Below are 576,716 nucleotides of genomic sequence, written 5' to 3'. Positions count from 1 at the left end.
TTATTAACTCTTGTCCTGGAAGCTGGTTTATTTCCTTCTCTGGGGAAACAGAAGACTAAAAACAGAGGGGTTGTTCATTGGCTAGAAATAGTGTTTACCACCTATGGTAAACACCCCATCAAAATGATTTTAAATGCCCTTCCCCTATCAGCTATCCTCAGAATGCTGATCTGGGCAAAGAAGGCACACAGCCCCACTGTTGCTCCTCGGTCAACAAGGATGGCTGCCGGTCTGCATTCCACACAGTGCTTTGGAGGGTTTACAGGTTTGCCAGTTTAGGTGACCCAACATGCTGGATTTCCCAGGACCCACCCAGGGTGTACCTGTTTCTCTAGCCACATTATTAATAGCATTTCCTTTCTATCAGTCTCAGAAGAGTTCCACTGTGGATGATAAGTTTAAATGGCCACTCTACTAAATACTCATGGGGCTTCCCGGGTGGCTCAGTGGGTAAAGAATCAGCCTGCAAAACAGGAGACTTGGGTTCAATCCCTGGGTTGGGAAGATTCCCTGGAGGAGGAATGGCAACCCACTCCAGTACTGTTGCCTGGAGAATCCCATGGACAGAGGAGCCTGGCGGGCTGTGGTCCTTGAGGCTGCAAAGAGTTGGACATGACTAAAGTGACTGAGTGCACACACACCAAATATTCATAAAGATTAGCTGAGGGAGGCAACTTCAAGGCATCCTTGAGTTGGTTCATAACAGTTCAGTTCAGTCGCTCAGTCGTGTCCGACTCTTTGCGACCCCATGGACTGCAGCACACCAGGCCTCCCTGTCCATCACCAACTCCTGGAGTTTACTCAAACTCATGTCCATTGAGTCAGTGATGCAATCCAACCATCTCATCCTCTGTCATCCCCTTTTCCTTCCACCCTCAATCTTTCCCAGCATCAAAGTCTTTTCCAATGAGTCAGTTCTTTGCATCAGGTGGCCAAAGTATTGGAGTTTCAGCTTCAATATCAGGACTGATTTCCTTTAGGATGGACTGGTTGGGTCTCCTCGCAATCCAAGGGACTCTCAAGAGTCTTCTCCAACACCACAGTTCAAAAACATCAATCCTTTGGCACTCAGCTTTCTTTATAGTCCAACTCTCACACCATACATGACCACTGGAAAAACCATAGCCTTGACTAGATGGACCTTTGTTGGCAAAGTAATGTCTCTGCTTTTTAATATGTTGTCTAGGTGGGTCATAACTTTTCTTCCAAGGAGTAAGCGTCTTTTAATTTCATGACTGCAGTCACCATCTGCAATGATTTTGGAGCCCAAGAAAATAAAATCTGCCACTGTTTCCACTGTTTCCCCATCTATTTCCCATGAAGTGATGGGACTGGATGCCATGACCTTAGTTTTCTGAATATTGAGCTTTAAGGCAACTTTTTCACTCTCCTCTTTCACTGTCATCAAGAGGCTCTTTAGTTCCTCTTCACTTTCTGCCATAAGGGTGGTGTCATCTGCATGTCTGAGGTTATTGATATTTCTCCCAGCAATCTTAATTCCAGCTTGTGCTTCATCCAGTTCAGCATTTCACAGGATACACTCTGCATATAAGTTAAATAAGCAGGGTGACAACATACGGCCTTGAGGTACTCCTTTTCCTATTTGGAACCAGTCTGTTGTTCCATGTCCAGTTCTCAGATTTCTCAGAAGGCAGGTCAGGTGGTCTGGTATTCCCATCTCTTTCAGAATTATCCACAGTTTATTGAACTAGTTTATTGAAACAGAAAAACATCTATTTCTGCTTTATTGACTATGCCAAAGCCTTTTACTGTATGGATCACAATAAACGGTGGAAAATTCTAAAAGAGATGAGTTCATGACAAGGACTAAGAAAAAGGGCAGACAGGGGCAGTAGAACTCAGACACAGCGAGCAGGCCTGAGAAGGGACTGTCCACGAGGCTCCTTGGCTGCAGGCTCTGACCAGCAGAGAGGGGAAGTGCTGAGGACCGCTGTCAGAATTCCCCCCGACACCCCGGATAGCTGCCCCTCACTGCTCAGCCAGTGCGTGGCGATGCACCAGAGCATCTTCATTCCAGTGCAGGCTTGCCATCCTTGACAAGCTCTAAACCAAAGACCCCCAGAGGTGGTAGAGGAAGACAGCTCCCCTAAATGCTGACCTTAAACGTGTCGCTGTGGGCTTGCCCTCCCTCTGGGCAGGTAGAAGGAGTCACCCAGAGTGCGAGCATCATCTTGGTGTTCTGATTTACTCTGCTGGCCACACAGCTTGTGGGATCTCGGTTCCCTGACCAGGGATTGAACCTGGGCAGTGAACATGCTGAGTTCTTAGCACACTGGACCACCAGGGAATTCCCTCCAGGTTTTTTTTTTTTTTTTTAATCTATTTTCTGGTTCAAAAAAGGTAAAGAAAAAACACAGACACAACTCCATGACTGACCAGTTCATATTTCTCTTTTAGGCCTATTTTCTTTTTTTTTTTTTAATTAATTCCTTTCTGAATTCAAAACTTTGAATAAAGTCTATGGAAAAAAATGTGTCTGCAGTTTCTGCCACAACCTTCTGATTCTCAACAACAAATGATTTTTCAAGTTGAAAACTTTTCAATGATTGAAAAATCATTTCCTATCTCACTGTCTGAACATTCCCAAAGCTGGGTACAGGGCTCTGGTGAACCAAAAAGATGCTGGTACCCAACCCCACTCAGGACTCATCCTTTCTGCATCATCACCTAGTCCAAGAGTTTGCTACAGCAATTCCCCAGATGTATTTATTAGAGCTTGCTCATAAGTATTATATGAGAAAACAAGGGTTCTGTGAGCAAAGACCTTTATTGAAATGCAGAATTTAAAACATATCTCTTCATTACAGGGATTTCTTAGAGCTTTTAATGTGCAAACAGGCAAGTGAATCCCCAGTGAAAAGAGGGAATATCCTGAGGCATTTCCCTCCTCGATGTTGGTGCCATTTTCACTTTGGGTAGAAAACCTGGATTGTGTTTAAGGCAGACATTTTGGGAAAGATTGTTCTGCTAGGGATCTATCAGTACAATGTATAACTACTATATGTTCAGTGCTAATTATATTAATAATATTGCAAGAGCCTTTTCTTCCACAATATTTCAATAAAATGATTCTTTTTATTACCACTGAAAAGGTGGGCATGTCGAACTATTATATAATCTTCTTTAACACTTCTCTGACTTAGGCTGTACACAGCCTGTGGGCACTATCCTTAGTAAATTAAACCTACTTGTGAACTAAATATTGTATTATTTTGACTTTGTACCATTGCCCATCCTTGTTGAGTTTCAGCACTGCAAAAAATCAAAATCAAGAAATCAAGGTGCTTTGTAAAAGAAGCATCTATTTAAAAAAAAAAATCAGTTCTGGTGTAGGTGTAAAAAGTCAGTTCTGGTCTAGGCGTCCAGCAAACTTCCTTTGGCACCAAGCAAAAGTGAAAACAAACAAAACTCCCAAATACCAGACATAGAGACGGAGACCTCTCTTCTTCCTGAGGCTAGATTCCTGTTAGATTCCAAAGCATATTGTAGTGGAAATCCAAAGATTCCTGGCGGCCTCGCATCTCTGCTATGCACAGTATTTCTTATGTGACTGGAAGAATGCACTACGGCTGTGGTTGCTCGAGTGCCTTATCAAGGTCATTCTTCCGAAAAGCTCGAGGAACATAAGCCGAAAGTCACCTGCAGAAGGTATAAACAGCAGCGCTGTATCTCAATGTCCTCCCACAAAAAAGTCACAGTGCAGGCTGGAACTGCCAGGGGTGCAAACTCACCATGTATCTGCCTTGCAATTCATTTGCTTTTCTCCCTCTATTGATACATTTAGAAAGAACTGCTCAGGGTGAGAGGCATAGAATGGAAACCCAAAATAAGTCAAATTCTTTTCTTTCTATACTGTGATGATTATATTGATGAAACATTCATAAAGACATCAACTGAAGTGATGATTCCGATCCATTTCACATTCCCAATTTTATTCTAGATTATATATGCCTGTAGCCTGGAGAATTCTAGTAAAAGAGGCCTTTTAAAAGCTAATGGAAAAGAAGCCATGTTGATTCTTCTTAAAGCATTTTCCAAATATTTTTATTATAAAACAAGTGAAGTAAGAGAGGAAAGTTTCTAAATTGCACAAGTCCACAGCTCCCCAAAAGCTCACAGACAACTATGCCGAATAATTTTGATTAGGCTGGATGACTGTGCCAGGCTCCAAACAAGTGGTTATTCTGTTGTGACATCTGCCAAGCAATGCGTCCATTGTTCTCTGGAATTTAATTCATTTTAAATTACTCCATCTAAATGATAAAACATGAGATGTGCTACACTCCAGGGGTAAAATACAATGATTGTTTTTAGTGTGACCACAACTGTTAGCGGGGAAGCAATACAGCCTGTTCTAATTAGGCCCTGATTATTGTCTTCTGGAAAAGCTAGTTCAAGAAATGTGAGTGAAGTCCTGTTAAATGGAAGGATTGGCATAAACAATCTTGCCTCCTCTGGTGCAACTGCAGGCCTGGCACTGCCACATGCGAAATCTTCCCAAAAAACACAGCAATGGTTTTCAAAAGAGAAGCTATTTCAAAACTGAAAGATGCCTGGGATACCAACTTACTGTAGGATACAATTGGGTCTGTGCTGGTGTGTACTTGGCTGCTCAGTCATGTCTGACTCTTTGCAACCCTATGGACTGTAGCCCCCCCTAGGCTCCTCTGTCCGTGGGGATTCTCCACGCAAGAATACTACAGTGGGTTGCCATGCCCTCCTCCAGGGGATCTTCCTGACCCAGGGATCGAACTCAGGTCTCCCGCATTGCAGGTGGATTCTTTTACATGTGTACCAGTATAAATTATCTTACTGATCCAGGACTACTGTGCAAATGCCCCCAAATCCAAAACATTATAACCACCTGTCTCAAAAGTATCGTAAAAGTTCCTAAGAGTTGTATGTGGTGGGGAACATCTGGAAACATGAATGATTAGGTACTAATAAAACAAAACAAGTTGACTCTCAGGAGAAAATACACACATACACACGCGTCAGAGTTTATGTCTCCCATATGCCACATATTTAATGTCAACTTTGGAAACAAATTCAGGTGAAATAAAAATCAAAGTTCTCAAAAGGTGAAAGATTAACTTAACCATTAAGTCTTCCCTATTGCCCCAAACATCAGCATGTATTTCATGTCTATGCAAAAGTATGCCTTCAAACTGCTTGAATGATATATGACACACCAACCAGTTTTCAAATAACACTGCCGGTCATCTTGCAATTTTAAAAAATTAGGTAAAAGGTATTATAACACATTTCACACACATACACACACACACGCACACTCACACACACACCCCAATGACAACATTTGGCCTTTCCTAAAATAAGTACATGAAGACTCTTAAGAGCAGCCAGGGAGGAACCTGCCCACATCATCCCTCCCTACAATCCACGTAGTTTCCTTTAATCCAATAGCAAATCTGGGCATATTTGAGAGGGGTGATTCTAACGGCCACGTTGAAATCCTGTGGCGAACCATTCACGTCTACCCACTGGTGCCCAGAAAAGATGCCGATAATTTTCCGCTCCCATTTCTGCTGCTGTCTCTTCCACATCCTCACGTAGACCCCGGACCCGCTGGCACCAGGCTGGGCATCACACTGCTGGTAGAGCAGGTCGTAGGTCTCATCCTGGACGTCACAGAAGCGGTACACTAGGTTGCCGGGTCGGTCGTTGTCATAACCCGAGAAGTGGATCCTGCCCCCCGGCAGCTGCTTGGCAGGCGGGCTCACCCCGATCTTCATGAACTTTCTCTTGTGGGGCTTTTTGAGCTCCAGGAGGGCGTAGTCATAATCCATGCCGATGTCGTTGGCGTTGCCCTTGATCCAACCCTTGGGGACGTGGGTGCGTTTCACCCGGATCCACTGGAATTTCATCTTCTCCGGCAGGGCTGAGTGCGAGTCGTTGGCCCCTCGGCCGTCTTTAAACTTGGGCTTCAGGAAGCCTACCCGGAGCTTCTGGGTTCCTTTCACGTAGGTCTTGCCGTCGTGAATGCAGTGGGCAGCTGTGAGCACGTGCTTCTCGGCCACCAGGGTGCCGGTGCAGCCCGTGGATAGCTTCACGGAGGTTGAGAAGGGGTAGTTGAGCAGGAAATCCTTCCCAAAGATGCTGAACCTGCTGTCGTAGCCGTAAATCTGCCGCTTCCTCCGAGACTTCCCGGAAGACTGCTCCTCGCCACTTCTGAGGACGTAGATGCCCACCTGCGTCTCAGTGCGGCTGCCGTTGGCATAGAGGGTCTCGTAGGACAGGTACTGCTTGGCTTCTTCATAAGTGGGCAGTGGGGTTCCCTTATGACACTGGGGTCCACACGAGGAGGACACTTCCAGCTTGGCTTCAGCTCCAAAGTCTGGCTTGGCCAAGTTGAAAGTGGACTGGGGCAGGACCACGGGGAGGCGGTAGGCTGGCCAGGTGGGCTTCCAGTGGGTGCTGTAGGGGCTCACCTGCCCAACAGCACGGAGGAGGAGGAGGAGGAAGATGGGGTGCCCTGGAGTCCCCGCCATGCTGAGCACCACCCTGCAGGAACAAAGACAAGCGGGTGAGGAGGGTGAGGGTCAGCAGAAGCCATCCAGGGGCATGCCTGGCATTGTCTGGAGCTGTGAAACTTCTTCAGGAATTGGGGTGTGCAGAGGAATCCCCGGAAATGGTCTCACAACACAAGGGCTTGACCTTGTTTCTTCCTGGGGCTGGATACCCAGCGTGAAACTGGGTATTTGTTCCCCTTGGTGTTTCAGAGGACCCTAAGGATGACCCGCAGAGGGTGGGTGCATGGGGCCATTAATTCCCAGATGAACTGCTTGACCGGCCCTGATACCCATGTAATTTCGGGCCATTCTTTATGCTCAATTCTACACCTTCATCCTCTGCTACCCTCCTGGTCCCCCTGAACTTCTCTCCTTTCTTCCTCCCTCTCAATCTCATTATAGCCTGTACTTGGAAATGTTCAGAGTAACTTGCTCATCTTCGGGGTGAATTCAAATTACACAGTTTATTGAGTGACCAAGGCATCAAAGAGGGATGGCTCCACAGTGCCACACTTGATGGGACGCAGATCGCTTCTAAATGGTGAGTGATTCAGAAGAAGGTGTGGGACTTTTTAATTTTGTTTTGTTTTGAATTTAGAACCATCAAAACTATTATAAGTTTACTTCCAGAGTAGACAGGCCTCTAGCAAAGGAAACACTCCCTCCTCCCTTGGATTTTATTGTATAAGACCAGGGCGTTGGGCTTCCCTGGTGACTCAGTTGGTAAAGAATTTGCCTGCAATGCAGGAGACCCTGGGTCAGGAAGATCCCCTGGAGAATGAAATGGCTACCCACTCCAGGATTCTTGCCTGGGGAATCCCTTGGACAGAGGAGCCTGGAAGGCTATAGTCCACAGGGTCACAAAGAGTGGGACGTGTCAGGGTCTTTGTCAAAGACTGAAAGCTTTAAATTTGCATCAAATAACACATTGTGACTATTACTGTTGGTTGCTTTTTCAGGTCTGTGCATTTGTGTTCCCAGCTAGTCTAAAGGCCTTGAGATTGGGCCTATGCTAGCATTCCACAAAGGTTTATTCATGGAAGAGTAAATGAATGAATGAATTAATGTTAGTGTGGCTCAAAAAACACGTTTTTTGAATGCTGCACGATGAATGCCAATGACAGATACGTACATGGAGGATGTGGTGGTTCAGAGAAAGGGCATGAAATCCCGTGGTGGGGAGAAGAACAAGAGAGGCATTCCAAGGGAGGTGATGCTTGAGAGGGGTGATAAAGCTGAACAGAAATAAGCTAAAACAAACTAAAGGGGACACTTAGAGAAAGGGAGCAAGGATACGGAGACAGGAAGCAGTATAAGTCGCTTTAGGAATTACCCTTAGCTCAGCAAGGGGGCTTCCTTGGTGGCTCAGACGGTAAAGAATCTGCCTGCAATGTGGGAGACCCAGGTTCCACCCCTGGGTTGGGAAGATCCCCTGGAGGAGGGCATGGCAACCCACTCCAGCCTCCTTGCCTGGAGAGTCCCATGGACAGAGGAGCCTGGTGGGCTACATACAGTCCAGGGGGGATCACAGAGTTGGACATGACTAAGCGACTGAACTGAACTGAAGCATTAGTTGGCTCTGACTGGCTCCGAATCTTCTGTTCAAGAGAAGCTGACTTAGCAAGTAGGTTAATTCATTCACAAGCAAGGATCCCAAAACAAGGACAAGGAGGGATTAGGTCTTAAGAGGCGGGTGCGAGCTAGGCGGAGTGAGAGTCCGAAAGAAACTGTTTTCCTATTCTCAAGCTTCCTCTTTGAGAATATACACCTGTGAGCAATTTTTGGGTGATTTTTTGCTTTCTTACCTAAAACTGGAAAACTGGAGGAATCATGTGCTTCCCACAGGGCTGCCTCCTGGACCCCTACACACTACCCTCTCCTCCCTCTCACTATAACACAGGAGGACATTAAGGCATGCTAACACTGAGCAACACAAGCCTTAAGCCAAGTTTACTGAGGCTTATCTCAAGGTAGAAAACACAAAGGTCCAGCTGCCAAGTATTCCCGTTTTCAAAATATGATTGCTGGGGAAGAGAAAGGAGGAGATGAGACAGTACGATCTTCTGTGTTATCATAAGCAGTCGACATTTTCCAGGGGCAGGAGGAACACGAGAGTTAATATACGTGCATATTATCAACTGGAACATTCATTTTCAAATCCCAAGTCTGAAACGTATATGTTAACTGGATCCTAGGAGTACCGGGTGCAAATTACTTACTGCAGCGGGACTGTTCCAGTGGCACATGCCTTTAGCTCTACCCATTCACCCAAACACTGAAACCAGCCACTTGCAAGGGTGTCAGGGAAGACAATAGCAGGAAAAGTCTGAAACTACTTCAGATAAACCTTTAAAAATCCATCCAGGAAGCTTGTCTTAATGAATTAACCCCCTCTCAGGCAAAATTGATCCCTATTTCACCTTTCCAAGCGCTTTGCCTGTATAGTAAACCCCTGTTTAAAAAATACTTTCAGACTTCCCTGGTGGTCCGGTGGTTAAGAATCTGCCTGCCAATGCAGGGGATGTGGGTTTCATCCCTGGTCGGGGAAGATGCCACAAGTCGAGAGGCTAAGGCCCTGAGCCACGACTATTGAGCCTGTGCTCTAAGGGCCCGCAAGCCGCCAACCACTGAAGCCCGAGCACCAAGAGCCTGTGCTCAGCAACAGGAGGAGCGCCTCAGCGAGAGTCTGGTGCTGGAGAAGACTCTTGAGAGTCCCTTGGACTGCAAGGAGATCCAACCAGTCCATCCTAAAGGAGATCAGTCCTGGGTGTTCATCGGAAGGACTGATGTTGAAGCTGAAGCTCCAATATTTTGGCCACCTGATGCGAAGAGTTGACTCATTGGAAAAGACCCTGATGCTGGGAAAGATTGAAGGCAGGAGGAGAAGGGAGTGACAGAGGATGAGATGGCTGGATGGCATCACCAACTTGATGACATGAGTTTGAGTAAACTCCGGGAGTTGGTGATGGACAGGGAGGCCTTGCGCGCTGCAGTCCATGGGGTCACAAAGAGTTGGACATGACTGGGGGACTGAATAACCACCACCACAAGGAGAAGTTAGCCACGTGTAAGTAAAACTGCTGAACCAACAGTGCTGAGTAAAGCTCTAATTCCTTAAAAATAAGCTTTTCAGTTACCTCTAAAGACTAATTCTATTAGTTTGAAATCTCAGTTACAAGTTCCCTACACAATTTCAACTCTATTCATTTGTTTGTGCGGTAAGACCTTATTCTGAGAACTTTTTATATCTTCATTAAAGTTTCTATGTAACATTGAAAGCTACAAATATTTTATTATTTTATTCTATTTTGCTCCATTTCATTTTTTTGGCCACGCAGCAAGTGAGATCTTAGTTCCGTGACCAGGGATTGAACCTGTGCCCATTGAATTGGAAGTGTGAACTCTTAACCATTGGACCGCCAGGGAAGTCCCCACAGAACTATATGTTAAAAGAAACTGTGATTTAGATTTAAAAATTAATGCAGGTCAAATTATTCCAAATTGATTTGGTTTTTAAATACCTGATTAGAAGCTGGAAGGTAAAGTGATGTGTTCTCAGGTCCCCCCTGGGTTTAAACTGACAATGCTATTAAAGTTACAATTTCATAAGTTGCTCACTCCCTTACCAAATGTGTATTTAGGATGGTTTAGAAATTGTTCTGAACAATGATCTCTTAGTCTTCTAGGTCTGGTTTTTCCAGGAGCCTTTTTTTCCCCCGCAGGAACTTTTACTCAAAGAATTGTGAAAGGTGGAGGTACAAGGGGAAACGAAAAGGAAAATTTATCATGCTAGTCTCTAGCCTGTCTGGATGACAAGATTCCCCTTATCTGTTTGCAAAGGAAACAAAGGCCTCCAGCAGAGGGCAGCTTTCAAGGATGAGTGGAGGATGGCTAGGTGAGAAAGCTCTTAGAAAAGTTCGCAGAGGGGGTGAGTGAGGGTGTGTGTGCACGGTGGTGATGGGGGACAGACGACAAGCTACCTCCACTCGGGGCCTTTCCTAAGGCATTCACACCTTGCCCTGACCCCTGCCCTATTAATAAAACACTTTAGAATTAGCTTGGTGATTCTGCATTAATTTCTCCATTCACCTGATACTGGAATAATTCCCCAGGAGACAATTATTGTTTCCATTTTTATAAACTGTAGGTAAACCTTCACTACACCCATTTCATTTATTTAAACATAAACACTCTAAGATGAACACATTCATAATCTCACTACTGGAAAGGTAAATCATGGGAACATAATTTTTAATTCTCTCCTGCCTTTACTAATGGCTCACTTAATCCTCATAGAACTGTCTGGAAAACTCACACCTTAAAAAAGAATGAAGATTTCCAAATCTCATCCTTGTATCTAACTCTGGATGAGGAAAATTCAGGTCTATAACATTTCATTTCTAGGACTAAGCCTTTACTGGATAAGGAGTCCTTAGATACAGAATTATCTTTGAACGTTCCCAACTGAGTATATTCATGTACCACTTGATCTAAATGACAAAGCAGAATGGAAAATGAAGGTAAGCAAATATTTTCTGGCCGTGCTTAGTAATATGGAAACAGTATTCCTTTTCCAGTTCTGTATATCTGACTCACAAGAGGGCTACACTTTCCATGTTCCATCATTCACCATGAGCCACTGTCCTGCTGTTCACTGTCTAAAAATATATGGACGTTATGAAGATGCTGCCACTTGGTAAGTGCGCTGATAACCTCACAGGGAGGGGACGCTGCTCGCTGCTTGTGATCAGCTGTGCACACCACAGTGCTGCCTGGAGGCTGTGGGCAGAGACGCTCTCCCAGTTCTGCACCTTGAAAACTCCAACAACACACATCTCCTCCAGAGGGCAAATACTCGGGAGCTGTGATATAACTCCTATAGCAAACAAGTGTTGGCAGGGAAGATCTAATCCTCAGGGTATAGGTTCTCTGTTGTACAACATCTGAATTCCTGGGACCACTATAAACAGTAATGACAGAAAGAAAGAGCAGGCAAGTTTGTGAGGATAACAGGTCTGGATGACATTCGGAAGGATAGCAGAGAGTTTTTCCATGGACTCTGTGGCCAGGGATACTGAACAGTAAAACCATGCTAATTCCTAAAGCAAATAGCTAAAAATGAACAAAGCTCTGGTAACACTCCGCAGCCAGGCATGCTCTCGTTTTCCTGAGGCACTGAACCTGTTAAAGGGAAACAAACCTAATCACATAATGGTTTAAGAATTACAGTCTTGTACAGGAAAGAAATGCAGGGTATTTACAAGCCCAGCCACCTTAAACATAATCTTGTGGTCAAACGACGTTTAACTTCGTCTCTATCAGATTTCAGGCAAACTGAACCACCCCAGTGAGCCTGGGACAAACCTGGCAGCAGAACAAGAATAGTAGAAAACGGTCAATGGTGAGACCCTGAGAAAGGAATTCCCTAGGGTCAGGGAGAGTTATGCATGAATAATGGCCGGTGGATTTCGTCCTAAGGGAGCTATGAGAAAAGATGTTCAGGAGAACCTGAGACTCTTAAACACTGCAGACAGGGGCCGGTAATGTTCTCAGACCCGCTAATGGGAACTTTGGCACTTATACTACAGACAGAAGAATGCACCCACATTCACTATCTACCTGAATAAGTTGTCAGTGTTACAAAAATGAGGTCCATATTAATTACCTTGGAAAAACGCTTCTGTTCCAGTTCAGGCATGGGAAAGTATGACAAGTTATCACCTGAGTTTATTTAAGTGGGAAAAACACAAGTGAAAAAACTTATTCAAATGCAGATGGTGTGCATATGATCACAAATGCTTTCACAAGTACATATAGTGGCTTTTGTGGCAGTTTCTGCTTCTCCACTCTACCTCCAATCCACTCCTGTCTAACAGAGCTCTTGAGAGGTGCACCTATAAGGTCTATTTTAAATGCTCTATGCACAAGTATGATTCTGAACCAAGTGTAGTAAATAGCTTGGTATTAATTTGGCTTTCAGCTTTTGGCCACAGCTGACTTCAAAACCACAAATTCAACTCTTTATCACAGGGCTTCCTCAAAACGATTCTGACACTGGCCAATCTGCGCCAATCATTCGCGGATCTCCTCCTAAGGCAGCACAGGGACCACTCAAGTTCAGTTCCAGGAACTAAGAGAAGGCAGCCCTAGCCAACAGGGATCCCAGGAACAACCAGAAGCTTTCCACCAGCTAGGCGCTATTTCTGAAGTCTCGCGGGTGTCACCCAAAAGGCAATAAAACAAACAGGACTTTTTATCAGCTGCTTTCTCATGGGATGTTTGAAAGCAAACCTAATTTGTATTCCAAAGGGGAGTGGGAGTTATCCTTCATCTAATATTATTCTCGCTCTTCTAAAACATTTTTTTTTTAAACTTCTTTCAGCTTTTATTTAAAAATGAACCCACGAAGAATGTCCACACGCTGAAGAGGAAAGATTTGCTTCCAAGAACTGTTGCTAGTTCACGGACAGTGGCTCCTAGCGCAGCGCAGAGCCATCAGTCACAGAGCCAGAGAAGAGAGCCTTTTCCCCGACCTGTTTGCTGTCCTCTCCTTGCTTGCCAAGGTGTGTTCACAGTTACATGCCCAGGGTAAAAAATTAACTTGCAGACCTTGCTGCAAAACTCAAGGGAAAAAGTAATTGTGTGTGTGCGCGCGCGCGCGAGCGTGCCCTGGGCAGGCTTCTTTTCTATTCCCACCCAGCATCCGAGATGGTAGCTGCGAAAACTTGCTTTTCCCCACTCGATCCGCGGGTGACACCGTGGAAATCCAAACGCCCTGCGGGTCCCGAGTCTCCGCGGAGCTCCCGCAGGCCGCGGGTCCCAGCCCTCGAGCCCCGAAGGTGGCCGAAGCAAGGTCTCCGGGGCCGCCGAAGAGAGGTCTCCGGGGCCCCCGCAGCCCTCAGTGCCCCTGCCTTGAGCGCAGCGGCCCTCCCTTTGTCCGGTACCCTCCGCCCCGGGCCGGCGCCCCTAGCCCGCGCCCGCACTCACCAGTGCCGGGTCGCCCGCCAGGCCCCGGCTCGCTGCGCCGCTCAGACAGGTGTGGGCGCCGGGAGGGCGCGCGCAGCTCCCATGCCGGCTCGGCGGCGCGACCGAGTGCGAGCGGGGCGGGCGGGCCGGGGAGCTGGGCCCGCGGCCGACGGATCCGCCCCCCGCGCCTCCCGAGCCGGCCTGCCCCGCCTCCGGCCTCGGGGACGCCGCGCCCCCGCCGCCCGCGGCCCGCCCCCCGCCCGCGGCCCCGCCTCTGCCGCCCCCGCGGCCCGAGCCTGGCTCGGGGCTGCAGGACCGCGGCGCGCGGCTCTGCGCAGGTGGCTCCCGGCGCTCGCCTGTCCCGGCCTCGCCGCGCCAGCCCTCGCTGGCTCCCGGGGAGCCCCCGGCCGGAACGAACCCAGGGCTTTTGTTGCCGGCCGGCCGCCTCCTGCTCGGAAAAACCGGCCCCCGCAAGGTCGACAGCCTAGCGTTGGGGCTCTGGGCCACATCGGGTGCGCGCGGAACCCCTCCGCGAGTTTGCAAAGTTGGAGGCAAACCCTGTGCGCTCCTCACCCCACATGCACTTTTGAGAGTTTTCAGTCTTTAGGTGATGCCTGAGCTCCTTCCCGCTTCACCCAGCTTCTGGGGACCCCCCAGGGGCGGAAACCTGCCTCCGGGTGGCATGACCGCCCAGGCTTTGCATCCCCTCCCGCCGCACCCAGAGCGGGGCGCGGGGCCCGGAGCGCGGCTGGGGCGAGGCAGCTTCGAGGGACGGGCTGGTTGGGGAGCCCACCGGCCTCGGCTCTTTATCGGGGCGCCAGCGGGTGGAGCCACCTCCTCGCTCAGTGGGTCAGCTTCCCTGAGTCACTGCAAGGGACCCACAGTTCAGCTGGAGAAGGTACTGATTACCCTCTGACAGGTAAGGCCCAGGAGGAGACTTTTCTCAGTTGAGTGACTTGCCCCAATGCACTAAGGTCACATTTTTTCTTCTATGAAGCCATTTCGCCTGCCTGTCCTTTCTACCACCCTTGTGTTAGTTCCTCAGTCATTCCTCAGTCAGTGTCCGACTCTCTGCGACCCCATGCACTGTAGCCCCCCAGGCACCTCTGTCCATGGGATTCTCCAGGCAAGAATACTGGAGTGGGTTGCCATGCCCTCCTCCAGGGGATCTTCCTGACCCAGGGATCGAACCCTCATCTCCTGTGTCTCCTGCATTGCAGGCGGATTCTCTACTGTCTGAGCCACCAGAGAAAGAATTTCTCCCACCAAAGCCTGCTGTCAAAAAGAGGGGGGTCTCACAGGCTATTTCACACGTGTGTTAATGACAGACCCAGGGTGTTCACATTTGTCATCGATGTGTTTGTCACTGTTGGTGATTCTCAAATGTCAGGGCACTGTGTTAAAGGCAAAAGTTTCTTCAGCCTCCCCAGGCTTGGCTTAAATTATTTTCTTTCAAAATGTTGCATTGCTAGCTGTAAATATAAAACCAGATATAAACTTGTGTTATAGCTTTTGAACAAGCCAGAAATAAAGCAAAAATAAATTTTTAAATCAAATATAAAGTCCTTCTCCCAGAACTGTAAAATTTAAATTACTGATGTTTACTCAATAGAACTCGCCTGCCAACTCAGGAGGCATAAGAGACTCTGGATTGGATCCCTGGGTCAGGAAGATCCCCTCGAGGACGGTGTGGCAACCCACTCCAGGATTCTTGCCTGGAAAAGCCCCTAGACAGAGGAGACTGGTGGGCTGCAGTCCATAGGGTGGCAAAGAGTGGGACAGACGGAAGTGACTTAGCACACCTGCACTCAGCTGCTGCAAGCATTATGTATCTCTGGCCCGGAAGTGAGTACTTTCAGGGTCTGCATGGCTCTCCCCGTCTGATGGTGTGGCCAGTGCCCTATATTGACTCAGTTTTCTTACCTCTTTCCTCCCTTCCAGCTACATCTCCTCTGTTCACAGCCTATGTTATTGTAATAGTTGACTTTCACTTGAGTTGCATATATCATTCGAGATTACCTTTGTGCTTTCCTTTTCTTACTAGTCTAGTGAGAAGGGTGGTGACTGCTGGTGTCAAGGCAGAGCTCACAGAGGCCCTGAGATCACAAGGCAATCCTTGGTATCGCGGTTATCCCAGTGCCCCAGAATGTGTTTATGTTCATTTTTTAAAATCATAACTATGAAAAAATTGAATTATGGGTCTCCAAGGGTCTATAGCTCCCAACTAGAGAAACACCATTAATAGTCAAACACCTGACTTAGAAGAAGAACCAGGGAAGGAATTAGAAGGAAAAAAAGAAGGGAGAGACTTACAAAACACCTATTAAAGCAACGCACTGTGAGCAGTCCCGGGGAACTCAAACTGGGGTTCTGTGGTACCCAGAGGGGCGGGATGGGGTGGGAGGTGGGAGGGAGGCTCAAGAGGGAGCGGACATATGTATACCTGTGGCTGATCCATGTTGATGTATGGCAGAAACCAACACAACATTGTAATTATCCTTCAATTAAAAATAAATAAATTTTTAAAAATTAAAAAAAAATTTTAAAAGAGATGGCCACAGGAAGGCAATCCAGGAACGTAATTAAGAGCATGCCAGTAACATTCAACTATATGAGTACTAGTTCAGGCTCTGCCACTTACCAGTTCTGTAGCTTTTGGCTTAACTTTTCTGCACCTCAGTTTTCTCTTTTGTAAAATGGTGACTACCTCATAGTATTGTTTGAAGGACTGAATCAATTAAAACACAGGAAATGCTTAGCACGTGGCCTGACACATAGTAAACCCTTCATGAATATTAGCTCTTGTTGTGTCTGTTATGCACAAAGATGATGCCTTCCCTCTGCTTTGGAGCTCTGTGCTTTAGGACCACCTCAGTTGAATTTGATATTCACTGCTCATTTGCTTTGACAGTTAAAAAAAAAAAAAAAAAATATATATATATATGTATGTATGTGTGTGTATATATATAGATAGATATTTGGCTGTGCTGGGTTTCAGTTGCAGCACACAGTAACTTTGCTCTTCGTTGTGGCATGATGGACCTTTAGTTTAGACATGTGAGCTCTTAGTTATGACATGTGGGATCTAGTTCCCTGACCAGGGATCGAACCCAGGCCTCCTTCACTGGGAGTGTGGAGTCTTAGCTACTGGGCCACCAGGGAAATCCCTGTCCTGGCAGTTTTTGAAATTCCATTGTCACCAGTTTGGGGAGGTAGCATCTTAGAGAACAGAATAATTTTATTCCCGTCATTCCAAGAGGGAAACTGAGGCACAGAAGGACCCGAGAGCATCTCCCTCTCCTGTCTCCTCTCCCAGAACCAGCCTCAGGCCTCCTGCCCCTGCCCAGATGGGACTCACCATGTTTGAACAGGCTCCACCCCCTTCTCTTGTTTCCAGGAGCTGTCGATAGTAAAACGGGAGGATGCTACCAGGCTCTAAGGTTGTTGCTGTGATTGCCACATGGACAGCAGCAACAGCAGATCTGCAGAGGACTTTAATTCAAAGAGAAATGCCCTGTGTAGCAGTTGTGAACCTAGATATTTGTTTTTATATTTGCCCCACTCCCCATCTGAAAAAAGAATACCATCAGAAAATCCAAAACCCACATTGTTTAAGAACTCAGATCAACTCCATAATCATAATTCTCAAATACTTTTCATGAGTATGGCAGCTGAGTTGTTAAAAATGCATTCAGAACAAAGCCCACACATTTAGCGAGTGCCCAGTCTGTATAAGGTAACTGTATGGGGGCTGTGATAAAAGAGTTGCTGTTGAGTTGCTAAGTTGTGTCCAGTTCTCTTGTGACCCCATGGACTGTTAGCCCTCCAGGCTCCTCTGTCCAGGGGATTTCTCAGGCAAGAATACTGGAGAATTCTTTTCCTTCTTAGAAATGCATTTCCTTCTAAGAAGGAAAGAATACATTTCCTTCTCCAGGGGATCTTCCCAACCTAAGGACCAAACCCGCATCTCTTGCATCTCCTGCACTGGCAGGCAGATTCTTTACCACTGAGCCACCTGGGAATAGAGGAAGGGAGGGAGAAAGCAAATATCCCTCATCTCAAGGAACTGATGCTTTGGATATAACCAAAACAAAATCAAACACAGGAGAAAGTGAGATGTAGGCTGGATCAGAATACAGCTACAGAGCATGGAAGAGGGAATTGTTAATTCCCACTCTGGCAGGTGCTGAAGCCTCCTAAGAGGTGGTAGAATTTCTACTGAAGCTCAGAGGATGAAGCCCTGAGCAGATCGTCAGCAAGCATGGCATTGGGTTCCTCTACTGTGTAAACAAGGCAAACAGTGGAAGAATGAAGAGGGCAGAACTAGGCCTGCTGCTGCTGCTGCTGCTAAGTCACTTCAGTCGTGTCCGACTCTTAGCGACCCCATGGACTGCAGCCCACCAGGCTCCTCTGTCCATGGGATTTTCCAGGCAAGAGTACTGGAGTGGGGTGCCATATTGTGCTAATTGTCACTGTGTTTACTGAGTGCATACTGTGTAGTGAACTTCATACATGTTAATTCAAGAAACCAAAAAAAGAGGAACTATGGTTATCTCCACTTCGCAGGCAAGGAGACTGAGATTCAGAGGGGTTAAACGGGATACTAGTGTGTACCATTAAGTAACACAGTTGTGACTTCTGCCCCATCTGTTGCACTCTGTCAGCAGTTTCTGCCGTGTTGTACTGCTTCCCAGACCGGCATTTTCTCGTCCTTACAATAAGGAGGTTGATGAGTGACTGCCATCACTCCAACTGAAAACATCCTTTGATTCTGTCTTGCTTTTGTTCCAGGCTTGCAGTCATTTCGTTATGACCTGTTAAGTGGTCTCCATGCAGGAGACAAGATGGGACCGAAAGATAATTGGAAACCTAGGGTGGCGGGGAGGGGAGAGGCCCGACACCAACTCTGTACGTGGTTTCAGTGCTGAGGTTTTTTTTTTTTAATAAAGTACAATTGGTTTACAGTGTCGTGTTAGTTTCAGGTGTGCAGTGAAGGGATTCAGTTATCCACACATATATATTCTTTTTCAGATTCTTTTCCATTATAGGTTATTACAAGATACTGAGCGTAGTTACCTGTGCAGTAGGGCCTTGCTGTTAACTATTTTATGTATGTGTGTGTGTGTGTGTTAGTCGCTCAGGTGTGTCCGACTCTTCGAGATTCCATGGACTGTAGCCCACCAGGCTCATCCGTCCATGGGATTCTCCAGGCAAGAATACTGGAATGGGTTGCCGTTCCCTTCTCCAGGGGATCTTCCCCACCCGGGGACTGAACCCCGGTCTCCAGCACTGCAGGTGGATTCTTTAACCTCTGAGCCACCAGGGAAGCCCCACTTTATATATAGCAACGTGTATTTGTGAATCCCAACATTCCTCTTAGTGCTTATTTTTTACGAGGCCATGAAGCTCACATGTAGCTTCAACAATTTGCCAGTTTAAAAGGTGTCCATGAGAATTATTTCTAAGGAGATAAATTTCCACATTTAAAAATCATTTCCATCCATTTTCTTATATCTGTGGTGATAATACGGATCCAGGAGTTTATTCAGTAAGTGGATGTTTCTAGCTTTGTGTAGTGAGTGAAAAGAGAAATGGAGGAGACAGCACAGAGCAGGAGGGAAGCAGGCATTCTCAACCTGTCTGGGTGCCATCGGGTAAATCATCTCACTTGGCCTGGATTTATCATTGGTAAAGTCTAGAGGACCTACTGTTACAGTCTTTGAGTCTACAGCATTGTGATCCTTGTGGGAGAATGGCCCACATTTGTATCTTCGGGCACCCCCAGCATGTGGTCCTGGGAGAGCAAAGGAGGTGGAACTCTGGAGTCAGACTGGCTTGGGCTCAATTTAGAGTTCGTTTAGTTGCTGGATGATCATCGGCAAGTGATGTGACTTCTGTGCCTTGCTTTTCTGTTCTATGCAGTGGGGCTTATTTCAGGCTGTAGTCAGGACTCAGTGGAATAATCAGTACAAAGCACACAGCACTGGGCTAGCATAATATAAATTCTGAATTGATATTACCTATTGTTATTACTACCACTGCAAATGCTTAATGTTTCAAACTTGTTGAATGAGTTGAATGAATCAGTCGAATTGTTAAAAAGTTTTTTCCAGGCTTTCCAAGAATAAACCATCTCAGGACTTTTGTTCAACCCTAAGTCTTTTGTCATAGGTTTGGTTTGGAGGCAGCAAGGAGTTTCCTGGTCCAGTCATCCCAGTCCAGTCATCCCTTAGTATCTGTAGAGAGAGGGTTGGTTCCAGGACCCCTGCAGATACCAAGGATGCTCAAGTTCCTTATATAAAATGGCACAGTCTTTGCATATAACCTATGAAATCTGCCAATACTTTAAATCATCTCTGAGCATGCGTGCTCAGTTGCTTCAGCCATCTGACTCTTTGTGACCCTGTGAACTGTAGCCAGGATCTTCCCGACCCAGGGATGGAAACTGCATCTCCTGCATCTCTTGCATTGCAGGTGGATTCTTTATCTACTGAACCACCAGGGAAGCCCAGGTTACTTATAATACTTAATATAATGTAAATGCTATGTACACAGTAGCTGATATATGGCAAATTCAAGTTTTGCTTCATGGAACTTTATGGATTTTTTTCAAAATTTTTGGATCCATGGTTAGTTGAATTTTTGGAACCCATGATACAGGGGGTTAACAGTACTGAATTTGGGAAGAGTTACAGGTTCAGATGGAGCCAGGGTTGTAGTCTTTTTGTCTCCCCTTCCAGTCTCCCCATATGGCACCATCAGTTCATTTATTCAACTAGCATCTTCAACACGAATATTGTTAGGTCTATAAATCTGTCAGTGTTTTAAGGGCAAAGCCAGATTTTTCTCTCATGAAGGTTGGATTTAAAATCTTTATGATAAAACCACAACTAGTTCTCATAATTAAAAAAAAATGATAACAAAAAGAACCAATAAAAATAATCTTTACAGCACTTAATAAAGTAAACGTACTTGTATAGCTGCTGCTGCTGCTGCTGCTGCTGCTGCTAAGTCGCTTCAGTCGTGTCCGACTCTGTGCGACCCCATAGACGGCAGCCTACCAGCACTTAAAACTTAAAAAAAAAAAAAAATTCCTGTTCCTGTTAAAAGTATTGATTGTTGTCGTTGTTATTGTTCAGTCACTAAGTCGTGTCTGACCCTTTGCAGCCCCGTGGACTGTAGCACACCAGGCTTCCCTGTCCTTTACTATCTCCCAGAGTTTGCTCACACTCATGTCCATTGAGTCAATTACTCATTTTAAGTATTAATACTTGGAAATATAAGTAATCAGTATACTATGAATATAGATATGTGAAAGCGTAATATATAAAGCCTTAAAATATAAAGTAGTTGTAGAGCTAAATTGTCACACTGGTGCATATGGTAGCCTGAAAAGAAAAGAAAAAAAAAAGCTGCACAGCAAAGGAAAGCTTTGCTCTAATCCTACTTAAAAGAATATAGCAATCTAAAATTATTAGAAAGAAAAACAGGCTTTGGCACTAGCAATTTCCTGTATAATGTGGGCACTATTTGAAACTGAAAAATTAGAAACATTTTGAAATAACTGTGTGTTTCTCATTTTCTCTGGTGAAATTCAGAAGGTCTCTGGAGGCCGGCGCTGGGCTTCTCTGATGTACTCTAACTTGTATCCTGGATCTCATGAGCAAGAACAAAAGAGAAAAAAGTGTTTTTTCTTCCTTTAACTCAAGGAGAAGCAGCCTTGAAATAGACTTAAACAGCTTTTTGATATTCTCTTTTCAATGGGAATCTTATTAAAATTTCTTTCAAATCTCGATAGCTTTAAAAGGTCTTTTCGGAAAATCCTTTTGTTCTCAACTCATGTTTGTATTTCAACTTATGTTTGTATTTATCCATGAATATTGGATTCTTTCTTTTTCTGTAAGGAGTAATCTTTTATGCGGTTAAGTGTGGGGACTGGATATTCAAATTCAGTGTCTTTTCATGAGGTTTCTCCTCTTTCCTGGCAAATTCTACTCATCTTTTAAGCTCAAATATCAACTCTTCTGTGAAGGCTTCTAAACCCTTCATTGCTAGAATTGTAAATTCATACTCTGTGTCTTCAGAGAACTGTATTGAAATTATATCTTACATTGTAACCATATATTTACATGTTCAGCCTCAAGCGGCCCAGAGCGTCTCACGAGTGGGACCACTGGCTTGTTCTTCTAGACCCTATGGTTTTCCTCTGTCTTCTAAGACAGCCTGGCTCAGGATAAAGGCTCAATGATTTTTTACTTAATAAAATGATTGAATGAATGAATAAGTAAAATTCTAATTAGCTTAAAACATAATGTCTGAAATAATTTAGTTTGCCATTGCAGCCATTAGGAGCAAGGCATACTATATGTGAAATTTTAACCAGTGGGGCTCTAATATTTTCCAGGATGTAAATCCAAATTACTGTTTGATGCCCATTCACCATTCTTTCCTTTCGGGTCACTTAAGATAACAAATTCAATTTCTGCTTGGTGTGCTGGTTACATTTCAGTACTCATGCTATGGCTACATGTTGGTCTTCTTAGGCATCATCTGTCTAAGACTCGGAGAAGGCAAAGGCACCCCACTCCAGTACTCTTGCCTGGAAAATCCCATGGATGGAGGAGCCTGGAAGGCTGCAGTCCATGGGGTCGCTGAGAGTCGGGCACGACTGAGTGACTTCACTTTGACTTTTCACTTTCATGCATTGGAGAAGGAAACAGCAACCCACTCCAGTGTTCTTGCCTGGAGAATCCCAGGGACGGGAGCGCCTGGTGGGTTGCCGTCTATGGGGTTGCACAGAGTCAGACACGACTGAAGCGACTTAGCAGCAGCAGCAGCAGCCCCTGCTGAATCTCTGGCCTGCATGTCTTTGGTTGGCTATATGAGTTGCGTTCTTGACAGAGACTCACCTTCCCCTTGATTGGTTCAGATGAAGAAATTTTATGGGAGTGCCGACTTATGGCAGTGAGAACAGGGTGGAGGGGACAAGCCAGCACAGAGAGCACCCAGGCTCCAGCAGCAGAGGAAAGCCGTGGCTGTTGTTGGGACCGAGGGGGAGAAGACCGCAGCAGAACCTAGTTGCATGCGCACGCCCAGGAGCCCTGTGTCAATGGGACGGCGGCTGCAAGCATTGCGGGAATCTGGTTCCCAGGAGGAAGGGAATGAGCGGGAGAGGAACACTCTGACCTCCTCTTTTCCCACCCTGATCTCTGGAGCTGCCAAAGTGAGCTCACAAGGGAACTGACCGTGCTGTCTGTAAGGCTTAACCTCCTGGATACAGGGCAGGGTGCCGAAGGGTGGAGAATTGCTGGGAGACTGACAGAAAATCCCAGGGGGCACAATAGTAGGGAATTTGCCTGCCATGCAGGAGAAACAGAAGATACAGGTTCAATCCCTGGGTCGAGAAGATTCCCCTAGAGTAGGAAATGGCAACCCACTCCAATCTTGGTGCCTGGAAAATCTGATGGACAGAGGAACTGAGAAGGCTACCATCCAGGGGGTTGCAAAGAGTTGGACATGGTTGAGCACACACAAATAAAGACAGAATAACCAGAACCCTGGGAGAGCCTAGTTTCCTCATTTGCAAAATAGGGTGATGACAATGCCCTCCTACCAAGGTTATAGTGAGGATTAATCTAGGAGTTGCATCAAAATACTTCTTAACATATGTGGTGCCTGATTTTCTACTCATTAGCTACGACTTCTTCTTATTTACAATAACAGCTCTTTGAATAGCTCCTGGTGTGTAAAAGCTAATTGAGGAAGGTATCGTGTGTTGGTTTATTTTGAAGCCCTTGCACATCCAGCCCCAAACACTGTTGTAGCAAAGCCCAAAATAGATGGCCTTTTGTAGGCAATGGGGAGACTTTTTGAACAGGGAAGACTGTCTGTTTGGGCTGACATCATCAGCCAGTGTGACCTCGAGAACAGACACCAGTGAGCTAAATTTGAGACTTGTTTTTAGTTTTCAGCAGATTTCTTTGGTCACTGTGCAGACACAGTCCGAGGCCCCTAGTTTTCCTTCACGTCGGTAGAGAGGAGACTTGCTGAAGAGCAGACGAGCTCAGCAGGACCAGCGCCCCATAGCCATCTCTGGGATTGGCGGTGGTTTCTCACATTGTGAAAGCCGAGTTAGGGTGGCCAGCCCTTAACAGAGGAGGGATTGTATCTGCAGAAGCCTTTCACTTCCTGCTCTTTGAAACCAGTAACCTGCTTTATTTCAAATGCAGGGCCACCTGGCTCCTGCTGCCTTTGGTACACAGATTAGGGAAACCACAAGCATGGCCATTCGTGTTCTTTTCCCTTCAAAGCCTGCGGCATGCCATGGAAAGCCAACTGGCTCTCCACCTGATATCGGGAAAGTCCTCGCATAGGCGCAGGGGTGGGGTGGGGTGGGACTTACCCACATGAAGGCAGGTGGATGTCGGAGCTGGGACTGCAGCGGGTGCTCTTGGAGGAAGGGCGGGTTCAGGGTGACAGCTCAGGGAGCCTGTCTCCCTGATGAAGCAGTGAAGGTCACGCTGGGAGGAGACTCTGGTATTGACACTGGCAGCTGGACTCCCTTCAAGGAGGAGTGACTTTATCCGGGTTTCCAGCAGACTAAAATTAGTGGGGAGAGCACCGAGCCCCTAGGTCTTGTGGGATCTGTAAGCAGCTGTTCACGTTATCGTCCTTGTCCCTGAAAAATCAAGATATAAGCCAGAACTGGTAAGAATGGCTCTAGAGCCTTTCCACCTACCACCTCTTGCTGTCTTCAAAGTGTGCATCCTCTGGCTTTTCCCAGAGCACACGGATGCTTTATTTTTTTTTTACTCAAGGCTGACTGAGGCCCTGTTTGGACAACTGTGTGCAGCCACTTGACACGTATGCAATGGGTTCACTCCATCAAGCAGGGGGGTGATAGGGAACAGAGTAGTTTGGGGATTACGCTCTCAATAAAAATTAGCTCCTCCTTTAAAACTTTGCATCCTCCAGTTGGATTTTGACACTCATCTTTTGCTCGTTATTCTTTTATAAAAACTTTAAGAAAGGTACAGCGTTTCCCAGTTGCTGCAATCAACAATATTAAGATCTTGGACATAGTCACATAGTAAACCACAAGAAACAGATTTGAAAGTTGTGTGTGTTAGTCGCTCAGTGGTGTCAGACTCTTTGAGACCCCATGGACTATAGCACGCTAGGCTCCTCTGTTCATGGATTCTCCAGACAAGAATACTGGAGTGGGTTGCCATTCCCTTCTCCAGGGCATCTTCCCAATCCAGGGATCGAACCCAGGTCTCCCTCATTGCAGGCAGATTCTTTACCACCTGAACTGCCAGGGAAACTCCATTTGAAAGTTGACCTGTTTTACATATTATTCTTTGTAATTCTGCCAAAAAAAGACAAAGCAAAATAAAAACAAAAAATTAGCTTCTCCTAGTAATGTGACAACATCCCAAGGTGACATGATATTTTTTTGTTTTAATGTTGAAATGAAGAATGTGATTGGCTTCAAACCAGGAAGGCCCAGAATGGCCCAGTCCTGCACTTAACGATTACGATCTCATGGTTGTATAAACAGCATCTTTGTAAAGTGAGGTTATCCAAACTATCTTCTCTTTTAGGACAAGAGATGGCAATGTCTGTCTCTTTTTTTTTTTCCTCTCTCTCTATATTTTTTAACAGTGCAATAAAATTGAACTATTAAATCCTTAAAACTCTTTCTGCAGGAAAATTAAAAGCAAATAAATGACAAGTCTTTGATTTGTTAGACTACTCTTTGAAAGGTTGATTGCTGACTTCAAGGCAAATTCCAGTCCTGGTAGCAGCCCTCCAACCTCAGCTCCAGTTGTAATTTTATTATCAACACTTTCATCCCCTGCTCCATAGTCCCAAAGCCTTAGGGAATTGAAGTTCATTCAAAGGTTGAGTATTCTTGATCTGAGATTGTTAGGAATCACCCTTTGTATTTACTCTAAGACCTGCCTGACTACAGTAGGGAGCGTGAGTGAGCCAATAAAATTGTTTTATATACATTTATAGTTTTAAAAGTTTTTTTTCTTGGTAGAAGTATTTATAGCATTGGTATAAAGTTCATCTTTACAATAATGACTATTTATTATCTACCAGGTATCAGATACTTCCCACTACTTATTGCATTGGACTGAAAAGCCCTGAGCAGTAGGTACACATATCCCTGCTTTTACTGATAAGAATCCATGGCTCTAAATAGTTGAGTAAAATTCCCAATTTGAAGGGTTGGAGTGGGGATTCAACCACAGGCCTCTCTACCCCAAATCCATGTATCATTAAGTTGCCCATATTGTTTCGGTTAGGATGACTTCATGTATTAGTAATGGAAACCCCTGACTTATGCCGGTTTAAATGACAACAAGGAAGTTGAGGACTGCACATGTCAAGAAATGGAAGGATAGGGTGGTTTCAGGTGAGGGGCACTGAAGCTCTGTAGTTACCATAAACAAGTACATCCAGGAGGAAAAAAAAAAAAAACTTCTCTCCTTATCTCTCTTTCTTAGAAGCAGGACAATGATACTGCTCACCAGACCTCTCTTCATATCACAGTGGTGGGAATTCAATGGTCATAAGTCCTTTGCTAAATCAGTCACTGGCAAGGGATGATGTTATCTGTTAGCCTAAGGTAAGTGGCACAGGATAATTGGAAGGACTGGGGCTGGGTGTCAGAAACCTTGGGTTTTAGTCCTAGTTCTGTAATCTACTTGGTTATAGAGACTTGCTAGTTGCTTGGCCTCTCTTAGACCTTACCTCTTCCTTGCTGGTAAATAGGGCTGATGGGTCTTGCCTTACTGATCTCACAGAGTTGTAAACCAGGAAGGAAGTAAAGTCTGTAGAAGTATTTTATGAACTGTGACACATGACGTAAATGCACGTATGGCTTCTATTAACATGATTCAGAGTCTGGTCATAAGATATTTTTTCAGTTATACTCATATGTGGTCCTTGATCGTCATCATGAAGATAGCTTACAATTCCTGGGTGGGGAAGATGCCCTGGAGGAGGGCATGGCAACCCACTCCAGTGTTCTTGCCTGGAGAATCCCATGGACAGAGGATCCTGGTGGGCTACAGTCCATGGGGTGGCAAAGAGTTGAACACAACTGAGCACACACACACAAGACAGTTTAGAATTTTCAATGATTTGTCAAAACTTTACCTCAATTTTACTTTTCTGTTGGAAAATTAGTAGTGCAAAAATAGGGGAGGGAGAAGTGTGAGATTTAGTACTTAGGAAAGACAATTTCCAAGCAACCCTGTATGCTCCTCTAGTATCTGTTTATATATGGGTAGGTTGTTTAGAAATTATTTTTTATACTTATTCAAAAGCAAGTTTCCTAAGACTCTATTAAACAACCTTTCTCATTCCTTCCTTTATACCAATTCAGTAAACGTATGGATTATTACTATGGGGGCAGGGGATGGGATCCACCAATAAAAGAACCAAAAACAGACCCTATCTGAACCTACTAGTGATGACCACTAATTCACCCCTAGTAACCATCTACTATACTGGGGAAGAACTCTAGAGAGCAGACTAGATAGAAAAGCATTAGTCACTCAGTCGTATCCAACTCTTTGTGACTCTGTGGACTGTAGCCCACAAGCTTCTCTGTTCGTGGAATATTCCAGGCAAGAATACTGGAGTGGGTAGCCATTCCCTTCTCCAGGGGGATCTTCCTGACCCAGGGGTCGAACCCAGGTCACCTGCATTGCAGACAGATTCTTTGCCTTCGGAGCCACTAGTGAAGCCCCAGATAGAACATATCCACAAATAGCTGTAACAAAATATAGAAAGATAAGAGGAATTGATGGGTGAAAGTCCTGAGCTGTGAAGAGATAAAGGACTGGAAGAATTCAGAAGGGCTTCCCTGGTGTCTCAGATGGTAAAGAATTCACCTGCAATGCAGGAGACGCAGGTTTGATCCTTGGGTCAGGAAGAGCTTCTGGAGAAGGAAATGGCAACCCGCTCCAGTATCTTTGCCTGGAGAATCCCTTGGACAGAGGAGCCTGGTGGGCTGCAAAAGAGTCTCAAAAGAGTCAGACATGACTTAGTGACTAAACAACAACAACCACAAACATAAGTAAATGTACTCCTGAATTCTGTGAGCCACTCCAACAAATTAATTGAACCCAAGGAGAGGGCCATGGGACCCTCCCATTTATAGGTAAATTGGACAGAAGTTGTGGGTAACCTGAGGAACTCCTGCTTCCAGCTGACATCTGAAATGGGAGAGCAGTCTTGTGGGACGGAGACCTTACCCTGTAAAACCTGGCACTATTTCCAAGTAGGTAGTGTCCGAACTTGGAGAAGGCAATGGCACCCCACTCCAGTACTCTTGCCTGGAAAATCCCATGGACAGAGGAGCCTGGTAGGCTGCAGTCCACGAGGTAGCTAGGAGTCGGACACGACTGAGCGACTTCCCTTTCACTTTTTCACTTTGACGCATTGGAGAAGGAAATGGCAACCCACTCCAGTATTCTTGCCTGGAGAATCCCAGGGACGGGGGAGCCTGGTAGGCTGCTGTCTCTGGGGTCGCACGGACACGACTGAAGCGACTTGGCAGCAGCAGCAGCAGTGTCCGAACTGAAGGACAATGTAGGACACCCAGCTAGTGTTGTGGAAAATTCCTCGGTGTGGGGAAAGCTCCTCCACACATTTGGTGACCAGAAGGGTCAGAAGTGAAGTATTCTGTGTGAGAGTAAAGGAGACACAGGGGGTGGGGAGGGGTCAAGTCTGTAGGTTTTTTTTAACTCAGGGAGCAGTGGCGAGTCAGTGGAAGCTGTGGAGCAATCGACTGAGTGCCTTCATCGTATCTGTGCTTTATGAGGATTAAGGGGCAGCTTCTGGGAAGCTAGATAGGAGGGGAGAAAATGAAGGCTGAGAGACAAATCTCAGAGTTTGTAAATTAGAGGCCATGAGAATCTGAACCAGATTATGGGCAGTGGTACGGAGATCAGCCAATGGGTACTTTGGACTGAGAAAGCAGAGATCTTGGTAATTGATATAAAGGCCAGTTGGGAAACGGGGAGCCAGGAGTTTTTCATTGGTTTTGTTCATTCGTTTGTTTTGTGTTTTGGTCTTGCCTTGCAGCTTGTGGGGTCTTAGTTCTCTGACTGGGGGTCGAACCCATGCTCCCTGCAGTGGAAGCTCTGAGTCCTGACCACTGGGCCTCCAGGGAAGTCCCAGGAGGCTTTCATTTGCAAATGACAAGAGATCAAGGCAAACGTCTAAATAAAGAAGCAAATTTACCTGCTCCCTTAATTGAAAAGTCCTGAAATAGGTGTCGCTCAGGAGATGTTGGACCCCAGAGCTCAGATGATATCATCGGGGCTTGGGCTTCTCTACCAGTTAGTTCTTCTGTGATGGTTGCTAAGGCAGCCTTCAGAAGCTACTAATTTACATTTTCAGAGGATTAAATCCAGTGGATGAGAGAGCTTGACTCCTCATCGATTCCAACAAACATCCCAGGTCTGCTTTCCATTGCACATTCCTGAAGCAATCCCTCTGGCTGCAAGAGATTATGCTGACTGGCTTAGACTTATATATGTGGTCTTTTATTTTCTATTATAATTTTGATGATTTGTCCACAAAGGCAACCTAACTCTAAGCCACTAGGAGACATAGCCCTGTGACCAAAATCAGATCTCGTTCTGAGGAATTCTAACCAGAAGACACTATTTCAGAACAGTGAAGGCTGCTTCTCATTCCATTTCATCAACTGCAACTACTTTTTGAGGCAGGTTTCTTGAGGACCTGGCACATATCTGAACTTATAAAATGGATAAAGCCTAGACCATTTCTAGGGCAGTCTTCACAGTGGCCAGTTCAGATGCTGCATAAGTGCCTGGAAGATTTCACCTCTGCAAAACAGGTGAGCATTGTCTGAGAGGGCTCAACAAAGGAGTGACTATTGACCTAAGTGTTGAAGCAAGTATAAGCTTTGCTTCAGTACCATCTAGACAGGACCTTGAATACCAACCAGATGTTGACAAACCATCTGAATTCTATTTGAAATGGGGTGATGGCTCTAAAAATATCAGCCTGAGCCATCCACCTGTTCTGAGCAGTCTTCTCTTTACATAGGATGTGTGGTGTCTAAACCATGTTTTTAAATGAAACTTTTACAAAGTGTTTAATTACACTAGGAAAGCTAACCCTTTTCAGAGAACCCAGTGGAAATTCCTTTGGTGAAGAAAAGAATCATTCTGTAAATTGAGTCTGTCCATCTGAAAGTGCCCCTCTTTTCCCTTAATTTGATGGGTACACATCCATTTTCACATACTGGATCTGTTGTAAAGCCAGATACGTGCACCTGAACTTCATTAAGGAAAAATGTTAAACTCCATTGGAAATCAGTTTTTTTTTGAAGGAGGAAAAACATCAATTTGAAAAGTGTCAAAGGCATGGATGCAGCCTGAATCAGGTTTTTGCCCTCAGTCACACTGACGCTAACACATTTTCAAGCATAATGGCTGAGCTGCTTTTTGAACTTTCCAGAATGATCTTCACCCCACTAATGCAAATAGCTCTAACATCTAGTTTAGAATGAGATCAAAAGGATGAAAATTAGCAAATGCAATCTGGGTGGAACAGTTGAATTTTGATTCTGCAGAGCAGACCAGAGCACTCGTCTAGCGTGAGCTGGCCATCCGGCGGGCAGTCAAGGGACACTGCCATCCCCAGCCCTCCGCACTGAGGGCCACAGCTGCAGTATGGCAGCTGGCCTTGCAAAGCCCAGCTTTAATGATGGTCTTGGCCCTTATTAAGCTCCTAAGAGTCATCCTGAAGCAAGCCATGGGCTAACAGCAATACCAAGAGGAGATTCAGGTTGGGAGAGAATCGCTTTTACCTTAAGCATGCATCTTTCTTCTTCTTCTCTTTTTTTTTAAGGTTTTCTTTTTATTTATTTATTACTTATTTAGCTGCGTCAGATCCCAGTTGCAGCCTTCTCGATCTTTCACTGTGGCATACAGGCTCTCTAGTTCCGACCGTCCCTCCCTTTCCTGAGTGCTCAGTTGTGTCTGACTCTTTTCGACCCACGGACTGTAGACCACCAGGCTCCTCTGTCCATGGGACTCTCCAGGCAAGAATACTGGAGTGGGTTGCCATTTTCTTTAAGGGATCTTCCCGACCCAGGGATCCAACACATGTCTCCCATGTTGGCAGGTAAGTTCTTTACCACTGCACCACCTGGGAATCCCCTAGTTGCAGTACTGGGCCCAGTTGCTCTGTGGCATGTGGGGTGGTAGTTCACAGATCTGCATCCCCTGCAGTGGCAAGGTGGATGCTTAACCACTGGACCATCAGGGAAGTCCCAGTTATGCAGCTTTCTAACCAGGGACTGGATGCCTGGAGGCAGCTGGAGGGGAAAGAAGATAATGTGAGATATCTATATCCCCTTCTTCTGAGTGCTCCCCACCACCACCTGCCCACCCCAGAAATAAAAGGAAAGGCCAGCGAAGGGCACTTGCACTTGGTGATCTGCACCTAGCAAAGTCCCGACACAGTATAGACTCAGTGGTGACAATCTGTTGAATAAAAGAGCGGATGAATGGGTGATTGGATGAATGAATAGTAGACTAAGAGAAGTGACTTTTCTGGGAGGGGCTACACTTCAGCTTTCCTTACGAACCAGGATGCAGATTGTCTTCTTGGTTACTGATTGGCTGGAGACAAGGAGTTATGCAGAAAAGGAACTCATCTTGAATCTTTATAGAGTCTAGACAACTCCTTTCCAAACTTATTTGGGAATGTTTCAAACTCTTTTCCCACAGGGGGGAAAAAAAAAAATTCTAGGAGAATTAGAAGCCAAACCCGAGAAACAAAACAAAACAGCCCAGCCCTCTGTTGAATATATAGCACTTGAAAAAAATTTAAAGTTAGGGAAATTGTCAGTGATTTAGCAATAGAAGACTAGAGAAATTAAGGCCTGATACCAAAATGACTTTCCTTCCCTGCATGACCTCTCTCCCTCTCTGCCATCTGTGTCTATACTTGTTAAAGGTGAGGCTTTGAAGGATGTTAGATGTTGGAGGAAAACTCAACAGCTTGGAATACTCAGGCTGATATCAGACCTCCATGAATCCACGAATGGGTGATCAAGTGGTAACCAGAATGAAGCCTTCTCTTCTTTTCCCATCACCAAATTTATTTTTGTAGAAGTTCAGGCTTGTAGCTTCTAGGCTGAACATCAGGAGTCAAAAAATTCTGAAGAAAGGAAAAATAGGAGGAAAAAGACAGTGAATGAGTCCAACCCATAGTGAAAGACCTCAATTGAAAGCATGGGAAAGAACATTCCAGAGCAATTCTTGGTTACCCAACCAAGAGCTGGGTGTGTGTGAGAGATTGTGATTGAAATTGAAAAAGAATTTCTGAAGATCTCATCCAGTCTGCTTCAGATAGATTCCATTCCCATTGTTTTGGGAATGGGTGACTCAGTGATCACATCCAAGGGGCCTCTCTGTCTTTGCTCTGAAAGCTTGTTTGCTTTCAGTTCAGTCGCTCAGTCGTGTCCAGCTCTTTGTGACTCCATGAATCGCGGCATGCCAGGCCTCCCTGTCCATCACCAACTCCCAGAGTTCACTCAAACTCATGTCCATTGAGTTGGTGATGCCATCCAGCCATCTCATCCTCTGTTCTCCCCTTCTCCTGCTCCCAATCCCTCCCAGCATCAGAGTCTTTTTCAATGAGTCAACTCTTCCCATGAGGTGGCCAAAGTACTGGAGTTTCAGCTTTAGCATCATTCCTTCCAAAGAACACCCAGGGCTGATCTCCTTTAGAATGGACTGGTTGGATCTCCTTGCAGTCCACGGGACTCTCAAGAGTCTTCTCCAACACCACAGTTCAAAAGCATCAATTCTTCAGTGCTCAGCTTTCTTCACAGTCCAACTCTCACATCCATACATGACCACTGGAAAAACCATAGCCTTGACTAGACAGACCTTTGTTGGCAAAGTAATGTCTCTGCTTTTGAATATGCTATCTAGGTTGGTCATAACTTTCCTTCCAAGGAGTAAGCATCTTTTAATTTCATGGCTGCAGTCATCATCTGCAGTGATTTTGGAGCCCCCCAAAATAAAGTCTGACACTGTTTCCACTGTTTCCCCATCTATTTCCCATGAAGTGATGGGACCAGAGGCCATGATCTTCATTTTCTGAATATTGAGCTTTAAGCCAACTTTTTCACTCTCAACTTTCATGAAGAGGCTTTTTAGTTCCTCTTCACTATGCCATAAGGGTGGTGTCATCTGCATATCTGAGGTTATTGATATTTCTCCCGGCAATCTTGATTCCGGCTTGTGCTTCTTCCAGTCCAGCGTTTCTCATTATGTACTCTGCATATAAGTTAAATAAGCAGGATGACAATATACAGCCTTGACATACTCCTTTTCCTATTTGGAACCAGTCTGTTGTTCCATGTCCAGTTCTAACTGTTGCTTCCTGACCTGCATATAGGTTTCTCAAGAGGCAGGTCAGGTGGTCTGGTATTCCCATCTCTTTCAGAATTTTCCACAGTTTATTGTGATCCATACAGTCAAAGGTTTTGGCATAGTCAATAAAGCAGAAATAGATGTTTTTCTGGAACTGTCTTGCTTTTTCCATGATCCAGCGGATGTTGGCAATTTAATCTCTGGTTCTTCTGCCTTTTCTAAAACCAGTTTGAACATCAGGAAGTTCACAGTTCATGTATTGCTGAAGCCTGGCTTGGAGAATTTTGAGCATTCATTTACTAGCGTGTGAGATGAGTGCAATTGTGGGGTAGTTTGAGCATTCTTTGGCATTGCCTTTCTTTGGGATTGGAATGAAAACTGACCTTTTCCAGTCCTGTAGCCACTGCTGAGTTTTCCACATTTGCTGGCATATTGAGTGCAGCACTTTCCCAGCATCATCTTTCAGGATTTGGAATAGCTCAACTGGAATTCCATCACCTCCACTAGCTTTGTTTGTAGTGATGCTGTCTAAGGCCCACTTGACTTCACATTCCAGGATGTCTGGCTCTAGGTCAGTGATCACACCATTGTGATTATCTTGGTCATGAAGATCTTTTTTGTATAGTTCTTCTGTGTATTCTTGCCATCTCTTCTTAATATCTTCTGCTTCTGTTAGGACCATACTATTTCTGTCCTTTATCAAGCCCATCGTTGCATGAAATGTTCCTTTGGTATCTCTGATTTTCTTGAAGAGATTCCTAGTCTTTCCCATTCTGTTGTTTTCCTCTACTTCTTTGCATTGATCATGGAGGAAGGCTTTCTTATCTCTTCTTCCTATTCTTTGGAACTCTGCATTCAGATGCATATATCTTTCCTTTTCTCCTTTGCTTTTTGCTTCTCTTCTTTTCACAGCTATTTGTAAGCCTCCCCAGACAGCCATTTTGCTTTTTTGCATTTCTTTTCCATGGGGATGGTCTTGATCCCTGTCTCCTGTACAATGTCATGAACCTCAGTCCATAGTTCATCAGGCACTCTTATCAGATCTAGTCCCTTAAATCTATTTCTCACTTCCACTGTATAATCATAAGGGATTTGATTTAGGTCATACCTGAATGGTCTAGTGGTTTTCCCTACCTTCTTCAATTTAACTCTGAATTTGGCAATAAGGAGTTTGTGATCTGAGCCAGAGTCAGCTCCCGGTCTTGTTTTTGCTGACTGTATAGAGCTTCTCCATCTTTGGCTGCAAATAGTATAATCAGTCTGATTCGGTGTTGACCGCCTGGTGACATCCATGTGTTTGCTTTAGCGGCTCCTAAACTGAAGGCCTGGACCTGGCATCCATGGACTTCTCTCCCCTCATCAGGTGTTGGGAGCTTATGAGCTCTGCTTTTCACATCCAGCAAGCCAGTTGGTGACTGAGTTGGCCTTCTCCATTTCATGACCTCAGGAGCCATGCCACTGTCTGTTGTCCCCAGTGAGCAGTGCTTCCCTTCTCCTGTCCTTGTCATCCTCAAAGATGCACGTGTAGGCTCTTTCTGTTTTAACAGTTTCCTGCAGTGTTTCTCGGTGTTCAGGAGATCTGCATAAGAATGATCAGGATTGTAAGTTTAAAACTCCCCAAAACTGTTCCACTAATATTCAGCAAGCTGTTCATTTATGCACACTTTTCTGGCTGTCCATTATATTCCAGTAAAAATGTTTTTAAGAACCACCTGAACCAAATGAATCAGAATCACAGATTTGGGGCCTGAGAATATTCTCAAGAATATTCTCAAAATTCTCAAGTAACTCGTTTCAGGGCCTTGACACTAAGCAGGAATAAAAGATTCAAAACCATTGTGCCAGTGCTTGCAGTGGTATTTGTGGGCCTATTTCATTACTCATTTCATAAGTGCATTTTTTTAGCCCCCAGGATCACAATTTGTTTAGTGATGGGCAGTTTAGTCCAGTGGTTAAGACTCTGCACCCTGACCAATCCCTGGTCAGGGAACTAAGATCCCACTGGGTGCATGGCCAAAATATAAATAAAAAAATAAAAATAGCAATTCCCTGATGATCTAGTGGTTAAAACTCTGCACTCTCAATTCAGGGGGCATGCGTTCGATCACTTATCAGGGAAGATCTTGTATGTTGTATGGTATGGCCAATTAATTAATTAAAAAATAAAAAACCAGTAGTTCAGTAATGGACCAGGTTTGTGTCCCCCCTGCTACTGAGGGATCACTGATCTCATCTAGACATCATCCTTGGCCTTGATAATGAGCCCAGAGTTGGGACGCAGGCTGCTTAGTGCTACAAGAGTAGAAAGCATGGGGTGCCTGGGAGTCCTCAGGGAGCCACCTACCATAACCTCCTAGTTGGCAGTTATACCCAGACTTCTGGCTTCTGCTTCCAATCCTAGGTGGATGCTCCCTGACGTACTCCCCTCCCACAGGGCCCTGTGCTTCCCCTGTGCTGGGGGATGGCCCCACCTCCTGGCACTACAGGCCGGCAGGGAGGAACAGTAAATGCTAGGAGAGGCCTTGTGTATGGAGTGTAGAGCCAGAGTCCCTTGGTTCAAATCCCAGCCCAGATGTTTACTGGCTGTGGGACCGATTACTGTAGTGCCTCATTAATACTATCGCTTATTTCTAGGTGTGGTTACAGAAGATATTGTAGAGAGTAAGTAAATTCATATCTACATTGTACTTAGATCAGTGCCTGGTATATAGTTAATGCTGAATGTCGTTCAGTCTCTAAGTCATGTCTGACTCTTTGTGACCCCTTGGACTGCAGCACGCCGGGCTTCCCTGTCCTTCACTATTTCCCAGAGTTTGCTCAAACTCATGTCCATTGAGTGGGTGATGCCATCCAACCATCTCATCCTCTGTTGTCCCCTTCTCCTCCTGCCCTCAGTCTTTCTCAGTATCAGGGTCTTTTCCGGTGAGTCAGCTCTTCGCATCAAGTGGCCAAAGTATTTAATTCAGTGTAAGTGTTGACTCTTAGGTTGTCATTGTTATTGTTGTTGTTATTTACTCTACCCTTGGATTTCAAGTAGATAAATTACATTGCTGAGAACTTCCAGACAGGCTGCCTTCTGGAGTGATCCCCTTGAGGCAGTCCCTCCCAGCCTGGAAAGCAACTAAGCCAAATAGAAAAATACTGAATTCAAGCAAAACAAAAGCACAGTGATGATTCAGCATGAGGAGGAAGGGGAAAATACTGGTCACAGCCATGAGAGCTCCCTTCCCACAGGCTGTATCACCATGCTGGGCTGGGAGCAGCTTTTTCATGCCCATCTATGCAACTGTTAATGGGACTCAGGAAGATATTCATCACAACAAGGCATTGGAATCACGTGGTGTGTTTGCTCCAAGACCTTCAGTGGATTCCCGTGAGGACTGTTTTCCCCCTCACACCTGGAGGAAGTTCCTAGAGTACCTTTTGATATCGCCCATATTTCATTGATGGGGAAACTAAGATGTATCCAGAGTCGTTAAGCCGTTGGCTCCAGGTCACACAGGTAGTGAGAAGTGAAGCCAGGCTTTGCATTTTTGACTCCTAACTCCGAGGCAGGTGTGCCCCATGAGAAAACCAGACAAGTGATCTAATCCCCAGCCATGTATGAATCCAGGCATGAGGAAGTTCAGGTTACGGCAGAGCTAAGGACCCAGAAGCAACATGGTAATATAACTCAGCAATTAGGAATATCAGCCTGGGAACTGGACAAGTCTGGGCTTGAATCCTGGCTCTATCAGTTTTACAGACTGAACGTTTGTACTCCCCCCAACCCAGGTTCATATGTGGAAGCCCTGAACTTCAAAATGGCTTTATTTGGAGATAGGGCCTCTAACGAAGTAATTAAGGTTAAATGAGATCATAAAGATGGGGCTCTGATCTCATGGGATTAGTATCTTTGGAGGATGAGACACCAGAAAGCTCAATCTCTCTGTCCATGTGCAGTGACCTGGAGAAAGGCCGTGTGGGGTGGTAATAAGAAGGCAGCTGGCCCCCAGCCCAGAAGAGAAGCCTCACCAGAAACCAAATCAGCTAACCTTGACATTGGACTTCTGGCCCGCAGAACTGTGAGAAAATGAATTCAAGTTGACTGTCAAGCCACCCAGTCTATGGTCTTTTGTTATGGCTGCCCAGGCTTGACTAATACAGCTGGCACTATCTCTGTTTGTGCTCAGTCGTGTCCAGCTCTTTGTGACTCCATGGACTGTAGCCTGCAAGGCTTCTCTGTTCATGGAATTTTCCAGGCAAGAACAGCCACTGGAGTGGGTTGCCATTTCCTGCTCCAGGGGATCTTCCTGGCCCAGAGATTGAACCCGCGTCTCTTGCATCTCCTGCATTGGAGGTGGATTCTTTACCACTAGTGCCACCTGGGAAGCTTCGATTAAGCTGGTAGTAGTTAGGTAACTGAGCACATAACTCTCCTGAGCTTCCTTTTCTTATCTTTTTCTTATCTTATCTAACTTATGAACATAATAGTTACCATGCCTTATTAGATTTTTATGGTCATTAAATGAGATACTGTAACATATTTTAAGAATATAGCCAAAGGACCCGCACATAAAAGTTTTTAAAAAACTCCTTCACACTGTCTACTTAATACATGCTGATTGAGTACCTGCTTTCTGCTAGGCATTGTTCCAGGTGCTGGAAATCCAGAAATGACCAAAAGAAATAAAGTCCCTGCACTCCTGAAGCTCACACTCTGGTTGGGGAAACAGATGACAAATGAGGAAACAAATAATTAAGATAGTGGTGGGTTGTAATAAATGTCATGTAGGAAATAAGTGATAAGAATGTAAGCTGAAGAAGCCACCGACCATACAGTTCTCAGGGAAGGTCTTTCTGAGTAGGATTTTTGAGACTGAAAGAGTGAGAATGTGGTAATCAGCCGAGGAGCTGGTGGACAAGCACTGCAAGCAAAGGAAACAAGTGCAAAAGCCAGGAAGTGGAAAGGGCAGAGTGCTCCCAAGAAAGGAAGGCAAATAAATAGGCTGTGCTGTGTAATAAAGCGCCCTGAGACTGGGGACACAGTCAGAAGCTAGAGTTTGCAGCACTTCATGGGCTTTTTCTGTGAGCAATGAACAGCTATTAGCTGATTCAACTGAGGGAATGACGTGTTCTGATACAGGTTTTTGGAGACATCACTCTGGCTGGTGTGTAGAGAATGGATTGTAAGAGTTATCAGCAGAAGCAGTGAAACTTGTTAGGGGACTGTTACACCAGTTCAGCGGAGGGATAATAGTGAGTTAGATTGGAGGTGGGGAGGAGGGTTTGGATGCTAGGTTATGACGGAAGAATTGGCAAGCGTTTGTGACAGATTTGAAGTAGGAGAGGGGAACGGGAGGAGCCAAGGATGACTGGTAGGTTTTTGCTTATTGTTAATGGCTGGATGGGTGGGGGAAGACTGGGGAGAGAATAGGTTTGGAGTCTCAGCAATAGCCAGCGGTTGGCAAATCACACTTTGAGAACTGCTGATGTGGAGGCTGTTGGGGATGGCAGGAGTGTAGTCCTTCAAAGGGCCAGAGGGAATGAGGTGGAGCACACAGGTAAAGGGGTCGAACAAGGACAGGAAAGTGACAGTTCTTTCATTTTCGTAGTTGAGGAGGAGAGAAGATTTGGTACGCATTTTTTAAGTTGTTTTTTTTAATTGAAGTATAGTTGATTTAAGGCCAATTTTACATTCGTTTTTATATTAGTTTCCAATATGGTTTCTCCCAGGATACTGAATATAGTTCCCTGTGCTATACAGTAGGATGTTTAGGATTTATCCATTCGGCATGTAATAGTTCGTATCTTCTAACCCCAAACTCCCGGTCCATGCTGCCCCCACCTCCTGCCCCCTGGGCAACCACAGCTCTACGTCTGTGAGTCTGTTTCTCTACGTAGACAGGTCCTTTTGTGCCCTATTTTAGATTCCACGTGTAAGTGGTGCGTGCGTGCTTAGTCGCTTCAGTCGTGTCCGACTCTCTTCGACCCCATGGACCACGGTCTGCCAGGCTCCTCTGTCCATGGCATTCTCCAGGCAAGAATACTGGAATGGATTGCCATTTCCTTCTATCATATAGTATTTGTTCCTCTCTTTCCCGCTTATTGGGTTGGCCAAAAAGTTTGTTTGTGTTTTCTGTAACATTTTATGGAAAAACTTGAATGAACTTTCTGGTCAACCCAATTCTTTACTTAATAGGATAATCCCTAGTTGCATCTGTGTTGCTGCAAATGTCATTATTTCATTCTTTTTTATGGCCGAGTACTATTCCGCTGTATATATGTACCACATCTTCCGGAGAAGGCAATGGCACCCTACTCCAGTACTCTTGCTGGGAAAATCCCATGGGCGGAGGAGCCTGGTAGGCTGCAGACCATGGGGTCGAGAAGAGTCGGACACGGCTGAGCGACTTCACTTTCACTTTTCACTTTCATGCATTGGAGAAGGAAATGGCAACCCACTCCAGTGTTCTTGCCTGGAGACGGGGAAGCCTGGTGGGCTGCCATCTATGGGGTCGCACAGAGTCGGACATGACTGAAGTGACTTAGCAGACCACATCTTCTTTATCTGTTCCTCTATTGATGGACATTTAGGCTCTTTCCATGGCTTGGCTATTGTAAATGTTGCTGCTATGGACATAGGGGTACATATATCATTTTGAATGAAAGTTTTGTCCAGATATATACCCAGGAGTGGGATTTGCTGGATCATTGGTAATTCTATTTTTAGTTTTCTGCAGAACCTCCATACTGTTTTCCATAGTGACTACACCAATTTATATTTCCACCAACAGTGTAGTAGGGTTCCCTTTTCTCCACACCCTCTTTAGCATTTATTATTTGTAGACTTGTTAATGATGGTCATTCTGACCAGAGTGAGGTGGTATCTCATTGTAGTTTTGATTCATATTTCTCTTAATAATTAGCTAGGTTGAACATTTTTTCATGTGCCTATTGGCCAACCAATTTCTTCTTTGGAGAAATGTCTATTTAGGTGTTGTACTCATTGTTTTGATTGGGTTGTTTTTTTGTTGTTGTTGAACTATAAGTTATTTGTATATTGAAAGTTACATCCTTGTCAGTTACATCATTTGCAAATATTTTCTTCCATTCCATAGATGGTCTTTTTTTTTTTTAATGGTTTCAGTATACATTTTATTGAAAGTGATTTGAGGCAGTACTTCTCTAATAACATGTATTTTCTCAGTGAAGCATAAATCAAGGTCTTCAATTGAGAGGAGAAAGTGATAAAAGTGGATATGGGAAGTTTAAACAGAAAGAAAAAGGTATGAGCTAGTTGGCTTGGAGAGTGGGAAATGGATTTGCTGGAGAAGCCCAGCTCATTTGAGATTTGTTAGCATGAATTTAAAGACTGTTTAAGCTGATTGACTTCGCTTTGTTCTTTTTTCCCCCAGGAATATTCAACTGCTTGGGTGTGGGCCCAAAGGAGGCAGAGAAGCTGGTTCACTGACTGCTGAGGTTTTTTTAGGTGAGTGTGAGAGGGAGGAGGAGCAGAGTTGAGCAAAGGAGTTGGGGCTGACAGTTGCCAGGGAGTGGCTGTTTGAACTGGGTAAGAAGGTGATGGAGAGAAGGATAGTGCAGAGAAAGTGATGGAGTCAGTAGGCTACAAGTTTTGATAAGGTGGTTGTCAGGGAGTGGGCTGTTTGGAATCAGGGAGGAGCTGCCGTCATGGCAAGGTCTAGGGCGTGACTGGGGGAGTGGATGTTTGTGGTTGAGAAGGTGGACAAAAACAAGAAACACAGAGGCCAGGGAGCTGGACAGTCCATTTATAGGCCTGTTGAAGACATCCAGAAGACAGCAGAAGCAGAGCAGGACCTGGAGCCCATAGCCAAAACCTTCAGCTAGAGGCGGGGCCGACAGCTGACAACCACAAGTCCTGTGAGCTTAAGGCAGGAGCCGCAGTTTTTGAGAGAGGAAGTGAGAGAAATGGTCTAAAATGTGGCATGAGCAAAGATGAGGCTCTCCCCACCTTCGAGCCTTGAGGTACACTCGGTGGGAGAGACAACAGGGCCTTGAGAGACTGTAGGGGAAGAAGTGTCTCAGGGAAAAGCCAGGTTTTAACAAAGCCAGGAGAAGAGGGGACTGTCAGAGCGGGGACGACATGGGGGAGTTTGTTGGCCACAGATCTCTTCACAGATAGCTCTAGAAAAGTGAGAGATGAAGTATTGGGTTACATGATGAAAAATATGTAGCTTGAGTCTTAAACTTTTGTGAGCACTTGAGGTGACCCAAAGACCCTTCTGCCTGTGAACCTCGATGGGGCAGCAAGAGAGAGGGTCACGGAGCACCCTCTTTCAGGTCAGCCTGGTATTATTAGGTACAGTTATCATCACCCAGCTCATCTCCCTGCCTCTGGGCATAGCTAAATATAGACTGTCCTACTTTTTGAAGTTCCCCAAGAGAAAGTAATTTTATAATCGCTCAGTAAATTGTGCCATGGTTTAACAATCAGCAACAAGTACACTGCCTGACACATAGTAGGTGCCCGGTAAATATTGTTTGAATTAACTGAATGAAGTCACAGTATCAAGATTTTCCTTTTATGTCCTTTAAATTAATTCACACTGTAGTGCTTTCCCATTGTACTACTTTGACAAAATGGATCCACAGTTAATGTTCCCATTTTATAATTTCCATTGTCACAGATAAGCTGTTCTCTAAGAGTCAGACACGACTGAGCGACTTCACTTTCACTCTTCACTTTCATGCATTGGAGGAGGAAATGCCAACCCACTCCAGTGTTCTTGCCTGGAGAATCCCAGGGACGGGGGAGCCTGGTGGGCTGCCGTCTATGGGGTCGCACAGAGTCGGACACGACTGAAGCGACTTAGCAGCAGCAGCAGCAGCATCTTTTATTTAGATGCTGATTGTATTATTTAGGGGTGTCATATCTGTATCCTTGATCTCCTCAGCTAGGTTTAAATCCACTCAGTATATGTGGACCAGTTTGCTAATTCTCTTCTCCATAGTATCTACTCCAGTGGAGGCAGAGAGTCAATATTTGGTAGGTGCTTTTTGAAAAAATGATACATTCTGTAATTAATTCTTGAAATAATAAATCCTCATTTGAAAATTTGCTCATCTTCTTAGATAGCCACTGTTCCCATGACCTAGCACTTAATGTAGCGTTCAGATTGCCTGGGTACAAATTGTAGCTGTGTCTCTTACTAGGTGTGTGACCCTGGGCGAAACGCTTAATATTTCTGTACCTCAGTGTCCTTGTCTGTAAAACAAAGACTGTTAAATTATTGCATATTTGTTTTGATGAATAAATTAGTATGTGTAAAATGCTTAGAGCGATGCTTGGTACTTAGTAAGCACTTAGAAAATGTTGTTGTTATTATTACTAGGCATATAGTCCATACATATGGAGTTCTTTCTTTTCAAAATATGTGTTTATTTGACCGTGTTGGGTCTTAGTTGAGGTGCACACGATCTTACATCTTCATTGGGGCATGCAGGATCTTTTAATTGGGGCATGTGGGATCTAGTTCCCTCACCAGCGATCAAATCCCAGGCATTGGGAATGTGGAGTCCTAGCCACTGAACCACCAGGGAAGTCTACATGGAATACTCTAATAAATGATAAATAATTCAATGCGGATCACTAAAAAACATCAGTTGGTCTGTTCAACAGACTCTATTGTGACTAAACAGTTAGGCACACCCTCTACAAATAAGGTGGGTTTGTCAGTGGCTCAGATGGTAAAGAATCTGCCTGTAGTGCAGGAGACCCGGGTTTGATCCCTGGGTGGGGAAGATCCCCTGGAGAAGGGCATAGCAACCCATTCTAGTATTCTTCCCTGGAGAATCCCCATGGACAGAGGAGCCTGAGGGGCTATAGTCCATGGGGTTGCAGTCGGACACGACTGAGCAACTAACACTACAAATAAAATCTGATTTAATGTTTCCCTTTTCAGGAAATTAAAGCAGGGCCATATTAGTGAAGTTAGTTTAGAAAAAACAATGCTCTCACTTTATGAAAAGGAGAAATGTGAAAAAAAAAAAAAAAAAAAACCCTAGTAACCTAACTTGTAGCATCCTGAAATAAGGTCAGGGATTGCTGAAAAAATGATGGTGTCAGTAGCACAAGCCTGAGGGCTCTGAGAAAAATGTTTGTTTTTTTAGAATTATGGAAACCGAAAATGCTGCCCTCAGTCAAGTTCTATAGATGAAGAAATAGCCAAAATAACAGAACACACCATTACACAGGTTATTGTTTGCTTCCGTTCGCAAGGACCCAGAGCCGAGGGGTACAGAGAATTAGGAGGTAATGAAAACACCGTCATAACTTTTGATGGAAAGCAGGCTGAAAACCCTTAGCAGACAGGAACTGTGCAGAATCTGCAGAGTGAGATGCACATTCCCAGGGGTGTTAGAAGTGGGTATTTGCATTAATGTGTATACAGTAAAGAAAAACTATGGTAGCTCTAGAGGTCAGAATCAGAGAGGTGATTTATGAGCTAGGTAGAATGTAGATCCTCTTCCATCAAGTAGTAGCACTAATTAAACAGTTATGAAATTTAGAAGATAAACCTAGAGACCTTAAGGAAAAAACAATCAACAGAGTTCAATAAGGTTCCTTTTCTTTTTTGAAAGAAAGTATGTCACACCAAAGAAACCAACTTATTTTACTTTTTTACACTTTAAATACATCTTATTTAATTTTTTCATGTCAGTTATATATCATAAACTGTAAAGTATTATGAGACTAAAATGAAGTAACACATGTAAAGCTCTAAAAGGGTCAGGCACATATAAGAAATTCATTTTAAAACACTAGGTTCCTAAATAAAGGTAGATATTATCGTGCATTTCATTTTTATAGTATTAGATATAGAATCTGGAAGCAGCAAGGGGTGACAGAGGATGAGATGGTTGGATGGCATCACCAACTCAATGGACATGAGTTAAACTCAGGGAGATGGTGAAGGACAGGGAAGCCTGGCATGCTGCAGCCCATGGGGTCTCCAAGATTCAGACATGACTTCAGGTCAGTTGCTCAGTCTTGTCTGACTCTTTGCGACCCCATGAACCGCAGCACACCAGGCCTCCCTGTCCATCACCAACTCAGACATGACATGACTTAGTGACTGAAAAACAAGTGACCTTTAGGAACATTTCAATTTAAAAGTAACGTCCTTTGCTTTTCTAGGTGATGAAACTAAATGTGATGTTTAATTCCTTTTTGGACAATTGGTGAGTTATTTTTGAAACACAAAGGTAAATAAAAGTTTACTTATACAAAGACATGTTGATTAAAAATTGACCAAAAGATCTTAAACAAGAGGGACCGTGAGCCGGTTTGCCTGTGCTGGGGGAGGTGGGACTCAGAGGCTTCAGGTGCTGGCGTCAGAATCCGTTTCGTTCCAGAGCTGGGTGTGTGTGATCTGGAGAAGTCAGAGTGACACCAGTGTAGTTTGCAGCCGACGCAGCGCTGGGGAGGTGCGGCACGTATAATCAAGGCAGAGCAACAACCAAAATCTGACTCAGAGGTGCTAGAAATACTGCCTTGCAGTAATTTTAGAAAACAGCCGACACAACGTTTAACTCCTCAGCACCGGCTGGAACTGGCTGTAGTGGGTGGAAAGGCCCCTTAGCATGTTCCCACTCAGGAATCCCAAGCTTAAATCTAATTGGTCTGTCGGGGGCTGTGAACTCGAGCATTTCAACTCCCTGGGCTTCAATTTTCTCATCTTTAAAGTTCAGATAATAAAGTGAAAGCGAAAGTCGCTCAGTCGTGTCTGACTCTTTGCGACACCATGGACTATTCTGTCCATGGAATTCTCCAGGCCAGAATACTGGACTGGGTAGCCTTATCCCTTCTGCAGGGGATCTTCCCAACCCAGGGATCGAACCCAGGTCTCCCTCATTGCAGGCAGATTCTTTACCAGCCGAGCCACAAAACCTTCCTCAAGGTTTTGCTGTGAGTATGAGCTGCTTTCTGCAGGGTTGCAGGGATGTCTGCTATGATGATGGCAAAAGTGGTATTTATGGAAAACACCCTAAGACATTGCAGTAAATTTAAATCGGGCAGACCTGAATTCTCTGAAAGTCACCTCATACTTTTCTTCTTTGCAGCTGTTGGCGTTTAGGCAAGTTTGTTTTACTGGGACATCTATAAAAAGAAGTATATCTATTTACTTCATAGTGTTCTTATAAGAATTAAATTCAGTAACTAGTATGCATGGGGCCTGACACAAAAAGCTTATGCATTTCTCTGGTTTCTCCTGCTATCTCTCTTCTGCCTGTAGCCAGAGAAAGGTCTCTGCTTTTCATGTAATTTAAGTTGGCCCACCCAGATAATTCAGGATAATCTCCCTATCTGAAGATCTTTAACCTTAACTGTGGGTCCTGGTGCATCAGACAGTAAAGAATCCTGCAGTGCAGGAAACTCAGGTTTGATCCCTGGGTTGGGAAGACCCCATGGAGAAGGAAATGGCAACCCACTCCAGTATTCTTGCCTGCAGAATTCCATGGACAGAGGAGTCTGGTGGGCTACAGTCCATAGGATGGCAGAGTCGGGCACACCTGAAGTGACTTAGCATGTATCTGAGTTCAGAGCTCCTGTTCCTATAGAGAACACACGTCTAGAAGGAAAAGGCATCAAGTTGTAGGGCCCTGATATACATGGGCTTTTTGTGTGTGTGCAGCAGTGCTCCATGGAGTCATGTGAGCAGAAAATATCTAAAATATAAATTCTCTGTGGAGAATTGGTATTTGGAAAGCGTGGGTTACAAATATTCATGGGTAACAGAAGGCGGATTAAAATTTTAATGGGACATTGAATTGGTCTCAAGAAATTGTGTTCTTGGAAGGAATCCAGTGTGGTCTGTCAAGGCACAGTATAGAACTATGACCTTGGACCACATAAAAACACAAACAGTTATTAGGCAGCATTCTGGGAGGTCTCTGGAGGATGTGATGAAGCCTGAGGGTCAAACTTAGTTCACTTAATATCTACCCTAGTGATCTTGGAACGTGGGATCTTCATCCCTTTTTAATGAAATTCAATGAAGATAACAAAATGGCTGGAGTTACAGTCACCAGAAAGGACGGAAGAAATGTTGACAGGAAACGTTTCCCATTAAACCTGGGGGGAGGAGGAAGCAAGGAATGCAAAACAGATAGTCACTAAGATACGGAGGTCTGGATGGAGCCGCCATGATTTAAGAGGCCTGCAATAGACAGAAGGGCAGAGGGGAAATTATATTGAAGGCGAAATGTGGTCACTGGCCTGAGCGCTGTTTCCCAGATGTGCAGAATCCCAGATGTCACAGACTTCCATGCTTTGGGGGCACAGCTGGAGGGAGGACCCTGGTCAACACTGAGCTGGTCTCCCGGGTCCGGGAGCTCTTGGAGTAGTTTGGGAGACGCCGAGGCAGAGCGGCAGGGGGGAAGGTGGGGAGGGCAGTAGAGAAGGGATGAATGTGTGTCCTGAAGAGCAGCTGCACTTCCTCTTAACTTGCCCATCCACCCTCTCTACTGTTAAGTTGTTCTGGCTGGCCCAAAGTGTCAGTGGCCCCTGAGTTTCTCCCTGAAGACTCTCTCAAGGACCTCCCATATGGTCCTGAAGTCATTGCACATGGCAGGTTGGTTGGTAATGACTGGGTTACTTGACTCTCCTTCTCCAACCTGTGAACTCCAGTTGACGAAGGGCACTTGAGGCAAACACACGTTAGGAGACCATCTGCAGAAATGGCTGGTTTTGTTTTTTTTTTAAGAGTTTTTTTTTTTTTTTTTTTTGAGGTAGATCATGGAAAATAAAATGAAAATGAAGAGAAGCATCTTTTAGGAAAATCATTTGATTTCTTGTGACTATTGGATAAATATTCATTTGTTTCTTAGAGAGTGTTTTCTTTTCCCCAGTTTTTTTGAGGAATAATTGACATACATCACTGTATAAGATTAAAGCGTAGAGCATGATGGTTTGTGAAATGATTTATTGTGAAATGATTACCACAGTAGGTTTAGCTCAGCAAGAGAATGTGTGGGCGATGTGGGCGATGTTTACCAATGCACTAAGAATACATCATGAGAAATGCTGGGCTGGAGGAAGCACAAGCTGGAATCAAGATTGCTGGGAGAAGTATCAATAACCTCAGATAGGCAGATGACACCACCCTTATGGCAGAAAGTGAAGAGGAACTAAAAAGCCTCTTGATGAAAGTGAAAGAGGAGAGTGGAAAAGTTGGCTTAAAGCTCAACATTCAGAAAACGAAGATCATGGCATCCGGTCCCATCACTTCATGGGAAATAGATGGGGAAACAGTGGAAACGGTGTCAGACTTTATTTTTTGGGGCTCCAAAATCACTGCAGATGGTGACTGCAGCCATGAAATTAAAAGACGCTTACTCCTTGGAAGGAAAGTTATGACCAACCTAGATAGCATATTCAAAAGCAGAGACATTACTTTGCCAACAAAGGTCTGTCTAGTCAAGGCTATGGTTTTTCCAGTGGTCATGTATGGATGTGAGAGTTGGACTGTGAAGAAGGCTGAGCGCCGAAGAATTGATGCTTTTGAACTGTGGTGTTGGAGAAGGCTCTTGAGAGTCCCTTGGACTGCAAGGAGATCCAACCAGTCCATTCTGAAGGAGATCAGCCCTGGGATTTCTTTGGAGGGAATGATGCTGAAGCTGAAACTCCAGTACTTTGGCCACCTCATGCGAAGAGTTGACTCATTGGAAAAGACTCTGATGCCGGGAGGAATTGGGGGCAGGAGGAGAAGGGGAGAACAGAGGATGAGATGGCTGGATGGCATCACTGACTCGATGGACGTGAGTCTGAGTGAACTCTGGGAGTTGGTGATGGACAGGGAGGCCTGGCATGCTGCGATTCATGGGGTCGCAAAGAGTCAGACACAACTGAGCAACTGAACTGAACTGAACTGAAGGCACTGGAGCAGGGGGCACTGAAGTGGCAAGTGGTAGATTGTAGAGGAGTCAAGCATTTGCCATTGCTGTACCCAGAGGTTCTTAACCTGGAGGATATAGATCAGGAGGTTCCCTGGGGGTTCCAAAGTGACCCAGGAGCCTCTTGAAGCCTCTGGAGTTGTATGCGAACATTTGTCTGACTGTGCATATTTCTGGAAAGGAAAAAAACATAGCTTTTATCAGGTCTTTAAAGCTATCTAAGACCTCCTCCAGAAGATTAAGATCATTTCTGGGGGATTTCCCTGGCCATCCAGTGGGTGGGACTTCGTCTTCTAGTGCAGGGAGTACAGGTTCGATCGTCAGGGAGCTGGCACATGCCTCACGGCCAAGAAACCGAGATGCAGAACCGAAACAGTACTGTAACAAATTCAGTAAAGACAGACAGACCCCAAACGGTCTTAATCCAGTACTCCCAACTTTTCACCAGTATTTTTGAATTGGCATCTGGATTCAGTCCTGGAAGTGAGAAAAGAAGGTAGGAAGAAAGACTCATCGGAGTCTAAGAGGATCGTTTAGGTGGAAGAAATGAGAAAAGGCTTATTCGTAGGGTGAGGGTGGAGAAAAGGATGATTGGACTAGGCACTTTGATGTTTGGTGACCTAGGAGCAGGAGATTTAAGGAGGCTTGTGGGGTTGTAGCCAGATCACAATGGGTAAAATTGATGGGTTTCTTTGAATATACTCTAAAGAATACATTCGAATGTATTGGGTTGGCCGAAAAGTTCATTCGAGGTTTTTCCACAAGATGTTATAGAAAACCCAAACAAACTTTTCACCCAGCACAATACTCTAAATGTATTTCCTTGATTGTTTTCTTTTCGTTTCTTACACTTTATTTATTTGGCTACACCAGGTCTCAGGTACATGGGGCATCCTTAGTTTTGGCCTGTGGGATCCAGTTCCCTGATCAAACTTAGGCCACTGGGAGCATGAGGTCTTCATCACTGGACTACCAGGGAAGTCCCCAGATGTTATCTAAATAATGCCACATGCATAGGGATAGAGGTACAAGGAGGTTAACTATGGCCTTATTAAACAGTAGTAGTACAAATTGGAAACCATCTAAAGGCCAAATATTGAAGTATTTGGTTAATTTGATTTTAATGAATCCATATTGTGGAATAGTATTGTATTAGTAAGGATTCTTTAAGTAACAGAAGCTTGAATCAAACTAGTTCAAAGTTCAAGCAAAGAAAGATATAATGAATTTATAGGCTCATGCAGTTGAAGAGTCCAGAAATTGTCTGGCTTTAGGCAGGTCTGGACCCAAATGCTCAGATTTGATGTCCGTTAGTCTTAAGATCTCGCACTCCCCACTCACCCCCATGTCCCTCTCCTTTCCTCTGGAATGGCTTCATTCTTAGACAGGATCTCTCTCCATGATGGGAAGGACAGCCTCCCTAGGATACAGCATTTCTAGAGCTCACCGTCTCCACAAGAGAGAAAACTTTCTTGTCTCAGCATCCAGACCAGGCCCCTCCCCCAAGAATCTTACAGGCCCTGTTTACATTGCTGCCCATCCTTCAACTGCTGTGCCCAAAAGCGTGGAGTACTGTGATTGGTCAGCCCAGAGCACAGGTGCCTTCTGTGACAAACCCACCAGAATCATGTGCTGTGGGGGAGAAAGGTGACTTCCACAAAAAAGGAAGATGGAATGGACCATAAAAGAGGTACCGTTATAACTGTGAGTTTGTTTCTTTAAGAGACAGTGTAGATCTCTACTTATGGGCATGGAGACTGTGTGATGAGACAAGACTGAGGTCTCATCAGAATGCTGCTGTTCCCGTGCTGAAATCCCACCAATCACTGTGACCCTTCTCATGTCTTTGGGCTACTGACTATTTAGGGCGGGCAGAATAATGTCCCCCTCCCCCAATGAAGTCCACGGGCTAATCCTTAGAGCCTGTGAATATGTTACCCTGAATATGTTACCTTATATAGCCAAAAGGATCTAGCAGGTGGGGTTAAGAATCTTGAGATGGAGATGATCCTGAATTATCTGGCTAAGCTCAGCGAAAAGACACTCTAAGTACTCTGTGAAATAAGACAAGCTAGTCACAGAACACAACATAGAAGATGATTTTATCTTTGTTTTAAAATCTTTTTTTAAACCTTATTTACATGCATATATGCATGGAAAGAAGTTTGGAAGTTGTACTCCAGGTAATAATATAGTCATTTTTGAGGGGTCATGATAATAGCTTCCGCTTTTTGCTTGTGTACAGTTTCTAACTATTCTGCTGTGAACAGAGATTACTGATGTAATCTAAATATGTAAGTGGAAGAGGTGTGGAGAGGAAGCAGCCATTACAGAGAAAGGTAGGATGGTGTTTTGCATGATGAAAAAAAAAAGGTGTTTGTTTACCCATTCATGTATTTATTTGTGTGGGAAACACTGGAATCTCTTTTTAAGCTGAGGTGATGAGCCTGGGGAGCTGAGGAAGATGCAGGAACCAGGGGAAAATTCCTGGGGACGGATCTCTAGGACTGGTGGGCAGAGGATACCTCCTCCAGTCCAGGGCATGGGGGTCCCTGAGGGGCAGAGAGGAGAGAGGAGAGACTTGGAAGAAACAGGAAGTTTGTGGGTTTGTTTTGTTTTATTGTAATTTTTGGCTGTGTTGGGTCTTCATGCAGCCTTTTCTCTAGTTGTGGTGTGCGGGGTCTGCTCTCTGTTGCGGTACGCAGGCTTCTCATTGTGGTGCCTTCTCTTTTTTCAGAGCACGGGCTCTGAGACATGGGCTCCGAGTTGCGGCTTCCAGGCTCTAGAGCACGGGCTTGGTAGTTGTGGTGCACGGGCTTAGGTACTCTGTAGCATGTAGGATCCTCCCAGGTCAGGGTTTTTTTAAAAATATTTTTATTTACTTATTTATGACCGTGTTGGGTCTCTGTTGCTGCACCAGCTTTTCTCTAGTTTTGGAGAGTGGGGCCAGTCTCTCACTGCGGTGCGCTGGCTTCTCATCGCCGTGGGTTCCTGCGTTGCAGAGCACAGGCTCTAGGGCACGTGGGCTCAGTACTTGTAGCTCCAGGGCTCTCGAGCAGAGGCTCAGGAGGTGTGGCCCACGGGCTTGGTTGGGATTCCCAACAATCCACCTGCCAATGCAGGAGCTGCAGGAGATGTGGGTTTGATCCCTAGGTTGGCAAGATCCCCTGGAGGAGGAAATGACAACCCATTCTAGCATTCTTGCCTGGGAAAGCCCATGGACACAGAAGCCTGGCAGGCTACGGTCCATGTGGTTGCAAAGAGTCGGACACGACTGAGCGACCAAGTACACACGCACGGGCTTAGTCGCTCCGTGGCATTTGGGATCCTCCCAGATCAGGGATCTAACCCCTGTCTCCTGCATTGGCAGGTGGATTCTCTACCACGGAGCCACCAGGGGAGCCCTGAAACAAGGAGGTTTTTAGTGGAAGAAGAAGGAAGTCAAGGACTTCAGTCTTGTAAGCAAAGCAGGACCTGCGGGCAGAGGGGCTGGAGTAGGTCCGGGGTTTAAGAAAAATGGAAACAGTTGGAAAATGTGCTCAAGGACTGTGATAGGGAGTCATCCAGGATCAAGGAGGCTGTCTGAGTGGCACTGAGGCCCCACTGAGATTAGATAATGGGGTCTGTAGTGCTGATCAGAGCCGCAGCCTGACTTCTTCCTGTCAGCCTGCAAAGAGAGAACAAAGCCAGCAGGGAAGCTTCAGATTATGGGTCCAGGAGTCGCCACCGGACCGCAGGGATTCCCCATGAGCTTCCTAATTCATTCATTGATGAGGAGCCCGTGGACCGCTCTGCCCTGTGCCTCTGGTACCAGCACCGGGTTGCCTCTCTCAGGCCTCATGGAGGTGAATCCAGTAACTCCACTGAGAGTGTTTGAGAGGCCAGAACAAAAGCCATTAGAGAGTGTGACAAGGATGAAGACACACACGGGGCTGTTGAGCTGCTGGGAGAACAGGAGGGAGTGGGCAAGAGGAGAAGAAGGGGAGAGGGGCCAGGGTCGTTCCCCAAACATAAATCCAGGTCACCTTTACAGGATGAGTAAGAGTTAGCCAGGCAAGGCTGGGGGGAAGGGTGTCCTGGAAAGGGGGAACCACAGGAGGAAAGGCATGGAGGCCTGAGGCTGCGGAGTCTGTACAGATGGACACATGCAAGTGAGTGTCTTCAGGGTCAAGTAAAAGGAGAACGTGATGGGAGATGGGGCTGAAGAGGTGGCCAGGACCTCACCCTGGGGGACAGGGGAGAGGGGGTCTCTGAAGGAAGCTGAGACAGCAGGATCAGAGGAATAAAGAGAGTACAGTCGCTAAGTCAGGTTAGCCAGGAGGTTATTAGAGTGAAGAATGATTGAGTGTTGAGTATCCTAAAGATGCCCAATAAGACGGTTTCAAAAATCTCACCAACAGGCTTGGCTAATGGGGAGATCCCATGTGACCTTTGCCAAATACATTTTGATGGGCCAGTGGGAATTGAAGGCAGCCCACAGACGACTGAAAACTAGGTGAGAAAACAGAGAATCTGAGAACTTTTTCTCTGTAGAAAAGAAAAAAAGATAAAAGCAAGAATGGATTCAAATTTCAAGAGAGGATATGTGGGTTTAAGGAAGGAAAGATTCTAACAGAGAGAGTGTAGGGAGGTGAGAGAGAGAGAGAGGTTCACATTTTAAGAAAGAAGAGATAAGAATTGGCATAGAACCCGGGAAATGGGAGGGAGTGGGTTTGGGTGGGGGTGGGAAGAAGAGTTGATCTTGTCTAATTAGCTCCATTTCCTTTATAAAGCGTTCAGCACGGCGATCTGCTGAAAATGAGAAGTGAGAAAAATGATAGAGTTAGAAAGAGGAGGTCACGTGAAAGGGTCTTTGGAGAGGAGCACTGGACCCGTGCAGGCTGCAGAAAGTACAGAGGCAACAAATGGAAGAGGCTCTGCTCAGGTCCTGGCCAATAAGTGTGTTAGTCATTCAGTCATGTCTGACTCTGTGTGATCCCCAGGGACTGTAGCCGGTCAGGCTCCTCTGTCCATGGAATTCTCCAGGCAAAAATACTGGAGTGGATAGGCATTCCCTTCTCCAGGGGATCTTCCTGACCCAGGGATCGAACCCGTGTCTCCTGCATTGCAGGCAGGTTCTTTACCATCTGAGCCACTAGGGCCCTCTACAAATGGTGGAAATTATCTATGTTCAAGGTGAATCTTGAAGGAACATATCCAGGGCCTAACTAATCTCAAAGGGACACAGTTCTGAGTGGGAGCACTGATGGGTCTGAAGGTCAACCACCTATGGGGATCTGAAGGCAAATGTTTAAAGAATAAAGATTTTCTTAGTAGTTTTTACATTGCTCTTCCAGGTGATGCTAGTGGTAAAGAACCTGCCTGCCTATGCAGGAGACCTAAGAGATAAGGGTTTGATCCTTGGGTTGGGAAGATCCCCAGAGAAGAAAATGGCAGTCACTCCAATATTCTTGCCTGAAGAATTCCATGGACAGAGGAGCCTGCTGGGCTACAGTCCGTAGGGTTCCAAAGACCCAGACACGACTGAAGTGACTTAGCATGCATGCCAGCTTCTGGGTGTTGAGATTTGGGAAGAACTCATCCTGCAAAATAAGAAAAACTTGCAAATTCTGGGGCCATATTATTTATATAATTCCAGAGGCAGAGACTGAGCTATTCTCTGCTGTCAGAGACTGAGTCTCTGGTTGCAGTGACTGCAAATTAAGAAAGATTAAACTGATAAAGTGCAATCTGAGATGATGTGGTTCACAACAGAGAAAAAAGATTCCATGACTGGAATCGCTTGGTTCAATCTTCTTCTCTTTTCCCCATTTTGCTAAATAAGTGTTTATTCAGTGCCCTCATAGGCTCACAAAGTCAACAGAAACAAAGTTTGGTGCAGATTCTGTTGGCATGCCCCTAATTTTGTTGGTGTGGGCAGATGTGGGCTGCTGTGGGCAGCATGCACAAGTTGCGTTTTGCTCTGCTTGCTTGCGGTTGAGGTTAAGAGTACCAGCTTTTCAGTTGCACTAATGGGGTTTGATCCCAGCTTACCCCTGACTTAAAACCATCATATCACTCTCCAAGCCTCAGTTTTCTCATCTGGAAAACATAGATAATATCAGTATCCAATTCCAAGGGTCCTTGTGAAGATTTAAATGAGGTCAGGCATATAAAGCATTTAGCATACAGAATGCCTGACAAGTAGAAAGTGGTCAATAAATGTTCATCCTTCCTGTTAATGTTAGCCTGACTTTCCTTATCTCTCACCTGCTAAGCTGCTCCATTGGTCCATGAGCCACAGTCAGGCAGGGTCCCAGAAGATAAGGCAGTCATGGTGTTTTTTACAGTATCACAGATTGCCTGACTCTGTGGGATGACGGTTGGAGCCATTCAGACAGAATGCCTTGAGACAAAAGCAGTCTCAGTTAGTAGCATCTGTATCATAGGAGAAAAAAGCACAGCCCCTCCTGGGTTAGCGGTAAGGGAGGCCATGTGTTACCAGCTGAACCCAACAAAAATCTTCCAAGTCCCAAGTACAAACCAGGCTGCAGGATTACTCTCTGGTAATCCCTGAGTAAGAATATGGCTCATGATATGGACCAGCCTCTGGAAGCAGACAGAAATAACTAACATTCATTCATTCATTTATTTACTCATTTATTTGTTTATTCAGTCGTTTACTTACTGGGCATCCACTATGTGGCAGAAACTGCTTTCATGTTGAGGTACAGAAATAAATCTAATTATTCTAGAGACCAAGCACATTAGAGCAGTTCTAAAGGCTGTGGCCATTTGGAATAATGTCTGTGTTTGGGACATTTTAATAAGGACTCAACATCTTTTATTTCCGTGCCCCTTGCCCTGTAGTCCTTTACACATGTTCCCTTTTTCTTTCTGGATTAAACAGGTCTTCAGAACTCAGTTGAGCTGCCATTTATTCCAATAAAACTTCTTTGACTACCCCTACCCCCAAGTCCAAGTTAGGTGTCCTTCTTAAGTGTTTCCCAAGCATGCTGGATGCTGCCAGTGGTTTTAGCATACTATATCAATGAATCATCTCCTTATTGATCTATATCTACCTCTAGCATGGAAGATCCAAGAGGCAAAGATGTGATCTTTTCCAAAGACCAGATCATTTGTCTGGTCTACCACTGTATTCCACCAGGGTAACTGGCACACGGAAATCTCTCAATAGATATATCTAGAATAAATATATGCTGATACTCACAAATGAAGTAAGCATTGTTACTTTTGTTTTACAAATTTGTTGTCAAATAATTTCCCCAAACCTAAACAGCATGATACTGGTAGAGATGGAACTGAACAAATCCTGTAGGGAGCCGCGTTAGGCATTACTGACAAAATGGAGGCATGGTCCCCAGCCCCCTCTCCTCATTCTGCAGGCACGAATCCCGGGATGAAGGAGTTAGGCCTTGTAATTCTGATTTGTCTTTTCCTCTCCTCGGCTGAGTTGACTGAAAAGGAATATTAAAGTGCTTATTGTTCTTGAGAGGAGCATGAAAAGGCACAAAGCCTTCTGCAGCTGTGCTCAGAAAATAATTCATAAAGTTAATCATTGACATTTGTTCAAGGACTTTTATAAAAGAGTGTTCCAGGATGAGCACATAGGCTGTAGCTTGAGGCCATGGGAGGGACTGCTATCTGAAGCCTATTTGTGAGGACAATGTTTATGGCAAAGGAGTTTACTGAATTTAGGGCTTAGAAATAATTAAAACAGTTAGAAGTTAAAGATTTAAGGAATGTTGTAAAGTTAGCATATTTTACTATAGCTTATAGAAGTTAGGAATTTTTAGAGACAACATCCGCTGAATCATGGAAAAAGCAAGAGAGTTCCAGAAAAGCATCTATTTTTGCTTTATTGACTATGCCAAAGCCTTTGACTGTGTGGATCACAATAAACTGTGGAAAATTCTGAAAGAGATGGGAATACCAGACCACCTAATCTGCCTCTTGAGAAATCTGTATGCAGGTCAGGAAGCAACAGTTAGAACTGGACATGGAACAACAGACTGGTTCCAAATAGGAAAAGGAGTACCTCAGGGCCGTATGTTGTCACCCTGCTTATTTAACTTACATGCAGAGTACATCATGAGAAACGCTGGACTGGAAGAAACACAAGCTGGAATCAAGATTGCTGGGAGAAATGTCAATAACCTCAGATATGCAGATGACACCACCCTTATGGCAGAAAGTGAAGAGGAATAAAAAGCCTCTTGATGAAAGTGAAAGTGGAGAGTGAAAAAGTTGGCTTAAAGCTCAATATTCAGAAAACGAAGATCATGGCATCCGGTCCCATCACTTCATGGGAAATAGATGGGGAAACAGTGGAAACAGTGGCAGACTCTATTTTTCTGGGCTCCAAAATCACTACAGATGGTGACTGTAGCCATGAAATTAAAAGACGCTTACTCCTTGGAAGGAAAGTTATGACCAACCTAGATAGCATATTCAAAAGCAGAGACATTACTTTACCAACAAAGGTTCTTCTAGTCAAGGCTGTGGTTTTTCCTGTGATCATGTATGGATGTGAGAGTTGGACTGTGAAGAAAGCTGAGCGCCAAAGAATTGATGCTTTTGAACTGTGGTGTTGGAGAAGACTCTTGAGAGTCCCTTGGACTGCAAGGAGATCCAGCCAGTCCATTCTGAAGGAGATCAGCCCTGGGATTTCTTTGGAAGGAATGATGCTAAAGCTGAAACTCCAGTACTTTGGCCACCTCATGTGAAGAGTTGACTCATTGGAAAAGACTCTGATGCTGGGAGGGATTGGGGGCAGGAGGAGAAGGGGACGACAGAGGGTGGGATGGCTGGATGGCATCACTGACTCAATGGACGTGAGTCTGAGTGAACTCTGGGAGTTGGTGATGGACAGGGAGGCCTGGCGTGCTGCGATTCATGGGGTCGCAAAGATTCGGACACGACTGAGCGACTGATCTGATCTGATCTGATCTGATAGCTAGAAGCCTATTTAAGAGATAGTGAGCTCAAGATGTTAGGGGCAAACAGGATTTAGGAAGATAAGTAGTAAACTGAGGAATGTAGCATGAGCTACAATGTAGTCACAAGTTAACTATAGGTCACATTCAGATCAGATCAGATCAGATCAGTCTCTCAGTCCTGACCGACTCTTTGCGACCCCATGAATCGCAGCACGCCAGGCCTCCCTGTCCATCACCAACTCCCAGAGTTCACTCAGACTCACGTCCATCGAGTCAGTGATGCCATCCAGCCATCTCATCCTCTGTTATCCCCTTCTCCTCCTGCCCCCAATCCCTCTCAGCATCAGAGTCTTTTCCAATGAGTCAAGTCTTCATATCAGGTGGCCAAAGTACTGGAGTTTCAGCTTTAGCATCATTCCTTCCAAAGAAATCCCAGGGCTGATCTCCTTCAGAATGGACTGGTTGGATCTCCTTGCAGTCCAAGGGACTCTCAAGAGTCTTCTCCAACACCACAGTTCAAAACCATCAATTCTTCAGCACTCAGCCTTCTTCACAGTCCAACTCTCACATCCATACATGACCACAGGAAAAACCATCGCTTTGACTAGACGGACCTTTGTTGGTAAAGTAATGTCTCTGCTTTTGAATATGCTATCTAGGTTGGTCATAACTTTCCTTCCAAGGAGTAAGCGTCTTTTAATTTCATGGCTACAGTCACCATCTGTAGTGATTTTGGAGCCCAGAAAAATAGAGTCTGCCACTGTTTCCACTGTTTCCCCATCTATTTCCCATGAAGTGATGGGACCGGATGCCATGATCTTCGTTTTCTGAATATTGAGCTTTAAGCCAACTTTTTCACTCTCCACTTTCACTTTCATCAAGAGGCTTTTTATTCCTCTTCACTGTCTGCCATAAGGGTGGTGTCATCTGCATATCTGAGGTTATTGACATTTCTCCCAGCAATCTTGATTCCAGCTTGTGTTTCTTCCAGTCCAGCGTTTCTCATGATGTACTCTGCATAGAAGTTAAATAAACAGGGTGACAATATACAGCCTTGACGAACTCCTTTTCCTATTTGGAACCAGTCTGTTGTTCCATGTCCAATTCTAACTGTTGCTTCCTGACCTGCATACAAATTTCTCAAGAGGCAGATCAGGTGGTCTGGTATTTCCATCTCTTTCAGAATTTTCCACAGTTTATTGTGATCCACACAGTCAAAGGCTTTGGCATAGTCAATAAAGCAAAAATAGATGTTTTTCTGGAACTCTCTTGCTTTTTCCATGATGCAGCGGATGTTGGCAATTTGATCTCTGGTTCATCTGCCTTTTCGAAAACCAGCTTGAACGTCAGAAAGTTCATGGTTCACATATTGTTGAAGCCTGGCTTGGAGAATTTTGAGCATTCATTTACTAGGGTGTGAGATGAGTGCAATTGTGCGGTAGTTTGAGCATTCATTTACTAGGGTGTGAGATGAGTGCAATTGTGCGGTAGTTTGAGCATTCCTTGGCATTGCCTTTCTTTGGGATTGGAATGAAAACTGACCTTTTCCAGTCCTGTGGCCACTGCTGAGTTTTCCACATTTGCTGACATATTGAGTGCAGCACTTTTACAGCATCATCTTTCAGGATTTGGAATAGCTCAACTGGAATTCCATCACCTCCACTAGCTTTGTTCGTAGTGATGCTGTCTAAGGCCCACTTGACTTCACATTCCAGGATGTCTGGCTCTAGGTGAGTGATCACACCATCGTGATTATCTTGGTCATGAAGATCTTTTTTGTATAGTTCTCCTGTGTATTCTTGCTATCTCTTCTTAATATCTTCTGCTTCTGTTAGGACCATACTATTTATGTCCTTTATCGAGCCCATCTTTGCATGAAATGTTCCTTTGGTATCTCTGATTTTCTTGAAGAGGTCCCTAGTCTTTCCCATTCTGTTGTTTTCCTCTATTTCTTTGCATTGATCGCTGAGGAAGGCTTTCTTATCTCTCCTTGCTATTCTTTGGAACTCTGCATTCAGATGTTTATATCTTTCCTTTTCTCCTTTGCTTTTTGCTTCTCTTCTTTTCACAGCTATTTGTCAGGCCTTCCCAGACAGCCATTTTGCTTTTTTGCATTTCTTTTCCATGGGGATGGTCTTGATCCCTGTCTCCTGTACAGTGTCACAAACCTCATTCCATAGTTCATCAGGCACTCTATCTATCAGATCTAGGCCCTTAAATATATTTCTCACTTCCACTGTATAATCATAAGGGATTTGATTTAGGTCATACCTGAATGGTCTAGTGGTTTTCCCTACTTTCTTATATTTAAGTGTGAATTTGGCAATAAGGAGTTCATGATCTGAGCCACAGTCAGCTCCTGGTCTTGTTTTTGCTGACTGTGTAGAGCTTCTCCATCTTTGGCTGCAAAGAATATAATCAATCTGATTTCGGTGTTGACCATCTGGTGATGTCCATGTATAGAGTCACCTCTTGTGTTGTTGGAAGAGGGTGTTTGTTATGACCAGTGCATTTTCTTGGCAAAACTCTATTAGTCTTTGCCCTGCTTCATTCCGTATTCCAAGGCCAAATTTGCCTGTTACTCCAGGTGTCTCTTGACTTCCTACTTTTGCATTCCAGTCCCCTGTAATGAAAAGGACATCTTTTTTGGGTGTTAGTTCTAAAAGGTCTTGTTCAGCTTCTTCATTGTTACTGGTTGGGGCATAGACTTGGATTACCATGATATTGAATGGTTTGCCTTGGAAATGAACAGAGATCATTCTGTCATTTTTGAGATTGCATCCAAGTACTGCATTTTGGACTCTTTTGTTGACCATGATGTCCACTCCATTTCTTCTGAGGGATTCCTGCCTGCAGTAGTAGATATAATGGTCATCTGAGTTAAATTCACCCATTCCAGTCCATTTCAGCTCGCTGATTCCTAGAATGTCGACATTCACTCTTGCCATCTCTTGTTTGACCACTTCCAATTTGCCTTGGTTCATGGACCTGACATTCCAGGTTCCTATGCAATATTGCTCTTTACAGCATCAGACCTTGCTTCTATCACCAGTCACATCCACAGCTGGGTATTCTTTTTGCTTTGGCTCCATCCCTTCATTCTTTCTGAAGTTATTTTTCCACTGATCTCCAGTAGCATATTGGGCACCTACTGACCTGGGGAGTTCCTCTTTCAGTATCCGTTGCCCCACAGGCATGGCTTAGTTTCATTGAGTTAGACAAGGCTGTGGTCCTAGTGTGATTAGATTGACTAGTTTTCTGTGAGTATGGTTTCAGTGTGTTTGCCCTCTGATGCCCTCTTGCAACACCTACCGTCTTACTTGGGTTTCTCTTACCTTGGGCGTGGGGTATCTCTTCATGGCTGCTCCAGCAAAGTGCAGCCATTGCTCCTTACCTTGGACAAGGGGTACCTCCTCACCGCTGCCCTTCCTGACCTTCAGCGTGGGATAGCTCCTCTAGGCCCTCCTGCGCCCGCGCAGCCACATAGGTCACATTAGAGGAGGTAGTTAATAGATGATAAGGCTGATTCCGAGAGAAATCTGAGAGAATCACTGAAGCAGGAACTCTGTTTGAAGAGCAACAATGATTTATGGAGGTAATAAATCTGGGAGAAGGGGTACTGAAAATTTCAAACCTCTGGCCTAATGTTTTTGTAAAAGTATAAAAGAGAATCTTAAACTTGAAATAAACAGGCAGTCCAAGAAAGATGAGAGGCTGTCTCATTACTCACCAACACTGTCCATGTCTTCAGATTGACTCCCTGGCTGCTGGAGTTGAACTCCAGCAAAATCCATAGTGTTAACTTCCAGTGAGGTACTCCTAGAAGATTCTGAGATTGCAGCCTGCTGTCTTTGAGTATTGGAGTCTTAGGAGAAAGTAAGAGAGGAGTTAAAAATGTATTAGCTCCAGATGCAGACTTTCCTCTAAAAATTCAGAAAAAAAAATTTAATTGGACAGGGACTAAGTTTTTAAAAGATATCAGTGTTCTTTAATGCTATATCTTTAAGCCGCTTACAATCATCTCCCATGCTACGACTTGTGTATCTTCCATGCTGGTCTAAGGCAGTAGATTTTACTCCCTATTCTGGGAGCCCAGGGATTTTCTGGGGTGAAGAGTGACTGTGTCAAGATGGGGAAGTAGCTCAGCAGGTGGGGCTTTGAGGCTGCACCCCCAAGTTAGAGCAGCTCTGCTCTTACTCAGGGCTGTGAACCTTTCATTTTTAAAAGAGTTACACTGCTAGAAAAGCAATACCTTGAAAACCACCAGCCTACTGAGTAATAGGGTCCACTTACTATATACCTGCTAGAGGCCAGGTCCTTTATATACTTTAAACTTCTCTCTACAAAGTAGCCTTTGTTAATAGATGAGGCAGTTGACAGTTTGAGAGATTCAGAAACCTACCCAAAGTCATCTGGATCATAAGAGAGAGAATTGTCACTCCCGCCTAGTCATTCTGCTCTCTTTCTATTTTTATATCCTGCCTTGGAGCCCTTCCCATTCAACATATATTATTGAGAATCTACTACTTCACAAGGACTTGTTAGGTTCTGGGGCAAGAAACTCACCATCTATTGGAAGAGAAAAGCATGTGAATAAATATCCACACAGAGCATTTTGGAATGCGATGCTCCAGTGAGACATGGGGTAAAGAGTGGTCACTTCTACCTGGTGGAGTGACAAGGTCATCATTTAGGTTTCTTAACGGTGGCAGTGCAGCAGTATCCGTGACGATAGGAGTGGTGAAGAGATGACATTGGAGAGTTGGGGAGCCAAATTTTAATGGATTTTGTGTGTCATGCATACAAACGTTCAGAGCCCTGTGTCTGGAAATTGCATCATTTAATTGATGTATAGTCCCCTAATCCTTAGTTGTTTTGAAAATTCCAGTCTTAGCTAAAAAAAAAAAAAAAAATTTGTAGATGAGATTTGTTGCCATTTTAGAAGGAAAATGGAAAGACAATCTGAGGAAAGAAAAGTATTTGGAGGAGGGGCCCCTCTCCCCCAAGAAGTATGGACTTTAGATACTGGGGATCAGTGAAGGATTACAGTGCTTAATTTATCATGCTGTGGCTCTGAAGTCAACGAGGGCCTCCTTGACCTACACATCCAGCTAAACTTGGCCTACACTTCCAGTTTCACAGTCTGTCTGTCCCAACACTTGTTCCCTGAGGACTTACTCTCTCATGGCCCATTTGAGTCTAGATTTTGTCTTCCTCCAGTCCTGTGTTGCACCAAGGATGACCCCAACCAGGCATGAAAGTCAACGTGCAAAAGAATTCACTCACACCAAGCACACGAGCCTTGTAGATTTAACTAAAGATTTCTTAGAGGAGTTAGAGGAAAAATTTACAGCAGTCACACCAAAGTCCACTTTTAGACATTCCTGTTCTCTCCAAATTCCTCCTTCATGCAGTAACTGGCCTAAGGCGCCCGTCCTCACTTCCTGGGTCACCTGTTGAAACTTCGAATTCTTCTGTTAAGATGTTCCCCAGGCCCAGGAACAGAACTAGGCTGAGGGCCAGGGATTAAGGTAGACTTCAAGCCCCAGGTGTTTATAAAAAGCTTTTCCACCCCATATCCAACACCCTTCAGGCCAAAATACAATGTTCTTCATGAAAGGAATTCTAAAAATCCTAAATATCATATGACATCCCTTATATGGGGAACCTAAAAAGAAATTATACAAATGAACTGGGCTTCCCAGGCAGCTCAATGGTGGAGAGTCCGTGTGCCAATGCAGGGGACACAGGAGATGCACATTTCTGGCTTGGGAGCATCCCCTGGAGGAGGAAATGGCAAAGAAACTTATTTACCAAACAGAAGGAGACTTAGAGACTTAGAGAACAAACTTATGGTTGGGGAGGGAGTGGGGAGGGGGGTGAGGATGGGAGAAAGAGATGGTTAGGGAGTTTGGGATGGACCTGTACACACCGCTATAGTTAAAATGGATAACCAACAAGGACCTACTGTATAGCACATGGAACTCTGCTCAATGTTATGTGGCAGCCTGGATGGAAGGGGAGTTTGGGGGGAGAATGGACACATGTATATGTGTGGCTGAGTCCCTTTGCTGTCCACCAGAAACTGTCACAACATTGCTAATCGGCTATCCTTCGAAACAAAATAAAAATTAAAAAAAAAAAAAAAGAGGAATCTTAGTGTATAATTTCCCCTGTCTGGTTATAAAAGGATTAAGATAACAATAGACTCTTTGATCTGAAAGGATAAAGCCACACCAGTGTTTGTACTGAGATTGTACTGGGCAATCTCTCTTGAAGAATGAATCATCCTGTCAATCCTGGGCAGAAAATATGTGTCATAACCAAGCCAAGATAGGTATTGGAAGAGAATCTTTTTTGATCTTGTCAATGGGAAGAGTCAAGATGTTTAGGAGAAGATCCTAGGTGGTGGCCAGTATTATCCACAGGCAACAGGTGGGAGCTTTGAAGTGAGGTTGACTTCCCTGGTGGCTCAGATGGTAAAGCGTCTGTCTACAATGCGGGAGACCCGGGTTTGAGCCCTGGGTTGGGAAGATCCCCTGGAGAAGGAAATGGCAATCCACTCTAGTACTATTGCCTGGAAAACCCCATGGACAGAGGAGCCTGGTAGGCTACAGTCTATGGGGTCGCAAAGAGTCGGACATGACTGAGTGACTTCACTTTCACTTTTGAAGTGAGGGCTTAGGCAGAGGATCTGGGAAGTGATGTCAGCCCTTTGGATGGCTAGCTCATTGACATTCACGGAGCTTGTATGAAACAGGAGCTTGTATGAAACGGGAAGAGGTAAAATCCCTGAGAACAATCCAGTTCAAGTGGAATCAGAGCCTGTGCTTTGAAAATTGCATCATGTACTTGATTGATACTCATGTGTTTTTCTTTTGCTCTTCCCTAACCTTCAGTTGTTTTTGAAAGTCCATTTTAGCTGGAGAATCTGTGGAACTGACTTGTTGCCATTTTAAGAGGAAAGTAGAAAGATATTTGAAGAAAGAAAGAAAGATGTTGGGGGAGCATCATTCTGTTGAGAGTGTTGGAGAGTGGAGGAAGTGAACAAATTGAGAAAATCCAAAGGGGAAGAGAACACTTAGAACCTAGAGGAACAGAAGAAGAGTTTCTAGGTCCAATTCCCATCCTCCCCCTTGAGGTCCTCCTTCCAGGCCAAATTTTGAGGATATGAGTTTTATTTTATTGGGAGAAAGTAACAGTAGATTTCTTTATCAAAATATGGTTGCTAAGTTGGGCCACTCTACCCCTGTTTCTGACCCATAGTAAAGATAGGCCTTTGTCAGTAAGGTTCCTGAAACTTGTGTTCCAACACCTACTTTCAACCCCAGCCACACACCTGCTCCCTCAAGGTTTACTTGAGCATGGAGGTGGGAGATGTTGAGATGTATCCTCTAGCTCACAGGTTTCAAATAATTGTTGCTAGCATTGGAATTCTTTCCTGAGTAAAACTGTAATTGCAAGCCACAAATATGGTGCAAATACAGTGCAATAAAATTAGACTGCTCTGGTTGAATTGCAACAGGGGGTCAGGATCCCATCCTTCTTGCTCCCCTACTCCCACTTCATGCCAAGACTCCCCCAGGTTTCCTCCTGGGAACTCTAGAGATGGAAGAAGTTCTTCGTGAAGGCCACCCCACTAGATAGGCATCGTCAAAGCCCTTGCCTCATGAGCCTGGCTATTGCATGTGGGTAAAAGTTCATCTCAATCCACTTGAACATGCCCACTTTTCCCTGGAGACCCTTGTTCGTGCTAAGGGAGGCACAGAGTGCATTTGATCTGTGAGGTTACATGCCTGTGCTGACATCTGCTGAGATGTCCAACAGCTCTTCAGGTCCTCAATCATCTATCCATCCAGGTTGCCTTTGAATCATTCTTCATTCATATCTGAAAGCTTCTTTTGTGTCTTTTGTCCTTTCAGGAATGATTCTGTAACTCCAGTGTCACACAATGACACAGGAAACTAAGTCTCTCTATAACTTCCAAAATCACTGCAGATGGTGACTGCAGCCATGAAATTAAAGGACACTTCCTTCTTGGAAGGAAAGCTATGACAAAGCTAGATAACATATTAAAAAACAGAGACATCACTTTGCCAACAAAAAGTCTGTCTAGTCAAAGCTATGGTTTTCCCAGTAGTCACATATGGATGTGAGAGTTGGACCATAAAGATGGCTGAGAGCTGAAGAATTGATGCTTTTGAAGTATGGTGCTGGAGAAGACTCTTGAGAGTCCCTTGGACAGCAAGGAGATCAATCCAGTCAACCCTAAAGGAAATCAACCCTGAATATTCATTGGAAGGACTGATGCTGAAGCTCCAATACTTTGACCACCTGATGCGAAGAGACAACTCATTGGAAAAGATCCTGATTCTGGGAAAGATCAAGGACAGGAGGAGAAAGGGACAACAGAGGATGAGATTATTAGATAGCATCACCGACTCAATGGACTTGAGTTTGAGCAAACTCTGGGAGATGGTGAAGGACAGGGAAGCCTGGCAAGCTGCAGTCCATGGGGTAGAAAAGAGTCAGACATGACTTTAGCAACTGGACAACAATATAACCTGCATATAACAGGCAATCGTTTCTTCTCAAACATCTTTCAAGATTTCTGGCACAGGTTTTCTTTATTCCTGAAGCCTGCAAGCATTCTATTAGGGTGTTTGAAGCTTCAAAATAGAATACCCAACAGAGAGTAACTTAAAGCATAAGACAAAATATTGTTTACTGGAACAAGAAGTCTGGAAGTGATGGGGAGTAAGGAGATTGACTCTTTTCAGCAATATAACGATGTCATCAAGGACCCAGGTATTTTGCATATTCCCCCCCACCGTGTCCCCTGCCCCTCCATCATCAGGCTTGTTGCATGGTTGGAGTTGGCAGACACTGTCTCAGACATCACCTCTTACACAACAATTCCAAAGACTGGAAAAAAGCCTCCACATCTATCTTTATTTTTTAAATTGGAAAGTATAACAGACAGAACAGATTGTCGAGTAAGAAGATGATTTTATTCAAGCTATTGCAATAGGAAGAATGTTCATGAATGAGAAAGTTCTCTAAGAAAGGAAAGGGGGGCCTGGAATTTTAATGAGGATAGGTCAGCAAAGGGGTCATCCACAGTCTTATAAGAGTCATGAAGAAGACTAGAGATGAGTCTTCTTTTAGTGCATGGGAGAGCATTGCTGTAGCTGTTTCTTGGAATACAAAAGAGAAGAGAGATTTCAGAGAACAAATGTGTGGGGGAATTTCTTAGCCAGCTCTGTTTTCTGAGAGCACAGGCCTCAGGTAAAGTTCAACACTGCCTGCCCTTTTTTTGAAAAATGAATGAATATCACTTGTCACTGAACAACTCAGAAGTAATTTATAAACCCCTGAATGGAGTGAAGCAGAGTCTGAGAAATAGTCTCTTGAGGACTTTTTGTTGCTTCTATTCCTGCAAAACCAGTTCAACCATCTGCAGAGAAGTGGTGGCAAAGGTAGCTTATTTTAGGGTCCTGGAGATCAGGCGTCTTAAAAGAAATATGTTTAAAGGGCTTCCCTTGTGGCTCAGCTGGTAAAGAATCCGCCTGCAGTGCAGGAGACCTGGGTTCGATCCCTGGGTTGGGAAGATCCTCTGGAGAAGGGAAAGGCTACCCACTCCAGTATTCTGGCCTGGAGAATTCCATGGACTATATAGTCCATGGGGTCGCAGAGAGTCGGACATGACTGAGCGACTTTCACTTTAAAGTGAAAAAGAGAAAGAGTGATATAAAAGGTTGTATTAAAGAACCAGGAGTTGTACTCTAAGAGTAGCCAGTCCAGTGGATTCCCACAGGCCAGTGGAGGAACACATCCAGTTATGCAGCACAGCTCCTTGAGTTTCTTGAAGGTCTTGAGCTAGAATGTCAGTGTTCTTGGTGAAATTGCTGTCCACAATCAAGGTCACCTCTCATAAGGGCATGCATGACCCAAGCATTTCACCAGCCTTCCTTAGTAGTCCAGAGAGTGGCTTGTCAAGAGAGAATTCCAGCTCACGCATGCTCTGCGTGATGGATAGTGCTTCAAGCTTTATATCAAGCAATAGAGCTCCAGCTTCCAGACCTTCTTCAGGTCCTGGGGCAAATGGCCAGCTGCAAGGCAACCAAGAGTCCCAGAAGGAATATGGACAGTCAAGCTATAGTTCTTAGGTATGCCACCAGGCAGAAGGCAGACAAATTGGAAAAGTTAGTTTGGAAGGTTGTAGCCAGATACTGAAGGAATCTGGAAGAACTGAAAATTGGGGGAAAACTGACTATTTGGGCAAGGTAACAGGATCTGGTTCAATTTGCAGGTACCCAGGTACCAAAACTGGTTTTTCCACGGGGAAGAAGGAAGTCAGTTAATCTCTGCCTGACAAGACAAAGTTTGCATATCCATTGTCTGCAGTTTATAGAGAGGTATAAAATAGCTCAAATACAATGACAATCTCATAAATAGACCCATTAAATGTAGCCAGCTCTGACCACAATTAAATCCCCTTTCAGGAACCTTCTACAACTTTCTATATCCATTGCATATCCTTTATTACAACTTCTCAAAGTGGCAAAACATAAACACATTTATTAACAGACCCAAATAGCATATAAAAATAAGAAGCAAAAGTATATTATACTTAAATTATACTTAGTGACACCATTTCAGTATTCTGTCTTTTTAGAAATGATCTTAGTATCTAACAAATATCTATTAATGAAGTCAACTTAGCATCTGTCCAGGATTTTGAGAGTTGCTTAATGATCTTGGAAATTATCTTCAAGCTAACATACTAGAAAACATAATTACTATTGAAATAAAGCTTGTCAGAATAATATTTGGTATGATTAAACAAATATTTGAATTAAAAAAATTCTAAAATTCTATGTATTTAGTAGAAGTAATGCTAACTTAGAGCTTCCCTAGTGGCTAAGTGGTAAAGAATCGCCTGCAAATGCAGGAGACTTGGGTTTAATCCCTAGGTTGGTAAGATTCCCTGGGAAACGAAATGGCAATCCACTCCAGTGTTCTTGCCTGGGAAATCCCATGGACAGAAGAGCCTGGTGGGCTACAGTTCATGGGGTCTCAAAAGAGTCAGGCACGACTTAGTCACTAAACAACAGCAATGCTAACTTACTCTATCAGTAAATCTGGATAAGTTTAGGAAGAAGATAGTTGTGTAGAGTAAAAACATATTTGTATCATGCATAACTATAACTCAGAAAGCAGCTGTTTTATTAAACTGAAATTGTTGAACTAGTCTTGTTTGCAGAAGATTTACTTGCATCCTGAGTACTTGAATTTTTTTTAAATTTCTAAGTTTGTTTCTGTAAGAATACCTTTTTATTTTTTTTACCTTGAAAGTATTCCAGGCTCAATTTCCTTTATTTCTGGGGTATTTTTTTTTTTTTTAGGAACATTTAATTTATATATGAGGTTTTTTGTCTCTAAGCCAGCCAGAATACAAAGAGTTCCTTTAAGATATTTAATAATATAATTTGGGCATGCCACCCAGAGAATACTACACACTCAGATAATGAGAGGTTTTCTGAATTACAGACATATAAGCATGCATAGGGGCTTCCGTAGTGGCTCAATGGTGAGGAATCCATCTACCAGTTCAGGAGATGCAGGTTCAATCCCTGGGTTGGTAGGATCCCTGGAGGATGAAATGGCAACCCACTGCAGTATTTTCGCCTGGGAAATCGCATGGACAGAGGACCCTGGTGGGACTACAGTCCACAGGGTACAGAAGAGTTGGACACGACTGAGCCACTAAACAACAGCAACAACAAACATACCCAGAGAGGGAGCCACCTACAGCTTCAGTTGTAAATTTCAGCCATGAGTTAAACGGGTCCTCCTTTTTATTCTCAGCCTTCTTTCTCATACTTGCACTTTGAAATCCTCCCTTTCCTCAAAGCTGATTCTCATGTGCCTCTCCCGTGAAGCCTTGCCTGAGTCCCCTGCAGGGGGTAATTTCTTACATACCCCTTACTCCTCCCTGACCACTTGAATCAATCAACCTGGATACGGTTATTTATGCATATTCCTCATCTTCTCTCTAAATCCAAACTCAGGGATGGCAGAGACCAGGTTATCTTTCCTTCAACAAGCATTCATTTTACACCCACTGTATTTCAGGTACTGTATGCTGCTAAGTCACTTCAGTCGTGTCCGACTCTGTGCGACCCCATAGATGGCAGCCCACGAGGCTCCCCCGTCCCTGGGATTCTCCAGGCAAGAACACTGGAGTGGGTTGCCATTTCCTTCTCCAATGCAGGAAAGTGAAAAGTGAGAGTGAAGTCGCTCAGTCGTGTCCGACTCTTAGCGACCCCATGGACTGCAGCCTACCAGGCTCCTCTGTCCATGGGATTTTCCAGGCAAGAGTACTGGAGTGGGGTGCCATTGCCTTCTCCATCAGGTACTGTATAGGTACCTTTTAAACAACAAGTGACCAAAAGTTAGGATCCTGCTTTCATGGGCTTCTAGTTTGGAACTGGATATATACATTTGCGTTCTCTGCAACATTTGCAGTGGTTTGTGGAATACATTAATAAAGGAATAGCTTTAGGCTTAGATTTACCCTGGTACTTGAAAGGGAAGTAACATTTTTTGGGGGGGGCTATTATGTACCCTGAGCTCATGGGCACTTTGGACAAATCATTTACTTTGATCCTACTAATATCCAGAGTCTGAGTTGAGTGCTTTGTATACATATTTCTAATCTTTACAGCAACCTTGTAAGGCAGATGATTTTTTCAGTTTTGTATTTATTTGGCTGTGCTGGGTCTTCGTTGCTGTGAATGGCTCTGCAGTCCCTCTCCTGTTGTAGTGCACAGGCTCTAGACACACGGGCTCCAGTAGTTATGGCTCGGGGCTCCAGAGCGAGGGCTTAGAAGTTGTGGCACATGGGCTTAGTTGCCCACGGCATTTGGATCTTCCCGGACCAGGGAATGAACCCATGTCCCCTGCATTGGCAGGCGGATTCTCAACCATCAGACCACCAGGGAAGTCCCAGGTAGATGATTTTGCAGAGGAAACAACTAAGGCATAGGGAAGTTATCCCCCTTGCCCTGAGTCGTGGTGATTGTAAGTGTCAGTAAGGAATTGGAACCTATGTCTGTCTGACTCCAAAGCTGCAAGTCAGACTACTGAGCTTAGTTGAACTGCCTTGCAGAAAGCTCAGGTTGTGTCTCCCAGAAGACATGTCACAGGTTAAGTCCTGACTTGGGGAGCCTGTGCACAGCAGGCAGTTAAGGACAGGCTGGACCACATCAGTGACCCGAGGGCCCTTCCAGCCCTCAGTCAGGTGAGTCCTGGTGGGAGCCTTGGCCAGCAAGTGGTGGTGTGCTTTGTGCAGCTGAGGCTGAGGTTCCCAGGGGGCAGAGGGCTCTCTCACTTGGAACTGCAGCCCACCGGGCAGTGAGGAGCCAGGAGCTACCAAGGAACGAGAGCTGTTCATGCCAGAAGCACACCCTTCCCACTGAGACCATACATCACATTCCTTGTTTTCAGATGAGTGCTCAGAGCTGGCTTTTCATGGAAGAGATGCTGTATGCAAATGAGCTTGGTGATAACCAGTACCAAATGCATTGTCACCCATCAGGTTCACAGCAAGTGGCTGCAGGCAGTCTAATTGATGTGATGTTGGGAAGGAGTGGGATAAGGGTTGCTGCCTTGACCTGAAGGATGAAGTAGCTCCCTCACTCCCTGCGGAAAACTAGGACCAGTAGTAAGAGCAAAGAGCTTTTAGGACACATTTACTATGAGTTAGGGGCTTTATGGGCTTCCCAGGCGGTGCAGTGGTAAAGAATCTGCCTACCAATGCAGGAAACACAGGAGACACATGTTCGATACCTGGGTCGGGAAGATCCCCTGGAGAAAGAAATGGCAACCCACTCCAGTATTCTGTCTGGAAAATTCCATGGACAGAGGAGCCTGGTGGGCTGCAGTCCATGTGGTGTCAAAGTCAGACATGACTGAGCACACTACTCAGGGGCTTTACAGATGTAATCATATTTATTTATCACAGTCAACCTCATAAGGTGGGCACTGTTATTATCCTTCCCAAATTACCAATGAGGAATCAGGCACAGAGAAATTTAAGTCTCCTGTCCTATGTTACAAGTCAACAAAAACAGCAGGATTTGAAACCAGATTGTTTAAATCCAAAGACTGTGCCCTTAACCACTACATTATATAGCACCTCCAGGCAAAACTAACACGGATGATTATTACAATAATAGCCACACATGCACCGCACCTCGTGTGTCCACACCCCTTTGCAGTCTGTCATTGTTGCCTGTCTTATCGGGAAGTGGAATCTCTTGCTCCACACTCTCTTTTTTTTTTTTCTATCTAACCTGGACACGATTGAAGTGACTTAGCAGCAGCAGCAACCTGGGCTAATCGCATGACTTGCTTTGATTAATAATTATGGTTGAAGTGACACTGTGGGAGTTCCAGAGCCTAGAGCTCAGGAGGCTATGCAACTTCCACTCTTACCTTCTTGGAATTTTGAGGCCACCAAAATTCCAGGCTATCCCCCTGGAGGATGAGAGGTCACGTGGAGAGGATGAAGGCTCTCCAGCCCACAGCCAGCACCAATTGGCAATTGAGTAAGACCCTTTTGGATATTCCAGCTACAGCTGACTCCCCTTGTCTGCAGCCATACCTGTGAGCCCAGGAGAAACCAGTGCAACCTCCCAGTAAATCCACTGAATCAAAAATAGTAAGCTGTCATCTTAAGCCACTAAATTTTGAGGTGATTTGTAATGAAGCAATTGATAACTAAAATACATAGGTTTTAAATTCATGTCTATCTTGGGCTAGCTGCTTTTTAGTAAGGGTTACATGAAAGAGAATTATATGGGTGGTTTGAGCTAGAGGAATGAAGACAGCATGTAATTAAACCCTTTTATTTTATAGAGGAAGAAACCCATCCCAGAGAGGAGAAGTGACTTGTCCCAAACCACAGTTTTTATAGCCTGAGTCAAGACTAAACCTGTCTTCAGATTTCCACATCTAGAATTCTTTCTGCTACATGACACTGTCCAACTACACTGCATTAAGAGAGTAAAAGAGCTATTTCCAACTAATTTTAAGAATAAACATGAAAAGCTGTTTATAGTACCTAGTGTTAAATTTATAGTCTTAAATTGTGACATCCATGCAAAGAGATCCGTATGCCAAGGACCCATAAGATGCCAGGAAAGAAGCAATTACTGGAAACAAGGCTGTGAATTGTCATAATTGACTGTATATATATATTGTCTCTGGCAGGATCTGTGCATTTACAGATATGCCAGCTTCTTGGTAGACCAGTTGTTCTCACCTTGGCTGCACATTGGAATCATCTGAGGAGTTTTAAAGATTGTCTGAGGCTGACCCAGGCCTCAAAAGTTTGAAAATTGATTCTCAGTGGATCTGTTGTACAGCTGTGGCTGTGAACCCCTGCTCTGGACTGTGCATTCCTGGAGGGGCAAGATTTTTATCTTTGCACCCCCCAGAGTGCCATGCCAGAGAACAATTGTTGATTGAAATTGGGGACACAGTGCTGAAAGTCCCTACAGAGAGCAGCTATGGCAGAGTGGAAAGTACATGGGCTTTGACGTCAAAAAAATCTGTCTTTGCCTCTCAATTTTGCTTATTTAGAGGCTGTGTAACCTTGAATACAACAGGCTGTCTGAGGCATCTATAAAATGGATATAAAGATGATACTAACTGCCAAGGGATGTTATAAATTCCACTGAGGTTATTTAGCTTTCAAAAAGCTCCTTGATAACAGTAAAGACCTTCTCAATATTGCTATTTCTATTCAGAAAGGAAATAGAGAAACTTTTTAAAGAAAACAAAATGGTAAAAGCAATGAAAGATTATAATAATTTAAGCAATACAGAGAGTTATTTTTAAAAATCAAGTACAAATTACCTATTATTCCTCCATGAAAAGTGAAAGTGTGAGTCACTCAGTGTGTCTGACTCTTTGTGACTCACATAGACTACAGTCCACCAGGCTCCTCCGCTCAAGGGATTTTCCCAGCAAGAATAGTGGAGTGGATTGCCATTCCCTTCTGCAGGGGATCTTCCCAACCCAGGGATTTGAACCCTTGTCTCCTGCTTTGCAGGCAGATTCTTTACCATCTTCCACCAGTAGCTTCATAATTCTTCCATAAGTACATGTAAACATTTTGTTATTTCTCCTTCCAGGTGTCTTCATTGCTGTCTCTCTGTGTGCCTGCACACACTCAAACACATCCACAAAAACACGATTGGAAAAATACAGGAAGACGTTGTGTTCATTTTCCTTGTTAATACCTTGAGTTCTTCATATCCATGAATGGAGTAGTTTTTGTGATGTACTTTGAACCTAGTGACTTGATGAACAATTGAAAGAGGTAATATGGCTATGATGAAATGGAAACAAGAGCAAAGCCAGTGTAAATTTGCAGAAAATTTACACATTTGGGGTGCCTAATGATTGTTGAAAATTATTTCCAAGGTTCCATTGTGACTAACCATTTTCTCCTATGACAAGACTGGTAAGTGTTTTCGCTCAGTCGTGACTCTCTGTGACTTCATGGACTGTAGCCCACCAGGCTCCTTTGTCCATGGAATTATTCAAGTAAGAATACCAGAGTGGGTTGCCATTGCTTTCTTCAGGAGGTCTTCCTGGCTCAGGGATCAACCTGGGTCTCTGCATTGCAGGCAGCTTCTTTACCATCTGAGCTACCGGGGAAACCCTAAAAAGACTGATGCTTCCTACAAAAGCTTGGGAATTGGCATAAATAGTCTCGACCCAGGAGCCTTCCCTCTCTAGAAAGGCCTTAGTCACAGCCCCCAGATCCTTTCGGCCAGCAACCATTATTTACATGTGGCTTCAAAGCCAGTGAGGAAAGGAATGGAAGGAAGACCAGAAAGTGCTTATTCAAGTAACTATTAATTTGAGGAAAGCAAGTTTCATACCCGAGCCAAACTAAAGTTGATCCAAAAGTCAACAGTTAAAAAAGCCAGAGCAAACACACAGGTCAAATCTCTGAGGGCTATACTGTCTAGCAAGAGATCCAGCTTCAGGAAGGACACGCAGATGACTGACCCCTTTCTGGCTCAAGCCTCCTTTTTTTCTGGATGTAATGCCTAATAGCATCAGAGTCTCTTATGTGTCTGTCGCCTGGCAGCCTTGTCCATAAGGAGGCTGTGTTTACAGAATCGATGAGGAACAGAGGAAGGGCATCTGTGTATCTAAACAAGAGGCCTCTTTTAAGGATGCTTCCAGCATGGGCACGTGTGCGAGTGGCTCCATAAAAACAAGGCATTTGCCAGAGCAATGCCTTGTTCTGCCCAGGAACCGCTGCTCAGAACAGCCTTGGAATTTTTCTTTGCAAATTTTCTTTGGAGGCCCACAAGAAAAACCTGTTTCTTTCTTTCTTTTTTTTTTTTTGTACCTTCTGATTTTTTTGTTTTGTTTTGTTTTTGTTGTTATGTGGATCTTGTTTAGAATAAAAGGAACTAAACTTGGAGTTGGAGAAACCTATGTGTTAATTCCAATTAATTTACTAATTGGTTGAGTGTCCTTAGATAATCACATATCCTCTGTGTTTCTTAATTTCCTTATCGATAACGAGAGGAGCATGATCATTACCTGCTTCCCATCACTTATCACGAGGGAAATTACCATGTTGCAGTGGTAGCCTCTAAGGTCACTACCAGGCCAACTGGTACACCCTACCTGAGGTCATGGAACAGAAAGGCTCACTAACCAAGTGGATTACACAATCATTGTAAAACACATAAAGAAAGCAAGAAGAAAGAGATGAGCACTCGGGTGCCGTGTGATCAGGGCGGAAGGACCACAGCACCGAACCATGGGGCGGGCAGCGTTCATCTGCCCACCTCACCCTCTACCACATCAACCTTCTCCCTTGGGGACCTTCCCCGCTCATGGCTCGGTTACAGGATGAGAGTTGAGATTTGAGCTAAGGGGCTCCCCAGTGGAAAGTCCCCTGCCAAGAACACACAAATTGTTGGAGAGACAGCACAAGTACACCAGCACAATAGCTGTAGCTTGCAGCTCACCTGCTGAGCAGGCCTGAGTTTCAGCCAAGAGGTTTTGCAGGGGGCACACAAGTCAGAATGGATGTCAATCAATGTGTGGCTGAATTATGGCCTCATGGATATTGATTGCTCATGTATATGTAGTACACCCAGAACATCAGAACCTCACAGGACTCATGCATATTTATGTGTCACTTATATTTAGTGCACAGGTGCCTCAGGAATATTTAGTGCCTCCTAAAAAGTAGATCGGAGAAGGCGATGGCACCCCACTCCAGTACTCTTGCCTGGAACATCCCACGGATAGAGGAGCCTGGTGGGCTGCAGTCCATGGGGTTGCTAGGAGTCGGACACGACTGAGCGACTTCACTTTCACTCTTCACTTTCATGCATTGGAGAAGGAAATGGCAACCCACTCCAGTGTTCTTGCCTGGAGAATCCCAGGGACGGGGGAGCCTGGTGGGCTGCCGTCTATGGGGTCACACAGAGTCGACACGACTGAAGCGACTTAGCAGCAGCAGCAAAAAGTAGATATCTTTTTAACTTTCTATCTCTTTCTATCTATGGTTAAATACACACATGTCATAGTTTCTGTAATAACATATTTTATGAATTTCATTTGTCTAGTTTTTTCCATTTCTGTTTCAGAATTGAGTATTTTCAAACCAAACAACGAATATACACATTACAGCATTTTATCAGAGGGCTCAAGTGAAAAAGCAACTTGTAAACTGTAAAGTCCTCCATGATTTTAAAGAATTATTATTATTCCTGTTATTTTGATTATGGCCATTTATAAAAATCAATTTTATCTTCAAAGGGTGAAGAGGAGGTAGTTTAACCCAACGACTAAGAGCCGTGAACTCTTCCGATAATTGGCTTTAATAGTTTTGGGGAAATTGCATAACCTCCCCGAGATGGTTTTCTCATCTATGAAATGGGAATAACAGTAGTGACTTCATAATGCTCTAGTGAAGATCCAATGAGATAATGTGTGGAAAGCACTTAGGAAATTGCTTGACCCACAGGAATGATGATGTCGTCTAACCTCTATTGAATTGTGACTCTATGCCAAACCCTCACTGATTACATGATTCTATAGGTGTGCTTATCATGCCCACTTTATAGATGAGGATTTTAAGATAGAAACAGAATCCACATCCAGGCAGTCTGACTACAAGCCCATGCTCTTGACCATTTTGTAACACTGACGCTCCCACAACAAATATTCAATGCGTGTTTTGTCATCGCATTAGTAAAATTTCCCACTAGAGCAGATGCTCAATACCACAGGCCACCGGTGTTGGTATTTTGAACTGACTCTCTCAACCACAATTCTACCTTCCATCTAGTTAGAGAAGTTGTCAAGGGGTACATGACATTCTCCAGAATCCTTGGCATCTAGGGCTATAATGGAAATTCTGCTTTGAGGTTAAATGCATTGGTGAGTAACATGAGAGGCAGAAGCAAGGTGAAGCCATCCTCCTGCTGCTAAGGCTGCTGCCAAACGAGGTGTGGTGGACAGACTCTCAGATGGCCCCGAGATTCTCCCTGCTGACATTCACACCCTTGTGAAATCCTTTCTCCTGAAATATGGGCGGTAGGACCTGTGACTTCCAGCAGCCCCAGGGATGGGTTTCATAGAAGACAATTTTCCTACAAACCAGAGTGGGGATGGTTTTGGGATGATTCAAGCTTATTACATTTATTGTACATTTTATTTCTATTATTACATCAGCTCCACCTCAGATCATCAAGCATTAGATCCCAGAGGTTGGGGATCCCTGTAATAACCCATGGGATGTGGCAAGGTGATGAAATTACATGTACATGATTATGTTGTATGAGACTGCATCATCCATCTTGCTAGGAGATGCTCTTTCTCTTACTAGTTTTTGGGAAGCTAGTAGCCATGTGGCAAGAGGTTGAGGATGTCCTCTGCTTAATAATAATCAGTACGAAACTGAAGCCCATTCTCTGACAGCCTGCAAGAAGCTGAATGCCACCAACAGCCATGTGAGCTTGGAAGCAGTTCCTTCCCCGGGCAGGACTCAGATGAGACTGCAGCCCCAGTTGACACCATGATGGCAGCTTCGCGAGACGCTGAGTCAGAGGATCCATGTAAGCTATGCCTGGATTCCTGACCACAGTAACTATGAGATAGTAATAATGTGTTGCTTTCAGCCCCTAGGTTTATGATGAGATTGTCATGCGGCAATAGAAGACTAATGTGTGTGCATGTTAAGTCACTCCTGTTGTGTCCGACTCTTTGTGACCCCACAGACTGTAGCCCACCAGGCTCCCCTGTCCATGGGATTCTCCAGGCAAGAATACTGGAGTGGGTTGCCATGCCCTCCTCCAGGGGATCTTCCCGACCCAGGGAAGGAACCCACGTCTCTTATGTCTCCTGCACTGGCAGGCAGGTTCTTTACCACTCGTACCACCTGGGAAGCCCTAGGAAGCTAACACATGAGGTTATAGCTGGGAGATGATTTGGCTGTTGTGGCAGCAACAGAGCATGCTGACGTAGGCAGGGCAGCCACCATGGACTGGATGTCCTTGAACCCGATAGGCCAGTGCTGGGCCCGTGATGTCCATTCTTCTAGCTCCTTTGGCAATTTTACTCCCCTAATATCCCACGTTGCAGGCAGGAGGAGAAGGGGACGACAGAGGATGAGATGGCTGGATGGCATCACTGACTCGATGGACGTGAGTCTCAGTGAACTCCGGGAGCTGGTGATGGACAGGGAGGCCTGGATGATGCGATTCATGGGGTCTCGAAGAGTCAGACATGACTGAGCGACTGAACTGAACTGAACTGAACTGAACTGAATATCCCATGTTAAATCACTTTCTTCTTGAATTACTCAGAATGGTTTCCATTTCCTATACTGAATCTTAGTTCCTATCATCACCTTGCTTCAAAATCATGGCCTATCTATCCCAATATTTTATTCCTTCATGATCCAAAAACATTTTAGGAGAGAACAGAGTAGTTTGCTTTCAAAATGTCAAGTGGTTGAGCAAGTCTAAATTGTGAACAGCCACAGCAACCCTTTCTTAAAGAAAGGTAATATTTAAGTTCTTTAATTTTTATTATTCCTTTTTCTTAAGTTGAATTACATTTCCTTTCATTTATTTTTAATTGGAGTATAATTGCTTTACAGTGCTGTGTTAGTTTCAGCTGTACAACAAAGTGAATTAGCAATATACCTATACATATATCCCCTTCCTCTTGAGTACCCCTTCCCCCATCCCAGCTCTCTAGGTCATCCCAGAGCTGAGCTCCCTGTGTTACACAGCTAAGGAAGGTAATAGTAATCTCATTTTTTAGAGGAAAAAACTGAAGTTCAGACCCTAAATGACTACCTTTTAAGGATAGCATCCGTGAGATATAATTTGAGGTTGAGGGGACACCCGATTGCACATTCTTTTCACTGAACCGTGTTGTTAAGAATATCCCGGGTCCTTGTATATCCCTGTACTCACTCTGTGGTGCTCACAATCCCTTAGGACAGATCACTGAGAAAACAGACCATTGCCCGGCAGTGCATCCAGTCCCGTGATGGAGCCTGGCACAGGATGTGGAGAGGAGAGTGGGGAGGGGCATCAAATGACCCGACTTGGGGGTCAGAGTCCCAGAAGGAGGGGTCCCACCATGGCCTGGAATAACCTTCAGTGCAGGGACTTCATGGATCGCTGACATAAAGCTGTGGGAACTCCACAGAGTGGTGCCGGGCAGGGACACAGGCGGAAAGGCTTCAGTGACTCGGGGAGACCTGGGGTGGCCTTGACCGGCCCAGAGCGGATCCCGTCCACGTTCCTGAGCGCAGCGCGCTGTCCCTGGAGATGGTTCAAGCCCCAGGCTCCTTCAAGGCTGACCTGCTGTCAAGCTCCAGCAGGCCACAGGCTTGTTTTCTTTACTTGCTTGCTCTTTGGCACAAATGTATTTTCCATTAATTGCGGTTTTCAAAAATTAAGTTTAAAGCCTTTGATTGAGTCTAAAGATAGATCTGGCTCACTTTCATCAAAACTTACCCAGCTTTCCCGTCAGGAGAGAAAACAAAGTTTGAGAGTTTAAATCTCAGACAGCTTAGATTAGTTCGGATGCCAAAATAATCTCAGCTCTAAGAGCCCATGGGCGATTTTTTTGGAACCCTTCTGAACTTCATTTTCTGTATCAGAAAAACGGGTGAAGAGGGACGCCTGTCTGAGCGTGTGACTGTTTCTGTGAGGATGAAAGGAAGGCCAGCGTCGCTGTCCCTGGCGTGCTGGTCCTTGACGAGGTCTCACGGCCCTCCCTGCCTGGCCCTGCCTGCCGCGGGCGGCCCCTGCATTTCCCACGACCCGTGTCAGCTGGCTCCTCTCTGGGTGTAGTCAATTCGAGGTGCTGATGGGAGGTTATCAGGTGTGGGAAGGGAGACGTGGGGGTATTCCTCCTCCCTTCGTCTGTGGGTGAGACCTCCAGAGCAGATGCTGCTTCTCGGCCGGGTTTCCTGCAGGCACGCCCCCTGTGGTCGGGCTCGGCAGGGGAGCCCAGCACCTCCGCTGGGAGACAAGACCGCCTCTCTCCTCCTTTTCGTCGGAAACCCCCTGGGCATCACCCACTGTGGTCTTCGTTCTTCTCCACAGCCGTTTCCTGGTATTAGATTCCCTGTTTTCTTTTTTTAATTGGAGGATAGTTGCTTTACAATGTTGTGTTGGTTTCTGCTGTACAACAACATGAATCAGTCATAACTATATATATATAATAATACCTACATATAAAGCATCAGCGTAACCACATGCCCAGGATGGTCCCTGGCACGCTGGGAATGATGAGATGCAAGCACATTTCTGAGATGCAGGCTCTGAAACAAGCCTCCCTCTCTGGTACCCTAATGCCACTAACTACATCTATCTATCTATCTATCTATATCTCCCGGCCCTCTTGCGCCTCCCTCCCTTCCCCCATCCCACCCGTCTAGGTCATTACGGAGCACCAGGCTGAGCTCCCTGTGTTATACAGCAACTTCCCACTATCCCTCTGTCGTACGCATGGTGCTGTATATATGTCGGTGCTACTTCCTCTGATTAAACACTTGGGAAGGTTCTGTTTTCTGCTTGAATTCTGACGGCTGCAGGGAGTGACGTGCACTTGCCTGATGGGGGTCTATTTTCTCAATGAATGATTAGCCAAGATACCAGGTGAGAGGAGGGCAAGCAAAGCCTGAAGCACAGAGAAGACTGGTTAGAGATATTGGGGTGTCTTTACTCCCCCTCTGGTAAGCAGGTGTTCAATGAATGGGGCTGTGCTAGGAGGATCGTTCCCTTTCTGCCTATGGAGGGTACCGTGAGAAACACGCCTTTGAGCAGAACAGAAGGGTAGGGAGAGCTGCCGCTTCCGTTGGCTGTTCGCAGCGCGCCCCCCCCCCTCCCCCCCGCCCTGCCCCGCAGCCTGTGCCCTGGGCTCTGGTTCCCTGTGCTGGTGAGAGCTGGCCTGGCTGCTCAGCACCCAGGCTGTCACCACGGGGTTGCTTGGGAGAACTGCTCCCCCTCATGAAGAACGGATTTTTCCAGCCCCACAATCTGGGGCTAGAGCTCCTCTCACCCTAAGAATAGACCGAGAATGTCTGATTATTTGCCTGAATATCTGAATGTCAAGAATATTTGCCACAGCTATTCAACCAAGATCTTATTTTCACATTCCCACTGCCGGATTCCCAGCTCCACACCAATCTGTTGTTTACATCCCAGAGCCATTTTATTTTCATTCCCAGCACAGTGCGAGTCAGAGGCATCCAGAACGGGCCCCACCCAGAGTCAGGAAGAGTCCAACACAGGCTGTGCCACTGGGAAGGAGATGGGATGGTCACGGACTGAGCCCACTGGAGCGGGTAGAGGAGGTGAACTCCATGCATCAGCGCAGCCACGTGCCCAGGATGGTGCCTGGCAGTCTGGGAATGACGGGCTGCAAGCACAGTCCTGAGATACAGGCTCTGAAATCAGCCTCCCTCCCTGGCACCCTAATGCCACTGACTACCCGAGCCCCTCTGTGCCAGGTTCCTTATCCGCACCGTTGCTTGTGCTCACAGCAGCCCTGTGAGGCAGAGTTACCAAGTCTGGTTTGCACATGATGACACTAAGGCTCAGAGAGGCTGAGCGATTTGTGCAACACTGCACAGCTGATCAGTGTCAGAACTGGGGTTCAGAGCCACACCTTTCAGGTTCCAAACTCATTATTTCAACAGTTTTATGCTGCCTCCCTGACATCTTCATGGCGGATGTAGATGGACCTAGAGACTGTCTCACAGACTGAAGTCAGTCAGAAAGAGAAAAACAAATATCGCATATTAACGTATATGTGTGGAATCTAGAAAAATGGTACTGCTGCTGCTGCTAAGTCACTTTAGTCGTGTCCGACTCTGTGCGACTCCATAGATGGCAGCCCACCAGGCTCCCCCATCCCTGGGATTCTCCAGGCAAGAACACTGGAGTGGGTTGCCATTTCCTTCTCCAATGCACGAAAGTGAAAAGTGAAAGTGAAGTCGCTCAGTCGTGTGCGACCCTCAGCGACCCCATGGACTGCAGCCTTCCAGGCTCCTCCGTCCATGGGATTTTCCGGGCAAGAGTACTGGAGTGGGGTGCCGTTGCCTTCTCCAGAAAAATGGTACAGATGAGTCTTATTTGCAGGGCAGGAATAGAGAACAGACATGTGGAATGGGAAGTGAATTGGGAGATGGGGATTGACATATACACTGCCGTGGATAAAACAGACAGCTGGTGGGAACCTGCTGTATAGTAGAGGGGACTCAGCTCCGTGATCTGGGATGACCTAGAGAGGTGGGATGGGGGAGAGGGATGGGTGGGAGGGAGGTTCAAGAGGGAGGGGATATATTTATACACAGAGCTGATTCACTCTATTGTGCAGCAGAAACCAACACGCTATTGTAAAACAACTATATCCCCATTAGAAAAAAAGAATACTCTGTGTAACCACACCACATATTTTGCAGCTGCCCTCACCAAAAGCCTGGGTGGAACCCAGTTGGCAAAACATGAGGGAGAATGACTGTGAACCCAGCGGAATCCACTGCAATCAGTCCCCAGGGTCTCTCCTGCAGCTCAGGCTAAATAGCAGCCGTTACCTGGGAAACCAGAAGCCATGTGCAGAGGGCAGCGGCTGTGGAGGGAAGGTTCACTGGGATACACCTCCCATCACCCTGAGATTAAGGGACATAAAAAGAGAAGGTGGATGAGCTGCCCAGTGGCTGGTGTGAGAAGCAGGCTGTCATTTGGGAGAGCAGTTTCCATTGCAGGGAGGAACCGCTAAACCAAAGGAAGCCTTAATAACAAAGCAACAGCCAGAGATTACCTATTTGATGAGCTTTGTTCCCAACCTTATAGGTCCATGATCTGAACATCCCAGGCATTACCAAGGCAATCATGCTTACGTGAAGAACCCAAGTCTCTAGGTCACTGAGGGTTTGAAGGTCGGAAGACCAGCCTTTGACAGAAACCCCTTGAGACGTTTCTGAAAAGCCCCTGGAGTGCTCAGTGTATCCACGAATCCATGCTGGGCGCTGATTGCCGAACATGGCAGCGTCTGCCACCACCTTCATGAGCTAGCCCTTCCCCCCTCAAGGTGCCCCATCTCATCCCGCCTGGTGGAGGATTCCACCTGTTCTTTCGAGTCCTAGCTTCCAAGTCTGCCTCCGAAACGTTTTCCAGGACTATTCGAATCCTCCCAGTCACTCTGTGGCCTTGAATCCCCTCACCTGAGCATGTCTTGTTTTGTTATTTTGTGTGTGGATTGCTGGCTTCCCAGGTGGCGTGGTGGCCGATGCAGAAGCCCAAAGAGACTCAGGTTGGATCCCCAGGTCAGGAAGACCACCTGGAGGAGGAAATGGCCATCCACTCCAGTATTATTTGCCTGGAAAATCCCATGGACGGGGGAGCCTGGCGGGCTGCAGTCCCCGTGAGGTTGGGGAGAGGTGGACACGACTTAGTGACTGAGCATGTGCACACGTGTGGATGGCCAAGTCGTGTCTCACATAATATGGGGTGCAGGCTCTACACGGAGGTTCTTGATGAATGAATGTGTCCAGATATGCATGAGACAGATTCCAAAAATGTTCAGTGTTGACATACACGCTGTTCAGCCTTATATTTATTTAGAACCACTCCCCAAGCACTTTTTGCCAGGCCCTGCAGATATAAAATGAATTGAATGAGGCCCTTGTCTCAAGGGTTTGTGTGTTCCAGCTGGTTTAGATCCTTCCAGCTGTTTGACTTTTGGGGGGTGGTGGGGAAGAGGGGATATGTTGGCACAGTGCTTTTTTTTTTTTGCCCCCAAGTAAGTGATAAATAATTATCTAACTTTGTAAGCAAATAGCAAATTTCTGAGGAAGAGAAATCCTCAATGAAACACAAATCCTTAGTAAACAATACAATATTTATCCAATTATAGACTACTTACTATGCTCTGAGGCTTCCCTAGTAGCTCAAATGGTAAAGAATCTGCCTGCAGTGCGAGAGATGCAGGTTCGATCCCTGGGTTGATAAGATCCCCTGGAGAAGGGAATGGCAACCCATTCCAGAATTCTTGCCTGGAGAATTCATGGACAGAGGAGCCTGGTGGGCTACAGCCCATGGGATCTCAAAGAGTCAGAAGCAACTGAGCTTTCACTTCAGTTCACTTCCTGCACTCTGGGGCCATTCAGAAACAGCAGCTCTCTTATTCCTGCATGCAACCCTTTAAGTGCATTATCATTTCTGCTTTAATGATGGGAAAAAGAAAATGAAGCAAGTGCCTTGCTCCAGATCCCATCAAATGTGATGCCAGGTTTCAAACCCAGGTTTGTGTAATAAGTCAGGCTATGTCCTCAGCTGCTGTTCTGTGTCACCATCCTGTCCCCCGACGGTCCTTCTGTGTCCAGGGTCAGATAATGAAATGAACAGTGATGAGTCACCGAGGGCAGGCAGCAAACGTGAGGACATGGATGAACTTGTTTTCAGTAAGTGAAGCAGAGATTACAGAACAACTTTAGAATCCATTGCACAAAACCCCAGGCTCCCAGAGAGCCATGCAGAAAGCCAAGGTGTGTCATCGTTCTCAGAGGGGACCTTGGTGTCTGGACCTGCCTTCCCACCCATGTATTCTGGGGCTTTCTCTCCTTCAAGGGTGGTTCTCTAGAGGCAGTCCAGAGAATTCAGATTTAACACTATTGTCCCCAGGGCTCCTCTGCCTGACTCATTGTGTGGTCTCTCACTGATGAGTCACCAGTCTATGACTCAGTTTTCACATCCTACTCAGGGCTCAGAGTTTGGCTGTTGGGCTCCTGGGGTTGGGTTTATATGGAGGTAACAGAAGGTTAGCGATATGCTGGTAATCCAGGGATCCTGGGCTGTACTTCTTTCCTTTTGCTCATGGGAGCATCTTCTAATCTGTCAGAGGTGCTCATGGATGCGCCAAGACCAAGGGTGCTGAAGTGGCCTCGCCAGTGAGGTCAGCCTCCATTTCTGCTGCTGCTGTGTAGACACTGACTGTGGATCCTCCACTCCGTGGGTGGCCTTCTGTGGCTGTGGTCTGTCAGAGGAAGACAACACCCTGTAGAGGAAGAAATCCTCTGTGTGAAAAAACATGGATTCACTTCAACCCTATCCTTTCTCAACTACACTGCTCAGAAAACTTCAGTCTGTAGCTTCCTGTTTTAAACCCCACCCTGAAGTCCTCCAGGTAAACTCTGGGATGGAAAAAACTCACCTGGGTTGTGAATAAGGAAATCAGCCAATGAGGAGCCTCTTGAAAGTAACTGGGTCTTTGAGAGGTCCCCTACTTCTGCATCCAAGCAGACCATAGCTTGGCTGAGCATCCTGGGAGATGCCATGTCCAGATGGGCTGCTACAATGATGGGACATTAACAAGACATTGAAATGGGATTCTTGCCACTAGTTCTTGCCACTGAGACTTCATAAGATGAAATCAGGATCCAACAATGGGTATGACAGCATACCCCAGGATGCAGATTTTCAAGGGGAAGGGCTCGTATGTCTTCATTCTTCATCCACATAAAAGATAGGGGAAAGGGTCAGAGAGGGTGGAGAGGGGAGAGGGTGAGAGAAGAGATTCCTTTGGGGGAAGGAGACTCCTCTTTCAGGGGAGGGTGCAGATGCTGCCAGAGAATGCAGAGAGCTATTTTTTGCAGTAGGGAGACACAGGCACTGGTGACCTAGCCAACTGTGACTAGCACCTGGCTCCTCCCAAGAGGTAGAGAATGAAGGAGGGGTGACTTTTGACATAGATGCAAGAGCCAGGATAGAGTGCTGGGGGGGCTTAGACTGCACCCCCAGAGTTTTTCAGGGTAAAGGATGCAACTGTTTCCTGCTCATGAGATGTGGCTCCTGCCAAAAAATAAGTGTGTGATTAGGTCCCCTTAGATCTTGTCTGAGAGTGCCTGAGGGAGGAGGGAATAGGGCAGGAAGGTGAGATGTGCGGGTCCCAGTGCCTCGAGTGCCTCCAGGAATGGAGTTGCATTTGTCAAAGTCAAGGAAACTGTAGGACGCAGGCCTCTGAAAGGGGTCTTGGGAGCATCCATGGCATGACCCCAAGAGACGAGTCCTGCCCTGGTCCAACCAGGGATTCTTCCTTTGGCCAAATCAAAGCTCTCCAATCTCTTTACCTTTCCTCTTGCTCATGGCTTTGACCTCAAACAGCAGAGAGAGAGAAAGAGAGAGAGGGAGGAATGGGGAAAAACCAGGACAGGAGGAGTCAGCCAAAAAGTTGCATTTCTAACGTGCTACGAGTCATGTTTGTCCAACAGACTAGTTACACAAACCATACTAGTTCAGTTCAGTTCAGTCGCTCAGTCATGTCCGACTCTTTGCTACCCCATGTACGGCAGCACGCCAGGCCTCCCTGTCCATCGCCAGCTCCCTGAGTTTACTTAAACTTATGTCCATTGAGTCCGTGATGCCATCCAACCATCTCATCCTCTGTCATCCCCTTCTCCTCCCACCTTCAATCTTTCCCAGCATCAGGGTCTTTTCAAATGAGTCAGCTCTTCCCATCATTTGGCCAAAGTATTGGAGTTTCAGCTTCAGCATCAGTCCTTCCAAAAAACATTCAGGACTGATTTCCTTTAGGATAGGCTGGTTGGATCTCCTTGTAGTCCAAGAGATTCTCAAGAGTCTTATCCAACACCTCAGTTCAAAAGCATCAATTCTTTGGCACTCAGCTTTCTTTATATTCCAACTCTCACATTGATACATGACTACTGGAAAAACCATAGCTTTGACTAGATGGACCTTTGTTGGCAAAGTAATGTCTCTGCTTTTTAATATGCTGTCTAGGTTGGTCATAACTTTTCTTCCAAGGAGGAAGCATCTTTTTATTTTATGGCTGCAGTCACCATCTGCAGTGATTTTGGAGCCCAGAAAAATAAAGTCTGCCACTGTTTCCACTGTTTCCCCATCTATTTGCCATGAAGTGATGGGACCAGATGCCATGATCTTTGTTTTCTCAATGTTTAGCTTTAAGCCAACTTTTCCCCTCTCCTCCTTCACTTTCATCAAGAGGCTCTTTAGTTCTTCACTTTCTGCCATAAGGGTGGTGTCATCTGCATATCTGAGTTATTGATATTTCTCTCGGCAATCTTGATTCTAGCTTATGCTTCTTCCAGCCTAGCGTTTCGCATGATGTACTCCGCATATAAGTTAAATAAACATGGTGATAATATACAGCCTTGATGTACTCCTTTTCCTATTTGGAACCAGTCTGTTGTTCCATGTCCAGTTCTATCTGTTGCTTCCTGACCTGCATACAGGTTTCTCAAGAGGCAGGTCAAATTGTCTGTTATTCCCATCTCTTTCAGAATTTTCCAGTTTGTTGTGATCCACACAGTCAAAGGCTTTGGTGTAGTCAGTAAAGCAGAAATAGATGTTTTTCTGGAACTCTCTTCCTTTTTCGATGATCCTGCGGATGTTGGCAATTTGATCTCTGGTTCCTCTGCCTTTTCTAAATCCAGCTTGAACATCTGGAATTTCATGGTTCATCTATTGCTGAAGACTGGCTTGAATTTTTTTTTTAATTTTCTTAATTAATGGTAAACACCTTCACCTTTCTCTCAGAGCCCGCCCTCATCTGTACCTTCCATTTCTTCTCTCTGTATCTCATCATATTTTGTAGAAGCCTCTGTGAGTGCACACTGCCATGCCCCGTTTACCAGTATCCACCATATAAATGGGGCTTTCCAGGTGGCTCAGTGGTAAAGAATCTGCCTGCTAAGCAGAAGATGCAGGTTCGATCCCCGGCTTGGGAAGATCCCCTGGAGAAGGAAATGGAACCCACTCCAGTATTCTTGCCTGGGAAATCCCAAGGGTAGAGGAGCCTGGTGGACTAGAGTCTATGGAGTCATGAAGAGTTGGACATGACTTAGCAATTCAAATAACAACCATCTAAAAAGGTGAATTCTTTGTGGGCAGCAGCCGTATCTTCTTCATGGCAGTAGTTCCTGTAAAATAGCATCACGATGCTGTATGGTTGGTTTGCCCTCAGTTCTTGTTAAGTGAACGATTAAATGAGTGTAAGGATGGCAAAAGGGAGATGCATTTATTTAGACCTTTGGGACCTTCTCAGAGCTCATCAGCTGGGCTCTGCCCATTGTTTCTACTTACAGCTCCTACCAGGTTCCCTGAAGACCCAGTAGCTCTGTGCCCATTTGTACTTTTGAGGGCAATCCCAATTGTCCCCATAAGACAGCATGTCCCTGAGGAGAGATGGAGATGAAGAGAGCCAGCTCTCCATCCGGGGAAATCAAGGATGGGAGCTGAGCCACTCCTGCCCAATTTCAACAGAACCCTCTGTTGTACAGGGAACAGTGGAGAAATTGTTCATCCACATCTCATTGCTCATGGAAATATTCCGACTGCAAAGTCAGCATCGGCTTTGATTTCCTGCCCTGGGAGGAGGCCAGGTCAAAAGGCGCCAAGGAGGCCTGTGCAGAGTCAGAGGGCTCATGAGATGGGGTGAGCAGAGACCCTCACACCCCATCTGTGTTCGGCGGTGGAACTTCTAGCACTGGGGATGGTCAAGCCAAGCCAGCCCCATCCTCGCCTTTGGCTCCTCTGAGAGCTCCAGCCCCTCTTGGAACCACCACAGCCAGAAGTGCGAGGGTCAGAGCAGGCCTGAGGGTCTGTGCCCGGGGCCTGTACTTGCTTCCTGGAAAGAAACTGCACGGGGAGGGTCTGGAGTACTGGGCCTCTGAGGGGCCCGAGGGTTAGGGAACCAGAGGCAAACCCAGCCATCTGAGTCCCTTTAAAGAGGACACCAACTGAAATAACCTGGGAAAGGCACTTCCAGAGCAAAAGTACGTCCAGTTGCTGTCTCAAAGCTAATTTTAAGAATGTCCTTTTCTCTTGAAATTTCATCACCATGACTCATCGCACTGCAGGCCAAGATTCTGAAGCTCTGAGTCAGACTGAGCCCTGAGAGCTGAGGCTCAATGGGAGTTTTACCTAAATAAAGCCTGCAAGCGGACCTGCTGTGATAGATGCCTTAGAAATTTGCTAATTCAGCAATGCACACGCCCTTGCACCTCTGCTGTTCACACAGTTGCCCGCAAGTTCCTGGGGCCGTTGGTGTGACCAGGCTTCTCTCAGGTGTGAGAACTTCCTTCTTCTTGCTTGAACCCTCAGCTAGTTTGTTTCCGTATCTTTCCTGTGAAGGTGGGTCCTTTCTTGTAGTCTGCTCAGCCCCTCTGTATGTGCCCTTTTGATGTGCTATGGGCTGTGCTCAGTCGTGTCTGACTCTTCTTGACCCCATGGACCATGCCCACCAGGCTCCTCTGTCCGTGGGATTTCTCAGGCAAGAAGACCAGAGTGGGTTGCCATTTCCTTCTCCAGGGGATCTTTCCCACCCAGGGATTGAGCCCATGTCTCCTACATTGGCTGGTGGATTCCTTACCACCATGCCACCTGGGAAGAGCCTTTTTGATATTTGCAGCCAAAATGGTATGATGATTAAGCACAAATCCCAGAAAGGATCCAGACAGGGTGACCTTCTCTAAACGCCAAGCAAAGGGAATGGCATCTACATTGGGATTTTTGAAAGTCAGAGCTGGAAGGGGCCTCAGCACATCACCTTCCCTATCATTCTACAGACATCCATGTCACCCAGGACTCAGATCGACAGCTTGCCCAAGGTGACCCAGCCATTAGGAGGAAGATCCAGACCTTAAGCCAGGGTCTGCTCACATCTTAACCTCTTGACTCAACTATTTATGCTTTGTTTACTCACTATCCAGATTAATCTCTAGACTCTACAAAGCCTACATCTGGGTGTTGGGGGAGGAGGGGACATAGAGGAAAGTGAGGAGGCCAGTTCAAGGCTGACCACCTGCTTTGGTGCCCCTTGAGCTCCAGGTCAGGGACCTGAGAGGATGGTGGCTGTAACCATGGCAACAGGAGGCCTGAAGAGTGACCCTGGAGGGGAAGCTGGGACTGCTGGGGAGTGGCCCAGAGGCAAAGACCCGGTCTTTACTCAGGAATGGTGGCCATGGAAGGTTAATAAAAGTAAGAGATTCATGGAGCTTGGCCCAGGGGACCTTTGGCTTCTCAGCTGTCCCTGGGGCACACGGTGGGTGGCGCCCTTATCGTGAATGAGGGGGTGGGGCATGCAGTCACGTAGAGTAAGCACAGCTTTGCAGTCAGGCTGTTGAAGTCAGAACTTTGGCGGGGGGTTGCCACGGAGGCTCACTCTCCGGAGGTAGAAAGGATTGTCATGGGGTTCCAGAGACATCACAGGAACCCAAGCTGGGCACCATAACGCAGCCAAGACTCCTGGGGCCTAAAGTCGGGGCTCTGGCAGGAACCCGAGAGGCTAACCCCGGCTCTTTTCCCTTTGACTTGGTGTCCCTGCCCTTATCTCTCCATCTCTGTGTCTCTCTCTGATTTTATACTCACTTTCTCTTGACATCTTTTCTTCTTCCTGTGCATGCATGCTGTTTTCCCCTCCCTCTGCCTGTAGTTCTCCTCACTTTTGTTAACGTGTGACCCAGAATGGCTGCTCCTGTATTAACTGCATCTTACCAGCCTTCAGCTAAGCTTCCATGACTTGGTGGCTGTAATTTTCTAGACTCTAAAATCTAAGAGAGGAGCCCGATGGGCCCAGATCGCATTTCTGAGCCAAGCTGCACGAGTCATAGGTTGCTGGCCATCCCATGAATTAGCTGCTCTTGTTTCAGATGTCCGGCCTCATGCCATCAACTGTGGCCATGGGTGCAGTCAGTCAGCCGGGAGTGAGAGAGAATAGACAAGGGAAGGTTCCTGACCTGCAGAGGATCATCTGTACATTCAACCAAGCCACTTCTAAGACATGTGACTCTGTGCAAGGCTTCCTACCCCTCTGAACCTTAGTTTTCCTTATCTATAAAATGAGGGGAATAATACCTACTTCCTGGGGTTGTTAAGTGAAAACTGAAAGTGTTAGTTGCTCAGTCCTGTCCAACTCTGTGTGACCCCATGGACTGTAGCCCTCCAGGCTCCTCTATCCATGGGATTAACCACCCAAGAATACTGGAGTGGGTAGCCATTCCCCTCTCCAGGGGATCTTCCTGACCCAGGGATTGGACCAAGGTCTCCTGCATCGCAGGCAGATTCTTTACCGTCTGAGCCACCAGGGAAACCCACAGTTGTTAGGAAGACCAGATAAATATGACATGTAATCCAGCCATGCCAGGCCCATGGAAAATACCCAAAAAATTATCGCTATTATCTGCCGGAAGTGATTTAGAAGAGCCGGAGTCTTGGGTATGCACAGGACCTTCTGGCCTATGGGGCTTTCTGAACTTCTCCCCCTTTTGTCTTTCTCCGTTTGGAATCTTTTTCTGTTTCCCCTCTTGATGGTTGTTAATTTCTCCCTTGTTGTCAGTGCTGTAACCCGATGCTTGAGGATTTCACAACCGGATGCACTGGAGCCAATGTTTTCCATTTGGATATGACTTCCATGTTCTTGCCTTGCTGTTGTCAATAACTTTAAAAGGGTGGAGGGTGTGGTTTACTGTACTGAATAAGGCTGTGATCTGTGTTTTTGAAAACTGCTCAGGCAAAGGAAGGAAGTTGTCTGTGATGACACTGCTGGCTTTTATAACATAAATATGAAGCTCTGTGTTGTCGTTTGGCAAAACTCCCAAAATTTCCCTCTAGAAGCTCAGGCCAAGTTGAGAGTCAACTTCAGAGTACAGAGATATATTTAATAAAAAGCAAAAATTACTCCAGATGCCAGAGATTGTTATAAACAAATACCTTGCCAAACATGCACAGCCTTCTTTCTCTCTCCATCAGTTCCCTATCTGTACACATTGCATAGTCATTGACTGGAACACTGAATGGGTGAGCTGTATTCCTGAGAATGTCAGAGTGTGAGGGTATGTCTGGAGAGTGGGGTAGGTTACTGGAGGTTGGCGGGGGCTGGGAAAAATGAGGGAAAGGGTCAATAAATGGAGACCGAGTCCTAAAATGAAGGTCATAGCATCCGGTCCCATCATTTCATGGCAAATAAATGGGGGTAACAATGGAAACAGCGACAGACTATTTTCTTGAGCTACAAAATCACTGTGGATGGTGACTGCAGCCATGAAATTAAAAGAACCTTGCTCCTTAGAAAAAAGGCTATGACAAACCTAGACAGCATATTAAAAAGCAGAGACATTCCTTTGTTGACAAGTATTGTCAAACTGGTTTTTCCAGTAGTTATGCATGGATGTGAGAGTTGAACGGTGAAAAAGGCTGAGCATTGAAGAACTGATGCTTTCAAATTGTGGTGCTGGAGAAGACTCTTGAGGGTCTCTTGAACAGCAAGGAGATCAAACCAATATCAATCCTAAAGTAAATCAACCCTGAATATTCATTGGAAGGACTGATGCTGAAGCTGAAGCTCCAATACTTTAACCATCTGATGCTAAGAGCTAATTCATCAGAAAAGACCCTGAGGCAGGGAAAATTGAGGGCAGGAGGAGAGGGGGACAACAAAGGATGAGATGGTTGGATGGCAACACTGGTTCAATGGACATGAGTTTAAGCAAGCTCCAGGAAATAGTGAAGGGCAGAAGCCTGGTGTGGTGCAGTCCATGGGTTAGCAAAACAGTCAGACATGACTGAGCAACTGAACAACAAGAAGTCCTAACAGCCGTGGTCAAGGCAAGCCTGTACTAGGTTAGAGCAGGGAGATAGATGTGTTGCAAAAACAGAGGGAGAATCTGTGGTGAAAAGCTAGGTCATTCTAAAGATTTCAATAAAACCTGCAAGACCCGGACTGACTTCATGGGCATGTGAGCTGTTGGGTTGCACGGGGTCCCACCCTCAGAAGGGCCCCATGCTTACCTAAGTGCTTTGCTGTTGCTGTCTTGATATTCTTAAGTTTTAAACATGAGACCCTATATTTTAACTTTGCACCGGGCCTTGAAAATTATGCTGCTGATCCTGGCCAGGGAGCATTGAACCGGAGACTCATCTCCAGAAATACAAGCTGGCATGAACAAGAGAAGCATGAAGTAGTTACCCCTCCTGGTTATTAGGGCAGGGGACGGGGGCAGTCATCAAGTGATTTTAGAACCTAATATTTAGAACCAGACAGAGGTTAGGGACCCAGCTTGAATAGGCAAGGACCGTGGCGGCAACTGACACTGCAGTAGAACTGTGTCTTGAAGCTTGCCTCGGGGGAATCGACGCACAGAACACTGGGCTTAGGAAAGCCGCGCTGGTTTCAGGTGTGTATCCGCCAATCAGCTGTGGCCCCGAGCAGTCTCACGGCCACAGCCAATCAGCAGAGAGGAAGAGGCCACAGCCAATCAGCAGAGAGGAAGAGTAGTACAGGCAAAGGAGGTCTCCCATAGATGGAGCTACGTGTAGATGCTAGCTTTGCCACTTACAGGTGTTGGGCTTCAGGTAAGGAATGCTCCTTACTCCTCTGAGCCTTAATTTCTTCATCTATGGAATGAGGAAAACAATACCTATTCACAGTTGATGAGAAGGTTAGATGAGATACGGTATATAAAATTTCTACTACCTCGCCTGACCAGTAAGTAATCTACAGTTGCTCTTATAGCCTATTGTTAATTTAAGAGAGCCAGAGTTAAGAAAAGTAGGTTTTAATCCCACTGGCTGTGACCTTGGGCAAACCACTTTGCATGTTTGAATCTCAATTTCTTCATAAGTAAAGGGAAATAAAAACCCAATGCCTGAGACAGCGTCTTGGACATAGTAGATACTCACTAAATGCATATTAGATGTTCTGCTGCACTGCAACAAAAGATATGAGAGCTATTTGTAAAGCTGCAAAGGGCTTTGCCACTGTATTATCTTTTTGTTGACTTTAGAAAATCAGATTTATTACTTGGCAGGGTAGGAATCAAATAAGGTTGAGATCACCTCACTCTGAAAATAAAATAACTTTCTGAGTGCTTGCCTGCCTTGGGATTTGGGTCAGTCTTTTGTTACTGGCATCAGCACATAGCTAACTAATCCAAATGTAACCAAACTGGGCTGGGAGTCTTTGCATTGCTTTTTTTCTTCCAAGTTTTTCTTTCTAGAATAAAAGGGAAATGGTATTATCACGTGGGTTACCACAAATCAAAAAGTATAATTAATGACAAGACATTCAATCTGCATGCACCTACATCAAATGGATTCAGAGCATGTCATTCCTTTTCACGACAGCTCATGAAGCATGAAGACTATTTAGAGAGGATGAAAAAGTCTCATTCATTAGCCTCTGGGATGCCAAGAGGGGAAATGACTTATGTACAAATGACACAAAGCACATATTTTTCTTGTTCTGAGTTTACATATTCCACATGGGATTAAAGGAAACCCTGTGTCACCAGGCTACGTGCCTTGGACGAGGAGAATTCTGGGCTGCAAGGATAGAATAACAACCTGAACACTGAGACACCAAAGGTCAGCTTCACTGAACTGAAGTGACCTTGAGATTGAAATGATTCTTAAGGCATTATATACCTTCTGCCTCAAATGATGGAATAATATGACCGACAATCGCTACTGAGACCAACCTGGGTAGACTTCCACCAAAAATCTGTGTTCCTCCTTTTATTATAGGCAGCTGTAGCTTCTCTATCAAGGGCTAAGTTTCCCAGTCTTCTAGCAGTAAGTGTGATTGTGTCAACAAGTTCTCTACAATGGAATGTGTTGTTATTGATGTGTGTATATATCTTCTTTGGAGAACTGTACATATAAATCTTTGGCCCATTGCTATTTGAATTGTCATTTTCTTCTTGAATTTCTGGTTGAGTTTGATCTTTATATATTCTGATAATAGTTTTCTGTATATATGTTGTTTTTCTCTTATCAGATACATGATTTGCAAATATTTTCTCCCATTTTGTGTGTTGTCTTCTCACTTTCTTGATGACATTTATGAAGCACAAAGGTTTTAATTGATGAAGTCCATTTTTTTCTATTTTTTCTTTGTTGTTTGTGCTTTTGGTGCCATAGCTAAGAAACCATAGCCTAATTCAAGGTCATGAAGATTTACACCTATGTTTTTTCCTAAGACATTTTCAACTTTGAACTATTTGAGTTCATTTTTGTATATGGTGTGAGGTAGGAGTTTAGTTGCTTCTAGGATCATTCAAACATTCTCAGAGAATTACAGCACCCCCGTTTATGCCACACTGTCCATTTGTGTTTTTATGAGTTTCGACAGTCTATATAATCAGTGTGTGTGTGTGTATGTTTTCAAAGCTCAAGAAAAACATATCTTCCTTAGGTTGCAAGTATTTGATGAACTTCTGTATCTGTAGCACTCAAAACAATAGTTTAATATTTGTATACTGTACAAGAACGAGTCAGTACCTTTTTCTCATCTATTGTGCTATTTTATTTTCACTGAAATCCAAAGGTAGGTGATACTCCTGGACCTAGAAGCTAAGAAATGTTAACATGGCCAAGATCACAATATTACTAATAAGTGAATTATAGACGTAAAACCAGGTTTCCAGATTATGTGCTCTTCCTGTTCTATGTATTTATTACTATGGTGAAATGGAGTGCTTTAAAAATAGTTTCATTAATTTATTCATATATTCCAGAAATATATAGTGAGCCTCTGTTATTTGCTAGGCATTGTGCAAAACACTGACAAGAAATGATGAGCAACAATGGACATAGTTCTTTTACTTGCGAGATGGACTTGATGGAAAATCAAATGGTCACACAAATACATACATAATTACAATTGTGACCAGTGGTAGAAGGTGGACTTGCATGCATCATTATGAGTAAATAATGAGGTGATCTGACTACTAAGATAGGTCAGGTGACGATTCTCTAGGAAGTAGTACTTCACTGAGATCTGAAGTTAATAGGAGCTAAGTGAAGAGCAGGTAAAGAGCATTCCTCACAGAAATAATAGTCTGTGCAAATGTCCTGTGGCAGCATCAGCCATCTGAGAAATCTAAGGATTTTGTCTACTCCATTTAAAATGTATTCGTTAAAACAATATATCACAACTGAACAGGAAAATGATTCAGTGTACACAAAAAGGCAAGTTAACCCTAAATTCTTTAAGACCTAATTTATCCATCTCTTTGCTTTTAAGCACCTACATTGGAAAATAAAGAGGAGAACAAAAAAGGAAATGATATCACTGTATACCCCTAAATCCATGCAATTGATCAACAGGAGTGTTTGTTGAGTATTTCAAGGACATGAGGATGTTCTTCTCTTCTTTGGGATGGTCCTCAGAAGAATAAACATCCTCATTCCTTTGAGGGCTTGTGAGGCCTGTGAACTTGTGCGTGCGTGCTAAGTCACTCAGTCAGGTCCAACTCTTTGTGACCCCATGGACCACAGCCTGCCAGACTCCTTCGTCCATGGGATTTTCCAGGCAAGAATACTGGAATGGGTTGCCATTTCCTCCTCTAGGGGATCTTCCTGACTCAGCAAACCCACTTCTCCTGCATTTCCTCCTTTGGCAGGAGTGTCACCTGGTAGAAGCCTTAACGCCATCAGGGCAGTCCCCAGGGTCCTGTTTCCAGGCAGAGTAAGCTGCTTTGCTCCAGGGTTATCAGGCACGTTCCCATATGTATCCGTGCATTAATCAATTCAAGTTCTGGATTAAAGGCAATGAATCACCTTGAGGATTATCTGTGATGTTGGTGCTTGCAGGAGTTTTAACAGCCAATTTGGAATCCAACACTGTTGTTGAATTTAGAGGGGAAAAAATATTCACATTTAAGAAGCATATTTCACCCAAGGAGGATTAATCATTTTTAAGAAGGAGGAGACCTATGATGACTGGCAGGGAAGGAATGTCTGGGAGAAATTGTGACCTGCTAATTTAATTAGTATCTGCACTTCTATTTGATTTCCTTCCTTGTCTAGGAATTTTGTTTGGCATTGTATGTGCTTAGTCATTTTGTCATGCATCAGACACTAGGGATCCAAGCACTGATGGGAATTGGGCTACATAGGAGCCTAAGAAACAGGTCCTGCCTTGTAAGGAGTAGCCAGCAGAGAATCTGATCCCAAGAAGTGCTTTAAAAACATTGACTGAAATGAATAGTACTTCATAAAATTAAATGTGCTCATTGTTTGGGGGAGAGTGAAAAAAGTAGTTATCCTATAATATAACAGCTTCATTTTCCCCTTAGAGATGCAGGGTTTTATAGAGATTAAGGGTTCTAGATTTAGAGAAGTTGACATGAAACCCAGGCTCAAATCCTGTTTCTGTCAACAGTCACCAGTGTGACTTTGAGCAAACTGCTTGACATCTATGTGCCAGTTTCCTCAACTGTCCAATGAGATTAAGGCTAGTACTTACCTCAAAATGTTAAAAAATTTACAAATGCTAGTGTATGTAAAACACTTAGTCAGATGTTTGATACATATGTTCAATATTAAGAGCATTTTGAATTGCAAAGGATTTAAAAGGGCTCAATGATCACAGAGAAATAAGAGTAGGAAGTTCTCCATTTGAATGACTGAAGATCTGGATGTGATTTGTGGTGGACATGAGGATGGATAGATGGATGGAGGGGTGGATGGATGGATGGAGAGGTAGATGGATAGATGGATGGGTGGATGGTTGAGTGGATGGAGGGGTGAATGGATGGATGGATGGATGGGTGGGTGGATGGGTGGGTGGATGGATGGATAGGTGGATGGAGGGGTGGATGGGTAGATGGATGGGTGGTGGATGGATGGGTGGGTGGATGGGTGGATGGAGGAGTGGATGGATGGATGGATGGAGGGGTGGGTGGATGGGTGGATGGATGGATGGATAGGTGGATGGAGGGGTGGATGGGTGGATGGATGGGTGGATGGTGGGTGGATGGATGGATGGGTGGGTGGGTGGATGGGTGGGTGGATGGATGGATGGATGGGTGGATGGATGAGTGGATGGAGGAGTGGATGGATGGATGGATGGAGGGGTGGGTGGATGGGTGGATGGATGGATGGATAGGTGGATGGAGGGGTGGATGGGTGGGTGGGTGGATGGATGGATGGGTGGGTGGATGGATGGATGGATGGGTGGGTGGGTGGATGGGTGGATGGATGGATGGATGGGTGGGTGGATGGGTGGATGGATGGATGGATGGATGGGTGGATGGAGGGGTGAATGGATGGGTGGGTGGGTGGATGGATGGAAGGGTGGATGGATGGGTGTGTGGGTGGATGGATAGGTGGATGGGCGGATGGATGGAGGGTTGGATGGATAGAGGGTTGGGTGGATAGAGGGGTGGATGGATGGATGGGTGGGTGAGTAGGTGGATGATGAGTGGATGGCAGGATAATGGCAGCACAGGAGAGGGGTTAGCCCAGGGTCTGTTGTTCTATCTGGCCTCAGCAGAAGCTGTTTGTATGTCCTACTGGATTTTATGTCATCTATAGGATGGGCAGGGTGTGGCAAAGCACCAGTGTGAGACACTGTCTTTCTTTACATTTCTGCACAACCCACCATGCATGATTCTGATACAGTGAAACATCAACATACCAGGGTTTGGGGGTTTGATGAGGGAAGGCCAGGTAGGGAAGCAGGATGGTCAGGGAAGGCATTAGCGGTGGTGAAGACATTCGAGTGTCTTGGAGCAATGTTCATCAGCAAGGAGGCTACTGCAATAGGACAAGTTTGGACTCGTTCTTAAGTTCTTACTAGACTAGTAATCTTGAGAAAGTAAGGGCTTCCCAGTTGGCGCTAGAGGTAAAGAACCCGCCTGCCAATTCAGGAGATGTAATAGATACAGTTCAGTCCCTGGGTGGGGAAGATCCCCTGGAGGAGGGCATGGCAGTCCACTCCAGCATTCTTGCCTGAAGAATCCCATGGACAGAGGAGCCTGGCAGGCTACAGTCCATGGGGGTCACAAAAAGTCAGACAGAACTGAAGCGACTTGTGAGACCTAGGGACTCCATCAAATAAGAGGGGATCTTTGAGGAAGAGTTGAGATCCTGCAGGTGGGGCTGTGAGCTTGCAGCATTTGGGTGCTAGTGCGAATTTATTCGTTCCTGCAGTTTGCTTGGGCTTGAGGACATTTTGTTGTTGTTTTGGGTTATACTAAGTCTTAAGCATTCACAATTATTTCTTCCTTTTAAAGCTTCTGCTATGAATTAGAATCATCTTATTTACCACTTTCAGTGACAATTTGAGAAGGAAGAAAAATAACATCCAAGTGTCAAGGAAGACATATTTATCCTCTTCCAGCTTGGGTCTAGTGATTGGGACCTGCAAATTAACTGACAGTAAGCCAATTAACAGGAGAAGAGAAAAGGTGTATTTACAGGGGGTTAATTGCAACTGTGTTTTGGGGAGCTGCTTCAGTTAGATATGAAACATTCAGATAAGATTTCTTTCTGCATCATTTTAGCTCAGATGTTTTCACTTTACAATAATCTTTATACTAATTCTGAGGTCTGTGCAGTTCCCTACATACCTTATCAGATACTGTGCTAAATTTAATTGTATACCGTTACTTTTCACAGGTTTTTCTGTAAGATGTCTCTCTTTTATTATTTTTTTTCACAAACAAACCTAGAATTGAGGATCACATAGGTCAAGTGACTTGCCCACCCTTTATTAAAATGATGATGAATGATATTTGGTGTGTGACATGCTCCCATGAGTTACACATTTCTTGCATGCTATGTATGACATGACCCCTCTCTCTTTTCTTTTTTAAAAAATATTTATTTATTTGGCTGGACCAGGTCTTTGTTAGGGCATGTGGGATCTTTAGTTGAGGCATGCAGGATCTAGTTCCCTGACCAGGGATCCAACCCAGACCCCTGCATTGAGAGTGCAGAGTCTTAGCCACTGGACCGCCAGGGAAGTCCCACAACCCCTGTGTTTTGACTGAAGAAAGTATATCAGTAAAGAGTGTGTGACACTGATGTTATTATCAGTATAAGCAAGTGCTTATATCCTCTGTAATGTATTTTTAAAGACAATAACTAGCAAGCATCATTTATCTGTTTATTATTTCTAATAGGTGACTTGTGATGATACCCACAGGCTGTCTCATCCACCTCTACATCCTAATACCTCAGCCGAGAATGCTGCCCTGCCCTGCGCCATTGCCCAGGTGTATAGTAGAATGCTGAGACCCATCAAATTACCCACCCCAGGGTATCGACCAGACTCCCGGGTGTTGTTTGGAAAATCTCCTCCACAGCCAGTGGACTGGAGAGCATCCTTTGTCAACTGATGCTGTGTTCACATTTCAGGTCCAGGGGTGGGTGGACCCCGACAGTGGATGGCTACTTGGTTAATGAGTTCCCTCTGAGCAAATGTCCTTAAAGTTAGTTAGGTTAAAAAAAACACCGTACTCTCCATTCACTACTGCCCAGAGTACAAGAAAAATAGATTTAATACATATATCCAATTTATTTCTGCCAATGAGCCATCCTTAGGAAAAGAATGCACAGCCTGAAAATATGAGTTCTCAGCTCTGGGATTTCCCTTCCTGGGTCCCTTTATCCTCACAGGGAATTGAAGGGCAGCAGAGAGCCCTCCTCCAGTTTTCTCTTCAGTTTCTCACCCATCATTCTCTTAGTCTCTTTCTCCCTCCCGTCTTTGCTGCAAACATGGAAGAAGTATATCCACTGCATGTAATACACAAATCTCTTCTTGCCGGGTTATGTGTCTGTTGCCAACTGAAGGGAAACAACTTGAAGGCAAACACAATATTTTTCACCTCTACCTTCAGTTCGTAGTAGTATTCAAGAATGAATTTATGCTGAATAAATAAACCAGAATAGCCCTCTTTCCTCATTGTATAAACAATCTCCCATGGCAGGCAGGGGCTTATTTATAAGTCATACAATAATAATAGCAGGCATATATTAAGAACTAACCATCTGAGAGTTTTTTTATATATTGAGGAATCCTGGATTCCCAAGCCTCACACATGTCAGCCAAATTCTAGTTACTCATGAGCCAGGGCTATCAGAAATAATGTGGAGGTTACAAGAAACATGGGGACTAAACCACATCTATTATCAAGCAACTTCAACTTTGACATGAAAGTCAGAAGAAACAAAATGCCCAAATATTGTATTTAATATAAAAATTATATATATGTAAGATGTAAAACATGATAACTTGATATACATATATATATATAATGAGGTATTTACACACATAAATATGCATATATATGTGTGTGTGTGTATATATATACATATATATTAATGCATATACATACACTGCTCCCATGGTTACTGTTTTTCTCTGTGTGGTTAAAGCACCTAATATAATAAGTGTATTTCCAGTATTCAATAGTATTATTAACTATAGTTAGCATGCTGTACGTTAGATTTCTAGACAGACTCATCCAATAAAGCTGTCACTGTGTACTCTTCTCTGACCAGCATCTCCCCATTTCCCCCCTCCCCTTCCCCACCTCTGGCAGCACCATCTGCACTCTGCTTCTATGAGTGTGATCTTTTTTTTTTAAAGATTCCGTATATAAGTGAAATCACACAATATTTGTCTACCTCTGTCTATTTCACTTAGTATAAGGTTTCCCCCATGTTGTTGCTAATGGCAGGATTTCCTTCTTTCTCATTGCTGAATATATATGTGTGTGTGTGTATGTGTGTGTGTGTGTGTACACAGCATCTTTATCCATTCATCCACTGATACCCAAGAATATTTTTAAGAGTCCTGCTTCACTATGGATATCTGATTGCCTTGCTTTCAGATGGTGATTGCAGCCATGAAATTAAAAGACGCTTACTCCTTGGAAGGAAAGTTATGACCAACCTAGATAGCATATTCAAAAGCAGAGACATTACTTTGCCAACAAAGGTCCATCTAGTCAAGGCTATGGTTTTTCCAGTGGTCATGTATGGATGTGAGAGTTGGACTGTGAAGAAAGCTGAGCACTGAAGAATTGATCGTTTGAACTGTGGTGTTGGAGAAGACTCTTGAGAGTCCCATGGACTGCAAGGAGATCCAACCAGTCCATTCTAAAAGAGATCAGTCCTGGGTGTTCTTTGGAAGGAATGATGCTAAAGCTGAAACTCCAGTACTTTGGCCACCTCATGCGAAGAGTTGACTCATTGGAAAAGACTCTGATGCTGGGAGGGATGGAGGGCAGGAGGAAAAAGGGACGACAGAGGATAAGATGGCTGGATGGCATCACTGACTCGATGGACGTGAGTCTGAGTGAACTCCGGGAGTTGGTGATGGACAGGGAGGCCTGGCGTGCTGCGATTCATGGGGTCTCAAAGAGTCGGACACGACTGAGCAACTGAATGGAACTGAACTGAAGAAGGTATGTTGACTCTACCGTTCCTATGACCTTCCTCACTTTCCCCCACCATGAATTGTTGGCATATTGAACCAACGAAGAGGTTTTCATATCTAAATCAAGCACATTACCTAGCATGCCTTAGTAATGGTTTTAACTCATCTGAAGTTCACAACAGCCTTATGAGGCAGGTACTATCATCACCTCCATTTTACATGTAGGGGAACTAAGAAGCAAAGAGGCATTAAATACTTGCTCGAGGATACAAATCTGTAATTTCAGCTGCTGTGCTTTTAACGCCCACCCATTACACTCCCCAAGTTGGGTTCACTTAATATGCGGTGCAAAAATAACTGCTAACTAGAATAATTAAAGAAAGGATTGTTCTTATTATGTTTCTCAGGCAGACAGGGTTCTGCTCAAAATCTTTAAAACCTTTAACTCTTATTGAAAGTAGCATCAACATGTATACACTACCGTGTGTAGAGCAGATGGCCAGTGGGAAGCTGCCGTACAGCGCAGGGAGCTCGGCTCAGTGCTGTGATGGCCTGGAGGGGAGGGGTGGGGGGTGGCAGGGAGGGAGGCTCCAGAAGGAGGGGATATATGTATTCGTATAGCAGATGCACTTTGCTGTTCAGCAGAAAATAGCACAGCATTCATAAAGCAACTATACTCCAATAAAAAAATTATTTTTAATAAAAATAATTTAAGTCTTACTTTAGAAAGCCCAGTGGAAATAGCAATGGATTCTTCAAAGAGAGACCAAGCTCTGACCACAACAGTTGGTCCCTTTATTTGCCCTATCCTTTTCCTCTCCCCTACTTTCTCTTCAGCCCCATTAGGAGCTCCAGCCCTATGACTGCTCCTCAAAGAGTCACTCTTGTTTGGATCAGACAGGAACCCCAGAGCGAATCACTAATAGCACTCTTGCCATGCCCTCTGTGTCCCAGCAGGCTTGTCATTCTCCAGTCCCCAGCTTTGTAAACCCCAAACTTCAGCCTAATCCTGTGTTTCACCTTCTTCCCTCTGACCCAGCTCTCTGAGTGTCCCTGGAGGGGAGCCCTGGCCATGCTGGTGAAAGAAAGAGAGAGAGAAAGAAAGAGAGAGAAAGGGAGAGAGAGAAAGAGAGAGAGAAAGAGAGAGAGAGAAAGAGAAAGAGAGAAAGAGACAGAGAGAGAGAGAGAGAAAGAGACAGAGAGAGAGAGAGAGAGAGAGAGAAGTTGCTTAGTCGTGTCCAACTCTTTGTGACCCCATGGACTGTAGCCCACCAGGCTCCTCCATCCATGGAATTTTCTAGGCAAGAGTACTAGAGTGGGTTGCCATTTCCTTCTCCAGGGGATCATCCCAACCTAGGGATCGAACCCGGGTTTCCTGCACTGCAGGCAGACGCTTTACTGTCTGAGCCACCAGGGAATCCCGACCATGTGGTGGGTGCTATGACAGATGTACAGCCTCTGACTCAGCTGGAACCCAGGAGCACTCTGCAGTCTTCCCTGTGTCCCTGCTTTCTCTCAGGGACTGTCCAGGCTCTGCTCCAGAGTTTCTAGTTCTGTTCTTACTTAGTTGAGGCACTTGGACCAATCACTCAAGAGCTTTATATTTTACTCTCTCCATCTGTAAGAAGACTGATTTCCATCAGTACTCTTCTTCTCCTTTTTTAGTTTTGGCTGTGCTGGGTCTTTGTCGTGGCAAGCAGGCTTCCCCTGTTGCAGGGCAGGGGCTTCTCCTGTTGGGGAGCACGAGTCGGGCATGGGCTCAGTAGTTTTGCTTCCCAGGCTCCAGCGCGCACAGGCTCAATCATTGTGGCTCAGGCTTAGTTGCTCCTCAGCCATGTGGGATCTTCCCAGATCAGGGATCGAACTCGTGTCTCCTGCATTGGTAGATGGATTCTTTACCACTCGGCCACTAGGGAAAGCCTACCCTGGGTTTTAAAAGAGAACTTCCACCGGCTCATCACTCAAAAACTAATGAAATTCAGTGCATTACCAGCTAGTTTCAGCTCTGATATGTTCAGGTTTTTCTTACACAATTGCCCAAGCTCAGCTACTCTTCCTCTGTGGGTAGAGGGCCTGTCCTTGCCTCTTGCAAGTCTGAGATGCTGTTTTTTGCCACCAGCACTCTGCACCGTGATGGTGCCAGCTGCGTCTTCACCTCTCATTTGGGGATTGGCTTCTCTCAAACCCACTCTCAGCCTCGGGAGCTGGTTAGGGTATATTCTCTGGCCCAGCCAGTACTCTGCACACTGTGTCATCCTCCACTAGCCGGGGAAAAGAATGTGATGGAAAGAGCAATTTTGGTCGCTGGAAACGGAGACAATAAAAGGATCTGGCCTTGGGCAGAAACAAACTCCTGATACTGTGCAGTTTTAAACCTCTAGGATGCAGACTCCAGTGGCATGTTTTCCTCAACTTTGACATCAATTATCATGTAAGTGGTTGGGGCTGGAGGGCACGAAGGGTGTTACATGGAAAATGTAACTCTGTGATCCCAGAGAAGGGATCACAATAGTAAGGCATTCATTTTTACTTGTGGTTCTTCTGTAGCTAAGTCATATCTGGCTCTCTGTGAACTCATGGATTCTAGAGTGGACCCTGGAGGCAACCTCTGCCATCACTAGCCTGTTTGTTTGTTCAGTTGCTAAGTCATATCCAACTCTTTGCAACCCCATGGACTGCAGCACACCAGGCCTCCCTGTCCATCACCAGCTCCTCAAACTCATGTCCATTGAGTCAGTGATGCCATCCAACCATCTCATCCTCTGTCATCACCTTCTCCTCCTGCCTTCTCTCTTTCTCAGCATCAGGATCTTTTCCAATCAGTCATTTCTTCACATCAGGTAGCCAAAGTATTGTAGCTTCAGCTTCAGCATCAGTCCTTCCAATGAATATTCAGGGTTGATTTTCTTTAGGATGGACTGGTTGGATCTCCTTGACCCCAGATCTTTTCAGTTCTCTTCCTTGCTCAGTAATAGGAGAGAAGAGTAATTTAAATGCTACACACATGCATTCATAGCACTGTTTCTTTCTTTTTTTCTTCTTTGTCTGCACCCTTGGGAATTTTAGTTCCCCAACCACGGATGGAACCCAGCTCCTCCGCAGTGAAAGGGCAGAGTCCTAACCATTGGACCAGCAGGGAGTTCCCCACAGCATTGTTTCTTTTAAGATATGAAAGTATGTTCAGGACTTTTGTGCATCTTAATTGCTCACCTCTATTGAAAGCTGGTTCTTCTTCACACCTTTCCATGGTTTTTAATCTTTCACTATAGTTTTTTCTCCTCTGAAGGATCTATCACTGTCTATTGTAATTGTCCATCTACTGCAAGACTGTGAGTTCTGAGAACACCTTATGTTTAACACAGTCACAGGTTATCTCTGTATCCTGCATTGCCAGACACAATAGGAGGAGATGATTTCTTAGGATTTTCTAGACAAACAATCATGTTGCCTGTGAATAAACACAGTTTTTAAAATCTTTCTTAAAACTGAAATATAGTTAGTTTGCAATGCTGCATTAGTTTCAGATGTACAGCAAAGCGTCAGTTATGTATACTTTTTCCAGACTCTTTTCCATTACGGGTTATTACAAGACATTGAATATATTCCCCTGTGCTATACATAGGCCCTTGTTGTTTATCTATTTTATATATAGTAGTGTGCACATGTTAATCCCAAACTCCTAATTTATCTCCTCCTCCACTGCAACCCCCCCTCCCCTAACTATCCCCTTTGGTAACCATAAGTTTGTTTTCTATGTCTGGAATCTAGTTTTACTTTGTTATTTTCAATTTTTATGACTTTTTTTTTTTTTTTTTTTTGCCTTTGACACTGGCTAGTACCTTTTGAACAATACTGAATAAAGGTGGTAAGAGCAAACATATTTATTTTATCTTTCATTACAGGGAGAAAGCATATAGCATTTCATCATTAATGCTATATGTAGTTCCTTATGTAGCATTAGTATCTTCCTTTTCCTGTTTTGCTAAGTATTTTGAAATTAAATGGATTTATCAATAGCTCTGTAACACAGGAAGCCCAGCCCTGTATGCTGTGATGACCTAGAGGGGTGGAGTGGGGAAGGGGAGGGAGGTAATACATGTATAATTATGGCTGATTTGTGTGTTGTATGACAGAAACCAACACAACACTGTAAAGCAATTTTTCTCCAATTAAAAACTAAATGGGTGCTGAATTTTGTCAGCTGTCTTTTGGCATCCATTTCATTGGTCACATGGTTTTCTCCTTTATTTTCTTAATATATTATGTTGACTGATTTTTGAATCTTGAACTACCTTTGCACTTTTGAGATAAACCCTATTTGATCATTATGTATTACCATTTTAATAAATTGCTGTGCTTTATTTGAGAATGTTTTGTTAGAGATTTTTCATATATGTTCATGAGGGATATAGATTTTCAGGTGTTTTTTTTTTAATGTAATATCTTTTGATATCTAGGCTTCCATGAATATGACAGGAAAAAATAACATAAATGACTTAAAATTTACATAAGTTACTAACCATTTAATGGTGCTAAACTCTAGTAGGTCTGTTTAGTTGCAAGTAATGAGAAGCAACCGGAGCTAGCTTAAGCAGCTGGCTCTGATCCCAAGGTCAGACATGAGATGAGTCCCCCAGCCTCTGCAAGGAGCTGGAGCCGCAGACCACCAAGCCTCCCACCTCTCTCACTCTCCCTATTCCACAGCTTCATCCTTCCTACTTTTCAGACTTTCTCTCTCTCTCTCTGCTTCTCTGATTCTTATGGTAATTCCTAAACTTATTAATAATAAATAAGTACATACATAAGGCCTAGAAAGGTTCAGAAACATTTTTAATGCATCGTTAGTGAAATCCATGCACAATTATAAGGTAATAAATTAATCTTAGTCTGAGAAAAAGGAAGAATGATAGAATCAATGGATCCAAGTGAAAATTTCATTAGTAATGATTATAGCTAACACTGACTACGTACATGGGCTTCCCTGGTGGCTCAGTGGTAAAGAATCCACCTGCCAATGCAGGAGGCCTGGGTTCCATCCCTGAGTCGGGAAGGTCCCCTGGAGATGGAAATGGCAGTATTCCAGCATGGGAAATCCCATGGACAGAGGAGCCTGGTGGGCTACGGTCCATGGAGGTCTCAAACGGGTCAGACACGACTTAGTAACTAAACAGCAACAACAACACTAGCAACTACTATATGCTGCTGCTGCTGCTGAGTCGCTTCAGTCGTGTCCGACTCTGTGCGACCCCATGGACGGCAGCCCACCAGGCTCCCCGTCCCTGGGATTCTCCAGGCAAGAACACTGGAGTGGGGTGCCATTTCCTTCTCCAATGCATGAAAGTGAAAAGTGAAAGTGAAGTCGCTCAGTCGTGTCCGACTATTAGCGACCCCATGGACTGCAGCCTACCAGGCTCCTCTGTCCATGGGATTTTCCAGGCAAGAGTACTGGAGTGGGGTGCCATTGCCTTCTCCGTAGGAGGTTGTTACATTGTAGTGCTGCTGCTAAGCTAGATCCCAGATAAGCACTTTACTTGCTGTATCTTATGTGATCGTAACCATTTCCTTATGGATGGAAGGGGTGTTATCCATAGTTTCAAGTTGAGGCTTAGCTGAAATAACTTTACCTAATTCTCTCTGAATTATACATTTCAATATTGCTACATCTAAATGCAGTGAAGGCCTCTGGGTAGGACACAAATCTTTTGAAAAAAGAAGAAACCATAATGTAAAAACTTCTAACCTTCATATTGTGTATGAGTTTAATTTATTGCATTTATGGCAATATAAGGATGTTGCTTATATGGAGAAGGAAATGGCAACCCACTCCAGTATTCTTGCCTGGAGAATCCCATGGACAGAGGAGCCTGGTGGGCTACAGTCCACGGGGTCGCAAAGAGTCAGAGACGACTGAGAGACTTCACTTTCACTTTCAAAGATGTTGCTAGCAATATGCTACAGTAAGACTTGTATCAAATAGTGGTGCTGCATAGTCAAATGATAAGACTAGTATTTATTTATTTTTAATTAATTTATTTATTATAATTGGAGGCTAATTACAATATTGTGGTTTTTGCCATATATTGACATGAATCAGCCATGGGTGTATCTGTGTCCACCATCCCAAAACCCCCTCCCACCTCCCTCCACATCCCATCCCTCTGGGTTGTCCCAGTGCACCGGCTTTGAGTGCCCTGTTTCCTGCATCGAAGTTGAACTGTTAATCTGTTTCACAGATGGTAATATAAATGTTTCAATGCTATTCTCTCAAATCATCCCACCCTTGCCTTCTCCCACAGAGTCCAAAAGTCTGATCTTTATATGCTGTCTCTCATATAGGGTCATTGTTATCATCTTTCTAAATTCCATATGTATGTGTTAATATGCTGTATTGGTGTTTTTATTTCTAACTTACTTCACTTTGTATAATAGGCTCCAGTTTCATCCGTCTCATTAGAACTGACTCAAATGCATTCTTAATATCTGAGTAATATTCCATTGTGTATATATACCACAGCTTTCTTATCCATTAATCTGCCCATGGACATTTAGGTCACTTCCATGTCCTAGCTATTGTAAACAGTGCTGCGATGAACATTGGGATACATGTGTCTCTTTCAATTCTGGTTTCCTCAGTGTGTATGCCCAGCACTGGGATTGCTGGGTCATATGGCAGTTGTATTTCCAGTTGGGCTTCCCTTATGGCTCAACTGGTAAAGAATCCACCTGCAGTGTGGGAGACCTGGGTTTGATCCCTGGGTCGGGAAGATCCCCCGGAGAAGGGAAAGGCTATCAACTCCAGTATTCTGGCCTGGAAAATTCCACGGACTGTATAGTCCATGGGTTCACAAAGAGTCAGACACGACTGAGCAACCTTCACTTTCACTTTCTTTCAAGGAATCTCCACACTGTTCTCCATAGTGGCTGTACTAGTTTGCATTCCTACCAACAGTGTAAGAGGGTTCCCTTTTCTCCACACCCTCTCCAGCATTTATTGCTTGTAGACTTTTTTGATAGCAGCCATTCTGACTGGCATGAGATGGTACCTCCCTGTGGTTTTGATTTGCATTTCTCTAATAATGAGTGATGTTGAGCATCTTTTCATGTGTTTGTTAGCCATCTGTATGTCTTCTTTGCAGAAATGTCTATTTAGTTCTTTGGCTCACTTTTTGATTGGGTTATTTATTTTTCTGGAATTGAGCTGCTTGCGCTGCTTGTGTATTTTTGAGATTAATTCTTTGTCAGTAGCTTAGTTTGCTATTATTTTCTCCTATTCTGATGGCTGTCTTTTCACCTTGCTTATAGTTTCCTTCGTTGTGCAAAAGCTTTTAAGTTTAATTAGGTCCCATTTGTTTATTTTTGCTTTTACTTCCATTTCTCTGGGAGGTGGGTCATAGAGGATCTTGCTATGATTTATGTCAGAGGGTGTTCTGCCTATGTTTTCCTCTAGGAGTTTTATAGTTTCTGGTCTTATATTTAGATTAGTAAGATCACATCTTGTCACATGTATTTCCATACAATTTGTGTAATTATTTGTTCTAGTTCTCTGAAAAATACCGTTGGTAGCTTGATAGGGATTGCATTGAATCTATAGATTGCTTTGGGTAGTATACTCATTTTCACTATATTGATTCTTCTGATCCACGAACATAGTATATTTCTCCATCCGTTTGCATCATCTTCGATTTCTTTAATCAGTGTTTTATAGTTTTCTATATATAGGTCTTTTGTTTCTTTGGGTAGATTTATTCCTAAGTATTTTAGTCTTCTCGTTGCAATGGTGAATGGGATTGTTTCCTTAATTTCTCTTTCTGTTTTCTCATTGTTAGTGTATAGGAATGCAAGGGATTTCTGTATATTAATTTTATATCCTGCAACTTTACTATATTCATTGATTAGTTCTAGTAATTTTCTGGTGGTGTCTTTAGGGTTTTCCATGTAGAGGATCATGTCATCTGCAAACAGTGAGAGTTTTACTTCTTCTTTTCCAATCTGGATTCCTTTTATTTATTTTTCTTCTCTGATTGCTGTGGCTAAAACTTCCAAAACTATATTGAATAGTAGAGGTGAGAGTGGGCACCTTTGTCTTGTTCCTGACTTTAGGGGAAATACTTTTAATTTTTCATCATTGAGGATAATATTTGCTGTGGGTTTATCATATATGGCTTTTATTATTTTGAGGTATGTTCCTTCTATGCCTGCTTTCTGGAGAGTTTGTATCATAAATGGGTGTTGAATTTTGTCAAAGGCTAACTCTGCATCTATTGAGGTAATCATATGGTTTTTATCTTTCAATTTGTTAATGTGGTGTATCACATTGATTGATTTGTGAATACTGAAGAATCCTTACATCCCTGGGATAAAGTCCACTTGAAGACCAGTATTTATTAAAGAAGCTTTTGTATTCTCAATAACCAACTGAGCACTTCTTTAGCAGAAGAATATCAAAAAGAAAGCAAAATAACTTTGGTGCTAAGGAAGAATTTTATGAAAAAAAAAACCAAAAAATTTTATTAGAAAAAAATATTTTTTTCCTCATAAAATTACTACAGTATTAAGAATTTATAAATCATTAAGAATTTATAAATACTAAGTGCTAGGTGCTCTGATACATGCTTTATTTTCATTGGCTTATTTTCTAGTCACAACAACCCCCAAGTAGATATTATCAGCTCCATTTTAGAGATTGAAAAACTGAGTTTCAGGAACTTTCCCAGGAATCACAGCAAGTGAGCAGCCAGTCCATATTCTGTTAATACCTTGTGTGGTGGCAGAAATTACAAGAACACTGATGGATTCTCCACTTTGGATTGGTTCTGGCCCATTCATTACAGTTATTTTCAAAAAACAAGACAAAACAAAACATTGTCTGGAAATTTCTCAGAATTCCTTGCTGTGTTCCAGAGTAAGACAATATGGTGAATCCAGAAGTTCTGAGATACTCTCATTAGCTGTGAACTCGAGACATCGCTACATTTCCTTGACCAGAGAAAAATACCAGCTTCTACAGTGGAGAGGCACAGGGCTCATAGCCTTTCCCAGTTTTCTGAAAGTGCTAAAGATGAGAATGTAAATAGTCCTTCTGTGTGACATAGAGTAGGGCAAATACAAGCATCCACCGGCTGGAAAGTGGGCTGCACATGCTTATCTCTTAATGCAAACACAGCAAAGCAAACATGGCACAGAGACAAGGAACAGAGGCTGCTGCGGCTGGCGGGAGTCCCTGATCACACCCGGAAGTTCATCCACCCAGACATCTGGTGCCCTGGAGAGGGCCAGGGTGGAACCCGAGAAGCCCTCCTCGGCCTCCTTCCATCACTCACTGATTTTGGCTTACAATTTGAGCAGCAAAAGTCATTTGCAGAGGGTTTGCGGGGAGGAGGGGTGGTGCATATCACAAGTTGGCATCCAAGATAAAAACATCTTGAATGTTGATGCTGATCCCAAGTGGGTTTAAAAAAAAAAAAAAAGACAAATGTCAAATCAAAGTGCTTCTAACTGCTGAAGTCCACAGGCAATGCTCAGAGTAGCTTCCTCTGGACTAATAAAACCTGGACAAATGGACACTTGGGGACTCTGCCCAGGGGACTTCCGAAAGAGAAGGCTGCCTATATCATATGAAAGCTCTTAAAGGGAGGAAATTCTCTCCTCTCCTTCACCAGTACACATCACCCCCATGGTCTTCACACCCACTCAAGCTAATAAATACATGAACACACAGATGACTTCTTCAGTGATTGTTAGTTAATTGACAGCAAAATCTTGAGAGTAGCAAGTTGATTATTAAGGGTTAGAACCCTCATTCCTTATAGTTTTCTATTTACTAAAATAGAAAAGACATCATCCATGAATATGTCAAATACATTTATAGGCAAGTCTGGAAAAAGCCCTTCAGATGAATGGCCAGTGTTACAAAAAGGTAAATTCTGTAGGGTACTGTGAGACAAAGTTTTTGTCTATGACTTATATGACTATAGTTTTTCCAGTAGTCATGTATGGATATTACCATTGGACCATAAAGAAGGCTAAGCATTGAAGAATCAATGCTTTTGAACTGTGGTGTTGGAGAAGACTCTTGAGAGTACCCTGGACAGCAAGGAGATTTCAGGCTTCCTTCCAGATCAAGAAAACCGAGATCCAGTGTTTCTAAATCATTCCAAAATCATCCTTGAACTTCCTTTATATTGCTGGCACAGTGCTGGGTGCTGATGGCATAAACATGAAGACCAATTCTCTTCAGAAACATAGGGATGGCTGGGGAGACACTCACAAACAGACCATTTAGACTGGGTGAGGAGGTGCTGTGTCAGAGTTATGTGCAGGGCACCATGGGGGCCCAATGCAGGCAAGGGAGGGAGTCAGGAAATGCTTCCAAGGGATGATGTTTGAGCTGAATCTTAAAAGAGTGAGTAGGAGAGGGCCACGTGGAGATGTGGAGTTGAGGGCACAACAAAGAGTGTGGCCTTGCCAGATCCTGCAGTGGCAATTGGGAAGGATCTGGAAATGAAGCCAGAGAGAGAGACAGGGGCCTGGTAACAGAGAGACAGGAGCATCCCCATTGGCAGATGAGGGAAGTGATGCTTAGGGAGAAAAGGTCCAATGCCCACGATTTAAAGTCAGACAGTCCTAAATTCAAGTCTCAGGTTTGCAGCTTACACATGGAGTGAACATCTGAGTTGTTTATCTTCTGTGTCTTGGTTGCCTGATCTGCAAACTAAAAATAATGACAATACCCAGCTAATGGGGTGCTGGGTGGATTAAATGAGGCATGCAAAGCCTGTAACGTCATTTCAGCACATTGTAAGCACTTGATAATGATAGAAATTAACTTTCTAAAAATGTATAACTTTGCTCAAGATTGCACAGTAAATGTCAGAATGTGGATCTGAACCCATTGGCAGGGAACACCTGGGGTGATGGTGGGAGGGACCTGCCCTGGGTGCTGGCAAGGGGGTGTGTGTGTGTGCAAGCTTGACAGAGAATTTTACAACTATCATCAAATTAAATAAATCATTCGTCTGCTTTTCATTATTAAAAAGCATAGGGCATTCCAAACATTGTCAGTGATAAAATACTCCCCCCTCCAATATTTCCTGTTGGTCTAAGAATTTCTAAACAATCGCCGCGTGGTTACTGTTGAATTTTAATAATACCTATGAAAACCACAGGGGCCTCCGACACACACTGTGAGCTAGAATCTGATCCTTGCCTGGATCCCATTCAGTGGAGCATAGCTTTCAAATGATCGCTCCAGCCACTTCATTTCCCCATTTTAAACGTTAGACAGATAAACATTCCAAATGATCACACAGGGTGACAGAATTGAAGTGACTCAGGTTCTGTGTCTTTGTCTTTCAATCTTTGCGCTAACATTGTTCATTCTGAAGCTATTGTTTCAACAAGGGAATGTGTACTCCCCCAGGGATGGGAACCATCAACTCTGCCCAAAACGTGCTTGAATGATTGTCAACTATTAAGAAGCTTTGTAGACAAGAATTTTTATTAGAGAATAAGGAATAAAAATGGGCTAATCTAAAGCTATTAACTGCAAACCATTTTTTTTTTTTTTCATACCGAAGAGGGTATTTAAAAGTTATCTGCTCCAGGTTTTAAATACCCAGAAGCACTCAGCTCTGCAAGTCTGGCAGGCTTTAACACCTCTGCCAGTATTTCTCGTCTTCTACCCTGACTGCTGCAGCGCTCTGACCATCCCCCTGAATCCTGCTTTCTTCTGGAACCTAGACACTCCTATCAGCCGGGTTAGTTGCTCAGGTTTAATTGTGTCCCTCTGAGGCTTTAATGAAATGCAAAATTATCACTTGAGATGGGCAACACCTTAGCTGAGTGGCCGGGACAGCTCAGGAAGGTGGGTGCCCTCTGGGGTAGAGAGCTCCAGATGAGGCATGAACCTCGGGGGTTGGAGGGGGAGAGAGCTGGGCTGCAGAATGAGGGCGCTGATCCTCTGGGGGTAACATGGAGAAGATGGCCCGATGAGTGACCTGGCTCTCAGGGAGGCAGCCTTAACCATGAAGTTTTTCCACTTTACAGTGTTGCCCAAAGAAGAGGAGTCTAAATGTGCTCTTGGGTTTCTGCTGGGTTGGAGGGGAAAAAAAAATCCCCAAAGCCTTGGAACTAATTACAGCAGATGATGGGTGCTCTTGCAAACACACTAGGAGAAGATGAGGGCTGCATGCTTTTGAAAACAGAATTCTAGTCAAATAACCAAAAGCCTACGTGTGACAAGATGCTGGCCTCTGGGTCTATATACCCTCCTTGTTGGAAGCCTCTGTGTGTGCCTAGTCTTCCAACTCATTGGAAGTTTTATTAGTGAAAGATCACTGCAGAGTTCATAGACTGATCTACAGAATGGCACTGGGCTCTTGAGATGGCCAGTTGCCACCAGCTCTTTTCATTATCTCATGGCGTGAATGTTAAGTCAGTCGGTCACCTTGTGTTTATTGGGAATTTATTTTGCCTCAAGCACTTTGACCCTGGAGATACAGTTATGAATGAGAAGAACACAGTCCCTAGCCTCACTGGGATTAGAGACTAGCAGTGCTGACGGGCCTTAACTTATACATACAAATTAAATAATTTCAAGTGAGTGAAGTGCTTTGAAGGAAAAGTAGAGGGTGCCATGGTGGGTACAAGGTGGGCTGAGGGTCAGAGAGGCCTTATCTGACCCCCTCATGAGTAGTAAGGGTAAAAATAGGATGGATTGGAAGAATTCAACAGTGGCAAATCTTAGTGGGAAAGCAAGAGTAATGGAAGGCTAGGAGTAACATGGTGAGAGAGAGTTCACTAGAAATCCCGGACGTCAGGGCTCGCTATGGGAAGGTCTCTGGCACACTCAGACTAAGATATATGTAGGAGTGACTTACACTCACACGGCTTTATCTTAGGGAAATCAACATTTCTGGATAGAAATACGTTTCCAGATTGCACACAAGCAGTTAATACACACAGCAGTAGATAGGGTGCACAAACCAATCCTGGCCAAAATTCCCTCAAAAATACTAGATAAAATTGGTGCTAACTTAGGGACCATAGGACAAGCCAAACGCACTTGTAATGAAGAAAGACACAATGAAGAAAAAGACTTAACAAAAGGAAGATTTTTCAAGAAGGAAGGGAAAGGATGCAGCCCGGCTCGACAATTTAACATTTGAAAAATGGATACCACAAACTCAACAAACAGTGAGACAACCTGTTAGATGACAGACGTGGGCAAGAGTGTACACCAGAACTCAAGAAGAGCTATTCAGTAGACTCATTCAAATGGAAACAGAGGTAGCTACGCAAAGTTGGCCAGAATTTTGGCAGTAGCAGCAGAGGGAATAAATCTGTGAGATATCTCTGGTTTCCCTTATCTGTGGCCAATTGCAAATGGTGAAAACACTTTAGATAGGCGCCCTTTCACTGCCAAGATTCCTCCTAAATAGAAATAAGAGATATTCAGTTGTACGGTTGGCATGGAATATAGAAAGTTGATTCAATTCGACCGAGTGTTGTCCCTGGATAGAAGATGGCCTTTACTCCAGAGAAGAGAAGTTTTGTTTCCAGAAACAACTGGATCCATTGTCCACCTGGATCTTATTACTTTTCATGGTCTGGCATGATTTTTTTTATTATTTTACTTTTTATTGTGAAAGTCTCCCATGTCTAGTGTTTATAGGTTATGAAGACCAAGACCTCGATCATGTAGTTCGCAGGTACAGTGCCAGCTCTTACAGTCCTTGGATCAGAGGAGGCAGTGACATAAGCATTTAAGGAATGAGTGGATGATGCAACATGAAGATTGGGATGTAATGAACACACAGCTTTGGCCAGGCAATGAGGGAGGCACATACCAGGCCAGTGATCACAGTTGAGGCCAATCTACTTTGCTGCAATCGGAGAAACCTCTCATATTGAACAAGACCCACACTGCAATTCTAAGACTGAACAGGAGATGAATAAAACATGCCGAAAGCTTCGCTCTTCCAGGATATAAGCTGAACCTTATAGATAACCAAAGCAGTATCAGGAGTTTAATTTTCAATGTGATGAGTGTGAGTGTATCTATTCTGCTTCCGGGTGGCATTACTAAAGTAGGCAGTTGGACATACAAGTCTGGAGTTCAGGAGAGAAGCTGAGACTGGAATTAAACTTGGAGAAGATACATATTCATTTAGCTGAACTGTAAAGTGTGGGAAGGTAGCAGGGTAAGATAGAGCTGGAAAGGTTGCTTGGGGATAGCATGTTAAAGGATTTAAAAGAGAAAGATGCATTCTGAGCCTCAAGGAAGAAGATGATAATGATGATGACTAGTTCATCTGCTAGACCAGAATAGATATGAGGGGTGGGGACTAGTGCCTAAGCCCTGTGCCTTCAGAGGCGGTACACCCAAGCATAAGGGCTCCCAGATGCCCCCATACACCCCAGCTCCCTTCCAATGAGCCTCTCCCCCACAAAGGAAAACAAAGGGAGACGATGATGACATAGTGACCAAACGACTCCCAGCGGGTGTGTCTCCTGCTTAGAAGGAACTGAAAGAGAAATTAATCATGTAAAGACCCAGAAGGTGATCTTCAGGGGAATATCGTGATGTTGTGATGTAAGAAGAATTACATATTTGATCTTTCTCTCTGATTTTTGACATAAAACTCTGAAAGCCCTTGGAATTTTCTGAGCCACAGGGGTGAAAAGAGCATCTTCTGTTATTCATAAGAAGCCTGGCTCAAGCCTACCTGAATTTATGCTAAGGAGATGGCTCTGGGGAGTGGGAGCTGGTTGCCAGGGAAGCCAGCCTGGTGATTGGAAGGTTAGAACTTTCATCCCTACGCCTCTTTACGCCCACCTCTGGGGAAAAGAGAGAGGCTGGGGATTCATTTAATCCCAATAGCCAATCAATCATGCCTGTGTAATGGAACCTCCATAAAAACCCTAAATGAAGAGGTTTGGAGAGTTTCTAGGTTAGTGAACACATGGGGCACTGGGAGGGTGATGTCAACACGCAACCTAAAAGTCGAGAGTTATGTTTTATTCAGCAGAAATTTTTAGGACTTAAGCCCAGTAGGCAGCATCTCAAGTATCCCTGCGAGAACTGCTCAGAGGAGGTGAGGGGAGGAGCCAGGTTATATAGAAGTTTTGCAACAAAGGACGGGTAGTCTGATTGTCAGAAGTTTTTTCATAGGACTTCCCTGGTGTCCAGTGGTTAAGACTCTGTGATCTCAATGCAGGGGGGCCACTTTCAATTCCTGGTTGGGGAACTGAATCGTACACAGCTCAATGAAGAGTTTGCATGCTGCAGTAAGAGCGAACATCTTTCATGAGCATGGAACAAGCAAATAAATATATTTTTTTAAAGTTTCTTTAAATTAAAGAAAACCAGATACCTTCAGTTAAGGAATTCAGTGCTTTTCTATGTATGTGTGTGCTCAGCCGTGTCTGACTCTTTGTGACCCCATGGACTGTAGCCCACCAGGCTCCTCTGTCCATGGGATTCTCCAGGCAAGAATACTGCAGTGGGTTGCCATTTCCCTTCTCCAGGGGATCTTTCTGACCCAGGAATCAAACCCACGTCTAAGATTCTTAGCACGGAGCCACCTGGGAAGCCTTTTTCTACCTATGGGGAGAGGCAAGAGTCTGGCCTTGTTGAAGTCATGCCTTTGATATGCGCCTCTCCTATCTGGGGCCAGTGTCCTGTGGTTTTTTTTGTTTTATGTTCTGAGCTTCCTCAGGGCTCAGTGTAGGGAGTGGCTGCAATTTGACGGCTGTTAGAGGGCAGGCATTCTTTCCTTCCCGAGCTCCCTCAGGGCTCACCAGCTCACTGTCCTCTGTGGCTGCGGTCCTGGTGACTGTGACAGGCTTGTTTACTGATACGGCAGGAAGTACCCCATTTCTCCCTGGTATGCCCAGAAAGGGTATAAAAGCTCTGCACTTCTGTCCGCATACCTTATGCCTTATGCATCTCTTCCATTTGGCTGTCTAAGCTGTCTCCTTTATAATAAACTGGTAATAATAATTCAGCTGTTCCCCAACTTGAGTTCTATGAGGTCATTCTAGCAAATCATCAAACCTGAGGAGGGAGTCTCAGGAGCTCTCCACTTGTTGCCAGTTGGTCAGAAGTACCAGAAGTCCAGGCTTGTGAGGAGCCTCTGAAGTGTAGGCAGCCTTATGACACTGAGCCCTTAGTCTTTGGAGTCTGCCATAATTAAATCCAATCACTGGACACCCACTTGGTGTCCAGAGAGTTAAAAGAATTGGTTGCTGGTGTGGAAACCACCCCTCACCTTTGGTGTCAGAGTGTGTTGTGAGTAGAGAAATAGTTTTTCTCTTAGGTGTATAAACTTGTTCTCTCAATTAGGGGTAAGGAAGTATAAGGCCCTGTTACTATTTTGTATCTGAAAACTCCCATGGGCCAGCGGGCTACAGTCCAAAAGATCGAAAAGAATAGGACACAACTGAGAGGCTAGGCATGCGCCATTTTGGATGCTTTCTGCTGTGACCAAACACCAAGGGGTGCGAATAAAGCAAGTATTAGAGTTTAGGGACTTCTTTGCTTCAGCCAAGGCTGTATTGAGGCAACCAAGCTACCCAAAATCCTCTGCAGTACTAGTAGCATCTGCAGAGCAGCAGCAGTAAAGGGCCAGCTGCCTTAGGAGAGTCTGCTAACATGACTCTTTCTTAAGCTCCTGCTGCATGCCAAACCCTTGCTAAACCCTTGCTAAAAGCTTTATATACAGGATCCCATTTAAATCCTATAGCAAATATTTTCTGGCGGCACAGCCAGCAGATACACATCAAATTACACTTAGGACTCCACGATTCTAAATGGGGGGCTATAAATTTCAACTTTATGAAGGCAATTTTTTTTTTCATTAAAAAACTTCTGTGCTTAAATCCAGTTGGCAAAACCTAACCCTTGCTGCTGATTTGTAGTTTGATCCATAACCCTAGAATTTGCTTAAGTGCTCCCTAAGGCTATGGAACAAAAAAATATGCATTTGAAAGCATCAGTGAAATAATTAATTGCAACTTTAAAGATGCTTGAATGTTATTTCATGATTTTTGGCCTGTTTCTTCTTTGTGTGTGGTATAGGGCAGGACGGTATGTTTTTCTTTTTCAGTTACTTAGGAGTGTTAAAGAGTCTTTCTTTGAGTCAATATTTTACACCACTGGAAAACTGGTCCTTAGTTTAGTAACACTTGGACCTGGGCAGGCAGTGCTTTTGCTTGCCTAGCAAGCAACCTCATCTCTGTGTGTGACAGCATAGTTTTGAGTGAAAGTCGCTCAGTCATGTCCGACTCTTTGCAACTCCATGGACTATACATTCCATGGAATTCTCCAGGCCAGAATACTGGAGTGGGTAGCCTTTCCCTTCTCCAGGGGATCTTCCCAACCCAGGGATCAAACCCAGGTCTCCCTCATTGCAGGCGGATTCTTTACCAGCTGAGCCACAAGGGAAGCACATGACAGCATAGTTAGGTGAGAAAAATCCCACTACACTTTGCCACCTTAAGTCTCGTGACAGGACAAAGGCATCTCTGTTGCAGGTTTCTGCTGTTCTAGAAAGATGTAGAGGTTCTTAAGCCAGAGTCCAGGAGAATCAGTGATATGTGTTTGTCATGGATGCATGTTTTTCTAGAATGGGTCCATAGCTTTCAACTGAGTCCCAAAGATGTTCTTGACCTTACCAAAATTAAGATCACTGCTACCAACATTTCTTGAGACACAACTAACTAAATACATGGAACAATAGAGAGATCCTTTATAGCTGGATGTATTATAGTAGTGTTGTACCTTGGTATTCACTCGAATTGACTTTAAGACCCCACCGATCGCAATATCTGTGTATGCTCAAGTCCCTTATATAGAATGATGTCATACAGCCAGCCCTTCATATGCACAGGCCCACACATACACAGTTCAACCAACTATAGGTAGTTCTATTGTAAGATAGTAGCATCTGATGCAGAACCGTGTATACAGAGGGCTGACTGTAATTCTTCATAAATGTAGTGTTGTAAAAGTGTATTTAAAAAGTTATATGGTCCATGTTTGTGATTCCCATGCTTTTTTTCTCTCTCTGAGATTCTCCAAGTTCAGCCCTTTGTCATCAATATCCTATATCTTTTGGGGATTCCCTGATAGTTCAATGGTTAAGAACCTACCTGCCAATGCAGTAGACACGGGTTCAAATCCTAGTCTGGAAAGATCCCACATGCCACGTAGCAACGAAGCCTGTGTGCTACGACTACTGAGCCGGCGCTCTAAAAAGCCTGTGCTCCTCAAAGAGATGCCTGCACTTTACCACATCGAGAGAAAGTACATGCACAGGAGTGAAGATCCAACATAGCCAAAAATAAATATTCTCTGCCCTTACTATTGTATGAAAATTCTGTCTTTTGTTGCTGAGAAATAGTGCAGAGGTGGTGTTTTGATTTTTCTCTCCCAATAGAGAAAATGGTCTTGCTGTAATACAGTCACTCTCACTTGGCAGTTGCCCTGGACTATCAGAAAGCATTTATCAGATAGTCAATGAGGCTAAATGGGCATGTGTGTTAAAAGCACATTGGTATATACACAATAACTAATGTTGAAAAAAATGCGTCTTATTTAAACATTCAGTATGTAATGCATGTAAGTTTCAAGAGCCCAGTGATTCTTTCCATGGTTTCATATTTAAAGAAATTTGGTCCTAATCTATAATAATCAAAAAGAAATTTACTTTTTTGTTAAAATCTCTCTACCTTAAGTGGAAAATAATCAATAGCAAAAATTATTTGATTTTTTTTTTTTTGTATCTCATGTCCTTTTATCATCTCTCATGCATGGAACTTGCTCCAGAATACTTCTCCTCCCCCACTCCAAACTCTAAAATTTCCCTTAATTCAGTGCATTTAAGCTCTGATAGCTCCATTCCTGTCTTTATCTTAATTTTGTATTCCATAGATCAATTTAATCTCTCTGGTTTCTTTCTTTTGCCTGTTTTGTCATAACTCCAGCTCATCTCCCTTTCCCCTCCCCGCAAAAAGCTGGTCCAGCAAGCAAGAGTCCTTTCTGGGGGGTTGGGGGAGTAAAAGAAGGAAGAAAATTTATATTTGCAATTTAAATCGTTTCTTTTATCTCTGACACCAGTGTAAAGAAAATCACCTAGTTTAAATTATGAGTTTAAAACTCATTTTAGGTTTAAACATAACTTCAGTTTGGGATTATAGCCTTCTTAATTCAGAGAAGGCAATGGCAACCCACTCCAGTACTCTTGCCTGGAAAATCCCATGGACGGAGGAGCCTGGTAGGCTGCTGTCCATGGGGTCTCGCAGAGTCGGACATAACTGAAGTGACTTAGCAGCAGCAGCAGCCTTCTTAATTAACTTGTCCAATTAAACTATTCACACTTGATAAATTTGATAAAAAGAACTGTTCATACATATTAGTTAATACCTTAGCTGTTTTTTAGCCTCAGCAAGTTCATTCACTGTATGTAACACACACACACACACACACACACACACACTTTCACCCATCTGATGTTTAGCTTTTCATTTTAATTGAACCAGTCTTTACTCTAAGTGCCTTGGTTGAAAGTTCTGCCTAGGAAGGAAGAGCTTTAAAACCAGGCAAATGGAAAATTGATTTGCATAAAAGCATCTCTTCATGAGTGAACGTCTGGCTTATCCCAAATCCTGCAAATACTTAGCTTCTCTTTTCTCTCACCATTAAAACCTGGAAAACAACCCCCCAGGGGAAACATGCTGATGAGACACGTGGGTGAGGCACCTTGGTGACTCTAAGTGTCAGCCTTTCTTATTGTTCCTGCAGCGAGGGAACTCTTTAAGTACCTGAAGGCAGGCCTGGATGTTCACACGAGGGTTTCACATGTGCCAAATGAGAGTTCTGGAAGCCAGAAATTCTTTCCATCAAGATAAACTTCCCACTCCAAATGGGAAACCTGTAATGCGGCCCACCTGGGTTTCAAAGTTTGGGTTTTGAATCATTTTGAATCAAACCAAGTTTGGGTTTGGTTCACTGCTGGAACCTCCCTGGGTTTCAAAAGCACAGGTCCATGAAATCTCTCTGTAAATTTCCAACAGCCATAAAAACGACTTGATTTTGAGAAGTCAACAAGTGACTTTGGATGGCTGCATTACAAGTTTCCCGTTTGGGGTGGGAAGTTTATCTTGCTGGAAAGAATTGTCACCCATCCCAAAGAAATCCACAGTTAATCAGTTAGCTGTTTCGTGGAGCTTCCAGGGGAGAGCCTGGAGCCATGCAAGAAACGCCGGACTGGGAGCTGGGAGTGCCCTTCCCTGCCCTGTTATCAGTGACGTCTGTGACTTTGGCCTTGAGGATGCCTTCCAGGTCTAATACTCTCTGATGTGAGCATTTCACAATCCATGATTTGAAAACAATGTACACATGAAGCTGTGTTAGAAGCTGAGCAATGAAGGTCGTTCTGGCTCTGGGCCTTCAGTTGGTTATTTGTAAAATGAATGGGAGCAGAAAGTGAAGTGAAGTGAAAGTCGCTCAGTTGTGTCCGACTCTTTGCGACCCCATGGACTATACAGTCCGTGGAATTCTCCAGGCTAGAATACTGGAATGGGTAGCCTTTCCCTTCTCCAGGGGATCTTTTTAACCCAGGGATCTAACCCAGATCTCCCACATTGCAGGCAGATTCTTTACCAGCTGAGACCTTTACCCGAGAGCAAAAAACTATCTCCCAAGTCCAGCTTCAAAATGTGGCTGTTTTTACAAAGAAAACACCGTGAGAAAATCCCTGTGTGAAGAAACATAAAAAATAAAAACAAAACAAAAACAAAACCCTGTCCACAAGAGGGTTCCCTTCTAACTAATGAGAGAAAGTATATCTTCTGTTAAATGAAAACTTCCATATATGTGGGTGTATTGGTATAGTATCTATACCAATCAAAACATTTATGAACAAGAATTTTACAGTCTCATGTATGCTATTATTAGCGAGTATCTGATTGTTTGAAACAGGCTGCTGGAAATACTAGAAATGTATAAGAAAGGCAGGTGGCACAGTGATAAAGAATTCCCCTGCTGGGCTTCCCCAGGGGCTCAGTGGGAATGAATCTGCCTGCCAATGCAGGACACTCGGGTTTGATCCCTGGTCCAGGAAGATGCCACATGCTGCGGAGCAGCTGGGCCCGGGGGCCACAGCTATTGAGCCTGTGCTCTAGGGCCCAGGAGCTGCAACTACCGAAGCCCATGTGCCCTAAGGCCCCGCTCCATAGCAAGAGAACCACCGCGGGGAGAAGCCCAGACACCACAGCTGGAGAGCAGGCCCATCCACCACAGCTGAAGAGGAGCCTGGGCAGCAACCACGACCCAGCACCTCCAAAGATGAATAAGTAAATAAACAATTTTTAAAAAGAGTCTGCCTGCCAAGGCAGAAGACAAGAGATACACGTTTGATCCTTGGGCTGGGAAGATCCCCTGGAGGAGGAAATGGCAATCCACTCCAGTATTCTTGCTGGGGTAATCTCATGGACAGAGGAGCCAGGTGGGCTACAGCCTGTGGGGTCGCTAAGGGCCGGATACAACTGAGCTACTGAATACACACACACACACACGTGTGTAACATGGGAAATAATGTGAAAGATGGTAATCCTGCATTTTTTGCCTGGTTCCCAGCCCTACTGTGCATTCATTCTCTTGAATGTTTTCAGGAGAATCCCAGGTCCCTTGTTTCCAATAGCTTCTGCACTGTGATCTATCTCCCTGGTTTAGGAAAATGTAAAATGCCGTGGCAGTGGTTCTCTGTCTTTATGAGATGTCATTCCTGCTGCTTGTCTTAAAGTTACTTGGGTCCTTTTGCCTTGGACATCATTCATTCAATCATCAGAGATGGTAGGCACTTTGTTCAGTGTTGGGGTGCAAAGGGAAGTACATCTCAGCTTAAATGTCATTTCCTCGGGGAGGCCAAATTACCCAGTCCCTCTGCGGAGGGTCCCATAGCTCCTGGATCTGTTTTGAAGCCCATCAAATTTGTTGGTTGTATCAAGAGTTTGTTCTTTTTTATTGCTTAGCAGTGTTGCATGGTAAGGACACCCCAGACTGTGTTCCACCATTCACTCTTTGAAAAGCACTTGGGTTATTTTTAGTTTTTTGCTGTTATGAATAAAGTTGCTGTGAATGTGCATGTGCAGGTTTTTTGTGTGAACATGAGTTTTCACTTCTCTAGGATAAAAAGTCCAAGAGGTGCAATGACTAGGCTGTATGGCAAGTACGTGTTTAGTTCTGTAAACAGCTGACAAGCTGCTTTTGAGAGTGGCTGTACCTTTGTTTATTCCCACCTGGGTGCCTGAGACCCAGGATCTCTGCCTCCTTCCCAGCCTTTGGTATTTTCATGCCTTTTGTTTCAGCTGTTTTCATAGGTTTGTAGTGATATCTCACTGTAGTTTAACTGACTTTTCTCCAAGGGCTAATAATGTTGAAAAATCTTTTCATGTGCTTTTCTTTTCCCATCTGTATTTCCTCTGTGGGCTTCCCTGGTGGCTCAGCTGGTAAAGAATCTGCCTGCAGTGCGGGAGACCTGGGTTCAATCCCTGGGTTGGGAAGATCCCCTGGAGAAGGGAACAGCTACCCACTCCAATATTCTGGCCTGGAGAATTTCGTGGGGTCACAAAGAGTTGGACATGACTGAGTGACTCTCAGTTCACTTTCCTCTGTAGTGGAATATCTGTCTATGTCTTTTTCCGCTATATAACTGGGTTGTTTGGACCTCTCTACTGTTGGCTTTTGAAACGTTATATATATACATATAAAACCTCTATTGGAGAGGTGTTTTGCAAATATTTTATTCTGGTCTCTAACCATCTTCTCACCCTCTATTAAGAAGGCCTTTCACAGAACGAGGTTTTTAATTTTGATGAAGTCCAATTTAACAATATTTGCTTCTATGAATTATGCTTTTAATGACATTGATAATAACTCCTCACAAAGATGTCCTCCTGTGTTTTTTCCCTAAAAGTTTTATATTTTGATATTTTACACTTAAGTCCATGGTCCGTTTTTTAATTAATGGTTGTACATGGTATAAAGTTTAAGTCAAGTTTCATTTCTTTTTTTGCCTAAGGATGTCCAGTTGTTACCAAACAATTTGTTGAAAAGATGAGCATTCTTCCTCCATTGAGTTGTTTTGAACTAGCAATTAACATTTTTAAAAATAAGTAAAGTATAACATTTGATTTACAATGTTGTGTTGGCTTCAGATGTACAGCAAAGTGATTCAGCTACATATATATGAATCTTTTTAGACTCATTTCAAATTAGAGGTTATTACAAGATTGAATATTGTTCCCTGCGCAGTACAGCAGGTCCTTGTGTATGTGTGTATAATATATATATATTAGTGTGTATCTGTTAACCTCAAGCTCCTAATTTATCCCTCTCCCTTTCCTCATATTTAAAAATTGACTTTCATGACAGCTGTGGTTCATGGCCTCACAGAGCTGAAAATCTGCAGAGGGAAATAGTTCCTTAAGGGAAAAGCTAGAACAAGGTGTGCACAACATGCTAGGGAAGCGAGAAGTCTGTGCCCGAGACTAAATGCATCCGTTTCCTTGTACCCACAGGCCCCTGTGACTGAGCCCCGGGGCCCTGAGGTCTGCTTACAGACCTTCCTGGACTGGAACAGTCAGGTCCAGCCAACTGCACTGGAGCAGAGGTCCCTGAGCTCGGCCCCAGGTTTTCATCCTAGATCTCAGCTCCCTCCCCCTGCAGCCTGACTCAGCTCACATTCAGAGTCTCTTCAATCTTGGCCATTCACTGTTACCTAAGACACTGTTCCAGTGTATGAAACCCATTGTCTCTCCCCGGTTTTGTTTGGGCTTGCCTACCCAGACCAAGGATATCAGGATAGAGTAAAGCAGAGAACTGAAAATTCTCCAGTGAACTGCTGCTGTGCAGGTAACCAGTCAAGTATACTCTGATTCCTGTTTAAAGGGATGGTGGACAGAGAGAGTAGAGGGGTGCTTCCTGATAGACTGACAGCTATTTGAGCTCACTGGCCCTCAGTGTATAAAAAAATAAATGAATAACAACAATAATAGCAATAACAACAATTCATTGTGTGGCCTAAACTATCTGGAGTGTTAGTCTCTTGTTCAATACCTTAGCCGCAGAATTGCTTCAGTCTCCCCATCAGAGAAGGCAATGGCACCCCACTCCAGTACTCTTGCCTGGAAAATCCCATGGATGGAGGAGCCTGGTAGGCTGCAGTCCATGGGGTCGCTAATAGTTGGACACGACTGAGCGATTTCACTTTCACTTTTCACTTTCATGCGTTGGAGAAGGAAATGGCAACCCACTCCAGTGTTCTTGCCTGGAGAATCCCAGGGACAGGGGAGCCTGGTGGGCTGCCGTCTATGGGGTCGCACAGAGTTGGACACGACTGAAGCGACTTAGCAGCAGCAGCAGCAGCCCCATCAGAGGATTTGTGAGGAGCTGGTCACATTTAGCTATCTCTGTTTCACTATTTTGGGCTTCCCAGGTGGTGCTAGTGGTAAAGAACCCACCTGCCAATGCAGGAGACCTAAAGAGACGTGAGTTTGATCCCTGGGTTAGGAAAATCCCCTGGAGGAGGGCATGGCCATCCATTCCAGTATATTTAGGGCTTGATCTGTGAATCAAAGTCTTTGAAGAAAGCTCATCCTTGAAGAAACAACTAGTATGGGCCCTGGAATGGGGAAGCTTTCCTTCTATGTCCACAGTGACTGCTAAAAGCCAAGGGATAATTTTTTCTTGCTGGAAATGTGATTAATCAGTTAAGGCCTGGAACACCGGCCTCTTTCATCACTCAAATGCCCAGGATGTTAATCACCCAGAGTCATCCAATTTCCATGGCCAACCTGGCATATAGTCAAGATTTAAAAGGAAAAATTCTAAACATGGCCTGTTAGTACTGGAGAACTTTCCCTTTTTTATAAGATCTATTAGTGAAGTTCTCCTGCCTTGGGATATGTGCTAATTAGTCATAAACCAAAGAGATAATCCTTGTTAAGGTAGCACTAGCTGCTACAACACATAGACTCCAGAATATTAGTAGCTTAGCAAAGTGTAAATGTGCTTCTTGCTCACTTACATTCGAAGAGGTTTTCCATCTTAGTGGTTGGTTCTGTTCCAAGTAGCAATTAAAGATCCCAGGATTCCTCCAGCTTGGAACTCCTCCATATTCAATATGTGGGCTCCAAGATCATGGACTTGGGAGAAAAAGCACAGAGGATGGCAGTTAGGTGTTTTTATAGACGGGGCCCACAAGTAGTTCATATCACTTCTATTAGCATTCCATTGGCTAGAGCTGGGTCTTATGGCCACACTAACTTCAAGGTGCCTGGGAGATGTAATAAAACTCTGTGCCCAGGAGGAAGAGGAAAAAGGTTTTCCGTAGTCCCTGAAATCACTACATGTCAGTGATCTAAAAATAGGTGATTTGCAAAATATTTGGAAACCTTCCAAGGCATGTGGTCCTATATAGCCTAGTTTGTTGAACATAGTGATGATAATGATGATGAGAGTAAGGTTGTTGATATATCAAAGAGATCCTGAGAAGCCAATGAACTCACCACCAAAACTTTGTCGGATGTCTTGCCTCTTTACATCTGTATATGACTTGGTGTATAAGTTGATGAAATCCTTCCTTTATCACTGAAACAAATTGATAGTAAGTAGTCATCAGCAACCCACTCCAGTGTTCTTGCCTGGAGAATCCCAGGGATGGGGGAGCCTGATGGGCTGCCGTCTATGGGGTCGCACAGAGTTGGACATGACTGAAGCGACTTAGCAGCAGCAGCAGTCATCAGCATGACCCTCTTGTCTTTTCCCAGAATTAACATACTGTCCAATTGCTATACAGAGTTAAGCAGTTCTTTGCCTAGAGAGGAAATATAGTATAGTGGCTATAAACATGGCCTGGAATGTTTTACTTGGGTTAAAATTTTGTCATATGCTAGCTGTATTAATTAAAACTCTTTAATTGAAAGTAACAAATATAAGCCTGAGCTAGTTTCTGCTAAAAAAAAAGGGTTTATTATAAGGACATAGTGGTATCTTATGGAAATTATGGGAAGAAATATAGCTGGAGCTCACGAAAGGAAGGAAATTAAGAACTGGAAGGCTATCGTCTATCTCTCTACTTCTCATCTCTGCTTCTCTCTTTGCAGCAACTTCATCCTTCTTTTCTCTGCCTCCTGGGATTCTCTAAACATCTTGTTGGAATCTGCTTCCCCGTGGCTGTCAAGTCTATGTGTTCCAACCACAAGCAAGGACTTGTAGTCTCTGAATTCCAACTTCAAATTTCTAGGAGAAAGAATGTGATTAGCTCAGCTTTGGGTCACATGTTCACTCAGTTCAGTTCAGTCGCTCAGTCGTGTCCGACTCTTTGTGACCCCATGGACTGCAGCATGTCAGGCCTCCCTGTCCATCATCAACTCCCAGAGTTTGCTCAAAGTCATGTCCATTGAGTCGGTGATGCCATCCAACCATCTCATCCTCTGTCATCCCCTTCACCTCCCGCTTTCAATCTTTCCCAGCATCAGGGTCTTTTCTAACGAGTCAGTTCTTCCCATCAGGTGGCCACAGAACTGGAGCTTCAGCTTCAGCATCAGTTCTTCAAATGCATATTCAGGGCTGATTTCCTTTAGGATTGACTGATTTGCTCTCCTTGTAGTCAAAGGGGCTCTTAAGAGTCTTCTCCAACACCACAGTGCCAAAGCTTTTTTTATGGTCCAACTCTCACATCCATATAAGACTACTAGAAAAACCATAGCTTTGACTAGACAGACCTTTGTAGGCAAAGTAATGTCTCTGCTTTTTAATATGCTGTCTAGGATTGTCATAGCCTTTCTTCCAAGGAGCAAGCGTCTTTTAATTTCATGGCTGCAGTCACCATCTGCAGTGATTTTAAAGCCCAAGAAAATAAAATCTGTCACTGTTTCCATCGTTTCCCCATCTATTTGCTGTGAAGTGATGGGAGCGGATGGTCCCATCTGGTGGCTCCACGTGTTCCCTGGTGGTGCCAATAAAAAGTGACAAGGGAGGCAAGATTCTGCCCCAAAATAGCTTCCGGAGGCCAACTCCTGTAGATGTAGGCTCAGTTCCACAAGGAGAGAGAGAGGCTGAGAGAGAGACACAGAAAACTCTGCTAACAAATGGTTACCTGTCAACCTCAGATTTCTCATCTCTAACATGGAGATAACACCATTATTCAAAGGACTGAAGACTGTATTCTGAGGACTGTATGTAAATTCTAGCATTGTGCCTTTCACAAAGAAAGTCTTCAATAAATAATGAATGGATGGATGTAAAGTAATACATCACTCCATTTATCAGAGGCTGCAAGCATTAAGGGATACATTTGAATAAATAGAAGCTCTGATATGAAGGTTACTAAGTTTCCATTTTATGCAACTATATTTTTCATTCTGTATCCTGAAAACCCGAGATTGTTATGCATAAACAATGAAAATGTTAGGAATCTTAAACCCTAATACAGATCTGTGGACTTGCCAAATTCCACATCTAAGCTTTTAAACAAGAATTCATGGAAGTGCAAATGAACTTGTTACAATAGGAAACTATTATTGCTAACTTACATGATTTACTTGCAATGATCAAATAGATGGAGGTTTTATAAAAACAGTTCATTCCCAGGCTTCCAACCTGTCACTTAGTTGCACATTCATGCCCAGGGGCTGTCATTACCACCGTCTTTATTACTCTGGTCTTCCATGAAGTCAAGACAGAGTTAGCAGTTGAACTTCCCCAAACTCTGGGCTGCATTTAATTTGGCTCACGCTGTGCAGGAGCTAGGCCTCTGTCTCCCGGCCACTGCCACACACGGGCTTCCCTGCATCTCTCCTGAGTCAGAGACGGGGCTCCCAACAGTGATCCTCTTTCCATTCCCTACCGCAAACCTTCCCAGGCTGCCTTCAACAGAAAAAAAAATCACCCTCAGTCTCCTCGGCTTGGCATTCCTGGGCCTTTACCTTGGGTCCAGAAAATTTTCTTATAGGGTTTCTTCACTCAATTCCAACAGCCTCCTTTCCATTTTCTAAACACTCTTCAAAGTCTGGACTTGATCTGTTCATGCCTAACTTCTCATGGGAATATGTTACTTACTTGTTGATGTTTGTTTAGGTCCTAAGTCATGTCTGACTCTTTGTGACCCCATAGACTGCAGCTCGCCAGGCTCCCCTGTCCATGAGATTTCCAAGAAAAGAAAACTGGAGTGGGTACCATTCCCTTCTCCAGAGGATCTTCCCCACGCAGGGATGGAACCTGCATCCCCTGCACTGGTAGGCAGATTCTTTACTGCTGAGCCACCAAGGAAGCTTATTCTACCTACTACTGTCTGTTTATTGAAGTCTCATCCATCTCAGCTCAAATCCCATCCTCTTCACAAGCCTTTCCATAATCTCTTCAGGTAGTAATTCCTCTCCTCAGCTGTCCATACACTCATTATGAACTGTGCCAAAACATATGTTTGTATTGTTGGTTAAACTACTAAAAAGTTATTACAAAAATCAAAATTTCATTTTACATTCATTGGTAGATTGTTATTTCAGTAAAATCTGCATGCTAATAACAAAATCTTGGCATGTTTTATTGGAGGATAGAAGTCAACGAGACTTCAGACTACAGATTCTAAAGGTGAATTGTAAATGAAAGTTAGATTGGTGTCGGATTTCTCATTTGCAACATCTAGTAGCTAGTAGAACAAAGTTCACAGATAACTTAGACAAAAGGATTATATCCTACAATTGTGATTGTTAAGTTGTGCTCATGCTCAGTTCAGTTCAGTCGCTCAGTCGTGTCCGACTCTTTGCGACCCCATGAATCGCAGCACGCCAGGCCTCCCTGTCCATCACCAGCTCCCAGAGTTCACTGAGACTCAACGTCCATCGAGTCAGTGATGCCATCCAGCCATCTCATCCTCTGTTGTCCCCTTCTCCTCCTGCCCCCAGTCCCTCCCAGCATGAGTCTTTTCCAATGAGTCAACTCTTCGCACGAGGTGGCCAAAGTACTGAAGTTTCAGCTTTAGCATCATTCCTTCCAAAGAAATCCCAGGGCTGATCTCCTTCAGAATAGACTGGTTGGATCTCCTTGCAGTCCAAGGGACTCTCAAGAGTCTTCTCCAACACCACAGTTCAAAAGCATCAATTCTTCGGCGCTCAGCCTTCTTCACAGTCCAACTCTCACATCCATACGTGACCACAGGAAAAACCGTAGCCTTGACTAGACAGACCTTTGTTGGCAAAGTAATGTCTCTGCTTTTGAATATGCTATCTAGGTTGGTCATAACTTTCCTTCCAAGGAGTAAGTGTCTTTTGATTTCATGGCTGCAGTCACCATCTGCAGTGATTTTGGAGCCCCCCAAAATAAAGTCTGTCACTGTTTCCACTGATTCCCCATCTATTTCCCATGAAGTGATGGGACCGGATGCCATGGTCTTCGTTTTCTGAATGTTGAGCTTTAAGCCAACTTTTTCACTCTCCTCTTTCACTCTCATCAAGAGGCTTTTTAGTTCCTCTTCACTTTCTGCCATAAGAGTGGTGTCATCTGCATATCTGAGGTTATAGATATTTCTCCCGGCAGTCTTGATTCCAGCTTGTGTTTCTTCCAGTCCAGCGTTTCTCATGATGTACTCTGCATGTAAGTTAAATAAGCAGGGGGACAATATATAGCCTTGACGTACTCCTTTTCCTATTTGGAACCAGTCTGTTGTTCCATGTCCAATTCTAACTGTTGCTTCCTGACCTGCATACAGATTTCTCAAGAGGCAAGGCAGGTGGTCTGGTATTTCCATCTCTTTCAGAATTTTCCACAGTTTATTGTGATCCACACAGTCAAAGGCTCTGGCATAGTCAATAAAGCAGAAATAGATGTTTTTCTGGAACTGTCTTGCTTTTTCCATGATCCAGCGGATGTTGGCAATTTGATCTCTGGTTCCTCTGCCTTTTCTAAAATCAACTTGAACATCAGGAAGTTCACGGTTCACATATTGCTGAAGACTGGCTTGCAGAATTCTGAGCATTACTTTACTAGCATGTGAGATGAGTACAATTGTGCAGTATTTTGAGCATTCTTTGGCATTGCCTTTCTTTGGGATTGGAATGAAAACTGACCTTGTCCAGTCTTGTGGCCACTGCTGAGTTTTCCAAATTTGCTGGTGTTGGGGATTTTCTCCCCAGGACTTGGAAACGACGAATCTGAAAGAATGACACTCGGACAGTCTCTTGCAAGGACTGACATGTTTATTTCTGCAGTTAAGCCTTTTTATAGAAGCAGGAACAAAAAGCTTAGAGTATACGGCCAGCAGAGCTCACATGGGGTTAAGACATAACCAGTAAACAATATTTCAAGTACAGCGCGTTCTAAATGACCCAGGTGTTTATCCCATGACCCATTTTCTCAAGCAACATCTTTAATATTTATTATTAAATCTTGGCACCAAGCATAGCTAAAGGCAGGAGATGTTTTTCAGCCAGCAGCATGCAAAGCTGGGGTACTTCTGGCCTTCTGCCATTTTCCCAAGGACCTTCTCCTTCCAGGCTATTTTGTACTGCACTGCCCAACAGCTGGCATATTGAGTGCAGCACTTTCACAGTATCATCTTTCAGGATTTGAAATAGCTCAACTGGAATTCCATCACCTCCACTAGCTTTGTTCGTAGTGATGCTTTCTAAGGCCCACTTGACTTCACATTCCAGGATGTCTGGCTCTAGGTCAGTGATCACATCATTGTGATTATCTGGGTTGTGAAGATCTTTTTTGTACAGTTCTTCTGTGTATTCTTGCCACCTCTTCTTAATATCTACTGCTTCTGTTAGGTCCATATCATTTCTGTCCTTTATCTAGCCCATCTTTGCATGAAATATTCCCTTGGTATCTCTAATTTTCTTGACGAGATCTCTAGTCTTTCCCATTCTGTTGTTTTCCTCTATTTCTTTGCATTGATCACTGAAGAAGGCTTTCTTATCTCTTCTTGCTATTCTTTGGAACTCTGCATTCAGATACTTATATCTTTCCTTTTCTCCTTTGCTTTTTGCTTCTCTTCTTTTCACAGCTATTTGTAAGGCCTCCCCAGACAGCCATTTTGCTTTTTTGCATTTCTTTTCCATGGGAATGGTCTTGATCCCTGTCTCCTGTACAATATCATGAACCTCATTCCATAGTTCATCAGGCACTCTATCTATCAGATATCTATCACTCTATCTATCTATCTATCATGCTCAGTTACTAAGTCATATTGGACTCTTTTTGATTCCATGGAGTATAGCCCGCCAGGTTCCTCTGTCCATGAGATATCCCAGGCAAGAATACTGGAGTGGGTTGCCATTTCCTTCTCTGGGAGATCTTTCCAACCGAGGAATGGAACCCAAGTCTCCTGCATTAGCAGGTAAATTCTTTACCAAGGTGTCACCTGGGAAGCCCACGATTGTTAAGAATAAGTTTCTTAGCCATGCAATGATTAAAAAGGTATATCACCTGTTTAATCTATATTAATCCAAATCCTGGTTGGAACTGACAGAAACTCAACTGATCTATTTCCCTGTCCATTGGGAGACTTCAGTCATAGATCAGTGATGTCATCTGGGCTCTGTTTCACCATCTCTTGACTTCACCATCTCTATACGTAGTAGCAGGAAGCCACCAACAGCTTGACTCACGTTCTGTAAGTTTAGAGATCCTCAAAGAGAAGTGGTGCTGTCTGACGTGTCTTGAAGAAAGAGCCCAGGATTTGGGTCACATGCCTTTTCCAGGGAAGTTGAAGGGTTAGGTGGAGTGGGCCTTAACTACATCAGTGAAATGGATTTGTCACAAGGAAGCAGAGCTCTGTAACTATAAGAAGGGAAAAGGGATGCTGGATAAACAAAAATTCCAGTGGTCCACCACATGCAATTGTGTACAACTTATGTCCAATTACTAAGGAAATTACCCTAGAAATATTCAAGGCAGTTGACTATCAAATGACACCAGAAATGAGGAAAGAATAAGCAAAAAGAAATAAGTAACTTATCTGTTAAAATTTTGTGATAGTTAATTCTTGGTAGGGTTTGGTAAAATGTAATTTTATTTCTGCTTCATTGACTACACTAAAGTCTTTGACTGTGGATCACAAAAAACTGAAAAATTCTTAAAGAGATGGGAATAACAGGCTATCTTACCTGCTTCTTGAGAAACCTGTATGCAGGTCAAGAAGCGATAGTTAGAACCGGACATGGAAAAATGGACTGGTTCCAAATTATTGGAGAGGAGTATGTCAAGGCTGCATGTTGTCATCCTGCTTATTTAACTTATATGCAGAGTACATCATGTGAAATACTGGGCTAGATGAAGTACCAGCTGGAATCAAGATTGCTGGGAGAAATATCAATAACCTCAGATACGCAGATGACACCACCCTTCTGGCAGAAAGTGAAGAAGAACTAAAGACCCTCTTGATGAAAGTGAAAGAGGAGAGTGAAAAAGCTGGCTTAAAACTCAACATTCAAAAAACAAAGATCATGGCATCCAGTCCCGTTACTTCATGGCAAATAAATGGGAAACAATGGAAACAGTGATAGACTTTACTTTCTTGGGCTCCAAAATCACTGCAGATGGTGACTGCAGCCATGAAATTAAAAGATGCTTGTTCCTTGGAAGAAAAGCTATGACCAACCTAGACAGCATGTTAAAAAGCAGAGACATTAATTTGCCTACAAAGGTCCATCTAGTCAATGGTATGGTTTTTCCAGTAGTCATGTATGGATGGGAGAGTTGGACTATAAAGAAAGCTGATCGCCGAAGAATTGATGCCTTTGAACTGTGGTGTTGGAGAAGACTCTTGAGAGTCCCTTGGACTGCAAGGAGATCCAACCAGTCCATCCTAAAGGAGATTAGTCCTGGGTGTTCATTGGAAGGACTGATGTTGAAGCTGAAACTCAAATACTTTGGCCACCTGATGCGAAGAGCTGACTCATTTGAAAAGACCCTGATGTTGGGAAAGATTGAAGAGGGGAGGAGAAGGGGACGACAGAGGATGAGATGGTTGGATGGCATCATCGACTCGATGGACATGAGTTTGAGCAGGCTCTGGGAGATGGTGACGAACAGGGAAGCCTGGTGTGCTGCAGTCCATGGGGTCGCAAAGAGTTGGACACGACTGAGTGACTTCACTTTCACTTTTCACATCCATGCGTTGGAGAAGGAAACAGCAACCCACTCCAGTGTTCTTGCCTGGAGAATCCCAGGGACGGGGGAGCCTGGTGGGCTGCCGTCTGTGGGGTCATACAGAGTTGGACACAACTGAAGTGACTTAACAGCAGTAGCAGCAGCGAGTGTAGTAATAACATGAGGTTTTTATAAAGATTGAGTAAGATAATATCTTAAAGCATTTAGTTCCATATCTGGAAAAATAAGCACTATTAAAAGTATCATGTGGCAGAAAAGGAATTAATAGACATACAGTAAAAGAATGACTGTAAATTGCTAAAGATAATTATTAAGAAAAGGATTCATGAAACTATGGATCAATGAAACAAATAGTTTACAGAAAAGGAATTATAACTAGACAATAAAAATGTAAAAGATTCTCATCCTCGCTAGTGGTCAGGAAAGAAAAAATTAACACAATAATGAAGTACTGTTGTTTCCTATTTTACTAACAAAAATAGTGAGACTGATAGCATCAGTGTTTTGTGAGTGTGCAAAAAAGGACTTGTTTGTATGTATACCAGTGATGAAAATATAAATTGCTACAACTTTGAGGAAAGTAATTGCGCAGCATCTATTAATGTTTCAATGTGGGTATATTTTAAATTGGCACTCCCACGTCTACGGGTTTTGTCATTCAATGATAAAAGCATGAGAATATGTCAACATATTAATAGTTTATAATATAAACAACAGAGAAGGCAATGGAAACCCACTCCAGTACTCTTGCCTGGAAAATCCCATGGACGGAGGAGCCTGGTTGGCTACAGTCCATGGGGTCAATGAAAAATCTTTTAGTTACCCATTAAAGGTAGCATGCAATAAACTATATTCAACCTTACAAGGGACTACTATGCAAATATGAAAGGGAAAAGATAGGTCTATATATATTGTCTGGGGAATTTTATATAATATATAATTAAGCAAGTCACAGAGCAATATTTATGGTATTAATGCTCTCCATGGACTACAAACTCAGATATGCAAAAAATACATAATTGTCTTTATTTTCCTATACTGAACTTAACGTAATATCTTAACTCCCTGTTCTGCCTGATGAGATGATGGAAACTGAATTACAGTCAGTGGAGGGTTTCTACCCCCTTCCCTCTTCATGTTTTCCCCTGGGAGTGGAGGTGGATTTAAGGAGATCAAGCCTTAGTAGTCTGTGATTGGGGGAGGCGCAGGACAGTGGTCCTTGGGCACTGTCTACTACGTCTTCCCTCCAGAGCCTAAAGGGAGGTCTGGACTACCAGGTCCCTGGGCCTGTCAGCAGCGAGTGCTCCCCACACGCGGATTGCAGCCCGAGGCAGAACACTCTGCGGCTTTCCTGAGAACACGGAGGGACACGTAGATTCTGTGCATGTGCCGCACTGCTGGGCAACCCTGCTTCCATTTGCAGCACTCACTCATTCCAGGTAGTGAGAGTGAAAAGGTGTGAGTGGGGAACTGGCAGAAAGCAGCAACTGAGCAGAGCCTTGACAGTCTTAGGGAGACAGCATTAACAAATCAGAGTGAAGTTTAGCCAGCAAGTGCTACGGACTGCACATTTGTATTCAGCACCCCACCCCCAACCCACCCAAATTTGTATGTTGAAACCCTAATCCCCTATGTGATGATATTCAGACCTGGTGTTTGGGGAGGTAATTAAGACATGAGGGTGGAGGCTTTGTGATGGGATTAGTGGCCTTATAAGGAGAGACATGGGAGAGTTTTCTCTCTCTCTACAGTGAGAGGATACCATGAGCAGATGGCCATCTGTGAACCAGGGAGAAAGCTTTCACCAAGAACACAGCCATTCTGGCACCCTGATCTTGGGCTTCCCAGCTCCAGAACCGTGAGAAATAAATGTTTGTTGCTTAAGCCACCCAGTCAATGGTACATTTGTTATAGAAGCTTGAACTAAGACACCAAAGCGTGCAGCACTCACGAGGCTGAGAACCTCGATGGAAGGGAAGTGCAAAGAAGGGAATCCTTCAGTCATTTGCCAGGTCCTAAGTGGTCCCAACGGAGAAGGCAATGGCACCCCCCTCCAGTACTCTTGCCTGGAAAATCCCATGGGTGGAGGAGCCTGGTGGTCTGCAGTCCATGGGGTCGCTGAGAGTCAGACACAACTGAGTGACTTCACTCTCACTTTTCACTTTCCTGCATTGGAGAAGGAAATGGCAATGCATTCCAGTGTTCTTGCCTGGAGAATCCCAAGGACGGGGGAGCCTCGTGGGCTGCTGTCTATGGGGTCGTACAGAGTCAGACACGACTGAAGCGACTTAGCAGCAGCAGCAGCAGCACACAGTAGACTACAGTGCATTATACCCTTATAATTCTTCTTTTAAAGGTTATTTCTAGGAGACTGAAGTTAAGAAGTGCTCCTTCCAAGCTGAGCCAAGTGTGCATTTGGAAAAACAGGACATGATAGTTGACTCTAAACTTTCCCCTTTCATAGCTCCTGTTTGACATTTTGGATAGTCAGCTATGATCAGTGTGTTCCTGGAACTGGAACTTTTGAAGTTACAGTAATGTTGAATGCAACTGAAATTTAGTGAAAGAATCAGGAGGCTTACGTTCCTCATTCTCACCTTAGCCTCCCCAGAACCTTAGCAGTTTTAGGCATGAAAGCTGAAAGTCTAAAAGCTCTTTTCAGAACTAAGTAAAGCTATGAAGAAAGCAAAAGCTCATCACACCAGCTAAAATAAAAGGTCAAGCTTCTTTCGACTACAGTATTACCAACCCTGCTCTGCTCACTGGTAGCTTAGATGGCTTGTTGATGACAATGCTGGAATTTCTAGGATGCAGTCAGTTGATGACGTGTCTTCACAGCCATAGGTCTGGTGGTTTCAGCAGTCCACTGGATCAGATGCAGAGCAGGCATGACCTTGGACACTAAGTATAGCCCAGTGGCTGGAGATAGGCCACTAACTGCTGACTTCACCATTCCCTCATTATTATAATTAGTGCCACAACCATGAGAGTGACTCATGTGATTATGCAATTCATAATACTCAATTAAAATGACATTACTGAGTGTCGCACAGCAACTCCCCAAGCAAAAAGCCCTGACTGAATAGACGAGCTTTTTCTTAATAAATATTGTTTACTTGGGAGATGACCCTGTTCAAAAGGCGGCATTCATAGAAGGGAGAAGGGTTTTTGGAGATCAAGGTTTGGGAAATCACCCACTTGGAGGGCAAACCATGACCTTGAGTGATGGGAGTTTGGAGAAGAAAGATGTACTAAGCAAAGCTTGGAGAATAAGGAAGTATATGAACCAGGCTTTGTAAAATATCTGTGATTTAGACAGTGAGGAGTAAAGAGTGTTCCATAGGAGGTAACTGCTTGGACAAAAGTGCAAGATGAGATCTCTGCTAGTGCAATTCAGAGCTTCAATCCTCAGTTACCTGGTAGGGACTAGGACTGATGTTCCCTGGTACCTCTGATTCGGAGAAGAAACTCCATGAAATACATTTTCCAATATACCCCTTTTTGACTAATTTAAATGGCTAATTATTATTGCCAAAGCAAGTAAAATATGTATTTTCTATTCTGCCTCTTATGCCTATTCCTATGGTATCTACTACTTTGGCCTGTTAATAATAAAAGTTATACCTACAACAAAACCAATTTAAAAAATTAAAATAATGTATAACTTGTTTCTATATCATTTCTACATCACACACAAATACATATTGTTAGCTTTTAAACACTCCTGTCACCAAAGACTGATGTTTATACTTGCTGCAAGAAATAAACAAGCTGTAATCTCGTTATGATCAATAAACTTTGGTTAAATATATCCAGTGTTAAGACTTGGTTTTAATCCTGAGCTTTAGTTTCTTCCTAGGCTTTTATAATATTCTAAAAACCAAGTAACTGTTTTAATCTTATATAAAGAGGACACTGTTTTCTATGATTTTTAAGCATAGAAAACATGCACTCCATTCCATTGGGGCAACCAACAAAGTCAAGAGTCATTTTAAGCTTATCTTTTCTGTTTTACCAATTCTGCCATTTGGATGGCTTCGGCTTGGTGAGACTCACCACGTACTGGCCCTGTGAGTCAGACAGGGTCATGAGCAAATCTGCCTCGGGCTCCCCAAGGAACCACGCTGTCTGGAAAAGGCTCTGTGGTGCACGATCCCAGGCACTGTCGGCACGTCCAGGGCAGAGGCACTGGGAATTTTCATATGTCTGTGTGATGGTTCACTACTGAGAGTAGTGAGTCAAGATGGTCCATGCCTGGCAGGGATTACTGAATGAAATTGCAGTGTGAGTCATATGCACAAGAATGCTTAATCCAAATCGTTATTTCCTATACTCAATAATCCATGTTTTAAAAAAACGTTTATTTATTCATTTATATTTGTGTGTGCCAGGTCTTTGTTGTGGCACGTGGGATCGTCCACCTTCCTGGAGGTGTGTGGGATCTTTAGTGGGCATACAGGATCTAGTTCCCTGACCAAGGATTGAACCCAGGCCCCCTGCACTGGGAGTGCAGAGTCTCAGCCACTGGACCACCAGGGACGTCCCTCACTGATGCATCTTAATGCCCTGGTATCATGATGTAGTATTAATGTAATTAAGCCCAAGTTAGATAAGCGCATTCACTTTTCTTCCCAATGATTAATAAATTAAAGAATGCTAGGGTGACATTTCTATACAGTGGGAGACCCAGACAGGGTAGTTACAGAACTCTGGTTCAAGTTCGTCGTCTAATTAAGGAGCATTCTTTGTTTTGGCTGACGTTCTCTATCAGAGGAATGGTATTTGGTCCACGAACTGCACGCTCGACGCCTGTGCTCCAGAATTGCTTCATCTCTGAACTCTGGGTACTACCCTCTTCTCTTGTTAGTTCTTTTTCTTACTGAACTCTGTCTGCTTTCCCATCATAACCTCAACTATCACTTAAGAAGAAAAGAATCAGTTGATTATACCAAAACTCAAAGGACAGTGGCAACTGGACAACTGATATTTCTAGTTAACTCAGGATTAAATGGATCCTTTTGGTTTTCACATTTTATTGAAATGAATTCAACCAGGTGTTTTGGTTTTACCTTAACATTTTTGAAGGTCATTAGACTGAACATGAATTCTAACTTTGCAGACCAGTAACTATTGAGGCAGAAGCAGGAGGTTATTGGGCAGGACGTGATTGAGTCCAGGCTTATCAGTAATTTTCCCCTTATTGACTTTGATATGTTCTTATTTTGCTGGTGCTTCTCTTTGTCTAAGAAGTCCAATGTTGCAAAAATAAAGGTAAGCTTCTGGGTGTTGACCTTATAACTGACTGAATACTAGACCAGTGGTCTCCACTGACTAACCACAGAAGTCTACCCTGTCCTGAAGTTCCTGTTAATGCAAATCGCAGAATGTCGGTTTACCAATTTGTGTGTGATGCAACATGATGAGCAAGACCTAACACTTGAGTAACAAAGTCAACATCATAAAGATTGCAACAAGCTGAAGACAGCTGAAAAGAGCAAAATTACAGTTAAAAGGCATGAAAGAATGGAGAGGTATGAAGGTTAGAAATTTTCTGTCATCAAAAAAAACCCAGTTGTCCAAGTAGACAATTGCCTCTTTAGCTGTTCATTTGACCTTGGGATTTCCATTAACAGCAATTCAATCTAGCCAGCACCGTGGCAGTTCAGTTCAGTTCAGTTCAGTCCCTCAGTCGTGTCCGACTCTTTGCAACACCATGAATTGCAGCACGCCAGGCCTCCCTGTCCATCACCAACTCCCAGAGTTCACTCAGACTCACGTCCATCGAGTCAGTGATGCCATCCAGCCATCTCATCCTCTGTCGTCCCCTTCTCCTCCTGCCCCCAATCCCTCCCAGCATCAGAGTCTTTTCCAATGAGTCAACTCTTTGCATGAGGTGTCCAAAGTACTGGAGTTTCAGCTTTAGCATCATTCCTTCCAAAGAAATCCCAGGGCTGATCTCCTTCAGAATGGACTGGTTGGATCTCCTTATAGTCCAAGGGACTCTCAAGAGTCTTCTCCAACACCACAGTTCAAAACCATCAGTTCTTTGGCCCTCAGCTTTCTTCACAGTCCAACTCTCACATCCATACATGACCACTGGAAAAACCACAGCCTGGACTAGACAGACCTTTGTTGGCAAAGTAATGTCTCTGCTTTTGAATATGCTATCTAGGTTGGTCATAACTTTCCTTCCAAGGAGTAAGTGTCTTTTGATTTCATGGCTGCAGTCACCATCTGCAGTGATTTTGGAGCCCCCCAAAATAAAGTCTGACACTGTTTCCACTGATTCCCCATCTATTTCCCATGAAGTGATGGGACCGGATGCCATGATCACTGTTTTCTGAATGTTGAGTTTTAAGCCAACTTTTTCACTCTTCTCTTTTCACCTTCATCAAGAGGCTTTTTAGTTCCTCTTCACTTTCTGCCATAAGGGTGGTGTCATCTGCATATCTGAGGTTGTTGATATTTCTCCCAGCAATCTTAATTCCAGCTTCTGCTTCTTCCAGCCCAGTGTTTCTCATGATGTACTCTGCATAGAAGTTAAATAAGCAGGGTGACAATATACAGCCTTGATGGACTCCTTTTCCTATTTGGAACTAGTCTGTCATTCCATGTCCAATTCTAACTGTTGCTTCCTGACCTGCATATAGGTTTCTCAAGAGGCAGGTCAGATAGTCTGATATTCCCATCTCTTTCAGAATTTTCCACAGTTTATTGTGATCCACACAGTCAAAGGCTTTGGCATAGTCAATAAAGCAGAAATAGATGTTTTTCTGGAACTCTCTTGCTTTTTCCATGATCCAGAGGATGTTGGCAATTTGGTCTCTGGTTCCTCTGCCTTTTCTAAAACCAGCTTGAACATCTGGAAGTTCATGGTTCACATATTGCTGAAGCCTGGCTTGCAGAATTTTGAGCATTACTTTACTAGCGTGTGAGATGAGTGCAATTATGTGGTAGTTTGAGCATTCTTTGGCATTGCCTTTCTTTGGGATTGGAATGAACACTGACCTTTTCCAGTCCTGTGGCCACTGCTGAGTTTTCCAAATTTGCTGACATATTGAGTGCAGCATTTTCACAGCATCATCTGTTAGGATTTGAAATAGCTCAACTGGAATTCCATCACCTCCACTAGCTTTGTTCACAGTGATGCTTTCTAAGGCCCACTTGACTTCACATTCCATGATGTCTGGCTCTAGGTCAGTGATCACACCATCGTGATTATCTGGGTCATGAAGATCTTTTTTGTACAGTTCTGTGTATTCTTGCCATCTCTTCTTAATATCTTCTGCTTCTGTTAGGTCCATACCATTTCTGTCCTTTATCTAGCCCACCTTTGCATGAAATGTTCCCTTGGTATCTCTAATTTTCTTGAAGAGATCTCTAGTCTTTCCCATTCTGTTGTTTTCCTCTATTTCTTTGCATTGATCGCTGAGGAAGGCTTTCTTATCTCTTCTTCCTATTCTTTGGAACTCTGCATTCAGATGCTTATATCTTTCCTTTTCTCCTTTGCTTTTTGCTTCTCTTCTTTTCACAGCTATTTGTAAAGCCTCCCCAGGCAGCCATTTTGCTTTTTTGCATTTCTTTTCCATGGGGCTGGTCTTGATCCCTGTCTCCTGTACAATGTCAGGAACCTCTGTCCATAGTTCATCAGGCACTCTATCTATCAGATCTAGTCCCTTAAATCTATTTCTCACTTCCACTGTATAATCATAAGGGATTTGATTTAGGTTATACCTGAATGGTCTAGTGGTTTTCCCTACTTTCTTCAATTTAAGTCTGAATTTGGCAATAAGGAGTTCATGATCTGAGCCACAGTCAGCTCCCGGTCTTGTTTTTGCTGACTGTATAGAGCTTCTCCATCTTTGGCTACAAAGAATATAATCAATCTGATTTCGGTGTTGACCATCTGGTGATGTCCATGTGTAGAATCTCTCTTGTGTTGTTGGAAGAGGGTGTTTGCTATGACCAGTGCATTTTCTTGGCAAAACTCTATTAGCCTTTGCCCTGCTTCATTCCATATTCCAAGGCCAAATTTGCCTGTTACTCCAGGTGTTTCTTGACGTCCTACTTTTGCATTCCAGTCCCCTATAATGAAAAGGACATTTTTGTGGGGTGTTAGTTCTAAAAGGTCTTGTAGGTCTTCATAGAACTGTTCAACTTCAGCTTCTTCAGCGTTACTGGTTGGGGCATAGACTTGGATTACTGTGATATTGAATGGTTTGCCTTGGAAACGAACAGAGATCATTCTGTTGTTTTTGAGATTGCATGCAAGTACTGCATTTTGGACTCTTTTGTTGACCATGATGGCTACTCCACTTCTTCTGAGGGATTCCTGCCCGCAGTAGTGGATATAATGGTCATCTGAGTTAAATTCATCCATTCCAGTCCATTTTAGTTAGCTGATTCCTAGAATGTTGATGTTCACTCTTGCCATCTCCTGTTTGACCACTTCCAATTTACCTTGATTCATGGACCTGACATTCCATGTTCCTATGCAATATTGCTCTTTACAGCATCGGACCTTGCTTCTATCACCAGTCACATCCACAACTGGGTATTGTTTTTGCTTTGGCTCCATCCCTTCATTCTTTCTGGAGTTATTTCTCCACTGATCTCCAGTAGCGTATTGGGCACCTACTGACCTGGGGAGTTCCTCTTTCAGTATCCTATCATTTTGCCTTTTCATACTGTTCATGGGGTTCTCAAGGCAAGAATACTGAAGTGGTTTGCCATTCCCTTCTCCAGTGGACCACATTCTGTCAGACCTCTCCACCATGACCTGCCCGTCTTGGGTGGCCCCACGGGCATGGCTTAGTTTCATTGAGTTAGACAAGGCTGTGGTCCTAGTGTGGGTAGATTGACTAGTTTTCTGTGAGTATGATTTCAGTGTGTCTGCCCTCTGATGCCCTCTTGCAACACCTACCGTCTTACTTGGGTTTCTCTTACCCTGGGTGTTGGGTATTTCTTCACGGCTGCTCCAGCAAAGCACAGCTGCTGCTCCTTACCTTGGACAAGGGGTATCTCCTCACCGCCGCCCCTTCTGACCTTGAACGTGGAATAGCTCCTCTAGGCCTTCCTGCGCCCGCGCAGCCACTGCTCCTTGGAGGTGGGTTGCCCCTCCGGCCGCGGCCCCTGGCCTCGGGCGTGGGATAGGCCCTCCCAGCCACCGCCCCTGGCCTCGGACATGGGGTAGCTCCTCTCGGCTGCCGCCTCTAATGGCTCCTACAAATGTCAAATGATATGAGGCTGCATTGGGCTTCCCAGGTGGCACTAGAGCTAAAGAATCCACTTGCCAATGCAGGAGACTTACAGAGATGCAGGTTTGATCCCTGGGTTGGGAAGATTCCCCTGGAGGGACCCACTCCAGCATTCTTGCCTGGAGAATCCCTGGACATAGGAGCCTGGAAGGCTACACAGTCCATAGGGTTGCAAAGAGGCAGACATGGCTGAAGTGACTTAGCACAGAGGCTCCAGGCTGCATTATTAGAAATCTGATGGATGGGGTAGATAATAGTCTCACTGTACTTTCCTGATCAGTCCACACCTGGAGTTGGTGGTCAGGTAGGTGGGTGAGAAATTTGTTAATAGGAGAACTGCTTGTCCTCACACTTCCTGCCTCAGGGATTGACATTGAGTATAATTTTATAGTTTGGGTTTCCATGGATATATGTCCCAAACAACTGGTTCGTTCTTAATATGATACTTACTGAGAACATATATTAGCACACTTCACCTCTAAATTGTACTTTTCTTATTAAAAAAAAAAAAAAAACTCAGAGACCTTATAATAGAAAAGCATAAACTATTAACTAATATTATTGTAACCACTTTATGGAATATGCTGATTTCAGTGGAATACAACAGGAAATACCCATTTTCTCTCTTCTCATTGGGGCCTTTGGTTATATTTGGTCAGGTCCCCTTTTCAAAACCCTTGAGAAATCTCAGGTGGGTCTCAAAACTTCAAACCTACTTTGCAGTAACGGAAGTTTGCATGCATGCTAAGTCACTTCAGTCATGTCCAACCCTTTGTGACCCTATGGAATGCAGCCCGCCAGGCTCCTCTGTCCATGGATTCTCCAGGCAAGAATACTGGAGTGGGTTGCCAAGCCCTCCTTCAGGGCATCTTCCCAACCCAGGAATCAAACCCTTGTCTTTTACGTCTACCTGCATTGGCAGGTGGGTTCTTTACCGCTAACACCACGTGGGAAGCCCAGTGGAAGTTTAGTAAGGTACAATTTCAAATTTCAGCCTCACATTCACTTCAAAGATTCTTCTCCCAGCTTGGGCCTGTTTCATATGCAGTGGAAGATCTCTAGGGAAGAAAAAGGTGGATATAGTCTATGCTTCCCTCCTCTTTCACCTCACCTAGAAATTTCTGGTCCCTGCCTGCTTGGAGGAGGAAAGGCAGACAAGAAATGTAGTGGGTTGAGTTGTTGCCTCAAAAATATGTCCATGTCTTGATCCCCAGATCCTGTGATTATGAACTTATTTGGGATTTTTCCAGGTGCAATAAAGTTGCTGCTGCTGCTGCTAAGTTGCTTCAGTCGTGTCTAACTCTGTGCGACCCCCTGGATGGCAGCTCACCAGGCTCCCCCGTCCCTGGGATTCTCCAGGCAAGAACACTGGAGCAGGTTGCCATTTCCTTCTCCAATGCATGAAAGTGAAAAGTGAAAGTGAAGTTGCTCAGTCGTGTCCGACTCAGCGACCCCATGGACTGCAGCCTACCAGGCTCCTCTGTCCATGGGATTCTCCAGGCAAGAGTACTAGAGTGGGGTGCCATTGCCCTCTCCGGTAATAAAATTAAGGATCTTTAAAAAATTATTTATTTGTTTGTGTGTTTTATTTATGACTGTGCGGGTCTTTGTTGCTGCAGTGAGCAGGGGCTTTGCTTTGCAGAGCCTGGGTTCTGAGTGCAGGAGTTTCAGTACTTGCTGCACTGGAGCTCAGCAGTTGTGGTGCACGGGCTTAGTTGCTCCACAGTGTGCGGAATCTTCCTGGGCCAGGGAACAAGCCCACATCCCCTGCATTGACAGATGGATTCTTAACCACTGGACCACTAGGGAAGTCCCTAAGTTAAGGATCTTGAGATGGGACTGTCGTGGGTTATGCAGGTGGGTCCTAAACTCAATGACTTATCCTTATCAGAAAACACACAGGGAGAAGCCGCAGCAGCAATGTGACCATAGCCAGATTGTAGTGATGGAGCCACATGCCAGGGAACACCTGGAGCCTTCTGAAGCTGGAAGTGGCAAGGAACAGATTGTTCCCTTACAGCCTTTGGAGCACAGCCCTGCTGACACCTTGATTTCAGACGTCTGGCCTTCAGAATTGTGAAAGAATCCAGTCCCCTCGCTTTAAGCCACCAAGTTTATAGTAATGTGTTACGGCAGTCCGAAGAAACGAACACAGGAGCAAGCATTCACATTTAGCGTCTGTTCTTTGTAGCTCTCTCATGGCTACTGAAGGGCTCTGTGTGGCACGTGTCCCAAAGCTGGCAGCATAATCAGACGCGGGAGCAGGTTTTCTCAGATGCCCTTGTGGCGAACTGCCTTAGGTCAGCTCCTGGCTGACCTCCGTGACTCCCTGCCCAGGTCCTGGCATAGTGGGGAACACCACGGCCTCTTATGGCCCCAGTCCACTCCCGTGAACAGGCCACCCTCAGGGGTGTTACACCCTCAAGCGACTCAGGCCCAGCTACTTCTTGTGCTATCTCCTTGGCCTTCAAGAATTTCATCCTGTGAACCTATTTGCAGGGCAGGAATAGAGAGGCAGAGAACAGACATTTGGACACAGCAGGTCATGGTGGGGGGACGGGAGGGCAGAATGAATTGGGAGAGCAGCATGGATATATATGTTTATATATACTACTGTGCGTAAAACAGGTAACTAGTGGAAGGCTGCTGTATAACACAGGCTCAGCTCAGTGCTCTGTGATGATCAAGATGGATAAGATGTGGATGGATGGGAGGCTCAAGGGGGGGATATATATATATACATACAGCAGATTCACTTCATTGTACAGCGGAAACTAACAAAACATTGTTAAGCAATTATACTCCAATAAAAATAAATAATCTCATCCTAGCCAGTGTGAAGAATGGAGATCACCCCACCATGCAACTGGTCTCTCTCCACTCTCACCATCACTGGCTGCTGTAGGCAGCCTCTGGCTACAGAATGTCCCATCTCCCCAGGGCCATGGGTCAGGGTCAGTCATGAGCCACTGAGACGGGCTGCTCACTGAGCCTCTGGCCAGAGGTGGAGATGCAAGCCTGCCGTCTCAAAGCAGCGCTCATCTCCAGGCGTGCTCCCCTGAGAGGCTTCTTTCTTGCCAACCATCAACAAGAAAAGAGGGCTGGGCTTTCGTCTTCTGCCGATGCGGGTGATGGCTGGAGGATCCATTTGGATTCTTGGAGCACTCCTGGAGGCCGTGTCTAATGGTTTTTTGGTTTCTTTACAGAATATGGGGAACTACCTATTGTCCTTAGGTCAGGGCTTTAGCTGAAATCCTGACATAATAAGAAAAATCCCACTCAATATCCTGTTGTACAGTATATTGGCTGGTAAGCAAGACCTGAGAAATGTAAACAGATTGTTTCAATTTGATATCCTCTCGACTCATTCTCATCCATTATCAATCAATTATTAGTCTCTCCAGAATTTTCATTTTCTTGGCTTGGTTAGAGCTAGTCGGAACTTGAGATTAGATAAAAAATTTCCTGACTTGTAGTCTAATTGCCTTGAATTTTCTCTCTGTGAGAGCTCCAGTGTTCAGCATGTGCATTATTTATCCATTGTCTCTCACTTTCTTCTTCTAAAGGAGAAATTTCCTTTCTGAAACCTGAGGCTTGATAAAAGTGGGAAAATAAGGCTGCTGAGTGTGATCATTCTTTTTTCATCATAAGGAATGGTTTTCTTCCTCAAATGAGAGCATTTTCTTTATTTCATTAGATGTCCCAGGCAGGGGTAAGTGTCTTCTTGCATCCAGAAATCTGTTCTCATTGAGCAAAATGTCTATTCTTGACACCATCACTGATTTATTATAAAACCTGGATGATCCCTAAGGTCCCTGCCAATGTGAGAGTTATGTCATTTCATGTATTCTGTAATTATCAGGAGTTTTAGAAAGCTCCTAGCTCAACCTTGATAATTCTCTTGATTTGTAAAGAAATTCCAGTTCCTACCTTCACTTCTGTCGCACACATATTGTTAAAGCAAATATTTTTAAAATAATAAGTGGCAGGGCACCTGGAGTGGGAAGAACTTGGATTTGAGGGCAATTCTATTGAATTTACATACCTCCTACTGGACGTTAGTCCTCTGTATGCACTAGGCTGGCAAATGTCTTAAATGTGACAGGATGCTATGGACATTTGAAATGCTGGGCACAGAGCTGATTTGCATGTGGCCTTGGAGCCTTGTGAAGAAACACTTGAGCCTAATTACAATTGAGGGCTTCCCTGGTGGCTCAGATGATAAAGAATCTTCCTGCAATTCAAGAGACCCAGGTTTGATCCCTGGGTTGGGAAGATCCCCTGGAGAAGGAAATGGCAACTCACTCCTGTATTCTTGCCTGGAGAATTCCACGGACAGAGGAGCTTGGTGGGCTACAATCCATGGGGTCACAAAAGAGGTGGACATAACGTAGCAACTAGACAACAATTAATACATGTTACAACTGATATATGTGTGTGTGTGTGTGTGTGTGTGTGTGTGCGCGCGCATACGCATTAAACCAAGTGGACCTACCGAAGCTTGAATACAGATAGAGAAAAAACTTTTCTTCTAGAAAAGCTGTTAAAGATAGTTTCCAGGATAGGTTGGAATTAGGAGCCTGGATAGGAGGAAGCAGAGAGTCAGACAGAGTCCAGGTGGGCTTATCCTGAAATCCACTTTGCCCTGTCTCCCCCCAGGACCATCTGTGTGCTCTGGGATGAGGAGAGAATGTGTTAACCAAGTCTGCCAGGGATCTTTGCTCTTCCAAGGAGACGATAAATCTGAAAGCACTGTGTCAAGAGGTGTCCTAGGTCTTCATCTCAACCTTCCCCTGCCACCACCAAGACAGCCGGGCTCTAGAAGAGTCTCCAGCTGAAGAGAAAAGGTGGGAGACCACAGACATGCTGAGACAGGCAGAAACAGAGGGGTTTGAAGTGGCATCAGCTGGGAAAGCCACCCCAGAAGTTACAGTGGTCAGAGTCCCTCGGCAGGGTCTGAGTGGAGTTGCAGCTTCGTGGGGACCTGAACCTGCGGCCACAGCCCCACTGAGCAGAAGGCGAGCAACCAAAAGGGAGAGCCTTGGTGTGGTTCAGATTCTGAAACCTGCCTCGCTGCTGGGCAGAACCCTAGGTAAGCACAAAGCTGGGGTGAGCTGAGGTCCTGGCATTTGATAGGTAGAGGGAGACAGAGCTAGCGAACTATAGGCCAGTGGTGTGAGCGACCTTACCTGCAGCATGAGAGGGGGCCCAGGGAGCATTCGCACAACACAGATTTTAACAGTATTTAAAAGGTTCATACTCTGTGCCTGTGTTTTCTGTGATAATTAAAGTACAGCTAAAACTCACTGAACATTCAGCCCCTCCTCTGGGCCTCAACCGCCTTGGAGATGTACCAGTATTTCACAGTGACTCACTGAGAGCTGGATCTTTGAAAATTCAGTCAAGTGCAATTTAACCAATATTTATTCAGCAATTACAATGTACCTAGAATTGTTCTGTGGGAAGGCAGAGGAAGCATTGAAATAGCAATAATTGCTATTTATTGCAGATTTCCTGTGGACCAGGTATTTAATCCTCACAACTACTTTATGAGCTAGATACTATGATTATCATCCTCATTTTAAAGATAAGGAAATTGAGGTTCAGCAAGATGGAGTAAATCTCCCAACATCACACAGCTAGTGAGTGACAAAGTGGGGACTCAATCCCAGATGTATCGGAGTCCAAAGAGAAGGCTCTCAGTACTACACAAAGAACAGGACATTCATACTGGCGAAAATCTGAAACGGTAACCGAAGTTTCTATCCTTTATTTTATTGTGCAAATTAAAGTGTTACATAATAGGTTGATGGAGCTCGAATCTCAAAACCTCCTTTGAAACAGCGGGGTTAAGCCTGCAAAAGCATAAAACGATGTGTAACTAATTCTGATGCCTGAAAAGCAAAAAATGTGCCTCTCCCATTCATACCAGCCAGATAACTACTGGATCAGTCTCCACTTGGACCTTTGCAAGCCAGTCTTAGATTTGAAACCAAGCCCGATTTAAGCTGAGAAGAACTAAAATCCATCTGCTCTGAGAAGCAAGCATAGTCCTGATAACTAGTGGCCTGCGGAGAACAATTGGTGTGACCTGGAGGGGGAAACCCTGACCCTTTTGGTCAGAACGCACATCTGGTTTCACAGCCCATCTGGTTTCACAGCCCACTGAATGCTTGCTCTGGAGGTTGCCCGATGACACAGATAACACCCAGGGCAAGAATAAACCATCCCAGCTGCAGCTCTAACCTGTGAATCCACAAAGGAAGCAAATTACATCTCTTTGGCGAAAGAAAGGCTCAGTGAATTCCGCAGGGGGATTTGAGGCTGAATAAGAGATGAGGGGAGGGGCTGAGCGGTTAAATCTGGTGGGAAGAAGGAACAAAAGCCAATTGGAGCGATAAGGAGCCGAAGAGAGGCTTATCGCTCCTCGCGAGGAATTGACGAGGCCTGTCACTCTCACCAATTATGTGTCTAAAGAAAACGTCTACTTGGGAAACACCGAAAGCAAAAATAACTGGAACGCCCCTTGATATCCCCAGGATTCCTCCAGAAATTTGATGATTTTTGTTCCCCTGAGAAGACGGTCAGCAGGGAAGACCACGAATTCCTCCCCATCCCGGAAGGGTGTCAGGAAGGTTGGAAAGTCAATGAGGAAGCAGGAGGCTACGCTCATTACGGTTTAACAAGCGCGCAGGTGAAAAAGGGAAGAAGCTGAGCTGGCCAAGCGGGGGTCGGCGGGGGCGGGGGGGATGCTGAGAGGGTCAGAGGGGCGGTCACACCGCAGACAAAGAGCCCGCCCTGACCTCCAGCAAACAGCCCGGCGCAGATTTCGTCCCCCTTATCAGCTGCTCAGCCCAGCAGCGGCTGCCCTGAGTTTCTGCTTCCGCATCCTGCCTTTTCCCAACAGTTGCGTTTTTGTCTAACTTTTTTGTGAGGAGAGAAGAGGCCGAGGGGCCAGGAGCAGAAGCGGAGGATGGCCGTGGTGGCTGTCAGAGGACAGAGGGATTGAGCAGAAGGTTCGGGACGGGCCGAAGACAGATTTTCTAAAACAGCCTCTGGGAAAACCAGAGGCGTAGAGGAGATACAAGAAGCGCTGGTTATTCGTGCTCTCTCTGGTAGCTGATCGAGAACGTTTTTCTCTAGGCATTCCTATTGCAGGACGGAAGTGAGGGCGTGTATGAAATGGATTATAAATTGTCTGTGCCCAAACCAAACCGTGGAAGTAAAGGCTGGCCCATTGGTCAGGCTGAGAAGGGGAACAAGCCTGTTCAGGATTAGTGCGGAACTAAATGAGAATCAGGCAGGGAGTCTGATGAGAAAGAAAGGCAGTATGTTATTTCCTTCTCTCTGGAAGCAATTATGTTTGGTACAACAGCTGCTTGAATAGAAGGTTGAATGGATTTATAAATAAAGATTTCGAAATGTTTTTGTGATAAGAGTATGCAGGCCTCACTGGATCTGGCAGCCACCTCTGTTGGAAACGTGGTTACTTCAAAGATGTTCCTCTCTTGTTAAAATTAGCCATCACTAAATTATGGCAATGCAACAGAGGAATAGAGAAACAGAATGCAGTGCCATAGAGGAATAAGACACATGTTTTCTTCTGCTACCCAACCAAATTACTCTTCATTTCTCCTCGTGACATTTTCGGAATGTCAGAGAACTGATTATTCCCGCTTAATGGGACGGGGCGGGTGGCAGGGAGGTGGAGAGAGGGATAGGAAGAGAGGGAGCGATGGTTACCCTGGAAACGGCTCTAGAGGAGGGGCTCGGAGGGATCCGATACAAAGGCTTCATGGCCCCTCTGTGCCACTGTGTCCTTCCCTATTCAGGTGAAGAAGGGGGACACGGAGGCTGAGATGGTGGGATAGCATCACCAACTCAGTGGACCCGAGTTTGAGCAAACTCCGGGAGATAGTGGAGGACCGGGAAGCCTGGCGTGCTGCAGTCCATGGGGTCGCGAAGAGTCCAACTCAACTGAGTAACTGAACAACAACATTCAGGCAAATCAATTCAGTTCCGAGGATATTTATCGCACCCACCCCTGTGCTCAGTGTCTTGTAGGATGCAAGGCTGAGAGTAACAATGAAGATGACTACAGAGCAGATCATAATTGTCCACTGAGTGTCTGACCACACCAGGCCAGGTTCAGTTCAGTTCAGTTCAGTCGCTCAGTCGTGTCTGACTCTTCACGACCCCATGAATCGCAGCACACCAGGCCTCCCTGTCCATCACCAACTCCCAGAGTTCACTCAAACTCAGCATCCATTGAGTTGGTGATGCCATCCAGCCATCTCATCCTCTGTCGTCCCCTTCTCCTCCTCCCCCCAATCCCTCCCAGCTTCAGAGTCTTTTCCAATGAGTCAACTCTTTGCATGAGGTGGCCAAAATATTGGAGTTTCAGCTTTAGCATCAGTCCTTCCAATGAATACCCAGGACTGATCTCCTTTAGGATGGACTGGTTGGACCTCCTTGCAGTCCAAGGTACCCTCAAGAGTCTTCTCCAACACCACAGTTCAAAAGCATCAATTCTTCAGTGCTCAGCTTTCTTCACAGTCCAACTCTCACATCCATACATGACCACTGGAAAAACCATAGCCTTGACCAGATGGACCTTTGTTGGCAAAGTAATGTTTCTGCTTTTGAATATACTATCTAGGCTGGTCATAACTTTCCTTCTAAGGAGTAAGCGTCTTTTAATTTCATGGCTGCAATCACCAACTGCAATGATTTTGGAGCCCCCCCAAAATAAAGTCTGACACTGTTTCCACTGTTTCCCCATCTATCTCCCATGAAGTGATGCGACCAGATGCCATGATCTTAGTTTTCTGAATGTTGAACTTTAAGCCAAATTTTTCACTCTCCTCTTTCACTTTCATCAAGAGGCCAGTCTCAACATTCCCTAAATGTAAGCCCTTTGTGTCCCGGTGACCACCATGGCCTCTGGAACCTGGGTTAAAATCTGTCCCCTCCTCCACTGCCCACCAAAAATGTCCTGGCTCACTTCAGTGAGTTATTTAGCTTCTCCAGATTTTGTGTTCTCATCTGTAAAATGGAGATAATAATACTAGCAGGCAGGGTCCAGTCAAGGAGACCAGACTATAGTAGGGGTGTATGTGTGTGTGTGTGTGTGTGTGTGTGTGTGTGCGTGTTCAGCTGCTCAGTCATATCTGACGCTTTGTGACACCACGGACTGTAGCCCACCAGACTCCTCTCTCCATGGGATTCTCCAGGCAAGAATACTGGAGTGGCTTGCCATTTCCTTCTCCAGGGGCTCTTCCCGACCGAAGGATCGAACTGACGTCTCCTGGGTCTCCTGAATTGGCAGGTGAATTCTTTGCCACTCTAGTGCCACCTGGGAAGCCCCAGAGTAGCGTGGATCAACAGAAAAGATTTATACAAACAACTGGCTTCACAAGGTGCTAGAGGGCTGAATGGTCTTCCCAGGTGGTGCCAGTGGTAAAGAACCTGCCTGCCAAGGAAGGAGACAGGAGATGCAGGTTTGATCCCTGGGTGGGGAAGATCCCCTGGAGGAGGGCATGGCAGCCTACTCCAGTGTTCTTGCCTGGAGAGCCTCACGGACGATGGAGCCTGGTGGGCTGCAGTCCATAGGACATGACTGAAGCGACTTGGTAAGCACACACGCAGAGGGCTGAATGCAAAGGGAGAGTGCTGAGGCAAGCACAGAGAGAGACTGCAGGAAGCAGCTCCCACTTCTGAGGCTGGAGAAAAGGGAAGAGGCCGGACCATCAGGATATGGACATGTGGAGGACGTGACACTCTGCTGTTTGCAGGGGTGGTGAGGCTGGTTCCAGAGTGTGGAAGAAGCTGGGACCAGTGGTTTACGGTGGGCGAAGGACTGTGGCTGAGGTGGATACTGAAAGGAAATAATAGTAGGTAAACAGAAAGGACATCTTTCCTCCCCAGCCTTCAGTCTCCCTCTACTGCCCCTATTGACAGAAATTAATAGGAAACTTAAGATCCCCTGGAGAAGGTAATGGCCACTCACACCAGTATTCTTGCCTGGAAAATCCCATGGTCAGAGGAGCCTGGCAGGGTACAGTCCATGGGGTCGCAAAGAGTCGGACACAACTGAGCAACTAACACTTTCACACTTTCCCTTTCGTTGCCCCCAAAGAACTGGTTTGCAGAGTACCAACTCCAGCCATAAACCAGAGTGTAGAAAGATAGATCTGGAGCTGAAGGAGATAGTTTAATAAACAGCTCAGTGTTTCATAGAAACACAGTAAGAGTATTTCTCATATCATTAACTATTAAATAATAAGTGAGTTAATGTTTATAAACTCCTAGAACAGTGCCTGGCATGTGATAAGTGCATTACAATGTGCTTTATAAAAATAAATATTGGGATCGACATATAGACACTGTAGATGACACCACCCTTATGGGAGAAAGTGAAGAGGAACTAAAAAGCCTCTCGATGAAAGTGAAAGAGGAGAGTGAAAAAGTTGGCTTAAAGTTCAACATTCAGAAAACAATGATCATGGCATCTGGTCCCATCACTTCATGGGAAATAGATGGGGAAACGGTGGAAACAGTGTCAGACTTTATTTTTCTGGGCTCCAAAATCACTGCAGATGGTGACTGCAGCCATGAAATTAAAAGTATAATAAATAAAAGTAAGCCACGCTTACTCCTTGGAAGGAAAGTTATGACCAACCTAGATAGCATATTCAAAAGCGGAGACATTACTTTGCCAACAAAGGTCCATCTAGTCAAGGCTATGGTTTTTCCAGTGGTCATGTATGGATGTGAGAGTTGGACTGTGAAGAAAGCTGAACACCAAAGAATTGATGCTTTTGAACTGTGGTGTTGGAGAAGACTCTTGAGAGTCTCTTGGACTGCAAGGAGATCCAACCAGTCCATCCTAAAGGAGATCAGTCCTGTGTGTTGATTGGAAGGAATTATGCTAAAGCTGAAACTCCAGTACTTTGGCCACCTCATGAGAAGAGTTGACTCATTGGAAAAGACCCTGATGCTGGGAGGGATTGGGGGAAGGAGGAGAAGGGGACGACAGAGGATGAGATGGCTGGATGGCATCACCGACTCGATGGACATGAGTTTGAGTGAACTCCGGGAGTTGGTGATGGACAGGGAGGCCTGGTGTGCTGCGATTCATAGGGTCGCAAAGAGTTGGACATGACTGAGCAACTAAACTGAACTGAACTGAACATACAAAATAGATAACTAATAAGAATGTACTGTTCAGCATGGAAACTCTATGCAATGCTCTGTATTGACATAAAGCGGAAGGAAATCCCAAAAAAGGGTGATCTATGTATATATATAGCTGATTTACTTTGCTATATAGAAAATAACACAACATTAGAAAGCAACTATACTCCAAAAAAAATTAATTTGAAAATACAAAAAAAAAAAGCAAAATAAAAAGTAAAGATCACTCCTCCAAAAACCAATGTGGGAAGTAATATTATAATCCTAGTTTATCCAGGAAAATGATGGGGCTTAAAGAGGTCACATCTGGAGGAGGGCATGGCCACCCACTCTAGAATGCTTGCCTGGAGAATCCCTTGGATGGAGGAGCCTAGCAGGCTCTGGTCCATAGAGTTGCAAAGAGTTGAACACAATTGAAGCAACTTAAGAAAGTGAAAGTGGCTCAGTCATGTCCAACTCTTTGTGACCCCATGGACTACACAGTTCACGGAATTCTCCAGGCCAGAATACTGGAGTGAGTGGCGTTTCCCTTCTCCACGGGATCTTCCCAACCCAGGGATCAAACCCAAGTCTCCCACATTGCAGGTGGATTCTTTACCATCTGAGCCACAAGGGGCTTCCCTGTGGCTTAGCTGGTGAAGAAGCAAGTTAGCATGCCCTCAAAGAGGTCACATAAAATGCCCAAGATCACACAAGCTCATCCCTGGACTGTCTGAATGCAAAGCTGTTGCTTTTACAGCTTTGGTATGAGCTTCCTTTGAGGCTCAGAGAGGGAAAGCACCTAAGTTAATCACTTTGAAGAGAAACAGACCATAAAAGTGCAAGAGGAGAGGAATTTGGGGAGCATGTGGATGAGGGACAAACTGCTGCAGGTAGAGGAATCTGAGAAGACTTGCCAGAGAATGTGGTGTTTGAGCGAAGCTGGAGGACAAGGCTTTAACAGGCAGGTGCTGGGAGCAGATGAAACTGCCTAAGCAAAGACCCCAAGTGCAGGGCATGTAGGCGGAGCAGTGAGGACGAGGACAAGGGGGAAATGAACGTCCCTCACCATCCCTTCTTATGTAAACAACAGAGTTGGGGTATCTCTAAATATTCCTGGCAGCAATGTGAGTTAAAGAATTCACAATATTCATAAAATGTTGCATAGAATATTATGCATTTGTGAAGCAATGGGATTAGCTGAAAAATAGTGAATTTTAATGCACCTTCATTTTTAAAAAAATCTATAGGTAGGGTCATTAAAATCTGCTTACAAAAGACACGTCATCTTGCTCTGAGACAGTCAACTGAACTAAAACCCTAAGCTGCTTTGATACCCTTTTACCAATGCACCAAATTTGTTTTTAACAAGTCCAGCTCTTAGAAGGGTATGCACAAATTTGATTTATATGTGTTTCATTTAATTCATCAGACTGGTTGCGTTCTTGCTGTTAGGTACTGTCCTAGGTACTGGAGATGCAAAGAATCATAAACGGTGGTTCCACTCCTCAAGGAACTCAGTATAGTACTGAAGAGCAACAGATAGATATGCAAATCTCTGCAATCAGAATGGAAGAGTCCTAAGTGCGCTGGGAATATGGGAACCTTGGCCAGGGAGGATGGGAATGGGACTCCTTTCCTTCCACTCCAGGAAGCAGCATCACAACCACAACTTCTGACAGTAGACAGAGCATGGGATGTGAAGGCAAAGCAAATGAGACAAATTTTACAGAGACTCATTAGTTCTATCGTGCAGAATCAGACCACAGGGACCATGGGGCTGGTTTGCTAAGGAAATCAGAGTAGTATGGAGCTGAAAAAGTTCTGAAACATGTCCATAGCTCTGAATCTGGCCTCTGTAATCCTACGTTCAGCTCTGAAAGTAAGGAAGATGCCAGGAAAGCAGAGAGGGAAGCCACATCTGCCAGTAATAATTGTGAACAGTTTCTGAGTATCCACTCCATTGCAAACACTTTCCTATAAAATGAGTATTATATCCAGGCTAGTAGTAGCCACTAGTTCCCAGGTATCCTTCTCCCATCCTTCTTTCAGTAGTAGACGCCCCCACTGAGCTTTAGCAGAAGGTGTTCATGCCTTTCTGCTAGAGACAGTATTCCCAGGCTTCCTGGTAGCTGATGGGACTGCGTGACTTCCATTTCACCTGCAGAACGTGAGTTGATGTCACATAAGCCATATCCACATCGTTTCCCTAAAGCAGCGGCCTCAACTTCTTCTTCCCCCTTTTCACATTCATGCTTCTGCAGAGAGACGGACAGCACCCTAGAGAAAGAACCTGGGTCTGACGAACAGGGCAGCCCCCTCCTCATCACTACTTTCTGCCGCTCCACCTAGTGAACCTGCCTTTAGCACCTTTTTTTTTTTTAACTTGGCCAAAGATCAACACCCATGATAGAAAAGCAATTTTGTTAGACTTAACAATATTGGGCTAAGAGAATATAGCACACGTGAGAGAATCTTAGACATAGGCTGCATGTGCTCTAGCGAAGAGATTGATAAAAATTACACTGGCTTATTTGGGAACATTTGTCTACATCGTGGTTTCTAGTTAAGTTTCAAATGACTGAGGTTACCTATTCAATGTCCTCCAGGTGAGAAACCGATCATTGTATTGAGGAAAGTTAGACTCATTCAAAAGTTTTGGATGATTTGCTATGTGTCAGGTACCAAAGATGGAAAGACGCACACACACATTCTCTCTCTCTCTCCCCTCAAGATGTTTGCTGATGGTAGGAAGATTGGCAAATATAAAAACAGTGTTGACAGGAAAGTATCAGTTAAAAATACTCTGAGTTGCAAGCAACCAAAAATCTGACTGAAATGGGTTTAAGGGGAAAAAAAGATCATTTATGTGTTTATGTAAATATACAGTCCAAGAGTAAACTAGACTACAGGCATTTAAACCATACTTAATTGGAATTTCTGTGGTTGGGGGTCTGTAAATCTGTATCTTGCCCCTCACCCCATCCCCCTACCAGGTAATTTCAATTCTGATTTGGAAAGTATTGTTTTTATATAGATTCAGTTCAGTTCAGTCTCTCAGTCGTATCTGACTCTTTTCGACCCCATGGACTGCAGCACGCCAGGCTTCCCTGTCCATCACCAACTCCTGATATAGATTACTGAGCTGCAAATAGCAGGTTGGACTGGAAAGGGGAGAGAATGGAGGGGGCGATGGTTGTTTCTCAGGGAGAGGAGGGAATCCTGAATCCAGGCAAGGGCAGCCCAGAGTCCTAAGATATCTATTTGGTACTCAGAACAGAGTCAGAGCGCAGATTCTGAAGGCTGCTTATATGGAAGGCTTGAAGGGGAGTGTAGAGGACAGGCCGCCTGTCCATCATTCTGAGGGTTCACAGTCCATGAAAGTGACTGCCACTTCTATTCCGTCACCCAACAGCTATTTATTATGCAACTATGTACCAGGCGGCTTCCCAGGTACTGGCATCTTCCCAGGCTTACCAGGCGTCTTCTGCCTGCCAAACAGGAGATGTGGGTTCCACTCCTGGGTTGGAAGATCCCCTGGAGAAGAAAATGACAGCCCACTCCAGTATTCTTGCCTGGAGAATCCCATGGACAGAGGAGCCTGGAAGGCTGCAGTCCATAGGGCGGCAAGAGTCAGACATGACTTAAGTGATTAAACAACAACAGCTAATGTACCAGGCACTGAGCTAGAAGTGAGGATACAGGGGTTTACAGCCAAAGAGCCTTTCCCCATGATGCTTACATTCTAAGGGAAGACAGGCAATAAACAACTAGAAAAACAAGCTAATTACTGGCTGTGTTAAGTTTTAAGAAAGGAAAATCTCCTTCATGACCAGAGTCCCTAATGGAGGCTGACACTGCATGGAGTAGAGGAAAGGTGTTCCAGTTGAAAATTTAGCGGAGACTTGAGAGCAGGAGCATTCCAGGCTCTCAGCAAGTGCAAAGGCCCTGAGGTGTGAGGGAGCCGGCCGGGGGCGGAAATACAGGGAGGAGTCTGTGTGGCTAGAGCTCAGTGCCCGGGAGACCCAAGTAGAATGAGGAAGTCGCAGCAGCCAGGTTAACTACAGGATAACATGTGAGCACCAAAGAGAGTCTGGGTTTTACTCCGCACCCACTGAAAAGTTCGTGTTAAAGAGGGGTTTGCTGGTTACTGTGTGAAAAATATCTACCATTAATTCAGGACTGTGATAGACGCCCAAGGTTCTTATCTGCTCCCAACAATTCATGTCTTAGTAACTGGTGACCTTGTATTAGCGCTGTCCGCTAGAACTTTCTACAAAGATGGAAATGTTCCGTATCTGTGCTGTGCTGTGCTGAGTCCCCCGGTCGTGTCAGATTCTGCGACCCCACGGACTGTAGCCTGCCAGGCTCCTCTGTGAGGCCCAAAGCTACTATGGACAGGTGGCTCTTGAGCTCGTGACACGTGGCTAGTGCGCCTAAGGAACTAGAGTTTAAATATTATTCCATTTAAAGTAGCTTGTTTAGAGGTATAGTGCCACGTGAGGCTAATGGCTATATACTTGGCAGCCCAATGCAGCGCAGAGCTGGGTGCCTGAGGGTTTTAACTCCTTGCCGGGGAAGCCAAGGGCCTCCTGCACCAAATGTTGGAGCTATTAAGCAGGTCCACTGATACCTAAACGCTGAGCCCGCTTTGTGCGCTCGCCTTGTCAAGAGACAGCGGCTCGCAGCGCATCCTGAGCTTCCTTTATAATCAGCGCGGAGGCACGCGCACGCGGCTGTGCGGCGCCCCCGGGGAAGCCCCGCACGGCGCGCAGAGGTTTGCAGACTCGTCTTGCAGGGCGCACCCGCTTCCGCGCTCTCGAGGCCGCGGGCGCGGTCCAGCCATTGGCAGTAGGGGAATAACGGCCCCGCAGCGTCTCGCGCCGCCTGCCCCGCAGCCGGGCCGCGTAGACAGCGGCTCCCGGCGCAGCACAGGTGGGCTGGAGAAGCTGGGGAGACCGAGGCGCGCCATCGAGCGGACTCGGAGGTTTGGAAACCCCCTCGCCGCGCAGTCGCAGCTGCTTCTCTGCGGGGATGGAGGCGGGCGAGGCGCGGGCTGCCGCCCGCACCGTATCTGCTTCCTGAGCTTGCTTTCGCTTCGGTCCGGCTTGCGCAGGCCTGAATCCCGCCGCCGAGCCGCGAGAGCCGCGCGGGTGGCCGCGGGGGAGGCGGGGCGCCTGAGCGCCTGCGGGACCTCCGCCCTCTCCCCGCGCACACGTCCCCGGCGCGCGCGGGTCCTGGCTGGCCCGAAAGCCCCCCTGACCTTGGTGTCTCCCCGTGCCAGGTCTGCGCCAGGACCATGGGCGCCGCGCTGGGCACCGGCGCGCGGCTGACTCTCCGGTCCGGCCGGGCCTGCGGAGCTGTCCGGAGCTGGGCGCCTCCCGCGCCCGCCCGAGGCTGCCACTCCAAGGCACGCCCGGCGCGCCCCGTGCCGCTGAAGAAGCGGGGGTACGATGTCACCAGGAACCCGCATCTCAACAAGGTAACCGGGAGAGGGTAGGAGGGCCCAAGCCGCTCTCCCGGGGCTGGCGGGATGGGCGCCCCGCCCCCGGGGCCCCGGGAGGATCCTCCCAGACGCCCTTCCAGGGGAAGCTTGGTGTGACTCGGTTTGGCTTTTTAGCGCCCCTCTTCTGCTTGGAAAGAGGTCACCAATAATGCGGGAGCCTGATTTCTTCACGAACAAATATAGACTGGGTTGAGATCCTCTTAACCATTCGGACCTGGAGTCAGATCTCGCCTTGATGCTTGCTGATTCTGTTAATTTGGGGCAGTTCATTGAACCTGGCTGTCCAGGTTTCCTTATCTGTAAAAGCGAAACATATGGGTCGGGAGTGTTGTGAGATTTAAAGAGAAAACAGAGATAGCGTTCTTAGCACAATTCCTGACACGCAATGAGAACAAATATCAGCTAAGGTTCTCATTATTCTGAGAAGAAAATTTTTAATTTGAGCCGGGACAAGAAAGTCTAGAATTATGGAACATTCAGACCTTGAAAAGGCCTCAGAGATCCAAATTGAAACCTTTCCCTTTACAAATGAGAAAACAAGACAAAAGAAACTTGACAAGGTCGTCAGCTGGTTAGCTCTGACTCTGCCACTGAAATCTGGGTCTGGATCTCCGGTGCTTGGGTCAAATTCAGCCCACTGCTGACACGGTGCTTAAGAGCACACACATTTGCTTCTGGGAGTGGAGTTTAGTATCATTGGTGTTAAAATCGAGAAACCTGGGTTTAAGGGCTGTCTCCTAACACCATCTCATATTAACTTGGGCCTCTCATTTGATTTCTCTGAGGTTCCACTTTCTCCTGCTTAAAGTGGATGTTATGACAGACCCACCATCCCTACCACATTCAGCTATTGTGACAATCAGATGAATTACTGAATTTGATTTTGACAGTATATAAAGTGCTTGGTAAAGAAGCAGTTACTGCAAGATAAAATTCTTCACAATTTCCTTGAATCAGGATTGTGAAATTCAAGTGAGGAAATAGTTGTGGAAAAGGTGTTTTTGAGAAATAGGAACAATTATCTAGATGCTAAGTATTGTTTCCTGCAGAATTAATAGAAGAAGCTAAGAAAGAAAATTTCTCTCTCAACCTCCACCCATCACACTATGATCCCTGCTCCCCGCCACCTCCAAGAAACCCTAAATCCTTTGTGTATTACTACTTTGGAATAGGTAAGGTGTTTTACGAATTACAACTTTGTTGGCAGGTGTTAGGAAACTCAAACTAGCCTAGCGAATAAAGGCCTTCTGTAACTAAATGTCCAGAGGAAGAAAGCACTGCAGGCAACTTTGACTCAGCAGTCCAGATCACATCCTTACAGATGCAGGTTCTCCGGCTGCCTGCTCGGCTCTTGCGTTGTCAGCTGCATCTTCAGAGTCCATCCTGCAGAGTCTCTCACCCCATTGCTGCCACAGGCCCCGTCTCCTGTTCTCACATCTCACCATCCAGAGATTGAAAGGCACTCACTTCTGGTGCCTGTAGAAGAGAAAGGACACTTTCTCTGAAGGCTCAGGAAAGGAGTCTTTCTGTCCCATGGACTCTAATTGGACTCCCTTCTACTCTCAAACTGACCACTATGACTTAAGTCAGTCAGCGTTCACCCCTGAATTTAAAGATGGAGTTCAAGTTAGGGGTACCCATAGCAGCCGGTTTAGAATAAAGGGGAAGTGTCCCCACCCCACCCCAAGTAAATCTGTGTATTGTCATCAGAGGTAGAAAGGGTAGATGCTGGAAAGCAAAATAATAAATTCCCACTACTGACTCTGATTGTTTTAACAATAATAGCTTTAGAAGGACTAGCATATTCGAATTAGCACTGAATTTTTATGAATAGTTTTAAAAAAAATGAAAGGAGGACTTGAATGTCTTTTTTTTTAGCCTTAGGTTTATGGTTTCCTGAAAGCATTCTTGCCCTTGTCCTTTGTCCCTGATATAATTTTTTTTTCCTCCTAAGTACGATAAATGGGACATTATTCATAAATCTAGGGACCTGACCTTTTCATGAAGTTAGAGTTTTTGTATATCCTTGAAGTCAGCTGGTGCTAGTCTGGGCTGAGTATCTGGGGTGATGCTGAGAGAGCCTGTGGCCCCCCCCATTTGCCCTTGGGGAGGGAAGGGAGACAGCGGAGGAAGCAACACTGCCTGGCCACTGCCCCCACTTCCTCCTGGGGTGCCATCCTCTCGCTGCCCTGCTGATGTCCAGTGCTCGGGCAGTCTCCAGGGAAGGCTTGAAAGCTTGACACTTTCCAGCAGCCAGATGGGGAGACTTGCTGAGTTCAACAGAACCAATGAGGTTATCACTAAGAAAACAAGAAAAGGGTGGCTTCGAAAGGGAGACATCCTTAATGGGCAGTCCTGTGGGTGGATTTCTTTTCTGCTAGACTCAGAGCTCCTCCAGGGCAGGGACCAAGTTTCCTGCGTTTGTGGCTGGCACTGGGCAGTTCCTGAAGGCTGTAACAAGGGCGTGACCATGAAGACTAACATTACGTTCTTGGAACATGTGCACTGGTTTTGCCTCCTGCTTTGTGGGTGAGGCATTTAAGTTGAAGCTTGAGGGAAGGGGGTCATCAGGAGATGGAATTCTCCTAGAGAAGAGCTACTGAACAGGGCGGGCATCGCTGCCATTGTGCAGTCACAGGGTCTGGCCCCAGCGCTGTTGTAATCTTGCCCTGTGATCTGTGATGACTCACATTAGACCCTCTGCCCATGTCACACCACTGCTATGAGGATCCCGGGGGAGTCCTGTGAAATCATTTTGGAAAACTGTAAGGCTAACTAAATATTAGATGATCATTTTGACAAGTTCCAGAATCAGGGTGGGAAAGTCCCTTAGCTATGACCTAGCCTGAAATTGTTCAAACTTCCAGTCGCAACCTATGAGACATGGAATTATCTTGTGGATCTAACCAGCTTTTTTTTTTTTTTAAGTTCAAAGACATGGGTTACAATAGAATTCAGAAATAGTAAATGCATTCAAATTTAATAAATATAAGTATTATACCAAGTCACCATGTGAAATGCCAACTTTCACTGTGGACTGTCATTTTAAAATGACAACTGTTATAAAGACTGTTGTTTTCATCCAGCCTCTTATTTTCAGATGAAGAGACAGGGTGAGAAAGCCATGCAATTTCTCACTTGAAAGGAAGCCACAGAGATTGTCAGTGGTTGCAGAGGTGGGCAGAAGATGCCCACCGTCTGATTTTCAGTTCGCTGAATCACAATGACGGTTCTCATTCACATCGGTTTTGACTGACTTAGACATATTCATGATGAGAACAATTGGAACTAGGTGATTCTGAGTTCCCTACAGGGGTCTAGATCTTCTGATTCACCAAAATTTCTATTTCCTTTTTTAAGACAACGATATTGTGCCTTTCTTCTAAAATTTACATAGTGACTTCTGCTGTTCTCCATATAGATGATTGTGGCAACAGAGTGAATCTTTGATTACACATTACAGAATATCAGCAATATTTTACCTACATGAAACAGGAAATGATCAACCCCATTTTATAGGCTGTCTTCATAGGTGGAATCACCTCCGTCCTATTCACGGGGCAAGTGAGCCCCCGCAGCACTGCCGCCTCCGCTTACCTCTGGCCTCTTGGGAAGGGCTGTGCTGTCCCCACGCCCCACACTAGACTCGAGTCCCCGCCCATTTGTCTTCTCATGCCGTGTGTGTTTCCTTTTGGTGCTGAGTGCTGCCTGCTGTCATGGCTGGTGGCGTGACTTCCACCCTAGACCCCGAGCACCATGAGGACAGAGACTGTCTTGTCACACGATACTCTCTACATCTGACTTGACATGCTCAATAAATATTTGCTCTTTGGACGATCTCAATCAAGTTCTAACCCCTTTCCTCTCAACTTTACGAGCCTTAATGTCACGGCTTTACAGTTAGCCCAATGCTCTCGTTGCCTGGAGACATGTTTACAAGTAGCCCGTTGGGAGGAAATCCACCTCCTTGATCTTGATCTTCCCAGACTTCAGGGCATTTCACTGCAGGGGTGTGATATTTCCCAGGCTGGGTCAACCCCCTCCTTTGACCCACGTGCCAGCAATAATTTTTGTCATGTGCTTCCACTGAGCCTTCACCTGCTTCTCTGCAGTTTTTCCTTTTTGTTTGCTTATAGTAGCTTTACGAACGATAGCCCAAGTCTGGAAACAACCCAGATGTGCATTAACCAGTGAATGGCTCAGCAATTTACAGTACACCCGTCTAATGGAATGCTCCATAGCCATGGTGGGAAAGGGAGTCAACTGTTGATTCTCTGCATTTTTTTTTTTTTTTTTATCTCTTGAGCTTGATGATCAGGGAAAGAATGAATGAAGGGTGCTTGGTCCAGTCACTGATAATGGCCCAGTGTATTTCATGCAGTGGGCCCTTCAAATTGTGGGGCATGGGGACTGTCTTCCCACATGGACTACATGCATTTAGATTAGTGGGCATGGAAGCCCTGGGGGGCTGGGCTGTGGTGCTGGGTGCACAGGTTTCAGCTCCATCCCTGCTGTATGCACTGGTGACTTCTTAGACTCCCACACAGTTAGGCTTTGCCTTTGACTGAAGGATGTTTTTGTTCCGTGCCAGTTTAGAACTTGATTTTGCCTCCTTTGGGTTGGGGGGAGTCTGTCATCACACGCTTGGCTCATTGATCAATCAGGAGGTGATGATTGGGTTGTATGGAGAATTTGGGTTTCTTGGAGATGCTGTTTTCTGTTCCAGAGGCAGATGACATAATATGTCTTCTTGAGACCTCTGCTTCTGATGTGATGTTGGGTTGGGCTTCTTCAATAAAGAAGCAATGCATTATTCAGTAAACATCAGTTCCATGAGCAGCAGTTTGTTCTGGACATGTGCCTCCTGTGCAGAGTGACTCAGGGCATTGAAGCTCAAGCCCTGTTCAGATATTTTAAGAACAAATGAGCAGAGGCGGGTTGGAATGAAATCCTTCCCTGTCAAATACTGTCCTGGCTTCCTGGGATTGATAACATTTGGTGTTAGGGCTTTGTGCTTGAAACAGCTAAAAGAACTTACATTCATTAGGCTAAAAGTTAGGCAACTTTTAGAAAGCAAACCCCTGACTCAGAGGCTTAAACAAGATAAAAGCATGTTTCTCTCATAAACAAGCCTGGGTAGGCAATGATGAGCACGTTGATGTGTGGCTTGAGTGTGTTGCTCAGCCATCCTCAGTGTGTATCTTCCATTTCATCGTCCGGAATGGTTGCTCTCGTCTCTACCATTTATTCTATACAGAAGCAAGTGTGCAAGGGAACTAGCGGAATTTGGACGTTGCAAATATCACTTTCATTCACATCCAATTGGTCAGAGTTGGTCATAGCTGCAGGAGAACCAGGGAAACATAATCTTTAGCTGGGCACCCATATATCCTGCTAAAAATTCTACACCAGTAAGGAAAGAATGAATGAATATTAGGGAAAGGGCTACAAAATGCTTATCTGAAATTTTAACTTGATTTACTAACAGTTTTATCCCAACCTTTAAAATCCATGTTTCTCTACATCTCCTCTACAAGCAGCCTTGTTCATACCTTCATCATCTTGTGTCTAGATTAGGCAGAAGCCTTCTCATGGGTTTCCAACTTGTAGTCCTGCTCCTTTCAATCTCCTTCTCTGTGTCTGTTAACCACACTTTGAGAGGCTAAAACCTTGCACAAGTCCCTGGCCACTCTGTTTCAGACCCCATGTCCAATGCACCAGGTAGTCCCGCTGCTCTGTCTCCAGACCACATCTGGAATCCAGCCTCTGCTCTCACCACAGGTCCCCCACCGACCTAAGGCGCTGCCATTTCTCTGCTGGATGATTACAGCGCCCCCTAGCTACTTCAGTTCAATCAGTTCAGTCGCTCAGTCGTGTTTGACTGTTTGTGACCCCATTGACTACAGCACACCAGGCCTCCCTGTCTATCACCAGCTCTTGGAGCCTACTCAAACTCACGTCCATCGCATCGGTGATGCCAGCCAACTATCTCATCCTCTGTCATCCCCTTCTCCTCCCGCCTTCAATCTTTCCCAGCATCAGGGTCTTTTCCAATGAGTCAGCTCTTCGCATCAGGTGGCCAAAGTATTGGAGTTTCAGCTTCAGCATCAGTCCTTCCAAGGAATATTCAGGACTGATTTCCTTTAGGATGGACTGGTTGGATCTCCTTGCAGTCCAAGGGACTCTCAAGAGTCTTCTCCAGCACCACAGTTCAAAAGCATCAATTCTTCGGTGCTCAGCTTTCTTTATAGCCCAACTCTCACATCCATACATGACTACTGGAAAAACCATAGCCTTGACTAGATGGACTTTTGTTGGCAAAGTAATGTCTCTGCTTTTTAACATGCTGTCTAGATTAGTCATAGCTTTTCTTCCAAGGAGGAAGCGTCTTAATTTCATGGCTGCAGTCACCATCTGCAGTGACTTTGGAGCCCCCAAAACTAAAGTCTCTCACGGTTTCCATTGTTTCCCCATCTATTTGCCATGAAATGTTGGGACCGGATGCCATGATCTTAGTTTTCTGAATGTTGAGTTTTAAGCCAACTTTTTCACTCTCTTGTTTCACTTTCATCAAGAGGCTCTTTAGTTCTTCTTCACTTTCTGCCATAAGGGTGGTGTCATCTGCGTGTCTGAGGATACCCTAGCTGGTATCGTTCTGTTTCTTTTGTTTATCTTCCCCACAATAGCCAGTGTGATCCTTTTAAAACAAAGTTTGATCACATCACTCCTCTGCTCAAAACTCTGCAGAAGCAAAGTTCTTACCATGTCCTGCGTGATTTGACCCTCTCTGACCTCTTCTACTTCTCAGTCTCACTGCCCAAATCAAGCAGGCCTCAGATACTCCAAACATGCTCCTACTTGGGCTCTTTGCCCTGGTTATTCCTCTTCTAGAACACACAGCTCCTGCATAGCCACATGGTTAACTCCCTCACCTTCTTCAAGGCTTCTCACTTTCTCAGTGAGACCTACTCAGACCACCCCATGGGAAGCTGTAAACAGTCCTTTCAACTTTCTTGGTCCCCTTCACATGATCTACTTTTCCTGCATAGTATTTGATCCTTCCTAACATACTATTTGGCTTCCCTGGTGGCTCAGATGGTAAAGCATCTGCCTGCTATGCTGGAGACTTGGGTTTGATCCCTGGGTTGGAAAGATCTCCTGGCAAAGGGAATGGCTACTCACTCCAGTTTTCTTGCCTGGAGAATCCCATAGACAGAGGAGCCTGGTGGGCTACAGTCCATGCGGTCACAAAGATACTGTTTAATTTTCTTATCATGTCTCTTGTTTATCATTTGTATATCCCTACTAAGCTCTGTTTAGACAGAGATTTTTGTCTTATTCATTCATTGATGTATCCAAGGTACTTAGAACAGTTCTTGGTCCAGTGTTTGTTACCCAGTGAAGGGTTATTGGATGAGTGGATCATTCAGGGAGGCATCTGCTGAGGCTCCTTCCTTTCATCCCTTCCTTCCCCTCCTCCTTACCAAAGCCCCCCTTCTTTTCCTCTGGTGCTTTTCCTCCCCAGCACCCCTCTGTGGGGTGTATATGCCCAAGTTCACCTGCATCTGGAATGTAGGTTAGTCTGACATCAACCCTTGTGTACCCAGAGGTCCACTTACCATGAAGACTGGGGAAGCACAACAACATGTTCACCCTTTGTTATTTCCAGGTTCACCAGCATTAAACCAAGCCTGGGAAAAAAAGAAACTATTTAGGAGACACAGGTGGTGTCTTGAAACCAGAGATGGATGGAGACATTCTTGAGACCCACCCTAAAAAAAAAAAAAAAAAGCAGGATGTGTAGGGAGTAGCCCAGAGATAGGAAAACCCAGCCTCAGTCAGCATCTCCAGCTTCCTACAGCTCCCACCCTGGAAGCCCCCGTCTCTGCTCTGGACTTCTCTGAGCCCCCCATGCTGCAGCCTCCCTGCTGAAGACAAGGCTTACCATGTTATGGACCCCCACCCCTCCCATCCACAGGGTGAAACCTTACCCCTAAATGCAATGGTGTTTGGTGGTGGGGCCTTTGGGAGGTAATTAGATCACAAGAGTGGCGCCCTCATGATGGGCTTAGTGCTTTTATCAAAGAAACAGGAGGGAACCCCTTCTCCCTTTCTGCCATGTGAAAATAAAGCAAGAAAATGGCCATCTTCAAGCCAGGAAGATGGTCCTTAGCAGGAACTGAATCAGCTATACCTTGGTCTTAGACTTGGTCTTTACTGTGAGAAGTAAATTTCTGTTGTGTAAGCCACCATTTTCATACTGTTCGTGGAGTTCTCAAGGCAAGAATCCTGAAGTGGTTTGCCATTCCCTTCTGCAGTGGACCAGGTTTTGTCAGGCCCTAACCAGCAGGGACATGCCCTTCGGCCACTCAGCATAGCTGGATGACATGCCTGGCTGTCCCACTGCTGGTCCTCATTGAGTGTTTAAACCTTCACCGGCCATTGGGTGTCAGTCAACATGAGGCTAGGGGTTGAGACAAGGGCCCTGCTGGAGTGGCTGGGCAGGGGATACGGGGAAGGCTGGAGCCGGTGTCGGAAGATGCCCAGGACTGGAGGGCACCCCAGCCTCACTGCTGCCGTTGGCTGCCCTGGGGCCCCACTGATGCTGAAGCTCTAGTACTTTGGCCACCTGATGCGAAGAGCTGATTCATTGGAAAAGACCTGATGCTGGGAAAGATTGAGGAGGAGAAGGGGGTGACAGAGGATGAGATGATTGAATGGCATCACTGACTCAACGGACGTGAGTTTGAGCAAACTCTGGGAGATGGTGACGGACAGAGAAGCCTGGCATGAAAAGAGTCGGACGTGACTTAGTGACTGAACAACAACAACAAAGCCACTCAGTCTGTGGTGCTGCAGCATCCCAGACGGACTAAGACATCATTCCAGGACCTGCTGTGTATCTCGGGTCAGGAAGTCAAGGAATCATGGGATGGCGTGCCAGAAGCTCAGGGAGAAGGTTTGCTACTCCTGAAAAACTAATGCTCAGAAAGTCTTTTCTTATAAATGCGTTGTTATAAATAGTTGAATTGTCCTCCAAAGATAGTATATTATGATTTAGATTAGCATTTGATCATTGTGAAGATTTCAGAAGTATTGACTTATGTTTATGAATGCTTAATGCAAAATACTAAATGGAATCTATACCCATGTGCATTACTGTAAAAAGAGGTAGCTCTGTAAAAAGACTTGAAACTAAATGTGTAAAAATGATCATGTTAGGGCAATGGAATTATGGGAGATTTATTTCCTCTATATATAATTTTCTTTAATGGTCCATTGTCTTTTCAATTTTAGGCTACAGTTTCTGTTGGAAATTGAGTTTCTAGAGCCAAGTAAATAACATTTGGACCAACTTTTGGAAGTTGACCTATCTGTAACACAAGGGTGGCATTCTAATCCTGTAGAAATCTGTGTGTGTGTGTGTGTGTGTGTGTGTGTGTTAGTCATTCAGTCATGTCTGACTCTTTGCGACCCCATGGACTGTAGTCTGTCAGTCTCCTCTGTCTATGGAATTCTCCAGGCAAGAATACTGCAGTGGGTTGCCATTCACTTCTCAAGAGGATCTTTCCGACCCAGGGATCGAATCCGGGTCTCCTGCGTTGCAGGCAGATTCTTTACCATCTGAGCCACCAGGGAAGCCCAGAAATCCCTCCCAAGTGGTCCTATTTCAAGATTTGCTTGCATGTATAATCAGTTATCTTCTAGAGGCAATATGTTTAGATTCATGTAGTAAATGTTAACGGAGAACCTGCCACCTGTTCTAAAAACAGTCATAAACAACAGTACTAGAGTCTGTAAGCAGCGGCACTGGGGGGCAGATCCCACACAGAAATACATGTTGTCTGGCTCAGACGTGGACCAAATGGCATCAAAGTCAGTCTAAATCTGAACTCTATATAGAGCTTCTGTGGAGGGCTCCACAGGGCTCATCTCCAGCCTCTGTTTCTAGTGTCTCTTGATCTGCGTGGGCCTTTGGAGACTCTGGGGACTATGGCTTTATTTTAGTTTGCATTTGTGTCATTTCTACCAAAGATTTCTTTCATCATCTATTCTCTTCTTTCCAAACGCCAGTCTTATAGTGAGGGACTGTGGGGAGGCCTTTTGATTCTCGTGGCTATTGCAGAGGGGTCACTGGTGTTCAGCACTTTTGTTTGCAAAGACGTGGTTATAGTCAGCTTCCAGACCTTCACTTTGATGTGTAGAAAGTACATTGGGAAATCCTTTGGGGTGGTGGCCCACTGCCTCTCTGATGCAGAGCACAAAAGATGCTCTATGACTGTGTGATGAAAATCTGAGGGATAGCCTATGATTGGGGGTGCCAGGGTCAGCGGTTAAAAGCACGCATTCATTCTGTACCCAAATGGTTGCCTGGCAGCCTGGTGAAAACAGAGTTCCTACCAAAAGGACACAGTAGAAGTAAAATGTACTCAAGTCATTTGAGGAGAGGGAGTTTTGGTGGAAAGATCATCAGCTTTTGAGGAAGTTGAAAAAGAGAAAATCAAAGCTGCAGTTGCTTTTAAAAGTAATATTGAAAGCCAGAAGGACCGGAGGGGATAGAGTTGAATGATTAGCAACTTGAGAATATTATTTTTTTTTTTTGAAAGCGTTTTGTCTGGATTCTGTATCATTGTTTGGGAGCAGTCTACAAAGCCCGTAGCACAATCGTCCTGGAACACATTCCCCTGTGGTGTGGAGCTCTGGAGGAGGCAGACCCTACTGGATCCTGTAGTTTGCTTTGGTCTTTCAGGAAACAGTAGGAGGAGCCAGCATCCGTACAAGGCAGCATCCTCTGGGTTGTTGAGCTGTGCAGTGACTTTTCCCATGAGGCAAAGGCTGCCGAGTTCCCTCACGACTTCAGTGGCGCTGGTCTTCATTCACAGTAGACGGTTCCCACCCCTTCTTTCTCTGGCTTCTGAAGGGAGTGTTGAAGATTCCAACCAAGATTATACTGAATTTCTTTCAATAGTAGAATGCCTTGTGGAAGGAACCCAAGTCATAATGATAAGAGCCAGGATTTTTTGGATATACATTGTGCTAGGGTTTGTATTGACTCGTTTAATTTTGTTGTTGTTATTTAGTCGCTAAGTTGCATCTGACTCTTTGTGACCCCATGGATAGCAGCCTACCAGGCTCCTCTGTCCTTCACTGTCTCCTGGAGTCTGCTCAAATTCATGTCCATTGAGACAGTGATGCTAACCATCATTCTATGCTGCACCCTTCTCCTCCCACCTTCAATCTTTCCCAGCGTCAAGGCTTTTTCCAGTGAGTCAGCTCTTTGTATCAGGTGGCCAAAGTATTGGAGTTTCAGCTTCAGCATCAGTCCTTCCAATGAACATTCAGGACTGATTTCCTTTAGGATTGACTGGTTGGATCTCCTTGCAGTCCAAGCGACTCTCAAGAGTCTTCTCTAACACCACAGTTTGAAAGCATCAATTCTTGCATGCTTAGCCTTCTTTATGGTCCAACTCTTGCATCCATACATGACTACTGGAAAAACCATAGCATTGACTCAACTAAGCCGGTTGGCGAGGCATTCCCTGCTGTGGCCCTCTGATGGGCTATGCTCATACCTACTGGCTCTGTCAGAATCAGAATATCGGAGGGAATTTGAAAGATCGCTGGATGCCTTCTTGTCACCCTCTAAATTTGTGTAATTCTCCCACAACTCATTTGTTTATTAAATTTATTCATTAAAGATTTGCTGAGACCCTACTGTATTTTAGGCAGGGGAACCTCAGTGGTGAACACACTTGCCTTCAGGGAGCTTATGTGTAAGAGGGGTGGGAGTAGGCAGCAGTTTGTAAGCAGACAGTTTCAGTTCAGAAGGTCGGTGTGATGAGAAGCATCTGTACTAGTGCTGTGGGAGCTGGGGAGAGGGGTGTGAACGCTTCTCTGGCTGCACTGCCAGACTGACATTATGAAGAGGAGGAGTTGGCAGATGAAGGTGGTGGAGGAGAAGCTGTCTAGATCAAAGCAGGTGAGAGAAGACTTTTTCCCTGAGAAGAGCCACCTTTTGTGGTTGAATGTGCAGAAATTGAGCAGTAGACCCGTACTTTATGAGGGGCCCCATTTTCAGAGAGAAATCATCTTATGAAACCTCTAATTCTACAAGTAGAGTTAATGATACATCTCCAGGGACTATGGACGTGCCTTTTGATTTTGCTCTTTCCCTCACTTTTGTGTTGTTCAGCCCCTGGGAGCACCATTCCCATTGGGTTCATTTATTAAATATTTGACATACTTCAGCTCAGCTGGCACGGGCTACCTCGGCCTTGCTGCTTTCCTTGATAATGACCCATGCAAGTGACTCATTCACCCTGCACGCTTCTCTGAGATTTAGCTTATATAGTCCTGGCTCTTTTCTACATTGTGTGTGTGTGTGTATGGTGAGCTATGTCCAACTCTTTGCGACCCCATGGACTGTAGTCCACCAGGCTCCTCTGTGTATGGAATTTTCCAGGGGAAAATACTGGAGTGGGTTGCCATTTCCTGCTCCAGGAGATCTTCCCAATCCAGGGATCGAAGCCATGTCCCCTGCATTGGCAGGCAGATTCTTTACCACTGAGCCACCTGGGAAGTCCTTCTATATCGGGTTCATTAAACACTTGCAGTGCATGTCTGTCTCCACCTGAATGTTGTCCTCAGAGCCAGGACCCCCTCATCAACACTGTGTGGCCAGCACGATGCCTTCTTCATAATATACTCTCGATAAAAATCAGTTATGCAAATCACTTTCACATTCCCTCCTGAAGACATCAGAAACCACTCTGGTCAAGACTAATATACAAGCCCATCTGCTGTCTCTTCTAAAAAGGCTTCCCTTGTGTCTCAGCTGGTAAAGAATCCACCTGCAACGTGGGATCCACCCCTGGGTTGGGAAGATCCCTTGGAGAAGGGAAAGGCTACCCACTCCAGTATCCTGGCCTGGAGAATTCCATGGAAAGAGGAGCCTGATGGGCTACAGTCCATGGGGGTCACAAAGAGTTGGACACGACTAAAAAGATGGTGACAATATAATTATATTTAGATCCCTCCATGGGGGTTGGAGGATTTTGGAAACTAAGAGAAATCTTTTATTTTGGTCATATAAATTTCACGAATCCATTTATTCAAGAGGGTTTTCTGCTCTGACGCAGTTCCAGCTTCATCTAAAGAATAACACATTTACGACCAGATTATATATTCTCATCTTTGAGGCTACTTTAAAGACCCTAGGTTTAGACCTGCTATAATTAGCAACAGATTAAAGGATTCTGGTGATGAAAGACAGCAGTCAGTTAGAATCAACCGTGTGTGACCTCTCCCTGCCCACCACCACCAGGGAACAGCCTGTGACCAGGCAGCAGAGCTCACTGGCTATGATCTAGGGATTTAGAGTCCAAAAAGCCCAAGGTTCCAGTTCCAGCTCAGCCATTTGCTGTATGTGTGGTTTTGGGAAAGGCACTTCATTTCTCTAAGCCTCAGTTTTCACATCTGTGAATGGAGGTGATAATAAAATACCCCACTTAACAGAGTGCTGTAATATTTAATGTATGTAAAGTGCACTGTAAGTGCCCAGTTAATCCTTAGTGCACCCAGATCTGTAAAAAATTTCCTCCATTCCTTTAGCATAGTGTGAAGCCCCGTGTGGGCCTCAGAAGTCACAGACCTAATAGCGTTTAGACCTGGTCCTTGCCCTTCTAGAGCAGCCAGTCCAGAAGGAGAGGGGAAGACTGCGAGATCCAAACTCATTCTCCGTGGGCGTGGGTACATCTGATTTTGGCAGAGACATGAGAAGAGAGGGGTGAGTCTGGGAAGAAACAGGTGAGGTAGAATCTTTAGTGATAATTTCTGAGTACTTGGGTTCCCCTGGTGGCTCAGATGGTAAAGAATCTGCTTGCAGTGGAGGAGACCCAGGTTTGATGCCAGGATTGGGAAGGTCCCCTGGAGGAGGAAATGGCAACCCACTCCAATATTCTTGCCTGGAAAATGCCATGAACAGAGGAGCCTGGCAGGCTACAGTCCATGGGGTCGCAAAGAGTCAGACACAATTGAGTGACTGAGCATACATACAGCCTCCATTAACTTAAGCACAGTGCTTTTGAGTCTCTTGTAGAAAGGAGATGAGTTCATGTTAAACAGCATATGTCTCAGACCTAAACATCTGCTGCCCTGGCTCTTGCTGTCACTCCTGTGTGTCCATCTCGAATGAGTGGACGTGCTCCTGACATCCACCTTCGTCTTGGGATTTCTGTTTTTCTCTGCAGTAACATGATCATGAAGACAGTCCACCAACCATTTGACAGAAAGCTCAACGCTCATGTCAGACCCTCCCTTCTCATCTCTTTTATTTTTGGGTTCTTCCAGCCCATAATTATTATTATTATTATTATTACTATTTTTTTGGACTGGTGAAATCACTCTGGCCACAGGACAGTGAATAGCTATGCAGTTGCCACCTGATAAAGCAGGCATAGGGAGAGTTGGTGTGAAGAAAAGCCTATTAACAGCCATTTTTAGAAACAGGCTTTGAAATTCACCCGTCAGAGCTGAAAGATTTCCCCTGTTCTCACACTTCAGGAGCTGGCAGTAGCTTCTCCTTGTGTTTGAAGAACCTCGGCAGTGCCTAGCCTTGCCTGTGTGAGAGGATGGCATGGGTGCCTGTGGGCAGCTGGCCACGTGGTGCCCGGGGGAAAGGCCTGCCCCGCCAGGGATGGTTCAGCTCTCAGGAACCAGCCTTGGCTGTGACACTGCAGTGTCTTGAGCATCCGTGGCGGCTTTTTCGTTTGCTGAGCTGTTGAGTGTTCTATGACCAGTCACTTGCATACAGTCAGCTGCTTCCTTTGGGACTCATAACTGCTGGAATAATAATATTAGAAATAATAATAATAAAAAACATGTATCTAATGCCACGCATGCCAAGTGATCTTATAGGTGCTTTCCATATATTACTTGCAGGCAGAGAAAAAAACACGAAGAAGGTAAACTTTGCCTCCTGTTTCCATGGCCTCTTCTCCCTTACAGATTTCCATTCAAAACATTCTGAGACTCTTCATGGTATCACTAAGATGTCTAGGGCTACCAATCTAACGGACTTTATATCTTATAAAGAGTCCTGCTTCCTGATCTGCATCTCATCTCTTCTTTACTTCCTTTCCTGCCTCCCCATTCAACCATCCGTCCATCCATCTGTCTGTTCATGTGTCCATACATCTGTCCATTCATCCAACCATCAAATGTTTATTGAGCACCTACCAGTTACCAGGCATTGTTCAGTTCAGTTCAATTCAGTTGCTCAGTCATGTCCAACTCTTTGCAACCCCATGGACTGCAGCACACCAGGCCTCCCTGTCCATCACCAACTCCCAGAGCCTACTCAAATTTATGTCCATTAAGTCGGTGATGCCGTCCAACCATCTCATCCTCTGTCATCCCCTTTTCCTCCTGCCCTCAATCTTTCCCAGCATCAGGGTCTTTTCCAGTGAATCAGTTTTCAAATCAGGTGACCAAAGTATTGGAGTTTCAGTTTCAGCATCAGTCCTTCCAATGAATATTCAGGACTGATCTCCTTTAGGATGGACTGGTTGGATCTCCTTGCTGTCCAAGACACTCTCAAGTGTCTTCTCCAACACCATAGTTCAAAAGCATCAATTGTTTGGTGTTCAGCTTTCTTTGTAGTCCAACTCTCACATTCATACATGACTACTGGAAAAACCATAGCCTTAACTAGACGGACCTTTGTTGGCAAAGTAATGTCTCTGCTTTTGAATATGCTGCCTAGCTTGGTCATAGTTTTTCTTCCAAGGAGCAAGCGTCTTTAAATTACATGGCTGCAGTCACCATCTGCAGTGATTTTGGAGCCCAAGAAAATAAAGTCTGCCACTGTTTCCACTGTTTCCCCATCTATTTCCCATGAAGTGATGGGATTGGATGCCATGATCTTAGTTTTCTGAATGTTGAGCTTTAAGCCAACTTTTTCACTCTCCTCTTTCACTTTCATCAAGAGGCTCTTTAGTTCTTCCTCACTTTCTGCCATAAGGGTGGTGTCATCTGCATATCTGAGGTTATTGATATTTCTCCCGGCAATCTTAATTCCAGCTTCTGCTTCTTCCAGCCCAGTGTTTCTCATGATGTACTCGGCATAGAAGTTAAATAAGCAGGGTGACAATAGACAGCCTTGACGTACTCCTTTTCCTATTTGGAATCAGTCTGTTGTTCCATGTCCAGTTCTAACTGTGCTTCCTGACCTGCATACAGATTTCTCAAGAGGCAGGTCAGGTGGTCTGGTATTTCCATCTCTTTCAGAATTTTCCACAGTTTATTGTGATCCACACAGTCAAAGGCTTTGGCATAGTCAATAAAGCAGAAATAGATGTTTTTCTGGAACTCTCTTGCTTTTTCAATGATCTAGCAGGTGTTGTCAATTTGATCTCTGGTTCCTCTGCCTTTTCTAAATCCAATTTGAACATCTGGAAGTTCACGGTTCACATAATGTTGAAGCCTGGCTTGACCATTACTTTACTAGCGTGTGAGATAAGTGGAATTGTGTGGTAGTTTGAACATTCTTTGGTATTGCCTTTCTTTGAAATTGGAATGAAAACTGACCTTTTCCAGTCCTGTGGCCACTGCTGAGTTTTCTAAATTTGCTGACATATTGAGTGTAGCACTTTCACAGCATCATCTGTTAGGATTTGAAATAGCTCAACTGGAATTCCATCACCTCCACTAACTTTGTTGATAGTGAGGCTTCTTAAGGCCCACTTGACTTCACATTCCAGAATGTCTGGCTCTAGGTGAGTGATCACACCATCCTGATTATCTGGGTCATGAAGATCTGCTTTGTACAGTTCTTCTGTGTTTTCTTACCACCTTTTCTTAATATCTTCTGCTTCTGTTAGGTCCATACCATTTCTGTCCTTTATTGAGCCCATCTTTGCATGAAACATTCCCTTGTTATCTCTAATTTTCTTGAAGAGATCTCTAGTCTTTCCCATTCTATTGTTTTCCTCTATTTCTTTGCACTGATCGCTGAGGAAGGCTTTATCTCTCCTTGCTATTCTTTGGAACTCTGCATTTAAATGGGTATATCTTTCCTTTTCTTCTTTGATTTTCACTTCTCTTCTTTCCACAGCTATTTGTAAGGCCTCCTCAGACAGCCATTTTTCTTTTTTGCATTTCTACTTCTTGGGGATGGTCTTGATCCCTGTCTCCTCTACAATGTCATGAACCTCCGTCCATAGTTCATCAGGTACTGTCTATCAGATCTCGTCTCTTAAATCTGTTTCCCACTTCCACTGTATAATTGTAAGGGATTTGATTTAGGTTATACCTGAATGGTCTAGCGGTTTTCCCTCCTTTCTTCAATTTCAGTCTGAATTTGGTAATAAGGAGTTCATGATCTGAGCCACAGTCAGCTCCCGGTCTTGTTTTTGCTGACTGTATAGAGCTTCTGCATCTTTGGCTGCAAAGAATATAATCAGTCTGATTTCAGTGTTGACCATCTGGTGACGTCCATGTGTAGAGTCTTCTCTTGTGTTGTTGGAAGAGGGTGTTTGCTATGATCAGTGAGTTCTCTTGGTAAAACTCTATTAGCCTTTGCCCTGCTTCATTTGCCTGTTAGCCAAATTTGCCTGTTAACTCCAGGTGTTTCTTGACTTCCTACTTTAGGTATTGGGAATAGGAAAGTAAATGTGACAGCTACGATCCTCCTTCTTATTGAATATATTGTCTAGTGAGAAAGACAGAAAGGTAAAAAAAAGTGCCCAGATAGTTTTTAACGATAGAGAAGAAACAAACATGGTATGGCCTGAGAGAATAACTGAGGGCCCCCTCCAGCAGTGAAGGAACATCTCTTAGGAGGTAACATTTGAGAAAAGACCAGAGACAGAGGGGCCAGCTGGCGGAGGGGCCAGGCCCAGAGTGCTGTGGGTGGAAGGAACAGTATGTGTAGAGCCGGAGACAAGGAAGGACTTGGCCTGGCAGGTTCTGGGAGCTGACCACAGGCAGTCCAGTAGGGGTGTGCTGAGCAGTGTGCCTCAAGTCAGGGTGCAGACGGCTCAGGGTCTCAGATCTGTGCAGGACCTTGGAGTCTGGGGGATGCAGGCTGGCTTTCATCTTCTGTAACACGGGACACAGCCAGGAAGCGGCGTGATCAGCTTTACATCCATGAGGGATATCTCTGGCTGTGTGTGGAGAACAGGCTGGAGGGGGCGAGAGTGGAAGCAGAAAGCCAGTCACAGGCCCTGCAGCAGTGGGAGCCCGAGGTGGCGGTGGCCGGGCTGTGGGAGGAGGCAGAGATAGGAGACGAGGAGAGGAGGCAGGTGGCTGGATTGGGAACCACGTTTGAACGTAGAATGGGTGAGACCTGTCCCCTGTGTCCTCCGCCCTCAGATTCACCTGGACTCGGTCTGTATGTTCCCGCTGTGCCACCCTCACCCCCCTGTTGATTTCAGTTCCTTCCTGGCCTTCCTCTGCATCCTGCTTCATAGCAGCCAGGAAGTGGCGTGTTCGTGGTTTACCCTGGGGGCTTCCTGTCTGGGCACCTCTTGCATCCTCACAAGGCAGGCATTACTGTCTTTGTTTTATGGGGAGACACCAGGACCCAGAGAGCCTAAATGAGTTGCCCATGGTCTCCTGGATGGTAAGGGGGCAGCAAGAAGACTCAACCTAGATTTCTTGAGACTGGTCATTGGTTTGTACAAAACATCTATTGAGCGCCTACTGTGTTCCAGGCACTGTGTTGGGTTAAAAAAAAAATAAAGAGATGAATCAGTCAGTCATGGTCCTTGCTCTCAGAGTTCAGAGGAAGAGACAGACTGGCAAGATCATAAATTAAATGCAGTATAATAGGTTTTATGTTGTATCAAAAGTATGATATTAACAATGTCCACAGCTTCCCTGGTGGCTCATTAGCAAAGAATCCCCCTGCCAATGCAGGAGATGCAGGTTCCATCCCTGGGTCGGGAAGATCCCCTGGAGAAGGGAATGTCAACCCATTCCAGTATTCTTGCCTGGAGAATTCCATGGACAGAGGAGCGTGGTGGGCTACAGTCCATGGAGTCACAAAGAGTCAGACATGACTTAGCAACTAAACAACAAATTAATAATGTCCAAGTAATTTTTCTCTTGGCGAAGAGAAAGAAGGTGGCATTTCTTTAAGTGGGTGACTTTGGATCCTTATATTGAATCTCACAGATAATGTGTTGCATAAAGTAAAACAAAGAAAATTTGCTCTGACCTCTCTGCTGAGGTCACTACTTATTTTTCTTGGAGCTGAGACCTAAAAGATATACAGGGATTCCCTAGGTGGACAAAGTGGGAACAAGACGTTCCAAGCTCATACAGCAGAACTACATGGTATGTGAGGACCTGTGGGTGCTTCCGGAGGTGGGCGGGGTGTGTGGAGGGGAGGGGCTGGATAGCAAGGCGGGGCCAGACCCGGGAGGGGGCGGGGCCAGACCCGGGAGGGGGCGGGGCCAGACCCGGGAGGGGCGGGGCCAGACGCGGGAGGGGGCGGGGCCGACGCGGGGCGGGGGGCAGACGCGGGGGGGGGGGGCAGACGCGGGGGGGCGGGGCCAGACGCGGGGGGTGGGGTGGAGCAGGGCGCGGAGTCCCGGGCTGCTTTTTGCCTGGGGAAAAGCTGGACATTAGTCCTCGAGATGAGGGGGAACACTGGAAAGGGACACAATGGGATTTGAGCTACAGACAGATCACTTTGGCCCCAAAGAGGGGACAAGGGCAGAGTCAGGGAGACTAGAGAATCAGGAGTTTGATTTCCATGAGGGAGATGGCGGCCTGGGGTGGCCAGTGGACACAGGTGTGAGAGGTGTTGAAGAAGGAGGAGACTGTGTCCCTTCCAGAATTTCTTGAGCTCCTTAGCAACAAAAGGATTCTTAAGGTTTATTGTCAATATTAAAACAAAAACCAAAAAAACCTAGTGGAAACTTTCTATGTATCTACATAAACTTGTACAGCTTAATCAGAGTATCACGCTCCTTTGTCTTCGCCTGGAATTAAACAAAATAAAGCTGTTAATACTGATGAGTTCATGCCAGTAGCCAGAGTTTTGCCTGCCAGTTACGTGTATCTTAAACATCGGAAAAGAAATTTACTATCAATCAAGATTTTTCAAAACATAAAATTCCTTAAGGGCTGCTTTGGGACTGGTGAATATGAGATGAATTACTGACTTGGGTTCTGTTTATTTTAAGAGTGGTTTTATTGTGAGTGTTGTCGTCATTGACCTTTATCTAATTAAGCATCCTTGTTCTTGTTCTGTTCTCACAAAGCTGCACTCTTGATTATAATTTTATCTCCCAAAGGAAGGTGCTGACTCACTGAGTATGTGGTCACGTTGTTATTCTGTTGCTCAGTCATGTCTGACTCTTTGCAACCCCATGGACTGCAATACAACAGGCTTCCCTATCCCTCATTATTTCCCTGAGTTTGCTCAAACTCATATCCATTGAGTCAGTGATGCCTTCCAACCATTTCATCCTCTGTTGCCTTCAATCTCTCCAAGTATCAGGGTCTTTTCCAATGAGTTGGCTCTTCGAATCAAGGTGGCCAAATATTGGAGCTTCAGTTTCAGCACCAGTCCTTCCAATGAATATTCAGGGTTGATTTCCTTTAAGATTGGCTGTCTTGATCTCCTTGTTGTCCTAGGGACTGTCATTAACTGACATTTTTTTCATTGTGGGGACAGTGCCCAGCATCCCATGCAGCATTTGACATCACTGCCCCCATCACAAAGATGTGGGGGAGATGCTGTTTGAACACTTTTAGGAGCTCATGGGATGTCCTTCTTCTGTGTTTTCCCTCAGTCTTCTGGAAAAACAGTAATTCCTTGCATTGAAAATGGAAAGAATGTTCATAATTTGGCAAGTTTATTTTCTAGATGAGAATTTCATTCCTCTAGGTATTTTTTTCTTTCCTTCCTCTATTTTATTTTTGTTTTGTTTTTGAGAAGACTTAGATGGACTAGAAACAAGAATCTGAAATTCATGCAATATGAACCTTTCACAAATTTGGCCTCCATGGCAAGTGTTGTCAGTTTCTCCACTGGATTGGATTTTTGCTCGCCTTTCTCTTTGCAGAGTTCTGGTTTGTGCTTATGAACTCTGATTCCTGGAGAAGGAAAAGAGAAAGTCAGAAGCTTACAGGAATGATTTTCTTGGCAAATTCGACCCAGTCTCAGCCACTTGTCTAGGTAAATAACTAAAGATTTTTAAGAAGAGATGAAGTTTTAATAGAATCAGCAATAAGAATACCATAGAAAGCCAACTCTTGTTTCTCGTACATTTTTTGGTGTCGTTTAGACAAGGTGATCTGTCACATGGTGTGACTGTAACCATGAGGCTGTGGACAACACAGGACGTTCAGTGATGAAAACACAGTTTCCAGAATGAAAATTCTTGGGAGGCTAGGCATCTTACAGGTCATGCAAAATCATGAAAGATCTTTGGTTTTACACAATGGGTGTTCCAAGTCTTTGATCTTGTGTAACTTACTTTATGAAGTATAACTTTAATTCACTTCCTCTTCAAAAGAGTGAATTTTTATAAAGGGGGCCTAACACTGTAAACATTTCATAATACTGTAACTTCAAAGAAGGAAGGCTGTAAACACATTTGCATCCATTTAGCCGATGGTTTGGAGATCTGAGGGACTCTTCCGTCCCTATTTTCCATGGGGGAAGCATTTATTCCTTTGACTTAGCCTCTGAAGTATAGTTCCCATCAGCTCTCCCAGAGACCAAGTGCTTCATTAACATCTTTGATCAAATAACCATTCCTGAGGAGCTTTTATTTGGTTTTTGTGTTGTAATTCTATGTCTTCCTTGAACTGGTTTGTTTACTGTTGCCTTCTTATTTTCCTTACTGAGTGAGTGAGAAGACTTTTCTCCTGCTTTCTGCTTTTCTACTTGGCGTCAGGACATGGTATTCTGTCTATTAGAATTGCGTGAGGGTTATTGAGAATTATATGTAATTTAACTATATGTTATACATTCATTGATACCTGAATACATTCATACACACATGCTGCTGCTGCTGCTGCTGCTGCTAAGTTGCTTCAGTCGTGTCCGACTCTGTGCAACCCCATAGACGGCAGCCTACCAGGCTCCCCCGTCCCTGGGATTCTCCAGGCAAGAACACTGGAGTGGGTTGCCATTTCCTTCTCCAATGCATGAAAGTGAAAAGTGAAAGTGAAGTCGCTCAGTCGTGCCCGACTCTTAGCAACCCCATGGACTGCAGCCTACCAGGCTCCTCCATCTGTGGGATTTTCCAGGCAAGAGTACTGGAATGAGTTGCCATTGCCTTCTCTGTCATACACACATACATTTATGTAATTTAAATATATATTACACATTCAAAGCAGAAGTGGAAATGGAAGCAGGAACAGATTTTCTCTCCTTGGGCTCCAAAATCACTATGGATGGTGACTTTAGCCAAGAAATTAGAATATCCTTGCTTCTTGGAAGTAAGTCTATCACAAAACTAGACAGGGTATTAAAAGGCAAAGACATCATTTTGCCCACAATGGTCCGTATAGTCAAAGCTTTGGTTTTTCCAGTAGTCATATATGGTTCTGAGAGTTGGACCATAAAGAAAGCTGAGTGCCAAAGAGTTGATGCTTTTGAACTATGGTGTTGGAGAAGACTCTTGAGATTCCCTTGGACAGCAGGGAGATCCTATGGGAAATCAACCCTGAATATTCATTGAAAGGACTGATGCTGAAGCTGAAGCTCCAATGCTTTGGCCACCTGATGCGAAGAGCTGACTCATTGGAAAAGACCCTGATGCTGGGAAAGATTGAAGGCAGAAGGAGGGGAGGGAAGCAGAGGATGAGATGTTTGGATGACATCACTGATTCAATGAACATGAACCTGAGTGAACTCTGGGAGATAGTGAAGGACAGGGAAGCCTGGTGTGCTGTAGTCCCTGGGACTACAAAGAGTTGGACACAACTTAGTGACTGAACAATAACATACATTCATACTGTTAGGATATACTGACATGCCGTTCAGTTCAGTTCAGTTCAGTTGCTCAGTCGTGTCCGACTCTTTGCAACCCCATGCATCGCAGCACGCCAGGCCTCCCTGTCCATCACCAACTCCCGGAGTTCACTCAGACTCATGTCCATCGAGTCAGTGATGCCATCCAGCCATCTCATCCTCTGTCATCCCCTTCTCCTCCTGCCCCCAATCCCTCCAAGCATCAGGGTCTTTTCCAATGAGTCAACTCTTCACATGAGGTGGCCAAAGTACTTCATTTACCCCCATTGAAAAGAGAGCAGATGTGTGCTTAATTGTGCTTAATTGGATTCCCAATTGTTGAATGTGATGATGTTAGCCTCTAAGGAGTCAGGAACACTTTCTCCCTATGTCTTTCCATTAGAACTAAGTGTTCAAGTCTGGGGGCACTTATCCTTGAAATGAGATCCTAAGGATGAACTGAGAGGGAGGAATGGGTCCTGAAATATCAATAGTGGGAACTCCAAACCAAGAATGAGAGAGAAAAACCTCATGGGAAGGTGGGCCAGTAGTAGAGACCGAGAAGACTTGGATTGTGTACTGCGTTGGAAAGCATGATTGCAGGTGTAACATGCCAGACAGGAAAAGAGGTGAAGAGACGAAAGAGTGAGGATCAAGGTCTACAGTAGATGGGGTGAGATAGTCCAAGATCCGAATGAGGGACTGCTGGGTACCTACTGTTTTCTTGGGTCTTGACACCTCTGCAAAGGTGAGGCAACTGCTTAAAAAAACCAAATTGGACTTGATGGCTGCCACCTGCCCATCAGTGCAGGAAGCCTGAGGTCCCCAAAGTGTCATTTGCTGCTGCTGCTGCTGCTGCTAAGTTGCTCAGTTGTGTCTGACTCTTTGCAACCCCATGGACTGTAGCCTACCAGGCTCCTCTGTCCATGGGATTTCCCAGGCAAGAGTACTGGAGTGGGGTGCCATTGCCTTCTCCGTAAGTGTCATTTGAGCATATATTAAATGTAGTGTCACATGTTAAAGCTGTTGACCCAAACACTGGGGTCACAGCCAATGAGTATGAGAGGTGAGACCTCCCCATCCATGGCAGTCACTCTGTACATCTGTAGCTTGAAGAACTTCAAGGACCCTGGGGTTCAAGGAGAGCAGACTCAGAAGCCTTCTAGCTTGGGAAACCCCAGACTCTTACTTTACAAACTGTGGCGGCCTTTAGTGTCAGAAGCTAATATGCTCTGTGGATCTCCAGCAAGCCTGATATATCACCTCCGTGGCAGGATCCAGTGTACCAAGAGATGACCCCACAGAAGTCTGGCCCGAGCACCAAAGACTGTCATGCAGTCTTGATTTTGTTGTCTCTTCTTCCTCTGTCAAGGACCTCTCAAATGGTTCTCGTTTAACTGTACCCACTTCTTACTGGTGGGGGAACAGTAGAAACTGGAGTAGAAACCTGTGGGTGGCTAAGGTTTGACCTGAGGCCAAAGGTAGGTTCTGGCCTCATGTCCATTGTCTCTGATAGTAGATGTTCAGGTCATGTGCCCAGAGGTGGGTTCTGATTCCTGCCAACTCATCCAGTTCTGTCCCTGCTCCATCTAACCACACCCAGCCTCGAGTCACCCACCAATGTCAAGCATAATTGAAGGACTGTGTCCCAGTCATCTGCCCATCTTGGAGACTTTCAATCACATGACTCTTAGAGGAAAAATTTACGCTTATAACTCAGTTTGAAAGAATATACAGACTTCTTTTACCTTGAAGTTTTCTGCTTTAATGCGGAGCTTCATTTTTATTCCTTTCAGCACCTCAATTTGTGAAAAAGGGAAATTTCTGGCTATCAGTGAGGTCAGAGTAACTGAGTTTATGAATTTTTTTTCCTTTGAGAAAAAATTAGCTTTGAATGCAGACCCAATAGAAAGCTTATATCCAGGATTCTAGGACAAGAATCACTGCACAGGGGTGTCCTCTGAGCTCTTTTTATGGAAGTCATCATTTCTGTTCTGGGTACGGGTGTTTAGATGTATACTTTTGTGGCAGCAGGAGCTGGTTATGGCAACATGTGGGGGAGATGTTTATCTTAGGATAAATATCTGGGTGGGAGGTTTGTGTTTCAGAACACTGAGAGCTAATTGTAAATGAAACCATTTTGCTGTGATTTAATCACTTCTTACTCATTCTCTTGTAGGATCTTGTGGAAGGCAGACTAGCTACATTAGGGAGTCACAGCTCATGATTTTCCATTGAGTAAATCTGCTAGAGGAAAAGGCCTTATTACTTACTTCCCTACCTCCTTTTTAGACTCAGGCAAGAATAGAAATCTTAATATTAAAAAATAACAGCAAGAACAACAAACTTTTGCAGGAAATCATTGACTCTTGAGACACGAGACCTCAGCCTGATATAGCAAAGAGAACAGTGGCCAGGAAGAGAGGAGACCAGGGGCGTTATAGGCCCTCCTCTCAGCTGGGGGATGTGGGGAAGTAATCCCATTCATCTCTAATCCCTATCCTGGGAGATGGGAGTTGATCACTTCCAAGTTTCCTTCCAGGCTAACATTCCCTAGAGATATGAACCTGTGCTTCCCAGGTGGCTCTAGTGGTAAGAAGCACTTGCCAATGCAAAAGACACAGGAGATGTGGGTTTGATTCCTTGGGTTGGGAAGATCTCCTGAAATAGGAAATGGTAACCCACTCCAGTGTTCTTGCCTGGAAAATACCATGGGCAGAGGAGCCTGGCTGGTCACAAAGAGTCAGCCATGACTGAGCACTAAGCACCCAGAGATATGAACAGGACCCTAAGGGAGTGACTTCCTTGGGGACTTTTCAGCCAGCTATGGAGGTACAAGGGAGAAACAGCTTCCTTGGTGGCTCAGACAGTAAAGAAGCTGCCTGCAATACAGGAGACCCAGGTTCAATCTCTGGGTTGGGAAGATCCGCTGGAAGAGGAAATGGCAACCCACTCCAGTATTCTTGCCCGGAGAATCCCATGGACAGTGGAGCCTCGTGGGGTACAGTCCATGGGGTCGCAAAGATTTGGGCAGGACTGAACAACTAACACTTTCACTGTGGGGGTCCAGCTGTTCACATTTTCATATGCAGATAAGCAGGGGGCACAGTCGGAGGAGCTCAGGCTTTGGGGTGGAATTTGAGAGATGTGGGTTTGTATTTTACCCCTGACACTTACTAGCTGTGTGATCTTGGGAAGGCTACATGATCTTCCTTTCACAAAGTCTGTGGGGAAGTAATCCCATTCGTCTCTGATTGGGAGAATTAAGGAGGACAATTCCAACCTCCAGAGGTCATTTTAAGGATTGAAAGTGATGGAACACATTTGAAGTGCTTGCTTAACCCAGCTGCTGACACACAGTAGGCCCCCAGTGAAGGCTAGTGAGCTTCCTGCCCTTTTACTAGCATTGATATCACATCCATAAGCGTTCCAGAAGCTTGAAAGACTGTGTCCTCTGCCTTCACCCTACGCTCCTCAGGAGCTTCCATCTTCTTCCCAGTAAGAGCTTTTATTTTAACGAAGGCACATTAACTACTATTTATTTCCTTCTGTGCATGCAGTGGGTTTTGATTTTTTTTTCATTTGTTTATAAAATCAATAGTCAATGCCTGTTTCCCTTCCCTTGGGGGCTATAATCGCGTGTTAATTTAAAGGTCTGATTGTGGAACCCAGCACAGCCTTGGTGACCTCGGTCCGAGCCGCCCTGACTGTGCTGTGTGTGGGTCCAGGCGCGCAGCGCTCCCTGTACTTAACATCGTTTGGGTGGAAGTTTCCAGAACCACAGCCTCACAGGCCACGTTTAATCACCTCAAACTCTGGGTCTGAGGTTAGTTTGGAAATGAAAAGCTATTTGGGTTGACCACAGCCGAGAAGTAACAGAATGGGGGCTTATATAAGGGAACCCAGCAGAGCCCCATCAGGGGCACTTCAGTGGGAGCCAGAGGCCAGGTGCAGTTGTTGCCAGGGTGTTTCGGTCCAGGTTGAACCAGCTGAATGTGTGTGTAGCTGTGTGTGTGTGTGTGCAAAGTTCACAACCTTGTCTTTCTCATTTGGACATCTCTGTAGCCTCCTTATTTATTGCCTTCTTTCCAGTTTCTCCTACCCCCTCAGTTCAACTCTCTATTTCAACCTCCACTAGATAAATTTTTAAAATCAGGGACACTCTGATTCTTTGTTTTAAACTTTTTTTTTTAATAATTTGAATACTTATTTCTTATTGGCTGTGCTGGGTGTTCATTGCTTCACGGGCTTTCTCTAGTGGTGATATGGGGGCTTCTCATTGCAGAGCACAGGCTCTGGGGCACTTGGGCTCAATGGTTACAGCTCCCAGGCTCTGGCACACAGGCTCAGCAGGTGCTGCACGGGGGCTTAGTAGCTCTGAGACATGTAGAATCTTCTTGGACCAGGGATCGAACCCATGTTTCCTGCACTGGCAGGCAGGTTCCGCCACCAGGGAGGCTCTCTGCTTCTTAAAATGCTTTCTGTGGCTTCCTTCCACCTATACTACGAAGTTCAGACTCCTTAATGCAGTGTCCAAGGCCCCTGTCAAGCAGACTCAACCTGGCAGCCTCATCTCTCCTTGCCCGTGGACCTGTGAGCGCCTGTACCAGACCTGTTAAGAGTTCTCTAGTGACACCGGGTGTCTCTCATCCCAGATCTTTGTGCCTGCTGGTCCCCTGCTCCTCTTAACTCTGACAGTGCCAGTACCACTCTCTCTGGACATCCTTCCTGACAGCTCCAGACCAAATACAGTTTTTTCCCACTGTATCCCCGTGTTTATTCCACTGCCATGGCTCTTATCACCCCCCTGATGAGTTGTTTTTGGCTTTTATTTTTATCTTACCCCCTCTAATAGGATCCCCTACAGATAGTAACTCTTTTACCAGTTTTTATAGCCTCAGGAGCCTGGCTTAGGACTTCACACACATAGCAGGTACTTTCTAATATTTGTTGATTGAATGAGTTCATGCCCTAAATGTGCATGCATAGATTATGGTTGTGGCTGAGACCCAGCCATCGTTAGTCTTAAAACCCCTTAAAAATTCTGGATACAGACAGACACCATCAGTGTTTGCTTTGGACTCTGTTTTATACTTCTTTTAGTCCTTAAGGAGATGTAAGAACAGTGATAGGCAAACAACAAATCCTAGACACGTGGATCTTTAATTTCTCATTTACTATGTAGATGCACTCCTGTGGCCTCGTGGCATCAGAAAGTCTATTAGGATCCCACCCCGCCGCTTACCAGCTGCTGTGTAAATACCAGCAAAGCTCTTAATGTGAAAACAGAAAATAACATTTTAGGGACACCTTCACATATATTGCTCACTTGGTTCCCTGCATTGCCCTTGGAGGTAGTTGTTAATCAACTCACTTTTTTTTTATGGTTTCTTTTTTTTAGTTAATTTATTTTAATTGGAGGCTATTACTTTACAATAATCAACTCACTTTTTTAGGATGAAGAAATGGAGACTCAGAGCAGTTAAGAAATCCGCTCGAGATCCCACTCACAGCACCCAGAAACTCCAAAGTACACATGCATCTCTGGTTTTCAAACCTGTGCATGTTCTGCTTGACAGCTTTATCTCTTCAATTCTGTTTCCCCAGAATTGGAAGAGGAAGGAAGGAGGCTGTGCAAGTTGTCCCAAGTCTCCTGGTATAGGGAGTATAGATGCTCTGGTCTTTCATCTGGTTGATGCCTCTCCTGAACCAGGGCTAGCTGCAGTGGTCAGACAATGCCCAGCCACTGCTGTCCAGTCCAGGCCATGTCCTTTATCCCTCTTTATGAGGGTTTACTCTGTGCCAGACAGCATCCTAAAAGCCCTTTGTGATCATTATTTCAGTTTATGCTTCATAAAAATTCCTTAGGTAAATCTCTTAAGGTAAATACCATAATTAGCCCCAACTGAGGCACACAGGATATAATAGGCATCCTGTAAAGTCTTACACACAATTAAACTCATCAAGTCTTGGGCCAGACCTCTTTCACCCTGCACCCCAGCTCTCTGACTGCCATGCAGAACTGCTTCCTGTTTCTTCCACCCGCAGAAGCTTCAGACTTATGCAAGGACCCAGGTTTCCTCTCTGTGACCCTGGTGGGCTGGTAAGTGGCCTCTGCCCCCTCTGCCTGACACTATCTGAACTTTAGCCTGGAGCCTTCCCAGGACGTGGGGATTAGGTTGAACAAAGCAGCCCCAGAAGAACCAGGGAAGGAAATAATCAAGTCAAGATACCAGAGTTCCAATCATGGCTCCATCATTCAACCAGCTTGTGCCAATCCCTCCATCTCCGAGTCAGTTTCCTTATCTGTAAAATGAGGTAGCAACCTCACTGAGCTGCTCTAGGAAATGACACGGGTTCTCTGTAATCAGTAAAGCCTTGTCTTAGTGACTTGGGCTGCCAGAACGGTGTACCATAGACTGGGTGACTTAAACAACAGACATTTATTTCTTACAGTTCTGGAGGCTGGAGTCCAAGATCAGTGTGCTCATATGATAGAATTCTGATGAGAGCCCTCTCCCTGGCTGCCTTCTCACTGTGGGCCCCAGCGGCCTTTCCTGGCTGTGTGCCCCTGTGGAGAGAGAAAACTCTGGTGTCTCTTCCTCCCAGCACGAGAGCCCTGTCCTCGAAACCTCGTCTTCACCTAATTACCTCCCTAAGGTTCCATCTCCGAAGACCGTCACACTGGAGACTGGAGCTTCATTCAACACAGGAATTTAGAGGCGACACAGACATTCAGCCCTTTAACAGCCCTCCATTTGCAATATTCCTCATCATGATGTTAATGAGGAAGAAGAAGATTGTAGGACTGGCCACTAAGACCTCCTGGCTTGGGGGACATATTCAGGTTCCCTGCAAAGCTCTCATGCCTCAAGTCCATGTGCTGGTCGCTCAGTCGTGTCTGATTCTTTGCAACCCCATGGACTGTAGCCCACCAGGCTGCTCTGTCCATGGGATTTTCCAGGAATAATACTGGAGTGAGTTGCCATTTACCTCTCCAAGTCCATGGTCAGTTCCTAATTTTCTAACAGTGCCTGGTGACATGCAGAATACAGCAAAGATAGAATGTCACCTTTCAAGAAATGCCAGAGGAGAATTCTGTCTAAATCAACTTTTATTGTTCCTTATCATCAATTGCAGTTTCAATGCGTCCTAAGGGAGCAGGCCATGGATAGTGTTTAAAGGAACCTGTCTAAAGGTTTCCCAGAAAGATGACAATGGACAAACCAGCCATTATCTATGCCCCTCTTTTTTCCAGAACAAATCAAAGCAAAATGAAAACAGAACCATGTTCTGCCCATGAATGGGATCCTCTGTCTTGCTTGAGGTTCACACACAGTAGACAGTGCCTCGGATGTGGGACTAAAATGCTACTAGTCACCTTTTGTTGTCTGGATAATTTTCTTTTGGAGGCATGACCATTGATTTCAAACCCAAAGCCCTGGCTTTTTTGAGAGACAGGTAAGCACAGGATCTGATTGTTGGTTGAGAAAGCTAGGGAGTCTGCACTCCCAGAGGACATACTGCCAACTAACTAACATGATCAGGAGGCAGGTGAGGAGCCTTGCAGCTGCCCAGGCCACTGGGGGTCAAGAGCAGGGAGAAACCAGCACCAGTGTGGGTGCAAGTGACTCACATGTAGAGGCACGTGCCCCTGGCTGTCCCCATGTTACTGAGTCCAGGCTCACTCTGCTCGCTGCTTAACAGGCCAATGACTCAACAACGAGGTGTTGAGGCAAGGAATACAGCCATTCGGAAAGCCAGCTGACCAAGAAGATGGCAGACTAATGTCTCAAAATGACCATCTTCTGGGGTCTAAGATGCCAGGTTCTTTTAAAAATCTGAGATGGAGGGATGTGAGGAAGCAAAGTAAAAGGGCCATTAATCTTGCAAATATCTCCTACAGTGGCAAGCCTCAGGCAGGAGAATGTGTTAATTTCTTCTTTCCTGCCTGTTCAGGACAGGGTCCTGAACAAAGGCACTTTAGTTTAACAGACTGGCCGAGAGGCAGGATTCTCTGAAGCAGGCCATTACCTATGATTATAACAAAAACAACAAAAAGCAAGTTAAGGAAACAGTTCCAACATGGAGTCAGAATTGGCTTTTTCCTGCAACACCCGTACTCCTGGGTTCATTTGGGGGATTTACATCAGGGCCTCCACTTCTAACTGACAGGTAGAGACTTCCCTGACCTTCTCTCTGGTCTTCCATCTCTCTCCTCCCTCTTTTTCTCCTCCTTCTTGCCTTCTTCTTCCCTTTCTTTTGTTCAGGATGGCTGTGTGCTGGAATGGAAGGAGAAGGGTATATTTTGGCTGGGGTTTGGGGACTAAATTAGTGGAACATGGAGGATAAGTGAAAGAAGGAAATTTTGGTTCCTTTTCGTTCTTCCCATCTGGACTCCAAAGGCAATGGGATGGCAGAGTGGGCGGCTCCCATCTCGGCTTTGCCACTGCAGGTGGGCAGTCGTGTAGCTGCTCTGGGTCACAGCTCTCCATCTAGATAGCAGCATTGTGATAACCTGGTGTGATAGCCAGTGTGCATATGGCTCAAAAGTGCTCTTTATTTACTTATTGCACTTATATTAATTATAACATCAAGAGTCATAGCACTTTCTGTGTGCCAAGTACTGATCAAAACCTTTTATGTATACTGACTCATGTATCTCATCCTAATTTTTGGAGGTAGGTACTATTACTATCCCCATTTTACAGGATTTGAAACTGAGGCACAGACTTAAGTACCTTCCTCAAGAACACACAGCTAGTGGATGGGGGAGCTGGGGTTCAGATTGCAGCTCGCTTGCTTCAGGGCCTGGGCTCTTAACCACTCTTTTATAAACATTGGCCACAATCTTTTTATTATTTTTTTTTGGCAAGGCCGAGTGGCATGCAGTATCTTAGTTCTCTAGCGAGGCATGGAACCCACATCTCCTGCAGTGCAAGTGTGGAGTCCTAACCACCCGGCCACCAGGGAAGTCCATTAGCCACAGTCTTACAAGGAGGAAGATGCTCGGGTCCTGATAGAGTGGACAGCGTCCCACTCCTGTCCTCACTGTGCCCTGGCTTCCCTTTGTGTAGTGGCCTCAGCCCTCTGTACTGGGAGCCCCCCAGCCTCCCATCTTGTCTGCCCCTGCTGGGATCTGCTCCATCTCCAAGATTCTAGACCGTGTCAAATGAAAATCTGCCTCTTTACTGCCTGTTCTGCCAGACACTCAGGGTAGGCACCTCTGGTCTTTTGATTTCTTCCATCTCAACCCGGCAACCCTCTGCACGCTGCCACACGTGTTAATACAAATGTTTCTTGTCCTGAAGTCCTATTGAGTCTCTCTTTCCAGTGTGTCCATCACTGTTGGGTTCCCAGTGGCTCTGTCCCTGTCTGAGTCTCATTGTGTGTTGGCGTCTGTGACAGCGCTGTCCTGACTGCTCACTTCTGGCAGCCACACCCCCTGCACCAAGCCAGCTTCTGAAGGCTTTACTCTGTCCTGCGCTGTCCTGTTTGGGAAGATTCAGTCACCCATGGCCTGATAAATAAAGCCTAGCCTCCTCAACCTGTCGTCTAAGGTCTCCTGTGATCAGACCTCTCCAGCATGGCTCCTTCCGATACTTCTCTTCATCGGTGCTGTGACCCAGGAAAGCACAAGTCCCTACTCTTCCTGAGAGTGTCTTGACTTCCCATCTCTCTGCCTTTGCTCAAGCAGTCCCACTTCCTGAAAGGACCTCTCTGGACCAGCCTCCATCTTCACCTGTGTCTGGGAAACCCTAAGGCCCTTGGCTGATGCTTCTTGAGAAACTTTTCACGATGCATCTGACGGACATGTCTTCTTCCTCTGGGCCCCTCTGACACTCTGTTGCCCTCTGGCCTGGGGAACAGCATGTGCTTATTTTCCAAAAAACCTAGATTGGTGTCCTAGATACCAGCGCTGTTCAGTTCAGTTCAATTCAGTCACTCAGTCATGTCCAAATCTTTGTGACCCCGTGGACTGCAGCACACCAGGCCTCCCTGTCCATCGCCAACTCCCGGAGTTTACTCAAACTCATGTCCATTGAGTCAGTGATGCCATCCAACCATCTCATCTTCTGTTGTCCCCTTTTCCTCCTGCCCCCAATCCCTCCCAGCATCAGAGTCTTTTCCAATGAGTCAACTCTTCGCATGAGGTGGCCAAAGTTTTGGAGTTTCAGCTTCAGCATCAGTCCTTCCAATGAACACCCAGGACTGATCTCCTTTAGAATGGACTGGTTGGATCTCCTTGCAGTCCAAGGGACTCTCAAGAGTCTTCTCCAACACCACAGTTCAAAAGCATCAATTCTTCGGCACTCAGCTTTTTTTACAGTCCAACTCTCACATCCATACATGACTACTGGAAAAACCATAGCTTTGACTAGATGGACCTTTGTTGGCAAAGTAATGTCTCTGCTTTTTAATATGCTGTCAGTTTGGTCATAGCTTTTCTTCCAAGGATTGGAGAAGGAAATGGCAACCCACTCCAGTGTTCTTGCCTGGAGAATCCCAGGGACAGCGGAGCCTGGTGGGCTGCCATTTATGGGGTTGCATAGAGTTGGACATGACTGAAGCGATGGAGCAAGTGTCTTTTAATTTAATGGCTGCAGTCACCATCTGCAGTGATTTTGGAGCCCCCCAAAAATAAAGATACCAGCACAAATACTGAAAATAAGTTCAAATGAACTTTTTGGCCAACCCGACACCATCCTCTCCCTCACGTCCACCTTTCCCAAAGCAGTGTGGTCTCAGCATCCTGTCTGGTCCCTTTTATTTCTCTTATTACATTTCTCCTTCATGTTCTTGTTTTCTAGTTATTTTAATGTAGACAATGTAACATGGCATTTAACATTAAGAGCTTTAGAACCAACATCATGTGAGCGTGTACTCAGTTGCATCCACATCTTTGCAACCCCATGGGCTATAGCCCACCAGGGTTCTCTGTCCATGGGATTCTCCAGGCAGGAATATTGGGGTGGCTGCCGTTTCGTCCTCTAGTGGATCTTCCTGACTCAGTGCTTGAACCCGCATCTCTTATGTCCCTTGCATTGGCAGGCAGATCCCTTGCCACTGCATTACCTGAACCACCATCATGTGGGTTCAAATCCTGGCTTTGTCTCCCCTGATTTTGTGAGTTTGAGAAGACTGCCTAAGCATACTGTACTCACTTTCCTAATCAATAAAATAGGGTTGATTACCCCTCTGTGGTTGTTACCAGAACAAAATGCATTAGTACCGTGAAGCTCTCGAAACATCGCCTGATACACAGTAAGTGACTGACTGTCAGTTTGTCCTGGGTCACATCTGTCCTGTGTGTCAGGACAACAAGACAGCAACAAGCTGACAGGACCGCGTGGGCGCCTCATACTTTGCAGAGACGGCTTCCAGTGGCCAAAGGATACAAAACCAGACCCTGCGCCAGGCCACACGGTGCTCAGTGGCGACTCGGTGGTCGTTGCTGGAATGCATAGCTGGGGCCCACAGCGTTCTTCTGTGGGAACCCTCGGCACCCTGCCTCTGCATCCTGGGCCCAGGCTTGTGTGGGGAGGAGAGTGACTAAGTGCTGCTGCTTGGCTGTGGTGACTGACTCATGAACGAGGGGGCTGAAGGATGGGGACTCGGGAAGTGCACGCCTCCTTGTGGGTTTCCTGTCAGTACCACCCTGCTGCAGGGCCTGGGGCTTCCAAGAAAGAGCAATGCCCAGGGGGCTTCCTGTGACTCTGCAGCACCTGGGCTGACCTGAAGGAACCGCCTCTCCCACTGTCACTCAAACCTCCTGTGCTGGGCCAAGGCAGTTCTGTGCCTTGAGCTCCTCTCTATTCCCCCACTGCTGTCTCCATGGGGCAGCTGGTCGTCACAGGGAATCGACGCTGGAAGGAACCTCAAAGACGGCATGGAGGAGCTTCTCCTGTTGTAGATGGACTGATGTCGCAGGAGAAGCTGGAGAGTCCGCAGTCCAGACAGGACTGAAATCCTAAGCTCTGATCCCCAAGTCCGTGTTCAGGAAACCTCGTTAAAGTAAGAGGATGAATCTGCTTGGCTGTGGTTGGAGGTGTGGGTGGAATCAGGTTCGGGTGAGCGAGTCGCAGGTACACAGCTTAGCAGAGCCCACTTGCCAGGCCCCAGCCAGCGTCCGCTTCCCATCCCAGCTCTCTGTTCCTCCTCTCCCCGGCGAGCTGGGAGGTCGGCATGCAGCCCTCCTGGGAAAGACACTGCGCAGGCTGCTCAGGGCATGCTCCACGTGTCGCCCAAACACATCCCTGCTGGAGGACCACGCCCCCTCCCTCCACACCACGACCTTGGCCTCAGGCAGGCCCCTGTGGGGCCGTGAACAAACTGCTGAGCCTCCTGGAGCCTCTGTTTCTCCTTCTGTCATCTTCTGCACTAAATTAAAGCAAATCATGAGAGCCGGCCCTCAGAACAGCATCTGGCATGCAGTAAGACATCTAATGTGGAGAGCTCTTATTTATTATTGTCTGTTATCTTTAAGATCTTCCCTCAGATTATTTTTATTATGTCAAGAGGCCTCAGAATCACCCAGGGAGCTTTGTAGAGGATACAGCCTAAGTTAGTAGGTCTGGGATGGGGTGGGGATCTTTTTTAAAAAATTTACCAAGGGGGTTCTGATGTACACTAAGGAACACAGTCCCCTCAGTTCCCAGTTCTCCTGTCTTGAGCGTGGCTCTGGTTCTTTAACAATTTTTCATTCCCTACAAATTAAAGCCAATTTTTTTTATGTGGGCTGGCCTTCATTTTGGAAAATTCTGACTCAGTCTCTAATTTGTCTGCTGCTGCCGCTGCTAAGTTGCTTCAGTCGTGTCCGACTCTGTGCGACCCCATAGACGGCAGCCCACCAAGCCCTGCTGTCCCTGGGATTCTCCAGGCAAGAACCCTGGAGTGGGTTGCCATTTCCTCCTCCAATGCATGAAAGTGAAAAGTGAAAGTGAAGTCGCTCAGTCGTGTCCGACTCTTAGCGACCTCATGGACTGCAGCCCACCAGGCTCCTCCGTCCATGGGATTTTTCAGGCAAGAGTACTGGAGTGAGGTGCCATTGCCTAATTTGTCTAGCCTTCTTTAATGAGCTACATCCCACCAAGACATTGACACGCAAAGAAGGGTTCTCTGAAGAGGCAGCAAGCACTGGGATTGGAAACACTGGGCTTCAGCACTGGGCATCCCTGTGTTCACACCCAAAGTCTGTCTTTCACGGGCTATGTGGCCTTGGGCAGGGCTTCCCAGGTGGCTCAGTGGTAAGGAAACTGCCTGCTGGTGCAGGAGACGCAGGAGACACGGTTTCAATCCCTGAGTCAGGAAGATCCCCTAGAGGGGGAGATGGCAACCCACTCCAGTGTTCTTGCCTGGGAAATCCCATGGACAGAGGAGCCTGGAGGGCTACAGTCCATGGGGTCGCAGAGTCAGATATGACTGGGCGTACACACATGCACGTAACCTTCAGCAAGTTCCTTTAGCCCCCCAAGCCAAGCCCCAGGACCAGCATTTCTGAGCTGCTTGTTAAGTGTTCAGGGCTGCTCAGCGCCTAAAATTCAGTATGTAGCGTCTCTTCCCCGAAGCAGCTCTTTGGGCCTCCTGTTTCCCAGTGCCTCAGTGACCTGGGCTCATCCTTGGCTCGGTCACTCTGCCCTCTCCAGCACGTTGTCCATTCTCTGTCGTGACAGAGGCACCCACCAGCGCCTTCCACAGCCTGCAGTCTGTCGCCACCACCCCCTTCCAGATTCTGGGTGGCCCCCTATCAGTCCCCCTCGGGGGCTTCTGGTCAACCGTCACTTCCTTTCAAATCTCCTTCTTTGCCTGCAAACTTGAGCTGCCTGGGCACCAGCCTGGGCCTGAAAACTCCTTTGAAAATCCTGACTCAGGTCTCCAACAGATTACTCAACCCTCATTAACATGATTATTCACGAAACAACAACAGTTTCTGGGGAGAAATGCTGGAGGTCGATATTCAGAGAAAATGGCAATAAGTGTGTTTTCTCCAGGCCAGAGGCCTGATTTGATGAACTCTGTTATATCCTGTTGATTTGTCTTGGCCTCTGGACTTGTTTGAGGTAAACACCCCAGGAGGTTTGGTTCTTTACCTAAAATTGTAGTGTTGCTTTGGGGCTTGGAAGCTTATGTGTAAAGCACCAAGTCACTTTGTAATTTCTGTGGAAAAGAAAAGGCCAAAAGCACATTCCTGGTGGCCAGTTTTGCAGAAACCCAGAGATGGCGCTATTCAAGGCTTTATGGGAGACAGGGGCGAGTGGGGACAGACCCAGTCAGGTGTCCAGCTCAGGCCCCTGGGGTGGGAGGCCCGGGTCTGCAAAGCCTGGCTTCATTTGTCAAACACTTCAAACAGATGTCCTGTGTCAGGGCCTCGTGACAGACAGCTCTGCTTCTGCTGCTTGTTCTTGTTCCTTTATTCGTAGCAGAGGTGAATCTGTGCAGCTCACGCCTTTTGTTCATTTGCTAGTGGCATAGCCTTGAACTCTCTTTGTCAAAAAGAATTCTTTGGGGAAACCCTGAGCAGAAAACAGATCAAAGCAATGGAAGGTTCATCAAGGGATTTGGGGCTTTCTTGCAAACCGTTGTTTGTGGACCTGGTGAAGTTCCGCGGGTGCTGCAGCTCTGAGACAGGCGTCTGTCTGTGTGGGTGTTGTTCAGACCTCTGGATGCCTTGTACTGTCTCATTGTCATGCTGCAGGTTTAGCAGAGTTAAACCGCAAGGGTTCCAGTTTAGATTGTCATTCACATCCAGCCTCAATCACAATTCCTCACCCGTCAAAACTGGCTAGGGAGGCGCCTGGCAACGGTGGGTGGGTGGCAAGCCCAGCCAGCAGGGTAATTTCTCTCTGTTTTTCAAATTTATCTGTTTATGGCTCTGCTGGATCTTTGTTGCTGCATGGGCTTCCTCTAGTTGTAGCAAGCAGGGGCTGCTCTCTAGTTGCAGTGTTCAGGCTTCTTGTTGCTGTAGCTCCTCTTGCTGTGGAGATTGGGCTCTAGGTGCTCGGGCTTAAGTAGTTGTAGCTCCCAAACTCTAGTCCACAGGCTCAATGGTTGTGGCAAACAGGCTTAGTTGCTCCAACTAACGTGAGATCTTCCTGGACCAGGGATCGAACCTGCCTCTCCTGCGTTGGCAGGCCCTGCCCTTGGGACAGCAGACATTTAAGCAACTCCAGTCTCACCTTCAAAGATACCAGTTCTGTCTTTCCTAAACAGTGATTCTCAATTTTGGTCTCTGCGTGTTCAGTTGCTCAGTCGTGTCCCACTGACTCTTTGTGACCCCATGGACTGTAGCCCGCCAGGCTCCTCTGTCTATGGGATTTCCCAGGCAAGATTACTGGTGTGGTTGCCACTCTTTACCACTGAGCCACCAGGGAAGCCCCAGCAGGGTAGTTTATGTAAAAATGATTGCTCTGCTCAAAACTTCAGACGCCCCTGCCCTGTGCCCAATGGGCCACATTTGACCTCTGGACGTGGTATTGGAAACTAGAGCACAGCAGATGCCCAGGACAGTAAGAAATGACTTTAGGATTGGAGGATGGTATAGACCAGCTAGGATTTTTTCCATCGGAGAGGAAAACAAAAGCTTTAAGTGATTTTTATCTTTCTACAGTGCGTAAAGCTCCAGTTGATGAAGGAAGTTGCAACCAGACTAAGTATACCAGTTAAGCTAAGTGTACCAGTCCCAGCAGGCAATGGGAAGTTGGGTGTCCTTTATCCATGGGGCTGGAGGTGGGGGGAGGGGAGGAGTCTTGTCTAAAGCTTGACATTTGGCCCACCTTCTTTTTTAAGCTTTCGAGAAGCTCCCCCAAGTTTCTGAAAACTATTTTCTAGAGTGAAAAGCTTCTTTAAGAAAACAAATAAATGAGTACAAGCCCTGCATCTTTCTCTCAAAGTGTGTTCTGAAGCCCCGTAGACAAAGCCTTGCCTCTGGGAACAGTCCAGCTGCTCTGGATGTTATGATAAAGGAATACAAGTTCAGGGACATGAACTCACCATGCGAGACGTTCTCATGACCCCGGTGAGAAAGATAGCAGGGCTCCAGTTTCCAGGCTTGGATTTTCTTTCCCCCAAAGACAGATCGTCCGTCAGGCCCATTGAATTCTCTGAATCACCAGTTAGCTCTTTCAGGAGCAAGGGGTGTGTGTGAGGCTCACCGGTTTCTCTCTGCAGAGACTGCTTAATTGGATGTGTTAATGCAGGGCTTGAAGGAGGAAAAGTGGACTGGCTGCGTGCTTGGGCTAATCAGATGACGACCAGTCACCTCCTTTGTTTGATGGTTTTCATCCCATACTTGCCATCGAGAAATACTAGATCTAGAATTTTCTCTGTATGTGAAATGTCTCCTCTATCATCATAGAGAATTTTCTGTGAGACTGTGAAACTGAGGCTCAGAAACCCATAATTGAGTCAAGGGATACACAGTGGGTTGGAACACAGGTCTGTGTAAATCCAAAGTCTGTATTTCCATCTCCTGTTTTGGTTACCTAACTCATTACCTAAAATGGAGTTGGGATCCTAGGCAGACGACCAGAACAGAAATGTTTTTAAAAGTTCTGGGTAGGACTGATCTGTGGATCAAGGAATAAGCTCTGTTCTCAAACAGTATAAAAGCAGGGGCAGACCCACTGTAGGGCACTAGTTTTCAACTTTGGCTATGCTTTGTAATTATTTGGAGAATAACTATAATTATTATAAATAAACTAATAACTATATTCCATTTATTTATATTATATCTATACTATATATAAAGGCAGTGGCACCCCACTCCAGTACTCTTGCCTGGAAAATCCCATGGACGGATAAGCCCGGTAGGCTGCAGTCCATGGGGTCGCTAAGAGTTGGACACAACTGAGCGACTTCACTTTCTCTTTTCACTTTCATGCATTGGAGGAGGAAATGGCAACCCACTCCAGTGTTCTTGCCTAGAGAATCCCAGGGACGGGGGAGCCTGGTGGGTTGCCGTCTCAGGGGTCGCACAGAGTCAGACATGACTGAAGCGACTTAGCAGCATATTATATTTATAATATATTATAAATAAAAAAATAATTATTATTTTTAAACATACTAATGACCATCTACAGAGAATTATGAAAAAAATTGTCTAGAGTATGGCCTTGGCATCAAAGTTTTTTAAACTATCCCAGGTGATTCCCAGGTCACTCAGTGGTAAAGAATCTGCCTGCCGATGCAGGAGACGTGGGTTCGATCCCTGGGTCGGGAAGCGCCCCTGGAAATGGCAATCCACCCCAGTAATCTTGCCTGGGAAATTCCATGAACAGACGAGCCTGGCGGGCTGCAGTCCATGGAGTCTCAAAGAGTCGGACACAACTGAGCAACTGAGCAAGCAGAGACCAAAACTGAGAACCAGTGCTTAGGAAAGACAGAGCTGATATCTTAGAAGGTGAGGCTGGAGCTGCTTAAATGTCTGCTGCACCAAGGGCAGGACCCAGGAGGCATTCTAGTGACCCGGCAGTACTGGGAAGAGAGGTGGACGAGGGGGCAGGCAATAGAGCTCAGCCAAGACCGGAAACCAAACCATCCTGCTAACCACCCACAGCAATCATGGTGGGAGCCAAGGGCTTGACTCTTGTGTACGGGCTGGTAATTACTTTGTGTACTTAAATCTGAACTCTCGAAATGGATTGTAAGCTCTCTTGAGTTTCAGATACTAGTACCCAGAAGAGGTCTACCATCTTCCTCATTAGATGCCCTGTCTTTGGAGGGCAGGGCCTATAGTTATGCTCCTTGACCGTCTCCCAAGCTGCAGATCACAGCACGTTGTGCCTGGGACACACAGAGGATGCTGGGGGAACTTTCACTGGACATGTGGCCATCCTTGGAAAGGGTAATATTTTCACATAAATTCATTGTGGAATAGGGAACGCACTTGTGCAGAACTTCACTGAAGCCACTCTTTCCTGGCAAGTCCGTCAACTTCTTGCCACAAGGTTGTGGCCTCCTGTGCTTTCCCTCTGGGGCAGGTATGCAGGCTTCTGCTGCTGGTGAGACTGGCCTTGGCAGAAAAGCATGAAGTGGAGTCACTGAGTCCTGAGGGCTGTGATTTTGAGGTTGATACTAGAGCCTTCGGGGTGGCGGGGAGGGGGCGGGCAGATTTCACAAGTCAGCAGAAAGGCTGCCAAGTCTATGCTTGCCAAATGGCTGTGTCCGTGGTTCTCAGAACTGGGCAATTTCACTGTGTCTGATTGAAAAATCATATCTGTGGTCTCGGGCAAGACGAGAATAAAGAAATAATATACCTAATATTTGTATGCATGTGGGCAGAAAAACTTTGACAGTTTGAAAAGTCATCCTTCCAAAGTTGAAAGTCACAAAGGGCAAGCCGGTTTGCTGACAGTTTGGTCAGAAATCCAGCAATAGGCCTTGTAGCCATGATACCAAAAGGGGGTAGAGGTTAGAAACTGAAATTCGTTGAGCATCTGTTTGATTTGTACAGGTTGTTTGGTAAAGAGTAGATCATTTCATACTTGGCACACTCTAAGTTACCCAAGAAGATATTTTCAAAATACTAATATGAGATTGTAACCCATCTTAAAGCCCTTCAGTGGCTTTCCAGATCTATTTAGAATGGAAAACCGAAACTTGGTGTGGCCCACAAGGCCTTACATAGGCTGGCCCCACATTGCCTGTGTCTGCCTGTTCCAACCCAGCAGTTCTCTTGTGAGCCCTGTGCCCACCCTCTGTGGACTTCCCAGATGGTGCTAATGATAAAGAACCTGTCTGCCAGTGCAGGAGACATAATGAGACGCGGGTTCAACCCCTGGGTCAGGAAGATCCCCTGGAGGAGGGCATGGCAATGCACTCCAGTATTCTTGCCTGGAGAACCCCCATGGACAGAGGAGCCTAGTGGGTTACAGTCCATGGGATCGCAAAGAGTCGGACACGAGTGAATGACTCAGCATGCATGCATGCCCTCCCTCTGCTGGGCACTTACACCCGTGCTCCCCTCTCCTGGAACCCCTTCTCCCACCCCCCAGACCTTAGCCTCCAATCAACCTTTACCCTTTACTGTTTCCTTCAGATCCCAAGGAAAGTATAGCAGTCAGTGCCCAGGCAGGAGACTGAAACCATACCATTTATTTGAACCAGTGGGCTATAACATAGTATTTTATAAATTAAGTACCATGTTATAAAGTAGATAACAGAAGAGAGGTTGGAAGCTACAGCCCGTGTGCCAAATCCAGCTCAGGATCTGTTTTTGTGTGACCAGTTAGCTAAGAATAGTTTCTACAGTTGTTAATGGTTGTTATTTTTATAAAAAGTGGGACTGCCCTGGTGGTCCAGTATTTGAGAATCCGCCTCCCAATGTAGGGGACATGGGCTTAATACCTGGTCAGCAAACTAAGATCTCACATGCCACCAAAAATAATAAATAAATAATTTTTTTTAAAAAAGGAATGTAGCCGACAAAGTCTGACATATTTGCTACCCTGACTTTACAGAAGAAATTTGACAATCTGTGCTCTTTGGCATCATGGAGGTAACAACTGTGAGCTAACCCACTCTGGGACTGCAGAGACACAAGTTGCAATTAAGAAAACTTAGATGCTTAAAGAAGGGACCCAAGGCCTACAACCCAGCCCTCTGAGAAGGGAGCACCTGCGGCTGGTGTGCTGTCTCTGAGGTGGGGTGTGATGAAGCTGGTTCCACGCATAGTAGGAAAACCGTGCATCCTCCCTGCTGCTGCCGTGGGAAGGAGTCACTGCTGTGCAAGTCAAGAGGCCTTGACTTTACACCAGCTTCCCTGGTGGCTCAGACGGTAAAGAATCCGCCTGCAATGCAGGAGACTGGGGTTCGACCCCTGGGTCGGGAAGATCCCCTGGCGAACGGAATGGCAACCCACTCCAGTATGCTGGCCTGGAGAATTCCATGGACAGAGGAGCCTAGTGGGTTGCAGTCCATGGGGGTCACAAAGAGTCGGACATGGTGAGCGACTAACATTTTCGCTTTTCACTTGGCCTTGCCAGGCGCCACCCACGAATATGGGAAGCCCAGGGGCATCAGAAGGAAAGCAGCAGGTTCTGTCTCTCCCTGCTCCAGGCTTTCCATCCCCCTCCATCATGTGCTCTTGGAAAAGCCCAACAAAAAACCAGTTTGCAAAGCAAAAAATGTCGTTTGCAGAGCCCTGGCCCCCCAGATCACAACGCACACTGTAGAGGAGTAGGTTTGAGGGTCATAATTTAATAAACGGGACAGGAAGTCTTTGCTGAATTCTGCCATGTGCTCAGGGCCTTCCATCGTATCCTCACTGTGCCTGTGCCTTTCCTCCATAGCACTTCCTGCGGTTAATGATAATAGGAGCAAACCCTTAGATAGACTTACCACGTGCCAGCGTAGTTCTAAGATTTAATCACAATTTTAAGATTTAATCCTCAGAACAACCTTGTGTAGATAGATACTGATATTTTCCCCACTTTACAGATAATGAAACTGAGGCATAGAGAAGTTGAAATAACTTTCTCAAGGCGCCACTCAGCTAGTAGGTAAAAGAACAAGACTTTGAACTGCAGCAGTTTTGTTCCAGGATCTTGGCTCTAAACCACACAGCCCTTCCCCTTGGTTTCAGTTTTCTGTTCGTAAATCTCGATTCAATATGCGCCTTCCCAATTAGACTGCCTTCGTGAGAGCGGGCACTGGGTCTCTTCCTCCCCTATGCCTGCCACAAGGTCTGGCACGCAGGAGGCTTTCAGTGAAAATTTCCTGAATGGATGAATAAATGGATGAGGAACTGGAGTCACAGAAAAGTTAAGCCAACAGGTAACTGTCAGAGCTGGGTTTCAAACCCGGGTCTGTGTGACTCTGGAATCCATATTCTTCCTAGACATGAGCTGTCAGTTGCGTGCTTGCCAGCCAGTGATACACGATGATGGCCCCAAGGCACTGTAAATTCACCGCTGTTCTCTGTGTTTTAGACAAATTACAGTGTTCCTTGTGGTCTTCGGGTTACCCAGAATGTGTGAAATATATGTGTGTAATTCCCCACCCCCTGATTGGGCTGCAGGAATCACTGTGCTCTGTAAATACAGTCCCCAAACCCAGGGAGCGGAGTTTTCTAGTAAAGCTTTTTCAGACACATACCGTGTTAACCAAATGTAGTCGTGTCCAGTAAGGCATTTAGCAACGTGGGTAGGGGATTCTTGTACTTTTTATTCCACATAAAATTCCTGTTCTAGGATTTGGATTTTTTTTTTTAAGAAGAGGATACTTCATACATATGCTCTTCTTTTTTACAAAGAGCATAAAGAAAATGTTGTATTTAAAATATTGAAAAATAACAATGGTTCTTTGAATAAATCTGAACAAAATCAAATGATGTTCATGAGTTCAGGACAACATTCGTGCCCCTCAGTATGTCATCCTTTTTTTTTTTTCCTGCACTGCTGCTTGCAGGGTCTTAGATCCCCAACCAGGGATTAACCTGCACCCTCAGCAGTGAAAGCACAGAGTGCTAACCACCGGACCACCAGGAGATTGCTTTTGCTGGGGGCTGGGGCACGTCATCTTCTAAACCTCTCTACCCCCACATTGCTCACCCACTTGCAGGGCTCCACAGGCTGCATTTCCTCTTTTCTGTATACTTTTGCAATACTGTCCACTCAGAGTAAAGCCAACATCCCCACGACGGTATGTGAGGCATTACATGGTGTATCCTCAGAACAGCCCGGGTGGCCTTTCTGTATTCCTCCATCTGGGGCCAGCATAGAAGCTCAGAAGAATCAGAGGGAAATAGCAGAGCAAGGCAGAAGGACAGTAGATTTCCCAAACATTCATTCATTCAGTTTACCTTTTAACCAACCAATAAGATGTAATCACTCAACATAGTCAGCTGAGCTTTCTATGTGGTCTATTTTAACCAATGAAGTCAATCTTCGTTTCCTGTGCCGATTGTCTCAAGTGTTCCCATGAACAGTAGCAGCTCCAGAAACTCTGCATTAAGAGTGGTCCAGGGCAGTAATCTGGTTAGATGGGGCACTGGGAGAAGGGATGTAGGGAGTGGTCCCAGAGCTATTTGTCTGGTAAGCATATTATTTTTATTTGAGTTTATGTTTATTGGGTTGCAGGCATCTGTCTGAGAATCTACAGATTTCATAGCCACCGCTAGTGAAAGGAAATCCTAGACCTCTGCTCGTTAAAACAAGCAGAGATGGGCTTCCCTGGTGGTCCAGTGGTTAAGACTCTGCACTTCCACTGCAGGGGGTGTCGGTTCCATCCCTGGTTCAGGGAACTGAGATCCAACATGCTGTGTGGTATGGCAACAGAGACACACACATACATATACACGAAGGCAAGCAGAAACACAAACTTGATCTAAATTAAGAAAAATAGAGAATCGAAAGTTATGTAAGTATTGGCCAGACAGAGCCAGTCAGTGGAATTCAGGCAGGCCCAAGGGAATACTGGGAACGGAGGCTGGTAGGTCCTCAGAAATCTGCTGGCTTCTCTGTTCTCTTATTGCTAATAAGCCAACTTCTTCTGCTTCACACTTTTTCATTGTGGGAAACATGACTGCCCCACAGCTCCCAAGTTTATATTAAACTTCCAGCCTCAAAGACATAAAGCCATCTCTTAGTCTTAATACTAAGTTGTCAAAGAAAGAATTGATCGGTCCAGCTTGAGTCAGGTGGCCACCCTGGTCCGGGCAGGGACTGGAGAGAAGGATCACTGTGCATCAGGGCTGCTGGGGGTGGTGAACACGCGTGTGTTGGTGATGGGGGGTGATTTTGATCTGGACAGGCACTCCAAAGATGTTACTGTATTTTTAAAGGGCATTTATAACCCCTGGGGAAAACATATGTCCATGACACGTCTGGGCACACAGAACAGTTGATCACTGCTTGCTGGAAGGGCCCGCAGAGGTACCTGTGAAACGATCTATCGATTGAGCTGTGGATTAAGCTGTTAATTAAGCTGTGCCTTAGTTATTTGACTCTTGACTGTCTGGTAGCCTCAAACAGTGTGACATCAATAATAGTAAGAATGGTGAAAACTTACACGACACATTAACAGACCAGGCCCTGTTTGAAGCATGTTGTTTTGTGTTGCTGTCGTTAAGTCATTGTGTCTGACTCTTTTGACCCCGTTACTTTTTGTTAATTCATTTAAATTAATCCTCATAACAATGCCATGAAGTAGATACTAATATTATTTCCATTTTATAGATCTGGCCGCTGAGGCACAGAGAGGTGAAGTCATTTGCCCAGAGTGACAGTACCAGTGAGGGGTGGAGTCAGGACTTGAACCCCAACAGTCGACTTCAGAGTCTGTGCTCCCGGGGGCTCGGTGGGAGTTACATCTCCTGCATCGGCAGGCGGGTTCTTAACCACTAGCACCACCCGGAAAGCCCCAGGCTGCAAGCGGCTTTGTGCACCACTATCATCCTGTGGCGACCTGGATATGGCAAGTGTCTTCCTTTAATCTATTGACTGTGGCAGGAAAGTTTGTAATACATTTTTAAATGACTTCCACTGATAGAAGGATCTCGAATGAGAATCCAAACTGCTAAGCTTTAATTCTGGCTCTGTCCAGACTAGCCTTGTGACCACTGGCAGACAATTTCTTGGTAGCCTCAGATTTCTCCTTTGTCAAAGTTGTAGGTTAGACTGGGTCAATGGAAGGTATCTGGAATATGTCTTTCAGCACACGTCCTTTCTATGTCCTGCAGTCTTCCACATCCTTCCTTGGCCTTGGCAGACACTGTTAATCAATCATAACACTGCTGGCTGAACTCAGATGAGACTTCTCAGCATTTATCACAGAGCTCCCAGCACCCACTTAGCATTGATTGAGGTTGGCTTCCAGTTAAAACTTGTTATCTCTAGATTAGATGATTCACAGAGCTCCTGTAAATTCTTAAAATCCATAGCTCTCTTAAAAGAAAGCAGTAATTCCTTTTTTTTTTTTTTTTTTGCTTTAAAGGTTTCATTTTCATCTGTATAAAAAAAAAACTCATTCAACAAGTATTTTAATATTTTGATTTTTTAACTCTCATGCAGACCTTCCCTCTCCCAGTTATTCCAATCTAGATTGTAATTATGATTTGAATGTTGCTTGTTCTGAAACCCTCTAAAGTTTTGTTAATAAATCATGCCAAGAAGTTGGACTAACTTGACCTTAAGCTTAGTTTTAGGTCAAGTTGAACTTGAATACATCACTGTTTGCAAACACAAGTTTAAAGTTTGGGAATTTGCTTTTTCAAAAACAATGAATAAGTGAGGAAAAAAAGCCCTGAATTTAAAGTACTTCAGGGGAAAAAAAAAGTAAAAACTTTTAGAAGTGATAAAACCATGCCTGGCCTGTTGATTACCCGAGAGAAATTCTCAGACCAATTGTAAATAATTAGAAGTTGTGCATTTTTGTTTAAGAATTCTGAGAATCTTGCTTACAGATTAGCCAAGACTAAGGGAAAAAAAAGTTTAAAAATACGATGCAGTTGACCTTTATTGTTCTTAAGTCCCATGAGTTCTGTGCCAATAAAAACACTGTTTTTCTTTCCATTGGTTCTGGGTTGAAATGGTTGAAAATGGTGATTTCGCTCCTTTTATTAACCTCAAAGAACATATTTCAAGTAGGCAAACAATCTTCCCAAAGCAATTATGGAGAAATTTGGAGTTGGCACAGATAGGTGGTTTTTGATATTCTGCACCGGGCTGGAAAACAGAAGCATTTTGGTTCTGTACACTTCTCCGCAAGGTCCGAAAGAGTTCTCTTCACTGTGCCATGGATCCAAATGCAGACCTTACTTCCGAGGAGGCCTAGTCAAGAGCTTGAACTTTGTAGCATTATTTAACCAATCACAAGGCCTGAGAACCCTCATGCTCTGATGGGAAAATGTACTCAGACAAGTGACCCTCAGGCAGATGGATCCCATTATGTAAAACCTCAGGAAATTGGACTAAGACCCTGGAGAGCAGAGATTGGCTGAATTAGCAAAATGACTGAATTATAAAATATCTGATCAGGAGAAAGATGTATTACACTAAGGTATGCAGGTAGCTGAAACTTAACTCCTCAAAGGGCATTACCTGGTGGAGGTGCCTCTAAGGCCACCCCTTCTTGTGTAATCAACAGCATTAATGTGCAGACGCATCACGTGATCAGTTTCCTTAAGTGATTGTTCAGTTCCGTGTAATCGACATTCTTCCTGCATCTGGAAGAGGGGTGCATTTCTAATCCAAAGCCCTGACTTCAGACACTGAATTCCCTTGCATAAAGCCTGACCATACTAGAAAAGAGAGGAACTGTATTCTAACATATTATAAAAGAGAAGACCCCCCTAAAGGGAAGCAGTGTGACAAGCGCTTACAGGGATCCCTGATACCTCCAAATGATGCTTAAATTCCTTGACCTTGGGGTTTCCCTGGTAGCTCAGTGGTAAAGAATCGCCTGCCAATGCAGGAGTCAGGGGTTCGATTCCTGGTCTGGGAAGATCCCACATGCCACAGAGCAACTAAGCCTGAGCCACAACTGCTGAGCCTGTGCTCTAGCGCCCAGGAACCGCAGCTGCTGAAGCCTGCACGCGCTAGAGCCCGTCGTCTGCCAGAAAAGGCAGTGCAGTGAGAAGCCCGAATACCGCAGCTCGAGAGTAGCCCCTGCTTACCGTAAGTGGAGAAAAGTCCACCTAGCAATGAAGACCCAACACAGTCAAAAACACGTGTGTGTGTGCTTAGTCACTCAGTCATGTCTGACTCTTGCGATCCCATAGACTGTACCTGCCAGGCTCCTCTGTCCGTGGGATTCTCCAGGCAAGAATACTGGAGTGTGTTGCCATTTCCTCCTCCAGGCGATCTTCCTGACCCAGAAATCGAACCCAGGTCTCCTGCATTGCAGGCAGACTCTCTACCGACTGAGCTACAAGGGAAAATACATAAATAAATAAAATTATTTTTAAAAAATCTCCCTGATCTTGAGCTGGTTCATCTGACAAATGGAGCCACGACCTCTGCCTCGTCTGCCTCACCAGGAAAACCCAGTGGCCTAAAAGGCCCTGCTTGCGTCCCCTCCCAAACCAGCCTCTGCCCCTGCCTTCTGCTGGTCTGTGCCTCTGCGGTCGCACTGGTCCCCTTGCTCTTCTCCCCTCTGGCTTTATGGGCTTTGCTCTGCTTTACTCCCTGCCTGGAACCTGGTTCTTCCTGACAGCTGCTCGGCAAACTCCCTCACCTCCTTCCATCTCACTTTCACAGCGGCTAGCCTTGACCAACTTTGTAATACCGTGACCTGCTCACTCCAGATCTTCCATATCCCATCTGAGTTTTTTTTTTTTTTTCTTTCCTAGCCTGATGAATTCTTTGCTAACTTACGATGCTTATTCCTTTTTATCTGTCTCCCAACTGGGATATCCTGCAGAATAAAGTCCTTTGTGCCAGTTTTTTATTTCAGTGTTGCCCCTAGAACAGTGACTGGCACAGAAAAACTCACTTGATACATACTTTTTTTAATGACTAAATGAAAGCAATTCTGGAGCCCCAGGTGCAATCCCTGGTTTGGGAAGATCCTCTGGAGAAGGGCATGGCAACCCACTCCAGTATTCTTGCCTGGAGAATTCCATGGACAGAGGAGCCTGGCGGGTTACAGTCCAAGGAGTCACGAAGAGCTGGACACGACTGAAGCAACTGAGCATGCTAATGAACGCTGAGCCTCCAAGGAACCAAGCAACACAACTTGTCTGATTTATTCTGAAGGCAGCCCTAGAGTCCCCTGCACGGAGCCTGTTGACTCTTATTTTTAGAAATCATCCCAGTGAATGGGCTCTCTCATTTCCTGGCTCATGACAGATTAGGAAAGAGAAGATCCTGAAAGATGACAATATGATAACAGCTAGCAGAGATCACTGACAACGTGACACGAGAGGAGATGAAAAACTTTTTTTAAAAAAGCTGAAAAAATTAAACGATCACATGTCTGCATTCATTTTATGAAGGAAGATAGCTTCAGACGACTTAACTCACAGGAGGTGATGCAGTTATTTTGTTCAGAATATGGATGGTAGTCATTAAGATAAGGTTGGGTCATATTCATTAAATGCTGCTTGCATGCTCAGTCACTTCAGTCGTGTCCGACTCTTTGCGACCCCATGGACTATAATCCCCCAGGCTCCTCTGTCCATGGGGATTCTCCAGGCAAGAATACTGGAGGCCATGCCCTCCTTCAGGGCATCTTCCTGACACTTCTTAAGAAGGTAGAAATAAGTGCATATCGTACACTGCAGTTTAGCCAAACGTTTATGGAACCTTGACTTCCCTGGTGGTTCAGACGGTAAAGCATCTGCCTATAATGCGGGAGACCCGGGTTCAATCCCTGGGTCGGGAAGTACCCTGGAGAAGGAAATGGCAACCCACTCCAGGACTCTTGCCTGGAGAATCCCATGGATGGAGGAGCTGGGTAGACTACAGTCCACGGGGTCACAGAGAGTCGGACACGACTGAGCGATTTCCCTTTCCCTTATGGATCCTCTGGTGGATGCCAGACACGGTGCTTCTTTAGCACCAGAGATTTAAACGAAGACGTGTGTTTGAAGTCTGGGGTGTGAAATAGATAATGTAAACAATTTTATTTTTAATTTTTGTCCAAAAATATTGGATTTTCTTTTTTTAGCACTTAAGAAGGTACAATTAATTATACTGGAAAATCCACTTATATGGAAGAGCTCATTCCCTGGAGAAATGATTTGTTGCTATGAATTACTGTGAATCACAAAGCTGGATGAGGGCTGGTCAGCTAACTAGTCTCCCACCAAAGGGATAAATGTCCTGCCCTGATTTATGTATGGTATTTAATCCTTCCTTCTCTCCATTTCCAAAAAATATCACGTTGATGAGTAAGGTCGAATTTGACAGCCAAAAGGAAGCTGATATTAGTACTATATTTCTAACACTCAAATTAACACTCTGTTATGCAGTTTCAGTATGATTCTATTCTTTTTCATGTGGATGGTTCTTTTTTTTCTCTCATCAACCAGATTGCAGGTTCCTTAACATAAGAAACAAGGTCATAAAGGTGATCAGGTTAGCTCTGTGTATCTTCAGACTTGCTGTAGCTTATATTTATCCATTGTCTCTTATATGCGAGCTGTTATGCAAGGCATTTTTCATGTTAGCTCATTTAATCTTTATATTGTCTCAAAGAATCTCATGATATAGATATTGCCAATATTTTCACACCTTGAGGACTGAGAAACTTGAAGCTCGGTGATTTTTGTTAGGTAACTGATGTCTCTACATCTTGTCAATGAACTTGAATTCAGGTCCTGAATAGCATATTGAATCATGGGTTTTAGCCATGCCTGTCTTTCATCTTCTCCTGAAGTCCAGTATCATCTCAGAATATTTTTTAGATCTTGAATTATTTATTTTCCTTTTGTCATTTAGACCCTAGCTTATAGATCAAGTTTCACATCTGTTCTGCAGCTTAGCACCCAAAAAAGAAGTTTTATATATGATAGAGCCAGGGTGCATTTTTCTTTATCCTTCGGTTATTTTTCTTTTCCTACTCACATAGCTTGTGGTTAAATTATTTTCCTTAGACTTTTGTACTAAAATAATTTGCCTTTGGGGAGAAGCCAAGCATGGACCATTTTCAATTCTCTACAAGATTGTTTTTTTAAGCAGCTCAAGTGAAAGAATTCCTATGTCTTACCATGGGCATTTGTATGTTGGTTACATAGGGCAGTCAGTGCTAGAATGTAGTCTCTCTTCAAAACCTTGCATCTTCTCACTTCACCTACCCTTAGGAAACAGCCCAGTAGCTACACAGAAAACAAAAGCAAGGACCCAGAAGCCCACAGTAGTTACTGTTTCCAGATTCACCTAACAGTTTGTCCCCTTTGTGTTGAGTTTGCAGTTTTAATGAAGCTATTTAATTTTCCACTTTTAGCATAGCTGTGCATAAAAATTCCTTCTTACCTTAGAGGAAACCAAGAATTGGACAGAAGAGTCCTCCAACTAAATAAAATAATTATATGGTTTACATTTGTCAAGCACACCTTGTGCCAGGAATAATGCTAAGTGCTTTATCTGCATTATTTTAGTTAAGACATATAACCCTCTGTGATAGACATTTTATTCATCAGTTCAGTCACTCAGTCGTGTCCGACTCTTTGCGACCCCATGAATCGCAGCACGCCAGGCTTCCCTGTCCATCACCAACTCCCGGAGTTCACTCAAACTCACGTCCATTGAGTCAGTGATGCCATCCAACCATCTCATCCTCTGTCGTCCCCTTCTCCTCCTGCCCCCAATCCCTCCCAGCATCAGAATCTTTTCCAATGAGTCAACTCTTTGCAGGAGGTGGCCAAAGTACTGGAGTTTCAGCTTTAGCATCATTCCTTCCAAAGAACACCCAGGACTGATTTCCTTTAGGATTGACTGGTTGGATCTCCTTGCAGTCCAAGGGACTCTCAAGAGTCTTCTCCAATACCACAGTTCAAAAGCATCAATTCTTTGGTGCTCAGCTTTCTTCACAGTCCGACTCTCACATCCATACATGAGCACTGGAAAAACCATAGCCTTGACTAGACGTACCTTTGTTGACAAAGTAATGTCTCTGCTTTTCAATATGCTGTCTAGGTTGGCCATAACTTTCCTTCCAAGGAGTAAGCGTCTTTTAATTTCATGGCTGCAGTCACCATCTGCAGTGATTTTGGAGCCTCCCAAAATAAAATCTGCCACTGTTTCCACTGTTTCCCCATCTATTTCCCATGAAGTGATGGGACCAGATGCCACGATCTTTGTTTTCTGAATGTTGAGCTTTAAGCCAACTTTTTCACTCTCCTCTTTCACTTTCATCAAGAGGCTTTTTAGTTCCTCTTCACTTTCTGCCATAAGAGTGGTGTCATCTGCATATATGAGGTGATTGATATTTCTCTTGGCAATCTTGATTCCAGCTTGTGCTTCTTCCAGCCCAGCGTTTCTCGTGATGTACTCTGCATAGAAGTTTTCTTCATATAAAACAGATGAACCTCACTTGAAGAAGTCATTTGTCTAAGGTCACTCGGCAATAACAAATGTCACATCTAGGGCTCAGAATCAGATCAGACTGGCTCCAGAAACCTGCTCTTCATCTCTTTTTTTTTTTTAAGAAAACAAACTTTTGATTTGAAATCGTTTAGATTTACAGAAAAGTACAAAGGTATTACAGAGAGCTCATGTACGCCTCTCACCTGGTCTTTCCGTGTTAACATCTTACATTTCCATGGTACACTTGTCAAAGCTAAGAAACTGATGTTAGTACATTATTATTAACTATGCTGCAGATTCTATTTGGATTTCACCATTTTTTGCACTAAGGTCCGTTTTCTGTTCTAGGATCCAGTCCAAGGTACCACGTTGCATTTGGTTGCCCTGACCCTCTATGATGTCTGATCTATGACAGCCATTCCTTATTTTTCATGACTTTGACATTCTTGGGAAGTCCTAACCTATAGAATGCCCTTCCCCTAGCTGGGTTAGTTTGATGTTCTCTCATGATTAGACTGGGGTTATGAGCTTTTTGAAAGAATATAACAGAGGCAGAACCCTTGTTCTCAACCACTTTCTGTGTCATTTTCAGACATGCCAATATTATGAATGGGCAGAGTATTTCTCTTTTTTTAATCTATTTACATATTTATTATTTATTTAGCTGCATCAGGGCTTAGTTGTACCACAGGAGGTGGGGATCTTAGTTCCCTGACCAGGGATTGAACCCAAATTCCCTGCCTTGGAAGGCAGATTCTTAACCCCTGGAACAGCAGGACAGTCCCAGGCAGAGCATTGCTGTTTGCCATTCTACCACAGAATGAACTACAGCTCTAGTGTGATACTGGGAGAAAAGAAGGGTGTTCATTTAAAAGTATGAAATAATTAAAAGTCTCATAATGGCGTTCTTATTTCCATTTGACAATTGATAGCTTGATAATTAATGTCAGCACTGAGAATTTCCTAATAAAGTGATGTGTGAGGTGAAGAGAAGTTCCAATATTTTCGTGCTGGAAATTTTTCCAAGAGAAGTAAGCCAAAAGATGGTAAAAACTCTATTTAGAGAAATTACCTTTAGTACAATTTATGATAATAAAACATTTGGAAAGAGCCTAAATGCCTAACAAGTGAGGAATATTTATACAAATTACGGTACATTCCCATAATGGTTTATTATACAACCTTTTAAAATGATGTTTGTAAAAGGTGGTGATAGTATAGACACTATTTAGTGGGAAAAACAAGATGTAACATTGCATGTTCATTACAGTCACAGCTAACAATTGTCCAAAAATGACTACAAGAAAATACACTAACATATCAACAGTGATTGTCTTTGGGTAGTGGGAATATAAAGAAGAAAGTTTTACTTTCTTCTGCTTCTCTATACATTCCATGCAATTAGGGTGTTTGTGTTTTTTTCAAAAACTGTGTTTTTTCAAAGGAATATACTCTTTAATCACTAAAAGAATATTCTGTGAATTGAAAAGGTGATTACACGGAAGGATCTTTGAGAGCAAGATGCATCAATTGAGCTTCATTCTGTCCCTAACCCCTAAGCTCTAACAGTCCCCGCGGTCGGAGCTAACTCTGAGTGTGGGGGATTGAGAAGAGGTAGGAGGCGTTCCACCACTGCCCGCCTGACACCACCAGCACGCCCGTGCACACACCCCGTGTACACACTCCCAGTTCTTCAACAGCTCTCCAAAGACAAAGGGTGTACCTGCAGCAGCTCGACTGGAGGCTGAGGCGGAGGTGGACCCTTATCAGCTCTGTGATCCTGAATCAAGAGGCAGTGTAGAGAGGGGGTTAAGGGCAGTCCCACTGCCTGGATTTAAGCATTAGGCAGGTTATTTAACTCTCTGTGCCTCTGTTTCCTCATCTACAAAATGAGGATAATAATAATATCTACCTTTGAGACTTGGGGCCTCTCGACTTAAAAAATTAATACCTGTAAAGTGCTTAGAACAGCGCGTGGCTCACAGTAGTATTCAGTGGGTGGTATTTAATATAATGGCTTGTGACTGAACAGTTACTTTTTCCCCTAGGAATTCAACAATCCTCTACTAGATGATTTCTCAGGTAATCTCCAGCTCAAAAATGCTGTGATCCACTCTCCAGAGGCTGTGTGCTTAGTCGCTCAGTGCTGTCTGACTTGGCGACCCCATGGACTGTAGCTGTCCAGGCTCCTCTGTCCGTGGGATTCTTCAGGCAAGAATACTCGAGTGGGTTGCCATTCCCTTCTCCAGGGGATCTTTCTTACCCAGGGATCGAACCTTCGCCGCCTACATCTCCTGCATCAATAGTGGATTCTTAATCACTGGGCCACCAGGGAAGTCCTTTCCAGAGGCTACATCTTTTCAAATTGTGACTCTGAAAAATATGTATGGTTTAAATGTGGCTAGAAGCTCACTAATATCTATTCAAATGGAAGAATAGTGTATAAATCTCTGCTTTAATTTCTAAAACTCACAAAAGCATGTCTCCAAAGGACCTCCAGCTGAAGGCCATAGCTCCTGGTTTTTCATGCTGGATCATGTTTAAAAAAAGAAAGAATTTGGTTTTGCCAGACTGGATGAATTCTTACAGCCAAAAACTCAAAGTTCTTTTGTGGCCACATCTGACATGATTTAACATTTTGGACATTTTATAAAGAAGTAGTTCATTAAAAAAAAAAAGTGGCGATCTAAGAGCAGATGGAAGGATGTATTCTAGAAGGCCCATTCTCAGTTCTCTGGAAGGTGACAGGACTCCTCCTGCCACAGGGGAAATGGGGAAAGCAATCCAGGTCAGGCATCTGGATCTGGCATTCAGAAGGCCAGACCTCCCTGTGTTGCCTCTGTTCTTGGTATCATCTGTTGAGGTTATAAAACCCTTCCTTTCTCACACTCCTTCTGTTTCCCTTCCCCTGCCAGGCTGCGTGCTCTGGAATCGGCACTTCCTGTGTGGTGCCCCTCTCTTCTGGCTCACAGTGGTCAGAACTGTGGGACTGAGACTCATGCCCTGCCTGGGTGCTTCTCACCCGTGCCCTGACCATACATAGTGTCCCAGAGAGGTTTACTCAACAACTCCATGGTTCTTTCCATAACCTGGGGGGCAGGGGTGAGGACCAAACCCATTTCCTCAGTAAATTTAAACTCTCATCACTGCTCTCACTTCCTCATTCAGTCTTATTCTCCACCTCTCTCTTGCTCTCTATTCTTTCTCCTTCTCTCTCTTTCAGCTGCTCTTACTCCCTCTTTTCACGGGCACCACTGGGAACATCAATGCTAGCACACAAATCGAAGAGAGCCAAAGTTCAAAGGCCATCTTTTTCAGGAAGCCAAGTCCGGTTGTAGTACTGATGTCTTTCCACCCCCATTGATGGGAAGGGGTTTCAGGATACATGGTTCATTCCAGAAAAAGGGTAAGCTGCAGGGAAGAAATGTTGGCAGGCAGCTACTGCTGACCCAGTCCGTCTACTGCTGTACATGGACAAATTTTTGGTGAAAGCACCCATGCTGGGCTTCCCTCCACAGAGTTCACCCAGTTCCGAGTCACTGTGCATGTATGTTTGTGTATGGATGAGTTTGTGTATGAATATATTTATGTACGTGTGTATGTATACATGCACATATGTATGTGTGTATGTAAAGGTAGGTATGTATCTGTGTGTGGGTAACTTTTCATGGCTGCTACATGCTAGCATCTCCCTTAACATTATAAAACGATTATTCAGTTTCTTCAAAGGCCACTCTGAGTAGCAGACGATGCTAAGATTTGGGAAGGCAGGAGAATGGCCACTGAGTCAGAGATGATTTTTTTTTTAATCAAATAGTTCGTTGCAATTTTGAAGTTTTGGATTTCTCCTTTCATCTTTACCTTCCCCTTCAAATCCTTTAATGATAAGAAAAAGTGAAGTTTGGTGCCAGCTAAACTTTTTAAGTGGTGTGGAAATGAAGATAGTACCAAGTAAAAGAATTCAGATATTACTAAGATTTTTTTTGGTTTTGAGGTGTTGTAGATAAATGTATTTATGTGCCTAGTGGGGAATCCAATATTATGAATATTAAAAAAGGGGGCAATAAAAAGGGTATGTAAAATATGTATGAAGAAAAGGTGTATAAAAATTTGCCCTTATGCACGGAACTCTGTTTCTAAGTGCCAAGCACAGAAAGCCGCTAAATAAAATCTTTGCAATTGTTAAAAAAAAAAAAAAAAGAAGTAGTTCATTAATTTATTTGAGGTGGTAAGCATTGTGGAACTAGGAATGCCAAGCCCTCAATATTTAATTCAATATTAAGAATAATACCAGTATAGGTGAGGCAGCTTGACTTGTTCATGGGTTAGTGGATACAGAGAAACTATTGAAAAGCTTAACCTCCAGAACACTTAAAATTTGGGGAAGAGTTTGGCTAGTGAAATGAATATTTGGGTTTGAGGACTTAGCTTTGGGATATTATCAAAAAACATCCTTGGCACCTGGTTGGTGACCATGGCCAAGAAGCTGTGAAGACGGAGAACTGAGGTCCAAGGTGAAAGCACCACCCTCTTAATGGAGAGATCTGGGTCCCCCAAGGAAGTTTGTTCTTGCTGGGGGGTAGCTCTTAGTGTCCGACCCGGCCCACTGAGGGCCCAGACAGCAGGGACCCAGTCCGTTTATATGGAGCAAAGAGGAAAGAGTGTCTTGGACTCACAGCAAGAATGTAATCCAACCTATGTATTTTGGATTTAAATTAATCCCAAATCAAGTCAGTTCAAGAAAGGATGTTTTAACCCCACTGAGATGAGTTTATAACTTCTACAGAAACACACTTGCAAAGCATTTTGCAGCCTCCAGTGCTGGAATCACCTTTGGAGCCCGACAGACCTGGGTTTGAATCCCAGATCCACAGTTTGTGAATTTGAGATGAGGGAAGGGGCTTCCCTGGTGGTCCAGTGGTTAAGAAACTCCCTGCCAATTCAGGGGACAGGGGTTTGATCCCTGGTCCAGGAAGATCCCACATGCCACAAGGCAGCTAAGCCCATGTGCCACAAGTACTGAAGCTCACGTGCCTAGAGCCTGTGCTCCCCGACAGGAGAAGCCACCACAACAAGAAGCCAAGAGCAGCCCCCACTCACCACAGCTAGAGAAAGCCCACTCACAGCTATAAAGGTCCAAGCCTAGCCAATAATAATAATAATAATAATAAAAAGCTGGAGAAAACAGGGACTTCTCTGATGGTCCAGTGGTTAAGAATCTGCCTTTCAATGCAAAGGACATGGGTTCGATCCCTGGTTGTGGAACTAAGATTCCATATTCTACAAGGCAGCCAAGCCCCTGAGCTGCAGTGAAGCTCCCGCATATCACAGCTAAGACTCAACGCAGCCAAATAAATATTTTTTTAAAGAAGAAAATAAATTATCCCACAGTTTAAAAGAGAAAGAGTGGGGCAAATTACTTACGTTTTCTGTTCCCCCAGCTCCTTCTTAGAGATGCTGGGAAGCTAATGTAAAATTCTGTTTCAAAGTGCTAAGCACAGAGCTGGTCACAGAGTGAGCGTCAGTAAGTGGTGGCTGGTGGTGTTTTGTCTTTGCTCATTACAGCCGCTCTTTAGGTGGTTGCTGCTGTGGCCTCACTTTTCAGATGAAGAAAGCGAGGCTTAGAGAAGCTGCGTTCAAGAGCAGATATACAGAAGCAGAGGAAGTGCCAACCTGCAAGGCCCATCTTCAGACGTAACTTCTCGGCCTTCCCATTGCAGAAGGAAGTGCTTTCTCTGAATGCAGCACCAATGTGTACATATCCATCCTAAACTCCCTAGCTATCCCTTCCCCCCATACTGGCCCCGGCAACCATACCTTCTTTCCCTAAGTCTGTCGCGTTCTGTTTTGTAAATAAGTTCATTTGTGTCTTTTCTTTTTAGATTCCACGTATAAAGGATGTCGTATGATGGTTTTCCTTCTCTGTCTGACTTAACTTCACTCAGTATGACAATCTCTAGGTCCGTCCATGTTGCTGTAAATTGCTTTTTGAGTGTGCGCTTGGGAAACCAGCTATTGCACCCAGAAGCTCTGGCAAAATAGGGATGAGGCTCTAAGTTATGCCATCCCAGATTTTCTGATCCAGACCAGAAACAGTTAAAGAGCTGGTGAGAACAGGTCAGCAGTGTGGCCAGTCCCCATAGGCACAGGCAGGAGAGTGTGAAAGAGACCGAGGCCCAGAGTCAAGACTGCGTGGCCAGTCTGTTTGGGGCTTGGGGCGGTAGAGACCCAGTGCTGGGCTTCCCCGTGGCTCAGCGGGGAAGAATCCGCCTGCAACGTCAGAGGCGCAGGAGATGTGGATTTGATCCCTGGGTCAGGAAGATCCTTCTGGAGAAGGGCATGGCAACCCACTCCAGTGTTCTTGCCTGGAGAATCCCATGGACAGAGAATCCTGGTGGACTACCGTCCACAGCGTCACAAACAGTTGGACACGACTGAAGTGACTTAGCACACATATACACAGACCCAGTACCACGGCTGTCTGAAAACTTGAGTGTCTGAAGCCTTCCAGGTGCCCTGGATCTGCCAACAGTGGGCTCAGTTTTGTTCAGCAAAACCCTTTTCCCTTGTTGCTAGCCGGGGTTTCCAGTTGCAGCGAGTCCTCATCATTCCTCCCGAAACCAAAGGAGACTCTCTGTCGGTCATTATTCATGCTTCTGAACAGACTTCCACATCCAGCCGGTCTGCCTTTGAGCAGCAGGCAGGCATGCCGCCCGCCGCCGCCCACCGCCCCCCACCCCCCCCCCCCCCCCCCGCAGTCCAGGAGAGAGTGTCAGAATGCCAGCAAATTCAAGCATTCTCAGCCACCTGGGTCACCCTGGCGAAGAGGCTGGGACCACCCAGTCCCCTGTTTCTACAGCCACAGAAAAAAAGACCAAGCAGATATTGGAACCAGAAAGTCCGATGCCTGAGCCCCTCAGGCTGGTGCCCCAGGGGCCTTGGGATGGGAAGTGCAATGTCTTTCCAGCAGCCTGAGTTCTCCTGCACCTCCACCTCTGGGCTCGTGTCCCTCACTTGGCACAGACTCTGACTTCCTCGTTTGCTAGTGCTATGCGTAGTGTGCCCAGGCCTCATTTAACTGTCCCCTTCTCCAGGCAGTATCAGGAATCACATTTCTTTCCTTTGAGGCTTCAAGCTATTTAATTTCTTTTTGCTGATCACTTTATTATGAAATAGTTCAGACATAGGAGAAAGCAATGGCAACCCACTCCAGTACTCTTGGCTGGCAAATCCCATGGACAGAGGAGCCTGGTAGGCTGCAGTCCATGGGGTCGCTAAGAGTTGGACACGACTGAGCGACTTCACTTTCCCTTTTCACTTTCATACATTGGAGAAGGAAATAGCAACCCACTCCAGTGTTCTTGCCTGGAGAGTCCCAGGGATGGGGGAGCCTGGTGGGCTGCTGTCTCTGGGGTCGCACAGAGTCGGACACGACTGAAGCGACTTAGCAGCAGCAGCAGCAGCAGTTCAGACATAGAAAAAATACAGAGTATCTGCAACCATCATCCAGCTTGAGAAATAAAACATAAATACATCTGATGCTTGCTCTATTCCCCTCCGTCATCAGGGTCCCTTCCCTTTTGCCATCCCTAGTGTAATCACTGTCATAATCTTGGGGTTCCTGTGTATGCTTTAATGCTTTTATTGCATACGGATTTATTCTTATATGAGTCTTTTTGCATATGTTTAAATGTCTTAGCAATTATATCAAATGTAGGTATCCGTCAACTTCCTCATTTCTAAGGTGAGTTTGGTGAGAGTATCTACCTTCAAAGGGTTGTCATGAGGACTAAATGAGTTAATACCTGCAAATTAGATTAAGTGAAAAAATAATAATAGCTAATTAGCTATTATTTTTTCACTTAATGTGTTTCATGAATTAGCCATATAATACACTTACTTTTAGACTGCTGCTGCTGAGTCGCTTCAGTCGTGTCCGACTGTGCGACACCATAGACGGCAGCCCACCAGACTTCCCTGCCCCTGGGATTCTCCAGGCAAGAACACTGGAGTGGGTTGCCATTTGCTTCTCCAATTTCTATATATAACATTCTGTTGTAACAGTAAAGTGAAATGTACTTCTCCATGCTTCTGTTGATGAAAATTTCATTGTTTCCAATCTCTACTATTAGCCATAATTTTGAAATCAACATTCCTGCATGTCTCCTTGTGCATGGGCAAGTTTTTTCTGACCTCATATAATTGAATAGTGTAGAATTGCTGATTTATATCTTTCACATATTTTAACTCACTTTTGGCTACTATTATAATTATACTTGTGTGTGTGTGTGTGTGTGTGTGTGTGTATGCACAAGTCTTATCATTTCTAGCAGATTATAAGCTCTTAGAAGACAGGCAGTGGCATTCAGTCATTAATTGATTCATTTAACAAATATGTGCTCAGCACCCATTATAGGCAGAATGCAAAGATTAAATGTTCTCTGTGCTCTAGGAGACACAGGGCACATGAAATCAGACTGGTGATCATTTCAGAAGGGAAGGTTATCGCTGAATGTTTGTAATGGTTTTGTATATATGCTGTCTCAGTCAAGCCCTTCATTAATGGCACCACTGCTTGTGGGGTACCTGGATGCCAAGCCATTAATCTTGATGAGTTCAGGTTCCGCCAATGACAAAGAATTATTTTATTGTGTTTAAAAGCACAGCCGAGGGTTCCAATTCCAGCATCATATATGAACTGCATGAATTTGTACAAAGGATTTAACTTCCTCAAGTCCTCGGTTCCTGATCTGTTTTTGTTCAGTTGCTCCGTCCTGTCCAGCCCCATGGACTGCAGCATCCCAGGCTTCCCTGGCCTTCACTATCTCCCGGAGTTTGCTCAAACTCGTTTCCATTGAGTCGGGGATGCCATCCAACCATCTTATCCTCTGCCGCCCCCTTGTAACTGGTGCTAATAATAGTATCTGTCCAAAAGGGGACTGAAAACGCAGGGAACGTATTTGGCACAGTGCCTGACACAGAAAAGGTGCTCAACAGTTGGTTTCTCTAATAATGATCATGTTGATTACATTACCCATGAACCAAAAGATGCATATCATTAAAAAAAAAAAACTTATAGGGCAGTATACAGTTTGTGTGTATGGGACTTTGTCAAGAGAAGAACCACAGATTAAGTGCTTTTCTCCAGTTATCTCAGATAAGAAGTGAATTAACCTCCGCAGTGCCAGGCACTTTAAATATGTGATAGAAACATGCTTAGTAGATTGTTCAATTCTTACAACAGTCCTGTGAGGTGAAGGTGTACACAATATCCCTGGGGAGGTGGGGAGCTGTGGGAGAAATTGGTTCCAGGACCCCATCCTGCACCCTGTGGTGCATCCTGCACCTTTTATAAAATGGTGTAGTATTTGCATGTGCTGTGCTGTACTTAGTCACTCAGTTGTGTCCGACTCTGCAACCCTATGGACTGTAGCCTGCCAGGCTCCTCTGTCCATGGGGATTCTCCAGGCAAGAATACTGGAGTGGGTTGCCATGCCCTCGGCAGTATTTGCAAATCCTTCCATATACTTTTAAAGCACCTCTAGGTTCAGTTCAGTTCAGTAGCTCAGTCGTGTCCGACTCTTTGCGACCCCATGAATCGCAGCACGCCAGGCCTCCCTGTCCATCAACATCTCCTGGAGTTCACTCAGACTCATGTCCATCGAGTCAGTGATGCCATCCAGCCATCTCATCCTCTGTCGTCCCCTTCTCCTCCTGCCCCCAATCCCTCCCAGCATCAGAGTCTTTTCCAATGAGTCAACTCTTCGCATGAGGTGGCCAAAGTACTGGAGTTTCAGCTTTAGCATCATTCCTTCCAAAGAAATCCCAGGGCTGATCTCCTTCAGAATGGACTGGTTGGATCTCCTTGCAGCATTAATCTTGTATTAAATATTGTAAGTAACGTTACTTACAATATTTAATACAAGATTAATGCTATGCGAATAGCTATAAATACAATCTAAGTGCTAAAATACATGCCATTTTAGACATCAGCACGTCTAGGATGTCATCAAAAATTTTTGCATTTTTCATTGCGCTGTGAACCATCAGCGTATTACCTAATTTGAAATTTTAGAATGTTACCAGTTGCTACCTCTTCTCTATGAATGTATATTCACAATGTATTTTATCTAAGCTTTATTTAGAGAATGGGGTTTTGTTTTGCTTTCTAATTTGTTTCAGCCCACAAATTTGACTCTAAATACCAGAAACAATCAGAAGCTCCTTGCATCTCTTGACCCCTCTTCTGGGTGCTGGGACAGGCTTCCCAGCCCAGGAGCTCTGGGGGCAGCGGCACACTCGAACCTCTAGAGGGAGCTTAGTGGGTATTTGAGTCTGCTGCTCGGCCTCTGGGCAAAACTGCATTTGAATCATACTTGAAAACATCATTCTTGTGAATGGATTCTCAGAGAAAAATGCAGCATCATTTCCCAAAATAGATTCAGACACTGCCCAGGTTGCTTCCATCACATGCATACTTAATTTTCCTAGAATTCACTTTTCATTTCAGAGTGGTCTCCAGCTCCCCGCAGTGGCCCCTCCTAGGAATTTTCTCCAAAGTGAAGCCAGCGCGTTAGGACTCTCAGAGACACATAGCCCTATCTTTTGACTGCCTCTTCGTTCCTCCGCAAGAAACAGGCATAACATTTCACAAATAATGAGCTGCAGCTGAGCTTTAACCTACTAGATTCATTGCAGAATGTTTCTCTCTAATAGATACTTTCTATTATTTAAAAACTTTTTCATTTGTAATCTTGAATTTAAGGGGTGTACTGCTTATGCTTAAACTAATCAATTCTGAATACAGTGTATTTATGTTCCTGACCAAACAACAGCCTGGTGCCAAGTGTTTGGGAAATAACCTGACAGGTACATTTGACTTAAAGGGGCAGTCATGGCGTGATCTTCACTCTAGCAAGAAAGAAAAATGATTCTGGGACCTCCGTCTCTTTCTGAAGGGCAGAAGGCAGATGAAGCTGTTCTCAAATATCAGATAGAGTGAGAAGTAGACTTGTTCTGCAGCTCCAAAAGGCCGACCAAGGGCATATGGGCAGAGTTGATCATGAGACCAACTTTTGCTCAGTGTAAAGAAAAACTGTTCAGAACACATTGACTTCTCTGTTTCTGGAAGTGCTTGATGGGAAGCTGAAAAAGCATCTACCGAAGGGATGGGAAGGACCCTCTTAGCTCCCTTCAAGCTCTAAGATTCTGTAAATCTTAAAGGGAAGGACTGACTTGCCTAGTTTGCTTCTTTCTGATGATACTGACCTGACTCAGGGGAGATACTTTTCCCTGTAGTGGAAAAACTCCATCACTTAACTCCTTCGTGTTATAAGTACTATGGGATCAGAAGGAGTGACTGACAGTGTGCACGGCGGGAGGAGAGCTGGGGGAAGGGGTTAGGGAGGCTTTCCTAAGCCGAGAGCAATGAAAAAGGAGAGGAGTTAGAGGAAGCTGCAAGATTCCATTCAAAGGTGTGAGAAAATAGGAAACCTTGGTTTATTTAAAGCATTATGTGTTTTCTGTAATGGCTTAATGCTGTAAGGGTAGAAGTAGAGATTAACAAGTAGGGGTAACATCTGAAATATTTAATGACCTATATGGCAGTTAGCTAAATGAATCAAAACAGAGGCCAGACATTTCACAGCCATTTCACATTTCTGCTGGAATATCTGGTAAATATCAGCCCAATCAATAAGTCTGAAAAGTAATTGTTTTACCAGAATATTCCCCCCAAAGAAGGACCACTGTCATAATTGCAATTTAGAAAGATAACTCAGAGGAGACTGAATTGCTAAAATTCTTAATGACTGGGAATATAAGTTGAATCATGTATAAATTCAGCCAGTTTCAAGAAGCAATTCTACACTGAACCGTAAACCCAGCTATGAAAAATAAGCCTATCCCTCAGTCCAGAATAACAACAATAACAAAATCCACCATGCGCCAAGATGAAAATCAAGCTGCCGGTTTACAAGAAATGTAACCCTATCCCCGTCTCTTGTTGTCAGCGCCAGACTGGTTTTCAGGCAGAGCCTGGTTTGGCGTTGATCACGGAGTGAATTTGCTGAAAACAGCAGCCTCACATGTTTACAGTTCTTTCTGCTGGTGAGGCATGGATTAGAAAAAGAAATAGGGGTGATTAAAACAGGAATGGTAAACACCAGATAATCCAAAGCCAGACGAGTGACCTCCAGCTCAAAGTCAGTCAGCCAACCAAAGTCACTCCACTGCTCCTCTCTCCTTTTTCCTTGTGGGAAGAGTCACAGCACCAAGGACTGTCAGCTTCCATTGGGTAAAGGTGGGTTTTCCCATCATCCCCATGTGAGAATGTGAGGGCTGGGAAGCATCTGGTGAGCATCAGTCCATGAGGTCGGCAGGGATATCTGGGGGGCCTGTCAGGCTCCTGGAGCCCAGCATAGGGGAAGTCTGGAAGCAGAATGTGAAAGCACTGGAGGGGCCCTGAAAATAGCTTCAGCAAAGACCAGCCGCTGATGGATTCTCTAGGGTCAAGGCCAGGGTTCCATATGAGTGGCATTTAGCTGTGTGGCTGTTGGTGACTAGAAACACCCCCTCCCCTTTTCTGTTCACAAAGAGAACCATAGGAAAGCATGTCCCTGAGATGTTTCCCCAAACTTCAGCTCAGCCCAGGATCGAAAGGGTGTAAACTTGGAGCCAGCGATGTGACCACGAGCAGGAGAGTTCTCTGAGCCGCAGTCATGTCGTCTATAAAAGCAGTCCCCACGTGACTTACAGAAGTGCAGTAGGAGTCTCGGGAGGTAACAGACAGCAGGGGTAAGCAGATCTTTGCTATGTGAGGGCCACATATTACTGTTACTGCTCTTCTCACGTGAGCTCAGGTAGCTTTGGGGAGCAGATCTCTCTGGTACATGGAGTAGACTCCCAGCTCTTTCTCTGAGAGGGAGAAAAGCTGTGGGCTTAGAAGCCCTTAGAAAACTGGTAGAATGGAGAAGTAATCAAATGTTTCTGGGTAGTTGTGGGAGGCAAACTTGGGGAAGATACCATTGTTGCAGGAGACTTGGAGGAAGGGACCTGAAGTGAAAACACTGTGGGCTTTGGAGTCAGACTGTCTGGCTGTGAGCTCTAGTTAGCACCTCCTTTTCTGGCTGTTTGATTCAGTCGAGCTACTTATCCATTCTATCTGTAAAAGAGCCATGATTTTTATAAATCTGATTTTAAAAGGTTGTTACAAAGATTTAAAATAATGCAGTTAAATAGAGCCTAAGTAGTAAATATCACTGAATAATGACTATTATTAGTGACCACTGATCCAGTAAAATGCAACAGAAAATACTTGTTCATACAACCACTGCACAGTATCACTTATATGTGGAATCTTAAAAAAAATTGAATACATAGAAACAAAGAGTAGAATGGTGGTTTTCAGGGGCTGGGAATTGAGGAAGTACGGAAGGGTTGGTAAAAGAATACAAGCTCTCCGTTGTAAGGCTCTGATCTAGTGTATAACATGGTGACTGTATTGTATAGTTGAAATTTACTAAGAGAGTAGAACTTGTGTTACCACACGTACTTAGCAAAGGGTAAACATTGAGGTGACAGATGTGCTAATTAATTCAAAGCAGGGAATCCTTTCACAATGCATATGTATATCAAAACATTATATTGTACACTTTATAGTATGGTTTTGTTTGTCAATTACATCTCAGTAAAGCTCAAAAACTACTTCTCATAGAAGAAATGCCAGGTCATAGACTGAAAGGGACGCTGAGCTCACCTGAATGAATGGATGAGAAAGCTGAGGCCCCAGAAGGCTGGCCTGTTGGTGGTCCCAAGGCTGTTGGTGGCAGAACTGAGCTTCCAACAAAAGTCTCCAAGTGGTGGAGTCATTTCCTCTCCGTCATGCTTCTAAGATGCTTCCCAGGACCGACACCTGGGTACGGGTGTCGGTTCCGTGACCCAGAGGCATAGCCAGGCTTTGAACTGAGCGCGTGTGGAACAGCACCTGCTGATGCTCTGAGGGTGGCCGAGCGCGGTGCAGACGGAAGCCAGGTTGGCACGGCTGGGCTCAGGACCATCAGAGCCCGAGGAGAGGCCAAAGAATCGGACCACCAAGTCTTTCTTAGAAGAGAGGGAGCCCCCATAGGGTTTTAGAGGAGCAAACAGCAGTTAGATGTGTGTTTTGGGAAACCCACTCTAGCAGTGCTGCGAGGACCCCAGCAGCACATGGATAACAGCTCTACTCTTATGACTGTTACGACGTGCTGTTATGACATTATGCTGTTATGATGTGAGTTTGTGTGTATGTGCTGGGAGGGGGCCAGGGCATGCCACTGAAGTCTCTGGTTCTCATTCTTCTCTTCTGAGCCTCACAACGCCTTTAGCAGGAGGCAAAGAGGATATTTTCACTCCCATCCTGCAGGTAAGGAGAACCCAGGGGCAGAGGTGACCCAGGTTCTCTGGGCACTAATTCCAGCACTTTCTCTGTGCATGGCACTGGATGACGTGTGGTGGAACCGTGTCAGAAGTAAAAGTCTTCTGCTTCACATTTTTAAATCAAAATACACTGAGGACAAGAGACATAGTAGATGCTTAATAAATACTTGTTGAATTTTTTCTTCTACACACTAAAAAGTTTAATAATGAATTTCAATAACAAATTTTAACAAATGTAGTTTCCCATAGCAAATATTTATAGTTTCAAGGGTATGAAATAAGATACTTAGGAATATGAAAACAAACTTTTTAGTATCTTAAGAAGTCTCTTTGAATAAGCTACAGACTTAAACACCAAGCTTTAAGATAAGAAGATAAGCTACAGAATGGGAGAAAATGTCTACGAGTCATATATCTGATAACGATTTAGTGTTCAGAATATATAAAAAACTCTTACAACTCAACAACAAAAAGACACACAAAAAAAACCCATAAACCAAAAAAATGGGCAAAGTAGTTGAGTAGACGTTTCTCCAAAGAAGATGTACAAATGGCCGATAGCACAGGAAAAGATCAACGTCATGAATCACTGAAGATATGAATATCAAAGTCACAACGAGATGCCACTTCACAACCACTAGAGATGGTTTGACCCGTTCCATCATCGTCCAAGACCTGGTTCTGACATGGGAAGTAGAAAACATAAAGAGAAAGGAGATAAAGTTCAGAAAATGAAAGCAGAAGACAGAGGAAAAGTGATATCATGGATGTACGTTGCACTCAGAAGGAATTTCAAGTCTAAACTCTGCCACTTCCTGTGTACACGATCTTGGCCACATCTTGGAACCTTTCTGAAACTTTAATTTCCTCAGTTATAAGATAAAAGAGGTAGACCAGATGATCCTTGAGGTCCCTTCCACTCCTGGCGTCTTGTAATTCTACATGTAGGTACATAATAACCTTCTTAAAGTCTCTCAGGCTTTTTTGAGAGTGAGAAAGAAGGAGCTTGGAGCATACGCATGATTTGGAGGTATTATGGGGTGAATTTTGAGTGGGAACTACTGAGGGTAGCCAGTTCTTCGAGTTAGATATTTTTCTGGGCTTTACTGAGTAAAGCCTGAAACCTGTACTTTCAAAATGGAGAAAGGGGAGACTTAGCTTTAAATGTATTTCATCTGACTGTGATGAAAGTATTAAAATTGCACAAGAAGGAAATTTATAGGGCTCTTTACATGCTGCTCATTTTGCACCAGTCAGAAGAGACTGAAATTCAGTATGTTCTCAAATTAGCTAAAGAAACCCCTTGTCAAAGACCCCTCAATCCATCTGGTTATTATTATTAAAGCATTATGGGGTGTGTATGCTTTCCATAGGAAAAAAATGAATAATCCCTTCAAATATGTAATTTCATAGATTTTGAAATGTGAAGGCAACCATTAAGGGAGCTATCAAAATGATCTGAGGCTCAGAGTGAGCTGTCATGAGGGAAATATAAAAGAGTTTTCAATAACTGGAGGTTCAACAGTTTCTAATGCCAAGATCCAGGATTTTAAGAACACTTCTTGGAATTCTAAAGACTGTTGTTTTCATTGCACGGAGGCATCTGAGCCGAAAAGATCAATTCTGAACCACCTGGACCATATTAGAATGTCTGGGACCCTCAAAGGTATGAAGAGACGCTCACCCAGATATGCCTTCTTCTAACAGGACTGCCTCCCAAAGCCCGGCACAGCTGAGCCTCTGTTTCTGTAGCTGTGGCATTTTGTTCCCAGAGCACCATGCCCTGTGCCAGCCTTGCCTCTCGGACCTCAGCCCAAATAAGAAAACATTTTCTCTTAAGCAAGATGGAGCAGTAGTGAGGACCTGGAGTCAGACAGACTTTGAGCCAGATCCAAGCTCCCAGCCCTCCCACTCGTGAGCTTTGTGACCTCGAGCACAGTGCCTGGTTCATGGGAGGCATTCAGTAAACCCCTCTTGACCTGAACTTTGGAATCAGGTTGATTACTTACCTGATTTGTTCAGAAGCTTCCTTCTTATAAGGGGTGGTTAGGGAGTTTGGGATGGACATGTACACACTGTTATGTTTAAATGAGTAGCCAACAAGGTCCTGCTGTATATCGGACAGAGAACTCTGCTCAGTGTTATGCGGCAGCTTGAATGGGAGGGAAGTTTGGGGGAGAAAGGATATATCTACTTGTGTGGCTCAGTCCCTCTGCTGTGCACCTGAAACCATCAAAACATTGCCAATTGGCTATATGCCAATATTAAATGAGATTAAAAAAAAAAAAGTAAAGGCAGAACAAATGGGATCTGATCCTTGCTTTACAAGTGCTTAATCTCTCTATGCCTCAGTTTCTTCATCTGTCAAATGGAGATGATGATATCTACATCGTAAGCTGATTATGATGATCACATGAGTCAAAAGTGCTCAAAACAGTGCCTGATACAGAGTAAGCACTGTCTATGGATTTATCATAAAAAGAGAATTCTGAAAATTTCTAATACATGATTAACACTCCAAAAATATTATATATGTAGTATTTTTACTTTATTTCTTTATTGATCTTTTCTTTACTTATTTTTATATATTTTCCATACATGGTATAAGGCCCTACAAAAGACTTAAACATCCTCTGAAAGCCTCCATCAAAAAGGATAAAACTTCCTTCTACTGCTCAGCACTTTGTAACTTACCAACTGCTTTGGTGACAGAATTTCATTTGATCCTGACCTCAACCTCCGCCCTGCAGAGTTCCCACCTGCCTTGTTCTGGCTGATCCTCCAAGGAAGCCTGATCTTTGGCTGGAGAAACTCACTGCTGGCTTGTCTCCCAGACACAGAAGCCCTAACAGGACATGGATTTGTCATCATTATTTCTGGCTACCTTGCAAAGTAGAGGAGGCAATTCCACTGTTGCCATCTGTGGCTGGGGGCTGGGATTGTTTTCCCATTGGAGGGAAAAAAACAACTTTGAAACTTACATTTTGGGTGGGAATTTAAATATCTCTTCAGTTTGCTTGTGTCTTGTAAGGTGGTGAATAAATGAGGCAGAGAGGGTAGGGGAAAGGTCTATAAGGATGCAACATTGCCGTGAATTGTTATGAAACTGTCGAGAAACTTTAAAACCGTAATCCTCTGTGCTGGTGAACTGAGATGGCTACTCAGGCACTGCTAGTGGAGTTGTAAGTTGCGCCAACCTTTCTGAAAGTGATTTGACAATAACTAAGGAGAATTAAAATTATTTAGACCTCTCTAGAATGTAAGATTCAAGAAGGTAAGTATTTTTGTCTGTCTTCAGTTTTTTTGCTTGTTACTACATCACCAGTTTTGAATATTGTCCAGCACTTAGTGGATGCTCACTAAATATTTATTGAATTAATGAGTGAAAGACTCATCGATCTCTTAAGTCTAGTAAGTCAACCTAAAAAAATAGTCAGAAATGAAGACAAAGTCTTTTATGTGTGCATAAATTTATAAAATAAATATAAATACAAAATAAAAATATATGCACAGCATAATTTATAATAGTGAAAGTTTAGAAACAGTTATACAAAACAGGGAAATTATTAGATAATCAGTTGAAATTTTCAATTTTAAGTGATGTTTTAGGTTGACTTTTTAGTGTGTGGGAAAATGTTTATCATATAATTTTAAGTGGAAAAAATTCATAAGTATATGAAATTTTACATATAGTAAATCTCAACTTTATTTTAATTAAGTTTTTTTTTAAGCACAGAGAAAATACAGGAAGAAATAGAACAAAATGATACAGTGATGATCTCTGAGTGATGAGATTAGCTGTGATTTTGATTTAATTTTTCTTAACTTTTCAGTGTGTGTGTGTGCTTAGTTGTATCCGATTCTTTGTGACCCAGTGGACTGTAGCCCCCAGGCTTCTCTGCCAATGGAATTTTCCAGGCAAGAATACTGGAACGGGTTGCCATTTCCTGTTCCAGAGATCTTCCCCACCCAGGGATCAAGTCTGGGGTCTCCCACATTGGCAGGCAGATTCGTTACCACTGTACCACTGTAATAAGCATATATCACTTTTAAGGCTAGGTAAAAGATATGTTACTAAATTTCTATTGAAGTTAGAGTCAGATGGAGATCGGGCTTGTGACCAGGCTCTGCAACTTGCTGGTCGTGTGTTGACATTCCAAAGACTTTATGTCTCATGTGATATATGTAAACAGATTATTTAACAAAATACTGAGCATAAAACTGGGACTTCTCCTGGTGGCTCAGCGGTAGAGAATCTACCTGCAATGTAGGAGATACAGTTTCTATCCCTGGATCAGGAATAACCCCTGCAGAAGGAGATTATAGTTCTGGAGGCACCCCACTCCAGTATTCTTGCCTGGGAAATCCCATGGACAGAGGAGCCTGGGAGTCTACAGTCCATAGGGTCACAAAGAGTTGGGCACGACTTAGGGACTAAATAATGACAAAGTGAAGCATAAAATTAACAAATGAAATGATAGCTGTTGTTCTTACAACTGTTGTAGCAAAGCAGTACCTTTTGAAAAAAGTGTCTAGAGCTGTTATAATATCCTTCCTGACGTGTGTTGAGATTCCCGGCAGGTCAGGAATGGCATCATCAGTTCCTGGAGGTGGGGGTGGTACCCTGTCTGTTTTGTATATTTGGCAATTCAAGTGCTGGGTGACTTTGACTGTGTGAGTAAAGAAAGGTTGAGGAGTTGCTGACCTGCCACATTAACTTGTCAGAATAACAGTGACCTGTACTCTCGGGTACAGAAATGAGTCCTTTTCCTGGCTGTGAGCCTGGCCCACCGTCACGTCTCCATGAAGTTTCTTTGTTCTCTTTTCATACATGGTCACACTGAGTACTCATAATAACATGGTGTGGAGGGGCCTGTATTACACCAGGGTTATAGGTGAAGCACAAGCTGGAATCAAGACTGCCAGGAGAAATATCAGTAACCCAAGATATGCAGAGGACACCACTCTTATGGCAGAAAGTGAAGAGGAACTGAAGAGCCTCTTGATGAAAGTGAAAGAGGAGAGTGCAAAAGCTGGCTTAAACTCAACATTCAGAAAACCAAGATCATGGCATCCAGTCCCATCACTTCATGGGAAATAGATGGGGAAACAATGAAAACAGTAACACACTTTCTTTTCCTGGGCTCCAAAATCACTGCAGATGGTGATTGCAGCCATGAAATTAAAAGACGCTTACTCCTTGGAAGGAAAGTTATGACCAACCTAGACAGCATATTCAAAAGCAGAGACATTACTTTGTCAAACAAGGTCTGTCTAGCCAAGGCTATGGTTTTCTGGTAGTCATGTATGGATGTGAGAGTTGGACTGTGAAGAAAGCTGAGCGCCAAAGAATTGATGCTTTTGAACTGTGGTGTTGGAGAAGACTCTTGAGAGTCCCTTGGACTGCAAGGAGATCCAACCAGTCAATCCTAAAGGAAATCAGTCCTGAATATTCATTGGACGGACTGATGCTGAAGCTGAAACTCCAATACTTTGGCCACCTGATGGGAAGAACTGACTCACTAGAAAAGACCCTGATGCTGGGGAAGATTGAAGGCAGGAGGAGAAAGGGACCACAGAGGTTGAGATGATTGGATGGCATCACCGACTCAGATGGACTTGAGTTTGAGCAAGCTCCGGGAGTTGGTGGTGGACAGAGAGGCCTGGAGTGCTGCAGTCCATGGGGTCACAAAGAGTCGAACACGACTGTGCGACTGAACTGAACTGATAGATGAAGAAGCCGAGACCCATGGAAGAGTAGAGACTGCCCAAGGTCACAGACTTAGTAAACTGAAGGGACCAGGATTCAAATGCAGTGTCTTTGCCTTCTAAGTTCTGTACTCTCTCCCCTCCTGGACTCCTTTCCAGAGGAGTGACTAGCAACTATATTCTTCAGGTCTTGCTGAATTGGGGGGTTTCCTGGGATATTCCAGACAGCAATATTTTAACCTTTTCTGTGATTGCTAGCCAGAAATGAAGAAAAACTGGCATCTCCAAGTCTAGAAAGGAGTTGGATAAAATGTTCCTTTGTTACTGGCTTTAGTAGCAACACTTAGACCCATGGCTTATCTCAGATATGGGGGCTGACCTGGCCACATCCAGCAATTGTCTAGCGAAGCCGGGTGACCCCATCAGTCACAGTGAAATGCCCTGTGTTTGCCTATAAAGGCCATAGGTCTCCCACTTCTCTTGCCTCGGATGTGGTGATGAAGTCAGCTGGGAAGTGCTGCTTGACCCCTCTGATAGCCTTTACCTCTTGCAGATAGATTCCATTGTTCTTCCAAGTGGTATCTGATCAACAGAGCTCAATGGGCATTTTGGCATAAGGGGAATATTCTCTCCCTCCCAAGGCCTAAGAAACCAGCTCTGAGCAGGCGCCGAGAGCTGGGTTATTGTGAGCCTTGTGAACCCATTGACTGGCTCTTTAGAAAAAACAGCAGCAGCCCCCCGTGGGTAATAACAGTGCCATTCTTGTTCAGATGAGCAAGTTCCATGGACTCATCTGCCCATCATTGTCATGCTACCCGTGATGATAGTAAAGGAATAGACCAGTGGAGAAGCTAGACTGGCTGGAGAAATCAAAACAGGGAACATGGCCCCAGTTCCCGGCCTTTGCTTAGCCTGCCTAGGTGGGTTCAGGTGGGTTTGGCCCCGGGTAAGACTTTGTTCACAGGAGGTGCATTCGTTTGCTGAGCTGCTGTAACAGAATTCCAGAGACCAGATGGCTTAAGCAACAGAAATTTGTTTTCTCACGGTTTTGAAGACTAGAAGTTCAGGATCAAGGTGCCGGCAGGTTTGATTTCTCCTAAGGTCCCTCTCCGTGGCTTGCAGGAGGCATCTTCTCCTTGTGCCTTCATATGGTCCCTTTTCTGACTCTGTCCTCATTTCCTCTTCTTAAAGGACAGTCAGAGTGGATTTAGGTACACCAAAGCCCCATTTTAACTCAGTTACCCCTTTAAAAGCCCTAGCACCAAATAGTCATATTCTGAGGTACCTTGGTTTAGAACTTTAACACACGAATGGGGGGGGGGGGAATGCAACCTCACAGGGTGGGTCTACAGAAAACCAGATAGAACAATCAGAGCTGAGCAGTCACTTAGGGCTTTCTGAACCACAAGGGCTGACGGGTGTCAGCAACTCCTCCAGTGATGCAGTGGTCATCAGACCCCAGGAACAGAGCAGCACCACAGCGACTGTGAGGACCCCAGCCTCCAGGATGCCCACGTGGTGCTAAGCCACAGGCCTGAGGGCTGGCCCCGGCCCCCCAGGCCTGCCCGTCCTTTCCTTTCCCCCAGTGGTGCCATGCTCTGGGAGGCTCACGTCTTGCTTCCTCTCCCTCTGAAATGTACACTGAAGCTCCCCTTTCTCTTCCACTTGGTTTCTTCTGCTCTGCTCTGCATAGAGCATCTCCCTTCTTCATGTGGACCATGACCACGGCCCGTCCCTGCTTCGAGTACTGAGCCTCTGTACCTCCCCAGCCCTCCACTCAGCTGCCAGAGCGCTCCTCACTGTGAAGACTGGGTCAGTACTTGAGGGCTTTCTTTCCCCATCGCCTGCAGGATATCAGCCTTCCTTTGTGTAACATATGAGACCGTGCTTGTAAACCATCAGTGTCTCCCCACCACTCGCAGGGTGATACAATGAGCAAAGCTTGCAAAGCCCATTTCACCAGCCTGACTGCCTGATGAAAACCCCCTGCCCTCAGCCCTACCCCTCAACATGGTCCAGCCCCACCCCCCAATATAGCCCCACCCCCCATCTCATCCTATAAGCTTGGTGTCGCATGTCTCCCCTGCTTCCATCTCTTGCCTCCAGACTTGAAGAACTGTCCAAAGTCAAAGTCTAAGGATGTCCCTGGTGACCCAGTGGTTAAGACTTCACCTTGCAATGCAAAGGAGTTCAATCCCTGGTTGGGGAACGAAAATCCCACATGCCTCTTGGTCAGAAAACCAAAATATAAAACAAAAGCAGTATCATAACAAATTCAATAAAGACTAAAAATGGTCTACTCAGGAAAAAAAAAAAAAGTCAAGGTCTCATTCAAATGTTGTTTTCAGGGACGTCTTTTCCACTCCTCCCCCAGCCCTCAAGGAGGACTGTTCTCTCTCTGTTCTGAAATCCTTCAGGGCTTGATACTGTGTCTGTGCTTAACTTCTTGAATTGCTTCATTTCCTTAACACTGTCTCCATCGCTAGGATGGGAGCTCCTTAACAAAAGGACTTTCTCCCATTCACCCCTGGGTCTCCATAGTGCCACACATAGACCCTCCATAGTGAGTGAGTTCCCAGGTGGCATTAGTGGTAAAGAACCCCCTTGCCAATGCAGGAGGCGTGGGTTTGATCCCAGGAGTGGGAAGATTCCTTGGCAAAGGAAATGGCAACCCATTCCAGTATTCTTGCTGGGTGAATCACTTGGACAGAGGAGCCTGGTGGGCTACAGTCTATGGGGTCATAAAGAGTTAGACACGACTGAGCATCTGAGCCACACAGTTAGTTAGGAGATGAAGTTGTGGGGGTCTCTCTAAACCTTACAATGGGCCAGGCTGTGGGCTTGTCCGGTTCTCTGATGATGTCCTTTTCAAACTTGAGTGACAAGCTCTTCTGTGACAGCGTTCGTGGCCATCCCGTCTGCAGTAGCACGTCCATCCTCTGGGGCCTAGTCCCCTCCGCGTTTGGGACTGTCAGCAGAAGTGCAATCAAGCGCAACGTAAGTTACATTAAAATCAGGTGTGAAAAAATGGACCTGGAGGCAGAGCTGCAAACACCACTTGCCTCAAGAACCCCATCACTGCGATGTGGGACAGCACACATGTAAGGAGACCCGGGGTGGAGGAGACCGGGGAGCAGCCGCTTAATTGTTGGAGCTCTGGCCCAGAAAGAGCATGCTGAGAGTACCTGGCAAGCGGTGCCCTCACTCACGTCTGTCTTCCTGCTTTCCAAGAATAAGATGTTCTTGGAGAACAGGAGAATGTTCTACCAGTGGTCCAAAGCTGTGTGTGTGTGTGTGTGTGTGTGTGTGTGTGTGTGTATGTGCTCAGTTTGATCTGACTCTTTGCAACCCAATGGACTGTAGCCCACCAGGCTTCTCTGTCCATGGAATTTTCCAGGCAAGAATCCTGAAGTGGGTTGCCATTTCCTCCTTCAGGGGCTCTTCCAACCCAGGTATCGAACCCGCATCTCTTGCGACTCCTGCGTTGGCAGGCGTGCTGTTTACCACTGCGCCACCTGGGAAGCCCAGTCCAAGTGAAAGTGACAGTCACTCAGTCGTGTCCAACTCTTTGTGACCCCATGGACTATACAGTCCATAGCATTCTCCAGGCCAGAATACTGGAGTGGGTAGCTGTTCACTTCTCCAGAGGATCTTCCCAACCCAGGGATCAAACCCAGGTCTCCCACACTGCAGGCAGATTCTTTTCCAGCTGAGCCACCAGGGAAGCCCTCCAAGGGAGAATACAAATACTTGCCTATCATGGAAAATAGCAAAGTGGGAGGAAATCTAAGGGGGAAAAATCTAGCCCAATATTCCTTTCAAGGGACTTTCTTAGCCACAGAACCTTTTATTCACACAAAATCTCACATAAGGAAGTTCAATGAATATCATAAAAGCAGAGTTAAACTGCACAGGAGTAGCAAGACGGACATCTATTCTCATGACACTCCCCACTTGACAGCCTGTGCAACCTGTGAGGACCCACTAGGGTCTTCAGAGTCCAGATTGGCATCTCCTAAGCTAGTCGTCCAGCCTCAGAGACAGAGTCTGTTATTTATTCACTTATCCATCCATCCATCCATTCATTTCCTTCTGTTCTCTCTCCTTCCCTCTCTCTCTCTTCAAACATTTTTTTAGCTCCAACTGCAAGTCAAGAACTAACATAAAGAGAAGTAGGACCTGCCGGAAGGACGCCTAGATGTCTAAATGGGGAGACAGACTTGTAAACAAACGCTTGCAGCAACTTGGCAGTTATCTTTAGAGCTCCGGGGCGGTACAGGGGACAGCAAGGTTACCAAGAAAGGAGAGGGCAGTTGGCTTTCCAGTCAGTGCCCAAAATAAGTTGCCTGAATTCCCTAGCCGCTGAGATTGTTCCCTACCCTGCTGCCGCTAAAGGAATAAAAGAGGAAGCTTTTCTGTTAAGAGCCTCCACCCCCACCCCCAGGCCTCCAAGCTCAGCCATCACCCCCAGCAGTGCTGAGAGCCCCGAGCAGGCGCTGGGCGGTGAAGGGGGAACGGGGAGGGGTTTGCAGGGCCGGGAAACCCCACAGCTGCTGCTGCTGCACAATGGGCAGGGCCAGCGCGTGCACCCTGGTTCTTTTGTCCCAGGCTACTGGGGAGTTCGGAAAGCCATTGTGCCCTGAGATCTTTGAATGACCTGGTCACTCATGAGTAAAACCTTAGGGAAACTCAGGCTTTCTTTCCCCAGAAATGAATTGAGCCCATTAGTTAGTAGAGGAAGGGGCCCTCCACCCACTACGGAGCTTTCAAACTGATCCCTTGTCTGTAGTTGAACCTTAAGGCATTTTTCTTTTCTTTTCTTTTGATAGGAAAATAGAAAAGAGAAGGAGTCCTTTTTTCCAATGCTCTGGGAACAAGTCTTGTTCTGCCTTCTTTGTAGAAGAGACAGACAGGTTACCCACTCATCGTTATAATTTTATCTCCTCTAGCTGGTGAGGCCGATGCTCACTGACACAAAGACCTTTCCCATTGCCTTTCCTTTGGGGTAGGATTTTGGCCATAAGAATGAAAACATCTATGGAAAAGAAGGAAGGTCTGGGCTGGAGTAGTCACGAAGGGCTTTATTCCAGGGTTAAGACTTGAGTTAGGTCTCAGGGATGAGTAGGATTTAGTCAGAGGATGGGGGCTGGGCTCTCCGTGGACCATGTGAGCCAAAGCATGGAGGGGGTGATGAGGGGAGCAAAGACCCACCGCCAGGTGGGTCTTCAGAGATGAGCTGAGATCATAGCTTGGCCCCACTGAAAAGCCTCCAGGAGCTCCCTAAGCCACAGGGCCCGTAGCTGGACCCCAGAGCCCTCTGTGACCAGGATGCGCCTGCCTCGTGCCTGCCCAGGCCTCTGGGCCGATCTCCACCTCCACTCCTCCCCGCAGTCCCGCTGAAGAGAGCTGCACTGGCCGCTTCCCGGGCCTCTGCCTCTTTGTAAATGCTGATTCTTCTCCCTGGGGCCCTCCCCCCTCCTTTGCCCATCAGCAGAAATTCTGCTTGATCTCAGCTAGATGTGACCTTTGCAAAGCCCACCTGTCTGCTCCCTTTGTAACCCCAGGCAGTTAACCCCCTTCTCCTTACTGTAGCCCACAGGCTCCTTTGTCCATGGAGTTCTCCAGGCGGGAATACTGGACAGGATTCCCATTTCCTTCTCCAGGGGATCTTCCCAACCCCGGGATCGAACCTCTGTCTCCTGTATTGCAGGTGGACTCGCTTCTGTCTGAGCCAGCAGGGACGCCCCCTACACTCCCAGCTCCTCTTTACTTGCATTTGTTTCTCTGTCAGACTGTCGTGCCTACATCCTTGCCCCCAGTCCAGCCTCCCATTCTCCATCCCATACACTTCAGCTCGGATTTCAGGAATAATGAACTTCGCTTATATCTTCAATCCCCTCCAGCCCATTCTCTCCAGCTCCATCTAGTAACAGACCTACCGCCAGCCTGAGCTGACTGCTTCTCCCAAATCCTTCTCATGCTCCTTTCGGACTCCTCAAGGTTCCAAGTCAGGCCAAAGGTAGGGAGCCTTTTATTCCCCAGGGTCACTGTTAGAACTCTCCCATCCTCTTATTTAAACAAATAGTTTCCACAGCAACAAAACCCACTTCTCGGTGCCTTTTCTAAGAGTTGTGCTATTTAGAGAGACTGACCTTTCCTCCTTTTTGTCATTGTCATTTACCATCTTTCATTCATTGAGGACTTTGGCACCAGCTTATAGACTTTCTCCACCCTTGGATGACTTCAGAATCAAAGGGCTGATTCCCCCAGCACCCAGACCTCCTCCAACTGGAATACTCTCCTTTTGCAATCCAGCTCAGCTACTACTGCAGTCACACCCCAGACCTTGGCATAGTGTGGAATTTGTCTGTGTGAATCATTGAAATCACAGAAGTCAGTGAGCCTAACAACATTCTCTGACCAGAGATGCTGCTTGCTCAGCCTTGCCCTCTGAACTCACCAGTCTCCAGCCTCCTCTGCCCTCTACTTCTCCTGCCCGCTGACCTAGTCCAGTCCAGCTTCCAGCCCAGGGTCATCATTCCTGCTCATCCCGACAGTACCCTCATCTTTTGCCTCTATGTCTTTTCACTGCTGGGCTTCCCCGGTGGCTCAGTGGTAAAGAATCCACCTGCCAATGCCAGGTGATGCAGGAGATGCCACTTTGATCCCTGGGTCAGGAAGATCCCCTGGAGAAAAGAATGGCAACCCATTCCAGTGTTCTTGCCTCGGAAGTCCCATGGACAGAGGAACCTGGCAGGCTTCAGGCCCTGGGGTTGCAAAGAGTCAGATGCAACTGAAGCGACCTAGCACACGTGCACAGATGCTGCGGGGGCCCCTCTGCCTACAGGCGGTCCCCCACCCGCGCCGATCGGCTCTGGCACCCATTCTCTCCGTCTTTGAGGAATCCACCCCAATAGCATCTAAATATGTTCACGGTCTCTCCACTCTAAAATCCCCTTTGCAGCCAGAGGTCTTGGAAGAATTGTGTCTCTGTGCTGATTCCCTTCCCTCCCTTCCTACTCTCCCTTCAAACCACAGAATCCCAACTGCGGCCAATCTTCACCAGCTTACAGGGAACCTCTATTGGCTGAATCCAGCAGGGTTTTCAGTCCTCGTTATCTTTCAGAGACACTCAGCTGCCTTGACCACTCCTGCCTTCCTGAAGCCCTGTCCTCTTGGGCCATCTAGTGACAACCCATCTGCTTCCCCTTCCACCTTCCAGTTGTTTGTTCTCAGCCTGCTCCCCCGGTTCATCTTCCTTTATCCAGCCGTCAAATGCTGGCGTTTCTCAAAGCTCAGACCTTCCTCACTTTGACCACTCTCTGTAGAGGAATAGACCTTGCTGTGGCTTCAGTTACCACGGATTTCTACCAATGTTCAGATTCATTCTCCAGCCCTCTCTTTGAGACCCGGACTTCAGATATCCAGCTGTCTGCCTGATGTCTGCAGATGGGTATTTCAGAGGGTATCAGACTCAGCATGTATAAAGTACAATTTGAGATGTGTTCCTTTCCTTCCAGCTCCTCCTGCACACCCAGATCACTGCGTGTCCCATCTCCGTGACACAGTCGTCCGTCATGGCAGCGATACCCCCCAGTTCTCCTCGCTACAGCCACAGTGATCTTCCCTGCACACACAGCAAATCCTTTCTCTTCTGTTTAACACTTATCTGTTGTTTCCCATTGCCCTGGGGCCGAAAACCTCAGTCCTTAGCAAAGTCGCCCACGTGCTGTCCCATCCGGATCCTGCCCCCCTCTTTCCGAGCCTTGAACATGCTGTTTCTTAGGATGTTTCTCTGCTCAAATCTGTCCTGGCACTTGGCCTAATTAACTCTTTGTCTTTCATATCATGTCTCAAAGGTTGTTTCCGTAGGGAAGGCACTCCCTCCCTGCAGAGGAAGCCACATCAGGGCTCCCAGTTCCTTCCATGCTTTCATAGCATCCTCTACAGCTGCTCTGTGGTACTTCTCATCGTGAGGCAACTATGTAGTAGTTTTTTGTTTGGTTGAACATTTATCTTCCCTGAGGAACTGGGAACTTCTGTTTTGCATGGCTACATCCCCATGCCCAGCACATTACCTTGCATGAAGTGGGTACTTAAATTTTTGTCAAACGAATGACATCCCCTTATTTTGTAACTTTAAATGAATGACGCATCACTTTGGCTTGTATCATCTGTGCTAATTTTTGCTGCTGGAAGGTGAGATGGGTTTTGCCATCTCTCACCTGTACCTAGAACTGTGCATGTCAAACAGCACCTGCTAGCTGAATGAATGAATGAATGAATGTTGGCTAGGTTGAGTCAGAAGGGTGGGCCAGATGGTGAACAGGTCAACAGTGGCAGCAGTGAGAAAAGCTTCCTAAGGGTCTTATCTGCAAACCTCGGGTTATCTGCTTCTCATTAATGTTCAGCCACAAAACTGCTTCAGAGATTTTTTTCCCTATAAAAAGTCAGTCTCTGGTCTTAATTTCTCACCAGTGTTTAATGATCTTGATGTCTCATCAATGTTTAACTGCCCAGAATGCCCAGATACTTAACTTGAAGCTTCTTTTTTTTTTCTTACTAGGGAAAACAACAGAGCAATGAGACTCAGTGGGAAGAACTTGGCTCCTGTCTCCCACATAGGTGTGGCAGCTAATTTTCTCTCTGTTATAAACTTAACCTATGCCAGGACTCTTGCCAGGGTTTTCCAGTAGGGACAGTGAGAGGCCTTTCTACAAGACTGTGTCATGGTTAGCACCATCGTTGTTCTGTGGCTCTATGCTGTATTTGTATTTTAAGGCAATAACACTAATAAATAATTATATTAAATAGCAGTATTTTTCTTTCCTGTCATTACTCCTCATCCTGAAAGAGAAATCTTTCCTAAGAAGTCAGGGTCCAACCCTCCGCCACCTCTTTCAGAATTTCTCCTAATAGCCTTTCTTTATTTTTTATTTTTGGTCGCACTGGGACTTCACTGCTGCACACGGGCTTTCTCTAGTTGTGGCGAGCAGGGGCTACCCTTTGTCGCGGTGCTCAGGCTTCTCATTGCAGTGGCTTCTCTTGTCACAGAGCACGGGCTTCAGGGCGAGGGGACTTCAGTAGTTGTGGCTCCTTGGTTCTAGAGCACAGGCTCAGTAGTTGTCGAGCACAGGCTTAGTTGCTCCATGGCCTGTGGGATCTTCCCAGATCAGGAACTGAACTGGAGTCCCCTGTATTGGCAGGCAGATTCTTAACCGCTGGACCACCAGGGAAGCCTCTCCTAATTGCATTTCTGTTGAGATGTTTCCTAAGGACAAGATACTTACGTGTACTCCTGAATTTGTATGCTGTGGATTCGAATTTGTACAAAACTTTTGTCTCCCTTTCTGGTGCAGTTCCTTACAATCACTGGGGGTGCAGATGAAAAGCCCTGACTCTGCAGGGGTCCACAGTCACAGGTACAGGACTTAGAACTTGAATTATAAACCAGCAACCCGCGTGCTTCCCACGTACCCTGATTTCTGAGAATCCGGGTACTGGATTGTAAGTTTCAGCTGATGACCTTTCATCCCTCTATGCACTAGAGTGATGACGGGCGTAGAAGAGCATGCTCAGTTGAGGAACCAGCACGCACAGATGTGAAAATGCCCACTTCCTCTAGGGATGGGAAAGGAGTTTGCTGTATTGAGAGCTCTTGGTGGAGGTCAGCAGGACAAGAAGCCAAGGGTGATGCACAGCTGATGAGAAGCCTTGCAAGCTTTGAAAAGGAGGGGTTTTTTCCTTAATTGAAGTTTAGTTGACGTACAATATTTCAGGTGTACAATACCGTGAAAGTGCAAGTCGCTCAGTCGTTTCCACCTCTTTGTGACCCCACGGACTATACAGTCCATGGAATTCTCCAGGCCAGAATACTAGAGTGGGTCGCCATTCCCTTCTCCAAGGGATCCTCCCAACCTAGGGATCAAACCCAGGTCTCCCTCATTTTAGGCAGATTCTTCACCAGCTGAGCCACCAGGGAAGCCCAAGAATACTGGAGTGGGTAGCCTTCCCCTTCTCCAGCAGATCTTTCTGACCCAGGAATCGAACCAGGGTCTCCTGCATTACAGGTGGATTCTTTTTTTTTGAATTTTTTATGTTGCTCTTTAATTCTTTAATTTTAAGGGGAAAAATATACAAAGCACAATATTCGTTTCCCTGGTGAAAATTTTTCCCAGAAGACACAATATGGTGTGAGCTATTTCCGTAACAGCAGGTAATACACAAGTCATTTCTACTGGAAACTATGCCATCTGGAACAAAACAATTTGTGGAAATGTGTGTCAGTATGATTGTGTTATCCTAGGTTAAAGATGTTGGTAATTGCATCATCAAAGTAGTTTTCTAGTAGGAAATGTACGAAATGTAAGCTCTTGGAAAGAACTATTATGGGTAACCTTTGGTTAAGTTTTCTGGCAAATGCTTCATGCATTTCAAAGTTACAGGTGGATTCTTTACCAACTGAGCTACGAGGGAAACCCCAGGTGTCCAGTAAAGAGATTCTGTTATACTCATATACATGTGTGTTCTTTCTCAGATTATTTTCCATTGTAGATTATTATAAGATATGAAATATATTTCCTCGTGCTATACAGTAGGTCCTTGTTGTTTATCTACTGCATATATAATAGCAGTGACAGTGGTTTGGTCACTCAGTTGTGTCCAACTCTTTGAGGCTCCATGGACTGTAGCCCACCAGGCTCCTCTGTCAATGGAATTTCTAAGGCAAGAAGACTGGAGTGGGTTGCCATTCCCTTCTCCAGGGAATCTTCCCAACCCAGGGATCGAACCCCAGTCTCCTGCAGTGCAAGTGGTCTCTGCCTTTACAGGCAGATTCTTTACTACTGAGCCACCAGGGAAGCCCCGTATGTATCCATTAATTCCAAGTTTCTAATTTATCCCACCCCCTTTCCCCTGTGGCATCCAAAAGTTTGTTTTCTATGTCTTTGAGTCTATTTCTGTTTTTAAAATAAGCTCTTATCATTTTTTTCAGAAGTGACATCATACAATATTTGTCTTTGTCTGACTCATATCACTCAGTATGATAATCTTTAGGTCAGATAAAAATGTTTAAGTCAGGGAGTGTAGTTATCAAATTTGGCTTTTGGGAAAGGTCAGTCCAGCAGAAGTTCTGAAGGATATATTCCAAGGGTGGGACAATGAGAGCAAGGGGTGGGGGAATTAAGACTGGAGTCCAGGAGTTGCAGAACCGTTTGTTTATGAACAGGGCAAGGATGATTTCAGTCTTGAAAAGAGAAAGATGAGAATGAGGAGGTGGACAATAGTGGAATCTCAAACTCTGTCTCAAACTATTCAGGAGCTAGGACATCATCCGGATTTGGTAATCGGCTGTGATGTGAGGAGTCCAGGATGACTCTTAAATTTCTCCTGAGCTACTGGGTGGCACCATTGTCGAGTAGAGAATGTAGGAGGGAGGCTTGGCCTGGAAGATGAGTTTGGTTAGTAGCGTATGGTATTTGACTGGTCTAGGAGACTTGTAGTGGGGATGCCCAGGAAGCTGATGGAGGTCTGCATCTGGAATGAAAATGATTCTGGGGGCATTATGCAAAACATTGTTTTGCCACCAAATTAACACCCAGGCTCCTTTATTTAAAATATTGATAGCTGATATTTACTTAGTGAGTCCTTACTAAACATCAGACACTCTGTGACATGGGACACAAATTACCAAGTGGATTCTGGTATCAGCCCAGTTTTACAGACAAGGAACCTGAACCTTGAAAAGTCAGGTAATGGATTCAGGCTGGGCATCTCGTTGAGGATCAGTCTTTGGCGGTCTTAGTCTCCATCACTCATGATCATTATCCTATGCTACAGTGTTTCTCAAGATGTTTACACTACAACCTTCGGTTACAAATATACTTTACATCACAGGCCAGTACCCTGACACACACACACGTGAGCACATGCATGCACACACATACTCTTGCAACTAAGCAACAGTTCTTGTCCCTGCTAAATGTGATGCAGCCTGGAATGTTCTACACAAATCTATGTCATTTTTAAAATACTGGTTGTTCCCTATTAAGTTGATTTCAAAGCCAGAGTTGAATTGTTTGATAAGCACAGCCATATTTACTTCTCCTGGGGAGAGTATTTCCCTTCTGTTCTCAGCTCTTGTCATTCCCCCACCTTTGGGGACAGAACACTAAATATTGCTGAATGCTTTGCCCTTTTCTCTCCAGAGAAAAGTGTTAAGGGTAATACCCTGGGGTCTTGGGGGATACCGCCAGCCAGGAAACTCTCACTTCAGTAGACTGATCAAACTCAGTCTTTTTTTTTTAACTGGAGGGTAATTGCTTTACGGTGTTTGTTGGTTTCTGCCATACAAGGTGAATCAATCATAACTATATAACTATATATAAATATACACACACACACACACACACACATATATACACATATATCCCATTCTTCCCAGCCCCGTATTCCACCCCCCTTCATCCCACCCCTCTAACTCATCACAGAGAACCAGGCTGGGCTCTCTGTGTTATATAACGGGCTCTCTGTGTTATATAACAGCCTCTCTTTAGTAATCTGTTTTACACATCAACTCAGTTCTGTCGCTCAGTCACGTCTGACTCTGCGACCCCATGGACTGCAGCACTCCAGGCTTCCCTGTCCATCACCAACTCCTGGAGTTTACTCAAACTCATGTCCATGAAGTCGGTGATGCCATCCAACCATCTCATCCTCTGTCATCCCTTTCTCCTCCTGCCCTCAATCTTTCCCAGCATCAGGGTCTTTTCCAATGAGTCAGCTCTTCGCATCAGGTGGCCAAAGTATTGGAGTTTCAGCTTCAGCATCAGTCCTTCCAATGAACACCCAGGACTGATCTCCTTTAGAATGGACTGTTTGGATCTCCTTGTAGTCCAAGGGACTCTCAAGAGTCTTCTCCAACACCACAGTTCAAAAGCATCAATTCTTCGGCACTCAGTTTTCTTTATAGTCCAACTCTCACATCCATACATGACCACTGGAAAAACCATAACTTTGACTGGATGGACCTTTGTCAGCAAAGTAATGTCTCTGCTTTTTAATACACTGTCTAGGTTGGTCATAGCTTTTCTTCTAAGGAGGAAGCATCTTTTAATTTCATGGCTTCAGTCACCATCTGCAGAGATTTTGGAGCCCCCCAAAATAAAATCTCTTACTGTTTCCATTGTTTCCCCATCTGTTTGCCATGGAGTAATGGGACTGGATGCCATGATCTTAGTTTTCTGAACGTTGAGTTTTAAGCCACCCTTTTCACTCTCCTCTTTCACTTTCATTTGACACATGGTAGTGTATATGCTCGGAGAAGGCAATGGCACCCCACTCCAGTACTCTTGCCTGGAAAATCCCATGGACAGAGGAGCCTGGTGGGCTACCGTCTGTGGGGTCGCACAGAGTCGGACATGACTGAAGCGACTTAGCAGCAGCAGCAGCAGTGTATATATGTCAATGTTACTTTCTCAATTTGTCACACCCTCTCCTTTTCCCCATGTGTCCCTGCAAGTCCTTTCAAACTCTGTCTTTAATGTGGCTGACTAAGATTATTGCAGAATGTCCAAAATGAGAACAAAGGGTGAGAAACAGCGCATGCAAAATAGTGATTACGAGAATGGACTCTAGTGGCAACACAGACCTGGGTTCATGTTCCGGCTCCATAGCCTGATAACTCTATAACGTTGGTTAGATATTATATATCATATGGATGTTGTAGAAGGATCAAATTCAAACAGTGCATTGGTTCATTCAGTATCAAAACAGCCTCTCCTTCAGTAGGCACTAAAAAAACAGTACTAAAATCTTTTTTAATTTAATAGAAGTTATAAAATATAAGCCGACTCACCAACCTAATATTCATCTGTACAAGCAAAGTAAATTTCCACACTACTCAGCAATGTCCCAGTCACTCATTCAGTGGTGTAGTCAATCAGCATAAATTTAGAATAAACTTTTCCTCGGTCCTTTAAAGGAGACTTTAAATATTAACTGTACTTATCACAGGATATAGGTTTCAGAAGAGCCTGGTAGCTAATGGCACTAAATATAGCCTTGGGCATAGAGCTGTTTATTTTGGAAATTTGGAGGAAAGGTCACCCTTGGAGTTCTCTGCGAATGTCAGCATCGCTTCCTTCAGGGTCACTCTATAGCAGCCAAGCCACACGTGCAAGAATTTCAGTTACTGTTTAGGAAATCACCAATGGAAAAGGGCAATTTGATTAAGCACCTGTAGTCCCTCAGCACAGAGGTCCCAGAGCTCATCATGTTTATGAAATGAGAAATTTTTAAAGAGCCTCTAAGGTTCCTTAAGTGCAAGGATTAGATTCTATCTCATAAGGGAATAGAGAAACAATTCAATGCTAATGGTATAAACTAAGCTCTGGTAAGAAGGAAAACTCACATGGTCTGCGTTTGCCTTTCCCTTTCTTTTGATATAAATCTAATTTAAAAGTGGAACTACAGTTCAGAAAGCAGTCCCAGTACTTCAGCCTTTAACTTTCAGTCCAGTCAACTCTGGGAGACAGTGAAGCACAGGGAAACCCGGCATGCTGCAGTGTATGCGGTTGCAAAGAGTCGGGCATGACTTGAACAACAAGAACCCGTCCCCGTTGAGTTTCTCTCACTAATTTTAGATTTGCATTTGGTCTCCATCCCTGATGAAAATTTACTGGACACTTAGCCTTAACTTGCAAGTAAATGATGTCCCAACGCTGAGTACCAAGGAGGGTGAACAGGATGGGTTGATGGTAGAGGTTAGAAGGGTAGATAGGATGAGACGTTCTATGGACACTCTGGGTTGCTGGCCCTCTCAGGAGCACCAGGTTCCAGCCTGGTGTTCCCCACCACACTCAGCATCAGGCAGGGACCTGGCCGCAGCTTAGTTTACTAAGGACCTCAGATGTGCTGACCACCACGCTGGAGGCTTCAGTTAGTTCTCACTGCTATCTTCTGATATCAAATCCCTTATGGGTATACAATGGAAATAGGTTCAAGGGATTAGATCTGGTAGAGTGCCTGAACTGTGGATGGAGCTTCATGACATTGTACTGGAGGTGGTGACTAAAACCATCCCCAAGAAAAAGAAATGCAGAAAGGCAAAATGGTTGTCTGAGGAGGTCTTACAAATAGCTGAGAAAAAAAGAGAAGTGGAAAGCAAAAGAGAAAAGGAAAGATATACCCATTTGAATTAGAGTTCCAAAGAATAGCAAGGAGAGATAAGAAAGTCTTCTTAAGTGAACAATGCAAAGAAATAGAGGAAAACAATAGAATAGAAAAGGCTAGAGATTTCTTCAAAAAAATTAGAGATACAAAGAGAATGTTTCCTAAAAAGATGGACACAATAAAGGACAGAAATGGTTTGGACCTAACAGAGGCAGAAGATATTAAGAAGAGGTGGCAAGAGCACATAGAAGAACTGTACCAAAAAGGTCTTCATGACCCGGATAACCACAATGGTGTGATCACTCACCTAGAGCCAGACATCCTGGAATGTGAAGTCAAGTGGGCCCTAGGAAGCATTACCACAAAGAAAGCTAGTGGAGGTGATGGAATTCCAGCTGAGCTGGAATTCAAATCCTAAACGATGATGTTTTGAAAGTGCTGCACTCAATATGCCAGCAAATTTGGAAAACTCAGCAGTGGCCATAGGACTGGAAATGGTTAGTTTTCATCCCAATTCCAAAGAAGGGCAGTGCCAAAGAATGCTCAAACTACCTCGCAATGCACTCATTTCACATGCTAGCAAAATAATGCTCAAAACTCTTCAAGCTAGGCTTCAATAGTATGTGAACTGAACTTTCAGATGTACAGGCTGGGTTCAGAAAAGGCAGAGGAACCAGAGATCAAATTGCCAACATCCACTGAATTATTGAAAAAGCAATGATATTCCAGTAAAACATCTACTTCTGCTTCATTGTCTATGCTAAAACCTTTGTGTGGATCATAACAAACTGGAAAATTCTTCAAGAGATGGGAATGCCAGACCACCTTACCTGCCTCCTTAGAAACCTGTACGCAGGTCAAGAAGCAACAGTTAGAACCGGACATGAAACAAGAGACTGCTTCAAAATTGGGAAAGGAGTACGTCAAGGCTGTATATTGTCACCCTGATTATTTAACTTCTATGCAGAGTACATCATGAGAAATGCCAGGTTGGATGAAGCACAAGCTGGAATCAAGATTGCTGGGAGAAGTATCAATAACCTCAGATATGCATATGACACCACCCTTATGGCAGAAAGCAAAGAAGAACTAAAGAGCCTCTTGATGAAAGTGAAAGAGGAGAGTGAAAAAGCTGGTTTAAAACTCAACATTCAAAAAACTAAGATCATGGCATCCAGTCCATTGCCATCTTCATGGCAAATAGATGGGGGAAAAAATGAAAACAGTGACAGACTATTTTCTTGGGCTCTAAAATCATTGCAGATGGTGACTGCAGCTATGAAATTAAAAGATGCTTGCTCCTTGGGATAAAAGTTATGACAAACCTAAACAGTATTTTCGAAAGCAAAGACATAACTTTGCTGACAAAGGTGATATTTTATTTGATAAAGTCAAGGCTATGGTTTTTCCAGTAGTCATGTACAGGTGTGAGAGTTGAACCATAAAGAAGGCTGAACACCAAACAATTGATGCTTTCAAAAACTATGGTGCTGGAGAAACTCTTGAGATTCCCTTGGACAGCAAGGAGATCCAACCAGTCAATCCTAAGGGAAATCAACCCTGAAGATTCCCTGGAAGGACTGATGCTAAAGCTGAAACTCCAATACTTTGGCTGCCTGGTGTGAAGAGCTGACTCTTTGGGAAAGACCCTGATGCTGGGAAAGATTGAGGGCAGGAGGAGAAAAGGGTGACAGAGGATAAGATGGTAGGATAACATCACTGACTCAATGGACATGAGTTTGAACAAACTCCAGATGATGGTGAAGGACAGGGAAGCCTGGCGTGCTGCAGTCCATGGGGTCACAAAGAGTCGGACACGAATGAGTGACTGAACAATAACAACAAGAACAACAAATTACTATCTTCATTCTGTAGATGAGCAAATTGAGGTTCAGAGACATTAAGAATATTACTGAGGATCACACAGCTGGTGGAGGAAGAGTCATGATTTGAATTGAGGACTGGTGCCTTCAAAACCTCATCTCCCTCCTCCATGGCCTGTTCTGGGTCATCTGCACACTACAGGCCAGAACTCCAACAAAAATAGCATTAACACTATTTTGCTGAGCACCACACCCTGCCAGGCACTGAACTAATCTGCTTACTTCTGAATTGATTCCAAAGTATCAAGGGGTGCAGAGTCCACTGGTTTGGCTGGAAAGAGGACTACACTGAAACTCCTTGGCAGCAGAGGCTGTGTCTATTTGGTCTCTCATGTGTCTGGTGCCTTCTATGTGGCTGGTCCTCCAAACATGCTTGTTAAATGAATGATTATGTAAATGAATTGACAGTAATTTGGAGTGGAATTCAAGGTTCAAGTCCTATCCCAAGGTGCTGTTAGGGTCTTGATTTTAGGTAAATTATTAAACTCTGTTAGCCTCCGAGTACTGTCTACAAAATGAACAAAACACTTTCATAGCCTACCTCTAGGGCGGTGGTTCCCTATTGCTGTACCTTGGACTTAACCTGTGGACCTTTAAAAACTCTTCATCCAGACTTCCCATTCCCAGAATTCTGACTTAATGGGTATAGGGTGTGACCTGGGCATTTAACAGCCCCTTAGTGGGGCTTCCCAGGAGGCCCTAGTTGTAAAGAACCCGCCTGCCAATGCAGAAGGCATTAAGAGATGCAGGTTCGATCCCTGGGTCAGGAAGATCCCCCAGAGGAGGGCATGGAAAGCCACTCCAGTCTTCTTTCCTGGAGAATCCTATGGACAGAGGAGCCTGGAGGGCTACGGTCCGTAGGGTCACAAAGAGTCAGACACGACTGAAGTGACTTAGCATGCATGCATTAGTGGTTCTGCTAGGTAGCAAAATTCGGGAACTTCTGTCATCAGGATATTCTTTTGGGGTTTTGTGATTGTCAAATATAACAAAGGAAATGCAATCACTTCATGCAACCTAAAGAAGCCATCACTATAAACAGTTGTTATAAAGTCAGTCCAAAGTGACTATGGACCTACAATTCCTGTCTTCCGTTGTCACCACAGAGGAGACTGAGTACCTGATCGCCTGTGTGCCCATCGGTCATCTGTCTCCAGGATGAAATGATCTCCTCCTGCTCCACCTGATGGGCTGCAGAGCTGAGCTCAAGCCCGGGAGGAGGAGAAGGAGGGTTCAGTTAACACCAGGGTGGAACAGGTTAACAGTCATCTGCTGGACAGCTGCCCTGTAAGATGAGCTTGTCCTTGGTCGCTCTCATGTCCGGCTCTGGCATCCCACCCAAGCATCGGCATGCACCAGGCGTGCATATATTGATACAGTGGCTATTCAGTGTGTGTCTTATTCCCCCAGGTCATAGTTTACATTATGACCCAGTCTTCCCAGGCTGAGAGGGTCAAGGAGACACTGTGCTGCTGGAAGAAGGAAGTGGTACTCCCTGGTCCTCAGTGGCTCCCCTTCCCATCACCTTCCTGTGCCAATCCTCTGTTGAGGGTTAGCTGAGTTAGAGGGCCAACGGGGTGCCAAGAGCAATAGTATTTAAATTTTAAATAATAGCCTCTTGGGAAGAGAGGGCCATGAAGCATTCAAACCGCCACAGGGAATTTTGCCAACAGAATGATTCCTAAGCCTTCCCGCTATCCATCTCTCTTCCCTTGTTCAGGTTAGGACAAAATCCTAGATCCTGCCACATCTTTGAGTTTATAAAGAGATCCCAACGTCAGTGTTCTTACTCGATCAGCACAACCATCCAGTCGTGTCAGCAAATTCAGAGAGATGAGGTCACTGCCCCCAGAATCACACAGCTGGAGAGTGGAGGGCTTTACTGTAGCTCTTTGGTCTTTCGGTCCCCCTGCCAATACTGGCTGTGTGAGGGCAGCACCTCCATGTCCTGGTCATCGTCCCACGGAAGGGAGACGGAACTACAGGTCCCGCTGGAACGAGATGTGCCCCTGTGTGCACCTTGAAGCCAGGCAGCCTCTGTACCCTTGCAGCCTATGGCACCAAAGCCCAGTCTTCGAGCCCAAAACTCTAGGGTTCGTTCTCAGTGCTCAGGAGCAATGTATCTTCCACTCTCCTTTTGGGCATTTACAATCTGTTTCTGGATCTGTGATTTTGCCCCTGTTCACAGAAGCATGTCTGGGAGGAAGGCCATTCTCAGGTCTGTGTCTGCTAAGACTTCCCAATGCTTGTGCTTCAGTTCAGTTCAGTTCAGTCGCTCAGTTGTGTCTGAATCTTTGCGACACCATGAATCGCAGCACACCAGGCCTCCCTGTCCATCACCAGCTCCCGGAGTTCACTCAGACTCACGTCCATCGAGTCAGTGGTGCCATCCAGCCATCTCATCCTCTGTCATCCCCTTCTCCTCCTGCCCCCAATCCCTCCCAGCATCAGAGTCTTTTCCAATGAGTCAACTCTTCGCATGAGGTGGCCAAAGTACGGGAGTTTCAGCTTCAGCATCATTCCTTCCAAAGAAATCCCAGGGCTGATCTCCTTCAGAATGGACTGGTTGGATCTCCTTGCAGTCCAAGGGACTCTCAAGAGTCCTCTCCAACACCACAGGTCAAAAGCATCAATTCTTCAGCGCTCAGCCTTCTTCACAGTCCAACTGTCACATCCATACATGACCACAGGAAAAACCATAGCCTTGACTAGACGGACCTTTGTTGGCAAAATAATGTCTCTGCTTTTGAATATGCTATCTAGGTTGGTCATAACATTCCTTCCAAGGAGTAAGCGTCTTTTAATTTCATGGCTGCAGTCACCATCTGCAGTGATTTTGGAGCCCCGCCCTGCCAAAAATAAAGTCTGACACTGTTTCCACTGTTTCCCCATCTATTTCCCATGAAGTGATGGGACCGGATGCCATGATCTTTGTTTTCTGAATGTTGAGCTTTAAGCTAACTTTTTCACTCTCCTCTTTCACTTTCATCAAGAGGCTTTTTAGTTCCTCTTCACTTTCTGCCATAAGGGTGGTATCATCTGCATATCTGAGGTTATTGATATTTCTCCCAGCAATCTTGATTCCAGTTTGTGCTTCTTCCAGCCCAGCGTTTCTCATGATGTACTCTGAATGTAAGTTAAATAAACAGGGTGACAATATACAGCCTTGACGTACTCCTTTTCCTATTTGGAACCAGTCTGTTGTTCCATGTCCAGTTCTAACTGTTGCTTCCTGAAGCCCCCCAAATATCCATCTCAAAGAAATGCCCAGGGGCCTTCATAAACCTGGGGTTCAGTCAGAGAGCAGCAGCCCCAGTAACCTCACTTCCTATCGCCAGTGGGAATCCACATCACCCTCATAAAACTCACAAGCAAATTAGAGTCATGGAAAAATATGCAAGAGCAGGAGGAAATGCCTTCCCGTCCCCTAACAGCTAATCAGCTTTAATTGTACCGTTTCGCAGCTAACTGCCCCCAGCCATGGCTCCTCTCTGCTGTTGCAGCTGATTGGTGGAGGAAGCAGGCCACAGCGTAAGCCTTCAGCCCAAAGCATGACGTAACGGTGGTGGAACAGAAACCTTTACTGTTACACGTGTGTGTGCTAATCCTTCCTCCCAGCAGTGACACTGCTCCAAGGAAACATGGCTCCGTGCATGTCATGGGCCAAGCACGTAATCGCAGAGGCACAAGCACACCTGCTTTTCTCATAGGCTGATGGGCCCGGTGCTAACACAGAGGAGCAGTGGCTGAACCACTAAGGTAACTGGCTGTATTTGGAGAAGCAGAATAATTCCATCTCCAATCAAATCAAGTCAACTCAGTCAAAAGTGTTAGTCGCACAGTCGTGTTCACCTCTTTGCGACCCCGTGGACTGTAGCCCACCAGTCTCTTCTGTCCATGGAATTCTCTAGGTGAGAATACTGGAGTGGGTAGCCATTCTCTTCTCCAGGGAATCTTCCCAGCCCAGGGACTGAACCCAGGTCTCCCACATTGCAGGTGGATTCTTTACCATCTGAGCCACCAGGGAAGCTCAACTCAGTCAACAAACTGTTTAACCTGGCCACTCTTAGGAGCAGTTCAGAGCAAAGAGTGTGAACTTTAGAAGCAAGTGGATCTGGGTTCCGCTCCTGGTTCTTCCATCCACCTGCTGTGTGACCTTGCCTAACTATCTTTCTTTTATTTTATTTAATTTAACTTTACAATATTGCCATATATCAAAATGGATCTGCCACAGGTATACATGTGTTCCCCATCCTGAACCCTCCTCCCTCCCCATACCATCCCTCTGGGTCGTCCCAGTGCACCAGCCCCAAGCATCCAGTATCGTGCATCAAACCTGGACTGGCGACTTGTTTCATATATGATATTATACATATTTCAATGCCATTCTCCCAAATCTTCCCACCCTCTCCCTCTCCTACAGAGTACAAAAGACTGTTCTATACATCACTGTCTCTTTTGCAGTCTTGTATACAGGGTTCTTGTTACCATCTTTCTAAATTCCATATATATGCATTAGTATACTGTATTGGTGTTTTTCTTTCTGGCTTACTTCATTGTGTATAATAGGCTCCAGTTTCATCCACCTCATTAGAACTGATTCAAATGTATTCTTTTTAATGACTGAGTAATACTCCATTGTGTATATGTACCACAGCTTTCTTATCCATTCATGTGCTGATGGACATCTAGGTTGCTTCCATGTCCTGGCTATTATAAACAGTGCTGCGATGAACATTGGGGTACACGTTCAATTCTGGTTTCCTCGGTGTGTATGCCCAGCAGTGGGATTGCTGGGTCATAAGGCAGTTCTATTTCCAGTTTTTTAAGGAATCTCCACACTGTTCTCCATAGTGGCTGTACTAGTTTGCATTCCCACCAACAGTGTAAGAAGGTTGCCTTTTCTCCACACCCTCTCCAGCATTCACTGCTTGTAGACTTTTGGATTGCAGCCATTCTGACTGGCGTGAAATGGTACCTCATAGTGGTTTTGATTTGCATTTCTCTGATGATGAGTGATGTTGAGCATCTAGCCTCAGTTTTCTAGTCCATAAAATGGGGATAACATCATAGGATTGTTAACTCAGGGTTGCAGTGGGGATTAAATGAGACGATCAGTACAAAGTGCCTGTCTCAGTGCCTGACCTAACCCAGTGGGTGCTCTTGTTATTGGTGATGATAGTTTTGTGCTTCTGCCTGTATTAGCTGCTTCCAAGTGTCTAGTTCGCACTACCCCGCGTTTGTTAATTAACTGATGCTCGAGAAACCAAGCAAGAAATGCCCTTCATGTGCTAAAATGTATGGCACTGACTCTAAGAGAGGGGAGAGCTGAATGAGGTAGGGTATCAGGAAGACCTCCTGGAGGAGGTGGCTTCGACTGGGGATTGGAAGATGGGAGAGGAGCGCATCAGAGCATGCTGGACAGGGGTCCTAATGTGGACCAGAGTATGACAGGCAGAGTGAGCATGCCTGCTGGGGGCGGAGGGCAGTTTGGACTGGGGAGTGCATGGGGCTGCAGAGGCAGGAGCCTGGCCTGAGTCATCGGAGGCGCAATTATGCTGGATGTGGTGACGTCCCTTTAGGCCCCCTCTGCTGGACGAGCTCCCGACCACCCTCCAGGGCTTGTCTCCAGGATCGCTCCTGAACTCTCTTGTGTCACCCTGCCCCATGAACAGATAACAGTGGTAATAATGAGAATATGTGGTGTTCCCTGAGCACTTCCAGTGTGCCAGTACCCGTGCTGAGCATTTCACACCAGTATTTCAGTGAATCCCACCGCACGTGACACGGCCCACATCCCATTTCTTAGGTTGGAGAAGTGTCCTGCACGAGGCGGAGGCCCCAGATCACCTGTACACGTTAATCCACGTGTCTTTGCTGGTTGACCCAGAAGCGCATTTCTTTTCGGGCTGCCTAACGGGGTACACCTTGGCACAAAGTAGGAACTCATAAATGTTTGAACAATGAATGAAGAGAGAGTGTCAAGTGTACAGCAGGACTCTGGAGCCAGAGGCAATAGGCAGATTGCCAAGAGGGGCAGGGAGCCCTCCTGTCAGGAAGGCTTAGTTTTTGAGGAGCCGGCCACTGGGAAGCCTGGGTCTCTGGACAGCAGGAGGCTGGTGCCGGGTCCGGCCTCACAGGCTCACTGCCTTCAAGCCACTTGATGGTGTGGGTTCTCAGTTGCTAAGTCATGTCCGACTCTTGTAACCATGGACTGTAGCCCACCAGGCTCCTCTGTCCGTGGGATTTTCCAGGCAAAATTACTGGAGTGGGTTGCCTTTCCCTTCTCCAGAGGATTTGATGCTGGAATCAAATGTCTTATCTCCAGTGCCAGTCTCTGATGCCAATAAGTTTGTCCTGGGTTGAGCCCACAGGTGAAATTCAGCAGCTGGGCCAGAGATGCTCATTCAGGGAAGACGATGAGATAGGTAAGGTCAGGGGTAATGGTTGAAAGCTTAACCCTGCCGCAGCGTAGGCACCGACCAATCAAAACAGTCCCAGACCTTCGGTGCTAGAGCAGGATGTTGAAGCCACCCACTTTGCCAAACGTTAACCCATTGTTTGTTGATCTTGGGGAGGTTCCAAAGGTTCCCTGGGAGAAGCCAGAGCAGGTTGGGAGGGGCACCTGGCTGGGGGGAGTAGTCAGAGAAGTGGCTCTGTAGCAATTCAAATATTTCAAAAGAGTCACAACTGGTAGATTCCTACCGGAGTGTCGTAGCTGAACACCCCAAGGTCACTTTCTGCTAAGAGAATCAGCCATTTTTCAAAACCCCCTTGTCCTATTTTGAAGACTTTGTTAAAACTTGATGATATGGGGCTTCCCTGGTGGTCCAGTGGTTAAGAGTCTGCCTTGCGATGCAAGGGACACCAGTTAAATCGCTGGTCCAGGAAGATCCCATATGCCTCAAGCAACTAAACCCAAAAGCCAAGCCCACGTGCTGTGACTCCTGAAGCCTGCGCACCTGGAGCCACAAGAGAAGCCACCACAGTGAGAAGCCCAAGCACTGAACCGGAGACAGCCTGCATGCAGCAGTGAAGACCCAGCGCAGCCAAAATATCGAATAAAACAGTCTTTAACAACAACAACGAAAACTGGATAATATGACCCAACACTTTATTTGGCTAGGCATACAGAAACCATAAATTCTCAATGCAGTAAGAAGGATTAAGGACTGACCCCCCGCCCCCACCACCACAATCAGCTTCTTCATGTTGTATAAACCTTACTCCTGCCTTAGGACTCCTGGTATACCTTAATATGGAATACCATATTCATTTCCATATTAACATGGAAATTATCCAGGCCAAGAGCCTGAGTGCTTTCTCCTATACAGTTCTAATACTTTTCCCTTACACCCTAGTGAATCATCTTTGGCCTGTCCTATTTTGGAAGCCACAGTAAAGCTAAAGTACCTGCATTTCTTCTCTGCAAACTTGTAAATCTGAGGTTGCCTTAACATTAGTTTCAGGGTGAAAAGAAGCTTATAGAAGTATTTTTTTTAATCCCTGAAATTACCAGTTGCTAAACAGTCATACTTTTTCCTGAAATACCAAAGAAGTTGGTGGCAGTCAGCCAAGAGAAACAGCCTGTAGAGAGACTCGAGCTGTTATTAAAAGCCAAGTGGTCATTAACAAAGATGATGTCATAATTAAATGTCCTGGCCTGCCTGGGATCCTGGGTCCAAGGAAAGACAATTCCATTCTTTACTAAACCAGTGAAGACTCACCTGCCTAATAGTGTTTAGTGAAAGTACGAGATGTTTCCTGCAAAAGGATCAGGGACCTCGGTGTCATACCAAGCTTGCAGAGGTGATGGCCAGCACAGGGAATTTGTGAACTGGTCATTTTGGGCTTTGATGAAGAAAACTGGGAATTTTATGTGCCCAGAGTGCTTTGCAAAACGCCATGAGTCATATTTTCAGAGCCGAGCCTATCCTAAGATAGGTTTTTTCTTACAGTTCCAGCAGTTCTGAGAGGAGGAACAATGCCTCAGGATTTTTATAAGCCGAGTCATCATTGCTCCTTTATAAAAATACAACCGCAGCCCAGAACTCGTAGTTTCAGAGATTCCCAAGTTACAAAACAAAAACGAAGAGGAATTGGGAATAGCCAAGGAATCTAACTTTTATTTACTTTTCCCCTCTATTTCTCTTTTTTCCCCACCCTTCCTTCACCAGCACCATCCCAACTCACATTTTCTGAGGTCCATCTCACCAAGGTCCTGGCAGGGTGTACATGTTATAAGTGGCAAAGATGCAGCCGCTCCTGAATAGAGGCGCAGAAGGAGGAAACAGACATGTGGACACGAGGAGGGGGGGTGAATTGGGAGATTGGAACTGATGTATGAGCATTGCCATGTGTGAAACAGATGGCCAGTGGGAAGCTGCTATATAGCACAGGGAGCTCAGCTTGGTGTTCTGTGGTGACCTAGAGGGGTGGGATGGTGGTGGAGGGGGCAGGAGAGCCGTCCAAGAGGGAGGAGGTGTATGTACATATATAGCTGATTCACTTCATTGTACAGCAGAAGCTAACACAACATTGTGAAGTAACTACACCCCAATTTAAAAAAAAAAAATGCAGCCTGTGATCCACTCTTGGTTCTGTCACTTACCTCTAGTCAAAGAAATCATCAGGAAAAAAGTTATCACACCGAATGGTTGTAAGATGCATCTTGGTTTAAGAAACAATAAAATATGGGTCAATAGCTGTGCAACTTCAGGAGCATCAAATAACATCTGGTGCTCAGTTGTGTCCTCTGGACAGTAGAGGGTACAAGACCTCCTCACAAGGTGATTATTAAGGATGGCGTGAGATTGGGTATTTATTAGTCCTTTTCTTAGAACTGATGATAGCATCAGCTAGGTGGGATAATCAGTATATGGACTTGAATTGCCCTGTCATTGTTAAATTCCCTGTAAAGGCTCAGTGGTAAAGAACCTGCCTGCCAATGCAGGAGACCTGTGTTCGATCCCTGAGTCAGGAAGATCCCCTGGAGAGGGAAACGGCAACCCACTCCAGTATTCTTGCCTGGAAAATCCCACGGACAGACGAGCCTGGCGGGCCACGGTCCGTGGGGTCACAAAAGAGTCGGACACAACTTCATGCCTAAACAAGAAGAGGCACTTGCACTCATTGCAGATGAGGCATTTTCCAGCTGGTGGAAGAATGGGAAGAGTTGGTGCTTCCTACCCATTCAAGCTCCTCCTCCCCAAGGAAATCTGGGGACGCTAGACACCCGTAAGTGTCAATTAGTTTTTACTTATCACCTACACAGCCTTCGCTTCTACAAGGAACCTTCATCACCTGAGGCTCATTATGAAGAGAGGGCTTAACCCGCGTTGCCCCAGCGATCATCAGCCTTGACTACAGTGGGGGTCATCAGTTCAGTTCAGTTCAGTTCAGTCGCTCAGTCGTGTCCGACTCTTTGCGACCCCATGAGTTGCACAACGCCAGGCCTCCCTGTCCATCACCAATTCCCAGAGTTCACTCAAGCTCACGTCCATCGAGTCCGTGATGCCATCCAGCCATCTCAACCTCTGTCATCCCCTTCTCCTCCTGCCCCCAATCCCTCCCAGCATCAGAGTCTTTTCTAATGAGTCAACTCTTCACATGAGGTGGCCAAAGTCCTGGAGTTTCAGCTTTAGCATCATTCCTTCCAAAGAAATCCCAGGGCTGAACTCCTTCAGAATGGACTGGTTGGATCTCCTTGCAGTCCAAGGGACTCTCAAGAGTCTTCTCCAGCACCACAGTTCAAAAGCATCAATTCTTCAGTGCTCAGCCTTCTTCACAGTCCAACTCTCACATCCATACATGACCACAGGAAAAACCATAGCCTTGACTAGCAGTATTAATTAATGAATTAGTTAATTAAGGACTGTTCTCAGTCCCCTACACAATCCTCCCTGCTTGGAGATTCTGCTCCCTTCCTTGTTAATGTCTGCCACCCATGGAGCCACTCTGGGCTGACCCCTTCGGCCACTGCCAGGGTAAGAAGGTTGAGGGCGCCTACACTGTTTTCTAGGCAGTTCTAGGGCAGCCCTCATTCAGCAGAGCCACCCGGAGTTCTACATGGAAGAGGTGTCTTTTTTTTTCCACAGGATGTTGCTCTTCATCACTTCAGGATAAAGGCAGGGAAGTTGGACTGCTCATATTCCCCAGTATCCCTTACAAGAACAGTTCCTGCAGCTTCTGCCAGCAGACACCATCTCCAGAGGGTTTAACCGGGCCAGGGAGCAGATTCCATGACGTCTTACTTATCCCTCGTGTCTCCCTGCCAGTGCCCAAACCAGAAAGGGCCATTCTGTGAAAAACACTGGTCAGACGATGAAAAGATAAGCCACAGACTGGAAGAAATATTTACAAAACACACATCTGATGCAGGACTTGTATCCAAAATATGCAAAGAATTCTTTTAAAACAGCTTTATTGAGTTACAATTCACATACCATACAATTCACTCATTTTAAGGATACAGTTCAGTGGTTTTGGGAGATAATCTGGTTTTAACTTTTTAAGTTGTGGTCAAGTATATATATATATATAAAACAAAATTTGGTTAAACCATTTTTAAGTATACAGTTAAGTGCCATTAAGTACATTCATAATGTTGTGCAACCATCATTACTATCCATTTCCAAAACTTTTTCATTGCCCTAAATAGAAACTCTGTTGCCATTAAGTAGTAACGCACCCACGGCTTCCCCACCACCCAGCCTTTAGTAATCTCTAATCTACTTTCTGTCATGATGAATTTGTCTATTCTAGATATTTCCTGTACGTGGATTCGTATAATATTTGTCCTCTTGTATCTGGCTTATTTCATTTAGCATAATGTTTTCAAGGTTCATCCATGAAGTAGCATGTATCGGAACTGCATTCCTTTTTATGTTTGAATAATTTTCATTGTATGTATACACATTTTGTTTATCCATTCATGTGTTGGTGGACACCTCTGTTGATTCCACCTTTTGGCTGTGGTGAATAATACTGCAGTGAACATCTGTTCAAGTCCTTGCTTTCAGTTTCTGGAATGGAATTTTTGGGGTCATATGGTAATTTTGTGCTTAGCTTTTCGAAGAAATTCGAAATCGTTTTCCCATAGAGGCTGCAACACTTTACATTCCTACCAGCAATGTACAAGAGTTTCAGTTTCTCCACATCTTCACCAACACTTGTTATTCACTTTTATTTTTTTTCCATTACAGCCATCCTAGTGGATGTGAAATGGTTATCTCAGTGTAGTTTTGATTTTATTTTCCCTGATGGCTAATGGGCTTACCTATTAGCTCAGACAGTAAAGCATCCGCCTGCAATGCAGGAGGCCCAGGTTCGATCCCTGGGTCAGGAGAATACCCTGGAGGAGGGCAGGGCAAGCCATTCCAGTATCCTTGCCTGGAAAATCCCATGGACAGAAGAGCCTGGCGGGCTACAGTCCATGGGGTCACAAACAGTCGGACATGACTGAGCAACTAACATACACACAATGACTAATGATAGGCTTCCCGAGTGGCTCAGTTGTAAAGAATCCACCTGCCAATGCAGGAAACGTGGGTTCCTTCCCCCGGTGGGGAAGAACCCTAGAGAAGGAAATGGCAACCCACTGTAGTATTCTTGCCTGGGAAATCCCATGGACAGAGGAGCCTGGCAGGCTGCAGTTTGTGGGGTTGTTTAGCAACTAAACAACCATGATTAATGATGCTGTATATTTTTTCATGTGCTATTGGCCATTTGTATATCTTCCTTGGAGAAATATCTAAGTCATTTGCCCATTTTTTACTTGGATTGCTTTTCCTTTTGTTGTGTGTTGTAGAAATTATAGATTCTGAATATTAAGCCATTATTAGACCTGTGATTTCCAAATATTTTCTCTCATTTTGTAGGCTGTCTTTTCCCTTCCTTGGCAGTTTTCCTTTATACACAAAAGTTTTTAGATGGAGTCAGTTTATCTAATTTTTTCTTTATTGCCGTTGCTTTGGTGCATATCTAAGAATCCATAGTCAAACCCAAGGTCATTAAGATTTACCCCTGTGTTTTCTGTAAGAGTTTTATGATATTAGTTCTTATATTTAGGCCATTGATCCATTTGAATTAATTTTTGTTTTGGTGTGAAGTAGGAATCCCCTTGAATTCTTCTGCACATGGCAATCCAGTTGTCCCAGCATCTGTTCTTGAAGACATTATTCTGTCTCCATCAAATGGAATTGGCCTCCTTGTCGAAAACCAATTTTCGTAGATGTATGGATTTATTTCCAAATTCTTGATTCTTTTCTATTGATCTGTATGTACTTATGCCAATACCACACTGTTTTGATTACTGTGGTTTTATAAAAAAATGGTTTTGGTTGCTCAGGGTGCCTTGCTACTCCATATGAATTTGAAAATTGACTTTCCTATTTCTGCAAAAGATGCCATTCAAATTTTGATAGGGATTGCATTAAAACTGAAGATCTAAGAACTATTAAAACTAAACAATAAGAAAAAAAGAGTAAAAAAGGCAAGAATTTTTTAACAATACCTCTCTAAGAAGATGTACAGGTGAAAAATGAGCATATGAAAAAAAATTATTCAACATCCTATGTCAATAGGGAGTTACAAATTCAAGCAATAATAACATACCACTACATACGGTGGGCTACATCCCATGGGGTCTCAAAGAGTCGGACACAACTGAGCGACTAACACACACACACACACATATCTATTACAAAGACTAAAATTTTTAAAACTGACAACACTGATTGCTGGAGAGGAGGTAGAACAACAGAAACTCATTCGTTGCTGGTAGGAGCGCAAAGTTTTGCAGCCACTTTAGAAAACAGTTTGGCAGTTTCTTAAAAAGCTAAATATAATCTTACCAGGCATGCTCAGTTGCTTCAGTCGTGTCTGACTCTTTGCAACCCCATGGACTTTAGCTCACCAGGCTCCTCTGTCTGTGGGATTCTCCAGGCAAGAATACTGGAGTGGATTGCCATGCCTTCCTCCAGGGGAATCTTCCCGACCCAGAGATTGAACTCCTGACTTTTTTGTCTCCTGCATTGGCAGGTGGGTTCTTTACCAGGAGAGCCACCTGGGAAGCCCCTCAAGGGATACAGAGCCAGCTAAAAGAGTTTTCAATGGCCAAAACTAGAACAGCTTGAGCAAAAAAAAATAAGACAGTATTGGATTATAACCCAGAGCATAAAACAAATAGCCATGAGTTCATTCTAATATAAATAAATGACTGAACAAATAAGTGAGGGAGAAGAGACAAATCTCCTGTGTAGAAGTCCAAGCAAGGCATAACTTCACAGTGGAGAGTCCTGGCAAGCACTTCTTCACCCACGTGATCTCGGTCAATAGCAACAATGATAAGTTGTGTTGGTCATATGTGCCTTGATCTGATGTGATAAAAATGGCACTTTACCTCTGTGGTCTTCCTCCTCAAAACCCATTAGCCCACTTCTGTCATGAGAGAAGCATGACACAAATTCCAGTGGAGGGAGAGTGTACAAGATACCTGACCAGTCCTCCTCAAGACACTCCAAGGTCATCAAAACCAAGGAGGGCCTGAGAAACTGTCAGAGCCAAAAGGAGCCTTAGGCGACCTGATGACTACATGGAATGTGGGGCCCTGGATGGGATCCTAAAAGAACAACGAAAAAAGAAAAAAAAACCAGGTGGAAAAAAAAACTAGGAAATCTGAATAAACCAGGGACTTTAATAATAATGTGTCATTGTTGATTCATTAATTCTAACAAATATACCAAAGGGATGGAAGATATTTACTAATAGGGCAAACTGGATGAGGAAATATAAGGGAACCCAGTACTGTCTTGTCAATTTTTCTATAAATCTAAAACTGTTCTGGGGACTTCCCTGTAGATCCAGTGGCAAAGACTCTATGCTCCCAATGCAGGGGCCCTGGGTTCAATCCCTGGTCGGGGAACTGAATCCCACACGCTGCAACTAAGATCCGGTGCAGCCAAATGAATAACAAAAGATGAATAAATGTTTAAAAAAAAAAAAAAACTGTTCTAAAAATAAAATACATTTTCAAAAAGAAGTATAAACCAAAAAACCCTGGCAATATACACATTTTCCATGTTTTTTTAAGAGGAAGCTAGACTCCAGAAGAGCCAAGATGACTGACGCAGGATGGCCTGGCTACTTAAAAGGCAGCAGTGGGCTCTGCGCCCAGGGCCCTCGCTGCTGAGTCTCAGTGCCTGTGGCTGGTCTGGGGATGGAACTGCCGCTGCTCCCGGGTTTCCTGCACACCCACTTATGTGCATGCGTTTCTTTCCTGTTCTCCCCAGGGCATGGCCTTTACACTTGAAGAGAGGCTGCAGCTTGGGATCCATGGCCTCATCCCCCCCTGCTTTCTGAGCCAGGACGTCCAGCTCCTCCGGGTCATGAGATACTACGAGCGACAGCAGAGTGACCTGGACAAGTGAGTGCCGGACGTCTGTTCTCTCACCCAGCGCCGGGCTCAGCTCTGGTCCTCAGATGGTTTTCTGGACACTCTCTAGCTAGGAAAGGCCGACAGCCCCGAGAGAGCCCAGACCCAGCCTTGCCTTCTACAGGGTGATGGTCTCCCTGAGGGACAGGGCTTGTTGTGATCGAGCCATGGTCCGTGTGTCCTGGGAGGACTGAGAAGGTTGCCTGAACTCCAACCAGGGGGATCTGGTTGGGCCTTCCAGAAGTGATGAAATCAGAGTCAGCCCAGGAAGCACCAATAGTACCAATGGAAGTACCAATGGACTTCAGCATTCAGCAGCGGGGTTCCCGGAAGGATTTCACTCAATGGGAAGGAAGGGAGCAAAAATGTGGGCCTATACGCAAAGAGTCAGACACAACTGAGCACGCACACAGGTAGAGAACTGTGGACACAGCAGGGGAAGGGGAGGGCGGGGCAAGCTGGGAGAGTAGCACTGAAACATCCATTACCATACGTAAAATAGATAGCCAGTGGGAAGAGCTCAACCCAGTGCCCTGTGGCAACCTAGAGGCGTGGGATGGGGCTGGGGGTGGGAGGGAGGTTTGAGGGGGAGAAGACATGTGTGTACTTCTGGCTGATTCACGCCGTACGGCAGAAACCAACACAACATTGTAAAACAATTATCCTCCAAGTGAAAAAAAAATTTTAATCTATAGGAAAAAATATAGGGACAGATGGGTTAAGGAAGCAGTGCATGGCCCAGGTTCCTGAAATATAAGGAACGTGGTGGAGCAGAAGGGAAATGGACAGGTCACCTTGGGCGGACCTGGGATGCCATCTGTTGGAGGTTTAGGGAGAGCCCCGCCTCCCCTCTGGTTTCTCCCGGTGGGGATGTTGACAAGAAGAGTCAGTGGTGTTCACAGGGTCAGCTTTACCCGTCTTACTAAAGAAGGTAGTGACCTGGCAGGTCTCATGGCTGTGAACTTTGGCACAGCCAGGATTTGAACGCAGACAGTTAGCTCCAGAGTCTGTGCTTTGAACCTCTCTGCTACACCATAGCTAAGAGGTATTGAAGCTTAGTGGCTACAAAACTATCCTGAGTTCAGATCCTCATTCTATCACTTAAGAGCAGAAGTTCCTTAGTCCAAAATGAAATTCACCTTCCTAAAGATATTAAACCCTAAAAATCGAAGTCCAGAATCCTCCCCTTTCCAGTTCTTTCCAGCGAGATGGGCCTCACCCGCATGCCTGGGAAGACCTGGGGGCAGTGGATGTGCCTGATCCTGTGAGCTCGAGGGGGCTTGCTCCTGAGGACCTCTCTGACCCATTCATTACGGGAGCCCCTCCTTCCAGCAGGTGCTTAGGGAGAAAGGCTAAGGAGGCTCCCCAGCTTATGGGTAAAGACAGTGGTGTGCTGCTAAGTGCTTAAGGAGTGGTTCTGGGGCCAGGGGGTGAGGATTTAAAGCATTTGCCAATTTCATGATGCAGATACTCCCGCCAAGGTCAATTTCAGCTTATCAACTTGACATCACTGAATGCGGAATTGAGAAGAGATGTGTACTAGTGGGTGCTTAGTAAGGGAATCATTACACTCGTAATGAGCTAAGATCCTGACTATTCTAAGCATAAATCCCCCTTTCCTGAAAGTGCCTTCTAGAGCATAGTAACGGACTAGTGCCTTTGGTGAGGAAGAAGAGGCTGAAGCCCCAAGAAGTCACAAGACTTCCTCAAGGTCACACAGCTCGTGAACAGCAGAGCTGAGATTCACACCCAGGAACCTGACGCCTCGCCAGGGGATCATTCCCCTGCCAGATCATTTTTGTCACCCCACTCCATGCCAGGGCCTCACGCGCCCTCATTATCTCTCCAAAACTTAAAGGTTGTGATATCAGCTGCCACTTAAACCTCATTGGGCCACCGCAGTGGCTTGGCTGTAAAGAAACCACCACCAGCGCAGGAGCTGCAGGAGATGTGAGTTCAGTCCCTGGGTCAGAATGATCTCCTGGAGGAGGTCATGGCAACCCACTCCAGTATTCTTGTCTGGAGAATCCCATGGACAGAGGAGCCTGGCGGGCTACAGTCCATGCGGTCGCAAAGACTCAGACACGACTGAGCAACAAACACTTTCAATTTCACACCCTACTGGGAATTTCAGTCCCTAAGTTTTTTTCTCCCAGACTGTTCTGTGTGAAGTGTGAATGAAAGGCCCTTTTCCTGGCTTACTGATTCCAGGCTTCAGGAAGTAGGCATGTTTGCAACATGCTTCCTGAGATCACTTGGTGCTCAAACACTTGTGAACTCTACTTGTGACAGGAACCAGGCCTGTGTGACAGGAAGGACCAGTTCATATACCACCGGTCCGCCTAGCATTTTTCCCAACCTCCCCCAGCCCCAGAATGCTGTTATTCTGCTGTTGTTCATTACTGTCCACATAACTATAACCTAACTAGCCATCTTGCATCATGGCTGAGAGCACAGATTCTGGAGTTATATTGCATAGGTTCAGATCTCTTGGTGAATTATTTCATTTCTCTGTGGCTTGATTGTCTCTAAAATGGCCAGATAGCAATTATATCCCAATAAAAAACATAAAATAAAATGACCAAAATTATATTGCCCACCTTACAAGTCATTGGGGCCTTCCCTGGTGGCTCAGACAGTAAAGAATCCCCGTGCAATATAGGAAACATGGGTTCGATCCCTGGGTCCAGAAGATCCCCTGGAGAAGGTAATAGCAACCCACTCCAGAATTCTTGCCAGGAGAATTCCATAAACAGAAGAGCCTGGCAGGCTACAGTCCATGGGGTCGCAAAGAGTTGGACATGACTGAGCGACTAAGCACACATACAGGTCATTGGGAGGCATGTTCCCCATGTCAAATCCGTTAATGAAACTGTTGGGAATGGCACCTACATCGTGTAATAATAAGGGCCATTGTTGTTGTTGTTAGTCACTCAGTCGTGTCCGGCTCTGGGTGACCCCGTGGACGCTGTAATGCAGGTCATATTCCCCACATTTCCTAGATGATGAGACTCATGCTCAGAGAGGATGGTGATTTGCCCGTGAAGGTGCCCAGGGAGCCCTGGGTTTCCACGTCAAGGGCCGTCCGTGCTGCCATGTGGGGTGTTCATGTCATCAGCTTGGTTCTTGCTTCTTCTCCCAAGGTACATCATCCTCATGACGCTCCAGGACCGGAACGAGAAGCTTTTCTACCGCGTGCTGACCTCAGACGTGGAGAAGTTCCTGCCCATCGTGTACACGCCCACCGTGGGGCTGGCCTGCCAGCACTACGGCCTGACCTTCCGCAGACCCCGGTGAGCGGCCTGGGGCCAGGGCTCGGGGAGGGTACGTCTCCTGGCCGGGTTCAGTCTTCTCTCTGGCCTTGCTTGCTGGGACCCTGGAGGGGCTTCCTGGGAAGAAGCAGCCCAGCATGACATTTGTTTTGAGCTTTTGCTCTGGGAAATGAGCCCATGTGCAGAGAGGTGATCTGAGACAGTGTCTAGCAAGGGGACCTCGGAGCCTCTCCACCTCCAAATAAGAAACACCCAACATGTTGTTCAGAGTTGGCCCGGGAGGTATTTCAGCTTGTTTTCCTCTCCTTTATCTACCCACCACCTCCTTCCCTCTCCCCCTCCAACCCCACTTTCCCAGTCATCTCCAAAGTGCAGACAGCTCTCCTGCTAATTCGGGTCAATGAATAATGGAGTGCTGGATACTGGAGACTGAATTCTTTTGCTGATTCAAAGAAGCAGCATTCCTTTATTTGGGCTCAACCCAGATTCCACTCAAAATGTTGCTTTATTCGGCAAAAATCTGGCACGCCATTTTCTTTCCGAGCCAAAGAATTTGGGGGCAGTTTTCTAAAGAGATCACCTGTTTGTCTTTTTCATGGTGAGTTCAGCATATATATTTTTAAAAAATGAAAAAGGAAAAATGGAAGGATTTTCACAAAGTGCTCAGTGCAAGGTAATTGTCAACACGTAGTTCTAGCACTGATGATTAAAGAGCTCCTGAGTTTATTATGTGTCGTGGGACATTGTTTCAGCCTGTGTTAGAATACTGTGCACAGATGTGTAATTTACATTTACATAGAATTTATAAATCTGTGTTATAAATCATGCACTGTGTCAGGAACATGTCATCATGGATCTAGAACATCTTTCATTAATTTGGATAAGCAGTATTCCAGTTCTGAAGCCAGCATTTGGAATGAGCACTGCAGGCCCCAGGCACTACCCGGTGTTACCCTTGGTAGAGGGCAGCGTGTCCCACTTCCTGTGGGTGGGCATGTCCACATGCTGCAGCATATTTGACCTCATCATGCAGAGCAGCTGTGTTTCTGCCATCCTGGGGTCAGGGGACAGTGTGCCCAAACTCCAGAGCTGATCTGGTCTTCAGCCTGTCTCTTTCAATGGGAAAGAGAGTCCTCCCTGAAACCAATACTGACCGAGATCTTGGGAGCTGATGGCACGTTTCTGAAGGATGCAGGACCCTGTTTACTACCTCCCGGTTCCTTGCAGAGCCTCCCTCCTCACACAGCTTGTGTGCTGTGCTCTGTGTGTTCAGTCGTTTCTGACTCTTTGCAACCCCATGGTCTGTAACCCACCAGGCTCCTCTGTCATGGGATTTCCCAGGCCAGAATACTGGAGTGGGTGGCCATTGCCTACTCCAGGGGATCTTCCTGACCCCGGGATCGAACTTGCATCTCTCACATCTCCTGCATTAGCTTTAACACTGCACCAGTGTCATGGCCCTCCTCTGCAGCTATCAGCAGCTGCCTGAGGCTTAAAGAAACAAGGGCCAACATTTTAACAAAACTGAGCCTAGCACAGCCCAGCTCGTCCTCAGAAATCCCGAGTTCTGGCTACCCTGGTCTAGTCTCCTTCCCCAAGCATGTCTGGCATTCTCTGCAAGCCTTTGCCCATGCCATCCGCTCTGCCTCAGATTCCTGCCCTCTCTCCTTTCCTTGTTCTCTACCCAGCAAAACTCAGGTTATCCCCATCTTCCAAGAGTCAGCTTCTTTGATCTGATCAGAGAAACCCTCCCTGATCTGCCCCAGTCTAAACTCTTCTCAGCCTCCACGCCTCCCCTCAACCCCAGTGCATGACACATATTTCTATTCCATAGTTTTATTTTTGGTGCTTTATATTTTTAATTATTTGTGTACCAGCCTCCTCTGTTGTATAGTAACTAAGTCATGACTGACTCTTTTCAGACCCCATGGACTATAGCCTACCGGGCTCCTCTGTCCATGGGATTCTCTGGGTAAGAATACTGGAGTGGGTTGCCATGTCCTTCTCCAGAGGATCTTCCCAACTCAGGGGTCAAACCGCATCTCCTGCATTGGCAGGTGGGTTCTTTACCACTGAGTCATCTGATAAGCCACCAACCTCCTGTACTGGGACACAAGTTTCTAGAGGGAGCTGGAAACGCATCAGATCCATTGGGCAAGTAATTGACACTCTGATGGGACAGTGTCGCCTACTGAGTGAGAAAAAGAGCTAGGTCTTCACAATGAGCTCTGTGGTTTCGTCTCCCTGATGCTTAGGCAAGTTTCTTAACCTCTCTCGGCCTTAATGTCCACATTTATCAACCAAAGGCAATAAAGCTCCCTTCCTGAAATAATCGCTGTGAAGGTGAAATGTGATAACGTGGCCGGGTCCTGGCATCCGTGCTGTTTGCTTCAGCAACTACCGTAGGAGGAAGGCAGGACTGATACATGCAGAGTTATGTTACACGTCTGTATTTTTCAATGTTGGCGAAGAAAATTCAGTCATCGAACATATAATGAACTAATGTGTAATTACAGACAAGATCTGGCCCTTCCAGATTCACTGTTTCCTGAAAAGATCCTTTAACCCTTAAGCACTGCAGCTGAGATTGTACAGAAACACACTGCCATCCCACTCCCCACTCCCACTACCAGGCTGACTGGAAGCCCTTCTCCCCAGGCTCTAATGGACTAGACTGTGAATTCAGCTGTTGGCTTCAGATAAACTAGTATCAGACTAGTGATGCTTTTGAGCTGTGCTGCTAGAGAAGACTCTTGAGAGTCCCTTGGACTACAAGGAGATCCAACCAGTTCATCCTAAAGGAAATCAACCCTGAATATTCATTGGGAGGACTGATGCTGAAGCTGAAGCTCCAATAGTTTGGGCACCTGGTCTGAAGAGTCAACTCATTGGAAAAGACCCTGATGCTGGGAAAGATTGAAGGCAGGAGGAGAAGGGGGCAACAGAGGATGAGATGGTTGGATGACATCACCAACTCAATGGACATGAGTTTGAGCAAGCTCCAGGAGGTGGTGAAGGACAGAGAAGCCTGGTGTGCAGCAGTCCATGGGGTCGCAAAGAGTCAGACTCAACTTATCAACTGAGAAAACAAGCAAACTGGTAATGGTAAGTGGAGAAGGAAATGGCAACCCACTCTAGTATTCTTGCCTGGAGAATTCCATGGACAGAGGAGCCTGGTGGGCTACAGTCCATGGGGTTGCAAAGAGTCAGACACGACTGAGCAACCAACACACACACACACACACACACACACACACACACACACACACACGGTGATAGTAGAGTTTTCCTCCAGGGTCCACTCCAGAATCCAGAAATTTGAATTAATGAGCATTTTTGAAGCTGCTGGGCATCATGTTACAGGCTGTGAAGTTACCTCTAAAGATCAAAATACAGTTCTTGACCTAAAGCTATAAGTTGAATATGATAAAAGTTAAACAGCAACAAGAGATTTAATAGGGACAAAGGATTACAGGAGTCAAAGGGAGAGGAAATTTGTTTTCCTTGAGGGCAGCAGGAATGCTTCACAGGAGGGATGACATTTGAGCTGGTCCTTGAAGGATGAATAGGAATTCCATGTGTGGAGAACTAGGGAAGGGCATTCCAGGAAAGGGCTTGGTTTTATCAGCTCTGTAGACAGCAGGGAAGTCAGCTCACTCAGCTATCTCCCCATCTCCTTCGCCTGGCACGGAGGGCCTTTACATCCATTGGCTGATAATGGATCTTCCCCAAGTGCTGGAAGGTTCATCTGGAAATGGTGTTGTTCATTTCACAAATGAGCAAACTGAGGTGGCAGAGGAAGGGAACTTGTCTGAGATCACAATTCTCAAGCAATTTGTAAAGTGAGAGTTCTGACTGTGGGAACTGGGGAAAGCCACACCAAGGAGATGACATTTGAGCTGGGCCTGAAAGATGAGTGCGAAGAACTGAGACAGAATGTCTTTGTCTACAGTGACTCAAGCATGCCCACCTCCCCCTGGAAAGAATGTAAGGCCTCTGAGACCTCACGGTGGGTGAAACAGCAGACTAGAGGGGCGGGGTAGGAGAATTGATCAGTGGTTCTACCTAAAACATGGTCTCCTTCTCACCATGCAAGGGGGTTGGCTTAACAGGGAGCTGTTTCACGCTCAGGTCCAGGCCTCACCGGTGGTTCTCCAGTGCATTAGTGATGGAATGGATCATAACAGCAGAGTGGGGGTTCATGTGGGTGGAAACCGCTTGAGCCCAGGAGCCAGGGCAGCCTCAGTTGGGTATAGGGAGGGTGTTGCTGAAGGTGGACATGTAGCATGGAAAACAGATGTGTGACAGTCCCGGCAGGAGACTGGCAGTTGAACTAGAACCAGGAGAAAAGTATTATCGTAATACCTGCTGGCTAAAGGCCAGGCACTATCCTAAGATCTTTACATAGATTGTTGTTCAGTCGCTAAGTGGTGTCTGACTCTGTGACCCCATGGACTGCAGCACGCCAGGCTTCCCTGTCCTTCCCCATCTCCCAGAGTTTGCTTAAACTCATGTCCATTAAGCCAATGATCTATCTAACCATCTCTTCCTCTGCTGCCCCCTTTTTTTGCCTTCAATGTTTCCCAGCATCAGGGTCTCACTGGAGTGAGTAGGCTGCTCACATCAGGTGGCCGAAGTATTGGAGCTTCAGCTTCAGCATCAGTCCTTCCTGTGAATATTCAGAGTTGATTTCCTTTAGGATGGACTGGTTTGATCTTCTTGCAGTCTATAGATAAACTCATCTAATTATCACAGCTCCCCTAAGAAATAGACACTGTTATCAGCCTATTTGTAGACGGGGAAACTGAGGCACAGAGAAAACTTGCCCAGAGTCACACAGTTCATAACCAGCAAAGCCAAGACTCGGACCCACACAGTCTGAACCAGAGTGTGGACAGGTAAGCAGCACACCATGACGCTTGCTGTAGTTTGGGGCTGTGCACGTTAGGTGGGTATTCAGGAAGGGGTGTTCTTGCCACTCCTGGAACATTGTCTGGGGGTCTCAATTGGGGGTTGCTGTATTCGTTTCCAGAGCCTCTCCTGGGAGGGCACGATCCCCTCATCCAGGGCTGAGGCAGACACAGGCAGAGTGAGCCGGCGCCGTGGGTTTGTCAGTGACTAACTGGCACTTACCATCTGCCCCTGTACCTCTACAAGGATTGAGTCTTGTGCTGCCGCAGCTGCTGACCTTCAATACACCCTGAAAGGAGTTCAGGGTGGAAAGCAGAAATGAGGTGCTCTGCGCTCAGGGGGGGAAATGCAGGACAGGTCTTCAGGTCGTCTTTAGATATTTTTCAGGATCGGACTTTATGAGCCCAATTCCTCTATCTCTCCACATCTAGAAAAGCACTAAAATCCATGGTGACGACTGTTCCTCATGACTAGCTAAGGCTTCCTGAGACTAGTAGAAATCTTCTGGAAAATATGTGCTTGATTGCATGTATTCCCCCTCTTCACCAAAAATCACATACTGACCTTTCCCTCCTGCCTCTTTGGAGCAGTTTCTCAGGGCTATCTGAGGTGCTATCTCCTGGGCTGCAGTCCTTACTTTGCCCCCAATAAAATTTAACTCACAACTCTCACGTTGTGCATTTTTTAAAGTCAACAGATTCATCCCGCACACTCTGGGTACAGATTTCCTGCAAATGCTTTGCAGAACCTTTCCTCAGATGATAACCCAGTCAAGCTACCTGACTTGTGACCTTCTGAGCAGCTGCTCCAGGCGTCCATCTGGCCTTTTTCCAGGTGTTGACTGCATCCCTGTCTCCCTACTAAGGGAGAGTCTGGGCTCCACCCCAGCCCTGAGCGTCCTCTGAGCCTGGCTGGGCAGGGCTTCGCAGATTAGCGTCCAACAGGAGGCCAGCCCGAGGGCAGGAGGGAGAGAGCCAGCGCCTCGTCATTTCTGAAATGATAAACGTTCCTGTCAGTCCTCTGTGAAAAGACCTCCCCTCCACTCCACCACCACCCCCAAAGCTAATTAGATCCAGCTGAGGCTAAAATGGGCTGCCCTAGGGTCCAGCGGTAAAGAATCCACCTGCCAACACAGGAGTTATAAGAGACGTGGGTTCGATCCCTGGGTCAGGAAGATCCCCTGGAGAAGGGAATGGCAGCCCACTCCAGTATTCTTGCCTGGAGAATCCCATGGACAGAGGAGCCTGGTGGTCTCAGTCTAAAGTGACTGAGCATGCATGAGGCTGAAATTGTCGCTCTGACATCCCTGGGGCTCTGCATCACCTCAGAACCCCTAGGGAGATGCTTGAGTATATCAAGGACACCTGAGTACCCCGGGCAGGTGAGACACAGCAGAAGGTTCTGGGTTCCGAGGAACCTCCTCTGCCCCTTCCTGCTTCTCCCCTGTACACGCTCTGCTGGTGCCTCCGTAGGCCATGGGTCCTGGCTAGCTTGGCCTGAAGGTCTTCAGTGTGTGACTCAGAAGAAGTAAAAGCCAAGCGGAGGGGAGGCGCGAGGAATACAGCTGAACCCCACAGCGAGTGTGGCGAGGAAGCCAGCATGGCATGGGTAGCTGTCCGATGTCAGCGAAGATTCTCCTTTCAGGAGGCCGCCTCCCGTGAGCCGGCCTGGGCCTCCCCTTCCTAGTCCTCCGTGAGCTCCAAGTGAGGTGCACGCGTGCACACACACACACACATACACACACACCTGTAGACCTAGCGCTTCCCAGCCTCCCTGTGGGATCCCACCTGCATGGGTGGCAAGGGCTGGGTTGCAGGTAGTTTTAGGAGCATAGCCTTTGAAACCAAGCAGACTTGACCTTGAACCCCAGTTCCAAAAAAATGACTTTCGACAAGTAACTGAGCACCCTGTCAGCCTCCTCGTGTGAAATGGGAGTAACGCCGGTGCGCATGGCCGTTTGTGAGGACTTGGCGCGATGCCACGTGAGAAGTGTCCTTGTATGTGCTTGGCTCTGATACGCGTGGCCCCCCAGCCGATCCTCTGACTCAGTCACCCCACCCCAGAGTCTCAACTGCTGACTTCTGAGAGCGTCTCAGGCCTCCAAAGTGCCACCCACGCTGACCTTGTGAAGTCAAAGTTGCTCAGTCGTGTCTGACCCTTTGCAACCTCATGGACTGTAGCCCACCAGGCTCCTCTGTCCATGGGATTCTCCAGGCAAGAATACTGGAAGGGGTTGCCATGCCCTTCTCCCAGCAGATCTTCCCCACCCAGGGCTTGAGCCTGTGTCTTCTTCATTGGCAGGCAGATTCTTCACCATCTGAGCCACCAGTGACCTTAGTGATTTGTATTTGTGCCTAACTAGCATGGATTCATCAGCAGACACTCGTGCAGAGTTAGTAAGTTGAGAGTAGGAAGTAGGACTTGGTTTCCCCCGTCGAGCCTCGGGGAAGATCCCTGAGGACAAGTTCACGTTTGGACAGAGCCAGCAGCCCTGGCCCTGTGCCAGGCTCTCTTCTATTTTAATCTGAAGACAGATGCGCTTCTGCACCCAGTCCACTAACAAGTACACGGGGTATTAACAGCTACCATTTGCTGAGTGCTCACAGGCTCCTGGCAAGCCTGGCTTAGGTGCTTCGTGTACTTATGCCTGAGCCCTACAGCAGCCGCGCAGGGTGCTTGTTTCTTAGATGAGAACTAGCTTGTCTAAGACCTCACAGCCGCCCTATAACCACACCCTGTTCGTTCCTGCGTTCGTAGTCCAGCTGCTGTGGCCCCGGTAAACACGACCCCTCACAGGCAAGCACATTCTTAAGGGACACACGTGAGGGACACACACTCACAACACCTGGAGGGCAGGATCCCACGGTGGTCAGAGCCCCAGCTGGAGCCCCGAGGGGGTGGGTCAGCTGCCCGGGTAATGGCTGTGTCACCTCGGAGCCCAGCTGCTCTCTGTCCCTGGGCCTGGATCACAGGAGCTGCCCACCGCGCGGGGCTGCGCTGAAGGTCAGGCGAGCTGACTGTGTGAGAACATGCTTTATCCGCTGGAGAGCTGCTCACAAGCTTGAGGGGGATTTATTTTCTCATTTCTTCTCCGTCCCCAACCCACCTGAAAGGATGAGGTTAAAGCTCATGCTCACACCCATGGGTTTCCTGCCTCCTTCTCTCAATGCCTGGGGAGCCCTTGCCTCATATTTTTCTCTTTGTACACCACATGCTAAGTAGCTTTACTCGTGTCCGACTCTTTGCAACCCCATGGACTGTGGCCCACCAGGCTCCTCTGTCCATGGGATTCTCCAGGCAAGAGTACTGGAGTGGGTTGCCATTTCCTCCTCTGGGGCATCTTCTCAGCCCAGAGGTCGAACCCACGTCTCCTGCGACTCCTGCATTGCAGGCGAATTCTTTACCATTAGCACTTAGGATCTTTTCATCTTCAGCCACCTACACACACACATACACACACACACACACACACACACACACACATGCACACACACATGCACACACACACACACTCCCAGCATAATTGGGAGGCAGGCAGAAAGCAAGGATTCGTCTCCTCAGACCAGCTGCCTCCTCCCTGTTCTCAGGGCACCAGCACTGACTCCTCTGCCAGAGCCCGCTCCACGGCCAGTCCTGCCCAGGTCCCTCTGCCAGGCTGTTTCAGCTGTGCGGCTGGAAAGGCTCCCGAGTGCAGAGTTAGCCCAGGTCAGCAGCTGGTCCGCTTCCTGTCCCATCTGGCCCTTTTAGTCCCCCAGGCTTGGGGTTATGAGCAGAGCTCTGGGTAAAGGGTCGGGAGACCCGCATTCTAGCCTTTGCACCCTCTTTCTGGCCTTGAGTCCTTAGCAAGTCACTTAGCTCCGTAGACTCAGGAGAAGGTGGTGGGCTGGAGTGCATGGCTTCTGTGATCTCTTTCAGCGCTAAACATTCAGCATCTAGTAACCCAAACCCTGAACTTCCCTGGTGGCTCAGGAGTAGAGCATCTGTCTTCCAATGTAGGAGACACAGGAAACGCAGGTTCGATCCCTGGATTGCAAAGATCCCCTGGAGAAGGAAATGGCAACCCACTCCAGTATTCTTGCCTGGAGAATCCCCATGGACGGAGGAACCTGGCGGGCTACAGTCCAAGGGGTCACAAAGAGTCAGATACGACTGAGCGACCAAACAGCAACAACAACCCAAACTCCATAACCACGTTGGAAGTAGGATATTCAGCTGAGCCATGGTCACGCTATGGAACTGAGCTGCAGTTTCTCCGCCTGAAAAATTAAGAGATCAGTTCGAGCAGTAGTTCTCCATGGCAGCTGTGCACTGAGAGCCTCTGGGGGCTTTTAAGCAACATCTGTGAGGTGGGTCCAGGCAGCTTTAGTTTTCAGAAGCTTCCCAGGGATTCTGGTGAGGAATGGCTGAGCGGGGTGATCTCTGAAGTCCCTTCCAGCTTGGATCCTCTATGACTTGCTGAGAGTCGATAACCTGCCGTCCAAATCTTCCAGGCCCAGATCTTCAATACCCAAGCCTAACACGTTGAAGACAAGGGGAATTTTCCCTGGTGGTCCAGTGGTTCAAGACGCCACACTCCCAATGCAAGGGGCCGGGTTCAATCCCTGGTCAGGGAACTAAGATCCCACATGCCCCAACTACCGAGCCCTTGAGCCGCAATTGGAGAAGCCCACAGTGAAGCCACAGTGAAGACCCAGCATAACCAAAAATAAATAGATAATAGAAAATTCAAAAAGGAAAAAAGGTTAGGGTCATGATAATGTTAGAGAAACGTATCTCCAGCTCAACCCTCAGCAACCTCACTGTTGAGTCCCACTGCCAAGTGCCCTCATGTCTCATGCACACAGTGAGTGGGGGTAAGTGGGCAGGCGGGGGGAAGGGTCTCACACGTGTTCTCCCCCCGTCCGTGCCCCCAGTGTCTTCCTGAAGCCTCTGTTACTGCACAGAAGTCACTCGTCTCCCCAGCTGCAGTCCATCCTCTGTCAACAGTTGATGAGACAGGAAAAAGCCTCAGGCCAAAGGTGACCCATCATTTGGGTGAGGATGTGACCAGTGCCGCCTGGCTCAAAAGGGAGGCCAGTCGGAATCCTTTCCAGGAACTAGAACGGACAAACGGGAAAGGTTATATGGAGAGAATTTTCCAGGTAGGAAGGGAAATCAAGGCCAAAGGATGCTGCGATTTAGACTTTTGACTCAGGTCATGGTAGATCAAAGGCAAACGCCAGCTATAAAGGAAAAGGAAAAAAGAACAGGAAGAATAGGAACAGATCTGTGGAGGGAAGACAGGGAAAATGGAAAGAAAGACGGAAAAACAGGCAGAGGGAGGGACAGTCCCCAGAGCTGCCTCAGCTCACCCTGGCTTTCCACTCCAGTTCTTCACAAATTTACCATCAACTCTGTTTCTCCAAAGGTGACTTAGGCGAACCTCTGATTTCGGTCACTGGAGGAGCCAGGCTGAAAAGTGTTGTGAAATTAGATGGACCTGATCAGTCCCCTGATCTCCTTGGTGAACGGAGTTAACAGAGTAAAGTAGGGTGTCTCAAACTTCTGTTGTTATCATTGTTTAGTTGCTAAGTCGTTTCTGACTCTCTGCGACCCCATGGACGGTAGCCCGCCAGGCTCCTCTGTCTGTGGACTTTCCCAGGCAAGGATACTATAGTCTCAAACTTTAGGTTGCGCTGAAGTCACCTGGAGGGCTTGATTCAGAGACTTGACCTAGCCACCAAGTTCCAGACACTGCTGATGCTGCTGGTGTGAGGACCACACACTGAAAACTGCTGGATTAGGGACTTCCCTGGTGGCCTAGTGATTAAGAATCTGCCTTCCGATACAAGGATTCAGGTTCCGCCTCTGGTCAGAGAACTGAGATCCCACATGCCAAGGGGCACCTAAGCCCGTGCACCACAGCTGCTGAGCCCAAGCGCCACAACCAGCGAGAAGCCCTCGTGTCTCAATGAAAAGGTCCCACATGCTGCAGCTAAGATCCAATGCAGCCAAAAATAATAAATATTTTTTGAAAAAGGAAAGAAAGCCACTTGATCGAAGGCTGATGAAAAGTGACTCGCTGAGAAATGAATTAAGACGATCTGAAGGAAGCAGAAGAAATAGGTTATTTCCAGACCCCACTGTGCATTCGCAGAAAAAGCTAGGAGTCCTGAGATGGAGGTTTTGGTCTCAGTTTTAGAAGTGTTGTTGTTGTTTAGACGCTTAAGTTGTGTCCAACTCTTTTGCAACCCCATGGACTGTAGCCCACCAAGTTCCTCTGTCCATGGGGATTCTCCAGGTGAGAATACTGGAGTGGGTTGCCATTTCTTTCTCCAGGGGATCTTCCCAACCCAGGGATTGAACCCAAGTCTCCTGCATTGGCAGGAAGATTCTTTACCACTGAGCCACTAAGGAAGCCCTTTAGCAGTGCCCCTCAGGAAGCCCCTACCCCTTTATGGAGCTCAATTTCCTTATCTATAAACCAGAGCATTTTATTAGGTGATCTAGGGGGCTCCCTCCAATCCTTACAATCTATAATTTTTGAACAGATTGGAACACGGTGGCTATAAATTTGCCTCTAAGTTTTTTGGCATTTAAGGGAGAAAAACGCAAAAGTAGATGAACACACATTTTCTGACAAGAAAAAGTGTTCAGGCTTATCTGCAGAAGTGTCATTTGGCTGAGAATCTGATTCACACGTGGGCATCTTCTTAGACAGACCAGCTGGGCAGCCCGGGGGCTGTTCACGGATGGTTCGATGCCAGGGACTGGGAACTGATGCTGGAGTAGATCTGAGGGAGTCCTCCCCGAGCTCGAAGTTGTTCGGCTATTATTGATGCACATGTCACGTGGAGTAAGTGAAATTGTATCTGGATCCCACATCAGTGAATCACTTTGGGACGGAGAGATGGAGGAGAGAAGGATTTTTTTTTTTTCCAGTAAAGACTATTCTTTTAAGAGCAGTTTTAGGTTCACTGCAAAATTGAAGGGACAGTACAGAGACTTTGCAAATACTCCCTGCCCCCACACATTCATCGCCTCCCCCATAATCAACATCTCCTGCTAGAGTGGTCCCTCTGTCACAACTCATGAACCTTCACTGACACCTCATTATCACCCCGAGTCCTTAGAGTACCTTGGAGCTCACTCTTGGTGTCATACATTCTGTGGATCTGGATGAAAGTTTTATATAGCATTGTACGGAGTATATTCACTGCCCTAAAAACCCTGAGCTCTGCCTGTTCGTCCCTCCCTCCCCCACCCCACTCCCAGAAACCACTAAGGATCCTGGTTTTTTTGTGTCTGAATCACACCGGTTTCAGTCACTGAGGGGCATGGCTTTTGTTCTTGTTGTTGTTGTTTAGCCACTAAGTTGTGTCCGTCTCTTTGCGACCCTGTGGACTGTAGCCCACCAGGCTCCTCTGTTCATGGCATTTCCCAGGCAAGAATACTGGAGTGGGTGGCCATTTTCTTTTCCAGACTTCCTTTTTTAGAAGAGGCTTAAAGATTTACATACAAGCAAGTAAGTTTGTGCTTCATGGCATGTGACCTGCCTTTAGCGTTCAGAAGGAGCAGCTTGCTGGGTGGGGAGGACAGAGGCCACCCTTCCGTCCATGAGCCTGGCTGGGTGTAGATGGCTGAGAGTGAAAAGGGGGGGAAAGTTGAGTGGCCCCACATGGATGCAGAGATTTTATTTTTCTGTTCAAGCTGGAAGCAGATGAGCTTTATTAACTAGAACAGGATGTTCTGAGTCTGACTTCCTTTAGCCAAAGGCAGATTTCCCTGGCAGTTTAAACAAACTGATTTTTGTTTCTGTTTTATCTGACTCTGTCCTTTTCCTCCCTTGTCCCTGGCAATCCCAACCCTGGTGATCAAAAGAATAGGTGTGGGAGAATTTCCTTACTAACAAGGAAATCCGTACATGCGGGCAGCAGTTGAGTAGACCTTTCCTCAAATAACCTTGATCTCTCATTAACCTGTAAAATGCACGAAAGCTTGTGTTTGCTCACAGAAACATAATGAACGAGTGGTTACCAGTGGGAGAAGGAAGGGGGAGAGGTGAGATAGGGGTGTGGGACTTAGAGATAGGAACTACTATGTATAAAACAGATAAGCAATAAGGATATATTATACAGCACAGGGGAAAATAGCCATTATTTTTTAATAAATTTAAATGAAATATAATCTATAACAATATCATATCACTGTGTTGTACACCTGAAACTAATGTATTATTTTAAATCAACTATACGTCAATAAAAATAAAAGCTTGTGTTTGCTCAAGCTAAGTTCACTCCCAAAAGAGTGGCTTCTTAAGAGATGCTGCAAATAAAGCAAATGTTTTGAAAGGTCCCAGACTAGAGGACAAGTAAGATCAGTGTTGTGGAATTTCTTGAAGAAAAGTGAAGGCTGTCTTGCCAGAAAGAACCCCACCACCAGCTGGCCAGTCTCCAAAATCCAGTGTCATATTCATGTCCTTGCACCCACAGGAATCCCCCAAATTTCTCAGGTGCCCTGAATGGGTAACACTGAAAACCTTATCTATAAGCTAGTTTCTTAGAGACTAACATTAAACCAGCATCCAGGGGTCCCCCACCTTCAGGATCTAATGTCCGATGACCTGAGGTAGAGCTGGCGTACTAATAATAGAAATAAAGGGCACAATAAATGTAAGACACTGAATCATCCCCAAACCATCCCCTTCCCCAGGCTGTGTGTTCCATGAAACTGGTTCCTGGTGACACAAAGGTTGGGGACTGCTGTGCCTATATCGCAGGGATTGGGACTTAGGAAGGAGAGGTTTTGTATGAAAAGAAAAAGGAATAGGAAAGAACAGATCAGGAAGGTTGTGTCTAAGGTGCTGGAGATGAAGCAAGACTCAGGCAGGGAGCCCCAGTGTAGCATCAGCATTGTCCAGAAGGTTACAGGAGGGGAGCAACTGAAAAAGCTAAAAAGACAAGGGTAAAGTGAGTGGTAAAAGATGGACTTCTCCAGCTGGACACAACTTCTCATATGAGCTCCTGTCCTGTACTGAAAACTTTAGGAGGGAAATGAACTATGGTTTTTTCTGCCCTGTGTCTCCCATGGCGCCAAGCATGGTATCTTCAGGCCTTGAGCAGAGAGAGCACTTAGAGACTATCTTCTGATTAGACTCCATTCAGCAAGCGTTGATTAAGCTCCATCTTTATGGTTGGCCACCATAAATACATGGAAGATCCAAATGGAATAAGATAGTTTACTCATGGTCCCCGACCTTAAGGAGTTTACAACCCACCTGAAGAGAGGAACAGCTCTAAGGTGATATAAACCAATTAGTAAAGCATGGTATGGATTGACTGGTTTACTTTGAACACATAGAGGTAATTCATTATGTAGGAAGTATCTCCACTGAATTGTTGGTTCTTGATCTAAATCTTGAGAATAGGATTTTGATTCAAGTGGGAAGGTGACCCAGCACAGTCCCTGGCATAAAGATTTATTGTGTGAGTTCTAAACAGGAGGACCTGCATAAGCAAGAGACGTGATTGGGACAAACGAGAATCACACAGACTCTTAGGGCTGGGAATATACGAGACACTTCTTCCCTCTTGACAAAAACCCCACATTTCTTTCCAGTTCTTTCTTCCCCCAAATGGCCGTGTGCTTTGCGAAGTCTTGGTCCTCCGCAACCCCAAGGAGTGGGAGCTAATTAATCCCTAGCCAGTCACAGAGAAGTTCCCTCCCCAGTGACAATTCTGACCCAAGAGCTGGGAGGGTACTCTGCCCAAGGACTTCTGGAAAGGTTTTCTCATCCCAGGAGAGCTCCTTCTTTCCCGGATGTCCTCCGTCTGCCTGGGAACTGTGACGATCATCCTGCAGTCACAAAAACAGTGTGGGGACCAAGCCTGTCACCCCAAGGATGGTCATGGAGGGAGCCTGTGTCCCTGGTGACATTTTGAGCCAGCAAATAAACAAATCCTGAGTCGCCTCCCCCTGCACCTCTTGTTAGGAGAAATAAATTTCCTCTTTCCGGCCAGTTGAGTCAAAGTTTTTCTGTTACCTACAGCTGAGAGCAGTGTTCCTTCCTGATGGGATGTCTGAATCACCTCTTAGAACAGTGGCTCACATTTATTCAGAGCTTCCGATGCTCCAGATGCTTGAATCAGGCCCCACAATGTCTCTTTCAGTTTTGTGATATTAAGCCCATTTTCACGAAGAGGAAACTGAGGCACTGAGATTCAATAACCTGAAATAGCTTACACGTCTAGTACCCAGTTGAGCTGATATTCCAACCCCGGCTGCAAAGCCTGTCACATCCTTCTGAGCCTCTCCTCCCTGGTGATGGAGCTTCCAGGACAGAGGACTCACCATCACCTCACAGACTGCGTATGTAAGGAGACTGTTCCATCACTTGGGCGGGGAAGGTAAGGCCAACGTGAAGCCAAGTGAGGACTTAGGATTGCGCTCCTCAGGGATCACGGTCATGCTGCTGAGGAGGGGCTGCCGGGAAAGCATTTTGCAAGGAGGATCATCCTCGGAGGCCTTACGAGGAGTGCCCACGGGGCATTGCTGTGTTAGCTGAAGTCCAGGGAGACAAGGGCCTTGCAGGGTCTGAGAGGCTGAAGTGAAGGGTGAAAACACAGGATGCCGAGAAAGGGGGACCTGTAGGACGTGGAGACGAGCGGGATGTGAAGGTGAACGCGAGAGGAAGAACCATTAGGTGTGCGCTGCGTGGCCGTGCAGTGTCAGCGTGGAGCGTGGAGCTTGGGCTCCAGAGCTGCTTCAATGAGCTGGATCAGATCGCATCTCAGAAGGGCTCAGGACCACCATGGTCACGTGATCTGTATTCTTGGCATCTCAAACCAGCTGTGAGAAATCAGAAGTGCTCCTGTCCCCGAGTCACAGGCGAGAGGTTCAGAAGTGATGGGCCACGGGCCCAGAGCCTCAGCGCTGGTCAGTGGCAGGATTCAAACCCCGGTCTATCCTGCCCTGCGGCCTCTCCCTCCTTCCACGTGGGATCCCCTTCTAGATCTGCAGGGTTGATATTCAACATTCCCGAGTCATGTGTCCACACATATGTCCTCTCCAGAACAACAGCTAAGCTGACATGTTCCTTAGACTGAATGAAATTAGCAACAGGGATCTGCAGGAACCCTTATGCAGGGCTGGAGTCCCCTGTGGGGAGACAGGTGATATGGGGCCACATCAGGGTGCCCGGTTAGGAGAGCAGGAATTGGCACCTTGCAGAATCTTTATACCCACACAGGCAGGCACAGTCTTTTAGGCACGTAGCCAGGACACACCAAGGACTTCATGGATCCTGCTTTCGTGATACGTCCTTGAGTCGCTGATGAGATATTCGATGGCCCCACATTGAAGCCCACCCCGTGCACAGCCAGCACAGATGTTACCTGTGTGCCCTCTGTGGCCCACTCCCCAAAACCCACACAGCGCCCTGCTCTGGGTTCCAAAACAGGCTGAGACATTGACCTCCTCAGAGGACCTGGAAAATAGTTACATCTCTCCAGGGAGTCGTAGGTGAGGCCCTGGCTATAAAGAGGTGGAATCAATTAGCTCTTAAGAGACCCTTGAGCTCAGTGCGTCACAGGTTGCTCTTTGTAGCCTATGGTGACCGGATCATGGAGCTCAAATCAAGGCCTAGGTGGGACATGGCACCTCCTCCCCAGGGTCACAAGTCAGTAGAAACAGTAGGGCTGGAAGTCAGGTCCCCTGGCTCTGTGCAGAGAGAAAGGGGTGTTTCCCACCATTTGAACCAAGCTTGATTTGTGTTACTTGTCTGTGTATAGCACTTTGAAGTTTCAAAATGAATTCAAATACAGTCCCACCAAACTGTGCTTTGAAACAGAGAGGGCAACGCTGTTCACATGAGGAAGTGAGGGATCCAGAGCTTGACTCCCCAGGCTGTACAAACTGTAAGAGAACAGAACGTAGACTTGGCCGCCTTCTATTTGCTATTCAGGAGTCCTTCCACTACTGGACTGACTGTAAGCATCCAATGGGCAGGAGCCATATTTGTTTAGCTCATCATTTGATACCCAGCACCCAGGACAGAGCCTAGGTACACTCCTTGTTAGATGAAAGGAAGGATAGAACAGGATAAAACAGGATAAAAGAAACTTGGAGTCTTATTTTCCTGATGACTTCTAATAGATCTTTGAGGAGTGAGCTTCTATTATTAATGGCTCCTTACTTAAAAACCAAGAGCTTTAACTCTAATTTTGTTTAAAATGCATTATGCCCTAATTTTTTAATACTAATGTAAATTACATTGGATTCCTTTAAAAATTTTCAACAGGAAGACTTGCCCAGGACTGGGAACATAGTAGGAACTTGATAGCTGTCTCTGGAGTTTAATTGGATTTAAAAGCGAGGCTGGGGACGTAAGTGTAGTTGCAAGGAGTTTCCATGTTACTGGATAATTAAAGAACAGACTTTATTATTTGCAAAATATCTTTATCCCCACATCCAGGCCTGTCAACTGGGAAGAAGTCAACAGTGAGAGTGGGATGAGATCAGGACCTGCATTTCCAGAATCTTTGGTTCCAAAGGGTTAATAACTTTGTCCAGTCCTCACACGAGTAGGTGGTGAGGGCAATAGATTGCCCTTGCCTGCCGGTGCAGAATGGACCCGGCATGAGCCAGCTCTGCTTCTCGTGTGCAGCCAAGTGGAGGGACTTGGATGTGAGGTTGTCATGGTAACGCTTTCACTGATCAGAAGATAGATGAAGCTGGAGTAAACCTCCTTGGCTCGTATGGGGGTGTGAGTGGGCATAACCAGGAGTGACAAGCAGAGAAACTTCTCTCTTTCTAGACAAAGATGGTGCACTGAAGTAGAATTCAAGTAGCAGTAGAGAAAATCAGGTAATGTGCTGGCTAGATAATTCTAGCAGTTAAATAGGCAATTAAATGATTTTGATGATCAAACCAAAAATGAGGGGGAGGGGAGGAGTGTTTAAAAGTAAACCTCTTCCCAGGCCATTGGTTTTAAACTTTTGTCCTAAGAGTCCACTTTAAGAAATTACAGACTACAGCTTTCTTTCCCAAGGTTCTGATTCATTGTGTCAGGAGTGGAGCATAAGAATCTCTGTCTTAAAACTGTCCACAATTTATTATTCTGCATGAAATTTATGGACTATATTGGTAGCACATGGACCGTAATTTCATAAAGCCTCCTCTGGGTAAATAGAACATCAGAAATCAAACTCAGTTGGAGCCAACTCAGCTGTTCTCATCTGATGGGAGAATTTAGGGAAAAATAAAAGCTGTTTTCTACTCAGCCTTAGTTTAAAAACAAAATAAAAACCAGAGTTTAATTAGTCCATGACTGATGACAGATGAGTTTCTGAAATAAGCTACTGTAGTTTATATTTTATACTTCCTTTTAATCTCACATTCTACCAAATGCTTCCCTAATTGACAGAAATCAGCAGTTGTTTGCTTTGCCTAATGCTCTTTCTTATTTTGTGTGTGCATGCCAAGTCACTTCAGTCATGTCTCACTCTTTGCGACCCCATGGACTGTAGCCTGCCAGGCTTCTCTGTCCATGGGAGTCTCCAGGAAAGAATACTGGAGTGGGTTGCCATGCCCTCTTCTAGGGGATCTTCCCAACGCAAGGATGAAACCCACGTCTCTTACATCTCCTGAATTGGCAGGTGGATTCTACCTGTGAAGTCCTTCCCCATCTTACCCAACAGTAAATTCCTGCTTACTCTTTAAAATCATCCCAAGTGTCTTCATCTCTTGCTCCCTCCTTAGTCTCTGTGCCCACACATTTTTTAAAAAATTAACTCATTAAGTTATATATTTATTTGGCTGTGCCGGATCTTAGTTGTGGTATGCAGAATCTTTAATTGTGGCATTCAAAATCTTTGTTGCAGCATGAGGGATCTAGTTCCCCAACCAGGGATCAAACCTGGGCCCCCTGCACTGGGAGTGTGGGGTCTCAGCCACTGGACCACCAGGGAGGTCCCTCTGTCCCCACACCCTTGCTTTCAGAATATTTTGCTCCTTCTTCTAAGTCTGTCCACAGTGCCTCCACTACCACTCTGGTAAAGAACTTACTGCAGTGTTATCCAGCAGTGATTTACAGATGTGCTCCATCAACCTCTGCTCTGAAGGAGCTTGTCAGACAGTGTGTCTCACGAACCTTCGTAGCTTTGCCTTTTCCCTGTCTTTAACTCCTAGTATGGCAGTTCCCATATGCTACAGTGAATGATTGAGTGAATGGATGAATATATGTTCCATAAGCACAGAGGATTTTGCCTGTTTCGTTAACTGAAATGAACATTCCAAGTGCCCAGAACAGGTCTTGTCACAAAAAGTAATTATTGAATTAACTCATGGATGAGTACTTTAGCTTATACAACCAATTGAAAAGGCTGGACCTGCTATGTTTCTCGGTGTGCCGGTACAGATTTTTCATGGTAGCACCAGTATAAGCACAGTCTCCCAGACAAGTCATGATTAAGCTCCCCACTTGACATTTCTGTCATCTAATAGTTTGAGGTTTAGCTCTATAGACCCAAGGGATTCTAATCAAGAAACAGAAGTAATATTGCAAGCATATAGCTCATACCTATATAATTGGATCAAGTTAACTTTTCTTATCCTAACTCATTACGTTTTTCTATTCAAGGTAAGCCTGGGATAGCAATGATTCTCTAGGATAGTTTATATGCAATAATAGTAGAAATAGCTTCCATTTATTGAGCACTTACTAAATGTGCCAGGCATTGTACTGTTTTCCACATGTTATCTCTTTTAATTGTCTCAGGCAACTTGATTAGAAATGTTTTATTATCCCCACTTTACAGATGAAGAAACTGAGGCTCAGATGTAGTCATTTGCCAAGGTCACTCAGCGACTAACCAGAAGACCTGAGATTTGAGCGGAAGTCTATCTGAGCTTCTGCTCTTGAGCTTCACCGTAACTCTGGGGCTTTGAATTGAGTAGATCTAGTTGGAACTTTGGAGAAGCAATGGCAAGCCACTCCAGTACTCTTGCCTAGAAAATCCCATGGATGGAGGAGCCTGGTAGGCTTCAGTCCATGGAGTCGCTACCAGTCAGACGCAACTGAGCGACTTCACTTTCACTTTTCACTTTCACGCAATGGAAAAGGAAATGGCAACCCACTCCAGTGTTATTGCCTGGAGAATCCCAGGGAGCCTGATGGGCTGCTGTCTATGGGGTCGCACAGAGTCGGACATGACTGAAGTGACTTAGCAGCAGCAGCAGCAGTTGGAACTTTCTCCTGACAAGAGAAACATACGTTGTTTTCCAGTCATCTCAGAGCAAATATTTTCTTGGCCTTGAACATTCCTGATCTTGAGTTTTCTCAAGATCTAAAAGCTAAACTCGGTCAAAATGATAAATTATATTAAATGCCCCCCCACACCCCCCCATCCCCACTAATTACCCCTGATGAGTGGCTCTCTCATTCATTTGGTTCCAGGCACTTAGCTGTCTCTTGCATTTGCTTCCACTGATCAGGGTCCCTGAGGTTTGCACATATGTTTTCCCAGTGAACTTTTGTCCTCTCTGAAAAGTGCATTCTGCTCTCTTTTTATCAGATTCCAGCTTTCATGACTAATATGCGGTGATAACTCCAGAACTGTTTACACGACAAATTAAAGTGGGCAGAATCTTCCGCTTACAAATTGCTTCAAGACAGGGCTCAGATGTCTGCCCATAGAATCATCTTCTACATGCTAGCATAAAATGGATCTGAGCTTGTACAGCTTCAGCTGGCCCTTGACTTAGAGGCCTATTGTTTCTCGACAGGGATCTGCGCTCCCAGTCTGTTCCTCAAACTGAGGCTACAGAGATTTTATGACGCACTTGGAAAAAAATATGCGGGCTACTTCTCCAACCTGCTTTGGAAAAACAGGATGTTTCTCTCTCACAATCTTGCACATACCTGTAAACAAGCGACGCATTGGCAAGGCCTCTGAGTCAGAGGTATAGCAGTTTCAGACTCTCGGGTTTGATGATTATTTGCTTGGATAAATCAGAAGTTCATGTCAGAACAGAGCCACGTTCCAAAAACTTCTTGCCCACAGACCCAGATTAACTCAAGGCCTTCCAGACGGCAGGAAGGTGTGTGTTTGTTTTATAAAGTGGAGGCATATGTGGGTCTGTGCCACGTTCCCAGCCATAAAAGAAAGAGAAGAGTGTTAAGTGTGACTTCTTGGGGGAAACGGGGCCTGACGTCTCTGTGATTATTATTTTTGGAGGAGTAAATATTTCAGTAGAAAAAGAAACTCCTTTGTACCAACTCTGAGTTTTCTTGGCATGTTTTAATATTTTCAACTAACAGCTGAAACCACGCTAACCTTCCCTGTTCTAATTGGAAGCGTCTGTGAGTTGCAAAATTAGAATTTTCAGATTCTGAAGTGATTTGCTATTTGAACAGGGGTGTCAGTTTCAGATGAAATTTTCATCTATGGGGCCTTTTTTCCCTCCGGATTATAAATTGTTCACTCAGCTAATGATGTGATGGAAATACACTCTTCACCAGCTTTCCGTGTACACAGGCTTTCTTAAAAATGAAAACCACACTTTCTTTTCAGTTTCTTATTCTACACCTTATCAGGATCCTTCTGATTCAAAGAGAACAGATGGAGAAATTCCTCAACCCTTGGAATTCAACTAGAACAATTTTCTCCTGCCAAAAAGCATCTCATAATCAAAGACATCAGAGCAGAAAATGATATTTGCAAATTCCAGGAAGAAAAAAAAATAGTTGAAACACTTAGAAACTTATTCCAGTTTTTCTCTATTTTAATAGAAGCCTGTCTATTAGAGGGCTTAGTGTGTTACAGATATCTTCTGAAGCTTCAGCAAGAAGGACATGAAAGCGTGATGACCTCTTACCTGCTTGCCTTACTACTTAGGCTACTTCCTGTCTCAGGGATGTTTGCCTCAAGGACCTTCAGTACTCCCAGGTGCGAATGAGAATGATGCCAGCTTCCTAGGCTCACCGTGATGAGTAAATGGTGTAGCATTTGTAAAATGCTCCCACTGGGAGCTGTCGTAGTCCATTCTGGCTGCTGTAGCAAGATACCACAGACTGTGTGGCTTATAAACAACAGAAATTTATTTCTGCAGTTCCAGAAGCTGAAAGTCTGAGATCAGAGCCCTGGCATCATCAATGCCATGGATGAGGGCTCACTTTTGGTAGTAGACTTGTCCTTTTATCCTCACATGGTAGAAGGGGTTAGGGAACTCTTCAGAGCCTCATGTATAAGGGCACTAATCTCATTCAGGAGCGCTCCACCCAAAGGCCCCACCTCCTAATACCATCACATTGGACATTAGGATTTCAGCATATGGAGGGAAACATTCAGACTCTAGCAGGAATGAAACAAATGCTGGGTTCTTCTCTTTCTCTCTTTCCTACATTTTACTTATCACAACTGAGGTAAAAATGACATGACCTACTTGAGGCCAAAGATCAGGCCTTCAGAGAGCCAAGACAAGCCTGAGTTTTGTAGGTTTAAAGCCTTGAAGGCTGCATCCTCTGTGTGGATTCAACACCCACTCTGCAGAGTCTGGCACAGGGTATGTTGTAGATTGTTCCCAAAAGTCAGAGAGAGCAAAAGACTGTTGGTGCCGCTACACACTTCACAGACGCTTGTTGCCAGTAGGGTTAATATTAATGACTTAGAGACTACACCGGGAAAGGGTTCACATGATGCCACCAAAAAAATGACCCTGACTTTGCCTGCTAGGTTCCCCATAAATGTTTGCAGTATTGAATTTAATAGGCTGGACCTGCAGTTCTGTAAGTTTTTGAGAGTGAAAGGAAACACAAATAATTGTGTCAAGACACAGGCAAACCAGAATATGTGCTCACCCTACTTAAGAACCACAGCATGCATTTCTGTGTCTCTTAGAGAGAAACTGACATTCATTCATTTGAGAAACACATCTTACGTTCCAGTTTAAGATTTTTCAAGAGGCTACTTTGTGACCTTATTTTATTTAATGCTCACACCGGCTTAATGAGATGGATTTAACTGTTAACTCAAGCCCCGGTTTAGCAACGAGCAACTGACACTCAGGTTAGTAATTTGCTAAGGTTGCTCGGTGAATAAGGGTAAGACCTAGGATTTGAGTCCAGGTCCGTCTACCTGCAAATTCATGCTCTTGTAACCATTCTAGGTCTAACATTCAGGGCTTGTTAGATTACGTCATTGTTGTTGTTGTTTAATACCTGTGTCTAACTCTTGCGACCCCATGGACTGTAGCCTTCCAGACTCCTCTGTCCATGGGATTTCCCAGGCAAGAATACTGGAGTGGGTTGCCATTTCCTTCTCCAGGGGATCTTCCCAACCCAGGGATCGAACCCACATCTCCTACATTGGCAGGCAGGTTCTTTAGCACTGAGCCATCAGGGAAGCCCAGATTATGTCACAGACCCATAGATTTCTACAGGTTATGTGGTCTACTTTCTATTGATAAATTTTTCAGATGGGGAAGCAAGCTCAGAGACATCTTAACTTTTCAACACTCACAGAGCTGGATATACTCGTGGAAATTTTCTACTGCCCTTTTCCCAACCACTCCATTCCCACACAGAGGAGAGAAAGGAGTCTGTTCAGAGATTCCCTTTTGAAGTGGACATGATGTTTATAGGGCTGTACTTGGGGGACCCATGGACGTCAGTGAAGGTGGAAGACATGGTCCCTTCTCTCCAGATGCTTCAGGTCTACTTGAAGGAAACCGTCCAGCAGCAGCAAAAGGAGAGAGGGTGAGAAGGAAGGGCCCGAGTGCCCCAAAGTGGGGGCTCCCCGCCCAGCTCTGGGGCTCTATGAATGAGCCATCCAGAGGTTGCCTGTTCTGTCATCTCCCCATCCTCTAAGCGCATCTCCATTGTTCCCCATTATACTCTATTTTATTTTATTTTTTTCCTAGTCTGCCTAGAACAAAAAACTCCACTGGATCAGAGGTAAAGTCCCATTCTTCCTTATTTCCCAGGATCCCAGCACCGTGCTGGCTGCCTAAAGCTGGATGCATGAAGCCAGCGCTGGGGGCGAGGCAGGCGGTACCCTCAAGGAAGCCCCACCCACCCCAGCCCAGTGGTGCGTTAGGAACTCCAGTTCACGCCTTTATGCCTCACTGCGAAGGCAGGCACCCTCCCTTACTGTCATGTTGGAGGGCCAGGAGGAAAGGGGGCCATCTCAGGGTGGGAGGGGACACCTGCCCGCCTCCGAGGGAGACAAGGGGGAACGGCAGGGGTGGTAGGAGGGCCGGCAGGTGAGCTATGGCTCAGTGGGTTAAGAGTCAAAATGTCCCTCGAGGTGGAAACTAAAACCAAGGCAAGCTTGTGAGTGACCTGCCACGGATAGGTGTTCCCCCGCCCCTTTATTCACACTGCCCCGCGGACGTTTCGCAGAACCAGGGGAGAATGTGATGCTTACACTCCTCCCAGCAGGGCGGCTACCTCGCCGCATCCTCAGCCTCTGCCTCGCCAGGTGCTGGGCCCTGGGACTTCTCCGACCTACTTTCTCCAGCTGCGCTGTTGAGACCAGGAGGTTGCTGCTAGGCTTTAAAAATAGTCTCTTGCGTGCTTTCGGAGGCCAGGTTTCCTTGTTGCCAAAAATGTGCGGAATGGTGGTTCCGTGGCAACAGCAAACCTTTGTTCCCAAATTGAAAGTTCACGTCCCTCCTCCTGAGCCGGGCCTCGGTGGTTTGCCTGATGTCACTGACCCTGCTTTAATTAAGTCCTCCTTTTTTTGTTGGACTTGGTGCCAGGAAGCCTAAATGAATGTTGTCTCTTTGAGTGGGTTTTGTTTTTTTTTTTTCTTCTCTCTCAGTTCTATTTTAGGAAACTTCTAAGGGTCCCTCCTCTGCAGGGGGAGATAAGGGCTAAGAGTCTTTTTCTCAAGAAAGAGCATTCTCCTAAGTGAGCGTTATCTTTGTTTTTCTTTCTCAGTGTAACTGAATTCTAAAATTCAAGAGAATTTTCTGGCTCCTGTTGAAAAGTGGAGATAGTGTTGTCATTTACAGGCCTTTGTCAGTGGGAGGAAACCTCTCCTGCTCTTGCCCTGACAAAATTCCTACAGACTGAGTTTTAAGACAGGTTCAGAGAAGAAATCAGGATCACCCCTGCTTGTGGCACTGCACAAAAATTGGATACTGGTGTACTAGCTTCCCTGTAACAAAGTGCCACAAACGGAGTGGCTGAAAACAGCAGAAATTCATTGCCCCACAGTTCTGGAGGCTGCAAGTCTGACAAGGGTCGACAGAGTTGAGGTCTATCTGAGATCTCTAGAGGGGAGTCCTTCCTACCAGCTCCTGTAGTTTGCCAGTGGTCCTTGACATCCCTTGGCTTGTAGACACCCCACTCCAATCTCTGCGTCCATCACCACATGGCCTTCTTCTCCCCGTATGTCTCCATCTTCGCCTCTTTTCATAAAGACTCCAGTCATTTTGGATGGAGTGTGTGCATGCCCAGTCGTGTCTGACTCTTTGTGACCCCATGGATTGTAGCCCATCAGGCTCCTCTACCCATGGAATTTTCCAGGCAAGAATATTCGGGTGGGTTGCCATTTCCTACTCCAGAGGTTCTTCCCTACCCAGGGATTGAACTCATGACTCCTATGTCTCCTGTATTGGCAGGCGGATTCTTTGCTGCTGAGCCACCTGGGAAACCCCATTTTGAATGAAAGACCTTCTTAACAACGTCATCTTTTTTTTTTTTTTTACCTGGGGAAAATCATAATTCCAAAAGATACATGTACCCCAGTGTTCATTGCAGCACTATTTACAATAGCTCCGACATGGAAACAACCTAATGACCTCATCTTAATGACATCTGCAAAGACCCGATTTCCACAGAAAGCACCAGGAGTTAAGGTTTTAGTATATCTTTTTAGAGGGAGGCACACACTTCAATTTTGAATTGTTTTATTTTCTTGGCTTGGAATTTTCTGTCACCCAGAAAATATTTGCATATGTTATTGCTTCCTAGTCTAAATAACCAGTATCAGCCACCATTTGCGAGTGGTTACTGCATGCCAAGCACTACCCCTGTGCCTGATCTGTTATTTCATTGAATCCTCACCGAAACACGTTGAGATAGGTGTTATTGTACGCCCAGTTTCTAACTGAAAACACAGAGGCTCAGCTCTGTCTCATTTCAGCGCCCACATTCTGGACCGCTCAGCATACCCAACACGTATTCGCCTTCTGGAGCCCCTGTTGTGTGCTTGGTGCTATGCTGAGCCCCCAGGTTACGGCCGTGAACAAGAGCGATGTCGTCCTGCCCTCGTAGAACATGCCGTCTCGAGGAGGAGCTGTGCACTGAAGACGTACTGTTCTAAATAACAGCCGCTAACCTGCAAGGAGAAGGCAATGGCACCCCACTCCAGTACTCTTGCCTGGAAAATCCCATGGATGGAGGAGCCTGGTAGGCTGCAGTCCATGGGGTCGCTAAGAGTCGGACATGACTGAGCGACTTCACTTTCACTTTTCACTTTCATGCATTGGAGGAGGAAATGGCAGCCCACTCCAGTGTTCTTGCCTGGAGAATCCCAGGGACAGGGCAGCCTAATGGGCTGCCATCTGTGGGGTCACACAGAGTCGGACACGACTGAAGCAACTTAGCAGCAACCTGCAATGCTATAGCGCCAGGTAGGAATCCTTCTCCTCTGCTGTCATTGCCTGAGCTCTGTTGTAGAAACAGTGATCGCTGAGATGAAGAGTAATGAGAAGATCCTCCAAGAAGGAAGGCTCTCACCTCTGCTTTACCCAGAGCACCAGTATCTCGATTTACGTAACGGGCATCTCTGAAGGATGTTGTGGCACAGAGTGGGCCATGGCTAGATGATGCTGTGGAAAGCTTACTCCGTGCTTCTGCATCGTGACCCGTGCGTCACCTGGGGCCTGTGCTCAGCGTCGTCCCCACTCCAGGGCCGGGTCCTGAGGTGGCCTCCTCTGGAACAGTACCGACAGCCCCGGCAAAGGAGCAGACGGTGAATTACATGCTAGCTTTCAACACAAGCACCCCTAAGTGTCAGGTCAGACCTGGAGCAAGCATGTCTTTTAGGCCAAATGAGTCAAGTGTGTGAGAGAATAAAGGAGGTATTTCGTTTTTGTTAGGCATGAATCCTTTCCCTTTCCTGGCCACATATTTAGCCCAGAACTCTGGGCGAGAGAGGGCTGACCCCCCATCTCCAACCACTCCTTCTCAGGCCCTGATGTCCAAGCATCGGCTGAGAAGGAACCTGGGTTCTGTTTCTAGAAACCAAAGTAGGAAGGTCCAAATTTGTGAAAGCTGTAAATCAGGGGACAGTGATTTACATTCCTGGACAATTCTCTGCAGTTTCCCTTTAAACAGTAACCTCCGAAATACACATACAGTATTGTTTTAGGTGTATTTTCTTTCCCTGGTGGCTCAGCAGTAAAGAATCTGCCTTCAATGCAGGAAACCCAGGATCCCTGGGTGGGGAAGATCCCCTGCAGAAGAGCATGGCAATCCACTCCAATATTCTTGCCTGGAGAATCCCATGGACAGAGGAGCCTGGCATGCTATAGTCCACAGGGCCTCGAAGAGGTGGACAACTCGCAACTTCAGGAATGTTCTGTAAAGCAGGGCATATATTTATTTAAGCCTTGATTCCATAAGTTGGCAGCTTGCCGGATTCTTTATATATATATTTATTTTTTTCTTTCCTAAAATTTCAAAATTGTTTCCCTGAAGCAAACAGGAAAAACTTGGGGAAAGTAATCAGTAGCCAAAGTTATTTTTGTTTTTTTTTCTTGTTTCAGTTAAGGGCTGTTAACATGACAGATCCCCGTGAGCGCCTCTCAGACAGAGGCCCATCCTCACAGCACCAGGAGTGGCCAAGGGTGTCTGTTCTGATTGCTCAAAGGAGTCTTTAGCCTTGATGAGTACTCAGGTTACCGTAGCTCCCTGCAGGGTGCTCAGCGCCCAGGAGTTCCCCAGGGCAGCCTGCATTCACTCAAAAGCCGGAAGTGCCTGCGCGTCTCAGCGGAGCCAGGCCCAGTGCTCCCTGGAACTCCCCGCCTTCCTGCCTCCTTTTGTGCTCCAGAATAGGCCAAGAGCATCACACCAGCCGTCAGGGCATCGTCTCACATGGCCGCATTCAGGGTAGGGGGCAGGGTTGTGGGGGAGGGTGGCTTCTTCTCACCAAGAGAAGATTGAAACAGGCCGAGAGCAAATTGGCACCCAAAATACTAGCCCATTCAGCCAGAAAGGGCCGCCAGGAAACCAGGGAGGCCAGCACGCTTAAACCACCCCCCTTCCCTGCTCAGAATCCCCATAGAACTCCCAGGATTCTCGCAGCTGTCTGACCTGTCCCAAGGTCAGACACCTATGAGGATTCACACGCCTGCAGGCCTTTATAGTGTACAGAGTGTGTGAACTCGCCTTGCTTGGTCCTCCTGGTCACTCCGTAATGGAGAAGCCACAGTTCCCATTTTACTGAAGGGAAAACTGAGACACGGAGAGTTGAAGTCAGTTCAGTTCAGTCGCTCAGTCGTGTCTGACTCTTTGCGACCCCATAAATCACAGCACACCCGGCCTCCCTGTCCATCACCAACTCCCGGAGTCCACCCAAACCCATGTCCATTGAGTCAGTGATGCCATCCAGCCATCTCATCTTCCGTCATCCCCTTCTCCTCCTGCCCTCAATCTTTCCCAGCATCAGGGTCTTTTCAAATGAGTCACCTCTTTGCATGAGGTGGGCAAAGTATTGGAGTTTCAGCTTCAACATCAGTCCTTCCAATGAATACCCAGGAGTGATCTCCTTTAGGATGGACTGGTTGGATCTCCTTGCAGTCCAAGGGACTCTCAAGAGTCTTCTCCAACACCACAGTTCAAAAGCATCAATTATTCAGCACTCAGCTTTCTTTATAGTCCAACTCTTACATCCATACATGACCACTGGAAAAACCATAGCCTTGACTAGATGGACCTTTGTTGACAAAGTAATGTCTCTACTTTTTAATATGCAGTCTAGGTTGGTCATAACTTTCCTTCCAAGGAGTAAGCGTCTTTTAATTTCATGGCTGCAGTCACCATCTGCAGTGATTTTGGAGCCCAGAAAAATAAAGTCAGCCACTGTTTCTCCATCTATTTGCCATGAAGTTGAAGTGACTGATCCCAAATCACACACATGAAGGAGCCGCGTTTCCGAACTTCCAAGAGTCCTGTGTTTAAACCTCACTTCTGCCTTTACATTGCTTCCATCTGAATCTCATCTATAGAAATGGGGAGGAAGCCCATCTGAGAGTGTTGTGTGAGAAATAAGACAATGTACATAAAGGGCTAAACAGGGTTCCAGAGATGTCAAAGAGCCTGTTCAGTGGATGAGCGAATGGATGGTTGAATGGCAGAGTGGATGAATATTGCTCTTCCGTGATGTGTATTCCATTTCCAGCTGCCCTTGATCTCATCCTTATTGAACACTAGTTCTTTCAGGGAATGGAAACTTTTAGTCCCAAAAGTGCATCACCAAAGAACTCTGTCTTGCTCTTGTTCGGTGACCCTCATACTGCAAGATTTTCTACCAAACTTTGATTGCCTTCCTGTTTCACCAAAGGCACACTGAACTGTCAACCCTAGCCCCTGACAAGCACGCACACTGACTTGGTATAAGTCTCACTGAAATATGAATTAATAATTAGCTCTGAGTGTTTAGTGAGCACTTACTATGAGCAGTTCCTCGCTAGGCATTTCGCCAGCATCTGGATGCTGACTCCCCAGCCTGCACTCCTAACCACTAACTACACCAACCCAGCAACTCTTAGAACTGCCATTTGTTGGGCACTTACTACACGCCAGCAGGCGCCATAGTAAACTCTTTAAATATGCATTGTCATAGTTGATCCTTATAACAGGCATGAAGCAGCTACTGTCAAGTTCTCCATTTTACAGATAAGGAAGTGCAGCTTGGGGAAGGGTAACCTGTCCACAGCCACTCGGCCAGTGAGGAGCGAAGGCAGCACCTGAACCCAGATGCTGTGGCCGCAGAGCGCATACATTTAACACCTCCTCTCTGCTACCTCCCCCTGCCATTTCTCTGAACTTCTCTGGAGTCGCTTGCACCCTCATCACTCTTAGTGATCTGTTTTATTGGAAGTAATCCCTGAAAATCCCCATGCCCATGCCCAGGACTGTATGCGCTGGAGATCTCTGGTGAGACTGAGCAGGTGTGGGTCAGTGCACCTCCCAGGCACTGAAGTATTCTTCCTGAAGCCACTAAACAGGAATGCAGAGAAGTGAGCGTCTGCATTTCTCACTTGGTCAGAACCTCATGACAGCAGAGATAAGAACCAACCCCATCACCATGTATTGCTAGGAAAAACTAATGCCCACCCCGCTTCTTTGAGTGGAAGTAGTTAAACCTGAAAATAGGTTGCTGAGGGCATCTAAGAGGTCTTCTTCCCTGGAAATATCTTCTTTTTGAGCTGGTCTAGATGCAATTTGGGTAGGAAGTGGAGGGATGGGCAAGGGATTTCCCCCTAGGATCCCGCTGGAACCCACAGTCCATTTGTTTAACCTCATAATCCCTCACTCTGCACATTTTACTTCCTCACCAACATGCATCAAGAGAAATCTTTCATCGGTGGTTCCAATGAGCGCCTATGATGCTCCATTTTGGTCCATGTCCCTAGCTCTTCATTGGGAACTAGGTCTCTGGAAAGAATAGGCAGTCTGGGGCAACAGAAAGAGCACTGGACTCAGCATCTTGGTTCAAGTAGGTTCTGCTGCTTGTGAGCTGTGTGACCTCAGGCAAATCACTTCACCTCTCTGAACTTCCATGTCCTCATTTATATAGTGAGGTCTTTGGACTGGATGTCTCAAAATCCTCTTCCAGGGCAATCCTTTGGGGAAGACTGGTAGCTGTGAGTTATGTAATAAATGGAAATGCACTTTGAGAAGTCATTAAAAGCCGTTAATATATTTCAGTTTTATTTTTGCACCGTGATCTGAGCATAAAATTATATATGCAAAAAAGAAAAAAAAAGTCATCTTTTGAAACTTTTTAGCTCAAATCTCAGTTTAAAAACATTCATTTGAAATGTCCCTCCACCCTCTTCTTATCTGCCACAAAGAGAGCCTATTTTTATGTAGCCGATTATTTCCATAATCATACTTTTCCTGTGTTTAGAATTAATCACATGAGAGCTTTGCTAAGATCTAAAATGGTGCCTGAATCTTATCCCTTAACATGTGAGCTTTTTGCTAAATATCATTACTAAGCCTCTATCTGGTAAAAAGTAATGCTGAGAAGAGAAGTTGTTTGGCTCTAAGGGACATTTCCAAAACAGGTCAGGGTTAAGAACTTCTTGAGGCCAGGAATGCGTCATAGGGATTAATTAATGTGAGTAAATGACTTCCCCAAGGTCACCCGGTGAGTCATCAGTGAGCCTTGGGCTGAGACCTGGTTTTTCCAGCTGAAAAGAATGGGCCCCTTTGTTAGCATTGTTGTTCCACGTGACTAGCTCCAGACGACCTGGCGGGGGAGGGGTGCGGAAATTGCTTATGAATATCAGAGCTGCAGCTGTGGAAAAATAGAAGCTAAGGAAGAGTCACAGTCCCCAACAAGGCCTCCTCAGGCCAAACCTCAGAGCAGCAGATGGTTTGGAAGTAGAGAGGGTGGTTCTTTGAAAGGTCCCAGGCATACAGGCTCAACTTGGCCCGCTTACCACTGCTGACACCAAGGCAGGTGCGTGCGTGCGTGCTGTCACTTCAGTCGTGCCCTACTCTTGTGACCGCATGGACTGTAGCCCACCAAGCTCCTCTGGATCTATGGGCTTATCCAGGCAAGAATACTGCAGTGGGTTGCCATGCCCTCCTCCTGGGGATCTTCCCCACCCAGGGATGGAACCAGTGTCTTCTGCATTGCAGGCAGATTCTTTACCACTGAGCCACTGGGAAGCCCCCAAGGCAGGTACCAGTATTTAAACTTCAGGATGCTCACCATGTGTGACTGTTTATCTCATCTAGGAAAGTCTTTGAAGTTCATTACTATCAACACAGTATAATTTTTTTTTCCAAACTCAAACTGCATAGAGATGATCTTTAGCAACAAGTTCCAAGAAATCAATCTGATTCTTGTTTTTGTCTTGATGGGTACAACTAAGTGCTCTGTGGTCATTTTAGAGTAGCCCAGAAAATTCCTGGAACTTGCTCTCAAACCTAATGAGTAAGTTAATTCGGAGACCCACATTGTCCCCAGTCGACATGGTGGAAAGAGCCTGGCAACTCCCAAGTCTTAGGCTCTGGAATTTTTCTCCCCACTGGCCTGTCCACTCCCTTTATAGATGCATTTCCCTGCTCTGAGCCACAAGCACAGCCCAGTGCCACCCAGCCCAGAACACTGATCCCTTGAGCATGATACAACATAGCCCACATGAAAGCTTCTTTCACTCCAACTTATACCAAACTTATACCAATCCCTACACCTTTCACCTTCATCACTCAACCTTCAACCATCCTTGTAGTTCACTTCTTCAAAAATAATGTGTGAGTAGTATTATGGACTAGGTTTAGGTATACAGTGGTCGACAACAGAGTAAATGCTTGCCTTGCCCCAGTGAAGTTTACAGTCTAATGAGAGTAGCATTTAACTAAATAACCACATAAATAACTGTAATAGGTTTGTGTGTGTAAGGATGGGATACTTGAGAATTTTAACAAGGAGCCCCAAATTTGACTTGGAAGTCATCTGAAAAATAAGTAGGAATTAACTAAGCATATTGATAGAATGCAGAGAGGCCAGGGGTGCCAGGCAAAGGGAACAGTGTATGAACTGGCCAAAGACTAAGAAAATCTTGACACATGGAGGAATGGAAAGAAGGCCAGTGTGGTCAATGACTGGAGAAAGCAATAAGGATAAAGTGAAGAAGTTGTCAAGGGCCAGACTATACAGGGCCTCGTAGGTGGACCAGGCTGAGGACTTGAGTCTTTGTCCCAAGAACCATGGAAAGACATGAAGGATATTTATCACAGGGGATAACAAAGTAAGGTTTTGGAGTTTTCTGTGGTCCAATGGTTAGGACTTGGTGCCTTCACTGCTGTGGCCCAGGTTCAATCCCTAGTCAGGGAACTAAGAGCCTGCAAGTTGAGAGGCATAGCCAAAAACACAGTAAGGCTTTGATTTCAAGAACATCGCTCTTTCTTTTATGTAGATACTAGATTAGGTGGAGACAAGAGAGGATGTCACAGAGTTATTGTGGTGCTTTAGGGAACAGCTGTACTGGGAGTCTGGACCAGGTCAGTGGCGTCATGGGTGAAAGAAGTGTATGAACCAGGAGGTAATTCCAGAGCAGAAGTGAACGACTTGGCAGGGGTTATATAAAAGGGAAAAAGGACAGTGTCGAAGATGCTTCTGGGGGTCTGGGATTGTTAAACTACATGCCTGAGGGAAATAGTTAACTGAGAAAGGAAGCGGGAGAGGAGAGTCAGGTTTGTCTTGGGTTTTTGTTTTGTCTTGTCTTTGAGTCATAGCGATGCACGTCTAGATCATAATTTGATTTTGGACAGGTGAAGTTTAAAGTGCCTTCGAGACATACGAAGGGAGATGGTAGGCAGGCAGTTGAATATAAATGTCTAGAACAATGGCTCTAAAATCAGAGGCACATTTTCTCCCCAGGGAATGTTTACCAACGTCTGGAGAGATTTTTGGCTCTCACAGCAGTGTGTGGGGTGCTGCTGGCATCTAGTGGGGAGAGACAGGGATGCTGCCCAACGTTCCACAGCGCACATGACATCCTCACCCTTCACAGCAAAGAATTATCCCACCCAAAATGTCAGTAGTACCAAAGATGAAAAACTCTGGTCTGCAGATCTTTGAGAGTCACTGGCCAAAAGCCTTGGACACTGTTGAGATCATATAGAGAAAGAGGAAGAGTGAGAAGGAGAATGCCACTGATGCTCCTGCTAAGTCGCTTCAGTCGTGTCTGACTCTGTGCGGCCCCATAGACGGCAGCCTACGAGTCTCCCCGTCCCTGGGATTCTCTAGGCAAGAACACCGGAGTGGTTTGCCATTTCCTTCTCCAGTGCATGAAAGTGAAAAGTGAAAGTGAAGACGCTCAGTCATGTCTGACTCTTAGCGACCCCATGGACTACAGCCTACCAGGCCCTCTGCCCATGGGATTTTCCAGGCAAGAGAGAAGGAGAATGGGGCAGTGCAAATTTGGGAGGAACTCTAACACCTAGTGGTGGGATGATCCAGCAGGAATATCCTAAGAAGGAGCAGCCTGAGAGGTAGAAGAAAAAAGACGAGAGCGGAGTCACCAAAGCCAGAGGCTTAAAGTGTCAGAGGCTGCTGAGAAGACAAAGGAGACGAAGGCTAGAAAGCTGCTTGTATTTCTGGAGTGGACATCATCCGGGGCCTTGGCAAGAGCAGTGTTGGCAGCACATTATTAAGTAACGACATGTTTCAGTGGAAGATGGAAAAATGGAAGCGGCTAGTGTAGACAGCGCTTCCAAGAAGTCTAGCTATGGGAGAGAAGAGAAGGAAGAAACAGTCTTGGCAGGGACCGTGGAAGTCAAGAATAGTTTGGAGTTCAGTGGTGTTTTTCTTGTTTTACTTTGTTTAATTTTTTTATTACGGATGGTGTCTAACATAGATAAAGTAAACAGGCTATTATAATAGACCTCTCTGTACCCTGAATTCTGTGAACTCTGGATTGTTTTGTTTCTCAGAAGAGTAATTTTTATTTTTGTTGTTGTTGTTCAGTTGCTGAGTCGTGTCCAACTCTTTGTGACCCCAGGAACTGCAGCATGCCAGGCTTTCCTTTCCTTCACTATCTCCTGGAGTTTGCTCAAATTCATGTCCGTGGATTCGGGTGATACCATCCAACCATCTCATCCTCTGCCGCCCTCTTCTCATGCCCTCAGTCTTTCCCAACAACAGGGTCTTTCCCAGTGAGTCTACTCTTCACATCAGGTGGCCAAAGTATTGGAGCTTCAGCTTCAGCATCAGTCCTTCCAATGAATATTCAGGGTTTATTTCTGTTAGGATTGACTGGTTGGATCTCCTTGTAGTCCAAGGGACTCTCAAGAGTCTTTTCCAACACAATTCAAAAGCATCAATTCTTTGGCACTCTGCCTTCTTTATGGTCCAACTCTCACATCCATACATGACTACTGGAAAAACCATAGCTTTGACTATACAAACCTTTGTTGGCAAAGTGATGTCTCTGCTTTTTAATGTGATGTCTAGGTTTGTCATAACTTTTCTTCCAAGGAGCAAGCATCTTGTAATTTAATGGCTGCAGTCACTGTGCACAGTGATTTTGGAGTCCAAGTAGGCTGGACTCAAGTTCCAAACTCTGTCCCTACTGATGGGCAACAGTGGAAATCTCTGCTGGGTTCTTTCAGTGTCCAGCTGCAGTTTTGTTTTTTTTTTGCCAGACCCTTGGGTATGTATAGGTGAATCATCAGCCAGTTATTTGGGCAGGTTTTACACACAAAATTGGATGTTCATCCTCTCTGCATCGCCTTCCCTTCCAGAACTTTCCCCTTCACTTTCTGAGTGCTCTTCCAGCTCCAACTCACTTCTCTGACACCTCAAACTAGTAGGACTGAGGCTTTCTGCTGCCTCAAGCTACTTGCATATTAGACTGCCCTCAAGCAAAAGCCACACATGGGCAAATCTCAAAGGGTATAATTCCTGCTCTCAGAGGCAGATTCCTCTCCAGTTTCTGTCTGTTTCAGGCTCTGTAATTTTCACTGCAGTGGGAGGATTGGCTGCAGATACGGAAGTGTATAGGTTTGCTGGTGGAAAACTGACAAGAGATGCTTCCTGTGACATCACAGACATGGTCACTAGGGCAGTGAGGGGAAAGGTGAGGCAGTTGGAGGCCTGAGAGCAAAGAAGTTGCAACAGTCTTTGCAAAGAGTGGAAAGAGTGAATTTTGATCAGAGAAACACTGTAGGCAAGGAGACCGGTCAACGCTGAGAGTCTGTGTGGGTTGATGCCGAGAGTGGATGGTGGTGCGATCAGCCTGCCCTGGAGCAGGGCTGTCTCCATCTGCCCTCGGGGCCTGGCTGGGAAGGCACAGGGAGCAGAAAGTGGGTTTTCTTAAGGGTGAGGGTTTCACAAGACCGGTGGGACCGAAGAACAGGGCCATGGTGCTTACAGTGTTAACGAGGGCATGACTGCAGTAATGGGTCACAAAATCCAAGCACCTCGTGAAGCCATGGCAGCCGTTTGGGGGAAGCACTCTGATTTAGGCAGGGCAAGTAGAACAGGGAACCACACCCCCAACACGCACTTCCCCAACCCTCTGACACTGGCAAAAACAGACTGCGTGTTCGGGCCTGGGTACTTCACAAGTCAAAGGAGCCTCTCTCTCTTGGGTGCATTGGTCAAAAAAAAGGGGGAAAAGAAGGAACTGGTCCAGACCACTTGCCATCCTTTGCACCACCCACAACCTCCCCACCAGGCACACATGTCCTCTCACCGCTGATCCCAGGACAGGAGATTCATATCCACAGACTTAGGTCCAAACATTAGAAGTTCAAAGTCAAGCTAACAAACTGTTAAGTAAAATATGTTTCATCCTCCTGCTTTACAGATATATCTTCATATGGTCTGGAAGGCCAAGTTTGAATTTAGAATTCTCAGACTCAAGTGGTACAGAGGAAATAGACTCGTGGCTGGTAGCCCGCCCCTTTCTGTCCCCAGCTCCATCCTCCATGGCAAGGGACCACGTGGACGGGTATCTAGACAACACCGCCCACACGTCCAATTCCAGTCATGGCCCCAGGCTTGCGGACCCACCCACTGCAGTGTGGTCTGTCCTTGGAAGGGGGGACCCAGAGAAGAGGCCCACACAGCCCCTGAAAGCAGCCTGGGACCACTCAGGGAGATGATTCTGGGGTCCTGGGTGCCTGGCCTAGGGGGAGAAGGGTACAGGCTGCGGCGAGCACAGACTCCAGGGGGATACATCCCTTGGCCCCATGGAGCCCTTCCCCTGTGGGGAGCAGTTGAAGGAAGCCCAGGGCAGGGCTGTAAACTGTTTGGACTTTGAACAGGGACCCCCTCAGCCCCGATCTGTGGCCAAAATTAAGCGATACAACGATACACAGTGCTTGTGGCCCCTGCTGCGTTCCTGGTCTGACTGGTCTGTCTGTGGGCATGTGCTTTGTTTTTCCCAGTGGGCTGTTTATCACCGTTCATGACAAGGGCCACCTTGCAACAATGCTCAACTCCTGGCCGGAAGACGATATTAAGGTATGATCCTGCTTTCTTTGCTATTGCTCTCTTGTTGGATGAATCCTTTCAGCCTGCGCTAGTCATTCTGAGCTATAAAAGGGGCCATTGCAACACTGAAGACAGGACACCAAATCCATTCCCCCAGTCCCAGACCATAGTCCAGTTATAGCCAAGCATGAACGCACCATGGAGTGAAGGCTTGCGTTAACCAGATACCCTTGTGAAATTGTCCGTCATCATCATCATCATTATTAATAGTAATACTAGTGCATGTATTGAGTACTTGCTGAATATTCACTGCTGGTTTCCATGGTGGATTCAGGGGAAAATCCAGCATGGACCCTCTTCTCAAGTAGCTAACTTTTCATGAGAAAAGTAAGAGAGAGAGACATAAAAGACTAACAGGTGGAACTTGATCAGAGATTAATCAGGCACACAGAAGAGCTGGGGGTGTTCAAATAGAGAGTTTCCTTTTAGTCGGGGTAATCTGGGAAGACTTCATGGAAGAGGTGACATTGGAGCAAAGCATTGAGTTGAGGGGTAGAGTTTGGATAGTCAGGCATTGGAGAGACTAGGATGGAGGGCAGGGACATTCTGCACCAAGAGAAAAGATTTATGATGAGCAACATCTTCACACCTGGGTGTGCACAGCAGTATGTGTTGGGCGGGGGTACAAAGTGTTGGGGAGAAGGGATAGATGTGCAGAGTGACAAAAGGAATCTGGCACTGTTTCCAGTTTTACTCAAAACATTTAAGGAGAAAAGTAGTTTTTATATAGCAAACGATATAATATAGAAGGCAAAATCGGTGCAGCTTTGAAGAAACTCGTTAGCCTCTGGCTGTGTAGCCAGATTTCTTCTCGTGGGGATTTTTGTGGAGGATTTCAGGGACTCTGGATTCTAAGATCATCGTCACTTCTGCAAACAAATCTTATTGAATGACGCCATGCATGCGTGTGTGCTAAGTCAATTCAGTCATGTCCGACTCTGCGACCCTGTGGACTGTAAATCGCCTACTATTGGAGGTATCCAAGGAGGGACCCCATGATCACTTGATGGGGATATTGTAAAAGAGATGTGAACCTCAGCTCAGGGCAGAAAGGCACTGGGCTAAAGGAATATCTCCTCTGTGTCTCTTCGCATCTATGATTCTATAATCCTGTATTTGAAATCTGTAAAGATTGTATCTAGAAATGAATATACTTAAAACGAAACGAAGTAACAGTTAGGTCAGATCCCATCACCTTATTAGGCCTCCATGGACAGGGGAACCTGCATGTGTGTGTGTGTGTGTTAGTTTCTCAGTCATGTCTGACTCTTTTGACCCCATGGACTGTAGCCCACCAGGCTCCCCTGTCCATGGATTCTCCAGGCAAGAATACTGGAGTGGGTTGCCATGCCCTGCCCCAGGAGATCTTGTAGACCCAGGATGGACCCACATCTCTTAGGTCTCCTGCCTTGGCAGGCGGGTTCTTTACCACCACCGCCACCTGGGAAGCCCCTGCAAACAAATGGTTGAAGCACAATTACAGAACATCCCCTGGCTGCTTGGTGAGGGCGTTTCTGGCACATGAGCAGGGGAGGGACTGGAGCAGAGCACGCCCAGTTTCTCTCCCTCCCAAGGCGATGCTGAGAAGCTGACAGTTGTTTTCTCCCTCCCTCCCAGCCAGTTCCCTGGGCCACCTCCCTCCACCAGGCACCAAGTGCAGCTTCTCTCTAACCCCCTCTCCTGTGTTCCACCCACTTCTGGCCCTCTTGGGTGCGTGGTGGGGTTCAGAACCACAGTAAGTAGGACAGGACCTTGGCTCTTGGGAGCCAGGTTGGCGCCACAGCCAGGGCCCTTGGATTCCAGTCCTGACCTCAGTGAAGAGCTCAGTTAGAACATTTCCATCTGGGTGTGATGTGCCCTGGGGCTTCCCAGGTGGCTCAGTGGTAAAGAATCCACATGCCAGTGCTGGAGACAGAAGAGACTCGGGTTCGATCCCTGGGATGGGAAAATCCCCTGGAGGAGGGCATGGCAACCCACTCTAGTATTCTTGCCTGGAGAATCCCGTGGACAGAGGAGCCTGGAGGGCTACAGTCCATGGGGTTGTGAAGAGTCAGACCAGACTGAGTATGCAATCACACATGTGATGTGCCTGGTGCTTCTCTTTCCTGCTTGTCTTCTTAGACTCTGGTTACAGGCAGGTCTTGACCCTGCAGGCTTTGGCCCCAGTCTCAGAAGAAGCAAGTTTCCAAGGTGTGTCAGGATGAAATGTATAATGAAATCTTGAGCTCATTAAGGGAAGCCAGCTCACTTGATGGAAAGTTAACTGCAGCCTGCCCTGTGTAATCTTTCCTCCTTCCTGGACAGTTCAGCCATGGAGAGACTTGTCCACAGTAGGTGCTCAGTAGATGCTTGCTGAACTGAATGAACTTAGTAGAGGGACCTGATGAACATCTTCCAGATACCAGGCCTGTGCCAGGGCAGAGTCATGGGGTCTGCACTGACATCTGTGGTGCCTCTGTGTGAGCTCTGTATATATGTGTGTGAGCTGTGTGTGTGTGTGTGTGCACGCACGCACACGCATGCATACTCAGTTGCTCAGTCCTGCCCCCTCTTTGCGACCCCATGGACTGTAGCCCACCAGGCTCCTCTCTCCATTGGATTCTCCAGGCAAGAATACTGGAGTGGGTTACCATGCCCTCCTCCAGGGGATATTCCCAACCCAGGGATCGAACCCAGGTCTCCCACACTACAGGCAGAGTCCTTACTGTCTGAGACACCAGGGAAGCCCAAGAATACTACAGTGGGTAGCCTATCCCTTCTCCAGGAGATCTTCCTGACTGAAGAATCAAATCCACTTCTCTTGTGTCTCCTGCATTGGCCAGCAGATTCTTTACCCCTAGCGCCACCTGCTATGGGGAGTTTAAAAGAATGATGAAAAGACGTCCCCTCTTAACCAGTAAGGAAAAAAAGTGCTCCTTCCTTCCTCCAGACTAGCACAGGGCCTTGACAGCTCATGGGTTGGATTTCAGGTTCCCATCTCTCCTCCTGTCAGGGCATAACTTACAAAGCTGCACCCCAAGCTCTGCTTCGAGGAGTGCAGAATAGGGAGAACACATACCCTGATCCCAAAGTGCTTCACTCCACTTGGGAAATCGAGATATGAATTCAAACTTGAACCTTAGCTGCTCAGTATCTGTTGACTTCAACCGACATATTTTAAGAACCTTCCAAGTACGAAGTGCTACTTACCAGAGAGTTGAAGACAGCACCTGTTGTGATTTTAGAGGAGAACCAGGGGCTTTGGGGTCATTCTGGAAGAGGTGGAATGAGGCAGGGCTCAGACAAGGAGAAGCACCCAGTTCCTCTAGGGAAAGCGTGAGTTACATGAGCCAGCGCATCTAATTCAGCTGTGTTCAACAGCCATTTGGTGGTGGTTTAGTCACTCTCTTGTGTCCAATTCTTCGCAACTCTGTGGACTGTAGCCCGCCAGGCTCCTCTGTCCATGGGATTTTCCAGGCAAGAATACTGGAGTGGTTTGCCATTTTCCTTCTCCAGGGGTTCTTCCCGACCCAGGAATCAAACCCGGGTCTCCTGCATTGCCAGCAGATTCTTTACCAACTGAGCTATGACGGAAGCCCAACAGCCATTTAGTAAACATCTATTCTGTAAGACTTCCGTGAGGGCTTGGGGATAAAGATGGTGTGCAGGCATCTCAAGGAGCTTGAAGTCCAGTTAGACTGACCCAGAAACAATTCGACTGAGCGACTAAATAAATAAAATGTCCAACAGGGCTTCCCTGGTGGCTCAGACGGTAAGGAATCTGCCTGCAATGTAGGAGACCCAAGTTTGATCCCTGGGTTAAGAAGATGCCGTGGAGAAGGGCATGGCAACCCACTCCAGTATTCTGGCCTGAAGAATCAGGACAGAGGAGCCTGGCGGGCTATATAGTCCATGGGGTCACACACAGTTGGACACGACTGAGCGGCTAACACTTTGAGATGTTCTGTCTGTGCCACCGAAGAGAGGAGTGTGGGAATGAGGAGCAACAGAGTTGCCTGACCACTCACCCTACGGTACCCCAGAGCGAATGGGTGAATCCCTGGGGCCCCCACCTCCCCTCCATGCAGAACTGCTGTTCCACTTTGCAGAAACCCTGAGGTTGGTCTTGGAAGCTATGTAGAAGAGTCGGCTCTGGCTTTGCAACCAGGCAGACCTGGGTTCTCGGTTCTGGTCTTGGATTTTCCATTTAGCGGCTGTGTGTGCCTATAGCCTCTCTGACCTCACAGCAGGAAATCGTGAGGGCCAACTCTGATGAAGTCAGCGCTGTACTGATGGGCACTGGGGCGGGCATTGCCATCGCTAGAGAGGGCCATAAGCCCACAGAGCGGGGCTGTGGGGAGACTGCAGGGGCCTGAGGGCGGCCGAGGAGGGCGTCCCCCACCTGGGGACAGCAGACCACAAAAGCGTGGCCAGGAGATTTGGCTCTCAGACACTATTGCTTTTCAGTGATTTTTGAGATTTTTTTTTAATTTTTAGGCAACATTTTAAATTTAAGAGACTTCATTTGAAAAAAAACAAAACCACAATTTTAAAACCCTGGATTTCTGACTTCTCTAGAAAAGCCAGGAGCTCTGAATACTGGGCCCATGGTTTGTCGTGTGTACAAGTCAATTGGGCTTCCCTGGTGGCTCAGACGGTAAAATATCTGCCCACAATGCAGGAGACCCAGGTTTGATCCCTGGGTCAGGAAGATCCCCTGGAGAAGGGAATGGCTACCCACTCCAGTGTTCTTGCCTGGAGAATTCCATGGACAGAGGAGCCTGGTGGGCTACAGTCCATGGGATCGCAAAGAGTCAGACATGACTGAGAAACTAACACACACACACACACATGCACACATGCATATACAAGTCAGTTAGGACCAATCAGGCTGCCCCCAGTCACCACTCTGCCCCACGACAGCGTTTTTCTGGAGGGTGCCTCCCTCTCACTCCAGGACTACCCTTCCAAACGTACAGAATCTTCTAAGCCACAGCCTTTCTTGTTTATTGGTGAAGTGATGCCCACGGTCGCCCACCAGTAAGTGTCACTTCCGGCCAGAGCCCAGCTGCTGAGCAGGACAGGCAGAGCTTTTCAAGGTGCAGGTCTTTCTGGACCCTCACATAGCTCGCCTCTTGGCTGGAGGGGAGGCGTGGTCCAGAGATGCTTCTGTGGGCTTCCCTGGTGGTCCAGTGATTAAGAATCCCCCTTCTGGTGCAAGGGACATGGGTTTGATCCCTGGTCTGAGAAGATTCCACATGCAGAGCAATAAGCCCACGCACCACCGTTATTGCACATGTGCTCTGGAGCCTGGGAGCCACGACTGCTGAACCCACGCGCTGCAACTACTGAAGCCCACCCTAGAGCCTGTGCTCTGCAACAGAAGAAACCTCCACGGCGAGGAGTCGGCTCACCGCAACTAGAGAAAGCCAAAGCACAGCCATGAAGACCCAGCACAGCCAAAAATAAATGAACGAACTTAAAGAAACCCACCATGAGCTACCACAACATGTCCATCAGCATGGCAGGAAGTGTAAAAGGAGGGGTGGCAGGGACACGGAGCAGTTGGAACTCTCGCTCATTGTCGACGGGTATATAAAGTGGGACCATAGCTTTGGAAGAAAAGCCAGGTAATCTTTAAAAAGAGGAGAGAGAGAGATGCTTCTGAAAGAACTCAGAAAATGAAACAGGACTTTCTCTGGTTTCCCAGCCAGAAAGCAGGACTGCACACGCGCAGGAAGAGGAGTAGGCTGTCAGGGAAGCAAGGTCATGGTCTCGGGCCGGGGGGACCGTGGGGTTTGGGGGCTCCTCTCTCACAGGGAGGGAGAGCCGCCTGCCCCACCGCTCCCCAGAGCCCTGTGGTGTAAATCACAGAGGGGACTGAGAGCTGCTTTTCTGACTTTTTCCCACAGGGCCATTGCCCCGAGCCGGGAGGAAGGCTCAGCTCAGAAGAGCCCCCTTTCTCAACAGCTTTCCCAGGCTCCTAAACCCCTCCTTCATCCCAGGCCCAACAGCTAACAGTGCCGAGAGGCGGCTGAGCCCTGGAGCCAAGGGAGCATCCCCTGCCTATGGGCACCAGTCTCTTGGGCCTTTAAACCTGGACCAGACTTAGTTGCCAAGTGCCTGCCTGCCTTGCCCACACCCACCAAGGGGTAAGCCCCAGTCAGTGTCAGAAGTTGGATTTCCCCGGAAACATTTCTCTTGGGTGGAGATCAGCATATTAGGAACGGCTCTTGGGATCAACCTCTAGAAGGAAAGTAGTCAGGACAGAGGAGAGGGAGAGGTTGGGCTGAGTCAGGGGGCCCGAGAGACCCAGTGGGGCACCTGAGGAGGTTCAGGAGTGGGGATGGCTCTTCCGTCATCCCGAGTTGGGCCAAGGGGTCCCTCAGTCCTTGGCTGTGGGCCGCTGCCCTGGGAATGGAGCATGACGTTGGTCAAGGTGGCTCTCCTCAGTCGAGCAGGCACCCAAGCAGGCTGAAAGTACAGCTCAGGTAATGACCTCTTCTCTCCTCTGAGGGGGTCTGGACAGCACAGCACCACATCCACTTGCCAGCATCCCGCTAAGTGCTTTATACGGATGAACTCACTGGCTTCTCCCAGCAACCCTCCAAGAGGCAGGAATTATTGTCATTCCCGTGTTATAGACAAGGCAACTGGGAAGTTAGGTTCAGTGCCGGTAAGGGATGGAACCAAGATTTGAAACCTCAGCCAGGGCATTATTTGTGTTGTGGGGAGAGAAAAAGAGGCAGAGAGGAGGAGGAGATGGGAAGGGTGAGGGAGGAGGAGGAGGAGGGAGAGGGCCTCGCACACAGTGCTGAGGGCGGCCCACGCCCAGAGCTTCAAGCCCAGGGTAACCAGAGCCGGGGCAGGCCAGGAAACGGGGCCCTCGTATCGGTCTTGGGTCAGCCCCGCCAGGGCCATGCAGGCTGAGGGAGGTGGACAGTAAGTCGGAAGCCGGCTGGACAGAGGAAGAAAGGGACACAGCATCCCCCAGTCATCCGGATCTTCTCCTTGTTATTAGAAATACCAAGGGGTCACGAGCTGTAAACACCATCCAGATGTGGGAACTGTGATGCTGTGGCTCAGGGCAGCCATCACCAGGCTCTGAAACCCCAGGCTGCAACTCCAGCTTGCCCTCAGCCTTCTGACTCCTCCCGCTCTTGTGGTCCCAGCCCCAGAGGAGGCAGCATCTTCTCTCTGAACTTGCCTGTCTACTCCAGGTCTGAATTCAGTCCCGTGGAGAAGAGCCTTTGCTGTCTCTGTTGGGCCAATCACATTGTCCATCGTTGCACTGCAGGTCCCAAGCCAAGTGCTAAAGAATCAAAGAGGACAAGATCCTTTACCTGCCCTTAAAGAGTTGCTATGAAAGACACGGACATAGATATAACTGTCATACAAAAAAGAAAGGCTTAGGTGACATGGGAGATTAAAATGCTATAGGAATTCAGAGCTGGGAGTGATATGTTCCAGAAGGAAAGCTTCATATGGAGGAAAGTGTCTTTTGAACTGTTTCTTGAAACATGTAAGGATGGTAGGATTTGGATCAAGGAGGTATAAGGATTGAGGTGTAAAATAGCATGTAGGCTAACAAACACACACCTTATACAAGATTAGCGGTATTTCCATTTGGGTGGAGCATGGAGTGCATAAAAGGGAAATTCAAAGAGTAGATTGGACATAGATCATGGAAGGTCTTAAATGTCAGTCAGAGATGTTTCAGCTTTATTTTATAGGCATCAGGAGCCATTGGAGGTGTGGGGGCGAGGAAGTGGCAAATCTAGGTGTGCTTTGAAAAACAAAATGGGATAAGGAGACTCCAGGAGTAGAAAGACCAATTGCATGCGTCCTCAGTCTCGAAGTCATGTCCACCTCTCTGCGACCCCACGGACTGCAGCCTGCCAGGCTCCTCTGTCCATGGGATTCTCCAGGCAAGAACACTGGAGAGGGCTGCCATTTCCTCCTCCAGGGGATTCTTCCTGACCCAGAGATCAAACCCGCGTCTCTTTTGTCTCCTGCATTGGCAGGTGAGTTCCTTACCACTAGCGCCACCTGGGAAGCCCATATAGCCAGACTTTCTTAAAAGTTGCCAAGGTCTTCCATGGTTTCCTTTTCACGCACTCATTTAACAGATAATTGTTGCATGGCCTTTCTGTGGTGAGGCTGCATTAAAGAGCGATGAAACAATTAAAAATTCTAATATGTAGCCTTTGCCCTAAATAATAATCATCAATATAATCATAAGAGCAGTGATCATTTGCCAATCATTTACTTTATTGTACAAGGCCCCTGGTTAAATGAGACATTTATTATTTAATTTCATCTTTACCCATGGAGTTGCAAAGAGTCGGACGCGACTGAGTGACTAACAACTTTCATCTTTACAGCCTAATGAGTTGGATATTTTAATTATTCTAATGTTATGGAAAATTAAAACTCAGAAAACTTACTGTTTGACCCAAGATTACATATGGTACATTATCAAGAAGGCTAGTCTCAAGTGCTGGCTATTAGATGCCCAAACCCCTGCTGTTAACCTTTAGGCTGTTGGGTGAGATAAAATGTGCATTTTTTAAATGTTAAATAAGAACGCAAATGCTATCACTATCAAAGGCTTTAATTGCACCGTATGCAGGGCTTGGCAAGCAGTCGGTACTTAATTATTGTTTGCAGAAGGCAGGTGGGCAGCCAGGAAGGGTGCGCAGGCCAGGTGCATGGAATATATAGCAGGTGCTAGAAGAAATCCCATTAGGTTGTAATGGCGGGATTTGCACTGCTGGGGAAAGCGCAGGAGGAGACAGAGGCTGAGAGGCGAGAGAGACCAAAGGTGAAGAGAGAGTGTGTCCCTCCTCTGGCGGGAGTGAGGCCAGTTTGACCAAAGAGAGCAATTGTGTGCAGATGAGTAACTGGAGATAAGTTCCAGAAGGCGTGTCGGGTTCCTGTCATTAGAGATAAGCCTTTTGGACTCTATTTCATGGACAGTTAGAAGGCAGTAAAGGGGAAATCCCATGGACAGAGGAGCCTGGCAGGCAACAGTCCATGGGGTCACGAAGAGTCAAACTCAACCTAGCAACTGAACAACAGCGAAAAAAGGCCTTTGACCCTGGTTGCGAAGCTGTTGCAATATATACACTTGCTGTTGTTTAGTCACTAAATCGCGCTGGACTCTTTTGTGACTCCGTGGACCGCAGCCCACCAGGCTTCTCTGTCCATGGGATTTCCCAGGCACGACTACTGGAGTGGGTTGCCATTTCCTTCTCCAGGAGATCTTTCCAACCCATGGACTGAATGCGCATCTCCTGCTTGGCGGGTGGATTCTTTACCACTGAGCCACAGAGAGGGCTTTGTAAAATAGCTAATTGTAAACTAGCCTGTGGGGCACTGCTGTATAGCATGGGGAGCTCAGCTCAGGTCTCTGAGATGATCTACAGGGGCAGGATGAGGGCGGGTGGGAGGGAGGGGATACAGGTACATTATACATACGGCTGGCTCACTCTGTTGTACAGCAGAAGCTAACACAACATTGTAAAGCAATTATACTCCAGTTTAAAAAAAAAGGAAAATTAATAAGCAACGCACCTGTTAGCACAACAGGATTGAGAGTGGATGGCAGATGGAGGTGAGATATCCCCTCAGAGCCGTCAGGCATGCAGTCAAGTGCCCGCAGGCATCTCCATGTTGGGAGGGACCCTGTCAGACCTCTGCTGCCATCCTTTTTTTTGTTTTGGCCATATTGTGTGTTCTGCAGGATCTTAGTTCCCCGGCCAGGGATCGAACCCATGCCCCCTGCCTTGGGAGTGTGGAGTCTCAACCACTGGACCACCAGGGAAGTCCCCCACCACCATCTTGAAAAGCCCCAGGGCTATAAGGAGAGCACCCTGGAGTCATAGCTGGTTTCCTCTGTAGAACTCCCTGTCTCTCTCTGTGCCTCAGCAGAGAGAAAGTGTGAGAGACTGGGAATCAGAATAAGGAGGTTTTAGCTAGGAGAGATGGTAGGGAAATGTGCAAAGTTTGGGCCCCCAGGGACAGTGTGAAGACAGGACTCGGGGAGAGCGGCCAGGAGGGGGTCAAGGGCAGGCCGCAGAGAGGTCGGATGGGAGGTGGGGTGGAACTTGGCCAAGAGCACAGGTGCTTTTCTCAGCTGAATGGTGGGGGGATTGGGACGCGGGGAGTGGAGGGAGCCCAGACCAGGAACCTGAAGCCTAACTAGAACCCCCGCTTGCCACATTCACGAGCAAAGTGCCCTTGGTAAGTCACCCAGCGTTTCTAAGATAACTGCTGTGGAAACTTCCAGTGCAGTGCCTGGTGTGGGGCTGATACTGAGCAAATACGTACAGAACGTGAAGGTCCAGGAGCTTAGTTTGCTCAGCTGTGCATCGGGGATAACCATCACTGACCTGCCTCCCTGCCGGGTGTGGGGAGAATCGGGTGAGACGTGAGACAGGGTTGGGGGAGGGGCCCTCGCCCTAGGGGAAGAGACCAATCTCAAGGAGACAGCATGATAGTCCCGCGTCGGCTGCCCTCTCGAGGGCCCCCTTTCCAGAGGTGAAGGGGTATTTTAAAAATCTATGCACCAGTGTCTATTAAAAGGCCCTGTGTGCTCTCACTCCTGGAGAAAGAGAGAGGAGATTCTGCAGAGCTTGTTGGTGCTGGATCTTAAACCCTTCCTGGCAGGACGGAGTCTTCATCTCTTTATCCACGGGGCCCAGCGCTGTGCCACATGGAGTAAAGTGACCCCTATGGTGCCCAGGACATCCACATCTCAGAGCTGGTCCTACGTCCTGACCCAGACCTGGTTCCAGGGGAGGGCTGGGTGGCCCCATAAACTCCACTCATTTGAAGATGTAGGGAACCAGTGCTGGGGAGCAGCTTGGGATGACCTATAAACAAGTTCACTGTCACCCTGAGGGGTTCCCCGTGGCCTGACATTCAGGGTCCCCCTCAGTCTGACTCCAGCCTGATTTTCCATTGCTTCCTTTCCTGGGACCCAAACCCCCCTCTCCCCCCACACACACCCTATACCCCCACCACTTCCACCCTGAACCATAATTTCCTTTGCATCAAATGGGTAATCTCCACCTTTCCAAGGTCTGGCATGTGTTTCCCCCTCATCCAAGAAGGGTTGCCCTGCAGGAAGTGCCTCTCCCTTCTCTCTGTCTCTGCTGCTCTTGAGCTGTGACACGGCTCTCATACTTTACCCCAGAGTCAGTATAAATATACACATTCCATCTCTCTTCTGCCCATTCCTTTCAAGGGCTGGGTCCACACATTCTTGATCTTAGAGATAAGCAAACTGAAGCTCCTTCCCCCAGGTTTTAGCATGGTGTCTTTTGCAAAGTGCCCTGACTCAGGGATGGCTCAGCGGTAAAGAACCTGCTTGCAGTGCAGGAGATGTGAGTTCAACCCCTGGGTGGGGAAGATCCACTGAAGAAGGAAAGGGCAACCCACTCCAGTATTCTTGCTTGAAAAATCCCATGGACAGAGGAGCCTGGCGGGCTACATGGGGTCGCAGAGTTGGACATGATTGAAACAACTTTGCACACAAAGTTTATTAGAGTTGGTTCACTTGCAAGGTTCCCGGCCAGCTCTCACTGCCCTGAGTACTCAGTGGGTTGCATTTTCATAATCACAGGAAGAGAGGGGAGAGGGAGAAGATCTTCTTTGTCTTTCTTGAGTAGATGTCATGTTTCCCTCATCAGTTCCTCCCCCAGCTAGGGCAGGGAAGTTTTCTCGTCTCTGTATGGTCCAGCCAGGACTGTCATAGCACTTGGGAAAAATATTTTCAGGTCTCAGGACAATAAGGGTCTTTCATTTTGAAAAGTCACCTTTCCATAAATGATTGTTTTTTGTGTGCACACAGCATGTTTTGAGGGTCATTAACCTGAAGACACCACTGGGCAAGTTGTAGGCCTTATTCGCTACTACTGTTTTATTGTTTGGGGGTCATTGTGCAAAGAACATGTCTTAGGGGCCAAAGAGCATGTTTTGGGGGTTACTAATTAACTGAGCTCACTGGGCAGGATGTAGGTCTCATGCCTCCATTGTTTTGTTTGGGGGCCTGTCTCGTGCTTCTGTTGCATAGTTTAACTTGCTAAGCAAGTTGTCTTGATTTTATTGTTAAGCAAGCCAATCTGGCTCTGATGCTAAGGGACTTCGTTTGCTTTGTGAGTGAAGCAAGCCCACAGTGCTTCAGAATTTTCTCATTATTTTCTTGAGTGATCATTAGTCTTATTGTGGTTTCTCAAAGCCCCCTAAAGTTCCCTCCCTAATGGGGTTTCTAAGCTAACTATTTGATTATCCTACTCTATCCCTGCCCCATGGGCAGAGGAGCCTGGAGGGTTACAGTCCATGGGTCGCAAAGAGTCGGACACGACTGAGCGTCTGAGCACACACATCCCTGCCATTCCCACAGTAAGCATCATCATCAGGCCCAACACGCTGCACAAACAGGCGCTTTGTACAGATGTCCTGCCTTTCCTTCCAGGCGGTGGTGGTGACTGACGGGGAACGCATTCTGGGCCTGGGAGACCTGGGCTGCTACGGCATGGGCATCCCCGTGGGCAAGCTGGCCCTGTACACGGCGTGCGGAGGCGTCAACCCGCGGCAGTGCCTCCCTGTGCTGCTGGACGTGGGCACCAACAATGAGGTAATGTGCTGCCCTGGCCGGGAGCCAGAGGGTAGCAGCTGGGCTCAGGTGGGGAAAACCTTGGTGCAGTGATCTGTCTACGCAGCATCGGGCTGTTCTGCACAACAGGTCAGTAAACCCAGGAGATGGGTGCTGAGGCAAGGAAGCCGCTTTATTTATTTGGAGAGCCATCTGAGAAGATGAGAGACTAATGTCTCAAAATAACCATCTTACAGGGGCTGGATGCCAGGTTCTTTTATAGCTCAGAGATGGGGGAAGTGAGGAAGCAAAGTAAAAAGGCCATGAATCTCGCAAATATTTCCTAGAATGGCAGGCCTCAGGCATGGGGTGTGTTCATTTCTTCCTTCCAGCTGTCCACAGGTGGACAGGGTCCTGAACAAAGGCATTTTAGTTTAACAGTCAGGCAGAGGGGCAGGATTCTCTGAATCAGGCCATTCTATTTTTTACATATTTTAAAAATAATAACAAAAGCAAAGGAAAGCAAGTCAAAGAAACAGTTACAACACGGACACAGAATTGGCTTTTCCCTACAAGGGGGCTGTTTCTCTCTGGGGTCCTCTTTGCTAGGACATTTCGCCTACACAGCAGTGACTCAAAGACCTCTCTCCATCCTGGTCGCCCACTCCGCCCTCCCAGCCCCTCTGTCCTCCCCCAGCCTCTTCTGGGTCTTCTTGCTCCCCTCCCTCCTGCCAAGGTGCCCCTGCACAGGCTTTCTGTGCTCCCTTGTTCTGTGACCCCAGGCAGTTTCTATTACCCTGGTGGCCTCTCTCTCTTTCTGATCCATTAATGAAGAAAGCCACTGAGGTGGGAGTGGCTGCTGGTCAGTGTTTTCAGCATTTTAGAGGTGAACTACCTCTGTAAAGAACTTTCCTGCTGGCTCAGTGGTAAAGAATCCGCCTGCCAATGCAGGAGACACAGGTTGGGTCCCCAGGTAGGGAAGATCCCCTGGAGAAGGAAATAGTAACCCACTCCAGTATTCTTGGCTGGGAAATCCCATGGACAGAGGAGCCTGGCAGGCTACAGTCCCTGGGGTCACAAAGAGTCGGACATGACTTAGTGAATAAACAACAACTACTACTTCTGGAAAAGGATTAAAACTCGAAGCACTGGGACTAAAGGCTGAAATGCCTGGATCAGGCACATGAGTGTCCTGTAAACCCATGGGGAGAAACTGACCCAAACTGTGGCTGGGAGCCCCTGCAGGCTTCTGGGAGATTTATAGTTTAAGGAGCTCAAACCCCAGCCAGGAGTTTGTCTGCTCTGGGTACCACCCCCGTGGGTCACATTCTTCGTGCTGTCTGCAATTCACAGCTCTGTATCTTTGTCTTAATGACATCTATCTCTGGATTTAAAATCCATGCATGTCCATCTGAGAAAAATCCAGAGAAGTATTAAAAATAAAATATTAGTCACACAACCAGTCATAATCACTGTTTGCAATTTGGAATATTTCTTTCCAGCCTTACCCCCACCAAATGTAGCTTTTATAAAAGCAAAATTAAATATGTGATGATTTACATGAAATCTCATTTAGCTGATGGTTTGCTATTGAGACTCGGAAATCTGATTTTCTAGAGAAAAGAAACAAAATTAAGTTTATATTGCATATACAATTTTGTTTCCCGCTTTTTTAAAGGTAATGTGTGTCAGGAGCTTTCTCCCAGGTCACTAGCCATTCTTCCACAATGTCATTTACATAGCTGCCTGGTGTATCACAGTTCACATAAGAAACTCTCCACTCTTGGGCACTCAGGTTGTTTCTGTCTTCTTGAAAATATAATTGTGCTCTCATACCCATTTTTGCAGGTCAGTCTTCCTGTCCCTGATGATTTCCCAAGGATATACTCCTACAAGCAGAAATATTGAGGCAAAGAGAATGGTCATTACTTACATTCCTTATTCATATTGTCAGAAAAGCTTATACTGTTGGTATCCTGTGTGATCTTTCTCAGGAAAACTTTTCGTAGCTCTTTCCAAGGTCTCCTTCCCCGCTGGACACCGCACAACACCCTCATTTCTAAACAAGAATATGCATGTAGCCCCTAGTGAGATGCTTATTCAGGTTTCATCCCTAGATGCAGTCAAGTGAGGGAGACACAGAGAGACCTGGCTTCAGACTGGGAACCCGTTGGGGTGGGAGGGGCTGGCGGAGGACAAGCCGGCAGCCAAAGTGCTGGCCTGGGAACACAGGCCCTGATCCCCAGCCCTGACAGCCAGGGGAGTCCCTGTATCCCTCTAGACTCCAGCCCTGCCAGTGAAACTGGAGCCTGGGCCAGAAGGTTACGGAGTGCGCTCTCACATCCAAAGCACTTCTCCATATGCCTCCCCACCAACCTAGGAGCAGGGAGGCTGGGTAGTGGGACACGCTTTATCATTGCTCATCAAGACCAGTCTTTAAGGTCTGCCCCATGCTGTGGTTTCCCCTGCCCAACCAGATGCCTGAATTTTGCTGAAATTGTCCCTCAACCACAAAGAACATGTGCGGAAGCCCTGTAAATGTGGATGAGGAGCGCAAACTTTGTGTTATTATTCCCGCCCATCACCTCCTGCTGTGTTCCAACTGGATTTAATCGAGACCTTTCCCTCCCTCTCTCTCCCCTAAAAGCTGTTTCTAGACAAGAAATGGAATGGCTTGAGGTTGATTCTGAGGCCATTGCATCCCTTAGAAGGGTGTTGGCTGCCTTTAGCAGGTGTCAGACATCATGTCTGACATCCTTTAAAGGTCCAGCACCCAGCAATGATGTGCTAAAGTTTAGAGTGGGCCTCAACTTGTAACTACCAGGGTCTTTGCCGGTGGCTCAGATGGTAAAGAATCCACCTGCAATGCGGGAGACCTGGATTCAATCTCTGGGCCGGGAAGATCCCCTGAGGAGGGCATGGCAACCCACTCCAGTATTCTTGCCTGGAGAACTCCATGGACAGAGGAGCCTGGAAGGCTGCAGCCCATGGAGTGGCAAAGAGATGGACATGACTGAACAACTGCACTACTTGTAACAAACCCATCAGAAAAGGTGGTGGAGAGTAGGAGTAACCATGGCCCTTTCATAGACCACCCTATTTAAGCCTGACAGTAACCCTATGGGTGGAGCATCAGTTATTACCCTCTTTTTACAGCTGAGGAAACTGAGGCCCAGAGAGATTAATCTCCCTGAGATCTGCTAGAAACAGCAGAGATCTTGGAGGCAGAGCAGTGAGTGGTCCTGAAGACAGATCTTAGTTCCCTGCCCAGGAACTGACCCTAGGTAATCTGGATGAAAACCAGGAGTCCTAACTACCAGACCACCAGGGGCTAGAGGCTAGAAGCAAAGTTCCCTGGTTCTTTGCCTCATCTGAAAGCAAGAATGTTTCAAGGAGGCAAAAACCGTCATAACAGGTACAAAGTTTCTAATTAGAGGCAGAGCATAACATGTGGGAGAACACACGGAGAAACAGTTTGTTTATTAATATTTAAGATAGAAGCAGGGCAGAAATACACACCTGGAGACAAAGGGAATAGGCATCCTCTCTAATGAGGTGCCTGCCAGGCTCCTCTGTCCATGGGATTCTCCAGGCAAGAATACTGGAATGGGTCGCCGTGCCCTCCTCCAGGGGATCTTCCCCACCCAGGGACTGACCCCTCGTCTCTTGCGGCTCCTGCATTGCAGGTGGATTCTTTTCCACTGAGTCACTGGGGAAGCCCTCTCTAGTGAGGAGGAGTACTGTAAGTCAGAAGATGGGCAGAGATACACCTGGAGAGGAGTGTAGGAATCCTGAAGGAGGCGTGCAGTAGAGAGGTGATTTAAATCACTCACATAGGACAGTCCTTTAGGGCCTTTGTTTGCTGCTGCTGCTGCTAAGTCGCATCAGTCGTGTCCGACTCTGTGCAACCCCACAGACGGCAGCTCACCAGGCTCCCCCGTCCCTGGGATTCTCCAGGCAAGAACACTGGAGTGGGTTGCCATTGCCTTCTCCAGTGCATGAAAGTGAAAAGTGAAAGTGAAGTCGCTCTGTCGTGCCTGACCCTCAGCGACCCCATGGACTGCAGCCTTCCAGGCTCCTCCCTCCATGGGATTTTCCAGACACGAGTACTGGAGTGGGGTGCCATTGCCTTCTCCGAAGGCCTTTGTTTACATTTGGCTAATTATTTTGTTTCTTTTTTCACATGGGACTTGTCCTAGGACTCTTCTAAGATATGAGTACAACTTTTTGTTAAGATGGACCCCACCACAGAGGCCTGTTGGGGTATGTCCACACTTATTATGGGCTGGCACCCCCTCCCTTTGTGACCCCTGAGGAGCCTTCCTGTGCTCGTGCAGACAGGGAAGTTTTCCTGACCTCAGGAATGGTCACCCGAGTGGTCGCCTTCCCTCTTCACTTCAGCAGAGCTCAGCTCCTGCCGCTCGCTTTGTCCCTGGAGTGTCTGGGTGAGAACAAAGCTTCAGTTTCCCTCCACTTTCAGACCCCAGGTGTCCAGCCCAGGGGCCCGTCTACCTCCTCCCTCAGCAGCAGGGGGCCTAACCACCTGTGTCCTCCTCCCCACACAGGTTCCAGTCGCTTTATGAGAAGGTACTTCTTGACTTTTAGAATTTGTGTTCCTAAAGTAACTTTAATGCGTTATTCAGAATTCTAAAGGAAGAAGGAAACGGCCTGTCTCCCGCTGTGCCACATCTGTGCCCCCATCCCACGTGTCCCTGCGCGTGTTCGTGGATGTCCTTGTTGCCAAGATGTCATCACACCGTGCCCCTAATTTTGTTCTGATTTCTTCAATGAGAATTATGTTGTCAGCACTTTCTCTTTACTTATTTTTTTTTTTAAGTTTATGAAGTGTTTAGTAGGTGTCAGGCACTCTGCGAGGCTGCAGGAGATAAATGAGAGCCAGGCGTGGGTGGACTGGTCTCAGCAACCTAATGGATCATTTTAATGGCTCAAGGGGTACAGCTACTCAAAGTGTCTGCTTCCCCCCCAACCCATGGCTTTTGGCCCCCGCATCACCTCTAACTCCTGGGTGTGGAAGGCAGAGAGCTTCCCCTGGGCCTACTTCCTCCTGTTAGAAAGGACCAGAGGGTTCCCCAGCTGGAGGACAGAGCACACCCTGACCAGGCAACACCATTTGTGAGAGAGAAAGCAGTTCTCACCCAGTCCAGGGAGGCCTCAGCCGTCAGCCACAGTGCGCCAGGACCTTGTATGATTTGATCTCATTTCATTCTCATGCCGGCTATATATGAGATATCAATCTCCACATTTTACAGATGAGGACACTGAGACTGAAACGTACTATTTTCCTCAGGCTCCACAGCTCTAAGTGTCGGAGCAAAGATTTGAGCCCAGATTCTCTCTGGCTGCCAGAGTTGCCTTGTCTCCCATGGCACACTGCTCCAAGATGTCAAGCATCTGTGTTATAGACTGGGTGATGAAGAGTGGGAAAGGAGGTGTTTCCCACACTCTGGGTTCCACAGAACAGTCAGGATCAAACTAAGGCTTAGCAATGCCATTTTCACAGTCCTCCCCCTGCAAGCAGAGGTGAACTCCCTCCAGACTATCTTTAAGGAAGTTACAAAGAGGCCCACCTTGGGGAAACGGAAGACAGTCATCTCTCTGTTTCCAAATGCATTCACTACATGGTGTCCCACCCTAGAGGGCTTTTTGAAAATAATCAGTCTGCAAGATTTTTCCCCTCGAAATCAGTGGGCACATCTCTTGCCCGGAGCAAGCCACGGGAGAGGGAGCATCTGCTTGAGCTACCATCTCTGTGCCAGTTCGGGGAGGATGCTGCAGTGAAGGCTTGTGTCAGAACAACTAGACCAACTGTGTGTGTGTCTCTATTAAAAAAAAAACTCCTGAGGCAAAAGGAGCTTTAACCAGAGTCAAAGAAAACACCCCTCCAGGTTTCCTGTTGAAGGAAAACATCTGTGTTTACAGCCCTGAAACTCTGAGTCACTTTTACCTGCTGACACCAAGGAGGTTCGGAAAAATAAATATATGAGGCATGAGTGCATGAGGGAGGGGCATCCCATGATGTTCCAAATGCCAGGGAGAGGGAGCCCTGCCCCATTCGGCAGGGTGCCTGCTCTGGCCCACCCCCCACCCTAGGCTTCCCTGGTGGCTCAGAAGGTAAAGAATCCACCTGCAATGTAGGAGACCTGGGTTTGATCCCTGGATCAGGAAGATCCCCTGGAAAAGGGAATGGCAATCCACTCCAGTATTCTGGCCTGGAGAATTCCATGGACAGAGGAGCCTGATGGGCTACAGTCCATGGGGTCACAAAGAATCGAACACAACTGAGCGACTAACACACATACACACACACACACACAAGATATTAGATGTCAGTGCTTCTGGCTCACCCTCCCTCGTTTCACACAGGAAAAGGGGCCCCAGGGCAGAAATGACTTCCCCCAGATTTAAGTGCAAACCCAGCACTTGTCCCACGCTGTGCCAAGGATTCTGTGGGACAGCTCTGGGCTTGGCTTCTCAGCCCTCACGTTTTCTCCTGCCCACGTCTTGAGCTTTGATGGGGTCTCCTCTCAAGGAGACACTGAGAGAGTCTCATTGGAATGACTGAAGAGGCGGGTGGAGGAGATGGATCACCGGCAGAGCCTGGTCGTCGGTGCCTTGGGGGCTACTGGTTGCCGAGGCAGCATGGGATCGCCCCCAGAGCTGGAGGGTGAAGGATTCCTTCTCCCCGACAAGACTGTCCTCACTGCAGATAATAATATGGTTCACCCATGGCAATGTCAGGCGCTGGCTATCTGTGCACCTGTGACCTAGGCCCGTCCTAGGATCGTTGTCGCTGACCCTTGGGTTGACCAAGCTTCCAGAGAAGTACACGGTGGGCATAGCTGCCACCTGGAGGGAGAAAAGAGCCCTGTGTCCACACCGTGGACCCAACCCCATGACCTCCTCAGAACCCCAGATGTTCTCTGAATAACACCTTTGTGTGCCTATTGCTGTGCAAGATAAGTATTTTTCCAGACCAAGAGGTTCATCTTCCAATTTAAACCCAGCGCTCGATGACACAGCAGGTGAAGAGGAGCAAGCCATTTTGTTTTCCATGACATTTAGTCTCCAAGATTTTTCACCTTGAAAAGTCAGAGCCAGCATATATTAAGTTAACCTTAATAATGCATTCCAACATGTGTGAGCTAAGTCGCTTCAGTCATGTCTGACTCTTTGCAACCCATGAACTGTAGCCCACCAGGCTCCTCTGTCCCTGGGATTCTCCAGGCAAGAATACTGGAGTGGGCATGCGCTCCTACAGGGCATCTTCCCAATCCAGTGATTGAACACGAGTCTCCTGCAGGTCTTGCACAGAAGGCAGATTCTTTACGGCTAAGCCACGAGGAAGCCCACATTCCAACATACATTCGGCACAGGCAAATACTGTTTGAGTCCACTTATACGAGGTACCCAAAATTGTCAAATCCATTTAGTCAGAAAGTACATTTGGTAGGTGCCAGTGGTCGGGGGCAAGGGTGGTGAGAAGGGAGAATGGGGAGTTAGTGTTTAATGGGGACAGAGTTTCAGCTCAGGAAGCTGAAAAATTTGGGAGATGGATTATGGTGAGAATTCTACAATAATGTACAATTGTGGTACATTAAGTGGTGCTTAGTGCCACTGAACGGTACAGCTAAACATGGTTAAAATAATATGTTTTATATTATGTGACTTTTATCACAATAAAAAAAAACTGAATGCAACACAAAGAAGGAAGAGCTATGAAATTAGGGTTTGGAGAGAGAGATTAAATACCAAGAATGAGCATTACGATAGTTATTTTGGTACCTGGCTTCAGTTATATCTGAAGTCAGTCTACCTCTACACTCTTCAGTTTTGTGATTCAATAAAATACTTTTTTTCCCCTTAAAAAAAAAAAAGTCAGAGCCAGGCAGACACCCATGGAGGCCACACTCAACTCCCATGGCAGCGAAGAAAGTTCTGGTTCATCTGGTTCATCTACTCTGCTTTGAGTAGAGCCTCAACCTGAAGTTACAGTTGTAGAATGACTTAGTGCCAGCGGGAACTTGGCAGCAACCTAGCAGAGAGAACACAGCGGGCTTGGAGCTGGGGACACTGGTCCCTCCTGGGAAGACCGCATGCTCTAATCATCGCCACCCTGTTGCTTCCACCAGATTCGTTTTGTGAACATAGGCAGTTCACTTAACCTTTCCGGGCCTCAAAAACTCCTTTGGAGGAAGCCAAACCAAGTGATTTCTAAGACCTGCGTAGTTTTTAATTCAGCATCTCCTTAGCCCAGTCATAATTGCAACTCACATGGTAAATGCTTTTAAACGGCCTGCCGCGCACAGCACTGTAAACATCACTGGGGAGATGCACGTCAATAGGACCCTTTCCTCAAAGAACTTATGTTGTGCAGTAGACATCATTGTAAGTCAACTATATTTCAATAAAATATAGAGAGAGATCATTATTATCACCACTGGACAGAGAGGTAAAACGAAGCAGGGGCAAGTACCCAGAGTCTCAAGCTCGTTGGGTGACAGAGCGTGAATGCGAACCCAGGGGCGTCCGATCCCAGAGCCCACTTTATGTCACTCAGTGGGACACAGGGTGGAATTGTTCCATGTGACACAGTGTGGAAGCTCCACCCTCTGCTGTTCATGAGAAGCTGTCTTCGTTCCTGCCGAAGGACCACCAGCTGACTGGAGATGTGGACACGGCGTTTCCCCAGACCCCACCCCGGCTGTCGCTGCTCCCCAGCCGGGTCGGCAGCACCAGCTGGAGCTTCCAGCCACTCCTGGACTCTCAGGAAGACCAGGGTGGGGGTCAGGAGCCACACCCACGTCCCCTGGTCCCCAAACGGTGGGGTGGAAAGGGCACCGTCAGGAGATCCAGTCAAAGCAAGGCTCAGTTTAAGCTTTGCTACTCTCTGGCTGTGTGAGGTTGGGTAATTTATTTAAACCCTTGAACTCTACCTTCCTCATCTGTAAAATGGGCGTGAGAGCATGCGAGACAGAAAGCTTGAACTACATTTTAGAAAAATGTTTGCATCATATTCCACACATGGTTTCTTTTTAATACGTATTTATTTATTGGCTGTGACAGGTCTTACTTGCTGCCGTTGTGCAGCACGAGGAATCTTGAGCTGTGGCATGCGGGATCTAGTTCCCTGACCAGGAACTGACCCCGGGCCCCCTACACTGGGAGCTCGGAATCTTAACCACGGGACCACCGAGGAAGTCCTGAATCAAGCTACTTTTGATTCAGAACAAGCGAATTACTCAAAAGTTCTGTACAAGTATGAGAAGCTATATTTTCATGTCATCTCCACATAGAAACTTTCCCCCAATTTTTTGGTGCACTTAGTTTTGAAATATTTCAGATATAAAATGTTTTATTATAAATAAAATAAGTACTATAAAATATCAAGACTTTTTTCAAAGCTTTCTAGTCACTTTTATAACTCAGTACTACTTCATTAGGGTTAACCCTTCATCTTAAATGCAGATATACTGAGAAGCTTTTGGAAAATTCTAAAATTCTTCAATACCACTGGAGAATTGGACTTGCCCCCAGAAACCACATATGCAGCACCAGGAAAGCCATTCTTGGCTGCCAGATGTACCACTGAATCAATCTGTCTCTTGGAAACATGACAAATTATAACTTACCTTGGACCCTTTCATCTCTGTAAGAACTGAAAAAGTGAGTGTTTTCTGCAAATGCCAAGAGTTACACCATTTTTATCATTCTGTGTGCACCTTTTCTGTGTTGATGTGTCTCTGACAGATGAAACCGGGATATCTGTGCAATTTTGTTTCCCGCTTTTTCCATTTTAAATCATCTCATACACGTCTGTTCAGGTGTCTGCATAGGCTTCATACAATTTCTGCGGCTGCCTACTTGTCCATCTTGTTGTTACATCATCATTGACTTCTTTGGTCCCCTTGGCTGGACATTTGCTGTCTCTCAGTGGCTTTCAGATGGTCATTTTGTGAAAGTGGCCGGTGAAAGGCTATATGTCCCATTCGCATCATTTGCCCACACGTGCACGCACACACACACACACACACACAATAGCTAGAGCAGAGTCCTAAACGGTCTCAAGGATGCATAACCCAGGAGTGCGGAGAGTGAGAAATGAAGTTTAGGTCCCACGTCTCTCAGATGTAGCCACGTGGTTCCTTGGAGAAAGTGTTAAATCCACCTCAGATATGTGGCCTGAGGACTGGGGGGTAAGGGGTTGGGAAGGTAGATATTTCCTGATCTTTTCTGTCCCCTACACTTTTCCCCCACCACCTCCTACAGCGCCATCAAGACAATATGGACCTAGACTGGTGTCTTAAAAAGGATGTCAATTCTGGTTGATGCGCCGAAAAACCACTTAAGCAGCTTGGCCCAGAGGTTAGGATCATGGGCTCTGGAGCTTGCAGCCATGAGTTTGAATCCAGATTCCTCCACTCACTAGCCCAAGGGCTGGTCGAGTCTCTTAAACTCGCTGTGTCTGGCCCCCCTGAAGTACCCGGCACATAGGAAACACTGAAAGTTAAAGCTGCTGCCATTACTTTACAGCATATGTTATGATTCACAAAGCTTTTTCACATGTATCAGTATTATTTCATTTCCTCATAACCATCAAGCTGGGCAGATGGTATCTTATTCCCATCTAACTTTACTTTGTCGACAAAGATCCATCTAGTCAGAGCTGTGGTTTTTCCACTAGTCATGTATGGATGTGAGAGCTGGACCATAAAGAAAGCTGAGTGCTGAAGAATTGATGCTTTTGAACTGTGGTGTTGGAGAAAATGCTTGAGAGTCCCTTGGACTGCAAGGAGATCAAACCAGTCCATCCTAAAGGAAATCAGGCCTGAATATTCCTTGGAAGGACTGATGCTGAAGCTGAAACTCCAATACTTCGGCCACCTAATGCAAAGAACTGACTCACTGAAAAAGACCCTTATGCTGGGAAAGACTGAGGGCAGGAGAAGAAGGAGATGACAGAGGATGAGATGGTTCGATGGCATCACTGACTCAATGGACATGAGTTTGAGCAAGCTCCAGGAGTTGGTGATGGACAGGGAGTCCTGGCATGCTGCAGTCCATGGGGTCACAAAGAGTCAGACATGACTGAGCAACTGAACTGAACTGAACAGATGAAAAGAAGGCTCCAAGAGGTCACATGATTTACCTGAGGTCACATAGCTAGTCTGTGCTGGAGCTGAGACTTGACACCGAGCCCCTTGAGGGCAGGACTCATGACATGCTTGCCTCTGAATCCTGCAGGAGCAGTCCAGATGGAGATTTGAAGATAACACAAAACCTTGGCCCCAAGGAGCTCATATTTAGGGATGTGTATGCTAAGTCACTTCAGTTATACCTGACTCTTTGTGACCCAAATTCCAGGCTCCTCTGTCCATGGGATTCTCCAGGAAAGAATACTGGAGTGAATTGCCATGCCCTTCTCCAGGGTATCTTCCTGACCCAGGGATCAAACCTTTGTCTCTTATGTCTCCTGCATTGGCAGGCAGGTTCTTTACCACTAGCGCCACCTGCGAAACATATTTGGGGAAGGAGGACACAAAAACATAATTTCCAAAAACCTTAACACATAAAATTGCGTCCTATTTCTTCACCAGGTGCTTTTTCCTGCTTTTACCTCCAGCTCCCAGTCTTTCTTTGTGTTGACTCCTCAGCCTGGAGGGCCCAGCCTGCCTGGCAAAATCTGTCATTTTTTTTAAACTTTTTATTTTGTATTGGGGTGTAGCTGATTAACAATGTTGTGATAGTTTCAGGTGAACAGTAAAGAGACTCAGCCATGCGTATACATATATCCATTGTCCTCTAAACTCCCCTCCCATCCAGGCTGCCACTTGGCATTGGGCAGAGTCCCATATGCTCTACAGTAGGTCTTTGTTGGTTATCCATTCTAAATTCAGCAGTGTGCACATGTCCATCCCAGACTCCCTAACCACCCCTCCCCCAAGTCCTTTCCCCTTCTCTGCTCATCTTTTAATGCCTGACCATTTATCCCATGTCATCATCTCCACTTGTCCCTGGTGGGAACTACTCCACTCCTTCTCTGCTACCATGGACCGCACTTTGTGCTGAAGGAATGTCTCTCTATCTGTAGTCAAGTTTACTGACTCATCAGCCAACCTGCAGTGGACTGAGCACCTTGAAGGCAGAGACCATCTCTTACCCACAAAGCCTCTTAGAGACCCAAGGGCAGCAGGCCATTAGAGGGTCAGTAAAGGGTCAGGAAATGTGTCATGCATGGATGAACCCGCAGCTTCTGTGTAGGTGTGTGTGTGAGGGGGTACAGGAGAGGTGGGAGGGGCCATCAGCCAGCGCAGACACAGAATATGGGGCACCTGACACGGGGCTGCTTACGGCAGGCTTCTTTCCTGGATGGAAAATGCTGGCTGTATCAGTCTCTCCTTGTGTCCCCAGGGCCTGGCACAGTGCCAAGCACATCATGGGTATTCAGTAAGCGTTCACGGGAAGGACAGGAGGGAGGAAGGGAAGGCTTCCTAATTTGAGTCCAGATCAGTGACTTTGGTTGAGACCCAGTACCTCGATCCAGATGTTGCCTGTGGCAGTTCTTAACGGGGTCAATATTTGACCCCTAGGGAGACATTTCAGCTCAGTTCAGTTCAGTCACTTCAGTCATGTCTGACTCTTTGCGACCCCATGGACTGCAGCACACTAGGCCTCCCTGTCCATCACCAACTCCCTGGAGTTCACTCAAACTCATGTCCATTGAGTCAGTGATGCCATCCAACCATCTCATCCTCTGTCGTCCCCTTCTCCTCCCACCTTCAATCTTTCCCAGCATCAGGGTCTTTTCAAATGAGTCAGCTCTTTGCATCAGGTGGCAGAAGTATTGGAGTTTCAGCTTCAATATCAGTCCTTCCAACGAATATTCAGGACTGATTTCCTTTAGGAAATTTCCTTGGGGAGACATTTGGTGGTGTCTATAGATGTGTTTTTATTGTCACAACCTGGCGGGGATGGGGAGATGCTCCTCACTTCAAGTGGGAAGAACCTGGAGACACTGCTGTGCTAAGTATTCTACAACATGCAGGTTCGCCTTCACATCAAAGAACTGTCCAGGCCAATGTGTCCATGGTATCACTGCTGAGAAGCCCTGGGATGAACCCAGAGCCACAGCCAGAGGTTGGAAGACTGTATCAGAGAGTCTTGCTAGTTCAAGCATCCTTGGTTCCTAAACTCTAGACCCCCTGCCAAGAGGTCCATGCTGCGTCAGTGGCTTCGCCTCCAGACCCTTCCAGGCAGCACCTGGGGAGCGGGAGTGAGGGACAGGTGCCCCCCAGCCCTCCTCACTGCCACCTTCCTGCCAACCCGGGACCCTTCACGAGACAGATGCTGTCTGTTGCAGGAGCTGCTCAGGGACCCCCTGTACATCGGCCTGAAGCACCGGCGCGTCCGCGGGCAGGAGTATGATGACCTTCTGGACGAGTTCATGCAGGCTGTGACGGACAAGTAAGTGGGTCAGCCCACCCCTTCTGGAAGAGGACTGTTAAGAGATAGGATGACTAAGTCAACACAGGGTTTGGCAGAGACGCGTGCTTTTCCAGGTGGTCCGAAAATTCCAACTTGACCCCATGTCTTTGGAAATCTCAAAGGCAAACGGGCTCTCTCTCTCAGATAATCTTGGGGAGCTGAGAAGGGAGAGAAGGGGTGACAGCTGAAGGCCCTGTGATCAGGGGGCAGTTAAGTATCTGATTTCCTGGGAGGAAAACCCCCCTGGCCAGCTGCTCTGGGTTCCTGGCAGAAATAGAGATGTTCTTAGTGTTGGGGGACAGAAGAGTGTCCTTCTAATGGAATGGCCTGCAAGGCAGCTGGCCTTGTTAGCTGTCATTTTCCGGCTCCAAGGACCAGGCGGTGTTAATGAGCCACCGCTGAAGGCCACACGGGCGGGCCTGCGAGATTTACGAGGTGTCATCTCTGTGCAAGGGTGTACCACGCTGGCAGCTCCTGCCTCCCACCCCAGCCTGCCCCATCTGTCTGCCATCATTACCACCCGCTCCCCCTACGGGGACTGGCATGCTGCTGGGATGGCACACTGGCTGTTCTGGAAACAGCCCCTGTCCTCCCATGCCGAGTCTGACAGGCCTGTCAGTCAAGACAGTCTCAGCAGCTCAGCTGGTCCCTGCAGATCTAGAGATCCCTTCTCACTGAAAACCTCCAGCCTTGCTTGCCACTCCAAGAGTGCCTGGGGAGGGCAGAGCTGTTCTGCACATCCTTGACAAGGGACTTCGTTGTCTGAGTTCAGTGATTGGCTGGAGAGAAAGCTGGGCTGGCCTCTGCAGCCCAGGACATCTCGTCTGGGTGGGCTTTGGGGGTGGACACACCCACCCCACCACTTCCAGGTCTGTGACCTTGGGCAGGTTAAGTAAGTAAGTAAGTAAGGTTGCTCAGTCATGCCCAACTCTTTGCGACCCCATGGACTGTAGCCCACCAGGCTCCTCTGTCCATGGGATTCTCCAGGCAAGAATACTGGAGTGGGTTGCCATTTCCTCCTCCAGGGGAACTTCCCGACCCAGGGATTGAACCCAGGTCTCCCGCATTGCAGGCAGACGCTTTAACCTCTGAGTCACCAGGGCAGGTTACCAAACTTTAAAGCCTGATTACCTGGATTCCTTATCCAGAGATAAGAAGAAAGCGTTTTATTGTTGCTGTGGTTTTTGTCTTTATTTTTTTAATTATTTGCTTATTTTATTTGGGGCTGTGCTGAGTCTTAGTCGCTGGGCGGGGGCTTTCTCTAATTGCGGCGAACAGGGACCACTCTCCGTTGCGATGCACAAACTTCTGACTGCGGTGGCTTCTCGTGATGCCGAGAACCGATTCTAGACACCTGGGCTTCAGCAGCTGTGATGCACTGACTTGGTTGCTCTGCGGCATGTGGGATCCTCCTGGGCCAGGGACTGAACCCCCATGCCCTGCATTAGCAGGTGGATTCTTAACCATCGGACCACCAGGGCAGTCCCTGGTTTCATTTTTGAAGATGAGGGAAAATAATAGTGAATTATATGAGGTGGGGATTGATAGCAGAGTGTGGAGTACTGGGGTGGATGGGCAAAGTAAGCCAGGGGATGAGAGTCCAGTGTCCACCTGGGCACTTCGTCCAAGATGGGAGAACAGAGCCCATCCACACAGAGGGAAGGCCGTGCACTGGGCACAGATGCTGGCAGGTGGGTAGATGTTGTGGGGGAGTCCGTGGGAGCTCTCCTGGATGACAGGGTCATCGGCTGAAAGTGAGGATGGGGACTGAGGGGGTGCAGGTTTGAGGCATAGGAGGAAGGACCTGGAATGTCCCAACTCGGAGCTAGAGAACGGTTGCTGGGTGGCTTCATGGACCCCCTTCAGGTTACTGGCCATGAATTTAACTTAGGTCATGAGTTTAACTTACCCGTGATTTTCTCTAGTGGGTTTCCACTGTCTGAATACAGGGCAGGAAGACACAGAGAGAAGGATTCAATTAGGGTTGAGATTTTGCCAGACAAGCGAGAGAAAGAGAAGGGAAGGGCTGGACAGTGTCCTTAAGGGGATGATTGCAATGATGCGTCATGAGGTCTAGGCCAGGGAAGAAGGGACAGATGAGGGTCTGGTGGAGAGGAGGGCTGAGAGAGTGGTATGGCCCATGGACAGTAGGTCCTGGTGAGGCCTGAGAATTAGTGAGTTGGGTACCGGATGGAATAAGCAGGAAAGGGAAGAGATAATCAGAAAGTCAAGGGTTCGAAGCTGGGATTGTGAATGAAGTATTGCTGTTGAGATGGGGCCACTGAAACAGCCCATTCAGGGGTCAGCTACATGGCCAGAGGGCTTCCCTGGTGGCTCAGCTGGTTCCTGCAACACAGGAACCTGGGTTCGATCCTTGGGTTGGGAAGATTCCCTGGAGAAGGGAACGGCTACCCACTCCAGTATTCTGGCCTGGAGAACTCCATGGACTCTCTAGTCCATGGGGTCGCAAAGAGTCCGACACGACTGAGCGAGTTGCACTTCACATGGGCAGACGCGAATCATCTAGAACAGAAGAGGTGAATGTCTCACCTAATTCTCCCCCGTTTAGATCATCCTGAATACCACATACGGTTCCAGACAAGATACTTTGAAGGTCACAAATTATCGTAAATGGCCTAACATGCCTTTGGAAAACAATGACCACAGCAGGTATCACGGTTATTGTTCTCCCATAACCACAACAGGAGCAAAGGCTTGGCCTGGTGGGGAGCAAGGGAAAGGACTGCTGGGTCACAGGGGTATGGAACTCCCTTCAGAAACCTGCAAGGTGTTCCTACAGAGGAGGGACTGGGCTTGTTTCTGTATATTTATTCTCTTGTTTCACCGGGAGAAGAACCAGTTGACAGAATGTTAAAGGAGGAAGTTTTCAGCTCAGAATAGATCTGAGCTAACCCGCAGTGCATTAGACGCTCTGTGAGAAGGATTTCAAGCTGGGGCTCCGTGGCGTCTGGGTGGTGCTGTCATAGAAGGAAGTGAGGCATCAGTTGTCCTCTAAGAAGCTTCCCCACCTGGTGCCCATTCAGACCTCTGAAGATCCCCGTGTGGCTGGCAGGGTAGCAGACGAGAGATCTGAGGGCTTCGAGAAGTCAAGGAACCTGTCCCAGGTCACACAGCATCTGGCAGGACAGCGAGCTGACCCTGAGTCTGCTGACTCCAAGGCCAGACTGCTTTCTGCAGTTACTCGTGGATGACACACGGGAATGCGTTTGGCTTTGAGAGCACGTTTCTTTGGCTTACTGTTTCCAGGGCTCCCTCCTTATCTAGTGAAGTCAGTAGTCATTCCGTGCTTCCCCACAGAGAAGCCTTGCTATTCGTGTGAGAAGGTTAAATAAACTAGGATGTAAGAGGCTCCTTAAATTATCATTAAAATCAGTTTACAGTCTCACAGACACACTCCCACAGTCCAGGGGTAAACCCCTGGGCAGGGATGTGCGTCAGCCAAGAGGAATGTGTCCTTAAGTGGAAAAGATGAGCGGTTGACACTTGCTTATTTTAACTTTCTAATAAGCTGAAGCAGATGTTGCTGTGGATGCTGTAGGTGGGGAGTGAGCTGGTCTCCTGGGATTATAGTAGCCCCATGATGGGGTGCCCAGCCTGGGCAGCCAATGAGTCAGCCCCCCTGAGGCCAGACACTGTGTATTTTAAGAAAGAGCCTTGGGAAACATTGATTCCTGCCTTCAACATCCTCATGTCTTTTCAAAAGTCCTGCAAGTAAAAGCTCCAGCAGCTTGCTTCTACCCGCTCATCTTAAGAGTTTTTGGCAGAACAAAAAAAGTTACTGTGGCTCAACTGCTGCCCTAGTGGGTGGCCACTGGGGGAGACCCACGTGGGCAGAAGGAATCTCCATGTAACCTGCGAACCGCAGCAGTGAGCCACTGTGCGTGTCCAGCTCAGAGCTGATGCATAGCCTGGTGTTCCCATGGCGAAGACCAGTCCTTCATGCTCCCCACGCTCTCCCTGCCCTGCGCTGGACCCCACAGTGATGCACCTGAGTCATGGGCTTTTCCTGATGGTTTCCACTTGTGTTTTTCATTTCTCTTACTTACAGCAGAGTCTATTCTAAGTTTGCCCCTGGAGCGCCAGTTCTGTCTGATGTTTGGCCTGGGCTGGACAGGCGTTTGATGTCTGAAGCAGCAGCTTCAGCCTTTATGCAGGCCGTGAGAGGAAGTCACCCCCATTCTCTAGCTCCCCAAACTCTAAATATAGAGATTTCTAAACTCTTGATAAGAGTCATAACAAAGAAGGGAGATATTAGATTTTTTAAAACGTGACTTTAAAAACAAGAAAGTCATCTGCGTCTTAGCTCCAAGAAAATGTCTTTTTGAGTCTCTCCATCTTTCTCTCTGGTTTTCTCTCTCTCTCTCTCTCTCTCTGTCTCTCACTCACACACACACACACACACACACACACACACACACTATTCTACACCAGAGACCTGAGGTTCATGCCATGGTGGGACTAGCATAGAGTGACTTCCATCACATTCTACTGGTTAAAGTAAATCACAGGTCCACACCCGATTCCAAGGGGGAAGGGTAACACAAGGGTCTGAACATCAGGAGGCATGGTTCATTGGGAGCCACCAAGGTAACAGACAACCACCCCATCCAGCCGGAGGGACAAGGAATCGGGCAGCCAGCATTACCAGAGGCTGTGCCCCAGAAATGCAAGAAGGGCAGAGAAAAAGAACAACATCCTTCCACATAGAAACAGGGAGGTGCCTCATACACAGTTGGTAGTCAGTTATTGAGTACCTGCTGTATGTAAGATGCTGTGTCAAGTGTAGTCGGCAATCCTCAGAGAAATAAACAGTCTGCTCTCAAGGATCTGTGAATGCAGAGATATTCTTATCTGCCTCCTGGAGTTCAGACCTTACCTCTAAGCTTTCTCAGCCTCTGAGTCTCTTTAAGAAGAATTCTAGGGTGGGAATATAAATTTGGGAGTTACCAGTTCATAGATGGTATGTAAGGGCAAGGGCTTCCCTGGTGGCTCAGACAGTAAAGGATCAGCCTGCAATGCAGGAAGTCTGGGGTTTGATCCCTGGGTCGGGAAGATCCCCTGGAGAAGTGAATGGCTACCCATTCCAGTATTCTTGCCTGGAGAATCCTATGGACAGAGGATCCTGGTGGGCTGCAGTCCATGGGATCGCCAAGAGTCAGACACGACGGAGCAACTAACACACACACACACACGAGTGTACATGTGTAAGGTCAAGGGCATGATGGGGTTCACCTAGGAAGAGAGAGTAGAGAGAGCAGAGAGTGTGCCTTACTACTGATTTTGAAACTGTGCCCTGTGAATAACTGCAAGTTAATCTGCTCAACAAAATTTGGGAGTACACTGTGAAAGTTGCTCAGTCGTGTCTGACTCCCTGCGACCCCATGGATTATACAGTCTCCCGCACTGCAGGCGGATTCTTTACCAGCTGAGCCACCAGGGAAGCCCAGGAGCACGCTAGGATATTGCTGGTAGGAACGGCAAGGAGAGTAAAAGCTTCTGTTCCTCGTGCTCGCACTGATTGCTGGGACTCTAAGGCCTCTCTAGGCACCACTGGAAACGGGCTGTGGCTGATCAGCAGTGTCTGCCCTGAGCAGGGCAGTGAGGCTGGCGGCATGTGTGCCATGCTTTAACCCTCCCAGAGCTGCGTCGAGCCTGTGGCCTCAGCATCTGTGACTCCGTGAACACCCACGTGTGCTGGTCCTTCTGCAACTCTAAAGCCCAGTAGCAACTCAGAGGCCAAAGGATCCTGGAGGCTGAAGACTTCTCATCTCCAGCTGTTCAGGATATTTCAAGAACTACACCAAGCCTGTCTGTTGGACCCGCGTGAGATTACAGCTGCTTCTTCTGAGTTACAAATCATGGACTTCGCTCCCATGACACCCTCCACCCCCATGCCCACCCCCCACCCACGCTGGAACAAAGCAGTGGGTCAAACACACGAAGGCATATGAATACTGACCTGTGGTTCCCAAACCTGGCCTGGCATTCGATCCACCCGGAGAGGTATCAATCATACAGACTCCAAGGGCCTCCCTGGTGGTCCAGTGGTTGAGGACCCGTCTGCCAACGCAGAGGGCCTGGTTTTGATCCCTGGTATGGGAAGATCCCGTTTGCAGTGAAGCAGCTGAGCCCGTGGACTCCAACTACTGAGCCTGAGCTCTGGAACCCTCAGGCCACAACCACTGAAGTTCGAGCAGCCCAGAGCGTATGCTCCATAGCAAGAGAAGCTACACCTCAGCCAGAATAGTCCCCCTCGCCACAACTAGAGAAAGCCTGAGCGCAGTAGCAAAGACCCAGTACAGCCCAAAATAAGTATTAATGCATAGATAAATCAGTAACAACAGTTATGACTCTCTTGTTCAGGGGGTTTCTTATGAAAAACTTCCTGTGGAATACAGAAAATCACATCACCCTCCCAAAAAATTTGTCTACTTTTTTCAGAATTTTACTTTTCCAACTCGACCCATGAGGGAATATATTTTTGGCAAAAAGATAAGAACAGGAGGTACGGATCGCTTACTCCTGGGAATTGAGCTTTATCTGCAGCACTGAGGTGAGAAGCTCTGAGACAGCTGAGAGCAGCACAAACAAATAACAGAGCTAATCATGCTTTTCCAGGGCGCTTGAATAATGACTGCATGCCCAGAACTCGACTAAACCCTGTAATGAAGTTCTAAAGAAATACAAGACATGCACTGTGTCCTCGAGATTCTTACAGGTCTTCCAACGAGACAACATTTTGAACAGGAGGTAATTAGAGAAGAATTAAGTACTCGAATGTTCAGTATTGGCCTTCAGTTCGATAGAAATTCAGAGAAAGGAGCAATCAGGGATGACTGGGGAGAGATGCAAAGTAAACAGAGGCAGGGCCAAATGTGAGTAAGCCACAGGAGAGAGAGTACATTCCACATGGATGATACATCACGAGGAAGGCAAGGACACAGCAAAGACTCTGGAGGACTGGTCCCACAGAGATGGATGTTTATTGGCTCAAAATAAAGTTAAGTAGGTATAGGGGATTCCCAGGTGGTGCAGTGGCAAAGAATCCTCCTGCCAATGCAGGAAACTCAGGAGACTTAAGGTTCAGTCCTTGGGTCGGGAAGATCCCCTGGAGATGGACATGGCAACCCACTCCAGTATTCTTCACTGGGAAATCCCATGGGCAGAGGAGCCTGGCGGCCTACAGTCCATGGGGTCACAAAGAGTTGGATACAACTGAGCACTGAGTAACTGAGCACACACACAGGAATAGAGTGGGCTACATGATAGGCCTTGGGATCCAGGAAGAGGGTTGTAACTATTAGAGCTCAGAAGTAAAAAGGGCTTAAGTTATCTAACCCAGTGTTTTCTTTAATATCTATGTGTGTGTTTGTTTCTCCATTTTGGCAGCATTGGGTAGTTGGGGCACACAGGACTTTTCCTTCATTGCAGCACAGGAAGTCTGCTTGTGGCACAGGCTCCAGGGGCATGCAGGCTCAGTGGTTGTGGTGTGCCAGCTTACTTGCTATGCAGCACTTTGGTCCTAGTACCCTAGTATCCAGGGATTGAACCCCTGTCCCCTGCATTGCACAGCAGACTCTTAACCACTGGATCACCAGGGAAGTCCCGATAATTAGGTGATTGTAAACCAAGCTTCCTCAAACTCCAGGCATTTACAGAAATGCCTGGAGGCTGCTAGAAATGAATGCATCCAGGCTGCTAGAAATGAATATTTCCCAGCAACCATACAAGACTAAAACTACTTGAAGAAAAATATCATTGTTTTTCATTGCTTTCTGTATCACAGTTCTGTTCAAGATTTCATTAATTAAAAAAAAAACAAAAAACTTCTACTAAAAATGTTTGAAAATTATCCATCCTCACAAAGCCTTAGTTGGAACTTGATGCAGAGAGCAGCAGGGAGGCTTGGTAAGTTCTTAAGCAACAGACGTATTGAAATTGACAAGATGTGGGAGAAGATGAGAACAGAAGCCATGGTAACACCCCAACTCAAATTCTGCGCTTCCCAGGGAAGTGACCAACCTGGCCAGAAACCCTTGCCCTGTTTGTAATCATAGCATAACTTGTGACCACATAATTCATGTGTTAATTAATCATGCATCACATCATGATGTCTTTTCTATAATGGTCTAGAGCTTTTCCATAACCTTTTTTGGTCTTTATACCATTAGAGCAGAAATTAGGCAAAGATGTGCCTGGATTCTTGTAGAGAGGTTCAAGTATCAGCCTAGGCTGGACTGATGGACTTTGAACAACTTTCCTTCCTCAGGTCCTGTAACTCTGTATCATCTCTACCAGACTGGTAGTCCCTGGGGGGCACAGTGCATGATTAGACTCATGGTGGATCCGCCATATATGGTGAGCGTGGGAGGTGACTGGTTGGATCTTTGATTGGGGTCAGGTGGTTGGATGGTTGCTTGGTTGGTTGGTGGAGGGGCTGAAAGCCCTCACCAGGCTAGCTGTCAGTCAAAGTGAATAGAAGCTTGTGAACAGGCCACGTCTGAGGAAGCTCAGGCATTTCCCAGCTGGCCCAGTGGTCAAGAATCTGCCTGCCAGTGCAGGAGCCGCAAGAGACACACGTTTGATGCACGGGTCGGGAATATCTCCTGGAGGAGGAAATGGCAACCCACTCTAGTATTCTTGCCTGAAAAATTCTGTGGACAGAGGAGCCTGGCGGGCTACAGTCCATGGGGTCACACAGAGTCGGACACGACCAAGTACTCAAGCTCAAGGAAGCTCTGAGGAAGGAACAGCAGGACCCATTCTAGCTTGTCTGGCCTCTGAAGAAACAGGACCGTTTCCCAGTCTCAGCCTAGCACGGCTAATTGTTGACAGTCCAGCTCCTACGTTTTCCCACCCGAACAGGAGCCGGATGCTGTGAAACAACCGACGCTCATGCTTGTGAGGACTCTGTCTGCGGTTACAGAGAGAGCTGGAAGGTGGTAGCAAAATGCAAATCAGTATCGAGCTCTCTAGGACCCTGTTAGCTTCTATCCTGACCAAGTGGATTAAATAGAGGCCAAAATGTGATGGAGGAAGTTCACTTAACTGGGGAGATGGATTCAGTGACACCAACTGGTTATTTCATTTTTCCCTAAGAGGTGGATTGTACTACCTGGTATCAAAATAGGAATAAAATTATTCCCGAACCTGAAAAGTTTCATATTATAGCAGAGGAGAGGAAAGAATAGATTAATGAATTGATAACAATAATGATAAAATAACAGTAACTATTTTTTTACTTATTACCTGCTATGCACAGACTAATATGAGCTCTCATACAATATTAATTCATTTAATTCTCACAACAGCCCTCTAGGGTGGCTACTGTTATAAGCTTTATTTTACAGGATGAGGAAACTGAAGCTTACAAAGTGTAACTAGCCCTCTAAGAAAGGGGGCCTGGAGGCTCACGAGGGAGGGAGTGTATGTATAATCATGGCTGATTTGCATTGTTGTACAGCAGAAACAAACACAACATCGTAAAGAAATTTTCCTCCAATTAAAAAATAAATTTTAAAAAAAGAAAAATAAATAGAAAGGGGGCCTTATTAAGGCCCCACCCATTAACAACAGTTGTTGAAAGCATTAACTCTAGAGCTATAATGCCTGAGTTTGATAGCCATTCCCTTCTCTAGGGGATCTTCCTGACCCAGGGATCAACGTGGGTCTCCTGCATTGCAGGCAGATTCTTTACTGTCTGAGCCACCAGGGAAGCCCTTCATTAAGACCCTCCCACTAACAATGGTGGTTAAAAGCACTACCTCCAGAGCTATAATGCGTGAGTTTGAACCTCTCGCCTGCCCCTTATTATCAAACTACTTAATTCATCTGTGCCTCAGCGTCCTGACTTCCAAGATGCATTTTTAATATTTAACTTGTAGAATGCTTCTGCTGAATGAATAAGACAAGCCATGTAAATGTTATAACTGGGTAATAGTAAGCATGAATGTTTGCTATTATGAATAACAATAATAATTGAAGCAGTTTCCAAAGTCACTGTCCTTTAGGCCATGCTTTAGTGCTCCCCATATTCATGCATTCAATTAAATTATCCATGAATATATCCATCTTTTTCTTCCGTAGTCCCCCACTCATCCATCCCCACTGTTCCAATAATACCTCCCTTCTCTTCCCCAATTTCTCTTCCCAGCTGCTACTCTTAGGAAATAAAAACAACAGCCCTGGCAGCGTGGCTGTGAGCCATGTCCCTTTTCAGATGCCTGGTATGTGCGATCAGTCCTTTCACCTATTCAGTTTAGCTCGCCCCATCCCCACCCCCACCTGACAGAGAGGCATTCTGTGTATCCGTGTAAATATGTGTGGGTTAGAGCTCTGTTTTCTGTAGTTGTTTCAGCGCAGTGTTATGGGGGCCTTCAGTTCAGTTCAGTTGCTCAGTCGTGTCCGACTCTTTGCGACCCCATGGACGGCAGCACGCCAGGCCTCCCTGTCCATCACCAACTCCCGGAGTTTACTCAAACTTATGTCCATCGAGTCGGTGATGCCATCCAACCATCTCATCCTCTGTCTTCCCCTTCTCCTCCTGCCTTCAATCTTTCCCAGCATCAGGGTCTTTTCCAATGAGTCAGTTCTTCACATCAGGTGCCCAAAGTATTGGAGTTTCAGCTTCAGCATCAGTCCTTCCAATGAATATTCAGGACTGATTTCCTTTAGGATGGACTGGTTTGATCTCCTTGCAGTCCAAGGGACTCTCAAGAGTCTTCTCCAACCCCACAGTTCAAAAGCATCAATTCTTTGGCTCTCAGCTTTCTTTGTAGTCCAACTCTTACATCCATACATGACTACTGGAAAAACCACAGCCTTAAATAGATGGACCTTTGTTGACAAAGTAATGTCTCTGCTTTTTAATATGCTGTCTAGGTTGTCATAACTTTTCTTCCAAGGAGCAAGTGTCCTTTAATTTCATGGCTGCAATCACCATCTGCAGTGATTTTGGATCCCAAAAAAATAAAATCTGACACTGTTTCCACTGTTTCCCCATCTATTTGCCAGGAAGCGATGGGACCGGATGCCATGATCTTTGTTTTCTGAATGTTGAGCTTTAAGCCAACTTTTTCACTCTCCTTTTTCACTTTCATCAAGAGGCTCTTTAATTCTTTTTCACTTTCTGCCATAAGGGTGGTATCATCTGCATATCTGAGGTTATTGATATTTCTCCCAGCAATCTTGATTCCAGCTTGTGCTTCTTCCAGTCCAGCGTGTCTCATGATGTACTCTGCATATAAATTAAATAAGCAGGGTGAAAATATACAGCCTTGATGGACTCCTTTTCCTATTTGGAACCAGTCTGTTGTTCCATGTCCAGTTATAACTGTTACTTCCTGACCTGCATACAGGTTTCTCAAGAGGCAGGTCAGGTGGTCTGGTATTCCCATCTCTTTCAGAATTTTCCACAGTTTATTGTGATCCACACAGTCAAAGGCTTTGGCGTAGTCAATAAAGCAGAAATAGATGTTTTTCTGGAACTCTTTTGCTTTTTTGATGATCCAGCAGATGTTGGCAATTCAATCTCTGGTTCCTCTGCCTTTTCTAAATCCAGCTTGAACATCTGGAATTTCACAGTTCACATACTGTTGAAGCCTGGCTTGGAAAATTTTGAGCGTTACTTTACTAGCATGTGAGATGAGTGCAATTCTGCGGTAGTTTGAGCATTCTTTGGCATTGCTTTTCTTAGGGATTGCCTTTCTTAGTGGTGGGCCTTACAGACCCACCATTCTGAGAGCTTTGCCCCATGCAGAACTGAAAATATTCTTGTGGGACACATTTCTCAGTACAGAAATGAGAACCGGAAACTTGCCCAAGGATAGAAAATCACTGAATTTTAAGGTCAGCCCACTGATACTGACTTTTTCAGGGACCACACATATAGCATCCCTTGTGTTTTGCTCTTGGAGCTGGAAGGAAGCCTTTGATGACGTTGTCCCCTTCCACCGTCCCTTGCTCCCTCAGCTGCGGCCACACCGACCCTCCTGCTCCTCCTTCCACAGGTCATGTCTGTTACAGCTGCAGAGCCTTCATCCTTACTGTTTCCCCAACCTTGAAAATCCATCCATGTTTCACAACTGTTTTCTTCTCATCATTCAGACCTGGAGATGGGTCCATACACCCAGGCGGGGTCAAGTATTGAGGCCTATACAAGGCAGAACATTGGAACTGAGATGCAGAAAACTGCAAGTTTTGAATGGTTGGACCTTACATGAAGAAGAAATGGGATCTGCTCACCAACCCCAGGGGAATAACAAGGAGCTGGGGGTCGGGGTGAAGTAGGGAGGAGAGGAATTGCTTTCTTTTGGAAGAAAGCAAACACTGAATCTCACCACATGTGGACTTGAGAGTCCACAATTTTAATATCCACGTGATGCAGAAATTCCCAAGTTAAGAAATGGGTATGAAAGCGCCCCCTACCAGTGACACGGCTGAAGGACCTAGCAGAGGGAAAACAAACTTCTCTGTAGTGACACGCACACCACCCATGCTGTGTGGAACTCCTTGAAGGGAAAAACAATTCCGTAATGAAGCAAATTCGTGATTCACAGTAAGCCACACAGAAACAAGCCACCATGCGGGAAGTTCAGAAACTAATGGAAGAGTTAGAACCCCAAGGAGAGGAGCATTCTGAGGGGCTGTAAAGTGGTTACACTGAGATGTAATAAAGAGATATGTTTTACAAGAATGAAGTAATAGGGAAAGTACACAGTACTTTAAAAAATGGCAAGCAGATTTGAAAAAGAAACAGCTCAAACTTCTGAAAAGGAACAACAGAGTCACAGAAATTCAGCAGAGTACACCAGGGCTAGCTCAAGACACCATCAGAAAACCCAAATCTTTAAAAATCACTGCCTGCAGGCATATCGGAGACCCTTCTTTCCTACTGCTGGCGATCCAAAAAGAGTTGGGAGACCAGGTGTTCTACTCAGGAAAGACTTTTTTTTTCTGAGCTGCCGTTGATGAAAAGAGCCTTTCTCTCAAGGGAAAGAAAGGATAGAGAAGACTGGAGCCCCCAAATCTGAGCCCCATCACTGCATGCCAGAGAGGATTTTGCAGTTCTAGGCAACCCCATCCCTGTGGCACATTTGCTCTCATTTTGTCTTTGTGTCTCCTTCTCCTTGTCTCACTCATTCACACACGCATATCATGCAGTCTCTTTTTATTCTACTGCATTCATTTTGTTAGGCTCAAGCACATTGATTTTTAATGTGTTTGAATCTAATAAAATGGGGGGTGGATAATCCTAAAAACAAATGCTTCTGTCAGGATAAGTGATGGGGTCTGCTCTGGTGGTCCAGCAGTCAGGAATCAGCCTTGCAATGCAGGGAACACCGGTTCAGTCTCTGGTCCGGGAAGACCCCACATGCCTCAGGGCGGCTGAGCCCGTGTGCCCCAAGTAATGAGCCCGTGCTCTGGATGCGAAGAGCTGCAACCCCTGAGCCATGTGCCGCAATTGCTGAAGCCCGAGAGCCTGTGCCCCACCAGAGAGGCCGGCACCACAGGTCCACACGCTGCAACTAGAGGGTAGCCCCTGCTTTGCTGCAACTAGAGAAAGCCTGGCCACAGCAACGCAAAGTCAGCACAGCCAGAAGTAAATAATTTAAAAAAAAAAAAAAAAAAAGGTAAGTTACGTAAAGGAAAAAAATACCTGCATGTACATGCATCAGGCCATTAACAGTGACTACAGTTAAAGCATGAGGTTGCCAGAATTTTCACTGTCAGTCATTTCTATGATGTTTGATTGTGTGCAGGCATTTCTTTTGAAATTAGAAAAAGCAATGGATTTCTTTTAAAATAATGAGTTAAGCAGCAATTCTTTCTCAAAGACAGTTCCTTGCATTTTTTAAAAACTAAAGAAGCAAAGAAGCAAGCAAGCATCCCAGGTTTCACCTTCTGGTAAAGTGAGTGTTAGTCTGATCTAGGCTTCTGCGGACGATAAAGTCATTCACATACATCAAGTCAAGTAATACTCAAAATAATCCTAGTAAGTAGATACAGTTATTGTCCTGTCCCACTAAAATGTAAGTTCCAGGGAGAGATCTTCGTCTCTTAGGTTCACTGCTGTATCTCAAGCACTTGGAACGATGCCTAGTTACAGCATGGACTCTCAATAAACATTTATTGAATGAGGGCACCCTTTACAGACAGGGAAACTGGGGTACTGAGCAGTTAGGGATCTTGTCCAAGGTCACACCTCTAACAGTGGTGAAGCCAAGCTGTGAACCAGGTGGTCTAACTCCAGAACCTACTCTCTGACTTGGAGAATCTCTGCGCCTTTTCTTCTACATGAAAGAAAAGACTGTCCAACCTATTCCAGACATTTCCTTGATGCAGCAGGCAAGGAGGACAAAGGGGAGGAAGGTCTGTGGAAACCAGTCTATCAGTGCTTTACATATCCGTGTCTCCTCTCTCCACCTTGTTCTAAGGCAGCGTTAATGACCCACCCATCCTCAATATCAGGGAGGCGATGGAGGCATCAGCCATCAACTCCCATTTTCCAGACTCTCTAGCCACCCTCAGCAAGGGAGGCGCCTTCTTTTTTATTTTCTCTTTTTATTGAAATGTAATTGACATGTAACATTGTATAAGTTTAAGGCCTACAGCCTGTTGACTTGATACATTACTATAAAGCAATATATTTATACCACTTATATCAGTTATCATTTTCTTTTTTGGTGGTGGGGAAAATTCCCCAGAATCTGGGTCTTGGGTGGCATTTCTCAGTTCTTCCTCCTTAACTGCCCAATGGCTAGTGGACCAGCTGCCCCATCCTTCACCAGGACTGATGTCCCTGCAGGCCTCTCTACAAACTGCAAACCCAGCCAGTCCTGTCGGGCCCCAGGGGAAAAACTGAGCCTCTGGCTCCAAGCTTTTCCTGGTGGTTTTAAACAATACAAAGGAAAAACCCTCAATTTAGGGCATCCAGGCTACAGACAAAGTTTCAAGGTTTTGTTTTAATTTTGAAAGGTTGTAAAGAGCATGAATGTTAGCTCTAAATCCAGTGTCTCAAGGAGCGTTCACTCACTGAGTCCCTCTTAGCTGAGACAGTCACTGCTCAGTGTTTTCACTGAGTCAGAAATACACTTTGCTCTCAAGAAGTTTTTTTTTAATTAATTTATTTTTTATTGAGGGATAATTGCTTTATAGAATTTTGCTATTTTCTGTCAAACCTCAACAGCCATAGGTATACATATATCCCCTCCCTTTTGAAGCTCCTTCTCATCTCCCTCCCCACCCCACCCCTCTAGGTTGATTCAGAGCCCCTGTTTGAGTTTCCTGAGCCATACAGCAAATTCCTGTTGGCTATCTATTTTACATATGGTAATATAAGTTTCCATGTTACTCTTTCCATACATCTCACCCTCCCCTCCCCTCTCCTCATGTTCATAAGTGTATTCTCTATGTCTGTTTCGCCATTGTTGCCCTGTAAGTAAATTCTTCAGTACCATTTTTCTAAATACCACATATATGTGTTAGAATACAGCATTTATCTTTCTCTTTCTGACTCACTTTACTCTATATAATAGATTCTAGGTTCATCCACCTCATTAGAACTGACTCAAATGTGTTCCTTTTTATGGCTGAGTAATATTCCATTGTGTATATGTACCACAACTTCTTTATCCATTCATCTGTCGATGGATATCTAGGTTGCTTCCATGTTTAGCTATTATAGATAGTGCTGCAGTGAACAATGGGATAGAGGTGTCTCTTTCAATTTTGGTTTCCTCAGGGTATATGCCTACGAGTGGGATTGCTGGGTCATATGGTGGTTTTATTCCTAGTTTTTTAAGGACTCTCCATACCATCTTCCATAGTGGCTCTATCAAATTACATTCTTATCAACAGTGCAAAGATTCCCTTTTCTCCACACCCTCTCCAGCATTTATTGTTTGTAGACTTTTTGATGAGGGCCATTCTGACCGGTGTTAGGTGATATCTCATTGTAGTTTTGATTTGCATTTCTTTAATAATGAGCAATGTTGAGCATCTTTTTGTGTGTTTGTTAACCACCTGTAGGTCTTCTTTGGAGAAATGTCTGTTTAGGTCTTTTTCCCACCTTTTGATTGGGTTGTTTGTTTTTCTGGTATTGAGTCATATGAGCTGCTTGTATATTTTGGAAATTAATCCTTTGTCTCTCAAGAAGTTTTTAATTGGGGAAAAATAGAAATATGCTTAAATAATTATTGCTGAGTCTGTGTAGATTTAACACCCACCTAGTTAATGGCTTTGCCTGCAGTGTCAGTTGAGGTTGATGGGAGAATAAGGTGATCAAACGCCTGGGACATTTAGATGGAGTTAAAAGTTATGACTTTCTTTGTAGGAAAGAGCTAGCAACTCACTTTTCCAAAGAATCTTCTCTGTACTGGTTGCTTGACTTTTAATTATCACAGCAATCTTGAGAGATAAAGAAATTGAGATTCAGAAAAGTTAAACAACTTGTACAAAATCACCAGCTAGAAAGGGAAGAATCTAGGCCCACCTCAAACGCATCTGACTCCACACTTAGTGGTATTTTTCTCCAGTCTCTGCTGCTGGCTCTCCCAGCCTCACTGGAAAGCCCTTTCCTGCCTGTGGACTTATTTGCATTGACTTGGATCCTAGGGTAAAGGAACGGGACTGAGCTATTATGATACAAAGATTCTTGGCCACAGCGGCCTCTGGAAGGGGACAGCGGCCCCCGGGGACCGGGGTGTCCCATGGGCTACGTGTGACTGGGCACCCTGGGACGGGCAGTGCTCTCTGGCAGGCACCATCCACGCTTCCATTTGTTCACCCGCAAGGGCTGAGCGGGGCAAGCCCAGGGCCCCGGGCAAACGGCCACAGGTGGGTTTGGTCTTCTCACTCAGATGTCTCAAGCAGATTTGTTCGGAGCAGGGCACAGGAGAGGTGGTCAGTTCCAGCTCCTGTTTTCAGCATTCGTGCGCCACGTGGGGAGTGAGACACCTTCCCTGCCCTCAAGGGACCCTGCCCCGGGCCTGCCTGGACCAAGGCTGTCCCCTACCCTGGCTTAATCTTGCCCTTCTTTCCCTCCCTGACTTTGACTCACAGCAGTTTCACAAGCCCACAAACACAGACTGGATTTTGTGACCTTATTGTCCTCCACCCCAGGCTCTCATTCAGGGTAGAATTTAGCCAGTTTCATGAGAGAGGGCACGGCAGCCCACTCCAGTATTCTTGCCTGGAGAATCCTCATGGACAGAGGGGTCTGGCGGGCTATGGTCCATAGGGTTGCAAAGCAACTGAAGTGACTTAAGACACATGTGAGAGAGGGACAGTTCATTAGATGCTTAGGAAGTCCAAGACATAGCTGTGTGACAGATTGTATGGTACAGATACTATGGCAGTACACCCAAACAGAGAGATCAGGATGGACCAGAGTAATCGGAGGATCTTCACGAAGGACGTCCGGTTATCCCAGGACGGTTCGAACGTACAGTCTGGGCAAATCAGAGCCGATGTCCCACGTCAGCCCATGGGATGGTGGCTGGGAAGGTGTCTGGGCTTGAAGAGCAGGAGGTTGGGGAGTGAGCCATGTGCTCTGGAGGAAGCACTCAGGTCTGGCCTCTGACCTCTGAGAGGTCGAGAGGTCGAGAGGTCGGCAGGTCAGCCTCCATCCTCTGCCCAGCCCCGGGCTCTCTGGCGCCATTTGCCTGTTTGCCCAGGAACTCAGACACACGGGGAAATTGAGGAGGAAGTCCACACTGTTCCTGGAGATTTTTGTTTTTTTCTGTCTGGCCTGGGACTGCCGTCAGATCAGTGACCACGGAACGGACACATTATTCTGGCACTTTTGCTCAGAAGTTGCTGCTTCCTGTGACTGTGCTGTTACACGGTGGGAGTTTTCCCCCATCAGGCTATCACGGCGGCCGCAGGAGCCCGCCAGTCTGGCTGCCAGAGCCGGCACGCCAGAGGACCATCCGGGGTGGGACCAGGGAGGGAAGGGCCTGCACACACACCCCCACCCCCCTGCCATCGCGCCTGGAGCCCCTTCCACAGCCTCAGCGCCAAGCGGAGCTCCGAGGAGCCTGGAATCGCTTCCAGGGACAGCCTCCTTCCGTCTTGGCGTTTGAGCTCTCTGCCTTTTATGGCCCTGCAATCTCTGGATTTCTGACCTCCCCGTCGGCTCTGTTTTTTCCCTTAAGGCCACAAAAGATAAGTCTACCTTCATTTCCCATCCACAGAATGGTCCTTCGTGTCTTTGAAGGTAATCATTCATGCCTGATTCCACTGGGATTTCGTTTTCCGACGCCATAGTCCCCCTTTCTCCAATCTGTGGTTTCCCGTTTCTTCACCTGCAGACTCGTTTCCCTGTCTTCCTGCTGAATCCCTCCCCACCACCCCCTGCAGAGTGCGTCAGCCCCTCTTCGGGTCTGTGGTGGAGCTTCGGGGTGAGAGCTTCGTCTCTGTCCCTCCGCCAGGCTGTGAGGTCCCGGAAGGAGGAACCGTGTCCTCTTCCCTCTTCAGCTGGACTCTGACTCCTGCCTCCTCCCGTCTCCTCAGACCCTCGACCCCCGTCACTGCCCCTCGCGTCTCCCCTCCTTGCTGGCCCCTCCGTCCCATACGCAGACCTCCCATCAAAGCCGAGGCCGTCCCTGCGTCCCACACCCGCCACCGGCCTGTCTCCCTGCCTTTGTTTGAAGCCAAGCGTCTTCCTGAACGTGCAGAATGGCTCTCCCGCCACCTCTCCACTGAACGTGCTCTGGCTAAGTGCACGAGTCATCCGAGCTTCACCCGCACCCACACTTCCCGGCCGTTGTTTCGGTAGAGGCTCCTCGGGCAGCTGCTCTGCGGGCCCCCTTCTACCCTGCCGCGCAGGGGGCTCTCCCCGCTCCTCGCCACTCCCCGGCTGCAGCTGTGCCAGGGGCTCCGTTCTCGGCCTCGCCCGAGACCCCCGCCCAGCCCCGTGACCTGAGCCGCACAGCTGTCCATCCGTCACCCGTTCGATGTCCTAACACAGCAGCCACTTTCTCCCACCTACAGCCCCTCAGTAGGCCTCACTGCGCCCAGACGGTCCAGGCTCTTTCCACAGGCCTGTAAAGGGCGGCCCCAAGAGTCCACCCAGCCTCGCCCCCACCAAGCCTCCCCGTCCTCACCCCTCCCGAGCTCCAGCTCTGGTTACATTCCTTCAGCTCCAGGACGCCCCCCACCACTGCACACGCGTGTGCTGTTCGCTCTGCCTGAGGCGCCCTTCGCTCTCCCCGCCCGACCCCACCTGCCGAGTCTGCCGGGAACCTCTGCCCTGCCCCGGGGCGCACCTCCAGATCTCCTGCTCTCGGAAGCCCTCCCTGCCTGCCCCAGCACAGCTGTCTGCTCCCTTTGAGACTTCCCACGTACCCAGCACATACCTTCATTATTGCCCTTGTCAAAGGATGTCACCACTGCTTTCTTCACTTTCTTGTGTCCCCGTCAAACTTGAAATTCTTGAACTTGCCTTGGTCATCTAGCAGGGAAGACAGTCCCTGGTTCACACTGGGCCCCTTAGACATGTCTGCTGAACTGAATATTTCTATCATACCCCGGAGAGTTCCTGGCACAAGGAGGACCCTATGCCCAATACATTCCTTTAATAATTAAAGTAGAAATCTCTGTAAATAATTGTGATGCAACGTGATGTGTGCTAACAGATGCGCCCAGTGTAGCAAGGCAGCCCAGACACAGAAGAGTTTCTGCCGCCCCGGGTAAGGAAATTGCTGGATCAGGGAAGGCTTTCTCGAAGACATGACCTTTCATAAGGGCCTCCCTGTTTAAGTAGGAGTTGGCCAGGATAAAAGGAGGTCTCCTAGGTATCTGAGCAAAGACATAAAACAGTGCAAGGGTCCACAGTGGTTGGGAAGCTGCAAAATATGTCCACAGTGCTGGAAGACATGAGCAGGGGTGATCATTAAGGTTGGGACCAAGTCAATGCCATCTCAGGAGTCTGAACACAAAGGCAATGGGAGACCTGTAAGGATTTTCAGAACAGAAATGGTGTGCAAGAATTTGTGTTTAGAAACAGTAGATGGATTGGCAGGAGGGGAATAAGGCTGGAGGTGAGATCCATTATTATAGGACCCTGGCCAGAAGTAACAACTGCAGGAATCCCAGGGAGAGATGGCCTTGCCTTGAATCCACTCACCCCCACACACACCCCAACCCCAGTACAGAGTTCTTTCTGCAGAGAGCTATGTCTGTCAAGCTGCACCAGAACGGTAAGGTCCGTAGTGAAATATGTTTAGAAAATGCTGAGTTAAACAGGTTTCTTAATGCAGGACTTTTCAGAGCCTTTAATATAATATATTGTACATGTTACATGAACATTCCCAGATGGATTGAGCCCTGTAACCTCTTTCTGAGAGCATCTAAAGGGACTAGAATTTAATGGATTGGGTAAAATAGAAACCAAGATCTAGTGCTTTCGTGATTCTGTCAGCTCTAATTCCTGGAAGGACAAAATAAACAGAAGAAATAGCTTTCCCCGGTGAGTAACTGATGTCCTCTGAGTGCACTCCCCTGGGAAGTCTTGTGTGTGTATGTGTGTTTGTTTTGTTAGGGGCATGGAATGGGCTCCCATGGAAATGTGAGGGGTCGGTTTTAGTCATCTGTTTGGGGGCAGGCTGAGCAAATCCACCTGCTCTTCCCAGGTCCCCTGTGTTTGTTCAGGCCTGAAAGAGGTCAGCCCCAGGTGTTTAAAAGAATGGCAGGTCCTGACCTACGGAGCAAAGAAACCGGGTCTGCAGCCCCTGGAATGTTTGGCTCTCACCACATCTCTCCAGCTGACTTTGGTTGGCTGGCTGCAGGGGAGGAGCAGCCACCTGAGAATCTCCTGACCCCGCAGCCCAGGTAGCAGGTCCCCCGCTCGGTGGGCCCTGGCGTGGCCTCCTCTCACTGTTGCATTCAGCTCCCTAGGGCTCCCAGGCACAAGCTGCCGTTTTTAGCCTTCCTCTTGCCTGAGGGCTGGAGGGAAAAAACGCTTGTAACATCCACCCATCAGCCTTGTGTCTTTAAATGAGCCCCGGCCTTAGCGTGCCTTCCCTGGCAGCGCCAAGGCCATTTCCCAGCGAAGTCCCCAGGGTGGAGGAGTCTGGGCAGCTCTGTGTGTGGCTTGGGGATGCGCCTGTTTCTCCATTTCAGGAATTTCATCCATCGCAGAAGCATTAGATGTTCCTCAATCCCTGCCAGGGCTTCAGGGTGAAGAGTTCACAAGTGCAGAAGGGGACAGATAAACCACCACCTCCCCAGTGAGGGCCAGCTTCTGGCAGGGTGGAAGGCCAGTGACACGCCGCTGGCACCAAAATCAGGGAACTGCCCGGGGCCCTGAGCAGGCGGTCTGAGCGGGGGCCCCTTGGAGGGGCTGCTGCAGCCCCTGCCCTACGACCTGGACGGTGGCTGCCTCAGGCCTGCTCACTAGGATGGTCTGCTCTAAGCCAGCTCAAAAAAGACTCAGGGACACTGGTGTTCCTGTCACATGTGACCCTCAGCAGGAATGGTCAGACCACCCCACTTTGGACTTAACCATCTATCTGAGTGAAGCCCCTGGTGTATCTATTCCAACCCTATGTTAAGTAGCTCCTACTTCTTCCCCTAAGGCTCTCAGAGCAGAAACTGAGACCCAGAGAGAAAGGGACTCACCCAAAACTCCGAGTTTATGTCAGAAAGAGAACACGATTTTCCTGTTTCCCAGTTTAGTGTCAAAAGAAATCTAACATCTACTTTATCTTTTACAAAAATCATATTGCTGTGAAATCTAAATTCTGGAGTCAGACAGAGCCAGGTTCAGATTGCAGCTCCACCACTTTTCAGTTGCAGGAGAATAAATAGCCCCGGGGCAAGTAAGTGACCATCCTGTAGCTGAGAGTTGCTTCTCTGAAAGGACACCTACCACGTATGGTCATGGGAAGATTAGTTGAGATAATGCTTCTAAAGAACTCAACCAGATGCCCAGCTCCATCTGTAACCATTAGCTGTTTTTGTTACTGCTGCTGTTGGTAGAAATATTTTAATGAATATTATCATTAACATTGAAATTGGTATGATGGTCCACTCATTACCTGTATTTGGACCTACATGGAGGAATTGAGAGAAGTGCTTTTGCCACTGAAGCTTTTTAAATCTTCACTTTGAAATGGCTTTTAATCAGTTTAACAAGTTGGCAGGGGACTCCCCTGGTGTTTCAGTGGTTAAGAATCCGCCTTGCAATGGGGGGGTCGCAGGTTCGATCCTTGGTCAGGCAACTAAGATCCCCCATACTGCGGAGTGACCAAGCCCATGTGCCACAAATACTGAAGGACTGGGGGAATGGTAACAGGTCCACAGGTCTCACTGGAGATGAAGAACAGGCACAGTGGCAGTGAGAGAGGTGGAAGGGAAGGCTGTGGTCAGAGGCTGATCCAGTCAGTGTGGAAGCTGCTCCCGGTGACGAAAGGTCCAGGGGGCAGCCATGGGGATGGTATCCATGGTGGACAGGGTCCCTGGAGGCCCTTAAATCCAAGGAGGTCCAGGAACTCTGAAACTAGTTTACTGGATGGGCAATTCACATAGCCTTTTGCCCAATTCCAAGTTAGATTAAAGTGACCTGAATGAATGAGATTGTGCCCTATATCTCATCAGATTGCTGCCTGGGAAGGTTCTTTTATGTGACACTGAATCTGACATGAAAGAGGAATAAGGTACTGAACCCAGGCATTTACTTCTAATCCTTGCCTTATTTTTTTAACCTAAGAGGGGGGTTGCTTAAAGGTCAGATTGTGTTTGTGTGTGTGAAAGAGAGATGGGAGAGAAAGGAGAACGTGTATCACAGTGTTTCGCCGTTTGACCTTTTCGGCATTTTAGCTCCAGGCTAGTGGGGGAGCAACACTGGCAGTCTTGTGAGGACGCTATATATCAAAATGTCACCAGCCACCAAAGACATTCTGTTCCCCAGTCCCCATGCAAATACTTGAAATTCACACCCTGAGCAAAAATTCACAGTAAATTTTGGTTTGGCGAGCATAGCATTATAATTATGCAGCGAAGGGCTTTAAAAAAAAAAAAAAACATTTATATTCATTGTACAAGGAGAAGAGGGATGGTGAGTCAGGAGACACGGCTAGCTCCCCACCCCTGCCCCCAGCAGCACTTGCTCTGTGACGGGAAATAAGAATTGTGGTCAGGGTGACACACGTTTAGCATCTTACAATGTAAAAGTCGCCTACAGGGACTTCAATTCTCGCTCGGGAAACTGAGATCCTGCCAGTAGCACAGTGTGGCCAAAGATCAAAAAAATTTTTAATAAATTAAAAAAAACAAAAATCACCCCCAGGGCTCCCCTGGGGGCTCAGTGGTTAAAGAATCTGCCTCCCAGTGCAGGAGACACGGGTGGGATCCCTGGTCCAGGAAGATCCCATGTGCCACGCAGAAGCCGAGCCTGAGCACCACAGCTGCTGGCCTGCACTGCAGACCCCGAGCTCTGCAACAGGAGAGGCCCCCACAGTGTGAAGCCCGAACCCCACAACTAGAGAAGCCCCCGCCCACTGCAACTAGACCCAACACAGCCAAAACAGCAGCCAAGACCCACCACAGCCAAAAATGAGTGAATAAACAAATCACCCCCAGCTCTGAACCCTCACAACAGCCCACCAGAGTTGGCCAGATAGGTATTATGGTGCCTGTCGACAGACAGCAAACTGAGGCCTAACACAGAAGTGAAGTGACAGGTATAAGACCACTCGGTTGCAGCCCACCAGCCTCCTGACCCTCCTGACGGACTGGCAAGTGACCACCTCTCCATTTCAGCTCAGTAACATGAACCTGTCTCCAGATCCCCCATCAACAGCCCTAACTCACTAAGCTTCTGGAAGGACCACGGTAGGAGCACGCATTTCTACTGTACTTATTTTTGCTTTCTCCCTTTTCTGGTTGTGCACATCCTTTTAGAACAAGCCTCTAGAAACAGTTTCTGAAAATTACTGAGCCGTGTTTGTAATGCAGATGTAATTTAGGAGCATGTAGATTAATCATTTTAACAAAAGAAGTAGGTATTTAAGATTTAATACTAGCCACAAGATAAGGGTCTATTGTGTAAAGCATAGCTTATCTTTGGATTCAATGTTCGTCTTTGGTTTTACAAAGTGGCTTGTATTTCCAGTGTTTTCTACGTAAGATGGTAAAATGTGGGCTTCCCAGGTGGTGTTAGTGCTGGACAAGCCCCCCACCAATGTAGAAAGAGACACGAGTTCGATCCCTGGATTGGGAAGATCCCCTGGAGAAGGAAATGGCAACCCACTCCAGTATTCTTGCCTGGAGAATCCCATGGACAGAGGAGCCTGACGGGCTACAGTCCATGGGGTCACAAAGAGTTGGACCTCACTGAAGCGACTGAGCATGCATGATAAAATGTAGAGCAATCGCAATGTGTTAATAAAGTGGGAAAATTTTCTGGAACAAAAAGAAGGCTAAGCCATACACAGAATTCTGAGGTTGGAAACTGTGTGTTCTGGGCCACTTCAGTGTTCTACCCCCCGCACAGTGCCCAGCCTCATCAGACACACACCTCGACAGCACAGGACACCCACCACGTGTGCCCAGCCACAAGGGCAGACATCTTTCTTTCCACAGCTGGTCCCAAGCTGATCCCAGGCCTCCAGTTCACACAACTGGGACTAGCAGGCATTTCTCCTTCTCTCGTGCCCAGACACCCCCATACAGATCAATCAGGTCATTTTTTCTCAATGAACATGACTGCAGATGCTGTCAGTCACAAATTGACCCATGAGATGACATCTCTTTTGGCTCATGGATTAAGTCATTTTTAGTAATTCACATCACACTTGCTTCCAGAAGGACTCCAAGAAGACACAATACAACGCAAAAAAGCAGGAGCCAAGAGCCAGAATGGAGTCAGGAGAAGGCACGTGCAGGGAGCCTCGGCTGAAGGAACCTGCCATGAAAGGGCAGAAGTCAGCTCTTGGCTTCCTGACACGCAGTGCTAACAGGAAGCACGGGTCACCAGGCCGGTCATTTTTTAGGAAACACAACCTTCTTTCTGACCTTGAAATCTAGGAGGCAGTTCTAGTGTAGATTTTAAATAAGGCAGCGTGCTTAGTCGTTCAGTCGTGTCTGACTCTTTGCAGTCCCGTGGACTGTAGCCTGCCAGGCTGGCTCCTCTGTCCATGGGATTCTCCAGGCAAGAATACAGGAGTAGGTTGCCATTGCCTCCTCCAGGGGATCTTCCCGACCCAGGGATCAAACTCGTGTCTCCTGCATTGGCAGGCGGATTCTTTACCAGGGAAGCCCACCAGCCCACATTAGAGACAATGATATGTGCTTGGCTGGCCTCCAGGTCCCATACATACCCTCTGCCTTCCCCATCCTCCTCCCTAGTGGGGCGGGCAGAGCCAGAAGTCCAGGAGCCCGCCACGTGGCACACACCCCGAGAGTGAGCCGTGCCCTCAGCCCCTGGCCTGCACCGCCCCCTCCCCAGGGCAGGCTGACACCTGCCAGGGACCAGCTCAAGGAGGCAATCACGTGCCCTTTCCTCTCCCTCCCCACAGGTTTGGAATAAACTGCCTCATCCAGTTTGAGGACTTTGCCAATGCCAACGCCTTCCGCCTTCTCAACAAATACCGCAACAAGTACTGCATGTTCAACGATGACATCCAAGGTAGGTTTCCACCCAGCCTGACAAAGCCACTCGGGTTGAGGCCTCCCAAGGCTCATCTGGGTGCCAGGGTGGGGCAGGGCCCCCTGAGAGCCAGTTTACCGCTAGCAGCTATTGAAGACAGAGCAGTATATCTAGATTCGAGTCCCACTTGGCTAATTCTTAGCTCTGTGACCTTCGGCACATGCTCTAACTTTGCTAAGCCTCAGTTTCCTCATCTGTAAAATATACAACATTACTGTTTCAGAGGAAAATAAGAGTTAGGTGATTAGGGACACGAAAGATATTTTCAACAATGCTATGATTTAGGACTCATCAGACACAAGCATCAGCCACCATAAAAATGGCCTTCCCCAGCCACAACTCACTCTTGGAGTTTCTGAACACAAAGTGTATCACTGTCAGGGAAGCAGGATAAGGCCTTCCTTTAACTTGGCTGGGGGCTTCCCCTGTGGCTCAGTAGTAAAGAATCCGCCTGCCTAGCAGGAGACGCAAGTTCGATCCCTGGCTCAAGAAGATCTCCTGGAGGAGGAAATAGCAACCCACTCCAGTATTCTTATCTGGAAAATCCCATGGACAGAGGAGCCTGGTGGACTACAGTCCATGGGGTTGCAAAGAGTCGGGCACAACTTAGTGACTAAACACCAGCAATGTAAGTTGGCTAGAATGAGTGCCTCTCACAGTGATAACCAGAGCGCTGGAACACTCCAAGAGCATCTTCTCATTCAGAGTCGACTTGGTTCCCTGTTCAGTGAGCTAGAAGTATCTGAAGGCACTTGCTTCCTGCTTGGCAGTGCCAGCATATGACTGGAGTGGGAGGGGTGGTCCCTCCGGGCTTACCTCACCTCATCCAGGATTTCTCAGTAAGGAGCATGGCCAGCTGTTCCTAGTATTTTATGAAGCCTGATGGAAACCTTGATGACTTGTAGGTTATTATTTAACAAATGAAGTTTGGCAAGCAAGATGTTTTCAAACCGAGGAACTTTTCAAATGTCAGATAATATGAACAAGTTGGTAGGGGACAGGTATTGGTTCCTGGGACTTAAAGATGGGCCAGCATCTTGTAGATGAGGTCCAAAGAGGTCCCAGCTTTTCTCCAAGTGAGATAGAGAAACCTCAGTTCAGTTCAGTTCAGTCACTCTTTGCAACCCCATGAATCGGAGCACGCCAGGCCCCCCTGTCCATCACCAACTCCCGGAGTTCACTCAGACTCACGTCCATTGAGTCGGTGATGCCATCCAGCCATCTCATCCTCTGTCGTCCCCTTCTCCTCCTGCCCCCAATCCCTCCCAGCATCAGAGTCTTTTCCAATGAGTCAACTCTTCGCATGAGGTGGCCAAAGTACTGGAGTTAGAGAGAAACCTAGGTGGATTCAAGCCTAGTCAGAAATAACTAAGGATTAGAGCCGAATCTTAATTATACATCAAGCATGGTTGTAAGTACTTTACATGTTAATCCTACCACGTATTAGCAACCCTGTCTTGTAAATGAAATAACAGAAGCACAGACAGAGTAACTAGTGTTCATAGCCAGTGAATGTAGAGCTGAAATTTGAAACCAGGCATTTGGACTCTGAATTCCAAGTTTATAATCCCCCACCCAGATTTTGTACTCATATCACAAAATCAAATGCCTCTTCCTTCCCTGTGGTCCACACTGAGGGCTAAAGAAATATGATATATGATCTTTTTTTTTGCATTGGTCAAGAATGGCATGCAAATTTGTGAGGTGTTCTGTATTTTGAGGGGGCTTCCCTGGTGGTTTAGATGGTAAAGAATCTGCCTGCAATGTAGGAGACCCAGGTTCAATCCCTGAGTTGGGAAGATCCCCTGGAGAAGGGAATGGCAACCCACTCCAGGATTCTTACCTGGAGCATCCCATGGACAGAGGAGCCTGGCACGCTACAGTCCATGGGGTCGCAAAGAATCAGACATGACTGAGCAACTAACACTTTCATTTTTTCACTTTCATACATTTTTAAGAGGCAGATTAGCATAGTTCAGATGAAACTGTGGTGGTCACGGGTGCTTCACTGGCGGTCCAGTGGTTAAGAATCCGCCTCGCAACACAAGGGACACTAGTTAGATCCCTGATCCAGGAGCATCCCATATGCCCAACTAAGCCTGTGGGCCACAACTATTGAGCCTGTGCTCTGGAATCCGCAAGCCGAAACTATAGAGCCCACATGGGGCAACTGCCTGTTCCCTAGAGCCGTGCTGCACAATAAGAGAAGCCCGAGCACTGCAGCTCAAAAGTAGCCCCTGCTCTCTGCAACCAGAAAAAGCCTGTGCATAGCAACAAAGACCCAAGGAGCAAAAAAACACCCAAAATATACACACACACACACGCAATGCCGGAAGAGTAGGTGTCCAGAGAGGGGCCCAGAAAGGGAATGCTGGGGCATGGTGACCCCACCCCCAGCCTGTCACCACTCCGTCTCTGGGCTGGGACAGGCATTGGCAGTGCCAGCCTGGCCTCACCTGGACAAGCGGGGCACTGTGCAGACAGAGCAGCGCAGTCCGGGAACAGCGGTCCCCTTGCTGCTGGCCCAGCGGGCAGGGTGTGCCTGCAGCCCTGGAGGAAGCACCTGCCTGCCGGCCCCTGACCAGCTCCCAGGTCACACCCCTCACCCGTGAGTCGGCAGCAGGACAGCCATCATCCTCCTGAGCCCATGGCTTCCCAGGCCGGAGGGTAGATGTGGAAAACAAGCCGCTGTGGGCAAGCACAGCTAGGAGAGCGGGCTCCAGGTGTGCAGACATACACACAGAGCTTTAGGTTCCGAGAGGGTTTTCCATCCACACAGCCGCACAGCTTCCTTGGCTCACCTGCCTTCCATCTACAGGGCGAACAGACATTGTTGTCCACGTCACTGGTGAGCGTGTCGCTCCAGGTCCCACAGCCTGACATAAAGCCGGGGCTGTGCTGTGTGCTCAGTCGTTCAGCCGTGTCCAACTCTTTGTGACCCCATGCACTGCAGCCAGCCAGCCTCCTCTGTCCACGCAATTTTCCAGGCACAAATACTGGAGTGGGTTGCCATTTCTAGACTCTAGTTATTTCTTTAAAAAAAATTTTTTTTATTGGAGTATAGTTGCTTTAGAGTGTTGTGTTAGTTTCTACTGTACAACAACGTAAATCAGCTATGAAAGTGCAAGTGTCAAGTCGCTCAGTCGTGTCTGACTCTTTGTGACCCCGTGGACTGTAGCCCTCCAGGCTCATCTGTCCATGGAATTTTCCAGGCAAGAATACTGCGGTGGGTAGCCATTCCCTTCTCCAGGGGATCTTCCTGACCTGGGATCCAACCCTGGTCTGTTACATTACAGGCAGATTCTTTACCATCTGAGCCAATACAGTCCCTCTTTTTTGGATTTCCTTCCCTAGGTCACCATAGAGCATTGAGTAGAGCTCCCTGTGCTATTCAGTAGGTGCGTGCGTGCATGCATGCTAAGTCGCTTCAGTTGTGTCTGACTCTTTGTGATGCCATGGACTGCAGCCTGCCAGGCTCCTCTGTCCATGGGATTCTCCAGGCAAATGTACTGGAGTGGGTTGCTGTGGCCTCCTCCAGGGGATCTTCCCGACCCAGGTATGGAACCCATATCTCTTACATCTCCTGCATTGGCAGGTGGGTTCTTTAACACTAGCGCCACCTGGAAAGCCCATCCGGTAGATAGAAGCTAATTATTTCTCACCTGGAATTCTGTACTGTCTCTCCGAGCAGTCAGGCTGCCTGTGCCCCGGCATGGGTGAGGTGGAAAGCCTCTTTGCCGAGGATTACGTTCCAAACCCCACATCAGTGTAGGTGTCACTGCTCTGCTCACCTCCCCCGTCCTCTCTTTTTGAGGCTCACAGTCCCCACACCCCACCGGGGGCCTGGGGAAAGGGACGGGCTCACTCAGTCACCAGCTGGTAAGTGACGGGCCAGGACCGGAAGCCTGTGCTGTGCACTCTCACTGCTGAACGGGCGGTTAGACTAGTGAGGAGTCCCGGGGCTAATGGGGCAACATGGAAGAACTGCTCCCCTTTCCTTGCAAATAAAAAGTAAAAAGAAACCTGTAACTATATCAGTTCAGTTCAGTTGCTCAGTCATGTCTGACTCTTTGCAACCCCATGGACTGCAGCATGCCAGGCCTCCCTGTCTATCACCAACTCCCAGAGTTTACTCAAACTTGTGTCCATTGAGTCGGTGATGCCATCCAACCATCTCATCCTCCGTCATCCCTTCTCCTCCCACCTTCAAGCTTTCCCAGTATCAGGGTCTTTTCCAGTGAGTCAGTTCTTCACATCAGGTGGCCAAAGTATTGGAGCTTCAGCTTCAGCATCAGTCCTTTCAGTGAATATTTAGGACTGATCTCCTTTAGGATGGAGTGGTTGGATCTTGCTGTCCAAGGGACTTTCAAGAAGTCTTCTCCACCACCACAGTTTAAAAGCATCAATTCAAAAATAGAAAGGGTGCCTGCGAGCGCAGAATTGGAGAGGGTTGGGACGGGGAGGGAGTGTGGGAGGAATCCCAGTGGTAAACCAACACCACAGCCACGCCCCATGTGGTTGCTGGGGACAGGCCCCTAGCAGGATACGTGGTCAGAATCTTCTGGAATCCCATAATGGCGGGGGCTGGGACCAGGCTGCCCATGTGAAATCGAGAAGTGGAGTGAAATCAAGAAGTGGAATGTTTCCTGCCGTATCAATAAACAAGGATGTCGCAGTCATCGGCGAATGCAGCGGCAGTCCTCTGTGTGAACTGGTGAGCCCTAAGGGCACTCAGCGGGCAGAAGGAAACGGCAACCCGCTCCAGTGTTCTTGCCTAGAGAATCCTGTGGACAGAGGAGCCTGGTGGGCTGCTGTCCATAGCGTTGCACGGAGTCGGACTCGACTCAAGCGACTTAGCAGCAGCAGCAAGGACACTCAGGAAGAAGAATACCTGTGATCTAGCAGCCATCAGACTGCAGCCACCCCCTACAGTGAGCTCAAGGGAGCTCAGGACGTGGAAAAACACAGGATCCTGGCCCCACAGCTGAGATACGTGTGACAGGAATGGCTTCAGAGAGCCCAGACTCTTGCATCTTTCAGTACACAGAAAAGTGCTACATTTCTTAACCTGAGATACTTGGTTTTCTTGAATTCACAAAAGTACTTTTGACGTTCAGATTACCTGCCCTTTGTTGCAAATTTCTAGGTAACCTGGCTCCTCTCCCCCTCTAACCCCTCACTCCCAGCTCTTCAGAGCAGTTTTCTCAGGGCTAGTTGAGATGCTGTTGTCCCAGACATGAAGTCCTAAAAATTCCCACCGGATAAAACCTAATTCTCAACTTTTAAGTCATGAATATTTTTAAGTCAACAAAAGGAACAGCAGCCCAGCCTCACGTCCTCCGTGGAATAAGAAAAGATATGAGTAAAGGCCACAGGGTCCACCCTCCAGGAGGGCAGGGCCGTGCTTGGCGCTGAGCGGAAGATTCGAGCCGTCTCCCAGCCAGTCCGCTGCTCCACCCTCCTGGGAGTCACCAAGCCCACGTGGCCAACCCCCCGTCGGGGCATCTGGAGCCCCCGCACTGGAGGGTCAAGGGCCCCCCAGAGCTAAGTGTCTGCTCCAGCCTGCTCCCACTTGGGCTGGTGGAAGGCCTTCTCCACCCAGGCTGGTTCTCAGCGAGCAGGGCACGCGGGCTGGTGGAAGGCCTCCTGCACCCGGGCTGGTTCTCAGTGAGCACGGCCGTCCCGGCACTGACTCATTTGCTGGCAGCCTCGTCAGGAATTTCTGGAAAAGGCAGAGGCTCAGGTGACTTTTGTTGTTTCAGCTGGGAACAGAGAAGCATCCCTACTCTTAGCAGAGGAGGGAGACCTGGAAGGAGAACAGCGATAGGAATGGTCATGCCCGGGGGACTCACCAGCTGCGTCCTTCCCAGGAGGCTGCTGGCCTGGTGAGCGCGGGCCCCGGGCCCCATGGCTGGCTGCCCACATGGACCCAGGAAAGCCGGCTGGCTTGTCAGCTCCAGAATGTTCCCCCGCCCTGCAAGTCCTCCTTGGACCTTCCCTGCCCTCAAGACCTGCCTCGTTCCTGAGAGCAGACAGCCGCTCAGGGGGCCTGCAGTGTGTGCCAGGCCACCGTCAGCCCTCAGGCTTTCAGGTTTTCATGTGTGAGCCCAGGTGCTTAACCGTCAGATGCTGGATTCAGACAAGCCTGGGTCTGCCGTCAGATGCTCTACCCCTGAGCTGTATTTCCAAGACAAGCCTAGGTCGAAATCTCCAACTGTTCTGCTTTGGGACTTTGGCCAAGTGGCTTAACTCCTCACAGTCTTCTTTTCCTTATCTGTAAAAGGAACATGATCGTATTGACAGCCATGAAAGGCACTCAGCCAGTACTGCCAGAAAGACCAGGATGCTTTGCTAAGGTGAGCATCAGTCCTGGCTGGATGGACACTCTGCCGATCCACTGTTACCGCCACTCCCTCCGTTTACGGCACCCAGGTTATCGTAAGGGCTGTAGTGATGTAGAGGCAGGAACAGGCATGTAACCGGAGATGGTTCCGGTACCAAGTACTGAAACGCCTGGTGCACTGTAGGCTCCCAACACATAAGGCTGGGAGGGAAGGAGGGTTGAAACAGAGCGGCTTTGATGGGAGTGGGGAGGGGACCAGTGTGAGCGCAGGACGGGGGAGCTGAGAAGGGAGGCGGGTTCCACCTCACCTCTCTCCACTCTCCGCATCCACCCTATTTCTGCAGCCCGCTGAATCCTCAGTTCCATGAGTTTTCTGCCAACTCCGCGATTCTGAATGTGCTGGTCCCTCTGCGTGGAGCTCTCTTCTGCTCTTGGCTAATTTCTCTTTGTCCTTAAGACTCAAACCTCAGCCTAGGATACCCTGCCCAGGGCCAAACCTGTTCCACAGCCCCCAGGATGACCCCACCCTTCACCAGGAGCCCAGGAGTGACATTGGGCAGCGGTCACCCACTTGGCATGATATTGCAAAATACCCCGGTGCAGGGATGATGGGAAAGGGGCAGAGGAGAAGGAACAAACAGCCCAGCTCTGACATCTGTCCAGCTGGTCTGCTCTGTAAGGACACTGTGGTGGGGGGGGCGGGGGGGTGCCATTTCCAACTCTCAGGGGTCTGCTGCCCCTCCCCCTACTGAAAGTCGCTCAGTCATGTCCGACTCTTTGCAACCCTATGGGCTGTAGCCCACTGGGCTCCTCTGTCCATGGAATTCTCCAGGTCAGAATACTGGAGTGGGTAGCCTTTCCCTTCTCCAAGGGATCTTCCCAACCCAGGGATCAAAGCCAGCTCTCTCACACTGTAGGCAGATTCTTTACCATCTAAGCCACCAGAGGATGACCAGCCCACTTGTGAAAGTAGGCCCGACCTTATTCAAGAGGCCGCCCAGTGCCCCGGCGCCAAGCCTCCAGGCCCCTTGGCCACACCCTGGCGAAGCCTAACTCCCTGTTCTCATTGCCCAGGACGACAGCCTCCTCTCACCTGAGACACAGCTAGTTCTTCCCCTTTTCTCTGATAACCCATGGTTTAGGATAGAAACTTCTTCAACTTTGTCAAAAGTGACAATTAATTAATTAAAAATTAAAAATAAATAAAATTTAAAAGTGACTATTAAAAGCCCAATAGCAACTACATTTTCAGCTTGTCCTTCTATGCTATTTCCTGTACCTACAACCTCCAGTACTCAATTTGCGGGAAGTGCAATTATGGAAAGCTCCCTCTGAAAGGGAAAATTTGTTTTTCTTTCATCATGAACAAGGAACAAACAACCATGCTTTCAGCTGCCATGGTGTGTGTGGGCACAAGCGATGTTCTAACATAACCCTGGACCCCCGGGCTTCTCTAGGTGATTGCTTCCAGAAAGCTAAGCAGCTTCCTTCCTCTCTGTTTTTAAATCCTTAATGCATAACCCAAGACCTTCTTCCTCATTAACTTTAATGAAACTTTATGAAACTTAAATGAAAGTCAGTGATGGAGATGACTTTATTTGCCAAACTTTCTAATACAGGATTTGAGAACTGCTGTTTTCCCTCTTGAGTTCTTGACTGTGATTAGGGTCACTGGCCTCTTCAGAGGATGTCCTCGGAGGAAGATCCCAGAAAGAAGAATGAGAAGTAGCCAGCAAGGGAGCCAATGACCATGAGGGTCCAGAAGCCATGTGCAGAGTTTTCCATAGGAAAGAATGAACACCAGTATCGAATGGTAATGAAAAGTCAGGGAGGAAGAGGGCTGAGGACTGACCCTGAGCTTGACAAGGGGAGGAACTGGTGGCATCAAGACAGGAGAGTCGCTGGATGGGACTGGTTTTCAGGGAGACCGAGAAGAAAGGAAATGCAGACCATGAGTATGAAAGTGTTGGTTGCTCAGTCGTGTCTGACTCTTGGCAACTCCGTCCACTATAGCCCGCCAGGCTCCTCTGTCCATGAAATTCCCCAGGCAAGAATACTGGAGTGGGTTGCCATTTCCTTCTCCAGGGGATCTTCCCAACCCAGGGACTGAACACAAGTCTTCTGCATTGTAGGCAGATTCTTTACCATCTGAGCCACCAGGGAGCCAACAATGAGTATATTATGCTCTATAAAGGAACTTGGCTATAAAGGGAAGTAAGAGACAGGGTAGGCTTCCCTGGTGGCTCAGTGGTAAAGAACCCACCTACCAATGCAGGAGACATGGGTTCACTCTCTGAGTCAGGAAGATCCCCTGGAAAAGGAAATGGTAACCCACTCCAGTATTCTTGCCTGAGAAACCCCACGGATAGAGGAGCCTGGCACGCTATAGTCCGTGGGGTCACAAAAGAGTCGGACATGACTCAGCGACTAAACAATAGCAACAACAAAAAAAATGGGGTGGCGATGACATAGGGTCAAGAGGAGGCTTTTTAAGGATGGCAACTTGATGACATATTTGCATGCTGATGGCAGTGTGGTCCACCAGAAAGGGAGCAGTTGAGGATGCCAGAGGAGGAAAAGGAAGAGAATTGCAAAACCAACTCCTGGAGTAGGTAAACATGCTAAGGTCCAGTCCACACGTGGAGGGGGCTTTCGCCAAGAGCGGGGATCATTCATCCATGAAACAGGAGGAAAGGCAAAGTGTAGAGGCCGGAGGCTTTGATAGGCCTAGTGGTCAGAGAATTCACTTCTCTCCTGGCTCTTTTTATTTTCCTGAACTTCTCTTTTCATTTCTGAGAAGGGGGGAAAGGGAAAAAAGAATGCTCCGTAGTACCTATTTCCTAGAGTTGTCATAAACAATAAATGAACAAATAAATGCAGGCAAGCATATACACGGCACAGAGCCAAGGTCACGGTGAGAGCCATTAGGAGAGGTTGCCATTGTATCCTTTGGACATTTTCGACTGTTTTCTATCAGATTTCCCGAGCTTTTGTGTTTTCCACCACTTTCAGAGTCACAGCTGAACAATTATGTCCACGACCTAAGTTCACTTCCCTCTACCTCCACTAGCACCTGCTTCTCAGGTCCCCCCCCACCTCCCAGGGAAAGCCCGGGAGGCCACTGCTGCTGCCTTCAACTCCAGAGTCAGGAAAGGCTGTCTGAGCTGCATAGACCAGGAAGCGGGTTTACTTTGCTTTACTTCCTGCTTTACTTCTCTTTACTTGGTGACTGACGGGGGAAGCCACTGTCCTTCTCTGGCCTCAGTTTCCTCATCCGTACCATTGTTGGATGTCATGCTCTCCATCCAGCACTGAATTTCTGCAGGTAAGCTGTTGTTCAGCCTGCAGGTTTAACCACAAAGATACTTGACATCCAAGGAGGAAAAGCTCCATCAAGAGGCAGGGTCCTTGAGAGGTCCTCTGATGAAATATCTCTGGCGCCACCTGGTGTCCTATGTTTTGTGCATCTCCTTTCGGGAGGCAGAGTTCAGTTCAGTTCAGTTCAGTTGCTCAGCGGTGTCTGGCTCTTTGCAACTCCATGAACTGCAGCACGCCAGGCTTCCCTGTCCATCACCAACTCCCGGAGTCTACTCAAACTCATGTACATTCAGTTGGTGATGTCATCCAACTACCTCATCCTCTGTCGTCCCCTTCTCCTGTCTTCAATCTTTCCCAGCATCAGGGTCTTTTCCAATGAGTCAGTTCTTCGCATCAGGTGACCAAAGTATTGGAGTTTCAGCTTCAGCATCAGTCCTCCCAATGAATATTCAGGATTGATTTCCTTTAGGATGGACTGGTTGGATCTCCTTGCAGTCCAAGGGACTCTCAAGAGTCTTCTCCAACACCACAGTTCAAAAGCATCAATTCTTCAGCGTTCAGCTTTCTTTATAGTCCAACTCTCACATCCATACATGACTACTGGAAAAACCATAGTTTTGACTAGATAGACCTTTGTTGTCAAAGTAATGTCTCCACTTTTTAATATGCTGTCTAGGTTGGTCATAGCTTTTCTTCCAAGGAGCAAGTGTCTTTTAATTTCATGGCTGCAGTCACCATCTGCAGTGATTTTGGAGCCCCCCAAAAAATAAAGTCTCTCACTGTCTCCATTGTTTCCCCATCTATTTCCCATGAAGCGATGGGACCAGATGCCATGATCTTATTTTTCTGAATGTTGAGTTTTAAGCCAACTTTTTCACTCTCCTCTTTCACTTTCATCAAGAGGCTCTTTAGTTCTTCACTTTCTGCCATAAGGGTGGTGTCATCTGCATATCTGAGGTTATTGATATTTCTCCTGGCAATCTTGATTCCAGCTTGTGCTTCTTCCAGCCCAGCGTTTCTCATGATGTACTCTGCATATAAGTTAAATAAGCAGGGTGATAGTATACAGCCTTGACGACCTCTTTTCCTGATTTGGAACCAGTCTGTTGTCCCACGTATGGTTCTAACTGTTGCCTCTTGACCTGCATACAGATTTCTCAGGAGGCAGGTAAAGTCGTCTGGTATACCCATCTCTTTAAGAATTTTCCACAGTTTGTTGTGACCCACACAGTCAAAGAATTTAGCATAGTCAATAAAGTAGAAGTCTGGAACTCTCTTGCATTTTGATGATCCAAGGGATGTTGGCAATTTGATCTCTGGTTCCTCTGCCTTTTCTAAATCCAGCTTGAACATCTGGAAGTTCACGGTTCATGTGCTGTTAAAGCCTGGCTTGGAGAATTTTGAGCATTACTTTGCTAGTGTGGGAGATGAGAGCAATTGTGCAGTAGTTTGAACACTCTTTGGCATTGCCTTTCTTTAGGATTCTTTCATTGCCTTTCTTCAGGAGGCAGAAGGCTGTCCTGAAATAGAATTAGATGAGCTGAAAACTTGCTCTGTCCAGTGGAAAACTGGACACAAAAATGAAAGATACACTCCTATTCCCACCCTGCAACCATTAGTATTTTACAGCACCATCCAGATTCTGTGTGTATATTTTGATACAGTTAGAATCATGGTTATGTAGACCACTTTAATGTTCTCTTCCTTCCAACTAATTACATGCTTTGCATGTATGAGGCCCTGGATTCAATCCCGGCATCTCCACAGCGAGTGAATGTGTTTATTTAGAGTCCCTGGAGTAGGAAATGGCAACACACTCCAGTATTCTTGCCTGGACAATCCCATGGACAAAGGAGCCTGGCGGGCTACATAGATCATACAGAGCTGGACACGAGTGAGCACACACGCACATCCTTCCAACTAATTCAGTGAAATATAGTTTAGGGGTTAAAAGCACCAGCCCAAGAGCCTGATTCCCCGAGTTCACTCTGTTATGTGATCTTGGCCAACTCAGCAAACTGCTCCATATCTCACTTTCCCAATCTGTAAAATGGGGATGATTATGAGACAATTAAATGTCTTTACATTAAGACTTATAAAGAACTCTGAACAATACGTGCTGTCAGTTACTAACTTGATAGCATTTTCTGTGTTGCTATCATAAGGAGCATTTTTAACGGCTGCAATATCCTACTAAGTGTCTACATTAGCTACTTTACTTAAACGTCACTCTTGTTGGGTGTTTATTATTTCCAGTCATTCTGTGTTATAAGTGACAGGGTCATAAATACCCTACAACATACCTTTTGGATGTTTTCATACATAGATTCCCAGAAGTAGAAGCATGAGGTCAAAGGGCAAAAACATTTTATGCCTTGGTTTATATTGGGAAATAGTTTTCCAAAAAGGATTGTAGCTCTTTAGCATGGAATGTGGGCTGGGACTTTACTCTCTTCCCTCCTCCCTCACCAGCCAGAGATAATATCGATTTCTTTTTGATTTGTATAATTTTAACCAGCCATAAACAATCCCACTTGAGTTTCCTTTTCTTTGATCATCCTGGACGCTTAGCATTGCCAGCTGCAGTTACTTTATTGTGAATCTATCAGCATCCACATCAGTGGTTTTAACAGAGAAAACTTGACATAAAGACTTGTGGATTATACATTAAAGAACTGAAAAACCAAGAAGAAATACTAAGGATCTGCTACCACCCCCATAGGCTGGGGTAACATAGGGAAGATGCGGTGGGGAGCGCTATGAGTTCTAGAAGTGATGGATAAAGTGCAAACTGGATTTAACTGCTGCTTCTGGAACAAACTGCTGCTGTAAGAGTAAAAACAAAACCAAGGCAATGGAGTTGCCAGATCTAGCAAAAACAAAAATGCAGATGGTCAGCTAAATTTGAGTTTCAGACAAATAAGTTTTTAGAATATTTATAATAAACATGGAACACATGCTAAAAAAAATATTTCTTGTTTATCTAAAAATCAAATTTAACTGAATGTCTTACATTTTACCAACCAATCTTCCAAGGTGGGGATGATGCTGAAAAAAGTGTTCTTTCCCTCCTCGTTTAGCCTTTCAGTCACCCCCTGGCACCGCCTATTGGCAGAGCCCACCATAAAGCCAGCTGGTAAGGCTGGAAAGTGGTTTGCAGACCAAGGAGCGACAATTATCCAGTAACTGGCAGAGCCCACACTTTTGGCGGTTCAGCATCCTTGCACACCTATTCTACACATTGATACTTCCAGAAGACAATAGAAACAATTCTAACAAAATGCCTAATAAAATGCAACTATCTTTCCAACCAGTGCAGACATTCTTACCCTCTCCCTGAAATGGGGAGAGGCAAAGTCTCTACAGTTCTTTTGTTTGCCAGGTAAAGAATGTCTGTTTCAACAAGAATGAAGTCGCTGGCCCCTGCAGTCGCCAACCTTCCACACACCCTGAAAGGGGTTCAGGGCAGCGATAAGGGATGGAGTCCTCTGTGCCCTGGGAAAAACAGGCAGAACAGGCCTTCAGATAGTTAGGTATTTTCAGGAGATTTTATGAACCCAGTTTCTTGCATCTTGTCATATCTAGAAAAGCATAAAATCATTAGTGGAGACATCTGCTTCTCATGACCAGGAATAACCTTGTGACTAGCAGCAGCCTTCCTGCCAAAATGTGTACTTGACTGCAATACCCTCTTCCCTAAAATCACATGTATACTGACCTCCCCCTCATCGCTTCCGAGTAGTTCCCAGAGCTATTTGAAAGGGCTAAGGTCCTTATTTTTGCCCCCAAATAAGCATTAACTCTCAACTCTGACAGTGTGCACTTTTTTTTTCAATTGACATATTTATATCTGGAAGATAGTCACACTACCCAAATCTGGGCAAGATTAACTACTCTTCCAACTCGGTCACATTTGAAAACTCTGTTATCTAGAGGCTGAATTGTAGAATTAACCTTCAACAAAACTTATAAGAGGAAGAAAAAGGGAGAATAAATTAGTTAATATGAACCATTAAATCACATGATAGTCAAGGAAGAAAATTTGCATGGTTACTACATCCCTCGTTTCTATAACCAGTCATGCAGCCATGGTTGATGTTTATTCATTTCTTCCTCAGTCTCCCATGCCATGTTTTCTTATCCTCAGACAAGAACTTGGCTTGCCAGTTCCCTTAGTAAGATGACCCAGACCTTCATTTCTGAAGGATCTGCGCCCTCAGCAGCTCTGCCTCTCTTTCGTTGTAACAATATTTGTTAATACCTGCTCTGGAGCACTGGAGTGCTATGACACACCCCTGCATGCAGAGTATTATGCAAAAGAGAGTTGCTGGACAACTTGCATGCCTACAGGCTTGACTCTGTGAGGCCGAGGGAAAGCTGCTTGTTCCATCACAGGTTCTAGGTACGGAGAACTCTGCCAAGGGTCTTGGTGGTGGGGCCCGGGGGCCAGACGGTCATCTCAGTCCACTCTATTGCAGGCACAGCCTCTGTGGCCGTGGCAGGGATCCTGGCTGCTCTGCGGATCACCAAGAACAAGCTCTCCAATCACGTGTTTGTTTTCCAAGGTGCTGGTGAGGTGAGTCCCACCAAGGGCTCTCTACAGTCACTCCAGAAGGAGAATAAGAATACGGGGAGGAGAAACAAGGAGGGGACGCCTTCTGGGCTCCAGAGGAGAGGAAACATCCCAGAAGCATGGTGATCATTGTACCTGCCTGGGCCCCACCATTTGGGTATCTCGAGGCAGGGACTTAACGAGGCCTCCTGGGAGGAGTGGGGGAAGAAGGGAGGATCTTGGCAAAGTGTCTGATAAATCCTGAGTAGCTCTGGCCTTGTGTCTGAACACCACCTCGCAGGCAGCCATGGGCATTGCCCACCTCCTTGTCATGGCCCTAGAGAAAGAAGGTGTACCCAAAGCAGAGGCCACAAGGAAGATCTGGATGGTGGACTCCAAGGGGCTCATTGTCAAGGTACTGTCAGTCTGGAGACCTGCAGGTTTCCTGAGACTTGCCACTATTGGAAGGGGACTGGAGGAGATCTTCCAGGGGGCAAACTGCTCAGACAGAATAGAGAGCAGAAGGACAGCAGTGTCCTGATCTCCACAGCAAATGACTCATCCCCCAGGAGCCTTAACCACTCTTGTCCAAAAGCTTTGAATGTGCGTGTGAATGTGTCTGCCTCCTGCTCCCAGCCTCATCTCCCCGCTTCCTGTCTTGCACTCACCTCCAGCCATATTAAACCACAGTTGTCCCAAAGTGAATGCTCCCTCTCTTCCCCATCTTTGCAAATTTTGTTCCTCTGCCTGGAACGAATGCCCACCTCCTTTCCCACAAGCCCACTCAGCCCATCAGTCTCCTCCCTGTCTTCTGTCACCTCCTTCAAGCAGGGTTCTTGAGCATCTAGGTCTCAATTAGTTTTCTAGAGGAAACTGCCCTCTGCCCTTCGTGTATTAATATTACACTTGTCACGTTATGGGGCTGGCACCCCTCTGCTGGTCTCCCTCCCCGTGAGGCTGTAAGTCTTGATATCTGTGTCCAGCATGTGATAAGAACATAATTGATATCTGAGGCATTGGTGAAGGAATGAGTAAGGGAGACAGTCCAGCTTCTGACTTCAGTGTCCTGAGGGCCCAGCTGGATGACCTCCTTCCTTAGGATTTCACTCAGAGCTCCATGTTTTAATTCCCCAAATTCCACTAACATAGGATGTGTCCATGAGAGATTTTTTTTTTTAAAGACAGAGATGGGAACAAGAGGGTCTCAGCCAAGAATAGTGGAATCCCCCAAAGCAGCCACAGACCCTCTCAGGGCAGACTCCCACTGGAGGGGACCGGGACCTGGACCCCGCCTCCTGCCCCAGAGCCTTCCAGAGCATGGTCCAGACTCAGGCGCAGGCTGCCGCGCTTGGCTCTCGCCCACCTTTCATCATCGCTTTGCTCAGTTGAGCTCGCCCCTCCTGCACGGTCTGTCAGAGCTGCCATTCTCACTCCGGTTCTCGTGGGACCGATTGACCCAGGGGAGTCATCCTTGACCAGCCTGTGACCCACGGCCTCCTATGTGAAGAAATGGAAGGAATCTAACACAGTGTGAAGTAAGTCAGACAGAGGAAGACAAATATCACGTATCACTCCTGTGTGGAATCTAATTTTTTAATATGACACACACAAAAAATGAACTTATTTATAAAACAAAAACAGATTCACAGATTTGGAAAACAAATTTACCGTCACCAAAGGGGAAATGTGGGAGGGAGGGAAATATGGGAGGGAGGGAAAAATTAGGAGCTTGGGATTAACATGCAGACACTGCTAGGTATAAAATAGATAACCAACAAGGACCTACTGTATAGCACAGGGAACTCCACTCAATATTCTGTAATAATCTATATGGGAAATGAATCTGAAAAAGAATGAATATATGATATGTATAACTGAATCACTGCGCTGTATATCTGAAACGAACACAGCACTGCAAATAAACTAGACTCCAATAAAATTTGTAAAGGAAGAAATGGAAAGAATCTCGAGCTCACTGGGAGCAGCCAGCCATTGCAAGCCAGATCTGGATCCCAGCTTATTCTTATTTATAGGGAGGTTAATGAAAGAGAAAGTGTTAGTTGTTCAGTCATGTCGCACTCTTTGCGACCCCATGGTCTCTAGCCCGCCAGGCTCCTCTGTCCAAGGGATTTCCAGGCAAGAATACTGGAGTGGGTTGCCATGCCCTCCTCCAGGGGATCTTCCTGACTCAAGTATCAAAACCAGGTCTCCTGCACTGCAGGCAGATTCTTTACCATCTGAGCCACCAGGGAGGCACTGGGAAGGTTAATTTCAGTTTCAGTTCAGTCACTCCATCGTGTGTCTGACTCCTTGAGACCCCGTGGGGAGGTTAATGGCTCTTGTCAAATACACCCTGATGCTGGGCGACTTGGGGCCCCATCCCTCCCGGGACCTGTGTGCTGTGTGTCTCGGAGTCAAGAGCCTCAATTAGACTCAGGCGTTTCCTCCAAGCCTTTCTGTCCTGGCCTAGGAAGCCACGACCTGAGCAGCTCAAAGAAAGGCTTTATTGGATTCTCCACATGTGGTTTGGATTAAAGAAACACACACACACACACACACACACACACACACACACACACACACACAACACGCACATTTCAAATCCTTAGGTTCCGTCTTACGTTCCAATCTAGAGGACGGGCCTCAACACTTCTGACAGCTCAGCCGAAAGCACAGGGCTCTGCGGGAAAGGTTCTAAGAGTCTCCGGAACATCTCCACCCTACCCGATGGTTCTCACCACCACAGCTACATAGTGTTCTTCCTTTCCCTGCAGGGGAGGAGCCACTTGAACCATGAGAAGGAGATGTTTGCCCAGGACCACCCCGAAGTGAACTCCCTGGAGGAGGTGGTGAGGCTGGTGAAGCCCACGGCCATCATAGGTAGGAGGAGGGGGCGGCCCACTGCTCAGCCCAGCTAATTCTCTTGACTTGCAGGCGGAGACTGAGGCTCAACAAGGGGGCTTCAGCAACCCGTGGAGATGCAGCTCTTTCCCCTCACATCCAATTCAGTGCTTTTATTGAGTTATTGACTTATTGCTGCATGTGAACCATAGAACGGAGGCACCACGCTGGGCTTCATGATGCAGAATTACTCCATAGAGCGGAAAAATGCAGGCTGGTCTCTCTGACCAAGATGAAATGAGCTCCTTGGAGGGGACCCTAGCATCACCCCTCTCCTGGGGGGAGCAGCCCACTCTAAAGGGCAGTGGCCAGGAATGCCTTCACAGATGTATCTTCACTGGCCAGGGGCCTGGGACAGACCAGTGGTCCCTTAGAACTTAACAGGGGGTCTCAGCCAGCTCAAGCAGGTTTTTCTTTTCTCTCATCCTCTGTTGTCCCCATGGCCGATGACATCCCCCAAGACTCCTGAGCCTTCTGCGCTGTACCTAGTTGCCCGCCAGCACCACCAGGAGAGGAATGGGGTGTTTATAAAGCATAGGCATCCCCACTACCCCTCTTCTCCCCGTAGGTGTTGCTGCCATCGCAGGAGCCTTCACGGAGCAGATCCTGAGGGACATGGCCTCCTTCCACGAGCACCCAATCATCTTTGCCCTGAGCAACCCCACCAGCAAGGCCGAGTGCACGGCTGAGAAGTGCTACCGGGTCACCGAGGTCAGCGGGGAGTGCTTCCTGCCCCAGGCTGAGAGGACACAGTAACAGTGACTATGAGTCGCCCTATGAGTAGGGTGGGGAAAAAAATGAAGCTGGCCCCCAAACCCAGGTCTGGCTCCAAAGCCACGGCTCTTACCATTATGCCTTGGTGCTCAGGGTCCCCTCACATAGAGCTTTGACCAGAACTCGAGGTGCTGGTAGACTCTGCACACCTGGCTTGGCTCTCTGGGGAGGTGACAAGTTAGAAAGGCACGCCTTCCCCTTCCAGTGGTTTTGTGGCTGCCGGGGAGCCTGGTGGGAGCTCGGTTTCCGGTCAGATGAACAGGCCTCTTTTAGCACCCGCAGCGTCCTCAGCAGAACGCCGAGCACTCAGGAGAAGACGGAGAGGGGTCAACGTTCGGGAGACCAGACTAGGCCACCATCACTCCCGCAACCCGTCTCCAAGCTCCGTCTCTGGTTTTCTTCCCGCCCCCAGGGCCGAGGGATCTTTGCCAGCGGAAGTCCTTTTCCAAGCGTGACTCTGGAGGATGGCAGGACCTTCTTTCCGGGGCAGGGCAACAACGCCTACGTGTTCCCCGGCGTGGCCCTGGGAGTCATTGCCGGCGGGATCCGGCACATCCCGGATGAGATCTTCCTCCTGACAGCAGAGGTATCCCTGTTCCCTGCTCCTGCATGCTCCCGGGAGGGCCTACGCTGCTCCCTGAAGACTCCTTGTCTTGTTTCTGCTACTTCCTGCCCCCCAAGTCCTTCAATGTCAAGCTTCTCTCAAGATCACCTTGAGGCTTGAACGTCTCTGAAAACACATGCTCTAAGGGGCGCGAAGTGGGATAAGGAAGAGTCAGTGGGAGGGGGTGTTGGCAGGAGGCCCTGGCACTGAGGGGACATACCTGGCGGGGCTCCCTGCCTCCCAGCAGTACTCGTGTGCCTGCCAAGAACAGAAATGCCACCAAAGCCACCTCAAACAGTGGGCTCATGAACCATGACAAGCAATTGATTCTTCCGACCGTGGGTGCTGGCCACGTTACTGGTAACTGGTAGCAAAATAAGCCCCACTAGGGCAGCTTTCTCGGGGAAGGCACTGGCACCCCACTCCAGTACTCTTGCCTGGAAAATCCCATGGACAGAGAAGCCTGGTAGGCTGCAGTCCATGGGGTCGCTAAGAGTCGGGCATGACTGAGCGACTTCACTTTCACTTTTCACTTTCATGCCTTGGAGAAGGAAATGGCAACCCACTCCAGTGTTCTTGCCTGGAGAATCCCAGGGACGGCGGAGCCTGGTGGGCTGCCATCTATGGGGTCGCACAGAGTCAAACATGACTGAAGCGACTTAGCAGCAGTAGCAGTGGGTCAGCTTTCTATAAGGAAGGTTGCAGGCTGGGTTGGCCTGCTCCGAGTACCCCTATCTTGAGCACAGACATGGATGTACACCTGCTCCAGGTACCTTACTAGAAAAGCTCCCAGAAGGGCTCTTTACTGGGCACGGTGAAAACAATGAAAGAATTCATCGAGAATGACAGCCCACATTCAAAATAATGGTTTTTAATAACAGTTACAGTGGCTGACATTTATCAGTCGCTTACTAAATACCAGGCGCTTCACATTTATCTTCACTCTGAGGAACCACGGCAATAGAAATGTTTCTGTTGGAAAGTTAAGCTAATCCCAACTATGTTGTTGTCATCGTTCAGTCACTGAGTTGTGTCGGACTCTTTTCGACCCCATGGCCTGCAGCACATCAGGCTCCTCTGTCCTCCACTATCTCCCAGAGTTTGCTCAAACTCATGTCCATTGAGTTGGTGATGCCACCCAACCATCTCATCCTCTGCTGCCCCATTCTCTTCCTGTCTTCAACCATTCCCAGCATCAGGGGCTTTTCCAACAAGTTAGCTCTACACATCAGGTGACCAAAGTATTAGAGCTTTAGCTTCAGCACCAGCCCTTGCAGTGAATATTCAGGGTTGATTTCCTTTAGGATTGACTGGTTTGATCTCCTTACAGTCCAAAGGACTCTCAAAACTATAAACAAATATCAAATACATTCATCCCCAGTGAGCTCCAAAGGCTCAACTGTGATCTCTGGCCTGTGTCTGCATTCCCCTCTCACCACGGCACTGGGGAGAGCCCCAAACCAGCATGACACAGAACAGCTTCCACACAGCCATACCCAGTCCTGCTCTTATGAGCCCCACAAGAAACTACCTGCGTCACGCACGAAGTTTCTTCTTCCTGTGTCTCTTGGAGGCCCGTCAGCCTCACACAAGCCTCGTGCACACTAGCTCTGGTTTTGTGCTGTGGTTCTGTCCCTCTTGTCTAAGTATTTTGTGTTTGTATTTCTTCTGGTTGCTCTGATTGGTGGTGGTGATGTTTTGGTGGCATGGGCAGAACTGTCTGAAACTCCCACTGGATAAGAAGAGTCACTTCCTGCTTGGAGTTGGCCTGCAAGCAGGTTCCCTGATGTGCAGAAACACGGTTGCCAGAGCCTTCCTGTGCAACCCCCAGAGACATCTTCCCAACCCCCACCTCGTGCTGTGGGACAGCTCCACTCCATCGTTTCCGAAATAGTGTCCATGAATTAAGCAGGAACCCCTCCTGAATCTACTTGTCAGTCACTTGCTATGAGCACAAGGCCCCTGCCTCCCTGGAGCTGACAGTCTGGTCTTCAAAGTCCTGGCAGGTTACTTTCTGAAAAGGGTGCTTTTAAATTAAGATAACTTCAGTTGCATCTGATTTCTCTATATAAAAAGTAATATGTATTTTAGGAGATTTACATGTGCTATCTCATGTCATCTTGACAGCCTGGTAAAATACAGCGATCATCCCTGTGTTATAGACAAGGAAACAGGCACCGAGAGGGGTCACCTGGCTTATGAGCAATGCACCAGGAGGGCCCCAGGCAATGTGCCTTGAAGCCACAGCAGAGCATTGGCAATGCCCAGCGTCTTAGAAGCAACCACACCTACCTCGATCCAACTCATCACTGCAGAAGCTTTCTAGCTGCAGATCTATCCCTGGGAATCCTGCTTCCCTCTGATCAGTCCATCCTCGATAGCTCCACAGAGGATCCTTCAAAGCTGGGAACAGGCCCTCTTGTCTCCTAAACTTCAGACTTTTATATGGCTCGTTGGTGCTCCCAGGAAAGTCCAAACCCCTTCATGCGGTTCATCTCAGGCCCTCCTTCCCTCCCCCTGCCATCAGCCTATCCATCCTTTTCACAGTCATGCTCTCTCTTCCCTCCAAGAATTCTCATGTGCTATTCCTTCTCCTCTCTTCAAGGAATTCATACTTGGCTCTTCAGGTCTTAGCTTCTGTCTTTTCTTCTGGATGCCTTTTTTTATTTTTATAAAGAGTGAGTCTACGCCTGGCTCTTTTCTCTCTGAACAGGGTCTTACCCTTCTCTCTCTGCTGCCTGCCTCTACCTCAGCTGCTCCATCTCCTTCTCGCATGTCACCAGCCTTGCCTCATCTTCTGTTTTTGTTTTTGTTTTTGTTTTTGTTTTTGCCTCACCACAAGGCATATAGGATCTTAGTTCCCCGACCAGGGATTGAACTTGCATCCCCTTGCGTCTTCCACATTGGAGGGCTTCCCTGGTGGCTCAGTGGTAAAGAATCCACCTGCCAATGCAGGAGACTCAGGTTCAATTCCTGGGTCGGGAAGATCCCCTGGAGGAGGAAATGGCAACCCACTGCAGTCTTCTTGCCTGGAGAAGTCCATGAACAAGGAGCCTAGCAGACTATAGTCCATGGAGTCTCAAACGAGTGAGACATAACTTAGCGACTAAACAGCAAAACCCCCTGCACTGGAAGCATGGGGTCTCAACCACTGGACCACCAGGGGGGCCCTGGAGGACTGGGCCCTGCCCTCCTCTGTGCCTGTCTGTCCCCTCTCCTTGCCGTCACTCTAATCGTTCATTTTCCACTGACGCCAGCCTCCAGGAAGGAAAAGACTGGCTTCTCCACCATGCCCTTCTGCACCTAGCACAGAGCCTGGTGAGTTGCAGGGCTCTGTGAAGGCTGGGCTGAGTGAACAGAAAGGAGAAAGCCAAGCATGAGAACGTGGCCCACATCCCTCCCATCTGCCAGACTCTGAGGCAAGACTAGCTCCTTTCTCGGTCTGTTCCGGGACACAAGACTTCTTATGTGGCTTTTCCCCAGATTTAAACTTGACACAAGGCGGGGTGGGGGTGGATTCAGAGCCACATCAAAGAGGCTGTTCTGCAAGGCTGGATGAGCACCAGGCCCCCGGCAGGAGGAAGAGGCTTGAGGAGGAGGGCTGCCCCTCAGAGAGCAGCCCTGGATCAGGGAGGGCATCCCAGGGTGAAGGCTCGGAGCATTTATGCAGGGAGCTGGTACTGCCCGTTGTGGAGTCACTTGCTGGAGAAGCAGCTAGTCTTCACCAGGGCCAGGGCTGGGACGGCGAATCAAGGAGCCCTGAATACAGAGACGCAAGACAGTCATGATGGACGCCCAGGGTGCTCCTAAGCGTGTGGAAGGGGCTAGAGCTCAGGAAGCGAGGGACTCAGGCGTCCCAAGGCAACAGGCTAGGCCAGCCAGGGGGTCCCAGAGTCTGCTCTGTGCACGCGTGCTTAGTTGGCCCAGTCATGTCCGACTCTTTGCGACCCCAGGGGCTGTAACCCGCCAGGCTCCTCTGTCCATGGGATGCTCCAGGCAAGAATGCCGGAATGGGTTGGAATTTCCTTCTGCAGGGGATCTTCCTGACCCAGGGATCAAATCCACGTCTCTGCGTCCCCTGCACTGGCAGGCGGGTTGTTTACCAGCTGCTCTGCGAGTCACTAGTTTGTTCATCTTGGCCCTAGTGGTTTTCCTTCAGAATTCAGAGAGCCTCGTGTTGTTTAAAGCCTCAGCTAGTCTCAAAGGACATAAAGGGTGTGTCCTTGTTGTAAGCCTAAGCTTTAAGCACCCCAGGGCCACGAGGTGGCGAGACAACGGTGGAAACTGCAGTGACTGGCCACCTGTAAGGGGCAAGGTGAGTCTCCAGTGTACTGGGTCGGGCTTGTTCTGGAAAGGCAGAAAATCAGCTTATTCCTCTCCCTTGTCTCTCCCCAGCAAATTGCCCAAGAGGTCTCTGAGCACCATCTGTCACAGGGGAGACTGTACCCGCCCCTCAGCACCATCCGAGACGTGTCTCTGAGAATCGCCATCAAAGTAAGGGACTCCTCACCCCCTAAACATGGGTAGCGGCATCCGTCAACTCTGTCTGACTTTAGGGGGACTGAGGGGAGGGCAGCGCTGGACACGTCCTGGCTCCCTGGCCTGCACTGCATGCTCCCCAGAGGCTGCTGACAAACTCTGGCCTGTAGCTCGAGCCCCATCCCGACACCCACTCAGGGCAGTTCTGGGAAGCTCCTGCACTTCCCCTCAGAAACCAGACAGAAAGGTCATCAAAGTCCATAGTTTTGTGGACCAGAACGTGGGTGGGATTTTTAAAAAATGAATCATAAGTGCCCATTTATACAGAAAGGTCAACTTGCATAGCATCATGGAAAGAGCTTGGGCTGTGGAGTCCCAGCCCTGCCAGTCAGCAGCAGAGGCACCTCAGGACAATCACTGCACCTCCCTGGGCCTCAGTTTCCTTCTTTTCCAAAGAATTCCTCTGTCCCAAAGTTTTGGGTCTTCCCTGGTGGCTCAGTGGTAAAGATGTGGGTTAGATCCCTGGGTTGGGAAAATTCTCTGGAGAAGGAGATGGCAAACCACTCCAGTATTCTTGTCTGGAGATTCCCATGGACAGAGGAGCCTGGCAGGCTACAGTCCACGGAGTCGCAGAGAGTTGGACATGACTGAACAACAAAACAACAACTCCCAGAGCTTTGGAGGACATTAAAAGAGAAGAGCTTGAAAAAGCTCCACACTTGGCACCTTTCTGGCCAGAGTAGATGCTCATGCTTTCTCTCTCTCTCAGGATGGCTGGGCCACGGGGTGATCAAGTTCATGGAATAGTCTAAATATAAATGTCACCCAACAGACGATGCAGAGATGATGGGTATTCAGAGAACCAGAACATAGAGCCCTAAAGAACGACCTAACACTGATAATTGTTGCATCTGGATGACAAATACACGAGGGTTTATTATACTGTTATTTCTATAATTTCTATTAATATATATTTTACATTTTCTATAAGTTTTAAGAGTAATTTCAGAAAATGCATTGCACGACAGACAGCATGCGCTCCCCCAAGAGTTGTCCCGTGTGTTCCAGAATCAGACTGTGGGGCTTGTTGTCCTCAAGCCCAACTGTCCAGCTGATAGTCCAGCTCCACCCTGTCCAGTTCCTTCCTTTCAGGGATATTTAGCTTCATCCTCTTGTGAAGCCAAAGCTAATACCCAAAGAACATTGTCCAAGCTGTTCTTTGAATTCAGGCCATGTTTAGGAGAGACAAAGTATCAGGTACTGAACACTTTTGCCTGCTACCTAACTTTATCCTCACGCCATGCCAGAGGAAGCTGTCATTACCCCCACTTCACAGATGCGGAAACTGAGGCTCAGCCAGGATGGCATCACTACCAAGGACCCACAGGCAATCGGAAGCAGAAGCAGACTTTAGCCTGAAGCCTCTTGACCCTGACCGTGTTTATTCCACTGTGTCAGAGCTCCCTTACGAGGCAGAAAGCTCAAGCTCCTTCCTCTCCAGTGGCTTCAGGGGCCACATGCCTGCCGCGGGTGTATCCCCCCCTTCCACAAGCTCCCAAACGAGGGTCTTCAGGCAGGCTCCTCCTTACAGCCAGTTCCTCAGTCACACATATCTTTCCCTAGGTCCTCGACTTCGCGTACAAACACAACCTGGCCTCCTACTACCCAGAGCCCGAGGACAAGGAGGCTTTTGTAAGGTCTCTGGTCTATACTCCAGAATATGACTCCTTTACGCTGGACAGCTACACTTGGCCCGAGGAAGCCATGAATGTCCAGACCATCTGATGCAACCTCAAAGGCTGGGATAGGGCTGGGTGAAGCCCAGGGTAACACTGACAATATAAATGGGTTCAAAAATGGCCATCCTTGTCATTGTGTTTTTCCTTTGAACTTTCTGGTGTGAGGGGAGAGGCCCAGGCATAAGATGAGTAAGAGCTTTGTCCCTGAAGGAGGCCTTGGGTTCACTTTTCTGTAACCCTCCTCAGGCTTCCTTCCCAAGAATTTCTTCATCCACCAATTGCTAACTTTTGGCTAGACCTTGTGGAAATCTAGAATCTGCCTTGGCAAGGTCTGGGGTCTAGTAGAGGAGATGAGATATGGGCACAAGGCATTTTGCCTCCAGGGAGAAAGTAGTCAAGTCCCTGAAAGAACTGCAGATAAAGGTCGTGTGCTCAGAGAAGGGAGAGGATCCTTCCTATGAGGGCATAAGAGAAGGCTTCATGGCGACCCACCCACCAGGGAGTTCAGTCTCTGCTGGACGAATACACACCCTTCAAGACTCAGAGGGCGTGAGAGCTGAGTGTCTGGCTCGAAGCAACTCACAAGTCAGAAATGGTCACTGCCCTGTGGGTTGCTGAGTGTGGGCATGCCCTTGTGGTTATTACCAAAAGGAAAACCAGAGAAATGTGGGTGGGGACAGTCAGCAAACCAAGGAGGAAGAGAGGCTGTGAGGGGAAGGGCACCGTGGGGAGCATGAGAGAAGACTTGATTTCATGTTCCTGACTCAGGGATGCTCTCCTCTGCCCTTCACACTCTGAAGTAGTTCATCAAACTGGAAAAGCTTTCCTACAGAAGGCTGTCAGTCTGTGTGTCTCTTATACCAGGTTGAGTCATAGCTTTCACCTCCCTTGTGTCCAGCAGAGCCCACACCATGGGGAGGGTTGGGCGGCTGGGGGGGGCGAGCTTGTGGCCCTCACAATGGAAGACCCTGCTAAATTGCTAACATCTACTGGCATGGCAGCGTCCAGCCTCCACTTTCATTGAGTGACACCAGAAAGAACAATCCATGCCCAGAGACCTACCACTGTCCACCCTCCTGCTGCCAGCTCAGCCTGAGGGTCTCCGCTGCCCACCATGAGCCAGCCCTACGTGCCACTCCTCAGGGACAGGCCAGGGGGGCGCCTGGGATCCTGGAAGACTGATTAGCAGAGACATCACGTCACCCCCTGCCTAGGTCTTACTCTTCCAACACCTCCTTCCTGGGTGCTGGTGCTCAGCCAGGAATACCGAGGAAACATCCCCGTTCTGTAATCTGTGGCCGCATACTGAGGACCTCTCATGGTCAGAAGAGGGCTTGAAGAGTGAAGCTGGAATCTGGACAACAGGGAGCCTTTCACATCTTTTCTACGTCCTGTCCCACAACTTCCTCTGTATCCCAACTGCACCTTCTTTATACTCAATGTGACAGAAAAGAAAAATAGTAGAGAAAATCAGTGAAACCAAAACAGGCTGACAAGATCAACTAAAATGACCAACTTTAGCTATGCTGACGGAAACAAGAAGATAATTACATTTCCTGTGTTCCAAGCACAGGGATCATCTTGCTGGCACTGAGCACATGCGCTTCCAGGCCTGTGCCCTTACACATGCTTCGTCTCTACCTGCAAAGTCCTTCCCTCTGCTTCTCTGCCCTTTATCAGTTACATTTCAGTTCAACCAGCTTTCTGCCTGGAGACATCATTCATCATTGGAGTGCAAATACATTTGACTCCAGGAAGTCTTCTTGGACAGAATTAATAACTAAAGTAGAAATCAACAACAGTAAAAAAGAAAATGGGAAGTTTCCAACTCTTTGGAAATTAAACAGTATATTTCTAAGTAAGTCATGGTAAGAAGAAATCACAAGATAAATTATGTATGTTGAATTAAATAAAGAAAAATAAAAATTACTGCTGCTGCTGCTAAGTCGCTTCAGTCGTGTCCAACTCTGTGTGACCCCAGAGACGGCAGCCCACCAGGCTCCCCCGTCCCTGGGATTCTCCAGGCAAGAACACTGGAGTGGGTTGCCATTTCCTTCTCCAAGGCATGAAAGTGGAAAGTGAAAGTCAAGTCGCTCAGTCGTGTCTAACTCTTGGCGACCCCATGGACTGCAGCCTACCAGGCTTCTCCATGGGATTTTCCAGGCAAGAGTACTGGAGTGGGGTGCCGTTGCCTTCTCCAAAAAATTAATGGGTTATAGCTAAAAATAGTACCTAGAGGGAAATTTTAGAGCTTTAAATGCCAATATCGGGGGAAAAAAGAATAAAAGTCCTAAAACAATAACAAAGTTTCTCCTTAAGAAACTACAACAGGAAAAGCAAACAGAATTCAAAGCAAGCAAAGATTAGAGTAGAAATCAATAGACCTATGACAAATCAAAGAATTGAATTAGTAATTCAAAATCTTCCCACCAAGAAAAGCCCAGGCCAAGAATTCTTCATGGGTGAATTTTATCAAATATTTAAAGTATTAATAATACCAATCCTTCACAAACATTTTCAGAAAATGGAGGATGGAATACTTCCAAAATCATTCCATAATACTGGTACTACCCTGATATCAAAACCAGATAAAAAGCAACACACAAAAACTGCAGACCAATATCCTTCATGACTATAGATGCAAAATTCTAAACAAAATATTAGCAAGCCAAATGTATCAATATAAAAGAATTAAACACAACAAACAAGTGGAATTTATCTCAGGAATGCAAAGTTGTTTTAACATTTAAAAACTGATCAACATAGTACATGATCTTACTAGAACAAAGGACACAAACCACCAGATCATGTCAATGGATGTGGAAAAAGCATCTTAAAATACCCAACACCTGTTTATGATAAAACTTTCAACAAACTAAGAGAACATCCTCAACCTAATGAAGAGCCAACAGCTAACATCATCCTTACAGGTGAAAGAATGAATACTTTCTCCCTAAGATCTGGAAGTTTGTTTCCACCACTTCTGGTCAACATTGAGGGTCTAGCCAATCAATTAAAAAAAAAAAGTAAAAGGCATTCAGACTGGGGGGGTGGGGGGAGAGTAAAACTGCCTTTATTTACAGATGACGTATTCTTGTAAGCAGAAAATGCCAAAGAACAGAACAGCACTTGCTTTGCTCTCTCCCTCCCTTCCTCATTCCCTCTCTCTCTCCCCTAACAAATGAGTTTAGGAAGCTCATAGAAAGCAAGGTCAATGTACAAAAATCAACTGTATTTCCATAGACTAGCAGTGAACACTAGCAATAAAATTAAGAAAACATTGCATTCACAATACCATCAAAAATTAAAAAAATACGTAATTTAATGGCATCTGGTCCCATCACTTCATGGCAAATAGATGGGGAAACAGTGGAAACAGTGTCAGACTTTATTTTTGGGGGCTCCAAAATCACTACAGATGGTGACTGCAGCCATGAAATTAAAAGACGCTTACTCCTTGGAAGGAAAGTTGTGACCAGCCTAGATAGCATATTCAAAAGCAGAGACATTACTTTGCCAACAAAGGTCTGTCTAGTCAAGGCTATGGTTTTTCCAGTGGTCATGTATGGATGTGAGAGTTGGACTATGAAGAAAGCTGAGCACCAAAGAATGGATGCTTTTGAACTGTGGTGTTGGAGAAGACTCTTGAGAGTCCCTTGGACTGCAAGGAGGTCCAACCAGTCCATCCTAAAGGAGACCAGTCCTGGGTGTTCTTTGGAAGGAATGATGCTGAAGCTGAAACTCCAATACTTTGGCCACCTCATGTGAAGAGCTGACTCATTGGAAAAGACTCTGATGCTGGGAGAGATTGGGGGCAGGAGAAGGGGATGACAGAGGAGATGGCTGGATGGCATCACCGACTCGGTGGACGTGAGTTTGAGTGAACTCCGGGAGTTGATGATGGACAGGGAGGCCTGGCGTGCTGCAATTCATGGGATCGCAAAGAGTCGGACATGGACACGACTGAGCGACTGAACTGAACTGAAGAGGTACAAATCTTGTACAATGAAAACTATAAAACATTGATGATAGAAACTAAATTTAAGGGTAATGTTCCATGTACATGTTTAAGATTCAATATTATCAAGGCTGCAGTTCTCTCCAAATTATTTATAAATTCAACACTAGACCTATCAAAATCCCTACAGGCTATTTTTGTATAAATTGACACATTGATCCTAAAATTTATATGCAAATGTAGAATAGTAAAAACTTTCGAAAAAGGATGATGTACATGATCCAATTTCAGAACTTTCCATAAAGCTACAGTAATCAAGACTGTGTACTCATATAGATCAATGAAACAGAGTTGAGAATTCAGAAATGAGTCCTTCATTTATGGTAAGCTGATTTTTCAGTTACCAAAGTGAGTGGAGGAAAGGTGGTCTTTTGAAGAGATGATACTGGGGACAACTAGATATCCACATGCAAATATATATATACACACTTAGAGAAAGAGATACTTATTTCACACCATATACAAAAATTAACTCAAAATGGACTACAGATCTAAATGTAAGAGCTAAAATCTGTACAATTTCTAGAAGGAAATATAGCCAAAAAGTCTTTGTGACTGATTGAAGAGATTCTTAGATACAGTTTAAAAGCATGATCCATAAAAGAGAAAATAGATAAATCGTACCTCATTAAATTTTTTAACTTCTGTACTTTGAAACAAACCATTAAGGGAAAGAAAATGACAGGTAACAGATTGGGAGATAGTATTTGCCAATTATGTATCTGATAAAGGCATTAGAGTCAGAATATATAAGAAATTTCTACAACTCAGTAAGATGACAAGATCCAACTGAAAAAAATGGGTAAAATATTTGAGTTGATATATTATAAATGGCTAACATGTACACGAAAAGATGTTTAACATTAGTTTTATTAAAATTAAAACTGCAATGAGATACCACTTCCCACTCACCAGAATGGCTATAATAAAAAAAGAGAGAAACAGTCTAAGTGTTGGAGAAAATTAGAACCTCTTCTAGCAGGGCTTTGTCTAAGCACCAAGAAGTTGAGGGAAATTTCCCTCCATCTTTTAAAAACCTTCATTCTAACTCCCCAGCCTCTCATACTTGGTCCCAGAACTCAGCAAGTGTCCTTCAGTATAGTGGCTGTACCTGTGGATGCTGTGGCGGTACCACCCAGATCCCTCGAACAGTCTAAAACACACATTCATGGCCAGCCGCCAACAGTATTATCAGCTGCAGGCTCACAGCACTGCCTGGGAGCTGCACTTGACTGAAAGATGATGCTTCATCCAAGATTACACCCTCATCCCCAGGGACAGCCTGCATCTAATGACTGGAGTCCAAAGATCCAAGCCCCTTGCCACAATTGCGGACACCCCTAAATGGCCATCCCAGCTTCACAGCTCCCTGGGAGATTGGCTAATGCTACTGCTGCATCTGTATGTATCACCATTTGGCTTCTGAAGCATCCTGGTTCTCTAGCTCCATCACAGTGTTGTTGAGATGACGCTCCAGTAAGCCTCCAAGTGCAAACCTCTGTTTCCTGAGAAACTTGACCTGCGACGTGAAACTGGCCAAACCTCTCAATTTCCCAATCTGTTGCGCCAGCCCCAATGTGACCACCAGGAGCCTCGCTGGGTTTCGTTTTCCCTCAGTAGAGACCCTGCTGCAAGAACCAAGCCTGATCCTTAGTCCACGTCCCAGCAAACATGTCCTAGTAAATGCCCCCAGCAAACAAAACGGCCACTCACCTCAGGAGAACTCCTTCCTGTTCGGAATTCCTGTTCACCTAGTCCATGCTGCTCTCACAGCTCTCATACATCCTTAAACATATGATTCTTGAAACTTATCCATATTTTTATGGATGTTGCAGAGAGGGTGTTGGGCTGCCATGACCTACTACATCCTGTCTAGAAGTGGAAGTTTCTAGACACAGATTTTCAAAATTTCAAATGTTACATTTTTCTCTAACTTAATTGTAGTCAGAAAACTTGTGTTATTCAAATGTTTTAGAATTTTGCTGAAATTATATATGATCTTATATATAGTCAAATTTAATAAAATATTTCAGGTACTCTTAGAAAAATAAGGATGCTCACTGTTGGATGCAATGTCCTTATGTTCATGGGATCAAACTTACTGTTTTGTTCAAATATATATCTTTACTAATTTTTGTCTACTTGATCTGTTTCTGAAAGAAAAATAATAAAATTTCCTATCACTCTGGTAAACTTGTCAATTTTCCTTGTGGTTCTTTCCATGTTTGCTTTGTAGATTTTTGAACCATGTTATTTGATACATAACTTTCTGGTGAAGTGTAACTTTTGAAATTTTAAGTAATGATTTTATCTCTAGTCATGCCTTTGCTTCTACTTTTACTAAAAATGACACAGCTACACCATCTTGCTTAGTTCATCTCACTCTCCTATAATTCATTAGATATTTCAGCTCTTGTACTAGCTGACAAAAGGTAAAAACTAACAAACTATTTCTCCCACAGAACTACATTTCCACACACTATGAATCTATGGTTGAACTAACCTTAATATATACCACCATTTTATCAATTCCATAATAAAACAAAGTATCAAGTATCTATTGTTACACAGTTCAAAATCATAAAATGTTAGATGTCTGATCAGTTCAGTAGTAGAAACTCTCTTCTATTTTGGTTGAAAAGACAAGGAAAAAATACTACACTTAAAAATAATAGTTAATAACTTCCAATAGGTGTGTTGAAGAACTACAAGGCATTCAAAAATTTTATAATTAAGAAATGTTTTAGCTACAAAGTATCTTTCCCTTTTTAAAGTTTACTAAATAAAAGGAACTATTCTATACATCCTGCACAAGATTAAGGCAACATGGAATTTCTAGTAGAAATTTTCCATAGCCTCTTCCCATTCTGTCTTCAGGCCCTCCCCTTCAAAACTGCATCCCAAGTGTAAACAGATTGTAAAGCTTTTTTGTCTAAAAATATTACACACACACACACACACACGTTTCTGTATGATGTATATTTTACATGAACTTTCAGAGATGTGATTTTTTTTCAAACTGGAGCCTTTCACAACAGCACAAAATGAGATTTATATAAAGACAATAATCACCATAAGTCCTAGTAAGAATTCAACAGAATCAATTGTCACACAAACCTGATATACACAGGTAGTGGTAAACACAGGAGCAGATAACTAACCACAAAGGTCTTGTGATAGTTTGAGATGACTAGAGGAATAAACCTCATATGGTTTACAGTGCTGTTCTTAATTCCTAGGGTTTTAAATCTACATGATACTAAAATTATCCCAGTATTGTGCTGACTTTTGGTACCTAATCTCTCAGTTTCTTATATATTATTTCTGGCATGGGAATAGTAGTAAGCTAAAGAGGCTACAATTTTGTCACATTTGTGGCTTTTCAGTATTCCTATGCGAGGCTTCATTAGACTTGTACTTCATTAAGCCTATGCTAATATATATGATAAATTAAGTCCTGTCTCAAGTTCCGTGTCCAAGGCAACAGCATGAGGCAGGCAAGTTTTATTGAACGCAACAGTTGTTTCTATGGCCACTGGAGTCTTTGAAGCGCAGCCGCATTTTAGAATGATATTTCTCCAAGTATAAAAGTTGCTTGCTGTTAAAAGCTCCACGCCGCTTTTGTCTTATAAACTGGACCGCCTCTTCATTTTTCATTCCACCTTCCATTAATGCCAGGGCGACAAGCACTGGAGTTCTCCCAAGACCTGCAACACAGTGAACAGCAATGCAACAACCAGGTTCTTCCCGAAATTTAATATTTAAAAGACTTAACCAGTCATCCACAATCTGGTTAGAGGGTGATGAACCATCATCAAAGGGCCAATCCAAAACCTGGATGCCTTCTTTCTCCACCAGAGCAGTGTCATAAGTTGCTTCACACACTCTTACTATTGTCGTAACTCCATACTTCTTAAGGTCCTCTATGAATTTGCTTAAGGTTGCACTCGTTGGATTGTATGTAATAAGAAATCTCATGTTCCTGTATGTGACTTCCACAGGAGCTGGGCGGTTCAGTGGAGCCATGTTAATTTAGTTAAAAAAAAAAAAAAAAAAAAAACTCGTTACAGTTACAGGAAAAAAAAATTAAATTTCTGAACGCAGAAATGATGTAAAGAAACTGAAGTCTATTCCAATATGCCCCACTCGAAATTCTCAATGCTTACACGAAATTGGGAGTAACGAGGAAATGAAATGAACTTCCTAACACGAAGCCATCCTTCAGTTCAGTAAGACTGAGTCAATGGAAAGGAAGAGCACGGAGGTTTACCCCATCCAGGTCGGAATTCTTGTAAAAGGCTCCGATGGTTTCAAGAACACACGTCTGTGTCCAGGTTGACGCTCCTATGGGGTCTTCTTGGTGGAGCAGTGATGAATTTCTACAGTTCACTTCTCTTCATGAAGGTCGTGCTGTGCCTGGCAGTAGTCTCCGGGGACCTTCAGAAACTCCATAAATGCGTGACCAACACCACCACAGGAAGGACTTAGTTTACTCATTAAAGACTGTGGCCTAACCATACAGCCGGTCCCGCAGCACAGGCGGCGGTGGCGTCGGCTGAAGAGGAGGGAGCTATGGCGGTCGTCGCAGAGAGAACGGCGGCGCGACTCCGAGATCCGCCGAGCGTTCGCGTCAAGAGAGCCAATCGGCGCTCCCCGAGGCGCGCCTGCGTCACAAACCCTTCCTTTTATAGTCAGCGTTGACTCTTCCTCACCAATCGCAGAAGGGGGGGCCGAGAAATAGAGCGCGACGGTGTGGGGCCGGTCCCCGGCAACGTCGCCACGGCGGCCGATGGGGAGTGAGTCGGTTGGTGTAGGGACACGGGCTGGACGTTAAGCCTCCTCGTTTCCCGTCTCCCACCGGGGAGGAAAGGGGGTGAGGAGGGACTTGGGGACGGGAATGGACCGAGTCAAAACCTGGGAGAGGCTGAAGAGAGTCGGAGGTGAACCGAGATAGGTGGGAAGGGAAAGGTAGTGGAAGAACCCCGTCCGTGGACTCTGCTGTGGCTTCCTCCGTCGGCTTCATGTTTTAGCCATGACATATTGCTAGGCTTTTTTTCGATCGGTCTGACAAACTTTGTTTTTAAAGAACTTAAGTCTATTTACATTATTTTTATACATTATTTTGTTTTACGTTACATGTTATTGCTGTCTCTGCATCTGTTTTTCTCATTTTGTGTTATTTGACATTTGTGTATTTCTTTTTTTAATCTTCCGATTTCTTTTAGAATAAGATTTTTCTTCTGCTAAGTTCATATTTTCTTTCCACTGTTTTGAAAATGTGTAATTGTGCTTTAAAGTTCTTAGCAGTTACAACTCTAAGTCATACAGACATACTCTCTCAGTCTTGTCCCAATCTTGGTCACCCCATGGACTGTAGCCCACCAGGCTCTGTCGTCCGTGATATTTCCCCGGCAAGAATGCTGGAGTGGGCTGCCATTTCCTACTCCAGGGGATCTTCCAGGGAGGGAAGGGATGGAACCAGCCTCTTTTGTGTCTCCTGCATTGGCAGGCCGATTCTTTACCACTGCGCCACCTGGGAAGCCCAGCAGTTATTATTGAGCCCAGCTCAACATATTTTAAATAATGCCGTCAAGCATTTTTTAAACCTCACTTATGACATTGTTTATAAAAATCAGGGTTTGTTTAAATTTGCCCAATATGTTAGCAGTTTATTTGCTCACTATTTCTTGCATCTCAACTCTTCTAAGAGTATTCTTATCTTACAGCATTTTGGGGCAGTTCCTTTAGTTCCTGTTGTATGACCGACTTTGGTAAATATTTTATATAATCTTAAAAATATGCATTTTCTCATTGTTGAAAAATATTTTTTATTGTTGGTAGACATGTTTTTTTAAATAAACTTTTTTTTCTATAATTCTTTTTACTTTGCTTTCATTTCTGATAGTTTCACTGAGTATGCAATTCTACATTGACATTTTCTCAGACCTTTGAAGATATTCCTTGTTTTCAGTTTAACTTTCTAATAGCTTTAGAATTTTCTAAAATGTATAGGCTTTCTTCACTGGCCTTATTGGGCCCATTTCTTCTTTCCTCTTCCTTCATTCTTTGCTCTTTCTTCCATCCTTCACTTCTTCTTTAATAACTGAGTCCACTACATGGAGGGGAGCAAGGTAGTTGTCTGTGAGGTAGATGAGAGATGGAGAATGCAGAAGATACTGGAGTCTGGGGAAAAGGATGAGGAGGACATTCAAGCAAGGGTGGGCTGGCAGTTGGAACCTAGTGTGGGCTGTCAGAGCTCAAGCAGGGTACAGAGGACATGTACAATGGAGGAAAGCAGTGATGATTGGAGATTACATAAGGGTTTATACAGTAAGATTACATAAGAGTTTATCTAGTAATACATTGAGAATAATGGGAATTAGCTTTCTCCCTGCTCTGACAGGAGTTACAAATATGGAAAGGGAAAAAGTATAACTAGTTGTAGGATTTGGGGTTGGCATTGTTTGTATCACTGTAAACTCATAATTTCAATATATATAGAATTATAGATAGGTGTGTGTGTGTGTGTGTGTGTGAATTCCTCAGCTTCATCTTCAGAGAGCAGAGAGGGCCTAAAGCAATGACAACCCAATAGCAATGAGAACAACTAGCACTCAGATCATGGTTTCCTAATACCATTCTCCATTTAAAAAGTCCCCTAGGGGAGATGGCTAATTCTAAAGGTAGGGCAGCAAAAATATGACTAGCCTAGAACATTTATTATGACAAAGTTATGGAAGTGTTCAAAAAATGATAGGCATATGACAAAAGGACATAAACCAAAAAATACACAGACCAAAGGAGACTAAAAATAACCTGACGACCAAATGATATATGCTATACTAGATGGAATCTTGGAACAGCAAAAGGACATTTTATGCATATCAGGGTAAAACAAGTGATATCTGAATACAGTGTGAAGTTTAATTAATGGTAGAGTACCAATGTTGATTTCTTGCTGCTGCTGCTAAGTCACTTCAGTCGTGTCCAACCCTCAGCGACCCCATGGACTGCAGCCTTCCAGGCTCCTCCATCCATGGGATTTTCCAGGTGAGAATACTGGAGTGGGGTGCCATTGCCTTCTCTGGTTGATTCCTTAGTTATAACAAATATGTCATAGAAACAGAAGATGTTAACAGTGGGGGAAACTGAGTGAAGAGTGTACAAGGAATTCTCTAAAATCATTCTAATTTTTTTTAATTATTTAAAAGTACAAAAAACACAGAAGCCAGCTTAAAGATCTCCCACTGATCATGATTTTTATATCAATAATAGTACTGAATTATTAGTCATTGAATAAAATAAACCATAAGTCTATATGGATATAAATAAATAGGGAGAAGAAAACACTTTATCTTAGAGTAGAATGCCAACTAGTAAATGTAGCAGCAATAGTGGAATTACAAAAATCTGTATTTAGCAACCATCATCACAATTATATATTTAGCAAAGAAACATCAATATGTGCTAAACCTAGTGAGTGAAATTTGATGAGGAATGGATATTTACTTTCAAAAGTACCTATCATAAAGTATCAATTGGTTACAAAAGAAAACAACTTGATAGTGGTAAACCCAGTAGGTATCATTTATTCAAATGATCAGAGTTAACATGACCAGTAATGAGAAAGACTGAGTGGGTACCACCTGATAGAATGGTGTACAAGGAACATAGCAGCACTTCTGTGATATTCCTGAGAAAATACTTGAATTTGATCATGAGGAAAAATCATACATCCAGGTGGAAGGACTGAAATCTTCAAAAGTGTCAGCTGTGAAAGTTAAGTAAAGGCTGAGGACTATTCAGGTAGAAGGAGATTAGGAAAATAATGTCAACTAAATATGTCACCATGATCACAGATTGCACCCTTTTGCTTAAAAGGACATTACTGCCTGCAAACTCAGGGGACATGGGTTCAATCCCTGTTTCAGGAAGATCCCACATGCCTCGGGGCAACTAAGCCTGTGAGCCACAACTACTGAGCCTGCGTGTCACAACTCCTGAAGCCCGTATGCCTAGATCCCATGCTCCACAATTGATGCTACCTGCCACGCAATGAGAAGCCTGCGTACAACAATGAGCAGTACCCTTGCACAGCAAAGACCCAGTGCAGCCAAAAGTAAAATAACTTTTTTTAATTTTAAAGGATATTACTGGAACAACTGGCAAATTTTTAATTGAGTTGTTGGATTATATAGTAAAAATAGATGTTGATTTTCTGATTTTGGTGGCTATAATGTGGTTTTATGGGAAACTATCCAGATGTTCAAGCTGGTTTTAGAAAAGGCAGAGGAACCAGAGATCAAATTGCCAGCATCCACTGGATCATTGAAAAAGCAAAAGAGTTCCAGAAAAACATCTATTTCTGCCTTATTGACTATGCCAAAGCCTTTGACTGTGTGGATCACAATAAACTGTGGCAGATTCTGAAAGAGATGGGAATAGCAGACCACCTGACCTGCCTCTTCAGAAACCTGTATGCAGGTCAGGAAGCAACAGTTAGAACTGGACATGGAACAACAGACTGGTTCCAAATAGGAAAAGGAGTACGTCAAGGCTGTATATTGTCACCCTGCTTATTTAACTTATATGCAGAGTACATCATGAGAAACACTGGGCTGGAAGAAGCACAAGCTGGAATCAAGATTGCCAGGAGAAATATCAATAACCTCAGATATGCAGATGACACCACCCTTATGGCAGAAAGTGAAGAGGAACTCAAAAGCCTCTTGATGAAAGTGAAAGAGGAGAGTGAAAAAGTTGGCTTAAAACTCAACATTCAGAAAACTAAGATCATGGCATCTGGTCCCATCACTTCATGGCAAATAGATGGGGAAACAGTGGAAACAGTGTCAGACTTTATTTTTCTAGGCTCCAAAATCACTACAGATGGTGACTGCAGCCATGAAATTAAAAGATGCTTACCCCTTGGAAGGAAAGTTATGACCAACCTAGATAGCATATTCAAAAACAGACATTACTTTGCCAACAAAGGTCCGTCTAGTCAAGGCTATGGTTTTTCCAGTGGTCATGTATGGATGTGAGAGTTGGACTATAAAGAAAGCTGAGTGCCGAAGAATTGATGCTTTTGAACTGTGGTGTTGGAGCAGACTCTTGAGAGTCCCTTGGACTGCAAGGAGGTCCAACCAGTCCATTCTAAAGGAGATCAGTCCTGGGTGTTCATTGGAAGGACTGATGCTAAAGCTGAAACTCCAACACTTTGGCTACCTCATGCGAAGAGTTGACTCATTGGAAAAGATTCTGATGCTGGGAGGGATTGGGGGCAGGAGGAGAAGGACAACAGAGGATGAGATGGCTGGATGGCATCACCGACTCGATGGACATGAGTTTGAGTAAACTCTAGGAGTTGGTGGTGGACAGGGAGGCCTGGCGTGCTGCGATTCACGTGGTTGCAAAGAGTCGGACACGACTGAGCAACTGAACTGAACTGAACTGATCCTTATTTGTAAGGCATTATGCTCTAAAGTATTTAGAAGTGGCAAGGGATATGTCATCAACTTACCCTTATTTAGTTCTGGGGGTGGGAGGGGGGTATTTTTACCATTCTTGAATCCTTGTAAGCTTGAAATTATTTGAAAAATTTTAAATGTATCTCTAGCATTAATTTAAAAGGTCCAAGTCATAGGTAACCCACCAGCTGATGCTTGCTTCTCTGAATTCTTGCTCACACTTTGTGTCTGCCTCTAGAGATGTTTTTTGCAGCTTTATATTTTTTTAAGATTTTTAAAATATTGGGGGAGGGTGGAATGAATTCGAAGATTATGATTGACATACACACTGCTGCTGCTGCTAAGTCGCTTCAGTCGTGTCTGACTCTGTGCGACCCCATAGACAGTAGCCCACCAGACTCCCCCATCCCTAGGATTCTCCAGGCAAGAACACTGGAGTGGGTTGCCATTTCCTTCTCCAGACATACACAGTACCATATGTAAAATAGATAGCTAATGGAAACCTGTGGTATAGCACAGGAGCTCAACTCTGAGTTCTGTGATGACCTGGGCAGGGGGGGAGGGGGCAGGGAGGGAGGGGTATATGTATAAATATAGCTGATTCACTTTGCTGTACAACAGAAATTAACACATTGTACAGCAATTATATTCCAAAAATAAAAATATCATAGCTGGCATTGTTAGGTATTTCGTAGCTTCTTCCGGCCATAATTTTAGGATATGGCAGACTGGCAGTTGTCCAATAGGATCTATTTCCCCTATATTTAGTACTAACATTCCCTGAGTACTTCACTACACATGGCCACCAAGCTGGAGACTTCATTCTCCAAGATCCCTTGCAGCATGGTGTGGCCATGTGATTAAATTCTGGCCAATGGGACATGGACAGAAATAATGGTACCACTTCCAGGTTATACTCCTTAAAAAAAAAAAAAAATTGCACACTGGCTACCTTGCCCTTTTCTTCCAACTTGCTAGTTAGGAGATGCTACCAGAAACAGTTGCCTTGACCAGTGGTGGAAACCACAGGAGAATCTGGTAGAACCACCTTACCGTCTTGGACTATGTACTCCTAGACTGTTTCTTGAAAAAATGGTTAAGCTACTTATTATGGTGGTTAAGCTACTAGTATTTCATCTTTGTTAAGGTGCTATCCTAACTAATAAAATTTAAATAAAAGGACTGACATACCACCTGGTTTGAGAGAAAGGTGAAAGGAAGAAGAATAGAGACTCAAAACCAAAATAAAACACTTCTGGTGCTGGCCAAGATGGAGTAAGCACACCCTAGGGTTTCTCTTTGACTGTAACTGAACAGAATATAGAAAGCAAGTAGGACTCTAAAAAGCAAACAATAGCAGGGGGATTATATAAGCTAGTCAAAACCTGAAGAATGATTAGTATAGTGATGAATTTACTGGTGAATTTATTCCTCTTCTGGTTTGCCCTGAGGACAATCTAAGATCCAGTTGACACACAGAGCATAAACTCAAGAGAAGTCCCCTCTTCTGGCCAGAGAAACAGGAAAAGGGTTCCCTGTGAACTAGAGTGTAAAGGGAAGGCCCTTTTTGTCCTTCTCCCCCTCCCCGGCATGCGCCAAGACCAGCCACAGTCATGAACTGCAATGATGGTGGCGGCGTTCCAAGTACCGGAGACACTGACAGCCTGTCTTCCTGGCCAGGGGAAGCAGGAAAAGGCACCCCACGGTCAGAAGAGTGTGGGACGAATTCTGTCTTGTCACTTACTGCTCTTCTTCTGGTTTGCCCTGGTTTCCTAAAGCTCCAAGAAAAACTCTGGCTTTATAGACAGAGGACTAGAAATAAGACACTGGAGAACATTAAAGAAATTCCAGAGAGGAGAAAGCTGGGAAAGAAATCCCTTAATTCTGTGTGTGAATCGACACAAGTCTCAGGTTTACTCCCAAGCCACACATGTGAAAAACAGACCCAAAGAAACACAGGCTTTGAGAATTACGGAAAAGCCAGGCAGAGCCCTTGCAGTCAGGTCTGATTGACAGGGAAAGCTTTTGGAAGAGATGAGGCTGACTCTTCTACCCACAGATGAGATAGAACTTGCACTCTGAATGTCAAGATTTTGCTTGCTCAAAAAAAAAGTCAATATCCTACAATGGATCTTAACTAGGTGGCCACTTTCTTAAAGTTCCTTAGGAGAAGGCAGTCTGGTTACCAGACAGGACCTAAGCATTTCTCAGTCTCCTGGTTGAATACCATTATAATGCAATCTCAACCACTAATGAATTCGAGCCAACTACGAAGTACTATGAGAGGGAAGAATTCAATTAAAACTATGTTTATCAAACTGAAAATTATCTATTTACACTAGCAGACTGTTAAATCAGCTCTGTTCAATCTAATCAGAAATGTTTAATGAAATAAAATAGAAATTATCAGAATCCATTGCAGATAGGTGGGGTAAGTAGAGCCCTGTAAAACTTTTGTCTCATTACGTGTGTGCACAAGTTCTGTGTTTCAATATGAAGTGTATTTCTTTTGCTGAATCTTACTCAAAACATTTTGAAAACTACTGGAGTGTTTTCTAACAGCCATTCCAATTTCATTGCACTATTTTTACATAGGGTCAAAGAGGAAGGCAAAAATGGGCATAGTTCCCTAGAACTGACAGGGCATTTTCAAAAGCAAAGTCCTTCACTTTGCTCACTTTTGATAGTTTGAGCTTGTAAATAACATTGAAATAAAGCTGTTTAGAGTAAGAGTTCTTAACCTGTGGCCCAGGTGTTCTAGGATACCCCTAATCACATGCAACATGTTGTATATGAAAATGTGCATATTTTTAGGAAAGAGTACATACATATTTTCCATCAGATTCTCAAAAGATTCCCGACTGTCCAAAACATTAAAAACCACTGAAATTGGAACTCCTTTGATACATTAAGCTGGTCTGGCAGTGCCATAGCTCCAGAAATGACAGAACTTGAAGACAGTAATTCAAATTGATTTAGAAAAGACATTCTCATTGAGTCTGGCCTAATAGCAGGATTGAACTAAAACAATATTAGCAGTTAAGATCAGTGAACAAGGTACCAAATTAGGAAAACTTGCTCCAAAAAAAAAAAAGACTGTGCCTTCTTTTTTTGTATGAAATCAGCTGTTTTAATTCAGGACTATAATAACATTTGATTCTTAGAGACACAGATACAGAGGATGGACTTGTGGACACAGTAATGGAAGGAGAGGTTAGGAAGAATTGAGAGAGTAATATTGAAATAGATACACTGCCGTGTGTAAAACAGCTAGTGGGAAGCTGCTGTATGACACAGGGAGCCCAGCCTAGTGCTCTGTGATGACCCTAGGGGTGACCTGGGGAGGGAGGCCTGCGAGGGAGGGGATATAGTATACTTACGGCTGATTCACGTTGTTGTATGGCACAAACCAATACAACATTGTAAAGCAATTATCCTCCAAATAAAAATTTTTTAAAGTTCATGAACATCAAAAAAATTTGTTCTTAAAATGAATGAATTTTTTTTTTTTTTTAATTAGCTTTTATAACCTACCTCACATAACCACTTCTCCACCTTAGTCTCAACAGACAGGAGCACAGGCCTTGACATCTGTTGCCATGACTCCTTGTCAGTCTTTACCTAGCTATTTCCCATTTCTCCTTAAAAACTCAGCCCAGGCCTCATCTCTCTCAAAAGCTTTCCCTGTCAAGCTAACCAGCCTCAAGGGCTCGACCTTGCTTTTCCAAAACAAGCAATGCACAGCACTATTAGGTATCTGCTTTGTTACAGAGAGATCTTCCAAGTCACATCTCTGCATTACACCGTGAGTGCTCCCAAGGCAGGCAAGGACTGAAGAGGTCTTAATCTCCAGGTCACTAGCTTGGTGCTTGACACAGACTGAGAGTCAGTACTGCTACCCAGGGTAACACATTATAAGTTCAGGGATTTCCCTGGTGGTCCAGTGGCTAAGACACACATTCCCAATGCAGGGGGTCCGGGTTCGGTCCCTGGTCAGGGAACTAGATCCCATGGTTCACAACTAGAAGATCCTGTGTACTGCAACATAGACCTGATGCAGTCAAACTAAATAAATACTTAAAAAAATAAATTACAAGTTCAGTTCCTACAGTAAAAATACCTATGAATTTAAATCTTTTCACCCAAACATATCAACATTGCCTAAAGTCTTTTTTTCTTTAACAAGGCAGTCTCTCTATATATAGATATATATTCATACAATGCTATTATAGGAATTTATTATTTATTAGAGACAGAGAAGTACTCCAAGGGTGTGGCAGGGATGGGTTTTTCAAGCAAGTCAAGCAGTCCTGGGGCCAGGCTATTTTTTCAAATATTGGGGATGATGGAACCCCCATGGAGGGGTCTTCTGGGGAAATGGAAGGAAGTGGTTAATACAGGATGCGGGAGGGGAGAGCTTCAGACAGTTTCAGTCACCAGAGAGCATACTTGTTTAGATAGAAAAAGATAACATAAGCAACAAAATTTGCCCAATATCAATTTAAGTAAATACTTTCCCAATTATTCAAGGCTCAAAACATTCCTATTTTGTATTTGGAGTAGGGCAAACTATGTTCTAGATTGTTGTTTAGTCAGTTATGTCTGACTCTTTGTGACCCATGGACTGTATCTTGCCAGGCTCTTCTGTCCATGGGATTTCTCAGGCAAGAACACTGGACTGGGTTGCCATTTCCTCCTCCAGGGGCTGTTCCTGACCCAGGGGATCAAACCCATGTCTCCTATGTTGGCAGGTGGATTCTTTACCACTGAGCCACCAGGGAAGCACAATGTTCTGTGTCTCCCCACGTTTCTTTCTAAGAAAAACGTTGCAGGCAGAAAGCAGAGTGTCTAAGGGACTTTCTGCCTAGCTTTTACATATCAGAAATCCAGACATCGCTCTGCTTTGTTCATTGTTTCACCTGAAGTGGTAGGACAGGACAGGGAGAAGAAAGCCAAAGGGTAAGATAAGTGAAAAAAATTTGGTTAAGAACACATAAACCATAGGAGGTGAAAGGGAGGTTCAAGAAGGACGGGACATATGTATACCTATGGCTGATTCTTGTTGATATTTGGCAGAAACTAACACAATATTGTGAAGCAATTACCCTCCAATTAAAAGCAAGCAAATTTTAATTTTTTAAAAAAGAAAATATTTTTAAAAAAGAGCACATAAACCTTAACTGAAAATCAGTCCCTCAACACGAAGCTCTTCCTCACCCATAGCACATACAGCTTAAGAATGGATGCCAGGTACACACGGAACCTAGACAAATGGTACTGATGAACCTATTTGCAGGGCAGGAGCAGAGATGCAGACATAGAGAACAGACACAGGGAGGGTAAGAGAGGGTGGGATGAACTGAGACAGTAGCATTGACAAATATATACTACTATGTGTAAAACAGACAGCTAGCGGGAAGCTGCTCTATAGCACAGGGAGCTCAGCTCGGGGCTCTGTGATGACCTAGAGGGGTGGGATGGGGATGTGGGACGGAGGGAGGCTCAAGAGCGAGGGGACATATACATACATATGTGTGTGTCTGATAACACTTTGTGTTAGTAGAAACTAACACAATTGTAAAGCAATTATACTCCAATAAAAAAAGATTGGATGCAATGAGAGAAGAAAGTGGACCCTGGCAAGCCAGCCAGGCTCCCCTCACAGTATTCACTTATCCAAACAATAAACCTACAGTCAGTAGTGGTGCAGAAACGGGCAGAATGGTGGAATGGTTGGCCAGAAGCTCACCAAGGGAAAAATATCCCTGAGATCCCAACAAGTCCGAGGTGTGTCATCAACTAGAAAACTCCAGAAGCATTGCTATGACCGCCTGAAGCAAATAGCCTGACCTACCTTTGGGAGGTTCACACATTTCCAGCCTTGGGAAAATCTAGGGCTGGGGGAGGCGTGGTATGATTCACCATCACTTTCTGCACAGTCAAAAGTCGTAGAAAGTATTTATTATGACACTCTTCATTATAGGTGAAGAAAAATAAAGCTTCCTAAACAAAGACATAGAGCGGATGGTGGGTTGGGTCAGAACCCCCCTCTCAACCACAGTGAAGCAGGGTTCCACTTCCCAGTCCAGGCTCCTTGGTGGCCTGGGGAGGGTTGGGAGGGAGACGGGCAGGGAGAAGCCGTCTATAGGAATCCAATCTACTCCAAAAAGCACCAGAATGGCACAGTAATTTTTTTTTTTTTTTTTCCCTCTAAAGTAAAAACATGAAGTTTCACCATCACCCTTTAAAAAAAAAAAAAAGAAAAAGACTTTCCCCAGGAGACGCAGGCCCAGACTCCGGGTTTTATACGAACAGCCGGGAGCCGTGCATGTACTTGTTGAGGGGCCACAGGTTGCTCTCGCCCCTGTTGGAGGTGCGCCTCTGGCACTGCTTGCAGCGCCGGTACTTCTCACATTGGTCCAGCAGGAAGAGCTTGTCGGAGGCCCTGCAGAGACAGAGGAAAAGCGGTCATCGGCCAGCGCCCCCTGAGTCCTTGCTGCACGCCTCGCCTGGAAGCTGGAGCCAGGATAGCATTGCAGGAGCAGCGCCGGGTCCCTGCCCTCCAGGAGCTTCCGGTCCATCCGTGATCCCCTGCGCCGCCACCTGCTGGTCACCCCAGGAAAGGCATGTCCCGCGTCTCCTTCCGGGTCAATAACAGGCTCTGAGTGGTACCTTCCTGTCTGACCCCAAGTCTTCTCCCCTCACCCAACCTAAACCCTCAGCGCACACAAGACCTGCCCAGAGTCACACAGTCAGCGGCAGTGGGAAAACTCCAGAGCTTTGGTGTTTGCTGCTTGGCCCTGTGTGGGGCCTTCACCTGTCGGGCTTCCCAGGAGACAGCTTTTGAGAGAAGATCAAGCTATTGAGCTGCTGGTCATCAGCAAACAGTGAAGACAGGGAAGACTAGATTTCAGTGAAAAGACCCAGAGGGCCAGGAGCCTCTGGTGAGTGGAGGGCAGGAGAGAAAGTGGAGACAGAGAAAGAGGACAAAAGCAGTTGAAAGCAGAGATGAAGGGATGGCAATGGCTGCTTTCCCACTTCAGCCATTTTCCTCTATGATGCAGGACAGTCTCCACGGTGTTCTCCCCTACCCTATCAAAATTCCTGTACAGGTGGGATTCTATTAAAAAAACACATCAGTGATAATCCTCAAAGGGAAAAAAAAGATGGCCTTGTCAATGGGCAGGGGAGACCTACCTGGCTTCCTTTGGGGATAGGAAGGAGTATCACAAGCTAACTGCATACAAAGTGAAAGTGAAAGTCGCTCAGTAGTGTCCAACTCTTTTCGACCCCATAGATTATAGAGTCCATGGAATTCTCCAGGCCAAAATACTGCAGTGGATAGCCATTCCCTTCTCTAGGGGATCTTCCCGACTCAGGAATCAAACCGGGGTCTTTTGCATTGCAGGTGGATTGTTTACCAACTGAGCTATCAGGGAAGCCAACTGCATACACATGAACCTTAATTTTGCTTTTACTTTGTTTTCTTTTTAACACCAACCAATTCCTCCTCCCTGTCTGCCGTTCACTTGAGTCCCTGCCCACAGCTTGTCCTACGTCTTCAGGTGAGAGGTCCATTTTGCTGTGGCCATGGAGCAGTCAGGCCATCCTGCCACTCAAGCGTGTGTTATGTCGCTATCCTTTATCACAACATTAGCCAAGCCTTCTTCCAAAATCCAACTAAAATCTCCCTGACACTAATTAATCTTATTGCCTTTTACCTGCTTTTTCACAACATTAAGACAATGGTTTAAAATATCCAACTTCCTTTTCTCTTCCTCTTCTCTAGGCCAAACAACCCCACTTCTTTGAAATCTGTTTTCCACATCATCCCTCATACTTTCATTGTCACAAAATATGGGTTCTGCCCATTAGAAAGATAGGTGAGGAATGCCTTAAAATCTAAAAGGAAAAGGTTAGTTACAGATCAAGATCCACTGTAACAATTTTTTATGATAAAACGTTGTTGATAATTAGCAATTGAATGTTACTTTGGTATTTTCAGGTTTTTGTAATGTTTGATTGTATAGACTTTGTTTCTTCAAGTTTTTAATATTCTATGAAATCGTACCTTACATGTGTAAAGCATTTTCAGTTTTTAAAGTATAATGATTTTCTATCTCTTTATTTGATCCCCCAAATTCCTGTGTTAGCCAAGCCAGGCCAATGTTTAATTTCCCCACCTTAGAAATAAGAAAAAATAAGGCAAAAAGTATTAGCTGCCTCTCCAAAGTTATTGTTAATTCTTAAAAACATCTAGATTCCCTGACTCTAGATTGTAAATAGATAGCAGGGGAGAGTGAGCGGGAATATAATACATTTCAGGAAGGTGTTCTTGGTTGGGCATCTCACTTTTCTGATTGCCAGTCTTAACCACAGCCCCATGACTCTGTTCTTATGAGATCATTCCATAAGCCTAACATGCATTCAGGCAGAAACACTCTATTTCTAATTCCTATTTCCAGCTAATTATTTCCAAAGATAATTTCCACACTCTTCCCCTCTCCCCAGGCCTTCCTAGCCTCCACAAAAAGAAAACAAACCTATTACACAGAGGCAAAGATCAGCACAGAGGTGGCAAACATATAGCATACAACACAGCAGTCGCCGTCCCAGGTCACAGCAGTATTTCCCACCGAACCCAGAATTCTTTCCTCCTCTCTAAGCTCTCTAGGCAGTCAAGTTGACACTTAAAACCTATCTGTCATCCCAGGATTAGTAGGAACTAAACAAGATGCAGAAGGGATTTGCTTTGCAAATAAAACTTCAGGTGCAATCAGGTATTACCGCTCAAAAGCCTTCTCCTCCAAGTCTCGATGCTTCTTCATGACAGCACTCCTTTCCCAATCATCCTGTAAGCTTTGGTTGATTCTGTTCACTCGCTCAAGCTCAGCATTTCTGTCTGCCAAGTGCCTAGAGAGAACAGAACAGTCTGATTCCATTTATAATACTGGGAAAGGCACCAGCCTTATGAGCCCCATTCCTTTTATTCTAAGTTAAACAGGAAACGTCCTGGTTTTGTTCCCCACCCTTTGAAACAGACTAAGAGACATGAACACTGTAAAAACATGGTGAAACTCCTGCAAATAATTTATGGATCTAAGGCTTTTCATCATCAATCTGGGTTTAAATTAGTAGTATTAAAACCCCCTTCCAATTAAATTCAGCTTTTAAAGCCATCTATTTCCTTTGAGGCTAATTTAGCTGATCTGAAGATTCATCTCACATGGTTTCCCATACTTTGTTTCTTTCCTTTTAGTCCAGATTCTCAGTAGCTGGCCCACCAGTTCTTCCAGGAGTTTTACAAGACAATGTAGACAGGCATACAAATGAATGGTTAGAAAGGTGGGGGGAGGGGGGGGGGTGGGGCGGGGACAAATGACTAGGCAAAAGAAAGTGAATGGAGAATGTATCCAACATTGTGAAGAAGGTTTAAAAAACAAAAGTGTTTGAGGGTCAAGTCATCAAAGAAATGACTGCAGTATAATATCTCCCTTCAAGTAGAGTGTTCCAGCATTCCCAATGTTGTTTCTACCTCTGATCTCCAAACACATACTCACGGCTGTTGTGAATCACCCTAAACTGGCCTCAATATAAATGTGTCTCTTTCTTGCCAAGCTAAAACTCTTACAGTCAGTTCTCATTAAATTCTAGAAGGGACTTCACTGAATGTGACCCTTGATTTAGCCTGCTGCTCTGAAGACTCTTGTGTTACTGGTACCAACCGCCACTAGGTGTCAGGACCCGCCGATAAAACCTGTCACGTGCTCTGTGCTGGTTCACTTCTAAAATAGCACGGCCACATTATCCTCTAACAAGCCTTGATTCAATAGCTACTGTGTGGTCATTATGGAGATTAAGTAGGATAACGTACAGAAAGTGCCAATTCCTATCACACAATGGGAGTTCAATGACTGAATGGTACCTATTATATACATTTTTTCATAACATTTTTTATCTTTTCAGTTTTTTAAATTGTAGAAAAAAAAACCCACATAAACTGACTTTCTTAACCATTTCTAAACATACAGATATATGGTGTTAAGTATATTCCCACTGTCGTGCAATTAGTGGGAATGTATCTAACATATATGAAATATCTTTTTTCACCTTGCAAAATTGAAATTCTAAACCCATTAAACAACTCCCTACTTTTCCCTCCCCAACCTGTCAACTACCCTTCTACTTTGTTTCCATGAATTAGACTACTCTAATTACTACTCTAATTACCTTATGTAAATTAAGTCATACAGTGTCTTTTTTTGTGTGGCTGGTTTATTTCACTTAACATAATGTCCTCAAGGTTCATCCACATTGTTGCATGTGTCAGAACTTTCTTTATAAGGCTGCATAATAGTCCATGTATGTGTGTGCCACACTTTATTTATCCATTCATCTGTGATTGGATATTTGGGTTGCTATTCCTTGACTATCATAAATAATGCTGCTATGAACATAAGTGTACAAATATCTCTGAAAGAGTATGCTTTCAAATATTTTGGTTATGTACACAGAAGTGGAATTGTGGAATCATACAGTTCCAGAAAAGCATCTATTTCTGCTTTATTGACTATGCCAAAGCCTTTGACTGTGTGGATCACAATAAATTGTGGAATATTCTGAAAGAGATGGGAATACCAGACCACCTGACCTGTCTCTTGAGAAACCTGTATGCAGGTCAGGAGGCAACAGTTAGAACTGAACATGGAACAACAGACTGGTTCCAAATAGGAAAAGGAGTACGTCAAGGCTATATATTGTCACCCTGCTTATTTAACTTATATGCAGAGTACATCAAGAGAAATGCTGGGCTGGATGAAGCACAAGCTAGAATCAAGATTGCCAGGAGAAATATCAATAACCTCAGATATGCAGATGACACCATCCTATGGCAGAAAGTGAGGAAGAACTAAAGAGCCTCTTGATGAAAGTGAAAGAGGAGAGTGAAAAAGTTGGCTTAAAGCTCAACATTCAGAAAACGAAGATCATGGCATCTGGTCCCATCACTTCATGGGAAATAGATGGGGAAACAGTGGCAGACTTTATTTTTTTGGGCTCCAAAATCAGTGCAGATGGTGATTGCAGCCATGAAATTAAAAGACGCTTACTCCTTGGAAGAAAAGTTATGACCAACCTAGACAGCATATTAAAAAGCAGAGACATTACTTTGCCAACATAGGTCCATCTAGTTAAGGCTATGGTTTTTCCAGTGGTCATGTATGGATGTGAGAGTTGGACTGTGAAGAAAGCTGAGCACTGAAGAATTGATGCTTTTGAACTGTGGTGTTGGAGCAGACTCTTGAGGGGTCCTTGGACTGCAAGGAGATCCAACCAGTCCATCCTAAAGGAGACCAGTCCTGGGTGTTCTTTGGAAAGAATGATGCTAAAACTGAAACTCCAGTACTCTGGCCACCTCATGCGAAGAGAAGACTTATTTGAAAAAACCCTGATGCTGGGAAAGACTGAAGGCAGGAGAAGGGGATGGATGACAGAGGATGAGATGGCTGGATGGCATCACCGACTCGATGGATGTGAGTCTGAGTGAACTCCGGGAGTTGGTGATGGACAGGGAGGCCTGGCATGCTGTAGTCCATGGGGTGCCAAAGAGTCAGACACGACTGAGCAACTGAACTGAAATGAACAGTGATTCTAATTTTTTTTGAGAAACCACCACTGTTTGCCATAGTGGTTGTACCAATTTACATTCCCACTAACAGCAACACCAATTTTAGGAATTTATCCAATAGAAACAAAACAACCAGTATAAGATATATAAGAAAAGTGTTTAATGCCAAATTGGTGTAGTGGCAAAATACCTGGGAATAAAGTGAATGTTCATCAATGGTGCAAAAGTTAAACTATATAAACCATATTATATATTATAGATAATATGCTGTTATTAAAGAAAAATGAATTTTTTTATATATGTACTGACCTAAATACAAATTAATGGCACATTATTAGGTTAAAGAAAGGTTGGGTTGTAGAGTAATATATAAGATCTCACACACCTTATTTTCATTTGCAAAATGGAAGGAAAATATATATATGTGTACATTTTTTAACGCATTTGTAAAAGAAATAGGAAAAAATGTAGAAAGCTAATGATTGCAGCCATGAAATTAAGAGATGCTTACTCCTTGGAAGAAAAGTTATGACCAACCTAGATAGCATATTAAAAAGCAGAGACATTACTATGCCAACAAAGGTCCATCTAGTCAAGGCTATGGTTTTTCCAGTGGTCATGTATGGATGTGAGAGTTGGACTGTGAAGAAAGCTGAGCACCGAAGAATTGATGCTTTTGAACTGTGGTGTTGGAGCAGACTATTGAGAGTCCCTTGGACTGCAAGGAGATCCAACCAGTCCACTCTAAAGGAGATCAGTCTTGAGTGTTCTTTGGAAGGAATGATGCTAAAGCTGAAACTCCAGTACTTTGGCCACCTCATGCAAAGAGTTGACTCATTGGAAAAGTCTCTGATGCTGGGAGGCATTGGGGGCAGGAGGAGAAGGGGACGACAGAGGATGAGATGGCTGGATGGTATCACCGACTCGATGGACGTGAGTTTGAGTAAACTCCGGGAGTTGGTAATGGACAGGGAGGCCTGGTGTGCTGTGATTCGTGGGGTCGCAAAGAGTCGGACATGACTGAGCGACTGAACTGAACTGAATCTTAACATAGACTACTTGGTAAGAGAGATTATCAGCCTTTTTAAAAAAAATCTCTCCACCCATTGATAATTTTAGTGAGCATGAGTTGTTATATTTTTTAAAAACAAAAACAGGAAAGTTTAAAGAAAAAAATGTAAAACAAGTAAAATTACGTCAGCAGGCATCTTTGGATCACACGGACTAAATCATTTCTCTCTGAAAGAAAGTGACTTTCTATTTGCCACAGGAAGACCTAAATTCACATCTTGAGATGGGCTGAAGGTGGGCCAGTTGGAAAAGAAAAGAGAAGTGAGAGAGACTGGAATAATTAGTAAAGGATATAGAAACAGAAGACAAGGACCTGGCCCATACAGAAGAGGAAGTTTATGATCAGAGCTCCAACAAAAGAGATAACCAAGTAAAGACCACAGTCGTGTTTGCTCAGAGCTCTGATTTCCAGAATGTTCTCACCTTCAGCAGCCCTGCACCAGCAAACATCAGCACAGCTTACTATATGCACAGTTCTCTGCAGAAGGGATTTAGTGGAGGTTGAGAAAGGATCTGAGTTTCATGTCTTTGTGTCACTTGAGCAGGACGGCACATTTGTGACTCACCTATGGACAACGCTGGGGTGGACAACTCTTTTCAGACATTGTCCCGAACAGGGAAAGAAAACTATGGACAGTTAACTTGAGGGAGAAGTAGGATCAAGAAAGTTTGTTTGAGACTTTGTCGCTATTGTTTAGTCTCTAAGTTGTGCCCGATTCTTTGCGACTCCATGGAACTGTAGCCCGCCAAGCTCCTCCGTCCATGGGATTTCCCAGGCAAAAATACTGGAGTGGGTAGCCCATTGCCTTCTCCAGGGGATCTTTCTGACCCAGGGATCGAACCTGTGTCTCCTGTATTGGCAGGTGGATTCTGTACCACTGAGCCCCCTGGAAACCGCAGCCAAGGAATACATAGTTCCAAACGGACATCCTTCTGAACCAAACCTGCAGAACCTAGATGTCACCCGTGAACTTAGCTGCCCAATGCAATCACCAGAAAGCTTTTAGAACTATGAAATGCTGAGTACTTCAATTAAAAAAAAAGGAGGTTAAAGAGTATTTTTAAAACTCTACAGTAAGAAAGCAAACAACACAAAATAGTAAATATAGCAAATAAATAATGTGATAAGAATTGGTATGAGACTCGAACAGATACTTCTCCAAACTTATGGTTACCAAAAGGGAAAGGGAGTAGGGGAGGGGTAAATTAGGAGTTTGGGATTAACAGATACAAACTACTATATATAAAATAGATAAGCAGTAAGAGAACTGTAGTCAGCATCTTATAATAAACCATAATGGAAAAGAGTATGAAAAAGATAATGCATTTGGAATTCATTATCGGTTATCTTACATCATTATATAATATGTATGCTTATTAATATTCCTTTTAAATGGGTCTGTTTTCGATGCACGATACTGGATGCTTGGGGCTGGTGCACTGGGACAACCCAGAGGGATGGTACGGGGAGGGAGGAAGGAGGAGGGTTCAGGATGGGGAGCGCGTGTATACCTGTGGCGGATTCATGTTGATATATGGCAAAACAATATTGTAAATTTAAAAAAATAAAATAAAATAAAAATAAATAAATGGCTCTGTTATTAATCTAAAAGCTTTTGTCCATAGGTTGAGTTGTAGGGATGAAACGAGATAAAGCATATAATAAGCATAGAACAATATTTTGCGCATGGTAACTCTTCAGTGTGTTCCCTGTTATGACTGCTTCTCTGGAGGGCAGGAGAGGAGGAGGAGAGGAAAGCGCCAGGGGTCTCACTCTTGGTGTGTCCTCTGCAGCATTAGCAAATCCCGCTTTTGATCCACCAGCTGGTGCAGGATGGCTCTCCTCTTGTGGTTAGCAGCGGCCTCCATCTGATGCTTCATGTAGTTCTGGTCTCTCTTTCGCTTTTCCACCATCATCTCACCCTCATTCTTACCAAAGATGGGCTTAGAAGAGTCTGGCTCAAACACAGGCAGCTGAGGGCATCTGTTCTTTATCTGAGGCAGGGACACACAGAATGCAGATTATGGTTATACCAGGGACTAGACGTCAGGCACAGGCCGCGGCATGGCAAAAACCAGCACCTGGGCGGGAGGAACAAGGGCCTCAAAAAACACCAAATGGATAACACAGAAGGGCATTCATAACATTACAGGATTCACACATGTTTAGAATGCTATGGAAACACTGCACACCTTTTTAGGGGAGGGTGGGGATTCCAGCATTTCTATTTTTTCCGTAAACAAAGTAGGAAAAATAACAAAGGAATAAAACTGCAAAAGTAGTTAATTGGTAGAACACACACTCACAAAATCTGGATAGGAGGAGGAGCTTATTTACAACAAGGAAACACATGTAAATTACAGTAGTTTGCAGTGTATACGGGAAACATTAAAACAGTTTAACATGTGCTACATGGGCATCACTGTTTACAGCAATAAAGGGGAGAGAACACTTACTTGGGGACGGATATACCCACACGGTCCAGATTTTACAGCATCAGTGCAATCTATATTACAGCTAGTTAATCAGTTTGAGAATTGTTCCCAAATATGTCATGTTTCCAGCCCTTGGAGGTTCATTCCTACAGATTTCAACTACTCCATCCATGGGGACCAAAAGCAGCCAGAAACACTGCACAATTTTAAAGTAATAATATGTCCCCTTACCTGGGCATCCAGAGCCCTCTTGTAACACTGTGTTTCTTCCATCTTATCTTTTATATATTTGGCTCTTTGCGCAGCAAGTCTGGCAGTTACAAATAAGAGAAGGTGAGGGCACAGTTTCTTAGAGTCTTTCGTAGCACAGATTAACATCAACAGCACGTGTTTAATAAATATTAATAGGAATAAGAACCTGATAAACAAAAAGCGATACTTTTTTCCTTCCAGGAACTTTTACTTTAAGAAAGAAAAAGAAATCCAAATCCATAAGCTAGTAGACAAGGACAGCTGATGCTGCTAAGTTACTTCAGTTGTGTCCAACTCTTTGCGACCCCATAGACTGTAGCCCACAGGGTTTCTCTGACCATGGGATTCTCCAGGCAAGAACACTGGAGTGAGTTGCCATTTCCTCCTCGAGGGGATCTTTCTGACCCAGGTCTCCTGCATTGCAGGCAGATCCCTATCGCTGAGCCACTGGGAAAGCCCGCAGAGAAGGACAGACAGGTAGAGAATAAGCAACTGACCAACCATATTTTCCAAATGCACTGCCAGTAAGTCAGGCACCCCTTCTCCCCCCAGGCTTAAAAAATCTAGATAGGAAAGCAGAAAATGTCTGTAACACAATAAAATGATTCATCACAAGATTCCTTTATAAGAGTGATCTTCCTATTGTAACACGCATCTATTTTATGCCACCTCCACATGATCTGTAAAATGAATATAACAAAACATATGCATTTTCTAGAAAACAGCTTTTTGGCCACAGAATCTAGCTGCTTACTTGTTTCGGAGGTCTCTCTCTCACCCCAGGCGCCTCCCTAATTTCTCTCCAGTAGCAGAAGTGTATCCCCTCTAGCATGTTTGAACTCTGTGGCCCTGGCCCTAACCTAGGTCTCCAATAGCCCATGCAGGACCAATCAGATTCTTTCCTAAAAATTTGGAATTGAAATTCATCCAAGTGCCAGCTGGAATACAGACAATGTCATCTAAGGAGCTGTGGATATTAGCAGATGGAAAGCGTTTTTTACAAGGATTTTAGACCCTGGTTTCAGCCCTCCTGGGTCTCCCATACATTTCTGCCCTTGGGTTCCACAGGACCCCCCTTCTTAGTTATAATAAAACTCAGCTTTGCCTTGTGGTCATCTGGGAATAATGGAATGAAGCCTGCTCAAGCAGGTCCTTTCTGCCATCTACAAGGATTAGTGACCACAAAACAGTTCAAAATGGGGACTTTCCTGGTGGTCTAGTGGTTAAGAATCTGCCTTCCAATGCAGGGGATGCAGGTTGGATCCCTGGTCAGGGAACTAAGGTCCCAAATGCCACGGGGCAGCTAAGGCTGCAGCCCTAGAGCCTGCACACCACAGCTAGAGAGAAGCCCACAAACCACAATGAAGACCCGATGCAGCCAAATTAATAAAGTTTAAAAATAATATCTCGCTTAAAAATACAAAATGATACTCTGTAATCAAAATGATTTTAAGCAGCCATTGTTACTATAATGGTAGTTATAATAATGCTGGCTTTTTCTCGTTTCTAATGAAGTGTTATGCTATGGTACTGGCTGCTAGCTGGGTTAATGCGCACAGCTGTACTAACGGGACTGCCAGCGATGATTCAGTCCTACAGGGGAAGAAGTGTCCCATGAACATTCCAAACCCGTCTTTCGGAGACTCACTCCTCTGTGAGCTGCACTTGTTCCAGGCGGTCCATCAGCTCTCTGTTTTGCCTTTGCTTTATGTCCTTTTCCCGTCTGTGATCCATTTGTTTCAGGAGACTTTGGGAATACTCCTCTTGCTTAAAAGCATTAATCTCAGGACTGAGCGGCCGTTTATCAAACAGGAAGGATTTCTAGAATGAAAGAGAAGCAACTCATTTATTCTAGAATCATAAAAAGCATCAAAGAAAGTGAAAGTGAAGTCATGGACTGTAGCTTACCCGGCTCCTCTGTCTATGGGAATTTCCAGGCAAGAGCACTGGAGTGGGCTGCCATTTCCTTCTCCAAAAAGCATCAAAGAACAAAGGTAATCATTCAGAAAATGTCAACCAGAAAACATTAAGTTATCATATTTGCCCAGTCTTCAACGTGGCAAATAGCTAGTGACCCACAGATTAATACAAGCACACTTAAGGATGAATCTGAATAGTACTGACCACAGCCCCATAACAGAGAGGGAGATGAAAAAGGACTTCACGGAGTAGGTCCTCCACTAGTACTTACACATGCGTACTGAAAGAAGGAATTGAGTGAGTGCAGAAGCATCAGCAGGAATGCAAGGGAGTGGAAGAAGGAGAATATAGAACCTACTTGGGCCTGGCCACTCTCAACACAGGGAACCCAGCCGTGACCAAGAACAGAGACCAACAGAGAGCCTCACTCTCACTGATCCCACACGCTGGTGCCGGAGACATCCAGTCAACAAGGAACAATGCACAGATAATTTAAGAAATTAATGTGTGCTATGAGGGCTTCCTCATGGCTCAATGGAAAAGAATCTACCTGCCAATGCATAAGACTTGGGTTCCATCCCTGGGTCAGGAAGATTCCCCTAGAGGAGGAAATGGCATTCCACTCCAGTATTCTTGCCTGGGGAATCCCATGGACAGAGGAGCCTGGTGGGCTTACAGTCCTTGGGGTTGTACAAGAGTTGGACATAACCTAGTGACTGAACAGCAACAAGGTGCTATGAGGTCTTTGTCATAGCAAGTAACTGGATGGGAATGGGGTTAACTGGTTATTAGGGAAGGCTTTTATTAAGGTGGTGACTGGGTCACCTCCACTGCAAACATCAGGGACCCATACAGAAGGAACAGCAAGTGCAAAGACCCTAGATGAAAACAAGCAGAAAGAAGGTCTACATGGCCGAGGCATAGTGAGCAGGGGGAAAACACGGCAGGCGGGCTCAAAGAGAGAGGTGGGCCAAACCAGGGGGATGTGAGAGGTCAAGGTCAGGTGTTTAGGCTTATTTTAATTCAGTGGAAGGCCATTAGAAGCTCTATATGGAGAATGATCTGTTCTGGTGAACAGTTTTAAAAGATCACTTTGGCTTCTATGTAGAGACTAGATTGTAGGAAGGCAGGCCTCGAGCCTAACTAGGAAAGCATCACAAAAGTTGGACCTTCTAGAAATGCGGCTTGGGCTAGGGTTGGATACCATTGAAGGTGAAGAGATGCTGGATACATTTTGGAGGTGAAGGCAAGTGGGCTTGAAGATGGCTGGATAAGGCGGGACGGAGGAGAAGGGATCTGGGATCACTTTAGGTAAGGGTGCATTAAACTGTCTGGCTGGTGATGCCACTTGCTAAAATGGGAAGGCTGGGAGAAGAACAGGTTGAGAAGGGGAATCGAAACTTCTGTTCTGATCTGTTTCACTTTAAGCATCTACAGTTATAACAAAGAGGAGATTCAAATTGGGCAGTGATAAACATATAATCTGAACCTTAAATCTACCTAAGAGGAGAGAGAGATCGGGCCTACAGCTCAAAAGCATGGTGCTCTCTCTTCCTCACTCCCTGCTGCCCCTGACCGGAAGGTTTTGCCTCCATTCACTTCTTGACCTAACTCCTGTATGCCAGGAAGTCTTCCCAGATCTCTGGTTTCAGTTAAGTGACTCCCTTCTCTGCCCTGTTCAAAGATTTATCATAGCATTTAGTTTATCACACTCTTGTCTCTTTAAATCTGTTTCCCCCATTATCCTGAAATGTCTTTAGAGAGGGACTTTGTCTTATTCTTCATCCTTGTATTCTTAGCTACTGGTACAGTGGCCAGCACAAAATAATTCAATGAAATGTCTGATGTTAAATAAAGAAAATCTATTTTATTAGGTGTACATCCAGAGTGTCACATTACCTAGATAGTGAGGTAAAAAGAAGCAAGAACAAGCAGAAATAAAGGTGGGCACATCATGATTGAAAACAATTAATGGCAAGGCAGGTGGCTGACCTCCATCTGAAGCTGGACTTCTCAAACTTATTGCTTAGTCTTTCAGTCATGTCCAGATCTTTTTCGAACCCATGGATTGTAGCCCACCAGGCTCTTCTGTCCATAGGATTCTCCAAGCAAGAATACTAGAGTGGGTTGCCATGCCCTCCTCCAGGGGATCTTCCAAACCCACAGACTGAACCTGCATCTCTTACATTGGCAGGCAGATTCTTTATCACTGAGCCACCTGGGAAGCCCCTCTCAAACTTAAGGAAGCTACAAATCACCTAAATATCTTATTGAAATGTAGATTCTCATTCTGTGAGGTGTGAAGTGGCACCCTAGATTCTGTATTTCCAGCAAGCTCCCGGGAGATACTTGTTCTCTATTTAGATCATCTAATCCTGGGGCAGGAATTTAATATACTGTTCTCCTAACCCCACCTCTCCCAGGTCCCAGCTGAGAATCACCATCCGTGACAAGCACTGTAGTGACCCACAACAGGGACTGTATTGTGAGCGTGACATGCAGAGGCAGACAGTGGACCACTCCTGCTTAGAAGGAAACTTCACCCCTGCACAGCCTTACCACTTTTTAAAAATGGCACAACATGCAGTATGAGTAGACCCCAATGCTCACAACCAGGGCAGGTATCAGCAACAGAAATTTTGAAAAGATTCTTACATAAAATTCAGGTTTCTCATTCTTGTGGATCCGTATAGCTTCAGCAACTCCAAGATTATAGGCGGCATTCTTTTGATTCTGTTCTCTACTAGCCAGATTTCTCATCTTTGAAAAAAAAAATCATTACATGTTGAAATAGAGTCTTTAAAAATTTAATTCTACTACATTAAAATAACCCAACTAAGGTAGAAACCTGCCTTTGGGAGGTAATGGTACTTTCTGATGTGTTTATATATTTTTTTTAAAGTGGGCTTTTGTTTCCCATTCTTGGACTCTAGGCACCACTTCTACAGGGATCGGAAGAAGGAAGGAAGGTTTCAGGAATGGTTTCCTATGATATCGCAAGAAGGCCGCAGAGCCAGTTATTGAAAAGTTCAGAAATCAGGATAGAGCAAAGATGAAGGTGCCATTCCATCTTACGACAGGCCATGAACCTGAAGGGAGAAGACTTGCCTGGGGTTATATTTCATGATAAATCAAAAATAAAGCCATATACATCCAGGAATTCCACCTTTAAAACTCAGTCCTTAGGGAGGGGAAAAAAATCAGTAGCAGGTGTAAACACCAACTACATGGATATTCATCCCCGGGCTGTTTATTATTAGTGAAAACTTGGACATAACCTAAGTTCGAATTCAGCAGTAGGTAAATGATTAAATACACTACCGTCAAGCTACACGCTGGAGCTTTTTAAATGGCGTTTGATAATCATGTTCTCCTGCCCCATGTTAAACACTCCTTAACTGAGGTGTGGAAGTACCTGCTCCTTGAAGATAGTCTCTTGGTCTTTCAACACGAGATACTCCTGGATGAGTTGCTCATCTTCCATCTCTCTCCTCCTCCTCTCCTCGGTGTAGTACAGTGGGGAATTTCGCTGTGCTCGTTGCAAGCATATGTAACACATTTCCTATAACATCGAGTTTTAGGGCAAATTGATTTTTACCTTTTACTTTTTTTGCTCTGCATTTCCTTCCCAAGCTCTCCAAAGGCTAGGGGTGTCAAGAAGTATACTTCATAAAAGGATGTATTCGTGATATTATCCAAATGGAATTTTTCAGAGAGGGCCCCACAAATATTCCAGAGGATTTATTCAACTCTTACTTGAACAGATGTGTTTAAAGCAACTGAAAATTAAAGATTTCCCAGACCTATTTCTGTTAACTAGTAGATTTTGACTAGTAGATATATTTATCACAGTCCCATTATAGGTCCTGTGTACTTAAGCCATACCCGTGTATTAAAGAAAGAGCAATTCCTCAAATTCTCTTTGAGAAACAGAAGTTAGAAGGAGATTCTGTCTGGGCTCTGTTTCTTTGAAGACACTGTACCTGTCCTGCCCTATGATGGTCCTTGCAAGAAGTGCCTGGAGAAATTTTAGGCTTCATTGCATGATCATTTTTCAGTCCACCTGGAAATGATGCACTATAAAAACAATGCAACATTAATTAATATTAATGTATAACATCAATTATAATCAATGATGAATGATAATTTTAGAAACAAGTATAAATATAAGAGGGCTTCCGAGATGGCACGAGTAGTAAAGAACTAGCCTACCAATACAGGAGACATAAAAGATGCAGCTTCAATCCCTGGGATGGGACAATCCCCAGGAGGAGGGCATGGCAACCCATTCCAGTGACCCTGCCTGGAGAATCCCATGGACAGAGGAGCCTGGTGGTCTGCAGTCCATAGGGTTGCAAAGAGTCAGACGTGACTGAAGTGACTAAGCATGCATGCACAAATAAATATAAGAAAATAAAAAATATCTCAGCAGTTTTCTTTAGAGTATCTGCATGTATAGAGATTAAAAACCTAACCTTTATATCAGATAAATTTGGGTTCAAAACCCGGCTTTCCTTATTAGAAGCTGACTGGCATTAGACAAACTAGGTAATTGTACAAAGTCTCAGTTACCAATTCAGTGAAATTGGGATAAAACTTACTCATTCTACAAAAATTTATGGAGTTTTACTAAGTGTACTGCTCTCAGCATGGGAGAGGCACTGAAGAACAAAACACACATACAAAAAAAAAGCTCTGTCCTCATGGAATTAACATGCTGATGGGAGTAGACAGTCAATAAACAAGATGAATGAATTATATAGTCTGTTCTATGGTGATAAATACCATGCAATGCTGGAGGAATGGAGTATTAAATCATGAATACAATGGCCAGGGAAGTTCTCACCAGAAAGTTGACATTTGAGCAACTTGAAGGCAGTAAAAGAATAATAATAATCATATATCTGATGGAAAAGAATCTAGTAGAGCAAATGAGTGCTAAGGACTTGAAGTGGGAGCATGTCTGTGTTCAGTGTGGCTGGAGGAAGTAAGAGAGAGATCAGAGATCAGGCAAGACATTGAAGGCCATAGTAATGACTTTAGCTTTCACCCTGGGTGAGAATGGGAACCATCGAAGAATGAAGAGGGAGCGATTGAGAATGCAGCCATTGAATGGGAGCCATATCCAGTATTATCAAAGCTACAGAGAACACAGCAGTTCTTCATATTTCTGTTACTGGGAAGATAATTTTTGGTATTATCTACTTGAGGGTAACTGGTGAAGTGCATGCTAAGTCACTTCAGTTGTGTCTGACTCTTTGTGGGCCCATGAACTGTACTACACCAGGCTCCTCTGTCCATGGGATTCTCCAGGCAAGAAAAATGGAGCAGGTTGTCATGCCCTCCTCCAGAGGATCTTCCCAACCCAGGGATCGAGCCCACATCTCTTACATCTCCTGCTTTGGCTGGTGGGTCCTTTAAAACTAGCACCACTTCAGAAGCCCTGAAGATGATTGATAATGCATATCAAAAACATGAAAAATGGACTCATCACTTATCTCTGAAATTTCACTTTAAAGCTTCTTTCCTATAGAATATGCAGGTGTGTGCAAAGAATTACGTGATTATATTTGTTTCAACATTTATAAAAAACTAAAAATCATCTATGTATACAGGAGATTTGTTAAACAAAAGGTTTAATAAATGAGATGAGAAATCATTTGTTCATGTTTTAGAATATTTAAAGCCATAGGGAAATTTTCACCACTTAAATTATTAAGTATAGCAAAGGTTCATATGATATAAAATCAGGTTTCTTTAAAATGTATGTACATGTTTCAAGTATAAATATATGTCTGTGTTATAATATATGTGCATTGAAATGAAGGATATACACCCATAATATTACATAAAACTTCTTCTGTTTGGTTGTGGGGTGATTGTTTTTGTATCTCTTGCTTTTCTCATTTCTTCTAAAATTTCTTTGACAAATGCATATTACTTTAGTAATTAGCACACAAACAAAAACAAACAAGAAAAAAACATTGGTTGTTTGGTCAACTTCTATAGGAAAACTTTACTAGGAATCACTAATAATTAGGAATTAGAATCCCAAAGGAAATCAACCCTGAATATTCATTGGAAGGACTGATGCTGAAGCTGAAGCTCCAACAGTTTGGCCATCTGATGCGAAGAATTGACTCATTAGAAAAGACTCTGATGCTGGGAAAAATTGAAGGTAGGAGAAGAAGGGAACGACAGAGGATGAGATGGTTGGATGGCATCACTGACTCAACGGACCTGAGTTTGAGCAAGCTCTGGGAGTTGGTGAAGGACAGGGAAGCCTGGTGTGCTGCAGCCCATGGGGTTGCAAAGAGTCGCCAAACTTAGTAACTAAACAACAACAAAGCCATGTTTGGCAAAAATGCTTTCCAATTTGATCTAAACATGAACCTGTATCATATTATAATATCCACACACAGAAAACAAGAGAGGCTTTCCCGAATTCATAAGGGAAGTTAGATGTTTCTTCCTCTGTGCTGTTTTGTTTCCACCTCCGTGGTAGCATTTATCCTACTGAATCATTACTCTGGTTTTCCCACAGGTTGTGAGTGCTGGTCATCATTACCACCTTCATCACCTGGCATGCAAGTGTATGTTAGATGCTAGAATGTGGCATCAGGAATAGTGGATGAAGGAATGAATGAAAAAATGAATGCTTATTTAAAATTCCCTACATCAAGAAAGGGCGTGAAAATATATTTAGTAAAATGCAACAGAAAAAAAATACCCAGTGCATTACCTTTCAAGGTTCATATTCCTCCCACCACTCCCATTCTGCTCCAGTTTATTTGGCAAACGGACATTTGTCCCTTTGACAGAAGAGACAGCCGGTCTATCTTGAGCTGTCTTGGGTGATAAAATCTCTGTAGAATGAATGAAAGTGAGTTTCCTTTTAACTCTAAATCAGTGGTTTGTACGTAACACAGATTTTAAAAACTCATAATTTTACTTGGGAAAATTTTCACATAAAATGCACTTTCTCATTTTAAATTATTGTCCCTTGGCCCTAGTGTGGTTAAAATATCTATTTTGCTGTATACTTATTACATGTAAAGGCTCTGGCTGGGCACTTTAAAAAATACAAGAGGCAAGTCTCTGCCCTTGAAGATCTTTCAATAAATATAGTTGGAGAGGAAAAATAAGATACAAACAGAAAACACAAGAGCTCTCAGTTGTGGAGGTCTTTCCACCTGCTAAAAATACTAAGTGTTTTATACACATTATATAAATAGCAACTCAGGAGAAGGATGCAGAATATCTGAATCTCAGATAAATGGTGCCATCTTTAAGTCTGACAGAGGAGATGAAGGGAGCCAGTTCAGAATCCATTGATGAGAGAAGTTTCCATGGAGGAAGTGAAATGTGAAAGGGCTACTAAGAGAAATAGAGACACAGACATAGAGAACAAACATACAGACACCAAGGGGGAAAGAGTGAGGGGCGGAAGGAACCGGAAGACTGGGGTGGACATATCCCAATACTACTATACTATGGTACTATACTATGTACAAGAACTTCCCTGGTGGCTCAGACAGTAAAGTGTCTGTCTACAATGTGGGAGACCCAGGTTCGAGCCCTGGGTTGGGAAGATACCCTGGAGAAGGAAATGGCAATCCACTCCAGTATTATTGCCTGGAAAATCCCATGGACAGAGGAGCCTGGTAGGCTACAGTCTATCCGGTACTAATGCTACTACACTATGGTACTATACTATGTACTCCAGTACTAATGCTACTACACTATGGTACTATACTATGTACTCCAGTACTAATACTACTATACTATGGTACTATACTATGTACTCCAGTACTAATGCTACTACACTATGGTACTATACTATGTACTCCAGTACTAATACTACTACACTATGGTACTATACTATGTACTCCAGTACTAATACTACTATACTATGGTACTATACTATGGTGCTGTACTATGTACTCCAGTACTACTGATGCCAAGTATAAAATAGATAATGAATGAGGACACACTGAATAGAAGAGGGAGTACTACTTAATGCAATCACTGTGGTGGCCTGAATGGGAAAGAAGCCCAAGCAATAGGGGATATATGTACAGATACAGCTCAGTCACTGTGCTCTTGAGTAGAAACTAACACAACACTGTAAGGCAACTGTACTCCAATGAAAATTAATTTAAAAAGAAAAAAAAAAAGGTTGATAAGAGGAGAGTAGGATTGGGATAGACTGTAAGAAAAGGAAGGGAATTCCAGGCAGAAGAAGAGTGAACAAAAGCTTGAAGTCAAGGAAGAGCAAGGCATGTTAGGAGAAGATGAACAGACAATTTAACTCTAGAAAGAGTCCATAGGAAACTGACAAGTGAAGCTAAAGAATGAAAGCATCTATCAGGTTAAAAGCTGATGTGTAATCCTGTAGGCCACATGTCACAAAACCAACATTCACAAGCCAACATTTACCCATTGATAAATGTTTTGTTTGGCCTAGTTAGTATTTTTTTTTGAATGTCAATTAGTAGTGAACACTGGACTCAGTGGGAGAAGGCAAGAGTGGGATGATTTGAGGGAATAACATTGAAACATATACCTTACCACATGTAAAAGAGATGACCAGGGCAACTTTGATGCATGAAGCAGGGCACCCAAAGCTGGTCTTCTGTGACAACCCAGAGGGGTGGGGTGGGGAGGGAGGTGGGAGGGGGGTTCAGGATGGGAGGGGACACATGTATACCTGTGGCTGATTCATGCTGATGTATGGCAAAACCATCACAATATTGTAAAATAATTATCCTCCAATTAAAATAAATTAAATAAAAACAATTAATAGATTTCACAAGTCAGGATCTCTGCTTCTCTTGAAAAATCAGGCAATTTGCTACCACTTGGCTGACATTTGCACTCATCTCACACGCTAGTAAACTAATGCTCAAAATTCTCCAAGCCAGGCTTCAGCAATACGTGAACCGTGAACTTCCAGATGTTCAAGCTGGTTTTAGAAAAGGCAGAGGAACCAGAGATCAAATTGTCAACATCTGCTGGATCGTGGAAAAAGCAAGAGAGTTCCAGAAAAACATCTATTTCTGCTTTATTGACTATGTCAAAGCCTTTGACTGTGTGGATCACAATAAACTGTGGAAAATTCTGAAAGAAGTGGCAATACCAGACCACCTGACCTGCCTCTTGAGAAATCTGTATGCAGGTCAGAAAGCAACAGTTAGAACTGGACATGGAACAACAGACTGGTTCCAAATAGGAAAAGGAGTACGTCAAGGCTGTATATTGTCACCCTGCTTATTTAACTTATATGCAGAGTACATCATGAGAAAAGCTGGGCTGGAAGAAGCACAAGCTGGAATCAAGATTTCCAGGAGAAATATCAATAACCTCAGATATGCAGATGACACCACCCTTATGGCAGAAAGTGAAGAGGAACTGAAAAGCCTCTTGATGAAAGTGAAAGAGGAGAGTGAAAAAGTTGGCTTAAAGCTCAACATTCAGAAAACGAAGATCATGGCATCTGGTCCCATCACTTCATGGGAAATAGATGGGGAAACAGTGGAAACAGTGGCAGACTTTATTTTGGGGGGCTCCAAAATCACTGCAGATGGTGACTGCAACCATGAAATTAAAAGACGCTTACTCCTTGGAAGGAAAGTTATGACCAACCTAGATGGCATATTCAAAAGCAGAGACATTACTTTGCCAACAAAGGTCTGTCTAGTCAAGGCTATGGCTTTTCCAGTAGTCATGTATGGATGTGAGAGTTGGACTGTGAAGAAAGCTGAGCGCCAAAGAATTGATGCTTTTGAACTGTGGTGCTGGAGAAGACTCTTGAGAGTGCCTTGGACTGCAAGGAGATCCAACCAGTCCATTCTAAAGGAGATCAGTCCTGGGTATTCTTTGGAAGGAATGATGCTGAAGCTGAAACTCCTGTACTTTGGCCACCTCATGCGAAGAGTTGACTCATTGGAAAAGACCCCGATGCTGGGAGGGATTGGGGGCAGGAAGAAAAGGGGACGACAGAGGATGAGATGGCTGGATGGCATCACCCACTCGATGGATGTGAGTTTGAGTGAACTCCAAGAGTTGGTGATAGACAGGGAGGCCTTGTGTGCTGCAATTCATGGGGTCACAAAGAGTCGGACACGACTGAGCGACTGAACTGAACTGGCTTACATTTCCACAAATCAATAATCTGCTAGAGGAATAAGTCTCCAAGTATATAGTCTGGCAACCCCTGGGAACCCCTAGGAGTCTTTCAAAAAGTCTTTGAAGTCCTAGGATTTTCCTCACATGCCCCAACCAAAACAATATATTACAACAGATTATATGATGACACAGATATGAGAATCTGCTATCTTCTATAAATCCAGGTGTCAAAGATGTAAAACTACCACTCTTCATTTTTCATAAAAAATATTGATACATGTCTCCCTACCATGTGACATCCAGCCCAGTTCATGCATTTATGTTACCTGCCTAGATCTTCCAGGCAGCTGAGTTTTGAGTAATGGGGAGTCAGCAAAGAGATCACAGTCTAAAAGTCTGAGTGTCATAAAATGGTTAGGGTGAGATACAGGATTCCAGGAATAGGAGATGTTTGTTAGAGAGAAGAATACAGTGATTATTCATGAAATGAACTTTATTTTGACCATCAGAGTTGCTAAGCAATATGGTGTGGCTCACAAGTAGTAAAGAGGAACAGATTATACCCAGAAAGCAATGACCTACCTGGGACACCCACTTCTTTGTCTGACTGGTCTTTTAATTTGTCCTTCTTCTGTTCATTCTGTCCATCTTCTTCTGCAATGGTCTCCATAGGTGGTTTGTTCTCCATCTCCTTGAGCTCAATCCTGGAATGAGCCAAGATGTGTCCATAGGCGAATGTGTAAAGCCAAGTTAGCTGATTGATTCTGAATGAAATAAGCTTACGTGCCTCAAGGAGGAGAAGTGCTTTTATTCGCTGAGTACGAATCATGGACTCATTCTCTTTGAGGTTAAGCCTGGGAGCCAACCAAGACCCTTCCCAGCCCAAAGAAGCTCTTATATAGATAAACTGCTCTGAAGGCCTAGATTAAAGTTTTTTGGTTTTATTTCAGCTTGGATTCATTTGTCTTTTCTAGCTCTGTAAGCAGATGCCACAGTCCTGAAACAGTGGATGGTGGCCACTGGATAACTTGGAGGCATGGATTCAGGGACTGGTAGGCAGGGTATGCCCAGAAGTGAGCACTCCTCTCCTCCCTCTTCCTCCTCCTCACTGCTCCATCCTCTCCCCAGGCAAAAGTGAGGGGCTTACAAAGGCGAGGGGGAAGAGGTTTATTCAGCTGATGTCAGTAACTGCAGCTTTTCTCTGGTCCCAGGAATGGGGTGCTGGGTTAGAGGTGGGAAGGAAGGGTGGGGCGGCCATGGTGCTTGCAGTACATTCAGAGGCCAAGCTTCACATAAAGGAAACGCCTACATTTGCTTTGAGGATTCGAGCCCTCCTGTCCATTGCCAGGCTCTCTAATGGACAGGACCGTCCATCTGTCCCTTAACTAACTACAATTATTTCCCTCCTGGAGTGCTTAAGCCAAACTATGTCCAAGGGGACAGCCAAATCTGCCTCCCAAAATACAATCAAAATAAAGTTATTTTGAATCCGTGGATTTCTGTTTAATGGGTTAGACAACATGCTGCAGTGGAAACAGCACTGAGACGGTCAGGGGCCACGGTTTCCGACTGGGCCCCCTGCTGTGTAATCATTTCATCTGGAGGATGAAGAGGCTGGACTAATTAATCTTTAATGCTTATTCTCCCCTCACACTGATTATGCTGAGGTCTGTATCATATAGCTTTTCCAGGAAGGACTGGTTCCAAACCAACAAACGGAAGAGGATGTCACAGACGCCCTCCCCCTCCTCCCCTCCCCCGCCACCAAAAAATATGAGAAAATACTCTGAGACAAAAAAAATGAGAAAACTATTTTGGGAAATAGTTTACTATTTCCCAAACTTCCTTTCCCCAAAATGCATAGTAGTTAGTGGCACAGCAATTAAGATTAAAAATATGATTAAGAGCTCATAATGGGTAAGTAATGACCAAACTGGAAATAAAACCCAACTCTCCTGACTCCTACTGAAGTGCTTTTAATGCTGCATCCTGAAACTGCAGATGTGACTGCAGCCATGAAATTAAAAGATGCTTGCTCCTTGGAAGAAAAATTATGACCAACCTAGACAGCATATTCAAAAGCAGAGACATTACTTTGCCAACAAAGGTCCATGTAGTCAAAGCTATGGTTTTTCCAGTAGTCATGTACTGATGTAAGAGTTGGAATATAAAGAAAGCTGAGTGCTGAAGAATTGATGCTTTTGAACTATGGTGTTGGAGAATACATTTGAGAGTCCCTTGGACAACAAGGAGATCCAACCAGCCCATCCTAAAGGAAGCAAGTCCTGAATATTCACTGGAAGGACTGATGCTGAAGCTGAAACTCCAATATTTTGGCCACCTGATGCAAAGAACTGACTCATTGGAAAAGACCCTGATGCTGGGAAAGATTCAAGGTGGGAGGAGAAGGGGACAACAGAGGATGAGATGGTTGGATGGCATAACTGACTCAGTGGACATGAGTTTGAGTAAACTCTGGAAGTTGGTGATGGACAGGGAGGCCTGGTGTGCTGAGGTTCATGGGGTCGAAAAGAGTTGGACACAACTGAGCAACTGAACTAACTGGAGTGATACTTCACTTGTTAAAAAAAAAAAAAAAAGAATTAAAACTACATGCTGAACACCAAAAACTAACACAACATTGCAAATGAACTATACTTCAATAAAATTTTTAATTAAAAATAGAATTAAAGTTATAATTAATTTTGCTCCTTTATAAAATTATAATACATATCTCAAGTGGTTGTAGTAAAGATTAAATGCAAGACTATTAAGGGCTTAACAATATCTGGCAACTAGTAAGTGCTCCATAGATGATTGCTATTATTATTGTCATTGTAATATTATCATTGTTGTTATCATTATCATTATTATATTCAGCAGCATCAGCAGCCATTGAAAACACTCACTATGCTGTTGGGGTGAAGCTATACCTTGTCTAGCCCCTTCCGTGGTAAAAATCAAATCTTAGACAACTGTTAGTCTAGAGTGCATGATGAGGAAGGGACTAGGTCAGAGGAAGGGGTGAAAGGTAGAAGAAAGCCTAGTGGATGAGAAAAATTTTACTGATACTTGCGAGGACTAAGGTTGGTGGGAGGCAGTAAGAGAATTCCCAGGGAACCAAGAGTTGGTTTTTTTTTTTTTTTTTTTAAAGTATTCTAAGTGTCCATTGTTTTTTAACTACAGAAAGTGCATACAATAAATTCATTTGCTGGAACACAGAGAGAGAGCAAGAGAGAGCTGCACTAGATAGAGCATGAGCTAGAGAATTCAGGTGCGAAACACTGTCCAATTCCATCAACAGGTCTGCAAGGACGGCCACGCCCGGAGGAACCTATAGAGGAAAGCACTGACCTTGGAAATGCAAGCACGTTGCTGGGTCGCTTCCCCAAGTTCTCTCTGCTAGACAACACTGAGTCCACTGTGTCAGGCCTCTGGGGACAGGGAAAAAGACAGGTTACATTTGGGCTGTGGTCCAGGACACAGACAATCAGAGCCACAGGCTGCTCAAAAGCCTCAGACTACCATGATACCCTCCACTGTTATTTCTGTTTAGGGCTTAAAGTCTAGAACTTAACATCCAATGAAGAATGATCTCATTTATCAAAGAAGTCACCTTGCTTGGTCCCATCCCAATTTCATTGATGCTGCCTTTTCTCAAACCATTTCCTCCTTGGAAACTGCCCTCAGGGTTGACAGCTCCTCATCTTTAAGAGGACAGCCAACTTCTTGAAACTCTCAGGAATACGAGCAAGCTGGCTAGTTCCACTCTTGACCCAAATAACTCTAAAACTGGGTAGCTGAGAGACGGACTTTGGAGTCAGCTATCCTCATGCTTAAATCCCCACACTGCTAACGCAAGAAGATCAAACCAGTCAATCCTAAAGGAAATCAACCCTGAATATTCTTTGGAAGGACTGATGCTGAATCTCCAATACTTTGGCCAGCTGATGCAAAGAGCTGACTCATTGGAAAAGCCCTGACACTGGGAAAGACTGAGGGCAAAAGGAGAAAGGAGTGACAGAGGATGAGATGGTTGGATGGCATCATCCACTCAAGGGACATGAGTTTGAGCAAGCTCCGGAAGATAGTGAAGGACAGGGAAGACTGGCATGCTGCAGTCCATGGGGTCACAAAGAGTCAGACATGACTGAGGGACTGAACAACAACAGCTATAAAGCTTTAGACCCTAGATATGTGGGATCAAATTCACAGGACTTTTAGGAGGTACTATATATAAGTGGCTAGCACATAAAAGCACTCCACAAATAGTGACAATTACAATTATTATAAATAATATATATTTATTATAATCTACAAATCTTATTTATAATATAATTTATAAAATATTTAATAATTGTATATTATATATAATAATCACATTATTAAATTATACTAGTATAGAATAACAGGTAAAATTATTCTTTTTGGATTAATGATGTGGTTTACAAAAGGCTTTGAAGGAGATTCTAAAGATCTAAGTTTTAAAAATATTTTGAGCTAACGCAGCATCACTGAAATTAGCATACAACTTCCTAAGAGAACTCTTCTACAAGACAGCACTCGGGTTTACGTTATGGAACATTTAGGGAAAAAACAGTCACTCTCACAACTTTACAGCAGTTTCCCGAAATGTGTTTTACAGGTATTAATGAATATTGACTCAACCTAAAGTTCCATGATTAAATACTTACAGGCAGTTAAAGCTGCTTCTTTCCAGCCAGACTTCTCAGGTACTTTAACATACCTATGTGCTTTGGCCTATAGAGCTTTTTTTATAGGATATCCATCAAGAGCAGTTCTTTTGGAAAACTCTCCTTAAAAGGTACATCTTAGAGTACAGCAGGCCAAATGAAGCATTATCCTGTCTTTTAAACATGTATCAAAGCTTACAAAGCTCTGCATAATCCCTGAGGGTGAGAGATGGAGCAGCACTTTGGCCTTGTTTCTGATTTTGCACATCCTGCCCGTGTTTTAATAAAAACGAGAGGGTGATACTCACGTGTGTGTGTCTCCACTCTGCACACACAGGGTTGGCATCCCTCTGAGCCATCCTGTATGAAGCCAGGATGTGGAGAAAACACCAAGGGCCTAAGTAGGCATGACTCCATCTCCTAAACCCCCATCCCAGAGCACCACAAAAGGATAAATCAGAAGGGAGAATTAAACCATATGTATAACATTTTCTTTCATAGCTCTTTCTTTAAAAAAAAAAAAAAAGAAAGTCAGGCTTTTGTTCTATGGGTCACAAGATTATATAACATTCATGATAATCCAATCCATCCATCCCAAATTAGTACATTCAGATTCAATTAGTTCTCAACAAGGACCTATTTGTATATATAGCACCTAGAACTCTGCTCAATGCTATGTGACAGCCTGGATGGGAGGGGAGTTTGGGGGAGAATGGATACATGTATATGTATGGCCAAATCCCTTCACTGTTCACCTGAAACTATCACCCCAAAACAAAATAAAAGATTTTTTAAAAGTTTCACAATTTCATTCACTTAAGAATGAAATACTTAAGAATATATCTACCTAAAGAAACAAAAGACCTATATATATAAAACTATAAACCACTGATGAAAGAAATCAAAGAGGACACAAATAGATGGAGAAATATACCATGTTCATGGATTGGAAGAATCAATATAGTGAAAATGAGTATAATACACAAAGCAATCTATAGATTCAATGCAATGCCTATTGAGCTACCAACGGGATTTTTCACAGAACTAGAACAAATAATTTCACAATTTGTGTGGAAATACAAAAAACCTCGAATAGGCCAAAGCAATCTTGAAAAAGAAGAATGGAACTGGAGGAATCAACCTGCCTGACTTCAGGCACTACTACAAAGCTACAGTCATCAAGACAGTATGGTACGGGCACAAAGACAGAAATATAGATCAATGGAACAAAATAGAAAGCCCAAAGATAAATCCATGCACATATGGACACCTTATCTTTGACAAAGGAGGCAAGAATATACAATGGAGAAAAGACAATCTCTTTAACTAGTGGTGCTGGGGAAATTGGTCAACCACTTGTAAAAGAATGAAACTAGAACACTTTCTAACACCATACACAAAAATAAATTCAAATGGATTAAAGATCTAAATGTAAGACCAGAAACTATAAAACTCCTAGAGGAAAACATAGGCAAAACACTCTCTGACATAAATCAAAGCAGGATCCTCTATGACCCACCTCCCAGCGTATTGGAAATAAAAGCAAAACTAAACAAATGGGACCTAATTAAACTTAAAAGCTTTTGCACAACAAAGGAAACTATAAGCAAGGTGGAAAGACGGCCTTCAGAATGGGAGAAAATAATAGCAAACGAAGCAACTGACAAATAATTAATCTCAAAAATATACAAGCAACTCCTAAAGCTCAATTCCAGAAAAATAAAAGACCCAATCAAAAAGTGGCCCAAAGAACTAAACAGACAGTTCTCCAAAGAAGACATACAGATGGCTAACAAACACATGAAAAGATGTTCAACATCACTCATTATCAGAGAAATGCAAATCAAAACCACAATGAGGTACCATCTCACAACGGTCAGAATGGCTGCTATCCAAAAATCTACAAACAATAAATACTGGAGAGGGTGTGGGGAAAAGGGAACCCTCTTACACTGTTGATGGGAATGCAAACTAGTACAGCCACTATGGAGAACAGTGTGGAGATTCCTTAAAAAACTGGAAATAGAACTGCCATATGACCCAGAAATCCCACTGCTGGGCACACACACCGAGGAAACCAGAATTGAGACACATGTACCCCAATGTTTATCGGAGCACTGTTTATAATAGCCAGAACATGGAAGCAACCTAGATGTCCATCAGCAGACAAATGGATAAGAAAGCTGTGGTACATATACACGATGGAATATTACTCAGCCATTAAAAAGAATACATTTGAATCAGTTATAATGAGGTGGATGAAACTGGAGCCTATTATACAGAGTGAAGTAAGCCAGAAAGAAAAACACCAATACTGTATACTAACACATATATGTGGAATTTAGAAAGATGGTAATGATAACCCTATATGCAAGACAGCAAAAGAGACACAGATGTATAGAACAGTCTTTTGGACTCTGTGGGAGAAGACGAGGGTGAGATAATCTGAGAGAATAGCATTGACACGTGTATATTATCATATGTGAAACAGATCTCCAGTCCAGGTTTGATGCATGAGACAGGACACTCAGGGCTGGTGCACTGGGATGACCCTGAGGGATGGGATGGGGAGGAAGGTGGGAGGGAGGGTCAGGATGGGGAACACATGTACACCCGTGGCTGATTCATATCAATGTATGGCAAAACCCACTACAATATTGTAAAGTAATTAGCCTCCAACTAAAATAAATTGAAAAAAGAAAAAAGGAGTTTCAGTTAGCTCTGTTGAATGATTGTTTCACTGCCTCCTTAAAGTCTGCAATGTCCAACTTAGCTCGAAGGTCACACCAGCTATAACAGTTAATGGTGAATGGTCAACTATGAAATTTCTTCTAAACAATGCAAATTAAAAGCTGAATATACATTTCTATGACTTGAATTAGATTTTTCTGTAGACTTTCATTAAAATAAAATAGTGTAATCGGCACAAAAAGAGTAATTAGGAAGTCTTGGCTTAAATTTCAGTTCCACTGCTGAACTCCTAGACTTCCCACACAACCTCTCTGAACCCCATTTTTCTCACTGGTAAAATCAGGATAATAATTCTGGTTTTATAATGTTTTGAGAGTCAAATGAAATAATATATGTAGAAAAAAAAGTTTTTAAACTATAAGGTACTATCCTATAAAATGTTCATAATTATGAGTTTCTACTACTGTTTATAATTTTTCAGTTGGCACTGACACAAAACTTAGTTCTTTAACCCTTCTAACTTTTTTGTCAAAGAGTTAATCATCTATAAACAAGCACTTCTTTGACTTGGGGTAACTGCCATTTAAAATATGTCAACCTTGTTGTTGTTTTAGTTGCTAAGTCCTGTCTGACTCTTTACGACCCTCTGGACTGTAGCCCACCAGGTCCCTCTGTCCATGGGATTTTCCAGGTAAGAATACTGGAGTGGGTTGCCATTTCCTCCTCCAGGGGATCTTCCCGACCCAGGGATTGAACCTGCGTCTCCTGCATTGGCAGGCAGATTCTTTACCACTGAGCCACCAGGGAAGCCCTTGTCAATCTTAAAGATAACACATTTACAGATTCAGAAAGGGGTTAGGAGAAAGAAAACAGTAATTTACATTTGCTAGGGCTTTTGCCAAAGCCCCGCTTCCATCCATTGTACAAAGGAAGTCCTTATAGAATCTCATCTTGACTTTGCTGTCTTTGATCATGAGGACCCCGATTCCTTTGAATGTAAACTCCACATTTTGTTTGATGGAAATGGATCGTGACAAAAAAAGCAGCGTCTCCTTCACACATCCTTCCACTATATCTCTGCTAAATGGACCCTCCAAGGATATCATGACAAAATTAAGTGGAACTATTGGGATATCACCTAGAGGAGAAAGGGGGAGAGGAAAGAATTGGAGATTATAACAAAGACATAGCATACACACTCACAAATAATCACTTGATTCTCACTTAATACTTAAAAACAGAACTGTACCTGTGAAGCCTTTAGTTGTACTCTTTAATGCTCAATTAAATTTTCCCTAAAAGTAGAATGTTTTTGCTCAGAACAAGCACAATTAGCTTTCTAAACTGTGCTACAGATAAGCTTTTCATTCTCTCTTGTTGAAAGAGAAAGCCCACCCAAAGCAATGAAGACCCAGTGTAGTCAAAAATAAATACATTTTTAAATGGTTGAAAAATCCATCAAATTTACCATACAGAATACAGGCATAACAAATTCTAAGTATAGCTTGTTGGTATTTGTTTTTCCAATATATCATTTTTCGGTAGAAAGTTACTCTGCAAATTAACTTCCAGAGATGTTAACATAAAGGCAAGTTCCAGCCTTTTCACCTTGTCGGCACTGGGGGTAGATGAACTCTCTTCATCCAGATATAAGTCTGATGCAGGAGGGCATGATAAGGAAAGTCAAAAGGAACACAACCAGAAATTAGGAGAGAACCCTCCCACTCCAAGTAACCAGGGCAGGTATCACATAAAGCCACACCCTGAAACTGGAATGCAAGTATCCTGGAGAAGGCGTCATGTATCCCCCCATGTCTCTAGCACCTGGGACAAGACTGCCATGTCGTTGGCCCTTAGTAAATATTTGTGGAGGGGAAAAAGGAAGGAGGCAAAAGGAGGGAAGAAGGGAAGAAGGAAGCAAAGGAAAGAAGGAGATTTAGGATGTGAGAGGTGTGTAAGGTATTAAGTCTTTACAGAATTATTAACCTGCTGCTAAGTTGCTTCAGTCGTGTCCAACTCTGTGCAACCCTACAGACAGCAGCCCACCAGGCTCCGCTGTCCCTGGGATTCTCCAGGCAAGAACACTGGAGTGGGTTGCCATTTCCTTCTCCAATGCATGAAAGTGAAAAGTCAAAGTGAAGTCACTCAGTCGTGTCCGACTCTTCACAACCCCATGGACTGCAGCCTACCAGGCTCCTCCATCCATGGGATTTTCCAGGCAAGAGTACAGGAGTGGGGTGCCATTGCCTTCTCCATTAACCTTCTAACAACTTTTAAATTTCAATAATTTCTATGATATACAATAGAAACTCAGTTGATCTTTTCCTAGTTGATATTAACTGTGATTCTTCCAACCAGTAATCCTAATTAACTTTCTCTTCTTTATAATCACTTTTAATTTCTTAGATCTGAAATACATATAAAATCTGCATGACTCAGTGATGTGGCTTTTATATAAATTTGCCTTGATGTCATATCCGGCCTTGAGCTTCTGAGGTTGAAAATGACTTGCAAAAAGACTGTATATTATTCCCTACCTCAGCCCCTCCCTCTGACAAAGGTATCACATGAAAAGAGAGCTTCTCAAAGCAGAAAGCAGTAAAGCCACAATTGGCCAAGCATTGCCCTTTCATTTTCATCCCCTGGCTAGTCACGTTCTGGGAAAGTCTTTAAAATAAAATCTGTTTACCAGGAGTATATACTCTGTTTTGTTTGAGTCCATGAATCTGTACTAACTTCTCTGCCATGATAAACACGGGCCTCTGAATTAGGAAAAACTTCTTGTTTCCCACCTCAAGCTTTTGTCTCATGAAAGTGAAAGTTCCAAGTCCTGGAATCTGAACTCCCTGAAAAGATAAAGGGGAAAAAAAAAAAATCAACAGAGAGAATTCACTGAAATGTAAAGAAAAATAATCCTTAGCACTGTTATCCCAAAGCATATGAAGAAATTTAAGCATGTGCCTTAAAATTCAATGCTTTTTATGACCCATTACAGCTTTAGTATTTCATGACTCTAAGTTTTCAAAGAAGTATAAAATGTAATATCTCAATCCACAGTGCTTTTCTGATCCATCATCTCCATATCATTCAAAGGCTGTGAGGACTAAGAAAACATGTATGGGGACTTCCCAGCGGTCCAGTGGCTAAGACCCTGTGCTCCCAGTGCAGGGGGCCTGGGTTTGATCCCTGGTAAAGGAACTGTATCCCACATACCACTACTAAGACCTGGTATAGTCAAACAAATAAAATTTTTTTTTAATGTATGGATGCCATAGCTGCTTTTAATCTTTATCTAAGATTACTTTGCCAACAAAGGTCCATCTAGTCAAGGCTATGGTTTTTCCAGTGGTCATGTATGGATGTGAGAGTTGGACTGTGAAGAAGGCTGAGCGCCGAAGAATTGATGCTTTTGTGTTGGAGAAGACTCTTGAGAGTCCCTTGGACTGCAAGGAGATCCAACCAGTCCATTCTAAAGGAGATCAGCCCTGGGTGTTCTTTGGAAGGAATGATGCTAAAGCTGAAACTCCAGTACTTTGGCCACCTCATGCGAAGAGTTGACTCATTGGAAAAGACCCTGATGCTGGGAGGGATTGGGGGCAGGAGGAGAAGGGGACGACAGAGGATGAGATAGCTGGATGGCATCACTGACTCGATGGACATGAGTTTGAGTGAACTCCGGGAGTTGGTGATGGACAGGGAGGCCTGGCGTGCTGCAATTCATGGGGTCGCAAAGAGTCGGACACGACTGAGCGACTGAACTGAACTGAACTGAACTGAAGATTACTCTTGTCCTAAAAAGAGATGGAAATACCAGACTACCTTACCTGCCTCCTGAGAAATCTGTATGCAGGTCAAGAAGCAACAGTTAGAACCAGACATGAAACAACAGATTGGTTCCAAATCGGGAAAGGAGCACATCAAGGATGCATACTGTCACCCTGTTTATTTCACTTATATGCAGAGTACATCATGTGAAATGCCAGGCTAGATGACGCCCAGGCTGGAAACAAGATTACTGGGAGAAATATCAATAACCTCAGATACGCAGATGATACCAGAAAGCGAAGAAGAACTAAAGAGCCTCTTGATGAAAATGAAAGAAGAGAGTGGAAAACTTGGCTTAAAACTCAACATTCAGAAAACTTAAGATCGTGGCATCTGGTCCCACCACTTCATGGCAAATAGATGGGAAAACAATGGAAACAGTGACAGACTTTATTTGGGGCTTTCAAAATCACTGCAGATAGTGACTGCAGCCATGAAATTAAAAGACACTTGCTCCTTGAAAGAAAAGCTATGACCAACCTAGACAGCATATTAAAAAGCAGAGATATTACTCTGCCAACAAAGGTTCATCTAGTCAAAGCTATGTTTTTTTCAGTAGTCATGTATGGATGTGAGAGTTGGACTATAAAGAAAGCTGAGTGCCAAAGAATTGATGCTTTTGAACTGTGATGTTGGAAAAGACCCTTAAGAGTCCCTTGGACTGCAAGGAGATCCAACCAGTCCATCCTAAAGGAAATCAGTCCTGACTGTTCATTGGAAGGACTGATGCTGAGGCTGAAACTCTAATACTTTGGCCACGTCACCAACTCAATGGGCATGAGTTTGAGCAAGCTCCGAGAGTTGGTGATGGACAGGGAAGCCTGGCGTGCTGTGGTCCGTGGTGGGGCAGAGAGTCAGACACGACTGAGCGACTGAACTGAACTGACTGAAATTGTGTGGCATTTTAAATTTTAATCCCTTGCCATCAGGGGAGAGATTTTCTGCTTCCTCATTCTCTCTTTTAAAAAAAAAAAAACAACGTTTATTTATTTACTTGTCTGCACCAGATCTCAGTTGTGGCACACAGTGTCTTGATCTTCGCTGCGGTGTATGGGATCTTTTAGTTATGGCATGTGGGATCTAGAACCCTAAATAGGGATCAAACCCAAGCTCCTGGCATTGGGAGCATGGAGGATTAACCACTGGAACACCAAGGAAGTCCCTCTCATTCTTTATGGTAGGTTTATTGTCCCTCACTTAAAATCAGACGACCCAAAACATCAAAGATACGTGCCCTAGTGTGGTGATCTTGGTTAATGCGCAGAAGCAAAAGATTTTGGCTCTCACTCTAGAGCTCTGTCTTCATGGAAACATCATACATCAAAGGTTACAAAGTCTAATGCTATAGGAGCCAAGAAAGGATGCAAGGAAGTGAAGGTACAGAGCCAGAGAATGTGATGGCTCAGGAGTGCATGCCCCATCTAAAGGGGAGAGACCCTTGTCAGCTTCAGCCAAGCGTCACATGTACTGAACAAAAACTGATTTTGTTAATCGGCTGATTTTTCAAGGAAAAAAAAATTTGTACAAACTCCCAATTTTAAATTCTGATGACTAATTCAAATTATCAGATCAAACAAATAGATTTCATGGATGAATTCAGATCAAAGGTTCTCATATTGGGACCTCTGAGTAGGATATAAACGTTTCACAATATCCCAGCACCCTCCAAACTCCCAACATCTCTGTTCAGTTCTGTGGCATCCAAACTCAAGACTTGATGGGGGAGAAATAGGCCAGCCCTGGACAAAGGTTCTCATTTTTGGCAAGTAGAGTTCAGTCCCTGACTGCCTTCATACATTTCAGTTAGAATCCATTCCCTGCAAGGAGGCAAGACAAGAAGCATCATATCCTTCTATAGCCACGCCAGGAACTACCAGATCACAGAGGAACAGAATTCATCTACGTCCTCTGTACACACCTGGACTGATCAGCAATACACTTCCTATCACTGGAACAGCACAACTTTCACATCGTTACCTAAGGGTGAAATCCGTGTCTGTTAAATCTACCAACCACAAGTCCTACGTGTGAGCATCATAAAATCACAGGACTGCAGGTTACACTGGATGGCTCTAAAATCTGCTATCTTTCTCCCAGCAAAACAATTGGAGACTAAGGAGGAAACATTCTTTGATGTCCTATGTTAAAATTAAAGTATAAATCTTACCTTGTGTAAGGATAGCTGCCGTTCCACAAATTCTGACACATTTCCCCAAATAGTAGAAACTTCTAAAATTCAAGGTAAATAAAATATAATGTATGAATAATTTATGAAAGCACACCTGTGATAGTTATCTTAGTGTTCGTAAACAAAAATGTGAATACGAAATACAGAATAAATAATTTACATTATTTAAGTGATAATAATTTCTAATTAATTAAAATTAACAGAAAATAAAGTCACTCCCCAAAGATAATTTTCCTAATAAGCAAAGTTAACTTGCTTTAAATTCCAAAAATGTGAAAGAGGAGGCGAAAGAGAAAGAGAAGGTAGAGAGGAGGTGGAGAAAATCTTTGTAGAATAAAGGGAAGTGTCACAACTTGCCCTTTATTCTATAAACATAGTTGTTGTTAGTTGTGTCAGACTCTTGGCGATCCCATGGACTGTAGTCTGCTAGGCTGCTCTGTCTTTGGAATTCTCCAGACAAGAATACTGGAGTGGGTAGCCATTCCCTTCTCCAGGGGATCTTCCTGACCCAGGGATCAAACCCGGGTCTCCTGCATTGCAGACAGATTCTTAACCATCTGAGTTAACCTAGTGTTATCTAGCCTTTTCTTTATATATATATATATGTATTTATGTGGCTATGCTGAGTCTCAGTTGCAGCACAAGGGATCTTAAATCTTCATTGAGGCATGTGGAACCTTTAGTTGTGGCACACAGGATCTTTTTTTAGTTGTGGCTTGCCAACAAAGTCCGTCTAGTCAAGGCTATGGTTTTTCCAGTGGTCATGTATGGATGTGAGAGTTGGACTGTGAAGAAAGCTGAGTGCCAAAGCATTGATGCTTTTGAACTGTGGTGTTGGAAAAGACTCTTGAGAGTCCCTTGGACTGCAAGGAGATCCAACCAGTCCATTCTAAAGGAGATTGGTCCTGGGTGTTCTTTGGAAGGACTGATGCTAAAGCTGAAACTCCAGTACTTTGGCCACCTCATGCGAAGAGTTGACTCATTGGAAAAGACTCTGATGCTGGGAGGGATTGGGGGCAGGAGGAGAAGGGGACAGAGGATGAGATGGCTGGATGGCATTGCTGACTCGATGGACGTGAGTTTGAGTGAACTCCGGGAGTTGGCGATAGACAGGGAGGCCTAGCGTGCTGCGATTCATGGGGTTGCAAAGAGTCGGACACGACTGAGTGACTGAACTGAACTGTGAACTCTTAGTTGCAGCATGTGGGATCTAGTTCCCCGACCAGGGATCGAACCAGGGCCCCCTGCATTGTGAACATGGAGTCTTAGCCACTGGACCACCAGGGAAGTCCCTAATCTAGGCTTTTCTTAATGACCCATTCAACAAGCTTCTAAGAGTCTACACCATGCCATTTGATTAACATAAGCCTTCATTCTCACACCACTCCATAATACAGGAAGGAGGCCAGGGGCCACTAAAGCATGAAAGATCATTGTCCGTACATTAACTGTCTCTGCACTTTTATTTTTGCTTCATTCTTGACTGCTTTTCACTCTCAGTAGTCACCATTGGACTCCAGCTGTCACTCCTCTCTGCTACGAGTGCTCTGCAGGCTCACTGCCCAGTCTTAATTCACTGCTTCTGATCAGCTGTGCTCTTGATTTCAACAAATATACTAACATTATGTCTAAAATAATAATTTTTAAAAACAGACTTTTGGGTAAGGGTCCAAAGGGCTTTACTTTGAATTGGGACATAGACTTCACACTTTCTACTTTGAATGATCAGAGGGAGGCCTTCTATGCTTATTTTCTTGTTCTGAGCTATGTTCCAGGAAAGCTGTGGTAGAAAAATAAGTAGTTGTCAATTACTAAAGTGTTAATGTATGATATGAAAGAATACTCTGGGTATAACTAATACTCATAAATATAGAAAACCATGTCTATGTTGACATTTCCATTCCAAACTTAGTCATGAGTTTATTACAGATATTTTCCACTAGTGAACTCTCTCTGCAAATCAAGAGTCCTGTGTTTTACTCAAAAGAAAGGATCAAGAACAGTGGCAAATATCAGCTTACCACTTCATGGCATAGATGGAGTTGGGCACAAAAACCCATTCTTTCCCCAGTTTAGAAACTGCTTGATTTACTCTTGTAACTGCTTTTCTAATGGTTTAAACCATTACCTAATGTGGAAAATTGCACTCATTTAATCCTGTATATCAACACTGTAAATATTTTTATTAATATGCCAGAGAATGAACAGGATGGGCAATGAGAAGTAGCAGTGACTCATGGGTTTCCCTAATGGCTCAGTGGGTAAAGAATCCATCTGCAATGCAGGAGATACAGGAGACACCGGTTTGATCCTAAGAGGGTAACAGGCAGGAAGGCTGCTGCTGCTGCTGCTAAGTCGCTTCAGTCGTGTCCGACTCTGTGCGACCCCATAGACGGCAGCCCACCAGGCTCTCCCATCCCTGGGATTCTCCAGGCAAGAACACTGGAGTGGGTTGCCATTTCCTTCTCCAATGGATGAAAGCGAAAAGTGAAAGGGAAGTCGCTCAGTCGTGTCCAACTCTTAGCGACCCCATGGACTGCAGCCTACCAGGCTCCTCCGTCCATGGGATTTTCCAAGCAAGAGTACTGGAGTGGGGTGCCATTGCCTTCTCCAGGCAGGAAGGCTAGGGGTCTCCAAACAGAGGAAACAGACTGCAAGTGTCAGATGTTTTTTTATCTCCTTCTTAAGCGGCAGGGGAACAAACTACAAGTGTTAGATATTTTTCCCTTCTCTATACAAATTTAAAAGGAGGTTTCTCTTAAAATTTTGTGTTGCCATGATGACACCTGGTTCCACCTGAACTTAACTTTTCTCAAACCTTGAGCTAACCAATGAATTTTTCTTATGGAAATATTTTTCTTAAGCTATGTTAATGAACTATGTATTTACCCTAGACTCTGACTTTCTCCAAGTCGGTTCCACTTAAGACACAGAACTGATAAGGGCTCAACAAACCAGTATGTTTTACTCGTACCTTGTTCTCCCAATCTATGTTAATGAAACTGTATATATACTTGGAAACCTGCCTTTCTGCAAGATTCATGTCAATCATTTTATGGCCTGGGATGACTCACCTGGTACCAATGTTATCTCAAAATGTATGTTGTGGGTGAGGGGCCTGGTGACAGTCTCTGAGTTTTGAGACATTTCCTTTCTCTAATTAGCAGCTGGTAGGAGAAGGCAATGGCACCCCACTCCAGTACTCTTGCCTGGAAAATCCCATGGACTGAGGAGCCTGGTGGGCTGCAGTCCATGGGGTCACTAAGAGTCGGACATGACTGAGCGACTTGACTTTCACTTTTCGCTTTCATCCATTGGAGAAGGAAATGGCAACCCACTCCAGTGTTCTTGCCTGGAGAATCCCAGGCACAGCGGAGCCTGGTGGGCTGCCGTCTATGGGGTCACACAGAGTTGGACACGACTGAAGTGACTTAGCAGCAGCAGCAGCAGCTATATAACATCCAGCTTAAGACTAGCAGGGGGCACTCTTTCTGCCCCCTTCTGATGTCTATATCAGAAGCTTTTCTCTATCTCTTTTATACTTTAATAAAACTTTATTACACAAAAGCTCTGAGCGATCAAGCCTTGTCTCTGGTCCCAGATTGAATTCTTCTCCTCTGGAGGTCAAGAATCCCGGCATCTTTCACAACTCAGCAACAGCCTTTCAATCCCTGGGTTGGGAAGATCCCCTAGAGGAGGAAATGGTAACCCACTCCAGTATTCTTGCTGAAAAATCCTATAGACAGAGGAGCCCGGCAGACTACAGTCCAGAGTCGGACATGACTGAGCATGCGTGCACAGATGGAAGTGACTCTTATGAGCCTCGAGGAACAAGTTGGGTGATGGAAACTCACTCACCAAGAAAACTAGGACTGCATACTACAGCGAGCTGGATGCCAACTCTGCCCTTCACTCTAAATCATGGATATACAGTTTATTAAATATACTCAAGTATTCCTTCTACTCTGTCCCATTCTACTATATATCCCATTCCTCCTCACCCTTACAGACAAAAGAATTCTGTCTGCTGCTGGCTGCTAAGAATTAACAGTCTCAACTGTTTCCTGAATTCAAATTTTCATCATGACTAAAAATATTTAATTCACTAGTGATACAGAATCTCAGTAGCCAGACTTACATGAAGACTTTTGAAAGTCAAAACTGTTAAGCCTTTCACCTAGAGTGATGATATGCAGCTCACATTTCAGGAAAACAATCTGTACCAAAATGAAATGATTTAATTACGGCCGGGAGAAATTGTATAGCTGGCAACCAGACCCTACTGAAAAGACCTGAGCTTAATTAGAAATTTGAAGATCCTCTTTCTTCATTTGAAAGATACATTCAAGTCCAACTGTGTCATTTTACCCTATAAAATCTAATGGGGTGGGAGTGGGGGGCCTCCCTAGTGGCACAGTGGATAAGAATCTGTTTGCCAACGCAAGAGACATGGTTTCCATCCCTGATTTGGGAAAATCCCACATGCTGCAGGGCACCTAAGCCCATGGACTACAACTACTGAGCCAGGGCTCTAGAACCAGGAAGCTGTAACTACTTAGCCCATATATTGCAACTACTGGAGTCTGCGGGCTTCCCTTGTGGCTCAGCTGGTAAAGAATCCGCCTGCAATGAGGGAGACCTGGGTTCAATCCCTGGGTTGGGAAGATCCCCTGGAGAAGGGAAAGGCTACCCACTCCAGTATTCTGGCCTGGAGAATTCCATGGACTGTATAGTCCATGGGGTCACAAAGAGTAGGACACAACTGAGTGACTTTCACTTCACTTCACTTCACTTCACTGGAGTCTGCACACCCTAGAGCCTGTGCTCAGAAACAAGAGAAGCCACCACAGCGAGAAGCTCTCATGCTGCCCATAGAAAGCAGCCCCCTCTCCCCGCAACTAGAGAAAAGCCCACGAGTGATGAAGACCTGGCACAGTCAGAAATAAATAAATAAAATAATAATTTCTTAAAAATCGAATAGGCAAAGTCTTAGAAGAGCAGAGTTTATTATTCTAAGCTGAAATTTGATATTTTTCACAGAAGGAAAAGGAAAACATGTACATCATTTCCTTCAGGAAATGAAGCCTTTAAGCCTCTGTAATTCAAATGGAACAGACCTGGAAATCTTGCAGACTGTGATTTCTAACTTTGATTTTTTTGCATACACCAAAGTGTCAGGAAAAGAATCACTAAATCTCAAAAGAAAAATACTTCTAATCCAGTCTAAAAAGCAAATTAAAGAATATGCTACTGTTATATTTTTAGGAAAGCTGAGGTTTTTATTTATTTTGACCAAACACTGAAATACCAAGAACCACAAGAAATCATCCCTGGATGTACCTTCCATATTCAATTCAACCTTCATTTAAGTTCAGATTCTAAACATTTTGTGCATTCAAAACCGTATTTTTAAACACAATGCCAAATGTATTCCAGGTAGGAACACTTTATCTTATATATAATCATTATTAAAAAAAAAAGACCAAGTGCCCATTATGTATATTACAGAATAATATATATTTGAAATAAATACTAATATCAAAAGGGAAAGATAAGTCCCCTAACTTTATTAAACTAAAATCCTGATATACAAACAGAGCAAATTAGTATAGAGTGATTTAGACAAGGAAACATATTCCCAGAGCACAGTGCAGTGGGAAGGGCACGCTGTGCTGTGTGTCTGGAGACCTACAGCCTTCCCGCCCCCACGGATTGCTCTCTGTGCAGCCTTCAGTACTTTCAATCGGTTCGCATCTGTAAAATGATGACGGTTCCCTCTAAGTACTAGTGTTGTTGTTTAGTTGCTCAGTCATGTCCAACTCTTTGGTGACCCCATGGACTGTACCCCGCCAGGCTTCTGTGTCCTTGGGATTTCCCGGGTGAAAACACTGGCATGGGTTGTCACAACTCCTGAGCCCTCGGGCCGCAACCGCTGAAGTCGGTTCACCTAGAGCCTGTGCTCTGCAACAGGAGACAGTGCGGTGAGAAGCCGGAGATCTGCAACAATGAGTAACTAACCCCTGCTCGCCACAACTAGAGAAAGCCCGGGCAAAACAATGAAGACCCAGTGCAGCCAAAAATAATTTTTTTTTAAATCTTGGTGTCACTTTGGAGTTACACTTCTAAGAAACTTTCTAACCAAGCCTAGCAAATTTTCTATAGAACATGTCAAGTCTTCTTCCAAACAGCCATTTCTTTTTTTTAATCTCAGTTTTTTGGTTTTTTTTTTTTTTATTAACTTTTTTGGCTGCCACAGGCAGCATGTAGTATCTCACTTCCCCAGCCAGGGATGGAACCCATTCACCCACTCCCCTCGCTGCAGAAGCCCAGAGTCTTAACCACTGGACCACCAGGGCAGTCCCTTGATCTCATTTTCTTAACACAACCCTGAGATACCACGGGCAACAAAAGTAGCCTTGCCTTTGCCTGAATTCTGAGAAGGAGCCATTTGGGGGGGTTGTTTGTAGCCAGCATTTATTGAGACTCCACGCTAGTCCCTGTGTGTACATTATCTTATTTAATAAAAACCCCCTCAGCTGGCCCCTCTCTCTCATTAAAGAACTCAGTAAACAAAAGTGTCTTAAGACTTAGTGCTCCCAAATGCAGGTGGTCTGGGTTCCATCCCGGGTCAAGGAAGCCCCTCCCACACCGAGCAAGTGAGTGAGTTAGCAAGCGGCACCTAAGACCCAGCGGAGCTAAAGAAATGGAAAGAGCCTTTGGACGTGCACCGTGAATCGGCTGTGATTACCAGCTGCTTGACAAGGCAACACGGGCCCTTCAAGGCCCTCCGGAGACAGGGGATGGGGAGAAGTCCTTAGCTTTGCCCCAAGCAGGTAAAGGTTCGTCCCCAGCCCCAAGCCCCTGTCGCCTACCCTCCTGGCTCAGCGAGGGCAGCGTGGGCAGCAGGTGCCTGCCGACGTCCTGCAGCGAAGGGAGGATGGTGTCCAGCATCTCTGGTCCCGTCAGGTGGATGCTGCGTCTTTTCTTCTTCAGATGGAGTTTACACAAACGTGGTTGTCCCACTCTCCAGCCCCCCTCTCCTGGGAAATTTGGATGTACCTTAAAAATTACCAAATCTCGATTTTTTTTTCTTTCTTAAACGTTTTTTTCTTGCCGTCCCCCACCCCCCGCCCCCGACTCTGGCTCTCCCTGAAAGGTGCCCACCACAGGAACTCAGAGAGCTGTTCGGCACTTGAATTAAAAAGCGCAAATCCAAGCTCTGGGGACCTTTAGGAGGCCCACTGAGAGGGTCAGCCGGAGCACGGAGCAGGGTAAGGGGACCGCGGGAGGGCGGGCCCGCAGAGAGTAAGGAAGAAGCGTGTTGCTAGGACGCGACAAAGGCTCGCTCCGTTGCTAGGGAGTCAGAATAGGGCCGTGGCCCAGCCCCCTAGGTGTGTCTGGTCCCAGGTGGCCCGGTTGAATCAGAGCTCCAGGCAGAGAGAAATTGGGAAGTAACAATGTTTTTTATTTTTTTCCCTTTCCTTCTTGCCCTGAACAGGGAAGAGACGTGTCGCTTTGGTAATCACCCTGGACAAACCTGGAAATAAGCGTTTGTCCCGAGTGATGGACTTTCTGAGTCTCTGGGTCTGTTTGAGAGCTTGAGTGAGAGCTGGAATTTGTTTGTCTCCTGTTTGGTTTTTCCTAGACTCCCCTCCTAGGAAATGGAGGGCAGGAGGACTGGGGAGGGAGTCGACTTTTTTTTTCATTATAGTCAACTTCTCCTTCCTTCTACACTGAATGACTCTCCTCCTGCAGAACTGTTTTCATACTCTCTCCTCTGCTGACAATGAATTATCACAAAGCAAGCATACCCATGTAAACCCCATTCAGGTCAAGAAATAGAACTCCACCATTACCACAGAAATGCACCTCATTCCCCCTCCTGACATTATTCCAACAAATACCATCAATTAATTTTACCTGTATGTGAACTTTTAGAAGCCTATGGTATGTATGCTTCGGTTGTGGCTCTGTCACTAAACATTGTGAGATTCCTCTGTGATTTCTTCAGTAGCAATTTGTTCATTTTCACTGTTGCATGTTATCCCTTTGTGTGACGATTGCACACTTTATTTATCCATTCCACTGTTGACAGAGACATGAATTGTTTCCCTTTGGAGCTATTCGGAATAATGTTGCTGCAAACATTCTTGAACAAACTTTTTCTTTTCGGCTGTGCTGGGTCTCGGTTGCTAAGTGCTGCTTTCTCTAGTTGCCGAGATCAGGGGCTTCTCAATGGGTGACTTCTCCATGTTAACTCTCATATTTGAGATATGAAGAGAATGTAAAAGCAGTACAAGGAGGGGGAGGTTACTTCTGAGATGACTGGTCTGAATGCTTAGCAAAGAGGTTTGGGATTTACTTGGTGTAGATGGCTCCTGAAGGCTTTGGGATAAGATGACGTGATCACTCACACAGACTATTATATTCTTCAGTATTAAAATGGAGTTGGTATTTCATTATGTGGCATAAAGAATCTATATGTCAGATGGAAACTATTCAGTTGATCCTCAAACAGTACAAATCTGAACTGCCCGGGTCCCTTTGTGTGCAGATTTTTTTCACTAAATATATATGCTGTAGTAACACGGATTCTGAAATAGCTGAATCCATGGATGTGGAACAGCAGATATCAGGGTGGGGGTAGAGGGGCATGAGGTATCAGTTCAGTTCAGTTCAGTTCAGTCGCTCAGTCGTGTCCAGCTCTTTTCGACCCCATGAATGGCAGCACGCCAGGCCTCCCTGTCCATCACCAACTCCCGGAGTTCACCCAGACTCACGTCCATTGAGTCAGTGATGCCATCCAGCCATCTCATCCTCTGTTGTCCCCTTCTTCTCCTGCCCCCAATCCCTCCCAGCATCAGAGTCTTTTCCAATGAGTCAACTCTTCGGATGAGGTGGCCAAAGTACTGGAGTTTCAGCTTTAGCATCATTCCTTCCAAAGAAATCCCAGGGCTGATCTCCTTCAGAATGGACTGGCTGGATCTCCTTGCAGTCCAAGGGACTGTAAAGTTGTGGGGAGGGGTTGGTTCCACTGTGGGGAGGCTTGGCACTCCAAACCTCACCCCCTCCCATTGTTCAAGGGTCAACTGCAATCAGAGAAATTTCTGAGAGAGATGAGGGATAGCCATCCAATAACTAAAAGCATAAGACCATGTCTTGGGAAGATTGACCCCAGAGTGATTAATATCATTGGGAGTGACAGCTGTTTATAAATGTTTGACAGATGAAATGGCAAAGATGTAACACAACTGAAGAAAGGTAAATTAGATAAATGACAAATGAGGATGCTTTGAGACTAAGCTATGGAATGATCTCCCAAGGAAGAAATGTAGGAAAACTCAAGTCAGACTATTAAAAAAAAAGAACATGTCAAGTAATAGATAGCACACTGTCACCACTCTACCTGGTGCACCTGCAGGATGAAAGTCGTACAACAGAACTTTCCCGTGTTTAATAGATGTGACCTCAATGAATAATAAATATGATAATGATACCTATGTATATAACATTATTTATTAATGGATGCTAAGTTAATATTTATGCCGTACTCATCTGACCTGTCATTCTTATAAACATTTTGCATGTTTTCCCCCCATTTCAAATAAGAAAAAATAAAAATTTTGGCAGTTGAAGACCTGAGTTCACACCTGATGTTAGCATAAATAATTTGTATGACTGAAAAAATGTTAATACTTCAGAGCTTCAGTTTTTCACTCATAAGACAGGAATAATGATAATAGAGGAAGTTGCAGTACGCTTAAGGAAACAATAGGAGGGACTTCCCTGGTCATCCAGTGGTTAAGAATCCACCTTCCAATGCAGGAGGCACGGGTTCCATCCTTGGTCAAGGAACTAAGATCCCACATGCTTCAGGGCTATTAAGGCTGCGTGCTGAAACTAGAGAGAAGTCCACACAATGCAATGAAAATCCAGCAGGAAGCCAACTAAGATCAATAGAGCCAAAAATTTAAACAATAAATAAGAAACAATGGGAAAAATTAAATGAAAAAAAAATTTTGGCTTCCAAACATACTAAACTTGGAGCTAGTACTGTAGGTTAGTCAGATATAGAAAGACAAGCATCATACGATATCACTTATACATAGAATCTTAAAAAAAAAAAAGAATACAAATTAACTTATTTATAAACCAGAAGTAGAGTCATGGATGTAGAAAATAAACTATGGCTACCAGGAGATAAGTGGGTGGAGGGATAAATTGGGAGATCGGGATTGGCATATACACACTACTATATACAGAATGGATAACTAATAAGAACCTGGTGGATAGTACAGGGAACTCTACTCAATACTCTGCAATGGCCTGAATGGAAAATAATTTAAAAACAAAAATAAGAGCATATGTATAACTGATTCACTCTGCTGTACACCTGAAACCAACACAACATTGTAAATCAAGTATACTCCAATAAAAGGTCTTTTAAAAAATGAGGGAGTGGAAATTCCCTTGTGGCGCTAGTGGTAAACAACTCACCTGCCAGTGAAAGAGACTTAAGAGACGTGGGTTTGATCCCTGCATTAAGATCCCCAGAGGAGCACATGGCAACCCACTCCAGAATTCTTGCCTAGAGAATCCCATGGACAGAGGAGCCTGGTGGGCTACAGTCCACGGGGTCAGAGACAACTGAAGAGACTTAGCACACAGAGCACAGCACCAGTGGTTAGGCATTTTCATTGCCTAGAGTCTGAGTTCAATTCCTGGTTGGGGAACTAAGTTCCCACAAGCCATATGATGTGACCAAAAAAAAAAAATGACAGAAAAATCAAGATATTCCCAGATAAAAACTGAGGATGTTTATTACCTTTAGACATGCCCTGCAAGAAATGCTAAAGTGAATCTTGCAAACTGAAATGAAAGGACATTTGAAGTAACTCAAAGCCATGTGAAGAAATAAAGACCTCAGTAAAGGTGAGTACATGGGCAGTTACATAACCTAGTACTAAAGCTGGGCTTTCCAGGTGGTGCTAGTGGTAAAGAACCCGCCTGTCAATGCAGGAGACATAAGAGACCTGGGTCTGGCAGATCCCCTGGAGGAGGGCATGCCAACCCACTCCAGTATTCCTGCCTGGAGAATCTCATTAACAGAGGAGCCTGGCGGGCTACAGTCCATAGCGTCTCAAAGAGTCCGACACGACTGAACAACTCCGCACACAGGCACTCATGCATTACTATTGTAACAGTGGTTTGTGATTTCAGTTTTTAGTTTTCTACATGATTTAAGAGACATATTTTTTTTAGAAAGGAAATTGACTATCTACAGCAAAGATAATAACAATATATTTCAGTGTTTATAAAATATACGAAAGTAAAATGTATGTCAACAATAGCACAGAGGCTGGAAGAGAGGAAATGGAAGCATACACTTGTTCTTATATGTAAAGTGTCATCATTTGAAGCTAGATTGGGACAGGTTAAACAAGTGTACTATAAATACAACAGAATTGTAACAAGTAAGCCCCCTCAACATGGAATTTAAAAATCAGTTAGTCCAAAAGAAGGCAGAAAAAGAGAACAAAAGCCAGACGAGACAAATAGAAAACAAATAGCAAGAGGGTAGATTCGAATTCAGGGCTTCCCAGGTGGCACCAGCAGTAAAGAGCCCACCTGCCAGTGCCGGTGGGTGTAAGAGGCACGGGTTCAGTCCCTGGGTCGGGAAGATGCCCTGGAGGAGACTATGGCAACCCACTCCAGTGGTCTTGCCTGGAGAATCCCATGAACAGAGGAGCTTGGAGGGCTACAGTCCATAGGGTCGCACAGAGTCAGACACAATTGAAGTGACTGAGCATGCATGCATACAGATTCAAATCCAACCATGTCGATAATCATATTAAATATAATCTGACTGGTCTAAACATATCTAATTAAAGGGCAGATATCATTAGATTAGTCAAAAAGCAAGACCCCACTATAGGTTGCCTATCAGAAACATATTCAGAATATAAACAAAAAGGCAAAAACTAAATGGGTGGTAAAAAGTATACCACACTAACACTAATACTAATCAGTAAAAACTAGAGTGGTTATATTACCATCAGACAAGTTAGATTTCAGAGCAAAGGATGTTACCAGAGATAGAGTACCATTTCATAATGATAAAGGGGTCAATTTATGAACAAGACATAAAAATCTTAATTTTTACATCCTAATTATCCTATCACATTTATGCTCTTAATAACAGAGCTTCAAAATATATGAAGCAAAACCCAATAATTTGAAGACTACTAGTTTTTTTTATTTTCTTAGTACAAAGACATGATTTTTATGTTTGTTAGTCTCTCAGTCATGTCCAACTCTTTATGACCCCATGCACTGTAGCCTTGGGTCTCCTATGTTGTAGGCAAATTCTTTACCATCTGAGCCACCAGGGAAGCCCAATAGAAAGACATACCTATAATTTATTATTTTATATAAACTTCAAACTCATCTCAAGCTATAATAATATTTCTCTTGAACAAGGACATTACCTATAGAGAATGACTAAAATTTGATGTGCTGACACAAATTACTTCCAAATTTTCCCACAAAAAACAGCAGACCCATATGGCTTTAATGGTGAATTCTTCAAAATATTTAAGGAAAAAATAATACTGAATTTACAAATACTCAAAGAATAGAAAAAGAGAGAAGACTTCTGATCTCAATTTTTTAAGATCAGTAAAACATTCATTCCAAACCTAAAAAAGACATTACAAAAAAGAAAAATTACAGGCCAGTGTCTCTTTTGAATGTAAATGTAAAAATCCTGACAAAATATCAGTAAACAGGATTCCAGGGATATTAAAAAAAAAAAAATGTGATGCATCACAGCCAAGAGGGGTTTATTCCAGGAATAAAAGGACAGTTTAATGTTTTAAAACTCCATGAGTGTCATTCACAACATTAACAGAATTTTTAAAAATAGGGGGAAAGTGCAATCATGTCACTAGACGGAGAAAGCACATCTGATAAAACTAAAATGCATTCACAATTTCAGAAGGAAGAATCCTCAACAAGGTAGAAATGGGAGGAAATAGGGTTTCTGAAAAATTATCTAGTAATAAAAGCCTATAGGTAAGGACTTGCCTGGTGGTCCCGTGGATAAGACTCTGTTCATAGTGCAGGGGGCCCAGGTTCAATCCCTGGTCAGAGAACTAGATGCCACATGCAGCAATGAAGCTCTTGTGTGCTGTGACTAAGACCCAGTGCAGCCAGATAAATTGAAAAGAAATTTATTTTTTTTAACACCATTTTCAGTGGTGCCACAGTCAAAGCTTTCTCCCCAACAAGATGAGCACCACAGCTTTTATCATCATTGTGCTGGAGGCCCTACATGGTGCTATAAGACGAGAAATAAACAAAAGATACACTGCTGGGAAAAAAGTAGAGTGATTTTTCACTCGCATTTTACATGACTGTACAAAATCTGAAAACATATCAACTATTAAAATCATAAGTTTATCAACAAGCTCTTTAGATATAAGCTTAAGGTATAGAAGTGAAAGTGAAAGCCACTCAGTCGTGTCCGACTCTTTGAGACCCCATGGACTGTACAGTCCATGGAATTCTCCAAAGTGGAATATTGGAGTGGGTAGCTATTCCCTTCTCCAGGGGATCATCCCAACCCAAGGATTGAATCCAGGTCTCCCGCATTGCAGGCAGATTCTTTACCAGCTGAGCCACAAGTGAAGCCCAACGTATAAAAAAACAACTGTATTTCTATGTACTATCAAGAAATGATCAGAAAATGAAATGTTTAAAAATGCCATTTATATTAGAATGAAAAAATCAAACATCTAAGAACAAGTTTAAGAAGTTTCATAAAGCTAATGTTGAAAACTGCAAAATATTGCAAGTTTGTACTATAGCTGCTGCTGCTGCTGCTGCTGCTGCTGCAAAGTCGCTTTGGTCATGTCCGACTCTGTACGACCCCATAGGCTCCCCCGTCCCTGGGATTCTCCAGGCAAGAACACTGGAGTGGGTTGCCATTTACTTCTCCAATGCATGAAAATGAAAAGTGAGAGTGAAGTCGCTCAGTCATGTCCGACTCTTAGCGACCCCATGGACTGCAGCCCACCAGGCTCCTCCGTCCATGGGATTTTCCAGGCAAGAGTACTGGAGTGGGTTGCCATTGCCTTCTCCGTTGTACTATAGAAAGAAATTTAAAATGACCTAAATAACTGGAGAGCAAAATCATGTTTATGAATCAAAAGACTGAATATTGATGTCAGTTTTCCCCAACTTGCATGAATATTTAGTGGCTACTGACAGGTTGAATCTTAAATTTATCTGGAAATACAAAGAATCTAGAATAGCCAAGACTATCGTAAAGATGAATAAAATCACAGAACTTATACTATCAGAGTTCAAGATTTACTATAAAGCTGCACTAATTAAGACAGCAGGCTTCCCAGGGGGAGAAGTGGTAAAGAATCCAGCTGCCAAGGAGGAGACATGAGTTCAGTCTCTGGGCCAGTGAGATCACCTGGAGGAGGAAATGGCAACCCACTCCAGTATTCGTGCCTGGAAAATTCCATGGACGGAGGAGCCTGGTGGGCTATAGTCCACGGGGTCACAAAGAGTCGGACGTGACTTAGCAACTAAATAGCAACAACAGTTAAGACAGTGGAGCATTAGTGCAGGGATAGACCAATATAACAAAACAGAGATCAGAAATACCCTGTATTTATAGTCACTTGGTTTATGACAAAAGTGTCATCACAATTCAGCAGGGAACTGATAGTATTCTTCATTAGAAGCCGCTTTAACAACTTCATATTCATATGGGAAAAGCAATAAACCCTACCTCACATCAAGCTCCAAAATCAATTCAAGGTGGATCATAGATCTAAACATGAAAGCTAGAAAATAAAGCTCTAGAAGAAAAGGTAGGAGAGTAACTTCACAGGTTTCGAGTAGGCAAAGATTTCTTACACGAAACAGAAAAAGCACTGACTTCAGAAGACAAAATTCTTGAATGTGACTTCATTAAAACTGAGAACTTCTATCATCAGAACACATTAGCAGGAAACTGGATAGGCAAATTACAAACTGGGAGAATATATTTGTAATACATATATCTGACATATCTGATAAAGAATTATACCCATAATATATAAAGAACTTCATAGATCAATAAGAAAGCCTTTAAAATTGACAAAATACTTGAACATGGACTTCTTACAAAAGGAAGCGAAACAGACATACCTTATGACATCGATTTCACTCCTAAGTATATCTTCCCCTAAACAACATATCAAGTACATATGTCTATAAAAACTTATATAAGAATATTTTCATCACCTTTACTCCTAATAGCCAAAAACTATCAACAACCTAAATACCCATTAGTGGGTGAATAAATGAACAAACTGTGGTGTGTTCATATAAAGGACTATGACAACCATAAAAATAAGAAACTACTGACATGCAGAACACAGATAAATCTTCAAAATATTATGATGAGCAAAAAAAAGAAAAACGCAAGAGTACCAACTATAGATTACGTGTATCTGAACCTGAAAAATCAGCAAACTAATTTATGTGATAGAATTCAGAAAACCTACCTCTGGGACTCACTTGGTGATCCAGTGGCTAAGACACCATGCTTTCAACGCAGGGGAACCAGGTTCCATCTCTGATCAGGAAGCTAGATCTCTCACGCCACAACAAAGATCAAAGATCCCATGTGCCACAGCAAAGACCCAGTGCAGCCAAATAAACAATAAATAATTAAAAAAGAAAAAAGAAAACCTCCCTCTGAGAACTAGGGTATCAACCCGAAGGCAGCACAGAAAGTTTCCTCAGGGGCTGAAAATGTTCTGTATCTTGATCTGGGTGGTGATTACACGAGTATATAGACCTGTGAAAACACACACGTGCTTAATATTTATTTTACTATATGTACATTAAACTCTAATTTTAAAAAGAGTACGGACCATCAAGGCACATATTATTTAGCATGTGGCATGCACAACCTTTGCACAGCATATTCTTTAGTATCAGGAGATTTAAAAATTAAATCTTCTTAGTTCTGCCTAGGAACACAATAAAAGTTAAGACTTTGGGACTGAGAGTCAATCCTTAAGCATAAAAAATTTGTTGAGCTTCTTATTATTTGCTACATTTAAACAGAAACCTGAAAGATGTAAATATCCTCAGCTATGAGAACATTTAATGGAAAACTAAGCCTGAGGCCTTAAATTTTCTGTTCTGGAAAACCTGGGCATGGTACTCAATTTCTATGAGTCTTAGCTCCATTGTCAGTAAAATGGGATCATAATCATTCTAAGCTGTATTAAGGATTTAATGAGATAACATAAAGAGTTATTATCATAAGCACACAATAAATTATAATTGCTTAAGTCATGGAATGGCCTTCCCAGGTGGCACAGTGATAAAGAATGGCAACCCACTCAGGTATTCTTGCCTGGGAAATCCCATGGACAGGGAGCCTGGGGGTCTGCAGTCTGGGGGTTCACAAAGAGTCAGACACGACTGAGTGACTGAGCATGATGTATAAAACATGTAATAAGTTACAAACAGAATGAATGCATCAGTAATATAGCATGGGCTTTTTCTTAGTCTTCTATATATATAGTGTAGATGTTGCATAAACATTTGGGATCTGGTGTATTTTAATGTAACACCTGTTTTGCAATGTGTCTGGTCCAATGCAGCTCTAGCACAGAAAATGAGAGGATGAGAAAAATTGGGAAGCTGAAGAACAGTTATGGCTAAGGAAAACAGGGGATAGAATTAGAATAGTTATTTCAAACAGACAGCTCACTTTTCCAAGTTCAGATCACAGGATACAGAATTGAAATGAGTCAGACTCAGCTGGTAAAGAATCCGCCTGCAACATGGGAGACCTGGGTTCGACCCCTGGGTTGGGAAGATACCCTGGAGAATGGGAAGGCTACCCACTCCAGTATTCTGGCCTGGAGAATTCCATGGACTGTAGAGTCCATGGGGTCGCTAAGAGTTGGACACGACTGAGCGACTTTCATTTTGAGCGTCCCTTGCAGCTCAGTCGGTAAAGGACCTGAAATGCAGGAGACCCAGGTTCAATTCCTGGGTCAGGAAGACCCCCTGGAGAAGGAAATGGCAACCCACTCCAGTACTCTTGCCTGGAGAATTCTATGGACAGAGGAGCCTGGTGGGCTACAGTCCATGGGATCTCAAGAGTCAGATACAAGTTAGTGACTAAACCACCAGACAACAAACTAAACAATTAAATAGCCATCCAGAGTTGAATCTAAATGTATGTGTACGTATTCACACCTTTAGGCTCTTTGATGGTTCTCCCTTACGTTAGAATATCCCTCCAAATGCCTGTCGTGTCCTGGTGCCCCAGTCTCGGCTGTTAATCGGGAAACTTGCCATCCCTATCTGCCTAGGTAGGTTCAGGATCCCTCATTTGGGCTTAAGTTTCTCATTTCCAATAGGAGCTCAATATTTCTTGAATGAGTGAGTGAAGTGAAAGTCGTGTCTGACTCTTTGCAACCCCATGGACTATACAGTCCATGGAATTCTCCAGGCCGGAATACTGGAATAGGTAGCCTTTCCCTTCTCCAGGGGAATCTTCCCAACCCAGGGATGGAACCCAGGTCTCCCACATTGCAGGCAGATTCTTTACCAACTGAGCCACCAGGGAAGCCCAATACTGGAGTGGGTAGCCTATCCCTTCTCCAGCAAATCTTCCCAACCCAGGAATCGAACTGGGGTGTCCTGAACTTTAGGCGGATTCTTTAATTTCTTGCATTGCAAGGTGGATTTCTTTAATAATTGCTACACAAAAGCACTTTGCCGACATCAGGAGCTTGGGAACTTCCCCAGGATCCATATTTCACTCTTTATATGTAAAGCACCATCTGGTGGTGAAAGAGGGTGACAATATTTCTAAGTCACCAAGACGTGCATTTCCATACTCCAAGCTTTCAGAGAGCTTTAAAATCATGTTAGACAAAAAGTCACCATTACTCGTATACAGACGTACCTACTGTCAAAAATTAATTTTCCTTTAGTAAATGTCTCCTGCTGATTTTACCTCTTCCCCATTTCCTCCCATCCTTACTCCTCATCCCTTTCTCCTACATTTCACTGGTTCCTTCAAACACAGTTTTCGGTTGGCATTTGTTGTTGTTTTGGCTGCCTCAAGAGCATCAGATTTCCTTTTGGAATTCATCCATCCAGACCGTGGGTAATCTTGATGCGGCAGTAATTCCTGGTGAGCACATTGATTACCGGAACGGACGGAAACAGATGCTTGCCCTACTTGACTCAGCAGACCAGGAACATGACCAAGCTCAGTTATCAGATGCTCTTTCTTAGACAGCTGAGCCAATGACAGAGAGACAATAGAAAAGTCTGTAACATACACACTGCGGGGGTGGCATGCTCTCCCCACTCTTCTGCTTTACAAAGATTGCCAGGGTTCCTAATTCCTAGCCCCTCTGCAGTCCCCATGATTCCTGCCCGTTTGCAGTGTGATCCTCCCAGTTCCCATTACTCTGTGAGCTTCCTAGTAGCCTTCCAGTAACTCCCTTAAGTTAGCTCGTTAGTATCTGTGGTCTTGTCTGCTTGTTGTGGTTTAGTCGCTAAGTCGTGTCCCACTCTTCAGCGACCCCATGGACTGTAGCCCACCAGGCTCCTCTATCCATGGGATTTCTCAGGCAAGAATCCTGGAGTGGGTTACCATGCCCTCCTCCAGGGGCTCTTCCTAACCGAGGGATTGAACTCGTCTCCTACACTGGCAGGCAGATTCTTTACCATTGGGTCACCTGGGAAGCCTGTCTGCTTATAAGTTTGTAAAACAGTTAATATTAGACTAGAGAGTGTAGTAAAACAGGCCATCCATCCTCTCATCCCATTTTCAGAGAATAAACTTGAGGATTAAAGAGAAACACTTAAATCCTAGCTTTAACTAGTCAGAGGGGCTTAAACAGAGCCATGTGCAGGCAATGTGACGGTCCTTTGAAATGAAAACCAGAAAAAGAAAGGGGCAAATGTCAATAGGAAGATTAGAGGCTTCTAATGCAGATTAGATCAGATAGTCCTGAAATGAAAATTAATTCTCATGATAGCACACTAATGCAAGGTATTTTAGGAGAAAAAGAGCCATAGCTGTGAAGCACTCAGTGGACTCCCCCCATAATCCCCCTCTTAACAGAACCACTCTCCCTGCAAAGATGAATGGAGGGAAAAAACACATGTACACATTCAGTGAGTACATTATGCAAGAGAATTTATGATACGCAAAAGCAAACAGGGGCTAAAATATCTTTATTCTGTGGACTGAAGAGTGGCTTGCCAGAAAGACCAAGAAACATGATGAGTGTCTCTGAGTTACTTTGTCACCTGATGACTTATGCAATGAGGTCCTTCTCTGGTCTTATGCAGGGCAGGAAGCAGTTAGCTAGACCAAAAGCTGGATGCCTGCTCCCTGCCTATGACTCCATGGGATTTCAGAAGACGCATTTGACATGCTAGTCAAGAGCAGTTTAACATTCTATAGAGGACTAGTGTGTACTGAAAGAACCTATGAGAAAAAGGGAAATAGAACGCTGCTCCATGGCTGCTGAGAGCTCGTCAGGTCTCTCTTTTCTAGATCATGCCTTTGGTGCATATAAAACGTCATCACCATACCTAAGGCCATCAAGATTTTTCTCTTATATTATCTTCTAGAAGTTTTATAGTTCTAAATTTTGTATTTAGGTCTATGCTCCATCTTAGGTTTGTTTTGTGAAGAGTATAAGGTCTGTGTCTAGACTGATTGACTGAAACTGATTTTTGCATGTGGATGTCCATTTGTTCCAGAACCATTTGTTGAACAAATTATCTTTACTCCCTTGCATTGCCGTTTCTCCTTGTCAAAGATCAGCTGAGCATATTTATGTGGCTGCTATTTCCAGCTCCTATTCTGTTTCACTGATCTGTTTGTCTGTTCTTTTGCCAGGACCACACTGTCTTGATGACTATAGCATTACAGTAAGTCTTGAAGTTTGGCCTTGTCACCCCTCCAATTGTATTCTTTCCTCTCAGTATTAAATTGGCTCTTCTGGGTCTTTTGCCTCTCCATGTGAACTTCAGAATCAGTTTGTTGATATCCACAAAATAATTTGCTGGGGTGTTAATGGGGTTGCATTAAATACATAGCTCAAGTTAGGAAGAACTGTCATCCTGAGAATATTGAGTCTTTCTACCCATGAACATAGAATATCACTCCATTTACTTAGTTCTGATTTCTTCCATCAGAGTTTTGCAGTTTTTCTTACATAGGTATTATATGTATTCTGTTAGATTTATATCTAGGTATTTCATTTTGGGGGTGCTAATGTAAGTGGTAATATATTTTTAATTTCAAATTCCATAAGTTCATTGCTTGTATATAGGAAAGTGACTAGTTTTTGTTTACTAACTTTGTATCCTGAAACTGTAGTATCATCACTTAGTATGTCTGGGAGTTTTTTGTCAATTCTTTCAGATCTTCTACACAGACAAATGTGTCATCTGCAGAGACAGTTTTATTTCTTCCTTCCCAGTGAGTTTGTCTTTCATTTCCTTTTCCTGTCTTGTTGCATCAACCAGGACTTCCAGTATGATACTGAAGAGGAGTGGTAAGAGGGGACATCCTTGTACTGTTTCTGATCTTAGCAAGAAAGCTTCTAATTTCTTACCCATAAGTATGATATTAGCTGTACCTTTTTTTGTGTGGATATTCTTTATCAAGTTAAGGATATTGAGTATTGAATCATGAATGGATATTGGACTTTGTCCAGTGTTTTTAGTACATCTATTGATATCATTGGATTTTTCTTCTCTAGCCTATTGACATGATAGATTTTATTAACTGATTTTCAAATGTTGAAACAGCCTTGCATAAAACTTGGTCATGGCGCACGGCTTATTTTATACATTGTTGGGTTCGATTTGCTAATATTTTATTGATTTTTGCTTCTGTGTTCACAAGAGGTCTGTAGTTCTTTTTTCTTGTAATGTCTTTATCTAGTTTTAGAATGAGTTAGGAAGTATTTCTTCTGCTTCTATCTTCTGGAAGAGACTATAGATAATTGGTATAATTTCTTCCTTAAATATTTGGTAGAATTTACCAAGTGGACTCATCTACTTCCTGGCGCTTTCAGTTTTGGATGGTTGTTAATTACTGATTCAATTTCTTTAATAGATATAGACCTATTCAGATTGTATGTTCCTCCTTTTATGTCTCCCTAGTGGTCCCCAGGCTTTGAAAGACTTTTGTCTATAACTATCTTTTCCATTTTTCTCAAATCTCACTAAAAAGTACACAAGTACACAAACCACACTAAGAAAAGAAAATTCCAAACAAGAAACACATGTTGATGCAGCCCTATTATTATGCATTTTTCCTTTAAAAACGCAATACATACCTAGTATTCAAATAGTTGTTGCTCATTTCACCATTCACGGGAAGTCCCAAAGATATATAATGATCTGACTGCTCGTTGATAGAGTTTTAGTAATTCATAACACATAGCTACCACACAGGGTACACCAGGCACTGGTCTGCTCTGTGTAAACCGAATCGTCTGTACCACGAGACTAAGGCACATGCTGTCGTCGCTTTCCTCTACAGTTAAGGAAGCCAAGAGAGGTTAAGTAACCTGAGAATATCAGGCAGTGCCTGGCTCTTTGCAACGCCGTGGACTGTATCCATCTGGCTACAGTTTTGAACCCCAGCCATCTGGCTCTAGAGGCCATTACCTTGACCTTTACATAATAAATTTGTACAATACAGTTTTATTGTTATCTATGTACCTTTGCAAAAAGAAAAACCTTTGTGGGGGAAAAAAAAGCTACTTGCTAGTGCTATTAAAATCTAAGATAACTGCAGTTCCTGGTTAGAAAATATTAGTTTTTGATCAATTAAATACAGAAAAGTTGAATTTTGTGATGGGTCAGATCTCTGATATGTATTTAGTCCATAATAGGTCCTAAATGGAAAAAAAAAAAAGGAACAGCAGGCCATGAAACTGTCTCAATAAATGCTTAAATCAGAACATATTTTGATAATTTTATTCCATATTTAGATCTATTAAGCACTATGAATTTTAAGAAGGGGGAGATTATGCTGTTTCTTAAAATATTTGACCTCAGAAACTTTTTTTTTCACAGCATCTAGCAGATTAGCAGTTTATCAAATGCATTTTAAATAACATTAATTATATTATGCAATATTGAAGAAATTCATGTTCATATTACATGTGATATTTAAGAAATAGGGTATAAGTTAAAATCTTGGGAAATATTCCCTGCTGAAAAAGAAAACTGAAACACCTCTCAGTCCTCAATTTCTTCCTTTGTAGGTCCTTCTGAAACCCTCAAATTGGAAGCCAGTGGGGATATAAGACCATTTTAACAAAGGAAGCACTTATTTCTCCACAAAGCATACTGCCCTCATACCTTGTTCAGTCTTAAATATATATATATATATATATAGAGAGAGAGAGAGAGAGAGAGAGAGAGAGAGTATCTACTATTTACCAACAATTAAAAAAGAGAGTGAAGGTGAAGTAGCTCAGTCATGTCCAACTCTTTCCAACCCCATGGACTGTAGCCTACCAGGCTCCTCCATCCACAGGATTCTCCAGGCAAGAATACTGGAGTGGGTTGCCATTTCCTTCTCCAGGGGATCTTCCCGACCCAGGGATCAAACCCAGGTCTCCCGCACTGGAGGCAGACGCTGTACTGCCTGAGCCACCAGAGGAAGTCACAGTTCCTAAGCTCAAAAAGATAAAAATAACAAGTAAATAGCCAATAATAAAGTAGTGTGATTAGGTGTCACAAAATGCTATAAGAAGGGGAGTCAAAGAAAGCTTTCCTGTTCAAAATATGGTTAAGGGAGCAGCAGGACCAACGGCAGTTTCACCTGAAAACTTGTTGAAGTGCAGGCCTACCCTGGACCTACTGAATCAGAATCTACAGTTATAAGCTCCCCAGGTGACTTGCTGGTACAGTAGAGTTTGAGAAATACTGGCCCAAACTGCCTAGTAGATGCAGAATTAGACAAGAGAACAAATTTAAGAACTATTTGAAGGGAGATGTGACTGTACTCATTTAGCATAATTGTTGACTAGATAAGGTGGGAAGGAAGGAGAAATCAATAGTGGAATTTAAATTCTGGGCAACTAGCCTGATAGGAATTAATACCACTTCCTAAGATAAGAGGTCGGAGAAGGCAATGGCACCCCACTCCAGTACTCTTGCCTGGAAAATCCCATGGGTGGAGGAGCCTGGTAGGCTGCAGTCCATGGGGTTGCTAGGAGTCGGACACGACTGGGTGACTTCTTTCACTTTTCACTTTCATGCATTGGAGAAGGAAATGGCAACCCACTCCAGTGTTCTTGCCTGGAGAATCCCATGGATGGGGGAACCTAGTGGACTGCCGTCTCTGGGGTCGCACAGAGTCGGACATGACTGAAGCGACTTAGCAGCAGTAGCAGCAGCAAGGTAAGAGGTACAGGGGACAAAGAGGCAGAGGAAAGAGATGAGCTCTGTTTATGAGTTTGGCTTTTCTTATAGGACATGAGGCTTTTCAGAAAACAGCTGGAAATAAGACTCTGGAATTTAGAAAAGAGATCTAGAGTCATCAAGATGTGCTGGAATAGATTAGATCACTCTAGACTGCACTTTCCAATATGGTAGCCCATAGCTCACTGAGCACATGAAATGAGATTAGTGTGATTGAGGGATTGAATTTGTCAACTTTAGTTAGTTTTAATGAATTTAAAAGTCAAAGCAGTGTAAAACATTTTTGCAATAAACACAACTTTATTGTTTTGGTAATACTATATTTCACCTTAGCCTTTCGAAATTTGGCATCCAAACTGAGATGAGCTGTAAATACAAAATACACACCAGATTTTGAAAAGTTCATTTAAAAAAAGTGACATGTCATTAATTTTAAAATTGATTACATGTTGATATTTTGCATATATTAAACATATATGATAAAAATTAACTTATTTTTTAATGTGACTACTGAGTGAGTGAGGTCGCTCAGTCATGTCCGACTCTTTGTGACCCCATGGACTGTAGCAGACGCCTCCGTCCATGGGATTTTCCAAACAAGAATACTGGAGTGGATTGCCATTTCTTTCTCCAGATCTTCTGACCCAGGGATTGAACCCGGGTCTCCTGCTTTGCAGGCAGATGCTTTACCCTCTGAGCCACCAGGGAAGTCTAATGTGGTTCCTAGAAAGTTTTAAATTATGGCTTACATTATATTGGAAAGCACTGCTGTAGAAGTATATAGTGTAAAACATAGAGGGATTAGGATAGAATTCCATGGGTCTTCACAGGATGCTATAAGTAGACAGGTAAGACAAAGCTCAACCATTTTAAGGATATGATTACATAGGCAATGCTAAGTAAGATTAAGATTGAAGTGTCCAAAGAGGCCAATAATGATTTTGTGGATTAGTTTGAATGTGCAAACTGAAGTCAGATTGCAAGAGGTCGAACCATTAGGAAAGTAAAGCTAGCAAATCCATTGAGAAATCTGTCTGTGAAAGAGAGTGAAGCAAGAGAGGGAACAAATATGTCACGGAGGGCTTTTGGTTTGATAGAAGAGGCTTAAATCTGTTTAAATGTTGTTGGAAAGGAGTGAAGAGAGGGATAAGATATACGAGAGAAGGGGGATACTGAAAGAGATCCCTCAGAAGTTAAAGCAGGATGGCCTTTCAGACAGGGATGATCCTTGGGTATGTGGAAAGAATACCTCACCCATAGTGACAGAAGAATGGAGAAGAGGAAGGTACAGACGCTGGGCTGCAGGAAGTGGAAGCATTCCCATCTGATGGTGTCTACTTTCTCAGAAAGTGACTAACTGCCAGTGGATGAATGGGATGTAAGGGAAAGGAATTTTATAAAAGGAATTTTAATTTTTTAAAAAATAAAGGAGGTCATTTAAAAACTGCTGTGGGAGATCTGATCTCCTTTCAGGGATGTAGAAAGCTGGATAAACAGATGCTACCAAACTTACAATGAACAAACAGCAAGTTCACAGCCTTCTTGAATCCATCCAAGTATTGATATTGTAGAGCAACTAACAAAAAACACAGATGTGGCTTACCACATCTTACCTATCACAGATTCAAGAAGCTCAGACACACAAGCAAGCTTAAAAAACAAAACCATCTAGGCAAATCATTTGCAAACTGCTGAAAACAAAAAACAAAGGGAAAATCTTAAAAGGCACTCCAAGAAGGAAAAAAACACTGAGTGGCAAGTGAGATGGGAGAGTTTGTCAAAAAACATAAGGTTGCTAAACAGCGCTACCAACCAAGGTGAAGTCAAAGATTGTGGTTACAAGATTTTTTTAAAAAGAAATCATCAGTGGCTTTCTCTAAAAAAAACCAAAGTACAAGTGGTTGGACTTTAGAACTCAGGACAAAGAATGGGATAAGGGGACTGAGTATCAGTCCTGCTGCTGCTGCTAAGTCGCTTCAGTCATGTCCAACTCTGTGCGACCCCATAGACGGCAGCCCATCAGGCTACCCCGTCCCTGGGATTCTCCAGGCAAGAACACTGGAGTGGGTTGCCATTTCCTTCTCCAATGCATGAAAGTGAAAAGTGAAAGGGAAGTCACTTAGTCGTGTGCGACTCTTAGCAACCCCATGGACTACAGCCTACCAGGCTCCTCCATCCATGGGACTCTCCAGGCAAGAGTACTAGAGAGGAATACCATCGCCTTCTCCAATCAGTCCTGAATATATGCTAAATAATTAGTGGAAGTAAAAAATGCCTGAGAACATCTAACTCTACAGGCTACAACAGTGCAAAACAATATCACACTATACTTTCAAGAAACAATGTGTTTAGTGCAATTTTTTTTTTGATTCCTTCTAATGCTGAGTGGAAAAGGATGCAATACAGTGTACAATTGTGAAGGATAACTTTTTGAGGTTTTCTCAAAAACTAATTAAAGAGATTAGGCTGGTTTCAACATGTAAGTATTTGAAGGGTCTTTTAAATCAAACAGAAATTGGCAAGCAGCAGTCACTACAATTCTGCCAGCATACTTCTACAAGCCTATTTTAAACACAGCCACTGCTGAATAGTAGTCCTTCTCTCAATTTCCATGAATGTGGGCTAGAAAACCAGTAAAGAAGATGAATAAAGTGCATAAGCCCTAAAAATTTCACATGCTCAGTCTAGATTTAACACATGATCACTATCATAATGATCAAAAGAAAAACTCATCTTGAAATTGGTATGAGCTAGCTTCAATAACAAAAACTTATTTAAGAAAAATAGAACCTGTTAAGGGAAAAGTGTACTTATTAAACCAAAAGAAACTCAATTAAAAAAAAAAACCCTTCTATCAGCTCTATGCAATTTCTAGTAAATCATACATGGCTTATGAAAACATTTTAATAAATAAAGTGAAAGGAGATATCCTTAAATGTCACAAACTGCTCATAATTCCATGACCTGATGTATTATTAAGAGCTAACTAAAAAATTAAACTAATACTCAACAAAAAAAGAAGCCCAAAATATAGAAACTAAAGACCACCACTCTAACTTAGGCAATAAATGTAGTAGTTTATAAAGATTTTCTTTTTAAACTGTGGGTATTTTCTTAAAGTACTGAGAACTGAAACAGAAACTCCAACTTACCCGTGACTTGCAGATACAGACTTAATATACATTGAAACTTAACATACAAAACAAACCATCTTAAATTAATGCAGACCCTTATAGTCTAAGGGTCTGGTGAGACCAAACAAACTGGTCCAACATTAACCACACTCAGGTTTATGTGTTTTAAAGACCACTGACTTCCAACAATGTATCCCTGCCTAGATGATCCAAGACGAGCTCTGGCTCCCAAAGCCCCTCCCATTAGAGAAGTCCCCTTGTTGCCTCAGTTTGCATTCTCCTTTGCTGCAGCAGAACTTTGAATAAGGGTGTGCTCCTGCGGCTGTTGCTGCTGCTGCTGCTAAGTCACATCAGTCGTGTCCGACTCTGTGCGACCCCATAGACGGCAGCCCATCAGGCTCCCCCATCCCTGGGATTCTCCAGGCAAGAACACTGGAGTGGGTTGCCATTTCCTTCTCCAATGCATGAAAGTGAAAAGTGAAAAGTGAAGTCACTCAGTCGTGTCTGACTCTTAGTGACCCCATGGACTGCAGCCTACCAGGCTCCTCCATCCATGGAATTTTCCAGGCGAGAGTACTGGAGTGGGTTGCCAGTGAGTTGCAGAGCTTAATAAGTTTAGATCCCACTGGGATCCTTGCTACTCCATCCTAGACCCTCAACTGGATGGGAATGTGTACTTCTGAAACCCCTTTCATTTCCCCCTAAGCGTCACCCTTGTGCTAAAATTGAATTCAATGGTTTCAACGAGTTCTCCAGTGATGGATTTTGGGTTTGTCCTAGGAATAAATTCCCCTGAGACTCTTGGCCTATCAGACTAAATATATACTCTTTTTCCCTGGTGAAAAGTTAAAGTCGCTCAAGTTGTGTCCAACTCTTTGCAACCGCGTGGACTATGCAGTCCATGGAATTCTCCAGGCCAGAATACTGGAGTGGGTAACTGTTCCCTTCTCCAGGGGATCTTCCCAACCTAGGGATCAAACCCAGGTCTCTCACATCGCAGGTGGATTCTTTTATCAGCTAAGCTACAAGGGAAGCCCAAGAATACTGGAATAGGTAGCCTATCCCTTCTCCAGGGGGTCTTCCTGACCCAGGAATCGAACCAGGATCACCTGCATTGCAGGCAGATTCTTTACCAGCTGAGATACCAGGGAGGCCCCTGGTAAAGGTCTGCCAAATCTTTGATTTACTGTGAGCCGTCTTGCCTGTCTATTGTCTACAGAACTGCTACATGTCTAAAGAAGTTCACAGAACATAAGACAGCTACAGACCCATTAAACCTGTCCTCCAAGCTTCTTTCCAAGAACCGGTAAGTTCACAAGGTCTTGATAACTTGGCATCATTTGGGCAAACTTTTCAAACTTTGACCTTTTTAAGATCATAAATCAATACACTTCAGTCTTGTCTGTGTGTGAAAAACTGGCTCTGGGAAAGATATTCTCTTTATATTCTCCCTGTCAAGGGACTAGGAAACTGCTGAGTAATGACTAGAGACTCACAAAAGCAGTACTTTCCCTTTTAACCTAAATGAACTGTTTGTCCTATGGTTCATTTCAAAAGAAACAGAACTGCTAACAGAACTCTTCCATCTTCTCAGTCTGCGCATACCTTTCTCTATGACAATTTCACCAAAGCCAATTTAGAATTACAAGTGGCAACTTCGGGAAACTAGCTCATTTAAGGAGTACATTAAAAACCAAAAGAGGAATGAACCAGATGACAAGGACTCTTAAAATCTACAGGAGCTCCGGTTCTGATTGGTTTGTATGATATGTTCACATAAATCTCAAGAAATAATTCAAGAAACTCCAAAGGGAAGGGGAGAGCCTTCTAATCCTTTACATTTTTGGCTCTTCTAAGGAAAATATTTCTGCTTCAAACGTAGCAGGAAAACATTTTAACTGCTATTAGTTAAGCAAATAATTACAAGAATAAAATCAAGGCATTCAGAACTTTTAAATGTAATTTAAAGTCTTTTAAATTTGATTTATGTATGCAGGTTAATAAATTGTATTAAAGAAAAACTTCTCCATCTATTAGTGTCCTCTTTGATTTCTTTCACCAGTGTTTTATAGTTTTCTATATATAGGTCTTTAGTTTCTTTAGGTAGATATATTCCCAAGTATTTTATTCTTTCCATTGCAATGGTGAATGGAATTGTTTCCTTAATTTCTCTGTTTTCTCATTATTAATGTATAGGAATGCAAGGGATTTCTGTGTGTTGATTTTATATCCTGCAACTTTACTATAGTCATTGATTAGTTCTAGTAATTTTCTGGTGGAGTCTTTAGGGTTTTCTATGTAGAGGATCATGTCATCTGCAAATAGTGAGAGTTTTACTTCTTCTTTTCCAATTTGGATTCCTTTTATTTCTTTTTCTGCTCTGATTGCTGTGGCCAAAACTACCTGACTTCAGACTCTACTACAAAGCCACAGTTATCAAGACAGTATGGTACTGGCACAAAGACAGAAATATAGATCAATGGAACAAAATAGAAAGCCCAGAGATAAATCCACGCACATATGGACACCTTATCTTTGACAAAGGAGGCAAGAATATACAATGGACAAGTGGAGCTGGGAAATCTGGTCAACCACTTGTAAAAGAATGAAACTAGAACACTTTCTAACACCATACACAAAAATAAACTCAAGATGGATTAAAGATCTAAACGTAAGACCAGAAACTATAAAATTCCTAGAGGAGAACATAGGCAAAACACTCTCTGACATACATCACAGCAGGATCCTCTATGACCCACCTCCCAGAATATTGGAAATAAAAGCAAAAATAAACAAATGGGACCTAATTAACCTTAAAAGCTTCTGCACATCAAAGGAAACTATTAGCAGGGCAAAAAGACAGCCTTCAGAATGGGAGAAAATAATAGCAAATGAAGCAACTAACAAACAACTAATCTCAAAAATATACAAGCAACTCCTACAGCTCAACTCCAGAAAAATAAATGACCCAAACAAAAAATGGGCCAAAGAGCTAAATAGACATTTCTCCAAAGAAGACATACAGATGGCTAACAAACACATGAAAAGATGCTCAACATCACTCATTATCAGAGAAATGCAAATCAAGACCACTATGAGGTACCATTTCACGCCAGTCAGAATGGCTGCGATCCAAAAGTCTACAAATAATAAATGCTGGAGAGGGTGTGGAGAAAAGGGAACCCTCTTACACTGTTGGTGGGAATGCAAACTAGTACAGCCACTATGGAGAACAGTGTGGAGATTCCTTAAAAAACTGGAAATAGAACTGCCTTATGATCCAGCAATCCCACTGCTGGGCATACACACTGAGGAAACCAGAAGGGAAAGAGACACGTGTACCCCAATATTCATCGCAGCACTGTTTATAATAGCCAGGACATGGAAGCAACCTAGATGCCCATCAGCAGATGAATGGATAAGAAAGCAGTGGTACATATACACAATGGAGTATTACTCAGCCATTAAAAAGAATACATTTGAATCAGTTCTAATGAGGTGGATGAAACTGGAGCCTATTATACAGAGTGAAGTAAGCCAGAAGGAAAAACACCAATACAGTATGCTAACACATATATATGGAATTTAGAAAGATGGTAACAATAACCCTGTGTACGAGACAGCAAAAGAGACACTGATGTATAGAACAGTCTTACGGACTCTGTGGGAGAGGGAGAGGGTGGAAGATTTGAGAGAATGGCATTGAAACATGTAAAATATCATGTATGAAATGAGATGCCAGTCCAGGTTCGATGCACGATACTGGATGCTTGGGGCTGGTGCACTGGGACGACCCAGAGGGATGGTATGGGGAGGGAGGAGGGAGGAGGGTTCAGGATGGGGAACAAATGTATACCTGTGGTGGATTCATTTTGATATTTGGCAAAACTAATACAATTATGTAAAGTTTAAAAAATTAAATAAAATTAAAAAAAATAAATTAAAAAAAAAAAGAAAAACTTCATTAAATACACCTGAACACAGATAATTTTACACAAATTAGAGTTAATTAATGTCACTTTTTTCCCTTATCACAATGTAAAAATATTCAAGTTTGTACAAGACTAGGGTGTTTTTTTTTCCCCCCATGTCTTAAAGTTTCTAAATATCTTGTATAGGTTTTATGGGTTAACACTGTTTTCCACAAATTATTACTACAAAAATCTAAAATTGTGCTTAACAAAATGGAATGGTTATAATAAGTATCTTTTGAGAGAGATTAAATTTGTGGAGTTCTTATGGTTCCATTAAGACTTCCTGCATCAGCCTAATTTTTAATTTCCAGAGCCTTAGTTATCTTTAAGAATATTAATAAGTATAGGGATTTCCCTGGTGATCCAGGAGCTAAGACTCCTTGCCTCCAATACAGGGGGCCTGGGTTTGATCCCTGATTGGGGAACTAGATCCCACATACTGCAAGGAAGACCCAGTGCAGCCAAATAAAGGAATATAATTTTTTTTTTAAAAAAAAGAGTATTAATTGATAATCCTGGATAAGTAGAAAATATAATTTTACTACCAGGCTCCCCCGTCCCTGGGATTCTCCGGTGCAAAGAACACTGGAGTGCGTTACCATTTCCTTCTCCAATGCATGAAAGTGAAAAGTGAAAGTGAAGTCGCTCAGTCGTGTCTGACTCTTAGCGACCCCATGGACTACAGCCTACCAGGCTCCTCCACCCATGGGATTTTCCAGGCAAGAGTACTGGGGTGGGTTAGAAAACTGCAAATCAAACAGGAGATATCACTTCACATCCATTAGAATGGTTACAGTCAAAAGACACAATAATTAGTGTTGTCAAGGGCATGGAGATATTGAAATCTTCATATACTGCTCATGAGAAAGTATAATAAAAGCTTTGGGAAACAGTTTAGCAATTCTTTATAAAGTTAAACATAGTTACCATGTAACTCAGTGGGGCTTCCCTGACAACTCAGCTGCCTGCAATGCAGGAGATCCCGGTTCAATTCCTGGGTTGGGAAGATCCCCTGGAGAAGGGAATGGCTACCCACTCCAGTATTCCTGCCTGAGAATCCCATGGACAGAGGAGCCTGGTGGGCTACAGTCCATGGAGTTGCAAAGAGTCGGACATAACTGAGCAACTAAGCACACATACATATATACTGCTTACGGCAAAGTATAATAAAAGCTTTGGAAAACACTTTAGCAATTCTTCAAAAAGTTAAACATAGTTACCATAGAACTCAGTAATTCCTCTTTTAGGTAACTGAAAGCAAATATCCACATAACAATTATACATGAATATTTACATGAACATTACTCATAATCACCAAAAACCGGAAATAACCCAAATGCCACCTGACATATGGACAAAATGTGGTATAATCATACAATGTAATATTATCAACAATAAGAAAGAATAAAGCTCTGAAACATGCTATAATATGGATGAATTCTGAAAAACTATGCTAGCTAGAGGAAATAAGTCACTAAAGACCACACACTACACGATTCCATTTATATAAAATATTCAGAAAAGGCAAATCCATGATGAAAGAAAGTATATTCATAGTTGCTTACAGCACTGGGGATCCTGGAAGCTGGAGATTAACCACTAATGGTCATGGAGTTTCTTTGGGGGAGATGAAAATGTTCTAAAATTAGATAATGATCATGGTTGCACAATACCATTAATATACTAAAAGAAACATTGAATTATACACTTTTCAGTGAATCTGATGTTATGAGAATTATATATTAAGGTTTTTAAGGAGGCAAATGTTGAAATCAAGTATACACAAAAAGGTTATATAGAAAATGCAAAAATGAGCAATATTTTATCATTCCAATAAATCCGTAAGTCTAAAAATGAAAATCTCTCTCAACTATGGAGCTACAAAGACAGCCATTCTCCAACAAAATTACTGTCAGTTTTCAATTAATACTTCATGTATTGCATTTTGATGATGCAAAACCAGATGGTAGTAAAGTAGAACCTATTAGATCTATACCTGAAATCTAGAATGTGCATTTACAAGATGGATATGCTCCAGGTTCATACATGACAACTCATGTACAGCTAGTTAAATTCAGAAGACAATGCCTTTATTGGGTACAGTTCAGTTCAGTTGCTCAGTCATGTCCGACTCTTTGCAACCCCATGAATTGCAGCACACCAGGCCTCCCTGTCCATCACCAACTCCCGGAGTTTACCCAAACCCATTCCATTGAGTCGATGATGCCATCCAACCATCTCATCCTCTGTCGTCCCCTTCTCCTCCTGCCCTCAACCTTTCCCAGCATCAGGGTCTTTTCAAATGAGTCAGCTCTTCCCATCAGGTGGCGAAAGTATTGGAGTTTCAGTTTCAACATCACTCTTTCCAGTGAACACCCAGGACTGATCTCCTTGCAGTCCAAGGGACTCTCAAAAGTCTTCTCCAACACCACAGTTCAAAAGCATCAATTCTTTGGTGCTCTGCTTTCTTCATAGTCAACTCTCACATACATACATGCCTATTGGAAAAACCATAGCCTTAACTAGATGGACCTTTGTTAGCAAAGTAATGTCTGTGCTTTTTAATATGCTGTCTACGTTGGTCATAACTTTCCTTCCAAGGAGTAAGTGTCTTTTAATTTCATGGCTACAGTCACCATCTGCAGTGATTTGGGAGCCCAAAAAATAAAGTCAGCCACTGTTCCCCATCTATTTCCCATGAAGTGATGGGACCGGATGCCATGATCTTTGTTTTCTGAATGTTGAGCTTTAAGCCAACTTCTTCACTCTCCTCTTTCACTTTCATCAAGAGGCTCTTTAGTTCTTCATCTTCTGCCCTAAGGGTGGTGTCATCTGCATATCTGAGGTTATTGATATTTCTCCCAGCAATCTTGATTCCCGCTTGTGCTTCATCCAGCCCAGTGTTTCTCATGATGTATTCTGCATGTAAGCTAAATAAGCAGGGTGACAATATACAGCCTTGACATACTCCTTTTCCTATTTGGAACCAGTCTATCGTTCCATGTCCAGTTCTAACTGTTGCTTCCTGACCTGAATACCGATTTCTCAAGAGGCAGGTCAGGTGGTCTGGTATTCCCATCTCTTTCAGAATTTTCCATAGTCTATTGTGATTCACATAGTCAAAGGCTTTGGCAGTCAATACAGCAGAAAAAGATGTTTTTCTGGAACTCTCTTACTTTTTCGATGATCCAGTGGATGTTGGCAATTTCATCTCTGGTTTCTCCTGCCTTTTCTAAATCCAGCTTGAATATCTGGAAGTTCACAGTTCACGTATTGCTGAAATGTGGCTTGGAGAATTTTGAGCTTTACTAGTGTGTGAGAAGAGTGCAATTGTGTGGTAGTTTGAGCATTCCTTGGCATTGCCTTTCTTTGGGATGGAATGAAAGCTGACCTTTTCCAGTCCTGTGGCCACTGCTGAGTTTTCCAAAGTTGCTGACATACTGAGTGCAGCATTTTCACAGCATCATCTTTTAGAATTTGAAATAGCTGAACTGGAATTCCATCACCTCCACTAGCTTTGTTCGTAGTGATGCTTCCTAAGGCCCACTTGGCTTCACATTCCAGGATGTCTGGCTGTAGGGGAGTGATCCCACCATTATGATTATCTGGGTCATGAAGATCTTTTTTGTACAGTTCTTCTATGTATTCTTGCCACCTCTTGTTAATATCTTCTGTTTCTGTCAGGTCCATATCATTTCTGTTCTTTATTGAGCCCATCTTTGCATGAAATTTTCCGTTGGTATCTCGAATTTTCTTGATGAAATCTCCAGTCTTTCCCATTCTACTGTTTTCCTCTATTTTTTTGCATTGATCACTGAGGAAGGCTTTGTTATCTCTCCTTGCTGTTCTTTGGAACTCTGCATTCAAAAGGGTTTATCTTTCCTTTTCTGCTTTGCTTTTCACTTCTCTTTACAGCTATTTGTAAGGCCTCCTCAGACAGCCATTTTCCTTTTTTGCATTTCTTTTTCTTGGAGATAGTCTTGACCCCTGTCTCCTGTACAATGTCACGAATCTCCGTCCATAGTTCATCAGGCACTGTTATCAGCAAAGCATGAAAATATGAAACACATATTTGAGTTTGCTATTTTCTAACTATTTAAAATTCTAATAAAGCCCCTTGCTATCTTTTAAAATTTTTTATTCAGTAAATTATTCAGTGACTTACACGCATTTTAAAAAATGGATCCATTGGGCACAGATGGTAAATGATATTACTATTTTTCCCTGTAAACCGATATAGATATTGGCTTAGACTATTTCTTGCCTTTGGATATTTTTAACTCAAGTTCGTATCTTGTCTCCTCTGACAACTCTCTTATGATTTTCCCTTTCCCATATTGAAGCATAAAAATAATGTTGTTTTTCTTACCTAAACTCTGGTTGCTTTATGGAAAAAACAGTAATAGGCAAAATTAAGTTTGTGTGGCACTCTACAAATTTTCAATAATTCATAACTATTCTAAAAGCTCTTTTTAAAAATCAAACAAAAAAATTGACAAATCAAGAGTTCAGCTTTCCTATATTAAACTGTGTGTAAGTAAAAATGAATAAAATGTTTCAATGTGTCTTTCTTCCTTCAAGCTGCTACAACAAAATAACCACAGACTCAACACCATGTAATCAACAGAAATTTGTTCCTTACTGTGCTGGAGGCTGGAAGACCGTGATCATTATGCCAACATGGTCAGCTGAGGACCCTCTTCCAGGTCACAGACATCTCCATATATCCTCACATGGCAGGAGGGACTTTTCAGAGGAAACTGGTCTCCTTGGGAGTTTAAAGGAACAGTTATTAAATCTTTTACTTTGGAATTTGACTCTAAACCTGTCAAATTCCACTGTGAAAGATTTAATAGCTGTTCCTTTAAACTCCTGAGACCAATTTCCTCCCAAAGGCCCCTTCTTAGAATTTGAACTTTCCTCGTAGTATTAGCCCCAATTTTCACTATTGCAAAAACTGTACTCCAAGTCAACAAAGTACTTCTGCTGTAATCATTACAGCACTATCTGCTAAACCAAGCGCACCAGGAACGAACGCTGGACTTATTCTCACCGTACTGGTCATTTTCTCCAGGATTTTCCAGACTTCTGTGCAGGAACTAAGCTCCACCAAGAATATGTCCACCTCAAGGAACAATTATTGCCTTACTCGTTATGATAATGTATTTCTGGTATTATCTGTAACTCACCAGGAATTGCAACATCAATACCAGGCTTTTGCCCACCTCTTACAGGTAAACAATTTACCTGCCAATGCAGGAGACACGAGACACAGGTTTGATCCCTCGGTTGGGAAGATCTCCTGGAAGAGGAAATGGCAACCCACACCAGTATTCTTTTGGGGCTTCCCTGATGACTCAGATGGTGTAAGAATCTGCCTGCAATGTGGGAGATCTGGGTTTGATCCTTGGGTTGGGAAGATCCCGTGGAGAAGGAAATGGCAACCCACTCCGGTATTCCTGCCTGGAGAATCCCATGAACAAAGGCTACTGTCCATGGGGTCGCAAAGAATTGGACACAACTGAGCAAATAACAACACTACACCCAAACTGGGTATGACTACCTACTCCAACAGCAAGAACAATACAATCAGAAAAGTAATCCAAGTTTTGCCTAATGCTCTGCTGTGGAAGCCCAACAAACCAGTTTAAATACACTACCCAGGGCTGTCATAGACGATCACATAGTCTATGTCCTCTTGGCAAGCCAAGGGATAGTTTGTATTTAGTTAATACTTACTGTTATATCTCTAAAAAGATCACCAGACAGGTGAGATCCTGGTGGTATTTGGTCAATGGGAATCACCAGTATAAGTCAAAGGTCTTCCTCTGAATGAGACACAAAGGCTTTTGTGTCTCATAAAAGTAATAAATCCTATATTCTATACAAAAGTGCCTAACAACATTATCAATACTAACCTGAACAATAATTATGGGAATTTTGTTAAAAATGTATGAATTTGCTGATATAAAAAGTGACAACCAATTTGTTAACTGAAAACTTTGTTTTTGGCTGCACCATGAGGCTTATAAGATCTTAGTTCCCAGACCAGGGATTGAACTCCAGGCCACAGAAGTGAAGGCTCCTAGTACTAACCACTGAACTGCCAGGGAACTCCCCTGAAAAAACAATTTTGAGAAATACTAACTGAAAATAATTTCTCCATATGTAAAAATGTATAATGGATATGTTTTTCCAAAAATCTCCAAATTTTGATATGTTTGATTTTCATTATTCTAGCAAATTCCACTGTAAATATAAATGAAAGATTATAAATGCAATGCATTTGGTACACTATTGTGAATACGCTTTATTTTTTAAGTAAAACATGAATCATAGCCCAAACAAAATGTTTTACCTCTTGAATATTTTAAGCTTAAGGGAAAAGAGTCATTAATGATGAACATGTTTTCATTTTTTAATGTTTTTAATTTTTTATAAAGATCTTAATTAAACTTCATAGTTACTAAGCAGTTTTTAAACTTAGGCTTCATTGATCCTTTTGACTTCATGCTTTCACACAGTCATTATCTTCAAAACATGACAAATTTCAGAATCCATTAAAAATTATTTTATTCAAATTATGTTTTCCAAAAGAGAGGGTTCTGTGCTAGTCGTCTTTGAAAGTTTTCATACCTACAAAAGAAAAAACATCTTTATAAGAAATTTAATTAGAATCTTTCATAACCTGACAAATAACTCATCAAAAAGCATATAACTTTACATGTCACTTCTAAAAAGCCAAGATTAAGAACCTAGAAAGTTAAAAAGTTAATTTGGGAGCTTAATTATTAATGTATAAGAAGACAGCAAGCATAGTGATTTAACTGGCTGTAATCACAAAGCACACATCATAATACATTTTATTATCTTCAGCAAATCTGAGAGCTAGAAGTGACCTAAGAAAAAATGAAATCTAACTCCCCCACCTTCATTTCACAGATGAGTGATTTGCTCAAGGTCACATAGCTACATGATAACAAAGCTCAAATCTAATACATTCCAGACCAGTCCATGCTACACCATGCTACCACTTTTCAACAGTCTCCTTATGTACCTCCCTAACACCGGGATATTCAAAGTGAAAAGAAACATCTATAGAAGAGAAACAGAGAAAAGCTGGAGAAACAGATTTATTAATCATTCATGTACAGGGTACAGTATAAACCACTCTGATGTCTTATATATGTTTATTTTAGATCAAGACTTTCTAAATTTAGGAAAAAAAGTTTTCATTGATATTTCAAGCCTCATATATGGTACTTAAAATTCAAGCATATATATATATATTATATATATATATAAAAGATACAGACCTTAATTGTGGTCCCTAAAACATAAGCAACTGTATTTCCTTGTCTATAAAAACCCAAGATGGCTACTATATAACAGAATATTATTTGGGGCAGAAATTGTTCCTAATCTGAACTCTAAGTACATACTATTTAATGGCATGCAAATATTAATGTAGGCTGATATCCACTATAAAAGAAAATATTTAAACATCAAATAAGAAATACATTCACAAGCAAAATATATATATGGTTACTCAAAGCCTTAATATGAGAGCTACTTAATGCCCCATACCATTTCAGAACCACATTTGCTGGAATGAACATTTCAGATGGACTTGGTGTCATCTGGGCCTGAGAGACAGCAAATGATGAAGCAAAATTGTAGAAGTTGTCCAGCATCTTTTGTGTGAACTAAAAATTAATAATAAATAGATTAATGGGTTGTATTAAATACCAAAATATTTTAAAATACTAAACTCTAATTGAAATGTTGTTGCAGTCACTTGGTTTAAGAACTAAGAGTTCTAAGTCTAATGCTGACCACTAAGGGAAGTCATAAAATGACATTAGGGCACAAAAGCGTAACCATCTGCCTTTAGTACTATCTTTATATCTCAAAGAATTTCTATGACTTTCAACTATTTTTAAGTTTCTACCAAATTCATTTTATTTAAAAAAAAAAAAGAAAATTTTTTCCTTCAAAATATCTTCTTTTATCTCCACCTCTGGAGATTCCCTTCTCCTCAAATACCACCCTGGTCAAATCAACCCATTTCCTCATCCAAAATAGTAACCATTTTTAAAAAGTCTTTTTCTTCCCAGAAAAATTTTTTAAAAGTATAAAAAAGGAGCAACTGGTTACTTGCCATCAATTACAAAGACGATACTATTCCACTTCTATCTCCTGGCCTGTTTGCTCTCACTGACCCTCAAATGGGCAAATCCATTACCACCCTCCAGGTCTCCTTGGTAGAAGCCAGAAGCACATGGATTTACATTTCTTGAGCATCAAATGGGTTTAAGCACTAAACCCAAAATTAATGAACTACTAACAATAATAATACCTTTTATTCACTCAAAAATAATCTTCCGACCATCACTTTCTCAGAAACACAAAACTAGCCATGAAGATTCTTGCTGTCTCTTTTCTACATGAGAAGAAACATGTTAACACGGTTTTTTATTTAATAATATAGAGATAATTTAACCCAAGAGACTCTGTTAAGGTACTTGAACTAATATGAGACTTCAGTAAGAGCATGGACTAAAAATCCAGTATCAAGAGAAATAAAACCAACAGCAACCCTCCACACAAGCAACAAAAATTTTTAAATGTAACTTTAAGAAGAGCCAACTCATGACAGAAAGTCTGTAAGAAACCTACAGGAAATGCTAAGACAAGCTGACAGTAAGATATTTGTGGGAAATATTTTAAGAGTGTATTTACAGACAAGAAAGAAAACCAATGAAAGGACTTTTTTTTACCACATTGAGTGGAAAGACATCATGTGTTCATGAATGGGAAGACATAATGTAATAAAGGCACATTAAACCTATAAATCCAACGTCATTTTCAACTACATTCCAACAAGATATTTCATGGCACTTGACAAGCTGATGCTAAAATTATTATGAAAAATACTCAGGCCTGTTTTGATGATTAGGAGGAGGGTCTTGGCCTACCAGATATAACCGGCAAAGGGACAGGCAAATTAACTGGAATAAAATGGAGAGCCCAGAAACAAACATAAGTATGTGTGACACATGACATACCACAAAGATGCTATTACTCAATTAAAAAAAAAATGTATGTGGGGACTTCCCTGGAGGTCCAGTGGTGAGGAATCCACCTTGCAATGCAAGAGACACAGGTTCAATCCCTGGCCGGGAAACTAAGATCCCAATGCCAAGCAATTAAGCCCACGAACCACGACTACTGAGCCTGCAAGTCTCAGCAGGAGATCCCACAGGTTGCAAGGAAGATCCCACAGGCCACAACTAAGACCAGACACAGTCAAATTAATTAATTTAAAAATAGGGACTGGGCTTCCCTGGTTCAGTAGTAAAGAGTCCACCTGCCAGTGCAGGAGACACGGGTTCAATCCCTGATCCAGGAAGATGCCGCATGCCGCAGAGCAACTACGCGGCAACTGAGCCCACAGTCTGCAACTACTGAAACCTGCAAGCCCTAGAGCCTGTGCTCCGCAACGAGAGGCCGCCACAGTAAGAAGCCCACGAGCTGCAACTACAGAAAAGCCTGCTCAGCAACAAAGATCCAGCACAGTCCAAGATGAATAAATACAAAAAAATTTTAAAGATGTATTTGCTTTAAAATAAAGAGTTCCAAGAGGAATGTTTCCAAGACAAATTTTAAATTGCTATAAATATATATAAAGATAAGGGAATTTATACTTGGAAGAGTTTGGGCATAAATTATTAATGGAAACACAGAAATCCATGCAAACGAAAAAATGAGGAATTTATTAACCAAGAAAAATAAAAAGTTTTATAGAACAAGAAATATAACCATAAACTCATAATACATGGCTCAGCTCTGAAAAATATTTACCAGGTTATAATACTGAAAATTTGGAATCCTGAAGATCTATATTGGAAAGGAGGGGAGAAAAGATACCTGTATATGCTGGGGAGCAGAAGATTAAGAGAGCTAAACCATGTTGGGCTTGTGCTTATCCTCAGTCACTCAGTTGTGTCCGACTCTGCGACCCCACGGACTGTAGACAACCAGGCTCCTCTGTCCCTGGGATTCTCCAGGCAGGAATACTGGAATGGGTTGCCATTCCCTTCTCCAGGGGATCTTCCCAATCCAGGGATCAAACCCAGGTCTCCTGCATTGCAGGAGGATTCTTTGCCATCTGAGCTACCAGGGAAGCCCTTAAATCATGTTATGTACCGATAAGGCAATGGAAAATACCTATAACAAATAAATCAATAAAGACTCAACAACTTTCTTCTGACACATGGACGTAAATACAAGAAGAGGGAGAAAAAAGTGGGACATTGAAAGTGACTGCTGCTGAGGAGCAGAGTAAGAGCAGAATATTAAGAGGTACAATAGAGAACAGCTGTTTTGCATGTAAAACTGACTTTTTCAATCATGTGCTACTGATAAAAACTAAAATCAAGTAAGAACAACTAAAGGCATAAATTACATACAATTGTACTATACATATTTTGTGAAAAAAAATTTTTTAAGTACTGAAATAGGATACATAAAGTTAGAGTAGCTACTTGGACAGAGAAAAAGAGAAGCAGAGAGCAGTGGATTGTAACACTTTATATAATTTTTTAACTAGTATAAAATATAGCAAAACGTATCAGTTAAATTTAAGTGGAAGACTGTGTGCATGTGTGAGCCATGTGAGCCCTTAGGCGGACTGCGATCCCATGGACTGTAGCCCGCCAAGCTCCTCTGTCCATGGGATTTCCAAGGCAAGAATACTGGAGTGGGTGGCCATTTCCTTCTCCAGGGGATCTTCCCAACCCAGGTAAAGAACCTGGGTCTGCTGCATTGCAGGCAGATTCTTTACCTTTTGAGCCATTAGGGAAGCCCAGGAAGATACATGCTAATGCTATGCTAAGTCACTTCAGTAGTGTCTGACTCTGTGCGACCCCATAGACGGCAGCCCACCAGGCTCCCCCGTCCCTGGGATTCCCCAGGCAAGAACACTGGAGTGGGTTGCCATTTCCTTCTCCAATGCATGAAAGTGAAAAGTGAAAGGGAAGTTGCTCAGTCGTGTCCGACTTTTAGCAACCCCATGGATTGCAGCCTAATAGGCTCCTCCGTCCATGGGATTTTCCAAGCAAGAGTACTGGAGTGGGGTGCCATTGCCTTCTCTGAGGAAGATACATGGAAGTCTTCAAATATGCCCCACTATAAAGTGAGCCCTACAAGGTCAGGTACTATTTTATTTTGATACCTGTTTTTATCTATTTGTTCTTTAAAAATGCCTGGCACACAAAATGTACACAATAAATATCTGTGGGATGTAGTTTTATTTATATTAAAATATTTCATAAAAATACCTACGTTTAATAAAAAGGTCAAATAATTTATTATAGAGTTAAAATGTCTTCCTGCCCCTCTCCAGGGATAACATCACTTTGGCATATATTTTCCAGACATTTTTCACATACAATTTATATGGAATAACTGCTGAGTATTGCTTCATAACTTGCTTTTTTCAGCACAGTTTATTTTTAAATTACTGACAAAAATTTTAAAACCCAGACTCTGTCATTCTTAATCTGGCCCATTGTCCGGAGAGTGCATGACAAGCTGGCTCTTAAATTCACAGCCACAGTTCTTAAAAGTATGCTGTCCAGCAAGCCCAGAGGTTTCCCTAGTCCATTCATGCTCCTCCTCTCCTAGAGGACTTATTTAACAATCCTTTTGGTTTAGACTGTAGTGGAGTGGGTTTCCATGCCCTCCTCCAGGAGATCTTCCCAACCCAGGGATTGAAGCCAGCTCTCTGACATTGCAGGTGGATTTTTCACCATCTGAGCCATCAGGGAAGCCTCTGGTTTACATTTCCAGTATTTCCTTTCCCCTCAATCTTAGCTGATGATCTTGCTTCCTATTTCACTAGAGAAGGAGTCGAGAGAGAACCTGCACAAGTTCTCTTCAGCTCGCTTACTAACCTGCTGCAGCTCTCTTTTCATACTGTAAACATTGCCCGTTATCCTTTCTATTACTTCCTAATACAGTCTACTTCCTACTCAGGGATACCACTTTCACAAGTCTCCCCACTCTCCTGCATCATCAATTTTTCTCTCACAAACGCTTTACTGCTGTCAAACATGATATAGTATCTCCTATTAAAAACAGAAAAAAAAAAAAATTTCCTTGTCCCCACAGCCCTCAAGCAACCAGACCACCCATCTGCTGTCCTCTGTAACAACACTCACCAAGAGTCATCTACGGTCACTATCTCCATTTCCTCTTCTCCAAGTCACTCAACCTCACTCCAAACTCCTTTTCCACCTCTGTGAATTCTTGTCAAAGTCTTTAATGACTTCTACCTTGCCAAGTCCAATAGTTAATTCTTAGCCTTCATTTACTTCATCCGTAAGTAGTCAATACCACTGATCACTTCTTCCTTCTCAAAAACCAGTCTTGAAAATTGTATATATCTTATGTTGAATTGGTTCATCGTGTTTTTCAGGTCTACTGTATCCTTCTACTTCTCTGTATATTCATTCTACTAAGTTTTGAGTTTGATATTGAAACCCCAACTAAAAATCTTTTATCTACTTAAAAAAAATAACTGTAATATATAGTAGAAATATATGTAACTTTGTTATTTGTATTTTCCAAGTCTTCTGTAAATGTGCTATCATATCTTAATAATTTAAAGAGGTAAAAAAAAAAGTACTTCTCTTCCAAAATACCATTTTGGGGGATTTCTTCCTACTTTGGGTGTTCCTTTCCTTTTATTCCTCCTGATCTCTTAAGCATCTCAACTTTGAAATGGCCTCAAGCTCTGTCACTGGCCAATTTTTCTGTTTATAGTTATTTCTCAGTGATCACATTTCCTCTACAACTTTAAATACCACCTCTACACTGAGGGCACCCAAATTTTTATCTCATGAACCTGCCACCTCCAGCTATCTATCTAATAGGCATCCCAAACACAGTACAACCAAAACTCAACTCTTGATTCCACTCCCAGCCCATACTTGTTCTTTGCACAACATTCCTGTGTTCCAGCTCCTGGAACCAGCATCCTTAGAGCCATAGTTGATGTCTCTATCTCAGACTTTACATGTGATTTACACTGTGAGACAGCATTGGCTCCATATTCAAATTATCTCAATAAGAGATATCAACTACTTTTCACCACCTCCATTTGTATTCCCCCATTAAACTCTGAGATTTTCACAAGAGACTCTTAACCGCTCTTTCTCCTTCCATCTTTGCCTCATTACAGTTTCTCTCCAAAGATGCAAAAGTGATCCTTTAAAAATGTTAAGTTAGATCATATTACTCCCCTGCTCAAAACTTTATGTTTTGTCCTCCAAAAAGAACTTAAGCCAAAGTCCCTACAAAAGCCAATGAGATTTCATATATGGAATCTCATTATGGGGGAGCGGTTTCCCCATAATCTCCAACTTCATCTCCCATCTCTCTCCCTTGCTCACTCTACTCCAGCCACAAAGTTTCACTTTATTTTTCAAACATAACAGACTTCTACCACTGGGCCTTCGTATTAGCTGTAACTCTGCCTCAATCATTCTCCCTTTAAGGCCTTTGCCTTATAGATTAAAAGTCAACCCTTATGAAATTATGTGATTTTAAGCAACATGAGGACCAGAATCTTGCTTATTATCAGGTTCAAAACTGTATACCCACAGCCTAGCATATTAATTGTGAGAGGAAACGGGGGGAAAAGTTAATATTTAAACTCATTAAAAAAAATCACTTTGAGCTATTTTATCACTGTAAAAAGTAAGTATCATCAAAGCATTTATGAATTTTAAAATACCTATATAGAAAGGAGACAAACTGAAAATATTCATGGAAGCCAGTAATTTATGTCATATGTGTTTACCTTCATTTTTACATGAATTCTACCACAGGCTGTTTTATGAAGTACAGAATGTGATTTTGTAAACTATTTTAGAAAATGAAAGGTGCATTCCATTACCTGAGTGAATGAGTCAACTGAGGACACAGCAGCATTACCCACAGGAGTCTGCTGAGCCAGACTGTCCAACAATTCCACTGAAATCCCAATCTGAGCAACAGATGGAGTTCGGACAATATTCATGGTTCCAAACGGGTGTTGGCTTCCTTCTCCTGAAAGAAATTAACATGTGCCACATGTTTCAAACTTAACTTGTACATATATAAATTCCTTCCTAAAGATGTAAAGAACCGCTGATTTATATGCACTAAGAAGTTCTGTCACCTGAAAGTTTGTCTTTTCTCAGATAAATGTAAAAGGATGCCTGTGTGTGTGTTTGTGAGTGTGTGTGTGTTAGTTGTTCAGTTGTATCTGACTCTTTGTAACCCCATGGATCGTAGACCAACACCAGGCTCCTCTGTCCATGGTATCCTCCAGGCAAGAATACTGGAATGGGTTGCCATGCCCTCCTTCAAGAGATCTTCTCCACCTAAGAACAGAACCTGGGTCTCCTACACTGCAGGCAAATTCTTTACCATTCGAGCCACCAGGGAAGCCCAAAAGGATGCCTAGTTCTTACCATATTAAGAAAACTGAGATTTTCCCCACCAGAAAAATAGCTTTTATTTTTCTAAAAACTTATAAAATTATTACAGCTAGAAATGGAAATTGAGAGTAAGACAAAAATAAATGAGAATTAGATAAAAAATTCTCAATGCTGTGATGAAAGGATATCTTAAAAGATTTTTAGAATTAGTTTTAATATTTTCTGATTATTATACAAAGAGCTCTCAATTGCCATTATCAACAACGACATGGCATATTTTACTACATGTCATGACTCTCCCCCACTCAACACCTGAGGATCTATTATCAAATAGGCAATAAAAAAATTTGCAACTTATTCAGAAAATAATAATTTTCCACTTTACAATATTATCATTTATAAGTGTGTATATATATATAATATATCATAAATACATAAAACAGAGTGTATTTGATATACCTGATCCTCTAAGTGTCAGCTAACTTAAACATGAAAAAATATAGGTCAGTTTTATTAGTCCATATAAAACAATCATGAGAGAAGAAAAAAATACAATGAATAGATTAGTGGTTTATCTGCTCTTTTAACAGGACTATAAAATGTCTAAACTAATACTACAGAATGAAAATCTGGGACAACACGCATTCCTAATAACCGGAACACTCACTCAAAGTATCAAATCTCTTCTTAAATTTTCAGGTATGCGAATATAAAAACTTGCAACCGTATGTTTCTGTGCTTTAAAAATACATACACACACTTCACTAAATGCGACTGGTTGAAGATATTTTCAGTATTTTATTTTTCTTAATTTCCTCATATTTGTACAATTTCCAGGTTTACTTCTGTTATTTCCATCGATGTAGTCTGAAAACATACTCCGCAATCTTTTAAAATATACTAAGATTTGTTTTGTGGCCTAATGTGTCAAGGAAATGTTCCATGGGCACTTGAGCATGACTGTTCTGCTGCTATTGAACAGAATGTTCTGCTACATCTAATCAAGTTTATAGTGTTGTTCAAGTCTTCAATTTCTTTGATGATCTGTCTAGCTGTTCTGTCCATATTTAAAGTAAGGTACTGACGTTCTCAATTACTGCTGAACTGATTATTTCTCTTTTCCACTCTGTCAATATCTGATTTATATATTCTGAGGCTCTTTTAGGTGCACACAAGTTTGCAACTGTTTCATCTTTTTGAAAGACTGACCCTTTTTGATTTCGGTTTGCATATATATTTTTTCATCCTTTACTTCCAACCCATTTCTCTCTCTGAATCAACAGCTGAATCATGTCTTTTAATCCATTCTGTAAATCTATGCCTTTTAGTTGGAGAGTTGAATTTTGTGTTAAATAGATACTTGCCAGTATACCATTTTAACTTATCATAATTTTTATTATATTCTTTAAATGATTGCACTACAATTACAATTAACATCTTAATTTATAACAACTCTAATTTGGATTAATATCAGTTTCAGTATACAAAATTTAAATTTCAGTATACAAAATAGTTTAATTTCAGTATACAAAATTCAGTATACAAAAACTTCACTCCTATGTAACTGCTTCTCTTCCTTATGTTGTTTATTGTCACTAATTACATCTTCATACATAGTATGACTATGTTGTGGTGGTGTTAGTTAAGTCATGTCCAACTCTTTTGTGACCCCATGGACTACAGCCCATCAGGCTCCTCCATCCATGAGATTTCCCAGGCAAGAATACTGGAGTGGGTCGTCATTTCCTTCTCCAGGGGATCTTCCCAACCCATGCATTGAATCCGCATTCTCTGCACTGGCAGGTAGGTTCTTTACCAGAGTTACCAGAGAAGCCCACTATATCAATAAGCAGACAATGATTTATGTCACTGTCTTTTATATCAAACAGGAAGAGCAGAGTTACAAAGTATGTATTAATACTGACTTCTATAATTATCTGTTTAGTTAGTTACCTTTACCTGTGTTTTTACTTAATATGTATCTGATTTTTGTCTCAGGTCTCATTTCAGCTTGAAGGACCCCCTTTAGCATTTCCTGTAGGGTTAGTCCTCTAGTCATGATTCTCTCAATTTGTTTATCTGGGAATATCTTTATTTCGCCTTCATTTCTGATGGCTACAGAATTCTCAATTGACCTTTTTTCAGTACTTGTAATATGTCAGCCTACTCCTCTGGACTCAATGTTTCTGATGAGAAATCAGCTGTAACTTAATAAGGACCTCCGTATATGATGAGTTGCTTCTCTAGTCAGTTTAACATGTCCTAAAGCTAAGCCTACTTGAGTTTGTTGAGCTACTTAAGTGTAGATTAAAGCTTTCCTCAAATCTGTTTTAGGGCAATATTTCTTCAAATATTCTTTCCACCCCTTCTCTCCTCCTCCTCAGGGACTCCCAACACTGACATGCTTGACGGTGTCTCACAGGTCTCTAAAGCTCTGTTCATTTTTCATTCTTCTTTCAGCTCTTCAAAACTGATATTTTACCTATTTTCAAATTCACTGATTTTGGGGGGCCTACTCAAATCTGCTACTAAAACCCTCTAGTCAATTTTTCATTTCCATTACTGTACTTTTACACTCCATAGTTTACTTCCTTTAAAATTTTTTTCAATTTTTACTTCTTGTTTGATGATATATCATTCTCCTGATTTCCTTTAGCTCTCTGAGCATGTCTGAGAAGTTTCCTTAAAGTCTTTGACTATTACGTCCAATGTCTCTATTTCCTAGGTAGTTTCTAGTCATTTCTTCTGTGAAAGGGGCTAGCTTCTTGTATGCTTCATAGCTTTTTGTTGAAAACCAGACATTGAATAATCGACAACTCTAGCAATTAGATGTTTCACTCCTTCTTAAGGTTTATTGCCATTTTGTTGTAGCTGTTTCCTTGTTTAATGATTTTTCTGAACTAATACTATAAAGTCTTTTTTATCATTGTGACTACTAAAGTCCCTTATTAGCTTAATGATCAGCTAGTGAATGGGAAGAGATTGCCTTAGAAGCCTGGAACCAAATTCTCCCAATGTTTTGCAGGTGGGCTCCACGTGTTGAGACATGGCTTCTAAACTCATGCCTTCAAGGTCAGCCAGCAGTGAGACCTTAGGACCTTCTTAGATCTTTCCCAAGCATGTGCATAGCCCTGGACACCCATGTGGTCATTTAGATTCCTAGGAATTCCCAGGTCAGAGAATTTCAAAGCCCTTGTTTCCTAAGTATCTTATTCACAGCCTTCCCTTCCAAACTTCTTGGTTAGTCTGATGTTTGCCCCAACTGTTGACACTCCCTCAGGCATCAATGACCTGTAAATATTTGTAATATATATGCAAATATTACATTTACCTGTAAACATTTTTGACAAACCCTTACAAGAAATCATTCTAGCAGTGGAAGAGTTCCAAGTTTAACAACATAAAGGCAAACCTTTTGATTCTGCCTTTCAAAGAATCACATAACTAAATAAGTTAATTACAATTAATTGTGAATGACATCCATTCTGCTCCTTCTGGTATCAGTACCAAGAACATGGTCTGTTACTTTCAAGGCTACCACTGAGCAGAGGAAAAAGCATTGAGATCAGGGTGGATTAAAACACCACAAAGCTTATTGTTCTCACAGAGATTTGGTGTTTTTTCTTAATAAACGTCCCTCTGGTTGTGACAAGCCTTTGGTTAGTTTCAGTTTCCAGGGGCCTGAAAAAGTTGATTCTAAGAGTTTCTTCCAGTTTTTTGTTGTTATTGGTGTTGTTGCTTTTATGGAGGGATAATTTTGGAATCCCCTTCTCCATCATTTTAACTGTTTTAAGATGAGAATCATGCTAAGTCCAGAAAATGCACTGCTATTTGTCTGTGTATCAGGCTCAGGAAAATGACTCAATACACTTGCCATAGTTATAATCACCCAGGGAGTGATGTGCCCAAGCAGAAAGCCTTGTCACCTCTAATCTCCATCTCTTACCATATACAAGCTCTTGACAAATGAGTGGGGTCCTAAGTAAAGCTGTCTACGATCCACTGTAAAAACTGGGGCCAAGGAAATATTCTGACTTTTTCATTTTAAAGCTCTCTGGAACCAAGACAATGTAAGGGGGGGAAAATAAAACTCCAAGTCTTCAATAATCTTTAATCAATATTTTCAAAGAAATCTACTGTGCAATTAAGCCATTCCTTTAGTCGATTTTATTCTCAAAATGGGTTTGACACAGTAGTTGATACCCTCCAAGTACAAAAGTTCTTGTTTGCAAACCATAAAATAAAATACTGGGAAGAACATTGGAACATAAAATACAAACTAATAGTGAGCGCTTAATTCTGTGTATGAATTCATGATAGCCAAAGTCAAAAGAAAAACATGATCAGTGACACTGAGTCTTATAATAAAAAGTTAAAAAGCAAAAACAGCAGGGAAAGTAAAACATCTGGTCTTCAAAAAAAAAATACATTGCATAAAGTCCTCAGTAACATTCCAACAGTAAAAGCAGCAACAAATCTTTTAAGGCTGTTTCTCAAAGTATTCTCCTCACTAACCTAACAAGGCATAACTCAAGAGGAGAAATCATATAGGAAACCAGTGTTTTACTGTTAGTATACAAGGAAAAGCAGTCATCATCATTTACCATCTGGATCTAATTGACTCTTTTTAAAAATATATACATTTTAAGTCATTTCACAAAAAATGTTTGGAAGAATAGAGAGTAAAAAACAACTTTATTGGAATTTTCAATGAGTAACAAAGCACAGCAAACTCAAATACACACTCCAGATTTCCCACATGTGCCTGGTATTTAAGTTACAATAAAACAAAATGAGCCACATTCTTTGAATACAACTGTTCATCAAGTGTCACTAATAAATGTGGAATATGTCCATTTATAAACCTGACTCCTGACTTTAAACACACCTCTGTTAGGTTCAAGCTTATCATTACTTCTAGTAGTTGTACTGTCAAAGTGCAATACTTGAAATTTTTAATGGCTCATAATTTGTTGAAGAACAGCCATCTTCTCTGATTTTTAATTTTCAAATCACTGTCATTTTTAGATTTATGAACATTTAGAATAATCCAATTAACTTTTCATTTCTACATTTATTATCTTATCATCATCTTTGCATTGCATTGGCAAAAAAATACCTTTAGGTTTTTAAGTAAACATAGAAGATATATTTTTCATTTTCACCAAGAGCTTTATTGAACCATGTATTCACTGTTTTGTCCCAGTACCTTCCACCATTTTTCAGGCAACTTCATAATTCCATCTTCCTGAAATTTTTTATCTTTTTGAGCAAGGAACTATTCCAGATGCCTTTTACAGTCTTTCGGGGGGGGGGGGGGGATTGAAATTTTTTCCATTAAGAGAATTTTGTAAAGACAGAAATAAATGGAAATCTGAAGGAGCAATGTCTGTGAACACGGTGGATAAACCAGAACTTCCCAGCCAAGCTGTAACAGTTTTTGCCTGGTCAACAAAAAAATACGAGGTCTTATTATCCTGATGGAAGATTATGCATCCTCTGTTGACAGATTCCATACACTTTCCATCCAGTGTTGTTTTCAGTTGTTCTAACTGGGAGCAGTACTCATTGGAATTAATCGTTTGGTTTTCCTGAAGAAGCTCGTAATAGAGGACTCCCTTCCAATCCCACTATATATACATCACCTCCTTTGGATGGAGGTAGGCCTTTGATGTGCTTGGTGGTGGTTCATTTCACTTGCCCCACAATCTCTTCTGTTCCACATTATTATACAGTATCCACTTTTCATCGCTTGGCACAATTTGTTTAAGAACAGAACATCTTCATATGTCTCAGTAGAGAACCACATGCAAAAATGAAGTCAAGAAGGATTTTCTCATTTAACTTGTGTGGAACTCAAACATCAAAGTGATTAACATAACCAAAGCAGGTGCAATGTCCACTTACAAACTGTATTCAGTCAAATTTGGAGCACAAATGTAAGAGATGAAAGAATACCAGCACCTATCCTTCAAACCACACATCCAAGATTTTGTCACAAAATACTACCTGATTAATTCCTCCTTGCTGAATGACTGAATGAGTAAGAATATCATATTTTCTTTTGGTCCTTGGAAATATACTGTTCAATCATCAATTTTTTAGTTAAGAAAATTCACTGAGATCATCATTCTTTTATTTAAGATTCAGTCCTGAGATTTTACTTATATGATCAACCACACCACCATCATAAGAGTCTAGAATGCTGCTATTTGCCTCTTTGTATTTATTGTCCGATTCATGCAATAAATGTAAAATTTGTTCCTTTTCAATTTTCTCTTTGCCATTAAAAACATAAAAAATTATTAATTCCTAATTCTGTCCAATAAAAGCAAAAAGCAGACAATGAAGACGGTGTCTCCAGTCTCCCTTTATACTTCATGAAAGATGATGTAATTCTCTGGGCAATACGGTATGGAGACTGACTGAGGGGCACTGCACTAGCACACTAAGGCCCACATGCAAACCCAGCCCATCAGCTACTGTGAGCTCCTGACCCAAGGAGTGTTTACATGTTTAAAGGGCTGTTTAAAGAATATGTCACAGTGACCATTTGTAGTGCACAAAGCCTAGAATATATACTATCTTAAGCTTTACAAAAATGTCTGCCAAACTCAGCTTCAAGTAATTCCATCATTCCTCCTTTTTCTTATCATTTCAGCCTTTTCCCCCCATAGTTGAGAATAACTAATGAATAATGAATTCCTTGGATGAAATAGCAAAATGTTTCAAAATATAGACAAAATAAGATCAGTAATATCTCCAAATGCGTATTAGATTTATAAAATGATCCAATGGACCCATATGGTAACTGTAAGATAGAATGAACTTAAAAAACAGATTAAGTAAAATAAATGCTTTCTGTTCTTTGAAAGACCCCCCCCCCAAAAAAAAAAAAAACTCATGAAATATCCATTTAAGAGTTACAAGTGTCCCCTAAAAGAAACTAAAAGTCCAGCAGTTGCAGTATTTTTGGTGTGCAAAGAGATGAGGACTGAAGAAAACTGTTATGGCAGAAACAAGCAATTTCCTATGAAGTGACATTTGAAATCTGACATACGCTAAAGCTACAGAAAAACATTCTAATTATGCTTGTTGAAAATCCTCTTAGTATTAAATATAAATATTTAGAAATCACAAATATATATTCCTAAAACTTCTGCTTCATTTCTATGGATAGTCTGACAAGTCTGAAATACCATTTTTCCTGAATGCATATTTTAAGAGCTATGTGACTTCCAAAGGTTTATCAACAATAAATCTCTTAAACCAGATAAAAATGTTAATTTACCTGACATTGAAGTATGTCTAGAATTTGGATGTCTGAAATGTATTTAAACAATCACTATTTACCAAGTCCATCTCTGTGCTCTACACACTCTAAAGAACATACGGTAAAAGATTCCCTACTCTCAAGGCACTTTCATTCTCATAAAGCAGTCACAATTACTTAACTTTTCTCAACAGGTTTCATTATCTGGGTGACTTTTAAGATACCTCCTAGAGCTGTCTTTCTATAGTATAATAAAAACATAAAAATCATTTCTTGAGCACCAACTAAGTGCCAGACAGACACTATTATGCATTATCTCTAATGTTCCCCAAAACACATGCACTGTAGGTGTTATTATCCCCATTTTACCTGAATTCTCCTCTAAGGTTAAGGAACCTGGTCAAGACTACCCAGCTAGTAATGCACTGGGATTCAAAGAGGTCTAGTAAGCTCCAAGGCTGAAGCTTATGAACTCTATACTGATTTTTACTCATTACTTACTTTACAATAAGCATTCAAGATAGCAAGTCAAGAAGTAAAAGGTTCCCATTCTGGCTCTAGTTCTACTACATATGAACAGACTGATCCTAGTGGTATCTTGAGGTGGGGGGCGGGGTTGTCCTTTCTAATCCCCTTAACAAGCTCAATCCAATTTTAAAATGAAAACTAGAATCAGTTTAATCGTTTCTTCTTGGCAACTGAGCTAGATGCAAGAAGCCAAAGCGGTAACAAAATACAGCAGCAAGCCCCAAAAGAGAACTATAAAGAAAGTCAAATGATTTATAACAAACTCTAATTTTAACATTCCTTGAAAATTCTTTGGTGCTAAGCCTTTTTTCATGGATGCTAAGCCTTTTTTCATGGATAGTCTTAGGTGCTAAGCCTAAAGACAAAGGCTGAGCATGGTGTAGAAGTGTGACAATTAAATGGACTGCACAATACTGACTGAACCCTAGACAGAGGGAGGAGGAAAGTGTTATAAAAGGCATTACTGGGAAAACTGGCAAAACTTTAATGCAGAATACAGACAAGAGTACTGTATTAATGTTAAATTTGCTAAATTTGATCATTATACTGTGATTATAAAAGAATATCCTTGCTCTAGGAAACATATGCTGATGTATTTAGGAGTAAAGGGGTATGATATCTATAACATTTTCAAAATTTTCAGGGAAAAAATATCCAGAGAACCATAAATGTAACAAAATTAATGAATATGGCTCCTCTGTCCATGGAATTCTCCAGGCCAGAATACTAGAGTTGGTAGTTGTTTCCTTCTCCAGGGAATCTTCCCAACCCCAGGATTAAAACCAAGTCTCTATATACTGCAGACAGATTCTTTACTGTCTGAACCACCAGGGAAGCCCAAATGAATATGGAAGAAGAATGTAAAAAATTCTTTACACTATTCTTATAATTTTTCTCTAATTTTGAAATTATTTCAAAATACAGTTGCTTTAAATCTCTTACTGCACATACCTATGGCTGATTCATGTTGATGAATGGCACAAACCAATACAACATTGTAAAGCAATCATACTCCAATTAAAAATAAATTTTAAAAATCCCTACTGCAAAAAAAAATGTTTTTTAAGTATCAGAAATGATTCTTTCAGAATTTCATTCCAAACACTATCTCACAGCAGGGCCCTAGCCAAAAAAGAAAAAAGGTAAAGCCCCATGATAAGGTGCCTAGTTGAGGTGTGTGAAACACAAAATACCAGCCTTCTCTCTCATCGGAGTATTCTAAAAAGCTCTAACACCTTCATGACTCTATTTTATTCACATAAATATATAATTCCTCTTTATACCACAGGTGAGTTAATCAGCAATTTCTTATTCTGTTAAGTACAATCACATATTAAAGTGCTAAAGACACAATGTAAAACATTTCAGCTCCACGTCAGTGTTCTTATTCTGTCTGACCTAGTGCCCTGCTCCCCACCTGCTCTTCCAATCTTGGCCTCTTCTGCTTCCCATTCTCCACATCATTCTCCACTGCAGATGTCACTGGGATTCTCCCTGACTGAGGCACTGAGCCACTTCCTCATTGTATCTCGAAACACTTTAAAATAGTTAACCTACAGAAAAAAGGAAGGTTTTAAGTTGAACTTAAGCACGTGTATGAAAGAATATGTAGATGTGGCTTAAACAAACTCTTCAAATAGTATATGAGCTCGACAAATATTTACCTTTGACAGACATATGCATATAAACACATATAAATATGCATAATATAAAATTTTTCAGTTACATATTTTTGGTAAGAGAAACTGTTTTCACCTTCCAAGTTCAGAACTAGAATTTTAAATCTTAAAAGATACTGTACTCATGTTCTTTATATAGTATGAACCAAAACTTCTTAAAGTCAACATTACATGGATTTCATTATTCATATATTACAAGTTTTAACAGATGTTTGCAACAAGTGAACACCAGCACTCAGTTGACTACTATATGAATGCTGAGTTTTTTGGTGCATCTTACAGTTTAATAAACACTACTAAGGCTAGATACCAACTTCAGAACTCATATAAGACATTTGAAGAAAAGCTTTCCAAAAGTAACGTAAAAAATATTCAAAAAGTACTGTGAGATCTGATAATCATTATACTGTACAACTATAAATACTTACATGTATGTGGTAAGTAAATTTCTAACTCTAATTACAGATACCTTTTGGGTCAAGGAGATGGACACACATGACAAAGTAGTCTATCTCCCAAAAAACCTCATTAAGAAAATCAGGGATGCAGCCCAGTGAGAAAATCCCCAGTACAACCTGGACCCGACCATGAAATGCTTCTCTGGACCGGATTCAGTCCAGAGCAAAGGTGAGCAGATAATCCTTTGTCTCTGTATTCAACTCTAAGGGTGTGAAAATTCTGAATTTTGGGAAAAAAATATAATGTAGAGTATTTATCATAGATCTTTTGGCTTCCTATTATCCATATCTGACTCTCTCACATGCTACTAAGAGTTGCAATGGTGAACTTCAGTATGAAGATAATGAGAATGGAGGTAAATATCCTTAATTTAAAATAAATCACCAAAATGTGATTTTGCTTTTTCTGAAATGTGATTTTTGCCATAAAGTTTTTGTTGTCATATTCAGAATTTCACTAAGTGGGCTAACATAGCAATGAAAAGTGGAGATGACACCCTAAAAAAAATGACCAAATTCAGGTTCAGAGTTGTCAAATACAGATTTTATTTTGTTAGTATTAACTCATGGTACAGTGTCAAAAGTTAACAACACGTATCATAATTCCTAGAGGAACCACTGAGAAAATACAAAGGTATAAACAAAAACAGTGGAAGAAATATGAATTTTAAGAATACTCAATCCAAAAGACCTCCTTCCCAAAAAAGGAGGAAAAACAACTAGCAGATAAAAATTTAAACCTAACCATATCAGTAACATTAAGTACTGATGGTCTAACCGCCTTATTTAAAAGGCAGAGATAGTAAGAGGCTAAAAAACAAGCACACCTAACTATATACTATTTACAAGAGACAAAGATTTATGTCAAAGATAAAAATACAGAAAAACATTGCATGTGAACACTAATCTTAAGAAAGCTGGAGAAACTATAAATTTTAGACAAAGTAGACATTAAGACATTACTTTAAGAAGACTTTTTAAGAAACATTACCAGAGAGACAGGGTATTTCATATTGATTAGAGGATCGATTCATTATCAATCTTGGACACTCATAAAACAAAAGGAGGAAGAATAGAGAAGAGTGTTACAACTTTTCTTTTTCTTGCCCCACTGCCCTCTTACTGCTCCTATTCAATATGGTGTTCAAAGGATTGGACAATGTAATAGCCAATAAAAAGGAAGTAAAAGGCATAAAAGTTAGCAGTAAGGAGTCTTTTTCATTGATGTTATGATCATCTATATTGAAAATTTTAGGATACAACCAGAACTATTAATAAAGGGATTTTAGCAAGATACTCAACGTGCTAACCTTTCCTTCATCCTTCAATATACAAAGTCAATAAACAACCAATCATATGACACCACCAAATGCTGGCAAGTACGTGGAGCAACAGGCACTCATATACTGCTGGTGGAAATGAAAACTGGTGCAGCCACGTGGAAGAGAATGCGGCAGTTTCTCACAAAATCAAACATACTCTTACCATAATATCCAGCATTCATGCTTCTTAGTATTCAAAGGAGTTGAAAATGTCTATATACACAAAAATCTACACATGAATATTTACAGTAGCTTTATTCATAACTGCCCAAATTTGAAAGCAATCAAAATAACATACAAAAATCTACACATGAATATTTACAGTAGCTTTGTTCATAACTGCCCAAATTTGAAAGCAATCAAAATAACATTCAGTAGCACAATAAACTGTGGAAAATTCTTCAAGAGATGGGAATACCAGACCACCTGATCTGCCTCTTGAGAAATTTGTATGCAGGTCAGGAAGCAACAGTTAGAACTGGACATGGAACAACAGACTGGTTCCAAATAGGAAAAGGAATTCATCAAGGCTGTATACTGTCACCCTGTTTATTTAACTTATATGCAGAGTACATCATGAGAAACGCTGGACTGGAAGAAACACAAGCTGGAATCAAGATTGCTGGGAGAAATATCAATAACCTCAGATATGCAGATGACACCACCCTTACGGCAGAAAGTGAAGAGGAACTCAAAAGCCTCTTGATGAAAGTGAAAGTGGAGAGTGAAAAAGTTGGCTTAAAGCTCAACATTCAGAAAACGAAGATCATGGCATCCGGTCCCATCACTTCACGGGAAATAGATGGGGAAACAGTGGAAACAGTGGCAGACTTTATTTTTCTGGGCTCCAAAATCACTACAGATGGTGACTGCAGCCATGAAATTAAAAGATGCTTACCCCTTGGAAGGAAAGTTATGACCAACCTAGACAGCAGATTCAAAAGCAGAGACATTACTTTGCCAACAAAGGTTCGTCTACTCAAGGCTATGGTTTTTCCTGTGGTCATGTATGGATGTGAGAGTTGGACTGTAAAGAAGGCTGAGCGCCGAAGAATTGATGCTTTTGAACTGTGGTGTTGGAGAAGACTCTTGAGAGTCCCTTGGACTGCAAGGAGATCCAACCAGTCCATTCTGAAAGAGATCAGCCCTAGGATTTCTTTGGAGGGAATGATGCTAAAGCTGAACTCCAGTACTTTGGCCACCTCATGCAAAGAGTTGACTCATTGGAAAAGACTCTGATGCTGGGAGGGATTGGGGGCCGGAGGAGAAGGGGACGACAGAGGATGAGATGGCTGGATGCCATCACTGACTCGATGGACCTGAGTCTGAGTGAACTCCAGGAGTTGGTGATGGACAGGGAGGCCTGGCGTGCTGCGATTCATGGGGTCGCAAAGAGTCGGACACGACTGAGCGACTGATCTGATCTGATCTGAGGTGAAACTATAAACTACAGTACATCCAGACAAGACAATATCGCATGCGTGCTCAGTCATGTCTGACTCTTTGCAACCCCATGGACTGTAGCCCACCAAGCTCCTCTGTCTATGGCATTCTCCAGGCAAGAATACTGGAGAGGGTTTCCATGCACTCCTCCAGGGGCTCTTCCCCACCCAGGGACTGAACCTGCATCTCCTGCACTGGCAAGCTGATTATTTACCACTTAGCCACCTGGGAAGCCCTATTGCAGTATTACTTAGCACTAAAAATAAAATAAGCTATCAAGTGATGAAAAGACATGAAAAAACTATATTTAAACGCCTATTACTAAGCAAAAGAAGCCAATCTGCATGAAAAGATTTCACTTGTATAATGCCAACTATATGACATTCTGAAACAGACAAACCTAGAGACAATTTAAAAAAGTCAGTGGCTGCCGGTGGGGAGGTGAGGCAATGTGGTACATAGGCAGAGCACAAAAGATTTTTCAGAGCAGTGAAAATACTCTATATGACATTATAATTATAGATATATATCCGTAAACATGTGTCCAAGCCTGTAAGAGTGAACTCTAAGGTAAACTGTGGACTTCGGGTGATTATGATGCATCAATGTAGGTTAAAAGAAAAAAGCATTTTGGTTAATGATGCTGATAATAGGACAGACCTAAGCATGTGTGGGAGCAGGGGTATATGAGCAATCTATGTACCTCCCTCTCAATTTTGTTATAAACCTAAAACTGCTCTTTAAAAAAGCCTGGGTTTTTTTTTGTTGTTGTTTTTTGTTTGTTTGTTTTTTAAACAATTGTACTTCTATATATCAGTAATAAGGGCTTCCCTAGTGGCTCAGCTGGTAAAGAATCCACCTGTAATGCAGCAGACCCTGGTTCAATTCCTGTGTTGGCAAGTTTCCCTGGAGAAGGAATAGGTCACCCACTCCAGTATTTTTGGGTTTCCCTGGTGGCTCAGACAGTAAAGAATCCACCCGCAATGTGGGAGACCTGGGTTCAATCCCTGGGTTGCAAAGATTCCCTGGAGGAGGGAATGGCAACCCACTCTAGTATCCTTGTCTGGAGAATCCCATGGACAGAAGAGCCTGGCAGGATATAGGCTAAAGCCCGTGGGGTCGCAAAGAATCGGACACAACTGAGCAACTAAGCACAGCACAGCATACCAATAATAACTGGAAATCTAAAGTAATTTGAGGGGCAAGAAAAAGCCAAAAAGGTAAACAATAAATAGGTAAACTATAACCTATCAACAAAATGTAATTCTATACTACTATTTTAAACAAATAGGGAAAAAAGGACCATACACTTCACATCCATGTTTCTGAAAACCTTTTAATGCATATCATCTTTTGTTTTAAAACACATGAAAATCTCATCCTGTGTTTCCACTTCAGCCCATCTAAAGACCAGAGTGTGTCTGTTTCTCACTCTATAGTACCTGACTGGTGGAAAAGGAGGGTTAAAAAAAAAAAAGAGAGAGAGAGGAGAAGATTCAACAGTAAATACTTTTTAGCACATCAAAGTTTCATAAAAATTTAATTCCACATGAAATAATATTAAGTGAAAATGGCAGAAAATAGCAGTTATAAACATATGAACTATATATACATATAAAACAATGCATAGGAATGTGAATGTAGGTTTCTACTTAAATTTACTTTGGAAAGTGAAAAGATCTATATCATTTAGAATAGTGAATAAAAATCTGGGTATCTTGATTCTAATCCCTGCTCAATTTTAGAAACTCTCTTGAGACTTTCTAGATCTCAAGTGTCTCAACAGTAAATTTAAGGATTGGATGAAATTATTTCTAGGACCTTCTATTCTAAAATTCCATGGCTTATTCTTTTATTATACTTGGCAAGGATATGCTCTATTAGTTTTCTGTAGTACCAACTACCTTTCTTATGATTCTCTAACAACCGCCAAGACAATAATGATCCGTTATCCACACCCAGTACACTTTTTCCAGGCCTCCTACATATTTATTTAAAACGCCATTTTAATCCAGGAATTCAGTTCCACTTGTAGGTGTTTCTTCTACAGAAATATAGTGCTAAAAAATATGTACAAAAATATATGTAAGAATGTTGATTGTAGCATTGCTATAAACAATTTTTAAAAAACAGAAATAATCCAAATTTCCATCAGTGAGGACTCAGTTCAGTTCAGTCGCTCAGTCGTGTCCAACTCTTTGTGACCCCATGGACTGCATAACTAATCAAAGTGGATTAGTTAAATATTATTTTGGTACTGCATAACATACAATTGTTGCCTAAAAGTTAACAGTATTTCTAAGTGAAATATTTAATTTCTCTGACATCCAGTCTCTTGAAAGCCAGAGGCTAATAATATCCACCTCTAAATGTTGTTGTTAAAGAATAATGAGATAATACACACGAAAGCCCAGGACAATGCACTGCATGAGCAGATATTCAATGTTACCCTTTCCTTCATTCTTTCGACATCATAAAATCTTCCTAATTGGCTGCTCTGGCTCTAATCTCAACAAAATTTTCCAAGCCATCCCAGACAATGATTTTCCTAAAACATCATTTTTTAAAATATCATTCTCCTGCTCAAACACTTTCCTACCAGAGGAAAAAAAAAAATGAAACCCCACATGGTATAACCATCCCACAACAGCCTCACTTTACCTTTAAACCTTACTGCATCCCCATCTGAGACTTCCCAAGTAGAAGTCTATCATGCTACCTTTAAAAGTCTCCTCCCGTCACTTGAAGGTGTGGTGTACACTACTGCTTTCATAACTTTGCTGACCTCCTTATGCAATCAACTTCCCATCCTCCCACTTCCATCCCAACCAAATCTAGTCATGCTTCAAGCTCATGCTCCAGGCTAATCTTCCACTGAGCCATTTTCAATTATCTCAGGTCACTAATCTGCTTCCTATGAATACTGTCTTGGAGTGGTTTTAATATTCACACACAGATATGGAGACCTAAACGAAAGCAGTCATCAATTTGAAGTGTATGTGCTAAGGATGAAGTACATATACACCAGAGTTTTTACAAAAGCAAGTATTTTTCTTCTGTAATTTGTTTAATGGAAATGTCTAAAGCAATTTCTAGTATACTTCCCAAGTTTTTTAATAATTAAAAATTATAATACAGCAAAAGACCTATAGTGCCCATAGCTAACTACTTTTTAAAATCTAAGTTCCACACAAATTTTATTTTTGTCAATACTCCCTTTTATGTGCTGATCCGAGTTTGCATATAATTCCTATAAACCAAACAATTTCTTTATGTAATACTCCCAGTATTTCTTAATTTTTACTAAGTTTTTAATTCAATGTCTCTTCCACACTAAACACCAAGCACAGTGTATCTAAAGATAAAAATTGCAAGACTGATTTAAACTTTCCCAATTCTCTAACCACCAAACTGTATTTCCTAAGCTTGTGCCTTTTATTTATTTACTATTTTAAGGATTTCTAGATCCCATGAAAGAAGAAAGAAAGAAGGGCAGTTTCTTCTCGTTTAATATCAAACCTTCCCTTCTACATTTTAAGAGTTTAGTCCCATACTAATTCTCAATCATTATCTCAGATTGTTCCAGCATCAGCCTAAAAAATGTATTCATTGTGTAAACTCCTTTTCAGAACCCAAGAGTCACAAAGAATCTTCTATCAAAATAAAACTCACAGTAACTGGTTTTAAGATCCCCTATCCACTGAAATTCTCTCAACAGAGCCCTCTGCTCCTCACATTCTCCAACCAAAATCTTTCAATGCAAAATTAAGAAATCTGTTCATCATCCAGAAGAGAACCGCAAACACTACCAAAGTTTAACATGAAATCTGCTTCATTTGAACTATCCTCCTTACTCCAAAAAATTCTGCTAGATTCTTTAATAAATTCTCAGTTCAATCACAATTGCCTAAAGTTACTTCAACAAGTCTCTCTTCCACCCTGCTGTGCTAATTAGCTAGATTTGCTCAATGTAATAAAGTTTATAAAAGGCATCTCAAAGCTTCAAAAAAATAAATCCATTACAAGTCTACCTATTTTTAAATTGCAGTAATACACAATTCCCAAATATAAAAGTCTAATCTTTTCTGCATAAATTAAGAATTCTAATATTTTAAACACCCAAAAAGTACTTTTCCAAACATACTAGCAAAGAACCACCACAGCATTTTATCATTTGTCTAATGCTGATAATCACTCAGTTCAGTTCAGTCACTCAGTCGTGTCTGACTCTTTGTGACCCCATGAACAGCAGCATGCCAGGCCTCCCTGTCCATCACCAACTCCTGGAGTTTACCCAAACTCATGTCCATCTAGTCAGTGATGCCATCCAACCATCTCATCCTCTGATGGACCCTTCTCCTTCTACCTTCAATCTTTCCCAGTATCTGGGTCTTTTCCAATGAGTCAGTTCTTCACATCAGGTGCCCAAAGTATTGGAGTTTCACCTTCAACATCAGTCCTTTCAATGAATATTCAGGACTGATTTCCTTTAGGATGGATTGGTTGGATCTCTTTGCAGTCCAAGGGACTCTCAAGAGTCTTCTCCAATACCAGAGTTCAAAAGCATCAATTCTTCGGTGCTCAGCTTTCTTTACCGTCCAACTCTCATGTCCACACAACTACTGGAAAAACCATAGCCTTGACTAGATGGACATTTGTCGGCAAAGTAATGTCTCTGCTTTTTAATATACTGTCTAGGTTGGTCATAGCTTTTCTTCTAAGGACCAAGTGTGTTTTCATATCATGGCTGCAGTCACCATCTGCAGTGATTTTGAAGCCCAAGAAAACAGTCTTCTCTCACTGTTTTCATTGTTTCCCCATCTATTTGCCAAGTGATGGGACTGGTGCCATCGTCTTAGTTTTCTGTATGCTGAGTTTTAAGCTAACTTTTTCACTCTCCTCTTTCACTTCCATCAAGAGGCTATTTAGTTCTTCTTCATTTTCTGCCATAAGGGTGGTATCATCTGCATATCTGAGGTGATTGATATTTCTCCCAGCAATCTTGAATCCAGCTTGTGCTTCATCCAGCCCAGCATTTCACATGATGTACTCTGCAAATAAGTTAAATAAGCAGGGTGACAATATACAGCCTTTTGATGTACTCCTTTCCAATACTGTTGGAACCAGTCTGTTGTTCCATGTCCAGTTCTAACTGTTCCTTCTTGACCTGCATACAGATTTCTCAGGAAACAGGTCAGGTGGTCTGGTATTCCCATCTCTTTAAGAATTTTCCAGCTTGTTGTGATCCACACAGTCAAAGGCTTTGGCATAGTCAGTAAAGCAAAAGTAGTTGTTTCTCTGGAACTCACTTTGCTTTTTCGATGATCCAACAGATGTTGGCAATTTGATCTCTGGTTCCTCTGCCTTTTCTAAATCCAGCTTGAACATCTGGAAGTTCACAGAGTTCATGTACTGTTGAAGCCTGGCCTGGAGAATTTTGAGCATTACTTTGCTAGTGTGTGAGATGAGTGCAATTGTGCAGTAGTTTGAACATTCTTTGGCATTTCCTTTCTTTGCAATTGGAATGAAAACTGATCTTTTCACAAACGACTGACCCAGACTTGCCCGTGTATCCAGGAGTCTCCAGCAGAGGCATGGGTCGACGGTGGCCTGCTGCAGGGTCGGGGGCACTGAGTGCGGCAGTGTGTGCATGGGACCTTTTGAAGGAGGTTGCCATTATCTTCATTACCTCCACCATAGTTTGGTCTCAAGTCAAACAACAGGAAGGGAACACAGCCCCACCCATCAACAGAAAATTGGATTAAAGATTTACTGAGCATGGCCCCGCCAATCAGAACAAGACCCAGTTTCCCCCTCAGTCAGTCTCTCCCATCAGGAAGCTTCCGTAAGCCTCTTATCCTTCTCCATCAGAGGGCAGACAGAATGAAAACCACAATCACAGAAAACTAACCAAACTGATCACAGTGACCACAGCCTTGTCTAACTCAATGAAACTATGATAATCACCAAGTCTCTATGTATTTTAAGCTGCTTTATTTCTCTTTAATAAAACATTCTGCTTTACTCAGTACAAATATTGCCTTGAAATTTCATTCTGTTTTCATAACTAAAACTATCAAAAGCCATGTTATAGTTCTGGAAATGATGAGAAATAATGTATTTTTTAAAAGACAGGAGAGTAAAAGAACTATTTGTATTATCAAAATGGAAATAAATCCATTTTCCTGAAATGGATTAGGTATTATTTTGGGATTGTGTTTTGGACTGTTTAATTTCAAACAGAAATCATAATATCACTGACTAATTACTATTGACTAATTACTGTAATTGGTTAAAGCAATTATATTAACTAATTTTTGATTGCTGAATTTTCTCTACACTGGATGAGATAACACAATAAGGAAATGTCTGGGTTTTTATGATCTCTGAATATATGTCCACTGCCCCTCAACCTTTTGTGTGTCACAAGAGAAAAGGGGAAAAGATAGCCGAAGACAATAAAAGCATGACAGGAGAAAGCAATTTTCACTATTCGCAAGGCATCTCCTTCAGGGAATATAGTGATGATCATAAACGAAAAAGAGACACTGAATCCCTTTCCAACTCAAAATGCTGGCACAGAGCAAAGAGAAGTGAGGGTAAGGTGACAACAATTGACCATTAATAATTAATATGTCTTCAAAAACAACCAAGGGTCCTGGTGTACTAGATGACGGCCAATATTAACCTTAATCAATGCGTGAATCTGGGTATAAAGTAAGTCTGCATTTTCCAGCTATGCAAAGGTTAACAGTTGGTTGACTACTAGCCTACTGCTACCGCTACTGCTAAGTCACCTCAGTCGTGTCCGACTCTGTGCGATCCCATAGACAGCAGCCCACCAGGCTCCCCCGTCCCTGGGATGCTCCAGGCAAGAACACTGGAGTGGGTTGCCATTTCCTTCTCCAATGCAGGAAAGTGAAAAGTGAAAGTGAAGTCACTTAGTCGTGTCCGACTCTTAGCGACCCCCTGAACTACAGCCTATGAGGCTCCTCCGTCCTTGGGATTTTCCAGGCAAGAGTACTGGAGTGGGGTGCCATTGCCTTCTCCTAGCCTATTGCTATACAAACAAAACCCACCACTTTGTTTAAGGCATTGCTACCATGTAGGAAATGGCAACCCACTCCTATATTCTTGCCTGGGAAATCCCATGGACAAAGGAGCCTGGGAGGCTACAGTCCCTGGGGTCATAAAGAGCTGTACACAACTGACCACGCACGCACACACATGCACAAACACACACACACGCATCAAGTTCCAAAGGCTCTTCACACCCAAACCGAAACTGTTCTCTCTCTCTTACCCCAAGTTAGCTGCTTCTCCACTTAGGCTGCTTATTACTATTAACATTTACCAGTATCCATGTAATCTTCTAGCATGTTTTCCAACTAGTGATTTGTTTAAACAAACTATATAACAGTATCTATTTCCATTTCTCTTTCCTTTTTAAATCAATACATATTTGTACAAACAAATATAAATATTCACTAGTTTATGCTTTACCTTAAAATGGAGCAGTTTGAGAGCTCCCAAGTGAGATGAATGCAGAAAAATGTCATTCCTTCCACTTTTTAACAAAAGGTGTTGGAATGGTTAGATATGCACTTGCCAAAATAAAAAAAATTGAATTTCAATCTGTACTTTGCACTACATACAGAAATTTATTCAAGTTGGATCCCAGATATAAATGTAAAATCTAAAACTAAAAACATCTAGGACAAAATTTTTATAACCTCACATTAGGCAAAGATTTCTTAGAGGCAACACCAAAACCACAATCCAGAATAGAAAAAATTGAAAAAACTAACTTTACCAAAATTAAAAACATGCTCTATGTAAATCAATCAAGTAAATTTTTTAAAAAGATGCAAAGGAACAAATCATTAAATAAGATATCTGTAAACAAAACAAAAACAAAAAAACCCATCAACTTATGCTGTAAAGAGACAAACCAAAAACCAGAAAAAAAATTTCAAATCACATCTCATAAATAACTTGTGTCAAGAATATACACAGAACTCTCAAAACTCAATAATATGAAAACAACCCCATCTATAAAAAAACAAAAACAGATTTGAACAAACACTTCAAGGAAGATACAGAGACAGCAAATAAGCACTTGAAAAAATGCTCATATCACTAGTCATCAAGGAAATGCAAACTTAAAACCTAATGGGATACCATTATACAACTATTCAGCTCAGTTCAGTTCAGTCGCTCAGTTGTGTCTGATTCTTTGCGACCCCATGAATCGCAGCACACCAGGCCTCCCTGTCCATCACCAACTCCCGGAGTTCACCCAAACTCATGACCATCGAGTTGGTGATGCCATCCAGCCATCTCATCCTCTGTCGTCCCCTTCTCCTCCGGCCCCCAATCCCTCCCAGCATCAGAGTCTTTTCCAATGAGTCAACTCTTCGCATGAGGTGGCCAAAGCATTGGAGTTTCAGCTTCAGCATCAGTCCTTCCAATGAACACCCAGGACTGATCTCCTTTAGAATGGACTGGTTGGATCTCCTTGCAGTCCAAGGGACTCTCAAGAGTCTTCTCCAGCACCACAGTTCAAAAGCATCAATTCTTCGGCGCTCAGCTTTCTTCACAGTCCAACTCTCACATCTGTACATGACCACAGGAAAAACCATAGCCTTGACTAGATGCACCTCTGTTGGCAAAGTAATGTCTCTGCTTTTGAATATGCTATCTAGGTTGGTCATAACTTTGCTTCCAAGGAGTAAGTGTCTTTTAATTTCATGGCTGCAATCACCATCTGCAGTGATTTTGGAGCCTGAAAAAATAGAAGGCCTAACACTGATCATGTGTGGACAAGGCCAGGGAGGAACTAGAACTTTCAAACACTACAGACTAAAATGTAAAACAGTAATCATGCTGCAAAATAGTCTGGCAGTTTCTTAAAAAGTTAGCACAGAAGTACCCTATGATCCAGTCATTCCACTCCTAGGTATTTATCTGTATTGTATTGTGTGTACACGCTCAGTTGTGTCCAACTCTTCACCACCCCATGGACTGTAGCCCACCAGGCTCCTCTCTCCATGGAATTCTCCAGTCAAGAATATCAGAGTGGGTTGCCTTTCCTATTCCAAGGGATCTTACTGACCCAGGGATCGAACCTGCACCTCTTGCATCTCCTGCACTGGCAGGCAGATTCTTTACCACTGAGCTACCTGGCTAACAGAAATGAAACCGTATGTCCATACAGACTTACACACAAATGTTCACAGCAGTTTTACTTTTATAAGCCAAAAACTGAAACAATCCAAATGTCCATCAACAAGTGAATGGATACACAATGGTGGTATACCAGACAACTACCCAGCAATAAATAGCAACGAATTACTATTGTGACAAGTTACTCTACAATGTGGATGACTGAAAAAGTCTTTGTCCTGACTGAAAGAAAACTCTAGAAAATGAAACATTACAGTGACAGAAAGCAGATCAGTAGTTTCCTGGGGTAGAAGGGGAGATAGGAGAGGGGATTACAAAGGAGCACTAGGAAACTTTTAGGGGTGATGGATATATTCATTATCTTGATTGTGGTAATGGTTTTACAGGTGTAAACATATATCAAAATTGATCAAAAGGTACACTTTAAATATATGCAGGTTAGCTGAACTGTGTGTGGTGCACTCAGTCATATCCAACACTTTGCACCCCCCCAGACTATAGCCCTCCAGGCTTCTCTGTCCACGGGATTCTCCTGGCAAGAATACTGAAGTGTTTTTATACATCTTAAATGTGCCATAATGACAAGTTTTAAAAATAAAGATACCTTATTGAATTCACTTTGTAACTTTCATATGTACATAGATATAAATATCCAAATAAATAAACTGGCTTAGGCCAAATTTCCTCTTTCATATTTTCCTTGTCCTTTTTGATAAAGCGGTTTTATTAGCTTCAAAATCTAAACTGGGTAACTGCCTCTTCTCCTGTTCTCTAACACATAAGATATAAACAATCTGTTTCATAAAGGTGTAACTGAACTTTTTAACCCTTTCAGTCTGATAGTGGTATGTAGAAGGGAAAGGTATATTTTTAATTGCTCATTTTAATTTTTTTTGATATTTTATCTCATCATGATTTAAATTTGAGTCAGTTTAGTGTATTTTTCTAGAATATAGCCAATTTTATATGTTCCTTTACTGTTCTCAAATGTACTGGCATAAAATTTCTTGTAAATTTTACTAAACTGTATTAAAGTTATAGTTACGTCTCCATTTTCACATTTTCAAAAACACTGTGTGTTTTTCCCTAAATATACCTTTCAGTAGCTCATTGTTTGTCTTTTCAAAGGATCCGATTTGTATTTCAGTAAGTCCCTCCACTGTTCCTTTGCTTTCTGTTATTAATTTCTATTCTTTAGCACTATCATTTTTGCATCTACTTTCTTAGTTTGCTTAAACACTTAGCCCACTCATTTCCGTTTCTTTTCAAATATTCTCACTTAAGCCTATGAGTTAATCTCTTCAGTATTACCTTGAAGAAGAAGGACTCGTCCAGTTGTGTCCGCCTCTTTGCGACCCCATGGACTATACAGTCCGTGGAATTCTCCAGGCCAGAATACTGGAGTGGGTAGCCGTTCCCTTCTCCAGGGGATCTTCCCAACCCAGAGACTGAACCCAGGTCTCCCACATTGCAGGCGGATTATTCACCAGCTGAGCCACAAGGGATGTGATGTTTTATTCTGTAGAGGCCTGGCGTGCTACAGTCCATGGAGTCGCAAAGAGTCGGACACAACAGAGTGACTGACTGACTGTAGAAGTTTAATTTCCACAGTTATTTCTTCTGCAACCCACCTAATTACTTTAAAATATTTTTAAATTTCTAAACATGACAATGCTTTATCTTTTGATTTGTAATTAGACTGCACTGTGGGCTGCACAGTGATAATCTCCCATTAGCTACAACTTGCTTCATGACTTGCTGTAAGGTCAAATTTCATAAATGTTCTGTGTACTTAAAAAATGTGTATGATCTAATTAGTAGTTTCAGGGTTCTATAGCATCCCAAGATTGTTAATTCTTCATTCAAATTTTCATTCCTTACTATTTTACTTGATGTATTGAGAAGTGTGTTAAAAATACCGATTATAAAGTTCTCTATATTTGAGGTTGTCTTTTATATTATACACAAATTCATGACATATACTTTTTCCTAGAAATATTTAAGCCTTCCTAGTGATGATCTCATTCTTAAGGAATGAACCTCTTATTCCTTGATAATGTTTTTGTGTTAGTCTCATTTTTCTTAAACACATCTATGACAGCTTCAGGGGAGTGGGGGTCCTTGCATTAGAATATTTTAGATGCATTATTGATAAACATCACTATAATTATTTGTTTGCTGTCTTTAAAAGAAATCCCATCCCAGAGTCTCCATGCTTTCTCTGGTAAGTTTATTCTGTTTACATTTATTTTGATAACTGATATATATGAAATTATTTCCACAGCTTTGTTTTCAATACAATGCATTTTCTTTTTCTTTCCTTTTTTTAAGTTTTCCTTACAATTTTAACAGAACTACTTAAAAGTAGAATCAATTTTATTACTCTTTCTAAACAATAGCACCTCAGAAAGCTTACTCAGACTACTACCTCCTTCACTTCTTATGCATTTATTTACTGTATTGTTTCATATAATCAAACTGTCCCAATTTGTCTATGCTTACCAATTTCTCTGCTAACTTTGAGTCTTTCATCCTCTTCTACATTCTGGATTCCTTCCATCAAAGTTCCCTTCCATCAAAGTTCAACTACCTACAGCACTTCTTTCAGCAATGGTCTGTCAGTAGCAAACTCTCCATCTCCACCTGAAAACGTTCATTTCTCCTTCACTGTACAATGACAATAACCAATGAGGGTTATGTCATTTTTCCTTGGCACTTTGAAATACTAATCTAGAGAACTTTTACCTTCATTCATGCTGTTGATAAATCTGCTAAACTAACTGCTGTTCAGTTACAAGTGACTTGTCTTCTCTCTCTGGTTCCTTTATTAGTTTCTCTATATATTTACCATCCAGTGATTTCACTACAGAGTACTAGGTTGTCCATATTTTTTCTTACTTATAGAGTGTCTATTTTTATGCACAGTCACAGTAAGTGATTTTAGAATGACCATTTTCTTAATTTTCCCAAAGAGTTTTCAGAACCAATACCACATTACAAGAGGCATTAATTTACTACATACAATGGATGTCCTAGGACAATGACTGTCAAACTTTAGAAGGTAACAGAAACACCTTGGAAACCTACTGAAAAACTTGGACTCCAGCCAAGTCTTGTAATTCGGTGTGTCTGGGGTCCTATCACGTATCCCCATTTTCAACAAGTTTACAGGCTGATGCTGCTGGTAGGGGAATCATGTTAAGAACCACTTCCTTAGGGATTAGGAATAATTATCTCAAGGAACCCCTACTCAGAAGGACTGCAGGAATTCGTTGTTTCTTAAATCTAGAGGTTAGTCTTTACCATCAATCTAAACCATGTTTAGCTGTAAATATTACCCTTTCCCATTTCTCCCCACAGAAATCCAACTAAATAAATAACAGCAGCTAACAGTTCATTATCTGACCAGAAATGCTCCAGTTCATTATTCACAGTCCTCAAGGTAAAAACAGAATTTGACCCTATCATTCTCCTACTCAATTGTTCACTGGCTCCTCTACAACTACAGGGACAAGTCTTTATGAGCGAGAGAAACATGGGCTTCAGAGTACATGCAATTTTTTTAGTGTTTCACTATGCTTATATTACACACTTTTTTGACACTATCCAATAGGTCTGTGATCAAAGCATGTTAAAACTCGCTAACCTATTAAATTCAAATGAGTCAGTGTGATTCAAAAGCTTTTCAGCCTTTCTAACCTATTAAATTCAAATGAGTCAGTGTGATTCAAAAGCTTTTCAGCCTTTCATGACCCATGCCTGCATCCTATGCCCCATGCCTTGTGCCATTCTGAGCACACCACGATTTCAAACTTTTATCATTATATCCATATTACCTCCACCTAGAAAAGAATGCCCAATAGGCCTCTCATAGGCCTGACAAACACCTACTCATCTTGTCAAAGGGTTTAATATCACCTCCGCCCAGAAATTTTCCCCAACCTACTAAGGGTTGCCTACTTGGTTGCTCCCTTTACCGATTCTCTAAGCACTTTATACAAACATACACAACTACTTTTCAACCGTCTAAATAATGGTCCAAACATGTTGTCTAAAATATGACTTTTCCTTAGACTCTACAGACTATTTCTAAGAGAAGATATATTTATAATCTAAGACTTTCCATGTTTCTTTTCATCTAGACTTTCAAAGGAACCAGACATCCATTGGGAGTAAATGTACCTAGTTCTATTTTCAGTTTCTACACAAAATACCTCAAGCATGTAAACAAGATTTGTCCCTCTAAGATCTAGCATCTGCAATGTCAATAAAACCAACACAACATTGAAGGGGTAATCAAACCTAAGAATTCAAAAATCTTCATAGAAAAAAAGGACTCTCGTATTTCCTACACAAGTCTACTCGGTTTACCTGTTTAAACACTGATGTATATATACTACAAATTTGAGAACATTCCTCTCATTATTCATTAAACACCCTCTCACTCAAAAATATCTCTTTATAAAGGTATACACCATATAAAGAGAATCACAGTGACTGGTTCTCTCCAGGGGCACAGGATGGGAGTATGAGGTCCCTTCACTTACCATTTTTCAAATGTGTATCATCTGATTTTTTTTTAAACAATGTTACATATTATTTTAGCAATCAGAAAAATATAATGAAAAGTGAAAAAAGCCATATTCTATGCTATGCTATTTAAGAAAAAAGTTTAACTATGCAACTACTTTAATATATTATTCTTACCAGATTTAAGACCTGAAATTTTGAAGATGGCACTTGGTTTCCCATTCGTGACAAATCCTAGGAGTTGCCATACTGGCATTCCATTTGAATCAGGATAGGAAAAGTAGACAGAGCCTCCCATTCCTTCAGGAAATGGGACTGTTCCCAGCATAAAAACCACCACATGGTTGATATTTTCATAATCAGGCAAGTCAAAAACAAATTTATCCTCTGCCACTTGCTGTGCAGCTGTTTGCACCTAGAAAATAAGAAACTCACCTTAGTTCAATAGTTTGATAAGTTACTATAGCCCTTTTAGTGTTGCTGTAAGCCCTGTTAAAAGATACAGTTGACTACTGTCATCATGCCAAGCCTAACACTGGGTGAATCTGATACTCTAATTATGGAATTACCAAATACACCAGAGAGTGCTAACTTTAATAGAAAACCTAAAAATATATATCTAGGCTTAAAATGATTTAATGAATGCAATCTTTTAAAAACATGACTAAATTATTTGAGAAGAGCCTAGGAAAGACTATATTTAAATAATAAATCACTACAGCTTCAAAATGTTATAAAAATGAAACACCACACCATGAAAGCCTTATCTTCTAGTTTGAAGGTAAAGAAACTCCAGGTAATTAAAATGAGTAAGCAATCCATAAGTAGTTACTGTCAATTCTCATTATTTGCAGATTCCCTATTTGTCATTTTGCCTACTCACTAAAATATATTTGTAACCCCCAAATTACTAACCTTCAGTTCAAATACGGAGAATAAAACAAAGGAAGAAAGAACATAAACCAAACTGCCCATATTAGTATTAAATTCAATTTTATCAGTTTTTGGCATGCACACAATCTTAAAGGCATGTAAAATTATGGTACGTACAAATCCTCAAGCAAAATAAACATTTAATGCCAACTCTGTCAAAAGCACCAGACATTCTGTAAATATGTATTATGACAGTCTAATCCTCAACCCGAGGTAAAAAAAAAAGGACCTCTTTTACTTAAGAAAAGTTTTCAAGGAAAGAAAATTGACTTCCTAATTTTAGATTAGATGGACTTTTTTAGTAAAAGAATAATATTGTTAAGTGCTGAGGTACTCTAGGTCTCTTTACCCTTTATTTCGATTAACATGTTCAAATACTGCAGAATTAAGAGTCAAACGCTGTGAAAAAACGTTGCCATCAACGAACCCCTCCTGGATATCCATTACAGAGATGAGGTAATAAGTAAATAGACAAAGGCACTGCGCTAACTAAATTCCCTGCAAATTAGTTAACAACACGAATTCCATAGGGCCTTTCTATTCTTCAAGAAAAATCACACACATTTTAAAGGTCATTTATTAATGAAATTCATCCTCAGATTCCGCGGGTGGGCTGGTCATTTTTCCTATCAAGGGCAGATGCAATCCAAACTTTTCACCAGTGTTATCTCCTACCAGCGCCAAAAGGCACCTCTCAGCCATTTAAGGGACAGACAAATTTTCTGAGGATAGCCAGGTCCAATTTCTCTCTCTAGTTCCTTACACTGTGTACAGTCTACATTGTTTAAAACAAATTGATGAAAAACTTAACAAAGAAACTGCAACATTTAACAAAGCAGGGAGAAAACATAAAAAGAACTCTTGGTGAAAAAATAATCAGGTCTGAAATGAATCTGAATGGTTTCTACGAAGGCAAGCAAGATTCACCCTCCAGATTATTCCTCAACAATTCCAGGTACTTATCTTATTTACCTAACAATTCATCAAGGAAGGCAATCTCTCTCTCTCTCTCTTTTTTTTTTTTTTTTGCAATCTCTTTTTTACGCAATAAGGAAACTCGCTGCTCACATCATTTTGGAGTCATCACTGGCACGGCTCCCGATTAAGTTTCACGAATTTCTACCAATCAACTTCAAATTACGTTAAGCCTATTTTTATTAGAACCCTTCCAAAGGGACCCAGAAGTTAAACACTGACCGAACATCTTAACCTTCGACAGGCTGGACACTACCGGCTAGATCAAATTTACCTCGAATTCCCTTTCTGAGCTCAGGCGAGTATTTATACTGCCAACTGAGCTTAAGTTCCTCAACTGCAAAAGAAAACGAGAAGCACCACCTCACTAGTTACCGCTTAAGTTTGGGGTGCCAAAAAAGCGCTACGAAGAAAGCTGAAATGAAGCGCAGTGAACAAAAGGCGTGCGCTGCCTAGAGTAAGGCACACTCAAGAAGAGGCAGTGAATACTGGGACTACTGTCAAGAGCGCTGGGGGCAAAGAAGGGCGCAAACCCAGCCTCCACGCTCACGCTCTCCGCCGGAAAGCAGATGGAAGGGGTCTTCCCCGAACCCGGCGCACCCCCACCCCCACTCCCAGTGGCCTCGCCCTTGGGGTGTCGCCCCCTTCCTAAGACCATCCGACCCTTTCCTCACCAGCCTGCCCGCCACCAAGCAGCCGAACATGGCGGCGGCGACTCCCCTCGGCCGGCAAGGATCCGAGGCCAAGGACTAGAAGTCCTGGGGCTACTGCCGTGGTCGAGCCCAAGAACCTTCCAGAACGTGGAATAGGCCTCCTGCCCCTCAGCTACATAGTGACGAGGACAGGGGCAGGAACGCCTTCTGCCTCCGCGACCTCTAACCCCCAGTTTCCTAACCAGCGCCTCTCAGGCGACGAGTACTTCCGGGGCTTTAGACAGGTGGGCCGGTTCCGGCTAAGACTACAAGTCCCAGGAAGCCCTGCGTCGGCTTCCGGGAAGGGGGCGCGCGGTATTTGCCCTTTGGATTGATGGTCCGCACTCAAATGAGCGGTTTCAAAGCAGGCTGCAGGTGTTGCTCACGTTTGTGTTACATTTCAGCGATTACATTGCGCTTTTACAATCATTTCTCTGGATCTTTTCAAAAACCGTGTGAGTTGGTTATTATTATCTGCATTTTGTGGGCGAGGAAATTGCCCAGAGTGACCAGCCCCAAATCTTCACACAGCACTCAGGGACGGAATTTAAATCCAAGTCCTGATTCAAATCCGAGTTTCTTTCTGCTATCAGTCAGTCAGTCAGTTCAGTTGCTCAGTCGTGTCCGACTCTTTGCGACCCCATGGACTGCAGCATGCCAGGCCTCCCTGTCCATCACCAACTCCTGGAGCTTACTCAGACTCGTCCATTGAGTCAGTGATGCCGTCCAACCATCTCATCCTCTGTCATCCCCTTCTCCTCCCACCTTCAGTCTTTACCAGCATCAGGGTTTTTTCCAGTGCGTCAGTTCTTCGCATCAAGTGGCCAAAGTATTGGAGTTTCAGCTTCAGCATCAGTCCTTCCAATGAATATTCAGGATTGATTTCCTTTAGGATGGTCTGGTTGGATCTCCTTGCAGTCCAAGGGACTCTCAAGAGTCTTCTCCAACACCACAGTTCAAAAGCATTAATTCTTCGGCGCTCAGCTTTCTTTATAGTCCAACTCTCACATCCATGCATGACTACTGGAAAAACCATAGCTTTGACTAGAAGGACCATTGTTGGCAACCTCTTGATAAAGCTTTCTGCTATATGTTAGCTGAAAATTACTGATTTTTAATCAGCTGTTTTGTACTTATTGACATTTTTTTTTTGTAGTTCTTTACAACTTCACTTGGCTTCTCCATTTATTTGCTGTAAAAAAAAAAAATTGTAAGCAAGTTGTATAGTAATATCCTTGTACTTTAATGGCATCTTTGTAAAATAAGAATAATTGTGTGTCTCCTGGGATTGCTGTGAGGGTTAAATGAGTTTAAGCCCTTAGAACTTGGCAGTACTTCACTAAAGGCTGTTTTGTTGTAAAATGTCTTGTCTTGTTTTGTCTGTGAATTTGCAGAAAAGGTTCATAGCCAGAAGAACCGGTGTCAAGTACTGACTGCCACCAGTACTGTTCTGTGTTTCAAAACTTCAGTTCCCTTTCCTCTCCAATAGGGAGATAAGGTATCCCCTTTGTGAAGGTCTCTGCTCAACTTGAAATATCTGAGCTTAGTCCACCAGGAACCAGCAAGTTTATCCCAGGTTTGTATGTGGAGGATCAGAGTATTTGAACAGTAGTCCTCTGGTCTCCACTCCAGCACCATAGACTTGGACCATCTGTCTGTCTCAGATACTTCTTTGAATAGCCAAGCCAAAGATTAATAGATAGAAGAGGATCTTTCTACCAGTGTCTCCAGCTTTCTGCCTAAGAAGTCCCAGAATCTTCAGAATAAGAAGGCCATTCATATGAGACTATTTCATGAGTGGCAGACAAACTGCCTGGACTCAGAGCCCATCTCTGTCATTAATTAGTTTATAATCTTAGGCCAGCTAACCTAACACTACCTTTTCCTCCTTTTCACCATGTATAGAATGAGATAGTAATAAGGTTCTTATAAACGTTATTACATGTAAAGTAGTAGCCAGATTATTTGTTGTTGTTCAGTTGCCAAGTTGTGTCTGACTCTTTGCAGTCCCATGAACTGCAGCATTCCATGCTTCACTGTCCTTCGCTATCTTCCAGAGTTTGTTCACACCCATGTTCCTTGAGTGGGTGATGCCATCCAACCACCACATCCTCTGTCACACCCCCCCCTCAGTCTTTTCTAGCATCAGGGTCTTTTCCAGTGAATCAGCTCTTTGCATCAGGTGGCCAAAGTATTGGAGCCTCAGCCTCAGCATCAGTCCTTCCAATGAATATTCAGGGTTGATTTCCTTTAGGATTGACTAGTTTGATCTTCTGGTCCAAGGGACTCTAAAGAGTCTTCTCAAGCACCACATCCAAAACCAGTTATTACTTTTCTTAATTTTTCATGCATTCATATCCATCTTGTACCCTTTGAAATAATAAATTAATATATTGGTCTCTACCTTATGTTTCCTACACAGGGCTCCTATAATTCCCAAGTAATGAGTGCTAGGAGCATCTTTTTTTCTAATGAGGAACTCTGGGTAGGTTCCTGGGTGGCTCTTAGATTGTGGTTCATCACCAGAAACATGAACCCTCATTAGAAGCTTGGAATTTTCAGCCCCTCCCCCCATTCTATAGAAAGGGGAGAGGGTTTGGAAATGGAATTAATGGATCATGCTTACATGAGGAAGCCCCCATAAAATTCCAGTAGTATGGTGTTTGGAGAACTTCCAGGTTGATGAATATGTCCATGTACCAGGATGCTATATATACCCCAACTCCACCAGGACAGAAGATCCTGTACTCCTAAACCTTGCCTTAGGCATCTATTCACCTGGCCGTTCATCTTTATCCTTTATCATACCTGTTAGTAATTGGTAAACATAAGTAAGTGTTTCCCTGAGTTCTGTGAGTTGTTCCAGTCAATAATCAAATTCAAGGGGAGGAAGGTATGGAAACCTTTTTTTTTTTTTTGTAGCCATGTTGAACAGAAGTTGTGGGTAACCTGGGACTAACTACTTGTGATTGGCATCTGAAGGGGGGGCCTGAGGGGCTGAGCCCTTACCTGTGGGATGTGATACTGTCTCCAAGTGTGTCAGGATTGGGTTGAATGGTAGGACTGAGCTGGTGTCACAGAACTGCCTGATGTAGGAAAAACAGTGTGGTCGTAGTGTGAAAGTAAAGAAGAAGCATGGAAGGAGACCAGGTTTTTTCTTTTACATACTGTAACTATGTATTCTGTGTATTTTGATTCTCTTAACCACTCGTAGTTTTTAACCTTTATGTGCTTATGTGACTTGTTTTATAATACTTCCTTGGAAATTTCTTATGGACCCTTCCAATTGGCTCAAATATTTTCTTCAGAAATCTTTCTATGACTCACCTGTAATTAGTCATTCCTTCTCGTACATGACAATCTTATCTAATTGATTGAGAGCTAGTTAGATTTTTGTAAACTACAGTTGCTGTTTATTAATTGGCCCAACCTTTGTTATCTGGGATTTGAGCTTTTTCTCCATTTTGCTGGTGAACTGTCTACTTCTGGGTTGGACAAAGAATTAGAGGCAATGAGTTTAGTATCCTTTCTCCAGACTATGAAATCAGCCTTCTGTTCACCATATTATATTATTTTTATTTGTTATGTTTTGGTCACAACTGCGCAGCCTGTGGGTATCTTAGTTCCTGAACCAGGGGTGGAAGCCACGCCCCCTAGAATGGAGGCACTGAGTCTTAACCACTAAACCACCAGGGAAGTCCCTTGTTTTTTAAATACAACAGTCCTTAGTAACTAAAGAGAGAAGAAGTAGATGCAGTGTATGATAGTGAAGAAATGTGTTTCAGAGGGAAAAAAAAATCTTTACAATAACCAGAACTCTCTGAGATAAGAATAGGCAGGCATGGGATAGTGAATTCTCCCATTCACATTGATATTTTAACCAATGCTGATATCCGCTTATATTGTTAAGGAGATTCATAGAAAACTTGGGAAAACTGACCTAGAACCTCAAAGGTACCTACCAGCTTTCAGACTACATGTGCTTCTATGGACCAAGAACAAAATCATAATTGAGTGTTGGACAGGGAGTCGGGAACTGAATTCTGGTTTTACCTTTTCCATTAACTAGCCTAGGGATGAAGTAATTTACCTTTTTAGGTGATAGGTTTCCATACTTCTAAGAATGAGGACAATGAATTCTGATTTCAAGAGCAAAAATATTTTTCTCTTCTTCTAAGGAAAGTTTCTTCTCTAAAGCAGGGAGAACAAGAAATAAAAGCACAAACTTCTTCTCCTTTGAACTAAGAGATATGTGTAACTCCAAGTCACAAAGATATCAGTGGTAAGTAACTTAGCAAAGCAGAAGGTCAAACTCAAGTACCTATAGAGAAAGATAAATAATAATAATAAATACAAAAGAAGTTCAGGAATTGTAGATACCAGGGGCCACAGAGGGTAACAGTGAGGCAGTAGACTGAAACACGTAGATTGCTTAAAATCGACATCAGGTTTTATATCTGACCCTCTTCAACACCTCAGCCATTGGTATGAAATCTCCGGAAGAAATTGAATCAGAGAGGCCCCAGGCACTAGGAAACCAGATACTGAAAGAAAAAAAAAAGATTGCGGGGCAAGGCTGCCTTGTACAGATTAGGTCCTGAAATAGAGTACCCCATGGGAGAGGAGCACTTAGCTCACACTAATGTAGGACTGCCACCCACAGTGGGGGTGGCTTTCCAAAACATCCAGTTGGAGGGTGGGGGAGTGCTTTTTTCTGTATCAGCCATGCAGGGACGGGTATCTCTTACTAAGTCATCCATACAGGGGAGGCTGCTACTGCTGCTGCTAAGTCGCTTCAGTCATGTCTGACTCTGTGCGACCCAAATAGACGGCAGCCCACCAGGCTCCTCTGTCCCTGGGATTCTCCAGGCAAGAACACTGGAGTGGGTTGCCATTTCCTTCTCCAATGCATGAAAGTGAAAAGTGAAAGTGAAGTCACTCAGTCGTGCCCAACTCTTAACAGCCCCATGGAGGAGGGTCACTTTAAAATTTTATGTAACAATCCAAAACCCTTTCATGCTTAAAAATTCAACAAACTTTTAGGAATAAAAGACAGCTTCCTCAAGCCGATAAAGAGCTTGAAATCCCAAAGCTAACATCATACTTAATGGTTAATGTTGAATGCTTTCCTCCAAAGATCAGGAACAAAACAAAAATGGCTTCTCCAGCCATGTCTGTTCAACATTGTATTGGAGGTTCTACCTAAAGCAATGAAGCAAGAAAAAGAAATAAAAGGCATCCAGACTGGGAATTAAGAAATAAAATTATCTCTATTTATGACATGATTTTGTACATAGAAAATCCTAAGGAATCTACTAAAAAACAATTAGACGTAATAAGCAAGTTCAACAAAGTTGTAAGATATAAGATCAATATACAAAATTCAATTATATTTATAAACACTTGCAATGAACAATCCAAACATAAAAATAAGACAGTTCCACTTACAGGAGCATCAAAAAGAGTAAAACATTCCAGAAGCTATCTAAAAAACAAAATAAGAAATTAAATATCTAAGTAAATGGAAACATCCCATTTTCATGGATCTGCAGAGTTAATATTATTAAGATGGCAATATTCCCTAAATTGGTCTATAGATTCAATGCAGTCTCTATCAGAATCTCAGCTATTTTTGTAGAAATTAGCAATTTGATTCTAAAATTTATAAAGAATTGCAAGAGACCCAGAATAGCCTGAACTATCTTGCAAAAAAGAACAAACTAGGAAGATTAATGGCTTTCCAGATGGCAATAATGGTAAAGAATCCACCTGCCAATGCAGGAGACGTAAGATATGCGGGCTTGATCTCTGTGTCAGGAAGATCCCCTGGAGAAGAAAATGGCAACCTGCTCCAGTATTCTTGCCTGGAGAATCTCATGGACAGAGGAGCCTGGTGGGCTATAGACCATGGGGTCGCAAAGAGTCAGACACGACTGAGCATCTGAGCAAGGAGAATTAACACTTTCCAATTTCGTAAGTTATAGCAAAGCAATGATAATGGAGACAGTGCAGTATTGGGACAAAAATCAGTGTGTTAAACAATGGAATAGAATAGAGCATCCAGAAATAAATGGTTATGTCTGTGGTCCACTGATTTTCAACAGAAGTGCCAAGATCATTCAGTTGGGGAAGGAAGGTCTTTTCAACAAAGATTCTGGGACAACTGGATAGTCACATGCAAAATAATGAAATTGAACCCTTTCCTAATGCCATATATAAAAATTAACTCAAAATAGATCAAAGATCTAAATGTAAAAACTAAAACTATCAAACTCTTTGAAGAAAACAGGGGTAAATCTTCATTAATTTGGGTTTGGCAAAGAATTCTTAGATATAACACCAAAAGTATGAGCAAAAAGCCAAAAAATAAATCATCTGAATTTCATAAAAATTGAGTTAATTAAAAAAAAATTAAAACTCTGATGCTTCCAAAGAAATCATCAAAAATGTGAAAAGACCACCACAGAACTGGATAAAGTATTTGCAAACTGTATATCTGATAAGGGACTTGTATCTAGGTCAGATAAAGGACTTTTACAGTTTAAAAAGACAACCCAATTTTTAAATGGACAAAGGATCTTGTATTAATTTTCTAGGGCCACCATAAAAATTACCACAAGATAGGTAACTTAAAGCAACAGAAATGTATTCTCTTACAATTCTGGAGTCTGAAAGTCATGATGGGTGTCAGGAGAGCAATGTGCCCTGTGGAGGCTTGAGGAAGAATCAGTTCCATGGCTCTCTTCTAACTTCTAGTGGTTGCCAGTAGTGGTGGTTTTGATTTAGTCGCTAAGTCTTGTCTGACTCTTGCAACCCCAGGGACTGTAGCCTGCCAGGCTCCTCTGTCCATAGGATTCTCGAGGCAAGAATACTGGAGTGGATTGCCATTTCCTTCTCCAGGGGATCTCCCCGACCCAGGAATCGAACCCAGGTCTCCTGCATTGCAGGTAGATTCTTTACCTACTGAGCTTTGAGTGAAGCCCAAGTAGTTGCCACTAGTCTTTGGCATTCCTTGATTTAAAAGCCTTCATTCCAAACTCTGCCTCCATTTCATATTGTGTTTCTCCTTCTGTGTCTTTGTGTCTCTTCTTATACAGACCTCATTCATTATATTTAGAATCCTCCCTAATCCAGTATGGCCTTAACTTGAATTGATTACATCTGCAAAGACCCTAGTTCCAAAAAGATCACAGTCACCATTAACAGACTGACATAAATTCAGGGGCGGGGTGGGGGGGACTCTATTCAATTCACTATAGACATCTGAACAGACATTTCTCCAAGGAAGATATACAAATAGCCAATGAGCATATGAAAAGATGCTGGACACCACTCGTAATTAGAGTAATGCAAATAAAAACCACAGGAGATACACTTCACACACTCTGAAAGTCTAGAATCAGAAAGTCAGAAGCACAGATCTGGAACCCTTATACAGTGCTAGTGGGAATATGAGATGGTGCAGCTGCTTTGGGAAACAGATTGACAGTTCCTCAAGCGATTAGACATAGAGCCAGCATTAATTCTGCTCCTAGGTGTATACTCAAGAGAAATGAAAACAGATGTTCACAAAATAACTTGCATGTGAATGCTTATAGCAACATTATTAATGATACCCAAAAGGTAGAAACAAATGTCCACCAATGACTAAAGGGATAAACAGAATATGGTATGTTGTACAATGGAAAATTATTCGTATAGTAAATATGATTCCACCCATATGAAGTATGTAGAGAAATCTACAAAGACAGTATATTAGCAATTCCTTTTGGCTGGGGTAGGTGTGGATGTGGAGATGGTGGTGAATAGCTAAGGCGTATGGGTTTGTTGCTCAGTCGTATGCGACTCTTTGTGATTCCCATGAACAGGAAAGCTTAGTAGGTTCCTCTGTCCATGGAATATTCCTGGCAAGAGGACTGGAGTGGGTTGCCATGCCCTTCTCCAGGGCATTTTTCTGACTCAGAGATCGAACCGAGGTCTCCGGCATTGCAGGCAGACGCTTTACCCTCTGCGTCACCAGGAAACAATCGTAACTATTTTTAAGTGTACATTACAGTAGTATTAACTGATAACCTTGTCCTGCATCAGATCTGTAGAATTTTCTCATCTCGCAAAACTAGAACACTGTGCCTGTTGAACAGTTGCCCTATTCACCCTCCCCCAGACTTTTTGAGGTGATGAAAATGATCTGTTAATAAAATCGACATTAGTGATGTTTGCATATATCTGTGAATATACTAAAGACCGTTGAATTATACTTTTTTTATTTTAAAGAAACTCCTCTTTATTAAACCACTGTTAGTTGGATAAAATGGATTTGTTTTTGTTTCTGACCCCATTACTCCGCTTGTGGAATCTTAGTTCCCCGACCAGGGATTAAACTTGAGCCCGTGGCAGTGAAAATGTTGAGTCTAATCTCTGGCCCACCAGGGAATTCCCTGAATTATACATCTTAAATAGATGAATTGTATGGTATGTGAATTATATTTCAATAAAACTATTTTTTAAATCAGTACCATTTACAATAGTATTAAAATAACAACAACCTCATGTAAAGGTATCTATAAGCAAGAAGTTAGTCCTGGAGTGGGGACAGGGAGATTCCATGAAGGTCTCCCCCTGCCTGACTCTAAAATAGTGACATCAAGGCTCACATACTCCAGGTAGGAGACTGAAGCATCTTTCTCAGGAAAAACTGAACACCCCAGAGACACAGCTATCTTGAAATCTACAATGACAAAATTGACAGACTGCCTAAAAATAGTGAAACATTCCAGTAAACAGCCTCTCCACATTTTTTATTTATAAATAGAACATGCCGCTAAGGATCAACACACGTATAAGGAAATTCCCTATCATGAAAGAGAAAGACCAAGGTAAATAAATATTTGGGGCAGTGGGAGCAGGGGGGCAGGTTTAGTAGAAACAAAATAGCACAAGGAGCAAAAAGACCTTAATAAAACCCTGTAGGTATTATCCAGAGAGAGAAACAGACTGTGTCACTGAAACACGAACTGAATGTATCAAAGAGGAAAGTCAGAGAACAAGAAAGAACCCCATAGAACTTACAAACAGGAGGGCTAAGAAGACAGTGTTTCAATTTTAGAAGGTTGTAAGATAAGGTCAAGGAACTTATCCAGGGAAGAGAGGAAAATGAAAGAAACGGAAATAAAGAGAGAAATGATCTAATTAGAAGATCAGTATAGGAGGCTCAGTATTTGACTTAGTGGGAATTCTGTAAAGAATAAAAAAACACTGGACAGTAAATTATCAAATAAATACTATTTATTAAGATCCCAGAGCTGTAGGATATGACTCTCCAGAAGGAAAAAGGCTCATTGACTACCCACCAATATAAACAGAACCCACACCAAGGCTCATCCTCATGAAATTTCAGAACATGGAACTAAATAGAGATTCCATGAAGCTAAAATAAAAAATTATATACAATGATTGCAGGCCAAAGTGAATTGACCTCTGTGTAGCAACCTTGAAAGCTAAAAGCTAAAAGTGCCTTCATTATTCTGAGTGCAAATTATTTCCTATATTGAACTCAATCAGATCAGATCAGTCGCTCAGTCCTGTCCGACTCTTTGCAACCCCATGAATCGCAGCACACCAGGCCTCCCTGTCCATCACCAACTCCCGGAGTTCACCCAGACTCACGTCCATCGAGTCAGTGATGCCATCCAGCCATCTCATCCTCTGTCGTCCCCTTCTCCTCCTGCCCCCAATCCCTCCCAGCATCAGAGTCTTTTCCAATGAGTCAACTCTTCACATGAGGTGGCCAAAGTACTGGAGTTTCAGCTTTAGCATCATTCCTTCCAAAGAAATCTCAGGGCTGATCTCCTTCAGAATGGACTGGTTGATCTCCTTGCAGTCCAAGGGACTCTCAAGAGTCTTCTCCAACACCACAATCCAAGTATAGGACAGACTGGGCTTCCCAGATGGCACGGTGGTAAAGAATCTACCTGACAATGCAGGAGACACAGGAGCTTCGGGTTCCATCCCTGGCCAGGAAAGATGTCCTGGAGAAGGAAATAGCAACCCACCCAGTATTCTTGCCTGAAATATTAGATGGACAGAGGAGCCTGGCAGGCAATGGTCCATGGAATCACAAAGAGCCAGACATGACTGAGCCGACTGAGCATGGATGCAAGGAAAGATATTTTCAGACCTGTAAAATCTAAAAAAAAAAAAAAAAAATTGCCTCCCATATATCCTTTTCTCAGTAAGTTACTGGATGTTCTCCTCCCAAACAAGGGAAGAAACAATAAAGAGGAAGACCTGAGACGAGATCCAGATTCAGAACACTATAGATTCCACTAAGGAGAAGGATAAAGAGAATTTCAAAAGTGATGGCAAGATAAGTTCCAGTAGATAAAGCCCAGAGCACCCAATTCAGGAATTTCTTGAAAGGGATTTTTTTTTCAGTTAGAAAAAAAATGAATCAATTATTTGACATGTCTGACAACATGAAAAGTTATAGAGAGAGGTGTTTCCTGGAGTTGGTGGATGGAGGAAGCCTTAGCCTAAGTCAGATAGTCATACTAAAGCCGAAAAAGAGGCAGTTATGTAGGCCAATGCCAATAAAATGACTTAGCACCCAACAATATTTACGTGAATGTATTTGTTCTGTATGGCTGCTGTAACAAAATGCCACAAATTTGCTGGCTTAAAGCAGCAAGCATTCTCTTACTGTTCCAGAGGTCAGAAGGCTGAAATCAATTTCCCCTGGCTGAAAACAAGTTGTCACCGAGGCTGTAGTTGTCATCCAGAGGCTCTAGGGGAGAATCTGTTCTCTTGCCTCATCCAGATCCTTGAGCTGAGTTCTTGGCTTTCTCCATTTTTAGAGTCAGCAGAGGGGCTTCTTGCTTCAGCCCTCACATTGCCTCTTCTGTCAGATGTCACTCTGCTTCCCTTTTAAAAAGATACTTGTGATGGCATTTAATATCCAATGAAATAATTCAACGTAATCTCCCATCTCAAGATCCTTAGCTTAATCACATTGGCAAAATCTCTTTTGCCAAATAAAGTAACATCCACAGGTCCTGACTATTTAGGGTTAGGGATTAGGACCTGGCTATTTGGGGAGAGCATTATTTAGCCTGTTACCACTATCTTAATAAAAATTCCAAATGTGGGTTAACTAGACAACGTTAAGAAGATAGGAGAACAATGCAAAAATAATATGAATATGAATCACTTTACTGTATCAACAGAAATTAGCACAACATTGTAAATCAATTATGCTTTATAAAGTAAATTTATTTTTTAGAAAGATGAGAGAAAAAGAAAGGACGTGTGGATAGCTAAAATCCTTTTCTAACATAGTCAAAATATGCCAAAACTAATGAATGAATCAGGATAGAACAACAATTGCGTATAGGTACAGGGTAAATAGAAGAAGAAGCAGCTAAGAATGTTGAAAGTGCTTGCTTCTGGGGAATAGATCATGCGCAGAAAACCACAGTATTTTGCTTAAAAACGTTTTTACCATATTTGATTTTTTAAAATTGTATATATGCCTATATTATATTAATAACAAAATCTGATTTTATAAAAGTGAGAAAAGGAAGTGGACTGTATAATCTTTAAAATTACCATCAGTGAATATTCCGTGAGCCTCTACCTCTTTAACATTATTGTTTTCAGTAACAGCCTCATAGCCTCTGAACTTCTAATGCCTAAAACAAATCATTAATACCAATCATATGGTACAAGAAGTTCAGCTCAGAAAAAGATATATTGGTGGTTTAAAACTTTCCACGTGATAGTTCTGTCCTGAAGGGAGATCTGAATGGCTTTCTGCTGTTACTCATCTTCTCACCTGTGAATCTGTACATGCTAAGTCACTTCAGTTGTGTCTGACTCTTTGCAGCGCCGTGGACTGTAGCCTGCCAGGCTCCTCTGACCATGGGACTCGCCAGGCGAGTACGCTGGAGTGGGTTGCCATGCCCTCCTCCAGCGGATCTTCCCAAACCAAGTAGATTGCAAAAATAGCACAAATTGTTCCTCTTCCTGTGTCCATGATCGTGCAGTATGACTTTCCAGAGACAGAGTCTGTCTGTTTACCCTCTTAGCCTTCTTACTTGATCTGAGCAAAAGAATACAACAGAAGTGATGTTATGCCCTTTCCATGCCCACACCTCAAAAAATGTTTGCAAGCGGATGCTCTAGTTCTTGGAACTTTGTCAGTCTGCTGCAGGAACAGCCCAAGGACAGCTCACTGGATAACAAGAGACATCTGGCCTCATTACCTTAGCCAACAACCAGTCAAACCCCAGGAGCAGAGCTACCTGACTTGAAGCTCATCAGACACAGGAGTGAACCCTGTCAAGACCAGAAGAATCACTCAGCTGAGCTCAGCCCAAACAGAATCATAAGATAAATAAATTTGAGATGTTTTGTTATGCAGCAAAAGGTAACTTATATGGAGTTCTGTCACTATCTGTAATCACCTTTTATTGATTAATTTTCCTTCCCTATAATGAATACTGGTAGTTATCTGTTTAACATCCATTTCCCCCCTTCTTCCTTGTTAACCACAGTTTGGTTCAGGAACCCCTCCTCTGTAAGACTCAGGAGCCCCAGAAGAAGACCCTGCTTAATCTAATTGACAAATTTCCATTCCTTTGGCAGTGACTGTTTTAGGGTCAATCCTATAACCCAATTCTGGTCAGCAACACCTGAGAGGAAGTCTGCTGCGAGCTTTTGAGAAAGATTTCTTGGTCTTAAGAAAGTCACACAAAAAGTTGGTCACTTTCTCTCTCTGTTTGATATATCTGAAAATGACACCTGGAGTTGGAGCAATCATCTTGAAACAACCTGAGAACAATCTGAGAAAAAAACACAATCAAGAAGGCAGAGTAAAGAGATAAAAATAACTTTGTTGTTACAGCTGATGTTCTAATGAACACAACTCTCACTAGGATATAAGCTCCAAGAGGGCAGAGCACGTGTCTGGTTTGCCTGCTGCTGTATCTCTGGTGACAAGCTCAGCATCTACCCTCTAGTACATGCCGAAGAATTGATGCTTTTGAACCGTGGTGTTGGAGAAGACTCTTGAGAATCCCTTGGACAGCAAGGAGATCCAACCAGTCCATCCTAAAGGAGATCAGTCCTGGGTGTTCTTTGGAAAGACTGATGTTGAAGCTGAAACTCCAATACTTTGGCCACCTGATGTGAAGAACTGACTCATTTGAAAAGACCCTGATGCTGGGAAAGATTGAGGGCAGGAGGAGAAGGGGATGACAGAGGATGAGATGGCTGGGTGGCATCACCAACTCAATGGACATGGGTTTGGGTGGACTCCGGGAGTTGGTGATGGACAGGGAGGCCTGGTGTGCTGCAGTTCATGGGGTCACAAAGAGTTGGACACAACTGAGCAACTGAACTGAACTGAACTGAAGCATCTCATTTGCTGAACAAATGGAAGTATATTGATAATCACTGAGTATGTCTGCATTTGACACTTGATTAGATGTCATAAAGATCTAATTAGGGAGACTATACTTTTGAATATTTACTTATTTGTTTGGCTGTGCTGGGTCTTAGTTGTGGCACAAGCAATCTCTTTAGTCACAGCATGTGGGATCTAGTTCCCTGACCAGGGATCGAACCCGAGCACTTTGCATTGGGAGCGTAGCCACTGGACCACCAGGGAAGTCCCCAAGCCTGACTATTCCTGCTGTGAACCCTTCAGGAAAAGGACTGTTTGCTCCCCAGTACCGTGCGGATAGTAGATTCTCTGCACGTTTGTTGAGATGGTCTGTGTTCCAGAATATTCTGCCAACTCTCCAGCAGAGGGTGCACACAGCCAGGTGTTCTGGCACTAGGCACTCTCCTTTATCTGCTCACTCACCCCTCTTCTGCCAGCTTCCCCACTAGGAGCTAAAGACCACAGCAATGCCTGCGTGGGAGCTTAGAAGGGACTTTTCCATAAATTCAGAACCTCAGCATCTGTGCTGTCCCAGCTTCCAGCACCTGTTAGAGAAGGCTGAGGACATGCTTCTGTCAACTGAAAAATTGACAAGGTCAATAAATAGGTCAAGGTCAAATAAATGTTTTTCTGTAAAAGGCCAGGTAGCAAATGTTTTGGGCTTCCTGAGCTGGAAGGTCTTTGTGCTGACATGCCCTTGTAACACCAAGACTTGTGGAACCAAGCAGCCCCAGAGAACACCCTCCTTCTGTGCTTCTGGTTATGCAAGATAATACATTCCTTTATTGTTTAATCCAATTTTAGCTGACTTCGTTGTTAATTAAAGCTGAGGATGGAATTAACACAACCACCCACAACTAGAATATAAGTTCCCAGAGGGCAGGGAACTTAAAAGTATATACATAAGACAGTAAGTAAAATAAGTAAAATGAAGGGTGTGGCTGTGTCCTGAAAACTTGACCCCAAGGACTGCTGGCCAGATTCGGCTGAGCCTGCTTTAGGTCAACAAAGCAGTGGTTTTCACTCTCAAGTTTGACAGAATCAACTGTAGGGTTTGTTCAAACACTGATGGATGGGCTTCCAGACTTGATTCAGCAGGTCTGGAGTTAGACAATTTTAATTTCTAACCAGTTAAGAGTTGCCAATATCTTTAATGTGAATTTCAGATAAATCGTGAATAACTTTTAATTATAAGTATGTTGTAAGTGGGGCTTCCTAGGAGGCGCAGTAGTAGAGAACCCACCTGCCAACGCAGGAGACTCAAGAGACACAGGTTCCATCCCTGGGTAGGGAAGATCCCCTGGAGGAGGAAATGGCAACACACTCCAGTATTCTTGCCTGGAGAATCCCAGGGACAGGGGAGCCTGGTGGTCTGTACAGTCCGTGGGGGTCACAGAGTCGGACATGACCAAGAAACTGAACACACACACGCTTGTTGCTAAGTATTGCATTATTTATTGTTTTATCTGAAATTCAAACTTAATTTGGCATCCTGTATCTTATTGCTAAGTCTGGCAGCCCCTAGGCAAGTTCCCAAGTGATGCTAATGCTGCTGGTCTGGGAACTGCCCTTTGAGAAACACCAACCCGTGTAATCTTATACATACTAGAGCTTTCTAGTTCAGAGGTCTTTTTTTTTTTTCTTAAATGACAATTTCTTTTTAAATGTATTTATTTTATGGCTGTGCTGGGTCTTTGTGGCAACATGCGGGCCTTCTCCAGTTGCAGTGAGCAGGGGCTCCTCTTTAGTGCGGCTCACCGCAACTCATTCCAGTGGTTTCTCTTGTTGCAGAGCACAGGCTCTAGGCACGTGGGCTTCAGTAGCTGTGGCTGTCAGGCTATAGAGTCCCGGCTCAGTAGTTGTGGTGTGTGGGCTTAACTGTCTCATGGTATGTGGGATCTTTCCAGACCAGGAATCAAACCCGTGTTCCCTGCACTCAGGCAGATTCTTCACCACTGAGCCACCAGGGAAGCCCATTCAGAGGTCTTAATGCTGGAGTAAAGTAAATGCCTACCACCACTACTCAAGAATCTGAACACTCAGTCTGTACAGGTGAACATGTTCCTCCTTTATTCAGAAAAGGATTTTTTTGCCAGAACTAGATGCTTTAAATATGCACTAATTTTTAAACACGTATCGATTTATTGCGCACTTAGAATGGGAGAGTTTGTTTCTAGGCTCTAGATATAAAAAAGGAAAAAAGGAACAAGGGTGATCAGGCCCCTTGCTCCAGTAGAGCTGGTGTTTGGTAGCTGTCCAGGGGTAGATATGACTTGGCATCCGTCTGAGGAATTACTGGTCTGCACATTGTCGGATATTTACTTAAAATACATAAACTATGTTGTCTGTCATCATGCCTATAACCAGGGGCCCTGGAGTTAGAAATTAGTTCACATCTCAGCCCTGCCTGCCACTTACAACACTGCGGCAAAGTATTTAACAACGTTACTCCTCCGATTCCTCATTTGTAAAATTGGGACAATAATTTATTCTTCATGAAGTTGTTGAATGGTAAGTAAAATAATTCATATAAGGAACTTAGCATAGTACATGGTAGGGAATAAGATGGTCAGTACTCAACTAATAGTACAGCTACTATGATGGAAAATTCAGTGGTTTTCAAAGTGTGGTCCCTGGGCCAACAGCATCAACAGACTCATGATCCTTTTAAAAATGCAAACTCTCTGGCCCCCACCCCAAACCTACCGAATAAGACACTCTGGGATGGGGCTCAGCAATGTGGGATTTACCAAACCTTCCCGATGATTCTGATGCATGTTAAAATTTGGAAAACATTGCTAAAGAAAATAGAAGCCAGGCATTGTATGTGCTAGGGGTTAAGAATATTAAGGCCAGTGATGCACAAATCTTCTTTTTTTTTTTTTTTCCCCAGGACAGCTTTACAAAGGCTTAGTGGTGTTCATGTCTCTGTTCATAAACTGAGTGTGTGTTTGTGAGTGTGTGTGTTTGTAGCCCATATGCCTGAAACCCATTAGAAATTCACTTAAGCAAAGATTTCTTAGCTCATTTTTCTTGGGTTTTGGTTTTTCTTTCAACATTAAACATTTTTTTACTTCTTATTTTTTGGCTGCACTGGGTCTTTCTTGGCGTGAGGGGGGCCACCCTCCAGCTGTGGTACGTGGGCTTCTCATTGCAGTGGCTTCTCTGGTTATGAAACAGGGGCTCTCAGTGAACTAGCTCCATTACTTGCAGTGCATAGGCTCAGTATTTGTGGCTCACAGGCTTAGTTGTCCCATGACATGTGGAGTCTTCCTGGACCAGAGATCAAACCCCTGTGCCCTGCATTGGTAGGTGGATTCTCTACCACTGGATCACCAGAGAAGTTTAGCTCATTTTTCATTCATTTCGAATTTTGTTGAATGTCTACTATGAGCCAGTGTGTTGAGATTGAGATTCAAAAACTAAGGAAACACTTGTGTGTTTCAATAGCTCTTTCTCTAGCACTGATTTCATAACATAGGGAAACACAACAGTGCATGCATTTCTGTGGGATGCTAAAATGAGAGCTTCAACAAGAGATAATATGAAGGGAAGTAGAAGACAGGCAGTGACTCAGGGAGGTAGAAATTCTTTATAAACATTTAATCGAATGCAGAAAACAACTTGACTTCCTGGAAAGCCTCTGCCCAAGCCTTTCAAGGCCACCAGAAGAAAAGAGAAAGGGCATTGGCTAAGTGGGGACCCTGGCCCCGGAGAAGAGAGAGACCCGTCTACGTGGGGCCTTGAACTGTCCCTGCCAACCTCCAGCCTATTTACAGCTGCTTTCTTGGATGTCCTGATCTTGGCTGTGGCCCATAAGGCTAGAGAGAAAGGCTATAGAAAGAGGGGAGTCCTAGCAGGAAGCCGAGTCAGGTCCCAGTCTGAGACCTGGGACAGAAACAGTGCTAAATCCCAGACACAGAGGTGACTCGGCAGACAGCACAACTGTTAACAATTCCCCTCCATTCCCACCAGTAACCCTGAACACGCGTCTGGGAGGTACTGGCTAGCCACATGAGAAAGTTTCAGATGACTATGGAAAGTTGTGGGGGGCTGGCTTAAGGTAAGCACAATCTGTGTATCAGGATCACCTGGGTGAGTTGTTCTTTTTTTTAAATACTGAATTTGACTCTCTCAAGTTGAGACTCAGAGATAAGTCATATACTCTGTAATGAGTCTGGTGCACACACTCTTTCCACAGACCAGCATGTGGCAACCATCGCAGGGCACAAGTTAATACAGTGACCTGATTAATGAAATGCTTTGCACACCTGGCCAATTAAGTTATTCATAAGTGATTCTCTCCTGTCTACTAGGAGTTCACACTTTAAGGCAAAGGTAATAAATTATTATTTTAGAGGGTGCTTCACAAAGGGTTTTGACTTGCAAGAGTTAACAATCACTGTGGCAACCAGCTTTATTCCGGGACTTGAGGCAAACAATGCAGTGACATAGGTAAGCTACTCAGAGCTGGGATTATGAAACCTTGCTTTGCAATTAGTCTTTCAGAAAGATAAATATTTTTTTATGCAAAATTTTAGCAGTTTAAAAAGTGACGTTGTGGACTTCCCTGGTGGTCCAGTGGTTAAGAATTCGCCTGCCAATGCAGGGGACATGGGTTCCATCTATGGTCTGGGAATATTCCACGTGCTGCAGAGCAGCTAAGCCTGTGCACGGTTAACTACTGAGCCTGTGCTCTAGAGCCTGGAGGGCAACTACTGAGCCTGTGTACCGAAGCTACCAAAGGTTGAGAGCCTAGAGCCTGGGCTCCACCAGGAGAAGCCACTGCAATAAGCCCTCACAACGCAACCAAGAGTAGCTCCCGCTTGCCGCAACTAGAGAACACTTGTATGCAGCAACAAAGACCCAGCGTAGCTAAAAATAAATAATTTTTTAAAAGTGATTTTGCATCCAAAAAAATCAAATAATGGCCAATACAGTGTTAGACATTTCTCACAAGGATTTTCTGACAACCTATGATTAGTTTTAGAATTAAACACAAATGCACACTCCCTCAACTCATCACACAAAAATGTCACAGAAATCAACCAACTTGTTATCAGGTTAGCCAAAAACGTTCATTCGGGTTTCTCCATGTGGCTTAAAAACCCACATGAACTTTTTGGCCCACCCAACACATTTCGCATCAGCCTGGGGTGACTGAAGTGAGGACGGTGAAATGAGTCTGCTTTTACATCCGAAGTCTTGGTCTACATCAGAAACTAACCACAAAATACCAAGAATCTCTTCAGAAATCCACCAGCTCAATTCCAAAATGACAACAGGGGAAACCCACAGGTGATAAATGAAAGTAGGGGAAATTAGAAACTTTACAGGGTTAGAGATACGTTCAGTGGTTAAAGAGACCATGTAGTATTTTTTTACTTTTGCTTGTAAAATGTGAGTTCTGCTCCCAGTCTCCTTTGTAAAAGCCGTCTAGACTCATTTCCTCTAGATCAGTGTGTTTCAAACTGTGGACTGAGATCCATTATCGAGCTGGTTAATCAATGTAGTGAGTCTCAACAAAATTACAAGAAAAAAAGAAAATTTCAGAATACATGTAAAGTGTATCATTTAATGGAACTTTTGTGTGATTGACTCATGGAACTTATATGTGTGTGTGATTGGGATATACTATATATAGGCTGTGTCTCACTGTGGGTAGCATATTTTTTTTTAGGTTCAAAAATTACATCCTAGATTACCTCATCCTAGTTTGAAGATGAGATTAAGCAGAATGACTGTCCCCTTTGCCTCAAGTGAACACTTTAATTCTTTAAGAATGTTTGGACAAGGTGACCATTAATTCTTTAGACCTCTGCCCTTCTCAGGCATTTGCTTAAAAAAACAAACAAAAAAAAACAACCTTTATAATCATTACTTTGTAGTAGAATGATACACCTAGTCCTTTTTTAACCCGTTTCTTGGGACTCTGGTCTCCTCCCCACAGAGTACAGTATGGTTCCCAGCTTCTCCCCGATTTCCTACTGCTAAAAGAAACACAATTGCTTTTCTTTGGGGCAAATGCGGGACCACAGGGACATGGATAACTGTCCTATTCATTTTATTTAAATGGACCAAAGACGCCAACAGAAAGAGACTGGTAACAAGACTGAATAGTTCGTAAAAGAAATGAGAACCTGTCAACAGAGATGTCAGTACCACGTGGAGCTGCTGGGAAAAGGGAGGCACGGGGTTTCAGGTCAGCCCCCAGCAGGGTCAGCTTCACGAGCGTGTGACCAATGCAGTCGTGCAGAACACTGAGATCAGGAAGATGCTTAGCATGATGCTCTGTTGTCCCATCTTGACATTTGTTTTCAACAAAGACAAGACATTTTAGGAAAGTCAAACAACCAAGAAACCCTATTCTTATCAGTTCCTCACATTAGCCAACTGTGTGCTCAGTTGCATCTGATTCTTTACGACCCCATGAAGTGTAGCCCTCCAGGTTCCTCTGTCCATGGAATTTTCCAGGCTAGAATACAGGAATGGGTTGCCATTTCCTTCTTCAGGGGATCTTCCCGACTGAGGGGTTGCACCTGCAACTCAAGAGAGACTCAAGACTCTCTTGATGGAGTCTCCTGCATTGTCATGCAGATTCTTTACCGCTGCACCACCTGGGAAGCCCTTATTAGCCAACTACTTGCACCACAGTTTATGACGTTGAAGAAAATGGAGATAGGGCAATCAACAGTTTATCTTCCTTTCAGTTTGTCCTTACACATCAGTACATCAAACACAGGGCATGTTGGTAGAATATATTGTACCAAGAAGTGAAATAAAAAGCTGAGTTACTTTTGCCCAACATTCCCACTGCACTAGTAAATACACATGAATGCATGAGCTACAAAATACCAATTGTGTAATTTCAATGATTCCACAAAGGAGTTAAATGCTTTTGTTTGCACTTAAAACTGTTGCTATATAATATAAAGATGAATAATAAAATTTGTGTTGATAGAAGTTTAACTTGGAGTGGCATTGAAAATTTTAAAAATACAAGTTAAGAAATCACAGAAGGGGAAAAGCTTAGAATTTCAGCATCTTACATTTTTCCTGCTGCTTAAACAAGAGGCTTGCATTTTCATTTTGCACTAGGCCCTGCAAATTATGTAGCTGACCCTGCCTTCAGGACTAGAAACACGATCAATAGCATGCTGTCCCTCTTGGATTATTCCACATTTCTTTTCAAAGAGCTGGGTATGTGAGGCCCACAAAGCACAACAGATTCCAAAGCACAATGGGCTCGGGGAAGACTTCGTTCTGATCTCCATAGACAAGAATCACGTGTCCCTTACCCACGCGTGTGTCATGACCTTGGCTCCCTCGGGGCAGTGAGCATAATGTTGGCATGCATGGAGAGTGTCAGTGCTTAACACCACCACTGAACAGGGTTTCTTGTTCCTTTTTGGATTGGAGGTCCAGGTGAGCTAAATGTGCACCTTCCCTTGCTATTGCAAGTGTAGTTGTAATTGAGCAAGAAAATGGGCTCCACAATGTGGAATTAAAGGGAGAATTTGTGGCTCTTCATACTGCTGGACTGACTACCTGAGGCGAATGACAAAAGAGGGAGTTTAGATCAAGCATCTAGCCCTGGGTAGATGCATAGTGTAGGAATGCCAGTCCTTGGATCCCATTGTTCAAGAAACAAAACCACACAGGGACTTCGTCTTCCTGTCGTGCAAATTATGCTGCAGAAGGCTCACCTGTCCTAGTGAGCACCTTGCCTCACCCCAAAAAACTACAATAGGGATATGGCATCAGTTGGCTGCTCATCCAGCTTGAAATTAACTCTGGAAGCCTTTTCTCAGGACATGGATACAGATAGGGGTGAAGTTCCAGGTCTGGTAGAAACTTCAGCAGATGGCACATTAGTGGCTACAACTGCAGTAGAAGCAGGAGACATGATGGTATGGAAGCTGTTGGGACCAACAGCGCTCTCCTTTTCTATCATACATGCCAACTTGGCACTTAGGTATCATCATTTCAGTTCAGTTGCTCAGTTGTGCCCAACTCTTTGCGACCCCATGAATTGCAGCACACCAGGCCTCCCTGTCCATCACCAACTCCCAGAGTTCACTCAAACTCACATCCATCGAGTTGGTGATGCCATCCAACCATCTCATCCTCTGTCATCCCCTTCTCCTCCTGCCCCCAATCCCTCCCAGAATCAGTCTTTTCCAATGAGTCAACTCTTCGCACGAAGTGGCCAAAATATTGGAGTTTCAGCTTTATCATCATTTCTTCCAAAGAACACCCAGGACTGATCTCCTTTAGAATGGACTGGTTGGATCTCCTTGCAGTCCAAGGGACTCTCAAGAGTCTTCTCCAACACCACAGTTCAAAAGCATCAATTCTTTGGCGCTCAGCTTTCTTCACAGTCCAACTCTCACATCCATACATGACCACAGGAAAAACCATAGCCTTGACTAGACGGACCTTTGCTGGCAAAGTAATGTCTCTGCTTTTGAATATGCTGTCTAGGTTGGTCATAACTTTCCTTCCAAGGAGTAAGCCTCTTTTAGTTTCATGGCTGCAATCATCATCTGCAGTGATTTTGGAGCCCCAAAAAATAAAGTCTGACACTGTTTCCCCATCTATTTCCCATGAAGTGATGGGACCAGATGCCATGATCTTCGTTTTCTGAATCTTGAGCTTTAAGCCAACTTTTTCACTCTCCTCTTTCACCAAGAGGCTTTTTAGTTCCTCTTCACTTTCTGCCATAAGGGTGGTGTCATCTGCATATCTGAGGTTGTTGATATTTCTCCCGGCAATCTTGATTCCAGCTTGTGCTTCTTCCAGCCCAGTGTTTCTCATGATGTACTCTGCATATAAGCTAAATAAGCAGGGTGACGATATACAGCCTTGACGTACTCCTCTCCCTATTTGGAACCAGTCTGTTGTTCCATGTCCAGTTCTAACTGTTGCTTCCTGACCTGCATACAGGTTTTTCAAGAGGTAGGTCAGGTGGTCTGGTATTCCCATCTCTTGAAGATTTCATCTTCCACAGCTTATTGTGATCCACACAGTCAAAGGCTTTGGCACAGTCAATAAAGCAGAAATAGATGTTTTTCTGGAACTCTCTTGCTTTTTCGATGATCCAGCAGATGTTGGCAATTTGATCTCTGGTTCCTCTGCCTTTTCTAAAACCAGCTTGAACATCTGGAAGTTCACGGTTCATGTACTGCTGAAGCCTGGCTTGCAGGATTTGGAAGCAAGTAAAAGAATAATCTCAAATTATTACTTATCCTTCATTTTTTTTCCCCTGGATCTCCAGTTAAAAGTATCATTAGATCTTTTCATTTTATCCTCTACAGTTTTAACTCTGTATTCCCCATTTTGATTCTCTACTACACCACATTCTAAGTAATTAGGCTTTCAGTTAATTTATCTCTATTCCAGTTGTGTCTAATCTACTGTCTAACCCATCCACTGAGTTTATCTCAATAATCATACTTTTCATTTTCAGAAAATTCTACTTTTCAATTCCTCTTGTTCCATCTTGGGAGTCTCTTACTGCTTATTTTTGTGACTGCATCTTTTATTTAAATGTTCATTCATTTAACAAGTATTTATTGAGCACCCACCAAATGCAAGTTATAAGTACTGCAGTTATACCAGTGAAATGAAACGGAAGGGAAAAAAACCCATCTACTCTCAGAAAGTCCACATCCTAGTGGGAGAAATACAACAAACCAAGTAGGTAAACTGATGGAAAATAAGGAAGAGGACACAAGAATTTGATTTTAAATGTGACTTTGTATTCTGATAATTCTGAAATCTTTAGTGGTCTCAGTATATTGCAAATTGTTTAAACTGTCACAGCAGCTTTTTTCATTTTCTGTCTGGTGATCTTTGATCATAAGCTAGTTAACCTCAATTTTTAGCAACCTTAGGGGCCTCGTTGAGGTTTCTTGTTTTAATAGTTAACATCCATAACAATGAATGGCTTGTGAGCTGAATATGGCCCACTGCCTATTTCTGTTAACTAGTGTTTCTGGCACCAGTGAGCCTCGTTTATGTAATGTCTAAGGCTGCATTCATGCTACAGCAGCAGAGCTGAGTACACGTCATGGAGACTGTACTAAAATATTTACATCTGGCTGTTACAGAGGTCAGAAAAAAGTTAGCTGACCTCTCATCTACAGAGATATACAAAGGAACTAAAAACAAAAACCTCAGGAAGCACTAACCTACGCTGTTGGAGCAAATGAATTTGGTTCCTTAACAAAAATGCCCTTTCCCCTATTAATTCTGACAAATGAGCCTAAGGAAATAATCAGAGTAGACAAAGACTTCTGCACTGGGCTGTTAATAAATGTAACAGCAAATAGTAAAAAGCAATTACCATGTCCAGAAGATATTAAATAGTGGTATATTCATAGAAATGTATTTATAGAAAAGGTTCATGAGTTCAGAAACCTACACTGTTGGAGCAAATGAACTTGGTTCCTTAACAAAAATGCCCTTTCACCTATTAATTCTGACAAATGAGCCTAAGGAAATAATCAGAGATGTAGACAAAGACTCCTGTACTGGACTGTACAGTACTTCTGTACTGGGCTGGACAAGATTCATTCTTTTGTATTGTACCCTGTTCCCTTCATTTCACCTTCTACCTTACCTGTATGATTGCTCAGGTTTTCTTCTGCTTCTGGTTAAATGCTCCGTATGTCATCTTGGTCCTCTTTGGAGAATTTTTATGGCCTTTGTATTTTAATCCTATTCTTGCTTTGTATTTTAATTCTATTCTTTTCCGTAAATATAACCAAAGTACCCTATGTTTGGGACAAAATCACTAAGTATTTCAACCCTATGATATCAATTTGCTTGTTTTAACCAATACTCTTCTAGAAAAGGGGACAAGAACTCACTATACAAACACATTCTCCATTTCCTTCATTTTTCAACCCACTGCATTTAAGCTGCTGTGTCCTCTCCTCCCTTGCTGTGATGATATTTCCACTAAGATTACTAATGACGAAGTTGTAAATCAAATGGCAATGTTTCCTAACTGTAAAGATAAAATATTATATAACTCTTATAGACTGCTTATTACAAAGTTAGTAAAGAACAAATCATTAAGAAATATAAAACCACAGGAATACAATTTCCAATAAAGCTAAGGGTTTGGTGAGTCAAATTCTGTTCAAATTGCTTCTCATGTATTAAATCACATGATCCTTTTAATTATCCAACGTCAGTTAATGGCAGAGCCAAGATTAAAATTCAGTTTAGTTCCAGAGCTTATACTTAATCACTATGTTTTATAACTTTTTCCATTAGGCAAATAAAACAATCATCATCACTGAAAAAAGATAAGGTGTAATTTTATTACTTTCAACACTGCATCACAATGAATAAAACAAACTAAAGTAACACACAGCTTTACAAAAATAAATTTTTATTAAAAGCAGTAGAGTCTGAGCAGGAGACAGTACAAAGAGTGTAAACAATGTAAACATCACTACATTCAGCTCAGCCTGATTGAATGCTGAAAGACAACTCTAAATGCTCTATGTGCCCTTACTAGCAGGATACATTAGTTCTATTGTACACAGAAAACACACGCTAATTTTGATTGGGAAAAGTACTTTATCGCAGTCGGTCCCAGCGCCAAATGCTGGCATCATCACAAACAGCTATAAGAATGCTGCTGTCCCTGCTGAAACTGGTTTGTCGAATAGCAGCCCCGCATTTGTGATGAGTCAGCGTTGTGCATCTAGGGAGAAAACATGACAACAGGTTAAATATCACACACACACAATGCTGTCAGTATCAAACTTAAAACCAGTGAATGTAACTTACTACCAAAGTACTCAGGAAAAACAATTATTATTAGAATAAAAAGAAATACTTTACAATATGCTGAGAATGTAAATGTTACAAATGATGTTAAGGATGGCATTGTAAGTATCAATTACTTACTCTATAGTGACAACACTCTGAAGGAAAAGTCAGAAATTATGAAGAGGAATTTCTAAATACTTACTTGGCTTTATGAGGATCTTCTACTTCTAAATCCCAAACATAAAGTTTGCCAACCTGATTGCCCAATGCAAGCATCTGTATAAACATATTTTAAAAACCCATCAAAAACAAAACAAAAACCTATCAAATTATTAATATAAGCTATAAAGATTTCAAGCAATCCTAAGATATCTTTCTTATTGCAGAAACATCTCAGCTCCACCCTGTGGCAATGCTCTTGGTTATTTCTTTGCATCTTATATTTCTGATTTGTAAATGAAGATAAGAGCAACTAATACTTCACAAAGGTGCCCTGAATAAATTAAACCATTTTGCAAATTTTTGAAGAGCTATACAATGTACACAATTAGCATATATTCTTCATTCTGCTCTAAAGAACTATAATAAAAGCCACAGAAAATTTCCAAAGCTTTCATATAGCAAGAAATAACCAAGTAATTTGTTACCATAAAATTATAATACCAAACTTCTGTAAAATTTTAGATAACTAATATTTTGTCTCTATCTTCCATGATGGTTTTCTATATAAGATGAAAATTCCAATCACCAAAACATTAAATCTTACTAACAGATGTTATGGAAAGTAAACACCTAACTGCCACCACTGACACCTGTCAATTTCATCTATAATAAGCACTGCAGATGGTGTGCAGAGCCACAAGGGGAGAATAAATAACATCAAAGGCCAAAGCAAACAATACAAAAAAATCAAGGTAGATTACACTTAAAGAGGAAAGAGAACACAGATGCACTCAGAGAAAACTAAAATTGCATGGTTTTAAGTCAAATACTTTCAAAATGTAAAATATGTTGCTACCTTTTGCCAGAAATCCATAGAAAACCTCATGTACCAAATGTCACACTGGCTGTAATCAAATCGCCCAAGAATAGTCACATTAGACTCACTGGGTTTAATTTTATCTATATCATCTTCCATTTTGCCAGGTTTCCAGCATACAATGGCATTTTCACAAGACTTAAAAAAAAGACACAAGATAAAAAAGAAATGTTAATTGTAGAACTGAATTTTAAACATTACAAACAAAGCTTTTCTCAACTATCATTTCAGAATTCACAGCTCTTTAAACCTGGTTATCCCTCAATTGAGTCCAATGATAAACATATTCATTTGTATTTGCAAGAATCAGTATCTACACTTACAGATTATCAACAGATTTTAACAATACAAAAGCATTACACTATCTAGAATATTCATTTTTGAAGTCACAACTTCTCTTCCAAACCAAGTTTCAGCCTTAACTACTTCAGCATACAGAGACTTAAGTATTTTATAGCAAAGATAAAGTTACAAACATATTAGAATACACGGTTCTTCAATATGACCCCTGCTTATTCCATCTTTCTCTATTTCACTTCTAATTTCCTGCAGTTCCAATCTCCTGTGGTTCCCTTTATACAGTTAACTATTAATCCTTCGTCTGCAGTATCTGTACTACATGGTAGGTACTCAATAGATGTTGTAGGAAAGCTAATGAATTCATAGAAGGGGCCTTACAGATCGGATTATACAAAAGGCAATAAAAGCAGTGATTCAATATCCCAACACTGGTAAGGGGATGGGAGTGAAATGGGCTGAGTTACACCTTCTCTGTCCTGCAACAGTGAAATCTTTACATACATTCTACTTTAGTAGCGAGTGGTGGAGAATACAATGAGAGAAGAAAATGCAACACAGAGGGCGCTATTTATATTACTGTGTAGGCTAGTGGTTTGCCAGTTAAGGAATCTTTGGCAATGTCTCTGGCTTCCAGGTAACAGAGGCCAGAGAATGCTGAAAACTGCATGTAGAGAACAGCTCCTCCCACAAAAAAGAACTGTCTGACCTCATTATCTCAGACCCAGGACTGAGAAATCCTGGTGGAGGTGAAGGGTGCTTACTGGAATTTTACAGGACACATTCCACACAACCACATATGGTAGCCCTGTGGGGTTCACTGGCATTTCAATGGTTTAACAGCGGGGTCATAGGGAGATTAGGAAGTGAAGAACATGTTTTTTTTTTTCTCTGCCCTTTTTAGATTATATAAAATCCCAGGGTTACAGATCCATTATACAAGTTCTTTATTGTAAAGTACCTTAGAGAGCACCCAGTCTGGTGACTCTTTTAAGTGCACAGTTGGATTGACAGCCTGTAGAGCTTTCTTTAAAACACATCTTGGTCCCAACCCCACTGAATCACAATTTCTGAGAGAGGAGGCCAAAGCAGCAGAACTGTAACATAGCTCTTCAAGTGCTTCTTACTGACTGTACTGGTAAAGGACCCTTAGTCAGTAGAGTCCCCTCACAGAGAGCTAAAGCATAGGGAGGTAAAAAGAGTCTACCCACACTAATGGATGGCTGTACTTGAAAATCATCCAGAGAGTTTCTAACAATTACAAATCCGCAGGTCCTTGTGCCAGATGTAGAATACATGGGGAAGAAGCTTAGGAATCTGTTTTTACAATGTCCTCCCAGTAGTTCTCATGTGGAGCCAGATTTGAGACCACCAATACTCAGTTCAGCCTCTTAGCTAAAATGCAGATTATCTTTTCCTATCATCTGATTAAGTTCTAAGAGCAGAAATTTTAGACCTACTGCCTTTTTACATCTGCTTCCAGCAACCAATGAAGTAGAGGTACTTTTCCCTATTCATCTCACTAAATACAACTTAAAAGTCTGAAGGGCATGGAGGAGGCAGACTGGTTAAGGACCCTGGGACATGAGGGACACTGAGTTCCTTGGTTTTGCCTCCTTTCTGTATCCCAGACTACATGCTAGAGAAGGTAGTGACTCAACAAAGCTAAAGACAAAACAAAGCCCCCCAAAGCCTACTCTCTCCAAAGGATCAGTAAAGTGGCAACCCAGCATAAGAGAAAATTTTCAGGTAAACAATACCACAGAAAAAATTGTGGACCCGCCCACATACCAACCAGCACAGTCCCAGTGGGGATCCCTTCTCACAGGTGGTAACTAAACACTTCAAGTACATAATACCCTGCTGACTCCTCCCTACTCCTCATGGTAATGACGTGACTCCTCCTCCTCTCTGGCTGGGGTTGTATTAGAGGCAAGGTAGCAAAGAGTCTAGAAAATCCCATGGACGGAGGAGCCTGGTAGGCTGCAGTCCATGGGGTCGCTAGAGTTGGACACGACTGAGCGACTTCACTTTCACTTTTCCCTTTCATGCACTGGAGAAGGAAATGGCAACCCACTCTAGTGTTCTTGCCTGGAGAATCCCAGGGACGGGGAAGCCTGTTGGGCTGCCATCTATGGGGTCACACAGAGTCGGACACGACTGAAGCGACTTAGCAGCAGCAGCAGCAGCAGAGTGTCAAGAGAAGTGGACAACAGAGGGTGAGATGGTTGGATGGCATCACTGACTCAATGGACATGAGTTTGAGTGAGCTCAGAGAATTGGTGATGGACAGGGAGGCCTGGCGTGTTGCAGTCCATGGGTTGCAAAGAGCAACTGAGCAACTGAAGTGACTGACTGAACTGAACAGAGCGCCAGGATGTTCACAACCACCTACCACAGTGTCAGCTGAGACCACCCAGGGAGCAGTCATGCGGGCTCCAAACCCCTCCCTGCTAGGGCGGTGTCAGCAGAGTCCCTGTGAAAAGCCTAAACTCTTGCCCCTTAGAAAAGAGGCATCACCACTAAGTCAACCAAGTGGGGAATGTCCCCTGCCACCTGCCAATCATGAAGCAGCATTCACTTTACAGCTGAAAATTTATCAAAGGAAGCCTGCTGTAAGAGAGCTAAATAAGAGCCCAAGTTTCCTAACAGTACCCAAATTATCCATATCTCCATCAAAATTCATTTTTCATACCAAGAAATGTAAAATCTCAACTTTAATGAGAAATGATAACAAGAGACACAAACAATGAGATGACACAGATGTTAGAACTATCTGACAAGGATTTTAAAGCAAAGAGTCGGACAGGACTGAGTGACTGAACTGATCTTAAAAATGCTTCACCCTAATACAAAATTAAAAGTTCAAAATCTGGAAAAAAAAAATGGTTCAATAAGAAATTACAAACACACTTAGAATACAGTCTCAGCAAAGAAAAGAAAAGGTAAGAACCATGTGGAAATTTCAGAACTAAAAATACTATAATCAAAGAACAACTGAAGGGCTCACCAGCAGAAGAGAGATGAGAGTCAGTAAATTTAAAGTTAGAACATAGAAATTACCCAATTTGAACAAGACTTGAACAAAGAAGTTACCAACTGAAAAAAGAAAAACAGACTTATTAAATGACAGAGTCTCAGGGACCAAACAAAAAATCTAAAGTATCATTAGAGGAGAGCGGGGAGAAAAGGGGGATAAAAAAGAATTTGAGTAATGGCTGAAAAATCCCCATATTTGGGATGAATTATGTCCCCTAAAGACCTACAGATCCAAGATTCAAGACAGTAAATGAATCCCTCAAAGACATAAATATCAAGCTGAGCACAGTCAAACTTCTGAAAACTAAAAATAAAGGAAAAAAAAAAAAATCCCCAAAGCAGTTAAGTCAGAAAGAATACCTAAGCTATAAGGAAAAACCAATTCCAATGGTGGCAGATGTCTCATTACAAATGACAGAGACCAGAAAGAGGGGGAACAACAGTGTTCAAATGTTTAAAGAAAGAACTGTGGGATTTACTGAATCCTCTATACACTTCAGGAGTAAACCGGAAATGAGGACATCCCTAAACTAAGAAAAACTAAAAGAATCTGTCAACATTCTAAATCAATAGCTACAGAATGTTTTACGAACAGAAAGGAAATGATAAAAGAAGGAATCTTGGAATATTAGAAAGGAGGAATGAACAACAGAAAAAGCAAAACGAGTAGACACAAAATTCTCCTTTTCTTCCAAGTTTTTAAATTCTGCTTGATGGTTCAAGCAAAAATTGTAATATTATTTAACAAAGTTCTCAATTGTAAAGGAAATATTTAAAACAATTATAAGTGCAGGACAAAGTGGGAGATAAGCTTCCTATACTGCATTTGAAGTGGTAAAATGCTGATATACTGATGATCACATACATATATTGCAACTCTCAGAGCAAACATAAAAACAAAACAAACTACACAAAGAAATACACTCAGAGGTAGTACAGATAAATCAAATTGGAATTTTAAAATATGTGCGTATAACCTACAGGAATTTAGGGGAGAAAACCCAGAGAAATGAAAAAAAAAAATTAAATGCCAGACAATGTAACAATTGGTAAGTTTAAGGCTCAAATATAAACAGTCTAAATTTACAAGCTAAAACAGTTTCTCAAAGTGAATTAAAAAACAGTATGACCCAACTGTATGTTGTAAGAAACTCACTTCAAATGTAAGAATATACGTAGATTAAAGGTAAAGGGTTTGAAATAGATATACCATGTAAGCATTAATTAAAGGAAAGAAAGAACGGCTATACTACAAGATAAAAGGAGACATCAAAGCAAAAAAATCTACCAGAGAAAGAGATGGACCTTCCACAATGATAAAAGGGTCAAGCTACCAAGAAAAAGCAATACTAAATGTGTATATGCTAACCAACAGACCTGCAATATGTCACAGAACTGAAGGAGAAAGGGAAAAATTCATGATTATAGTTAAAGACTTCAGCACTTAAGAGCAGACAGACATCAACAAAGAAACAGAAGAATTCAACCACACTCAACCAATAGGATCTTGGAGAAGGAAATGGCAACCCACTCCATTGTTCTTGCCTAGAGAATCCCAGGGACGGGGAAGCCTGTTGGGCTGCCGTCTATGGGGTCTGCACAGAGTCGGACGGACTGAAGCGACTTAGCAGCAGCAGCAACCAATAGGATCTAGCTGACATTTACACAACACTCCACCCAACAATAGAACACGTTCTTTTCAAGCTCCCATGGAACATACCCAAAACAGGGTCATAAAACAAATCTGAAAAATTTTAAAGAATCAAAATCATAAAGAATATACCGACTGACCAAAATGGAATCAAACTAGAATCAGTAAGAGAAAGATAATGAAAATTTTCCAACACCTAAAAACTAAATGGGCTTCCCTAGTAGCTTAGTCAGTAAAGAATCTGCCTGCACTGCAGGAGACCCAGGTTTGATCCCTGGGTTGGGAAGATCCCCTGAAGAAGAGAATGGCAACCCACTCCAGTACTCTTGCCTGGAAAATCCTATGGACAGAGGACCCTGGCAGGCTACATACAGTCCATGGGGTCGCAAAGAGTCGGACATGACTTAGTGACTAAACCACTACCAAAAACTAAATAGCACACTGCATATGCTGACTGGGAAATTTATAGCACCAAAAGCTTACATTAGAAAAGTCTTGACTAAATAATCTAAGCTCCCAAAACTAGCAAACAGAAAAACAAAACACACTCATAGGAAACTAAAAAAAGGGAGACAGGAGGTAACAAAATAATTTTGACAAACTCCTAAAAAGATTGACGGAAGAGAAGAAGACATAAATTACTGATTTCAGGAATGAAACGGGCTATCACTAAAGACCTTGCAGATATCAAAAGGATAATAAGGGAATACTCAAACAGCTCTCTACACATAAATTTTTCTATTAGATGGGATGGATCAATTCCTGAAATAGCACAAACTACCACAACTCACCCAATATGAAACTTCATTCGAACAACCTTTTCACTTCTAAGGAAATCAAGTTTTTAATTTTTAAATTCCTCCTCAAAAATTTTTAGGCCCTAATGCCAGTATTATTGATATCAAAACCAGACAAAGACAACTAACAAAACTTCAGACCAATATTATATATCATTAATACACATAAAATTCTTAACAAAATATTAGCAAACAGAATTCAGCAACATATAAAAAGAATTATACAGCATGACCAAGTAAACTTATTTCATTGCATTAATAGGCTAAAATAGAAAAAACAATGATCATATCAATTGACGCTGAAAAAGCATCTGACAAACTTCAACACCTATTCATGATAAAACTCTGAAAAAATTAGGAAAAAGAACAACTCTCAAATGGATATAGAACATCTACAAAAATCATACAGCTAGGACTTCCATGGTGGTCTAGAGTGTCTGGCAATACAGGGGACAGTGGTTTGATCATTGGCGGGGGGAACTAAAATCCCACATGCTGCAGGGCAACTATGCCCGCGCACCACAACCAAGAACCTATGTGGTACAAGGAAAGATCCTGAACGAGGTGACGAAGGTCCCGAGTGCCGCTACTAAGACCTGACACAGCCCAAAAATAAGTACTAAAAAAGAATCATACAGCTGATATGTGTAATTGCAAAAGACTGAATTCTTTACCCCTTTAACATCAGAAACAAGCCTAGGAAGTCTGCTCTTAACACATTACTGACCAGAGACATATTAATATATCTTTTGTTACCTGAATGCTATTGACTGGAGATGTTATCAATGTTTTTAGAGTGATACAATCAATATCACCATGTGAAGCTGTTAGAGCTTAAACTGCACCAAGGGTTCATCATACAACTTATGACTGTCATTATCACTTACATTTTGTTCCAACTCTGTGTATATTATAAACATAAAATTTTCAGAAGTGACATGTCATGAAATTTTGAGGAAGAATTTTTCAGTGAATTTTATGCGGATATGTTCTATGTCTAAGTGACATATATACTAGTGTCTCAGAAGATGATAGTTCTTCCAGAATATAGTTCTAATTCAGATGATGTGAATATCAGACCAACAAAAAATCTTAGTGATAGATTCTGATACAAAGTGAAAATGCAACAGTGCTGGAGACTGCTCCTGTACTTCTACAGAAGAGTGGATAGAAGACAACATTTCACAAAAATTGGAGGAATTATAGGTATGTAAGGTGTAACTGACCACAGGTACCTGTACAGTGTTAGTGAAATAACAGAACTAATTTTTGGCCAGTCAAAATAAATATCACCGGCCACAGGAGTTAGTTTCTGCAAAAATTCCCCAGTCATTAATGAGTTAACACTGCTATTCAATGTAGTGCCAGAATCATGTCAGTTAAATGAGACAAGAAGTGGAAAGTTCTTTAAAAATTCAGTTCAGAAAGGAATATACAAAAACTGTCCTTATTTAGAGATGAAATGATTTATGTAGAAAATCCCAAGTAATTAGCCAAAAAAAAAAAAACCCCTCAAACCACCCTTCTTGAACTATAAGTAGTTAAAATAGATAGGACTCAAGATTAATACACAAAAATAAATTTATTTCTATATATTAGCGATGAACACAAAGAGATGGAAATCAGAAATACCATTTATTATAGTCACTCAAAAAAGAGAAATACTTAAGGTATACATCTAACAAAGTAGGTACAGGACTTGCATGCTCAAAACTACAAAATGCTGGGGGATTCCCTGGTGGCTCAGTGGTGAAGAATCCATCTGCCAATGCAGGAGACATGGGTTTGATCCCTGATCGAGGAAGATCCCACATGCCACAGAGCTTAGCCCATGCACTGCATTATTGAGCCTGTCCTCTGCAACAAGAGAAGCCACTGCAACGAGAAGTCCACGCACCACAACTCGAGAGCAGCCCTCACTCGCCACAACCAGAGAAAAGCCTGTGCAGCAAAAAACCCCACCACACCCAAAAAACAAAATAAAAAAATTATACTTAAAAACACCTACAAAATGCTGATAATAAAAAATCCAAGAAGGTCTAAATAAATGAACAGACATATCAGTCAAGGACAAGAAAACTAAGCAGAGTAGATATTAATTCACCACCAAATTGATACACAGGTTTAACACAACTCCAATTAAAATGTTCCTTACCGTCAAAGAAATTCCAGCAAGATTTTCAGTAAATGTAGACAAGATGATTCTAGACCTTATATAGAAAGGCAAAAGAACTAGACAAAAATAATTTTGAAAAAGAATAAAGTGGATGAAATCACTCTACCAATTCCAAGACTTATTACAGAGCTAGAATAATCAAGCCTGTGTATGTAGTGCTGGTAGAGGGAACAGAATAGAATAACCAGAAACAGCCAGATACAAGCATGGCCAAACAATTTTGAAAAAAGTGCAAAAGCAATCCAAAGGAGGAAAGACAGGCTTTCAACAAATGGTACTGGAACAACTGGATAAACTATAGGCAAAAATGAACTTTCTACCTAAATGTCATACAAAAACTAACTTAAAATGGACCATAAATTTAATATAAAACATTATAAAAACTTTTGAAGGAAACACAGGGGAAAATCTTTAGGATCCAGGGCTTAGTGAAGAGCATTTCAAAATAATAGCAAAAGCATTATCCATAAAAAAATAATTAAAAAAAAATAAACTTTATCAAAACTGCAAATATTTGCTCAGCAGAAGACCCTGTTAAGAGAATGAAAAGACAAGCTACAGACTGGAAGAGAAAATTTGCAAACTACTTATCTGACATAGGATTTAGAATATATGAAGAACTTTCAAAACTCAACAGTAAAAAAAACAAAACAAATCCAATTAGAAAATGAGCAGAAGATATGAAGAGACATCATTGAAAGGATATATGGATGGCAAATAAGCACATAAAAAAGATGTTCAACACCACTAACCATCAGGGAAACGTAAATTAAGACCATGATGATGTATCACTACACACCTATCAGAACAGCTAGAATAAAAAATAGTGACAATACCAAATGCTGGCGAAGATTCGAAGACACTGCATCTTTCATACATTGCTGGTGGGAATGTAAAATGGCACGGCCACTCTGGAAAATAGTTTGGCAGGTTCTTAAAAAACTAAACAAACGTAACCATGACCCAGCAATTGCCCTTCTAGGCATTTATCCCAGAGAAGTGAAAACTTACGTAAGTCCACACAAAAACCTACACACGACTGTTCAATAGCAGCTTTATTTGTAACAGGCCAAAAACTGGAAAGGACCAAAATGTCCTACAATAGATGAATAAGGTTAAATAAACTGTGGTACATCCATACCATGGGGTACTATTTAGCAACTAAAAGGGAGACCTATGATATACACAACTTGGATGGCATTATACTGAGTGAAAAATAATCTTAAAAGGTCCCATACAGAAACATTCTTAAAATGACAAAAATCACATGTGATAAAATAACATACAACTACACATACACATACACTTATAATGTCAATTTCCTGGATTTGATACTATACTGTATATATAAGGTGTAACCAATGGGAGAAACTGGGTGAAGGACAGTGTGAAACCTCTCTAAACTGTTTCTGAAACTTCCTGTGGATTTAATTTCAAAATCAAAGGTTAAAAAATAGAAAAGTAAAATTTTTTCTTTACCCTCATTGGTAAGGAAAAAATAAATAATCAGGCTCTACCCAAGAAAAAGTGAAATGCCCTGAAACCTATACCAAGAAGAAACTGGATAGCAATTTGTTCAAATCTGACAATCCTAAATGTTCAGATGACATCACCACCAACTTTCCTAAATTATCAGTAGAAAAAATATATATCAACATACTAGAGCAGGGGCTGGCAAACTAGAGCCCATGAGCCAACTCCATCTGTTTGTTTTTGTACATGTAAGTTCACTAAAATGGACACAAACATTCAAAACAAAAACCAAAAAAAAACCCCTACTACTGGCTTTAGATATTGGTAATTTTACAGTAACAGTGGATATCAGAGAATATCATCTTGCAAGTTAACATTTTTTTTTTCTTACTGGAGCACAAATTATAGTTCATCAGGATGTTTTATGCCTAAAATAAGTTTCTGAATTTTCAAAGTATCATGAGACTTAAAAAAAAAAAGCCATTTCCCATCTGTTACACAATTTATCAACTGCATAAAAAACTGTGCTCCCTGCAGAGTTCCAACTCACACAACAATGGAAATACACCTTAACAGCAGTTACCATACCTTGGAAAGTATCAAATCACCTAACCATCGTACACAATCGACATAATTTCTATGTATGTCTCTGGTAGAAAAGTCAGGAAAATGAATTTTCTGAGAAATAAATGGCCTGAAATAGAAACATCAAAAGTTAAGAGAAAAATGTGTAGCAGAAGCTAATTTTCCTTTTAGGATTTATAAAACTCTGAAAAGAAAAACAGATGAGTATTAGTTTGTCTATGTTCCTATAAAACTAAATACCTTCTGATCTGTTTACTGGCAACTAAAATCTCATTCCGTTTTTGTTTCTACATTTTACTCCATTATTAGCTCGCAACTGAATTTTGTATTCATCCTATGAAATTTCATTTATAATAACTGCAACTTTCTGCCTTACTATAGACCAAAATCAATTATTTCAATTCTGGTTATCTTAACCAATAACAAAAGACATCTGCTTAGAGTTGAAAATTTCTCATAGAAGATGCTAAGCTACCAACTCAATCCTTTCATATTAACAACGGTCTATGAAAGTTAACACACCTACCTTATTTCAAAAGATAGTCATCTTTCAGAAACAATGACACATTTCAAAGTCTGGTAAAGATAAAGTTAGGTGCGAATCCTGCCTAGAACAACAATTTCTGAAGATGACATCTGACAGGAATTTGACATTTATTAGTTAGAACTTTTCCTGTACTTAGAAAAGTAAAATATGGCACAATTTTTCCTTAAAGATGTTTGTGACAAAACTGTAAGCTAGAGAAGTTGCTATCAATTCTTCAGTTAATTAAATGTATACCTAACATTTCTAATCTAGTAAGTGATTCAGTTTTTAAAGTGAAGTAACTGAAGAAGTATCACATGCCATGAATTAGTTATATCTTGGGCACAAGTCTTCTCTTTGGCTTTTCCCTCATACATAAAAAGGACGTTGGGCTCAATCATTTCAAATACATTTTCCAATTCAAATTGTGGGATCTTTTTTTTTACCTTTTTTGGGTGGCTCACAGGATCTCAGTTCCCCAGCCAGGGACTGAACTAGGGCCACAGCAGTGAAAGCCTGGAATCCTAACCCCTCGGCCACCAGGAAACTCCCAGATCTTTTCTTTATTAAAACATTAAAATGTTATTAATGACTTGATATAAATTCTTAACTACTATTAATTGCTTTTTAGCTTTATTAATTGCTTTTTAGCCAAATATGTATTATAATCTATGGTTAACCTCTCTCAAGAAGACCAGCATAATTCACTGTTACTTTCTGTAAGCTGTAAAATACAACAACTTCTATTTATTCCAAAGCTCTAGAAAATATAAAAACATAAATTTAATATTGTACTAACCCCTGATGTTTTAAAACAGAATTTAAAAGCTGTGCCAATTCTTAAGAGGCCTGAGATTTGATGTCACTGTATTAAAATATTTACTTATGGTTACAAATTCAACTAACAATCTACTCATAATGTGGGTCGATAACCAGGGAATTAACTGCTAAAATGAAGAGAGCAAACAAAGTTAACATTTACAAACATAGGATAGTCATAGTGAAAGCGTTAATAGCTTGATAAGATTCTGAAAAAGACAGTAAATTAATTAAGAACTGAGGTTTTTCAAAAATAAGAAAACTGAAAAGTTTCCACATGTAGTCCCTTAGAACAAAGCTCCTGCTTTTGAATTTTCTGTTTAGTGAAGTGAGTATCATTTAAAGGAAAGCATTTATCATGAATTAAAGCTAAGAAACCCACTGAAAAAATTATGACTGTCTTTAATTAGAATTTACAGTGTTGACAAGCAGTGCTAATAACATTAGCACATGCATACCTAAATAAAATATGTGAAATGGGCTACTAAGTTAAGAGAAAAATATAACTGAAAGGGATTTTGAAAAATGAGCCACAAACATAATTAGATAAAAATAAAGGCTTTCATTTAAATTTAATAAGTTTTATGGCATATAAATTATACCTTAACATTATTAAAAGAGGGGGTTCTCAACTCCATACTGGAGACTTATATAACAATTTTTGAAAAGTAAAACACTATTCAAAGGCATGAGATAGCACATTGTTTTAAATACTACAGTTGTTACCTGTTAGTTTTATTTGGGTTATAATCATAAGATTCCTTAATCGCATTCATCATTCTCTTTGAATTGATCCTCCAAAGTTTAAGAGAGTGATCCATACCACAAGACATTATTTTTTCACCCAAAAGATCATAATCCTGTATATAAAACAGAAAAGCTTAAATATGTAAATTATTTCCCCAAATTATGCTGATTTTCACCTCATGTCCAGTATTGTGAAAATTGTATTTCAAACCACAACACTAACATTTTGTGTTTCATATATACAGGCCATAAGTCACAAAGTTTTTACCACTTTCAAGATTTAGTTTTAACTGACTTGTTATCACCACAATATATGAGCTTATGCAATATGGCAGGTAAGAAGTAAACTCTTTTAATTTAGTTTTATCTATTCAATTATCTTTAGCCAAATATTTCCTTTGTTTGATTTTGAAGGTGAATCTAATGCTGAGGTAAAACAATTATTCTATGACAAAAAAACCTGAATGGTTGTTATTTTTCTTTGTCCAACCCAGATGAAGCAATGAAACTGGTATCTGCATGTGAAATTAGGAGTCCTTTAAACAACTGAAATTTATTTGTACATCTAAGCCAAAACACTTAGATAAGTCAGGTACCTTGGTTTTAGAGTTCACTTTTTAAATGAATAAAGAAAAATATGTCTTAAAAAGGAAGCAACATTTCCTCATTTGCTGTTTACTAATTTTTAATGAGCTCCTAACAGATCATCTATTGTAACCACCTTATTCCACCTCATCTCACAGATCAGACACTGAGGCTCAGAGATATTTACTTTAGCACATGGTACATGGGTCAATGACAATCTCACACATCAATCCTTCTAGCAGTGAACTCCTATTGGTACAAAAGAGATACAATCTATCCCCTACTTTCATGTTAAGAAATAACAGTAGAGAGTTCTATTTAAGGAGAGTACTTTCCTCATTAATCTAGATATTCTATGTTAATCCAACCTTTGAATCAATCATGAACACAGTTTTACAAAAGCCTGAGAGCTTCAGGTTTGGTGTTTATTGAATTCAGAAGTCTGGCAGCTGCTACTTTTCCTAATAACCTCACTGTCAATAGCAACAAGACACCTCTAGAGCCAGAAGCTCTCATTTAGTTTTTAAGAAAGGACAGTAGTCTTTGTTTTTTCACACATAAAGCCAGATGGAGTTCTGCAAGTTCTAGAAAATCCTTTAAGATAGGTATGATTCTCACGAAAGCATATAGGAATATTTAGTACCTCCAATTAAAATATCACATGCTTCAAAATATAATGCCCTTTTAAAATAGTTAAAAAAACAAAAACAAAAACTGAAGAGCTGTAAGACTACTAAATAAGTAAGCTACACACAGAACGTAAATAAACCTAAACACAGAATCTGAAACTTAACTAAAAACACTTAATATCACTAGAACAGATCAACAGATTGTAATACAAAGCATAAAGACAACACCATGCCATCAAAGGGAAGTTATCTAAAAGTCAGTGTGAACAATGCCTCCTAGAAATGAGTAAGTTGTATTTCAACTTCAAATAAAAGGTGAAAAAATTTCTTAATTGCCAAGTAGGTTAACCTTTTCCTTTAATAACTGAGAAAACAACAAAAGGTCACTTCATGATTTTAGATTACAAAAGGAAAAGAACAAGTTCACAGAATTCTTTCATGAGAATCCAGGCGCTGGTAAAACATGTGCAAGAGTACAGATAAAACACAAAGAGCCTACTTGCTTTATTTCTTCATCTTTAAGTTAAAACCTTGTCTGTCACAGTAAATGAAATACCTGCCTGCCAAGCTACGTGAAACAAACCACACGCTTTCTTATCGGGAGTGCTCACAGCTTTGTAGCCTGAAGGCCACTGCCCTGCAGCTTTCAACTTACAGCACTTAGAACTTCATCTCTGTGCCCTTCTACACCTCCAAATATTGCCACCAGAGTGTCCGTCTGGATATTCCATAATCGTAAAGCATGATCTAGTACAGATACAAAAAAATAACAAACTTTTATCATTCATTTACTGTGGACATTTAATATGTCTTTAAAGAAAAAACTACCAAAGTCTGGACTTAACTCATTCACAGTAATGACTAAGAAGGAATCCATATCATATAGGAACTTAAAATATTTATATTACTTGTAGATTTAACTAGGTATGAGTTCAAACTTTCAAGGGTACTAGTTTTTCCCTCCACCATACCCACATTTACAAATTGAAGAGAACAAAGTAGATTTATAAGATCTCTATAGTAAATCTAAAAATACGATTGAAACATACACAGAGTATTATGGACCTTTCAAAAATTCTGTAATCTGAGCAATCTCAGTTTCCACTGAACATCAGCAAAATAAAGCAATATTCATAAATACCAAGCAGAGTTTGAAACAATGTCTATATTGTGTAATATTAACATATTATATAATATATTGTTAGTAGTGGAAATAAACATTGCTACAAAAATGACTTCTTTTTGTAGCAATGATTTCAATCTGCATCCAAGTTTTTGTGCAGACATTTACATTTCTCTTGAAGATACATGTACCTAGGAGTGTAATTCTATGTTTAGTTTTTTAAGGAACTGCCAGATTATTTTTCAATGTGCTTACACATTTTACATTCCCACCAACAATGGATGAAGGGGTTCCATATTTTACTGTCTTTTTGACTGCAGTCATCCTAGAAGGTGTGAAGTGGTATCTCACTGTATTTTTGATTTGCATTTCCCTAATGACTAACTCTTGAGAGTCCCTTGGACTGCAAGGAGATCCAACCAGTCCATTCTAAAGGAGATCAACCCTGGGTGTTCTTTGGAAGGAATGATGCTAAAGCTGAAACTCCAGTACTTTGGCCACCTCATGCGAAGAGCTGACTCATTGGAAAAGACCCTGATGCTGGGAGGGATTGGGGGCAGGAGGAGAAGGGGACAACAGAGGATGAGATGGCTGGATGGCATCACCAACTCAATGGACGTGAGTTTGGGTGAACTCTGGGAGTTGGTGATGGACAGGGAAGCCTGGCGTGCTGTGATTCATGGAGTCGCAAAGAGTAGGACACAACTGAGCGACTGCACTGAACTGAATGATTAACAATGAGTGCTTTTCCATGTGCTTATTGGACATTCTTGCCTATTCTTTGGAAAGATGTCTACTTAAAAAGCCTTTGTTTGCTTTTAATTTGGTTGTCTTTTTATTACTGAACTGTATGACCTCTTGATTTAAGTCCCTTATTAGATACACACTTTGCATATTTTTTTTTCCCTGTAAGTTGTCTTTTCCTTTCTTGAGAGTTTTACTTGTAGAAAAATTCCTGTTCATTTTGAAAAGCTGTTTGAAAAAATGCTCTAACACAATGGGGGAAGAGCAAGATTAAGAAACTGTGATATTAAGAACAAGTAAGGCATTATGGTCTATGTTACTTGTAAAAGAATATCTAAGCCCAGTTACTGTTATTAACAGAAGAGAAAAAGTTATCAGCTCTCTTCTTAGGTGTCTATTTCCAAACAAGCCTTGATAGTTGAAATATCACACAAATTTTTTTCATTTAAGAGTTTTAATTTGAGGATATCTTTTAATATGGGGATTAGGTTATAGGTGTGATAGCTGTTAAGAAAAGAATACATTTGACTAGAATAATAATGTAGAAATATGAAAAGAGAAAGGGCAATAAAAAACAAAATGTAGAAATAAGAACAACTCAAATCACTTTAGAGAGCTCAGAAATGATTAAGAATGATTCAGAGGCCTTCTGAACCCAAAATAAACTTATAAGCCAACAGAGGCATACAGAGCAAGACAATGCTTTCTCTTTGTAAGGAAGGAAAACAAGGAAGAGCTTACACTGGATAACTTAGAAGAGCTTACGCTGGATAACAGCATTTTAAGGAATCCTGTAGGGAATCTTTTATAAAATAGAAGCTTTAGAGAGAGAGAGGGAGGCAAAAAAAAGCATTATGGATTTTCAGATACACTATTTCTTATTACATGGTTGGAAAGCATCAGATGATTTGCTAGACTACCTTCAAACTATTAAAAATGTTTCATCTTCAGTGATCTGCCATTAAAATTAATAGTTTACTATGATAATTCAATTGAGGATAAAGTTCTAGAACTATCATAATGCAATACGGTAAATAAGGGTAACACACACCTAATCCTCAGTGTCAATTATTTTATCTACATCTTACAGGAACAGTGTATTTCATGGTCCCATTCTCCAGTTCTTGGTTTGGGGATGCTAATGTAGCCCAAGATTTTTCTAAAACTTCTTTTTAAATTTGGAATTTTCCCTTAGATTAGTTTGTCCCGAAGTCAAACAAAACAAAACAAACAAAACCCAACTCACTGCCAAATAAATACAACTATACAAGGAAATATTTATTTCTCTTACCTTTACTTACTGACAGGAGAAGATTTGGATCTCTTGGGTGGAATTTCAGCTCATTGATAGCATTTCCATGGCCAACATAGTGCTATAATAAATTCAAGATACTTCAACTTTCATATAAAAGTCAATAAATTCATTTTCATTAATCTTAAATGAATGGAAAAATAATTTCACTTGAAGTAGTGGTTCTCAACCTTGGCTGCATATTAAAATTACCTAGCTTGAAGGAAAAGTAAAAGATGTTCAAGTCCCATTTGCAGATATTCTGAGGCACAGCAAGGATTTAAAAGATTCTCAGGTGATTCTAATGTGCCCCCAGGGTTAAAGTGATTTGTAAAATTTCTTCCAAGGCTTCACTTTTTAATTCTTTACAAAGTATCCTTGACTCCATACTCCTATTTAGGGGTTCTTGAAAAATGAGCTCACTCTTTCGTTATTGTTCATTTAGAGCTTCTCAGGATAAAGCAAAAGAACAGAAATGATTTTAACAGAAAACAGTGCAAATGATAAAAATTTCCATTCCTTAATTTGCATTACCCAAATGTGACAAAGGTCTCAAAAGACTTGTCTAAAGGAAGCAACAGGCAAAGTACAAACCAAATTAAAAACTGCACAGAAATTGACTCCGTTTTAAATTCAACATGGCAAGTTTTCACAGGTGTGCATACAAAAAAAGCAGATCTACAATTTAACATGAAAACCCACCTTTATGCACTGCATTGTTATGGGATTAATTATCCTAATTATGCCTCTAGATCCAGCAACAGCCAGCAGGGGATGGCTTGTATTGCTATCATATGTCCACGCACAAGTGTAAAAGTTTTCATCAGCCTAAGAAATTCCAGTTAAGAAATATAATTTGTTTTTGAAAAGGAAACACATCAATGATCACAATAATGTCCAAATAAGAAGTTCCCATTTTTCTTTATACCATCAGGGTTGAAACAATGAAGATTTTAGGTCTAAAATCTATACCAAGTGATGAAACAAACCCAATCTTTCCCCTCAATTTTGATTACTATTTTGCTGTTTGCACAACTATTTACCTGTCTTTTGAAAGCAGCCATGGCCAATATGTAAATGAATAGGCATAGGTTGTATCCTCCCCCAAATTTATCTACAAAAACAGATTTCCGGAGGAAGGGATAGTCAAGGACTTTGGGAAGATTATGTATACACTGCTGTATTTAAGATGCATAACCAACTAAAACCCTTGTGTAGCACATGGAACTCTGCTCAACATTATGTGCCAGCCTGGATGAAGAGTGAGGTTTGGGAGAGAATGGATATATGTATGTGCATGGCTGAGTCCCCTCACTGTTCACCTGAAACTAACACAACATTGTTAATTGGCTATTCCCCAATACAAAATGTTTTTGGTATTAAGAATAAATAATTAAAATTAAAAAACAAACAAACCAACAAAAACAAAACCAGGTGTCCAGTTCCACAGGCTGTAATTTGCTGACCCTGGCTCTATCTCAATAACTCTACATGCCTCTAGATAAAAATCAGTTAACTATTCAGTTTTCCACCTTTTCCTGTGTGAGATTTTCCCAATACTGCCAAAGGTCACCTCCTTCCTTATCACCTAAGGGAAGACTAAAATGTTCTTTTTCTTACTTGCTAGGTTTTTCAAATGGATCTGGAAGAAATCTTATCACCAAGCTTTGACTGTTGTATCCTTTGGCTTTTTAATGCTTTCTTTTTCTTTATAAACCCATGTTTTGCAATATTTCATTTCCTAAACAAACATGCTTCTTTTTTTTCCCTGTAGGCTCTGCTGACCAAATACCTGATATGACTGTCAGGCACAGTTTCTGATCAACCCAAATTCACCAATATCCCTGCCCTGAAATGATAAAAATCTAAGCAAGGTCAAAGAAATAGCAAGTTTTACCTACGTTCTGCTATCACTTTCTATTACTGGATTTCCAGCACTCATCTCTAGGCACCTGTATTGTCCGCCCTCATATCCACCCTGACAGTGGCTTCGCGGGATCAGGAAAACTAGATACCAAGAATCTCTTGGGTAACAATGAAGGAATAGCATTGGATAAAGTTAAGAAAGAAAGGTACAAAAGCTTTGGGGTACTTATTCAAAGTCAATTTCTTTAGCCAATGATACCAAAAACCCAGGAAAGGATACATCAGCATCCACATAAGACTGCAACAACCGGATTTCTCCTTGTGAATGACATTCATATAAGGTAACCTAATGAAAACAAAAATACAGCAAAGTTTATCTCAAATACAGAAACACTCTTCAGCTTTTGAACATACTTTATTTTACTGTGCAGTACAGTCAAAAAAAACTTTTTTTAAATAACTTAAATAATACAGAAAACTATTAAAAAAGGAGAACTCCTTTAAATTTAAGGAAACCATTATAAACTCTAATACATTACATATTTTCCAGAGTATACTAAACACTGTAGTAATAATAATGGTTTCTATTTCCAATGTTTTCAACTTATTCATATAACTGGACCAATTCTTCCAAGTAAATAGACTTGAGTACCTCACAGTAAAGTATAACTACTTCCTAAAACTGCGGTTTATTCTCTCTCTTTTTTTTTTTTTCCCGTTGTGCCATATGGCTTGCAAGATCCCAGTTCCCTGACCAGAGACTGAACTTAGTCCCTGACCAGAGACTGAACTTAGGCCCATGGCAGTCAAACTGCAGAGTTCCAACCACTGGACCTCCAGGGAATTCCTGTGGCTTATCCTCTTTAAAGTCTTTGGGTAGTTTTAGAGCATTTATTAATTACATAAAAGAAAATCTAAAATTTGCCTCATGAACATTGCTCATCAAATATTAACTTTGTGTTGTACAGTGGCCCTTTCCATTTATCATTTTCTAAAATTAATAACATATTCACTTTACTCAATTATGTACAGTTGTCCCTCAGTATCTCCAAGGGGACAGGTTCCAGGACACTCACAGATACCAAAATCTGAGAAGGCTCAAGTTCCTCATATAAAACGGCATAGTATTTGCCTATAACCTCACATATCCTCCAGTATACTTTATCTTTAGACCACTGCTGCTGCTGCTGCTGCTGCTAAGTCGCTTCAGCTGTGTCCAACTCTGTGCGACCCCATAGACGGCAGCCCATGAGGCTTCCCCATCCCTGGGATTCTCCAGGCAAGAACACTGGAGTGGGGTGCCATTTCCTTCTCCAATGCATGAAACTGAAAAGTGAAAGTGAAGACGCTCAGTCGTGTCCGATTTGTAGTGACCCCATGGACTGCAGCCTACCAGGCTCCTCCGTCCATGGGATTTTCCAGGCAAGAGTACTGGAGTGGGTTGCCACTGCCTTCTCCTAATACAATGCAAATGCTATGCAAATAAAGGTGCCAGCACAAAGCAAATTCAAGTTTTGCTTTTTTGGAACTTTCTGGAATTTTCTTTTCTGAATGTTCTCAATCCATAGTTGGCTGAATCTGTGGATGTGGAACCCTGAGGATACAGAGGGCTTACTCTGTAACACTAAAATTTTTTTAAACACTTTTTGATGTGGACCATTGTCTTTATTGAATTTTTTTACAATATTGCTTGTTTTATGTTTTGGTTTTTTGGCCCCAAAGCATGTGGGATCTTAGCTCCCCAACCAGGGATAGAACTTGCACCCTCTGCATTAGAAGGCAAAGTCTTAACCACTGGTTCGCTAAGGAAGTCCCTGTAATACTACATTTTAAAAAATCTCTTTCCATTTTTCTTACAGTTTAGTCATGCTAGCAATACTGTTACTAATTTTAATAAGTCTGTAAGAACTCTATAAAAATCCTTTAAATCACCTATTAATAAGATAATCTCTACATTAATATTCTAAAAGCATATTCTTTATATGGACATTAACTAGGTTATGTCTTTAGAAAGTATTTTGATTAAAAAAAAAAAAAGAGGTCCAAATAGCAGACTTTCTTATAATTCAATAACCTATAATTCAATGTCATTTTAAGTTAAACTAGGGATTCTTTTTGTTACAAAGCCTGCAACATTACAAGAGGCATTCTGAAGCACGAGTTGTATTAATTCTAATTACACGAACATGACAATTAATAATAATGATGGTAAAGTTAGTGAAGTATGCTTATAGTGATGTCTTAAAAGTGAATTCAAATCAATTAATGGATTATATTCCCAATTCTCAGAAACAAATAACCTTAATTTTTTTCTTTGAACTGCATCACATTCCCTCTGAATCACTGTTTTCGAGCTACATATCATAACATACATTTGGCTAAATATAAAAAAAAGGCTGTTATCCAGGTTATCAACTTAAGTAGTGAGTTTCAAATTTTCAGAACTTTACAACCAATAAACGCATCTTCTCTGAATGTAGGGCAACTAACTAAGCCTGTGTGCCACAACTACTGAGCCTATGCTCTACAGCCTAGGAGCCACAATGCTGAGCCCACGTGTCACAGCTACTGAAGCCCTAACGTTCCAGAGCCTGTGCTCCGCAACAAGAGAAGCCACCTCAGGAAGAATCCTGTGTACCTCAACTAGGGAGTAATCTATGCTTGCCGTAGAGAAAAGCCCACACAGCAACAAACACCCAGCAGAGCCAATAATAAAGTTATATATATATATAAAAACTTCTTTGAAGACTTCCAGGGAATTATTTAAAGCCAAATTTTACTTTTCAGAAAATAGGAATAGGAAGGATTTAGCCCGGAATAGATGCATGCATGTTTGTAAGATTTTCAAACTTCCAGAAAATAAAAAGAAAAAAGCTTGGAAATATGCTGACATTTGGAAAATACTCAGCTGACAACTCCTAGGTTGGTGTTGACTGAAAACAGAATACTAACACTAAAAACATAAATATAGGAAACAGTGCATTCAAAATCATGGTCTTTTATTTCTCTAACAAGCTTAGCACAATTATTAAAGAAGCATAAGACTGAATTTCACTCAGTTTAAATAAAGTTACAGAATAGCTCCCAGATTCACCTCCTTCCCTTCCCCTCTTGGGCTAAAGGTAAAACAAGTGACTTTACTGTCAACCCACACCAGTTAAGTCAATTTCCCCCATCTTTCTATTTCCAAATACACCAATCTGTTTCTCCGTTATTCCTAACTCCTAGTACATTATTAATGAATAACCAAAATGTAAGTTAATTAAAAGACTTATTATTAGGAAGACAACTTTTCCAAAATGATTTTAACAGACTCCTGAGACTCCCCGGGAAGCACTAGGAATCTTCCTTTTTCCCATTCATTTAGAAGTGAATGGAAATAAGTCTTTGCAATCCACTTTTTCAGCCCTAGGTTCAACTAAAAAGTTAAATAACATTTTACATCAAAACATGTCTACTACGGTTTTTTTCCATGCATTCTCTCAGTTCAAGATACTCTGGCTTCCTTAAATAAAAATAATTCAAAAAACAAATGTTTACTGTGTATAATTAAAATATTTTCAGTAACTATTATACAAATCCATTGGATTTATGCTTTGCATTTATAGAGAGCAACTAATTATATTTATTATTTTTAAGAAATCACAGACCTGTTACTCCAAGTTTACAAACAACTATCACAGTCACTTGGAAAAAGCAAAGTCAATTTTTTCAGCCACTTAGAACAATATTTATGAAGACAAAATATAAATAGAGACTTGTTTCATGAACAATTTTGTGAGTATATATGAAAAAAGATGTATTTTCAGTCATGAATATTAGTTTTAATTTTTGACAATTTCTAGAATGTTTCATTTTTACATAAAGGAATGATATTGTCAAATTGGCTACACAAAGTTTACTTCAAAATCATTACACTTCAGTGTTACACTAATACCAGAGACTGATGAGCCAAATGCCAAACAGCCCCTTAACACTCACTCTGTTGCTTCCTACAGTTGCAAACACTAATGGATCTCCTTCTTTACTGTGCCAGTTAAACTGAACTCCAAACAATGGTTGATTATGATCTTCCTATAAAATAACCAAGAAATAAGAAAAGTCAATATATTTTAAAAACCAAAAAGGTAGTAAACTGATCATTCCCATTAAAAACCTTCCCCTCCACAAAATGCAAGCTGCAATTTTATCATACATAAACTGACTTTCGACACTTAAAAGATATGTTAGTCCAGTTTTCACATTTTAAAATACTGGTGCATGATAAAACTATGTAATAATTAAAGACTTAAGAGGTTAGGTAACAAGTACTCATCAATGAAAATACTTTAATAGTTGCTCTGTATCTTCTTAAACCCAAATGGCATGCTTTTGAATCAAAATATAATGGATAATTGTGACAAATGCATTTAATCTCTTAGGACCCAATTTATTTTTCTGAAATAACAAATAACCTGAGAGTTAATACAGTTTCTCCAGTACTCATTAAACGTTTTCTGGTTGAATTCTTCCCTTGTGAAGTGAAGAAAATTGATTCCATTCAAATCACTGCTCTCCATTAGTTCTATAGAAACAATTTTAAATTACTTGAATTTGGATCCTAAAAGAAAAACCACCTAAGAAGTTTTATAATGAACAAGAACACTTGAAAGTGGGGGCCAGGGAGGCAGTAGGCTGTAACTATAAGGAAGTATATAAAAAACAAGCATTCCGTTTTTTGTTTTTTAATTGGAGCAGAGCTGATTAACAATGTGGTGTCAGTCTCAGGTGCACAGCAACGTGATTCAGCCACACACACACACACACACACACACACACACACACCCCCACATCCATTCTTTTTCAAACTCTTTTGCCATCTAGGTTATCACAGAGTACTGAGCAGAGTTCCCTCTGCTAAAAGTATTCAGTTTTGTTCATAAAGTTATTTTTTAGCCTTAGGATTTTACTGGCAATTTCCTGATGTTTAACAGTAACTTTCATATTCACTTTAAGGCACTTTAAAGTCTGACAACTTTCATTTCTTATCCTTTAAAAAGCCACAGTTTTAGGCTTTGGAAATATTTAATAAAAATAATACAGTTCAAACCATTTTCCAAATATACTATGTAAAAATAGGTTAATATACCTAAATATTAACATGAAACTACAAAGGGACACTTTGCTTTAGAAGAAAAAAACACACATACAAAAACACTGAAATTAATTTCTCTCCTTTTAAGAGTATAATTTGACACACACAGCAATGAATTTTGCTACCTAGATAGGAAAATAATTTCCATATGGCCATAGCTTCTTATGCTTTTCAAAGACTTTAAAAGGATATTTAGATATTTTAAAAAGAATCTAACATATGCACAAGACACTATAATGTATATTTTTGCTCAGTATAGGAAAAATATCCCCAAATTAAAAAAACAGAAAATGAATATATAAGACACTTAAATATCAGTAAACATTTTTTAAAAATAAAAAGACTATTGAGAAAACAGAAATCTAAATAACTCCAACCTATTATTTCTCCCAAATATTAACTATGCAAAACAAATTTTAATTTATACCTTTTTTCTTGAAAACAATTACAAATAAGACTTAAATTTTTAAAGACTTCCAACTATTATAACTTTAAAATATTTTTAACTTGACAGAGAACCTTGAGCATAAAATGTTTGCCATTGAGAAACCTGCAATCCTGAAACCCTGCATTCAGCCCATAGATTGTGTCTTTCTCCACATACCTTGAGACTATTTACACATTTGAAAGAATATTTGCATTTCTTTGATTTCCATTTTCCCTTCCCCCAACTCTTCCTTCCAGGTGCATTTGGCGTATTTGTAGGTGTATCAGGGCGTTCTGTGTTGGTACCGCTTTCTATACTGACAGCATCATCCTATAAGCAGCAAATCAGAAAAAACTATATGAAACAGCAATACTGTACACTGTACTTAGGAAATGACTTCAAACTGGACAGCTGCTGACCAAAGTAAAACAAGTAATAAACCCTGCAAGAAATGAAAACATGTATTCCCGCAAATGCATTAGATTTGTGGATATTTGCTATTTCAGCAAAAATTTAAACAAAAAACTAATCCTGATGTTGCTAATGGTAAGAATAATACTGCCTTTAAATAATAAAGCACTGGTTTGTGCCAGCCATGACATTACATTGCCTCACTTCATCTTTACTGCTCTTCATACAAGGTACTGTCAGATAATAAAGTGTTGCTTAGAGAGCCTAAGGTGGTGTCTTGCTGGTTAGGGTTGCTGGGATTGAAAACCAGAGCTGTGACTCCTAAATCTGACTGACCTACATGTCCTCATAGTTTATTTGACTGCTTGCTGCTCAGTTTGGAGCATGGTAGTGGGTGGCTGTTTGAGGCCAGTGTGTTAGTACTTCCTATTTTAGATGAAAATCCTGATTATCATTCAAACTCTGCTTATTTTTAACACTTAAACCATTTAGAAACCTTTTTAGGTTCTACATATTATGTGCTATTTACCAGTGAAATCTGACTCATGGCTCTAAAATACTCATGATTCAGAACTCTAGAAGCTCACTATAAAGTAAAATCTTTCCAAATGCAGAAGTGACTATAAACCTTAAAATTTCACCTAATTTATAACCTGTCTCCAGTCCACAAGATATATTAATGGTCCTCTACTCTCAGAAGAGGATTTCACTACCTCTTCCAATTACACATTCCAAAGTGTTCTCTGGAATAAAGAGATTTATTTAAACCTGTATCACCTTAGGGCAGTAGTTACTAAATTCATTCCAGAGGAAGCTTTTTTCATGGAGTGCCCACTAACATCAATGAGAATACAGACTAGAAACCATTGCCCTAGGAGCTATTTTTTAAAGTATTGCTTTCTAAAGTTAGTTTTATGATATAACAGAAAGTTAAAAATCCACTAGAATATCAAAAAATATCTAGATTGTAACTTAATGTAAACACAATCAGCTTTTAGATACAGAAAATACAAAACTATATTTATAGAGTTCAGTTCCTAGGTCGAAATCACTGCTTTTTAATCTCTATTTCTTTCTACCTTTCAGTTGAATTTACAAAGTTAAAATTTAGTGTAGAAAACAATTTTGTGTTTCATTGGAAAACTTCATGTCTACTGCACTTTTCTTCCATGTTATCAGATTCTAGTCTGCTTCAATGCCTTTGAACAATCTTACATCTCTTACACTGTGGACAGCCAAAGGCAGAGGTTCAAAATGTCTTCCCTTTCATTCTGAAGAAAAGTTTTTGTCTCCATTTGCAATTTCATCTCTACATTCCTTTCATCTGTATAGTTTGTACTGTGTGACTTAAACTTGACCAGTTCCCTTACGTGAGTAAAATGTTTCTGAAAATTATCTTTTAACACTAGAGAAATGAAAACAATACAATGGTTAGACACTTATTCACCAGCTTCTTTCCACTCTGGCTAAAGAGTCAACTGCTAATCAAGAAGCCACACAAAACATAGTAAATAACTGGAGAACATTACACACACACACCTTTTAACCATTTAATTTACACTCACACCTTTTACCCATTTAATTTACCCGTCTCCTCAAATAGTCAAATCAAGACAGAATCAAATGGAAATGCAATACACTCACAATGCTTTCATTTTATTTGCAAATTCAAACCTTTCCTGAGCATCTAGTATGTGCACAAGCTGATATCCACCTTGACTCCTCCTCCTCAAAGTATAGAATGGTACTGTATAACAGACATGGCACTACCACCTTCATCTGCTCCACAAGCAAACGGGGATAGTAATTTGTCCCTTGATCTTGCCACGGGTTCCTTAAGCAAGTCAAGTCTTCAGATTCAGCCTTCTGATCTTATTACCAGGCAACAATCAGTATTCTTTCAGAAGCCAATTATGCTGCACTTATATGAAAAAGTTAATAAAATGGCAGATACACATACAATGAACTTAAAATAGGTCCGACATTAACTACACTTACTGTGCTGATCATTCTGCAATGCAAATACTGAATCATTATGTTGTGCACCTAAAACTAACAACATAATGTTATTGGTCAATTATATCTAAATTTTTTAAAAGTTTAACATCCTATCAGTTCTTTGATTCACTTTAACAGTATCAACTGCTCAGATTACCATAACTCCAATTTACAAATACCACATTCTTTCCTCCACTTGCCTTTGGCCTTCCTGTCATTATTTGGCTCCTTCAAGAGTTAAACCACTGCCCTTATTAGCTTTTTCTGAATTCATTTTTATACAAAGTTCTCTACTCCCTTCCTTTATTGCTTCTCTTAACCTATGTCCTAGATCTGGGTCCCTGGACGGAATTCAGAGGGCCTGTGAACTTATGCAGTTGAATAAATTCATAAGTAAATTTAAGATTGCATCTTAATTTTTACATTTTTAACTGAAATCTATTACTTCCTTCTATTATAATACAGGCAGTATATGTGCTAATGTTACTGTAGCTGTAACCTTCTCAGCAATGGAAATCATGAATTTTTATATTCCATTATAGTTGTTGCAGATCTCAAAAGCTGTCTATACCCATCAGTACTATCAGTCATTGTGAGGTCTAGTTACTTAATGTAATAAAGACGTACTTTATTAAAACAAACCTGAAATTTGTTTTAAACAATTTTATAACTTCCTTATAATTTTATCACTGATTTTGTTTGTAATCTTATATATTGTTATTTTATACATTTGAAAATATTACTCTGAAGTTTCACAGGAAAAGTGTCCAAGGCAGAGAAAAGGTTAAAAGTCGCCATCTAAAGGAAGGAACCAAAACAAAGGCTTAGTCCAACCATGTAGCTCTGAATAGCTTCAGTATGCATCAAAGAATACATTCCTCTTAAGGGTCTGTAAAAAGAAAATAACTTTTCAATTTATTTAGTTCCCTGAAATTTTCCTCAGTCTAAATTGGGTATTGACATCTTCATTACATTTCTGCCTGATAAATATCTGGAAGGGCCAGAAACACAAGTCTAGATAATATGATTACAAAATAAGGAATAATATTTAAATAACACTTGCATGGTATTTATGAACGGGGCATTCGGTTCAGCACTTTACCTATATTATCTCATTTAATCCTCACAAACATCCCATGAGGTAAATACTGTTATTATCCCCATTTTTAAGATAAGAATCCAAGGAAACTAGGTAAAGTACCTAGATCAAGCAACCGGTAAAGCAGTAGAGTGGCGGATTTTAACCTAACACCTGGATCCAGTTTGTGCTCCTAGTCACTAATCTAATCTGCCAAGAGAAATTTAAGAGAAGGTGGAAATAAAACAGATTCCAACGGCCTGAGTGAAGAGGGTCAAAAATGTTAGATCCCAATATATACAACTGGAAAGCACAAACAGGAAAATAAAAAGATTTAAAGTAACAATCAACACCTACTAAGCCTTTCAGATATTTCAAGTCCAAATCCCACAAACTGACAACCCCCCAAATATCTTTCCTCTATCTGCAAAAAGAATTCCTTCCCATCTGTTCAGTGAAAATTTTGTCTTGATACCATGCCATACATGTGCTTCAGTCGGTGTGTAAGATACACCATTTACTCTTAAAACTAGGCAAACTGAGAAAAAGAACTTACACCACCCTTCTATAACACTTCAGAAGACATTCCCTCGGAGGGTTCACATTTTAGAGTATCACCTTTGAATGAATCCTCGAGACATTTTTTCCTGAACTTATTGGATATAAACTTAAAACATGAAACTGAAAATTAACGTCAATTCGGTTATCACTGGCGTTTCACCTAAACACAAGTGGGGTCAACTGTTGGGACGGACCAGAGTTATGACTATTTTAAAAAAGTTTAAAAATCTGATTTCAGAGCACCTTTACACATGCGAGACCACGAGCCTACACCTAAAGCCATCTACCTTTACCACAGTTGCCTAGTGTCTTCTAGGTTGTCCCCGTTATCCTAGTGAAAACCGACGAAAGACTAACTGTCCCTTCTCATCCTTTCCTCAAGAGTCGCTCCCCCTCCAACTCTGGAGACGACTCGCGCAGTTCTCCTCCTCCAGAAGTGAGACCGACTGTCAGGCGCACCCTTCACCAACTAGACAGGAGCAAACACAAAAGCCCCTTTAAGAGTCACCGAAGTCCCAGACGTCCGAGATCTGCTCTTCCCATCGTGGACTGCCTGGAAGGGTCTAAGGACACGATCCCTAAATCCCTTTTTTAAAAGTCCGTAACACACGCTGGCCCCTCCTTCCAACTGTCTTAGGAAAAAAAAAAAAAAAACAACCTCTAACTTGCCTTTTAAACTACTGGAATCTCAGATCCGCACTTTGCCCCCAAAGGCCCAAACTCTCCCCCTCCACGCAAAACGCTCTCAGGGAAGACCCCCTCCGACCCTCCACCACCACGCTCTGGCCCCAGCCACACTCTCCTTCGCGAAGTTTCCTTTCGCTCTAGGCGCCCCAGATCAAAAAAATCCCCTCAGAGACGAGTTCGATTTTCTCCTCCACGCCCGCGTTTTCCTCAGCAGAGCGGTGACACCTCTCCCTCCCCCCACCCCACCTTACCACAGCCGTCCGCCCGCCCCCGCGCCCAGTTTAAAAAGAACTGAAAACTTTGACGGCCAAGTCCCGTCCGGACTGCCCTGGGGAGCTGCGCTCACATTCTCGTCTCCAGAGAGGTCCGGGTTGCTATTCTCGTCGCTGCTCAGCTTCTGCTTCTTGGCCGCAGGCATGTCTGTTCCCGCCGGCACTGTCGACACTTCCCTCTCGGACATATTCCTCCGCCTCCCTCCAGGTTCCTGCCGCCGGGGGCGGGGCCTCCGCCACACCGCCGTCAAGCAAGTCCGGCCGGAGCTTGCCGCAAAGCTGCCGCCGCCGCCACCGCCGCCGCTCCCCCCACTGTCGCAAACCGCGCCCAGCCGCCGAGGCGGGCGTGCGTGCGACCCCGCCACACTGCTGAAAAAGGGGCGCGCGCGCGCGCGCCCTCCCGCGCGGCTTCCCGGGTCCTTCCCTGTCCCCGCTCCCGTCTTGCCCTCTTCCCGCCGCCCTCCCGGCAGTTTGCACGGAGCGGGTGTGGGATCCGTCGGCTTCCGAGGGCAGTTATTTCCAACGTCCCCCTTCCCCGCGACCGCCCTGTAAAGGGAGAGGCGGAACTCTGAAGAGGGGGTGCACCCTCACCCCCTTCCTCCTTCGAGAGACGGTTCAGCCGCAATTGGCCCAATCCTTCGATCCCCCAACCCCGCTGCGAGGACTCGAAAGTCTGTGGAATGGACGGGCCGACTCGGGTCCCGGGGGACGGGGGGAACCAGACGAGAAGTCGCCTCACGGTTCGGGCGTCTGTGCCGAGTGTTCTTCATCTTGAACTCGAGGAGTAACGGTGTCACGTTATGCGCGGAACTAGTCGCCACCTCACTTGCAGTTGAGAACAGAAATTCAAAAACTAGCGAGCCTCGCGCCTGCCTCCCCTGCCTAGCTAATGGAAGGTGCCCGCTAACAGGTGCGCATGCGCCGGGGCGTGTGCTCGCGCTTGGTTGTCCGGGCCCGCCTCCTCCAGGCCCCTCCTCTTGGAAATCTTGTTTTCCAACCAGGTAGTCTTCCACCGGGTTTCCGTGGCAAAGGATGGGTCTCAAGGCGCCACCCGATTGTAGTCCCCTGAGTGCGTCCTGATTTCTTGATGAATATTTATTCTAGTGAATATTGATCGCAAGGGATGATTATCCTCGTCCAATTAGTCCCAATATTGGGTAGGGCTTAAGTAGGAATACCCTAAAAGCATAATTCTAGATTCCCTTGAATTACATCCCAAAGTGCTTCCTTTATGTCTTAAAGAATGTTAATGGCCCTGAACAATGCCAAGGCCTGAAAAGCAATGTTCACCTCCAAATATGTATGAGACTGTGCGACTTAAATGACGGACAATATTTTTTTGGCATGATTTTGACAATAAAATTTTAGGGGAAGTCAACAAAAACTGTGATGTTTTACAAAAATGTTTTTGTTACGTCTGGGCTCTTGACAGGTGCTAAGCGCATTGGTGAGCCTTGTGGATTTGTTAGATGGGTCGTTAAGCCACATAACCAAAGGAGTAGCCCAGAAAAGGGGAACTATGATAAACAAAAGACCAGCCCTCTCTTACCTGCCTCTTTGGGAACTTAGCTGTGACTACTTAACTTTCTGGCCGTCATTGTCCTCACCTGTAAAAATGACGATTAAAGAAGGGACCTAACATTTCTTGAGCACTACTGGGTAGTATCTACTTTTTTGTATGTTCTAGAGCTCATTACATCACCCTTTGGATACAACAGTAGAAGAATGCCCCATCCATAAAATTCTAGTGTCCTTGAACTAGATGCCTTAACATATTGCAGATTGCAAGTCACTTCTTTTGGAGACAAGGAGAGAACTCCTGAGAATAAGAAAAGTAAGGCAGAGGCAGGGCAGAATTTAGATGTTTTTGCAATGAAGATTCAAGAAAAAATAAGGAAGCTGAAAAAAAAGTTTGGATTTAGTATAGTAATTGCCCTTATTTGTTGAACTCCTAAAGTGCCAGGCACTGCTAATCAGTTAGTTGGCTAGAGAGAGATGAGACTAGTATGGAGTCTCCAGTGAGAAAGTAAGATGTGTCTTTGACATGTTCATGGGCAGAGACAAACATCCCCACTTACCTGTTGAGAAGGATGTTTGTGAAATATAGTCCTACAACTAAAAGGGTAATCAACTAAAGCAATTCTAATCCAAATTACTCTTTGTATCTGGGATCAGTGGCAGCTGGGAAGTGGGCATCAACTTCTACTGATAAAATTTTAAAAGTGCTAAATGACTGTGAAACTCGATGGTGTCCTTTCAGGGGGCTCCAAAGAGCTCAGTACCACAGTCGTTTATGTCTAAGCAAAGGAAGAATTTGCAGCCATGAAATTAAAAGACGCTTACTCCTTGGAAGGAAAGTTATGACCAACCTAGATAGCATATTCAAAAGCAGAGACATTACTTTGCCAACAAAGGTCCATCTAGTCAAGGCTATGGTTTTTCTAGTAGTCATGTATGGATGTGAGAATTGGACTGTGAAGAAAGCTGAGTGCTGAAGAATTGATGCTTTTGAACTGTGGTGTTGGAGAAGACTCTTGAGAGTCCCTTGGACTGCAAGGAGATCCAACCAGTCCATTCTAAAGGAGATCAGCCCTGGGAGGGATTGGGGGCAGGAGGAAAAGGGGACGACAGAGGATGAAATGGCTGGATGGCATTACTGACTCGATGGACATGGGTTTGGATGAACTCCGGGAGTTGGTGATGGACAGGGAGGCCTGAGTGCTGCAATTCATGGGGTTGCAAAGAGTCGGACACGACTGAGCGACTGAACTGAACTGAACTGAACTGAAAGTGACAGGTAAACAATTTGTTAGAATAGGGTGCTTGTGATGTTTACAAGCAGGTGGGCGAGGGGGTGCTGTGCCCTGAGTACTTAGTGGGTTACATTTTTATAGTCAGAGGAAGAGAGGGGAAGAGGCGAAGACCTTCTTTGTCTTTCTTGAGTAGACCTCATGCTTCCATCATCAGTTCCTCCTCCAGGTCGGACAGGGAAGTTTTCATGTACTTACATGGTCAAGCTAAGTCCAGAGTTATTGTTTTTTATGTGTGCAGAGTATGTCCTAAGGATCACTAACCTATTGAGCTCACTGGGCAGGATTTCGGTCTCATGCCACCATTGTTTCATTGTTTTGGGTCGTGTCCTGTGCTTCTAGTACATGGTTTTGTTGCTAAGCAAGCCTGCGTGGTTAAGTAAATGAACTCTCCTGAGTAATCATTAATTTGTGGAATCTCCCGTATTTTTTCCTACTTACAATCCCCTAGTGGGACTAGCTATTTAATCACCTACTTTGTCCCTTTACTCCGTCCCTTTCATTTGGATAAAGGACACATATGGAAGGAAGATGTCTTTCAGCATTCGTAAGACCCATAACAAAACAAAAATATTTTTAAAGAGTTTTGTTTGTTAAAACTTGGAGGGATAGTTTTAAAGTTTTGTACAATGAATCAGAGATAATAGAAATAAGTTAATACTCATTGTTGCTAATGTTAAAAAATTATGCTTGTTAAAACAGGAACTTTATTCAGTACTTATCATGATAAATGTCAAGACTGTCACAGTAGAGAGAGAGAGATAGGACTCAGCTCTGAATACAGCAAGGGTAGGTGGGGATTTATAACCAAGGAGAACAGTGGGGCATGAAGGAGTTAGGCATGTCACTTGCAATATGTTGCTTTGGTATATTAATTTTTTAACATATATATATATTTATTTGGCTGAGCTGGGTCTTGGTCTCAACATGCAGGACCTTCAGTTTTCCTGGTGCCTGTGAACTAGTTGGGGCATATGGTATCTAATTCTCCAAACAGGGATTTGAACCCCAGTCTCCAGCATTGGGAGCTTGAAGTCTTAGCCACTGGACCACCAGAGAAGTAATAATTCTGAGGTGAAGACACTTTGAAAAACAGACTTCTTTGAGCTCCACTTTTCTGCCTAAAGATAGTCCTCCAAAAGGAACTGAACTGTCATAAATTCCCTCCCCAGTAGTTTCGGCAATCGGGGAAGATTGACTCTAATCACCAAAGAAGAGACTAGAAGACAGGACTCAACACCACACCGAGAGAAATTTTTCAACACATTGTCATTACCTCCCCTCTATTCTGAGCCCATTCATCTTTCTAAAACATTACTGTTGCTCAAGTGGCATACATCTCCTTCCCCTTCCCCTACTGAGATTGGTATGAACTGTCAAAGATCACTGCTTTTTTAGATATTCAATTTCCCCCCAATGATGCCCCTGTGCATGTGTTATTAAAAATTAATAGATTTATATACCTTTTATTTTGGTAACTTGCTTGCTTTTAGTTTGTTTCTTAGGCATCGCTATCAAACCTAGAAGGTTAGAGGGAAAGTTTGTCTCTCCTTCAGGGAAGTTGGTGGGTGGAAATTTGCTAAAGGAGACATCAAGAGTAGGGGGATTCTTCCTAATCCAACTCGCCAGGGTTCAGTTCAGTTCAGTTCAGTTCAGTGGCTCAGTCGTGTCTGACTCTTTGTAACCCCATGGACTGCAGCACATCAGGCCTCCCTGTCCATCACCAACTCCCGGAGTTCACCCAAACCCACGTCCACTGAGTCAGTGATGCCATCCAGCCATCTCATCCTCTGTCGTCCCCTTCTCCTCCTGCCCCCAATCCCTCCCAGCATCAGAGTCTTTTCCAATGAGTCGACTCTTCGCATGAGATGGCCAAAGTATTGGAGTTTCAGCTTCAACATCAATCCTTCCAAAGAACACCGAGGACTGATCTCCTTTAGGATGGACTGGTTGGATCTCCTTGCAGTCCAAGGGACTCTCAAGAATCTTCTCCAACACCACAGTTCAAAAGCATCTATTCTTCGGCGCTCAGCTTTCTTCACAGTACAACTCTCACATCCATTCGTGACCACTGGAAAAACCATAGCCTTGACTAGACAGACCTTTGCTGGCAAAGTAATGTCTCTGCTTTTGAATATGCTATCTAAGTTGGTCATAACTTTCCTTCCAAGGAGTAAGCGTCTTTTAATTTCATGGCTGCAGTCACCATCTGCAGTGATTTTGGAGCCCCCAAAAATAAAGTCTGACACTGTTTCCACTGTTTCCCCATCTATTTGCCATGAAGTGATGGGACCAGATGCCATGATCTTAGTTTTCTGAATGTTGAGCTTTATGCCAGGGTTATAAGATATCAAACCTGGAAAATTCTTTCCAAACCAACTTAGCAGAATTCTTGTGAAAACTGAATTAGGCAAGTCCTAGGATAAGGTCAAGTTGAGGACAGGGCTCAGAAGAGCCTGACTAATGTTTAGTTAAAGAGTCTTTAGTCAGGCTTCTCTGAACCCTCTTTTAATTCAACGTGTAAAATATCACAGGTATGCTATTTAGAGTGCTATTCTTATGATACTAGTTTAATAAATACGAAAGACTACCTATTAAAAATCAAGTTTTTCAATACTGAATTCTCTTACTGTGAAAGATTTCAAAAACCATCACAGTTGGAGAGGTCTTACTACCTACATTTTACAAATGTGGAGGTAATTCCCTGGTGATCTGGTGGTTAGGACTCCAATCTGCTGAGGGCCCTGGATTCAGTCCCTGGTCGGGGAAAAAGATCCAGGAAGCCATGCGGTGGCCAAAAACAAAACAGATGTGTAGAACACGTGTGTGTTAGTTGCTCATTCATGTCTGATTCTTTGCAACCCCATGGACTGTAGCTCGCCAGTTTACTCTGTCCATTAAATTCTCCAGGCAAGAATAATGGAGATTATTCTCCAGGGGATCTTCCCAACTTAGGGATCAAACCTGGGTCTCCTAAATTGCAGGCAGATTCTTTCCCTCTGAACCACCAGAGAAACCCTGTGGAAAGCATGGTTCAGTGTAATTAAACAAGTTGCCCACAAGCACACAGCTCTTCCAAGTGATAGAGCTAAGGATCCTAATCAAGTCTGGTTGATCGGAAAATACTTCTGCCTCAAGATGAAGGACCCGAGGCAACTCTAGACATGTGTATTTCTACTTACAGAGCTTGATGTCTAGAACACACAGTCTTTTACACACCACTGAAGAATATCAGAAGGCTGTCTCACTTGGGTCAGAAAGAGGAGATAACTGGAGAAGCAGGAAATTCAAATAAAGTTTGAAGTTTTTTTTAACAATTACATGTTCCAATTTCTTAATTTTGGTAAGTGTACCATGGTAATGTAAGATGTTAATGAGAAAAACTTTCCAACTTTCCTGTAAAATTATCCCCTATGAAAAACTTTATTTAAAAAAAAAAATCTGTCTCATATCAGACTGTTGAGAACTCAGGTCAGAAATACCCGTTAACCTTCAAATAAGTACTTGATCTATTTTGGGAAACGTTCAAAGATAATCTATTTATAAAGAATGAAATTTTTTCACAGTCTCCTTTGTGTTGCCTTTTAGTATTTTGTAAGCTTCATATCAGGAAATGAATTTCAAAAGCTAAATTAAATCCTTACCATTTCAATTGAAGTCTATTTCTCATTCATTCAACATTTTTTGTCTCTTCTGCTTCATAAATAGCAGCTGTTCATCATCGCTCAGGCCGTGTGAAATCAGATGCTTGCAGATCCACTTTTCTCTGAAAAGAACATCATATGGCTTCTTTGAACATTTTAAAGTCAATCAGAAGGAATTTACTGAATGTCATTTATGTGCAAAGCAGTGTGGTAATTGTGGGGGAGAGTGGGGGAGGGAAAGAGGGAAAATAAGAGGATCTACCTAGTTTTCCCGGAGAAGGCAATGGCACCCCACTCCAGTACTCTTGCCTGGAAAATCTCATGGACGGAGGAGCCTGGTAGGCTGCAGTCTATGGGGTCGCTAAAGAGTCAGACACAACTGAGTGACTTCACTTTCACTTTTCACTTTCATGCATTGGAGAAGGAAATGGCAACCCACTCCAGTGTTCTTGCCTGGAGAATCCCAGGGACGGGGGAGCCTGGTGGGCTGCCGTCTCTGGGGTCACACAGAGTCGGACACGACTGAAGCAACTTAGCAGCAGCAGCAGCAACCTGGTCTTCCTGCAGTGAGAAATGTCTCATGCATTTCAGAAATATTTGCTGAGTGCTCCCTCATAGCTCAGTCCATAAAGAATCTGCTACGCAGGAGACCCAGGTTCGATTCCTGGGTCGGGAAGATCCCCTGGAGAAGGAAATGGCAACCCACTCCAGTATGCTTGCCTGGAGAATCCCATGGTCACAGGAGCCTGGCAGGCTACAGTCCATGTGATCGCCAGAGTCGGACACGACTGAACGACTAAACCAGCACCACCACCGCTGTGTGCCAGGCACTGTTCTAGGTGCTAGAAATACTTGATAATAAAACTAGACAGTTTCCTAGTGACGTAGAGCTTACTGTGTCGTGGGGGAAATAAACAGTAACCAAAGATTCACGCAGATAATGGTAAAACTACAACTGTGAAGTACTATGAAGAGAAAGTGCAAAACCGGGACTGCTGTTAATCCGTATAGTGTCTTTGTGCTATTTTTCAAGAGGCACCTCCATAGGCAGAAACAACCCAGCTTGACAAGCAGACTGTGCCTTCGATGAATTAGAAAAAGGCAGCCCTTCAGCCGGGTGACACAGCCTTGATCTTTGTGCAAGGCATTGTAAGTGGACTAAAGCAGATTTCAGCCACCGTTACCTCAGCTGGGAACCGTTCTTTAGATGAATAACCTGCACGAGTGTACACAGCAGCCCTACAGAAGGTTCTGTGGACACACAGTTAAGTAGGATTTGGTACGGTTTCCCTGCAAAACAGGGAATAAGAACCAAAGGAGAATGGGAGTTAACCAGGTGAAAAGAAAGAGCAAGAAACATTCCAGGGAGTGGTAGCAACATGTGCAAAGGCCCTGGGGCAGGATAGGAATGTATACCATCGGGAAACTGAAAGGTCGCTGCCGGAGAAGGACTGAAACAGTGACAGGAAGAGTGCTGACAGATAAGGTTAGAGAAAGCAGGTAGGGGTCAGATCATGTGGAGCCTTGTAGACCAGCTGAAGACTGCAATGTGAAAATAGATCTCCTGCTGATAAGACTCACACAGAAAGAACTCAAAGGGCATTAATTTATTTCATCTTAATTTTTTGTTGGTATTGCATTTAAGTGCAGCAAAATTCACAGATCTTCAGTACACAGATTGATGGGTTTTAACATAAGCGTATACCCACGCAGTCTGCTTTCCTCCTGCCTCTTTCTGTTCGAACCCCCACCCCACCCTCCAGGGAAAACACTATTATGGATTTGTGCACCTTCTATTAGTTTTGCCTGTTCTAGAACTTCATGTAAAAGGAGCAATTCTTTTGTCTCTGACTGCTTTTTATTTTTTTAATTTATTTATATTTGACTGTACTGCGTCTTTTTTGCTGTGCAGACTTTTCTCTAGTTGCAGCGAGTGGGGCTACTCTGTAGTTACAGCGTATGGACTGCTCACTGCAGCGGCTTCTCCTGTTGCAGAGCACAGGCTCCAGGGCACAAGGGCTTCAGGAGTCGTGGCTCCTGGGCTCTAGAGCACAGCAGAGTTGGTAGTTGTGGCACACAGGCTTAGTTGCTCCAAGACTGTGGAATCTTCCCAGACCAGGGATTGAACCCTTGTCCCCTGCACTGGCATGTGGATTCTTAACCACTGAACCACCAGCGAAGTCCTGTCTCTGACTTCTTTTGCTCGGCTTAATGTTTTTGAGATTTATAAAATGGTGTTAATTACCTGGATCGTTGTTGTTTAGTTGCTAAGTCGTGTCCGATTCTTTGTGACCCCACGGACTGTAGCCCTCCGGGTTCCTCTGTCCAGGATTCTCTGGGCAATAATAGTGCAGTGGGTTGCCATTTCCTTCTTCAGAGGATCTATCTGATTCAGGGATCAGACCCACATCTCCTGCATTGGCAGATGGATTCTTTACCACTGAGCCACCAGGGAAGCCCAGTTATCTGGATCAGTGGTTCCCAAACTATAAGAGGCTTTTAAGTCAGCTGAATATCTTGTTAAGTCACAGTTTAACAGACTCCCCCCCGGAACCTCTGATGCACTACGTTGGGAAAGGGCCCTTTCGTGTACATTTCCAATAAACTGAAGGATATGCCTGAGCTGCTGATTCAAAAACCACACTTTCAGAACCACTGGTCTAGACGATAAATTCAGAAATGTCTTATAAACAGTTTCTAGAAATTTAGCTATTCACTTAGTTAAACATATTTTTATGGTAAAGTGTCTGCCTACAATGCAGGAGACCTGGCTTTGATCCCTGGGTCGGGAAGATCCCCTGGAGAAGGAAATGGCAACCCACTCCAGTATTCTTGCCTGGAGAATCTCATGGACAGAGGAGACTGGCAGGCTACAGTCCATGGGGTCGCAAAGACTCGGACACGACTGAGAGCAACTTCACTTCACTTCACTTCATGTGCCAGGCACTTTCTAGGTGCTGGGGATTCAAAATTAACTAAATATTATGCTTCTCCTCGAGTAACTGACAGTCTGGTAAGAAGACAGGTAAACCAAATGCATATTTCCAGCTATCTGAGAAAGTCTTTTCACTCAATAATGGACAAGATATTTTAAAAGAGAAAGTGCTCTTGCTTTCCAAGATCGATAAACCACTAAGAGTAAAGCAAGACTGTCTAATCATTCCCATCCTACACACAGGGCTCCTCACTGCCATGGCTGAATAAAAGGACGATCCCTTAGATTGACTTTACCGAGTGTTTTCTTTATTGAGTGCGTCCAGTACTGTGGAAAGTGTTTTCCATGCAGCTTGCCCTTTAATTCTCTCAATAACTCTGTGAAGCCAGTACCGTATTATCTGCTTCTTATGGATGAGGGAAGAGTAGCTGGAGAGGTTAAGGCACTAGAGAAAGGCCACTCAAAAAGTGAGCGGGAGAATCAGAATTCAAACCCACATCTGGCCGACCCATGTGCTAGTCCTTTTTATCACTAACATTCAGCTTTCTAGAAGAAAATGAATTATTATAGTGATAAAAATACAAATGAGTCCTACAGTAGAAATTCCCAACACTGAATACAGAACTAGAATAGGATGGGTAGGGGGATATATAACACTAATTGAGTGGACATATGAGAAGTCTTCATAAAGAGGTGGCAATTATCTTGGGAAATACATTTTTATCAGTCTTTTCTAACAGAGTCTGAGAAGCAAAGATAACTCAGTGGATGCAAATACTATATTCCAATCACAGGAGAAGCACACTCCATTGTGAATAAAGGAAAGTTTATTGGGATCAGTGATAGCCTGAATAAAATCTCTGTCGTGATTATGCAGTGACTTTGCTTACCAAATACTACCTTATAATCATTAGTTCGACTTTCTGGTTTCCTTGATAACCAGAAGACAGTGCTCTAAAGTGTAGACATTCGTGTTTTTGTCACTGGAGAGGTATATTTTACAGCATAACGTTAATACTTGGGCATATCATTTATAAATGGGTGTCTTGTTAGTTGGGAAGGGGCCAGATTATGAAAAGCCTTCTGCCATTAGTCTGTAAATAATGGGTGGTCAAAGAAGAGTTTTCCCTTTGGCAGACGTCAGTGGGTGTGACTGGAGGCAGGGAGATGAACTCCAAGGCCACTGCTGCAGACCTGAAGTCAGTGCCAAAGAAGATGGAAGGTAAAGAGTTGTTTCCAAAGGCATTTAAGAGACATAATCAACTGGACTCGGTAATTCATGGAATGTGAGGGATGAAGAGAGAGGGGCACAGAGTGACTCAGGTTAATAGTATGCCTGAATTCCTGGGTGGAGGCATCTCTAAATAAGATTAAAAAAAAAAAAATAAGAGGAGAAGCACATGGAATTTTTAACTTTCAGTGTTGAGCAGAGAGACTCGTGATTTTACTTCTCCCCAAATCTAAATATGGTCTTCAAGAGCCAGTGGAAAAGATAATAATCTGTCCTTTATCTAAGGGAAGAGCTAGCTAAAAAAAT

At 44.0% G+C, this 576,716-nt stretch overlaps 5 protein-coding genes, 1 non-coding gene and 1 pseudogene across 10 annotated transcripts; 2 read left to right on the top strand and 5 right to left on the bottom strand.

Annotated features, from left to right (window-relative positions):
- Positions 1–2,772: 2,772 nt before the first annotated feature.
- Positions 2,773–24,003, bottom strand: PRSS23 (serine protease 23). 2 transcript variants are annotated; one of them, XM_027531763.1, is made up of 2 exons: positions 23,923–24,003; positions 2,773–6,546 (listed from the first exon to the last, which is right to left on the bottom strand). In XM_027531763.1, exon 2 carries the CDS (start codon positions 6,531–6,533, stop codon positions 5,406–5,408), a length of 1,128 nt encoding a protein of 375 aa, XP_027387564.1. In that variant the 5' UTR covers positions 6,534–6,546; positions 23,923–24,003; the 3' UTR covers positions 2,773–5,405. The 2 variants fall into 2 exon arrangements, with proteins under 2 accessions (XP_027387564.1, XP_027387563.1); XM_027531762.1 differs by lacking the exon at positions 23,923–24,003 and adding an exon at positions 13,542–13,696.
- A 135,998-nt stretch (positions 24,004–160,001) lies between these two features.
- Positions 160,002–382,283, top strand: ME3 (malic enzyme 3). Of its 3 annotated transcripts, XM_027531816.1 has the most exons (15): positions 160,006–160,210; positions 160,508–160,705; positions 265,140–265,273; positions 268,426–268,575; positions 305,591–305,666; positions 318,157–318,318; positions 331,655–331,758; positions 357,321–357,430; positions 371,591–371,688; positions 371,966–372,079; positions 374,439–374,544; positions 375,134–375,276; positions 375,752–375,925; positions 380,339–380,437; positions 382,046–382,283. In XM_027531816.1, the coding sequence occupies exons 2-15, from the start codon at positions 160,523–160,525 to the stop codon at positions 382,205–382,207; spliced, it is 1,815 nt and encodes a 604-aa protein (XP_027387617.1). In that variant the 5' UTR covers positions 160,006–160,210; positions 160,508–160,522; the 3' UTR covers positions 382,208–382,283. The 3 variants fall into 3 exon arrangements, with proteins under 3 accessions (XP_027387618.1, XP_027387619.1, XP_027387617.1); XM_027531817.1 differs by lacking the exon at positions 380,339–380,437 and having other exon boundaries at positions 160,002–160,210; XM_027531818.1 differs by lacking the exon at positions 371,966–372,079 and having other exon boundaries at positions 160,003–160,210.
- On the top strand, positions 319,821–319,890 carry LOC113886624. Its single transcript, XR_003509508.1, has one exon. It is a non-coding gene; the product is annotated as a small nucleolar RNA SNORD30 (small nucleolar RNA).
- Positions 382,284–389,310: 7,027 nt separating the features above from the next.
- Positions 389,311–391,586, bottom strand: LOC113886270 (annotated as a pseudogene).
- Positions 391,587–401,591: 10,005 nt separating this feature from the next.
- Positions 401,592–443,766, bottom strand: CCDC81 (coiled-coil domain containing 81). Its single transcript, XM_027532453.1, has 15 exons — positions 443,353–443,766; positions 436,460–436,521; positions 433,157–433,313; positions 431,349–431,605; positions 426,437–426,516; positions 423,665–423,786; positions 419,697–419,820; positions 416,938–417,031; positions 416,370–416,516; positions 415,610–415,714; positions 412,683–412,855; positions 411,014–411,092; positions 410,121–410,341; positions 404,437–404,562; positions 401,592–402,094 (listed from the first exon to the last, which is right to left on the bottom strand). Exons 1-15 carry the CDS (start codon positions 443,429–443,431, stop codon positions 401,953–401,955), a joined length of 1,968 nt encoding a protein of 655 aa, XP_027388254.1. The 5' UTR covers positions 443,432–443,766; the 3' UTR covers positions 401,592–401,952.
- Positions 443,767–473,386: 29,620 nt separating this feature from the next.
- Positions 473,387–510,838, bottom strand: HIKESHI (Hikeshi, heat shock protein nuclear import factor). Its single transcript, XM_027531433.1, has 5 exons — positions 510,587–510,838; positions 508,182–508,419; positions 481,060–481,211; positions 474,684–474,802; positions 473,387–473,732 (listed from the first exon to the last, which is right to left on the bottom strand). Exons 1-5 carry the CDS (start codon positions 510,614–510,616, stop codon positions 473,678–473,680), a joined length of 594 nt encoding a protein of 197 aa, XP_027387234.1. The 5' UTR covers positions 510,617–510,838; the 3' UTR covers positions 473,387–473,677.
- A 24,594-nt stretch (positions 510,839–535,432) lies between these two features.
- On the bottom strand, positions 535,433–566,606 carry EED (embryonic ectoderm development). Of its 2 annotated transcripts, XM_027531397.1 has the most exons (13): positions 565,865–566,606; positions 560,961–561,113; positions 559,204–559,296; positions 555,503–555,568; positions 554,059–554,184; positions 553,357–553,438; positions 550,854–550,945; positions 548,964–549,097; positions 546,896–547,001; positions 545,671–545,745; positions 536,854–537,012; positions 536,038–536,111; positions 535,433–535,767 (listed from the first exon to the last, which is right to left on the bottom strand). In XM_027531397.1, exons 1-13 carry the CDS (start codon positions 565,976–565,978, stop codon positions 535,641–535,643), a joined length of 1,401 nt encoding a protein of 466 aa, XP_027387198.1. In that variant the 5' UTR covers positions 565,979–566,606; the 3' UTR covers positions 535,433–535,640. The 2 variants fall into 2 exon arrangements, with proteins under 2 accessions (XP_027387198.1, XP_027387199.1); XM_027531398.1 differs by lacking the exon at positions 545,671–545,745 and having other exon boundaries at positions 565,865–566,598.
- Positions 566,607–576,716: the final 10,110 nt, after the last annotated feature.

This window comes from Bos indicus x Bos taurus, chromosome 29, assembly GCF_003369695.1.
Source record: "Bos indicus x Bos taurus breed Angus x Brahman F1 hybrid chromosome 29, Bos_hybrid_MaternalHap_v2.0, whole genome shotgun sequence".
Classification (NCBI taxonomy): domain Eukaryota; kingdom Metazoa; phylum Chordata; class Mammalia; order Artiodactyla; family Bovidae; genus Bos; species Bos indicus x Bos taurus.
The sequence above is the reverse complement of the archived record's forward strand: the minus strand, read 5'-3'. Positions and strand labels throughout refer to the sequence as shown.

Excerpts from the sequence above, each read along its gene's own strand:
- PRSS23 (XM_027531763.1), bottom strand. The coding sequence starts at position 6,533 with ATGGCGGGGACTCCAGGGCACCCCATCTTCCTCCTCCTCCTCCTCCGT.
- ME3 (XM_027531816.1), top strand. The coding sequence starts at position 160,523 with ATGGGCGCCGCGCTGGGCACCGGCGCGCGGCTGACTCTCCGGTCCGGC. Across the intron at positions 160,706-265,139 it reads GGAACCCGCATCTCAACAAG|GGCATGGCCTTTACACTTGA; the intron begins GTAACCGGGAGA and ends TGTTCTCCCCAG. Across the intron at positions 375,926-380,338 it reads TCTTCCTCCTGACAGCAGAG|CAAATTGCCCAAGAGGTCTC; the intron begins GTATCCCTGTTC and ends GTCTCTCCCCAG.
- CCDC81 (XM_027532453.1), bottom strand. The coding sequence starts at position 443,431 with ATGCTGGACACCATCCTCCCTTCGCTGCAGGACGTCGGCAGGCACCTG. Across the intron at positions 417,032-419,696 it reads AGGAATATGAACCTTGAAAG|TGCATCATTTCCAGGTGGAC; the intron begins GTAATGCACTGG and ends TTGTTTTTATAG. Across the intron at positions 412,856-415,609 it reads ATGAGAAACCTGAATTTTAT|AAATCCTTCCTGTTTGATAA; the intron begins GTAAGAATCTTT and ends CTTTCATTCTAG.
- HIKESHI (XM_027531433.1), bottom strand. The coding sequence starts at position 510,616 with ATGTTCGGCTGCTTGGTGGCGGGCAGGCTG. Across the intron at positions 474,803-481,059 it reads CAGTTGACTCATTCACTCAG|TTCACACAAAAGATGCTGGA; the intron begins GTAATGGAATGC and ends ATTAATTTTTAG. Across the intron at positions 473,733-474,683 it reads GCAAATGTGGTTCTGAAATG|GTATGAAAACTTTCAAAGAC; the intron begins GTATGGGGCATT and ends TTTCTTTTGTAG.
- EED (XM_027531397.1), bottom strand. The coding sequence starts at position 565,978 with ATGTCCGAGAGGGAAGTGTCGACAGTGCCGGCGGGAACAGACATGCCT. Across the intron at positions 554,185-555,502 it reads AGTCTTATGTGGATGCTGAT|GCTGATGAAAACTTTTACAC; the intron begins GTATCCTTTCCT and ends GGAATTTCTTAG. Across the intron at positions 536,112-536,853 it reads CTATGGATTTCTGGCAAAAG|ATGCTTGCATTGGGCAATCA; the intron begins GTAGCAACATAT and ends ATGTTTATACAG.